Source organism: Nesoenas mayeri (genome assembly GCF_963082525.1).
Source record: "Nesoenas mayeri genome assembly, chromosome: 2".
NCBI classification, from domain to species: Eukaryota; Metazoa; Chordata; class Aves; order Columbiformes; family Columbidae; genus Nesoenas; species Nesoenas mayeri.
In genome coordinates this window covers 22024650-22501206 of record NC_137543.1, presented here as the reverse complement: position 1 = coordinate 22501206, position 476557 = coordinate 22024650, and the positions used below count along the sequence as shown (strand labels likewise).

At 36.5% G+C, this 476557-nt stretch overlaps 1 protein-coding gene across 29 annotated transcripts; it reads left to right on the top strand.

Moving 5' to 3' along the window:
- Positions 1-3747: 3747 nt before the first annotated feature.
- Positions 3748-473076, top strand: RIMS2 (regulating synaptic membrane exocytosis 2; the record flags this gene model as incomplete). Of its 29 annotated transcripts, XM_080338790.1 has the most annotated exons (40): positions 3748-3917; positions 65581-65613; positions 66009-66095; positions 94725-94935; positions 123833-124143; positions 201750-202675; positions 249076-249284; positions 250621-250744; positions 255083-255178; positions 255967-256090; positions 262810-262856; positions 264058-264170; positions 269809-269856; positions 277615-277745; positions 279290-279461; positions 280031-280184; positions 287343-287369; positions 294644-294712; positions 307729-307885; positions 311756-311872; positions 322192-322257; positions 322857-322964; positions 326557-326622; positions 329011-329073; positions 333686-333760; positions 336307-336375; positions 337882-338061; positions 339194-339303; positions 340149-340181; positions 366252-366284; positions 376813-376848; positions 381750-381850; positions 401382-401554; positions 402615-402854; positions 421102-421343; positions 469080-469221; positions 470506-470618; positions 471143-471244; positions 472197-472336; positions 472764-473076. In XM_080338790.1, 40 exons carry the CDS (start codon positions 3748-3750, stop codon positions 472980-472982), a joined length of 5637 nt encoding a protein of 1878 aa, XP_080194916.1. In that variant the 3' UTR covers positions 472983-473076. The 29 variants fall into 29 exon arrangements, with proteins under 29 accessions (XP_080194916.1, XP_080194938.1, XP_080194927.1 ...); XM_080338812.1 differs by lacking the exons at positions 333686-333760; positions 402615-402854 and adding an exon at positions 357309-357398 and having other exon boundaries at positions 94725-94956; XM_080338801.1 differs by lacking the exons at positions 333686-333760; positions 336307-336375; positions 340149-340181.
- Positions 473077-476557: the final 3481 nt, after the last annotated feature.

Sequence of the window (476557 nt, the reverse complement as noted above, 5' to 3'; positions counted from 1 at the left end):
CTTTGATGTATGACTGCAGTGAATTTTGAGTTGCAGCTTATACAGTGGCAGAACAATTCCAATGGAAGAATGTAAAACAAAAATGGGAATCTGTCTTCTCAGAGTATGGTATTGAGTTTGTAAAGAGAGCTGAGATGAACAGGAAAGGCAGGTACCTGGAGACACATGAATGTGAAGGCCAGAATTCATAGATGTTTCACTGCTGAGGGAATTACAAATGAATGCTCCTTAAAAATAAGTTTCTTAAATGAACATACTACCTGATAATTTGTCTTGTTGGTTGATTGTAGATTATTGTTGACACAATTACTCTGAAGTAGGTAGAGAAGTCTGTGCTCTGCTTATATTTTCATCAGTATGTCACCTGGGTAATGTAAATAACAGTAACAGCATGAGACAATTCTGTGCAGGCTGAGAGGAATGTGAACAAATAGGGTTTTGATTTAATTGCAGGAAAATGCATGGAATTATAGGTGAATTGATGAGGAGAAAGAAAGGCAGAAGCAGACAAAGGTCAAGTTGAACCATTTCGTCTGTGAGTCACAGAATATCTTCTACTTTGAATGTGCTCCCTCTTTTCAAAGCAAATAGCTAGGTAGCATATAGGGATTACAGTTCCTGTCCCTGGATTTGTTTGTTTATAATTACCTGCTTAATGGTACCGGATTTAGTGGGAACAGAGCAAATATCAAGGAGAAAAGAAAGCTCTTGAAATTCTACAGTCATGCTGAGAGTAGGTATTTGTAATTGGTAGATGAAAAATCACAAGCACATTGAAATGATTACAGAAGCAGGCACTGTAAATCCAGAAAGCTCAAAGGTGAACATCTATTGGAAAGAAACTCAGATGAATGAAGCAATGCACAAAGAATAGTAGCAATGTCTAGCAAACAAAACTATGGTCAGAATACTGTCAGTGTTTACGGTTGAGACATGGCATGAAATATTTTTTAAACAACTGTGTAACCTGACAGGGTGGAGGGATTGCCTTCAAGTGGGCTGATGGTTTTTAATTACTCTTAAAAGTGATTGAGTGATTTCTCTCTTTCCTCACTTCACCAGGATAAAATGTATTTTCCCAAAGGGATCAGTCCAGTTAATTCTTCCATTCAACATTCATAGATTGATAAGGACTGTACTATCTTTGGCAATCTGATGACACACAGTTCTACATTTCCTCCTCTTTTTGACTTAGATGCCAGATTTATCTAGTGCCTGGAAGAAACAAGGAACTGGGTGAGAGCCAGTTGGCTAGAATCCAGTCCGAAAGGTGAAGGTGATGTTGACTGGAAGAGCAGAATGCTTTGAGGACTCGATGAAAATCATACAGTTTATTTTACAAGGGTATCTGCTCAAATACATTATGCTCAGTTTCTATACAATAGTTTACATGTAATAGCAAAGGGTCTATCATAGATAATTTTGCATCAAGAAATGGAACAGGCTCCTTTCAGCTAAGGATACCAATGGCATTTATTAGACAAAATTATTAATAAAATTTGATGAATATATGTGCATGACAATATGCATGGATCACTATTAAGACTTGCTTTACCACACCCAAACTATCACGTTCCTCTGCTGATGTTCCTCCAGAACTTGTTTTTCCTAAAGGAATGTCTTCAGTCCAGCATCACATGCAAAGCTCTTCGGCTAATCAAGGTACATCCTAGAATTCATCCTCTGTGGAACTACAGCTAATTAGGATCAGGATACTTTCAGGATGATGACTTTTTTTCTCAGGTCTTTGTACCTCGTTTTAAGTTGGTGTCATAGTCCATTAGAAATAGCACCAGCTCCAGAAATGCATGATCCATGGTGGAGATTTCAAACTGTCCAAATCAAACCTTACAAAATGACTTTATTATTGCTACACACACTTATATGATATCCAAAAGCTGATGTGAAATAGAAGTTATGTCTCATAATGCAAGTGAAGAGCAGGTTGAATTTTACTGTCTGTAAATAGATTGAAAACCCACAGATATGGATTGAATAGTTTATTCGTCATCTTTGGGCATTTCCCAAGGATGTTATTTTTCCTTTATTTGGACTGGATGACATTTTGGGCATTGTCCAGAAATTATTCCTTGCCATCAAAATGACTGCTCGGGTGGGGGGTTTATAGGTAGCAAAAGCATTTTGAGAGGTTTATTTCACCATCACCTGGATTCTAGGGTGGGAGGAGGCCTTCCATCTCCGGTCTTCTCCCAGCAGTGTCACATTCCTGCTCTTCTGGGTTGGAGGAATCTATCAAGACAGAGGCTGGGGCAAATTTCCCGCCTCGCACTGGCAGAAGGACACTCCAGCAGGATGTTATGTAGCACTGGTGGAGCAGCCGCTGTGTTGGGCTGGACCCTCCCGGCCGAACAGCGGTCCTGCTCCAGGCCGGGGGGAGCCGGAGGCCTGCCTGGCGCTCCCTCCTTCGCGCCCCTCTGGCCGCTGCTCTTCGCTTCTCAGCCCGAACTGCAGACCGCGCCGTCGGGCCTTCGAGGGGACGATGCTGTGGCGACCCTGCAGCCCTCCCGGGCCGCTTTCCTCCTCGCCTTTCCCAGTGTATCTTTCTTCTTCTCCTCGAGTCCTGCGCTCCCCCCGACAGCTCTTTCGCCCTGAGGTTGCACTCCGGGCTGGGCGCCGCCGGACGGGCGCCCCTCTCCGCCCGCCCCCCTGGATAGCCCCGGCGGCGGGGGACGGCAGGAGCGATGGGAGCAGCGGTCACGCAGCGTCTCCCGCCCTCCCCCTCCGCCCCCCCGCGGTCGCCGGGCTCGGTCCTCCCAGCGCGTCGCCGGCGCCTTGGCTCCTCCTTGTCCTTCCTCGCGTGATTTTTATCGCGTCCATTTTTTGTGCGGGGACAAATAAATAAATAAGGACCGCTGTCGCCCGCCCCCCACCTCGCAGCCCGCGCGGCGCCGCTAGGGGCGGCAGCCGGGCCCCGCGCCGGTCCGCTGGGGGAGGCGGTGGGGCGATGCGGAGCCCCCTCCCGTGACTCCGGCTCTCCGCCATGCCATGGGTTAGGCGGACTCCATCCCGCAGCCGAGAGGGCACCAGCCAAGCGAGGCGGCGGCAGGAAGCGGGGCGGCCCAGCCGAGGAGCGGCGGCGAGAGGCAGCGGGAGGCGGGCGCGGCGCTCCGCGGCCCCCTCCATGGACAGCGGCGAGGAATTATGAGCCGCGGCCGGCGGCCGGGACTGGCGCTCGCCCGCTGGGCTTTCCCCCGCTGCGCGCCCCGGGGCGCCGAGGCTCCGCTCTCACACGCCCTCTGCCTCGCCCCCCCCGGCAGCCTCTGCCCCCGTCTCTTGCCCCCTCCCCCCCCTCCCGCCACTGGTTCCGTCCCCGCTCTCCCCGCTGGGTGCTCGGGGTTAGGATAATCTCGCTCGCACCCAAACCACAGCGCTCCCACGGCTAATCCTGCCCTTTCCCCTCTCCCTCCCCACCCCGCCTCCGGCCCTTCCTCTCCCGGCGCTGCCCTCTCCCCTCCCCTTTCCCCCTGCTCGCCCCCCGGGCCCCGCCGTCCCCGTCCTCCCTTCTGGCCCCCGGCGAGCCGGCGGCCGGGCGGGTGGGTGCGAGGTCGGGGCTGCCAGCCACCCCGCCCCTCCCCGGCGGGGCCGTCATTAGGCTGCCGGTTGATTACAGGGTATTGATTTGTATGTGCTTCTCCCGGCGCCGGCGGCGGCCGCTCCCGCTGGTGCCGCCGCGGCCGCTGGAGTTAGGGCAGCGCTTCCCGTAGCGGCGGCGAGCTCCCACCAAACATGTCGGCTCCCGCCGGGCCCCGGGGTGGCCCCGCCGCTCCTCAGCCTCCTCCGGCTCCTCAGCCCGAAATGCCCGACCTCAGCCACCTCACGGAGGAAGAGCGGAAGATCATTCTGGCCGTCATGGACCGCCAGAAGAAGGAAGAGGAGAAGGAGCAATCCGTGCTCAAGTAAGGGCGGGCGTATCCCTTTCTCGTCCTCCGGGCCCTCGGTTGCGGGCGCGGAAGTCTCTTCCCCGGCCTCGGGGGCGGCACAGCCGGAGCGGGAGAGAGGAACCGGGCGGCCGGGGGCGGGCAGGGGTGTCCCTCGCCGCCGGCTCTGTCCCGGCGGCTGCTGGGCGCCGGGCGAGTGTGGGGCGCGGGGAGGGGACCTGCCGCCGCGGCAGTGGGCAGAGAAGGGGCCGGGAGGCCGCCGCGACTCGAGCTCGCCGCCTGCCTCCGCCGAGCTCCGCGGGGCGGGCGGCGGCGCGGCGGCTCCGGCTCCGCACGCCCCGGCGCTGGCGGGGGCAAGGCGCCCAACATGGCCGCACAGGTGCCGTTCTCACCCGGCGTGTGCCATCAGGAGGAAGGGGGGTGGGTCGAGGCGGCGGTTGGCGCCGCCGGAGGGGGCGGATCGGCGGCATCGGGCCCCGTCCCAGGGGCGCGGCGGGCTCCGGGCTGGTGGCGGCGGCCCTGCCGGGCGCTGACTCGGCCGCCCGGGTCGGAGAGGGACCGCCGGGGCCTAGGCTCCGGCCGTCTCGCTGGGTGGGTTTGTCACAGCCGCCATCTTCCCCCGACAACGTGTCTGCCACCTGCCCCCGCCCCGCTGCTCTTTCCAAGCGTGAGCCCCGGCGCCGAGGGAAGCGGGGAGCCCTGCCGCCCGCCCCGCGCGGCCATGGGAGGCGGCGGCGGCCGGGCGCCAGCACCGGGAGCTGTCCGGGCGGCCGGGCTCCAGCACCGGGAGCTGTCCGGGCGGCCGGGCTCCAGCACCGGGAGCTGTCCGGGCGGCCGGGCTCCAGCACCGGGAGCTGTCCGGGCGGTGCCGCCCCTGCAGCCCCGCGCGGGGCTGGGTGGCCCCGGCCCGGCGGGTCCCGCCGCTGCCGCCCGGGCGCGGGGCCCGGGCAGGCGGGAGCTCTCCCCTTATGCTGTGCCCCAGCCGCCAAGGGAAAGCCGGCGTTGCTGGACGCGCGGGGCTCCGCTCTCCTGAGCGCCGTGGGCCGTGTCCTTCCCCAGCCCGACTGGGAGACAATGAGTAAACTCAAGGAAACTGTTCTCCCTCCGCCGCGGAGTAGTCACGCTTACAAATAAGCAAAGCTACTACTATCGTGGACATGACTGTTGCGAGTGTGGTGAAGCTGAAGCACTAAGTATCTTTTTATACCAAAATAAGCATTGTATCCTGGACATGTTAACTGCAGCTGGCCCTTCACACTCCGTACCCGGCAGCTCTCTTCTGGGCTTTAGTTGCTGACTTTGGAAGTCTGTTTCCAAGATTCATTGCATTATTGTTACTGTCATAATGAAATCTTCAGATATCATTTGTGGGACAGCTACTGAACTGTGAGATGATCTCCTAAAACCGCTTCAATATCTGTTTAAAAAGATATTTTATTGAGTGAACATTTTGAAGAATGACGGTGTGATGTGAGCACTGGAAATAAAGTGCCATACCTTGTTTCATCACTAAATACCTCACTGTCTCATGCTGTACAATTTGATTGCTATTGTGATACTTGTATTTTAAAGCAATTTAAACTCTCTCACATTGAGAAATCATGTGGCTTATCAAAATAAATGCAAGTTTTTTGTCTAAAATCTGTGCACTCTTAAAAATAATTAAGAAAGAAGGAAATGGAAGATCATTCAGGCTGCATTTTAAGTACACAATAGTAACATTACAGTTTTAAAGAAGGCTCCTGGCAACTTTTGTTGTGGGCAGTAATGTTCACAATCCAATATAAAGTATGATTTCAGTATGATGCGAGGATCAGCTTGAATCACCAAGCTCACAAAGAGTAAGCTGTTCTGAAGTAGTGACAAGGTAAAATCAACTTTAAAAATGCAACAGAACTGTTTTCATTTGTAATCTTCAGAATCTTGGAAGCAGACAATGGACAAAATAAAGGTCTTAATCAAATCTAAACTATAAACTTCATGTGGGGTTTAATTTCTCATTATGTTTCACTAAAGCTTCCTCTTGAGTTCTGTGTACGCTGTGGGGGAAATGGTACAGCATAATGGATACACAAAGGATAGCCTAAAACAGCTCTCTCAGGAAAATGCTGTTATCAATGGCATTTGGATAGATGGCCCAAAATATTTTACAGGATACTGAGAAGTGAAGTCAAATGAATAACTCAACAGTTTCATTTTTCTTAAGGTGAAGTGGCTCCTTGAAACATCAGGTACATGTTCATTTTGAAAATATCTACAGATTTATTAAGCACAACCCTCCTTCAAAGTCATACCAGAGCTTATTCTGCATTTTTAGCGAGATATTACTGAGTTTAATTCCCCTGAAAAATGTTTTCCTTCTGTCAAGAGTAGAGAAAGAAGAGGAAAGAAAAAAACCCCATATTTATATGAATGAACTACTGTTATTGCATAGAGATAAATATAGAGCTAAATCCTGCAGTCTTTGTTCAAGTGTAATTCTCCTCGAAGGCAAGCTCCTTTTGAAGTGGAAGGTATTTTTGTCTGACTAAGCAATAAATTTGTGTCATTTCATTCCATGGAGAAATATGAGAGGATAAAAAAAGATGCTGAAAACAAGAGTTGACGTTTAGAGATATTATCAAAAGAACTGTTCAAATATTTTAAAAAGGGGCAAGGATGGATTTCCTCATTTTTTTAAAAATATAATTTATGATGAGTGTCAGTATGAATGGCTAGTCCCTGAGCTCTATTTCCTTTCTCCATTCTATTTCTGTTTTGTGCTTTTCAAATTCTTATGCTGTGCCCATCACTGTGGTATTTGAGCATCTTCCAAAAGTGCATTAAGTAGTGTGACTCACATCTGTAATGTGGACTATTTATTCTTTTCCCTTCACTCTCTGGAGTAAATATGTGTGGATTTAAAATAGATACATAACTTCTTCTCCTTATGGTTGTTTTACTCTTTTTGGGGAAAGGAAATGCAGATGGTATTGAGTTGTAATCTGTAGCAACTAATAGTGGTCAGGTCAGCATGAATTCTTGCCAGGATTTGCTGGAACATGATGGCATGGAAAGCAGAAGCTTTCCAGATTTGCTCTCTCTGTTGGCCTGGTTTGCTCTGTCAAATACATCTAGCTACAGTTGTGCACTGTGTTCCTGTGGTGGAGCTTCCTCTTTAAAAAGGAGGATGGGTAGCAAAATCTGCTGCTTTGACTGTCTCTCTTCTGAAATTTTTGAGACCCATGGCATGCATTTTGAATATTGTGTACTAGGAAGGTGTCTTTTTGTCAAGGTTATTAAATGTATATTTTTTGTAATATTTAATATGCATAATGCATGGCACTCAGAGAGAGTGAATTTATGTCTGTAAACTGAGTGTAAGTCCTTCTCTGCTGTTATAGGAATATTTACATATTTTCAACTTTTATCTTTGTGGGTGTTTTACTTTCATGCATATAGTGTAAAACTTTCGGTGACAGCTTTTCCTTTACATTATGCACCTCCTTCCTCTTACAAATTCTATTTTTGTTTGTGTAAGCTTTCTGAAAGATTTTAGATAGCACTTTCCTCCATATGGATTAATTTATGGGATCAGTCTTGTGCTTTTTTAGCTTTAATTTGTACTTTTTCTATATCAAAGGACTGGCTTGAGAGGATGCACACAGAAAAAAAAAAGATTTGTACAAGATGTTAGGATACTGACATTATTTGTAGGCTTATGTTTCAGCCTGTGTGATGTGCATATACACTTTTCTACTTGCAGTATCATGAGTTTCTATCTCCTTTGCCTAACTATTCTAAAGATAAAACACTCTTCTTGTAAAGTCGACTCGCGGCTCTGAAAATACAGGCATTTCAGCTTTTCACGGGTATGGACAGTTTGGCCCAGTAGAAGATATGTTTTCCCAGGAGAAATTAATCATCCAGCTTTTCATATATTTTCAAAGCATCACAGGTTTACAATGAGGTCCTTATAAAAGATCTCGTTTGTATGTGTGTGTGGCTGAAATTGACTGGCATTGTCATCTATTGTATCCAGGGGGAGAAGACAGATGGAAACATGGTGGCCTGGATAGAGGGTGGTTGCTCTCTGTCAGCCACCACCGTCAAGTCCATAGTTAGCTTTAGGAAGGTATGACTGACCGCAGGCTTGTGTGTCCTCAGTTGCTCTGTGTCTGTGGTTGCCCAGCCACAGTAATAACTGGGTGGCTGCGGTGACTGAAACAAAAAAAGCAGACCTCAGAGAAGCTAAACTGTGTGGGCTCTGTATGGCACCGTGGGTAAGTGAGATGTGGGGCAGGATGCTGGGCCTGGGGGAAAGCAAGCAATAGACTGATGGCTGAGTCACAGCAGTGTAAATATCCGCCTCACAAAGCTATTGTAGTGCTTTAAAAATAATTATCTTGGTTTATAAATAACCAACTCTGATTTATGCTGCTTTAAAAGCATTGCATATTTAGGATTTGGCTTTTGGGGCTGGAGGGATGACAGAGATGTAGGTGGTGATTATTGTTTGTTTTTAAATAGAGAAATGTATGTGGGAATTTACAGAGTTTACTGCAAAAAAAAATTGCTTTTGGCTACATCATAAACTAGGACTCCAGGTAACTAGTTATTTATTTTAAGTTATGGTCCCATAGCTTTACGCTGTGTTTTGCCAGAATCTGAAGTGCTGATCAGAACAGTCCATTGCCACACCCCTATCATTTGGCTTTTGTTTCTATGTATTATAAAATGAAGTATGGTCAAGAGGACTTTAAAAGTAATAGCTTCATGCAGTGTAAATAAGTGATAGTGGAAGTTATATGAAAAGATATAATTGAGGAAGACGGTTGTCCCTCGTCCTGGCCTCCCCTCTTTCCGGCCCTTTTCCTTTCCTACTACCTCATTCTCTGCTTCCTCCTCATATTCTTTGTCGTCTCCCCTTTCTTTTGTTTTAACCATTTGTACTGCTTTTTTGGGCATCTCTCAAAACTGTCATTATCCCTTGCTCTTCTCTCACCACATGCTCAGACATTTCATACTGTAGATAGTAGTTGTCAGGATGTTACAGGTTATACCATTTGCTCTTCAAGAAGACCCAGTGTTTACAATTGTTCTGTAAAGCATCTAGCACACTTTTGGGCACTCTCCGCAAATAATAGCAGTAGTACTTCCTCTTAGTGACTAAGCAGAATGTATCTGGAGATTATACAGTCTGGCAGTTACACTGATTACTGGGTTTGCTAATATTATTGTTTAGTAAAATTTCAGAAGGCTGCAATAGTGCACTCAAAAAGTACAAGCAGGATGGGTTGGATTTAAAAAGGCCTGACACCATATGGGGCCAAAAAATAGAAAAGCCATTAGAAGATTTAGTCAACAAAGAACCCCAAAAGTAAGTATTTAACACTAGCCAGTATGTGCTTTCTGAAAAAAAAAATCTTGTCAAATAAATCTGCTTTTACACTGCTTTGAAACAAAAAGAAGAAAACATTTAATTTTACATCTTGAAGACAAGACTGTAGACCATACTTTAAGGCACTGAGACTGTATCCTAGAAAGCAGTGACTGGGTAAAATTCAGTGGTCTCTGGAAGCGAGGTCAGGGGGCTGAATGGTCCATTCTGGATTTTTTATGCATGCATTTCTGAGCTGAGTAATGTTTAAATAACTGAGAATGTCAAATAATTGATTTTTCCATTGAAACAACAGCTTAATTAATGTTTATATTGGAAGTGTAAAAATACACAGAAGGTTACTACAGAACTGATACAAACTGTGTTTTTACCTTGCCAATGAGGTTTTCAAATACTTGCAGCATATTCAGTGTTCCATAATAAGGAGCAAAAAGTAAGATAATGCTTTGAACATTGAAATTTAATCCAGTGAAATGTGAAATTAGTCATGTGTGTAAATGTTCAATTTTTATCTGTAAGGTAAGCTTGACAGCCTTGGTAATTTTCTTCAGTGAATGCCACCTCTAACCCTCTGCTCTACTGGCTTCTTTAAAGTTATACTGCTGTATTCAAAGTCGGTCAGAAGGCTATGAAAGTTTCTAAGTCCATTGGGCCTGCCTTTCCCAAGAAGGATTTTTGTGTGTGTGTTGCCATCTTTTGTTTTTTCCTCAGTATCTTCTCTGATGGTTTTTTTTTTTTGATAGCAACTGAGAAGATAAAACCCAAAAGAACACAAGAAATGATGAATTATGATATCTTCTATACTTGTTTGACTGCAACAGACATTACACCTTGACAGTGAGCTTTGAGGTGGGGGTGATTTTTCCAGTTAAGATTAGATCATGTGGGCTGTCTTAATTATGTCTCACTATATCCTGGTTAACAGCTACAAGTCATCATAGACAACATAATCTCTTTAAAAGTGGGCAACAGTGAGTCCTCTTAATTTAGACTCATAAGAAGAATCTCTTTAAATACTTATTGTTTAAAAATGTCATTCAAAACCAGATGTCTCAGGCAAATTAATTCTTGTTAGAAATCTTAAGTTCAAATCAAACCATGTTGTTTTCAATTCTTACTGAATATAGATTTTGTCTCTTGCAAATATTCTTGAAGTGTAACTGTCTGTTGAGGGTATATTATAGTTTATTTGTAAGAACAGTTTGCATCTAATCTGATAGTGCTTTTGTAAATTCAGTAAACCCCAGTAATTATGTCTCGTGATCTGTTAAACTTCTGATGGCACAATGAAATTGTGAAATCAGGGCTATGCTGAAAAGCTGCTTATGCATAGTATTATGTTGTGACTGTTTCCTGTTGTTGTTTCTCCAAGGTATTGTCTTGAAGCTGCAAAGGGATCAGTCAGAACTGAGACGATAAGAGTTACTGTAACAGTACAAGATCGTATAGGGGACTAGCAGTGCATTTAAGAAGTTAATACGTATCATTTCTGGAGAGTAGGAGTTTGAAGTAATTTATACTGTTCTCTGCTGTTTTCATTGAAGGTGGAAGACAGTTCTTTTATAGTGTCTAATTAAAATATCAGCTGTCATCACATTTCTCTGCCTAAACATGTTTACAGAGTGATCTTAGTTACTTTTTAATAAACTGAAATTAAATTCATGCATTTTGGGAAGGAGTTTATAATGGTGTACTTTAGGTATCTTTTGGAGTTTTGAAGTTTTTCAACTAAAGAATTGTCCCTTCCCAACAGATTGGATGAGGGATGAGTTAACGCTGAACGTGACACGTGCCCCGACCCAACAGATGAGACCAGGTGTGAGTTAACTCTGGGTATTTCTGTACGGTTATGCAAAGCGAGTGACAGACAATCATGCCAGAGGTCCAATTCAATTATGAATTTACTAAAAGCACATGGTAGAATACAAATTACAGCAATTAGTGACTTGGCAAAAGTATGTTATAATATCACAAAACTTATCAATACATTGACAGCAAAAGTCCTTCTAAAAACAGTGGATTGGCAACAACTAGTAACTATAATCCAAAACTTAACAAGACTTTAGTAGCAGAACTTAAAATGATATTACTTCTATATGTTCGAGAAAAGGAAGAAAAAAAAAAAGAGAGAGAAGAAAAACTAAGACACCAGAGAGAGAGAGAGAGAGAGAGTAAGATATCACCACTCTACAGGTTATTGGTCCAGCGATGATGTCCTATGGAGGGAGGGTGGTTGCACTGAAGACTTTGGTCATGCTGCGCAGCATATACATGCCACACCTGATGCCACACACAGGGTCATTTTATAACCCAGTTCATTTACATGTGGGTGGTTCATCTCCTCCCTCTGTTCACTCTTCATGCTAATTAGGAAGACTCTTCTGGAAATGGGTCTGGGGTCTTCAAACTAGGGGAAAGTTCATGATACTGACCAGAAGTGAGTTGTTTTGCCTGTCAGGTGTAGCTGTTAGTTCGTGGTTTCTTCTGATAACTGGTTGTCTGACAGATGGTTCACCTCTATCATTCCAATTAGGCCATGGGGTCTTCACTTGATTGCCTTTATCTTACAAGATATCTGCCACCACAGCTGTCTATCTCTTCCACCAAACACAAAATAAAACCTTGGGAAAGATAAGACGAGATGTTTGCCTCCACAGCCATCTATCTTATCCTCCTAAAGTAACAAAACCTAGCTGTTTAAGGCATAACACAGTCCTTTGTTCTGCTAAGGATGGGGGCAAGGTGGAGGAGCGCTTCAAGGTTGTCACGAGAACATCTTCGATTCAGACTTTCCACTCTTTTATTAAAACCATAGTGAAATATCCTGTTTGTTTTAACAGGAGTTAGTGAGAGCTGAACTTGTGTTTCAAAGAAGTCCTAATGCTTCTATTTAGAAAATTTAGAAAGAAAATCTTTAAACTTTAAATAAAACATAAAAAAAATTTTCCTTTTTACTGTCTCAGTGGGGCTTGTTTTTTCTTCTTCAATCTCGTATCAAGTTGTTTAGATACTTTCTGATGACTGATTCTTTATTTATTTAACATTAATATTTTTAAGGTGAATGGTTTCTTATACCAAATATTATATTTTATTTCTACACAGAACATCTCACAGGTCATAAAGCATTACTAGGTATTTGATATAATGTGGCATTTTGGTTCTGTGCATTTGTGACAGCATGCTTTCTTTAGAATGTGTATTATCTTAAGCATATGAGGGACATCAAATGTTCAGACCTTTAAATAAAATTGCAAGTTAGAAGCAACCTTTTTTTGAAAAGGTTTTGCTATTATCTTTCATATAACTTTTCAGAAACAAGTACTCCAGTGAGTTAGCAAGAAATCTTTTTCCGTATACTGCTACTCTGAGTCTTGGTGCATTTATAAATTTTTTCTCTTTAAAGAAAGGATAAGTGAGAAGCAATGCTTTTAAAGCGCAGCTAACATGTAGAATAATAGAAAATAGGGCTAGTTGGGACCTCAAGAGGTCTTTCATCCCTTGCCTTGTGGTATAACCAACTATAAGACAGCAATTTCTGACACTTATTTGTCCCAACTGTGAGGGCCCACCTGGCCCGTGGAATAAGTAGGATTCATGGCTGAGGCAAGGGCACGTAACAGATGATAGACACAACTCAAGCTAATCAGCTCTGCAGAGGCTATGCTGCCTACACAGTAGAAGGTGACAAGTGGACCAAACAGATCTTAGGGTAAAGTTCTTGGATCCAGTATGAAACTTGTACAGATTTTTCAATTACAGTTTACTACTGAAAGGTATGAGAATGGCTAACCTGACTAGTGACCTAACTAGGGATGGAGATTCCTTGATCTCCCTGGATAATTTGTCTCAGTTACTCAGTCATCACCCTTACCATTACATTTTTCCCCTACTGTTAAACCTAGATCTCTTTGCCATTTTCTCCTTACTTTGTACTCAATATAAATGCAGAACAGTCAGTTGCTTTTGTCTTTGCAGCAGCCTTTTATATATTTCACATATGTGATCATATCACGTACTGTAGATTCTCATTGTCTCCTTTCTGTAGACTCAGCAGATCATATTTTCTAGGCTTTTGGCCATTCTTGTTGCTGTTCTTTATATACTTTCTAACTGATCTTTTTTGAAATACAATATCGAAAACCAGACACATTATACCAAACAAAAGTGTGTGAGGGGAGCACAAAGATAACATCATGTGTCTTGCACAGAACACTTTCCTTGTACAGCCAGTGTCATGTGTGTTCAGGTTTTGTCTTGTGATACAGCATTATGAATTCATGGTCAGCTTGTGATCTACTATATTTCCAACATGCTTTTCTGCAGAACTGCTGTTGAATCAATCATTCCTCATTTGTGTTTTGAAGTTCATTACCTCAGCTATGCATAGTGTTTGCCTTCATCCCCAGTGAGTTGTATTCTGTCTGTATCAGATGCCTCTTATGCAGTTTGTATCAGAGTGCTTAAGTGGAATGCACAAACAGCCCTTGGAGCAAGAACAAGGATTTGCCTCTAGCGAGTATCCTGATCACAGAGCTATTTAGACTTTCTCTTGCTTGTCCATATATTCACATTCCTGACTGCACAGTTGCACAACTTCACTGGTAGGATGCAGAATAATCTTATTCTACTTTTGCCCACAGCTTGTTTGTTAGGGAAGAAAGCTGTGTTCAAATCTCAAGCTGAGAAGGATCTACAACACAGATCTGGCACCTCCTTGGAAGGACATAACTGCTACAGTCTTGTAAGGGAGACAGATGTGTCCTCTGGTAGATTTATTTAGTCTGTGGAAGCTGTTAGCTGACTTATAACAAATTTGACAAAGAAGTTAAGGTCCCAAAGATACTTAATTACTAAGGGCCTAATCAAAATAGATGGGTAGTGAAAAGGGATTGTCCACACTCCTGACTGTGAAAAGTCAGTTCACACCATATTACATCCCAAGGAGTCCTTATGGGGAAGAACAATAGAAGACTTCTTTAGGCTCAACTTTGTTAATGAAAATGATTGTCTCAGTTTTGGTATCTTTTTCATTCCCATGTTACAACATTTAGAGCTTGGGTTAAGGACTGAGCTCAGGTTCTCTGGGATTCCTCTGACCAGATATGAATATCTGCAGTGTAACACAGCTACATCTGAAATCTCTTCGACTCAGTTTAAAGCAAATGGAAATAAAAAGGCACCTTTAGGATGTGATCAATCTCATCTTAAATTAGACATTTCAGGCAGGCTAGATTAATTGCAGAGCCAGTTTTTGGATATGGACTTAAAAAGAAGATAGAGTGAATGTGTCAGATGTAGAGGTCTACTTTGTAGACATCTTGAGCTACGTAAATTGAATCTCACCCTCAGAGTTCTAGCTTGAGAGTAACTCTTCACAATTTGGTCTTATAAGAATGCCATAGCCATTTTCCTTACTAGCACTGACTTCTATGGTTCTCCAGACTTCTTTAGAAGCCTGTTTGTCAACCCGCATCTTTTGCATATATTTCAATCAATTATTAATTAGGGCATGCTTATTTATCCATATCTTTACTATTTAAAACTCACTTCTGGAAACCTGAGCATGTTTCCTTGGACCTTTCTGGTCCAAGGTTATTCTTAGGAGTTGGTTTATCTCTTATTCTAAGTTCAGAAAGCCTTCGAAGAATGAGATGTAGAAGACGACCTTGGAATACAAGATCATTCCAGCATGCAGGATTAAGCATACCTATCAACAAAAGTACATTGCAAAGAAAATCTTCACATGCCATTCACCAATAAGAATAATGAGTGGGTATTTTGAGACAGAAGACAGAATCTCATAGCTGAAGCTAGTCTGATTGCTAGATGAGAAGTTACAAACACAAGATTTGTCTGCTACTTGTAAACTTAGGACAGTGTAACATTAAGACTGAAAGAAAAATCTATAAACTCAGTTTAAGCTGATTATTTCTTTCCTTAACTAACACACCATCTCTCTTGCTATGTATTAAGAGAAGTTCTAGAGATTTCACATATGCTTTGAATATCTTCTATGCTTTAAATTATTTTCTGCCAGTTAGCCATTGGTTTAATAATATTTATGTAGCTACTGTGTATTTACAAGTTCGTAGGTCACTTTTGATAGTAGTCTGTTAAAAACATGCTATTGAATTGCTATACGTTCTGAGTTCAGCACTCCCTTGTTTTAAAAGCCTGGATAAACAGGTATCTGTGAAAGATGTTGTGTGGTATAGAAATCAAGTATGTTTTTGCTGAATCAGGCCCCAAGACAGTTTGGGAACATGGGTTTTGATTCAGCATGCTTTCATTAATTTGGTTAGTCATTGCGATTATGATTCATTTCATTCTGTGTAACCGACTGCTGCACAGTAAGTGACAGCTGAACCATGTATTACCTAACAGCTAGAAAAATAGCATCACTGTCACGTTTAGAAGGCTGAGGATTACACTTTTATTGAACATGTGTTTTGTACGAAAGTTAAAATGCTTTGGGAATATCTTGCTTTTTCTCAAAAGACTTGCAGCATTACAGATATGAAATATCACAGTAAACAATGTGAACTGTTTAAAAATAAGAGCTTAATTTTAATTTATGAATAGAATGAGGCTTCTTGTTCTGATTTTTAATAATTTATGGGCTTTTTGCATTAGTTGTAGAAGTATGCCTGTGGACACTTTGCTGATAGTCTGATTTACATATAAGTGGTAGGTTTGAGGAGCTAAATTTAACTGAATGGGAAATATTCCTCAGTGCTGATTTTACCTCCATACTAATACATATAACATCAAAAGACATTTCAAGTGAAGCAGTAATTTTAATTAATCTGCTGAACTTTACCAAAAATGCCAGGAAAATTCAAAAGTTAGCAGGTTGTAAAGATAGGCAAAAACCCAATATGACTGGAATAAAATTGTATTTTTACCTAGTATCCACATTTCTTTTTACAAATTGTATGTTTCATGTTTAAACATACCTATCAGAAAATCCAAATATATTTTTTCCTGCCTTGTTTATGGTTTATCTGAAAAAATGCTGTTGAGGGTACTATGAAGGCACTGAGCCAAGAAAAGGTATTTTCAGGGTAGAGTACAGAGAAAGTACTTGGCATTTGAAAGTGTTGAATTCTTCTGTCTGCTTGATATCTGAACATGCAGGTGCCCGAAGATAAATGAAATTTGATGGACTACAGCTGAGCACTGATGTACATTTATGTATTTTGAATTTATTTAGGCATGGTTGGAAGATAAGTGTTTTAAACTACTTTGTAGTGTTTCTGTTAACATGTCTTCCACAGAATTTGAGTGTTCTTGTCTAAAATTTGGTCTGAATCATATATTTGAAAAGTCTTTCTAACAGATATACTCCTGTATAAAAGCAGCTTTTATTTGGTGAAGGGTAGAATGAAGATTTGGTTAGATTTGTAACTATTAGTATGAATGGTCATATTTGTTCTGCACAAACAATAGAATTAGGCCATTACAACACTGACACTTGTGCCCAAACTTAACTTCTCAGAAGTAAATAACTATTTTTTAACTCAGTAGGACCAGTTATTTACAAGTGAGAGAACCATTAATTAAAAGACATATAGGTTAAAATAGCGCCTTTGTAATAAAAAATAAATAAAAAATAAAAAGCATTAACTGAAACTAGAGTTTCACAGTGGAAGCTGAGTTACAGCTCAATAGTTAATAATCAGTTTGGTGATTTTTTCTTTTTTTTTTTTCAAGTTTTTAACCATTGTGCTTTGCAAATTACAACATTTGCTCTTTTAATAAGAAAGGATTTCCTGCAATTTTACACGTGAATTAATTAGTTCACTGGGTCATTAAATGAGTAAAGACACTATTGTATATTTGTTGTTGTTATTATTGAAATAATTGAATTATATACACCTGATCTTATTATTAGGTTAAATAAGAAAGAGTAGTTTACAGTTGGTAGATTTTTTTGTCACCCTTCATAACAAGGTTTTTCTTTGACAATGACTTAGGAGTTTTTTATAATATTTATCTGTAAAAACTTTGCCTTTTGAAAGGACTGCAGTTCCTAACACAAGTAAGACTAAGCACTTCCTTAATAACAATGACCTATTTTAAACCAGCTCCTGCCTCCCATTGGCGCTGCTGGGTGTTCAGTAAAGCTGCCCACAAGAAAGATGGTGGCTTATGTTAAAAGAGGGAAATTACCATTTAGTATCTTCTATCTTGAACATAAATATCTTTTATTCAGTATTTGTAAACTTACTGAATATTATTATCATGATGTGGAAGGAAATTTATACAAGAGCTCTACTGTGCATTTCTATTGCTTAATATGTTCCCTTGTCATTAGTATATTTTTTAGGGATAGTTTGAACATTTGCATAATAGTTTTTGTATTTACATTAGTGAAATATATTCGACCCTTAGTTTCAGTTTAATAAAGTTTTTCTTCAAAAACTTTCTCTATGTGTGAAATAGAGGGAAGGATTGTTATTGAACTCTTGCCCATCAACCCAATTAATCTTTGCCTTTTAATTCATAATTAGGTTCCTATTGCCATAAAAAATGAAAACTTAGAGAAGATTTTATACATAAGCATGTAACTTACTAGATTCAAAACTAAAAATTATATCACTTCTTTTTCATATAGAGCAAGTATTTGCATTTGCTTTACATGTCCAGGTGTTGGGGGAAGCTGCAGGGGTGGCTTCTGTGAGGAGACACCAGGAGCTGCCCTCATATCAGACAGAGCTGGCTTCAGACAGCTCCAAAATGGACCCGCTGCTGGCCAAGGCTGAGCCCATCAGTGACGCTGGTGGCATCTCTGCAGTAACACATTGAAGAAAAGATAAAAAAGTGCTGCACATGAGCTGTGAGGGAGAGGAGTGAGGAAAATGTGGGTGAAACAGCCCTGTAGACACCAAGGTCAGAGAAGAAGGAGGGCAGGAGGTGCTCCAGGCACCAGAGCAGAGATTCCCCTGAAGCTCGTGGTACAGACCGTGGTTAAGTCACCTGTCCCCCTGCAGCCCATGGAGGTCATGGTGGAGCAGAGATCCACCTGCAGCCCGTGGAGGATCCCACACCAGAGCAGGTGGATGCTCAAAGGAGACTGTGATCCTATGGAAAGCCCACACTGGAGCAGGCTCCTGGCAGGACCTGTGGCCCCATGGAGAGAGGAGCCCAGGCTGGAGCAGGTTTGCTGGCAGGATTGTGACCCCTTGGGGGACCCACACTGGAACAGTCTGTTCCTGAAGAACTGCACCCCATGGAAGGGACCCATGCCAGAGCAGTTCATGAAGGACTGGATCCCATGGCAGGGACCCCTCACTGGAGCAGGGGAGGAGTGTGAGGAGGAAGGAGCGGCAGAGACCAAGTGCTATAGACTGACTACAACACCTGTTCCTCATTCGCCTCGGCTGCTCAGGGGGTGAAGGCAGAAGATTCTGGAGTGAAGCTGAGCCTGCAAAGAAAGAGTAGGGGAAGGTATTTTTAGCTTTGTTTTCATGTCCACTGCTCTACTCTGTTATTAATTTGCAATAGTTTAAATTAATCTTCCCCAAGTGGAGTCTGTTTTGCCTATGACAGTAACCAGTGAGGAATCTCCTTGCCCTTATCTCAACCCATGAGCTTTTCTATCATTTTTTCTGCGCTTTCCTGCTGAAGAAGAGGAATAAGAGAGCAGCTGGGTGAGTGTCTGGCAGCCAGCCAAGGTTAACCCACCACAGTGTTTTTAAATTTAGTGACACCACTCTTCCTGGGTTCTTTGCAGAATCAACACAGCAAGAGAGGCTTCTCCAGAAGGTACCTCTGAGGGGCTAAATTCAGCTCTGGAGCCCTGGGTAGTTCTCTGCTGTCAGTGCAGCACAGGCTGCTCCATCACCACCCCAGCTGCTCCTTCCTGCCTCCATGACACCATCATGGCCCTGGTGCAAGTGTCTCCTGAACTGTCCAGTGAAACTGCTTCAGGGAAGTTAAGCTGATCAAAAATATTTTCCCCTTCACCATTTTGACAGCATTTTTTTAATCTACAAAATGGAACTGATCCAGTTTGCTGTACAGTCCCACAAGCTGCTGAGCTAACACAACTGAGGAGCTGGGAGAGATTAGCTACAGTACTTTTGGAGTTCCTGGAAGCAAGGGACTTATTCCACCATTATTTCCACAGTCTGCAATGACTGGTCATATTGCAGTGAAAAGCAGCAGTCAACACTCATGAAATAATTTCTGGTTTTGAAGGTGCCATTTGAGGTCTGTGAGCGGATGCAGCCAAAATTATTGTTCAGAGCTTTTCTCATGAAGAAAACAAAGAAAATGCTCAAAAAATTTTGCTGTTAAATAACTTGAGGTGAAAGACCATTGCTGGTGTTATTTCAGATAGAACTATGATTTGTGTCTCTGTATCAAACAGTGTAGACATTTTTTTTCTCAGACACTTGAAAAATTCTGATTTTCTGATGTGATGGAATAAGTTTGTTCAGCTTATAGGACATGGAAAGAAAGGAGAGAGGAAGTAGCTTGGAGGAAGCTGGCTAAGTGAATGGGCTCTAGAAAGCTGTGTTGTTGCATTTTCCAATGTGATCTGGGACATACATAATCAAAGATGTGTAGCAAAGGTCCTGCTTGTAATTGTTGCACAAACAAGCTCTTATATTTTCACAGGTGACTGGACACTCTTTTTATTGTGTGAAATTATAGGACAGCTGCTTTGCCCCTAGTATTTCAGTTTTTGTATGGAGATTGTTCAAATTGTGTAATGAGTTTGGCTATATGTTTGCAATATACTGAAATATAGGCTACATAGATATTTTAAAAAAGAGGACATATAAATTATTTTGTTGCCATTTAATCTGTTATTAAAACATAATTTTAAACACTGAATCCTGTAGATGACAACAACTATGATTGAATTTCAATATGCCAGAGTCATGAACTCATGAATTGCCAAAGTTCATAAGATTGCACAGGCAAACACCAAGTGTGAACTCACCATTGCCACTGTCTATGTCAACACATAAGAAAAAGATAGACCTTGCATCAAAGCACTTAATTTTTTTCTAACTCTAATAAGAGTAATTGATCCTACTAAGTTATATATTTGAAGGCTTACTTGTGCATCAGATCTGTAGCCTCATTGACTTAATTGAATTTTTTGAAAAAATGACTGCTTAAGAAATATAGCAACCAAAAATATTACCATACTAGTAGCAATTTTCTGAATGCCTATCAAGCTGTCTTATTTTTAAGTGATGCTATATTTAGAGGGATATTTCATTCTTTCAGAAGAGAAATAAATCTATTAGGACTAGGACTATTATGCAGGACTATTAAATATTCACATATTTTGTTCTACTCAGTTGCTAATATTAGCCCAGTATTCATTAGGAGCTACATTCTACTGTTGGTTACTTTTTGGTTTTGGTCTCAGATTGCTACAACAGTCATCTTTGATTTACATTTTCTTGAAAAATAAAGCAGCTGTCCCCTTTCTTATGCCTCCTCTCTAGGATGCTGGTTAAAATTACTACAGAAGCAATATTTTAACATGTTAACATGTATTATACCCCCAAATGAGTGTGGTTGTTCTACTTTCAGAATCAAAACCCACTCTTCTGGAATGATTTACTGCCCCCAAATATGAATAAATTATATGTTTTTAAATGTCATATTTACTCAGAAGCCAGCAATTTTATTAAAACAAACTTCCTTTTGAACATTTTTTTCTATAAATATCAGACTTAAATTTCTGGAAGGTATAGTAGGCTTTTACTTTTTCACAGGTTAATATTCAGACTGTCTCAGTGGCTGGTTCAACAAATGTCCAGTGTCTGACTGGATTACAGTGACTCCATTACTAGTTTTTTACTGCTGGCTTGAATGCCTGTGTTACTGTCCAGTGAAATTCTAAAAGGTCTTTCCTCGTAATGCTGTATATAAAGAAGACACACTCATATTAGACATTTCTCTCTGTAGAAAATGAGGATGGAACTTTGATAGAGATATATGAGAGAAAATAATAGAATTATTCTGAAAAAAAGGAAGATATTATGGAGGGCATGTTCATCTTAAACAATCCCTTTTTTCTATCCAAGAAGTGAGATATATTTTCCAGTGCTCCAAATATATTTTAAATTATATAAGTGCTACTTTAATATTTTTGATTTCACTTATATTTAGGTTATGCAAGATAGGATTTCTCAGTTTTTGTAATTTTACATAGAAGTGTTCTGGGAGATGACCATTTAAGTCTGTTAGTCCTATAGATTTTAATACAGATTATTTCAAATTATACACATTTCATGACTGATTTTTTACAGATGGAGTTTATAAGAAAATATTTGGGTTAAACCATGTCATTGGCAAATAAAACACTTTATTGCTTTTTTGTGGTTCTTTCCTGAAAATATTCTTTCCATAATAAAATGATTGAGCCTGATTTTGGTCTGACTTGCATTCTTATTATCTGTTATAAGTCTACCGATGTCATTAGATCACTTCTGATTCAATCTTATTGTCAAAGAAAAAAATGAGGCCCTTTATTCCTCATCATTTATGTCAAAATCTATAATAGCCATGTGGGAGTGAGAGACTGCAGACAGCCTTGCTCCTCTCCTATAAAATTTAAGCTATAAACTTGTAGTTCCTGAGCTAGTGTTGCTGACTGCGGAAGAGCGGAGAGAACAGCAATCTGAAGTGAGGTGTAGTGCCCAGTGTGTCCAGCCTGGGGAAATCTTGAAACAAATAAAACCCCATTCTGTCATGTTGGAATTGTATTCTTTAGTTTGGTAAGAGTTCCGTTCTCACTTGATACAGGGGACCCTCATTGTATTGTCATAACCACTGTAGAAGCTTCCAAATTTTCTTATTTTTACTGCTAATACTGCTTGAGCTGGAGGTGCTTGTATTGAAAGCATGGATTGTAGATTGGCTGCTAATATTTTGCTGATGTCTCTATTATTCTTAGACAGTAAGGTGTTTTCTGGTAATTTCTTCAAAAATTAGTAATGTTTTCCCTTCTTAGAGGTGAATAAACATGAAATTTAGTGTTCCACCAGATGCAGATAAGTGGATAAAATCTGTAAAATAAATACAGAAAAGTGATTCAATTTGCCTGGAATGCCTAAGCAAGCAAGTAAAATGATGGTTACCCGTTATAAATATTGACATTAAGCAAGCGATTCACTCTACCTGTTAAAAATGAATTTATGAAGTAGTGGAGAAGTTAGCAAGCCTTGTACTTTCAGTACTTCTTGTGTTTACTGTTCATTCTAGGGTTTATTCCTTTCTATTTTTTTTAATGTTAAATACTTGGTTAATCTCATATATCTTTGGCTGCTCTGCTATCTCCAAATATTTTTGTGCAACATCAGTTTGTGGAGTGCACAGAGTATAAAGGTTAGCATTTTAATAAACAGTGAAACTAGTGTACCTTCCACAAACATGTTAAAGCTTTGAGGTTAAAGTTCAGAAATAATCACGTGTAGCAAGTATTGTCCTTACAACAGTGAAAAGCAAGGGAGCTGAAGGAAATTGCAATTTGATATCTACACTTATGACATCATCTTGTGTATAAATACAACTTCAGGGTTTTATTTGTTTGCACTAGATGAAGGGAGGACAATAGGGCTTTCAGTGGTTACCATTCTCTCTTTTTTATACCCAGTTAACTAGCCTTTAAGAGCATACTCATTATTTGACTTACTTGAATCAGTTTTGATACAAATTTTTCTGGAATTAAAAAATATTCAAAGAACAATTCTAATTTAAATCTGAAAGTTATTTAATTAATAAAGCACAATGAAGAAATTATACATGTAATTGTGTAATATTAAAAATTGAAAATGTCCTCTGTATGTTTTTATATATGATTTTTATGAAAAACGTAAATTATTTTTAGAAAATAAACAGTAACAAGTCAGTATCATTTGGGGTCCCATTAAGAAAATCTTTCTGATCAAAAGCTGTTTACTCTCTGTGTTACACTATAAAATACTAAAGTACTATTTTATCTGTCATAGATAATATGTTAAATAGTTGACTTATTGTCTTGAATTTTCTTTGTCCTGATATCTTTCTTTTAGCTCTTTTAGGTGGCAAATCCCTATGCAGAATCGTAGAATTATTTAGGTTGGAAAAGACATTTAAGATCATCAAGTCCAACCATTAACCTAACACTGCCAAGTTCTCCACCAAACCACATCCCTGAGCACCACATTCAGCCTCCTTTTCTCCAGGCTAAACAGCCCCTGTTCCCTCAGCTGCTCCTCAACAGACTTGTGCACCAGACTGCTCACCAGCTTCATCGCCCTCCTCTGAATTCTCTCCAGCACCTCAATGTCTTTCCTGTAGTGAGGGACCCAAAACTGAGCACAGCATTTGAAGGTGGCCTGACCAGTGCTGAGTACAGGGGAGTGTGATCACTTGTCCTTCTGGCCACACTATTCCTGATACAAGCCAGGAGGCTGTTGGCCTTTTTGGCCACCTGGGCACACCGCTGGCTCATATGCAGCTGGCTGTTGACCAACACCTCCAGATCCTTTTCCACCAGGCAGCTTTCCAGACACTCTTCCCTGAGCCTGTAGCGCTGCCTGGGGTTGTTGTGATCCAAGTGCAGGACCCGGCACTTGACCTTGTTAAACCTCATTCAGTTTGCCTCAGCCCGTTGATCCAGCTGGTCCAGATCCCTCTGTAGAGCCTTCCTACCCTCCAGCAGATCAACGCTCCCTCCCAGCTTGGTGTCATCTGCAAACTTACTGAGGGTGCAATCAATCCCCTTGTCCATATTATTGATAAAGAGATTAAATAGACCCGGCCCCAATACTGAGCCCTGGGGAACATCACTTGTGACCGGCCGCCAACTGGATTTTGCTCCATTCACCACAACTCTTTGGACCTGGCTGTCCAGCCAGCTCTTTACCCAGTGAAAAGTACACCCATCCAGGTCATGAGCAGCCATCTCTCTAGGAGAATGCTGTGGGATATGATGTCAAAGGCTTTACTAAAGTCTGGGTAGACAACATCCACAGCCTTTCCCTCATCTACAAAGGAGATCTTAGGGAGATCAGGTTAGTCAAGCAGGGACCTGTCTTTCTTAAACCCACACTGACTGATTGTCCTAAATATATCTGTTTCTAAAGGAATACATCTTCATGAGTGCTAACAAAATTAACTCTTGTCTGTAGTTAAATTTATCCAGCTTAGTCAAGTAAGAGTCAAAGTACAGAAATTTGGAAGGGGCGTATTTAATTAATGTTATTTCTAACAGTTGGTGTTTGATAGCTGAAGGGTTTTTTTGTTTTGATTTGTTTTTTGCTATCACCTGCACCATTTCAAACTGAAGTGCTGTTTTTAATTTGCTTATGATAGACAGCTCTGCCAGTCAAAATGCGAGAGCCTGGATGCTATCAGTTTCTGTTCATTTGCTTATTCACTTTCTTGCTTTGATATAACATACTTGTGCTCTCTCAATCTGCCAGACACACTTAAAGGAAGTTGTAGTCCACACTTCAACACTAGTTTGTTTTGCCATGTTTCCGTATTTTAATAAGCTGTTTTGTCCAGTTTTAGTTAGAGCATATTGATCTAAATTCTTCGGAAGATGGATGGGTTGAGTGAAGGTGCCTGTAAAAATGATACCAAAATGCTCAACATACAGTGAAATTGCCCAGCCCTGTTTCTGACTGTGTGCTGCAGAGGGTAACCAAGCTGTTTTCGGGGCCAGAAAAAGGCCTGCTACTGTGTCTGCAGCAGCTGTGTGGGTGTTTCCTGGGCAGAGGTGGAGAGGGAGTTGACCTTAACATTTGTTCTCAAGTTTTGGGATTGTCTGCACGCTCACAAAGAAGGAAGTGATTAGAAACAAGAACAAATCTGACTTAGATTATCCCTTTGCACTCCCAAAATACATTTTCACAGCCTTGAACAAATGTTGCCCCTGAAGCAGCACAAGTAGGTTTTGTTCCTTTCTCTGGGCTTTTAGTAAAAATAGAGCAAATGTGCATCATCCACGAGACTCATATCTTAGTGTGTTCATTTTTTTCTGTCTCTCTCTTTCTGCTTCTGTTATTTTCTGTCCTTGAGGAAGGATGTCATTATTGCAGAAAGTTTTCAATGGGAAGGCAGGCCATTCATTTTAAGGGGCATATGAATTTGAGCTCAGTCTAGTATTGAAAATAAATAGTTGGCAAAACTTATGTTTCAAATTGAGAACACAATTTTTAATACTGAGAATCTAAGAGTTTCTTGGAAAACATTTCCAGCTATCTGCAGCTTGGTAGACGTCCCAGTTCTCTGGATCCAGGTGTGCAACTTGACTTCAGGGTTTTACATCATAATAGGACAAAATTAAAATGTGTTCAAATTTTCTCCATTTTCTCTGTGCCCTGGTTTCCACAAAAAGGAAGCATCGCCATGTGCATCAGGTGAGAGCCATGGCATACTATGAAATATAGCTGTTTTGGATGGTTCAAAGCTAACGATATCTGGGTCCTGATGCATAATGAGAGATTTGTTTAGGTTCACCCTAGGTCCTGTCCTGAATTCCATTGCCTGCAGTGCGCATTGCGTTGTAGTATGTACTATCCATATATTAATAGTATAGCAGTATCTATAACACCAAAATCTACAGTTTGACCTGCAGTGATGTTTTTAACCAGAGAGTGTGTGATGAGCTGTTTTCTCCCAGGTTATTCTTGTTTGACAGAGAGGTTACTCAGTTTTATACAAGTTATGTTTTCTTATCCTCATTATAAAAAGTTGAAATCTGATCAGGAAATGATTAAATTGTGAATCAGAGTGGCACTGTCCTCATTTGAAAAGGAAAAGTGCAGCCTCCTGGATACTTCAAGTTCTAAAAACACTCTTTGCCATCAGTATGACTGTGCCTCCAGGAGAAATGAAGAATAAAGTATGACCCCATGACTGTGCACTTGATAATCATTTCACTCTTAATAATCTAATCCGTCCATTGTAATGAAGCAATTAGCTTGCTGTGCCCCTAGCTGTAGTCTAACAGTGAATAATGACATTTATTCTTATTTTAACACTTTTACCGTTGAATACTGTTAGGTTGGGTTTATTTGACCTGTCCTTTCAGGCCTCGTACACAGTAGAAAAAATCTTTTTATAAGTCAGGCTATCTGTTGGGACGACATTTATGATGGATGAATTTAGCTCACTGCCATAAATTTATTTGGGTCAGGAATAAAAGTAATATAATATTGGAAGAAAAAAAAAAAGGGGAAAGTATGAATTAAAATAAGGGAAAAATATAAAGAAAAAAAGGGCATGGAAAAGAGAAACAACAGCACTAAATCTGGCTGCTGTTAGTTCCTCTGGTTTCATTTGAAGTGATCAAAGAAGTGATCTGTGACAAAGTATTGCTCATTCCTGATCTTGTCTGTGAGCCTCAGAATCTTCCCTATATTTTTCAATTTCTTTCACGGTCTAACACTCAGTTTCAATATAGGTTATCTTCTTAGGGCCCTCATTTTAAAATGGGAACAAAAAATCCTTGTATATTTTTAAATGGGATAAGAGAAAGAATTTATTTGATATGTAATAGTTAATGTTAAAGTATGTTTATTTTGACTTTGCTGGAACTGGGTGACACTTGTTTTCTTTCTTCATCCACTGTCTCTCTTTCAGGCCTCCTTTCACTCATGCTTTTTTTTTCTTTTTCCCCTGCAGTGCTTATTCCTAATAAGATCTTTCTACAACACAGGCAGGTTCTGTCCAGTGCAACCATTACTCCACTCCTACAATGACTTTTTCTTTGTAGGTCTGCATGCAGTGTCAGACATGGCAGTCAGGAGCTGTGAGGAAAAGGAAGGCAGGAGGAGTGTCGAGGTTTTGTTCAGTTTAACTGCCGACAGGCAGGTCCAGCTGGAAAGTGACATTAAGAAGTTTTAGAGGGGAGAAAGCACCTTTTTTTGTGTCTGTAGAGCTTTCAAGGTTTTACTTAAGGTTTTCTTTATTTTCAAATTCTACCAAGACAATTTCCTACTGCAGTGTATTATGCAGAAGTAGTACAGGCATGTATGTTCTAGTGGGCTCCTGGGCTTGTTTTAACGTCCTCTGTAAGGTCTGGGTGTACTCAGAGCTTCATTAGACTTCTCAACTTTTGTTGGGATTTGCATATTCACTGAGGTAATGAACAAAAAAATCAATTTTAGTTAGTTTTTTTTTTTTTTTTTGTCAGAACTTTCCATGTGCTGCTAGAAGCCAGACAAGTTTTGATATCTGGATTCTGCTGGGAGAAACCAGAATTTCTGCCAGCTCCTCTCCCCAGCTCCTTGGCAGCCTTGCTGGCAGGCTGGTGGGAAGCCGTATTCTGCATCCTTTGAGTCGTTCAGTCCCTGGTTCTTCAGCAGCAGAGACAGCTGAGGCTTCCAGGACCCTTCGTTCTGGGCAGCATGTCAGGTGGCTTGTTGCAGAACCCAGACTACCGGTTAAACTAGGTCAAAGACAGTAATTCCATTTTGTGGAAAGGTGCTGAATTTCTGGTGTTCATTCTTCCATAAAACGGAATCACTGCTAGGTTTGAACTGTGTATCTTCCTTTCCTTATGTGGATGTTCTAGCTGGACTTTTTTGGTATTTCAAATTAATATAACTCCTTTCTTTCTTTTACCTTTCCTCAGTCTGTATCAAAAATTATTATGGAACAATACTTATGCCTTTAGAGTGCTCTCACTAATATGAAAGGGAATACTGAATTGTTAAGAATGTGTGATCTCACATGTTTTGGGGTAGGAAAAACAATTAAGCCCAACTAATCTGTACAATTAGAGATTATTATTAACTCTGACTACCTCTCTCTTTTCTGGGGACTAGAATTTCCCAACTAAGTGCTGAAAGTACATAAACCAACAAAATTTTGACCCAGAATGGAGATACAGTGTTAAATTATTTTTGTTCTATTTATCTGTTTGATTAAAATCTCTTGCTGAACCAATGCTTTGTCATGCTTTGATCTGGCACCATAGCATGCTTAGCCTCTGCTATAAAAACTCCAATATTACCTATATTCTATAGTGTTTAAATATTATTTTCTGTATTTTCAGCACAGCCAACAAATAAAATGTACTTCTAATCATGTTATCACTTTACAAATAGCCTTCTGTTATCTCATTTAGAACAAGAAACTTGTTTAACTCCTCAGAAAACTAAATTAGTCCCATGCATAGAGAATAATAGAAAACAAATTTAATTGCCTATTTTTCTCTTCTTTATCTAATTTATAATGTGAGCATTTGGGGGCAGCTCACAGGACTTTTTCTTATTTAGAAGTGCGTGTCTACTCTGGATTACGCTAAAATTTGTAGTTCTGCAAGTTTTGTTAAAATGTAGCTGTGATTAACATTCCCCAGAAGAACTGCTCTGAAATATGCCTTTTTGCTTTCATTAATTTTTCGACAACCTGGAACAGGGCTCATGCTGAGAACATTTGAAGAGGCAACAGTAAATATGTAGAAATGAAATCGGAGAATAGTAAGTAACACTTAGAACTAACAGTAATTTCAAACTTAAATTTGTTCGAAGGCTGCATCTTTGTTAATCAGTTTCATTAAATACAATTGGAGCTAGTTTCTAAGTCAGACACATGGTGGATTTTTTTTCTTTTTTCATTTATCACCACATTTATGTAATTTTTCCTGTACTGTCTTTGGACTTTGCTCCAAATGATGAAGAGTGACTGTCTGTTCTGGTTTGACTGAAAGTGAGTTAATTTTCTTCATGCAGTTAGAAAACTTTCTTTTTCATAGCCAGCACAGTCATTGTTTGGATTTAGTTTGAGAACAAGAAGATAACACCCCAGAATAGAGTTAGTGTTTTTTAATTGGTCTGAGAGCCAAGACCTCTGAGCTCTGCCAACAGGTGTGAGGCATTAAGGAATTGGGGCATGGATGGGGCAGAGCTTGACTGACATCCAGGCTGATCAATCAGAATATTCCATGCTGTTAGCATCATGCTTCATATTTCAGGAGAGTCAGGATCTTCTGCCTAGTCTTGGAGTGGCTGGGACTGGAGACTTGTTTGGCACTTTCTTTAGTTTGGCCTTTTGCCATTCTGCTGTTTGTTAAGCTGTGTTTATCTCAATCCACAAGTTTCTTCTTTTCCTTTTGATTCTTTCCTCTGTTAAGGGGTGAGAGGCGGAGGTGGGAGTGAGTGAGCGAGCAGCTATCGTGGTCATATTGCTAGCTTGGGTTAAACCATGACAGTGTCCTACCCAGAAAAGTATTTTGGAAGGTGCTGATTTATACTAACTGAGGATGTGCCCTTATGGCTTTATCATAAAATTAAATTACAGTCTATTCTCACTTCCTATGCTGGCATTGAGGAGATTATCATGAATACTAAGAAAAGCTGGAAGATTTTATTTTTATATTTTCTCTGGCGTTTGTTTAGCATTCCAAATGAAAAAAGCTTGAAGCTTTACTCATTGGTGAAGCAAATTGCTCATCTGCACTTGGGAGAATATAAGTACTTCCCATTCTTTTTCACCATTCTGGCTTCAAGCCTGAATGATTTTATGGCATGTTTTTCCAGAATTGTGTTTATTCCTTGTTTCAGGCTACATGTGCAAATCTGTGTGAAAGCCTGGTGTGCTATGGTGCTGTTGATAAAACAGCAAATAAAAGCAAAGTGATTTGCCAAGACTGTTTTTTACAGATGGAAGGTCATTTTCTTGAAAAGGTTGGTTGTTTTTTATGAAGATCCTTGAAACAGAGGAGGATTTTTTTGTGAAATAGTTTGTGGTGTGGTGATCAGTTTTGATGTTCTGGAAGTTTTGGCTTCAATCACTTTGCCTGATATCTATGATAGACTGAAAACATATAAAGAAATTTGTGTCAAACTGGGCTTTTTTACCTTTTAACTTGATACTTTATACCCATCTTGAACTCTTTGCTCATGCTAAGCAAGAGTTGGACTTTCTGGGAAGGGTTATGTGCCTAGATGGTGCCTGACCATCAAAAGCTCATTGTCCGCAGAGATGACAAGTCTGTGAAGAAGATTTCCAAGGCTTCTGTCTGGAGTAGAATCTAGTGATGAAACTGCAAACATGTTTTTTCTGTCCTTCAGAAATCTGGGTTATTCCCCCTCTCCCTTTCCCTCATCCCTTCCGTGGGTCTTTCCAAAATGCCATTTTGCCACTTCTGGGATCCCTAGGGACCTAATTTCACTTGTGTATTCTAGTGTTTACAGACTGGGTGCGCTGTTGTACCTCTTTCAGGCTAAGGAAGCAGAAAAGTTGTTCTGTCTTTACAGCAAATGCAAAATGTGGGAGTTGGGCTTGCTTTGGTAAGCTTGCAGTACCTGTGATAAACTAAGGTGTTAAGTTTTCCTCAAAGGCTAAAATAATTATGGATTAAAAATTGCAAATTCCTGAGGCTCAAGTGTCTCGGGAACAGTAGGAATTTCAGTTTGTGTTAAACAGAGGGTCATATTACATTAAATATTCTTATATTACAGAGATTTTTGTAAGTAATCATTTCCCAAGCTAAGGGTATAAGATGACACAGAAAGCAATCACATTTGCTAGCATGCATGCTTGAGACAACTGTCACAGCTAGGAATTTGGTTTATTGTTTCTAGTACAGTGATTTCTGAAGTGTTGAAGAAAATATATGAAAAAGGATATAGCAGAGTCAGAGACTGAAAAATCTAAGGGGTAAGCTGGAGGGCTTTTTTAGAGAACACGACACACAAAGAAATGTTATGACATCTCTCAGAGTTTGCAGGATTTGCTATGGTAAAGGCCATACAAGAAGCTGGTGTCGATGGGACACAGAATTGATTCATGAAGCAAAACAGTCATAGAAGGGTAAATGCATGCTAAGAAAATGTATGCTAATTCTAGGTTAGTATTTTCACTTCCTACAGGTAGTTTTACAAGAAGGCACTACAAGTATACAACTGTATACTTTACATTTTGTAATACCTATCAATCGATCAGTTTACTAGGCATGAGTCATGTAGCTTGCAATAAAGTTTGGTATCAGGTGTGTAACATTAGCCCCTGTTGTTCCACTGGTTGGTGAGGAATAGAATTAAAAATAATGTTAAACCTGTTGGATGAGGCTGGGGATGTAGATACTGATTTGTTTTATTATTTTGAAAACACGAGGTATCTGGAATATTATTTTCTATGGAATAATATTTTGTTCAAGAGAAATACATAACAGATGTATCAGACAAGCAGAGGTTTTGAAGAAGAAGCAAGTAAGACTTTGGTTTGATTTGGGGCCACAGGGGGCTTTCACCGATTCAGTAAATGATACAGTCGTGTACCAAGGAGATTAGCAGCCTTTAACATCAGGGATGTCATGTGAGTGTCTCCTTACACTTTTAATATTTTCACCACAAATAGTGGTGAAGAAATAGGAAGTATTTTTCAGCTTCCACAGGACTATGAGGTACTAAGTCTGCAATTCTCTTGAGAAAATTCTGGACAGGCAATGGTAAAACGAGGTTAAGACAGACATGGTTTTGTATGTTGATAAGTATTTGAAATTCTGTACTCTGTAATTATTGATTGTTCATTGATAAATATACTGGGGAAGAAACAGTGCACTGTGCATTTCTCAGAGGCTTCTGATGTGTAACTTGATGTACATATTACAAAATTCAGAGATATCAGGACTTGAAACAGTAAAGGAAACTATTGTTTCGCAGATTTGCAGCACCCTGACTTAGTAAGAACATAGTGTAATTCAGGAACTAATCATTAAATACTAGAGATGTGTCTTTTCACCCCTCTCCTCACAAAAGAGGTTAACAAGCAACTTTTTATGCTTTTCTCTAGATTTTCTGTAAGAGTTGGAACAAAGTTTCAGTTGTTCTGTCTCAAGAGTTAAGGAGCTGAGCTACAGTGGTTTTACAGTTCAGCATACAATGGGGAACTTTTTAACCTCTACTATAAGTTCTTTTTCCTGAAACATAATAGCTAATTTATTAGTAAGCTTTATATCTGTAGCTAGGGTTAGTTTTCCCCTGTGCATTACTTTGAATTACACAGAATATTATCTAACATGTAGTTACCTGTCTGGTCAGTCTTTTAAGATTTCTTATGATTCTTCTCAATGAACTTCAAATTCCAGTACGATTGGTGAATTTTGTTACCAAAGTTTATTTTTTCATATGTGTCTCATGTTTAGATGACAATATCCAAGCTTTGGGAACTGCCATTTTAAACTGAGAATGCACTAGATACAGGATTAAACCCATATATTTTAATCAAAACTTTTTAATACCCCATCCCATATGAATATTTTCTCAGATTTGTTTTGTACGCTACAGATGAGGAATTCCAGTAGTTTGACAGTTTTATTAAACTGATACTATCAGAAGTTGATTTGAATATAAATACTACTCATCTGCTTTCTAATGTTCCAGTTCCTGAACTTAAATATTTTTGCACCTCAGAACTACAAAAGAGAGTTTTCTTATTGCATGTTTGACTATAACAGTTATATATGCAAATGTATGAGGAATTATAAAAAATGTGTTCTAAACGTGATTATAACCTTTTATAATAAAAGTTGCCATATTTCTTTTGTTCAGAATTTTTGTAATTAATTTATAGTTTGCCTTAAAAGCAGTGAAGCACTGCTAACTGGGACAATTTACAGAATATAGATATATGTGTATATGGTCATAGTACAAGATTTATTTACTTAGCCGGAAATCTTATTAAAGTGGTATATGCGACTATTATTGAGATAACAGAACAGATGGAGTGCTGTTCTTGCCAGGTGTTAATGTTTTAAAATGTATTTATTGAAATCTTTAGTAGCCATGTCCATCTCTCTCTTTTTTTTTTTTTTTGTAACATTTAGAAAATTTGGCATTACAGTGTTTCCTGATAGGTTTGGAAGCTTATAATCCACTGTGCTGCATTTGCAGTCTTCTGGGAGTGCAGTGCTTGAAAAAGTACAAGGCTCCTGCAGGCCAGAGAATTCCACATAATGCTCAGAAATATGTGTTGAAGACTATTTTCTAAGCTTAAATATCCAAGGCACATTTATAACCAGCTACTGAAAATGAAGATATTTGTACATGTGGGGCATACGTACATATAAAGATACGGAAATGTTTGTGGCAAAATGAGAAATACCAAGTTTCTACTGGCGTCCTCATGTTTAGTACCAGATGTTCTAATTACAAGACATGGATTGTTTCGCTTTTAAAAAGAAAACTGGTAATTACTCTTCATTCCTATTTATTTTAGCATGTAGCTGAACAGAAGGTGAGTCCCTAGAAGGAATGAATGATTCTTAGGTCACCAAGTCCAAACTCTAGCTCTCAGGTGAGCATGTCTTAATAGTCCATTTCATAACTATTTTATAGGTAGAGCTTGCTTAGTTTAACTGTATTTTGCTCTCACTTTTCTTATTAGAAGGTGTCCTAGTATACTGCTTTCTTTAGAGTCAGAAACCATCCTATTTCCTGCTTAAACCAGTCCCACCTGATTTATACCTGTTCATTAACATTTTCCTTCTTTGTCTGATATTTGCCTCTGCATTTACTCCATTTTTTTCATTTCTAGTTTTACTACAATTCAAGTATCGCATCCTGTTTCTTAAATTAGATTCTCTAATCATCCTCCTAACTCTTCACATGTAAGTTCATCTTTCTTGAAGAGGGATAAATAGGACTGCGTGTGCTGTTCAAGAAGTTTGACATCAGCGTGTTGGCATTAACACTCCTTCCTTTAGCACTGGTGGCTGGACAGGTTTTCTTTCTCTGGTGACTCTCATCTTTTAGTCTGCAAATTACTGGCCGCTCCTAGTCATTGCCTGTCGCTGTGTGGGCTCAGCCTGCCTTTCTGGAACGTTTTCCACGGGCTGCCGAGAGCAGCTGCTTGAGGCTCTGGGTCCCAGGTGAGTTCCTGGGGAGTCACTGGAGAGTGACAACTGTGTCAGTTGTCCCAGCCCAGTGTGACACTGCCGCACTGGCTCTCATCCCACCCCTGTTGTGGTTTTACCTCAGGTCAGCTAGTTTATAGTGCACACAGTGTCCATGTGCCTTAGTCCTAGTGCTGCAGTGGTGTGCCTGACTTGGAGTGTCAGTAAAAGTATATGTTGTGCTCTTTTATATAGGAGATTAATGACAAAATCACTTATTCCCAAGACAGATTCCAGAGGAACTATATTATTTATGTTCTTCAGCTTAAAAATTCCTCTTTTAATAGGGGGAGAATGTAACAGTCTACACAACTTTAGAAGCAAATCAAGGAGAAGAAATAAAAGTACAAACTCTTAATAAAAATATTTGGGGAATGAGGATTTATTAATCTATTGGATAGTCTATTACAGGAATTGCCAGACCTATTGTTACTTGATTCTTTCAAAACACAGCTAAGCTTTGCATCTGTAGGTACACAGGAGAGAACAATACTGATGACTGATGGAAGAGTTATTTCCTTTTGGTTTATGATTCTGCAGTTCCTGATGTTGACTGAGTGATTTTTATAGTGGTCTCAAGAACTCTATTATCCTTAGTGATTTCTGTTCAGTGCACTCCTATTCAGCCCCATATACTTTCCTCAGAAATGTAAATGAATGAGGCACATCCTGGATGCCACATGTTTAAGTTGAAACAACCTCAATTTGTTTTGAATCTCTTCTGTTTTTGTTGCTTTGTTTGTTTCTGTATTTGCTTTATTTATTTACACTTTATTTACTCTTCATCTTTTCCTGGCTGTTCATGTTCAGTGGGGAAGTTCATTTTTTATAACTTTTTCTTGGACTTCAGTTAATTTTCTTCACAAAGCTGCTTCTTAAAATCCTCTGGCTTCAGGCTTTGCTTGGCATGCAATATAGCTTCCTTCTGTCTGACAGCCATTCTTACCTTCTTGGGTATCTGTCTGGGTGAAGACATGTTTGGAAGAACTGTAGTGATTGCCAGACGTTTGAGCTCAGAAATAGGAAGGAACAGAAAAAAAGTCTCAAAACTACTTGTCTGAGAGTTTCACTAGACACATTTCCAATCTGGCAGTTTAGGTCAATCTAATTAGAATGTCAGATGGGCTTCCCTCTGGACTTGTGCTTGAACAGGAAAGGAATTTTCAAAGTTAGTCTAGTACTTAGAGTGTGTAATCTACAGAACTGGTCTTTAGAATATTGTTTTGACCTTATCATGCTCTTTCCCATTGCACAGAGGCACTAGAGAAAGCTCTTCCTCTTCTGCTTCGGAAGGCATCCAGGATAAGTTTTCTTTAACTAATGATAGTTCTTCCTTTTTTTTAATGTGTATTGTTCCAGAACTGGAACATTGCTTTACATCCTGGATGTCACTTTCCATCCTGGGTGTCTAGAATAATTTGCTTTTTATTTATGTTAAACAAAATTCTGTTGTCTTTCTCTGAATCAGAGGCACACAAATACCTTCACAGTAAAGGCTATCAAAATTGTTTCTTGACTGGTGTGAAAGCACTAAGAAATAGCCAGCTACACTGGGGGCGTGGGTCAACTGCCTGAGGCAGTGATGACACTATCAACTGCGAAGAGAACCTTCATCCTTGACATCTGCAGGTCAGCTACTCTTACATTATGCCTTAGTGACTTCCAGGTGTGAGGCAGCACCTGGCAGAGAAGTTCTGCCATAAAACTGTGGGTGAGTAGCTGTGCTGGTTTGACTGAAAGTGGATTATTTTTTTCATGCAGTTAGAAGCCTTTCTTTTTCATAGGTAGCATGGTCATTCTTTGGATTTAGTTTGAGAACAAGAAGGTGACACCCCAGGACAGAGCTAATGTTTTAAATTGTTTTTCTCTGAGACCCAAGGCCTCTGAGCTCTGCCCACAGGTGTGGGGCATCGAGGAAGTGGGACATGGATGGGGCAGAGCTTGACTGACATCCAGACTGATCAATCAGAACATTCCACGCCATTAGCATCATGCTTCATATTTCAGGAGAGTCAGGGCTTTCTGGCTATGGAGATGGAGTCATGATGGAGTTGGGATCTGTTCTGGTTCTTCCCTGTTTTGATGGAGTTCTGTTTGGGAGTTTCTTTATTTTGGCTTTTTACCATCCTGCTGTTTTGCAGTGTCCTCTGGGCCTTTCTGCCCTTTTCTCTCTTCTCTCTCTGGGATCGGCTGTTGAGACCAGGTGCTGCTTCCTGGGACTGGCTGCTCAGTGCAGATGGAGTTCATGAGGAATTGCATTGAGTATCTGTTATTTTATATTATATTTCCATTTTATACATATTATTATTAGTGTTATTTTTTTGTTTTATTAAACTGTGTTTATCTCAATCCACAAGTTTCTCCCTTGTCTTTCAATTCTCTCCCCTGTTCAGGGGTGGGTAGAGGGGAGTGAGCGAACAGCTATTGTGGTTATATTGCTAGCTTGGGTTAAACCATGACAGTAGCACAGGAAATAATGGAATGCATATGAACTCTCAAGCTAAAAAGTTGGATCTCGAATGTTTAAATGTGATTCTCACACTTGGTGGGAACCTATCTGTGATTACATATCTTGAAGAATTTCCTATTAGTGATAAATAGCCTTCCTTTTTTAAAGGTTCAGATGATAGCAGCAAGAGTAAGTGGAAAGTCTGTTGCAAATACTGAATTAATGTGATGAGAGCAGGATTAGAATAGTGTACATTAAATTCAGCATGAGGAAAATGAGGAGATCTGAAATGAGAAGAACATAAAATACTGAATAACTGCTGCTGAGCTGAACAGTGCTAAGTGAGGCATAGGGTCTTTGGTAAAAATGATGTGTGATCATGTAATTATTGTAACACGTATATAGAATCTGAGTAGAACTCACAGAAACAACACTAAATTTCTAATATATTTTCTAACTCTTCAGTTCTTCATTTTATAAACAGAAGTGATTATATGCGAGCGTAGCACATCAGGTTGCCTTGCACTGATCCACATAAGGATGGAACCTTTAGAGTGACAACTCTTATCTCTGTTACAGGAGCTAATAAAAGTATTAGCAGTGACTATTCATTGGTTTCTGCCTGAATGCATAGAAAGAGCATGATGGAATATGGTGCCACTGACTGTCAGCAGCATTAGCAGAGGAATGCCTGATAGTTGTGGGTTCTGTTTTCAGCTGAGGTGGGAAATAAGCGTAATACATATTAGGATTTATTGAGGATTATAATGCATCTCCTGTAAGATGCTTGATCCCAGCAGGGATCTCAGGAGAAAGAGCCTTTCTGTTCTCATTTAAAGTGTCTGGATCAGAACCTGATATGACTCATAGAAGCTCAGAACTGTCATTTCAGATATGGTTTTGTTCAGTCCAGGTTAGGAGGTTTTCCTTGCAGATGAAATGTTTGGAGGATTTGGCTTCTAAACTCTGAGAATTCTCTTTACTTTGTGTGATCTGAAGTTATCCTCAGACTCTTTTTTTTTTTTGGTTGGTTTCCATATGATGACCAGCGGCACATCAATTGCAATACTGCATATGATGACCAATTGTCAAATGCTATGCCTTCCTCCGAAGTATGTTGCTCAATACGATATCATCAGATGTCTTAGTTATTTTTTGAAAATAAAGCAGTTTGTTCTCCTGCAGCTTTGTTTATGTAAGTAGAGAAACATTTATATGTCGTTAAAGAAATACAGAGTGAAGTAAAACCTGTAATGTGGAATATCAGGCCAAACAGTTGAAAAGTGACAAAGTTTTATGCAGTTGAAAGCAATATTTTATAATGGAAAGGGCATGGTCATTCTTGTCTATTAGTAAAGAAGAATATTAATTGACCTACACCTACCCGAATTCATTTGTGGGTATACATTTTTTAAAATCTTAAATTATTAACATTTGAGTTGATTCATTTTGGTTTCTTACCATAGGAAAACAGTTTATGGGAAAGTATGGCGCACACAGGGCTAAAAATAAAATCCAAAATCTACTCTAAAAACTCAGTGAGGTTAATTTTACGTTTGTTACGCTATAGGTGCTTGTGCTCTCTGTATGAAATATTATGTTTTTGCTATAGTCTATGGGTACGGTAAAGGCTAAAGGCAAACCATCTTGTGGTTATGCTTTGAAAAATGGTGAAGTGCAAATGTCAATATGGAATTCCATGTACAATCTATTGTATTTCAGAAAGCAGCATAAAGACAAAACCCTTGAAACAAAACCTCAGTACTTCATAGTTGTTACACTTCAAATTCTGGGAATTTTAAATTAAACTCATGCCTTCCCCCCCCCACCCTTATGTTCTTCATCATAAACAATCCAGATATCAGGAAAAGGAATTTCAGTAAATAATTGTGCTAAAAATGAATAGAGGTTAAAGGTAATATAAAATGGAGCACAGTAAAAAATCAGCCAGTAAATGGAAATAAAAGTGCTTTCATTGTCAGAGCAACAATATCATGGCAATACTGTTGGAGGTGAAAATTCATGAAAATTTAGTTCTTTGAGTAGGAATATGACTTACAAACCCAAAGAGAATGTATTAAGACATTAATTTTAAAATTTTAAAAGTTTTATACACTATAAGCGAACAATTGCTCTATTTTGTGGCCTCTGGCAGCGCTGCGAGAACTGTAGAACAACTCTCAAGTATAAAGGAATTTTTTTTTTCATTGTAAATATATTTGTGGGAGAATCAGAAGATTGTTCGCTGTGCTTGCAAGCTTCTACTGCAAAGATGTCATGCCTCACGTATTACAGGGAGTTAATACTTAAATTCATATAAAGGGAATTTCAGATTGTTTTTAACTATACACTGATGACATGTTTTTACATCCTGAAATTAGTTTTTATTGAGAATAGGTAGGATAGTTTGCTTAACTGTCTGAATTTGATACATGAATTATTTATGTTTTATGTAGCATTTTCTTTCATGTTATTAAGGAGTACAAAGCAGAGAGAAAGTGGCAAATACAGTAGTGAATTAATTTTTTTAAGTATTCTAAGTGAAGCAGATTTAATCTGATTTAAATTTAAGAGAGCATCTATCTTGATTGGTGTAAACACGGAACAAAATAATTGTCTTGCTGACTTATTATGTATGTGAAATGTGTTGGTGTTATTCTCCACAGCAGCTTGTGCCTGTAGAGGACCGAGCTCTGTGCATGATGGGCTGGGGACGAGCAATGGCCATTTCCCAGGGATGGCTCCTGGGTAGGGGGGGCAGTGCTGGATCGCAGCTGTGGTGCACACAGCCTGCCTAAAGCACAGAAAGAACCAGCATATGAATTTGCAGGTTTTCTTTCTAAAATTCTAAATAATCTCTTAAATTGTATTGAGTAGTTTTTGCAGTAAATCAAAGGATGGCCTCTTTTTTTTTTTTTTTTTTCTGAGATGGAAGCCAGGTTTTAACTTTAAAAAATATACTTAGTATTTATATGAAAATTAAATAATATTGTGGATTGGCTGTTTACTCTGTATTATATCAGTGTGCAAACTGATTATTTGAATACAATGTGAACATTGTAGCAGTCGGTAAAATGGAAGGCTCAATAGCTGTAGTTCATGGGCCTTTCTGTCTTTACAACAAACCAATAATTTTGCCAGATCACAATGTAGTTGATAGTTAGGAAAAATAAATTCTAGTGCACTTCTCTGTTCATTAAATTATGATGATTTTTCTCAAATAGAATTGTGAAACTAATAATTTTGCTGCTTGATCTTACAAAATCCTGGAATTAGCAAGATGTACTTCTGACCTAATGGTGGTTCCCTACCCTGTTTGTATATGGGGTTCCTAACTTGTATGTTGTATTATTTTTCCCTGTCTTTTTTTTCGTTTAATGATTCAAAATTCTGATTTGATGTAGGAGAGGCCATGCTGTCTTATACTTCATATGTCATTTAATACTCAGGAGGCTGCCAGAGTGCAGATTAATATAACAGATTAGTTGAGCTGCAATAGGGGAGTGATATTCTGTCAGTTTTGAGGGGATGAATGAGTTTAGCAAATAGTCTAACAGCATAGCTTTCCATTGCTGAACAGCTAAAATAAATTCAGAGTTTTGAGAAGAGAGACCTGGGCCTGCTTAATCCTATTACAAGGAGGACCACAAAAATATATTAAAAGCTGATAATTAAGTGACAGGGAAAGAAGAAAAACAGAACACTTAAGAGTATAAAATGCTAAATAACACTTTTTTGGTAACAATATATCTTAATGTTTTCATGCTAACTAGGGAGTTTTTTAAAAAAAACAACTCTCCTTCACAAGATCTGACAGTCCTTGAAATGTCCCATTAGGAAAAAGAAAACTAGGCAAGTTGGGCTTTAGCAACCATTGTTAGTTTGATTCTTCTTCCTTTTACTGACAAACACACATGAAGAGAAGGTAAGAGAAAGCAAGAGAAAAGATGTATCTTTGTGTTGACTTTTGTTTGCAGCTCAGTGCTGGAGGAGCACAGGCAGAACACGAAGTCTGGTCAGCCTGAAGCAGTGAAATCATTGCTGTCAGCTGCCTTGATCGTGGTGGGCTCATGGGGGGCTGCAGCCATGGGGCTGCCGCCGGGAAGGGAGGTTCTGGTCTGGTGGTGGCAATGGGTGGTAGGCGAAAGACAAAGCAGAAGGCAAAGAAGAGAAAGAACCATTAGATGGCGTTTGAGTCTTGCCTTCTAGGTTTTTTCTGTGATTTAGGAGTAATTGCTTTAGATGCCTTCTTAAAAATTTTGGTCCGTTTGAGATATTTCTTAGGATCAGGCCAATGAATGCTTGTTACTGTTGTTTTGGTTTATGGGCCACAGGAGATGAGGGCATGGCAAATTGTCATACTGACAAAATAAATAATCCAACACATCCCATTCTACAATTGTTTTTTTTTCCATAATCTAAGGCTCCTTTCTGACATTCATAATGAACACACTGTCCTTTGGTGATAGTAGTATTTTTTGAAATTAAATTATTTTTCAGTTGCTAATTCACTTTATCTGCCTCTGGTATCTTCTTCTGTCAGTATTACTTGTTTTAAGATGTTTGACATTTTAAGAGTCCTTATCGTAATTCAATATGCAAGATTGCTGATTTATTGCAAAAGTAGAATTCCTTCCTGTTCACTATATTCATATCCTGAGTTGGTTAGGAATGAAGCCCAATGACAGACCAACAGAGGCTTCAAGAAGCACATTTCCAATACAATAACCCAGCTGGTATCTTAAATTGAAGTTAGGTCTCCAGATCTTGACAACTCTTGTAAATTTTGTTAAACTTAGAAAGCTTTTTTATTTCCTTAAACCCACGGTTACTGTTGTGACAGTTAAGGTGTCAATTAACCTCCTATTCAAGGCAGGGAAAACCACATGATAGCATTTTCAACCTTGAAAATACCTTCTTTTTACTTTTGTATAGGTAAATGAAAAGGAAGATTAAAGTAATGTATGCATTAATCATATATAGTGTAATAATTGCTCACTGAAAGTGGCATTGTTCATTGTTTTTGCTAATTTCCATTTTATATTATAAACATTTTCAGAGCAAAAATAGATACATTTTAGTGGTACTAAAAACATTCTATAGAAATAAGTTAAATGAACCAAACATTTAGAGGGGAATAGTTGTGCTGGTTTATTTATTTATGATAAGTTCTAAATATTCTACTTACTGGCGTCATTATTTTTAAGTAGTCTTCTGTATTAGATTCCTACTGAAAGATCAGTATATTTGTATGTGATCACTAAATAATCATGAAAATGAAGAATGACCTGTTATTGTAGGAGAGAATAGAAACTTTTAAACCTTATTTTTAAAAAATAATGCTAATGAAACAATAGTCAGTATTTGATATAACAACCTTTTAATGTATGTGACATTTTAGGCTTTCTCTTTAGAGAGAAATTCAAAATTGCTGTTACTGGTCAGTTCTATTCACAATGTTTCAAGCTGTCTTAAACCTAATGCAGCATGCTTCCTAATAGTTCATAGTTAAAATGTTCAGTCATAGATTTTAAAGCTATGAGGAGCTCTTCCTAAAGAGGAGTCACTACAACCATATGGTCTAACTCCTGTATAACAGATTGTAGAATTTTTGTAGTGGTCTGTGTCAAAAACTTTGGCTGAGAGCTAGCTCGAAATACCTAGTCTGCTATATCTTCCACTTATTTTTAGATGTTAATCTTTGTGGTTTGAGAACTCAGAGGATTTGTCTGCTTTTGTTGTAAAATTAAAAAGAAATAGTGATAATAGCTAGCAATCATGCTATTATCAATACATATCACATGATTTCTTGTCTTCCAAATGTGTATTAATGTGTGGTTTTCAATTTTTGGTCTATAGGAAAAGCTGTGTAACATACTCTGCCATAGATTTTGTCCAGAGTCACATTTCCTGGGCATGTTTCATTTGCCTTCTTACTTTAATCCCCATAGTGAAATGACTTTTCATAGTGGGACAGCTGTTGGAACTGTAACTCTCTTGTTTTCTGTACATTGAAATATCTTAGGGAACGTCTGTAAGCTTCTGTGACCTGAAGAAGTAGAAGTGCCTGTTTGATATCCGTAGACATTGAAATGATGATTTTACCCCTTTTGTACAGTATGCTTTGAAAATATTAAAAACATTAAAAGAATCAAAGTAGCCAGTCCACTTGTTGCCACTTGTGGTAAATCCTCCAAAAAGCGAATGTCAGGGATGTTATGTTCACTTTGTCACTTAGTGACACCTTGTTCTGTATTAAACAAAGAAGAATCAATGGCATCTGTCAGATGCCACCTGTCATGTTGCTTGATGTGTTTTGCTTTAGGTAAGAACAATTACAGGAACTGTGTTCGCACATTTCAGTACAAATATTTATTACTCAATCTATTTTTTTTCTTACAGCTAGTACATTTTGTAATAAGTTGCAACAATCACAAAAATGGAACATGAATAGATTTTGCTGTTTCGGCTTTTCAGGTGGCAAAGCTAAATTGATAATTTGTCTCTTTTTTGGACAGTATTTATGTAAATGAAAACCATAATTTTTTTCACACTAGTACTAACCTAGCACTTAGCAAAATGGCAAAACTTATTTGTCCAGAAGGTTCTTTGAATCCTCATTCAAATGTTTGCTTTTGTAAACTGCATTAAGAATTGTAAGTGAATGGGCAGTGTAATTAATGATGACAATAAAATATAATATAAAAAGGGGAGCCAATACTAGTTTGTGGAATGACCCATTTCTGTTTGAAACAGAATCAAAATAACACTGATACTAGCAATGAACACTTAATGTGCTACTTTGCCTTGAACAGCCATGATTAACTTTACTAAAGTGAATAAACTGCTAAGGTTACTCACAGTCATAAGAACATATGTAAGATACAGATGTCTAATAAATTTATCTTCTGACATGCACCTAACCGTCACTATGCAACCAGGTATTTGTTCTAAAGATCCTTACATGGCTAACTTTGGGCACTAGCATGTGCACAGAAGTGTCTTAGCATGAAGAAACAGGAGATTCATTGTCTTAATAAAAAAACTAGTCAGAGAATTTCCTAAACTCCATCTGAGATAGTGAGTTCATCTTATGAATACCTATGGCTTTGAGTCTGTTGTAAAACACAGCAAATGTGGGTATATTTAACTGAAAATATCTGATATTTTTATAAGGGAATGAGAGAAGGTGGTCAGAATACAAGTCCAGGCAACAGACCATGTCATAGCATCACAAGATTGTGCGTGTTGAAAGGGACTGGTGGTCCTGCTCAAAGCAAGATCAAGTAGGTGAAGTGGTTTAGAAACTTGTTGAATCTCCAAGGATTGAGATTCCACAGTCTGTCTGGGCAACCTCTTCTGGTGTGTGACCACCCTCAAAATATGAGATGTTTTCTTACATATAGTTCCCATTTTCCAAGTTGTCTGCCACCTCTTGACCTATACCTGTGCACCTCCAAGAAGAGTCTGGCTTCATCTTTTCTGCACCGCCCACTTGTCCACACAGCCAGTTATATCATCACAGAAGGCAATAAGGTAATTCAGGTATGTTAGCATTTACCTTCTTGTCCTTCCTGTGCTTAGAAATGGCTTTTAATAGGATTTGCTTCATAACCTTCCACCCAGGATGTTTGAGACTCACACCTGCTACAAGGATGAAGTGAAAAGTCTGATAGGACACCAATTATCCCAGCTGCTGAACCTATGGTATCATTCAGACAATGCAGAAAGCCTTGGAGGCTGACAGGAAAGCAAGCTGGAGAGCTTGGCTCTGTAGCCCTACAGATACAGCCTTCATCTGGGAGTGTAAAATGATCTGGATTTCCATTCTGTTCCTTTCATTTCTGTCTGGACAAGCTGTTATCTAAAAGTTTGGTATCATGTTTATGAGAAGAATGAATCCACTCAGGTTTGAACTTCTCCAAGAATATTCTGTGAAAAGAAAATTTACGGTACTATTGCACATAATTTCAAATGTGTAGAGTGTTCTCAGTCAGGTATGCAAATTCATGGAAGAGACAGAAGTTCAGAAGAGCAGTGTCCTTTTCCTTCTGTTGACTACATCTATAAAGTTTCTTTGTCAGTTTTTCAAGTGTCTGGATTCTGTTTTGAGGATACTTAAGTTCATTAACTGTACTTCATGCATAATTTAGACATTTTAAATAGTTTTCTTGGGGTACTTTTAGGCCATGTAAGAATGCAGCACAGTAGTCACTAAATCTTGCCATTAGTCCTTGCCTGTGCAGAGACTTGTGTAAATGAAGTTAAGCATGTTCATAAACATTTGCACTCTTTAAACATATTTGAAAACAGAGCTCTCCAGCTTTCCCTTGCTATATGTATGGACACAAAAGCAGTGGGAAGGAGTTCTCTCAAGCCTGTGTGTGCTGTCATAATGCAGAGAAATAATAAAGTTTATTGGAAAGGTAACTGGGCAGTTACTCTGTTTCTTGAAGGCTGATTTAGACTTGCCTTGTTTAAGGTTGACTGCCTTATTTTTCCTAAGTTTTACTAGTAGTTAGGAAAGCAGTTAGCGTTTTCCAGAGGTTTTAAATTATATTTAAATACATTCAAACTTTAAGTGCTCCTTTTATGGGAGTTTTGGTTGAACTCTGAGGCTTTTAAGTAAGTGGCAATAAATACAATTATAATACTTTTTAAAGATGTCACTTCTAATAGTTTTTAATTATAGCTTTTTTTCCCCCCCATAGCTAGTGTCAGTGATGTGCAGAACAAATATGCTGTTTTGTTTAAAGAAAATCTAAGTCCTGCTGTGATAATACCTATAATTAATAATACAATGATTATAGGAACTTTGGCATTCATTTGTGGTTTCAGTAACTAGTTTGTATAGTGTTTATAATTAAGTCACTCCATTTACATCCTGAAATCATGAACAGGAACAATGCAAGACGTCACAAATAGAGTATTATTAGTATAGATCGGTGTGACCGCAGAGCTGTGTCATCTGTGGCTGATTTAATGTAAATTTTTGGTCATAGTCATCTGGGTTTTTGGCAGGCTTTACAGCAAATTAGAAGTTCTGAAGTATCTTTGTTGGAGCATTCCATAGTTTTCAATTTAATTAAATGTGAAGAAGAGAATTATCTTTGTTTTTATTTTACATTGCTCCCTCATTTTTAATGATACTGAAGTGCTAATCCCATTCTGTTCTGCAGAGGTTTGTATGTTGTCCTCATCATCATAGTATCTTCAGTCTTTCAGTCATGCATTAAGTGACATGACTAACATCTGTTACATTTGGTTTGTTCTCTCACATTCTCTCCCTGAGGGAGGAATTTCATGAGCAGTTCATGAGCAGTTAGTGGGGTTTATTTTAACATTTTTCTTTATATATTTTTTTTTTTTTAATATGTATGTTTCTTTGTGTTCATATTAGAAGAGGTGAGATCAGTACACCTTGCAGCTATAACAAAATACAGGGTTGTTTAGTAGTTGAGGATTATTGTAGAAAAGCTATGTCTTCTTTCATGTAAACTAAGCCCATTATTATGCCTGAGGAGTGAAACTGTTGACCGTGATCTTTATCCTGGATATGTTGGTCATAAGATGATGAGCTTTTTGAAGAAACGAAACTTTCCGCTTGATGTTCTCTTCTGTTAAAAATCAATGCAGAGTGTAGAAAACTAGGCTACAGCCCTTGTGGTGGAAAAATATAGATGGCAGTTTGATAATGGCTGACAGCTTCTTGCTGAGGAGTTTTGCATTACTGTGGTTGAGACAGTAATGATAATGGCAGCTGATAAATATGGGCACCCATAAAGATGAAACGGAATATCCTGACACACTAGGAAGAGCTGTAGGTGCTGTATGGTAGGCCATTATCAGGAGGAATTCCAGGAGAAATCTTCTGTCTTTGACTGAGTTGACAGTTTGAGGATATGTATGTTCAACAAAATAGGGATACAAAGATTTCCAAGTGGTTTCTTCTGCCCATTCACTTCATCTTGTTCGTCTTCCACCAGCTCTTCTTCATTCCTGAAGAGATCTTGTTCAAGTACTGAAAACCTGTTATCGTTATAAATTATAAAAATCAGCATATCCAGATGCCAAGCTGGGCTTTGAAACATCATGGAAAAATTAGGCAAGATTTCTAAAGCCATGATCACTGTAACTCTTGTGCTTATTTGCAAAGATATAAATAAATTTTATTTATAGAATGTCATTTTATTGAAATGAAAAGAGCTTGCTCTTTCTTTATAAGAACTGTGGAAGAAGGCAGAGTACTTCCCATCACTGCATTCTGTTCTAAAAGCATTTTGCAAATCAGTGTTATTCTGCAGCATTGTATTAGCAGTAAATAACCTTACGGGTAATTAATTAGGTAGTAATTTTATGTGCTTTTTATAGGTCAGTCTAGAGTGTTTTTATTTTGTACAGAAATGAGGTTGCTCTCACACATCCATTTTCTAAGTGTTTCTCTTCTGAGTATAAGCTTGTCTTTGAGCTGCATTACAAGCCACTGTATGCAGGTTCTCCAGAATCATTTTTCACATAAGTTGGAAGAATTTTGCTATTTTCTCCTTCTGAAGCTCAGTTATCTTGTATTTTTATAGTTTCATCTAGCCTTATTGAATGTAGCCTTTCTTTTTTTCCACAGTGCTACTTTTTTTAGTCACTGCAGTCAATGAGATAATAGTGCTATATTTTTAGCATTGCTTGTATTACAGCTGTTATCAGAGATGTTTAAACAAAATTTTAGACAAACTAAAAAACTGACTTCTACAGGTTTAGCAAAGCAAACTACAGAAATTTGTTTGACAATGCATAAACAGAATGGACACATAACCCCCCCATTTTTTTAGATAATATTATTCATTGCTATTTAAATAGGAACTGTATAGTATTCACTTGAAATAATGTTAAAAATGTGTGGTGTTATTGCATTAACTTAAAATATGCCCTGTGCATAGAATGCAACCTCTATTTTTTCAGTGCATGTTATTATGAATCCTTTTTAAAAAATGTCTAAGAAACTGTAAAATTGCTCACACAATTTTCATTTCAGATCATTTTCACACTTCAGTTAGATGGTTGTTAATAATATATGATTAAGACATAATAGGTGATGGCTTATCTTGGAAGGGGTGATCAGTTGAAAAAGGCTGCGTGTTTGGATTCACACACATAGGAAAAATTTTGAGTCAGAGGAGGGGCCACTATGATCTGACTTCATCCATTACATGTAATACCACCTCTTTGAGCAATTATTGCATCAAGTTCCAGAAAGTGAGATTGAAATATTTAGAAATGCACCCAATATTAAAATTCTGAAATTTCACTACTATTGTGAGTAAAATGTTTAAATATTTAGAAAACCTCACCTTTTAAAATTTGCCTTTTTGTTCTTTCCCCCCTTCTATTCTTTCAGAATAGATTTTTTTGTCTATATCAATACTGTCATTTTATATATGTTAGGAAACAAGCCCAGGCTTCCAAGCCAGATGGCACTTGAATTCCCTGTGCAGAGCAATCTTTATTATCTTATCATTCATAGCTGGCTTTTCTGCATCAAGATGACTGCTTGGTTCAGCCATAATGGGCCTGGCTGCAAACTAATATGTGTGCACTTGGGATGATGAAGGTGCTGGAGAACTAAAGTGGAAAAAAAATGAACCAACTTCACAGACAAAACACTCTTTAAGAGTGTCTGTGTCTCCTGTGTATACAGAAGTGGATAAGGCTGAAATTAAATTACTGATTTTATCAGTTTTCTAGTAAGGCTAAATCCTGAACTCACATCTCACTGACATTCTCCCCAGTCCTCATGACGTTCTTGCCTATATGTTCTAAACTCTAATACTGCAATTTTGCTGGTCACTCTTTTCACCCCTCGTTTAGTGTACACTGTTTGGAAAGAAAAAATCAAATAAATTTTTGAATTATATGCCCTCATCATAAATTTGGGGATTAAATATAGTTACTTAGGTCCTCCTCCTTATAGTTGGTGTCTCTTTTGAGTGGGGAAAAAAAAAGAGACTATAAGTAAGGGTCAGTTTCAAAATGTGTTGTTTCTGGAGCTGTGACAAGCACATCCATCTCTCTGTGCGTTTTCTGTTCTCCATCAGGGTCACTTCTTGAAGTACGAATTCAGCTGTGACTAAGAATCCTGAGATCTTGAGGGAATAGGCCAGAAAAGTTAAAAAAAACCTGGAATGTTTGATACAGGGAAGCAGTGGGACAGGCAGGTCTGGCAGGGCTATGACAGATGAACCTTCTGTGTTTTTGGTGAATTGGGATCACTTGTGTTAGTAAGAAACCATTGTGCTTTCCAAGACACTGTTGCCTAGAACTATTAAACAGTTTTAAATTTTTCTTCTCGGTTAGGACAAGTGTTTTAACTGTAGGAGAGAGCATTCAGTAACTGTACAGGACTACTGCATTTTTTTTCAGGAATGGGAATGAGAACAATTCTGAAAGCAGTCACAGATATTCTATGCCTTGTTCTAGAAGGTCAAGATCAGACTTTCTACTAATATTTGTGTTCAGACAAATGGTCTGAATAGCCTGGGCTTTAGAAAATAGTTTTCTGTTGGCTAAAGTACTATTTATTTAACAGAGATGCTAGGATTGTCTCTAAAATTGTGAATTTAAATGCATTTATGAGTCAGAAGGTAACAATAAAATTACTAATTCGTTGCGTCCCGTGGATTTGATTCTAAGCTATTTTAAGAGTTGGGGAAATCTGATGGAATCTCATTCCTAGATACACTCTTAGAGAAGACTAGAAAAGATCAAACAGAGAATCGCCCTTTAAAATGTGGGGGTGGCATGGGTGGAAGAAGAGCCAGAGTATTAGAAGTGAATCAGCCCACTTTAATTCTCAGAAAAACAGTGGGAGAAATAAGCAAGTTCTTATAAGTATCTAGATGATAAAAGAGAAATGAATAACAGACAATGTGGATTTATTGAGATCAAATCATACCAGAGAATCTAATTCTGCAACAGGTATCAGGTTCTGTAGGCAAAGCAGTAGCAACAGATAACATATCTTGACTTGAGGAAGGCTTTAATATCATTTTACAGAACATATTCCTAAGCAAACCAGGGCAGATGATATGGAGAAAACTGCTGTAGAATGGTAATAGGTACCAATGAGTAACAGTTAGAACAATTTACTTAGTATTTATAGATGGTTTTATGCCTGAACAGAAAGATGTACTGAATGAAACAGTTGAAGTTGTCAAGCACATTTGGTAATGTCCAAAATGATGAAATAGGGTGCACTTACAAGCATGTTGGAAAAGAGGTTTGAATGATTTTGATAAATTAGAGATAGGGTCTAAAATTATTGACTAATGTTAAACAAAGACATTATTCAGTAAGTACTACACTAAGATGTAATAATACATTTAAATTGAAGTTAGCAGCTGATTAGGTAGCAATTCCCGAGTGCCCTATCTATACTTTAAACTGCCTCTTACGCTGAACATGAACTTTAATTGTCTGTGGTGTTTTGGAAAGTGTATTTGCCACCATAGGTTGCATAAACATCACTATGTCCTACAAAGCTGTGAGGCAGTACTTCAGTTCCAGCACCAGTAAATGCCCAGCTGAAATGTGTCTAGTTTCGAAAACTGCAGCTCAAAATAGCAGTGGATTAGTTGACAACAGTCCAGGTGAGATTTCCAGAAAACATGCTGTGAGGAGACGCTGAACAAATTTCATATGCTTTAGGGCAGAATACCGAGGGGAACTTTAAGATTCCCAAAGAAATGAAAGGCTGCTGTTTGTGCCTGTTGTAGGTGATGGGACAAGCAGTATTGAGCTTAAATTGCAGTTTGGGAGATTTAAACAAGATAGAAGATAGTAGGTGTATATTTTTATCACACACTTAAGCTATTTAATGCACTGTTCTCTCATTTGCTCCTTACACATGACTGCAAGTATTGAACTTGTGCTTGAGATAGACAATGGCTAATCAGAATAACTGTGACTGAAATGTAGCAAATTCATCCTTGAATCAGTAATTTCTGCAGTTTTGAAAACTCTGCTCCTTGTGCTGATTTTGGGTGAGTTTTTAATGTATGAAGTACATATTTTTCTCTCTCACTGTCTCTTTAAGCAAAAATGCATGTACCTCCTTCCTCAGAAGAAAGGGGTTAGAGTTTTCCCTACAAAAGAGTAGCATACAAATTCACTAATCTATGAACTTGAAAATCACTTTCAAACTTGTTTTCTGTAGATTGCCTTTACTTCTCATTATACTACTAGTGTGGATTTAAGAAAATACTGAACTTACAAAATTTAGTTTCATACTCCCAATTAGTAATGGATACTAGTGGTGTAGCTGTGCAAAGTGTGTTAACGAGTGAATTTTTTGTGACTGTTTAGTATGTGCTACATTTGAAATCATAGGACTATTGTCTGAGCTGTGTTTGGTGTCACTTTGTATATACTGATTTTCATTTATTTATAGTGTCTTCATGAATGATAGTTCTAGTCATTTTAAATGCACCCTAATTGCAAACAGACATGAATGAATGCTTGTAATTAGCTGGAAATGAGAATGAGTGTCTGCATTACAATAAAGACTTAGGAGTTAAATGGTCATCCAGAGCTCCGCTTCAGAATTCCATGATTAAACATTTAGAACGCCTCTTCAAAGAAGAGTTTGAATAACATGTTTATGGAGAACATTACTCACAAAAGCAAGTATTTATAGAAGCAGCATTCCATTTATCCCTCTAGGACAGGTGTAGTTTTGCTGGAGCAAGAATGTGGAATCTGAGGGAACTGAAGTTTTTTTTTTTTACCCCTCCCTTTCCTCCTACAAGTGCCTGTAACTTATTACAGCCAATCTTGAGTTTCTGGAACTCAAAAATGATCGCTGTTACAAGGATGTAGTGAGTGCTCCAGATAACATGTATATCAGAGAGAGTGTTCTGGGTTCTTAATGGGTTCATAAATTTATTCCAAGGAAACAGAAAACAAAGAGGGCAAACTTCAGATTCTTCTTTGTAATGCCATGCAAGAGACATTACATCCTCTCATGAAATTTGGGTGTTTAGTCAACTTTGAAATGTTAATTGTTGAGAGAATAATGTAGTTTCCCTTACTTACAGTATGATCTTTAATTGCGCACTTAAAGATTTGCATTGGTATTTGGTGAAAAGCTTTAAAGCCTACAAACCTAGACACCTGATTCTGCCTCTGAATGTTGGAAGATTTTTTGCAGCCTGGCTAGGAAAGTTAATCTTAGGAAAAAAAAAAAAGAAGAAAGCAAAGTCAGAAAACTCTAAGACCATTACAGTTTCAATTATACTTTATTTATATTTTTAAAAATCTATGTTAAAAGTAATCACACGTTTAAAGTTTTTCACCACTTTGGGGAAATAATTTTGATTTTTATCAAAATGTCTTTACTATTGTCAGGAACCACTGTGATATATTTTGAACCAGAAGAAGAATGAAATTAAATGAACAGCTTCTATTGATTTAGACTTTAATTTATGTAAGGTCTCAGAGGTTACATCGTTTGCTCAGAGGAATAGTTATTTGTATGTGTGAGTAGTTGTCCTATGAAACCCTATTGAGGGACTGTAAATAAACATAGAATTTACTAAGTAGTAATACAGTTTTTGTTTGGTTATGATCTTTCATTTTTGGATTGCAGAGTTCTTTTCTGGAGCCTATTTAGAGAATAGATGATTTGCTTTCATTGAGCAATGGAAATAGATACACATACCAGATTCTCATTGCATTCTTCATTCTACAATGCAGAGAGATATTAAATTTAAGAATTTTTTCACTGGCTATTAAACCAATTTGCTGAATAACCTGTAAAAAGACACTGAATAAAATTAAGACGCAAAGAGAAAATAAATTTACATGGCAGTACATCCTTGAAATTTAGTACAGCCTCTACATCAACCTGCGTGGTACTCTGGAACATCAAGTCTAAAGGACACCAGCCATCACACTTCTCAAGTTTTGGTGTATCAAGATTTTAGTAGGCTGAATAAAACCACAGCTCACTCGACCAGGAAATGTCTCAGTTAGATTCAGCCTCTGGCCACTGCAGAGGTTCGTATGTGGCAGGAGTTAATGAAAATTAATCAAAATGAAATAGTTCTAGCTTTTAAAATTATTGATGTTCTCAGCAAAACCAAGATATTTTGGAGAGGCTAAGTAATTCTGATCAGAGGCTGTTATATTTAGTTTGAAAGAAATAATTTTCCTTAATTTTTATAGCAGATCATTTAAATGCTTTTAAGCTTCTGCTTAGTATGCAATTTGTGATATAGGAGCTATTTGAAAGAATTTTAGTTCCAGGCCAAAAAAATCAAAATCATTAAAGATTAATCTCAGTCATGTCTTCTACAGAAGGTGGTTTGTTGGTTTCTGTTTAGATTACTTTTACCAAACCAGTTCCTCTTTTAATGCAGATAGTATTGAACATCAGTATTGAAACCTTAAAAGTTGAAACTAACTGTGAGAGAGTAGAATGTAGGCAAATTGTGTTCATCTCAGCCTAATGCCTAGTCACTAGATAAAAATAATTGTAAATGATTACAAACTCCATTTTAATTGGTATCTGTGATAAAACATTAGAATCACTTTGCTTTCTAGGTGTAAATATATCTGTACAACATAAGAAACAAAGATTTCTACAAAACTTATCAATTTAAATGAACTCCTCAGACTAGGAGAGCCTTATTCATACAATGTGTACAAGACAAAGAATCAGAAAAAAGTCTAGAAAAATCTGGTGAGTTCCAAGTATTATCTAACTTAATTCACTTTAAAATGAAGATGCAAATGGCAGAGAAACCCCAACAGAGTGCTGATCAAAGGATACAGGTAGACAGAACTAGCAAACCGTTCTGTAAAAAAATAGACTGGTATCTTTTGTTTTTTAGTGGAACATTAATTCAGGCTTAGAAACCAATGGAAAAGAACATTTCCACTGTTGTAGACTATAACTAGTTATGCAGACAGTTTATAATAGTATTCTATTGATGATTCTAGTTCTTCCATGCCTCAAATGAATGACCAGATGACAACTGCTTTTAAAGAAAGCCATGTGTTCTTTCTTTCAGTAGCATATAAACTGGGCGTTGTATTTACCTCAAGTATCTCATGTAGCTTTATAGAGGTTATAACACAGATAGATGAGATTATATCACAGGAATTTCCAGTGATTTCCCTGATATAAACTAATAATTTCTGTAGAATACATGAATAGAGAATCCAGGTAGCTAAAAGTATTCCCATTTATCTTTTCATGCAATTAATTATTTTCTCAGAAAAAATAGTATTTTATGTTTTATTATCATAACAGGTCTTAAGAATATTGGAATTATTCCCTCAGAAAGTATTTTAAAATTTTCTTTAATAATAATGACATAATTTCTACCTTTCAAGATTTATGTGAACAGTACCAGCAAATCAGCAAAAATGAATGATTTCTTGATAAATTGGCTATTAAGCATGGCAATATCTATATTATATGTAATTACATTTTCTGTTCTCTAACAAGAAGATGGCACAGAAAAGTTTGTGTCAGTACAAACAACACTTTCCTAGATTAAAAAATCTGTTTGAAAGTATTGCCACAAAATTTGCATGGAACAATAGACTCTGCATTTATTCTCATTTATTTTTCTTCTCCTGGTTTTTCATTTCCCGTTTAAATCAAAATTTGATTCTAATCATGTTTTGATAGTAGAAGCTGTGCAGTGGTTCTTTTTTGGTAAGGAACTTGCATTTTTTGTGTCATTTAGTAAGCCGGACTTACTGATGAAATACTTACAATGCCAATACCATTGTTTGTTCTGTGATGGTCATTCAGAGCTTCATATACACGTGGAGGCAGGACATAAGTCCACCTCACAAAGGGGCTCCCCGCAAGGCTTATTTTGAAGAGGCTGAGAACAAGAAGAACAAATTAATGACATTTCTGTTCCTGTTATTTCCTCTGCAAGCCATCCTTCTCCAGGGTTGTCTGCACTCTGAGGAAATCTGAATCCATTTAATGCAATTAAATGTCGCAGTCTGAGAAACACTAGCTTACTATCTGTTGTGTAGTTGTTGAGCTCTTTAGTGTGTGTAATTTTCACCTGGTGAAGATACTATGGCTAATAATGTTATAAAATCCTTGTTTAACAGGCAAAATAACTTATCCAGGCTGAAATAATTACTAACGGATTTCAAATTAATTACAAAGTTAAAACGAATTTGATTTAATTCACCTGCTAGCAGCTGAGCCCAGGGTTGCATATTTCACTGTAACAGCTGGTGACAGTACAAGCATCTAGGAAAGCACTTTCTGCAGGAGATGCTTGGAATGCCATCTACTGTTGAAGAAGAAAAAAAAGCAACAACAACCAAAGAAACCAACCCCATCATAAACCCAAAACCCCTAGCAAAACCTGTCTTTTTGGAGTAGTTTATTCTAAAACAAAACTCTACTTACATTGTTGTGTCTGTACGTTTATTACTTCTGAGGCCATATTTTTTTTTTCAGAATATTTAAAATGTATTACGCAGATTTCAACTAATGCTCTAAAAAGGGACTAAAGCTGTTTGATTTCAGTATCCTATATTTTGTATCTATTTTAAAACTAGGCTTTCTGCTTTGTTTTATGAGTTCCCTGAGAATTTCAGTTACTTGCAAAACAGAGTGAAGCTTAAGTAAAAAGTAAAATCTCATTTTTCCAATATAGACTCAGTTACATTAAATTAGGCAAGTTGCAATCCAGGCAGTGTAGTAAACAATCCTTAAAATTCTTATGATTAAAATTTTCATTTAAATTGAATGAAATATTAAGAGAAAGAACTTTCTGTGGAAAAAAATAAAAAAGGTAGGGTTTTTTTGTTTATTGTTGTGTTCTTTTTAAGAAAAGCAAGTGTAGGACAACAACTAAAATGTTATCTGATTATCTGCTACTCAAGTTCACTCTGGTAAAACTGTGCATCGAGATTACAGACTCACTCAAGCTTGAATAGTCTTGTAACCTATATGTTACATTGGGATATATTTGTGCATGTGTTATTACTATCAATGATATTGGTAATGTTTGCATTTTGGTCATGAACAAGACAATATAATACATAGTTATCATGTTATGGTCTTCTTCATTTCCTGAAATATAGCTTACAGCTCTTGTGATGTGTTTCACACAGCCTGTAGGCAAGACTATGAAACTTTTTTCTTTCTGTTACACAAAATATTAAAAGATTATGGTGGTAGATGTAAGACCTAAGTGTTTTTGCAGAACTCCTGTGCTGAAACCTGATTTTTTTTTTTTAAAGTAACATGAGGTAGAAGAGTACAGTATTTGTCTCAAGGATTGTATTGGAGGAAAATTTTCTTTCTAATTGACTGTTACTGTCCATAAAAATGTAGGAGCCAAACAAGCAAAACCAAATCATGGCTAAATTAAAACTAACAACAGCAATAAAGTAGAGGATGATTAGAATTTCCTTAAATTTTATTTTAAAATAGATACATTTGATTGTATTCTAGCTGTCAAAAATTAATCTTTGTTAGGAGGTTGGGTTATAGTAGTATGTGTAACTCAAACATTTTTCAACTCAAATCTCACCTGAGGCTTGCTATGGGGTTTGCATAATTACACAGAATTACATTTATGAACAAATCTTACATGACCATTGGACAAATTTACCTGTGTACTTTCTTTGAAAATGAGAGGAAAGTCCAGTGTTTTTTTCTGATTTGACTCTTGCTATTTTAGGTTACATATTTTATTCTCTGTAAATCACCTGTCTGAAATATCCACATATCTGCAGGATTTGATGAGCATAAGAGTTATTAAATTGCAGAAAAGAGATTAAACCTAAATATTTTTTTTTCTTGATGAATTTAAATATACGTGCTTTTAAATCTTAACCAGCTAAAATTTTGTTAAAATAGTTTAGAATATGCTGAACATCCTGAGTGAAGGCAGTTCCTGCTACTGTAGAGGCTTTGAAGAAGTGTCAGGCTCCCATGTGAGGCTTTTCAACCTGTATAACATAAGAGCACTGAGATCATAGAGAAGTCAGGGATTTTCAGATTGTGTGAGAGAGACAATAGTGTGACCAAATATTCACAGGACAGATGACAAATGATTAAGAAGCTACATTGTGAGACAATAGTTTAGAGAAAAGAAAAAGGGTATTTGTAGCAGCAAGTATTTTTTTTTCTTGTCTAGAAAGGAGTCCACTGACAAAACAAACCAATGAATTTCAAGGAGGTATTTACCTATATCTCATGACCTCGTAATTGGATTTGGAAATTCATTCTCTTGAAGAATTATGTTGTACTAGCTGGTCTTTAAATGAGCCAATGGAAACTGAATAGGTGACCTTCTATTAGGGAAACATTTACAAAGGCTCAGGGACTCCTTGAAACTTGCTTGCTCTTTTTAATTTGACAGCCTTCATGTGCATTGACTGGATCTTTGTTTTGCTCTTACTATGTTTATAACACAGGCTGATTTTTGATTTTGCATGTTCCAAGCTAGCTGCTCTGATGTTGTGGCTGTCATATATGGTATCAGAGATGAACAACTAACAGGTAATGGATAATTCACCCAGAGAAGATCAGACTGGTGAAACCCCGAGTTCAAGAAATTTGGTAATGAAGCAACCTGAAAAAAGCTTCTAGAGCTTTAAGAGTGGAAGACATTTCTTCACTGAGTATATTTTCTTATGTTAATATTATTTGTATGAGTTGAATAATGCTACTGTCTTCTAGCTATTTTTGTTGCCCTTTTTTGACAACTTTGCTTGATCCAAGACTTTCTATTAATTAGTGCTTTATAATTTTTTTCCCTAGTTTTTGTACATGCCTTGTTCCCTCAGCAGACACAAGATGATACCCAAGTGGGAAGCAGCTGGCATGTTCCACATGGCAACCAATTATAATGCTGACGGTTACAAATTCCCACTTAATCTGTGATAACCAAAATACTCTCTTGTTTGCTAAATATAGGAAAAAGCCGCAGTAGCCCATTTGAAGCAATGTGGTAGTTTTGGACAAACATTAGATTTTTAACATTGACCTTTTAATATCACCTCCTTGGTTGAGGCCTCCTGCTTGCAATTTTGGATAACCTTCAAAAGAGAGCATTGATCCATGAATTAATTATTGGAACTGCACATATCATAGTGGCTACCATTCAGTGTAGTACTTACTTATTATTATGGTTGTACTACAGTCATTTTCTCATGTGCTGATTTTTTATTTTGCCACTCATTTTATGGTTTTACTATCAACACCATAATGGAAAGGAAAAAGTCTGACTAAGCTAGGAAATATGTGAGAATTATGGGAGATTTTATTTGTAGAACACAGTGTCTCTATCTTTTGTCCCAGAAACAAATACTAGGAAACATTTTTGCCCAGAAGAGTTCATATCCTAAGATAAGCAGAGTGTGATTTATTTGCTGGTTCTGAAATAATGGAAACGTACTGTCAGTCTCTGCAATTTTAGAGCTGAAAGTACAGGGCTGTTGAGCACTATGTTTTCAGTTGCAGTGAAGCAGATTTCAGTATAGATTTTCTAAAAAATATTAGTGTCAAAATTTCACCTTGAGACTTGTTGGTCTGCAACTTTGGATAAAACCATCCTGTTTCTAATTAGCATCTAAGTGTCAGAGTAGTCTTAATCTTATGGAATTTATGATGTTTATGGGTGGTGTTCACCTGGGGTTCATGCAGCGAGCTCATTCAGCTGGACCTGTTATACAGGAGCATATGTAGGTCTGTGCTTACCAGTGAAGTGTGTATGGTGCTTTCTTGTTTCTCTTGTATCTTTAACATAATTTCAGATTGGACTTCAGGATTGTTTAACCTCTTCAGCTTGGATTTACATAAGTTCAGTATTTATTATGTGTTACAGATACCATTTCTAGCCCAAGCACCCAAATTCTCCACCTGCTTGTTCACTAATATTGAATGTCTAATTACCTCTCAGCTGCTGATCTTCGAAGTGTTTTTGTGGAAACTGCTGATATTTTTGTTACAAACAGGTCAGAATTAGTCAGGAAAATCATCTACACACTTCTTCAGGAAAATCTTTCACTTGAAAAGACATTATTGTCCAAAATATGATTCTTCCTAATTCAACAACCTATACTCTCTAATAAAATTGGAGCAGTCGTGTAAAATAAAGACCAATTTTGATCAAAAAAAAATTAAGCTGAATGTTCTAAGGTGAATGTTCTTACAACATCAATAGGATAATTAATGCAGATAACCACTTCAGCTAATATGTAAATATTTTACAGTTATCCAACTGACATGGCATTTATATTTAACCTTCTTCCATCTGTTTCTTGGAGTTAAACATACTTGCGTGATTTAATTTAATTATTCAGTAGAGGTGCCCTCTTTCAAGGAAATAGGTGATTTTACACGTATTTGACTGTGTGACTGTGTTAACTCCACTGTTTTGTCAAGAATGGGTGCAGGCAAAGTCATTTATTGTGTATGTGTCAGATGTCTTCACTTCTGACATGTGAGCACACAGTCACTGCATACTAGGACTCTTTTTTTTTTACTGTTTGGCATTTGGTGCAGTGTATATAATTGGGATGCTATTACAAACATTCAGAAGCAGAAAATACATAGTCCACAGCAGGCAATATAGGAAAATGGATTAATGGACCTTGCACTCTAAGCCAGGGTGATGGAAACCTCTGAATGTGGCTGGAGCTGATGATCTTCCCCCTTCTTCAGCACCAAGGGAACTGGCATCCCCACAGTGGTTTTGATATAGTTACACACTGAATGCCATTTCTGGTGAGAAACGGGAACGGGGGAAAGCAGAGAGGAGAGGAGTAGAATTTTATCATTGTTTTTTAAATCCTGTTTTATTTTCAGTGCTGTTTCCAGGGTATATTGGGGAGGAAGTCTTTCTATATTAAGAAATATTGGTGATGGTAAATATATTTAGAAGTTTATGATCATGTAGTATGAGAACAGGAATATATAAATTCCTGAGAAAGACAGTTATATACCTTAATGAAAGTATTTTAAAAGTCTACAGCTCAGTTCATGTTGAGTAATGCTAGATTTTTTTAACATTGTTGCAAAGTATTAATTTAGGAATTACATTTTTAATCTGTGTAAACTTTTGCTGAGAAATTCAACAGTGATCTCCTTTTTACTCTTCTCCTTTAATGTGCAATCAGGATTTTGGATGGAAAGTAATGAGCCACAAAATACAGAAATTCCAGCTTTTTGAAGATATGTAATTAAACATTTCCAATGGCAAGGGTAATTTCTTCTTCTTTCTAAGTATGTCGAGAGTTTACCTGTAACCTGAAGTTTTTCCAGACTTTCACAGACATTTGGTAAGCAGCACGTGTCATCACAAAACATGAACAAATTTGTTCATCTAGTGTATTTTGGCCACCTAAACAATTTAGTGTAATACGGTAACTTAAGTTGGGATTTTTTTGATCTGGTTATGAATTTTTGTGTGTCTTTCATTTAAAACTTTGTGCCCTAAGGGATGTGGGGATCTCCGTGGTTCCGATGGGTTAGAACTTCCTTTGTTCAGGTAATGGAAGCATCAGCTTGGAAGGGATGGCTTTAAAAATACCTCATTGGTAGGCATTTGTTAGTAGTAGGTTTTTCGTAAGATTTTTCATTTTTATAGCAACTATCACAAGCATCACAAACACAGAAAACCCCTCTTTTTACTCCTTACAAGAAGTGGCTTCTGCATAAGCCTTTTTACTTTTCAGAACAGTCTATAGTGTGGTGTAGTCACAGTAGTCCTCTGCATTAGTAGTATCTCTGTTTGTTGACTTGTGTGCAAGAAAGAGCAGTATCTAACTTAAAATGCAAAACCTGAATTTACACTTTTGTCTTCACTCTTTGCTTTTAACTAGTTTTGCATTGAGAAACATTTGCTAATTATCAAATGATTTTGGAATAATTAGAAATCTGCTAATTATTGAAGAGAGAGAAACCTGTCTTCTCTTCAAAGAGTGTGTGTTTGATCTTGACTCTTGAGAGAGCTACTGCCTCTGTACTGGCATCTGGGCTGGTGGGGTCTGGAATGCAAAGAGCAAATGCAAATCCTGAGGATAGTATTCAGTTTAATTCACTTTATAATATGTGTTGGTGTCAAGTAGTTAGCATTCATGCTGTTGGTTTTATTTGGAACATATCAGCTCTGTGGGTGTTTATGTACATAACTAGAAATCTGTATTTGAGAAGAAATTATTTGCTGCAGTTTTTTCTCAATTATTCTCTACTTCTTTGTTGTGACCACAGCTGGAGGTCCATGTCAGTATTGTATCTGTAGGGGAAGAAAATGTGAAGATTCTTTTTCTAGATCTGAGACTATCTCTCCTTGTTCCTGTATGATTTGCTTTAGGAAAATCAGATAGTTCTGCATATTAATATTTCTTCTTAATTCTTAATCAAGTTTAATGTAACACACATTACTCATTGAGACTACTGTACGTATATTCTGCCTTGAGTTTTGGGCCAGTAGGCTCCATGTTCTCTAAACAAAATTTCATACAAGTGTCACACTCTCTGGACTTCATAGGCATAATATTTAATAAAAATAGCTACTTTAAAACTATCAACAACTTCGTGAAATTGATACAAACAGCATCAGTCACAACATTAATTGCAATAATGAATAAAAATTTAGAGGTTTTTATTAATGCATGAAGGAAATCAGAATCCCAAAGAAAAGATTGATCTGTATTTCCAATCCTCTTAGCTTCAACAAAAGGTCTAGGAAAAATTTAATCCCAACGTAGCCTCTTCTAACCACCTCGCTGAGGCAGTTCAGAGATATGGGGTGTCCTTTGATTGCCTCAGGCCAAGGAGAGCTGAGTCAAGGACTTTAACTACTGGCCTGTAACATTTTTAAATGGAAGTGACGTGGTATGTTGTGTGCTTTATACTGTTTCTAGGAGACATTAGGTGCACCCAGACTAGTCCTGCAGGTCAGATTTCCTGTGCTTGTAGGTCCTTAGATGGCAAAGCTGTGAATCTTGAGAGCACTGTTGGATTTGAGGTAGATATTAGAATGTTTATCACTGCCAAGGATGGCTGATCCTGAAATCTGCATTTCCCCAAACTTCACTGGAGAACTAGATACCTGTTTCATTTCAGATATCTAGGAGGTGTAGAGTGTGTTTTATGGGTCATTTTCATGGATTTAGATGCCTGAATTCTGCCCAAATGTTTTTGTGGATATGCACCCAAGTATTTAAAAGTACAGAAGGGGTCTGATAACAGAGTGCTTTTAGGTTTACCTGTGACCAATGGATATTTTTGGGAAGAATGGCTTATGGCTTCATTGTAGTAGATTTTAGAGAAGAGGTTTTACTGACAGCAGTATATTGAAATATAGAAAAGAATTAGGAGTTTGAAGCGCTAAGAAATTTTTTATGTTAATGTTTTTGCTACATTTTTCCTGCTTCTGTTTTTCTTGTCCTCTTCCCTCTTCTTTCTGTTCTGTCCTATTCATTCTCTGTGCCAGTGGGACTAGCCATAATCTTTCAGGAAATTTTTTATTACACAGAGAGGATCTAACATCAAAAAGTGCTCACTGAGACTTCAGATCTAACCTAACGATGTTAGCTCCTGGAAACGATCAAAGGGAACTGGCACTTGCACTGTGTAGGCTACAGAGGAACACAAGACAAATGGTACTATGAACGTTTCAAAGCACAAAGTGCATGAATGTTTCCTGATGACAAAGTGCAAGGTGCAAAAATTCTTTATTGTTGACAAGTAGAAAAATCCTGGCTCGTTTTCAAGTGAAGCAGCATATGGAGTTGTGATCTGTGCAAAAAAAGTTGTAACAAAGGCTTCCGACTCTTCTAACATTTTAGAGTTAATTTGGTCCTTCTACAAAGCATTGAGTGAATCCAGGTAATGCCAGAAATAATAAAAATTGAAAATAGGTGGTAAAGTGTTTAATATTCTAACTGTTAGAATGCATTATCCAAGTCACTGTCAATCAGAAACTTTATCTGCAGCCTGTTGGTGTTTTTAGTAAACAAATATTGATCAGAAAATGTTTCTAGTAAATAATGAGGACTGGCATTGTTCTTGGCAGAGTTTTTAGAGGATAAGATTGAAAAGATGTGGGAAGGTAGTCTGGATGAAGCAGCATGTGGTCATTCTATTTGGTGTTTTTCAGTTAGTTGAAGAAATCAAGTTTTGAGTGTTTTAGGATCTGTCAATCCAATCCTTTTAAGCAATTATTAGTTGCTGATTTTTGAAAGGAAGGGAGAAAGCAATGCATATATATAAGAGTACATGATCTATTAAAACAGAAAGCAGTTCTTGTAACCAAAGTAAATACAACTGTATGCATCTACGTAGAGAGGATTTAATAATCAGGAGTGTCTTCAGTCCTCTTTTGTCTAGAAAAAGCTATTTAAACCACAGTTTTATTAAAAATGCACTCTGTGTATTTCATTTAATATGTCATTATTTCTATCAGTTAATACAACTTCTACTCCTGATTTCATCTGATTGAAGAGTCTTGTGGAAAGCGAGTAGCAGGTATTAGGCTGCAGTTTGCTGGTTTAGATCCAGAATCTCTATTCTGTGACCTTGAAAAAGAAATATCTGTGCTCTGCACCTGAAAGGTCCAGGCCTGTTGATCTACAATGTCACTATTAGTTTAATTTCATATGGTAGAATCTATTTTTTTCTATAGATTTTTTCATAATTTCTTTTCAAGTTGTAGCTTACCCTCCACGGCTATTATAAAGTCAAGAAAGTTCATTGCCTGATCTGAGGACTGATGGATGTATGGAATGTGCTCAAGGAATGCGTCACATTTACATAATAATGGAAGTTGTTGTCCTCACATAACTGCAGTGTTGGAAATTGTATAGTTGATGAGACACAGAATCGTAGGAGAAGAAAAGATTATTTCATAGGAGATATATTTTGAATTGTGTGGTCATAGACTCCTGACTTGGAACACATTGTTCCAGTAAAATGCTAGGAAAATAATTTTAAATGCAGGCTTTCAAAGTGTCTACTAATGGGCAATTTATTTTTATTTAATTGTGCTGAACTAAAAATCTGACTAAGATTTTCAAAATTACCAAGGGTTTACAGCTGCAATTGAAGTCACAAAACATATACTATTACGTTAAACTGCTAGATCCTCCTGAAAAAAACATACCAAAGATTTCAAATGACACACTCAGCATTAGTGTACACTATTGCAATTTTGATCTTACTCTATTTTGATCTCAGTTCCACATGTGAAAAAAATTGACCATGGTCACTATCCAAAGGAAATATGTTGATCGTAATCTGATTAGGTGAAGTGCTCAGATTTCCTTTGTTTAGTTCAATAGAAAAATTCACAATGAAGTCATAACTTAATAGTGTCCACTAAATATGTTTGGGAGTCATGTATAGAGAGGAATATAAGGAGCCATGGATCAGCTGGATATTCAGTTTTCTTTGTCCAAGGCAGTGGTATTTACACTGTCGAGGTCTAGAAATGCGACCGAGGAGTTCTGAGCCGTTGTTTGGGGCTGTTTCCTTCCCACAGTTGACCATATAGAGCTTTTAGGCTCTTAATGGTGGGGGATCTGAATTAAATGTCCTAAGCTGCCTAGTGAAGAAAGTATGGATATACTTTGATTCCCTAACCCTCCCTTTGGATTTCTTGTGTCAAAAAACTAGTATGGAATCCCTTGGTTAAAGATAATATTATAATTAAGATATGTGGTAGAGTGGAATTGCAACTGTATGAGAAAATTTTATTTTCATATTTCTTAATTTTGAAGGGTTTTTTGGTTTGTTTTTTTTTGCTTTTTGGTACTGGAACATGTCTTTGTACTGTACTGAAGCCATATGAAGTACTGAAGAGGCAAAACCATGCTAGAAGACATTTTACTGTGTGTTGCACGTTCTGTTTTCCCTTTCTGTAGTCAGTTTTAGAAAGTTTTTAGTGTGGCTTAGTGTCTAGTTCTTTTGGACCCTATTTGTAGAGGTATTCACTGTGATATGATATGGAGGAAGAGACATATAGTTAATTTGCTGGGTTTTAATCTTCTATCCAGTGTTAAGCATCTGCTTAAATTGGAAGCCTGCACTCCCTGATTAGTCAGTTAAGGGAATATTCTCCATGGAGACATTCAGAACATCTATTTAGGAACTTTTTTTTTTTTTTAAACATATAGGTAAGCTAGATGCTAACTTGATATTTAAGACACATATCTGCAATTTGAGGATATAAATATTCTTATGGGTATATGTCTCCATTCTTGGGTTTGATGGAGAGGAATTGCATAGAACATTGGCTTGTTCACTCAAATTAAAGCTTGTAGTACAGAGAGTATTTCCCTAAAGACAATGAACAACTATTAATCAGTACTATACAAACCTACTGTATGTATTACGTAAGTATTTCTTGTAGCAAGTCCTAATACATTTTCCTCAGAGTAAAATTACTTAGCTTTCCTTCCTTAGTTTTTAGAGTTGTTGTATGCAGACCCTGACATCACTGTAGTTTAATAAATATAGTGCAGGTTTCCCTTCGATCCTTTAGTTCAGGATTTTGTATTTTAAATGGCTTGTTACATGTTATAAATTCACCTTGAATTATAATAGGCAATTTGACTGTAAAGAATAATAATAATAAAAAAAGATAATAGTTAACACAATCAAAGCACCTTCCTTTGCATTTATAGCTGAATGTATTGCTGGAAATGTTCTAACATGATATTCTGGCCGAAGAATTGGAACCCAGTTGTAAAACTTTACTGATTTCACTTTGTAACTAAAACTTTTAGATACTTGGCATTCCCCATTTTTAATCCTAAATGGAAATAAGCACAGAATACAACTAAATGAAAACTTAATATATGAAAAATATTAAATTACCTCCTTTTAACTCAAAGTCAGAACTTTCTCCTGCCCATGTGATACAAGTTATAGAAGTTCAGGGTAGTTTTTTTAAAACATGTTGCACTCAGTTGTGCAAACTTATTTTTTTAGGGTCAAAGAAGAGCAAAAACCACAGCTGACACAGTAAGTAAAATACCTTTAAAATGCAGTAGGCTTGACTTTTCTACCTTTGCCATGTTCTGCTTTCTGCACCTTTGATGGTATTGGCTTTCCCTAATACCTGAGAGGCTGCAGGTAGTTTGTCATCTGCTTCCTGACTGGCTTGTAAGAGCTGCCTGCAGCTTCTTACTTCATCCACACGTTAGCTGGATGTAGGTTCTTGCTGCCTGCTTGTGAACTGGTGAACTGTAAAACTTTATTTCCCTTACATCCTTAGTGGCTGACTTAGTATTGCAGCTAGCATTCCCATTGGCTCTAGCTTGTCCGCCTGTATATTTCTATTGACGTTGGCTAAGAAAACATTTAAACTAGTGTGGTTTTATTGGTTATTCAGTCACATTATTTGCTTATTTAAACAGGTGGTTTCCCTTTAGTGGGATCACTGAGCTGGTAAATAACGTTCTTCAACCACAGCAAAAACAGCAAAATGAAAAGGAGCCCCCGACGTAAGTAAGCTGCTCTCTGTAGACTAAGTAATGTCTGTATAGCCTTAAAACATACTGGTAGAGTATGTTTAAAGTAATCGCTCATTTAGAACATCCTAATGAGGGCGTTTTACAAGGTGACACTTTGCTTTCCAATCCCTCATTTGCAAAGGGAAAACTGAAAATCAGGTGTTACTTTCCTTATGAGTAACTTAAGTGATTACATTAGAATCCAATCTGAGGAGTTACTACTGCTCCATTTGCCTTTTCCTGCAAATGCTCCACATGTGAAACTCCCAGTGATGTGATGTGTTTTCTGTGCATGAGGAGCTGGAATGGTAAGACATGTAGTGTTATATATAGCATGTCTATACACATGCATGGTATTTGTGATATTGGTCATGTATAGAATGCTATACAAATCTGCATAATATGTATGAAGAGCTTTTTAAGGACCAGGAAAATGTAATTTCATTTTTTTTTTTTCCATGCTTCTTAAATATCTGTGAAGTTTCAAAACTTTAGCGGATATAAGGTGAAATCTTGGTTCTCTCAAGGCTGAGGGAATTTTGACTTTGAATGGGCCAGTATTTCATCCATGGACCTTTCGTGATGTGAAGCCAGTATGAGTGCCATCTGAAAAATTTTACTTTTCTTGCTCTCTGAAAATGTTAAGATTTAACAGAAACTGGCAAAGCTAGGACATTCAGTATGAGAGTAGATCTTCAAGCATGGAGCTGACAATATGATTTTCATAATGAGAAATCTAAAAATATTTATGATTTCAAATGTTCAAATTATTAAAATGTGACTTCTGCCATAATTTAAGTTTTAAACAGTTAAGTTCCTGTCTTTTCATTCTTCTAAAGGGGAATGCCTTGTAAGTTCACATGATAAAATAAATGTTTGCTTTTGAACCCATGCATAACTCATTTGAAACATGTATATTATTTGTTAATTATTTTCCAGGCATAATCAATTTTAGTTGATTTTAAAATTTGTATATATAAGTGGGGTTTCATACTTGCAGGCCATGAAAGCTGTGAATTATTTTCTGAGAATACACAGTGAGAAATTTTAACAAAATTAAACAGAGAAATAGGCCATAAACCTGATATTCTGTAAAGCGATGTATTATTTTGAGCTCTGTTTCTGATATTCTCATAAAATTGCATACAATATTAATAGTGAAGTTTTTCTTTATTGGTTATTTTTAGATACTGGCAATATTACATTTGCTTCACAACATCCCAGTACATTCTTTGTATTCCCAGTTTCCTTAGTGCAAAGTTTGTTCTGCTTACCGGTGTTGTACATGTGAAGCATATGGCTTTGAAGAAACTGAAAATACTGTAGACCTAGTGTACACAGTTGAGTTATGGTTGCCAAAATGTATTTATAAATGGTTGCTGTTATTATGGAAAGATTTTTTTCAAACAATGATCTCTTTGGGAACTGACTTTGTTCAGTGTTTGTATTAAATAACTGAGAAATTAAGTTGTATACTAATTGAACTTACATATGACACAAGTCCGGGGGAAGTGTAACATCTAATAGCAGGATTATATTTCAAAATTATCCCCCCCCCCCCCCCCCCCCCCCAACAAACTATAGTTACGATGCCATTCAAAAGGATAAACGCAAGGTGGTGTAGTTATAGATAGATAGTTTATGTGGTTGACGTAGGTTAGAGAAAAATGATGTAGGTAGAAATTCTTTGGCGGAGAATTTGGGAACCATAGTAGTATGTAAGCTGAGCAGGAGCCAGTATTGTGAAAGAGAGAAATATTGTACTGGAATGTATAGACAGTAACCTGGAACTGCTTTGGAGAAGTTTTCACTCTTCCAAGCTTTGGTGAAGTCTTGCCTGGAATCACATGCCTGTTTTTGGACACTATCCTTCAATAGTGCTATGGAGCAATTGGAATTCATTGGAGAGTAATGAGAATGAATAATCAGATGTCTAAGAAACATGGCATGTATAAGAAGAGATCAAAATACATGAAGTTAGTTAGCCTTCTGAAGAGAGAGTCGCAGGGGATGGAGCCAGACAAATCTTTAATTATGCAGAAAGATGCCAAAAAATTGAAAGAAATAATCTTTTCTCCATGCCTCTGGTCGTGAAGCAGAAAGGAGTTAATCAGCTTGGTGCAGAAAACTTTTTAACAGAAGGAAAACTTAAAATACTTGCATAGTTTGCCTAGGGCTTGTGTGGAAATTGTGTCACTGAAAATCTTTAAGCAGGTTTGGCAAATATCTGTTAGAAGATACATTAGTCTAGCTCATCTTCTGCTGGTACAAGAAAATGGACTAAGTAACTTTTTCAGGTGTCTTCCAGCACTGTTTATTTGTGATAATTTCCTTAATTTATTAATGAACAGGACTTTTTTGGTTATTATAGCTTTCAGGGAGAAAATAAAACAGAAATACTTATGATGAGGTTCTTTATTTAAATTCTTTTCTGACTTCAGTGGCTTGCAGAACATGGTTGTACCTGAGAATACTGTGGCACATTGCAGACAGGGTGGAGCTCCATATGCCTGAAGAAATTTTTACCACTATCCATTACATATTGGTATGTTTTCCATTTGAAATCACTTCAGTCTCTGAGTCTGTAATGGATTTCAAGATACATCTGGCTGTCCAAATTTGCTGATGAAAAAACTTATTTACAATTAACCTGGGGAGGACAAAACATGGTGGGAGAAGGCAAAAAAGGAATAATAGTGGTGGTTGAAAACATAAAATATCATGTTACAAATTTCAGTTTTGCTCTGGTGAAAGTATTTTTGAAGAAGAGTTGACCATGTGTCATTATAGGTAGAGGCAGGATTAATCTGACTCCCTTGGACACAAATTTTCTGCGACAGCATCACAGAATGGTTGAGTTTGGAAGAGACCTCTGGAGGTCATTTTATCCAAGCCTTGCTGCTCAAGCTGGGTCACCTAGAGCCAGTTGTCCAGGACCATGTCCAGATGGCTTTAGAATATCTCCAGGGATGGAGACTCTAGAACTTCTGGGCTAGAGATACACGTGACAGTGCTTGGTCACCCCTACAGCAAGAAGTGTTTCCTTATGTTCAGAGGGAACCTCCTGTGTTTCAGTGCGTACCCATTACCTCTGGTCCTATCACTGGGCACCAATCAAAAAAGCCTGGCTTCACCTTCTTTGCATCCTCCCTTCAGGTATTTGGACATATTGAAAAGATTCCTCCTTGAACTTTTTATTCTCTAGACTAAGCAGTCCCAGCTGTATCAGCCTGTCCTCATACGAGAGTTTCTCCAGTCCCTTAGTTATCTCTGTAGCATTTTGCTGGACTCTCTCCAGTAGGTCCATGTCTCTCTTGAACTGGGAAACTACAGGTATGACCTCACCAGCGCTGAACAAAGGGAAGGATCATCTCCCTCAGCCTGCTGGCAATACTTTGTCTAACACGGCCCATTAACTTTCTTTGCCACAGGGCTTGCTGGCTCACGTTCAACCTGGTGTCCACCAGGAATCCCAGGTCCTTTTCTGCCAAGCTGCTTTCCAGATGGAAAGCGCCCAGCATGTACTGGTGCATGGGGTCATCCCTCCCCAGGTACAGGACTGTGCACTTCCCTTGTTGAACTTCATGAGGGTCCTGTCAGCCCATTTCTCCCACCTGTTGAGGTCCCTCTGGATGGCAGCACAACCTTCTGGTATATCAGCCACTCCTCCCAGTTTGGTGTCACCTGCAAACCTGCTGAGGGTGCACACTGCCCCATCATCCAGATCATTAATGAAGATGTTGAATGGGGCTGGACCTGGTACTGACCCCTGGGGGAACCACTAGTCACTGGCCTCCAACTAGCCCTGGTGCCACTGACCACCACCCTCTGGGCCCTGCCATTCAGGCAGTTTTAGATCCACTTCCCTGTCTGCTCACCCAGCCTGGACTTCATCAGCTTCTATGGGAGTATCTTATGGAACACAGTGTGGAAAGCCTTACGGGAGACAAGGCAGACTATTCACCACTCTCTCCTCATCCAGTTATTGTGTTGTAGCAGCTTATCCAGTTGGTCAAGCATGACTTCCCCTTGGTGAATGCCTACTCACTACTCCTGGTCACATTTTTGCCCTTCATGTGTCTGGGAATTGTTCCCAGGATTACTAGTTTTACCATCACTTTCTCAAGGATCGAGGTGCGGCTGACCAGCCTGTGTTCTCTTGATCCTCCTTCTTACCTTTCTTGGAGGTGGGAGTGACATTTGTTTTCCGCCAGTCATCATGCACCTCTCCAAATACCATGATCATTCAAGGATTATTGAGTGATCTTGTATATCTGGCGTTCCTTGATGAAGAATACTTTTATCTCCAGCTCCTGTGTACTTCATCCTGATTTTTTTCTGCAGTGTTCAAGATATTTCCATGTTGTCATCCTTACAGATCAGAAATACTCAGCTACCCTCTGAAACAACTGCTTTTGATGCTCAGCAATTAGCCTGTCGATTTTTATTTCTTTAGATTCATATAGTATATCTTTTGTAAGAAGTATATTCAGATAGTTCCTCCTTAGGATTTGGTGATGTTCTTTGTGCCTAAGGGTTTGACTTGGAGTTTATGTTTTAGTTTTGTATGAATCTTGGAACAGTATGTGATGGTATTAAGCAATCAAAATAAAGGAACTCCCAATATTGTGTATTGGCAGTGCCTGGCAATGGATATCTAATAAGAATGTATATAAGGAGGAGGGCATGCATACAGTAATTCTGGTACAGCCACTTGACTCCAGATATTTTAGTGGCTTGATTTCTGGTTAAAATACATTGGCATTTCTCAAATACTTGGCATAAATCAATGGATTATTATTTTTGTATTCTAAATATACAGTGTAAACAATATGTCTACTAACCACTAAGTAGCTTTGAATTTCTTCACATTATCTACCCCATGTGTGATAGCAAGCCCACATAAACAACTATTGAATAAAATTTACACTATATATAGTCAGCAGCTTTATTTACAGTATGTGTAGTTCATGTTCAGTGTGGTTTTTAATAGAATCTGTTGAAAATAACACACTCCACTTGAAGGAATATTTTTCTTAAAGAGAAAAATATGTCTCTGCAGCCAATACACTTGTGAAATGGTAGTCATGAAGAGTCTAGCACTCCCCTGTGTTTATTTTCTTAGGCACTAAGATGGAAAGAAAATGAAGAGTAAAAGAACTAAAAATAAAATTAGAATTTGCAGTATGAAGAAAACAGGAAGATTATAGCTTTTTCCAAGTAAAATATAAATTCACAGAATACCTTCTTAACTATACATCTGATTTCATCTCCATCATAAAGTAAATATGAGGTACTTAAAGAACTTCTGTTGTGTGATTCTGATGGCTGACTGATCATGACTCTTACTATTATGATACTGTTAAATTTATCATTTACAGCATACGATTATGCTTGCCTGGCTTGTAAAGATGCCCTGGACTTTTTCAGATCTTTTGCTCCTAATATTTAATACAATAAAGACTAATTTATGTTGGCTAGATTGTTCACAACGTTAGTGACACCAAGATAGTAGACATGAATATGGTGGAACCAAGTTTTATCAGAAGGCAAAGAGAAACATGTTGGCAGCAGGTAGATATAGTGATCATAAGAAACATATTTCTATATTTAACTTGGAATCCAACAGATCTATTTTAATCCTAAAATACATACAGATTTGTAATTCTACAGATGAACCCACAGAATGCAATAGTTCAAAGATAATAGTTTTCACATTTTTGCTAAATTAAGAAATCTTATTACTGAGGAATTAAAGAATACTCATGGAAAATGCACGGAATCTATTGTTTAAAAAATTTCTATTTGTGAAAGAAAATAGTTTTCTTTAAACAAAAATTTAGGTAGTATGGTGTTCTGAGGAATTCCTCGATGATCTGGGGTTAAAAACCAGACTTGCATGTAGGGAGAAAAGAACACAACCAAAAATACTTAGCTGGCAGTTAGCATTATGGGCAAGAAAAAGACAAAAAAGCCTTCCGAACTGAGATAATCCAAGTGTATATACTTTACTCAAATAAGAAAATGGATATAATAGTAATAAAGGAAAATAACTCCACTTATGTATAAAATAGGGCTGAAATGGGGCTGTAGCTGAACTATTTAGTGTACTGAAGTCTCTAGGTCTTTTGTGTTATGCAACATAAGAAGTAAAAAAAAAAAAATCAGTATGACTGAAGAACAGAATGTTTCCATATGTATATATGTATAGGTGTAAATGAACCCATCGCTATCTAGACAATATAGACTGAAACATGTTGAAAAATAATTAAAGCAGCTCATAAAAGCTTTGTGTGAGAGTATTTTCCCTCTGTTACAGTTTTTGAAATTTCTCAGTCTGTGGATGTCATGGGCTGTGGTGCTGCTAATATGCTGACAACATCCTGCTTTGAGCTGCGTTCCAAAAGAAATGGACAGTACCCCTAGAGGGATGACAGGTTGTCTGAATGAGATAAGCAAATAGATTTAGAAAATGCTGGTTTAAGCTTAACTTAAGCAAGACAGAAGTGATACTCTTACTGTAACAAGAGGAAAGCACGTTAAGCACGCAGCTGAATCAGTGACCTCAGTCTCCAGTGAAACCTGCCTTTATCCACCTACTTTGTCATTGACCGTAACCATAATGGATTTTTTTTTTTTTCAAATAAGAATTGTGCCTTTCCTTCTGTGAAGAACTGATGATAAAGGTCTTACAGCAAGTTTAATTTGTATGATGTTTATCAAACTGTCTGAGGAATGTCAAAACTTCTAGGGAGGAGCATATCACAGCTGCTGCACTCTACTGGCTATGCGTTATTCTTAATAATTTAAAGCCTTTCTCCTTAAGGTTACCGGGCAAGCTACATTTTGTGAGTAAAAGTAATGTGAACCTTATTTTGCTTGCAATATTACTGGTTCCAAGACGTCTGTTTTTCTCAGAAATTATTAAAAAAAATGGAACAATGTTTTTGACTTGCCAAATGAAATTTGAACCTTGTCTTCCCTAGAATTCATAACCATCTTAAACTGCAAATTATTATTTACATGTGTAACAAAATGTAGCTATTCAGTATAGTTTCTTCGCTGTCTCTAAGTGAGTATCTTCCTTCACGCTCCTATGTCTGGAAGCTGCGAATATCCATTACTTAGATTTTTGTTTCCCTCCTCTAACATGCTTCTAATTTACCATGCAATTTTCAGCCCATTACAGATACCTGCTTCTTTATTTCCTTTTTTTATATCTGTCAGAGAGTAAGCAGGTAAAGGAGCGGCTGTTTTTGCTGAGGCAATCTGACTAAACCTTGCTGGAAATATTGAAAAAACCTTGAATTTTTACAAAGGGCAAACTCACTTTCAGGGTAGAGCATATACAGAAATTAATTGTTGAAAATACAGATTTCACTGTAGAGATGTCTGGATTTTTATTTAGAAGTGACTGTTCAGTGCACCCATAGCTGCTTCTATGTGTAGACTATTTTTTCATGCACTGTGTCTCAATTCTTAACCATTCATGGTGTGTTTCTTTTGTATCAATGCAAATTTTGACCAAAATCCAAGGTTGCAGAAGTAACTTCTAATAACTGTTTTGTTTTTATTTTTTTTCTATACAATGAAATATTGTAGTAAGCGATATATTCTTAGATGTCTTTTAGACCTACTATTTTGTTAAAATAATCTCTTATTCAAGTCCATGGAGATGACTTGACAGAGACTAAGCAAAAGAAAAAGAGAATACCTTCTCATTTTTGTGTTTTGTTTGCAGGTTGATACAAACTATTATCAGCTTTTAGCTGCTTTTAGCTTTCTCTTCAAGTGGGGAGCATTTGTCATCTGATACTTGGGTAGATAATAAAGAATACAGGAAATGATATCATACTGATGAATAGTGGCCAGGTTCATGATTCTCATAGTGAACATAATGAATACTGAAGTCTGAATTTCCGGGGGCGTTATATTATCTAAGTCACTTGCTTTAAATAATTCTTTGCCCTCTAGTAAATTTTTCTTGCTGATTCAATATTCCCATTGGGAATATAGTCTCAGTACAAAAACTTTATCATGTGGGAATACAGTGAAAGTGCTTGAAACTGAAGGGAAGCTTGGGAACTCAGCAGCTCTACAGCATTCCTGCACAATCAGAATCCTAGCCTGAAAGCCAAACCTAATAGTCCAGCCAGACTGTGCCTGGTGCATGATCTGAAGGTGTAATGATGGGATTTGGTGTCATGGTTTAACCCCAGCTGGTGACTAAGCACCACATGGTTGCTCGCTCACTCCCCACTGGTGGGATGGGGAGATAATTGGAAGGGTTACTGTGTTCTGTTAACAACTTTTGATCCTGCTAGAATTTAAAGACCAGCTAGTAATGGTGATAGTACTTTCAAAACCAACTTAAATCAGACCAACATGTGGTGATCAATCTGGTAAGAAATATCCCAATTCCCCATAAGGGATTCTTTTTTCCCCACACAGAACACAACAAACCTCTTTAAATTTTGAGTGTATCAAAAAAGGGTCTTATGTCCTTGTAAATAAAAAATATAGCTATATAAGAGGAAGGATCTGAAACCAGAAAAGGATCATGAATTTGTTTGTTCTATTTTTCACTTTGAAAGCTGAAACAATTGTCTACTGTTTCCTTACATGCTGACCTTTGACAGGAAGAGTCAGTGTGCACAGGCTTCTGTGCTGTAGAGTAAACATACAAATAGGACCCTTGCAGTGTGTGGAGAACTGAGATCATGTATGCAATTGCCATCACTAATTGACACATTTCTGAGCTCTGGTTAGAAAAAACAAATTCATAGAGCATCTTCTTCAAAATTAAGATTTCCCTTTTTCTAGTTCAAAGATTTCTTTTGGCTTTCTGAACTTTTCCACCCTATTACAGTTTTTTTTCTCCATGGAAATCAGTTATTGTTGTCAGTATTTTCTCTGATGGGTATATATGAACATAGCATCATGAGGTTGAATGAAGATGATTCATCATGAGGGCAACGAAGATGATTAAGGGAGTGGAGCACGTCCCTTATGAAGAAAGCCTGAGGGAGCTGGGTCTCTGGGTCTCTTTAGTTTGGAGAAGAGGAGACTAAGGGGGGACCTTATTAATGTTTATAAATATATAAAGGGTGAGTGCCATGTCTTCTCGGTGGCAAACAATGATAGGACAAGGGGTAATGGGATCAAGCTGGAACACAAGAGGTTCCACTTAAATTTGAGAAAAAAACTTCTTCTCAGTGAGGATGACAGACACTGGAACAGGCTGCCCAGGGGGTTGTGGAGTCTCCTTCTCTGGAGACATTCAAAACCCGCCTGGACGTGTTCCTGTGGGACCTCATCTAGGCATTCCTGCTCCAGCAGGGGGATTGGACTAGATGATCTTTTGAGGTCCCTTCCAATCCCAAACATACTGTGATACTGTGAATTGTGTAAAACACTAATTACACAGGATTCATGTCTTTCAGTTACTCTAGGGGCTCTCACTTTTATCATCAGGGACACTGATGTTCATGAACTTTTGAAAGCAATTAATCCCCAGTGTTGGATTGTGGTTTTTTGTTTTTTGGTTTTTTTTTTTTTTCATTTTTTAAAATTTCTTCAGCCCCCAATGTTTGCCTTAGTGAGATACTTAGCATTTTGTGATGTTCTAAACATTTTAAATGTCAGTTGATGCTAGTGGATTTGAAGAACAGATCAACATGTTATGATGTGGTCTGTATTATCTAGTTTTTAAATAGAATCATTCCAGTTGAAAGAGACCCTCAGGATCACAGAATCCAACCATAACCTAACCTAACTCTAGGACTAAAGCATGTCCCTAAGAACCTTGTCTAAACGCCTTTTAAACACCTCCAGGGATGGTGGCTATTTACTAGTTAGTGTTCTTTTTGGTCGAGGTTTCCAGGAGAAAATAAGAAGCTTAGTGGTCAGATGGATGTTAGAACTAGTTAGTGATTTCAGTGGAGCTCATATCGATACATATATATATATGCACGCACACACACACACACATATGTATATATATAGTGTCTTAAGTCTCTTCCCTAAAAAGATGCTTCTGTGAGTTATGTTGCTACCTTAGTAGCCCTGCAAATGTAAAGAGTATTTTCAGGAAGCCCTCACATAAGACAGGAGAGATAGGTGTTTATCTTCATCATTTGGAAACTATTTGTATGGCTCAGTTGACTTGGGCTCATTTTGGCATTACAGCTTCTGTTTTCACATGAAAACAGTTGACTTGAGCTCCCTATTGTGTTCAGCTCTTGTAAATAGGCTCACCTGGTATTGTAGGCTAAGAGCTACTTTCTTTTGGCATGGTTCTCTAGATCTTTTGCTTGAGGCTGTAAATTAAAACAGTCCTTCAGTACCTCTTCTGCATTTATTCTTCTTTCTCACCTTCTTTCAATTTCTTTCATTTGCTTAAATTTCACCTGGAAAAGCTCAGAATAGCTTTTAAAAATGTGGAATAAAAGCCCAGAATACTCAGTATCACACATGAATGACGGTAGGACTAATGTAGAGATGGTGACTTGTTTGGTTTTTGCAGAGCAGTAGCTTTCTCCCAGAGCAATCTCTGGGTTTTCTGGGTGAGAAAGCATGAACAAATGATACCCTTATTTCTTTTGTTGTACATATTACTGAGTGATTGGAAAGTTTCTGAAATTAACTAGGAGACATTTTTAATTATTAGATTGGATTGAACTGGGAAGCAAGCTGACCAAGAATTTGAAGTCAGAGATGTATAAAAGCTTATTTGGAAGTGGAAATAACATTTCCTGGAATAATCAGAGTGATTTTACTGAAGACATGTAACTATCTTTATCAAATACATCAGACTTTCAAAATCAGTAGTGATTGCTGTAATAAAAAGGTCTTTCAAAAGGGTAGTTTTAATGAATGGTAATTCAAGATATGAAAAATTCTATTTTTATTTTGCATGAAGGGTAGAGATTATTCTTAAGACAAACACTGGAAGCCCTTTCTATCATGTATGATTAACGTTAAGACATGAGAAGAGCATAATGAACAATGTTGAATAAGTACTGAGAGATTTTGTGATCATGGTTGAATCAATTATAATGTCATACCTGCATAATTGCCCTCAAAAAGTTGGATCAAATTCTTAAAGAAAAAAAAAAATCAGGTTCATGAATTGATAACCAATTTCAGAACCAAGAAGTAGTTTCTAAACCAGTAACCCTGGAGGTGCTGATGGACACCTTATAACTCCATCAAGTTCCTTTGGTACTGAAAGATGTTTGGCACTTCACAGAGGCTACCTGTGTGGCACATCTTAATGTTTGCTATTGAATGAAAGTACTGAGAGTAGTTTGTACCTCTTTGAATAACTCCTGCAAATGACCCAGTTGAAGGTAGTGCTGGATGCTACCATGAAGTATTGTGAACTTCCAGCTGCTAATGATCCTAGTGGAAATAGCGGTTGGTTTGCATGCTAAATTTCACATAGCAGTGAGTATTTCTGCTTACTTGCAGGTTGAAGCAGAACCAGACCTGTCAGTCATCAGTATCTGGGGAATTCCCATCCCCTGGAGTCAGGAAATATAATTAGGCTTGCTGGAAATACAATTAGGCTTCTCAGCTGCACCGTTTTTCAGAAGAAAGGTGAAATGTTGCTTATATGCTTTTAAACTCACAACTCCTTTCAATAACATTTCTCTTTAATTGATAACTATGGATCAGTGTTGTATTTGGAAGAGTTTACTCCCTCAATTATATGCTTTTATTTTTATGTATTTGCGGTGGTTGATTGTATTACAGGTTTCAGAGTGAATGAGGGTGTGTAAACTGTTCTTTTCACTGTTGTCTTGTTTTGTTCCTTCAATGAGGAATAGTGGGAGTATTTGGTCAATTCATTAGATAAAAATAAAATGAGGTATTCATGCCTTAAATGAAGAGGAGTGAAAGGGCAGCAAAGCTAGAGGAACTTCATGTCTGTTTATCCTCTATTATTTATTTATATCCAAAACATCTCAGGTATGTTCCAAAAGGAGCATTTTCCTCAAAACATTTGTATCATTAAACCCTCAGTCAGGTCTTTTATTTTACAGATGACTCGAGCTTTTAAATTTTTCAGTGTAATAATTCCCATTTGCTTTTACATGTGAGTGAACAGGTGGCTTTCTGTGATCATAGTAGAAGTGGTATTGTTTTTACAGAAGAAGGAAATTCACTTATCTCTTCCTAAAGATATTTTTCTGATTATGTTCTGTATAGAGAGAGAGCTGAAGTAAATTCATAGTGATGTGTCTCCTGGAGTATCTTGGACTCAGAACAAACATAGACAGATGGTGCTAGGGTGAGTTGATCAAGGGCCTGGGGTGAGGATGAGTACTACTGGGTACAAAGTCTCATCTATGAATAACATTAACAGACGGTGAAGATTGTCACAGAGGAAAAAAAAGCAGTCTCACAGAAACAAAAATCCAGTTTTTATTGTGGCCTATTGGGAATTTTGTTCTGTCACAAACATAATTCAATGTTTCCAAAATTTGAAAGCCTGTCAGTAGTTCCAGTTGTCTGTTCTGCATGTCACCGTTTTCTCATCCTTCAGGAAGCTTTTCCTGCACTCTTGTATTCCCTCCTTCCACCGCTGATTACTAAAGATAGTTTTATTGTAGGAAAAGGATATTCTTGGTTCAGTGCAAGGCTATTCAGTAGAACAGAACTTGAGGTCTTTCAGCAGGAACACAGTCAGACTTCTCATCTCAGGAGAACTTTGTCCATGGGTTCAGTCTGTGTCAGGAAACAGTTTTGGAACAGCTGTGGACTCCTGTTTTCCAGTTATGTACCTAAGAGCAAAACACGTGTTATTGTTTCCAGTGCAGTGTTTACCCACAGGATGAAAACCACCTACCTTTGTGTGACAAAAATCTGATTAACAGGTGACTTCTGAAACAGCAGAATGTTGTCTGTTTCAACATTAAATGTATATTTAAGTTAACAACCATATTCCAGCTGTGTTTCATCATATGTAGTGATGGCACTGCATTCTCCTCTTTGTGGTATCCCTATTGAATCTCATCACAAAATGTGATGCTATGTGTTCTGTTGAAAACTGTTCTGTAAAAGATTTACTATTGAATTTGTGACTCCATTGTTTATATCTCTTAGGTATTACTATATTAATTACCTATGTACACTAAGTAAATATTCTTTCTTTGATTAAACATGTAACATTGATGAGTAATGGTAATTCTAGGATTACAACTCTATCTCCTATGGTGATTTGTTCAAGTGTTGTTTGTTAATGTCCTAGCCAAAGCCTTTGCCTCTCTTTTGACCCTACCTTTACAGGCCAGGGAAGGATGAAAGAGAGATGTATATATAATCAGCTTCTTTTTTCGGTTGTTCATGTTCAAAGAAAGATCCTATTTCCAATGCTGGAAACTTACTGTTACAAAGATCCTACTGTAACAGATTAGTTACATTAGCAGGGGAAGAAAATTTATCAGTGTTGATAATTGTGCTTTCCTTGAAGTTGTAGTGTCTGTAATGTCTGGTCAATTCTGACTACAGAAGACTTATCTACAATAAGAGCGGCAATTGATTTTGGTCATCTGGATTTATTTTCTTTAGGTGGAAATGACCATGTTCTGCAGTAGAATTAATAATATGTATTTATTTTTCCAAATTGTGTTCTGCAATGCCTTTAATTTAGGATAGGAGATTTGTTGAAAGGCCATGGTAGTTGAAGATACCTCAGTGAACAGAGGCAAAGGAGTGCAACACTACAACGTAAACATTTCTCTTCTGCCAGAGTGTGCCGAATTTGATTTGCAGTGAACATCTGAGGTGGGCTCAACCCACTCAGAGGTTACGTCTGTAGATCTTACTTTTTAAATAAAAAGATTTCTCAGCAATTTAAATATCTCTGATCCCTGCTCAACAGTATGAAAAGAAAGAATGCATGAACATGATAACTATTATATATAAGGAAAAAAATCGGTTGATGAAGAGCAGAGCTAAGACTTGCAACTTAAGACTTTAAACAAACTTGAGCAGAATCTGTTTATATTCATTGTTTTACCAAACAGAAGTACTCCAGGACGTGGCTTTAAAAAACTGATTTTAAAATCTTGGCAGAGAGAAGTGTTCAAGTGTTATAGGAAAGCAGAATTTCAAAGAGTTGTTTCTAGGACAGTTCCTGGCTTAATGAGTGTCACAGCGTCCTTGCTCCCTCAGCTGGTTTATAGGGTCTGCTGCTACCACACACTTCCACTCTATGGGATTGTGAAGAGCAGAGCAGGATCAGCAGGCCAGCTGCTGGCCCACCATGGCTGTCTTACAACCCTCATTTATACCCAGTAGCTCTGAGCTTTTAATGGTTAATTAATAAGCTTTAATGAAGAGGTTATAGGATTTAAATGTAGGATTGAATTCTGATCTTTTCTCTGGTACTGATTTTTTGGGGTAGTTTTGCAAAGCTCCAATTATTTGGAAAACTCAAACATTATCTCTCAGAAGTAGTACTAAATTAACTACCATTTGTAGAGTTTTTGAGGCTCTTTTCAGTCATTATCCAATACTGTTTATCTAGATTGGAAAAATACTGTGGAACCTAAATTAACATTATATTTTACTTCTGAGAAGTAAAGTTTGAGTTTAGTGCACTTCTCGAATAAAAGGAAGATATGGATGCAAATATTTAGATATAATTAGCATGGGGAAACTTGTTACACACCTTGGTCATGCACTTAAGAAAAATTTCTCCTTTATGTGACAGCATCTCTTACTCTTTGTGAGCTCTTTCCTCATAAAAAATCATGATTGTGGTTTGTATTTGATTTTCCATTTCAAGGCCTATTCCTTTTGTTTGTTTCTAGCATGATGTTTGTTTTCATTAGCATGATGAAAATAATTTGTATTTTGGCCCTACTTCCTGTTAGTTTAAAAATATGAACAGTATGGAAAATAATAGTATTTTGAGAACTGGGAAACTGTTTCAAGAGGATCTCCCCTTATAGCGCTCTTAGCAGTATGGCTCCACTGAGGGTACTTTTGGTGTAAGAGCACTGATACAAACCAATGCAAGATACACCACAAGTAATTATTACTACCAGTTCTGGTTGTGATAATTCAGCATCAAGCATTTTGTTGTAGCTTGCTTAGGTATAGTTCAGGCAACCTTATGGTGAGCACAACTGAGACTTGGTTATGCCAGCTTTCCTAGCATTGCTCAAATTTGTTTCCTGTTTGTTAAAAAGGGAAATCATCAAGATAAGAACAATCCTGTCACAGAGGTAAAAAGATAGGGGCTACTTAATAATTGAAAATGCTCATGAATGTTGTAAACAATATGGAATGAACTCACTCTAATCATGATACTGTAATGTCAGGAGGTGTTACATTTCAGAGCCAAGACAGTCTGACCTATTATTTAACATGTATTTATTTTGACTGTGTGTGCAATTGTCTAATGAAAAAGTAATTTTGCCTTTCATAGTAAGGATAAAAAAGTTTAACACAGTAACTTAGTTATTTTGGGTGTTTCTAAAACTACAGGTGTGAAGTTAAAGCCTTCCTTTTGTAAGTCAACTGATCATGCAAATAAAGTAACCCGAGTGACTGTGAGAAATATTATCTCTGCTGGAGATGCTCTTTATAAATGTAATAATGCTGCAATGCGCTTAATTGCTAGCCAGTGAATTAGCCTCTTTTTAAGATATGTTAAAACTGATATTTATTTGAATTCCTACACAAACAGTATAAAAAAAAATAGAAATAGCCAACATGCAACTATATCTCTGATGTTTTTAGACTAATATAACATTTGTGTTACAAAACATTTCAATCAAGTGGGTGAATCAGGTAGAAACATGTAACAGTAGCTATAAAAATCAGCATGGTTTTTAAATATAAGAAGTAGAATGATAGGATACAGATACACTGTAAAAGGAAATCTTATGAGAGCCTCAGCCAAGTGTATTCATCAGTGATTAAGATTTTGGATGAGAACTTTTGCACAGGGGATCAACGTCTGTGTATGTCTGTGTCAAATATGCATAGAAAAAATCTAAATAGGAGTCTTAATTTTTGCATTAAGCCCATAACATAATAGGGGTGCTGCAATAACTGCAAAATAATCCTAATTCTTTTTCATAAAGTAGTTTTCTGTTGCAAAACAAATAATGAGAAATTATCTCCCTTCTCATTAGCATGGAACTCTGACTCATCTTTCTACCTTTTTACCTGGGGGTCTCTTGTGGCTCATTGCCCTGGAGGTCTAAGAAATTTGGGTTTCTCATTGGGGTTTTCTGATACCCAGACTACTGCAAGTGGAGACAGTTGAGAGGATCATGATTCTAAATGCATATGAATGTGCATTTGATGTGCTTATTTTACAGAAATATATGCTGCAGATTTTTCCTGTCTTTTTTGCCTTCTCTCATAGAAATTAAGGACAGATGCTGGTCATCAGCAATAGTAGACTGAATGCTGAAAAAAAGACTCATGCACAGTTTCTGAAAACTCCCTACCACTTGTCCAAACTACTTAGCAGCAGCAATATGTGATGATATTATGCTATCAATACAGCTGAAGATTCAAATAGTGTCACTATCGTAAGGTATCACTGATTGTATCCTTTCTAATATTCAGTAAAGTTTGAGCTCATGATACATATTTACCCTTAGATGTGACAGTTCCAAAAGTTATCTTCTGTCACTATGACCATTTTTCCAAACTTGAAATCAAATTGTCTTTCAGGCAATTGTTTTTTCTCACCAGAATTGGCAGAAATTGTTCAAGTGAATTTGAAGGTGTCTGGAAATGTAAGGCACACAGTAACTGCTTGCATCTTGTTTTGTAATAAGCTAGTAAAAACAAAGGTTGACCATAACAATCTGTAATATTTAATCTGCAATCTTGTAATTTCTTTTGCTTACTATAACTGTGGTGAAATAGAAATGAAATGACAGTATAGCCCATCTTTACAGACCCTATTCTTTTGCTCTGCCACATGCACTTCCTGGCAGCCTATTTTTACTGGAAGTTCAACTACTTGCTCCTGATCTTCATTGTCAGCTGAGGATTAGTACTTACAGTTTCAGCACTTTACCAAAGCAGCTCCTTTGGGACAGTGTGGATTGCAAACACAGGGACAAGGCCCATGGAACTGGAGATAAAATATCGTTAATTGAGAGAGCTGTGGAATGAACTTGGAGAGCTTCCTTGGAGACTGAGGCACTGGAAGATTCCCATTTTCAATTACAACTGGCATGGTTAATCTTACTTTGAATAAGACCTAAAATTACCTAGGAAGTGTCAGCCTTGTCACAAGGGTAAAGAGCAGAGGGAAAACTACCACTGTTTTGTATAACAATATGGATTTAATTTACCTGCTTCATGCTTTAACATTAAAAAAGAGTTCTACATTAAAAAAGGAGTTCTACTGATATTTCTAGTATTGGTGGAGAAAGTAGAGTAGTAGGTGTCAAAATTTATTTGAAGAATAATGGAGACTTTATGGATAAAGAATGAAAAGTTTAGCTAGGAATGCTTTTTAGAAACAAATGAGAAAAATATAATGGGAATCTAAATGGGAACCTATAGACTCATAATATCTTAAAGAAACTTCTTTTTTTTTTTTTTTTTTTTTTTTTTTTTTTTTTTTTTTTTTCCCCCTAGTACAAGAGCAGCTAATGAGAATGAGGGAAAAGCACCCTGGTATAGCACCAAAGTATTTGTATGAAAGTTGTGGAAACTTCCATTGTAACTTAAGATTTTAAATAGGATTCAGAAAAGAATGATTGGAACCTGCTCATGTACATTGAAATGAAACACAGAGGGTTATGAAGATATTCAAAGGTGGAAAGTAATTTCATCTGGAGTTAGGAAGGAACCTTCTTTACTTTATAGGCAGCTATTCTCACAACGGTCAGTTACAGAGAAATCAGGTAGCTTTGACTCCACCCTGGTGAGACCCCATCTGGAATATTGTGTCCAGTTCTGGGCTCCTCGGTTCAAGCAGGACAGGGAACTGCTGGAGAGAGTCCAGCGTAGGGCAACGAAGATGATTAAGGGAGTGGAGCATCTCCCTTATGAGGAAAGGTTGAGGGAGCTGGGTCTCTTTAGTTTGGAGGAGACTGAGGGGTGACCTTATTAGTGTTTATAAATATATAAAGGTTGAGTGCCATGAGGAAGGAGCCAGGCTCTTCTCATTGGCCAACAATGATAGGACAAGGGGTAATGGGATCAAGCTGGAACACAAGAGGTTCCACTTAAATTTGAGAAGAAACTTCTTCTCAGTGAGGATGACAGACACTGGAACAGGCTGCCCAGGGAGATTGTGGAGTCTCCTTCTCTGGAGGCATTCAAAACCCACCTGGACATGTTCCTGTGCGACCTCACCTAGGCGTTCCTGCTGCAGCAGGGGGATTGGACTTGATGATCTTTTGAGGTCCCTTCCAATCCCAAACATACTGTGATACTGTGAATTATTTGGCCATTGTTAAACTACTGGGGGAAGGTAGTATTCTCTTTGTTTCTAAATGCCCCTCCTATTCATTATAGCTAAAAAAGAGTATCGAAAAAAATCTAGATGAGTTGCATGCGTTACTATATTTTGCCTGTTAAACCTTAATTGGGATTTCATAGCTTTTTGTGTATTACAGGTCATAAAAATACAACAAAATATTCCGTTAAAGATTAATTTGAACAACCAAGAAGAAACAGTCACAAAGATACCACTTCTGAATTTAATCTTGAAATTAGTTTGAACTGCTGCAGAAAAGGTAGAAGCAAGTACATGTCTGTTCTGAGGAAACTTGGAAGTAACAAGTACAGCCAGGAGTTACCTACTTCTTTTTTCCTTTATATATATATATATATATACACTCTAGCTTTACCCTAATATCATCAAAACCACACAGAAACATGGTAACATTAATTAGCTCAATCTTTAAGTGGCCATACGCTCATCTTCTCCATGTTATCTTTTTTCTTGTAGCCTTGCACAGGACTGTTGTACTTAGCTATTGTTGGCTGCTATCTTGCCAGCAAAGAGCAGCTTCACTGCTGCTAATAAACCAAGTTAATAAACAAAGGCTGCAGTTTTATTCAATACTGAGCATTATAAACAGCAAAATTTAGACAGCTAAAGTAATCCTGCCAGTTCCAGTTAGACTCTAACTGACATGTAATTCGTTGATTCATTGAGTCATATTCTACTCATTTATTAAAACAGTATTTTTTTTCCATATCCTTTCTTGTCTTTTTTACTGAGTTTACGAATGTATTAAAATAAGATAGATTCAGTGGCATGACTTCATCTGTAGTTACAAACTTATTTAGTGTCATACCAGATCAATTAAGTAATTCATTATGACATCAGAAGAGTGTGATGAAAGGAATATTTGCTATTTTGTGAAGGAAGTAAAAAAACCTGAGAACGAAATGTGGTGAAGTATGAACTGGAAGCTTTTGCAGCAAGCCCTAGTAAATGGGGAAAGGAGACCCATCTTAGGCAAATGCTGTTAGGGCATAATAGGATGTCTTTACGATGATCTCTTCCATGACAAGGAGAGACCAAAACAGCATTTTGGATGCTGATTAGCTTTGCTGTAGTTGGCTTTTCCTACTTGAGTTACAAGTGAGCAGCAGCACTAGTATAAACTAAGGGCAAGATGATTAGCAAGTACACTCCTTTCTTTCTGTTTTCTTAGCTCTTTTTCTTCTGTTCAGCATTTCAGGCAGTCAGTGTAATTCACTTAAATTTAGAGGATACATATTGCAGAATCAAAGTATAGGTTTTTTACAATAGTTCTTTCCGCGAAATTATTGGAAAACATTATGTCCCATATGTGTGAACTGCAGTAACTTATTTTAACTGCATCTGTGTCTTTTTAACCTAGGATTCAGATTTTGGCCACTTTGTGTTTTTAATATGAATTCAGTAAGAGTATTGTATTGACTAAAAATACTTCCTTGATTTGAGAGACAGGCAGTATTTTTCTTAGTGTGAATGAAGTGATTTCTTTTGTAAGTCAGTCAGTCATTCACCATTTTTAGATCCTCCATGAAGTTCTTATTCTGTGACCAGTCTATTTTTCTAGGCTTTTTAAACATGTTATTGTACCTGAAGTTTCATCAGTCTTGATCTGTTCTTATTTCAAGTTAATGAATATCACAGATTAATTGAAGTACGTATTCCTTGATAAGTTAGAAAATGGGAAACATGAAAACCATGTTTTTGCCAGTTAGCCTCATCTGTAAAACAACTTAAACCATATGTAGGTGAAAAAGCTAAAAAAAATCAGAGATCTATTTCTTCTGACAATTTTGGGAGGATTTATTGTAGGTTTAAAAAAACCCCACTTACCGTGAAAACTTACATGATTTGACACTGCTGAGCATGGCTGTTATTGTCATTATATGGCTTATATTTAACCTCCTTGTTCTTAAAAATATACTTAAAAAGCTAGGAAAAATCTCTATAGCTATTGACTATGAAAAAACTAGTGTGAAGTTCATTTTCCCCTAGATTCTTCACTACAATGGATTAAAAAATTTCAGATTATTTATACAAAGTGCAACAACTCCTGTAGGAGGACTATGCATAATTTTGAGATAAGCTTGTGAGTTACTGTTCCTGCATAGAATGTGGGAGACTGAGATTCAAGGCAGGTAGAAATTAAAATCTAGGTCTCTTACATGTCAAGTAAACACCCAAACAAATTGGATTTTATGATCTCTTCTCTTTTTTGGACATTATGTTTGAGATCAAAAAGACAAGTCAGTGAAGGTTCGGCTATTAATAAAACTGGTACTTTCAGCAGGAAATCAAAGTAAATGTCTCAAATGAAAAGCCATTTAATTCGAAAATTCAGACTAGCTCTTCTCAATATCTTGGACTTCTGCCAGTTATTGTAAATTCCAGGGCATAGATTAAAAAGTAAGAGTTTAACCTACAGTTAAGACTTTAACCCTTTTCAATTTGTATTCTCTAAATATTTTTGGTGGGATTTTTTTAAACCAAAATTTAAGGTTAGGCATTTCACTTCTGTAGATGGCTCTGAAGTTAAACCTACTGAGAGTAGAAAATAGTTAATTATTGTTTATTCGAGGAAACCAGACAGTTAAAATAGTATGGCAGTTCTAATGAGGCAGTAGAGATTTCATTTTGCCAGCAAGAAAATTAAAGTGTTGTGGATTAAGTGAATATTTGTGGAGATCTCTGCTGACATCTAGTTTATGTCAATATTTCATCTTCAATGGTATGAAGCCTGAAAACTGAAATGTGAATAGCATCAAGACTGTAGTTGTGTTATTAGCCTGGGTATGGTAATCCATTAATTTTAAACAGGATTGGATGTAAGATTCTTTTTTCAAGGTGGAGTCTTTAATTGCTTTATTATATTTCTTTGCTAGATTTAAGGTAGAATTACGGTCTTCTGAAGAGGAATTTTATGTGGTGCCCTTTCTCATTTCAGTCAGCTACTAGAAAACTGTCATGTGGTGATTAAGAAAAGTTCTGTTTTGCATTGCTCACCATACTGCTTTTTCTTTTTTTTTTTTTTTAAAAATCTTTTTTGTAGCATCCACACATCAGTATGAAAGTATAAAATCAAGATTTTTCTGCCCTTTGCATTACATGAAGTTGAGAGTACATGTGAGGTCTTTGGTCAAACTTTGAGAAAGTTAACTATTTTCACAGTATTTTATGAAAAGAATGAAAAAGTTTGTTGTTTGTTTGTTTTCCCCTGTTGGTGAAAGTTAAGTCATTTCTTTGTGTTCAGCACTGCTGAGCCAAATAATTGTTGCTGAATACTTTCCCCTATGTTTCTGCTTGATTTTAGACTTCGTATATTCCATCTTCCACAAAGCCATTGTCAAGTAGATAATAACAGAAACAATGTTTGAAGGGGATCTGTGAACCAGCTTCCCACTCAAAGCATGCTTATTGCCAGCACTATATCAGGGCAGCCTGAGCTTTTGGAAACCTCCAGTGATGGTGACCTCACAGCCTCGCGGGAAAACCTGTTCCAGTGTTGCACTGCCCTCCTAGTGAAAAAACTTCTCCTAATATCCAACCTGAACCTCCCAATGTGCTATTACAGTGCCTTTTGCCCCTTCTTTTGGATATGTGACTACCAGGAAGAATTTGGCTATCCAATTTTTTTTCAGGTAATTTTTAGATTAGATAACTAGTTTCAGGCAAATGTTGGATCACTCCTTAGTCCATTAATCTTCAATGGATTGAACAAATATGGCTCCTTTATTCCCACCTTGCAGACTACATAGTCTAGACTCCTGACTAGTGGTTTTGGTCCAATTTGCTAACATCCCTCTTGACTTGCTGGACTCCAGTCTGGACACAATATTCCAGGTGCAGCCTTGCCAGCACCAACTGAGGGGGAAAAATAACTTCTCTCTATCTGCTGCTCATACCCTTGCTAATGTAGCACCATATGTAATTTGTCCAATTTGTAATGAGACCACACACACCAGTGGCTCAAAGCCTGTTTTTCACCCTATTTTCCACGGTAGCTTCTCAGTGGAGCTGATGTTCAGCCAATTGTTTCCTAACCTCTACTAACACATGGTCTTATATGTATAAGAATAGTATCCATTAAGAAGAGAAGTGGGTGTATTCAGTGATAGGTTAGCTAGCACTATTGTAAAAGTAGAAAGCATTAAGTCTTTAATAAGGTACAGGGAAGAACATTGTATGTTACCAGATAGTCATTGCCACCAGGCAGAACAGTCATTGAACTAACTGGAAGAGAACAAACCATTTTTCAAACCTGGATTCAAGGGAGACCCTATTGCTCTATATAGCTACCTGAAAGGAGGTTGTAGCAAGGTGGGCGCTCATCTCTTCTCCCAAGTAACAAGCAATAGGACAAGAGGAAATGGCCTCAGGCTGGACCAGCGGAGGTTTAGATTGGATATTAGGAAAAATTTCTTCATGAAAGGGGTTGTCAAACATTTGAACAGGCTGCCCAAGAAAGTGGTGGAGTCACCATCCCTGGAGGTATTTAAAAGATGTGTAGATGTGGCACTTAAGGATGTAGTTTAGTGTTGGACTTGGCAGTGTTAGGTTAACTGTTGGACTTGATGGTCTTAAAGGTCTTTTCCAACCTAAACAGTTCTATGATTCTGCGATCCCAGCCACATCCATGCTCTGTGCCTGGGAACAGGAAATGAGGGTCAGGCTACAATCAGTAGTGAAATTCCAAGAGAACTGTAGCCAGGAAATGAGAAGTGGCTGCTACACTTAGATCTGGCCTCAGCTTCCTGGATACTTGCTTAACTTTCCCACTTCTGATGGCAGACTTCAAGCAGCTTTGGAAATTTCAGAAACATTTAAGTGAACTTTTGGAAGGCAGGAATGGCTTTGGAACTTCTTCTCAGTACTAAGGACTATTTGTCGTTAAAGTGCCGCAAGTTTTGTGGGCATTGCTGGATGACAGGAGAAAATAAAAACTTTGTAATAATAAGAGACATCAGATTACTGAACTTGCTTTTCTTACTTGCCTTTGGCAGTAGGTCATGGGTCATGAAAGACCTTATGGATTGCTGCTTCTTTTTATTGATATTGAATTTCTTATTTCCAGAAAGGTGTGGGGAAACAAGAATAAGCAGAATTAATTTAACTGCATTCCAGAACAAAACAAGTATTCCAATAGAAACTATTTATTGACCTTGACAGAGCAACCCAAACTCTTAGAAACAGTTGCTTTTGACACGGAAAAGTCCTCTATGCAGCTCTCTTGGATATGAAGTTTTGCAGTTAAAAAAAATTGACTAGTCATACAAACCTCATGAACTTTGCCACTGTAACTTCCAGCAGATATGAGTGTGATTCAGGGAATTCATTCTCAAAAGAGATGAAAATAAGCAGAACTTAAATACCAGTTTTCCAGCCTGGCTTTTCATTATCATTTGCTATTTGGGTAAACTCATATCAACTTCTCCTTTTCCTCTAAAATTTATAGCAGTTATTAAAGTGGATACTTGTATTTTTGGAAACAATGAGGAAAAGGAGAGAGATTTTGCACCAGTACAGATAGATGGCATGTGCTATTGAGGTTATTGTCAAAATAGGGTTTATAGATATTGGTTGCTGAGTTTTCTACTTAAATGTTCTTTTATGCTATGGTCTGATGTAATTATCTGGGTTTACAACCAAAAAAACCCCCTATCATGCCTAAGGATGAGGTTTGTGTAATGGATAATAATTTTGGCCTAAAATGCAGCTCATCTGCAGAGCCTGTTTTTCAGTCTCACAGCGTGGATCTTGGCGACTTGCATCAACAGAGTAATTCACTGGAGTATATGACCTGGGTGCTGTAGTCTTGGGATACACGAGTTCAGCCCCAGGCTCTGAAGTTGGCCTTGGTACTGGTTCCTTTCAGTTCCCTGGTCGCTGAACTCCTGAGCTCTTTCAGATAGCAATGTTCTTATTAGAGACATGAGTACAGACAACCTGAACAAAATGCAGCTTTATTTGTGTTGCATTTTCTGAAGAATGTTATACATATATACTGAATGTGCTTCAAATTCTCCACTATTCTAAACACCTCATTATTGCTGCATGTTATTAGTTTAGTTTGTGGCTAAACCCCTTGCATCTAGAGAATTAAAAAAATAAAAAAAATAAAAAAAATAAAAAAAATAAAAAAATTGATCTATAAAATAGAAAAAATATATTTTCATTATGGAATTCCTAAAATGAATACTTTGCATTTTTTTTCAAGTACGTATACTCATCTCAAATGATTCTGCTCAGTAAGCAGAACACATACAGTGTGTAACTGATTATTTAATAGATTTCTGTCTTCTTTGTTCATCTGTCAATACATGTACTATTTTTCTTGGAACATAAAAAGATGTAATAACGAATTATTTTGGCAGATAAGTTGTTTGCTACTAGAACAAGGATTTTAGAAAACTGCTCTGTATAACTTTGAAAAGTTTATACTTTGAGGCAAAAGTTGTGACCTTTACATAGATTCTTGTGCCCAAGGGGAAACAAAATTGAAATTATTTCAGCACATGAGGCTTAAGAACTGGCAAAAGGCTTGTGCTTTTTATGCATCAGTGAGACTGCTATGCAAATAATCATACAAACAAAGGCCATAGATTATAAGGAAGCCACAAAACTGAATGTAACCTAAAATAAACTTGAAGTTCAGCATAGATAATATGCTTTAAATGAAGTATATGCAACGTGTGGCAAAATTAAAAGGCAAACAAGGTCTCAGAGATTACATATGTTATTGATGGAAATGGGCCAGACTACTAACTACCAATTATATATTGTTGTCAGTGTAAAATGCAGAAATGTGCCAGGTTTCCAGATTTCCAAACGTTGTTCTCAACTTCATTCAGCTCTTTCTTATTAGTAACTTGTGTCCTGCCCCACTCAACAAAGAACAGCCAGCAGTGAACTCTTTGAAGCAGTGAGTAGGCAGAGGAAGGCACTTACCCCTGACTCCACACATGTGGGGGAGAAGGGCTGAAAATGAGAGAAAAACAAGCAACTGCTATTTCCTGAGGACAGCACGTGGACTCAAACTTCAACTCAAGCGACAAGAGCAGGTAGATTAGAAAAATGACACATAAAATGAAGTAACCCTGTGTTCCCCATTTCTGGAAAAGGGTCAATGGCAGCTGAGAGCTCAAGGCAACATTTTGACGCACAGAAGAGGTGTGCCTCCTGACTCCTGTCTTGCCTGATGGAGGGAGGAAGCTGCCTGTTTGTTCCTCTAACTCCTCCGTGGAATAATGTAAAGTACATTCTTGGGGAGTAGATCTCACGAATTTTTGCCATATCTGTGAATATAGAATCATGGGATCGTTTTGGTTGGATGAGACCCCCAAGATCAAGTCCAACCATAACCTAAAACTGGCGTTAAACTGTGTCCTTAAAAACTTCATGTATACATCTTTTAAACACCTCCAGGGATGCTGACTCTACCACTTCCCTGGGCAGCTTGTTCCAGTGCTTGACAGCCCTTTCTGTGAAGACATTCCTTTCAGGTAGACAGCAATAAGGTCTCCCCTCAGCCTCCTTTTCTCCAGGCTAAACAGCCCCAGTTCCCTCACCTGCTCCTCATAGGACTTGTGCTCCAGACCCCTTACCAGCTCTGTTGCCCTTCTCTGAACTCTCTCCAACACCTCAATGTCTTTCTTGTAGTGAGGGGCCCAAAACTGAACGCAGGATTTGAGGTGTGGCCTGACCAGTGCTGAGTATGGGGAGATGATAACTTCCCTAGTCCAGCTGGCCACACTATTCCTCATACAAGCCAGGGTGCTGTTGGCATTTTTGTCCACTTGGGCACACTGCTGGCTCATGTTCAGCCACTGTCAATCAACACCCCCAGATCCTTTTCCACCAGGCAGCTTTCCAGCCACTCTTCCTCGAGCCTGTAGTGCTGCCTGGGGTTGCTGTGACCCAAGTGCAGGAACTGGCACTTGGCCTTGTTGAACCTCATACACTTGGACTCAGCCCATCGATCCAGCTGGTCCAGTTCCCTCTGTATGGCTATCCTACCCTCCAGCAGATCAGCACGCCCACCCAACTTGATGTCATTTGCAAAATTACTGAGGATGCACTCAATCCCCTCATCCAGATCATTGATAAAGAGATTAAACACAACTGGCCCCAATACTGAACCATGGGGAGCACCATTTGTGACTGGCCATGGTAAATAATTTTTAACTGATTCAGTGTAATATTTTTTATTGTAAGAGCCTCTGACGCTTCTGATGAAGTGGTTTTTTATCATTAATTTTTATCTGAACTATATAAAGAATATATTTCTGCATTAGAGCCGCAAAGATGATTAAGGGAGTGGAGCATCTCCCTTATGAGGAAAGGCTGAGGGAGTTGGGTCTCTTTAGCTTGGAGAAGAGGAGACTGAGCAGTGACCACATTAATGTTTATAAATATGTAAAAGATGAGTGTCACGAGGATGGAGCCAGGCTCTTCTTGGTGATAACCAATGATAGGACAAGAGGCAATGGGTTCAAACTGGAACACAGGAGGTTCCACTTAAATATGAGAAGAAACTTTTTCTCAGTGAGGGTGACAGACACTGGAACAGGCTGCCCAGGGAGGTTGTGGAGTCTCCTACTCTGGAGACATTCAAAACCCGCCTGGACACATTCCTGTGTAACCTCGTCCAGGTGTTCCTGCTTCGGCAAGGGGTTTGGACTAGATGATCTTTCGAGGTCTCTTCCAATCCCCAACATTCTGTGATTAAGGAAGTTGGTATCCTAGATTTAGTTTTTTCCAGGAGATATCCCTTGTTCTATCTTAGGCTTCACGTGTGTTTTTAACAATCTAATCTCAAGAATCTCCTGAAGAAAATTCTAAAGAAAAATAAATCTCTTTTGCACTTTTTGACTTAGTAAAGCATTAGTATAGTATTTTAATGTTTCATAGAAAATGCTTCATTTTGGGGTTTTGCTTGTGCCTGTTCAGGGAACTAAATAAACTACTTAAATTAGATTAATAACGTTTAGATTCCTAAAATTTACAGTCTCTATTAGCAATATTAGGTGACTTGAATTCCATGGTAAGAATTTAAAGATCAGTGTTCAGATGCCTTTAAATCACATGGATAAAAACAAAAGAGAAGGCAAAGTTCTTTTCTTTTCTCTTTGGCTTTGAATCTCTTACAATACTCCATGTCACATTTTCCAGCTTTTTTTCAGCTAAAAAATTATAACTTTCAAAAATGAAAATTAAATTTCCCATTACATCATTTACCTTCAGAAATAGGGGGATTGAGAAAAAACTGCCATTACGGAGCATCCAGTGAGTTGCAACTTTGGTCCTAGTGAGGCGGTTTTAACTATCATGTATGGAGATTTGGTTGTAGTCTCAGAAATACGAATGAAGTAGCATGCCTGAAGGAATCATTGCAGTTGTGTATGCACATGGAAGCTGACTATGAATGTGCTTCTGGTCTACTGTAAATGGAAGGTAAAATATATGTGTGTGTATCTTAAACTACTGTCCCTGGATTTTACACCTAAGGTAATCTTCTACCTTACATTTGGTGTGTGATGGCCGTGCCTATATAATGATACAAATGGCTTAAACGATTTATAACAACTTATTACACTGATGTAACTTTTTATGGGCTTGCACCTCGTACTTGAAAAGTGATTGAAAAAGCATTTTTGAATCATTATTCTGTGCAGTATTTTAGGATAAATGAAGATAAGCAGTATCAAGAGAATATGTTTCCATCTGTCTGGTGGAATTAGGTAAAAGTACACTTGGAAGAATAAATTAGATTTTTTTTTTTTTTCTGCTATTAACCAGTTTATTGTTTAGTGTCATAGGCACCTGTATAACTCAGACCATGTTTCTTACTGTTTTATTTGTAGCTAACAGCTGGTTACATCCTAAAGCAAAGTTACTTCTCTTTGCAAGGACTGGACTGTGCTGCATGTTATTAGTGTTGGGCCTCCTCCTAGAGTTTACCTATAGTGAAAAAGAAATCATTATTGAATGGTACACATCTGGAGCATCATAAATTAAATGAATTTATTTGCTACAGTATTTCTCTCTGACTTGTCTTTTGAATTGATTGCAATTCAGTGATTGCAAAGTATTTGTGAGGTTAAATAAAACAACACTTAATGATCTCTTCTCTTCTGCAGAAAATTACATCAGCAGTTTGAAATGTATAAGGAGCAAGTGAAGAAGATGGGTGAAGAATCACAGCAGCAGCAGGAACAGAAGGGTGATGCCCCAACCTGTGGCATCTGCCACAAAACAAAGTTTGCTGATGGCTGTGGCCATAACTGTTCGTATTGCCAAACTAAATTCTGTGCACGCTGTGGAGGAAGAGTGTCTTTACGGTCAAATAAGGTATGGAGTTACGAAAGTTTAGTAACAAACTTCTCCTAAACTCAGTATCTCTTATTAATTTCTTATGTACCCAAATCACATAGCTACTGAAAAGGATTTTCTTTAAGGACGTGATGATATTTGCTTTAGGGACTTTTAAGACATCTGTTCTCATTTCAAATAACTTCCATTTGCAGACAGATTTGTGACTACATGCCACATTTCCACTAACAGACTCCTGAAAGTACGATTTTTTGACTGGAAGACTGGTGCTCTGTATTGGAGATGGGTGGGTGTATCTACTGATGCTAATGTTGAAACACCAATTATTACAAGTCAGATGAAAGATTTTTTTTCTTTTCTGCTTGTCCAGGGTCTTCTGTACAATATTATTGTAAAATTAGTGTTAAAACAGTATACACAATATATTATGGAGCTTTTCAGTCTTCATTATCTATTACACAGATGCACATAGGTTATGTATATGTACATATAAATATGCATGCAAACATCAAAATATTTTTAGAAAAAAAAATAAATGAAGTAACAACATAATTACAGCTAGTATACTGCTGTTTGTAACAATAGGTAAAACAGCAATATGAATTTTTAAGAACTTGGACCATAGAGTAAAAAATTCAGCAGAACTGAAGTAGTCACAGAAGACAGTTCTGAGGTCAGTTTATTCAACATTTCAGATAAAGTGTTCACATCTGATACATGTCTCAGATTCTGACAGACACTTGTAGAATACTCATGACGAGACTCAACACATCTTATGCTAATCTTCTGTTGAAAAACATCTTTTGTAAATCAACACAATAATTTTTAAATATTTATTGATGTAATCATTTTTCAGTGTAATTTGTTTCCATAAATCTATTTTTTTCTGTAATATGTTCATTGTAAATACCATGCAATCTGAAAATATTACCTTAATCTTCTGGAAGGTAGAACACAATGGTATAAATGTTATAAATTTCTTTGTCCAAAATTGAAAGGTAGGCTTAAATAATGGAATCAAGTTTTGGATTGACACAGTATAAAATAATCTGGTATTTCCTGATTATTAAAGTAACCAAGATCATGTATAAATCTCTTAAATTGCCTTGGATTTTGTTAAGGTAATTTTAAAATTTTGTCTTCAGTAAGCTCACATATTTTTATTGTTTTTTAGTAACTATCTAACTAATGTCTCTGGTCACAAGAGATACAATACTGTCTGTATTAATTTAAACTGATTATGAAAGGCAATCAGGACAGATATTTGAGTGTATTAGGAGGAAGGCTTCATCTCCTAATGAAGTGTTCTGATATATTGTTTGGACTGTCCCCACGACGGCTCATGTAAACCAGGTATTTGTCTGACTTCTTTTGACAGATTTCCAATGAGATTCTTCCACACCCTCTTAGATAATTCATTCCACTGCTTCACTGTGCTCACCATAGAAAGCTTTTCTTACTATCTAACTTAGATCTGCCTTTCTCTAAGCCAACTTCTCCATTCAGTTTTATGAGTCCGTTCTGCAACTCTTCTCAGTTGGCTTTTTTCCTACTACTGTTGATAACTGAGTATGATAGATAAGCTTTTCTTTTTCTTTTTAATTTCTTTTCTAGATAATTTATGAATATGCTGGACAGGGAATCTCCAGACAGATCCCGCTTGAGACTTCACTAGTGATACCTCTCTCTTAAAAGACCCCCGACCATTTATTCCTGTACTTCTTGTAATGTAATCAATTAAGTTTTGCCACCTTTTATTCTTCTTGTCAATGAAAGACTTTGTAATACGTATTAGTTATGTAGTTACATATTTTAGACTTGAGATGTTTTACACTGAATATCTTCTGATTTTAAAAATTTGTTACTGCTTTTTTGTTGTTGTTGACTCACTTTATAACTTCTCTTTCTGCAATATCAGTTTCAAGTATATCCTCTGGTGCATTTTGCATAAAATAATATTCTAGAGTAAGTATCTCTCTAATCACCATGAACTTGAATACAATAGATTTAATTCAGACACAGACTGTGGTAGTCTTCTATTCATCATCTGTTTTATGCCTATACACATTATTCCATGAAAATCATTTTTGGTCTACCAGAATTCACCTGAATTCCTTATTTTCTGTTTTCCTTAATGGAGACAACTTCAGCTTCTTGAAGGATGACTTGTAATAACTTCCTGTTTTAACTGTGCTAGATTTTCTTTGGTCTTTGCAGACATTTTTTTTGGCAGGTTACATATGTCTGATTTGGACCTTATATAAGGTGTTTCTTAAACTGCTTGAAATGTTCTTTGATCGAGCTGTTTGATCAGTTCATGATTTTTATCATAATACTAAGTTTCAAGCCAAATTCGTGACATTTACACCAGATTCTGCCACTAAATAGTTTAGTATAGATCGATGTTAGCACCATACATCTCAGAAGATGTAGAATTGCAAAGAACACTTCTCTTTCAAAGGTCACAAGGAGGACTACTGCCTACAGGGTTCATTCATGGTCATGAGTAGGGGCAGAGCATAAAAATGTTTGTTGTCAGAGCATTAGATTAGGATTCTCAGAATGACTGGATGATTTATTTGTTGTTTGGTTACAGTGCCTGAAATTTAAGCATTAAAATTCAGTTCAGGCTGTACAAAAATTATCCTTCTAGATCAAACAAATAAAACTATAAAGGGTGGTGCTGCTGCTCTGTACTGCTTATCACCTTAGTGAATGGTGTATTCAGCCAGGATGGGGGCTTTAATTTCGTGGGAGTAAGGGAGCTTGAACTGTATTCTTTTATCTTTATGAACATTTTCGGATTGATTGAAATGGAAATAACAAATCAGATGATAACAAGCCATAATTGTTCTTAGTAATTTAAGTACCACTTATATACAAAATATAATATTGTTCTTTTTTAATTACATACTGATTTATATAGGTAAATGCACACTGAATGAGGCAGTAGACAGCAGAATGAAGTTAATGCAGCTGAGAAATTTACATGCTAAAATATTGCACAAATACAGCTCCCAGATAGATACAACTTTGTATGCAGTGAATATAAATTCCAACAGCTCAGAAGGCCAATTCAATAAGACCACATTTCGCTTGAAGAGGAAGAAGACAGTACTTGCCTGAAAACTTAATTAGACACATGCTGAATGCAACCTGCTATCACTTGCAGCCACGGAAACATCCTTCTCTTTTTATCTTTGAACACAAAAAGTAAGAGATTTTCATTTTTTTTATCAGACATAGCAACTGTGTGTGAAAAACATAATGTATAAGTGGGGAAGTACTCTCAGCTCCCTCTGGTTCTATGAAACCTTTGCATTCTGATTATTTCTCTGGAGCTATGTTTTATTTTCAGAAAACCATCAAGTGCTCTTTGTTGAGTGATTCTAACTGCAGGACTTGCAGTGTGACCTTTCATATGGAGCCACAAACCAAAATTGTAGCGTGCTTGTGATAATGTGTAATCCATTTCATTCTGTTAACAATTGACCAGCACCAAAGAATTAGTCTGTCACAATGAGGATTTTTAAGTCACTAGGATCTGATATAAACTTGATAATTTCCTATCAATCTTTTTTTTTTCCTTTTTTTTTTTTTTTCCCCAGTTTAGTCCTTGTAACACCTGTAAAATCTGATAACCTACAAATGTTTTAATCTTTCAGGGAAATCTCAGTACAAATATCTCTGAAATTCAGAAGACAATCTCGTAATTAGAAGTTTTGAATTCACAACTGGAGGCTGTAAAAGTTATCCTCCTAATTAGAGTGAACGTCACACCTCAGTCTTTGCATGAATAGAGTTTGTATTATCAAATATATTACAGATTTCCAATCTGAAATCTGATCCTGATTATGTGAAAACAATGTTAATGCCTTAGTGAACATCTGTGGTTGTTAAGACATCTATAAACAATGTTCAGCTCCATTTTATTTGAGGTGTTCACCCTCTTTAGTCGTTCCAAAGTTATACCCAAATTGATCAGGACTCAGCTACTTCAGCTGCTCTACATCATGGTCTTCAGTACTGTTCCTCCTTCCTTCCCTGGAACAGGGTTTGGCTGCCTGTGCTCCTGGGCAGCTCTGATGTGGCGCAGCTGTGACCTCAGCTCAGCCCTGGGGAAAGAGCTGTGGGAGACGGGGCTGCGATGAGCTCTGCCGGGGCCTCCACCCCCTCGCTTGGGAGCTGCTCCTCGGCTCAGGCCTCAGCCTTGGTCCCCGCCTGAGCCACGGTGCTGCTGTCCTGGTCCCTTGCTGGCACAGGTCGGTAGGCTCAGCATCCCAGCTGGCCTCATCACCGTGGAACTGCTGGGGACCTGTATTCTTTGCTGACCCTTGTTACAGTCCTGGCCCCTACCCTGCTCCCCTTGTATGTGTGCTGGGCGACACAGCCCTGCTGGTGGGAGCACAGCCCATCTCGTATCACCTCTTGTACCCTGATCCTGGCCCTGGCCAAGCTGCTGACCCTGCTTGTGCCCAGACAGTGTAGAAGTAGTGCGCTGTCCCAGCAAAACACTTCCTTAAATTGCTACATTTAATACTAACAGTAAAAGCCTTACCACAACAATCATTTTGAACCAGGGGATATTGCACCTTTCCAGCCTGTAAACTTTCCATGCAAATTAATGCCTATCAGAACTGATATTCAACGTCTGTATTTCTGTATTGACAGCTCTGTTTCTATTGATTCTTCAAGAGAACTCCATGCTTTTCATACAAGCTGTATAGATACAATCATTCCCTTCAAATGACAACTGCACCAACTATTTGTTTTTAATTTTATTTATTTGAAACTATTTTAATTTGGTAGCTGTTTTGAATCTCATTAAGCGGCAGATGATGGTTTCAATTTTAAGAGAGGATAGGACACTTGAACTCTGCTCTATTTCAAAGCTTTCAAAAATCTGAAAGGTTATTATGATCACACAATGAAGAACTTATAATTTTAGACAAACTGATAATTTTAGTCACTTAAAGTGAAAAAATACTGTTGTGAAGAGTGGCTTTGACTCATGAAGTCAGATGCCAGATTGACCTTCTAACAGATTTCTTTTTTTAAAAAGGTTAAGGTTTAGATATTGACTCCTTCTAGATTTGAGATTGGGACGGAATTCCAATCATTTTGCTAACATTTCTGTATGTCTGAATATTAATATTTCCCTGTAAAACTAACAGTAAAATATACTTGCATTTTCAAAGGGAACAGAACAAATACCACTGAAGTCTGACCAATTTGCTGTTTTTTTAGAGAACTTCTTCGAGAACTGAATTGAACAGTTTCTCAAATGTCTTTGGTGTTAAAGTGACTGACTAGACCGTCTCTCATATGGTCAGTCATGTCACTACTTGCATTGTACTTCTCTGAACTCAAGAATGTTTAATAGCAATGTGGAGGAGGCAGCTGAGAAGCTGGAAGTAGTCTGAGGTGTTCAGTGAAGTGTGGTGGCTTGTCTTGAATTTCCCATGTCTTCATATTTCATAGCCTGTTTCTGAAAACAGACTCTTCATCCTGGACATTATTCGACATAGGTAGATTATGTGAACCAAGTCTTGATTACTGTTATGACAACATTGTGAATGACAGGATTTGGAGTCTTAACTGTGCTTTCAAAGCCACCACTTTTTGGAATTACTACTTTGTGCTGGAAAGCTTACACTTATATGGTGAAGTGTTTGAGAATCTTCATCAGGCCATTAATTTCTGAGAAAAATCTTTCATCTTCTTTTAATATATAGTTTATACATACATATATATATACTTTTAATTGTTGCCTAAATGGTGCTTGTACTTTGGGATAATGTTTGAGCTCACAGAGAGTGAGACTTCTACTGGTAATATCTTTGATATATGAGAATTATTGATTAGCCATGATTTTTACTAATGTAGTCTGGGGTTCTAGAAAATGTGAGTCAGTACGTTCTCCTTGCTTACAGTCTTATGATGTATTTAGTATCTGTTTTATCTTTTCTGTGATTGAAGTTAAGTCTGAGTTTTGGAAACTCTTGATTTGAAGTCAAATTAAGATTTGGCAAAATGAGAGAGTGATGCAACAGAACAGTATTACCAGATCAATATTTATGAGCCATTAGTTTCTAACATTAGAACCTCCTGACACAAGACTGGGTGTTAGAAAAACTGGCTCAAAACTCTTAAACTGTCCTTTCTAAAACATACAGCAGTGTTGCAGTGAGAGTTTGTTTGTTTGTTTATTTATTTCTGAGTAATCCCTATTACGGATCTGAATGTATACTCCATTATGTTGTTATTTGAATTTGCTTTTCTGGTGTGAATTTACATTTCTTCTTGTGTATTATGGTTTTACTCCTCAGGAGTGTTTTAAAAATCCTCTTATCTGAAGTGAAAACAAAGTGAAATCAATTAGAACATAATTCATAGTGTGAAGAGATGCAGGTCATCTGTGTGCTTGCAGAAGACTATTAGAATAAGGAACAGGAAAAATTTTCTATACATAATTATCACTTATGATTTGGCTAGACTGGAATACTGCGATAGAACAGCATAAAAGTAGTCAGGACAGTGGGTAAATTATATAAGCCATTTTTGAAATAGAGGTAAAATTGGGAAAGAAATACATATGAATGACAAAACGTTTAGTTGTACTGTATGTAGGAGACAGTTATTTTAAAAGGATAATATAGCTAGATTTTCTTCATGATTGAGAAAGAATAGAATCATAGAATAATTAACCTCTTGCTCAAAGAGTGTTGTATTATGAGTTTTCAGAAGGCCTTGCCCTGTTGAGTTTTGAATCTTCAGGGATGGAGACTCTGAGCAACCAGTTCCAGTTCTTGACCACTCTCATGGCTAAAGAATAGAAGAAAAATTTCCTTTTATTTAGTCTGAATTTCCTGTGTTGTAAGTTGTATTTATTGCATTTTATCCCATGCTTCAGTGTGTATCCTTGAGGAGAATACTACACATAATACTAATTGTCACAAAATGACCAGACTGTAAATTTTACGTAGTGAAAATTATAAGGAATTAACACTTTCAAAATAGCATAACTTCTAAGCATTTTCTTCAAATGTTATGCACCTTATTTATTGTCTGCTCTAAAGTGTTAGGGATAGTGGTGCAGTGCAGAACATGAAAAGCAGAAGATAAAACTGAAGACATCAAAGTTATTACAACATTAAGGATGTTTTCTTAAGGATCTTGCCCCTTTTGAAAATTTGTATAAGTTTTAACCTCTTTTATTTAATATTTACATTTTTCATTCATTATTGATTGTTTTAGAGCTGCTCCCATTTACTAGTTTGAAATATCACTGTCTCTGCCTCTCACTTTTGTGAAAACTGCTACCTTTACTTTTTAATTCAGTTTAATTTATTTAAAATCTTTGTCATGTGTTATTTTGCCTACTGTGTCTTGTTGGAGTTTATTTAATATTTTCACGTTATTTTGTATTAAAATGTTGTATTTAATTGCTGTCTTAAAGTGGGGAGCTGGTGTATTCTGACTTAATTGCTCTTCTGTGCTGTTACTTGCCTCTTCCTGCAGCTGTGAGACATTCACTAAGAAAGCAACCTAATCAGGGATTTACAATTTTAAAAGTTTCTTAGCCTCTGTGCTAAAAATACCTGCTTATGGATTATACTCCTCTTTCATAGTAGGGTATATTTCATCAGAGGTGAGGATGAGAAATTGGGGCACTAGATGTTTCCATTCAAAACATCTATGAGCAACTAGTGCCACTCTTATTGCAATGAGACAAGATGTGCTGCTAGGAAAGCAGCAGAACATCTGAAGCTGTGCAGATAAATATGTCTTTGCACACAGAGTGATAATGCTTACAAGTCCTGTGATTTAGATAGCTTTCAATGATACATCCTATTTCTATAATTGAGAATGCGACCAAAACCCCCAACATATTTGAAAATACTTTGATCTTTTACCACTGTACATAAAATCATAGAGTAAGTTGGGTCAGATGGCACCTGTGGAGGTTATCTAGACCAATAGCTTGCTCTAAGAAGGCTCAACTTTGAAGTTAGACCAGGTTTTCAGGATCTTGTCCAACTGAGTTGTAAAAATCTCCAAGGATGGAGAATTGTCTTTGGACAATCACTTTTAGGGCTTAGCCACTCTTGTGATTTTGTTTTTACTTTTGTCCAGTCCAATCCCCTGATTGTTGTGTTTTGTCCTTTAGCTGTGCATCTTCAAGAAAATTCTGACTTTGTCTTCCCTATAGCTCACCTTTAAGTAGTTGAGGAATGCAAGTAGTTCCCCTGTTCCTGCACCCTTCCCTACCCCAGCCTTCTTCTGGCTAGACAAGCCTATTTCCCTCATCTTCTCCTTATATATTGTGTGCTCCACTGCCCTGACTGTCTTGGTTGGCCTCTGTTGTATTTTCTCCTATGTGTTTGTGTCTCTAGTATTAGAGAGAACCTAAAACTTCTATAAGAGCACAAAGTTATATGTCATATATGTGTCTGAACAACAAAGCTATAAAATGAGTTGTCACTCTTTCCTGGTGAGCAGTTGTATTTCCAACATGGCTAAGTGCTTAATTGCATGCCTAGATTTAGTCTCTGTGTTGGCATGTGAAATTAAGGTACCAGAAAAAAAATCATCATTCACAAATATGGGAAATAGTTTTGACTGAAAGCATTTTAAATATTTTCGTTTTCAAAAGTATTTTTCCATTTTACAATGTTAGGCAGCTAAAACATCAATTCCTTCAAGGAAAATAATAATAAATGGGAATGTTTGTGTTTAATATTTACGGATATGAAAAAGTGTAACTAACACAGATCTGACATGACATACAGTAAACACTTGTGACAAACTCTGTCGCCTAATGCTTTGAAACTCCAGTATTTTAAAGATGCACTGAGTTACTAACATGCAGTTATGCCATTATGCACACCCCGTGTCTGGCTGCAGTGAACAGACGTTCTTCATTTCGCTGGACTCTTTGCAAGTGCCAAGGGTTGATGCATGCTAATCATTTGCAATGCTGGGGTCCAAGGCATGTGGAGCTAAATTCTGCATCCTTTTTATAAGACACTCCATTTGTTTTATTAAGGTACTTAGAAGATGAATCCCAAATTATTTTTATGAAAATAATTTTCTTTGTGCAATTTTTTTTGTACAAATATTTTCTTTGATATATAAAATAATATCAGTTTCACCTATGAAAGGATTAAGAATATTATTAAAATTTTTCATGAGATCTTCACCACTTGGGGAAATAAGACAGATATATATTAATTCCTTTAATATTTGTTTGTTTGTTTTACTAACAAATACTACTGCTTGCTTTCAAAATGAAAGTGACTCTTCCCTTCTTTGTCTTTTTTCTGTCCTTTCTTTCTTGCTTTCGTGGATATGAACTCCAGGAGGACAAAGTGGTTAGAGCCTTTTTTCTGTCTAAAGTTCCTTTCTTTTATGGGTAAACTGATTTCCTGGCCCACATTTGCTTTCATTTACACAGGTGTAATTCCTGCTGAAGGCAAGGGGAGTTACTGTCATTGAAATGAAAGCAATGTTTGGCATGAAAGGCTTACCTGTTTTTCTCATAACTTACTAATAACCTGTGAGTTGTTGTGAACATTATGCATGATATCCTGTTCTGTTTGCAGCTTTTGTGAGCTTGCTCCTACTTTTCCTTTAGTTTTGCAATATGATATGTGCACAGTTTAGGAAAATGAAAGAGGTAATTGTCTCGTAGGTGTTTCTTTTACAAAAATACAAACAAATTTTATCGAAGTGGGATAAGGTTTTTAAACTTAAATTTTATTAAATTCTCTCACCCTGTGATAGGGATATTTGTATCACTGATATGTATGCACTCAACATTTTAGCTTGTAACTTTTTTTAGCGTGGTAGTTTGGGTTTGATTTTAATGGCAATACAATTAGATACCAGTAAGCATTAAGAAAACATTTATTTTAAACATTTAGGAATATGCCAGCACTGTCATGAAATTATCCATTAAGATATAAATTATTTTATAAATTAAATGGTATGTAGTCATTCCTAAAATATAGTGCACGTATTGTATTGAGCATAATGTTGAAATAATGTTAGATGTTATGCATGTCACTGACACTTCATTTGTCTTGCTAATGTTACACCTACAGTAAATATTTAAATCAGATTTTATTTTAGCTAGGTTTAGAAAGGGTAGTATAAAGCTGAATTTGAGAATAAGCCTAGATATATTTCAATGATTAATTTTACCAAATTAAATGTGATTTTTTTTTTTTAAATAACAGAGTTGAGAAAACTACCTGAGCTAGTGTAGATCTGCTCTTCTATGAAAGTCTCTCCTGTATTCTAAAGAACTGCAGTTACAAAAGTGGCTTGCCCTGTACTGGCTGTAAAATAAGCTCCTATTTTAAATGGAGAAAAGAAATTCTTTATTGTTCATAGGCATTTAGTGAATGTATACACAGCAAAGTATTTTAGTACAATAACTAGATTTTTTTTTCTAACTGATAGCACTGTCAAGGCTCGTGTTTAGCTCTGCGTTAATACAGAAGCTGTAAGTCACCTGCTGCTTTTGCCCTCTAGGAAAAACATCCTAAATGGTAAACCCACATACTGGTTCCCCAGCCTGTTAGAGAATTACATAGTTTTTTTGGCCTGCGTCATTAGTTTTTCACAATTAAAAGGCTGTGAACTCATAGAAGCTATGAAGTAACACCAATTCCTAGAATACAGAGGTAGCTGTAGGGTACAAAATGTAGATGAATAAAAGGAACAATTTTCTTCTTGAAGAATTTACATTTGCTGTATAATCTTGTAAGTAACTGAGGCATGCTGACAGTATTCCCCAGTCGATCAACAGCTGGTGTCTGTAAGGTAGTCAATTACATTGTAGCAGTATCAAATCCTAAATTTCCTTGGAAAATAGAAGGAGTGAAGGAGGTAACAGTAAGAAGGCTGTATGATTATTTAGTCTTACCATGTACATGTGTTAAGGAGGGAGGGGACAGGAATTTCTCTGGTTAACCAACTTAGTTAGGTTTTTCCATAAATAATGATGGTGCCTCGAGTTGTTTTATGTAATATCTGTTTCTCTTGATTTTGAAATAGATATTTTGGAAGTTAAGAAGGCAGAAAGAAAATAAGTATTTTAGGTCAACTTTTTCTCAACTCCATTGTGAAGGAGGGACAGCAGTGGTATCTATCTTGCTGTTTTAGTGCTAAGAGGAAGGTTAAAAACCCTGGTGTATTTAATGAAGATACCATCAAAATAGGTCCTTCAAAATAAACAGGATTTTTGAATTTTGTGTGATGCATCATTTACCAGTAGGTTAAGACAGTTAGAGAATCCTTAATGTTACTGGTTATCCTTCATTTTCCAGTATTAGTGTATCAGAGAAGATGTGAATTGTAGTATTTCTTAAGAGGTCTGTTCTGTATTTTGTAACCATAGAATGGCATGTTCAATCTACATGGCTCCTAGATAAAGCTATAGAAACATAATGACTGTTGGTGGTATGTTGACCCAATTAAACAATATGGATTTGGAAAATGAGGTGTATTCAAAGCATCACGTCTGTGCGGAGTTAGAGAGCAGAAAGACATTTTAGTATGTCCCCTGCAAAAGTCTTGTCACATCTTTTGATAAAGATTAGGATTGCAGGAAAAAGCTGGGACAGCACAGGGTGTTGAATGATTGGGACAATCATGCACCAAACTACTGGTGCTATTTATGGTGGTGGGGAATGGAGCTGGATGTGAATTCTGACTGTGTTGTGATGTTGCAAAGGTACCATTAAACATGCACAGAAAGGAACTTATTTTACATACAAAAACCACTTTGGAGTGTAAAGCTCACTGTGCCTTTTTCCACAAAGAACGTGGGAGTGACTAATGAATGTCCCAGTCCTTTGTTAGTCTGGTATCACAGTATATAAAGAAGTAGTTTTGCAAAATGGAGACCCAGATATGCCAGAAAGGAATAATTTATGTTAAGTTATAAAAGAGGAAGGTCGTGTCTGAGAAGGAAACAGTTGATTTCTTTTTTTTTTAATTGAAAATAGTGTGGTTAGTGATTTTTTCCTATCTTCTGGATTTTTTTTCTTCAAATAACACAGGTACATTTTCAAGACTTTCCTACAGTTGTGTCACTTATTCAATCAAAATATGACTGTGAGGTATAGGACTGTGCTTTGAGAAACCAGAGTCAATTAAGGATGATTGAAATGAAGCTTATTTCAAAAAATGAGTTCACAGGATCATCTTCCTTTTACATAGATTTTGAGGATTATATTCCTAACAAAATAACTTTATTAAAACGAGAAACACCATTAGCTAGAGTAGTGAAATTGTATGGCTATATCATTGAAAATCATGGAAGGTCTAATTAAACAGATGAGGAACTAAGAAGTGCAGTTCAGTTTGTGTGAAACATATTTTCATTGCAAATAGTGGAAAATGAAGAAGTAGTAGCATATTTTAATTCTGACTGAATGTTATCCTGAATTTAAATGAGATTATATACTACATACCTTTACTTGGAGGCAATGGCCTCCAAGTATTTCTGGGGAAAACAAGTAGGTAAGCAACCTGATAAAGAAAGTTTTTGTAAACTGCAGCAGAAGACATGGTTCCTTCTGACTGAGGTTCCTTTACTTGCTGGTCATGGTCAGGCTTTTAAAAACTTTGATAAAATCTATGTACAGTGTATAGTTATGAACGTTTGAGGTTTAAATACATCAGTTCATGTTTTGTTTTTCAAGTGTTCATTTTCTTATTGTTTGCTTAATAACTGTCTCAGGTACAGAGCTAAAAAGACCAATTTCATGATTCCAGTTAGATGCAACTTAATTAAACTACATGGAAACATTTGCAACAAGCACTGTTTAAGTCAGTTCTGATGTGTCTGTAGGAGAGGGAAAATCTCTTGCTGGATTAGGCAATGCCTGTTGCTGATTGACAGTGAAATACGGTGTGTTGTGGGTGTTTGTTTGTTTGGTTGGTTGGTTTTCCCTCCATCCCTGAAGTTGTTGATTGTTTCTCATAAAACTGGAGTCAACTGAAGAAAAAAAATGAATGTATATGTGTGTTTATGATACAGAGAAAACATGTTTTTTAAAAGCTGAAGGAGAAAGGGGACTTCAGAGAAACTGTGATTCCTTCATGTTCCTGCTAGTGAGAGGAAGTCATTCTCAGTTTTCTTGTACCCCCTTCATTCAGTGCTAGGAAGAATCATTTCCTGAGAAAACACTGATGGCACTGGAACCTGATCTGGAGTCTGTCAGAGAAAGTGGAAAGACTGAACTACTTGCTATCAATCTCACAGATTCTAACTCAGACCTGTTACTCAAACTGGAAGCAGAAATTTGCTTTTCATAGCTGTATTTCTGCATAGGCAATGAAACACTTTGCTCGCTGGTCATGATCTGGCTTCTAAAAACTGATAAAATCCATGTGCAGTTTTTAGTTATGGGCATTTGATGTTTAGATAGATCAGTTCATTTTTTTCAAGTGTTGATTTTCAAGGGACATGTTTTAAAGTGACATGAAATGGGCAATTCAGTGGAGGTTCTGATATTTTCTCTGTTCCTTCATCTCTCTTACTGGGTTGAGGAAGTTGTTTTGAGGGAAACTGTTTTAATCTGCTACACATAAATCAAAACCTTCAACAGAACTATTTATAATTCTGTAAAGGATAAATCTGAGGAGCAGTGCTAGGGAACTGCCTCCTTGTTCTGTCTTTATCTCCTGTGCAAGTGGATAAAACATTTGAGACTTACCTTGACGTAAGTCTGCTACCTTTGTAATGTATATGTTTTGAAATACTTATGACACAGACCAATAGCTTCTCTTTAAAAATCAAGTCTTCAACCTTCACCAGTCTTAAGAACTAGCAGAATTTTTTAAATGAAATCTCAAAGAGTTCTCTAAGCAAATTCAGAATCAAATGTATTTACTCAATAGTTTACTGTGTTAATTTCCCTAATATCTTGACTGACTTTGTATTTTTATTTGAACTTTAATCATTAAATGAAATTTTAATAACTTTTGATATTCCTAGACAGAGTTCAAAAAATGGCAGTTAATTTTAGCAGCCTTTTAGCAGAACTTTTAGCAAATTCTGTATAAAATTATATCAGAAAAGATCAAAAGCAATCATCATAGAACATTATTCTCCCTCACTTTGTCTTACTGCAGTCCCCAGTTCTCCTTCACCATGTTCCTCTAAAAGCATTTTGGAGACTTGGCAACTTAGACTTTCATGTCTGGGCCACTTGTCCGAGGCTGTTCTCTGATCCTATTTCTCATGTATCCATTTGCCTAATATTGTCTCCCTTATCTTACTGTGTTCAAAGCTCACTCTTCATCACTACAGAATGAACTTCCAGCAGCAGTAGGTGCTTTTAATGAACACAGCACTGAAAGCACACGTTTTTTCTGTCTTCTGTTTCTTGGGGCTGGAGTGCAAAACAAAAAAAAATGGACTCTCTGTAAATATGTTTAAATACCAAGTTGCTTTCTTTTCTCTCTGTGAAAATTACCATGATTGCACTGTCAAATCATGTTCTCTACTCAAAAATATATTACCTAGCTTTCAATTTTCACTATATTCAAGACTGTCATGATGCAATGTAATATAATGTAGTCAGTACACACACATATTGTTAAAGTTGCAGATTTAAACTTGCTCGATATCCTTATGAAGACCACACCTAGTCAATGCATCCTACTGATGGCTAAACTGACATACAAATGTTTTCCTTAAATTAGCTCCCATGTATTGTTAACTTTGCTAGCCTTACTGTCATACTAAGATACACTCTCTGTTGGCCATCACAGTCAAGGAACATGGAGATTATACTACACTGTAGTCCAACTGTCTATTAACTTCTCTGAGCTGCTGAAGAACTTGGGGGACAAGGGGAAGGAATGAGAGTTCCTTTTTTTTTCTCCCTTCACCGTAATGCCCTTTGCCCCATTTCCTCATGCACAGATAAATGACACACACTCCATGGTGTTCAAGGAGAGTGTGTGATCCTAGGAATTGCCAGTCTCTTGTAATTGAAAGTTATTTGGAAAATAAAAATAAAACAGCTTCATGACACAATACAGCTTAAAAATGGTTTAAATAGTTCAATCTAATGACTGCAGGGGGTTTTATATCTATGTAGTGAGACTTAGCTTTTGTTAGCAGGGTCCATGCTTGGAGAACACTGACAGATATGTTTTTGTGCTTAAGAATAAACAGAAAACTAACTAGCAGAGTAAGTCAGAAAATCTTTTTAGAGTCATATATGTACTTAGATGAGAAAGAGTTTATGTACCCCAAAAATTTTATAATTTTTTCACCTACAACAGTTAGTGTATAAGGTACTAGTTCCTCCTATAAACCTTGTCCGGTGCATGTATGCTATGGTATTGTAATTTTATAGTACAGAAATTAGAAGTTGTTGGTTTGCTTTTAGATGGTACTGAATTTCCGAAAAGCCTTATAGTTGATTTAGAGAGAGCCTGATGGAATTAGAGGGGCTGACTTTCATTCTGCTAACTATTTCTCCTATTCTGAAAACACTAGAAATTTATCTTCTGATCTCAAACTGTGCAAAACAAATCCATTTCAATTTAAATTCTTCTTTAAGCTATCGTATAATAATCTAGTGTAAGGAAACAGTGTAATAACAATATATACTTTATGATGTCAACAAATTTTCACTTTCATGTTTATTGAAATTAATAGAGCTATTTGCAGTTCTGGAACCATAAGATGAAACAGTTCTTGAGCAGTAAGTTATTTTTGCCACCTCTTGCAATATTCAGAAACCATATCATGTGCTATTAAGTTCCAGGTGTAGACCTTTATCAAAGGTAGCTCAGCAAATTCCTTGTCTCAGTCCCGGGTGTGTAACAGCACACCTAGGCCTCTTTGGACACAGTTAGACATTATGGCACAGCGGGGGATGGTATAAATGTTTAATTACCTAGATTCAGCTTCAGTGGCTGGAAACCAGTGCCTATATATATAAATAATGAAGACATTGTTAGTAATAGAATAAAGCAGCAAACCTCCCAAGGTGCATGTTTGCTTGGTTTTTGTTTTTTGTTTGTTTGGTTTGGTTTTTTTTTTCCTTAGCTGTTTACTTAGAGCTTTATTTAACTAGTGTCTTCAAGGAACAGTTTATTGAAAGGTCGAGAAATTAAATGAAAAAGGACTTGCTTTGGGTTTATATTTTCTGTTGTATAGATGAAAAAAGAAATTTGTATGGCAAGCATCTGTTGATATATCAAATATTGGATGCACAGGCAAGACAGTTATTCAGCATATTATGAGTGACTTTATGTAGACCATCAAACATTTGACTTTAGCACATTCATGGAGAAATTTAAATAAATATGAAAAATACTGTCTTTAAACAAGATGTCACCCGTGAAGTATAAATAGCAGGGTATTTGAAAATTAAAAATTTCTTGAAGTATCATAAAGATGCCTTCATTCAGCATCAAGGAGATCTATGAAAAAGCCGGGATTTCAGGTAGCTAATTCAATTTCAGTCAACTGATGTGTGCTAATGTTTGTTGTTTTTTTGAGATTTAGTTTCATGTAGTTCACAAGTCGGGATCATTTTAAATCTGTAAGAAAAAAAAAACCCTTAGCTTTCTAAACCAAATACATTAAAAAATTAACAGAAGCTCTGTTTGATGTTGTGGATAATATGCTTTCACAAAATAAATCCCTAGAGTTTTTTTATACTGATAGAATCTTAGATGTATCTTTATCAACTGAAATTAAAATAAATGACTAAGATTCTAACTGTACAGGTACACCCCTCATTTGTCTTTACATGTTTAAACTTGGGCAGTGTTAATCACTAGTGTTCATTTAACCTGTTCATCTTTCAGTTTCAGTGTAATTGCTACATAACTTCAGAGTCATGACCTGGTTAATTAAGGTGTTCTTGCTCTCAGATACTTGGTCATGTGATTATGAAAGATGATATTTATTGTTGTTAACGCTTTGGATTTCTTACAGTTCAAGGTAAGGAACGTGTGGTATCTTTCCAAGAGGTCAGAATAGTTTTACCTCTACCTTGAAAACAGGGTTCAAATGCTTTTTTCCTGCCAACGTGTCCAAGTGTCTAGTTGTCTGTTTGCATTCAGCATTAATACTTTTTTTAAACTCTGACACCATGATGATTACATATATTTTTTAACATAATGTTTTTACTCTGTACTTGGGAAGGAAATTCCTCTAACTCAGCTTTAATTCTTTTTTAGTTTTATCTAATCCTGGCTTTGCTTCTTTTTGTCATGACCAAAGAAGAGCCCAAAGAAAACTGTCACTGTAGTGGATGTCTGGCCTTAGTCATTTGGGGAGAGCATAATTGTTTGCATTGCTATTAAAATATTTGTAGCAAAAAAGTGAAAATCTGGTTACAATTTAGCCTACAGAACCAGACAGCAATCTGAAGTGCACATTAAAAATGTCTAAAAAAGTTAATTTTTATTCAAGAGAAAGTACTTTATTACTATGGACCATGTTGCAAAGAGATTTTTTTTTCCTTTTGGTAATACATGTCTCTGGGCTCTTTCTAGATGAATATGATTATTTTTTGGTTTATAGCTTCTTCATGGACCTATCTTAAGTAGCTACTTATAAGAGACTTTGAAATAAACAGCTATGATCCTGCAACAGTAGACTTCTGTAATTTTGTTGTGCTAAAGGCTTAGAAAAATACCATAGATACATATTGTATTGTGAATAGCATTCTGATACTTCTATTGTAGTTGTGTCACAAATTTAAAGTTCAATTTAAAGTAAGAACAAATCCAAGAGTATTAGGCTTTTCTTTCTCCTATAAGTTTTAGCTTTTATTAACATTATTTATTAATCCTTCATTTTAATGTTTAGTACAACACTACCAGCACAGATTATCTGGGTATTATTTAAGGAAAACGTTGTGTAAATTAAACACGTTAACCTTTTTAGTAAAGATAAAAAGACATGATCCTTGTTTTCAGTTATTTTTAAATAGATACACTTTTATTTACTGGTTACCATTCAGATAAGTATGGGATTCTGTTAGTCGAAGCCTCCTATAGAGCACAGGTGACATACTGAACAAAGAAGGCTTTGAACTAACTGGGTCCTTCAATGATAAAGATCTGGATCTCAACATAAATGTGTTTTATTGGCTCTATGGAGCACATCTGTGCAGTGTATGTCCCTCAGAAGTGATCTGCTGCAAGGTATTTTAAATCACTAGTGTCTTAAAAGTTCTGTGGTCAGTCTTTCAGATCTCTGTGGTATTTTGTCAAAATTATTCCTAAATAAATAAATAATAAAAAAAGATAGATAACTGGAGAAGTATGCATTTGATTTGAAAGCATGCAGTGTCTAAGCCAACTGATAATAATGGTGCTGTAAATCTGAATGTAGTCTGCAGTGATGAAATTAGCAAGCACAGGAAATACAGCATTCAAGGACGGTGACTGATCCAAACCCACGGCCCTAATGTGCCACCTTGTTCCTGTCACTGTGATAATGCTCTCAACAAGTGAAATGTTGTACTGATGTACTTTTCTCTAGCCTCTAATTAGCTTGGGAAAGTTTTCTTCACATCTGTTGGTGTGGAAACACAGAGCTAGATGACATGCACATATTGTAGATTTGTAATTTACATTGTAAGTATGTGTGCATATGCCTGCAGTACTTCTCACAGCTGATGCTGAATTTAAAGTGTCTCTAGGCCAGAAGGAAGAGAATTGTGTATAAATCTGTGAGTTTCCTCTTATTGATCTCTCCAAAGCTAGTATTTCTCACCTTGTTGCCAGCAGTCCTGCCACATGAGAAGGAATCCAACACTGAATTTTGGGCATTAATAGAACTCAAACACGTTTTATTTTTAGACAGCCCTGATGTAGTTTGGAGTGTTTTTTAAAACTACTAGACATGAAGCACCCTTTTTTGCTCAAAGTGAAAGTACAACTCTTTCCATGTACACCAAAATAATTTGGTCCATATCTGATCATATGCTTCTATTTTGTTACAATACACCTTAAAGCCATCCTTCAGAAAGTTCATGATATCATATGAAATGTAATGACTTGTCTAGTTAGTTCTACCACCCTCCCCCCCTTCCTATGAAAAATGTGCAGTGAGATCTTCGGTATGCCTGGTCGAGCCAGGGAGCTGTGGCTATTGTTCTTAAAGCCTGAGGAGATGCTAAAACTTACTGAGACTTGCCCCATATATCCCAGCCTTCACTAGATTCTCTATAGTTAATTAGAAAGCAATTCCAATCATGCTATTTAGACAAGGACCTTAGTTGTTACTATTTTAAGTTCATAAAAAGTAGTTTTACTGTGGAATAGAAACTTTGTCTTTCATCCTTGTAGTTGTGTGTGATCATGTTCAAACTCTAGTTATAGTTGTATGAGTGGTGATGCTAATTTTGATGTGAGCAGTTCTTCCTCTGTCTTATGTGCCACATACTTATGGGAAATTAACTTGTCAAATAGGACTGAAGACATAACTGATCTCAATAAATTCTGCAGATAAGTCTATAGTAGTTAAAAATATTTGCCTTTCCAATCATGTCAGCCCAGTTCCCAAGGAATCCTTTAAGTTACTGAGGTTTGATTTCATATTCATCACGTTTAACAATCAGTGAAATTGCATAAATGTGGGGGTTTTTTTGCCTGTATATAATTTGAAGAAATCATCCATCAGAACTCTGAAATTAATGCTATGTCCATGTGAGACCCTGATCCAAAGGGATAAAAATGATGAACATAATTAGTTTTCTTGGCTTGTTTTTTTTTTTTACTAGGATGACTTTGGTGAATTTATAAAAAGTCATAGAAAACTTAGAAAAGTGCATATCCTTACTCTTTAGGCTTTATAGAAGGCACACTCCTCTGGTCATCAATTTAAATATTTTACTGTTTTCTGACCCTTAAAGAAGTCTTTTTGTCTTTTCTGATAGGACATTTGAGGATGCTCAGGAATCTACCATGAATATATGAGAAGAAACTATGCAGTGTTTTGGTTTTTTATGTTGCTCTTGTAAAAGTTGCAAGTGTGCATACTTTTTGCTTTCAGAAATCAGAGCAGGTGTGCATTTACTACAGTGAGGTTAGCTATCTGTGAGTTACTCTCTCAGAAACAGTGTTATACAACAGGCATTTTTCAAGCAATATAATTCTGAACCAGATATAAGAAAAAAGGAATACTATCATATTGCTTCAAAACTGATGACAGAGTTTCCATTCTTCAACTACTATTAGCTGAATTGGAGTTACAGCAGGATACAGCGGGCTATAAATCATATATCAGCCGTGTCATGAGAACATGTTTTTCAGATTAGGCACATTAACATAGGCAGCCTTTTTGCTTTTAAATTTAACTAGTATTGATGTATTTTTATATATATATATATATTTTTTTTTTTTTTTTCCCCCTAGAAGAGTGCTTTCCTTCCCTCATTTCAAAACTTGAGTCACATAGAATCAGTCTTTGGGAGTTTTATCTCTTAGTGGCAGTTTACTTGAAACAACTTTGCCTTTGCAAATATAGACTGTAGTGGGGGGAGCCCTTGATCTTTCAGATTTTCTTTTTTCCAATTTACCATTTAAAAAAATCTTTCGAAATACTATTGGTGTATATAAGTGTATTTTGAAGGATGGGCTGGAATTTCAGTTCTAGAATCCATGATGGTGAGCTCGTCTTTATAGGCTCAGTTATGGTCATCCATTGCATTAAACCAGGAGGCAGTTTACTGGCCTAGTCATCATCTGCCAGTGACTTTTAAACATTTTACTATAACTAGTGTACTAATTGTAAAAAACAAAAAACAACCAAAAGACAACACAAAACTTTGTCAATGCTTTTATGACATCAAAATTAGGATTTCAAGCATTTGATTTCTTTGTACTAGCAGATGCAGGAAAAAAGAGAAAGAGCATTAAAATTAGGGAATAAAATTTAAATTAAGTATAATTTTAGTCAATTACAGAAAAAAAAAACCCCACTTTATTGGTTCTAATTTGGAACTTGAAAGTTCCTGCTACTGAATACTCTGATAACATGAGCTGTGCAACAGAAATATAAAGAAAGGTCTAAGTTTTTGCTCACTTTATTATACTTTATACTTTATATACTTATATACTTATATACTTTATATACTTATATACTTTATATATACTGAGTCTTTTATTTGGAACCAGCTATTTTAAGGAGAATCTGCATACTATTGAGATGAAAAAAATCTTAAAAAAAATTAGGGGGAAATTGTGCTAAGAATGAAAGTAGTTAAAACATCTTTATCTGTAGCTGATGTTCACTGTTAACACAAGGGATTTTGCAAATTCAGGAATATTCAAGGACTTGCAGTGTGAAAATTTGTACTTCACAGATTTGAGGAAATCCTAAAGTACCTAAACTTAGTTTTGTTTGTAGAAAAGCTGACTCTATGGTATGAACAATTTCATCAGAGAACACTGTAATGTGAGAGACTATTCAAATACTCAGGTATTAGGTCAGTACAGGGCCTTTATGCCTTTCAAGTGTCTAGATTTGAAATGTAAAAGAAAAGAAAAATAAAATGAATTTGTATCTGTCTGTCTGTAGGGATTGTATTGAGGCAGGACTTCAAAATTGGTGTTACACCTTTCAAAGCCTGCTGCCCTATAACATTGCAAACATGGAACTGACAACAGCCCACTAGAGGGAGCTGGAAATCTGTTATTATGATATTGCCAAGTGTGTCAGGTTATTTTCATTTCTGCTCTTCCTTGAACTCTAGGAAAGTGTAACATAATGCTGTGTCCTTTACGGCGCATTGTCATCTTCATGCCATATAGTTATCATAGGCAAGGGTTTGTTCACGCCCTAAGTCCACAAAACTGTGTAAGGCAGTTACCTGAGGGACAGCATGCCACCAGTTACAAACTTACACATGACAGCTAGGTAAGAAAGGGGTGGCTTCATCAGAGAGAGATAGCCTGCTGTCTTTGTCTTTCATGGAGTTAAACGTGGGTTAGACCTGGTCCAGAGTTGGGAATGAAAACACATAAATCTTCACATCCTGAGAAGCCAAAAATTCTTTCATAATGAAACCTTTGTGTCAGGATTTGGTCTCAATGAAAATACCTGCTTAACCACTTTTCTTCCTGAAGCCTCAAACATTTAAGCTACCCCCTTTATGTAGGCTGCATGCAGTGTCTCCACCTTGACTTGCCTCACTCGACATTGTAGCCTATGCTGAAAAAATGAAGGAAGAGGCAGAAGCTACAAGGAGATGACACTAAAGATATGTTGGTTTATCAAGGTAGATTCCTAAATTTACCTGTGAGCTGAAATGTAATAACTGTACAGCCTATTTAAAAAGATTTTCTAACAAACTACATACCCTTTGTTAGGCAAACTGTGTGTCATTTTTAAGGCTTAGACATGGTTTCCAGGACATATACCTAAAAAGCATTCTGTTCTGCTAAGAGCTTCAAATCATGATGCAAAGTTTGTCAGGACTAAATTATCTTTATAATAGGATAAAATACTTTGTACAGTCCACTAGTTGTTAGCTGCTGACTGAAATCATAGTGCGAACTCTTTTTTTGAAAAGTTATTGGTGTTCTTCAAGACACTTCATGCATGGCTTGTTTCCTGATGTTACTTCATCTGTAATCTCTTAGTATGAGTTTTGAAGGACACGAAGGACTTAAAGTATGAGACTTTGCATTGTTCTGCTTTATACTGGCAGTTCCCATACACATAATGTGTATATGAAGAGTTTTACCACCTTCTACCTCCTTTTCCCCACAGGGAGGGAAGGATGCAAAATAATAATTAAGCATGAAGTGGTTGTTAAAGTGTAGATACAATTATCTGAGTGAAATGTGAAGTAGTACTTATTTTAGGGGAGGCAGTAATTCTCACTAATAAGACTTTCAAATGCTACTAATTTCTAGTAGCAGCAAAGGGGAGGGACTCACCTAGCTACCTCAACAGGCTGCTGAAGTAGCAGAAGGACTTTGCACATATGGAATTTGCATATGTTTTAAAGGGTGAAATAATTATGAAAGTACAGAGAGCTGTCAATATAGATAAAGAAAATATATAGGCAATTAACCAGATGTGTTTCCTAGCAAAGGGGATTATTTGATGCTGGAATTAAAAAAGAAAAGCTTTATTTCATTGTACATAACTTCCTTTTTCCTTTCATAAAATACAATTGTTCTCAGGATATTGAGACTATATATACCTGTCTATGTGAGGTGTCACTGAGTCTGTTGCTTATTGTCCTTTTCTATTTTAAAATTCATTAGACTGACATACACATAAAATATTTTTTTAATCTTCCTTTTTCTGACTGTTCTGTCAGGTGTAACTGTGACTGACTCTCATACAGGCATCAGATGTGTAGCTGTTGCAGGATGCAGCTCAGGGTTTCCAGCTTGGGTAGCACAGCATTGCCGGCTGGGGGAGGGAGGTGACTGTCCCACCCTGCGCTGCGCTGGTGCAGCCCCACCTTGAGTGCCGTGTGCTGCTCTGGGCGCCTCAGTGTATGAAGAACATCAGACTATTAGTGTGTGCCTAGAGGAGCGAGACCAAGATGGTGAAAGGTCTTGAGGGCAAGACTTCAGAGGAGCAGCTGAGGTCACTGGGTTTGTTCAGCTTGGAGAAGAGAAGGCTGAGGGGAGACCTCACCACTGTGTACAGCTTCCTCAAGAAGCAAATATGTAGTATAGTCGCTCTCTCAGTATACAGAATTTTTGTTTGCTAATACACATATCCTTTAAAATTTATGGAAGTATGTTAATCTCATACTAATATTGTAAACTTTCCTTCTTTTATTAACTGATATTGGAATCCATATGGTATTTAATGCGATTTTGGGGGATGTGTGTTCACGTGTCATTAGCAGCTTTGGCAGTTTGTCAAACTGATGATAACTTTATTACTTGCGTGAAAATCAGTACTATAGCACAGACTAGTGGCATAGCAAAATATTGAAAAAATAAGTAATCTGTATCAATTCTTACAACAGTCACAAATTCAGATATTGTCTTTGCTCCTGTAATATACTTCATTGACTAAACACATTAATTTCACAGAAGAAAATGGTGTGACAAGAAGGTTGAAGGTATCCCTCAGGTATAGTTGAATGAATAAGGTAGAACTGAATGGATAAAAACTAAGATACAACCTCTGTTTGCTATAATGCAGTATCAAAAGAAGCTACCACACAATGTCAATAATGTTATTAATTTATTTTAGAGGACATGAAATCTTGCAGATTCATTTTGCTTTGAAAGAGAAGCAGTAAATTTGATAGATATCAAATAAAAAACGAAAACATCTTTAAGGAGTATTTCACAGTATTGCAAGTTTTTGTTCTCAGTTACAATCAAATAAATCCAAATTAGTTCTGTTGACCTTAAAACAGTTATTTGGGATTTATTTTTGTGTAGAAAAATAATTACCGAAATGCAGTTGTGACTCGTGTCACTGAGTGCTAATGCTGATTCAGCAGCATCTATTCTAGGTCAGCGCAGTGACTAATGGAGAGGTGAAATGCTCCTTCCTCGAAAACACTTCCTTGGTACAGGCTGTCTTCAAACATTGTACTGCTCCATGATGTGATGAAATTGCTTTCCATTTGGGACAGATTGAAAAAAGAGACAGACTAATTTTAGTGTGTTAGTAAACATAATTAGTTACCTTGATGCTGTACCCGAACAAAGAGTTTTCTTACTCTTCCATTTTTCTCCCCCTTGCTTTCAATGTTGTATGCTCTTTACCTTGTATATTGTTTAAGGAATTGTTTATTACATAAAATACAAGGCCAATAACAATAATGTATATACATTTAAACCAAGTGAAATTTTCTGAAGACCTCTAGCAGCAAGCCCATGTGTTAATATAATGCAAATGTATTATGCGCTTCTGCCAAGCAGAACTCTAAAAGATTTGGTAAAACTGTAATAATAAGCCTTACTGTCTTCTAGGAACCGTCCAGTATGATTTTGCACCACTGCATATCTGTAATTTGAAATAATGTTCTGAAGGCTTATGAGGATTTGGTGTAATTATTTATTGGCTTGTGGTGTCTAAACTATCAAACTCAGGCTGATATGTAATCAAATGTTCTGTGTCATTTAATCTAATATTAAATAAAGTAAGATTTCCATTTTGTTCTTAGAAGTTCTTTGAAAAGAACTTCAGTAATTCTTATCCTAAGCACTAGATGGTGTTTCAGCCTTTTGTACTGAAATGTGCATCTCGTTACAGTACTGCTAGCACTTTATATTCTAAACTTAGTACTTAAAGAATAATTAGAGATGTTGGAGAGCGAATTTTTGTCAGTTTTTTCCTTTTCATATTGGCAGTGTTCCCGTGCTGAGAAGAACTGACACCCACAAATTGCAACACTGATGTTCATGTACATCATGTGTTCAGGACAGCGGAACTCTGCAGGGTGGAGCAGCGTGCAGAGTTCACCTGGAAGGGATTTGCTGTTTTTTCATTCCTGTTATAGAAGGGAAACATCTGCGGTTCTTCTCTGCAGATATGCCAAAATGCATGTATTAAGCATGCAGTCCCCTCGGGGGGTTTCCCCTTCCCCTCCTCAGTCATATAAAAGGCTCTGTCCTGGCTGGGACATGGTGTGGACAGAGCTGCTTGATGTGTGTGAGCTGCTGAGCATGCTGTCGCAGGGCCCTGGGGGAAGGAGGAGAAATCCTCTCCAGGAAAGTGCCATCTTCTCACCTGTGCTCTTATGACACCATCTCACATGTGTGTCTGTCATTTAATTGAGAGGTCTGCACTCTAAATTACCCGTATTTTTTAATTTGCAAGAAGAATTCTATATGCTACGATAGAATTGAGAAGTCAGTTTATCCCTGTACTAATTGGGGGTTTGAACTTCTTGGTGCTCCCTGAAAGCACAAAGATTTCTATGTCTGTGTGACAGTTGCCGTTCTGGTTGTTGTGTGTGATTATTTGAAACTAAAATTGTAACTGCTTGGGTCAACACTATGGAAGTTTACATGTTGAAAGCACATTGTAAATTAGACTTTATCAGAAGTGTTAGCCATAAATACTATAAAACACTCTTAGAAAGGCAGAAAAAAAAATCTGCAAAATACAGCAAAGACCGTAAGTGGTTTTGTTGTTGTGGTGGTTTTTTTGTTTGGTTGGTTTTTGTTTGTTTGTTTTAAAATTTTGTTTCATGAGGAGCTTTCAGTTTAAGTGATCATATTATTTCATGTAGGTCTCACCCAGTTACTTTGGTAGTCTGTAAGAAACATTGTGCAATGGAAAAAGTTAGAACCATTTTGACTTCAGTGGGGCCTGGGAGATAGTATGTCTTTCTTGAAGTGTCACTGACAGTAAAAAACAGCTTCCAAGCTGTAGAGATGGAAGTACAATACCAGATGATGATACAGTAGAGAGCAACAACAAAGATAGGCATAGCATCTTTAATCAGGGACTGGCTTTGGTTGAACTTTAATCATAAAATGTTTGCTTGTTTCATAGGGGTCTGGACGGCGCTGACGATTGCATTGCTCTGTTCTGCTATACATCTCCCTAGTTTGGCAGGAGCTCAGATTTGTGGTGAAACAGATCACTAAATTTTGTGTGTCATGGGGAAGAGGTTAAGTCAGGAGTACTTTTCCTGATTCTGCTTTTAGAGGAGGAGATATTAAATCATATTAATTCAAAAGGACCTCTCTTTCTGTTGTGTACAAAATAATAATACTAGTCATCCTGGAGTGCGTTGTCCTGGGACAAAATGTGGCTGTCAGCCAAGAATGTAGTTGCTCAAGTGTTTACATTGTGGTATCTAGTTTTTGTGACTTTTTAATATCTACTAGTAGAAGGAAAAATAGCACTCAAAAACTTTGGGGGATATTATCTCATCCATTCAAGTTATTGTATATTTGTATACTTAAATAATTTGTTCAGATCTGGTCCTTGCAATGTGCTGACACATACATGGAAAGTTTAGAACTGCTTCCAGCTGTGTAGAAACCAACCAGAAATATTAAAGGCTTTTAATTGCTATTGATTAAAGAGGGCAAAAATACTTCTGTCTTTGGTGCTGAAATTTCAGTTTGGAGGTTTTGTATACTTTCTAACTTAATTAGCAGAGGTAAAACAGACCTGTTCTTACATTTGTATTTGAATGATGGCCAGGCCTGAAGTATAAACAGTATTGACCTTTGTTCTCAAGACATCTAACCTACTTCAGCAAGTAAGCTGCTACTCAGGGAGCCTCTCTTTTTTACTGGCGCTGATTTGATAGTTTGTTCCATCTTATTGAGACAAGCAGACATGAGTTCTCACAGATGGAGTATTAGCACTGTGAAAAGTAAAGAAGGAAGTTTACCAGGATGGGGCACATTGCCACCATTAAATGGGCAAGCAATGCCTCCTTTTCCTGCCCAAGCCTGGCAGTTTGTGAATGAGGCAATCAATGAGTTTAATTAGAATATGAACTTTGCATCCATGTAGCCTTCTATATGAAGCTTTCACAAAAATATTTTGGTGAGACTTGACTAGACAGCATGGTCCAAATTTTCTGTTAGATAACTGCCTGGAGAATAAAAGTAATATACAGATCACAGCTTCTGAAGCCTTTTTTTTGGTGGACTGAGCTAGATGCATTGTGGAGGTAGAAACTACATTTTCTGTGTGATCCAACCATCCAGCTACCTGCATTTAAAAAGAATACTGAAGATCATTAATGTAAGCCTTTGAATGTCCTGTACTGTAAACCCCTGAAAAAGAGGCACATTGCTCTAGGATTAGAATGGGAGGCATGATAACTAGATTGAAGGCGGAGTGTAGATGTTCAAGGGACATGCAGTAAAAATGACACCATTTTGTCTGTGAACCAAGACAATAATATGTAAAGAACAGAAGAGCAGAGTTAAGGCTAAAGAAAAGTGAAGATTAAAGGGTGAAGGACTAGGCTTGTGGTGAATTAATGCTATGTACAATCCAAATTTTAAGGTAACATAATAACCAGTTTGAATGTGCTATTGTATTAATAACTGGTCTGTTGTATTTGATTCATTACATTCTGATTTTTACTCATGTAACATAAGAACTGAATCAGAAATTAATGTACAGATAATTGTCATTGGCAATTTCCTGCACTGCCTTGTGACAAAGGTGATCAGATACAAAAGCTTTTCAAGCAAGTACACTACAGAATATGAAAAAAATCTCATTACTATGTGCAGAATCTCACAACTGGGAAGTTGTAATCATTTAATAATTTAGTAAGCATACACTGAAAGCTAAATTTTGGCTATGAGGCACTCACCACCTTATATATTGTGTTACTTTATTTATAAAATGGCTTTAATTTACAACAACTGTGAAAGTCAAGTCAGTTCTTTAACTCTCTTCATGTAAATCTAAGATACAGACCACCACTGAAATAAATCAGCAGAGCATTTTGGAGAATAATAAAATTACTTGTTTGCAACAGAAGAGGATGTATTCCAAAATTCCTTACTTTTAGTAAGAGGATGGATTAAATGTTTAGATTTATTTTATTATTTTTTTCTATCGTCTTGTCATCTTCAACTTATGATCTTCATTTTCAGATCTTACATTTACTCCCATTAGAATGTCAATATATAGATACTTTTCATTTATATCGCCTTTATCTGTGATTTTCCATTCTATAATAAATGGTGTAGCAAAGGTAGAATAAAAATTTTGATTTTTTTTTTTGTTTTTTTTAAATGCTAAACCAGTTTTCTCCAGGCTTGTATAGACATGTTTTATTGTGCTGTAGCTAAATCATTATAATTTTAATAGAAAGAATTAAAATAGTATTCTTTTTGTCTTTGGAAATGGCAACAATCAGTTGATGTATGCTTGATGAAAACTTCCCCTGGAGTATTTACACGCTAACAGTTTTTCCTTTTAAATATATCTGAACAGGTAATGTGGGTATGTAACTTGTGCCGAAAACAACAAGAAATCCTCACAAAATCAGGAGCCTGGTTCTATAACAGTGGAACAAATGCACCACAGCAGCCTGAGCAAGAAGGTGTTAGAGGTTTGCGGAACGAGGAAGCACCTCAAGAGAAAAAAGCAAAGCTGCAGGAGCATTCGCAGTACCAAGGACCATCAGGTGACATATCCACACAAGTTTCGGACAAAAACAGATCTCAAGGGCTCACAAGACAAGACTCAATTAAGAATGGCTCAGGAGTAAGGCATCAAGTAACAAGTGACACAACTTCAGACAGGTAAGAAGCTATTCAATGTTTATATTGATAAGATCTGCTGAATTTATGCTACAAATTTTATCTTTTTAAGTTTCATCTTACTTTTATTCTGTAGCCTATGAAATACATGCTAGGCTTTTTAATCTGACGAGTCTCTTATTGTATTCAGATGGTTATTTACAATGTGTGTTCTTCATTCTTTCTCCTTAAAAAACCAACCCGGGAAATGACAGTTGCAGTGTGACAGAGCTAGTTGCGTGTGCTTGCAATGGTGTTGAATCGTAGTCATTGTGCTGTACAGAATGTTACCATATTTCTTTCATGGTCACTACCTTTATGGCAGAACTTTAGCAATACAAAATAGGGCTCAAAAAAGCAGATTAATGGAAGATGGTGGCTGTTGAGACTACTGAATTAAAGCAGCTGGTAGTACTTGCTGTACACAGTATAAAAGATGGTGAAATCTTTGTGTAATGACCTGAGTCTTTTCATGGTTTCTCAGTTTCTTGCTGTTAGTTTTTGTTAGTATGAACATTTTTTCTTCACTGTTTTAGCTCATTGTTACTTGGCATTGGTTGAAACTGTGTCCCTCTTAGTGCTAATGTAGAAAGGCCCAGTTTAGCCAGAGGCTGGATCTGGAACTTCCCTCCCTTTCTCCTGATGTGATTATACCAAACGGCACCAGAAGGCTCTCAACCTCTGTGGCTATATTTTACTAGAACCCAAAAGTAAAAACTGTTTCATTGAAGAAATGTATTTTATATCAAGGCATGACTAGAACAGAACTTTAAACATGGTGGGAAGGCAAAGAGGAGAGTGAGCTTGCTCATGTGTTTCCATGGCAATGATACCCTCTCTCTCCAGAGTCCTCCCCCAGCCTTGGATTTTGGCAGCCAGAGCAGTATAGTCTGGCAGCCTTCCTCTGCTGCCCAGCTGTGACCTCCTTACAGTACTTATTCCACAAACTTGAAACAAGTTAGAAAGCTATAGTAACTTTTACAGCTAATACAATACAATTGTTTTCCTTTCCCCTCACCTCCTCTATTCCACCATATTTTATTTCCTATTTTTGGTCTTATTTGATAACAAATCTAACCCTTTTTGTTTAACTTATTCTACCTGTTGCCTCTGATTTCAGCTAGTGGGTTCAGTAATTAATGGTTCTGAGTGCTCCTCAGTTACAGGCATCGTGTCTGAGAAATACAACTGGCAGCTTAACTTGATGCTAAGGAGCAGGACAGAGACTGATTATCTTCTGGTTGTTTTTTTTTTTTTTCCTTATTTTTGCCAGGAAAATAGTATCCTACATAAATTGATGTTCTTTTTCTCAGCTATCACTTAACTCTGAAAGTATTTTTTTATTATATGCATGCAGAAATTGAGAGGGAGAGAGGAATGTACAAATAAATACATAATTCAGATATGTAATATGCATTTACCCTAAGCAGAGTTATATGACAAACATGGACAGTATGAAGTAATATTTACCCACAGGAAGAATGTAGACTTCGTGCCTGAAATCAGAACCATTCGGCTGATTGTGGTCATTTCTACTCAGCATATTGTTTAAATCCAGATTGTTTTTTTTAGTCATTATCCTCTTCCTGTTTTATTTGGATACTAATACTAGTGTATATTAACATATACAAGTATGCTTAGAATGCTTGGAATGTACTTATTTTATATATTACATGCTATTGAAGGTTAGAGGGTCTTCTGAATAATTTTCTTCCCTAATTTTCCTCATATTAACTGTCTTTCCTTTGCTGGGCATAATGAAAAAGTCTTCTGCTTGATGCTCAGTCAGTGTCTGATTGGTCAAATGGGCTTTTAGAGAAGAATATCAACATCTCTGAGAGAGATTATTCCAGAACTCAAGGATAGCGATAACGCTTAAGTTTGGACCTGTATATGCTGTGGTGCCATTGGTGTTCTCAGCAATAATACTGGGAAGGCTTAGAATTTTTTTACATTTGACCACTGTTAGGAACAGAAGATAATATATATTTATCTTTATAATGAAGTCATGCATAGAATAGGTATAAGAATTTGATATAATTTTAATAATAAAAATGTATAAATCCATATATATTCTGCTTATTATTATTGTTCAAGTTAACAAAATTCATGCAAAATTCATATTATCTATTTTAAACTTGCAGTTATTGTCAGGCAAGTGTACATAAGTTTTCCTAAAGGCTTCTGGTCTTCTGTCTTTTCTGAATGCTTCACATGATGGGTTTTTTTTGGTGTGTGGTGTGTTTGTTGTTGTTGTTGTAGTTTTTACATTAACATAAAGAACTATGCAGTAGCGAAACCTGTTATATGGGAGATCATCGTGGCAGGTTTTTTTCTGTTCTTAAATTAATTCCATGCAGAAATTGAGCCACTCTGTTATGGTAGGACTTTTTTTCTTGTATTGGATCCATTACAGAAAAACAGAGAATTCAAAAACTCTTCAGGGGGAATTTGTCCTTACCACCACCAGAACAGTTTTCCATTATTTTTTTTTCTAATTCATATCCAATCTTTATAATCTGCCTTATAGTGTTTTTATTGCTTTCTGTGTAGTAAACCCACAGAGCAGGCAGAGGCAGCAGGCACACCATAGGATCCAGTGTTTGATTACTTTCAGTAACTGACAGTCTTATTTTTGACATTGTTTGAGGTGAGACGAGCATAATTTTTATTGCATGGAGATTTTATGCTAAGGACAATTGATAATTAACTGTATGTAGTGGTTTTCCCAGACTCACCCTTGTGAGCCGAGTATGGATGCTGATATAGTGTAGCACTTGACTCCCTGAAAATTCCCAAATGATGTGAATCAAAGAAAAGCCACATGTTACTCTATGTAATCCACAGACTGAGAAGGTCCATTCTGAGGTCTGCTGTGCACAGATGTTAGATTTATGGCTGTATGCACAGCAGTTCTTTGATTTGTACTATCCAATTTCACATTAATTCTGGATTATACAAAAAGGTTCTTTTTATTTTGATCAAAACCATTCATGTACTTTATTGTTCCCAAGATCTATGCTACTCATTATTGAATACATTGTGTTTTCTTTATAGCAGCAAAATTATTTGAATAGACATAATCTTTTTTCAGTCATTTTGTAGCAGGCAATCAGCTTCTGAAATGGTTGATTTCTTCATTCCAAAGCTTAAGCCAAAGCAAATGTTTATAATGTCCTATTAAAATGTGTACAACATCCTAATAATAAAAGCTGGGGAACAGGGAACATTAATGCTGATACAAAGCGTTTTTTTATGTGTCATTCTGTTTGCCTGAATTGTTAGATCTTTAGGTGGTGCTGCTATGCTTGAGTTGTAAAATAATTATTTTTCTTGCTCTTGGTAGGATCCATTGCAAAGCCATTTCAGTCATTTTCCACTTATGAATTCAGTGGTTTAAATTGTATATCTTTGATGACATTCCAGAGGTGTTGCTTTGCAAACCTCTTTTCTGTGGATGTGGCATTTTACAATCCTTTTTAAGCAATAGTGCTCTTGAAGTAGGAACCAACCCTTGTTTGTTCCCAGTGCAAGGTTATGATGACAGAACAATTTCTAATATAATGCCTATTATGTTATGAAGTTTGGGTAGATGTGACTGATGAATTTTTGTGGTTTTGGTTTTGTTTTAATTTTTTTTTCTTTTCCCTAATCTATCCTGTATGAATTCAAAATTTGAAAATGTTAACTTTGAATTTACTATATATATTTGTGATGCATTCTATTAGTGTAAGAGAAGCTGTCCTTGAGGATATTTTTCATGAGATTCAGTGCAAAAAAACCCAAGTGAAAAATGTTATGAGGAAGTTTTTTTCCCCATGTTTCATGTAAAATTATTATTGCTGCATCTACCAGAGGGCAAGCCATGTCACAAAAAAGAGACTTGGTTCTTGTATCTGTAAAGATCATGATCTATAGGATCATGATTTAAAGCAAGATTAATGAATAAGAGTGCCTAAACTCTTTTCAGATTAACTGTAAGGATATGAGATTAAATCGTAAAAAACAGAATGAGAAAAACGAATTGAAAGAGTGAGCAGCTGCAGAGTTGCACAACAGCAGTATTTATTTTCCAGGCCAGCAGACACAGATAAAATATATCCTACTTCCCTCTTCCTTTCAAAGATACATACCTATTTTGGGGGTTCGTTTTCTATCATCCTTTTTATCTCAGGAAAAAAGATTTTTAAGGTGGTTCCCACACACTATAGTGAGTTTGGAGGATGCATTTTATAAGACTGTTGAGGCTATTTGGGTCTGAAGATGGAGATTTTGTGCATATATTCTTTATGGAATGTATGCATGTGTTTACCACATATAAAGGTTTTATTCTGTTGCGTTACCAATGGCAGTGGAATGAAAGTGGTCCCCCGTGTCCCTTGGCTTCCGTTCCTGGAAGGAGTGCCAGTATGAGCTGGCAGCGTAGGCTACGTCTTTTGGGACTGCAGTTGGGGATGTCAGGGTGTGAAGAGAGAGGAAAAAGAGACCAAAATAAGAGGAGGAAAGAGGAAAAGGCAGGCGTAAGCTAGCTGAGAAACATCAAAGAGCAGCATGAATTAAATAAATGAAAATGTGTGTCCATCTGCTTCATGTTACGTATTTTTCAAATGGCTCTTCTTTAATTGCACTATTATGAACAACTGATACTGAGAACATCACTGATGGCAGTTTATTGCAATTTACAATACGACAATGTGACATTAAAGAATCGGTCAATTATGTTTCTTTGTGTAAGGCCAGAAAGTTGTCATTTCCAAAGATAATCCCTAATTTTCGTCTGAAACACTTATGACACAGTACTATAGTGCCACATCTGATTTTGGTTGTTCCTATTTCTAAGTACCTGAGTTGATGTATCTTTAGCCCAGGTGTCTTAGAAAAGTGTACAATCTTTACTTCAACATGTGGGAACTAAGAATATTTGAAAGTATCAATAATCTCAAGGCATTTTAACTTTTTCACTTACGTTTTTCTATACCAGATGGCATATTTAAAGACAGTGAGGAATGTTAAAATGGTAGTATAGTGGTAGTGTTTAAAGTAAGGAAGTTGGTATCCAAGACTGACAATGGTATGTGCAGATTTGTTTGTGTTCAGAAGTATCTGTTAAGGACAACAGTGTTCCTAAATTTTTTAGAATTCTTTATGTAAGAATTAACCAACATTATTTTTTTTTTTTTAACATTGTTGCCCACTGTAGTAGAAAAACCCCACAACTGTTGAGAAAGCATAATGGTATTCTTTCACTTCATTAATAAATCTAATACTTTGTACAAGTATTTTGCAGGTTGAGTTTCAAATTCAATCACTATTCTTTTCCATGCATGACTGCAATGAGCTGTCATTGACTTTCCCTGTACCCCACAGTATTTTTAACGTATTAACTAAAGATTTAAGTTTTATGGGATTTGAACTGCATGTGAATAAGGTTTTATCTTCATCTTCCTGCTTCTCTTCCAGCATTTTTCACCACTTTGGTAGTCAGTCCTTGAAGCTGTAAAGTGAAAACAATGTCAGTCTGAAAACAGCAGTCTCAGTAATTTTGCTTTTGTTTCTTGTGGTGTCTTCCATTTCACTGTATGCTTCATATGATTCTGGAGGTAATAACTTTGAACAAACGAGTTAGTTTCTTCTCCACAGAACTCCTAATTATTTCATTCCTTTACATATAGATTTCGTGTTGTGGATCAACATTTCTTGGCTATTCCAGTTTTCAGGAAGAAACTAAAGCTATGCTTATGTGCTTTCTCAATCTGGAATGGCATAAAAAGGATATTAATAATATCTATGGCTAGAGTAAGTAACAGAAATTTATGGGAAATGAGCCAGAGAAAATGCAGTATTTAATTATTGAAAAGAAGTACCTTGGGTCCAAGAAAGTCTGAAAACCTTCAGCACAGAAGTTTTAATGAAATAATTAGACACTTCTGACAAGGATTAATCTACATCTACAAGGATGAGTAAGGAGTTTGGTATCATCTGTAATGCAGAGTCTCTGTAAGAAGTTCCTGAATGGTGCTGACATTATCTCTTAACAGCCCAGACTACCTATAAGAGGTATATTATGTTTCTGTCTATTACTAATAGGTTGCAATGGGTTATGGCATTTACATTCTGCTCTAACATCCTGGAAAAAGGGGGAATTTTTTCTCTCTGTTGCCTTTGCAGAACTGTCTGTCTTCTGAGAAACAAAACTGCGTGTGCAATTTTGTTTGTTTCCTAATGTCGATTTTGTGGATCTCCTGCTCACAGGAACAGTGACAATGCTAACACAACACTCAGGACACGCAGCCACACTGTCACTTCGGTGTGTTTTTTCTGAGATGTGCAATGCTTCCCTCTCTACACTGTTATTTTACCCAAAGCAGCAGAACAACCAATGAGCCAGCTGTTTTTAATTTTTTTTCTGATTATGTTTTATTAAAAAAAAAAATAATAATATATATAGATATATATATTTTTAAGGCCAACCTTTATTTAGTTGTAGAATCTGTACTGAGTAGCGTTGAGGCTCTGACCAAAGGTAAATACAATTTAGGATCTTTTTTTTTAGAGAAAGCTCATCTCTTTGGAGAAGAGAGAAAGAGGAAATTTCCCTAAGCATCGCAGAACTAACCTACCTTAACAACTGCTACAGCTGCTGTGATTATTTTCAAACATGAAAGAGTGTTTTAATTAAACACGTAACAAAGAGATTGAATTCCAGCTTTAAGTGACAATCTGAACTCAGCTGCAGTCATTCTCTGCATTGAGCAAATCTCATGTCAGTGTTAGGGAATTTCATTTTCACAATTTACCATAGAGTACCTTTTCAAAAATAATTCCATTGCAACATGATGTTTGTATTTGCTTACTGTTACTGATTACTTGATTTTTTTTTCTTAATTATGCATATATGTTGCATACTTCTTACTGAAAACTAGCACTTACTACTTGATTTTTCTCATTCTTATGCAGAATGAACTTAGGGAAGTCTTGTTATTCGGTGCTGATATTTGGTATCTTAGAAGGAGAGTTTGGCCTTCCGTTGCAGTGTTATGTTTCTGTATATCACAGCTATTTCTTTAACTGTGCTAGAAGACCATTAATGATCTATATCTGTAAACACAGATTGTGGCTGTATCAGAATATGGAACATTTTTTGTTAAGTACTGACTGCAGCTAACATTTATGGAATTAAATGTAGTTTTGCTTTTAGCTAAATTGACCCTGAAAGAAAGCAATACCAGAGAAAAAAATGAGGGTAGTAGCATTTTTAATTCAATTTTTTAAATTAATGAGGCCAGTACCTTTCTGGGTTGAGCAGGTCTTCTTAAGTGCTGTTTTATTGACCTTGCACAAACATGAATGTTAGAACTCACTGTGTGTTCATAATCCTTAGTTGTGCTGTGCTTTGTTCTTTGGAGGCTAATTTCTCTTCAGAAGTATCAATAACAGGTTTTGTTTGAGTTTCATACTTACAAAATTGGTGTGTAAAAGTGAATAAGTTACATCTGTGGAGCACAGCCAAGGGAAATGGTTAACATTTAATAAAGGACTCTGCTAGCTCAAGTTTGTATTTTCTGACAGCAAAGTGGTTCTGGAATTTTCAGGATGCAATTAAATGAATAGCCTTTTATTTTCATGCTTTAGCATAGCTATATAGATGGAATGAAAATTAATGACAATGAGTAATTATTACTGGTACAAATTCTTTCTTTTGCTCTTTCTTTGTGCCCATAGCAGTCACAAAAGATGAAGCAATGACTTCTGTAGTGCAATTTAGTTGTCATTTATTTTTTACATGACAAGTTTAATAATTTTAGTAAATGTCAATCTATTTTATTAAGTCAGATTTTAGGAAAAATATAACTGAAAATAAATTTAATAAGACCAGGATGAATGTGTTTTCATAACTAAAAATTAGATTATTAAGTGATGCCATTGCATTTTCTACCTTGTATTTAGCATGTTTGTTCTGTTTTCTGATTCTTCTTCAAGTCAATTCCTTGTTTATCCATTTGGCTACTCTGAAATGTCTTTATCTGGTTATTTATTTATTTTATTAGCTCATTTTCTTTTGTATATCATCATCTCTTTCTCATTGATGTCAGTTATTCCCAAACTTGGGCTAGACATTGGAAGTGTTTTTGAAGATTACCCATGGTATTCTTTCACTTGAAGACAGACATCCTTTTCTTCTCTAGCAGAGTTCTTTTGCTTTCCCCTAGCTCTAGCTCACCTCTGTTCCTCAATTTCCAGCAATTCTGAAACCATTCATAAGTGTCCTTTCAGATTTGTGCTAAAATATGTGGATGCTTCTCTCCCAAGCTATGAGAAGTGTCAATTTATACCTTTCAGTAAAAACAGGCCTTGCTGTGTTCTTTACTAACCAGAAGGAAGACAATCACAGGCATTTTAAGGGAATAGTTACCTGTTCCAGCAAAGTAGTGCGGTACAATGTCATTTGAAGTTCAATAGAAAATGTAGGTGACCTGAAGTTAATGCCTCTTAAGTTAAAGTGGAGTTTCAAAATTCAAGGTAATATCTATGTATGGTATGCAGTGGGTTGGGGATACGTGACTTGTTCTGACATCTCTGCCCTGTGCAGTGCTGTGTCTTGTAATCACGCCCTGGTGTTTCATAAAACGACATCAGAAAGTGCCCATTTCTGCAGCACTGGCCTTCCTGGAAATGCTATTAGGGACCTCAGTAAGTGTATCATTTTCAAAGAATAAAATGAAGTTAAGTCACTCCAAACACAGTTTTCCTAGTTTCTGGTCCAGTGTTTTGTCAGCTGATACTATGTCCTTGAATGTGTCCCTGGATGTAGTTTATCTGCCAAAGTAAGTTTTTATTATGCAGCTTGTAGCAGGACAAACCATGAACTTTGCTGCAGAAAACCTATTTTCTTCAGCAAAAAGAAAACAGCAAGGACAACAGTTCTTATGGTAATGAACTGATAGAAAGCAATGTATCTTAGGTGCAAAAGGTATTATTCTGTAATGACTTAGTGAAAATCCTAGACTTTAAATGATAGACTTCCTTGATGATCACCTAAAAAAAATAACCATTAGAGCAGATAAAATTAAAGCAGAAAGCATCTGATTTTCTTTGTAATTCCAAGTAAACTGGGAAGCTTCAGAGAGACATTGCATTCTAAAGTTCCAAATCAGTGCACAAAACCATTTTTCCCAGAGGTAGATTAGTTTTAATTAAATCTTGTTGACTTTGCCATGAGGTACTGGGCTGAAAAAAATGGACCTGCCTCAGTTGTATCTTTATGCTCCAGTTAGAACTGTGAAAAATATTTAAGCTAGAAGAGGAATCACAATTAGTCCTACAATCACACCTCTTGAAAAAATCAACAACTGGACAGTTAGGTTCAGCAATTTCACCTCCTCATGATGCTGAGATAATTGCATTTTATTCTTAAAATGGACATATAATGATTCGTCTTTCTGTACCATTCAAAAGGAATTATGGAAAGAAACTCAATTTGACTGGTGTTTCCTTTTCTTAAAAAAGCAATGTGTATTTTGCCTGCTTCTCATGCCCCCTAGCTCAAGTAAATACAATGAGTGGTGAATTTATTTTCATTTAGAAAAATATGTATCAATATTTGAAGAAATTGGATCTTTGAATGAAATACAGTTGAAAGCAAAAATAATATAGTTGCAATGCAGCAGATTTTATTTTTTTGATGCAGAGATTCTTCCATGATAATCAGAGTGAGAAGGAATAAAGGAAGATGTGTCACTTAAACAATGGAAAAGGAAGGAATATTTTAGAGATGAGACTCACTCAAAAGAAACTCTGGATACTACTACCAATAGTAGTAGTATCTCAGCTTCTCCTTCTCAACAAACTTGTTCTGGATGATGACAGAGTACATTGCAGTAGTGACTGATGGACTGGCTTAGATCAATACCATTTATTCTTACCTACTTTACTTCTTTGCTCCTTCTTCAAGTAATTAAACACATTTATAAGAATGCTCGAGTCTCATTTGCAGATTTGCACAAAAGCTGTCAGTTCTTTTCAGAGTGAAGCCCAGTGAAGTTAACTAAACCAGGAGATTTCCCTCAAGACAAGCATTTTAAATTTCATGCTCTATGTGGCATATGGGTACTTCACTCAGAAGTATTTTTTTCTCTCTAAAAATGGGATTTATTTGGAAATTTATACTATGGTATATCATCGAGTACCATGAAGCCTTACAGTTATTATAACAATCATTAATGAAATTAACACTAACCCCATTTCCAAAGCTTTTAACGTAATGGCCAGCACTGCCTTTACTCCACTAACATAAATCTCCGGTATTAAATGGAAATCTTTCCGAAGTAGGATAGTTACACTGCCTTAGTCCTGATAAAACCCAGGCTCCGTGACACTGTCAAAGAAAATGAATTCCAGAGGTGTGCGATCTTCAGGAAAATATTCTTCTGGTATTCCAATCAGCTGAAGATAGGAGCAACCCAGGAGACCATAAATCTTATAGTGACATGAGAGAAAGATAAATTAGTCTCTTTGAACTCGTTACCAAGATATGGAAGGCTCCAACTTTTATCCAGTGTACCGAACAGCAGAAATTAATAAACAATCCAGTAGATGTGTTCTCTTAGCTCCTGTTTTACAAAATGAAAAGGCTAATTTTAATCTTACTGTCATTTGGAGAATGATCTGTCTTCTAGTTTACACATATATTAGCCTTTGTTTCCATCACAGATCACTTGGACACATTGACACTCAACACAAATTTGGAGACCTTTAAAGGTCCAAATCAGTCATCTGAAAGTAGAGATACTGCAATAAATCTCTTAAGATATAATTTCTGTAATGTGTAACCACCATGAACTTCAGGATCAATGTAGCTGTTACTTTATATACTAAGGAGCTTTATGATGAGCCTGCTCCCCCAAAGAAGTGTTTGTGTAAAGGATCTCCTCCAAAGAGGATGATAACTGTGTATTTCACAAAGAGAACATCATCTTTTTACCTGAGTGTATCTATTGAAATCATTACTGTGTTGGCTGCACTCATGTTGTTGGTAATCATCAGTGGGCTGTTGTAGGACTTAATTTTTGCTGTCTGCTTTGTGCTATTAATCTTCTCTCTTAAATTGGTACAATCTGGAGAATAAGAGATAAAAGTACAAACTGCCTGTGAGCACTAAGGAAATCAACTTTCACTTTAATACATCATTCTGAGGTAGAGAGGAAAGAATAATGTCTGAAAACTGTTAGTCCATGTATTTTCAGCTTCTGTTTTCAGTATTTTGCGTTATTAATCATGCATAATACTTTGTTTGTAATATTTTAAATCACTTTTTTTTTTCTTTTTTTTTTTGAAAGATGGCAAATAATAAGTTCTGATGAAGGTGAAAACCAGAAATCTCTTTTGTAGCAGATGAAGTTTTCAATGCATTGTTTCAAAAATCAATCAAATCTCTGTTCTAGGCCAGCACTTCTTGACTAGTGAGACACATCTCATTGGTGAACCATCCAGAACTGCAAATGAGGCATAAAGCAGGATTCATGTACTGTAATAAGGTGCAAAGAAATATCAATTGATTGTGAGTCAGCTGAAGGTAAAATTGGTTGAAATATACTACTCCACGCATTCTGCAAGGTGCAGCATCTACTGCGTATTGAGCCTGCTCTATCAATGTGTATTACACATAGTCCTCTGCTTATTCAACCAGAGTATAACAGCTTTCTGTTCCTGTCAGGTAAAGCAGCTATTCCTTTATTCAGGGAAATGAAGTCTCAGTTAGATCTTTTCTAACTCCAGTTGCCCAATTCTCCCATCTTAATAGTATTTTTAAAATACTTTAAAAAATATTATTTATATATTTTATACCCCATGTATGAACAGGCACAAATGTGTATTATTTAATGGAGAAAACCAGATATATTTCTCCTGTAGGAAACCTACCAGTCCTGTAGAGATGAAACAAAATTGGAAGTATGTGTGAATTATGGTCTTGCAGGTTGAAGAAGCAGTTGCTACACTTATTAGACAAATAGGTTGTTTTTGTTTGCCAAATGTAAATTCTGTCCCAGCACTTTTTAGGTAAATTATGTCTTAGGTCAGGGTAGTGTGTTAAAAACCATGTATCCCTAGATTTTAGGTATTCTTTTTTAATATGGGAGATTAACCATCACTAGGAATTTTGCTAGAAAACATGCGGATCTGTAAAATGTGTGGATTGTTTGCTGGGACAATGCATGGGCAAGAAAAAGGAAGAGAATGTGCACACCTGGATTTTTAATTTTTTTTGCATACTGTCAGAACACAGCCAGGGCAGGAATTGGAAAGTGCTCTCAGATCCAGCAATAGAAATGCAACCACAGAGTTATATTCATACCTCCTAAATAAGGTACTTAGACAAGCATAAGAACACTTCATTAAACCTATTTTTGGGCACTCATGCAATTTTTGGTCACATGATTTTTTTTTTTTACTTGCTCCTTTCTATTGATTATACAGGAAGAAAAAGATAGCTAGGCTTCTAAACTATGCACCGTAGTCATTTGTATTTAAGTGGAATCTAGTGATCTGTGTTGATAACTTCAAGCAGTGATTCAGACAATCTACGTTCCAACTCTGAATTTGCCTAAAATCAATAACATCTTTCTTTTTGAGCACAGAAGTCCCTAAGCAAGGAATACTTAGAAATGCCCAGATCTGGTGGGGCAGGAACTGGGCACTAGGGCTTTGTTACAAACCAGAGGTAGGCAACAATGTACTTAAAATTAGTGTTCAGAGTTGTTTTTGTGAACATGTTATGTAGCATATGATATTATTATCAAAATAGTGAAATTCAAAGTGTCTTACTACTTGTGCTGGAAAAAAACCCTCAAACTCCATACTATATCACTTGATGTGTTCGACTCACAAGATGCAACTTGTGCTTTTTCTCTATTTTGTGGTCTGCCCTAGAAGTAGAAGCCTTTTTTTTCACCATGCAAATTGTATATATTGGGTAATATTCAGAAGCGTGAGATGGAGAGAGATAAGAGAAATAATTAAAATTAAACATTTCATGTAATTATTTTCAACTATTCTATGCCTTGTCACATTTAAATAAAATTTCCCATATTACCTCTCAACTAATGCATGAAGGAGAATTCCGTGGAGAGGTTTGAGAAGCCATAATCTATATTGAGCTAAGGAAATTAACCAATAAGTCAAAGTTGTTCATTTTAAAGACAGCTTAAAAATAATTATACTGGGAGGCATACCTGGTTCTGAGGCATACCTACTGAATCATTTCAAGAAGTAGTACTGTTGTGGTATAGTCTATCACCATTACTAACAAAAGGACAAATGGTAATTTTTGTATTTCCCTTGTCCAATTTATTTTTTTTCTTTCCTCTATCTTACTCATCCTGAAATGCGCAACTTGGATGGTCAGTGCCAGTTTTTGTGTGTGTCCATACTAGGCCTAACAGCAGGATTTTTCAAGTGAACATATGGCGCATTTCCTAGTATGCGCATCAGGAGCAAAATCAGACCTTTCATTGTTTTATCTGAGTTTTAAAAAATGTAGATTTTTTTTTTTAACACTGAAACTTTATAATACACAAGTCATCTAGCATTTAACTTTCACAATTCTTTTTTCCTTTCATACATTTAGAATTTACTTAAGCCATAGCTGGTCAAAATAGGGTAAAATCCCAGCTTCCAAATATTTATTTGTAAAATATATTATTTTCAAATGAATAAAATCTCATGTTTAACTTGTTTGTCACCTTTTAAAAAGTTTTAGAGCCATACTGATCAGTGGATCATGATAATTTCTCCCATTTACTTAGGTGATGATTAGACACAGGGAAATGTAAATGAATTGTTTGGTCTCATCACAGAACTTCAGCATACCTAGTTAGGGACAGTTGACACCTTCCTGTTTGGGAAGGCCAAAGCAGATCTGGAATCTCCCATCAGGACTTAGCCTTTTGGGCTGATGTAGTCTTTGCTCCTTGACTTTCTTGGAAATCTATACGTGTCAAGGTTAATTTTGTATTTCATGAAAAAAAGACATTTGCTTGCTTCTTCCCCCCCATGTTAATGACATTAGTTCTGAGAATTTTCAGAGATAGGAATATCCAGTTTCCCGTAAAAGTGTAAAATGTAAACTGACAGCTTATCTTTGTATTTTATCCTGAATGCAAGTAGATAAATGAGAGTGTCCTCTTAACCATTTGGAGTGTAGTGGTCCTTGCTGGGTGAGCTCATGGCTGAGGAGCAGCACACCGACTGCTTCCATGGGCACCGGAGCAGTTCCAAGATCTGGAAATGCGCTAGAGGCTGAGTGCTGGACTGTGCTTCTGGGCCTTGATCCAGAGGCTGTTGGCATGGAGCGTTATCCCTGATTTCACTGGAATTAGGCTACTCGGCAGCGGCTGCTACAGGGAATGGCAGCTCAACAGATTTTGGAACAGCAAAGTTCTAGCACCCTAAACACAGCAAGTAAGAGAATGGGTTTGGGTTCATACATCTTCTCTGGAGGACTGTCATTCTTATCTGTAACCTGAACTGGATCATTGAAGCTTCATTTCCTGAAGTATTTAATAGATCATGTACTTACAAAGTTTGTGATGATTAGATATTTTTGTAAAACTCATTCTAAGGATAAATTGTTATTATTTCATTATTTTGTATTACTGCTGGTGGAACATGAGATAAACTTTGGTTACTCCTTTGTGCATGGAATACCATTAGCAGCAAGTCCACTGGAAAAGTGAGGAATGAGGAAGTTAAAATACTGGACAGGTGGTTCTATGAGCACTGGAATCAATACAGCCTATAATGTTTCCTCTGTGATGTGGAGAATCACAATAAGAACCTTTTCCTATCACTTAAGATGGTATCGTCAAACTTAAGATGGCAATGATGTGGCTATTTATTAACCATATTCTTACTGTCTTTCTACTGCCCAAATCAGTTGGCTCAGTTCTGCCCGCCCTTCCTCTATGTGCACTGACTTTCTCCTGCTATGATGATGCTGATTTTCACACAGTTTGCTGGAATTTAACTGTTTTGATATTTATGCCTGTATGAAATTAACCACTTTCCTCAAGCATAATAACCATGGTGATAGACGGTAATATGGACAGAAAAAATGGATAAACAGACTGTCCAGATTTCTAAGTCTCACATCCTTAGTTTAAAATCTGTAGCTTAGGCTAAAAGGAGAATCTAGATTACTGTTAAATGGCTAAATAGGAGGAAGATGAAGAGGGACATTGAAAAGAAATATATGAATATGGATACAATGCCTCAAAAATTGAACTAAGGAAACAGGGAAATGCAAAAGATACTGAGATAAAAATACAAGCAAGAAAAAATAATATTTGGTGGTTAAACACAAGGATGAATTTACTTTATTTTACATTACTGTAGTTTGTTAGTGGATATTTTCTGTAACAAGGCTTGATCTCTTAGCTGGAATTTCAGTATCTTCCATTGTAGATCTGTGACCTGACTACCAGGGAATAAAATCAGTATCACTTTTCTGTTCTCAATGAATGTTTAACTCAGTGAATTAAATAGTTCTTTCAATATTTAATTATTTTAGGGGAGAGAGAACAGCCTCAACAGCAAAGACAAATTCCCTTTGGAATAGCTAAGAGGGTGTTGATGAGGACTTTGTGGACATATTTGAGGAAGTCAGGAGAGGAACCTGGGACTCAGTTTTCCATGTTCTTAGACACTGTTCTAATTGCCAGGCTTCCTGTAATAAAAAGAAGGGTGTGTTTTGAATGACTGCTCAGGCGCCTGCTCAAGAAGAGGATTCATTCTTACAGTTCTTGGGCAGAGACCGATGCTTTGTTGCAGCCTGGATTTAGGTACTTTTATCATTTTGGGGTTGGGGCTTTATCGGCATCCCTCTCTTTATAATTTCCTATCCTAGGTATTGAAGATACTGGCTTCTATGACTCCTTTTCTTATGTGATTAAATTGACGGTTGTAGATTTTGGCTTAGTTCTTGTTAAACTTCTCTTGTGAAGCTGAACGTTGATGTGAAGAAATACAAATGAATGTGTGCTTTACTGCCAAAGGAATTCTGGTTGCATCTCACTTGCAGTAGCAAAGTGAAATATCCAGCCTTGAATTTAATTTCAGTTAGTCCTTTAAAATCATGTCCCAGCTTGGGGCATCAGCTTGCTAATCTGACCCAAAATGAGTAGTTTTATGAACTGCAGTAATATAATATCATGCAATGTGCAAGGCCACCATTAATTTACCTGTCTGAAAAGCATTTGTTCAGATATGTTTTCTTTTAATAATGAGAATGCTTAAATGCTCAGTTTTTTTTAAATCCTAAATATTTAGCTAAATGGTTTGGTAAGGACATATTGAAGAGCAATGGTAGCTGTATTACAGGCATTTATGTGTGGTTAATTACCCAATTTTATTTACTATATAGATGAAAAAGTGGATGTTTTAATCCATGTGCATTTAGAAAAACTCACTCTTACCCTCATACTCCAAGTGGCTCATCTCTGCCATTTTCTTCTGTGATTCCATTGAACTATACTTACATAATATCCAATAAATTATAATGGAATTGAATCCAAAATTGTAGTTGATAGTATCTTTTATCACAGGACAATCTTTGCCTTACGAGCTGTAATATATAGCTTTAATGGGATTGCTTGACTTTACCTTGTTTAAGATATAACTTTCTGTGAAATGTCTTTTCTGTGTGGCTATAATAAAGAAGTGATATCTTTAAGTAATGTTTGAGATAACATATTTGTACATATTTTCAACTTTGTACAGTAGGTTTACCTTAAGAGCTTTCTGAATCCTAGAATTATTTTCAAAGAAGTTTAATCTTATATTTGAAACAGAAATGTTTTATATAAATTGAAAAAATATCCATACATACTTGGGAGCTTTCTAGAATAACTTTTCTTCCAAACTGCTCTTAGCTGGAGGGTTTTTATTAAGATTCCGCTTGGCTAGAGAAATAGATATCTGTATGGATCTCAGTGTAGCCTGGCTTAATGGATCCAATGATGCTTTCCCAGGCTTGTCTTTTCATTTTGAAATAGGCTGTCAGCCATGTCTGGTATTTGCTTTGACTATTTGTTAATCGTTTTTCCTATTCTGTGCAATATCTTTAAAGCACTTTGTGTTCATGACTATGAAATCCTTTGTAAAACTGGTGTAGAAATGAAATGTATCATTATCAAAGTATAATTAGCAACAGTGTTTAGATTTATATGTAAGTATAAATACACAAAATACAATAATAAAAATCCCTATAGAAATTATTTGAGCCCTCATATGTTAGGAAATGTCAGAATTGCAAGTGCTTGTGTAGTGCTTGGCCTACCTGGTGTGTGTTGAAGTACACAATTAGGGATGTTTTGTAAAAAGAAGCCTCTACAGATAGGACTTCTTTTTCTTCTAATATGGGTATTGGAAGGTGTAGAGTGAGTGACTTGAAGAATAGAATAGGAAATCTCAAGTGTAAGTAAGTTAAATATCAAATAAGAAAAAAAAAAACAAACAACAAAAAAATTTGTCTGTTCCAGAATTCTTATGTGAGTCTTCTAATCTGGGGATGCTGAGGATATAATTTCCTAAATCTTAAAGATGACACTAAATCACTGTGCCCTTCAACACAGTACATTTTTTAATATAAAAAGCACTGACACATTTGAAGATCACTAACAGGATTGACATAACGTAACTAGTGTCTGTACTGTTTTGTTCTCAGACAATATTAATGCACAGAAGGTAAATTTTGTGTGTGGTTCCACAGAGTTCTTTTGATTGTCAGTTCCATTCTGGTTCTGAAAGAATGGGCACTCAGCTCATGCTCCTTCACTCTATCCCCTCCTCCAGCCCCTTCTTGCCAGGCCTCTTTGCTTCCTTGATTATTCTCAGCCCAAATGATTACATTTTGGAAAATGTGGAAGTAACTAAGAAAAGGGTTTAGGAATAAGTCTAGATTATAGTCTTAATACCATAATAATAATCCATATAGTAAATATGGGAAGGAATTGTTTGTTGGCCAAAGAGTCTCTTGAATAACAATAGAAGGGTCAGGAAACAAAGGCAATTCTGTTTATTTTTCTGTAGCATTTATTTCTTGAAATAACCACCCCTATACTTCTATCAACAGTAAGTTCAATCTTGATGAAAATTCCAGGTGTCCAAAAACATGTGTATTTGCACAAATCCTCTGTCATTATAGATTAATTTTGCTGCTAGTAGCAGCTAAGGAGTATTTGCCTTTAAAAGTATCCTTTTACTTTTATGTCTTCCATATTAAAGGTTTTACTTGCCTGAATAGCTACAGAATACTCTCCATTCCTTACCTCAGAATTAAATGAAAAAAAATACAGAAGTTTTAAATACATTTCCCATTTCGTCACTAGTTTTAGAACAATTTTACAAAAAAAAAAATAAAGAATGTATGTTGTAACTTCCATTTTAAATATCTGAAAATTAAGACATAGAAAGGTGAGTGTCAGATGTTTAGACCTTGTTTGCAACTACAGGGACATTTTGGCTTTGGTGACCATTCAGAAGGCATAAAGAAAAAAGGTGATATAATTGAAATATACGATAAAATATTGGTTCTCCACGGTTAACATCATCTCTGAACTGTTAAGCGGCGCATATAAGTCTAATAATTGTTAGAATAAGTTGAATCATTTGTAATGAGATGATTCTGTTTCCTGCCATGGATACAAAAATTTTGTCTTTTTGATGGAACAAATGTATAGGCAACTTTTTTTTTAGTGTTACAAACATGAATATTCTGTAATGTTAGTAAAGTGGTTACCAAATATTAAGTTTTAATTTTGTTATAGAAAGGTAGTCATAAGTACTCATTAGCTCCGAATCCAAGATCTCAACAGTTCCCACCTTTGCCATACGTCTAGCCTGGTGCTTTTTACGACAAACTGTAATAGATTCCTCAAATGCAAGTGTTTCCATACTGCACAGTATGCTATAGGCATAAAAATAGATACTAAAAACTATTTTATGTGGTACTTTGTAGGTTTTCACATGAGTTTTGGGAATAGTTTTAGTAGCAGATTTTTGTATATATATATATTTTTTAAATTTTTATTTTTTTTTTAATATTTAACATGGGTGTTAGTAGAGAGTCTTCTATGGCTCTTTTAGAGGGGCTTGGAGATGGATTTGTTCTTTTCTTTTTTTTTTTTTTAATTATGGAAAATCTGAGTTGTTGCTGCCATCCTTCTGGCCAAAGAAACCTGGATGAGTACTCCCTTCTGAGCACATCAATACAACACTTTTAATTAGCTGGAAGGTTGCTTATTCCCAGATCTTCTGGGATTAAAATCACTTTCAGTGGAAGAGCTTTAATAATGGCCCTCATTTTATGTTGGTTTATTTGGAGATTTTGTAATTAGTGCTAAGATGTTAAAAGCTGTGGATAGAAAATGAGATATTCCAAGGAAAATCTTTTTAATTGTTATTTTTCAATTTGCCTATGATAGAATATATTCTGTACTGTGCCAGAGGATGACATTACATAACAAGCATTGAAAGAAAAGAGAAAAAATACGTTTTGTAGTCAGGGATGCTTATTTTCTGTACATTTAATGGTATTCACTGTGCATGTTATGCTGCAGAGTCTCGCTGTATTCTGTTAGATGACTGATTCTGCTTCTTGCTCTTTGACTTCCTGTGCCGTGTGTGTACTGGAGACGCAGGCTCGTAAGGCAGTGGGTTTTCCTGGAAGTAGACAGGTGTGGAGCACCCAGAGAAGTGATTGATTTTGCTTGGTTGCATCATGGCTGATTTCTGTGTAATAAACTTTTAAAAGATGCTGAAGACTTCTTAATTTTAAATGCAGTACATACATAATGCAGCTGTTCCTTTTAGTGGTTGTTCAAGTTAGCGTGATAAATCATTGTCTTGATGCTGTATGTGCAGTACCTGACAGAGTAGTAATGTATAGAATGTATACTGTTTGCTTCAGTCATGAATTGATATTACATTTAAATGTTTGCACTGAAAAACATCTTATCTCATGTAAGGTATGGTATAGCTTTTCAGATATGAGATGGAAGATCTACTGTTACAGTCTCAGTGCTACATGTTATTTATTATATGAAGAATTTTTTAGTGTGATCTTTCTGTTCTGAAGAGCTGCCTTTACACTGAAAGAAAAAAACCAAACCCTACATACACAGTCAGTGATGTTAGTCATTTTTAGAGGGGAGGGAAGGAGGAGGGGAAGATGCAGAAATCCTCCTCCTCTTAGACAGTAGTAACAGTGTGAGGATGCCTTGTCCTCCTTTTTTTTTACTTCTGAGATTTTATTGCTGGCAGCCAGATGTGTTGAAACTCCTGACGACAGCATCTATTAACTGTGTGTTTTTAATAGGCTTAGAGAAATATGAGTAGAGTACATGAAAGCAGCTCAGCTTCACACTTCAGCTGGGAATGCCCAAAAAGCTCACTGCTGTTTAGAATTCTTGCTACAGTCAGGAGAAAGCCGCACGGGTACTAAATCTTCTACGACTGAATTAGAAGAATAATGACTGTACAATTAACCATCAGCCCGTGCTCATTTAGGCACAGTTTTTACAGAGATCAGGAGAAATATGGAACTTGATTGGCATGTTTGCATTTGATGGTGTGTACAAAATAGATGAATTTTAAGACAGGTGGTGAAGAAAAATAGAAGGTAAAGAAACAGAGAAAATGCAATTTGAGACGCTGCGCCAGGTCTGCAATTCTGTTTTATCTCATTTTCATGGGGTTTTCTCATCCCCTCCAAATATTTTACAAAATGATATTTTTGGACAAACGTTGAACAACACTAGGTGAGTAGAAATGAAACATTTTTGCCTTACTATTTCTATGCTTCTGCTGATAGTAATCTATTTGCATGTTTTCCAGTGAAGTACTTTTATAATTGCACTGTCAGATACTAATATCTTTATGGTAGCAGTGAGTCTCTTCTGTTGCTGCTTTTATGTTTTATGTAAGGATTTAAATGAGAACCCAATCTGCAGAAATAAAGCCAGCAAAGATAGAATAAAATATTTAAGATGGTTATGTATCTTTCAAATACATTAGCTACCATTAGAAGCTAGCATTATTAGCTGTAATCCTTAAAGCATATTAAATATTCATAAACAAATTTGTCTGAGAAAATCATTCCTGTGTGGATGTGGCAGTGAAAGGATTAAATGCTCAAAGATGTGTCTGTTTAACCATACACAATTTGCTGGAAGATGTAAATTAGTAGCCCTACATACCATTTGCAAAATAGGCAGAAAGGAGTTTCTTATTTTTACAAGACTTGGATACTGTGGGCGATGCTTTTCAATAATGTTTTTAACTGGCCAAATTATAGGTGACCAGTGGCTGCTTTGCAGCAAGTCAGTCAGCTCTGTAGGCTGTCCTTTTATGAAAGCTATTATGTTGTGGGAATTAGAAATGATGGGGAGAATTTGTTTATTGGTGCAAGATGGTTATTAAATTCGTTTCTTAGGATTTTGGTTTTTTTTTTTTTTTTTGAGGGGTAAACTGAATTAATAATGACTCATTTTTGTGGCATTATTCAGTAAACATACTATAATACTGATTAGAACTTATTCATACAGCTGTTAAGTATTAACAGTAAGAACAATTAAGAATTTTATCTAAAAGAGTGTGAGTGCAGATGAGGGAGGAAAAGAACCCTGTAGTTTTTTATAGAGATAGTGCACTGATGGAAACATTCTGGAAAAAGAGTGGAAGTAATATTGCAGAGTCTACGTCCAGCATTTCTTCTTCTCTGTATCTGTGGGAGAAATCCCATTTAAATGGGATATTATTTCTAAAATGCAATGACATTTGCACTTAATACTCAGAAGACTGTTACCATTTTACTTCCCGGAATATTACTGTAAGGATTCTCTCCCTTACTGCTTGTGTTTCCTTTATAAATATTTTAATATTTATTTAATGTTACTGTGTTCAAGTTCTGACATCCTGGTTATGAATTTCTAATTGGGCATGCAAAATTATGGAGGTAGCTTTAGTAATCACAATAATTTAAATGAACTACGTTATATATATATATATATATATACATATATATCTGTCAAATCTGTAGTCAGTGAGTTTTTTCTTACATCCCTTTGGTGTACTGTGAAATCTTTGAAGCTCTACAAAATGGAGCAATAATTTATGTATCATCAACTGTGATTGTAAAACAGTGCATATTTCCAAGTGCATAGTTTCAGGCCTGCAGCAACCAACAAAGCCCTTAGCAACTGTTCTAATCAGCTACAAACCAAGTCCTGATTCTCTGGATCTGTTTTTGTAGATCAAAGTGCATGCTTTTTGTTGATTTTTTTTTTTTTTTTGTTTCCTTTTAGAGATACATGCGCATGGTGCTTTTAGGTGTGTATTTTCTTGTGTGTCTCTGGCAAAAGCTGCATATGGTATCAGTTTCAAATCAAAAGACATCAGAGAATTATTTAATTGCATTTGCTGTGCCTGAGATTTAGAATTATATTTATTCTAGAAGACTGGCAAACAAGAAAGGATTATTAGAAAGCCCAGCCTTCAACCTGGTGTGGGCTCTCTTGTTGAAGGAGCAGAGTCATGTTTTTCTCGGTAGCAATGCTGTGTGGGCTCAGTTTTTCAACAATATGCAGCAGTAATAATGAGTGACTAAGTAATACTTTCTGTATCTTCTCAAGTTAAAGTTAGTTAAAAGTTATTTGAGGTTATTGAGTAAAAAGACCTGTCTTCTGAATAAGTACCAGTATTTTAAAGTTGATCTTGATAAAAGGACTTTGAAGAAGTCATCTATTGAATAGCCACTAAAAATCTTCTAACACTTATTTCAGAGGCTCATCCTTCTTGTTCTACTCATTTTAAAAAAATCTATTTTATTTTTTTCAAGGCAGTTTATATTTTAGGTAGATTATTCACTTAAAGCATTGCACAATTAATGTAACACACTTGCTAAACACTGGTTGTTCATGCTTTAAGAGTTAATGTTTCAGAACTGTGGTAAGGAAAACAAAAATACCTCTAGCATGTAATAGATTCTGCTTTCATGAAGTATAATGTGGTCTGTTTCTTCAGACTTTGAAGTTATATATTTTATCAGACTAAAAAGGAATTATGCACTTTCTTTTTAAGGTTTTGCGTCTAAAAAGTAAAAGTCAAGAGTCCAGAAAGATAACAGCTGACATTAAGCAGAGAATGATCAACTGCTGCTTTTACGAAGTAATAATGTGAGGAAAACAGGATAATGCATACTAATAGCATAGTAGATAATGGAATATAAATCAGAAGGTCATAGGGAACTCAGTAGTATGCATATAACTGTAACTGAAAATACATTCCTATTAATTTTACATCATGTATTCTAGGAGTTCTTCAGTTCTTCTGGAAATTTAGATACACTGTGATTTTGTTGCAGGAGAGCCAGTTATTTCAGCCTTCGATTTCTGATATTATGCCAAACATTATCAGGAACATACATTAAACTAGTTTTTTATAATTTCCCATATAAGCCTTACATGAGTTGGGTTTTTATTTGCTTATTTTTTGTGTTATGGTAGCTGGTGTGAGAGGACTAAAATGATATTCAGCTCCTCTTGAGTTAGATTGATTTTACCATTTAAATGGGTTTAGTTATCTCTGCTAACAGCTTCAATTGGAGGAATATTGCAGTTTCGTTCTCTTTTGCCTGCTACACGTCAACACTTTGCTGTAAGATGCTGTTGCGAGTATAAAAGAGAGAGCTGGTTTACTGGGCCTTCTCCTGGTCCTGCACATCTGTCTGACATTACCAGCTCCAGCCAGTTGCAGCAGTAGGAGCTGTGACTTTACCTCAAAGTTGTGTTTCACCTGTGCTGGGGACTGTAGTGCTATTTCCTGAGTAATAAGTGACGTTCTATTGAAAAATGATTAGAAGTACCTCATGTCAGGAATTCACAAGAATTGTTTTTGCATTCTTGGCAACTGGCAAATAGCTAGTTTGGGGAATAAATTCTTCATGTGTCTGAGAACAGAAAGTATGGAAAAAGAAACCAGGAGACCTTTTCTGAAAACATACTTGGTGCTTACAATACATCTGAATTCTAAAGCAGCATCCGAAGGAGCTTCAGTGGTTTTGCAGTCTAACATTTTTCTGATGACTTTCAGGCTAAAAAGACTAAAGAGAATGAAATAAAGTTTTTAAATGTCTTTTAAAACCTTTAGTTATCAGATAAACTGCCATTCTTCATGTATAGTGTACAAATACTGTGCTGTCAGATGCTCTCTTTGTAGCAGCATGCTTTGCAAAGACACAGTTGCTTTGGGCAATATTCAGATTAACACATCACTGCATAATGGCGAGTCTCCTTTGTGACTAAAATTGATACAAACTGTACAGAAAAGTAGCAGTCCAATTTTAACATTGTGGTATATATTCACAGCTTTTCTCTGAGAATGGAAAGCAATGGATTTACCTAAACCTGGTTTCTCCCACGACACATTGTTTCTTCTTTGTTATAGCTGTGTGAAAGTGAATTTGTTGTCTAGGTTGGCCACACAGGGGCATAAGATAACTAATATGTTCAACCCAAAAATAGTACAAATGTTGTTCACAAATTCTATGGACAGCAGAGACTTAGGAATGGTGCATGTTTTGAAATTAGAAACACTTAGTTTAAAAAGCTAAACTGTATTTTCTTTCGTTGAATTAAACCCGGATATTTTCAAAGATTCTTAAGAGTTTCCACTTTTTCAATTCTTTGGTAAGCATCTGTTGCATAAATACATTGATTTTTTTCAAAAGGTTACTAAAATGCCTGATAAATTAGCCTGTTTGTGAAACAGGATATTTACAGAGAAAATATAATTTTAGCTAAAAAAAATTATTTTCATTATTTAATTTTCTGTTTTATTTCCTAAATATAACTATGAGCTATTTACTAATGCTCTGTTTTATAATGAAGCCATCACATGATGTCAAGAATTACTGGCACAGACAATTGTTATTTGTCATGGCGCAAGTAATGATTACTTTGACATTGAAGGAAGCAGATCATTTTCTGTTGCTTGTTGGGAAACAATTTTGTTTAGATATTTCTGTAGAATAGATTTGATTTTTTTTTCCTGACTCTGTATCAGTTCAACCAAGCACAAGGTTAGCTATAACCCCAAGAGTATGTTGCATTTTCAAATATTTTTAGTCTAAGAGCCAAGAATAAAAACACACCGTTGATGTTAGAACTGACAGTATATTGTCCATATTCTGAACATACAATACTGAATAATAACTGAAACTACCTCTTCTCACTTTCAAAAACTAGCTTGTCTATAACTACCTTTAGAAATGTAGTTTGTTGGGATTTTCACAGAGACCCTTTTTACCTCCATACTAGATTCATATAACCCTGTTTTAAATAATTTCCTGAAATTTGCAGCTGATATGCTTTCTCAACTGAAAAAAAAACATGCAATATTGGAAAAAAAAAATCCAGAACTTCTAGTTTTATTCCTACTATGTATTTTTTCCTTACTGAGTTAAAGGCATAGTAAAGCTATTTCCTCCCCAGATTCTTAACTTTGTCTTGCATCAGAATTCCAACACTAAGCTAATGCCAGCCTATATATCTGTGGTACTTCAGAGACGTTATCCCTGTCAAATGATCCTCTGTCTTTTTTTTGTTCCTAAAATTAGAGGCATAAGCCATATTCAGGTGAATCCCGATGTGCATATCTATATATATATAGATATATAAATGCCAGTAAACACAAGGGGAAGACTGGCTGGCACAGTAAGTTGTACGTAAAAGGCAGAGAGAGACTCTTACAGCTGTGCATTTGGTCTTCTTTGCACCTTTGCCATGTGTCTCTCTCATGGAGCATTCTGTGTTCTCTTTGAGCTGTGAATAAGTGTATGTAACACCATACAACCTTTGCCTCTTGATTTGCTGCTTTGGGAGAAAGTGGGACAAGTAGCATGAGTTTTTAAATATTCTTCTCATATTTCGCTTTGCCTTGGAGGAAGCAACTGAATGTACTAATTTGCCCCAGTACTATTTCTTTCTGACGAGTTCTGCATTCCATAGTGTCTTGGCAGCTGTTGTTTTTTAAATCCCCATTTCTAGGGAAAACGACCCCTGTAACATCCTGTTACAGATATTTTCAGAGAGAGAAAAGTAAGAGATTTCCTTACAGAACCATTTCTCTTCCCATTTCTTCCAGCTCTGGAGAGAGATACCTTCTGTTACTTCCACCTCAGTTGCTACAGATTTAATAAGTTGACATATGCTTCCTCCATGAATCTCACAGAGCTGTGGATATCTGCAGCCGTAACAGGCTTTTCTCTGTTCTCATTGTACATCAGCTGCTGTTATATGATGATGGTAATAAAATCCTGGCTGGCATATGATCTTAACCTCACGCCAGGAAGAAAAAGAGGATGGGTCAGAGGTCGATAATTTATCTCAATTCGGATAGTATGTTAAATTGGCAAATTTAAATAATCCTAAATTTGGAAATGATTAACCATGCCTTTCAACTTGATTTTTTTTTTCCTCACCTGGGCGAGAGCAACAGAAATATAATCTATATTTGAGTTACCCAGTACAACATTTTTGATCAGAACATATAAAAAAGATATTTTTCCATTCTCAAATGACTCCAATAATTTCTGTCATTCCTCAGAACATCCTCATAAGAAGTGGGTATTATCTTATTTTTCTGGAAGAAGAAGAGACAGAGACCATGATATTAAAAAATGACTAGTGATTTTGTGTACTCAACTTGAAACATTTTGAAGAGATTTGTTCAATGACAAGATCCCAGTAGTTTATGAAACTGCATGTTCCCACATGGGCACCCAGAGATCAAAGTTGCTAGCGGTGACCCTTGATTAAGTAATAGATACATTTGGGGATAAATTGAGCTCTGATGACTGAAACAATAACTAGCCCCAGCTATCTATTTTACCCTTCTTCAGGGTGCTGTCACTCTGGTAAAACTGGCATGAACACTATGAATCTGCTCCAAACTGCCCCAGTTTTGAGTTTACTGTATTGGTATAAGGCAAAGTCAATACACCAGACCATTTGCTGTAGCTGGTCAGACTCATAAATATTACAGTTTTCCCACCTGTGTGGTCAAAACTCATGGAGAGAGTGTTCACCAGTCCTGCTTTGGTCAGTACCAAGTGCGTAAAAAATGGTTAACGGCAGTCATGTGGTCCCTGACCTTGTTTTCACTTCTTTCTATATACGTGAGGCTTCAAAAAGCAAAATCTTCCTTATCAGAAGTAAGATACGTCTTTGTGTTTCTTGATAGAGAATTTTTGCCACCTGTTCATGCCACCATTACTGTCTCAGTGTCTTCTGTTGGTGTGGACCCTGATGTTCCATGATTTTTTTTTTCCTTTTTTTTTTTGTTCTTTTTGGTGTGGTGTGATTCTGTGTAGGAAGATAATTAGAAGGGAAAACAAATCGATTTAGATGTCTACTATCACAACTTACAAGTGGACAGAATAGCAGAAATAAAATCGGGAAGTTTGACTGTGTAGGTCTGGTGAAACTGGTGAGGATGGAAGAGAGTAGTGTTGCAGCTGCACTGCTGCTTTCCTTCCAGGTGAGACAGGGCTGTCCTTCCAACTATGGACCTAGTGTCCCTCTAGATTTCTCAGGAATATACTCTTGATGTCACACTGTAAAGGTTGAATGCAAGTTTACTCATAGAATCATAGAATGTCCTGAGTTGGAAGGGACCCAGAAGGATCATTGAGTCCAACTGCATGTGACAACCCCACAGTTCACACCATGTGTTTGAGGGTGTTGTCCAGTCTCCTCTTGAACACTGTCAGGCTTGGGACTGTGACACCTCTCTGGGGAGCCTGTTCCACTGCTGCACCACCCTCTAGGGGAAGAACCTTTTCCTGATGTCCAACCTAAACCTTCCCTGGCACATCTTCCTGAAATTCCCTCGGGCTCTGTCACTGGTCACCAGAGAGAAGAGATCCCTCCTCCTCCCCTTGTGAGGAAGCTGTAGCGATGTCTCCCCTCAGTCTCCTCCAGGCAGAACAAACCAAGTGACTTTAGCCATTCCTCATACAGCTTCCCCTCCAAACCCTTCACCAACTTGGTAGCCCTCTTCTAGACACTCTCCAGTAGCTTTATATCCTTTTTATCCTGTGTTGCCCAGACCTGCACACAGTGCTCCAGGTGAGGCCGCACCAGTGCAGAGCAGAGCGGGACAATCAGCTCCCTGTCCGGCTGGCCATGCTGTGCTGGATGCACTCAGGACATGGTTGCCCTCTCACTGCCAGGACACACTGTTGGCTCAAGTTCAACTTGCTGTCAACCAGAACCCCCAGATCCCTCTCTGCAGAGCTGCTTTCCAGCATAGAAAGCACTATGTTTCAAAACAATTGACGAAAGATTGTATCTGGACCTTAAGGTTCTGGGAAAAGGAATAAAAAAAATATATTATTGGCCCCTGAAAAACTGTGAAATCTGAGATGAGCATTGGAGGTAACAGTATCATTTTAGCTTTACTCTGAGATAAAAGGTTTGAAGCAGAAGTTGGAAGTTTTTCAAGTCCTTGGCTTCACTTCAGCTTGTGCCTTGCAATAGGAGGCAAAAGCAGCTTTCTGGTAGCAAGAAATTAGGAGAATAAGGAATGAAATAAAAATGTTGTGTATTGGAGAATTTTGTTGCAAATTTGTCTAAGTATGACAAGGATTACAGATTGAATTGCTGAAACATAACTTTTATTGATTTTAGAATAAGAATTGGGTTGGATTTATTTTACAGAAGTCAGGCTGAATTTGCATGATGTCTTTATACAGAAGAATGAAATTTATCTTGATTAATATACTTATCCCACTGCAATTTTTGACTTATCTTTCTGATTAAGATATACTTCCAAATTCATATCTTCTGGTATTCCGGATAATTTTTTATCATGAAACTTCATCAATATTTTCAATAAATTAGTTTTTATTCCAAGCCTTTTAGATAGTAATAGCCATATACATAATAATAGGAACAATAGCCTTTACTTGTTAAAAGGTGCACAAAATTCAGTTGACAAGCAAGGTAATGCAATTAAGATAATTGCTTTAAATTAGTTATAATTTTTAACCTATAAAATAATATATAAAGTCAGAGATAGATACTCTAAACCGAAGAAGTTTAGTATGTGGTTTAACTACTGTGGACCAAAGATGGGGCCTTTTGGCATATATTACACATGCATATTTGTAAGTAAATAACTCATTTTATTATTAAATAACACATTCAAAATGTTATTTTTAAAATGACTTAGAGAAGATGATGAATAAAACATCACTAAAAGATGGAACCTCAGCATTTAAAGATTTTGTAGTTTAATTAGTGTTTTATCATCTCTGGTCCTACAAAATTTATTTGCAAGTATAGTTGTACAAATATAATTTAAAAAAATCTAGGAGAACATTAAAAACTTTGGCTGAAACATCAAGCATAAAATCTCTCTTCCCCTCTTAGCCCGTCCTCTTCTATATACCAATCTTTCTCTTCACATTTCTTGATTTTCCTAGTGGTTTTTTTATGTTGTTGCTCCTATGTCTTCAGATTGCACTCAGAGCAAGTGCTTTTTGCATTGATGTTAAGACTCCAGGGATAGTCAATATTTTATTCACTTGAGAACTTCACTTTTTCACTGCTAATGGTGGCATTGTTCTGCTGTAAAATTACAAGAAAAATGTGTTTTTTAGAGCAGACTCAAACTTTGTATGTCTTGTGTGTCACAGTGACTCTAACACTATTTGATCATTATTCAAATAATCTACAGTAAAAGCTTTTAAGTGCCCTGTTTTCAAGAACTATTCCAGTAGAACCTGCTTTATCTGTCATACTTTTGGAAGTTTTGGAAAGGTGTCAGGGAGGACAGAAAAGATTTTAAAATGCAACAAGAATGAAAATAGTAAAAACACAGCAAATCAAATAATTAATGTGCCCAAAAGCTCTCTTGCACTCAGCATGGGTCTTTATAGTTAAAGTATACTCATTTGTAGGACACAGCAGAATCATTGTGTACAAGGAGTAGCTGTAATAGTAATTAAAATCTCTTGCTTTAGAATAAAGGATGAGAAGCAGGTTATAGTGTCTTTCAGTCAAAGAACTTGGGGAGCAGAGGTCTGAATTGTACACCTGCCACTGTCAACATGTCCCTTGTAGTGCCAGGAAAATCACGTATATGTCACTGCTGGAGTTTTCTGGGCTATATTTCATATTTAATACCTCATGGGAGTCCCTGAAGTTTATATAAATATTTGCAAAGGTCTTAATGATCCTGGGTTTGCAAGTATACGCAAGTGAAAGATCAAATTAAATTTGCATTCTGTTTTCTGGGAAGTCGGGGTCATCTTTAGATTTTAAGCCATGTGGCGCATGCACAAGGGTTTTGTGCCATACCCTTCACTTGTACCAAGGATGCCCCCTGTCATACCAGCTGCAAACTGTATCATATTACTAATTACATTATTTCTCTACACACTGTCAGCTACACAGCTGGTGTGGCCTCACTACAGTGATTTTTTTTGTCTTGGGATAGGTCTTTCAGAAGCTTTTTTTCATTAATTTAGGAACTGAACTTAATTTCTCAACTCTGTAAACATGTGCAAATAAAACAAATGTATCAATTCTAAATGAGTGTGAGGATATTGTGCTGTGAGGATGTTTGATAGTATTTGCCAAGTGTAATAGACACCCTAAAAAACTGGGTAACTCTATAAGCTACTCAGGGAGTCTGCTCACAAGATTGCTCCAGTGTACAGAAATAACCTTGTTCTCCTGTTTAGCACAGAAAAAACCTCATTAATTCTGCAGGGGGTGCAGTGTGGCCTCCTGATGGTAAACTGGGCAAAACCCTGCATATCTGCATTTTTGTGGATTTCATTGTTGCAGTACTTCCACGCAACTAATGCAAAGGTATCTTTACTGGATTCTAGTCTGTTGTAATCCACTATGAACAAATCTGTGTTTTAGAGTTCACAGCTAAATATAGAAATAAACAAAGTTGAGAAATTTAAACATTGCCCGCTTACTTTTAGTTGGGAAGCCTTTTGAATAATCACTGGTGTCTAAATGCTGTTCAAATAGTCACTTTTCTACTGCAGTTATGCAAAGTATATTGATCAGTATTTCATTTTGATCACATGTGGATTATATGTGACCTGTTATTGTCTCATATGGAAAGAAGTCTATTGTATATATTCACCTTTGATTGGAACAAATGGATATTGAAACAATAGTTTAGGTCAAATTGAGAACTAATCTCCAATCTACTGGTACTTCAGCTGAAGTAAGATGAGCTAAGTAAAAAGAGAAAAACATATATTTTTAATAGGTCTTTGGCAATGCATCAGCTTTGCTTGAATTCTAGGTGTTTCATAATAAGTATTTTGAATTTGGAGTGATGTGTTAGTGATGGGATATGTTTTTTTTTCTCCAGAAAATGATGTTAGTTCATTCTAATCGCCAAGAAAATGTGTGGGAAAAGTATACGGAAATCTAAGGAGTGCAATAGTGTGAAGATAAGATGGGAAATGGAATCTATCATATAGATCTATTCATTGAGTTGCAGTGTTTTATTTCTGTCTATTGCCTCTCTGTATTTTTTCCTTTTCCTCGTTCTGTTCTCTCCCCTGACAAGTAAATGCTGCAAAATAATAAAACATCCTCATTAGATCATGTGTCATGGATTCCTCATGTAATGCAGAATTTAAACTATAGCAACAGAGTGGAATATTTCATTATCTCCATGTACTTAAACAACACGTTTCAGAAACTTTCATTTCTTTCCTAGCTACCTAAGATGGGGATGAATCTCATTCTATTGCATAACAAAAGAACTTCATTCAAAGTTCATCATCTTTCCCTGCTCATAACACTAGCCAAAACCAAAAAAAATCCCCTTATATTTGGTTCAGTTTTTCAAATGATTTTACACTAATGGCCATTGGTGGCTATTTTTATTTTCCAGAAGAGAATGCACTGCTTTAAGTTTTATATAATCAAAACAAGAGAAGGTAACGTGTTCTCAGGCCAATATATTAATTTCAGATTTTAATCAGCACTGTACTGCATTAGCCTGTGTACTGAGCAGATCTAGAAAGTTTTATTTTCTATAATTGTGATAGGGTTTGTACTTAATCATTCTATGCAGTGCATTTTTAGAGTGTACTTCAGCAAAGACAGAGCTGGATGCACTCAAAAAGTATAAGAAAATGCTACATTGATTAATTTTAATGCACTTTATACTAATTGCAAACTGCCTGATGCCAGCATGAAACTGATACAGTCATAGTAGGGACCTTTGTTTATAGATCCTATACCCGGACTTTGCCTGTATCAAAACGTATCGGGCAGTCCAATGTAGAAGCATTACTGCACTGGTTTCTGACAGCAGCTGTGAGGAAGGAGGCTGTCGATGCCACAGCAGACATCTGTGTTAACTCTGCAGTGAAAGCACAGCCTCCATTTCGCCTGATTATGTTTTCTGTCTATGATACACTTCGTGCTGATTAGCTGCACTTTCTGCTGCAGGGCTGCTGCATTTCATTTGTGGTATATAATCATGTATAATAAATAAGGCAGCCTGAATACTTAACCAGGGATGATACTACATTTATACAGGTATCTGTATTATCGTGGATTAAGTATGGTTCTGTGGTTAATGTTAAATCTTGCCCTTATTTTTTTTTCTCCCTCTTTTTTTGAAGCAGAAAATTCAACTTCTTTGCTTGTATGAAGGAAAACAAAAATCTCAGGTATTCCTAACATTCTCTCAGGAGAACTAGGTTTGTCTGTGTATCTTGAAGCATATCTAATCCTGTAAAATAATTTAAATATATGCATACTGGGTCTTATTTTTTTCCAGCTCTATACAAACACTAGAAGGAATAAGGTACTAGTACAGCCTTTTTCAATTTCTTTGTAGCTATATGATCTCCTAACTGAAAAAGACTGAAACTGAGCAATTGAAGATCACTTTTCATGAATCTTTATTGATCTTGATTAGTTGATAGAGATGAGTTTTACTCTGGTGGTTTACTTATTTTAAGCTATATACGCAGAAGAAATTTATTTTTTGAAGAGGATTACAATGTCTACTGCTGTCTTCAGTGAATCTAATACAATAAAACAAGTATACATTTTGCAATGAAAAGCTCTTATACTATCCCTCCCAAGCATCCTTATAGTCCTTCTCTAAACCATCTTTCTATATGTTTGGCTTCTAGTGAATTAGTTGGAAAAAAGAGCTTTGTATTTGAACTTCTAGTGATGAACATATGTTTATGGAATGTTACTCAGGAATTAGGATTGAGATAATATAGACTTCTAGAAAATAGCAGTGAACTTCAGATAAACATCATCTGTAGAATGGAAATTTAATGTTTTCCACATAAAGCCCACAGGTGCCTGTTGGGGCTGACCAGGAGTGGCAGGTTATCACCCAATTAAAAAGTCTGGAACACCATGTTGTATTTTGAGTAGTATTTCTAAGTGTTAAGTAGAAGGTGGAACGTGCTGTCCTAAACAGCTTTGAAACACTGACACTGGGATCACTGTGCATAATTCTACACGAACATTTTTAGCAAATCTAGATTTCAGAAAAGCAATAAAAGGGGTAAAAAGAAATCCAGGAGAGAATAATGAAGAGAAATAGAAATATGTCCAGGTGAGTTTAGTTAGAGTTGAAAGGAGACAGGTTAGCAGCATAGATATGTATTAATTACTTAAACAACAAGAAAGAAAGTGATTTAAGAGATTAAAAAAAAAAAAATCCAGAAATGTGGTGTAATTAATAGAGGTTTGACTGAATTCCTGTGCAATTTCTTAATCTACCACATTATACAACGAATCACATAGGAAATGGTATAAGCCTTAAAAAATAAGACCTTCTGAAATTAGATGGAGAAAACTCTCGAAAATGTACTGTAGGGAAAGATCCTTCATTGTCATGGAAACAAACTAGGTGATCTAATAAGTGTTTTCCATCTCTAGCCCTATTCTATTTCTGCCATTTTTTTTTCAGGTGAAGTTATTATACAGAAGGGAGGCATTTTTGATTATTTTTACTGTCTGGCAATGCAGTGTAGTATACTAAGAGCTGAGATTTCAGTACTATCTCTGGAAGTTTATCTTTCATTAAGTAGGAATTATTGTTTACTGTAACTGAATGCCTAATTAAAACTCAAGCACTAAATAGCATTATTAGCAGAACAAATACTACTGCTACTACCTCTGTTTTCTCCATCATGCCAGCATCGCTTCTGTTATATTTTGCTAATTTTTCTGTCTTTCAGTTCAATGCAATGTAAGTCAAAGAACTGAAATTAAATTAATTATTTATCTTTTATCTAACATCCTTTTGACAAGGAAGACCTTGTTTTCAGAAAAATCTTTGGACCGAGTTTGTATGTTACCTTTTACACAAGTTTTTATGAAGTAAATTTTTGTTCGGAATATTCTCTAAAGAATAATATCGCATATAAAAATCATGCTTCTTCCCATAAGGTTGAAAATTAATTTGACCTAAACCCAATCTAATAGCCTTTTTTTTTTTTTACAAAGAGGTAACTGGCACCTGATCACTTAGAGAATTTTGTAGCTAAAACATTATCAGAAGTTGTGTTTGCTTAAATTCCAGTTTTATATTTTGTCTTTATTTACAAGACTGAATTCAGAAGTCATGTATCTATATAAAGAAATAACAAGAAACCCTGGGGACAGAATGTATAGATTTTGAAGGCATTTTTAATGCTTGGTGCACTTATCTGCAGTTTCTAAGTTTTCAGCAGAAAGGTTTTACCCTTTGCATTGCTAAAATGGAAAGCTATTATATAAAAACCAGTTATATAAACTTTTTGAGTCAGACAGTATCCTTACAAACACTTGACATTGAGCTTGTGTTAAAAGTTCAAAATGTAGAAGGAGTATTTCAAAAGCTGACACTGAGTTTAAGAGGCTGGTATCAGGCACCCAGAACATTTTAGACTGCAGAAAGAAATGCCCAGCTCTGCTTTGCCTCATGTGAAATCAGTGGCGAGACACATATTTTAGGGCAGAGACCAGTTGACATGTTGTAGGCAGCTGCATTAATTTAAGTGTATTGCTGACCAGAAAAGGTGAGGTAGTAGTAGCTTCAGCTTTTCAGGGAGCTAGGATTGGTAAGGAGATGTGAGTGCAAGGTTTACAATTACTACTATTCCTTGAAAATTTCCTTGCTGGCTACATCCCACTTTAATGCCTCTTGCTCACATTGCACACCTCAGGTTTTACATGCTGAAGATAATTAACCAGTTAGTGGTAATTATAATGAAATTCAGAGCATTCTGAAAAAGGGAGCGTGAGACAAATATGAATATGACTATTAGATGCACCCAGATTTCAAATCAGTTGTCTAAATGAGGTCAGTGTATCCTTGTTACAGCAGTTTGAATGGTATTTTGGCATTATAATGTGTGGAAATATTTAATGATGTTATAACTTCTGAAGACAACAGAAGTTGCTAAAGAATAAATATTTGTTTGTAGCAGTAATTTCTTTATCTTTCCTTTGGCAAAGGCAGTTCCTTCTACTTAGATTGTAAGAAGATTCATATATAGAGAAGGGATCAGTCATCGGTGTGATAAAGAAATGCTATCCTTTTCTTTCCCTTAGTAGTTTACATGTAGTGTCTGTATAAAAAAGTCTTATTCTTTCATCTAACTACTATGGTTGTTGATTGGAGGAACAGTGCTGCTTAGAGAATAAATACAAACCCTTTATGATGTAAAAATTACACAAAATAAATAATATAAGATTAACAAAATTTAAATTACCACAGCCTGAGTCTTAAAACTAAAACTTTGATTGAGGCTACTCAAATAAATTCATTGAAATACAAAAAAAATCTTTGAGTCCCTTTTTAAGCAGAGGTCCAAGCCTACAGCAATGTTTGCTTATCCTTGTACACTCTGACAGCAGTGGAATCTTTCAGAAGGTAAATTTGTTAGACAATTCTCTGCAAATGCAGTTTAATGTGATTTGCCAAAAGTAAGCTCTATACTGTATCATTTTCCGTAGAAGCTTATTTCCAGCTAGACTAATTATCAATATCCTGCTTTCAGACTTGGAGTTATTTTTTCAAACACCTTCCCTGTTTAATTTAACACTATTCAAGTTCCTGCACTTAAAAAAAAAAGTATGATTTCTACAGTGAAAATATCAAATATAGACTTACATTAAAAATTCTCTGAAAATATTGCAGACTCATTAAAAAAATCATCATACTCCCAAAAAAGGTACATTTGAAAATAATGTATTTCAGCGTATTCACATTTCACTTAAATCTGTCCTGCATTCCTGTTAGTCTAATGAGAACTACAGTGCTGCCTACCTTTTCTTCCTTTATGGCTGTCAACAGCAGCTGTTGCAGCCAAACCACTGAAATGAAAAAGAATCAGCACAAAATATAGCCACATTTTTCAGAATATAAATTTAGGCTATATGTGCCAAAAGAAAGAGAAGAATATTAATTCATTAAAAGTATTAAGCAAGGCTTGTCAGATATTTATTTGTCTAATAAGATGGTTACATTGATTCTGATTGTGTTTAAAGAATAGCTACTGGAGAAAAATTCAATATAAATGTTTAAAATTAAAATTAGATTTATCATTAGCTGTTTATTTCTGTTCTTTGTCTTTTGTGCTACTGTCTCCAGAATTTCTCATTTTATATATTTTCTTTAATAGAAGCCACATAAAATTTAATTGAATAGCTCTGAAATACTGTACAGAGACAACTACAATTAATTCATTCAAGTAAAAAACATACTTCTCCAAATGCTTCAGGGTACATATCCAACTGCACTGTCACTCTGACTGGTTTCAGATAAGCTTCCTGTTCAGTCATCCACAGATGCAATGTTAGACTATAAATTGTTGTAAAAGTACATCAAGGATATTTTTCATTACATATATATACATGTATATGTACATATATATATATGTATATACAAACACACGCATTTAAAAATACATTTAATAATTAATACAAATTTATGGTTGTCCTCAAGAAGAATTGCTCTTTTTGTTTGTTTGGCTTACATTTTGAAAAATAAATCCACATGCATCTTGTAAATTAAGCAGTTCATGGAAATCTGTGAAGAATTACTTAGGTAGCTGATAGATCATGGACACCCACATTTTCATGACTACATTTATATACTGCTTGCAGTTCTGAGCACGTCCTACTGGTTTTGTGGAGCTGAACATCTTGTCATGCAACAAAGGCATGGCACAGTGTGGGATTCCCAGGTGAGGCTCAGAGGCACACGGGACAAGCAGGGAGCCCCAAGGCCAGGACAAGACACACCGACAGCGGACACGCTTGCTCAGAAACACAACTTCATCCTGAGAATCCACAGCTGTGGCCTGGGGTTGTTCGTTCTCCTGTTAGTGAAAGCATAAGGACCTCCTAGAAGGTTACTAAAGTGAAAGATGCATCAGAAAAAAGAAACATATTGTGTGGGTCACAGCCTCGCAGTTGGATCACAGAGACACCAAACAGAGCACTCCATGTAGTAGCCACTGCTCCCTGGAGGCAACCAGGAGGTGAGGGATACCCCAATCAGAGTTGCAGTTGAGTGAGTGGAAGTAGAAGATGAGGAAGTGGGAGTAGATCCCCAAAATGCCAAAATCGCCCCGAAATTTTATTTGCTGGTCACATGGGTGACTTGCTTCACCAGGGCTGGGAATTTGGTGGAGTTGTGGAGGAGAGCATCTATTTATTTGCTTACATATCACATATACAGCTTAGAAACATAATGAGTCAAATTCTCAGATTCCTAAATCTTCTCATTTGCTATGTAAGAACAGTTAAGGATTAACCTAAGATTTTGTTTCCCACTTCATGAACTACATACTTACGAAACATTTGTCATTGTTCACCTACATAAGTTCATATAAGGGAGCAAGATTGTCTTGCCTTCTCAACTTTGACTCTATACCACTAGTATAGCCAGCTCCTGATTTCTGATTTTAAGATATTTTTAATCAGAAGGTAGAGCAGTTACACCTATTCTTCTCTTATATGTTTTATGGATAGTTATTTAGGCACATATGTAATAAAATCTAGCAGCAGCACTTTTAAAAATATATTAATTAGCTCATTAGAATCAAGTAAACATTTATGTTTCAGTTCATTTCCTGTAAATGTAAAGCTTACAAAATTTCAGACCACAAAGTAAGTATTAAAAGCAGTATGCTGTAGAAAGATCCTATAAAACTGGAGAAGATAAAGGGGTATTTACAGATTAATTGAAAGAGTATATAATTAATAATTTATCTGTTATTTGGTTTTAGTTTGATATATTGTTTTTTATGCCCTCCATCTTTTACGGGAAATGCTGAGGTTTTTGATAATTGTAGCTAAAAATCTTCTGTTATCAGCAGCTTTCTTCCTGGTTCTCGGCTCTAGAGGGTAGTGTGGTAAGTTAAGGCTCTAGCAAGAGATACTGGAACATGTGGAGTTGTTTTGCTTCTGTCTTTCTCTCTTTAGTGGGTTAGCAGCCAAGGCCAGGGATTGGAGGAAGAAGCACTGGTTGGAGTGCTTTGACATCTCATACCATGAGATTGGTCTTGAAAACCTGAAAAGGGGGGTTTATTGTCAGAGGCAGTATGAGAGGCAGGACTGATTCAAATACTTTAAAGGAAATTTTGTATCTGAAATTCATTTTCAGACTACAATCAAACATGTTGATTGTGCCACTGTACTCAGCACTGTGGAGGCCCCACCTTGGATACTGTATTCAGTTTTGGGCTCCTCACTACAAGAAAGACATTGAGGTGCTGGAGAGAGTGCAGAGAAGGGCAACAAAGCTAGTGAGGGGCCTGGAGCACAAGTCTGATGAGGAACGGCTGGGGGAACTGGGGCTGTTTAACCTGGAGAAAAGGAGGCTGAGCATGGAGGGGATTGGTCTCTTCTCCCAAGCAGCAAGTGATAGGACAAGAGGAAAATGGCCTCAAGTTGCACCAGGGGAGGTTTAGATTGGATATTAGGAAAAAATTCTTCATGGAAAGGGTTGTCAGGCATTGGAACAGGCTGCCCAGGGAAGTGGTGGAGTCACCATCCCTGGAGGTGTTTAAAAGGTGTTTAGATGAGGTTCTTAGAGACATGGTTTAGTGCTAGAGTTAGGTTATGGTTGGACTTGATGGTCCTGAGGGTCTCTTCCAATCAAAATGATTGTATGAGTTTATATTTTTGGGGTTTGATGTAGTGATCTTTGAGACTTTTTCTGTATGACAGAAGTAGCACAGGAGTCTATCCTGTTATTTTAAGTTACGTATTAGTTAGGCATTTGTCCATAGATTACAGATGGCAAGGTAACCATCAGCAAAAGCAAGGACATATTATGCAAACTTTTCCTTTTATTTAAAAATATGTATGCCCTCTATTTTCATCATTAGGAGCTTAATTTCTAAATTAGAAACAGACTATGTCCTGAAGATTTAATTGTAAACATAAGCAAAAAATTTCCATGCAGTTCTCTATTTTAAATGACTTATGGCCCAGTGTAAGAACTTATATTACTGTTACTTTGTAATCCATAAATATATTATTAATTATTACTTGGTGAATGCATAAGTACATTATTATGGTATAAGCCTGCAGAGTACTACTGGTCTTGTACAGTTCTGCAGCTTGAGGTGATCAAACCCTGACAGAAACAGTTACAGGTTGTATAGGAGAATAAAAAGTTACATCTTCTTCTAACACAGTATGCTGTGGGAAGAGGCTAAATGGTGTCCACCTGGCCTCAGAATAGCGCATCAGTATAATCAACCTGATGGATGGGAAAGGACGGGTTAATGAGAGGGGGTGGAAGAGTCAGGGAAGAATCAGGAGCCTCTTCCTTGTGGCTTTGGCTTGAGAAAGAACCCTGTCTGTGGATTTCACAAATGAAGGGCGAAAAACCTGTCACTTTCTCAGCAGTGTTTGACTTATTATCATAATTATGGTTAATATGTTATTTTATTATGGTTATTGTGATTAAGAGAAGGAGCTGAGAAGGCTCAAGCAGAACTGGAGATGAGGTATAGTTTAGAGGAAGAACATGAGTATCTGAAAAGTTGAATGGACTGCTTACGTTTCATGAACTGCTCATGTAAGTTGCGGTCTCAAAGTTGACTCATGACAGAGATAAAATTGTGGGTCAATTAGTCAGGTAGTAAAGTAATATAGGAACAGTAAGAGTTTCAAATGGGCGAGTTCCTAATGGCTTGGCAAATCAGAACCTTTTGTTGACTGTAGGCTGGTGTTTCATGACTTTGTCTTTCATTCAGACAAAATTTTGTCTTTCAGAGAGGTGTGAACATAAATAAAGTGTGATCAGATTTGCCTATGTGGGAGATAAGTGAAAAACATTAGTAAGATCATTAACTGTATCCAATTTTAGGTTCAGGTCTTTCAAAGGGATTTTCACTCCTCAGAAAAGCTTAAAAAAGTTCTACAGCAGGTCTTCAAAGTCTGGAAAACCTGCCTTAAAGTTAAAGAGGCTAAAGATGCAGTATATTTAAAGAAGGTAAAGTGTGTATTTGATAATGGTTGATAGGTGCCTGCTCTCTGAAAAGTTTTTTTAGATGCAGCAAAATCCATTAGCTGAAAGGAAAACAAGATCTTAGACTAGAAAAGGGTAAAAAATTTGTTCTAGAGTTGGGGGATTTTACATCAGAAGACTCTAAATAACAATTAAATGTTTCTAGGAGCTTATTTTTCAACTCAAATGCAATTTATGGTCTTGATGTAAGAAATATAATTTTTGTCATCTAGGTGACCATATGGGTTGACAAGAATAATTCCTTTAGAATTTAATTTATTAACCAGCTAAAGGCTAAGTGGGGGATAAAATCTATAACGTAAGGCACAAAGATCTGAGATAAAGGGAGATAAGGAAAGTTGTAGTAAAAGTAAGGGAGTGTCTGGGTGGAGATAAAACTACGTTACATAGGAAGAGAGTGGAACTGTGCACAGAAGTAATATGGTCTGCTTATGGACATCAGGGTAATGCAATATATTTTTTTTTTTTTTTCCCGCAGATATTCCAAGGTGAAATGGTCTTAATATTTAGTTCTCATGAGCATAATATTCTTTCAATGTTTTTGTTTTATCTTTATAGCAGATCTTGTATGTATTTATCCACAATAACATGTGAAAACAGCAGTACTAATTGGCCACAAGCAGGTGAACATTGTTGAAGTTTTGAAACAAGCTTTCTGAATTAATTTTAACCATTCATCCCGGTAATAAAATATTATGTGCAATGTTGTTATTTAATTTTTTCGTAGACATTTGTTTTATATTATGTTTTTCTTTCCCAATGAACCAATTTACTGAGTTTCAAAAATATTTGCTTTTCTTTTGACATCCATTAGCAATGCCTTTTGTGGCTGTAATCAATCAATAAGAGATATTTTAATTTAAGCAAACTTTCCATACTGGGCATTTCAAATAATATTGATTTTAGTATTAATTTTGTTTTAAAACAAGTCTTAAAGACTATTTTACCTCAGAGTGTAAGTTAGATATGTACTACTGTATATTTTTTATTGTATGTATTGCATGTCTTATGTTCAATTTTAGCAGTCCAAATGATTGGAGGGTTGATATGGTATCTGTGCAGTTTAAGCAGATTACCCAGGTGGTGGGTATTGCTGATTCACCACTACAGTCACAGGTAGCTGTTTCTATGGCTATCATTGAAATACTTATCATGACTCTCATCAATGTATCTGTATGCTTATCAATTTATCCCATAAATTCTGAGGTTAAATGGACTCATGGCTTAAATAATGTATTTTGTTAAGAAAATATACATCTTTCAATCAGCAGTTTTCATTTCAATCCATTGTAAAATCATTCAGATTCTAAGAGTGTTGTTAAAGGAGCCCACCTCATCATTTAGTTTCAAATATCATGTATTAGATCTTGTTACTGTTTTTCCTAAATCAAGAGGGTACCTGGGGTGAAATTTGTTTCCCATTTGATAAGCTAAATAGTCCATATTCATTGAGTCTTTGTTAAATGACATATTCCCAGTGGTTGAACCTTACCTGTTTGTACTTCCTGGAGTTTGCTCAGTAGACTTAGACATGATCTACAGAGTCAGTTGCAATGTAACTTTATAGCAATAATGGAGGTAATACAAATTTTGTAATGAATTCAATTTCCTCAGGTCTGTATTTAGACATTCACGGGTTATGTTAGCCTCTTTCTTCCGATTCTTCCTTGAAAATGGAAGCGACTACTTTTCAATGTGGAGTCTTCTATCCCAAATATATGACTTACCTGTTTTTTCCTGGCTGTTAAGATTCCCTGTAGCTATGCTGCAACATAATTTTTGAAGTTATCCCATTCCTTTAGTCATTCAGTCAGTGTCATCCTGACAAGTTCATGTTTACTTGGAAGATATGTAAATATAAATGTGTAAATAACTATTGGCACAACACTCCCAGTGCTTCGGGATCTTGAAAATCACTTTTAACATGTGACCTTGTTCTTTGTTTTGCCCTTTGAAGCTACTGGGTACAAAACTATAAACTCTGTATCATTTAAGAATGTAAACCAATCATTACTAAAATTAGAGATTTCATTAGCTCTTGATGGAATGGGAAATATTTATGTTCATGACCACCTAATATCAACATGTCATCTGGCTTCCTTTCAAACCACGGGAGAGCAATACCTGCTGACATTTCTGTCTATCAACTGAAAATTTTCAATTTCGTAACAGATTCATACAATTGTTGGAATTTCTGTGCTCTTAGTATACTTGGAGAAATACTTCATACATTTTTTGTTCTCATCTCATTTGACAGGGTATGTTCCTTATATATGTTTTATTCCATTACTAGATTTCTGTTAACTTCTAGCTTTATGTTAATTATTCTCAGCTTCCTCTCTTTCCCACTTGTTATATTTGTGTAACTACTTTCACTTACTGCTGAAGTGAAGGACAACTGCTAAAATCTTCTGAAGAGTACTCGAGCAGAATTTCCTTTTTTGAGTTCACATTTTTTCCCCTCATTTGCTTTGCATCCTTATTTGGAATTGTTTTCAGTTTTGGGGCACAGATTATTTTTAAAAACATTGTGGGTATATTGCAGGCTTGGACTTGACTGTGAGTCACATAACAAAGATGAAGTAATTGTGCTAATCTGAACCCAGGATGTTACTCAGTTTTGGTTCCGGTTCCTCATCGTCTCAGGATGATGTCTGTAAAGGTTGTCTTGTGTTGAATTTTTTTCTTTTTTTTTCACTATTGACATCTATCTTTCTAAAAAAATTGTAGGGACATTTTGCACTGATAGCCTGAGACTTCCAGTATGTGTGACATATATGCCTCTACTAATATCTTCACATAATGAAAAAACTTTTACTTTGTTACCCTATAGGTGAGCCTTAATGAATTTGTCATTTACTCAGCTAGTGTGACCAGATGCTTTGTAGCTAGTCTGATTCTTGGCAACTGCAATCTGGAGGTGGAATAGCTGATTGATCCTGTCACATGATGCAAAGTTTGTGCATACTAGGTGATGCTCAGGGGTGGCTGGAAGTTATAGCAAACTTGTAGTCTATCCTTTGTTTTTATATGTTAAATCATTTATTTAAAAACATTTGAGATAATTTCACTGAAAGCTTTTCAGTGTACTTCCAGGTAGGTAGGTTAATGAACAAAAGGGACATCATTTATAAAGTGAATTTTCTGACCCCCTTTTAGTGACATAATTGTATGAAGATACGAGTCTTTTTAGAAATGGTGCATTTATGTTCTAGAATTTCACACCTAGACAAATGTTCACTTTGAAGTTGCAATTAATACTACCTTCAAGAATAGTCATTAGTTCTTAGTCTTCTGAAATCATCTGTTATCTGCAAAGGTGTTGTATGGCAGTGTCATTAATTCTGATATGTGCCATTATGATTAGCAGAAGCCCATCAGACAATAATTATATCTTCTATCTTGAGTTTAGAAGGCAGTATGGCATCCAGTGGTGTACCTATTTCTTGCTGAGCTTTTTTTAAGTTTTCATTACATTCTATCAACAGAGATCATCAAGGACTATATCTGTCTCTTGTATGTTCTCTCTATGAACATGTTTATGTGTCTTGCTGTTTGGACTGGGTAGCCATTAAAAGTCCTTTAAGCAATTAAAAATCCTGTAGCTTACTCCATTCCAGTGAGCAAGATATGGTTACATTCTTTGGCAGCTTTCTTCATTGACATCTTGGATAACTTTGTCTGACAGTTTAGAGGCTCTCAAAAGACCTCGTCTATACTCTACTAGTAAAAAAACCAGCCCCTTCTTTGAAATTAAACTTGATGAGTTAAAATGTGACTGCAAGCAGAATTTGAGTCTCCGAAACATTGTTCCTTTGTATAATTGTTACTTAAAGGTGCCTTCCTATAGCCATAATAATATCTGGCAGGTATTTTGCAAGACTGAAGTTTAGTGGCTTACTATTCACTACAGAACATAGAGATGAAGTGTCCTTTAGGTCACTTTCTTACTTACTTCCCTAGTATTTGCACACTTTCAAGTCAAACAGCCTGTTTTTCTTTTCCTTTTCTTGTCCTTTTCCTTTAGGCTCCTGGCTCCTCAGGAAAACAAACCAAACCAAACGAAAAACGCAATAGAAAAAGCAACAACCCACCAACCTTTGCATGCCCGTAATGTGAAAAAGAATCCTTTCTTGAGAGAGAGAGAACAAAGACCTTTAAAAACTAAAACGTAATGTAGCCTATGGGGAAAAGTGCAAAGGTGATTCCTTTTAAAGGTTTTCCAAATGAATGAGATCATGTAATAAAACGTAGTAGAACACATAAATTCTTAAAGTATAAAGAGCTCAGCCAGGCAGGGCTATAGTCACATTTATTTGAGGCACATTCAATCTTAACAGTCTTTAGAACAGTTCTTTGTAGCTGAATTCACTCCTTTGCTAAATATACTTACTGTAACTGAATGTCTTATTTCTGATGTGAGTAAAGTTATGTTACAGTCTTTGGATGAGAATCCTTTGGCTCTTGTTGGCTGTTTGTGCTGCTGATTAGCATCTCACTTTCAGAAATTTATGAAGGTTCTCAAAGGAGATCCTATGTCCTCAGAGCATGGGGAAAAGGTGCTAGAATTGAGCCCAATCCCTTACATTGCAGTTAAAGATGCAAGAAAATACTTTTGAGAGGTTTACAAAATACCACATACTGCAAAGACTGACATTGTTTTGTGTGTTTGTTTGTTTTTTCTTTTCTTTTTACACTTAAAAATTAGACCAATAACGTAAGATTTCAAGAAAAGGGAAGAAATGACCAAGAGCTTTACCAGTATCTTATATTTTTACAAAAGGAGTAACACCCACAGATAAAATTGCCACATGACCTTAATAAGTAGACGATACTTTATACTCCGGTGAAGACAAAAATAAATAAGTCCCTGCCAATCTGACATAGCTAAAATTCGTTCTTGACCTCAACTGCATCAATTAGTCTATCCATGAAAGGATAACGAAGATGCAACAATGAGACAGCTGATATTTTTTTCATGCCATCTGGAACATGCTTGTCTTCCTCTCAGAAATCTGTTCCTGGATAGAGCCAAATTCTCACACATCAGTGAAAACTAAAGTCTAGCAAATCTAAAATGAAATCATACTTCTGGGAAAACAAGACTGTACATATGAGCACTGAAAGACACAAAGCACAGGACTTGTTAAACAAGATGGTGGAACAAGCAGGATCTAAGCCTTGTTTTTCTACATTTCCTTATGTGTGGTAGTTAAACCCAGTCCTATGCGCTCATATCTCAAGCTTATATTTCTATCTCATGGTCAGATGGCACCTTGTTAAGAATTCCTTTTTCTGTTGTAAAATAATGTAGGTTTTGAGCCTCTGCTACAGTTTGGAATGCAATCCCAGAAAAGGACTTCATAGATGGTTAGACACCTTTTCAGGTTTTAGTCTTAGTTTATTCATGACTGATTTGTATCTATTGCATCTTGTTACAGAATTATCCTGTAGCTTAGGGTGTTATTTTCTCTCTCTGTTTGTCCCTAATTAAATACATAGAGTCATAATATTCCCTCTTGACTTTCATTTTGCATAGCTAGATAAGGTAAACCATTTTAGTATTACTTTTTAGTGAAATTCTCCATTTTCCTAGTCATTGCAGTATGTCTTCCACCTGATTTACTTTGTTTTGAAGATAAATGGTTTAAAGTATCTAAGTTAGTCTTACAGTATCTCCTACAATGATACCAATACTTATTTCTGTTACTGAGAGTAAGTTTTTGTTTAGTCCTAGAATCACTGTTGCCTTTTTCACTGTAGATTTCCTTTGTATTGTACTACAGTCATGCTGTGATCAGTCACTGCATGTATCCTAGATTTGATTTAGAAACACCACCTGGGCCTCCTCGAACAGCTTCAATCAAAGACTGCATACTTTGCAGCAAAAATTTTTGCATTTAAGCAAGATTATTATTAAAGTTTCCCATTTCTGTTATTGTGTTTTATTTTGTATGTCTGGAAACTCTCAAATTCAGGTGATGAATGTGGATGCTTCTGGGCTGCACATTTCTGTGTTTACTTTCTGCTACACACTATAGAAGTTTGCAAAACAGCTTTGTGGCTTAACTTTAAGGAGTAAGACCAACCAAAACTGTATTTCAAAGATTCAGTTCAGGCTTGTTGTGAAATCACAGCTGTGGTGATGTGGTGGTGGTTGGTGCTTTTTAAAAATTTTATTCTATTTTTTTTACCTGTTCCCAAGAATGGATGTTGTAGATTTCCATTTCAGAATCTTTAGGAGTCAGGTTTTCTACTTTTTCTCTCCAGCTGAAAGGGCTAGAAACTTACTTTATAAAAAAAAATGTATTTGCTTTTTAAATTAGATGAGACTACTTTTTTCTGCTTAATGTATAGATCATCTAAGTAAAATTCAGCTTGCATGAATTTTCATATGAATCAATGAATTCATCAGTTAATGGAGGGCAAAGCGTTGTCCTACTCCAGAGAACTCACCATCTGTTAATTTAGTTGCAAAAAGATTTACTAGGTATCTCATTGGAAGGAAACATATTATTTAGAGAAAATAGAACAACTGTTTTGGTTATATAGTTGCCACTTAAAACTGCCCACCTAGTCCAATGGTATGGACTATGATGTATAAGGATAATGTAAAAGTTGTGCCTGCTGAAGCACCACCTTTGTATTTTCTTTTCCCATCCAACTGACTTTTTCATGATGTAAGCAAGGCCATATGGGTCAGATATTCATGTAGCTCAGTTTCCCGTCTCTGACTCTGTTTAGGGAGCAGGATGAAAAGCAGTGAAAGTGTAGAACACCTTAGCTGCCAAGATGAAGAAGTTCAGGGATTTCTTGAGGCATTATTTCAGCTGACTGTTTCTGATATATCTGTCCTCCCATTTTTTAATAATATTCTTAATCCAGTTAGTGTTCTGGCATACACATGCTATTATACTATTGTGACATGTGAATTATGTCCTTTGTGGAAAAAAAAAGTTTCATTTTTGTTTGTTTTGAAAAGCTGTAATCTGACAGTTTCATGGTGTACATGCAGATTTGTGAGATACAGTGAGTGAATGTTTCCTGTTGATCTTTCCATTTTCATACATGATTCTATGAACTGACATCTTAAATCAGCCTTCACTGTTTCTTTTCAACATTTCAAAGCATTATTTCTATGCTTTTGGCCACTATTGATAACTAAGATGACATTTCAGAAAGCTATCCGCAATGCCTCTGTTTTTTGTGTAGGTGATAGCTAATTTATGGTCTTCTACAAGTTAAGTCTGGTTAGGTTTATTTTTGCCCTTTTATGTTTTTTTTTTAACATTTAATATTATGTGCCAGTTTATTCTTTGATTGTTATTGTAAGATCTCTTGTAATTATTAACAGTCACTTTTCATTGTATTTTAAATAACTGTGAAAACTGTCATGTCAGTATTTAAGTCTATTTAGAAGTCATCTATAAATATACTGAATATTATCAGCATACATCTTTTGTGCCCATGAAGGAGAAAAAGGAAACTTGGAACTCGGGTTTGTATTTTTACAATTCTACAGCCATTATTACCCACCCAAACTTCCCAAGTTCCCATGGTGGATTAGTTTATCATAAGGTACCTAATACACATTTTGCTTGAAGATGAGCAATCTTTCCCTGCATCTGCTTTCTTGAATGCTTACCTTTTCTGTTGCCTTTAAAGACCCTTTTTTTTTTGAGTATGTATTCTGTCTGGTAACCTTCCAGCCACCCTGCAAGCACTGGCTCTAAGGACTGTATAAACCCCAGATCTTTAATGTGTCATGTGATGAAAGGAGAGAGAAAGGTAGCGAAGCAGTGCTTCCTTCTTCCTTCAAATGTGGTCACCAGACGCTCAGTCCCAGGTAGTACAAGTGCTTCTTTGAGGTCCGTTATGCTTAGTACTGCCCTTGTCTACTTTAGAAAGCCTCCTACTGACTTCACGAGGAGATGGATCAGATGCTGTTGTTAATTGTTTCCAAGATTATTACCTTTCTTCAACTTCAGCAATTTCAAACATCCAAATGGATTCCAGCTTAACTTGCATATTTGCTATATTTTTAATTTGCACAGCTTTAAAAGTTAATAAAAATATGTAGGAGGATGAGGTAGCATAGGTAGCATAAATCTTCAAAACCATGGTGTGTAACCCTGCCAGATTCCATGTCCTAAATCCTGCTTCAATTCCTAGTAAAATAATAAGAAAAAATGTAAAGGAAGAGATATATAAATCTGTATGGGCTCTAAAATCAATTGTTATTTTGAAGGCAGAAAGAAAGAATATTCTTGACTAACTATTTACTTTGACCAACGAGAGTTGTTGCTAACACCGGAGTTGAAAAGAAAGGGTAAAATAGGATAAGCCCTAGAAAAATACCATCTATAACACAACGCATATGATGAAAGATGGCTTTAAAAATGCAAGTGACTGTCTCTATGCAGGAAGATAATGAAGTGTGTGCCTAACATTGAATATGTGAATGATCAGTGAACCCACTCAGAATTCAGTTTAGATGACACGTTGTCTTCGAATGTTTTGGTCCGTTCTCATGTGTCCCATATAGTGGGTCACACATTCCCTGCACACAATTTACCATCCCTTTGGGCAGATGTGCTGCAAGTGCTCATTCATAGCTCCTTCAAGTCGGGCAGCACATCCTTGAGTAGCATGTTGGATAACTGAATAAATGAACAGTAGTTGAGTCAAACTCAAGGCAGAGATACTCAGGACCCTGTGCTTTCTGGGCTTGCATTAGGGTTTCTTCTGGGCCATAGCTTTGTGTTCTATTATTTAATAGCATTGATCATGGTAAAGAGAATATCTGTTAATAAACATCAGAGAAAACGTGCTTTGCACTACTGGACATCTCTTTATTATAGTGAAATTACATTATAAAAGAAAGAATTTGGTTTATATTGTTCTTCCTCAAAAATCTATGAGGTTTTTGTTTTCTTAGGGATATTTTTTTTAGTTATGCTTCTGTACATCACATATATGTTTTATTTTACCTTTAAAAAAGAAAAGTTTGGATTAGAGCTGCCACCCAATTACAAAAGGAATTTTTACTAATTGTTCAGACTTCTATTTTTACCCTCAATGCCCTTAAACATCTACACCAACTGTCTTTGAAGGCTATGTAATTAGCTCCCATAGGCAGCTTGAGCTTTTGTTTGAAGCTTCATTTAGGAGAAAATCCCTTGTGTACTACTGTAATTTTTTTACTTCATTTGCCAGGCTCAATTATAAACTGCTATACATATATAATGCTTACACCGCTAAAATAGGTGTCTCTTACCTTCTCCTGTTACTTGTCTTGTTTTTTTCTTTGACTAATGACAGACCCCTAATAGTTATACCTCTTAAGTAAATGTGGCAAAATGGTCACTGCTTGCTGAACTATTATTTCTGGGAAGTGAAATTTTAAATGAGATCACAGTGTAAATTAATTAGTTCATCATGTTTACTGCTTGGTAAGGTATTCATGTAGCCTCTGGCTTGAATGTGGATATTCCTACTCATCAAAACGTTGCTTAAAAACAAAAGCATAATTATAACTTTTGTCTCTTACATTTTTTCTGGTTGCAGAGTGAATTTTTTCACTTGACAAGTCCCAGTATAAAGGACAAAACACATTCTGCATAATTTGTGAAGACATTTTACTTTGCTCACATTATTTTTGAGTATCTGAATGGCTGAATAGGCTTTTTATCTGAGCTACGAGTATGCTAAACTACAATATTAATATAATATGGTATAGAATGTAGTAGAGCATAATATAGCACACAGTATAATATTCCATTGCCAAAAAGATAGGGCTTTTTCCTTACCAATAGAAAAAGATGAATTTTAATCAAGCTTTTATTGCTTTTTTTTCCCCTCTTTTTTTCTATAAATTGCTTTACAGTAAGTTAACACTTAGTAGCTTGAAAGAACAAAATGTATATGCTAAAATTTTAGCTGAGGCTGATGTTATTTTGAGATGAATAGCTGACTTAAATTGCAGTGAACTGTGAAAACAGTTGAGAATGTTGAGAATGATCAGAAAGGAAAATATTTCAGATTTCATTGTATTGTAACTACAAGTTTTTCCTAATTTGGAGTGACCAGATTATTTGAACAGCTAATATGTATATATTATAATTAAATTTGACTGTACTTTCTTTACTGAAACATCTTTTCCTCTCTGAATGAAACTGAATTGTATTTCTGGAATGTTTATATAAAGTATTTGAAATTCAACATTGAATCATGTACCCATTCCCAGTAAATAGTTTTTCACAACAAAGGTTTAAAATTACCATTCTCTAATCTGATTTCAGCATTAAAAATGGACTATTATGGAGTTTTAATTTTAATTTTTGTTTTACATTCCTATAAAAATGTGAGTTGCCTTTGAAGCACAATATATTTTTTTTACTGTGAAAGTCTATAGGCAAATAATATTGGGGTACATTTTGTCTGAGGATGGGGAAACGAAGGTTTAGCTAAGCTTTTTCCCAGGTTTCTGAATATTTTCCCTTCTCATCCTTATATTTGGTGAGTGTAAAAGTAGCTGCTTGCGTAACTTCCCATTTTCTCTTTCAAAAGCCAAGTAAGTATTTAAATTTGGATTCTGAGGCCTGTGTAAGAATGCAGATATAAATTTTCCAAAAAGTTCTTTTGGAATTAGAGTAATACCATAGTTTCTTAGCATGAGAATGTGTTGAAGTTAGGGAATAAGGTGTTGCAGTCTGACTGAAGGGTGAAAAGTAAGTGGAAGTTTAAAAATTTAAAACTTTTGGCTTGGTGTACATCAGATGAAAACAAAATTGGTCTTTCTTTGCAGAAGCTTTACACATAGGAAGTATGCAAATGATTTGCATTTGTTTGCCTTAGCAAGCTGGCAAGATATCTCCTCTTACTACATAATTTGAATGAAGAGAAAAAATGGTGACTGAAGATGCTTATTAGGGAGGAGATATAGCACATCAGGGGTAATAGCTAATCTTTGATACAGCTGTGTTATCAGATGTAATCTTAGTAAATAAAAATTATAGGTGGTAATACAAAACTGATTCCTTAATGACTGTATGTGACTACCAAGTGTCTACATAAACATTGCTTGTTTAGGGAACACGCTTTTCTTGACTCACCAGCTGAGAACCTCTTAGCAAGTGCAGAAGTTCAGATCTTGTAATGAAGTGACACAGATTCTATTGAAATTGAATTTACTCACACAAGAACCCCTTCTTCTCTCCTAAAGTGTTTAACCATGTGTTTTTAGCACAGTCCTACATTTTGACCTTGTGAACATGAGACAATCAGTCTGTGAGCTCACATTAATGCTTAAAATAAGTCAAATTTCTTAATGAAGACATTCAAGCTTTTTAATTTTTAATTTAATGAAGACATTCAAGGGAATGGGGTTTTCAAGACTGGCTGCAAAAGATACCTGCTCAAGGCAGTAGGTAATGAATGGTACCTGAGTGTCTCTTATGGAAATCATCAGTTTATATTTCTCTAGCAGTTACTTAGTTAAGAAAATTGCTATACTCTATAGTATTTAAATATAACTTTTGTAAATTGGCTGGAAGTGTTCACTCAGAGTGGCTATTTTATTTGGGATAATAATATAGTACTACAGCATACTGTTTAAAAGCACATGTTGGCAGGAAAATGTCATATTACCTAAACCCATTGACTTTTAAAGTTTAATCCTCTGTAATAAAACAGAAAGCAAAAGTGTCTTCTATATGCAACAAAAATCTGGAATTTCCCATAAAATGTAATGTAACGGGCTTCAACTAATTTTCTCTAATCTGGTATCAATAAACTGCCACAGCAATTTGGATTGTTTCATGAGGCACCAATACACCTTACAAATATGTATTTTTCTCAGTGTTCAAGGCAATGTGTGCTCACAGCTCAGAAAGCCAGTCATATCCTGGGCTGCACCAACAGAAGTGTGGTCGAGGGAGGTGATTCTGCCCCTCTACTCCATTCTGGTGAGACCCCACCTGGAGTGCTACGTCCAACTCTGGAGCCCTCAGTACAGGAAAGACATGGACCTGTTGGAGAGAGGCCAGAGGAGAGCAAAAAAGATGATCTGGAGCTGGAACACCTTCCACATGAGGACAGACTGTGAGAATTTGAGTTGTTAACCCTGGTGAAGGCTCTGGGGAGACCTTATTGCAGCCATCCAATACTTACAGAGTGCCTACAGGAAAGATGTGGAGGGACCCTAATAGAGAAAGTACTGAAAGAACAGGGGGAATGGTTTTAAACTGCAAGAGGGTAGATTTAGATTAGATATTAGGAAGAATTTTCTTACTCTGATAGCAATGAGACACTGGAACAGGCTGCTGAGAGAAGCTGTGGATGCCCCATCCCTGGAAACATTCAAGCACAGGTTAGATGGGACTTTGAGCAACCTTGTCTAGTATGAATGTGTCCCTGATCATGGCAAGGGGTTGAACTAGATGATCTTTAAGGTCCTTTCCAACCCAAACCATTCTAACATTCTATGATTCACTTCATATGTAATTTAAAGCTCTGTAACAAATCCAGAATGCTAATTTTGACTAAATTAAATTGAATTATTCTCATATTTGTGGACAGGGCCTTGAGACGTTTGTCGTTCAAGGTTAGAAACTGAAAAATTGGGCAAATAATGCAAAATCATTTTATTAAATATCAACTTAAAAATCAGAACCCTCCACAAGAACTTAACAATACTATGGTTATTTTCATTTTGCAAAATATCTTTAGGCTTAGAGCCATTTTGCAGTAAAATTTTATGAGTGTTTGATAGAAAGACGTAACTGAATATTTGCCTCCTCAGAAGTCATGAAGTCTTGTTAATATGGACTAAAAAGATACATTTTAAGTTTAAAAACCTTTACTCAAGATACATCTATCCTATAATAACTTTTTTATTAGTCCTTCAGTGTTTCCTGACATTTAAATTATTCTGTGAAGCCACTTATTAAAACAAAGTCGAAGTGCTGTGAGTTCTTTTGAAAAAATTCTTTGACACTGTTTTGGAAAATAAGCCTAAACCAGCTGAGGCATTATGAAGGAAAAAGACCTTACTTTCAGATCCTGCTGCAAACCTGGCAAGGTCTGAGTCAATCCTCTTTTTGTCTGAAAGTTCAGACTGGACATTTGGAGGGCAATGTCGTCATCCTGGCTGTCAGTTATTGAGAGAGAGAGAGAAAAGAACATTCATGCCAGATGGTCTCATCCTTTTTATCAGATATGTGACGGTGATAGACAGCATGTGAGTTAGGCAGCAAGAAGAGAAATGAGATGGAGGAAAGAAATATAGATGTCAAACAGATACTTTAAGTCTTCTTTCTGCAGAATAGATATCAATGCAGGAATCCTTTGTGTCTGAGGAAGCAAGGAATATGTTAATTCTAGGCTTTACAGTGTACAAAGATGCAGCATTAGGGTAATAGTGGTGCAAAAATACACTATATTTTCTCAAGTATAGCTCTTGTTCTACAAGAGATTTTATGTTTTTCTAAGACTTTAGTTAATCTTGAAAAAGTTAAGACAAATGTTAAAAATACATGTAAAGATGAACCACAGAGCATTGTAATGTTGTCAGTATGCTCAGACTAGTTAGCTTGAGGACTGTTGATGTTTTGAAATGCTAGTTTTCCTGAGTTATTACATATCCAATACTGGAAATGTAATTCAGAAGATCAAATACACTGATTTTGAAAGATTTTCTGATTAGCTTTTTTTGGTAAAATATCCTATATCCTGACTATTTACTCTGGTGTTGCACCAAGTCTTTGAGCCACCAGAACAGCTGTGCCAACCTTTTAGTGGAGCTGTGTTCAAATAGGAAAATCTGTGAGACAGATGCCAGATTTTCCATTTCAGGTAGGATGGGGATTGATTATTCAGTTCTTGCAGGGTGCTGTAAGGATTCAAATCATATCCTGGGCTGCATCAAAAGGAGCGTGGCCAGCAGATCAAGGGAGGTGGTTCTGCCCCTCTGTTCTGCTCTGGTGAGACCCCACTTGGAGTTCTGCATCCAGCTCTGGATCCCTCAGTGCAGGAAAGACATGGACCTGTTGGAGAGGGACCAGAGGAGGCCACAAAAATGATCAGAGGGCTGGAACAGCTCTGCTATGAGGACAGGCTGAGAGAGTTGGGGCTGTTCAGCCTGGAGAAGAGAAGGCTCTGGGGAGACTTTATTGCATTGTATAAAGGGGGTTGGACTAGATTGTCTTCAAAGGTCCCTTCTGACCTGAACTGCTCTAGGGTTCTATGAAATACTGTCTGTCCTGGTAGTAAATAAACAGACGGTGGAATTCACTTTACTTAGTGAAAACAATATCAAGACCACGATGCAGATGGGTCCTATTAAAGAGATTATTTTGATATTATTTCAATGTATTTGGACTTTTCATGTCATGGCAAGTTATATAAGCATTGACGGAGTACTAGCAATCTAAAGGTTCATAAACATAATACAGAACAGGTAAGACTACATGTAGTACTACATTTTGAGTTTCAGGTCAATATGCTGTTGATTTCATTTCATGATGAAGCAGCTGTATCACACATGCGCCACATATACCATAATGGTCCTAAAGACAGTGATACGTTTTTTCTCATTCTGTGATCCTAGTAAAACTTTTGGTTTTTTTTTCCCTGTTACTTATTTCACAGTTTAGAGGAGGGCTTTTCTATTCCTATATTTGCTATTTTTCTCCATGACTGGTTTGCCTTTGTGGTTCCTTTTTGTTGGGATAGTGCTTTTGGTATTCTTAATTTTGGATTAATCTCATTTGGCTTTAAAAGTCTACATTGTAGAATGCTGTATCTTAATTGTCTGGTCTTCCCTTACAGTAAATGGCGAAAAATAAGTACTCCTAGGGAACAATCTTTTCCCATGTTGGACATCTAAAATTTCTTAGACTTTACAGTGCCGTTTCTTTCTAGTGACTCTTAAGGGAATGACCGATGACTTAAGGAGCTTGCTCTGAAGTGCTTTAACTGCTGTTTTCTCAGATTAGATGAGATCACTTAGTCCCTTGGGTCTGAGGTTTGTTGTTTCATTTGTTTTAAAGAAAATATACTTTAAAAAAATAAAATTAAGTAAATGTTTTGTTTTAAATAAAAATGTAAAAAGGCAGATCTATTCAAAACCATGCTGATAATGTCTTTAGGCTGCTTTGTTTCTGGATTTACAATTGAGTGTTAATGACAACAATGTTCATTGCTAGTTTGAATATCTTAATGTGTAATATTCATTATCCAAAAGGCAAAGGTTCCGATTTAATTTAGTATTTTTGGAAACTGCCATATACAAATGGATGATTCTTCTGTTTTTCACAAACCATTGTCCAAAAGAGACATAGATGCCAGTTCTTAGCCAGGAGGACTGTGATAGTTCATTCACATTTTACACAATGTGATATTGTGCAACAGATTCCTAATAGCTGACTTGACCTTGAAGTTCCTCTCCCTTGGCTCCCTTCATAGTCGATGGATAGAGATGGGTTCTCTAGGGGATGATTCAGAGAACCTAAACTTTGTTTTCTGCTCCCAATTGCCCATTAGAGTCATCTGCCTCTTCTCCACTGACTGTAGAGGGAGCCTGAGGAGAGCAGATTCCCTGGGCTAACTTCAAAAGTGTTTGGATATGGACATGCAAGTAGACAGACAAAATCCAATGATCTGTAGGCACCTGTAAATCAACGTGCACCCATTAAGATATATGTGGAAATTAAGGTTCTTGTCCTGTATTATATAGAGATAGTTAACCTCAATCTATTTTATTTGCATCTTTAAAAGTAGTATCACAATGTAGCATATCAGATGGAGCAAAATCTGTTAAATTTAGAGTAAAATATGCTATCTTTGATTTTTATTTTAAGGTACAGAATAATGTGGTTTCTGGTATATGCGTTATTTAGTGTTCTACTTCTAATTTCTTCTAGATATACTGAGTTTCAGATTGGAGATTTCACACACAGACATACACACAGAGCAAAAATACATCTAGTCATGAATTTTATCTCTAGAAGAATTTTATCTTTATGTAGTCTTGATAATGTTAGGCATAATATTCATTCACTTTCAGGTAGTAAACATGGTTTACTGAAATGTGATTATATAAGTATCTCATCTAAGTATTAAAGTAAAACAAAAATATAATCCCTATGTATGCATTCTTCACATATTTTGAGTTAAAAATTTACATTTTCCAATATCATTTGGCAGCAAAATGTAAATTATTTTAAACACATAGGGATAACAGGATTAATGCAATATAAGGCACAATGAGCAAAATAATATAGAAAATCATTCTTTGCTTTGTTAGCAAGACTGAAATTTAATGTCCCTTTGACAGCATCAGTTTTGTGGTCAAGTCTAGTTTTGTAGTGAATTTGGGGAAGAAAATGTTTTATTTATGACTAAGCTTTTTATCAGGTTTATTAAATCCTGAGTTAAAAGATATTCTGTATTTCCCTGTAATTAATCCTAAACAAGCTTACAGAAGCAGAATTAACATTTGTTCCAACTTTTTCTTTATTTTTCCTTTCTGGGAATGCACTCTGCTCAGAATAAAATAGGTGATTTGATATTTTGAGGGCAGGGGGGTTGTTTTATAATATTTCCCTGAATTATTTTAGATGAAGACAAATATGCTGGAACTTGAGTCCTCACTTTCAGGACTGGATTGTAGTTTTCTTAAAAAGCTGCTTTGGGGGTTAATATGAACATTTATGGGATCCTGTTTCTCTCTAAAGGCTTATAGGTATGCTGCTCGTTGTGGCAGAATTGTGTGAGTAATTTTTAGATAGACCTGGAGCATCTAGATTCTGCATATCAGGTTACAGTTTGTGAGTCAGCAGAAATGAGGTGCTGATGACCAGTCATTTGAAAAAGAAAGTGGATGTCAATCCCTGTGGTTCCTGAGGCGTCCTGTGCATAAGGAGCCATGGAGCTTGCTCCGTCCTCACCACTGAGGAATCTCCCGCCCGGATTCTGTGGTGGCCAGGGAGTTGCGGGTCCTCACGTCGCCCTTTTCATGCCTTGTAGGGAGTAGAGTGGGTGCAGTTGGGTACAACCCCAACAAATATCTGTGGCCTTAAGATTACATGTTGAGTGCCTGAGGCGTCTGTGCATCAAAACAATACATCTCAAACAACTCTAGTTGCTGTAAGGTAAGTTGTTTGTTTGTTTGTTTGTTTGTTTTTTTATTATGGTTATTCCTACAAACAGGCGAACTGCGAAAGTCTGCATATATGAAAGAGTAAAAGAGATTATGTGCAAAAGTGATGACTGCAAAAGCTAGCTGTAAAAACAGATTTTGCATCTTATTGTTACCCTTTACTCTTAAAAATAAACTACCAAAAAGTCTGTATGCCTCTTCCTGTGAAATTTTTATCTCCATGATCTGCAGTGGCTAAACAATAAGTAGATAAATTAAATATTTGTTATTACAGACACGGGTGGAAGAACTACGTACATTTTAACATAAGAGAGCTATTGTGTAATATCTGGTGATTCACAGAAGTATAAAGATAATAGTTTTCAAATTATCTCAGTCTTGTTTTGAGGTTTTAAAATCTGTGGTCATTCTAAATGTTCTTGGAATATAATGCTCCTGGATAACTGATCCAGTACCTTAATTACTGTAGATATTTCTTCTCTTTTGGTGTCTGCACCTTGGGAAACAAATAAAGAACAGGTTGCTTATGTATTATTGTACCTTTTCTTCTGATGTTTTTCTTTTCACTGGGTATTTCTGAGAATTCTGCTGAAATTCTGTTTGTTTGTACAGGGCACTGAATTCTCTGAGAAATCCTACTCTGATTAGATTCTTCTGTTGTTTCTTGGCCAGTTAATTACATTTCTTAAGCACAGTTGCAAATATAGACTGAGAAATCTCACTTTTATGGTTTACTTGGTAGACTGCATTGCATATTTTGAATTGGTTAGCTGTGTCCTTTTGTTAAAAGAGTCTGTAAAGGAGCGTGTCTTTGTGAGACTAAGTGTGCAGTTACATTTTGTATATTCAGTGACCCAGTATTTTGTAGCATTTCGTATGAGCCATAAGAGAAAATGAACGAAGACTGAATGCATGAGTCATTATTTGTTGAAAGGATCTTGTATTGTTATTTTTATTGTGTCCCTCAGAGTGAACATGTATGTTTTTTATTTTGCACGGATTGAATGTGTGGGGTTTTTTTTTTCCTAGTGAATATCAGAGTAAATGTGCAGTTGTCTCCTTTTGCTGTTCTTTCAACTGGAAAGTACAATACTGCCCCAGCATCTACTCTCTAGTTCTGGTAATGGCATGAAAAGTATGGAGCTCTAGGGAATATAAATTAAATACTACAATTATGTTTAAAAACTGTCTGTTTCACTGAAAATAACAATAAAAACAACACCACTACCTTTCACTTAAAAAAAAAAAAAGTGCATTAGTAGGATATAAAACCTCTCTGACACTAAACCATCTATTATATATGATATTTCATGATATAATGAATTTTGTTGAAAGATAGGTAAAATTAGTTAAATAGTCTATGCCAGAATTCTAGAAATTTAATAAAATAATTATAACAATTTACTTATTGTAAAAATAGTTTTGTTTTAGAATACTAGAAAAATATTATCTATTTGCATTTTGTTGTTTTGGCTATTCTAAGCTTATAATAGAAGTTTGTCCAAGCTCATTGGCTTGGAAGTAAGGCAGGCTATGGATTTGAAAAGCCATGATGTGTAGAAACCTCAAATTAATGAACTCACTGAAGTATGGCTTTCAAGAGAGAAAACATAAGTAAAAATTTCCAAGGCTTTCTAAGCCTGAGGATCATACTTCAGGGGCATACTGAATTTTGGTAATTGAGAAATTTCCATATAAATGTCTGTGGAAATGTGACAAATGTAGGTGCAATATTCCAAAGGAGATAAGGAGTATATTTTCTTCTGTCCCTCTAGGGCTTTTGATCCAGCAGTCATGTTGTGCCCTGTACAACATCCCCATTAGATCCTGGCAAGAGAAGCAGTTGCACTTTTTAACTACAAAAGCATAACATGTTTAAGCTTACCTTCATTGATTTCAAAAGTATTTTACAAATACTCCTAAATTGTTTTCTATTTCAGAATTAATGTAATCTAAGATTTAGGAAAAGATATTTGAGTTCCAAAGACATTTACTTGCCATGTTTGCTTTTATGTTCATTATTGAGCACATCACAGAAATATCTGTTTTACTGAACAGAATGGTGTAAAATAGCAATATTTTTATTTATATAAAGGTATAGATCTTGATCTATATAGAATGGGCCAGAGAGTTCAGAAACATGTGCTTTATTGAAGGTTTTGGCGTTGGCTCTTTAAGCACTGAAAATTGGCTTAGAGTGAAACTGTCATAGGGCATTGTCAACACTACTGGTTAAAAGATTTGAAACTTTATTAAATATATGGCATGGTTACTTATTGTCTCAGCCAGTTTTCACCTCTCTGACAGGTCTCTGGATGTGTTCTAAAAATTGGCAGTATCTGTTGGTCATGCCTGGAATTACAATTGAAGTTATATTTGTCTGGACATCTTTGTCCTTTTAAAAATCAGGCCCTGCACCAATACTTAGTTTTAACCCCATTAAATAACGGCTCAAAGGCTCAAGTGATCCACATATAGGCTTTTTTCCTGGTATTTTGGTTTTCATCAGAAAATACATCTTAGTGTGAGATTTAGCAATGAGATATATTTTTTTTTTAATGGTGCTGCTTTTTTTTTCCTTCAGATTTAGGGCTCTGGATTGCTTTAGGTGTTGCCACATTATTGTTAACAGTGATCTTCATAGATCTTTAGCATAAAAAAGTTGGTTTTTTTTTTTTTTTTAAAATAAATATTTTGTTAAAACCCTAGTTGGAATATAAGAACAATTTTTGTTTCAACCATCCACTTATTTTTGTTAAATTTTCCATACTGAATATTCCAAAATAATGTTATGACTTATTAGTGTAATGCTATATTTTGATTTCATCTGAAGAAAAAATATAATATTATAGCCAGGGCTTATTATTTTAAGAAGCCTTCATTTTAAGTTTTTTTCCACAAAGATTTCTCAAGTTCAGACTGCTATTTGTCTGGGTGTTATGGAAAAGTTATAAATAGGTTTTAAATCCCCAACAGCAGCATTTCTATTGAGATACAAGTAATAGGAGGAAAACAGCTTTTCTGAAGATGATCTGTCATAAAGTAATGGTTTTGGGAAAAGCCATGAAATAGGGACTCGTATGTTAGGCACTTTTGAGAATCTCAGACTCCTAGCTGGAGTAAATTTGGTGATATGAGAACCACTAAATAGGTCTCTGAATGTAATGAAGGGAACCTCATTTACAGTAGGTGGAGGTTATGCTACATGTGCTTTCTTGCTTCTCTTTATGTCTTTTTCCTGAGCCTTGTCTTTGAAGATATATGCTTCCCTCTTTATTCTGTCTCACCATTCCTTGTTGTGCTGAAGGCATAGAGGAGTAATCTGAGGCTGATCACATTGTGGATGTGCAGTAGCCCACTCAGTGCATAAGTACTTTTCTGAAATATTCAGGAAATTTGAGTCATATAACCTCCTATTCCTTTGCTTTATCCATCTGAATTCCAGATAAAGGTTTTATCTTTGTTATGGACCTATTTCTTTTTAATACATTTATTACTGAAGTAATAAATTCAGAAGACTTATATATTATTTCTAATCAGAATAACTGTGCATTGGTGTTATATGCATTGTGCCTTCCATACAAGAGAACATGGACAATGAGTGTTAAAACTTCTTCATACATCTGCAACACTGGAGGCTTTGCAGACCAAACTGCTCCTTAGGTTTTCTCATATTTGTGATTTCACCCTGGACTTCAAAGCTAGGCACCTTCCATTCTGCAATATGCAACACAATATTGTGTAAGAATGGTGAAGCTAGCACGGTAAATCATTTCAACTCTAGAAGTAATTGTTAATAACTATAGAGTAATTGTACCGCTATTCCTTAGTGTACCACTTACTGTAAGAAAAATGTGTGGGTCACCTCAAACTGAGAAATCTGGGAATCTTCTAATTTAAATTGTCTTTTTTTAAATCTTGCTATTTGCATTTTATCCACTCCTGATAGCAGTGCATTCAATTTTATCTCCCATGCTGATCTTGAATCATTACTTGAGAATAGCCTCCATAACTGCATTTCATATGAAGAGATACAAAATCTGCTTTTTTGTTGCCTAGCCTCATAATGGAGTGTCATAAAAGATGACCTGAAAAGTTCTCTCAGAAAAAGACTCTGAAGATAAGTGCTTTAAAAATATGTTTTGTTGAAAGGCCTGATGCAAACAGATTCTCTAATGGAAGACATCTGATTTGCAGTTGGGCACGATCACGGCACTGTGCCTGATAGCTACATTCCTCTTGTTAAAAGGTGGTATAGGAATATATAGGTACTGGATCGCTGGTGTTGATAGGGTTGTGATTTTGACATGGTCACAAAGTACTTTTGATAACAAAGAACAGGAATATACATGGATTCAGGAAGAGTAACTAAAAAAATGTTACATATACATATATATACACATATGTATATGTAATGTGTGTTGCTTTTTATTTGCTCTTTACTATCTTGCATTATTGGCCTAAATGTGCCAGTCATCTATGGAACATGTGAAGAACTGTAAAGTTAAAAAAATGCATCAGCAGAAAACAGTTTTTGCAGTAAAACTGGTGTGCAGGTTGTGTTACTGCAACAAACCTGTGTTTGTTTTTTGGGGACCAGAACAAATGAACCCATGTACTGGAATAGTTGGAGTACTTATATTTTGGTGTACTGTATGAAACACTGGCATAATTATTAGACAGCAGTTTGCTTGACAACAGAGGAAATTGGGAAGGGAAATCATGTCTGTGTCAAAACTCCCATTAATGGTCAGATAATTAAGATAGAAGTCCAGAGGACTAATTTTCTCTTCATCTTTGCAAGTAATTTACATGAAAAAAAGTCTTTTTGTTATGCTGGTGCTTCAGCTTGGTCATTGAATCAGGTGGTAAAACTGCTTTTCACATGTCCTCATCAAAGTCACTTGGGATTCTTCACTTCCAAAGGCTGTTTTTATGAGCATTTTCATAGGGACACCTAGCACCAATGTTCTGGCTCTAACCTTAGTCATGCAGACATTCCTTTTTTTTTCTTTTTATGAGATAATAATCCCAGAGACATTTTCAGGCACCTTCAAACTTGCCATAAATAATGGAGCATGGAAACTTATACTCCTACTTGTTAAACTCTATTCAGGATATTTATTGAAAATTAAAGTTAGTGAGTATATATGATAAAGCCCTTGTGATCTTGAATTCTTGATCTTGGCCATTCACAGGTTTCTAGAGTATGAAAGTGAGTGGGTTTATTTATACTTTTTTAAGGTGAGGAAGAAATGATTGCTGTGTTACTAGTCTCAGGCTGATTAGGACATACATTTCACACATAACCCTTTCTTGTCCTTTGAGTTCATAAGCAAGGACATATCAAACACTGCAGGCAAGAATCGCTGTCCCATTCCAGACTAGAATATTCCTTGTGGCAATATCCATTTAGAAGGAAGAAGAAGGGGCAAATCATTCCTAACCATAGGAAGCCAGAAGACAAAGTTTATAAATAAACTGACAAAATATTTTGAAAAATTTGGAATGGGAATGATAAGAAACATCTTGAAAGCAGAAATATTTATGCTTCATGAGCTTCTTTGCCCATTCTATCAACTAGTGCAAAACACTGATTGCAAGTCATACAACTTCCAAATAAAACAATTAATGAAAGCCTTTTAGTCCACTTCATTGAAATGCATATCTCTGTTGCTTGCAGCTCCCCTGTATTTTTAAGACTATAACAGAGCAGTCCTGATCGAGTCCCCAGTCCAGCTTATTGCAGTATTTATAGGCTCCTATGTTAGTCTCGATGCTTATACATAATTTGCATAAAATGCCAATCACTTCAATGTTTCTGTTACCATCTTTAATAATTTTATTTTATGCGATGAATAGATCCATTATCCTTGATAATCTGGTACTGTAATGTCAAGTACAGGTTCCTATATAATTGAAAGACTCTTTTGTAAATCCAGAATTTTTGAACTAAAAAAGTACTGTTTGCAGACATTGAGACAACATGGTTCTACCAGTGTTAGAATGACCTGACCTGAAAATGGCTTTTGAATGAGTAAGTGTTCTCTTAAGGCAGCTTGCTGAGGAAGAGAGAAAACATTATTTTGTATTAAGCTGAATTAAGTTGAATTATATAATTGCCAGTCTTTGCCAGCCCTGCAAAGTCCTCAAGTATTTTGCTGGGCCAACCTTTGCCTGGAAACCTGTATATTTGATGATTCTTGACAAAGAGATTTCAGAATAGCTGGCAAAATGTTGGATCTCTTGGCTATGAACGTGTTTTTATGTTAAGTTTGCTGTCTTGCAGAAATGTGTTATTCCTAATGACTTTAGAAGTTTGACTTCTTTTTCTGGTATTTCTTCCAGTAGCGTAAAAAATTTCAGCTTGACATTCCCTTAAGCCAGTGCTTTAAGGAAGAGCTATGGCTAAAGTACGTATAGAATAGGGCAGCTACAGTGCCTGTCAAAGTGGAGGAGGCGAACTACTTGTCTCCAAATGTCTCTAGGGATGTGTGTGGTTAAACTGTCTGGTGGAACAGAGTTGTCACAAGGCACAAGAACAGTCCTAGTGCAGAATCAGCAAGGTAAAGCAGGTAAATACAGCATAAAGTGTAGATAAAATGTTTCGCTGTTAGTTTAAATGACTGAAAAAGAGAAAAAAAGTCATAAAGTTCCTCTGTTTTCCAAAAGAAATTTGTGTTTTACTTTTCCTGTTTTATAACAGGAAATATCCTTTTGAAATCATAGGTACAGTTTCTACTTTCAGTTTTACTGATAGAATACCTTTTCTTCTCAAGTTTTTGCTGAACTCAAATTTTTCTTCATATGCCAAATACTTTGTTAGGCAAATTTTGTTGGGCAAATGCTAGCTAGAAAATGCTTCTGTATCATTAATGTCAGTTTTTAGCCTTTACACTATTGATCAGCAACTGTGCTTGAATTTTGCATTCAGAGATAGTCTTTAATGCATTATCAATGTTATTTCTAAACTAGTCTAAAAAAGCAAAAAAGGGCTGAAGAAGTATCTATAACCTCTAGCACAGTAATATCTTTCTGTCCACTTGTCACAAAACTGATTTTTAGAAACTAATTTTTTTTCTATGAGGTATTGACGATGGTAATTCTCTCAAGATTTTATCTGTATTTTAAGTTTTTATATCTGCAGCAGTAATTTTCCAACATGGCTATTAGTATCCACTTTCCACATTTGCCTTGCCCTCCCTGCCCCAAATTTCTACGTATTTATAAATCAAACTCAAAATTCCAGTTGGGTACCATTGGTTTTTCTCACCTTGCTACAGGGAAATGGCCGGATAGTGGAAAGGTAAATGTTCTCCAGGCTTTGCTATTAATAGCATATCATCCATATAAACCTAAATAATCTAATCCATTGCTTTGAGAAATATCACCCTAATGATGAAGATAAATGAGCTTGGTGCCACAGTAAGGCCAAATTCAATTTGATATCTTCTTCCTTCTCAGCGAAGTTTTACTTATATCTGGCATTAATTTAATCCTTGGAAAAAAATTCTGTGGAGGAGGGACATCAAACTATGTGACCATGGTTATCCATCTCTCATTATTACCTATGAATCTATTAATCTTGTAACTGATTTGTGTTCAACTGGATATACATTTCAAAACTGCTATATTCCTTGAAATATTCTTTGGCAACTGTAAAAGTCAAATCTGTCCAACTGTTTTGTTTTTCTCCTCTAAAATTACAGAAACTTGATCTTTGCTTTCTGCTTCGTCAACTCAAGTATCCTGAATGTCTTTTATAGTCTCTTGCAGAGCATGGCTCCCCAGCCTGACATCCATTTGCTCTTATGCTTAAAAAGTGCTTCAGTGAGCATACATTTAAACTTTCTTGTTGCTTAGCTCAACAATGAAAAGTTAACTTAAAAAATACTACTGATCCCAACAATCTGACAATAACAGTACTGAGAGTGATGAAGTCATCACTAATCTCTAAAAGCTTTCATGAATGTCTTCACAAAATGTTTTAAATCATCACTTTCCTTGATTGCTTTTTTCCTGTTCCTTTACTGTGTTTTATTAGCTGACTGCTCACATTGTACTTGACTGAGTTATTTAAAGTACTCTGTAATTTTCACAATAGACTTGTGTCATCAAAGGTGCTGAGAACCTGTATGACTTTAAAAATTCCTTCTCAGTGTTTCTCCGCTATTTGCCAATTGAGTCCAGTTCCCCTTCTTTTTATTAGTACTAATAGTTTTTCTAGAAATGCTGTTGTTGATGGAAGAAGAGACCAAGGTTAGGTCCAAAGTCTTCTAACATGTAGCCTTGAACTTCAGTCAGAATTTCATAATTTCTATCTTGACTTTGGAGAATCCCACTGAAAACTAGTCTCTTGGGTAATACAGCTTATGCTGGTGACAGGAACTGTAAAGCATCAATTGGTCGGGGTTTTTGTATACACATGGAGTTACAAAAGGAACATTTTTTTTCCTGTGGAATATAAAAAAATGGCATTTTCTTTTTCAAGTAAGGCTAGAGTAATTAAGTCTATCTTCATTGCAGTAGAATTCAGAATACACCTGAAGGCTTGTTTGCAAGGCTGGTTTTATTTTAGTTGTTTCATTTTGAAGTGCCTTTGATTCCCATACAACGTTCTTGGAGGAGACATAGTTATGTATTTCAGTGGATTTTCTTCATGGCTGTTGTGTTTCTGGTAGCTCTGCAAGGACTAATCAACATTGCTTTGCTTCCTGCTAGAAAAGGTCAGTATTTTCATTGCACTCATTTTTTAAAAAGTTAGATAGGAGGAACTAGGGAACTACTGACCTGTCAGCCTCACCTCTGTGCCTGGGAAGATCGTGGAAGAGATCCTCCTAGAAGCTGTGCTAAGGCACATGGAGATCAGGGAGGTGATTTGAGACAGCCAGCTATTTAATATCTTCATCCATGATGTAGACAGTGGGATCATGTGCACTCTCAGCAAGTTTGCAGATGACACCAAGCTGAGCGGTGCAGCTGACACACCTGAGGGATGGGATCCCATCCAGAGGGACCTGGACAAGCTCAAGAAGTGGGCCCATGTGAAACTCATGAGGTTCAACAAGGTCAAGTGCAAGGTCCTGCACCTGGGTCAGGGCAACGCCCAGTATCAATACAGGCTGGGGGAGGAAGGGATTAAGAGAAGCCCTGCCAAGATGGACTTGGGGTACTGGTGGATGAGAGACTGGACGTGAGTCTCAATGTGTGCTTGCAGCCTAGAAGGCCAATTGTATCCTGGGCTGCATCAAAAGGAGCATGACCAACAGGTCAAGGGAGGTGATTCTGCCTCTCTGCTCTGGTGAGACCCCACCTGGAGTCCTGCATCCAGGTGTGGAGCCCTCAGTACAGGAAAGACATGGACCTGTTGGAGAGGGGCCAGAGGAGGCCACAGAAATGATCAGAGGGCTGGAACAGAGGGCTGTAAGGACAGGCTGAGAGAGTTGGGGCTGTTCAGCCTGGAGAAGAGAAGGCTTCAGGGAGACCTTATTGCAGCCTTTCAGTACTCAAAAGGGGCTTATAAGAAAGATGGGGACAGGCATTGTAGTAGGGTTTGTTGCAACAGGACAAGGGGTAATGGTTTTAAACTAAAGGAGGGGAAATTCAGGCTGGACGTGAGGAGGAAATTTTTTACCGTGAGGATGGTGAAACACTGGCCCAGGCTCCCCAGAAAGGTGGTAGATGCCCCATCCCTGGAGACATTCAAGGCCAGACTGGACAGGGCTCTGAGCAACCTGATCTGCTTGCAGATGTCCCTGATCATTGCAGGGGGTTGGACTAGATGAGCTTTGAAGGTCCCTTCCAACCCAAACTATTCTATGATTTTATGAAATAATTTTTTCTGTAAATTTGTGTTCTGCTTTTATGTTGAACAGAGTTAGATGTTCCTTTAAAAATATACACATTTATTCCTGTCTCAAGAACATGTTGAGAATGAGAGTTGAATTGGAAATTTAAAGTTTTATGTATCATGGTAATTTCCAAGAGCTGTTGAATGCACCTGTCTCATTTCATAGTGGTCCAGCTGATGTTCCTGGCATGAACACATTTAGCCTGCCAGCTTTTTGTTGGAGAAGCACAACCCACCATTCATTCGTGAGGTGTCACTGATTTAATGCCCTGAATTTAATAATGGGCCTTTACCTCACATTACTGAGCAAACTGGACATTTTCACAGCAGTTATTTTTTACTTGCTCTTTTGTGGAGGCATCAAAACAGCTCAGTGCGATCTATTTCATCTCTTCCAGACTGAAATATGAACCTTAGAGATACTTTAAACCTAAAGTTCATTTTATGATATCACATATATAGTATAATTGTGAATACAAGAAAGAGAGGAAAAAACGAAAAGATACACTGACTCACATTCGTTAGTAACGTCAAAGTTTTAGGAGTTCTATAATCCAAAGTACCCTGCAGAGATGTTATTAGGAGAAACAATTCTCATAGGACTGTCCATGTTGCTGATATTTTCTTACTGTATGATCATTATTAAAGTAGCTATTTTTTTATTTAATGGTTTTAATATCCTAGTAATGATGGAGTGTTTCATTGAAAGAAAATTTTCCTCCTCATTAGACTAAAAGGTTTCCTTTGTAAAACTTGTAATACTTTTAACTGCTGGGAAAAGAACCTGCTCAATGATCTCTGTGGTAAGAAACTGAAACACTTTAAAAAGATTAGACTCAGAATTAGATGCAATGATGTATAGATGATATAGATGAAGTGTGTTATATTCTCTGTGACGGCTGAGGGAAAAAACTTTGGTGTCAGAATGCCTTTTCCAGGAGTATGAACTCACTGAGGTGGAGAAGACCTGCTAAGTCTATATTTTTCCCATGTAATGCCACTTTATCATGGCTTAAATTTATTATAGTTGAATTTGCCTGGAGTATGGTGCTTTTATCTGCAAGCTACTATGTATAGATAGAATATACCTCACTTGTGAAATTGTGCAAAAATGTGTTTATAATTATTTTATAATTGTTTAATACAAGCCAGATTGTCTACACATTTGCTTTCTGTTATTTTCACATTCTCACCATATTTTGAAAGTGAGTTCTGATGTCTGCTGCTAGAAATAATTAGTTCATTATCACTGTTCTTTTTTAAATGATACGTAAAAAAACCTATTTTCAGTTCTACAGTATGTTTAACACATCAGACTGAAGTACATACTATAGCTACTTTAACCTAATGGTTGAAAACTATGTCAAAATTTGTCTTGTTACAAGCTAAAAATAATGGATAATATGTAATTTTATTGGAGACTAACACAAAGAAGAAGCTGTGCCTAGTAACACAAAATATGAAGTACTGGAACTACAGAATTTTAAAAATGGTTAAAATTAAATGCTGTGCACGTACATTTGTAGGCAATAGTACTGTAGCAAGGCACTAATCAGCTAAGTACTATAATCCTCCTTATAGGGCAAATTCTTACTTGACCTCCAGCTATATACAGCACATGGTAACAGCATTAAACCATAACACTCCTCTCATGCTCTCAATAGCTTCCCATTGGGTCAGCTCTCTGACTTGAATTGCTGTAGTTTCATATACTAGACTTTTTTTTTGATTTTGGTTTTGTTTCTGTTTTGTTTGTTTGTTTGTTTGTTTTTTTGTTCCTAGATGCCTTATATTTTGTAATTACATTTTGGGGGAAGGGAAAGGATTGTAAAATATATCTAAAAAATTGTGTCTCAAATTAAGAGACTATTCATATGATTTCACTGAACCTAGAGGATTAAATGAAAGACCTAGCCAGCACAGAAATTGATGTATTCTCATGAACCCGAGGCTTCCTACTTCCCAGATGTGCAGTGGCTGATCAAAAGGTAAAGCAGGGAAGAAAGATGCTGAATGTGTTGTGTGAAAACAATGTGTAATGCTCAGCATTTTTTGTTCTTTTTGAGAATGATTAGGAAGGTATATTTTAGCAAAAAAAAGCTCTATGGAAGTACTGAAAAACTTTTTACTGTGCTTCAGATATTTGTGAATACTATCTTTAATAAAGTTTGTGCTTTTCTTTAAATTAGTATTTTAGATTGTATTATATTTTCTGTGACAAAAATAAGTATTGGAAAGTTGGATTTATTTTCATAAAAATAGTATATGCAGAATTGTGGAATTTTCTTGTATTTTATATTATTCAAAGTCCCTTTTAGTTAGAGTTCAGTATTGTATTAACTCATTCTTATATTTTAATGTTTCTGTGACCTACTCTTCTTTTAAGACCCCATGTTTTAAACTAATTTCGATCCTCCTCAGTGGCAGCTGTTGATTCCACCCTTCTGCAAATTACTTCCCTGGTGTGAGTACTGAGACAGAAAACCAGAATGCACATTCTGACTCGTTATTCTTGAAAATTATTTAAACCATGTAGCATTCTTTTTATGACTAGCTTTTTTCACAAAAGATTATACTGAAAAAGTAGGTGATATATTTCTTGTTTATAAATCAAGTGGAAATAATTAGCAAAGTATTCATTTTGAAAATGTTCAGTAGTAGAAGTAAAGAAAAATGTCAAGTTGTTTAATCTAAAAGGTAAGCATTCATCAATGTAGCTGAATGAACTAAGATTAAAATATAGTTATTTTACTTCTCTCTTTGCAGTTCTCTCAAGTTATATGATATAAGGACTACTGAAAAATCAGTCAAAATATGAGAGGACAAAGCTATTTCTACTGGTAGTTCCATTTTTTATCTGTGATATTCTCGGTGTAATAAAAACTGCGAAGGAAAATTATTACCTAAATATATGAAGATTAGCAGGGGATACTTAAAATCACTAATTCCTTGTTTTTTCCATGTTATGACTCTTTTTCCCAACGAAAGTGAAATTAGCCCTTGAAAGCTGCGATGATGATTTTTGCTGAATTGCTTGTACAGAGAATGTGATTCTGAAGTAATTGTATTGTTTTAAATGCCATCCATCATGTCAAGTTCAAAGCAAAGTTGTTATCAGTGCTGAATTTAGTTATTTTAATGTTTTGTTACTGCAGATTTCTTTTCATTCTGTTGGTACCAGCCTGCAATTGGTGAAATTATATTTTCAGATAAAGTCTAATAGAGATCAGCATCAGCAGTATCACTCTCATGGTTCAGTATATTTTGTAATCAGCATTGTAAACGTAATTCATTATTGTTTGGAGATATTTAGCTGGAAGGTATTTTAAATAATCTGAAATATGGTTGCAATAAAACAAAATTTGTAAGACATGGCTGAAAAGAGAAATGAAGTAATGTCTCAGATGAACTATATTGGGTGAATTGCTTAGATATCTGAGTGTTAGATGTACTTCAGGACAGTGTTTAATACTGTAGTGGTCAAGAAATGCAATAAATACCTTTTCTTTTTATCAGAGTAGGCTATTTAAATGAATTAGCTTGCAAATTGTGCGTTGGTTGCTTATGTTCTTTCTTTTTTGGGGGAGAGGCGGTGACAAGCCAAGGAGAGGGGAACAGACAGATCAGAAGATTAATTTAGTATAAAACTAGACAGCATTGCAGAACTGCAAAAAGAGATCTTAGTAGAAACTGGGACTTCTTAGAAGGCATTATTATTTTTCAATAAGTTGGAACGGTAACTGCTTTGGAGAGTGTGTAAAACGATTTCTACTGCACAATGTGACTCAGCAAAAGCAAAAGTTATAAGAAGAGAATGCGAAAAGAAGTTACACTAATACCAGCTAGTCTCTTAAAAACATTGCCAAAAACAGGTAAACATTTTGCAGATTCTTCAGTGTGGTAAAGGAGGTCGTTGGAAATGCTTTCAGATGACTACCTAACAGTGAGAGAGTAGGACCCTCCCTGAGAAAGGCAGCCAGGGCTTAATTTTGCACGGCAGTTTTCTGGGCTCATGGCACTCAGGCAGTTCTGCTTGCAAGGTCCGGAGCGTGTTCAGCTCATCTTCCTGCAGCTGAGGGTTTTGATAATGTTTTATCTGCTCCCTGTCACTGTTCTTTTAAACCCAGTGGCTGGCTGTTAAATATAACGCACAGAAGTATAAAAGTTTAGAATGGCAGAACTATTCTTTTATGATCACTCAGGAACCAAAAAATGCTGTTTTTCCAACAGGAGCCATATAGTGAAGGAGAGACAAAGCTGTCCTCGGTGTATTTGGTGAGGTCTCTAACAAGAAGCCCCGTCTCTTGCATAACTTTCATGAGGGAGTTTCAGTGTGAAATATGAATTTTTACCTACTCTGAATTATTCTTTCAGGTACTGAAAGGATCACATTTTGAAAACAGTTGAGCAAAATTGAGAAATATTTTAAGTTTTAATTTTCCAGTCAATTTTATTCCTTGCTAGTCTATAGGGAACAGAGAAGAAAATATTAAAGTATTGTCTAGTAAATCATAGTTAGGTCTTACAAGTAGGTGACCAATATTCGGTTTTCAAGTAACTGATGATGGCTCAGGCACACTGACCCCTTACTGGTTTTTAGTTGACAAAAAAATTCTTAATTATAAAAATTTCCAAGTAAAGGTAGATGAATTCAGGTACCCATATGTTTGAAAGTATCTCTAGAATGATATTTTCTTGGAAGTTTTTTCCAGTTCGAATGTATCTCCTATTGGTCTGAGAAAAAGATTAGTAGCCAGGAAGACCTGAAATCTAGTTTTTCCTGTAATGTAAATACTTTACATACTCTACAGAGTGTTTTCATATCCATGGCTTCTGAAATTTGAAGGAAACTTACCTTTAAAATTTCCTTGGGTTAATTTTCAGAAAATGTAAATCAAAACAGAACAGTGTTCTCTTTTCAAGGAAGAATACAAAGGAATGTCAAAGACTTTCAACCTATTTAGTTCCATTACTGAAATCAGAGCCATCAAAGCAGGATAGATGTCATATTCTTCTATGCCATTTTTTTCAATACTTACTTCCTGTTGTAGTGTGGAGGAGTTGAATAACTTTATGAGCAGGAAGGTCAGGTTACAGTCCAGCTGTTTGCTTTTCATAGTACTGGTGTGTCCTGTTTTGACTAAGAACCAATTCTCCTATCAGTAATTTTCCTTTCAGTTAAGTTTCTTCTAAGTAATTGAACTTTCTGAAACTAAGTACATTTTTCAGTCCATATCTACTCCTAGAATTTGTAATGCTTGATGTTTACAGTTGTTACCAAGGTAAAGGTAGGAATGGCGTGCAGAAAAGCTCGTGTTTATACTTATCCCTATAGGAACCAAGGTCACTGCTAAATCTCCTATACTCCACAAGTGAGAAGATGTAGAAGGGTCAAAGCTGTGGGGAGGAGCAGACAGAACAGTGACCAAAACCTGACCAACAAAGTATTCCATCCCATACATATCATACTCAGTGTAAAGCTGAGGGATTACGGCTGGTGTTTGTGAGGGACTCTGCCTATTCCTCTGCCTCTGATCCCGATCCATGTGTTCCTGAATCCAGTTGCCATCTGCTGCTGAGTGCAGTCTGGGACTGCCCAGCACCTGTGGTGCTTATGGGGGAGCTCAATATTGGTTTTGTATGTATTTCATTATTTCTTTTATTTTAGTAGTAGTATTATTAGTATTAGTACTAATGTTACACTCTTTTTCATTGTTACTTTTTTGTTAAAGCTGTTTTAATTTTTCAAACCATAGGTCTCTGTCCCTTTTCCTCTCTCCTTTTTCCTTCTGGGCAAGGAAAGGTTTAATAGAGAGCATCTGTCCTTTGTTTAATTGCCAGTCCAGCCTTAAACATTAACATAGCGATATCTGTAGTGCACTGAAAATAAGGTTTCCATCAGTAGTAAGGTTAAAAGATGTGTATTAAAATATCATGTATTGATAAATTGCAATTAAAAACATGGTGAAAATTAGTAGAAAATAAGTTTCAGTTTCTATATGAAAAAAAAAAAAGTATAGAATGTGCCTAAGAGATTTGTGTAGTTTCTGGAGTTTTCTAACCATAATAGAGATTTTATTTTATTATTGTGTCAAAGAAGCGGTAAACACAGTGGCTTGGAGGATTTTTCAGTGCTGTGGTAGCCTTTGCAGAAAAGGTGGTAATCCTTCTGGCAAGAGATATATAGTGTTTAGTTGAGCTGGCAGCTGGAGGGTGCATATCACAGCTGTTGACATACATTTAAACTTCTCTTAACTTTTAATATTCCAGGAAAGTCCTGGAAAGGTGGGAGTAGCCATTTTCCATGTTGTATTTAGCTGGAAGTACACAAAGAAAGGCTTTTATTGGTGTATCTTTAAGGTAGTTAATGGTGAGAAATGGATTAGACAAAGGCTCATGAAGGTGAGTGAGAATTAGCTTGTGATCTAAAAATAACAGCAGATTTTTAATAGTAGTGACTGGCCATGTTTTCACAAGTACTGCTCCTCCTACCATGATTTAATAACACTGGTTTAAAATGTATAGCATACATGGTACAACTGTGTTTGTAGCAGGTATTTGTAAAATGAAAAAAAAAAAAATGATTAATGCTAAAGGGGGGCTAATTGTAGTGTGGTGACCAGTAAAGAGAATGACAGGCTGGACTAAATGCTATGGTGGCTGCTCGGCAGGATGAGCCCTCTCCTGCCAGTGAGGCTTCTGGCTGATCAGGTGTACAGGTACAGTTAATTTATTTCTGATGGATAGGCTTACAACTTCTGGCATTTGATCCCAGTAGTGAAGTTAGATCCCTTCAGCAGGGATGAAATTAATTAGAAAGAGAGTTTGGTAGTGCCAATCAGCATAGGCCAGGCATTAGATTATTTACTTTTATCTATCAGGCTGCTTTCTCTGAAAAAAAAGGTTGCATTTTCAGGAAGGTCCTTATTCTTGCATGTGGTCTGGTAGCTGCCACACGCTGGACACCTGTGTAAAGCTTTTTCCTTCGTGAAAGGTTAGAATAGATTGAGGACCCAGCTGATCTTTACATTTCTGTCAGACATAGGTGGTGTTCCGATATTCATGTCTTAGCAACAAAATGAAGGAAAGGCAATGACTGCTTGTGGTAAATATAACAGACAAGGTTAGAAAATGCTTGTCTAAGAGGTATAAAAATAAAATGCTAAATTGGCACATCCTCTTCTTATTAACATAGTTCATGCCAGAAAAAAAGGGTGGACTTTTTAGTAAATCTTGTGCCAGTTCCTCAGACGATGTGCTTTCCTGACAGAAGTACATATCCCTCAGTAAAAAGTCTACAGTAAGTGTTTGTACTCAAACAGAAATTCCACCTTATTTATCCCCTCAGCCTCTCCACCCATGACTTCATAGCAGCAATGTTTCCAGAAGAGATTTGTACACTATTCTTTGCATCCATATGAGGACACTGTGACATGGAGTCATATATATATATATATATATATATATACACATGTAGCTAAAACAATTCCTACTCTTCTTTTGTTTATATTGCTATAGATACATGTACACATATGTTTAGTCCTGAAGAATGTGTAGACTCAGTCTGCTCCAAGGCATGTGTGAGATTTGTCGAACTAGATTCTGTACAGTTTTGTGTGTTACATGGTTCATGATGGAGTTGGTCCTATAAACCATACTCACTAGAGTGTTTTGATGTCTTATAATAGTTACATTTATATAGTCCTAAAATTACATTCAGCCCTTTGAAGGCAACCGCGAGGCTGGTGTGGCCCCTGGTGAAAAGGAGTTTGACACCCTGTCTTAGAGGATCAATCTATGCAAAAATCTGTGGCTGTGAACACAACTTGATCCATATGTCATACAGACTGAGTGTACACAGTATGAGTATTAACAGCAGACTATGTGTACATTCCATGTACATACACATTTTTCTCAATCTGACAATGAGATCCACATGGATGAATGCCATAGCTGTTGAGTGCCATTTATTCTGATTGGATTTGCAAAGAGATAAAAGATTTTGGCAACATGGGGAGCAGAATTGGGGAGGGTAAAATAGGCACATTTTTATTATAGACATGGCAGAAGTTTTCAGTGATTTACGTAATTTGGTATTGGAACAACTTATTTTGGGAGAAGGTATATTTTTTTATCAGCTGAAATATTTAAAATGAAAATATCTTTCTTAAAGTAAGTTTCTACAACTAATCTCTGTTGTCTTAGTGAAAATTACTATGTCTTTGCAAACCGTCTAGGTTCTGATTGTCCTAATTGTCAGTTGACCACTCTGGTTTTAGACTTATGGAACTATGTTGACATTGCATTAGAACAATTCAACTTGAGTCCCAGTAGCAGAATCCATAGAGCTTTTGTTAAACTTGCAGAGGTTATAATTTGTGCTGGTACTAACATGACACTTTAATAAGACAGATAGGATGTCTTAGCTTCACCATAAGCAAAAAGGCATCCAAATGATGCTTATATTACTTGTCATGCTTCACAGGAGGAGTTGCATTTTTGCAACTTTAACATTTACAAGGCAAGACTGGGTCTGAACCTTTCAGGCACAGTTTAATGACCCTGTATGGTACTCAAGAGAGGATGCAAGTTTGCAAGTCACCTCCATGTGCACACTCTGGTCAGACAGTTGTGGTTTTCCTGTGCTGAGCAGAGACGACGTTTCCTTTCTGGCTGTGAGAAGAGAATTTTCTCTCCCACTAGCTAGGCAGAGCCCTTTCTATCTTCCTGAGCACCAAGGAGAACCTGTTTTTTAATTTTCTGCCTCACTAAGTTGAAGTCTTTCCTTTTCTTATCCTTTCTAGGACAACTGTGTCAACGACAGGGCTGTGTCTTTGCTCTCCTTTTTCCTGTCCCACACGAGGCAGGACCTCTTGGTTTCATCCTGCAAGGCTGCCCTGCAGAATCAGTGGCCATTTGTGAGGGTAGAAAATGTTTTCAAAGGGATCTTAATTGTAAAGATAGAACTAAATATAACAGGAAAGGGCTGATAATACAAAAATGGGTTCACATACATATTTTCATTACTTAAAACTTGAGCTGATATATCTTATTCCAGGGAAGTCCCACCTCTCAGTCTCTTTTATCCACATTTGGGATCTTTGCTCCACTTTCCTGCAGGTGAATCCTTCAGTCCATCTGGGGTGAAAAACTAAGTAGGTATCTGGGCATATCTGGAAGTAGCATTTTAAAGGCTTTTTACCCTGTTAGGATTGATAAAGGCAGGATCTGACAAAGAGTCAATGCTTAATGTGCTACAGGAACTCCATTTTGGTATCTGGCTGGTGTGTCTTACTCAAATGCATGGATTAATATCATTGCCATCCCTATAGGGATGGGAAGGATTTGTTTGTCAAGTCAGACAGGCAGGACTTTGAAGCTCTTTCCCTTCTTATGCAACACAAAAAAAATGTTTTGTTTTCTGACTTCATCTGATTTAGACAAGTGCTGCCATTGGATCTTTCTTTGTCCTGTTTTCTGCCCTTGGCAAACACTATAGATTTGTGGGAATGGACATGTATGTTTTTAAGCAATAATGGCTGCTAAAAGATCAAACTAACTGCATGATGCATCTTGCCTTAATTTCTATGGTGATTATAAAACCCTATGAAATAGAAGTACATGGTCAAGTTTTATAGCTGTAAAATGATTACAAAGGATTATAAAATTTTAGTACTTGTAAAGCAGTTATGGCTACAAAGTAGTGTAAGTATTTATATTCTGTGTTTTATAATGTTGCATTAGCATTTTTCCTTTAAAGCTGTTTTTTATTTAAACTGTGCACCATAAGCAGATTTGTAGCGTGACCTGCTTTCTTTAATTTAGTACAGAAAATGTGTGAGCACTTTCACAAAGAAATGCAATCAATGGATTTTTTTTTTTTTTTCCGTCATCTGATCATTCTGTGGTTTAATTAGCATTAGCTGTATACTTGTGCAATAAGAAATATTCACAGAGTTCTCTTTCTTCTTTCTTGTCATGATTATTTAGGAAAAGAAGCCCATCAATATCAAGAGAACAGAACAGAAGATACGACCAAAGGGACGAGAGAGACGAATATTCACAGTATGCTACATCAGACAGTGCGATGCCCAGGTCACCATCAGATTATTCGGACAGGCGGTCACAGCGTGGGCCTCAGTTATATGAAGAACCTGAACTGGGTGATTATAGAGATTCCAACAGAAGGAGTCGCAGGCGTTCCAAGGAGTATCCGGTAGAAGAGGAGGATGCACAGAACAGGGAAGAATATGAAAGACAGCAGAGGGAAGAGGAATATCAGGCACGATACCGAAGTGATCCTAATTTGGCTCGTTATCCAGTCAAGCCACAACCATATGAGGAACAAATGCGCATCCATGCTGAAGTGTCCCGAGCACGTCATGAACGGAGACATAGTGATGTCTCATTGGCAAATACCGAATTGGAAGATTCTCGGATGTCTATGCTGAGGATGGAACGACCGTCGAGACAAAGATCTGTATCTGAGCGCAGAGCTGCCATGGAAAATCAACGCTCATATTCTATGGAAAGAACTCGAGAGGCTCAGGGACCAAGTCCCAATCGCCAGAGGACCACAAATCATAGCCCTCCTACACCTAGGAGGAGTCCAATTCCTCTGGAAAGACCAGACATGAGGCGCTCTGATTCTTTAAGGAAACAACACCATTTGGATCCCAATTCTGCTGTACGGAAAACAAAACGTGAGAAGATGGAGACCATGTTACGGAATGATTCACTCAGCTCAGACCAGTCTGAATCTGTCAGACCTCCACCACCAAAGCCCCATAAAACAAAAAAGGGAGGTAAAATGCGCCAGGTTTCATTAAGTAGCTCAGAAGAAGAATTGGCATCCACTCCAGAGTATACGAGTTGTGATGATGTAGAGATTGAAAGTGAAAGTGTTAGTGAAAAAGGTAAGATTTGTAATTTTTTGACTCTGTGGTTCAGTTTCCATTCCATTGTATGTTTATTTTACCTATTAGAATTGATTGCAATCATATATCTGCAGTCCTCCACAGGTGAACTAAGTGTGTTGTGATGGGAGATGTTTTTTTCTGATTTTTTCTTTAATTTACTTAAATCTAAATTTAATGATTTACATAGAAAAGAACTTCACTGTTAGTATTTGGATATGTTAAAGGAAAAAACATGCCTATTGAAAAGCGTGTCAATTAAATCTGCAAAATATCTAAAGCTGGACTGTCATATAAGGCCATGGTTTCATGTCCATTAATACCAGATTTGGGTACTTCTGGATCACAGTGAGTGCAAATTGGATCTGAATCAAGTGTGGGCGCATGACCGTGTTTCTGTTGAATTAACTAGAGCACAAGATACAGAGCTTATGCCAGTTTGATGTCAGCTGCTGCAGGTTAAAAAGCATTTGATCTACAAAAAACTTTGTGTGTATAAAGTTAACTCATTTAAATTTTAAACAAATTTGAAATGACTGAGGTGGTTTATATCAATGGAGGTTTATTTTTGTTGTGGGGATATGGTGCTTTTTGGCTTTAGCGCTTTTTAGAATTCGTGATGTTGGAGTTACAGCATTGTCAGTAAGAAAAGCTAAGACTAAGTGAAATGATTCCCAATGTAACCGGAAGTAGTGTGTGACTTAAATATGAAAGCATTGGGAACCATCGCTTTGAACTGAATCAAATGAATAATATTATTTCTCTTATCCTTCACGTATGTTGTTGGTCAAAAGTACAATAGTTATAACTTGTTTTCAGTTATTATGCTTATGCTAATGCATCTTTACTAATTCTCATGCATGGTTTGTGCTCCTTCATAGCTCTAGGTATGAAGAGCGAGGAAAAAGAAGTACAATAGTTATAACTTATTTTCGGTTACTATTATTGTTATTCCAGTGCACCTTTGCTAATTCTCACGAATGGTCATCTGTTATTGTGGGCTCGGATCAGAAAATTTGCTAGTATTTTTTATTAATATTGCTTTCAAATTGGTTCTGAACCAAATAATTCATTAGAATTTGTTAAATTACTGTGAATTTTCATATGTTGGTAGCAGCAACTGTGGTCTGACAAATAAGGAGCAAGACAATGTAGAATGGAAGGAAATTTAACCCAGGTCAAAGTAGACAGTTAGATGCACTTACCTGAAACAACTGTGATGAAACCTTTACCCACTTAGTCTTCCTGATGAGCAGAAAAACTATCAACATCAGGGTGTTCAAGATTCTGTTCTTAGTAACAAACTTGAGGAAACTAAACCAAATGAATATATGGGAAGTAGTAACAAAGTGTTTATTTACTGAAATTCAGTATAGGAAACATAGTATACAGAATAATATACAAATGATATAGTATTTGTACACGTAACATGCAAAATATTTGTACGTAGAACATACTATACAAACAATGTTTGATTTTGTGTCATCATAGTAATCTGGCATAAACAGTAGCTTTCACTTAAATTATTTTGTATTTTAACTGTCAAAGAAAACATTATTATTAATAACAATGGTTAATAATAATGAGAATGATAACATCATATCTGTCCTGATTTCTGAGATAGAGAATTAAGCTAAATTGAGCATGTATTTGATAAATGAATGAAAAAAGCTTGCAACAGTGAATCACTGTAAGCAGTTTTCATGACATATAGAGTGTTTCAGTGTGGCCCAGTGGTGGCCTGTAGCTGGAACCAGCATGGAACAGCCTTGGTTTTTCATAGAGGAAAAGAGCAACTGCTTGGATGGGAAAGAGGTCTGGCTGCTTCTGACTGTGCCTGCTTCCAGCCTGAGCTGCAGGGTCCTGTTTCTGCCCTTGCTGATGGGCCAGGAGGCTGTGACCATGCATGGAACGGGCAGCCAGCCCAGCAGTAACACCTGAGCCCAGAGCCAAAGCCAGCTGGTCCCAGCCTCCACAGCCCAGCTAATGTTATCGGACAATATCCTCAGCCCCAGTTGTACTTCTCCCCCACTTTTTAACCCTAGAGCTCCAGAAAAGTATTTGTTTGAGTGGATTTGGGAAGACCTGGCTTCTGCTAGGTATGGGGGAGGTGAGAAGAAATCTTTGAGGTTGAAGAGGAAGAGGCGATCTCGCCACCTGGATCCAGTGTTCACCGCTGCTATGCGTACACCCACAAAGTCCTACCTCATTCTTTTTATTTTCATGAATCTCTCTTACCTAAAAGCAAGCAGTTTTTCATGAATACCACGAAAACGAGTCCAGCACATAATCCCCCCATCAGTCTTCCTTGTATTGCAACACATTATTTCCTTAATTGATAAAGTATAATTAAGTGTTTTAAACACCTCTTATAAAAATGGATTTCTCCTCTCCCCCAAATTACTCAGTTTCTGCACTTCAAAAACACTCCAGACCTGAGGATTTCTCAGCTGTACTTTTAAGCCACATACAAAGTCTGCTTGGCCAAAGATATAATGGTAAATATAAAACACTTGGCCTTGGAGTGATGAAGGGTGGCAATGTTAGAGTGAGATTTTGGATGCAGTAATAATGACTTCTCCAAAAGAGGAGAATAATTTGTTCTCCATCTCTTTCTCTATGGAGTACCCACATCTTTTCACAGATTCTGCAAATAAATATTAACAACTGCTCAGCTGTGAGGAACAGCCTGGGCCTGAGCTGCAGCAGCAGCTGTTCACTGAATTACATCTGAGATTTTACAAGGTCCTGACATTGGTTTTGAGAAAATGGTCTGAAAATTGTGAAGTGTCTGAAAACGTAGGAAAAAATACAGTCATGTGCTCTTGAAAGAGCTGAAAGATTGCCTTTTGAAGCTTGTCTCCAAAATGAAAAGCATTTTTATGTATATATGGTTAGAACATATATATGCGTACAAAATGAAGATTAGCCATTTCATTATCCAAGTCCAACAGAGACATGAACCAGCTGCTGGATTAAGAGCTCTGGGAAGAGCATCTATTATTACTGAATGTCTTTGACTTTAAGTATTTGGATTTGATCTCATTTCAGCAGCTGTGTGCTTTAAGGTATTTTTTTCCTTGATTTTTAAAACTGGAACGTGATATTTTCTGCCTGTTTCTGGTAACGGTCTGAGAAACCTTTGCCTTGGAATGCCCCTGTCTCCTCTCCATGGGAGACAAGGGAAACTGTGAGTGGAGAAAGCTGATGAACACCCAGACAGCACTCAGGCACCCAGCAGGCAAGCCATGTGTAACAGAGACATGGTGAAGAAGCATTGTAAATGGAGATTCAAGTGTGGAAGAGCTAGATTCTTAAGATACTGCACAGTTTTTGTAATACAACTATATTTGGACAGGAAATTTGGGTTATAAACTAGACCGAAGACTGGCATATTGGAATGGGAATCAGGAGGCTTCAGAAGGATGATCAGACAAGGGAAGTAAGTTTAGGAACTGCAAACCAAAATGTCATTGGGTGGCTGGAAACCAGGGGGTTGAGATGGAAACAGGCTGAAGAAGAGGGGAGAGAAAACTGGTAGATCAAGTAGGACAAACCTGTGAGCTACAGTTTGGGAAGAACAGATAAAGTGAAGGAAACAGATCTGATAAAGATAGCTGGGAAGGTGAGAACTGGAGCTTCCTGAGCAGTAGCTTAGAGGATTCTGATATGGGCTGAGAAGCAGAAGCAGCAGTTTGGGAGAGACGAGTGGCTGGGGAGAGAGTCGTGGTCAATGGGGCGGAGTAGAGTTGGAGGCCTGTATTTAGTGGAGTGCTTCAAGGGTCAGTACTGGGGCCTATATTATTCAATATATTCATCAGTGATTTTGATGTGGGAATAGAGTGTACTATCAGCAAGTTTGCTGATGACACCAAGCTGGGAGGGGTGGCTGACACACCAGAAGGCTGTGCTGCTATCCAGTGAGACCTGGACAGGCTGGAGAGTTGGGTGGGGAAAAATTTAACGAGATGTAACAAGGGAAAGTGTAGAGTCTTACATCTGGGTAGGAACAACCCCAGGTTCCAGTATAAGTTGGGGAATGACCTATTAGAGAGCAGTGTAGGGGAAAGGGACCTGGAGGTCCTGGTGGACAGCAGGATGACCATGAGCCAGCACTGTGCCCTTGTGGCCAGGAAGGCCAATGGCATCCTAGGGTGTATTAGAAGGGGGGTGGTTAGTAGGTCAAGAGTAGAGGTAGAGGTCTCCTCTACTCTGCCCTGGTGAGACCACATCTGGAATATAGTGTCCAGTTCTGGGCCTCTCAGTTCAAGATGGACAGGGAACTGCTGAAGAGAGTCCAGCATAGGGCAACCAAGATGATTAAGGGAGTGGAACATCTCCCTTATGAGGAAAGGCTGAAGGAGCTGGGTCTCTTTAGTTTGGAGAAGAGGAGACTGAGGGGTGACCTCATTAATATTTACAGATATATAAAGGGTGAGTGTCATGAGGATGGAGCCAGGCTCCATCCAGGACAAGGGGCAATGGGTACAAACTGGAACACAAAAGGTTCCACTTAAACTTGAGAAGAAACTTCTTCTCAGTGAGGGTGACAGACACTGGAACAGGCTGCCCAGGGAGGTTGTGGAGTCTCCTACTCTGGAGACATTCAAGACCTGCCTGGACGCCTTCCTGTGTAACCTCATCTAGGTGTTCCTGCTCTGGCAGGGGGATTGCACTAGATGATCTTTCGAGGTCCCTTCCAATCCCAAACATTCTGTGATTCTATGAAAAGGGCATTCAGAGAGAAGGACATGAGGTGGACTTGGGAACTTTGGCAAAGAGGAACAGGGACTCCCTGAGCAAGGCATGTGGACCTGGTAGCATTGACCTGTAAGCCTGAGAGGGGGTTTGGACAGGTGAGAAGTGCAGGAGGATGGTGAGGAGCCAGTGGTGTGGCAGACCATTCTTTAAAAGGCTGGGAAACAATGCATGACAACAGTGTTAGATATACGTAACTGAGATCATAATTGTGCTTACTTGAAACTTAGGTTGTGCCATAATTAGTCAGATTTTGCAGACTGAATATTGTGCAGGTCTTCATACACATTAAAATTGTCCTTAATGACATAACTGAATACTAATTTACCAGGTGACTGTATGGTACATTTCTGTTTTCCATAACACTGAAAGAACAAAAGTGCTTAAAATGTTAGAGAAAAACACTTCTTGAAATGCCAGTGCTTTATGAAATAATACATTTTAAATGGCAGTAAAATGGATCCTCAATCTGTAAACATAAAGATCATAATGATAATGACTTATTTTTTATGTTCTAGATTGTTCAGTTGAGCAACTCTTTCTCAAAACCATTTCAGTTTACTTGGATCAGCTTCAAGGCTCCGAGAAACTTGGTTTATAAAGTAAGAATGGTGGTGGTGTTAATTGCAGTAAAGTGAACACTGAACCATCACCTACAAAGCTCCAAATGAAGTTATGTTTTTTGTGGTGTGCAAGTTAGGCCCAGCTGTCTCCATTGCTTGTCCAATTTAAGTGTCTTCTATTGTGAGGGAATATTAAAGTATTTTTTATTTACATTTTCAGTTAGATGTTTATCAATGCAATTGTAATGAATAGACCTTAGGGCAGGTTTGAAAGGGCCCCATAATTTGTCAGCCAGCATGAAGCAGATGTGAAGCTACAGGCTTATTTTTGTGTCTTTAGGCTTTCCAGGTAAAGTCAGAAAATCAAACACTACCAGTGCCCATATATTCCTTGTGGCAATGCTGTCACACCTGCAGTCTGCCAAAGTGCCAGTCTGAAGAGACTTGCCACAGCCATGCTCAGGAAAGCCAGTGGTGCCTGGGGCTGTCCTACCCCCACTCAGAACATAGGCAATGGAGAGGTGACCTGCGCTGGCTGGGGTTTCATCTGCTTCTACAATTCTTCACAAATCTCTCAAACTCCAGAGTTCCAGCAAGGAACAATCTCTACATGGAAAAAGAGAATTCATTCAAGGAAATCTACGTGTTTGATAGCTCTAAATACTGCTCTAATTTGCTCTAAGTAGGACATAGTAGATTTTCCAATGGTGGTAAACAGTTCAGGCATATGCACATATCATGCTCCCAGCCACTTTCCAGAGCACCATGTGAGAGGTATCTGTTTGCACAGACGGTGGCTGACATCTGAGGTGGGCGGAAGCTGTGGTGGGAAAGGCAAATGTGTCCGTGCTTTGTCAGAGGTGCAGTTCTTAAGTTTAGTGTTTGCTTTCTCTGGTCTTTTATAAAACATGATAGCTAGATGGATGCCCATTTTTTATCAAGGAAACTCATAGGCCTAGAATGATAGAATCATTTGGGTTGGAAAAGACCCTTAAGATCATCAAGTCCAACCATTAACCTAACACTGCCAAGTCCACCATTAAACCATGTCCCTAAGTGCCACATCTACACATCTTTTGAAAACCTCCAGGAATGGTGACAGTACCACTTCCCTGGGCAGCCTGTTCCAATGCCTGACAACCCTTTCTGTGAAGAAATGTTTCCTAATACCCAATCTACAGCTCCTCTGGCACAACTTGAGGTCATTTTGTCTCATCCTATCACTTGCTACTTGGGAGAAGAAACCAACCTCCTCCATGCTACAACCTCGTTTCAGGTAGCTGTAGACAACTATAAGGTCTCCCCTCAGCCTCCTTTTCTCCAGGCTAAACAGCCCCAGTTCCCTCATCAGACTTGTGCTCCAGGCCCCTCACCAGCTTCATTGCCCTTCTCTGAACTCTCTCCAGCACTCTGATGTCTTTCTTGTAGCGAGGGGCCCAAAACTGAACACAGGATTTGAGGTGCAGCCTCAGCAGTGCTGAGTACAGGGAGACAATCACTTCTCTTGTCCTGCTGACAACATTATTCCTGATACAAGCCAGGATGCTTTTTGGCCACCTGGGCTCACTACTGGCTCATATTTAGCCAACTGTCAATCAACAACCCCAACAAAACACATGGCAAGAGAGGCTGCAGTGATCTTATATACTTCAACGTCCCTGTGTTGTTGATTGAAATCTGCAGAGCATAAGCTGTGTGAGCAGAAATGTGTGTATGCAGGACAAAGGGTTAATACATTGTTCTTTGTCACTAAGTGACATATAACATTGTCTTGGCTGTGTCATGGTCTTTTACAAACATTAAAAGAACTTCATTTCTTCATTATAGGGGTTAAAAGATCCTTATCTCTGGAGCAGCTTGCAGGAGCTATTTGTTTACTGCAATGTTGAAACCAATCTACTAGAAGTACAGTTTAGTTTTTGATAGAGAATGAAGTGTATTTGGAAACAATATACTCATCGCAAGTTGGAAATGTGTGGTAGCTCGTGGTGTGAGGAACAGAAAGCACACCGAGTGTTACTGCAAGAACAGTACATGTCTTACATGAGCAGAGATGCCAAGCAAGTGGGATACCATCACAGTGCTCTCAGTTTTAAATTCTGAGAGCTAAGGGACCTGATTTCAATCCTACTCATGCCAGTTTTGTATATCTTCCAAAACTTTGGCTTCGAAGTTGTTCTGAGCTAAATTAGATTAGAATGAGGTCATTGATTCTAAAATTTGCTTCATTCAGGTTAGAGAGTTCCTGAAAGTCTAACTTCTCTGGAAGAAATTGTACTAGAAGGCAAAATTTCAGGACTGAGCTGCAGCACTTGACTTGATCACAAGAGGCTTTGAAATCCCACACAATTTCAGCATGGATATATCTTAGAATTCAAAGTATGACATTTTGAATTGCCATAAGGAGAATAATCGACTATTTAAATACTGAAATGCGTGCCATATTTTATTAAAAGCCAGATTTGAGGGACTCACATTTTTTATTGTTATTAGTTCACTTAATCTTGCAGTCTAAGAGACTGTGTTTTGCACCTCTACATCTTATATAAGGTAAATGTGGTTCTAATGTATGAAGAGTTTGACTGGAAGTTCTCCTCCTCCCACCTTTCCTTTATGAACTATCTATATTTTAAGTGCAAAGATAACAAATATTAAGAGAGAAGTATTAGGCTGTTTTTCTTAAATGTTCAATCAATAAAAAAAATCGCTGCTTTTAAAGCACTTCTTACAACATTAAATGAGAAGTATCTTACTACTTTAAAATATTACTATTAGCCATGACAGAGTTTTCCTAAAAAAATACTTTTCATAGATGATAACAGAGCTAGAATGTTTAAAGTTGCAGAGATTTCTAATAGTAAAGAATATTTTTCTATATCTTTGCCAGACCTTCTTTTACTTAGACACTTCTGTGTTCCTTAGAAGATGAAGGGAAAGGATGTGATATTCTGCAGCATTTGGAGGAATCTACTGTTTAACATTTTAAATATGCAGTCACTTAAATTTGGTGTAAGCCAATAATATCCCTCAGAGAAAGAGCCCTGCCTTTCCCAAATTCTTGGCTGCATATTCACATCCTTATATCACTCCTTTCGCTCTGCTGGCAGAAGCATTCAGGCAGGTACACACTGCATCAAGCCAGGAAACTTTTGCGAGGTAGTGCTAATTAGGCATAAAGATGGTAAATATTAACATTTAAAGCTTCTTGATAAAATGATATTGAATGTCTTCTTAGGTGTTATAATGCATGCTGAAAAGAGGGTGTGTAACTGATTATGCCTTAGTGGAACCTGAGGATAGATAAAGATTTGCTGAAGTAAGGAAGAATAAATATTTTCATATAATAATCAGAGAACATAGAATATTTTCTCATCAGTAAATGAATGTGAATAATTTCATAGCACTTTGGTTCCAACAAAAAAGTCTAATACTCAGTTTTAGTCATAAAAACCTTGACTACATTACAACCTGAACCTCTATAAGCAAATGTACACAAACCATTAAAACTGTAATTCTTTAATCACATTTCCTGGGGCTTTGCTGGAACTACAGCTATAGCAGAAGTCTCGTGCAGGCACCAGATTAATTCTCTATGATGCAGTGGAAGAACTATGAGTTATTATTGAAGTATTTTAGTACATTAGTTGTGGTTATTTATGGTTCCAGATGAGAATAATGAGTAATTATTAACAGGACAACATTATTTTTAATATTTTTAATTCAAGGAAAATTCCTATCACTGGAAATTAGCTTCAGCTTAACTCCATATTTTTAACACTAACTGCAATGTGAATTATGCCCTGGAAATTGTAAACATTTTGTATTCTGAAGGTAAAAATGGTTTGGTTTTCATTTGAAATGGTAAGACGTTGAATTTTCTGAGTGACCCATCTTAAAAATATCATTAAAAGCATTGTTGTTTCTTTGAGTACTTTAAAAATATTTTTCAAATTTAAATAGAAAACAAACAAAAAAATTCTGTTATAGTTTCAAAATAATTTCCCATTAGCCTTTCACATCTTGGCAGCTGGAATATTTCCTGAATAAACTCAATAAATATTCACTAACGTTTTACTGTAAGTAGCAATGAAATAAATTGCTGTCCAAACATGCTTGGAAAGGGGTTCATCCTAAGAAATGCAAGGCTTCCTATGGAGATGGATGGTTAAAATGAAATTTTGATTAGAAATAGGTGGACCGGGTTGGATAAAATAAGAACTAAGTTTGAAACTTGAGACTTGTAATCCAAGACTTGCACCAGAAATAAGAGCTATTAATTAATACATATTTGGCAGAGATATGCCAATATGAGGACTTGCTGGATTCTGTATAGAATGTTTCTGTTCTTTACAATGCCGTGATAGGAGAAAAAGCCATCATGGAATTTTTCTCTGAAGTTTTCAGAATAGTTACCTAAATATTGTGATTTTTTTAGGTTTTTTTCACAGCTGAATCCCAGCAAACACAAATAATGACAGAAAAAAATAATGCTTCCAGAATACAGAGCATATGTTTTTCAAATTACAATTTTCTTCATACTTTGATAAAATCATTATTCTTCTAGTAAAATAAAACACTCAAACCTATCTGTCACATATCTAATGACTACATTTTAAATTATGTTAGTGCCTTCCTTATTTAAACTAGTTTTGCAGGTATTTTTTCTGCTTCCCCTGTTAACGACCAGAAATGAAATGGGCCATTGTCCATTTTATTTTATTAATTAAAAATAATTATTTAGTTGGAAGTATTATATCAATAATACATTATTCTTCATTGTTTATTTTTTTAACATTTTCTTTAAAAATGTAAGCATCTTTCTTGTTCTGCTGCTATTTTTATGTGTATTTCATTAAGGATAGGGTAATCAGAAGGGAAGAAGTAGAGAAACAGAAGTGGAGGGGAAATAAGCAGAATGGGCTGCATATATGTCATTCACCTGAAAACTGGATGCATCCTAGGATGCTCTGTCCTTTATCCCTGTTGCCCCAGGTTCCCCAAATGTGCCATCCAAGACCTTGGTTTGGTCTCAGAAGCTGCTTCAGATGAAACTGAATATTGTCAAAGGTGAGAGCTGGAAGCACATGTTTGCTAGAAGAAAGCATATCCTTCCCTTTTTTCCCCCAGTTGTCTCCCCATTCAAGCCTTATCCATTGCAATTATAATCTAGGCACCAGAAATATTTGCCATGAACAATCTACATAAAGTGGCACTAATTTCTGTGTCCTTTAAGTGGCTGGGCTCTAATTTCAACTGCAGCTGTTCAGGGGCTGCTCTATAACATGGGAGCTGGGTTTGTGATGAAGGAAACAGGATGAGTGTGAGGGGTGAGCTGGGCAGCTTAGGGCAGGAGCTGTCAGAGCTACAGTCCTACAGAAATCTGTCCCCACGTCTCACTCAGAGACCCGTAGAGCTGGTCAAGTGTTTCAAAAGAATGAAATACTGCGACTCCCCACTGCTCCACCAGTGAAAATCCACCTGGCGAATGATGAGAACTTTTGAAAAATCGGGCCACCTGCCTAGGAATCTGATTATTGATTTAAGAACTGAATTTCACCCTAATTGTGGAAATTCTAGCTAACTTTTCCCAACAGTAATATTTTCTTGAAAATATATCTAAAACCCTATAAATGTATTTTGAAGTTTTTGGTGTCTTTCATTAATTTCAAAAGATCATTAGTGCATTTCTGCTGTGATGGTCCACTGTTTTGATATTAAAATCCTCATTTTAGGGGCAAGATAGAAAAACTGTGATGCAATAATAATGACTTTTCTGATAATTGAGAAAATATTAAATAAAAGTATCTGAAGAAGTATTTGGTCATTACAGTCTATCAAATTGGTGCTCAGTGGTTCTGTTGTAAAATTGCATTGAGAAATTTATTTTGCCTGGAGATACAAACTACTTACATCTCTCCTAAGAGTAAAGTTTTGTGATAATACGTATGCTAACACTTTCATCTTTTCTATGGAACTAATCTTGTCTGTCATGGAGAGGTTAAAGACTATTGTGAAGAAAAAATAAGAATGTTTAGCCCAGCATTATTTTTTCTTGGCTATAAATCATCACTTTTTTAGTTATAAAGTTCTCTGCATGGTTTTGAAGTGTGAAAGCATTTGAAAAATCTAATTTTAACATGTTTCTGAAAATATTTCCTATAAAATGTATCATGTCCTACTGTTAAAATATTTGCATCTTAGAACATCCAGCTGTGTTGATGACAAAACAAGTCTGCAGGATTTTGGTCTTAACTACTAGATTATTGTGGTTGGGCATTGCTACATTTAAAAAAAAACACATTACAGGATAAAAGGGGAAAAATGGAGAGAGATCACATAAAAATCTGACTGAGTTTCTTGTGGCTAGATTCCCACTCCTTACACAGCAGCCAGCTCTTGCTTTGTATAACCCATCAAAATGTTACTCAGTGGTGCTTTTTGCCTTTTCTGAATTTTTAACTTTTCTCGTACATTGTTTTTTTTTTCTCCTTCTCTCTTTTTTGAAGCCACATTGTTCAGGCAATGATTTTATTGATTATGCTGTAGCACTTACAGGCTTTCAGAATTGAAGAGGCTTTTAAAACAGTTTATTGTAGTTAATATTTAACTTGCTAAATTGGCACATGTACTGTGTGAAGTCACACATATCTGATTTCTTCATTTCACCTCGCTGATTAAGTAACTTGTTCTAAAGGGAAGTTTGAGTAGCATTTATGAGTATGAAGATATAGAGGGTATGTGGTAATGTGGGTTCTGATTTATGTCTCATCTCTTTCAATAGAAAAGCAAACTTAATGGCCTGTATTCATGCAGCAGCATTCTCTACATTCTCTGAAGATATTCCTTAGAGACATGTAAAGACAGATGAATTGAATTAATACATATGTAAAGAATATCTGTGTCACACACTGAAGTTTAGACTAGATTGAAGATGGCAATTCTTAAGGAAAAGTACTCAGATCATGGTATTCTAGAGAAACATTCTTAAAGAAATAGTTCCAGTGTTTATACTTTCAGCCTTTCTAAACATTTAGATTATGAATATCTTTTAGGGCCATAGTTATATAATCTGTTTACTTGGAAAATTGAAATATATGAACATTAGTTACATAATATAAATAAGAATAAAATAAATAAAAGTTTTTATCACAAACCTCCATGACTATTTACCATTATGCATATTTATAGGCTAATTTTATATACATTTTTTAAGAACGAGGAAAGGCTTGGCTTGAGACACACTCTGCGGGATGTGTAGACGCTGCATGATACCTTATCTAAGAAGTGACTGCATGTATTACTTTTCATTGGATTTTATAATTTTTAAGACTTTTAACAAGTTTTCTGCATATTATAGTTTGCATTTAAACTTCAGTTCTGAAAATCTATTCATACTGAGTGTTTCTAAAAGCTGAGTTCCTTTGAAAAGCTTCCTGTTCTGTTTTCATCATTAAATTTCAATACACTTAAAAAAGATGATTACAACAAAAAGCATTTTTTTAAACTAATATATTGATGAGTTGAAATAATTGAATTTGTTCTTGAAAATTTTGACTGATGAAGGCCACCAGAATTAGGTTTAATTTTCAGACTAGTCATCTGAGAACATTTTAAAAGGTTTCTATTGTCTCTTCCATGTAGAGAATATATTTATGTGACTAAAAGTTCCTTGTTTTCAGCCATGCATAATTCACTGCCTCAGATCAATCACTATGATCCTTTACAAAAGCCAGGGCTCATCAGTAGTTGAAATCTTCATAAACGTAATTCAGCATACTAAGGCAAGCTGCAGCAGGTTTTCTCCTATTTTTTTTGTGTACACAGTATTGCAAGAAAAGATAAATCCATTCAAACGCAGGAATTTTATTTTAAAAGTATAAAATTATCATGGAAACTAAGGTCAATAGGGTGGCCGAACCAAAAGCTGAGAAGACAGCAAGTGCTAGTGTCTCACTTTAAGCACTGAGCAGACAGTGAGCAGAAGGTCTCATCCTGACGCGTGGTTGAGTAAAGCGAGCTGTGGTGAGCCAGCAGCTCATTGCTGTCTTGAATGAATGTCACGTTCCTCATCCTATCTCATGCTCGATGATCTGGACCAAATCCAAACATTACCTGACTTTCAGTGTCTAAAGATAGGGCTGCACTGCAGTCCTAAATATGATTGCAACTCATCTTGAGAGATGAGAAATGTTTTTGAGGGTGGTAGTTGAAGCACTGGTAGCGCTGGAGCTGCAGAGGACCCTAATGGCTGAAACCCTGGGTGAACGTTCATGTGATGAGTCTGTGCCGAGCTGCTGTGCCTGTGGCCTCATTATTGCAGAGGCTGACTACTGGTGTTTAGATACCCTGTGAGATAAGAGGCTTTTCAGCCCTGGCCTCTGGAAGAAGATGAATTCTCTAAGCAGTGAGCTTGAGCAAATAAGAATCTGTTATGACACCTTTGTAAGGTGAGAAGAAGCATCTATAAAAATGGCAATACTTTGTGTTACTGCTATAGGTTAAGTTGACAAAGATATTATGGTTATGGCAAAGTTTGTGCCAGAAAAATGTATTATATGCTCATTACCCTTTTCCCTAATATATGCTCAATGCCTTTTTCACTAATAGTTTTCTATGAGAAAAGAAAAAAACAGTAAAAGCAGTTATACAAGAAGGCATCTTGACACAATTCCCATTCAGCCTTCTCGGAGCCCGATTTTCTGTTGTTCCAGAACCTTTTTATCTGTACAAAGTGACTGAAAAGTGAGTATAAAACATTACTTTTCCAATTTGCTAGCATTAACATTAACACTTTCCTTGTATTCACTTTACAGTATATCAGATGACTAGACAAGATGCCTCTCAGTGCAAGATAAAAGCTTCATTTTTCAGAAGTGCTAAAGTCTCAGTGTGCCTGTGAAATTCAATGAAAGCACAGAGTGCTTAGTGAACAGCTTTGTTCTTTCTAAATATCTGGAAAGAGACTTGTATACAGTGCCCTACCTCTGAGCCATTTACATTTGTGTAGGGTGAGCATGAAATCCCATCACCCTGTGAAGGCAGTGACCTTCAGTGACTGCACAAATACACATCACTGAGCACTTCACAGAGCTGGGTGAAGCTGAAGTTGCCTTTTTATTGACAACGGTAAAATGTGCTGTAAGAAGTACTATGAAAGTACATTGTAATTCTATAAATGTAGTTGCTAAATATACATAACAGTTGCAGGTCACCTGGACTGTGAAAAACAGGTTGTAGCACTGCCTTACATTGAGACTTCCTCAGTCTTCCTACTTGGAGACTGTTTTATCTGTAATTTCCATCTCAGTGAGACGTGGCTGTTTGTGCTGCAGTTTTCCTTGCTGCATTTGTGCTGCAGGCTGAATAAGAAACCAAACCAAACAAAAAACAAACAAAAAAACCCCAAACCATAATAATTCACAAAATAAGTATTTCAACTATTTTGAATGGTAAGTCCAGATGAAAATGTTTTGTCCATGTTATACTACTTAAGACACTAATTTGAAGTGGTGCATCACCTTCATGCATTTGATGTCACCATGAAAACTGGCACAGTGTTGGCTGCATTGTAAGCCTCTGAACAAAAATCACAGGTCACAAAGGCTTAGGAGAGGGTTGTTAGTATTCATTTTACTTATATCTGCGGCTCTACTGAACTAGTTGAAGCTCCTGTGTATAACCACAATATGTAAGGACCTTTTCTAAGGAATTGTTAACTAGTTTTCTCCTGGGTACTTATAGGCACAAGAGGATTTTCCCTCTAATTGCTCCAGACCAAGGCAATACAGAGTACAAAAGAGAGACTATATATTTTGTAATCTTGACATATCTTTCACATCCTGCTGACCTCAGGAATGAAAAAAACAGATGACTTATAAAGTCGACTAAAGGTAATTTCAGGAGGAAATCCACTAAACTGAGACAGGAACGCGGTGGCGCAGACATGAGATGGAGAAGTAGAAGCTGTCCCTGGGAGTAGATGGGTGAGCCAGAAGCCAGTGGGCAGGAGAGGGGCTGCTGGCTCTGGCAAGGGCAGCCTGGGGCTGGGGAGCTGAGCAGGGAGGAAGGGCAGGTCTAGTGCTGTTCAGTGGCAACCTGGAGCTGGTAAGGAGCCTGGGGTTGATACCATTCACTGTGCCATTTCCCAGTTTTTTGAACACTTGATCTTACAACTGTATCTGTGATTCTTGTTCTTTTCCCTATGCGGGTCTTCATTATTATTATTATTTGAATACTAACACCAAAAAGATTGGACATCCTGAGAATATAGGTGATACATTTTTTGCTCGAAATTAGCTTGTTGTGATATGATGGTATTCTGCAGGTGCATAAATCCATTATTTATTTAGTTCTCCCTTTTATCTTATTTGCTCCATTTTTCTCGAAATACTTTGTTTTTTAAACTAGAACAAACCTTTAGCCTTGTGCCTTTCTGTTTCTCTTAGCTGTTCTGTTGTTAAGAAGAGCAACATAAATGCTTTGTTTACCTAGATATTTAACTCCATTAACGTCACTAGAGTTATGCAGATACGGACTGAACAGATGGTCCAGGGTTTCTACGAAAAAGTATGCTCTTGCAAGGCGCCATTTCCTCAGTGATCTTGAACACGTGTTTCTTTTACTTGATTCCAACCCCTGCTATATGTGGGGTTTTTTTTGTTTAGTTTTGTTTTTCATATTAGGAATTTATATAATATTAAAAATGCCTCTTGCTCAAGGGGAAGCCAAGGTTGAGGAAGGAAGCAACATGCAGGGAAAAATGAGATTCATTCACCCAGAATACTTCAAGAGTAGTTAAACACTTTTCCCCTCTCTGCACAGTTGATTGTAGATCCTTTCTGACACGTTGAAATATGCTCTGTGCAAGAAGTTTTATACAGTTATACCAAATAATTAAAGAGATTTAAGTGAGTGGTCTGTATTAAATTCCTGTTGTATTGAAGAAAAATAGTGTAATAGCCTTCCAAACAGCACCTTTTTCAGCCAAAGCTATGTGTTAATATTTTGTTCCTTATGGAACAGATCATCACAGACCCATACTTGAGTTGAGCTACTCCTGTATTTGTTGGGGAGAATTATAATCTGTTATATATTGTTCCAATAGTACTTTCTGCAATTTACTTAGGCTCATTATCATAATTTCTTTTGACTTAAAAATACTGTTTCTTGACTAAATTCCTACAGTTCAGGCCTCTGGTATAGATGAACTGAACAGCATTATTAAGTGATTTTTATGGCAATAAATAACCATAAAAACTGTTTCTCCTGTTCACTATGACATGGCCCTTATCAAATTATAGCAATAGGATCAGCAGGCTCACAAAGCAGAACTTCAGATACTGCAGTCTGAGAAACAAATTTAAATATCTTTTTAGTTAATGTATTTTGTCATTCTTCTTTTAGCTGTTGTATACAGTTTTCTGAGTATTTGTTGTTCTTTAGATCTTTCTAGCTAGATGTTTTTTCTCCAACTGCCTTTTGAAACCTCTGCTGCTGCAAGAGTGAAAGTTATTAAAGATTTATCCTTGTATGAGAACAACTAGCACAGTTGGCAAATCTTTTTTAATCATATTTGTCAAGGTGGGTTGTAAATAATTTTGAAATGGCTTGTCTAATAGTGAATGACGCAAGGGAATTCAACTCAATTGTAGAAGCGAAGTTGATAGATTTGCATTTTTCCCTCCATTTCAGGCTTCAGGTCGGTATTCATATGTAGATCTTTGCTCATTGTGTTTATTTAATATGTAACTGATATTCTGTATACAACAGCTCCCTAGAGCTGTACTGTTCTTGGGGGACAGAGTGGATGGGGCCTCAGTGTGACTCATGGGGGACACAGCTGCAGACTAACAGTGGCACAGCTGTGATTATAGTGTATCAAATCAGCTTGTGATGTCCTGGTGTTCACACTTTATTAGGTAAGGTGTTCTGTGGTGCAGAAATCTTTTGGTTACACAAGTATATGCCAAGTACCTGCCATTTTCGTTCCTATGCTACCCCAAAGCTTTCTCACACTGGCCAATTTTCTGCTGGCAGCTGAGCCCACTCTCATGGCTGAGGAGTGCACAGCAGATCTTTTTCAAGGCCAGGGATCTGGCCTTCCTATTAGAGGTTTAAATTTGGTATTATGTAGCATAATCCACCAAATGCTTTGGCTATCATAGTCCCTGTAAAAATAAAGCAGATTTTCCTGAAGTAGACAGCCCCATCAGATCATGTATTTGTGAACTATTTATGAAAAAGCATAAGCATAAAATAGTAGCTGCATTTCCATATTACAGGCTGAGGCGTACTCAAGAGGGCTCTAATCCTTGACTGCTGCTTATAGGTACTATTGCAATAGAACTGATATATTGCTGTCTAGAGGCTAACTTGGTCAAGTGACAGTGCTTTATTGGGCAGAAAAGCTCTGCTTTAGTACTTGTGTAGTATTTCAGGTGCTTTTTTCTAAACCATTTTTATAGCCTCACAGAATTTAAGATGAATAATTGCCATTACAACATCTAATACAGCCTGCTATATATCACAGTCCATTCATTGTCATGCTGTTAATTTGATACTGAGCTCAATAACTTGTATGGCTGAAGAACATCTTGTGTTTGATCACAGGGAACTTCTTGAAAGGCATCCAGCATTTGTGTGAAGGAGAGATGAGAAGCTATGACGTCTCTTAAGAGTTTGTTTCAATAGATGATTTCTGTTATCATTTATGGTGAGGGTTTAAATTCCAGACACTCATCTAGCCTTGCATGTGGTTTAAACTTTCATCTTGAAAGATATAGAGGCTTATTTTTTGCATTCTAAATCATCCTGGTAAAGTCAGTGGTATTAATCACAAATTATAAGTTTCTGCATTTGCCTAAGGCTGTGTGGGAACAGAAACGGAGAGCAACATTCATACATATATGTAATCTGGGTCCCTAAGGTTGCTGCAAATGGCAAAACTTCATCTTATTCAATTTGGATGCATCTTCATTAATAATTATGAGGACTGAACCTAACTAAAAAGATTAAATATTCTTAGTTCAGTCCCTAAACAGATCTCCGAACTGCCCTGCTCTGGAGAGGTTTTTCCACCTTTTAAGATGAGGAGTTTTGAATTTAAAATATATGAAGACATGAGCAGAGAAAATAATATTGTGTTTTAATTAGAGAATGACAGTTCTGTTTGAGAGTGTGCTTTGATGTGTCCTACATATTAACTGGCTGACTTGCTTTAGGTTTTCAATGTAGTCATTTAGATGTTGTGAGCCAGCAAACCTGTAAATGAATTATTATTTAAAGAAAAATATTATCATTAAATTAAAATAGGAAAGGATCTACAGAAAAGAGGATGATAACATTTATTGGAAGAAAATTTTAAAACCAATTGAATTTAGATTAAGTACTTTCCTGCCATTTAAAATGAGGATCCAAGATATCAGAGGTAATGGTTATGTCTGTCATTATCATTCCAGTAATAAGAGAATAAGTTACACGATGCTGTGATTTAACTATTCATTTTATTAGAAAAAATATGCTTAGTGAATTTAAAATCAATGAAAGAAGGCATTCCTAAAATGATATGAGAAGAAAATATGTATTCTAAAATTAGACTCAATATATTACTCATTAAAGATTTATTATATACTTGAAAATTAGACATTTACTTGGAATTATTTACTGGTTGAAGTTTAGTGTCATATTTTGCTACATACAAATCTAAATGCTGTAATAATTTGACATAACATGTTCACATAATATTTAAAAGGGAAAAAATGAAGTTTATGATAACTGGAAGTCAAGTATCAAAGAAAGAAAATAGAAGAGATAGATTTCATAATGCATTTCTCAATTAATGCATTTGTAAAAGAGTGAGAGCAAACATGAAGTACTTTTCCTCTGGAATGCAGAAGAATTTGTTTTCTTTCAGACTTCTTTTCCTCCTCCCAGACCTTTTGTTGCTGACCTCAATACTATGTGGTATGCAGGTATCCATTTGGTCAGTTGGGGTCAGCTGTGCCAGCCGTGTCCCCTCCCAGCTTCTTGTGCACCCCCAGCCCACTTGCTGGTGTGTGGTGTGAGAAACAGGAAAAAAAAGTCTCCTGCTCTTGTGGGGTGATGCTAAGCTTTGGGTGGCAGAGGGGATCCCATTGCCAGGGAGGGTTTGTGCTGAGCCCGTGTACCTTCCTGAATGTGTGAGCAGCTGTAGTCATTTCTGCGATGCAGCAAGTAAGACGAGCTTGAAGGAGCAGAGGTTGAAATGCTTTCTAAAGGTATTCTCTATCCTAAAGTACTTTCAATGAATCAAAGCAAAAATTAGAGTTTAGGTAAACTGTGGATACTCAGTAAACTTGGCATGACATACTCTGCAAGTCCTTTTCACGTGGAAGTAACATATTCAGACTATTAAAATAAATGTGGCATCAAGTATTTCAGGTTTGCCTCAAGGAGCAGAATTTTCTGTCTCTCTGAGATTGATGTATTCTGTGACCTGGATTGGCTTGAATTGTTAACAAGATGCAAATGAGTAAAATTAGCACTTGAACATATCCACAGAGCTAAGTGCTAGCCCCTTCTCTACCATGAACTGGAGGGGCATTTGCCAACCCCAGTTCAACAGCTATTTCCACGTGTTAGTGTGTGACTGATAATAAGCTCAATAGAGTGAGTGGTTTTACTAGCATTATCACAGTTTGTATAAATACAATTACGCCCTTTCCAGCTGAGGGCTTGTTTATGCATCTTTGGTAGAGGTGACAGAAGAAGTAAGCGTGTAGGACTTTGCAGCTGACTCTGGAGATAATGTCCTGGATGGGTTTCAGGACTAATCTAAGTAGGCAGCAGCCCAGGATAATCAGGATTGGTGACATTGCCCAGTTGATTATTTTGCATGCTGCGCTTGCTCTTGCTGCTGCAAGAGAGGGTGGTGTTTGGTGCAGTGTTTGCTGCTGGAGAGAGGGAGAGGGTGAGCTGAGCGATCTCCTCAAGCTGCAGTGACAGTCATGGCCTGGAGGAAGCAGGAACAACAAACCTGGCTCTGAATGTATTCACGTCTTCTGCCTCCCTGGGCCTTACTACAGGACATCATTAGCCCTCAGTGCAGAAAAATTCAGTTCTGTCTGCAAAGCTGAGAAACTTTGCTTTGGCTCTGTGCATATCTGCTAATACTGCTAGTCTCCCACAGGACAGAGTGGATTAAAGTGCAAGTAGATGTCTTTGTAATGAAGTTTATCAGATCATAATCTAAAGCAGCATATTAGCCTTGCTCCCTTTGACTCTATAGATGATACCTGTTATTCGAATGTGAATAATATGTGTAAAGGTACTGCTTTACTTTTACTATTGCAGCAGGAGAGCAGTTCATGATAGTTTGTGGGGCTTTGATAAAGTTTTCTTTCAGAAAATTAATTCTTTCAGTATTGCTATTGACATCTGTAACACCTACAAACAAACAGAAAATAATTAAATGATGGGAATATGAAAGTTGAGTAATGAAAAACTGACTTTTTTTTTCATATGATGTAACATCCTCAGATGGAAAAAACCACCAACTTTAAAGGGACTCTCACAGGTGCTAAGTGTTATTGCTGGGGAAAAGGAGAGGCAATGAAAAGAGATATTTTGGCTCATTAACGTTTGCTAATGTTATTCCTGACAAAAAAAGGAAGAGAGATGAAAAGGAAATAGGGAAAGCCTTTTCCCCTATGGTGATTGCTTTGTTCAGTGCAATAGGTGTAGGACTATGTAAACATACCATTTGAAAATGGGTAGGCTTTAATCTCCAAATGTTAGTTTGGGGCTCTACTAATTACCTTGCCTTTCCTCCTCCTTTCCTTTTGTTATCAGTTTGGACAACATTGCGTACTTTATCTGAGCTTCTCGTACTGGTTATGATGGTGGGGAGAGCACAAAGCCAGTTCAAAAGCTGGAGGGTTTTGGAACTGGTTATATAGAGGTTGAGAAAAGTGACAGACGAGAACACCGAGTGCAATGAGGAGAGAAAATGTACTGGGAGACTAGAGAGCATACGGGAGATTTTGGCCTGGAGGCTGTTTCAGATTCAGCCAGTCGACCAGCTCCCAGGTTTCTGATCTGGCCCATGTAGCTAATCAGCAAGAACAGCTGGGGCATGAGTCATGGTGAGTAAAGCAGCCTGAAAGGAAAGCTTTAGTTTCCAGGATGGCAAGATGAGAGTGGCTGATCCCCGATGGCTGGCAGCATCTGAGTTGCTCAGCAATGGTGAAATCTTGATTCTGCTGCTCTCAGCGAGAGTTTTCCTATAGTCTTAAGTGTAGTTGAGAGGGGCATTAGCACTGATTATAATGCCAGCAAAGCATCCAGTTCTAGTGTAAGAAAGTAGGTTTCCTCTGTTTTGTTTTTAAATAAATTTACACTTTAATTTGAAAGTTTGTGCAAAGATTTAGACATTGAGATTTATTTTCTGTTGAATTCATCTGCTTAGAATATTTTTGGATCCCCAGAGTTTAGTATGAAATCTCCCATATGCATTACTTGGAATGAGAATTTATGTTTTAATTACAAAAAAGAATCCAGTTAATCTAAGCACCTTCAAGTTAGGCTATTTTAACAAATGCAGATGCTCAGGCACTTTCTTGGAAAGATTAATGCACACAGCCTAGATTTTTTTGGTAGAAGCCATTAGAAGCTGACCTTGACAGTAATACAGTTTGTGAAAATGTTAACTGGTGATTTGACTCAGATTTTTAAAGAAATCTTCTTCTCAAGTAAAACAACATTAAATTAAAGCTGACAGAAAATTATAATATTGGGTGCAAGCATAAGTGGAAAAATATTGTTAGGTGATAGACAAATATTTAAATATCTGAATGTAAGTGCACATTTATGTGGGGGATCCCTATAATACCTGGAGTTTATTGTGTTTTATATTTTTAATCCTATAAAACTTTAAAAGAAAAATAAAGAAGAAAGTATTCTTCTTGCTTGTGCACTTTCAGTGATGGTGGGGTTTTTTCTTTTATTTTGAAAAAGTCTTGAAAATAAAAACTTTTTTTTTTTTTAGGGAGCCACAATTTTGAATAAAATGTTTGTTGTTTTTAAGAAAACTCTAATTATTTCCTTTAAGAGAAAAATAATGTGATTAATTAATAGTATGATAAACCTTTATTAAGCAAATGTAGCGAATTGGCATACCAGATTAAGTCTATTCTCAAATGCCTGTGCAGATGGGTCTAAGTAAAGCATTTGTACCTCTGCTAGGAAAATCATCTGCACATAATTATTACTTGCATCTGTGACAGACTGCAATGTTTTTGTAAAGCTATGTCTCATCTTTGACTGAAATTTTTAGTCTTCTTTTCAAGTACAACAATACTATTTCTAAGAGAAAGTGTTTGAATTACGTTTGGACAAATATTCCAATATGATGGCTCTGGGGAGTTATCGTAATGATTTTTTTGATAATTTCTTTTCATGAGAATAGTTAGAGAAAAGCATCATCACAAATGTAGTTTCAGCAGTGCAGAGAGAAGTATATTGGTGGAAAACTAATATTCAGGCCAGGGCAATTCAAAGTGATGGTGGATGGCAAATGCACTTTTGAAGTCCAGGGTTAAAATATGTCACTGGTAAGAAGGTTGTAAGGATTACATCTTTTTATAGCATCACACATATGACTAAGCAGTAAAAAGCATGTCATCTGCATTCTTTTTTCTAAAGTAAGTCATATCATTAAACTTAATTTATGGCATGATACAATGTAGGATTTTAATACAGTTGAAAAGTGCGCATATGACATGTTCTGCCTCCTTGGTGTGCATTCCTCATAAAATAAAATGCTTGCAGTTTGAGTGAATTGTAGAGGAAAAAAAGGTAAGTATTGTTTTGCTTTTAGCCAGACATTTTAATTAGAAAATAAGAAAACAGTGTTTTAGCATGACAAATTCTTAAATATTATAAAGCTAATATAATGTGATTGTAGACTTTGAATTTTTAATTGTACGTTCAAAGTGACAATGAAATATTGTGTTTAATCTAAATTAATCTCCCATTTTTCTGTTCCTGAATTTATTTTGCCGTTGTAGATGTTTTCATCTACAGGAACTTCTATTTTTCATGTCTAGTTTCTTGCTTAAACTTTATTAATAAACTATGTACACATTCTTATATTTTGTTTTACATTACTCACATTCACAGAAATTGTTAATTTGCAATGGGGTGCTCTCCTAAGGCAGTGAGGAGACCAGCACAACACATTCTTTGTTAAGAATGGAAAGGCCACGATAATACAATCATTATGATGTAGTGCGTGTGCACTGAAGTGAACTTGTTCGTTGTGACCTTCTTTCTAGCCTATAATTTTTCTGAGAGTTAATGATTTTCTTTATGAATGCAAATTCCGAAGATTAGCCACATGACAGTTGCAGTATAACAGTTGTAAACTATGGAAAAGAGTTGGGGAATGTAAGTGAAAACCAACAAAACAAAACTCCTTAGTACCTTTACCAAGTCTGTAGTCAAACCAGAGTTTGCTGAGCGGTTTTGAAGACTGTCTTTATTAAAAGACGTATCTAGGATGTACAACATCTGTAGCCAGTGAAAAATTATTCATTTTCTCCCACTGTTTGTTTTTTTTTGTTTTGTGTCATCAATAAACAAACATCTGCCCTACAGGAGCCCCATAATCCTCTACAATGCAAGTCTTTGGGATTATGCGTCTTTTGTCTGAACATATTTCTGTGTCTAATCTTTATTCTTTTCTACGTTCTGTTTTGTTGTTGTGGGGTTTGTTTGCGTTTCCCCCCCGCTAGTCTTGGTTTAAACATTGCCCTTAAGAAAAACACTCTTAAAGTAATAGCTGTGTTGTAAAATGTATGTAGCACTATGAAGGTTTTATTTTTTCTTCTACAAATATTTGTATTTCTTAGCAAACAGAGAAACTGGAGCTTTTAGGGAGGGGGACCAATAAAAAGGCTGAGTTTGACCTAACTAAATTTCAAAAAGTCACTCTGCCACAGGATAAGATTTGATCAAGCAAAATATTCATATTCACAAAAGAAATTAAATTAAATTGCATCCTGGTGTTGAAAAACTTGGAACCTTTACATCATGGGCAAAAATTTATGTTGGTTTGCTCACAATTTGTTCACAATGGATTCATTTCCGTGGTATCTTAGTGGCAAAACATTTGGCAAGTTATTTCCTAACAGTGAGGCTAGCATGGTCCAATACTGTGAAAAAAATTGGATAACGAAATAGTCAGAAAATGTCTGCCAACCCGAGGAGGCAGACTCATACAGCGGAATCAGTCTTTGCTTTTTCTGGCACCTTACTAAAGAAAAGGGGATAAAACAGTTGGAATGGAGAGCAAAGAGAGAAAAAAAGAATAGCAGTAGCAAGGAAATGGTAGGAAAATGGGAACTGTGTGGGGCTGACAAGAGGTGTTTGCAACAAAGAGAATTTAGACACAGGGCTGATCTAGGTCTGTGTAGTAGGATAGGAGAGCAATAAATCTGGGCTAACATCGTAGATTCGCACATGAGATTACAGAACTGCAATGCAGCAAATGGAGTGATTGCGACATTAACACCTGCGATTGACATGAGCAGGGCTGTTAAAAAGGCTAAAAAAGCTAAAAGGCCTTCATTGCAAACTTTGAAATTGCAATGCAAACAAGTTAAAAATGTAGAAGCATCAATGAATTCAAGAACAACCAGAAAAATCCAATGTTTTACAAATATGATAAAACTACCTTTCACATTTCCTAAGCAATCATTAGAAAATACGCAGAATAGGTACTATGCAATGATCTAAGCTTGCTATACAGTTTATTTATGTGTCTTTGCTTATACTGGGTATATCTGCAGTGTTACACAGAACTCAGACTAAAGGAATAGAAAGAAAAATAGGGACAAAACAGAGAACTTGACATGAACAAAGCATCCTCCATTGCCTAGTACTTTGTTTTGTAGTCTTCATGATTTATAACAAAAATTATTTACGTATGTAACTCATTAGGTTACTGTTAGTGGTAACTCCTATTATAATTTTATTTACATGGCATATAAGTAAATTAGAACATCGAAGGAAAGACAAACTCTGAAGTTACAATCCCAATGTAGAAATTCAGTAAAGCACAGTGTTCATGCAGCTTATAAGATTGTATTCTTAGCACAGTATATTCTTTTAATATTATCAGATGTTTTCTATCTTCTTTGGCTACAGCTGAAAGTACTGAAAGTACTTCTTTTCTTGGAAAATTGGCAGCTTAGTGAAAAGACCTGTTTTCTTTGTCAAGTATCTTATTTCTGTTAACCTGTTTTTTGCTGTGCTTTTTGTAAGCACCCCAGAGAGCTGTGAGAAGGAGATGGTTTGCTTCTCATTCCCAAACATGAGCAAAATTCTACTTGCACAGCAATTTGTGGCTGGAGATTTACAAGCCTGAAGAGGCTCTTGAATTGTAGGTTGATTTTCCTGGGAAAACAGTGACAAGAACTGCCATTTAAAACTGCAATATGTGCAAATTTCATTCCAAAATCACGGAGAGTTCAGTGTGGAGCTCCACATCTTTATATTCCCTTTTAGCTGAGAAATGACCAGAAATCTCAGTTCTAGTTGTGATGTTCATTGGCAACTTTTGCTTTTCATGTTGGACAGTGGACCTTTGCCTTTTTCTGGTGTTTTGATTGCTGAAGTTGTCATTTTGAAATAAGAGTTGTATAAGAGTTCCTAAGAAATTAGATGCTTGATTCTTTTTTACCCAGCATCCTACTGAGGCATTTAAAACACTGCAAAGAAAATGCCTGAAAAATACCAGCAACTGAGAGTGGAAACTCAGCGTGGGAAACGCATGTGTTATCTAAAGTTGGCTTATGGGGAACTCATTATTAAAATATGGAACTTGCTTTAGAGAAATGTTTTAACATATGTAGAAAAATACTTTTTGCCTGTAGCTGAAAAATATTTTCACTGGTAGGAAAGACTACAAAAAACTGAATTCACTTTGCAATTTGAAATGTTAATGTGTACTGGTGTTTGTTAACCTGAGTCACAAACAATGAACCATGTTCCAAACTGCTTTTGCTTTGGCTGGGGGGGTGTTGACTGCATCTGCCATACAAAGCAAAGGGCAGAATATGCAAGTCATGAATTCAGAAGTCAGCTGAGAATTTCTGCTTCATTTGGAGGCATTTGTATGGATCATGGTTATCTTTTTCAGTAAGTATGATGTGGATGTATAATCAAATCTAGGAATTTAATGAACTAGCTTATACCTATAACTTACTCCTTATTCTCCCAGTAGCTGACAATATGAAATAATATGGTAATTTGAAACATGTGAAATGTGTTTCCAGGAGTAAGTATTGAAACAGCGTGGTAACATTTTAAAATGCTGACTGTTGATAGTAATGATGAAGCAGACGGTTAATAGTATAATTTTTCTTTATCAGTTGCATTGTGTTCTCCATAGGCTGCACAATATAGTGTAGACTTTTCAGAAAGTTCTCATGAGAAGCAAGCTGCGGACTTACACAAATTTTGTGTGAAAGAGCTAAGTAATAGAAATATATTTGATGTTAAACTGAGTAACAAAGTTGTATTCAGTGTCTGAAAACTGGATATTGTTTTACTGTAATCAGTAATCATGAAGTTCTGGAACAATTAAATTAAATGCAGCATTGTGTGCTTACAGAAGGACCAAAAGGTTTGTGAATATTAACATATTAACAGTGCTACTTTACACATTTGATCTTAGTATGACCCCGTATGACATTAGTCACCCAAGGCAAATTTTTTCAAACTACAGAGCTAATTACTCTTCACAGATGAAAGTGAGGTATTCTCATTTTGATAGTATTTTATAAATTCTAAAATGAGAATTTTGTATATGGACAAACACATTTTTCTCCATATTCTACAAAAAAGTGTGTTCATGAATATGTTTAGTGTATTTAATGTAATTTAATTAATGAGGATAATTCTGTCTGTATGATCATTTCTTCTGTGATGGTAGCAGAAAACAAAACAAAACAAAAAAATGCCCACCAAAATTTATAATGTATGCATTTAAAATGACTGTATTTACATAAAACAAATTCAAGTATTTTCCTAAGCCATAAGAAAAATCTACTGCATAACTACAATTTGAGAAACGCTGACCAGATTCTCCCTTACATTTGTATTTGCAGTGCCAGCTGACAACATTCTGGCTGATGTCAATATAGACTGAGAACAGTATTTTGATATTGTTAAATAGAACATAGTACCTGCTAAGGTATAATGAAGATTTTTAAATATTGAAATAGATAATATCCAAATTGAGTAAAAGATTATGTATATATAATCCCAAACATCACAACTGCAAGTATTGGTGTAAAAAAATTACTTTTGTAAGCTAAATCCGCAGTGTGACCAAATAAGCTCCTGCACACCTGCCTGAGAAGTCTCAGCCCTGAGCGTTCACCTTTGAGAAGACATTTGCACCTTTGTGCATCAGAGCTCGTCTCTTATTGCTTCTTCCCTTGAACTGGAATTGACACACTGCATTGTGGTGTCTCAGAATCAAGTATGAATTAAAAAATTGCATGGTCAGCTGTACTTCACATCCTTCACATCCTTTGTACCAGGATCTTTGATTACCCCATGGTACTTTTTCAACAGGAATCTGCCTTTTCATTGTAGAGAATGGATGGTATCTGGAGAAATGAGACAGATATTTATTCTTTTAATTCTTATTGAAAGAGCCTGGATTAATGTAACTGTCCATTTTTTTTCATGGTCCTTTGCAGCATGCTCATCACAGTATATTTTAGTAGCTCACATTCATTCCTTTCTCTGTAGGTGGAAGAAAGCTTTATTATCTTGATTTTGTGGACAGGAAATCAATGGACCACTGTCAGAACAAAGCCTAACATTCAGGTCCCTTGTATTTTGAACTCATTGCTCATTATTATTATGGGAAGAACTGAAGAATCACTTTTCAGTTCATTATAATTGTTAGGTTTCAGTTGGGGGTTGAAGAGATGTTCTATTCAGGCATAAAGCATTTAAACAAAGCAAGAAATGTGTTTGTTTTTTGTTTTTTGTTTTTCTGCATTCAGTTCACTTCCTTCTAACCCCCATGCTTGTTTCTTTGACTTATTGTGTGTTAGTTTTCTTCCTTTGGTCTCTCTGGGTTTTGTAAGATTTTGCAAAAATCGAAATCTTCTAAATTCTCAAACTGTGATACCCCTTTGACTTTCTTCCATTTGCACTACTAGCATTTGTTCATTCCTGTACAATGGCTTCATAGCCCTTTTGCTAAGTTTAAAGCTCTCCTACATCTACTTTTTTAATGATTTTTCTCTTCTATCATATTAAGTAACCAAGACATTGTACAAGGCCAGAGCAGGGAGCAGGACCTGAAATCTCCAGTGGGGAATATATGCCTTTGTTATGGAGTGTTTCAGAAATAACAACCCATGACGGTATTGCTTGCCCTGGCTCTGCCTGTTGGTTCTCCTGATGGGCACCTTTAAGCCAGGGAAAGAACCGCAGAGTCCTGACATCCACTATCCCCAGTCTGCTGGTAACACAACAGTTCTGAAAGTGTTTATTACCAGCATAGACAGCTTCCACAGAAGTGAAAAAGTGCATCAGTCTTACAGAGTCAACTGTTTGATTATGCCTTATAGATGAGAGAGCTCCTGTTCCTCAGTGTATCCAAACTGTCAAGAAGAGGTCGGTGGTCACTTTGGTCTTCTGCTTGCACCGTGGATTGGTAACTCCTAAGCTATGGCTTACAGTGAGGTGTTGCCTGCAGTGCTTCCTGGTCTTGTCCAGAACCACATAAAATTGTGAAAGGACAATGGCATTGCCTGCAGTGTAACACTGGCTCAGGAATTTCTCTCATGGTTTGACAAAGGCTAGGACAACTCCTGTAGCTGTGTCAGTTTGTTCTCAAAGTTGTCTTTCACCAGCATTGCATTCACCTATTTATTTAGTTCTCATGTCTGATTTCATGATGTTGATTGCATGTGACAGAGAATTTGGAGAAAACAGATGATAAAACAAAGTGCAAAGGGTACAAACTGGAACACAGGAGGTTCCACTTAAATTTGAGAAGAAACTTCTTCTCAGTGAGGGTGACAGACACTGGAACAGGCTGCCCAGACGGGTTGTGGAGTTTCCTTCTCTGGACACATTCAAAACCCACCTGGACACATTCCTGTGCGACCTCACCTGGGTGTTCCTGCTCCGGCAGGGGGATTGGACTAGATGATCTTTTGAGGTCCCTTCCAATCCCTAACATTCTGTGATTCTATGATCTTGAAGATAAGAGAATATGATTTTATGGTTGTAAAAAGTGCATTGGATTTTTTTACCTTTCCATTATTGGGACACTCTTACATTTGGAAATATATAAAGGCCAGGGAGTAGGGGATATTCATATTGTCAAATTTTGTTGCTTCTGACTTTACTAAGAAATAACAAGTTGCTTATTATACTTTGCTTATAAACTAAAGGATGTTGTAAAGCCAAACAAAATTATAAGAGACTGATCTTAAGAACACAGTCATATATGAAACAAGGAAGCCATATTTTGCATAAGATCTCATTTGAAAATAACAAGGAAAGGAAAAGAAAATATGTTGAATTGTGGCAGTGAAGCAGTTAAATTCTATAACTGTTTTTGTTGAGACATGTAGTTTGCCAAAGTTATTATTCCCAAAGCATATCATACTTGCCAGTTCTTTATCGGATTTGACAGAGGATGATCTAAAAAAAAATAGGCAGGAAGTGCAATGTCACCCTAAAAAGTCCTTAACTGCTTTAGTTGTTTACAGTGTGTAGCTATGAGCATAGCCTATCCTACATTTGTGAAAACCTGTGTTATCTCTTAATTTCAACAAATCAATTCTAGAAATGGGAATTACGAATCGCGGCCCATTATGAAATGTATAGTGATAAGTGTTCATAGTGTCATTATTTGTGTTTGCAGTATTACTAATCAAGATCAATCAATACTAATTAAGCTAATTTTATTTTCTTTTGATAGATACAAATAGTCTAAATTTACTTGCCTAATAGTAAGTATTATGGGGATTGGACTAGATGATCTTTTGAGGTCCCTTCCAATCCCAAACATACTGTGATACTGTTATACTGTGATAAGCAGCAACAGAATACTGAGGTTAAAATTATTTACAATTACAGTAAAATAATAAAAATATAATCACAGACTTTTAAAAAGTGACAGATTCAGGTACTAAAATATTGTAAGCGTAATACATTTATTGTCTTGTAGCTTATTCAAGGCCTTGCTTTTTTATAAAACCTTGAGTTGGGCAAGGACTGCAGTCCTTACCACAGAGCAAACATGCTCTATGGTATTTTGTCTGTTCTGAGCAGACACAGGCAGAAAAGAAGGGTGTTTCAAAGAGTTCTAAGAAAAATTTGGTGATCACTCTTTCAAGGGACTAATAGGTGCATTTTCAAGTGTTCACTGCCAGATTTAAATCAGGAGAATGATCCTTCTGTTGTTTACAAGTCAGCTGGCCATATCTATTAAGGTCATTGTGATGACACCTGTGCCAGCTGGATACCACAACTATTTTCACAGCTGAGTCCTGTACAGAGATATTCAAGAATGCATGATGAGGAAAAGAGGCAGCCTCTGCCCTGCTTTCCTCTCCTTTACCATAAAAGCCAACAAAAATTTCTTCCTTAACAGTAATGTTTGAATAATGGGAATCCCCAAGAACTTAATTTCAACAGGTTTCTGACAATTTAAAATAATTTAAAAAAATTGTTTATGCAATTTTCATAATTTTTGTTAAGTTTCCCTTTCAAAGGCTTTACATTTCATAAGTAGTGAATAAGTACTTCAAGGATGAACTGCATAAGCCTCTGAAAAGGACAGGAGATGGAAAGAACATGATGTATTTGCTGCTAGTCTGCCTTAGGTAGTAGTGGGTTAGTTACAGTAGCAGTTTATCTGAAGATAAAACTGATGTGGATAGTCACTGGGTGAATGTGAAAACTCTTTTATTGGAAAATCTGTGTTAACCTGGATTAATTATATTGTCAAGTACAGCAACATCTAAGGAAATTATGGAACCATAGAATGGTTTGGGTTGAAAGGAGCCTTAAAGATCATCTAGTTCCAACTCCCCTGCCATGGGCAGGGACACCTTCCACTAGACCAGGTTGCTCAAAGCCCCATCCATCCTGGCCTTGAACACTGCCATGGATGGCGCCTCCACAGCTTCTCTGGGCAGCGTGTGCCAGTGCCTCACCGCCCTCACGATGAAGAAACAATGAAATGAGCAACTGAAGCAAGGGAGAAGAGGATGTTTTGAAAATGGCTGCACCACAAGTGTCTTATGCAAGCCTATCTGGTCACTTTGTGGCCTTTGTGGCATTTTTGTTTGTTATCCTTGATATATTTGTAACAAGAATGAGTTAGTAACATCAACTTGGAGCAGTATAGTTTCAGTATTTACACCAGAAATGTGCAACTTGTATTCTGTGAATATAATTCTTCTACCTGGAGAAGAGAATGGTGGTCCAGTCTCATCTGTACTTTTCGTTTGCTTCTGAAAAACTCTTTTGGTGTGAGCTAAAGAAGTTACACTGGCCGAAGGACTGCTTTGTGCAATGAGAATCTCCATAATGTAGGACCTGGCCCAATCTGAGGTGAAATTGCCTGCTGTTTTTGCAGGCATTAATTCTTATGACTTTTTTTCTCCTCTCACCTCAGCTTTTGAGAAAATTAATGATGAGCAAGTAGAGGATGTGAAAGAATTTTCCTTAAAAAGAAGTTAAAAATACTGACCTTTTGCTTAAGCACATTCTGGAAATATTTAGCCTCAGGAGATATATTTTTGGATAATTGTGATCATATAAAAACAGGAGACTGAGATTAAATCCCTTATGTAACTTTTATTACAGCTTCAGCTACCATGAAGGCTATAATTATGGGAGTACTTCTTGTTGACTGTGGAAAGGTCCCTGAACAACATGCCTATTTATGTATTCAGCTAAATGAAATAATTACAGAACATCAACCAACTATTCTTTCATGGAGCCTTCTTCTATTGTTCTGTATTCTTTTAAAATCATGAAGAGACTGAAAAATACAATTAAGAAATCTACTTTTATCATTAGGATTCAAAATTAATTTTGGAATGTTAATGTATCTACATCTCTTCATACATATGACTTTAACAATCTTACCCTTATATCTCTCCAACATTTTGCTAACTGTATTAGTTCTCTTTGAACAACATCCTTAGACAATTTCTGTGCAAAGGAGGTTTCCATCCAGTTTGTACATATAGACATAAGTTGTCCTGGATGTACAGGAAGAGGAATATTTTTCATTTTAATAATATAATAAAATAAAATGCTTCTTTGGTGAGTAGATTTTGATAAATTCTTGTCATTTACTAAGTGTGAGTATAACAGAGCTAGAAATAGGCAGAACTACAGCCCTAGAAATGACTGAAGAAAAATCAAGTCCTATATTTCTCAAGTTTGGCACAGAAAATTGCTTGAAACATTTCATGGTTTTCATTTCTATATCTGCATTTCAGCAGCTCATTTTAAAAGAGGGTAGTTGTAGCATCCACTTCATTTCATTATGCAGGCAAGCTGCAAAGAAAAATTCCTTGAATGTAACCCTGATGCCTGCAGAACTAACATACTCTGAGACCATCACAGAAATATTATCAGGAGACAAATAATTTTGTACTTAGATCTGCATTTAGATTATGTTCAGTAACTAATGGAAGGGGTCATTAACTGAAGAAGCAAAGCTATTGATTTGCTACTTATTTATTCTATACCCTTTTTTCTGTGCACAGAACATGATGATGGTCCTGGGGGATGGGGAAAGTTTGCCATCATATTATGAAATATTATATTAATACACATTAATATTCTGTTAATACACATTTGTATAGACTAAAGGCTCCATGGCAAACTAAGTTTCATAGAATTCTTGCCTTCTGAATATTTCATTTTGCAACCTAACCTTAATATAACACATATGTGAATTTTCCTGTATGCACATATGTACATATAAACATATATAGGCACAAAATTAGATGGTGGTGCTAAGGTGTCTTAAATAAGCCCTGCAATCTTTGGTATTTTATTTTTGCACATCTTTTCTTTAAACTGTAAACCAGGTATAACAGATCATTGTTCTAAACTAATTTAATTCTATAGTATCAAGCCGTCACGCCTTTGAAAAGAAGGTATGAAACTAAATTAGACAGCTCATTATGATCATTACTGATGGAATCCACTGGAGTTTCATTTTCAGGTTTTTTGTTCCTCTTTAAGGAGGTAATTAATTTCCTTCAAAGAAGGTGGTTTGAGAAAAATAACATGTAACCAAACTCAAAAAAATACGTGTTTTTACATATACCAAATTACTTTCTGCATTGTGATTACTAAACGGGACATCAATAATTAATGGTACAATTACTAGTTTACAGGGTCTTTTATTGCAGTGTCAAGGTGATGAAAAACCCTCTCACACTGGTTTTTTTTTTTTTTGCTGCCACTCCAGCTTACCAAATCACAGATGCACTGACTGCTTCTAGACCATTTACAGCACGTATGCTGCCAGAAATGGGTGATACTTTGTGATTTACTGCTGTGATTAAGCTCTTGTTACTTAAATCAAATCATTTTAACAGTGAAGTGAGCCTGCATTGTGTCTGCTGCAGTTTAGAAATCAGTTTGAAGAAGGCAGCAGGTTGCATTAGTTAAAAATTACACTTGTTTAGACAATCAGAAAAGCTGTTATTAGTATTCCACTTGTGAAATGTTAGATCAGCTTTAAAGAACAGAACTGGTATGATTTCTGTTGAAATGCTGTATTTCCATGTTACAAATAGTTTAATCTTAAACCGGTGGTGTATATCAGAGTAGCAGTATTTTCCTCGTGATTGTTAGGTAGAATTTTAAAATTTGCCTATGGCTTTTTGCATAATGCAAACTGAGAAATACAAACAAGAAAACAACTCATCTTAACTCCTGTATGGTTGTTTGCTATTCAAAATACCTAGTTGTTCAAGTATGTAATACAGAATATTTTGGTTTTAAGGTTATTCTTATTTCTGTTCTAAAATATGATTCCTCGTCAGGAATCAAGACATTTTGAGTGAATTTAGAGTCCTGTTCTGTGCCCACTGAGAGCTTGTAATAATCTTTTTGGAATACCATGGTCAAAAATATGGACCCAATCTTGTTTTGCCTCCAGCTCTCCTTATAGGACAATAGCTATGTCCAAGGGTCAAAGTGGAGGGTATCTTTTCCTTCCAGACAAAACCTAATAACAGAACAGAAAAAGGCAATGTTGAACTGAAATTGAGATACTTGGTAATTTTATAAGATTTTTTTAATGTCAAAATTTTAAATATTTATATTGTAAAATAATAATTATTGTATTATTCTACTAGATGCACAGATGCATTCTCTGTTCATTGGTTATCTCATATTGAAAATCACAAGATGAGTTATTTCTTAATATCACTTTTTTGTAGCAAGATATCAGTGATCCTGACTGGAAGCAGTGGAGAGAAAGGAAAAAGATGTGATCAATGAAACAACTGGCTGATCCTCAGTCGTAATGTAAGGGTGGCTGTTGGGCTGATGATGGAAATTGATTCTAGATAATGATGTGTCTGTGATAGGAGGTATCACTATGTTGTTTGTAGTGTCTCCTTTCATTAGGCTTATCTCTATGTGACTTTGAGGCTGAAAATATAGAAGGCTATTATGAATGAATATATTTATGTTCTTTAAAACTAAGCTAAGAAGATTTTCCTTTCCTTCCTCGCATGTTCACCATTTCAGTTTTACTTATGGTTGTTTGTTATCTTGATGAAGTTAATACAACTCTGTCATGAGTACAACTGTCAGGCTAAGTTTATGATCTTGGTTGTGAATTTGACATCAGGTCTCACAAAGAATCCATTCCCTTGCTGTCTTTCATGGTCTCCTGTTGTCTTCCCTTTGTAAATTTGAGGCTTGCTTAGTAATTAAGATATACTGATTCAAAGTAGCTTAGTTATTTGCTGTAATAATTAGTGTTGACATCAAAGCACTAAAGCTTAAAAGTAAATAAGTACACAATATAAGGGGTTAGTTTTTATGGTTTTGTTTTGTTTTCTGTTGTTATTATGTATTAGAAGGATCTATGCATATGTTTGCATGTTGTTTATGATTTGCATTGGCTTCAGTTGTTCTAATAGCCTTAAATGTATTATTTGAAGAAAACATTTGTATAGACTCCCTGTTAGCAGATGTCCGTTTCTAAAAGAAGTTAAAATGCACCTGGTTAAACGCTGCCTCTCAAAGGTACAGAGCTCATATGGCTGTCCCAAACGTCCAAATGGAAATAGGTTCACATTTAGGATTCAATGCATGTGCAGTAAATCCTATGCCCCTGAGACTTCCAGATGCCAGGCAGCCTTGTTGGAGCTACTTTGACAGTTATTGTGCCAAAATCACAACTTCAGGATGTAAAAAGTGTGTATCTGTGGAAAGCCGAATATAGGGTAAGCCAGCACATGTGAATTGCGTAAGTAAATATGTCTACTAATGCTAAATAGAGTCTTTCTGAAGCTGCTTATTTCTTCAGTTTAACCAAGCTTCCTTCACTGAATGTAAATAAAATGGTAATGAAAAGAAAAATCTAACGGAAAGAGGTATCACGAGCACACAGAACCCAAACCTGTTTCTTAAACATTGCAGCTGTTCCTCACAAATTTTCGTAGTGCTCCAATTATGAACTGTGTTCTCTTCCAAGGTGCTATAAGGCTCATTTCCAGCTGGCTTGGCAGGTTTTACAGTTGCCTTGCTGTTGGCAGCAGGACAGTTGAATTTGCCTGGACTTTTTTCAAAGTCTGAGGAAAGAAATTGTTGTGCATGTGCAGATCAGTTCCCAGTTGTGCAGCAGCTCCAACACATCGTAGAACCATTGGATCTTCTGTGCTTGTATAACAGAACTGTAGTTCCTTAACAGTCATTTTCCAAGGTGATTCATTTTTCTGAGCCAGTGATTTGAGAAAGTTTTTTTTGTGTGTGTGTGTTTTGCTTTGTTTTTGTTTTTCTCGCCTTCCAGACACCAGTGAATTCCTATGTGCATTGTATCCAAGAGCTTGTTTAACTTCCAGTAGACGAGTCTGTGAGGAGAGGTAGGCTCACTCAGGACACTTTGCTAGGCTTTTAGTTGATGGGAATATCATCACAATGTTAGAGAGGACTCAGCTGCTGAAACAAGGGACAGATGTGGGATCCTTTAGTGTTATTAATAGGTTTTATTCTCCCTTGCATTACTAATAGTGCTTGTTTCCTCTTTAAATGGATCTCTCATAGGCAAACTGGTGTTGCTGGTACTGTTTCCAAGCCTGAGGTGATGAACTTGCAATGACGTTGTCAGTTGGAACCCTGGGCTGGAGGGTTGCATGGTAATGACAGATAAGCAAGGAAGACATGTGAGGTCAGCCTGTGAACATATGTATGGTCTTTGTGGAATAGGGATGGAAAAGGAAAAAGGCGTATCCTGCAATAGACTGAAAATTTAGACTATTTAGAATAACAGTAAAGAAGTAATAAATTACTTTTGATTACTTACTACTGGGCATGATCCTGAAATACTGTCTTATCTAAGCTTTCCAAAGGTTGTTTTCCTTTGTATTCTGCTCAAGGAATTTCCTTCTCCAGGTATAGGCTCAAAACTTCCTGTGGAGAAGAGAGAGGAGGAGGGGAAGTGGAGGAGGAGAGGAGAAGGAGTTGAAAAATGAAAATGCCAGAAGTAGGGTCAAAAGTGTAATTTGGAATAAACATCTTCCTAAAACAAAATTTTAAAGACAATCGCACAAGAGAGAAATGCATAAGATAGAATGCTTAATTAGTTCCAGTTTTCCCTGATCTTATGTGAAATAGAGTAGCAGAGAACATAGAACAAAAGTGTGCAAATATGAGAAACCTGAATATTAATAAGGTCAACTGGCAGTGGTGGACTGGGTCCCCAGTATAAAATATCTGGCTGTTTTCCATTACTTCTTAAAACTACTGGTCCATTTTCTTGATGGCCCAGAGTGTGAGATGTGTACTTGATCACACGATAGAGGCCATGGTGTGACATACAGGGACACACTCCAGGTGTTACATGAGAGGCATGGCTGTAAGTGTGTGAGGTCATCTAGTACGTGCACTGTGCTGTGACTGGAGGCTCCTCTTCCAGTGGGTGTCTGGTGAGTGTGGACTTCTGTTAGGAATTTATGGCATTTTGGTATTTCTTTTTTTCTCTCTCTCTTTCAACTCCAGCCCACTGGTTTTAATATGCTGTAGCTTTCTACAGGAAGTAGGTAATTTATCATTTGGTATATTGATATGATTTCTTTCAATTTATTCCAAGCAAAAACATTTATCAAAATATATTTAACTAATAGAGTAAGCCTAATTTTGTTTCAGAAAATGTAATTTTGAAGCAAGTATTTCCTACAATTTAAATTCTTCCAGGAAAACATACTTAAGCAAATACTTCCAGTAAATATTCTTTTATCAGCAGTGGTGCTGTCTCCATTTCAGAAAGAGAGCCACAACAAATTAGTCATGCTGAAAACCTTTCGCCCTTTACATTAGATAATCCTTTCTGTTAAGAGTAGTTGAAAACAAGGTTATGTGTTGTTTGAGGTTAAGCCAGGGTCTTCAATTTTAATATCATCTTTCCCTAAATGGTGTCACTTTAAAAAAAAAACAACTTCCAACTCTGTAGCTTCTGTTTTTCTTTCTTGGCCATAAGAACTTCAGTTGTTTACAGATGTTCACCATTAACAAGGACGGTTATGCAGGGTCACACAAAATCACTCTTAGACCCTTTAACACATGTAGTGGTCCTATAAATCTCCATATCCATATATCAGAGCTGTGATTCTGTCTGACTTAATGCAGATATCCAGAAACAAGGCATCTACATCCTAGCTAACCATCTTGACTTCTTTTGCAGTCGTTGAAGAAATACACACACTTCTTGAGTACAACTCATGTCAGCCTTAAAGTGGATGTATAAAACAAGTCGGGTGAATGCAGTTACAAGTAACTTGTTCAGATATAGAAATCTAAAACTGCTTGAGATCAATTTTGGGTGTTTCTACTTTTCAGGCAAGGGGCACTTAGCTACTTCTTACAATATCTGCTAGTATTCTAAGCTCCAAATCAGAAGCTTCTCCTGAATTGTGCACAGTGATTTTCTTCTTAGTGCTAATAACTGTCAAGTTCCTGTGGAGAAGTATGGTTGCACTTGTTAATCTTTGACTTCTCTTGAGAACTTCAGCAGTGAATCTCCCAAGTGGGTCAAGGTCTGCTTTCTAGGGGATGTAGGGGATCTCCTACATCTTTTGTATTTATTTATATGGTTGCTCTGAGGTTTCTCAGCTGCTAGCAGTAAGGCTCTTGAGGCCTTTGACTACAGTGCTTAGTATAGGTGCCACTGGTTTGAATAGTCAGGGCTAAGTGCAAACATCAGAGTGTGGTCCACAGCTTCCTTATCTCTAATGAACACTGATGCATTTTTCCCCTCATTACTGCATTTCTCTGTATTTCACACATTAAAAGTCAAGGCTGTACTTCATCTCCTTTACATAAAGAACAGCATCTCCTTTGTGTTTTGGTAGGACCAGAACCTTCAGACATTTTTCCAGGCTGTTCCATATTGAAAGCTGACAAATCCAGAAGAATAATTATTTCCAAACAAGAAATGTTGAAATGTGTAGTAGGAAGTTTCAAAGCCTGCTAGAAGACCTGCAAGAAGAGGCTTCCTTTTGTCATCAGTGCTCAGAATGCATTAGTGACTCTGCTGAAAAATATTTCTGTGCTTTTCATGTGCCAGGCAACTTTGCATTTGTTCCTGCACCAAATGCTAGCATGGCACAGAAATGTCAGAGCTGACAAAGAAGTTGTTTAAACACTCATATAATCACCTCCAGGCAACTCTGTCTGTGTAGCTCCTCTTTGGAGTCACCCACTATATGGCAGTCTAGATGGACAGTATCGCAAACACAGAAAGTAACCTTCCTAAATGAAAGTTCTTACACAGCTGTAGTCCACTTTCCATTTCTCTCTAGAGTTGTTGTGGTGTAGGGCTTCACTGGGACTTTGCAGGTAAGAGGAGGATCAAGTGACATGGGAGGTACTCTTCTCACTGTAGCCTTGTGCTGAAAAGCAGCTTGGAGGGGAAACGCTGGATCAAGGGGCTGAGGCCAGTTGTATGAGGTTCAATAAGGCCAAGTGCTGGGTCACAACAACCCCAGGCAGTGCTACAGGCTCAGGGAAGAGTGGCTGGAAAGCTGCCTGCAGGGGGGTGTTGGTCCACACCTGGCTGAACATGAACCAGCAGTGTGCTTAGGTGGCCAAAAAGGCTAACAGCATCCTGGCTTGTATCAGAAACAGTGTGGCCAGCAGGACTAGAGAAGAGATTGTGCCACTGTACTTGTAACTGGTGAGGCCCCACCTTGAATCCTGTGCTTGGTTCTGGGCCCCTCACTACAAGCAAGACATTGAGGTGCTGGAGAGAGTTCAGAGAAGGGCAACAAAGCTGGTGAAGGGTCTGGAGCACAAGTCTGATGAGGAGCAGCTGAGGGAACTGGGGCTGTTTAGCCTGGAGAAAAGGAGGCTGAGGGGAGACCTTATCTCTCTCTACAACTACCTGAAAGGAGGTTGTAGCATGGAGAGTGTTGGTCTCTTTTCCCAAGAAACAAGTGATAGGACAAGAGGAAATGGCCTCAGGTTGTGCCAAGGAAGGATTAGATTGGATATTAAGAAAAATGTCATCATGGAAAGGGTTGTGAAGCAGTGGAACAGGCTGCCCAGGGAAGTGGTGGGGTCACCATCCCTGGAGGTGTTTAAAAGACATGTACATGTGTCACTTGAGGAAAAGGTTTAGTGGTGGACTTGACAGCGTTAGGTCACTGATTGGACTTAGTGACCTTAAAGACCCTTTCCAACCTACATGATGCTGTGATTCTATGACACATATGCACAATTATTGGCTTAGATGGTCAGTATGTAGTATGTATTCAGCATGCAGTGTGTAGTTAGGTAATCTCCACAGCTTGAAGAATTTAAAATTGTATGTCTTGTCCTTTTTGGCAGTGAGCTTTGAATTTGAGGAAACTTCTGTTTGTTTGTTTTTCTTGGTTTGAAACAAGATGCTTTTAATTTGCCAAGGGAAGAACTTCTCAGTTTAGGTAAGTGCTAATTTAGATAAGAAGTGTGTGGGACATGTATAAATCCTACGTGAAGGTTTTGGGCACCTTAGGGCATCCCAAATTACTTCATGTGTAGAATGGCAAATTAAATAGAGCATCTTATGTGTAAACTGTTTGGAAGATAAGTGGTTTTGCACTTGACTGTGAACATGGACAACACTCAAGAAAGTGTAGATACGTGCTGTGTAGGATAGGTCGAAATCATTTAACGCCTTTTAAAAGTTACTTAAGTGCTGTATTTCTCAGTGGAAAAGCTGTTTTAAGAAGTGAAAAATACATTCTCAAACATTAATATAGAAGGGGAATGGCAACTGACTGGAATTCTTTTAAATATACACTGTTATTCAATGTTCCCATCGCAACGGGAAGTTCCCATTGCTGCGGGTTCCTGAGTGGAGACGAAGAAAAGCTTTTCTTCTGCCTATTTGATTTTGGCTAAAGAAAATGAGCAAAAGATACTAAACATGAGTAAACTTACAAAGGCTTCAGTTTAACAACATTTATACAGAAAGACATGGTCACTGATGTGTTTTTTTTCTCAGTCTGATTTGTCCATGCAAGCTTTCCATATACACACAGAGTTCAGTGGCACCAATAGCAGCAGACCTATCATATGGCCTTTCTCATATCCAGCTGCATTCCTGAACTCGAGGCATCTGAATGCTGTTGACATTAGCTAAGATTGTACCTAGCTTATTAATATATTAGTTCCTTTTTCCATGAAAGATGGCATCGATATTATAGCTTACATAATTTATCAATGAGATGACAGTTTATTCCTGAATCTTTTTCTGCAGCACACCATAAATCCACATATTCTCAATAATAAAACATCTGTTATTGTGGAAGAGAAATATCTAAGAGACTGGTAGTCAGAATTAAAATTACAGTGTCCTTATTACAGAAGGATTATGGTTTAACAATTTTTCTTGTAAGAAAACAAAAACCTATGTCTTGCATGTATTATTTTTAATTTTACAAGATTTCACAAGTTATTTACTCGGCCAAGATTTTACTGTTTATAGAACTTGCACTGAAAAAATTATGTCCAGGGATTTTATAAAGTCATTTGTTGTACCTCAAAAAAGTGTGGGTGTACTAAGCAATATATGTCTCATAAAAATGTAATATGCTATAGGGCTCCCAGACAGTCATTCTGGGTATATTTTTATAAGTTTAAATATTTTATTAATAATAACTCAATTGCATTTAGTTATCTTCTATAGCATTTAGACCTGTCATTTAGATGATTTGATCCAATATTAAGAGCAAAACCTAGATGACCTACAAAGACTTTATAGTTTCTAATTTCTATGACATTTTTAAACATAAAGCAATATATTTGAATGGAAAAGAGAATACAAATATGGACAAAACAGTCTTTGGGTAGAGTTATTACTTATTTCCTTATAATTTTAATTTTAGAGTAATTGGTATTTACTGTGAGACACAACTAAATTAAAATGAAAGTCAGCTTTCTGCATCTTGACTGAAAAGAGGAGGGAAGAATAGTAGAGCAAGAAGTGGGAGTGCTTTAATCTGGCTACAGGCTCAATTTTGCATGTGTTCCTCCATGCAGGTTTGGGTTCAGGGCTTATCATTTGATATAGAGTAACTGTTGCTTCAAAGTAACTGGATTTTTAAAAATGTAAGTAGTTTCTCTGTGCAAATGCCTTGGGCATTCTGGGTTAAATGTGTCTAATCGTGGACACAAATAGTACGTGGATGCACCATATAGTAATATATGTTTGAGAGGACTCTTGGAAATCTTTTTAGCAAGCAGAATTCAGTTACCCCAGCAGATGAGCCTGCAACCTGTGTTTAAACACTTGAACACAGAAACTGGTGCAAAAATCCTTTCGGTCTCCATTACTACTGCTAGGCTGAAGCGCAAAAAATGGAGTATATGATATCCCTGTTCAAATGACATGTTAAAAAAAATATTTGGTGTTTCTAATTGTATAAAATCAGCCCAGTTGACTTGCCTTCCATGAGAGTTTGAAGGCTCCTGAGTCCTTTCTATGCTAATTTTTGTATTTTCTTGGATATGCAAAAATTTAGTTGATGCTGTGTCAAAAGAGTAACTTAGGGTAGTAGGATCCTCCTGATAGAAAGGTGGTGATGGTGTGAATGAGTCACTGAGATCTCCCTTATAAGCAGTGGAGGAGAAATAAGTCATTTTGGGTATGATGAAGGTATGGTTTATCTCACCTGGAAGTACACATTTAAAACAGATCAAATGAACCACACCTTAAAAAGTTCTGTTTCCTTTCACTGATTGTAGAAGGAGCATAGGCTATTTAATTCAGGTGTACAGGTCTGTATAATAAATATCCAAAGTTTGTGTAGAAGAACTTGAGGTCTCTAGATTCAGTTTTTTGAGCATTGTCTGTAAAATTTCTCTAACAGGACGTAAAAGAACTTACCTTAAGAGTTTTGGTTTTTTTTTCCGAGAAAGTAGACAGAAATTGGAAGTTCCATAGTAGGAAAATAACCAATGCATTTTATTTTTACTGTATAATGGAAGTTTAAAATTTTTTAAGTTATTCTAAATAATGTATCATTCTCAATAGCTTAAATAGTATGTGATATCAATGTCACATATTATTGTAAGTGTTGATGTGTGTAGAATAACATTTTGGATAGCTCTATTAAAAAAAAAATAAACAGAAATAAAAAATATAGAATTTCTCTATCTGAAAGTCAGTGTGTATGTTTCAAATGATGGTGTGCATATGCCAGACTGTTATACCCCCACAGTGCTCAACATTTACTCACAAAATACCTATAGGATGAACTCAGGTATGTACAGCACACCTGTACTGTAAAGTACAGTTACTGTCAAGCTAATTTAATGTCTGTCTTTGAGTGTGGGCCTATAAGCACATATTGTGGACATGCCAGTAGCAAGTGAACATTGGACCGTTTTTTGGTGACTAGGTATATGCACATTTGCAGTGGGAGTGTGTGTGTGCTTGGTACATCTCAGGCGACTCAGCTTTTCAATAACTTGTTTTCCTATTTTTAGGAAGTTGTTTTCTATGTAGACACAAAAGTGAAAGTTCATCTTGATAGGAAACCTTGCTCTTCACAATCTCATACAAAACTATAACATGGGAAAAGGCATGAACAAGAGAGTTGGCAAAGCCATAGTGGGTTTCACAGAGTACAGGTAAAGCGCTGTAGAATGGCAAGGACATAATAGCTGTGCTCCTGGATTCCTTTCTCGTGCCTGCTTTTGGCTTATAAGTGATAGTCAAGATTGCTGCAGAGAATTTTAATACCTAAAATAATGGCCAGTAATTTGCTGTGGTTGATTCTTAATGCCTGATGGTAGCTACCTGCATTTAAATTTAGTCATTTCAATGAAAATGCAGCATTTCTCAGCAGTAGTCAGGAATTAGAATCAGTAAAAATGAATGATTGGTTTGAACTGTTCTGCTTATAAAATCCATTTTATTTCAGTGCTTTGCTTATAGAATTAGGTACCAAATTATAGGGAAGCAAAAGACAACTTTTTTAGTCAGACTTTGCTTTTGAGTACAACAGTTGTATCAATGACACAGAAAGTAACCGCTGGGACAAAAACCAATATGGGCTCATGTGCCTTTAGTTCATGCAATTAAAGATGAGGAGTCATCATTACTGTAATGAGATGGGGTTTCCTCACCTAAGATTGCTTTTAAAATGTATTTTAAAACCAGGATTTGTAGAACTGGCAATATGTAGACTGGAACTCTTGAGATCTTCTGCATATCTCTAAATGTATATTTATGCAGTAAAGGCTAGGTCTTTATGAGCTCACTAATGGTTTCACTCAGTTCCTCTGAAGCAATGTCTTTGGAAGCAGAGGTAAGACAGCACTGAAAATTCCATGCCAGAAGCACCTTGTACAAAATGTTATTAGCTTTCAGGAGAATATTTCTTTTCCATTTAGCAGGATAGCCACACTTTTATCTGTAATATCGTCAAGATGTTAACTATCAGGAGAAAGCAGTTTTGTGCTTTCAAGAATCAAGAAACACAGTTAAAACATTTACAGCAGGCCCATTTATTACTTAGAAAATGTGAATGAATTAAAGCTTCAAAATAATTTAATGAGGTCCCTTACCATGTTTTTTATGAAATCAGAGGATATTTAATATGCTACAATGTTTCTCTAGAATGTAAGGGACTAAATTCAACAAGTGTTTTTGAAAATAAAACCTTTGTATTCAATACATTTCCCTCTTTAAAATGAAAATGAGTCTTTCCCACTCCCTCTCCCCCATCTAGCATATGCAAGTCTATATATTAGGAGAAAACGTGAGAAAAAAGATATTTCTCATTTTGCATAATATCCCTCTAAGGAGACTATATTTTACTTTTCTAAAGGATATATTAGCTTATCTTTATGGGGTTCTGTCTTCACATCCTCTCTGAAGTTTTCTAGACGAGTGTTAGGGCTGTGAACAGATCCATGTTACATTTCACCAGCATATTGATGTAGTTTCAGAAGAACAGGTTATACAATATCAGAGCATCTTCAGAGGATCTGAAGTAATGGAAATATTAGTAGAAGGATGTCATTTGTGGTCTGTATAAAAAGAGCACAAGTACTTTAGTTTAGTGTTCTTTTGGTCATAAAATTTGATAGAAAGTTAACATTTTTCCCTGCATACATTAATATCAGCATATTACATACCATGTAGTTACAAAATATTTTTCACGTAACGTGTAGTGACAGTGCTGAAAACAAAAGAGAAATGTGATGATGCAAAATGTATGGGCATAATTTGCACTTTAAAGTACCTACATAAAAGAGAATGTTTTATTAATATACATGAGTCATTCTCCAGTTCTGTGGACAGCAGCATTAATTCAGACCATTTCTGTAAAACTGTGTTTTTAAACTTTTCTTCCTCCCATGTCTCTGCTATACAGATTAAATTCTGATTCTATGAAAGATATATCCACTTTGTCAAAACTCTACATATTTGTTCCCAGTTATGAGGTACCTGTACTTACTAGAATTCTCCCTGATATTTAACCAGTAGACATTTCTCTGGGAATTTAAAGCAAAGTTAATATGCTTTTTTTATTCTAAAAATATTTTCTATTTTAAAAATCAATCTATCATATTTAACATATAATTTAACCTTCTTCGAAACATTATCTACTGTACAGCTGAACACAGAGTACCGTTGTTTTAAGTATTTTATTAAAGTGATTAGAATAAATACTAGTTTGTATTAGAAAAGCAGAGAAGTATGTTCCCTAAGACAGAACTGTGTATTTACATTATGATGAAAACTCATTCCATATTCAAATGCTTTCCTTTCTGAAAATTCTGGTAGGAATACAACAAAAATTGCCTTTTATTTACTGTAAGTAATTTTAGAGAAACAGTTATGAACTCTGAAGCCATGATTTTTTTCACTGTACAAAAATTTATGTACAAGTAGACACACTTACACACGTACCACCTTCCTCACTGTATTTCATGTCACATATACTCTGTTCTTGTAGCCCTAACTTTTTTGTGGAAACACTTTGCAAGTCCTGCTGGCAGAGGTTGTGAATCAGATAGGATAATCAGAAGTCTTTACAATTTTACTGTATCTTTGTCTGTTCTTTCTTTCACCTTTCCTTTACTGCACTATCTTGTCTGTCTGATTCTCACAGGAGACATGGATTACAACTGGTTGGACCATACGTCTTGGCATAGCAGTGAGGCATCCTCAATGTCTTTGGTGAGACATGTGGAGCCTTACCTTTTAGATTCCTTTATCATTTCACATTTCCTTTGTTTTATTTACACCTTTGCATGTTTTCTTTTTTGTATCCTTTTTTTATCCCACACCTTTAGGGTACAGTCAAAGGGGAAAAAGAAAAACTAATGAGCAGGCAGTTCTGTCGGATTCTAACACCTTATCCGAGAGGCAAAAGAAAATGGTGTGCTTTGGTGGCCACTCTTTGGAAGAGGACTTGGAATGGTCTGAGCCTCAGATAAAAGACTCTGGGGTAGATACGTGTAGTAGCACAACTCTAAACGAGGAACATAGCCATAGCGAGAAGGTACTGAGAAGCCTGCATTTTAACCTGCTCATTTGGTCTTTGTTTGCTCTCTGTCACTCATTAAAATAGTGTATAAAATAAAAGATAGGGTGTTTCTAGAGACAATGGAGTGTTTCTAAAGGTGCAGAAAAGAAAAACAAATGAAATGTCTCTGCATGCTTGCAGATTTTCCTGTTTGGCAGCCAAAGAAAAAAACTGAGAGGCATAAAGGATGTTGTTCCTATGGTTGCATAATAGCATATCGTGGTATTACCTTCAAGTATAAAGTAATTAACAATAAGGATTCTACTGATTGGCTTATTTGATTTACTCCTGGGGCTGAAATTAAATTAATAGTTTAAACCCCAGGTGAAAAAGGGAGAAAATTAAGTCTCTTTGCACAGGAAAGTTGTTTTTCTTTTTTTCCCTTTCACTGTCATGGTTGTTCTTTTGTTTTGTTGCCATGCCATTTTTGTGCAGTATTGTGCAGAATTAAAGGCTTTGCCATCTGCTTTGGTATTTTTTATTTTTGCTTTCTGTTTTGTGGAGATTATGATAAATCTTTTTAGAGTTATTGTTGTAATGGGAGCAGATTTGTCTGTGCCTGCTAATTTTGCATGAAATAGAGCATGAAGTTGTATTTATCTGTGAAAAAGTGCTATGATTACACTAAATAAAACGTTAAAATCTTATTAATTGTACCAATGTGCAAGTATAACTGTGCTCATATATAGTAACGGAGTAACAATGGTCAGCATGCTTCATATGTGAAATAATTATTCTAAAAAAGAAACAGTATGTTTAAATAGAGTAATGATTATACCTTTTACTATATTCTACAAGTTTTAATATACCGCTACTGAGAGAATGTAAAGCACCAAAAACGTTTGTCAGTCTTAGAGAAAACTGACATTTTTGGAACAGCGGAAAAAGAAAAAATGTCTTACATCCAACTTCTGTTTTGAGTTAAACTTATTTTTCAGTATTACTTTTATACTCCACCTCTACTATTGTTTTTTGTCAGTACTCAGGTATGATTGTCATTGTGTATAGATAACTACGTATAGTTGTCTGTATCTGTCTAATCGTCAAGAGGCAAAGATTGTTCTAGATATTAACAAAATTTGATTTAGTAAAATAGATAATGTTATTAACTATTAAAAATACATTGTGATGGACTATACATCCAGATAAGTGTTTGCCAGCGAAGTTTTTTGTCATTTTATTACATTAAATATTAGTGTAATCATAATACTTTCATGGCATTTTAAAAATATATCAGACAATGAAAAGTATTACTGAAATATTTGTCTTTGCTATCCTGTTCACTGTATTTTCCATTAACATCATATGATAGCATCCAGTAACCTGGCAACCATCCAAAGACGGAGACCGTCTCATTGGTCGGATTTTGTTAAATAAACGACTGAAAGATGGAAGTGTGCCTAGAGACTCAGGAGCAATGCTTGGATTGAAGGTTGGTAATGAATAATTTTGGAACTAACTCCTCGCAGTTAAGCTAGCTACCTTTATAATGTAAGTATTCTCGTATCATAGTGTTTGTATACCCTTATCTGTAATGTCTTATCATTCTCAAAATTACAATATAGAGACGTTTTATATTCAATTACCAAAAGTAATTTTACAATTCCCTGATAGGCTCAAAAAATGTATATTTTCAGAAAGACGAGACATGTTTTCACAATTTTGTTGAGACTGGCTGCTCTGCAAGATACTAATTGTATCCTTGCTGGGCAAGCCAAGCCTTGTGTGCTTTCTTCAGTACTGAGCATTGCACCATGGTGTAACTTCTGTTCCTCAAAAGAGGGGAGAGAGCTTAATGAGGATTGAGTGTCTATGAATGAGAATCAAGGGGAATGACAACAAGCGGACATCCTGGTGGGGGTCTGTTACAGACCACCCAACCAGGATGAAGAAGCAGATGAAATATTTTGCAGGCAGCTGGGACAAGTCTCCCGATCGCTAGCCCTTGTCCTTATGGGGGACTTCAACCTACCAGATGTCTGCTGGAAATATAAAAAAGCAGAGAGGAAGCAGTCTAGAAGGCTCCTGGAGTGCATGGAAGACAGCTTCCTGACACCGCTGGTTAATGAGCCTACCAGGGAAGGCACCCCACTGGATCTGTTGTTTGTAAATAGGGAAGGACTTGTGGGCAATGTGTTGGTTGAAGGTCGCCTTGGGCATAGCGACCATGAAATTCTTGGAGAAGTCAGAAGGGTCATCAGCAGAACCGCTACTTTGAACTTCTGAGAGGCAGACTTTGGTCTGTTTAGGAGTCTGGTTGGCAGAGTCTGAAGGACAAAGGAGTCCAGGAAGGCTGGTCTCTCTTCAAGAAGGTCGACTTATAGATGCAGGAACAGCCTGTGTCCATGTGCCAGAAGACAAGCCGGGAGGGAAGAAGGCTGGCCTGGCTGAATAGAGAGCTGTGGCTGGAGCTTAGAAATGAAAAGATAATTTATAAACTTTGGAAGGAGGCGAAGGCTACTCAAGGTGAATACAAAAATGTTGTGAAGTTAAGCAGGGAAAAAAATTAGAAGGGCCAAAGCCCAACTAGAGCTGAGCCTAGCTACCGCTGTAAAAGGCAACAAGAAATGTTTTTATACATATATCAGCAACAAAAGGAAGGCTAAGGAGAATTTCCATCCCCTGATGGCTGCGGGAGGAAATAGAGTGATAGAAGGTGAGGCTGAGGTACTAAATGCCTTCTTTGCCTCAGTCTTTAATAGTCAGAACAGTTGTATTCCAGGTACCCAGCCCCCTGAGCCAGAAGACAGGGATGGGGAGCAAAATGAAGCCCCAATAATCCAAGGCAAAATGGTTAGTGACCTGCTACACCACTTGGACACCCACAAGTCTATGGGGCCAGATGGAATACATCCAGGGGTGCTAAGAGAGCTGGCAGAGGCAATCACTAAGCCACTTTCCATTATCTATCAGCAATCTTGGCTAACTGGGAGGTCCCAGTTGACTGGAAGTTGACAAATGTGATGTCCATCTACAAGAAGGGTCAGAAGGAGATCTGGGGAACTACAGGCCTGTCAGTCTAACCTCGGTGCCTGGGAAGGTCATGGAGCAGATCATCCTTAGGGACATCTCGCGGCACATACAAGAAAAACAAGTGATCAGGCCCAGTCAACATGGGTTTGTGAGAGGCAGGTCCTGTTTGACCAACCTGATCTCCTTCTACGACAAGGTGACCTGTCTAGTAGATGAGGGAAAGGCTGTGGATGTTGTGTACTTAGACTTCAGTAAAGCCTTTGGTGCCATATCCCACAGCATTCTCCTGGAGAAGCTGGCAGCTCATGGTCTGGATGGGTGTACTCTGTGATGGATAAGGAACTGGCTGGAGGACCAGGCCCAAAGAGTTGTGATGAATGGAGCCAAATCCAGTTAGTGGCCGGTCACAAGTGGTGTTCCCCAGGGCTCAGTATTGGGGCCAGTTCTGTTTAATCTCTTTATCAATGATCTGGATGAGGGATTGAGTGCACCCTTAGTAAGTTTGTAGACAACACCAAATTGGATGGGACTGTTCATCTGCTGGAGGGCAGGAAGGCCATATATGAGGATCTGGACTGGCTGGATCATTTTGCTGACGCCAGTTGTATGAGGTTCAACAAGGCCAAGTGCTGGGTCCTGCACTTGAGTCACAACAACCCCAGGCAGTGCTATGGGCTCAGGGAAGAGTGGCTGGAAGGCTGCCTGGCAGAGAGGGATCCGGGGGTGTTGCTTGACAGTGTGCCCAGGTGGCCAAAAAGGCCAACAGCATCCTGACTTGTATCAGGAATAATGTGGCCAGCAGGACTAGAGAAGAGATCATGCCACTGTCCTTGGTGGTGGTGAAGCTAGTGATACTGTGTTCAGTTTTGGGCCCCTCAACGTAAGAAAGACATTGAGGTGCTGGAGCAGGTTGAGAGAAGGGTGATGCATCTGGTGAAGGATCTGGAGCACAAGTCTTAAGAGGAACGGCTGAGTGAACTGGGGCTGTTCAGCCTGGAGAAAAGGAGGCTGAAGGGAGACTTTATCGCTGTCTACAACTACCTGAAAGGAGGTTGTAGCATGGAGGGCATTGGTCTCTTCTCCCAAGTAACAAGTAATAGGACAAGAGGAAATGGCCTCAAGTTGTGCCAGGGGAGGTTTAGATTGAATATTAGGAAAAAATGTCTTCATGGAAAGGGTTGTCAAACATTGGAACAGGCTGCCCAGGGAAGAGCTTGAGTCACCATCCCTGGTGGTTTTTAAATGATGTGTAGGTGTGGCACTTAGGGACATGGTTTAGTGCTAGAGTTTAGTTATGGTTGGACTTGATCCTGAGGGTCTCTTCCAACTGAAATTATTCTATTCTATGTGAAAAATAGATTATCTTTTTAGAAGATCTGGGGACATCTGGAAGTTAATAACATTTAAATCCCATACAGACTCTGTCAGTGAAAGAATTTTTTTCCCCCTCTGATTGTCTGATTTGTTACATTTTAAATACATACGACAGAAAATTATTATCACTAAGTCATGTGTTTGCATATTTTTTTGTGATGCAGTGCTTTTTGAAAACATTAGGAAGCTATTGCTATCTCATATCTCCATCTCTTTTCTTTGCTATTATTTTCAGTTTCAGCAATACTAGTACAAGAATGAGAATGAATTATACATAGTAAAAGAAAAAAGCATATATTTATTTTGGATCAATATCCTTGTGAGAAATCCTTAAGAAGTTTGGTTAATTCTTCATTCTCTATTTAGCATGACAGTGATTTAACTTCGACTACATAGATTAGGCTACAGTCATACACTGTAAACAGGGATTAAATCAGTGTAGTTACTTATAAGATTACTAACATGCTTTGGAGATTTTTAAATTTTTTATTTAATTGACAAATGATCATATTGTAAGTCAGTGGAGAAGGCAGCTGAGCATCACTTTAGGTATGTGTATTATTGCCTTAATGCCAGAAATTGCAAGAGGAGAGGCTAACAGTGCCATGTTGAAATATTTTTTATTTAAACTTCTATGTTTAACATCTAAAATTATCTATTATGAAAGTGAACTCTTTGCTGAGATTGAATCATTTAGATTCAATAGTAACTACTTTTTAATCTCAACAGATATCTGAAAAGAGTGATTTTCAGCAGTTATTCCTGACCTGAATTTTCAAAGATTTACGTTATTGAAAGTAACCTAAACTGGATTTAGTATTACAAATTTTTAATCCCAATATGAAGACCTGAAGAAACATTACGAATTTGAAGATAATGCAGATATAACCAACTCTGATATGTGGATCTCCTGATCCTAGGATAAATTATAAGGTCAAACTTGTTGAAGTTTACTGTAGAGAAATCTTCAGTATGACAAGTATTTTAATCTGACTTGTCCAGCCAAAGTGGGTTTGATCAATTGATAGAGACGTTTGATGCTGAGTGTGAACATCGTGAGTTCTGTTACATTAATATATATTTTCATTTTAAAAGTATTGAAGTAAGCAATCTAATGACCAATACCTTTCTTTTTTGGGGGGTGGGAATTTATGATGTAGTGAAATACTATACATATATTTGCTAAAATTTCAAAACTTTAGCATTCTGTATTTGCATTGTGTTCAAATTACACAAATAGCCAGAATAGACATAAACGTAACCTGTCATAGCCAAAATTCCGTGGTGTTTTTTTCAAGTGTATCTGTCTTACCTGGGCTATCTGAAAACCAAGGAAATAAATGAATTATTCTTTCAATTTCCAGGACACTTAAGGCATTTAAAATAATTTTCATTCTATGAAAATACTTCCTCTTTGAAACAGGTAGTAGGAGGGAAGATGACTGAATCAGGTCGACTCTGCGCATTTATCACCAAAGTTAAAAAAGGAAGCTTAGCTGATACAGTGGGGCATCTTAGACCAGGTATGTATGTATCTGCTCTAGATCTATACTGCTTAGTTACTTTTCTAAACATGATAATAAACCAGTGAGTTTAATTAGATGTGAAAATATGTAAAATAGGCATGATGAACTACTGCAGAAATCAACCTGATATTTAGTTACGAGATTATTGACATTACTGCTTTTGTGAAACATATAAATTCTCATATTGTTCAAGATCATATTTTAAGATTTTAATTTGCATTTTTATACTCAAAATAATATTCCAGTGATGTCCTGCCCAGTTGCTTTGTGGTGCATGTTTTATTTAGAGCAAAGCAAGCTAATATAAATGTGCCAAAAGAAGGAGCTCAGCTAAGAAACTGCTTCTATACCCACATGCAAACCACGGATTGCTAGATTGGAGAAGTTGCAAGAAATATAACTGTTAACATAAGAGCCATCCGAACCTTACATATTAAACTTGTAGAGGTAAATGGATCTCCAAAATAGTAAATTGATGAGATATGCTGTTTTAAAGAACATGTTGTGGTTTCTTTAAAGTCGAAACTGCCAAAGCAAGTAAGAGCTATATATAATTCAATAGTTGTCCTACTGATGATATTACTGTTTCATTGAACTTTACATATTTGAAGCTGAGCTACGGAAAAGTTTTAGTACTGAGGATTTTCCTCTATGAAGGACTCTAAACTTGTTCTGTATCACAGGTTTAAAAATTTAGTAAACTGACAGTAGAATGGGTTAAATTATTATTTTAAGTTCAGTTCACAGCAGATATCCTAAGCAGAGTTGTATTACTGAAATTATAGGTGATGAAGTATTAGAATGGAATGGAAGGCTACTACAAGGAGCCACCTTTGAGGAGGTGTACAATATCATCTTAGAATCCAAGCCTGAGCCACAAGTGGAACTTGTAGTTTCAAGACCAATAGGGTAAGTAATTTCAGAAATATTAATATTAAATATGATGAAAATGTTGCTAAATTTCACTTCTAAGGCAGAGCATATGAAAGAGATGAATAAACATTGTAAAGACTAAAACTGTGTGCAAAATTCTGTAAAAGAAAAGCATAGCTAGAATGAAAGATCATGCCAATAAGTAGAAAGAGCTAGTGTGAAATCCTGTATTGTCTGAGAGCGTCTCAGGCATTATCTGCTAATATGGTCAAAAATAGCTTCCCTTCTGTGGTAGTTTCATTAGTGATTCAGCCTATATTGGCCCTGAAACTGTGGTTAAACTCTATATTGTTGCAATTCTTGATTAATAACTTCACTCTTTATTTTTATTTCTCCATTTCCATTTTTATAAAATATGCTGAGAGATGAGCTGGCAGGGGCAAAAAAACAGCCTGGTTGAACAGAGAGATTTGGCTGAAACTCAGGAAAGAAAAGAGAGTTTATGACTTCTGGAAAAAAGGGCAGGAAACTGAGGAGGACTACAAGGATGCTGTGAGGTTATGCAGGGAGAAAATTAGATAGGCCAAAGCCCAACTAGAGCTGTATCTGGCTACTGACATAAAGGATAATAAAGATGTTTCTATAAATAAATTAGCAACAAAAGGAGGACTAAGGAGAATCTCCATCTTTTATTGGATGTGGGAGGAAACACAGTGACAATGAATGAGGAAAAGGCTGAGGTACTAAATGACTTATTTGCTTCAGTCTTTAATGGTAAGACCAGTTGTGGTCCAGGTACCCAGACCCCTGAGGTGAAAGACAGGGAGTAGAATGAAGACCCCATACTCCAAGGCAAAATGGTTAGCGACCTGCTACACCACTTAGACACACTCACAAGCCTATGGGTCTGGATGGGGTCCCCTCAGGGGTTCTGAGTGAGCTGCCAGAAGTGCTCACCAAGTGGCTTTCCATCATTATTCAGCAGACCTGGCTGCTAATTGTATCAATTTCAACAAGGCCACTTCTGTGTCCTGCACTTGAGTCACAACACCACCATACAATGCTACAGGCTTGGGGAAGAGTGGCTGGAAAGCTGCCCAGCCAAAAAGGACCTGGGGTTGATGGTCAACAGGTGGCTGAGTATGAGCTGGCAGCATGCCCAGCTGGTCAAGAAAGCCAACAGCATCCTGGCTTGTATCACAAATAGTGTGACTAGCAGGATGACAGAAGTGATCATCCCACTGTACATGACACTACTGAGGTTGGACCTCAAATCCTGCGTTCAGTTTTGGGCCTCTCACTACGAGAAAGACATTGAGGTGCTGAAGCAATTTCAGAGAAGGGTGACAAAGCTGGTGAAGGGTCTGGAGCACAAGTCTGATGAGGAGCAGCTGAGGGAAGTGGTGCTGTTTAGCCTGGAGAAAAGGAGGCTGAGGAGAGACCTTATTGCTGTCTACAACTACCTGAAAGGAGGTTGTAGCAGGTAGGGTGTTGGTCTTTTCTCCCAAGTAACAAGCAAATAGATTAAGAGTAAACAGCCTCGAGTTCTACTAGGGGAGGTTTAGATTGAATATTAGGAAAAAATGTCTTCATGGAAAAGGTTGTCAGGCATTGGAACAGGGTGCCCAGGGAAGTGGTGGGGTCACCCTTCCTGGAATTGTTTAAAGGGTGTGTAGGTGTGGCTCTTAAGGACACGGTTTAGTGGTGGACTTGGCAGAGCTATGTTAACAGTTGGACTCAGTGATGTTAAAGGTCTTTCCCAACCTAAATGATTCTAAGATTCTATGATTCTGTATTCATATTTCTTCTATGAACTGAAGATGAACTCTATTTACTGAGAATGAATAATGTAGAATTTTCCCCAGAATACAGTAAGTTAATGACATAATAAATATACTTTGGAAAGTCTCTAATCCACATTCTCATAATCTTAATCTATGAAATTTATTAAATTGGTTTTTGTTTTCTAATACAGACCATAGACCATATTTGAATGATTAGGTAGCACTAGTGCTTGTTTTTCTTAGGTGCTTTATATTGCCCACAGCATCATAGAATGGGTTGGGTTGGAAGAAACCTTAAAAGTCATCAAGTTCTAACCCCCATGCCATGGGCAGGGGCACCTTCACTAGACCAGGTTGCTCAAAGCCCCATCCAGCCTGGCCTTGAACTCTTCCAGGGATGGAGCATCCACAGCTTCTCTGGACAGCCTGTGCCAGTGCCTCACCACCCTCATGGTGAAGAATTTCTTCCTTATATCTTATCTAAATCTACTTTCAGTTTAAAAAACAGTTTTCTTATCTTTCAGACTTACCCCTCAATATCTGAATTTAAATTTTTCTTGCATAGCAGTAGGATTTTTCGAATTCCTTTTTTATATTAGACTTTTTATAGTAGAATATTTCATGTCTTCTTTTTCTTCCAAATTCCTACAGCCTACAGTCACATCCATCATTTTTTTGCTTTTCCATTGGAAGTTCCATAGTTGATCAGAACAGGGCTATGAAGAGGAGGATTCTTAGGATTCTTACCACTAAATTTGAAGGACCATAGAGTTGTTAAGATTTTTTTCTTTTCCCATACTGAATTTATTATGATGTATATGACACAATTGCATAGGGTACTAGGTAACCTCATCTTACCACGTGGGGTTGCATAATATGGTCTTTCAAGATCCTTTCCAACCTGGGTTGTTCTATGGTTATATAATTAGAAATAATTATAAATAATATTTATCCCTTTATTTTGTATGAGGCACACAATTCATATAAGATGCCTTCATACGTAAAAGCATGGGTAACACAACAACTAGAAAATAAGGAGTACTAAAAGAAATTCCAGAACCATGTAATGTGAAGATGGAATTTCAGCAAGGATAATTTCTTATGGGTTCAGCTCTACTAGGAAATTAATGTGTTTGACACATCAGGAACTTAATGTGTAGGAACTTAATTTGGTTTGACAATTTCAAATGGACTTTACAGCAACAAAACCTGCTTTATCTTTCAGTGAGATGAGTGGTTATCTCCTACATACATATTGAATCCCTTTAGGTTAAAGGCTGTATCATCTCCCTCATCTTTAAAAACCTTTGCATAACTTGGGAGTTGTAGATATAATAGTAATGCTAAGGGACAAACTACATTGCTAGACGAATATTGTCTTGGAAAAGGAGGTTTCAAATTCATTTAATACAGGCACAGTTTTTCTCAAACAGCACAAGTTTCAAGGAACTTCTCACGTCTTGAAAATATTTGATTTTTTTGTCTCTTTCTGCATTCCGTTCTTTGTGTTAAACCTCCTGTATTTTTCCTAGGCTTTTATATTTACTGTTTGTTGTTTACCTTCCTTATCACCATGTCTTCTGTTGTATTACCACGTGCTCCAATTGCTGTCACTAGAGCAGCTCATCTGTAATTCCTGAAAGAAAGTGATGTGGGCTCTCAAGATGCCTTCTTGAGTATTAACTGCTTGCCACATAATCTGAAGAACTGAGCCAGATCAGGGCTAAAAAAGTTGTTCTGTGTACTTGATTCCCAATGTAGATGTGAAAGAGGGTTTTCACCTCCAAAACTGCAGTTACTAATCTAAATGAGTTTATAACTGAAGTCTCAGTGTTGAATACTTTCTGCAAGTTGGTAAGATTTTGCATTCTGGTTAGATGTAACTGGATTTTGACATTAACAATACAACTTCAGAAATGTTTTTGAGCTGATGAACTGAAATGCATTTTATCTTCTCAGTTTAGGAGATTTCTGGTCATAATCAAATGGACGATAGAAATTAATATCTTATGTTTACCCAAGGAAGCATAACACCATATATCTGTGTTCTGCCTCAGGGAACAAAGTTTCAATGTATTTTAAATCATTACATGTTCAGGTTTACAAAATAACTGAAGTGATAATTATTTTGATTGAATAATTGATGCTCGCATGAAGGATTTGTCTCTTGCATTGAGGTGTACTTTAGTATTTTGAAACAGAGTCTCTTGATGGTCTTCGCACCCATGCACTAACTCATGCCAGAACTCTTCAGACAGTTACTAGCAATTAACTTAGTTGAGAAAGAGAACCTGTTGTCATATCCTGCTATAAAAACTGGAGATGACAAGTTAACCTGATAAAAGAAGATAAAATGGAAATCTCCTTAAAAAAAAAACAAAACAAAACCACAACTATTTTGGCTTGCAATTTATCCCTTTTTCTATCTTAAAATAAAAATGAATGACCAAGTTGCTATTCTATGTAAGCTGTCTGTCTCATACAAAAGAACTCATTTATTTTCTGCTTTCTAATTTTCACAAAGAGTTGTTTTAAAATGCATATTATTTTCATAGTTACTACTGGTTTGAATTTGGAAGGAACGACACATTATTCTACACAATCTGCCTGTAATGGAACATGAGGGAAAATTTTTTTACAAATGAAACACTGGCCCAGGTTGCCCAGAGAGGTGGTAGATGCCCCATCCCTGGAGACATTCAAGGCCAGGCTGGACGGGGCTCTGAGCAACTTGATCTAGTTGCAGATGTCCCTGCTCATTGCAGGGGGTTGGACCAGATGAGCTTTGAATGTCCCTTCCAACCCAAACTATTCTGTGTTTCTATATCTTAAAATGTAAAGAGATAGCTAAAAGTACTTCTGCTTCTCCATCTGTTTATCTCAGTGGGAGGTCCTTGTAAAAAATACAGTACTGTGAAATACTGTGATCTGTATGCTTTAGGAATATAAATGGTAGTGTTCAGAGCTTTCAAGTTTATTGTTTTAGCGATCTATAGAAAACATACTTGATCTGTTAACAATGATACATATTTTTAAGACTTTCTTCTCATGCTCATATGACAGAAATTTTTAAAATGACAGGTTCAGGAGTGTATTTCTGTGTAAAGTAATAGGCCAGTATTGGCTTCTTCTATAAATTCTACAGGTATCAAAAATGCTAACTTAAATATTTATGTCTTCAATAGCTCTTGTAAGTTTCTGGCAAGTTTTGCTTGCTAACAACAGAGACAGTGATTTTGGGTTTTTTTGTCTATAGTGGGCAGTTACACCAGTTGCCTGCCGTCTAATTAATTTGAATTATTGGTACTGTCCATCAATTCGCTTGGAAAGATTCTTCCATCTGCTTAGTAAAGCTGTCTTTCTAGTGAGTCTTGAAAAATGTTTGGAAACTATGTACCAAAAGGAATTAGATAAGATTTTTTTAATATATAGTACAAACTTTTTTTTTTGTTTGTTTTTTTCTTTTGTTTTTTTTTTTTTTTTTTGTTTTTAAATTGTATGAAACAGTAGATATCCCTGAAAAGATTTTTAACTTCCATTCCTTAGGACATACCTGTGTGGTGGGTTGACATTGGCTGGCTGCCAGGTGCCCACCGAGCTGTTCTCTCCCTCCCCCTCTTCAGCAGGACAGGGGGAGAATATAAGACAGAAAAGCTCGTGGTCAAGATAGGGATGGGGAAATCACTCAGCAATTACCATCATCAGCAAAACAATCTTCACTTGGGGAAGATTAATAATAACAGAATGGGATAGAGAGAAATGTACAAAACAAAACTAAACCCACCTTCCCCTCATCTCCCTTCTTCCCAGGCTCAAGTGCTGTCCTTTGGTCCTGCCTCTTCTGCCTCCCACCCACCGAGCGGTGCAGGGGGATGGGGGTTGCAGTCAGTCCTTCTCCCCTTCCTTCTTCTCTGGTCTTGGTGTCTTCTGGGGCATTTCTCCCATGTTTTGTTTGTTTGTTTTTGTTTGTCCCCCCCTTCTCTATTACAGCTGCAGCACAGATTTTTTTTTATCCTTTCTCAAATATCTTATCAGAGAGGCACCACCACCTGGGCTGATGGTCCCAGCTGTGCCTTGGGGATGGGTCGGTTTGAGGTGGCTGGGACTGTCTGGAACCAGCTGTGCCCGGCGTGGTGCCCCATGGCCAGCACCTGGGTACCGACACCCAGTGCATCCTGAAGAAAACAACCGCACTCAAACACACAGAGTGATTTTAAATGTTGTTCTTGCCATGACTCGGAGCTGAAGCTCCATCTTGCTTGGTTTTGCTCAAATACTTCCGACATGATTTATTTAGCATATTTATAGTTTTTATTAGCGTACAGTAATGTTTGCCCCTCGCAGGAAGAATCTGTTTCTTTGCGGGGCAGGTGGGCATCATGAGGTGCTTAGTCATTGCAACTAAGTTCTTTAAAATTACAGAGCTGTACATACAATTTAACACAGGTGATGAAACATCTCGTGTATGCAACTATGCAATGTTGCCAAATGAAGCTGCTCATCTTATTTAGTCATGGAAGAGGTAAGATTGTCCAAATTTGAGGTTGAAGGATGGTAAAGGACATACTGGGATAAGCATTCTTGACAGTCAAGTATGTTTGAGTGAGGGTCCAAAAAATTTAATGAATGTGTAATGTCATAATAAAGTACTTCTCACAGTTTTATTCTTCCATTAACTCTGAGATTGTTTTGTTTGTTTGTTTGTTTTTAAATTTATGGAATGCTTTTATTTGTAACTGTGCATCCTCTCTCCTGCATTCACCAATCCACTTGTTCTGTAGGTTTTGATTTACCACTGAAATTACTTATACCGGATAAAAGATAAATCTTCCCCATGGCTGAAGATAGCCAGCAGATCATCTGCCTTTTCTGAGGCAGTAAGTGGTGGCTTGAGAAGTGTTATAGTGTAACTGAATTTTGAATATGCTTGTTAGACAAAGGATCAGCCTGTCTTAATTTTCCTGATTTCAGGGACATTCCCAGAATACCTGACAGCACGCATGCACAGCTGGAGTCCAGTAAGTTTCAATTGTGGGGTAGGAAAATCTTCTCTCTCTTTTATGTAAGCACAAATAAATCGAAAAATGTCATCTATAGTCAGTATAGCTCTCATCTCTTTGTCTGTATTTGTCTCAATATGTCACCTTACTGAATTATCTGTCTACCTTCAGTTAATAGTAAACTATCAAAGTCAGGATATTTTGATTTAGGCTTGACATTTGACTATAAGCTTAGACTATTTTTGATTGAAAAGTATCATTCTAACTAATATACAATAACATTAACAGTAATTTTTAATTTCCTATTTTATTGTCTTGCATTTCAATTGTACCTTATAAACTCAAAATAGGGATCAAATGTTCTTTATTTGCAACCTGAGAGGCAGGTACTTTGAAATCAGAACACTTCTACTTTATTAGAATCACTCAGCATTCTTTAAATTGGCTAAACCGGTATTTCATGTGGGGAAAAATAACTTGTTCTTTGGCTTAGATCTGATAAGATGGATTTCAGCCTGGAGTTATTTTTTATCATTGCTTTAGAACTCCTTTATAACAGAAGCCATGAATAAATGCAGTGGCATAAACTTGATTATAATAATATGAAAAAATCCTCCAATAACTTTTCACTGATCAGCCAAGTCTTAAAATAAAATCCATTTAATGTTTTGTGAGATGTGTAATGTCTTTTGTATTTATAAAAATACTTTACTTTTGCTTTATGTTTTATATGTCAAAACTTGTCCTCTGAGAGTTTGCAGACCTTCAAAATTTGAAACAAAATGCACAAAAAATATTATGTGCATTTGATGTTTTTGTAAAAATCTAATTAAAAATTGGTCTGATTGTACAAAATAATAAGTGCCCTTCAGAAGACTGAATTCCTCTGACCACAGTAAAGTATTCACTCGACTATTTCAAAATATTGAGCCACCAACTTACTGACATAATTACAGTTGGAAATATCCGAATAAACTATTTTCATTCTGTATGCTTCAGATGACATTTTGCAGCTCTGATAAACTTGGAAAGCTTTTAATTGCATCTGAGCACTGAAAGATTGAGTATTATTATTTGGTAATTACAAACAGATAAAAAAGTTATATTTATCACAACTTTATTGTATGTTTGGTTATACTTGTACAATTTTTCTTTGAAGAACATTGTGAAATATCCATAAGTGCTACTATTTATAAAATATTTTCACTTATAATTACAGGTTCTAGTTCATTTGAATCTCAAAAAATGGACCGACCTTCTATTTCAGTGACTTCTCCTATGAGTCCTGGCATGTTAAGGGATGTTCCACAGTTCTTGTCTGGACAACTTTCAGTATGTAAATATTTCCTTAATATTAGTGTTGTACTTTTTGCAGCATATATAACTCTCACTGTAGGGCACGAGCTACCTCTAACATAAATTTGTTGTTAAACTAGTTACATTGTTTTGTTAATGCTATATATCTCAGTGTAGGTAGGGCCATAGTTTCATAAGGACTGTCAATTTCATGTGCTTTTGGAAATTTTATATATATTTATCTGGTAAGCTGGACTGGTAGAATCAAATTTTCAGAAAGCCCTAATCCTGGGCTCCAGTTATGTCTGTGCTGTTGAGCGTATACACTTTTTCAACTGTAACATGTACAGTTGGTAGATTTTATTACCTGTGTGCTTGGACATTAAAATTGCTTATTTCTTTTGCACTACCTTTCATATATACCTTTCCCCAGATATACGTTTGATTGTTTACTAATGTTGTGTTCTTTGTACCACTGTTTATTCAGTTTTGCTCTTCACTCTCATTGACAACAAAGTTCATTACCTGAATGTTTTCTTTAAAAGAGTTGGTTTTTTTTTTTTTGTACTAAAACAAAGAACTTGAGTTTTATACACCTTTCTGTGTCATTTACAACTCCAAAGTGTGATTTTTCAAAAGTGCTCAGTTGTGGCCTGCTACACGTTGAAAAGGAGAGGAAAATGGAATGGAAAGAGTGAAAAACTGGTGTTAAACAAGCTTGAAAAGGTCACATTCATATTTCTTCCAAGTTGTTTATGTTACGTTATGAGTGTGCCATAAAAATATGCGTAAAATCTAAGCAGACTATAGGTCTCACAGAAATGGTTTATGGTGTTGATAGAGGAGGGGAAGAAATATTTTCCTGTCTGTTCAGCAGCCATGTTGGCTCCATTTTGCAATGCATGAGGCATTATTTGTTTTGCTCATCAGACCAGCCATCTACAAGATACAATTTTTAATTATCTGTAATTGTTGCAGTTAACTACTTTGAAAGACTCAGTCCTTTGGATAAATGGAAAACTAGAAATCTTGACTGTAGAGTGTGGAATGCTTTGCACAAAATACAATACACAGGAACATGAACTGTCAAAATACACAGACTGAGGATTCTAAAAACCAGTTTAGTTTTAGAAGACAGCAAAAACTGTTGATAATGGAAACAGAGTGGAAATAAATATCTTTTGGCTGGATCTCATAAAAATCAGGCTGTTAAAAAGTTTTGGTTCCTAGCTCCCAGCGTGAAATTCAAGATCTAGAGTAAGCAGCTCACATATCCCATGCACAGACACTGTGGAATGATGATCCAAATAGGAGCCACACAGAAATTACTTCCTCTCTTTCTCAGTTTCAGAAACAAAATCTTCAGGAGTTTAAGATTAGAATTTATTAGTAAAGTCAGTAAGTCTATTGATTTTGTGCTTATTGGAGTCTGAAGTGAATAAGGATAGTATCAGGGATTGCAAGTATTTTCTGAGAATAACAGAATTCACAAGGTTATGCGTCTTAGAATGGCATAGAAATTTAGTGTTTAACTGCAGTGTTCCTATTTTTAATTATTTTTATATGTTTCAGGAGATAAATGCCTTTATTTATAAGTTCATAGTATTTTTTCCATCTAAGGAAACCAAATAATGTCAGGAGACATTTAAAGATCTTTCCTACATTTTTCCTCTTTGTACTCCCTTATATACACTGTATGCAATTATATACAATACTCCCTACTACACAATATCGTTTCCCTCAGAAAGCAGCTGATATCTGAGAATGCACAGCTCTGGTTGACTGACAGTTAAGTCAGAAATTATCAGTAAGTCTCTAACTTAAAGTACCACTGTCTTAATGTGGACACCTAAAATTAGTGGACAATTTGAAAAGGTGGAGACCTATCTAACATCAGCAGCTAAAGAAAAATTGGAAATAGCTGTATTTCATGTTAACCAATTAATGGTTCAATCCAGCTCCTGCTGCCATTGGCTCAAGGCTTTGGGAGGTTCGTGCTAAACCTTTTGCTTTGCGAGGAAGGGTGGCTGTCACAATGTCTGAAGATGGTGTGGATACATAGCAACATGGCACCTAGCAAGGCACATTGAGATGACTAGACTAAAATACGTTTTTAGAAAAAGATTATTGTAAAACTAGCAAACTGTTCTACAGGAACAGTTTTTTACAAAACAGCAAATATCTGTAGTTTCTTTTTAATCTGATATTTTAAGTTAGTTTTGAATGATCACAAGGGGTTTTTTTACTTTTCAAATTTGGGGTTTATATGTCTTAAAGGTAGTGCAATGAATAGATTTTCCTTCACATTTGAAAATGTTGGTTTCTCATTTTATAACTTTGGAAAGCTTTGAAACTTTGGAAGAATTAGTGAAAAAAAACCAAAACCTCTTTGTAGAGTTGGAGATGTTTTGAAAAATTAGAGTGAATATGAGATTTTCTGATTTTGGACCTTTAGCAAAGGTGAAAGATTAGGGAAAAATTGAATTTAAAAAAATCTCCGCAAGTTCCAAAAAAATTTTTAGTTAGAGCATGACAATACAGACAAGATTCAGTATTTGGGTTTTCCATGTTTTTAATCAGTTCTTTTCTGACAGAACAGTTGATGGAACACTCATTCATTCCAAATAGCTGAGTAAGATGGAAATGGAAGGAAATACTAAGTTGTGCATATAATTGGGAATGTGCTCTTTATGGTGAGGACCCAGGCAGGAGAACAACTGCAGAGCCCTGGCAGTAGCTGGAGACAGGTTGCTCTTCTTTGCAGAAGTGTAGGGTCAGTTGACATTGTGGGCAATGGCAGCTGAATTCAGACAGGTGTGATGAATGAGAGGGAACAGATAACAGGCAAGATTTCGAAAGTATTTTCTGTAGTTTCAGACAATGCCTTGTTGGGCTGTTGTTAGGGCAGCTGTAGTTAGTAGGCTGCGAAATACAAAAGTTGTGGGCAGAACTGGAGATACCTACAGCTCAGGTGGAGGTCTGAAGTATCTGGATAAATACTTGGGTATATACGTCCTTATTCAGATAGTGCTACATATCCTTTTTATATTAATAGTGTTTTGGAATGTATTTCTTTATGTTTGGTACGGTTTTAGCCAGTTTAGCTGCAGTGATGCCTTTCTATCATTCAGGAGTGTCTTTCTCTGTCCATTCAGTCTTCTGTGTTTTCCTCTGTATTGGCATTGGTCTGTGTACCTGTTTTCTGCTGTTGAGGTTGTTGAGGTTACAATGACACTCCAGAGCTGGCTAATAGGATTTCCTATGAAGCAAACCATCTCACATAGCAAGGGAATCTTCTTTTCTTTAACAATTATTCTACCCAAATACATATTTAATTGAATAAATTACGTGCAGTTAGAGGGAATTATTGTGTGTTGTAATTTACTAAGGTATATAAAAAATTCATCTGTATTCTGTGCCATTTATTTTATGGCATTTTTGATCCATGTTGTTCTTTCAGGGGAGTATCTGTTATTGCAATTATTGTTTTATTATTATTTGCTTTGTCTATTTCCTGGTTTTATGTTATTTTTCACTGATTTCTTTTTCCTTTAATATCATTTTGAAAAAGTTAATATTTGTGTATTGGTGCTCTTAATTGCTGCATTCTGGCTACTTTTTTGATACTGTATGACAAGTATTACTTGGAATGATTTTGCAATAGTTAGATTAAGAGACTGATAATGTGACTAGAAGACTGCGTAAATGGATACAGGTATAAAATTATAACATCTTTTTTTTTATATACTGGTGGAAATTCTAGCAGAAAAGGAATGTCTTTTATAAAATTATTTCGTTGTGCAGCTGAGCCACAGAATCACTTCAACAGATTTTACATACATATTGATTTTATAAAGCAATAAAAATACAGTATATTAATTATAGTTGTAATATCTCTGATATAAAAGTAAGTTGATATTGTACATTGTCAAGGACATAGTATGTCAGCATATTGGGGTGATAAGGTCAAGTATGAGACATGCTCCACTTTCCTCTTCCACCCTTTCCTTTTCCCCTTTCTTTTCTCCCCTTTCTACCTCTATACAAATAAATTACTGTTGCTCTAGTGTCAAAACCTGGGAAGTTTGAGGTAGTGCACACAATGTGCTTATCGCCCTCCATTTTCCAAGGCACAATATGGCAGCTGAGGATCCTCAGTGAATGGTGGGAGATATTCTTCCCCTATTATGATTGCAATATTCTGGTTTATCTGTATTTCTTTTGTAATATGGAGCAGAAGCAAACTGAAGAGCTACTTTTATTGTATGTGAGTAGGTCACATTCTGGCACCTACACATGGTGCTATGCAGTACTGCCTGGGCAGAGTGGGGGCAGCTGCTGCACCTCACAGAGCACAGGAACACATCAGACAAAACCTGTGATCCAGACTGTCAAATTTTCTTATATAACCTCTTGCTTTGGTGTGAGAACAGATTACTTCACACATTTTATGGAACAGATTTCTCCGGCACATGTGCATGCCAAATAAGCAAGGAGGGTGGCAGCAGCATCATCACACCCCCTGTCTCCATACTTTGGGTACATTTCCTATGGAAGTGAATATATAGTAGTAGCCTCTTTCTATCACTTCGAAACAGACCAATAATCTCAGGAAAACTGGGCAGGGAGATAAAGATGATTCAAATCTTGTCAGATTGCTGTAGTTGTTGTGACCTACTCCCATGCTCCTCTTCCCCCATTCACTGGTCCTCTGAGCTCTCAATAAGTGCTCCTGTCCATTCCCAGTACTCGTACCCTCTCTGTGCCACTCCAGTAGCTGTTGCCCTAAGCTGAAGATGGAGAGTTGTTAGTCGGAGTTTGTAGTTAGTCCAGCAACTTAGGAATGTTGCCTATACTGGTGTAGTCTTGATGTAGCCACTGGAAGCCACAAGGCTGTATATGGTCTGAAGTGTTGCCTCACAAAAATATGAGTTATAAATGCATCTCTGTGTGCGATGCAACTACTGAGTTTGCTAAATGCTCTAGTTCTGATTTCATGCAAGGGTTTTCCGTGTGTACCATTTGTCATTTCTGTCATGATTGACAGAGAATTTAAATACATTGATCATACCTTCCCCCATGTAATGCTATTACTGGATAGCACTAAGTTCCTTTTTTAAGTGTTTAGGCTTTTTTTGCAGAAATGCCGCTTAGAGTTGCAGAAAAGAGAAAACCTTTTACTTCACTTGTTTTACTCTAGAAAGCAACCAAGCTGTCAGTGCGTGAATTGTACTTGTGTCTGTTTTTGAATATGCATCTACAATCTTCCTGAAAGAGATGATCAAACTGAACTTATGTTTCCTACCCTACTTTTAAATCACACTTTGCTGACCTGCTCCTTTTGTTAATGTTATTTCTAAATCTATTGTGAATGTTATCTGTATACCTGTAAAGTGAAATCCTTGCTCCTGGGGAATCAGTGCCAGAATTCATACTGACTTCTCGGAGGCCAGAATTTCCATCACAGGGTTTTGATATGATTTGGTAACAGATTTGCAGATTTAATTTATGCATTGCATTAAAATACTTTGTGTTAGACAGATACGTTGTTGGTGTAAAGCTGTGTTTAAAGTAATAGTTGTGTGTCTTTGTTTTTACTTTCGGTCTTTTAGTTTCCAGCGTGTTGTCCTTTTTGGTTTTGTTTTATTGCTTTTTCTTTAATTTTGCTTACCAGAGCCAAAGCCTTAGTAGAAGAACAACGCCTTTTGTTCCTAGGGTTCAGGTAAAGACTTCGTCTGCCTGACAGAAACTAAAGTTGTGTTTTTTTCTTTCGTTTGTTATGGAAAATGCATAGTAGGAAAACGTTACATTATAGTCCGTTTTCCCATGTTTTAGTGTGTTGCTTTAAACCATATTAACAAGTTTCATGTCATCTCATGAGAAGCTTGTAAAATTCTGCATGGGGGTTAAAATATTAAATTAAAATTTAAAGAGACAACTAGTTTTTTGTTTGCTGTTTACCCAATATTAAACTCATACAGTTTTCAATAGTGATGGTGGCTATACATCTCACAAACAAAATGTGCTTACTGTTTAAGCAATAAATAATTTTGTGCTTGAGGTCATTATATAAAGATGATGTCTCTTTAAATCATTCATTATCATTACTTAACACATCCTTTTTTGCATTTTCCAAGTAATAGTAGCTCCTTGAGTGGAAGACAGGCAAAAAATTTGTACCTTGTTTAAAGAAACAAATTTCTTGTGTATGAAACTTGATTCTTGCATTCTAAAAGTACCGTGAAATAACCAAAACTCTATTTAAATAAAAAGGAATTCTCCCATTGTGTTACTGAATTTATTTAGCTTTGATATTCTGTTTAGGTACAAGTTGTTTGCCTTTTTTCATTAGGAAACTCCTAAGGTACTGTAAATTTACGCAAAAGTAGGTTTTACTAATATGTTACAATGCTTATCTTACTTTGCTGCATGTTTTTCTATTTAAAAATAGAATACTATCTGCTTTTCTTACAAAATATTTTTATAGAGATGTTAATCTTTTGTGTGGGAGCTGTATAAATGTTTCTCTTGTTTGATCAGTTGCTCAAAGAAGGATATAGAGGGTGATCTAAATGATCAGAATGAGATGACGAAATTTCATATTGAAATGTAAAAAAGATCATATATATATATACTTATAAAGGAATTATAAATAAGACTGTGGGAAGTGGTTTGTCTATGACTCATATTTGATACAGTACAATTTTTTTCACTATATATTATTTCCCAAAAGTAGTCCTTGCAACTGCTTAAATGTAAATACAAAAGAAAAAAAATCTAAGAAAAAAATTTAGATTAAAATGTAATGTCTTCTTGATAGTATTGTTTTAGGTTAACATATTATTATGTGCTACTGACATAAACTGGCTTTGTATTAAAAATTTAAAACATCCTTTAGCATGATTAAGAAAGTTGGCGTATGCTCATAGTAATGAAATCAAAGAGGGGTACAAATTTAGTCACAAGTTGTTAAGTACTTCATAAAGGTAAATGTTGTATATGACATAAGTAGTTTTTTAATATTTATTTTCTTTTTAGATATCTGCAAAATAAATTAAGAAATTATGTGACGATTGATAAATTTGAAAAGGAAACATCTGCCTTAAACCTGCATGTTTCATGAACTACTGTAATGTAGAAGTAATGTGTAGTAGTTCCTTATTTAAATATTACATAAAATAATGAAATAGGCATAGATTTGTGAGTTCTACTTAGAGTAATGTCATCTAATGAAAAAAAAAATTAATTTGATCAAATGACTATGGAGCCATTGAAGAGAATAAAATAAATGTAATGCTTGATAGAGAATATCCAGCAAGAGGTGAAAGTCCATGATGCTTACTCTGTCACCTCTGAGTGGATTACTTTTGATATTGTAGATAAGAATTGTCTTTAGCACCATTTTTGTTTCTACACAATGTCTGTGGAGTCATTGTGGACCTCTCTAACAGTTATTTGCCGAGCTCAGTAACAATCAAAGCTAAATAAATTTGTGACAAGAGTCAAACTTAGGACCTTGGCAACAACTTTACAAGTGGACTGAAAGAAAAAGTACCTCATCTGGCCACTTTTAGTAGGGATGGTATATAGTTTAAAACTGTTGAATTTAAGTTTACAATGCAGACTGCAGAGAATGGAAATTCTCCAGTAATCTTTAAACAAGGGTATTAGAAGCAGTTCTGCAGCAGTGCACAACTCTGGTTACTTTTTGGCATGAGAAACTAGTCAACTCAGTGCTCTGAGCTGTTGTTTTTAATTGTCGGGAAGTATAAATTACATTGTGGGCTGTCGTACAGCTGTGTCTATAGAATTCTCTACAAGAATGAGGATCTCCTGACATTTCTGTTTATACCTATTTGTTTAATTGCTCTCAGCAGCAAATACACATCTTTATTCTTGCTTGCATCTTCTTTACTTGTTAGTCTGAAACTGATCCTGGTGATAAATGTCCCACACTCTGGCACAAGTTCCTCTTCCACACTTCACTCCATGTTGTTCAATTCATTTTCTAGCTCTTGTATCACTGAATGATTTTAAAACTGCAATTATTATTTTATATTTTTTTTTTCCCTACCATACATGTTCTCCTGAACTTTCACTAATTCAGTTAGCATACCAGCAATTTTGTAACTTGCAGAGTGCAGCTTTGCAATATCTTTGTAGGGATTTGACAGCCTTTTCCTGTATTTTTTCCAGCATATCAGAGAGCAGCCGAATCAGACAGCAATAACAGTTTGGTTTAGCAACCCTCAGTAGTCAGGAAGCTCGCCTCAGCTGTGCTGAAGACTTGACCACCTCAGGGCAGTTTCTGCATCTTCATAAACTTAAAGTCCAAATAAAACAATTGCTGTAAGCATTTTTTTAAATAAGCAGATCTTTTTTTCTTCTGCAATGACAGATCCTGCTGGTGCATCTCTTCTTTCAGAATAATGCAAAAAAGTAAGAAAAGTGGTATCTCAGTTTCAAAGTATTACACAAATAAACAGCAATGTAGGTTACATGAAGAATTATAAAGAACAGAAGAACAAAATTGCCTGGCCAGCACCTTCTCAAACCCAGTGGTGCTTGAGTGGCCTGTGGTGGTAGAAATCAAGCTGCAGGGCAAGTGATCTCTCCCATTGGCAAAAGATTTCTCTCTTTTCCATGAAATTAATGAAATAACCCTTATAAAACAAATAAAGAAACAAAATGTAGCATAGAAAGAAAAAATATTCTCTGTTTTTAAAAGTCACTTAAGTTGTCACTTAGGATATGGTGTGCCTGTATGTGCTGCACACAAAATGGCATTAGGATTGCATTGTGAAGCAAACAGTCAAGTATTCATGAGACAGGAATATAAGAAGTGACACTAATAATATTATCTATATTTTCTTAACTGATTTCCCTTATGCGTATGTATTAGAATATGGATCCTAATTACATAATTACTTATTTTCTAGAACTCTGACCCCAGTCAGAGCTCTGAATAAAATTTCTAGTTAAGATGAGATCTGAAAGAAAAAGGATGAAATCTAGTAAAAAGAATTTATGTGCTTAATTTATATAACTCAACTTATACTAACTTCCAGGAAGTCTGAGGTGCCTTAGGGAGGCTCTTACACTTGTACAGTTGAAGGAAAGAACTAAATACTTCAATATGTGACCTCAGTTCACAGTGTGAATTGTAAGGTTGTCATATGCAGGGACAGGAGTTGGACTCGATGATCCTTGTGTGTCCCTTCCAACTCAGGACATTCTATGATTCTATGATCTGCAATGCGTGATCCAGACCAAATAAAGGACACATATCCCCATTAACTCTGTTTGGAACTTGGGCTACTCCAGAGGGTGAGTCAATTCTCCAGAGGGTGAGTCAGTTCTCTAGAGGCAGGTGGCATCTTCTGAGGCTACAGAGGACCAAACAGGAACACATGATACCTGCATCCTCACTTCTCAGAATGCAACACCAGCTTTCAAGTATTGTTGTATGGGTAGATGGCTTATTCCAGAAACAGGACATTTGTGGTTTAAGCCCTGTTTAGACTGAAGAGACTGAACCTGTCTCTCAGAAGAAGGCTTTTATCCTGGACCTATTGCACATTCCTTTCTTCTCTGGAATATGAAGTCTCATCTGAAGCTGAGGTACTGTGTGGCTGTGTGATAGCAAAGAAAGCTTAATTTTAGTGTAGCAGATTCCAGACCTGATACCCAGAACATGTCTTGATATTGTGTTAGACTACTATTGGTAAGAAACCCACAAAGAATCCTATGGAACTGTGACCAGACCCTCATCTCTGTTGCCCTTGATGACTAACTTCATCATCTGACTGCAGAAGAGTTCTTGTTTCTTGTGCTCTGCATGGCAGGTATTCTAACCTGGCAGGCTTTCTCAAGGAGTCCTGCAGATGAACCACTCTGTGGATGACAGACCATCTCAGGCTTTCAGGATGTATTCAATTAAATACCTGTTTGCCTGAATGTAGGTTATACTGGAAGTTTAGTAAAGAATTGAGTGCACATCTGCCTAGGGAAAGAAAGTATTACAAACGTGTGTGGCAAATAAGTTTCCAGGACCTCAACAGTAAGTGGAAAGATATTTGGAAAGCATTCAAGATGGATCACATTCTAAGTGAATTTTGGGTGCCTACATCCTAAATTTTCTAGGTAAACAAAGTCCTATTCAATACGTTTTTTTTTAAGGTGTAAGCCTCCACATTAGCAAGAGCTAAGGTTTTCCTGTCGTGTAATTTATATAAGTTTAGATTTCCCTTTCCTTCACTGAGATCAGAATTGCATCATTGAAGTATTTAGAGTGTCTTTAAGAGTGTCATTCCTGCATGTGTAAATAACTGCTGAATAGAGGGTTTGTAGATTCTGCTCTGTTAGCCAGCTACTTAAATCTTTCAGTGCTGAGCATAAGACCTGTACATTTTTGTGGGGTTTTCACCCTGTGGACTGAATAATTCAATGTTCTTCACTTTTTGGTGTTAGGAATCTTTTCTTCATACAACTCAACAAAGTTATAAATGAAAAATAAAAAAACCTCATCAACTTTTTTTGTTACAGCTGTGCTATCCTGTGTTTATTTCACAACGTAAAATATACAGAATATTCTATAGGTGTGGTAGGATTGTCCTGCATTTATTGGTTAGGAATGGAGAAGCTATGATAAGAGTCTGAGACAATCGGTTTCTATCCAGGCATAATACAGACCTCAGACTTCAGTTCCAGTGCTTTACTTAGCACTCCAAATCAAGCTCCAAGGTCACATGCCAGTCTCTCAGACAATGAAGAACACGCAATTAGTAAATACCTTTTGAAATATTTTAAGGGATCCACCCGTTAATACACAAGAGCTCTGGTAAAGAAGAAGGAATGGAATCCCATCCTCCTGGACTGCCTCTGGCTGTCTTAAATGGCTATCCTTTCTATCCTTGTGAATAGGAAGTACAAGGTTCTTCTTGGAAAATACCGTACCATCTGAATATTGTCATAATAATTATGCACAGGAGAGTCAGAATTAGATCAGTCCTATTCTAATTCTTATTTTCCGTGTTCCGTGTGTTAGTCTAACTCCTTGTTTCTCATTTTCCTTTCTAATTTCCTGCCTTGACTTCTTGCCAGATTTTCTTTCCATTCTCTCTGTGCAACATGTTCAGAATGGCTTTTTTTTTTGTTTTTGTTTTTGTCACTGCATTCCATTTCTGTCATTCAGTCTGTTTTTGTCCCTCTTCCATGGTCCCTGACATTAGTGACTCCATGTGTTTCACCAAGAAGCATCCTGTATCCTTAACTTTCCCAGTAATTCTAAAGCAGTTTCTGATTTGTCCCTTCTTCCTTCTGCTATAACCCCATGAGAATCCAATCCTATCCTTCCCTCTGTGGGGTTCTTTGTCCATTCTCTCACTCACAGTTTCTTCACTTCTCTTTGCATCCAAGTCAAATGACATCTGAGGTTATAAGGGTCTGTGGTGTATATCGGAGTGCTAGGAGTATGAACACAGGAAAGAGAGCCTTTTGGTGGTAATTCTACCTCCTGACCTTTCCTGTAACAAGCCGAATTACAGGGAAAATATGCCCGTTATGTACAAGGTTTTTGAAATATTTTCAGAGCATTAAGAGAAAAGTAGAAGTTTTGAGTCAAAGCAAATTTCAAGTTCTTCCAAAACATAGACATTAGAGCATCTCAAAGAAGTGGTGTCAGATGATTTAAATTTCTGCTTAGAGTCATTTTTCAAATATTAAGCTGAAGTTTTTCTGCAAAAATCCGGTCTGCAATGAATGTGGCTAAGAGTTATTTAGCCTGAATACGAAAAAATAATTCAGCTTATATTTTAGACACCCATGTCTGGATCATCTCACCTTCACTCAGACTCAGTTTGTGATAGTGTCTTGATCACAAAAATATTGCATTCTGCTTAATCAAGGATTTCCCCCCCCCCCCCCCCCCCCCCAACCCCCCCAAAAAAGCAGATGAAGAAGGTTGCCTTCAGTGGTGCTCCCCCTGGGGTATGGGACTAACCAAGTCTGACCTTTGCTTAAGGACTCCCAGGGAAGCATGTGCGTGGATACATTTAGTGTCAGAGAACATTTAAGTTGACTTGCACTTGAGAGGTCATTAAAGCTTTGCTTTCGATTCATACAATTGGTGCAAAGCTTTCTACTTGTGATCTGTAGCTGGATGGAGATACCTATACTCCAGATACCTCTCAGCTGAGAAAAGATACTGACAAAGCCTCTTGCTTTCCAGGGATGTAGAAACAGGGTATCCTCCCCTTTTTAGTATCAATTCAAATGCTGCTTGTTGGTGGCTACAGGAGTTGCAAGATCCACAGTAATGCGGAAGGAAGAAGTACACTGCCACTATTGATTGATTTGGTGTGTTTTAGTGTAATCTTGCTTAATGAAGTATAAGGAAGGACAGAAAGCTAAATCAACCTCTTGTTGGTGGCTCAAAAGTCTTGAAAGTTTTACAAAGACCTTTCTTTAAGTGGCTGAAAATCTCAAGATGAGAAGCTAGGACAGCAGACGGAGACCCTGTCTCTGAAATTATGTGAGGTTGGCTCCACAGAAAGCACATTTCCTTGGCTGTGTTTACCTTAGCCAGAGTATATTCCTGGCTAAAGGTGCACTGCTTGGTTAGCTGTGGGATTGGGCATTATCTTGTCTGATTCCCCTAAGTTCAGGCAGGGTCAGTCTTTCCTTCAAATGCCCTTGTTTGCTCTCTGTCTCAAGCAAACTCCCCAGGAAGAGAGTCTCCTCCATCAGCTGTAATGGTGCTGCAGTTGTACCACTATGTAATGAATCCTTTATTTTGTCCTGACTGCACCATTTCTCCCTTCCACATTGAGTGCTGTAAAGCAGGTATATCCTCTCATTGAATAAGTCATTTTCAGCTATAGTATTCAAACTGAAATAGCTAAATAGCAACTTTTAATGACTGCAGTAAAAAGGGATAGTAGATCAAGTCTAAGACTGATTAATAATAATTTCTACAGATTAGTAATAGTTTTTGTCTTGTTGTTGCTGAATTAGACTGTGAAGAACATTTAGAGATTGAAAAACATATATAGATTTGAAGTATTGATGATCTTATCTCATAGTCTTTCCAGCAAAACAGGACATGAAAAATGTATTCATTAATTGTGCATAAACTCCTTAGAAATGTATGTATATGAACACCATACATCAGTACTTCAAGTAAGACAATATCACTGCCAAGAGATAATAATCCTAACCAGACCACTGTGTGAAAAACAATTAGTATAAAATAATGTACTTATTGTACAAGGTTTTAAAAAAATAGTAACTCCTGGTACATATTGAAGCTATTATAGTAATAATTTCTTTTTATGCTTTGTTATAAGTACAAAGTAGAACATGGTCTTTTCTGTTTAAGTAACCAATACAAATAGAAGCTTATGATCAAAATTAATTTTAAGGATTAATATGCTACTTTGTTGTAGATATGAGTTCACTAATTAGTATTTTCTCATTACAGATAAAACTGTGGTATGACAAGGTTGGTCACCAGTTAATAGTGACAATACTGGGAGCAAAGGATCTTCCTTCAAGGGAAGATGGGAGGCCAAGGAATCCTTATGTGAAAATTTACTTTCTTCCAGACAGAAGGTATTTTATTCACTACTTACAAGTATACAGATACAAAAAGTTACGTAACATTAAATTTTATTCTGCTGCAATGGTGTATTTATGTGAAGCATTCAGAACTTTTTCTTTAATTACTGTGTGTGTTTTCTATCACTTATATAAGAATCAGCAATTTGTCTTACTGAGTACTTTTTTTTTTTTTCTGACACGGAAATTCATTTTCCTTTCCTTAGAGGTAAAAGCTAAATAAGCAACAATATATTTCTTGTGTAGTAGAAGAAAACATGCTAGAGGTAGAATACACTTAAATAAATCAAGCATTTAATTAGATGAAGATACTGAACTCTCTTTGATTAAACAAATTTCAATGGAAAAGCTTGTCTAATGTAACTTGTTTCAGTTCTCAAGGGTAAACAAATCTTTAGTGTAATAGAAATAATTACATTATTTGTTTTAACAGTGTGTCTAAAAATATTATTTCATAGTTAATATTTTCTTCCAGCTTCTAAGTAACAGTTCAGAAATACAATAAATACATTACAATTGACAAGTATTAGCAAAAAGACAGTATCTGCATTGTCACATTAAAAAAATCCACATAAATTAGTATCACAGCCGCATTATGCAGTAATCAGCAGGTTTAAAATTAAACATTGTTATGAGAACTCTTGTCAGTATTCTCAGTTGAAGGAGTGTGGGTGTTTCCCAGTGAAACTTGTTTCCAGCAGAAAATATTAATTCTTTCAAGCAGAATTATTCTGCAAAACACCTTGCTTTCAACAACAGCCTGGAGCCAGAGCCAGGAGTTCCATGGTAGCCTTGCTTGGAGACCTCATTGTGCTCCAATACCTCAGGCCAACCTTGTAGTGGAGATCCACCTTCAACCTGGGTAGATCCTTGGGGTGACCCAAAGGATTTTAGGAACTGTTTTGAGAATTCTGTGCCTTCCATTGTTGCTGGAAAAAGACGTGTAACTCATTCTTGGGGCTCCTGGTTTCCCCACGTTGGAGCCCTTAGTCAGGCAAACCCTAGAGAGAGGGCCCCATGCTGCCCACAGCTCCCTGGCCGTTCCTTCACTTTGGCCAGCTGCTCCCTCCTGCTCTGCAGTTTAAGATTCAGCTGCTCTAGGACTGGAAGTTTGAGTGAACCAGCTGGCTCTGTTGTCTGAAATGCAGATTTTTGCTGTGCCCAGTGTTGTCTGCATACATGTTCAACTGTTGGACTGTGCCTCATGTGATTCCCATTTAGAGAAGTATGTTTTGCTTTATAAAATGCCATTTCCAAAATAAACATATTAAAATATTCCTATTTTTTCAGGGAACTTCTTAAAATTGGAATTGACACGTGAACTGGAAATCACCTACCTTTAGTTTTTAATATGAAGTTATGAATTATCCTCCGTATATGTGCTGAACTTTATTTTATCATAAAGGGCTGATCCTGACATATAATGCCCATAACACTATAATATGTATTACTGATTAAAGATTTCCACCTTTCCATGATATGCTAATTACAGTATGATGGTCTTTTGAACATTTTTAATATTTAACTGTTTTTTTCAGTGATAAAAATAAAAGAAGAACAAAAACAGTAAAGAAAACATTGGAACCTAAGTGGAATCAGACATTCATTTATTCTCCAGTTCATCGGAGAGAATTTAGAGAACGAATGTTAGAAATTACTCTGTGGGACCAAGCACGAGTTCGAGAGGAAGAAAGTGAATTTTTAGGAGAGGTATACAATTATTGGTAGTTATTAGAGAAATATGGTAGCTCGCATATTCTTGTCTATATTCAGTATTTTTTAGAAAATAATCAAGTATAGCAAAGCAAAACTGTTTTAAATTGTTGCATTTGTCCTTATTTCACTTAGTAGTAAACAAATAGTGATCTCACACTTATATACATAATACTGATATGAGATTCTTTTTGTATTTATTCTGGTTTAGTAACAGCATGCACATGATTTCTGGATTTCTTTTAGAATTGTTCATTAAAATCTCTATTATCTGTTGTTGTATTTTACCAAAATGTTGTAATGTTGCTGACAAACTTGCTACATGATACTTGAATGCTGTGAAGGTTGTTAGAAGGTAAAAAAAAAAGTTTGATGAAATATTTTTGATATCTTTAGTATTTTAAAAGGCACAGAAACTTGTTTCATATTAAATGCAAGGTTTTTATATAACTTCAGACGAAGTTCTTAACAATAAGAGAATAATAGAATAAAATTTATGAACATACTTATTTTAAATGTTCTGTTATGTAATGCTTTCCTACTTTTAACCATTTTTTCTTTTTTAGATTCTTATTGAGTTAGAGACAGCATTACTAGATGATGAACCTCACTGGTACAAGCTTCAAACGCACGATGTCTCATCATTGCCACTTCCCCATCCCTCACCATATTTGCCACGCAGACAGCTCCATGGCGAGAGTCCCACACGGAGGTTACAAAGTAGGTTGTTAGTTTTACACACTGTGTATACTTCATTTAAATTGCCATGTAAAGTATATTAAAATCCTGCAGATGGGAAGAATTTGTATGTTCATTTGTAGACATTATGAATGAGGTCATGTATGATTATTGATGAGAGTCTGACATGCTACAAACGGTAATACTGAACACTGTGAAATACACCTGTTTTTTCTCGTGAGAGTACCTGGTTCAGATCCTGAGCTTGAGCAAATTATCTTGATCTTTTGGAATGTGCTGTTTTTATCTTGAAGCCCTATCTCCTATATTGTGTTTATAACTGAATTGTTTAACCAAAAGTGAAAGTGCAGTACCTTTCTCTTTAGCTCACACTTCTTAAAAATAAAGTGACCTGCATATAACATCATATGTAGCCAAATTAATACCATGGCCTGTTACCCTGTTTTGTTACTACTTTACCTGGTTACATTCACAACTAGAATTTATCTTAAAATTATGTTTTGTAGAGTTTGGTATACTTGATGCACAGCAGTTTGATGTTACCAGTAGATATTTGGAAAATGGAGTATATACAGTATGCTAACAAAAATCGATACATAGGAATAAGTAAAGAGTGAAAATCTTTTCTCAATACTTCATTGTTTCTCTAGTTTAACTGCTCATTACTGCCAGTGATTTAAGCTATCCTTCACTGAATTAACTTTGTAAAATATCAGTTGACACTGGTATAAAAACAAAACAAAGCAAAACAAAACAACAAAAACCTCAACAAACCAGAAGCTATTTATACGAATTCTTTGGGTTTTTTGAATGATTGTATGTGAGTGTGTGTGTGCATACGTTACATGCAAACTCACAGAAACACATGCATTTGTAGCCATGCAAACAAACATTGTTATTTCGTATGTTCTATGTGGATTCCCTATTAAATAATCACTTGTATATAAGTATCTCAAGTAGTTGACAGATTTTGTGTCTGTGCACTGGATGGTGAGAAGGATTAAAATGCTCCATATCATAATATTCTGAGTTAGAGTAACAGAGTTACAGTGCATAACCTTCAAACTGTAAGATTATACTTTTCTACAAAAGGAGGAAGAAATGATAGTTAACAGGTAAGGAGTTCTGTTTCAATTCAGTCCTTTTCAGTCTTCTTAAGTAAAGTTTTAAAATTATTAATTATTTTAAAATTATTTTAAAATTATTTTTCTTCTAAATTATCAACCATCTTGTAAAACATTTTAGGAAATTTAATTTTCCGTGTAAAATTACTTTTACAGACCAGTTGGACATTTCAGTATCTGTTAGTATGTGAATTTTGTGAAATTTTGGTTTTAAGGAAATATTCAGTGCAAAACCCCCCTATTTTTTTAGTATTTCCTGTCTGCGAAATAAATAACTGCCATGGAGAATGAATAAGACAGTAACTGATTTATTTTGGAAAAGATTGTAGTAATACTTGACTAAAGATCTGTTCAATGATGCTGATTATCAATGAGGTTTTTTTAATGCTAGTGCTAATGCTGTTACTAATACTGATACTTATAATATGCTCAACTGAAGAATCTTATACACCTGTCTGTAAATGTAGAGGGAAGGACTTATCATCACTTCTGCTTTGATGAAACAGTAAGATTTGGTGTAGAAGTCTCGTGTTTCAATGAAGATGAAAGGAGTACTTTCACAACATGAGGTTCTAAAAACTTCACCCAAATAAAGTGTTAGATATTTGCTGTGATTTCTGAAGAATTTCCATACTCCTACAATAAATTATACTATTTGCATTTCTACTGAGACTGGGATCCCTTAAAGAAGGGTTTTCCTTAGTCTCCTGGGAATATATGCACTTCTTGAGTCCTTGTGTGTTATAAATAACTTCCAGTTTAAACAGATAGTTTTCCATGTACAGCTAATAGAGAAAAAGGTCTCTTGGAATAAAAATGTCTCCTTTTTGGGGACAGGAAAGGCATCCAAATGGAAGTGTAACGTCTGGTCCAAGATCTTCAATGGTAGCAGAATCCTTTTAGCAATTAAATATAAATTTCTAATTGGTGTCACACCTCTGAAATGGAAATTAAAATATTTCTTGTTATCCAGAGAGGTGATGGAATATCCTGTTGGAGATATCCAGAACTCAGCTGGACAAGGCCGTAACAATGCAATATAAGTTGTCCAAGCCTGAAAAAGGCGTTGCACCAGGTGACTACCAGAAAGCCCTTCCCAACCTAAATGTCATCACCAGGGAACTGGTGAAGGGCAGACAGCTCATCTTATGACAGTTTGACTTCACTAATAATATATTAATAACATATAGAAGTCTAGTTCTTTTACTTTTTTTTTTGACATTTCAGAATGCTATTAAATTAAACTTAATATCTTAGTTTCTTGTGTCTGAAGTTCTTGATTAAACAGAAGATGTTATCCAATGGCATGTTACAACAAGGTGAAAAAAATCTCCAGAATGAAGACCAGGCATGTCTACAAAGTTTGTCTTTTCCAAAGCACATTTTAGAACATTTCCTGTGGTGTTACACAGGAAGCTGATTTCAATTTCTGGGGCTGCAAAATCTGAGCAGTTCAGTCCTCCCACCTTTTGTTTGTTTCTGTGATGCCTCTGTGTATAGAATTAGTGAGTACAGTATGAAGTACTTTATTGCATGCCCCCAAAAATTGTTAGTGTGAGAAATAAAAAGAGATTTTGAATTACAAGATGATTTGTTGTTTGTATAAATACACATCTACACATCAAAGCTTGCTTATCTTCATGATTGCCAAGTTGCTATAAATACATATATTTGAAGACAATACTTAAATGTTATTCTCTGAAAGTATTTTAAAAGAACCACCTACACTTACCACTTACTTCTATTCTCTTTTTAATATCACTGAATTGTAGTGTTCTTGATGAATAGCAGACTGCCAGCCCTGAAGACTGTTCTCCTGTATTTTCAGACAGCAAAGTGCAGGCTTCCTCCATATGCCATTTTCTTAGGAACCAGCTTTCAGAGACAATAGCTTAGTTTCTACATATATTTGTCTCTCAATATCATTGAATGGGCATTACATTGTGGTACAGACTGATCTAAGCCACCTGGCCACCTTCTCTTACCCAGTCCTCTCATCCATACAATCCCTTAACTTCCTAGTGATGAAGGATCATTACCATGCTTTTTCCTTTGTATTTTTTGAAAGATATCTACTTAGGAACTGGAACTAATATAGAACATAGGATTATTATTTACTAGGTCTTTCAGATAATTAGATTTCAGATTTTCATAAACTGACTAATTTTTATCCAGTGAGTGTGTTCTAAACTTATGTGAAATGTGAGGTAATGAGTAGGTCTATTTTACTTATCATGCCGAACTTTTGAAGAAAATTTTTAAAATGGCTTCATTTCCTTTAACATTTGATGTAAGATCAGCCATACATTAAGAATTTCAGACAGCATTAACTAGAATTACAGACATTTTCAGCTCTGTAGTTACAGCATAGGTATGTACAACAGTGTAAGGAGAGCTTTTAATGGCCATGAGAATGCAGAAAAGTGAAGTTTTATATTTTAAGCATCCTCGATAACAGAAAAGTAGTAAATATTTGTGAGATAATCTCTGCTGAAAACTAGGTGTAAAAGATTTTAGAAATGATGATGTTTGTAATCAACAAACAGAAGTCCAAAATAGTGGGTCAAATTGTATTTTTACAAGACCTGAATGCCAGAAGCATCAATCAGGATCAAAATATTTGTAAATAAATAGACTGTGAAGTAACTTTCTCTTAAAGGGAATTTGACTTTCATTACATTTAGAATTAAAGTTGTCAATGATTCCATTCACTGGGTTTCATGATTCTTCAGGCATATAAAAAACCTGGAGGGAGAGAAATTATAGTAATGAGTATTTAAACTGTGGGGACAAATTTTGAGTATAGTTATGTTCTACAAAAAACACCCCTGCATATAGTATGCAAAAAACTATATCTAATTTTCCTTTTCCAAATTTTATTTCTTCATTCAGGTGGGAATACAAATTCTATTATGTGTGAGCAAAGTATTTTTAATCACATGAAAATTTTCATCTTTTTTTTGTCAGCTTTGCACACTTTCCTGAGTCAGACCATATTTCCTGGGGAAATGCTGACACTTTAACATGCTAAAAATTATTACATACAACTAGAAAAAGCAAAATGATAAACTGAACTAAAGGACCCCATTGCTTATTAATTTTTCAATAACATTTTCAGATGGATTTGTCATTGCTGGGTGCTTAGGGTTTTTCCTGAAATTCTGTGTCTGTACTGTCAAATTACAGATGAGTTGAATGTTATAGCTGTTAATTCAAGTCTTCTCTTCCATTATTTAAATCTTAAAATTTTCAAGTCTATGTTGTAGGACATTAAGAGATACACTTGGTAGTACCAAAATCATTAACATTTAATAATAATAAGTAATTACAATGTATCTGAAACTTTAGCCTGTGAAATCTGAGCCCCTGCATTTCAACCCTCAGTCATCCAATGAAAACTGTTGATTTCCCTGGAGCTCTGTAGAGTCTCATTTTACTGCAGAATCAGGATCTTGCTGTCTCAGCAATTTCCTTTTAGTTTATTGTGAATATGGTAAGTCAGTACAATAATTTTAAATCAATGTCACTGAAACTTACTTGAGGGAATTATAATAATGCTGTTCACTAGTAGGTAAGTGAGTTATACTTAATGGAAACATGCATCAGTGACTTTTTTCAGATTATAATATGGAGCATTTTATGGTCAGTGGCACAGACTATGAATGATTAACATATTGTGAGACTTTTACCCTAGAGAGCAAGAACAGCACTTATTTTTCTCTTTCATTCTTAATTTTTCTCTTTCTTATGTGGAGCACAGGCTTTGGGCATGTTATCTTTGTTTGCATACATTGATGTTTTGTTCATAGAATATGGATATATATACACCAGTATTTATGATACATCTATGATTTATTTATTGTATTTATTGTACATCTATGATTTATTAAATACTTTAATTAAAAGGTATTTAACATGATACAGGGGTGTCTCAAAAAGGCCTTAAACTATCAAAATATTTTTATTGTTCCTAATAAAAGAAAATTATTTGAGATATTAATTCTGTGCTGTTTGAAAATTTTAAAATAAACTTTATTAAATTGTAGTTAAACTACAGAAATACTTAAAATTCTGTTGTGAAGCAGTTGAAGGGAATTTGATTATTTATAATGCTGTTGCTATGGTGACTTCATAGAATCATGTTATTAAACTACTCTTTGTCATGTAATGATGACAGAAAAGCAAGGTTCTTAGAAATAACTCATTGGATAGGGTAAAGTAACTTTTCTGGCAGTCAATAAATAGCAAGTCAGGTGACCTTTAAGAAGATTCTAAAAGATATAGGTCCATACAATAGCTTACTCTCTGGCTAAAGGTAGTGTGTATTTATTTATTTAAATTGTTGGATCATAATAAACTGTCATGTAAGAGTGTGATGGTTCTGATAAAGTTTTCAGATGGGTTTAATACTATTCTTACATTTTCTTTCTGTTTTGCAACCATACAGAAACAAACATGGCCTCCTTAGTTGTCACTCCCATTATAATCTCAGTATTTTTATATTCTTGTGCTCTAACAAGAACCCCTACCATTTTACAGATCTTTCCAGAAATTAAATTCAGAAAGTCCTTAATTTTTAATAATATAATTAATTTCTAGACTGTTTTAATTTATTTTTTTATGGTACTCTTAAGCCTTTGATGGCTTTCTGATGCTGGAGTAAACTAGAAAAATTCCCTATAGTCCATTTTTTGTAATTTTTGTAGCCAAAGAGGGATCAGTTTTTAATGAAATTCATAACTGGAAGACATTAGTACCAGAGAATACAAATATTAGAGAAGTTATGCACTAAAGCTCACATCTAAAAGGTTGCAAATGATGCTGAACCTCCCCTCCCCACCCCCCGCCTTTATTCGCTTTGTAATAATATAGCTTAACAGAATTCTAGAACTGGACCCTAAAAATGAATTATGTTTATCGAGAAACCCAATTTGAAAATATAGAGAGGTAGAAATTGTAAGTAGTAGATGGTTTAGTGATATGGTCTATATATTAAAATACTTAGTAACTGGATGTCAGAAAAAGTGTGACCTGCCAGAAGGGAACTATTCATCCAATGAATTCTTAACAGCACTAGTTGGCAAGTAATCAAAATTTTTGTTTTTCCTTTGACACTGTCATATCTTGTTATCTGAGGTGCATCATTTACTCATGGACTGTCACTCTTTAATATTCAAGTTGATGTCTGTGAGCTGTTCAGCTATAAGGAATAAAAACATCCATAATGTCTTATTAATGGTAGGATAGTATTCATGTTATCCTGACTTCCTGGCTTCTTTGTATTACTTTATGGAAGTCACATTTACAAAATCTGCAAATGCAAAGTAACATTTCACATTTTCATAGTTGTCCAAAAGTTTGCCTACTGTTATATTGTCAAGTTAAAAAAAACTGGTATGGTTTTATGGAAAGCTAAAACACATAAACCAGGCAGACTTAAGGAATGCAAACAATAAAACAGATATTGCAAGTATTTAATTATTGTGCGCACATCAGAACTCTGAAATTCTCTGGTAACAATGATATGTAGATAAGGTATTCATGTATGTACATATTTACCTAATCAGTCAGGACCTAACTGGAGACAGAAAATCGACTGTAACATCACTTCTGAATCTGTTAAATTTAAAGCGGGATTCATCTCTGCATTTCAGGAACGTTCTGCTAAAAACTTCCTGCCAGCAGCAGTGCGCAATAACTTTAAGAATAGCTGCTCCTATTGCGTGCTTAGTTGAATATACAATTTGCAAGCTAAACACTTGCTTACAGTAAATGTGCAGTTGTATTTCAGAATTGGAAATGGCTGTAATAGCTCTACTAGTCCTCTGTGACTACTAAATACAAAAGTTGATCCAGAAGTGACTGGAATTTTTGTGGTTTAGTTTCTCCTAGCTGCTTCAGTTTTATTGTTTAGAATGAATGTGGCCAACAATTACAAATTCTTCAGTCTCCAGAAGCAATTTCAATGAAGTTTAAGGTTCTAACCACCCCTGTTACATGTATTGATTCATCTATTTTTCCCTGACACTACTTCATTTCAATATTTGTTTTCCAGACAGAGGCTTATATTCATATGATTCAGGTAAATTTTCAGCATGCCAGGAATGCTTAGTGCTTCCATATACATGCGGAATTTAATTTAATATTTTATTGGTGTGCTTTTGCTATGTATTGTGCAGTGCTAAATTGCTTAAATGTTCCTTGGCTTTTCTTGTCTGCTTTTCAGTCATAGGTCTTTTGTTGGCTTTGATTCTCTGTTCTCAACATTTCATTATTGATATTGGAGCAGTATTATAACACTATACTTGCTTTGCCTGCCTTTTTTTTAGGTAGAGCTTTGGTAGGTAAACTGTAGTGAGCTTTATTAACTATACTAGGAAAATGCAATTTGCTTAAGCTATGTTACAAGGAGCATCGTTGTATTACAGCTTTTTGAGAAGCAGTGTAAGTATTTTTTAAATACAGAAATGGGGTAAGTGAAGTACTGGCAAAATCAGTAGTTATACTGTTACATATTTTTACAGTTTCGTATTGATTTAAATCCCCAGTTACAAATCCAGTTGCTATTTCTAAGCAGTTTGTGCTAATTAAATATAGATAAATTCATAATGCACAATTTTTACAAGCTTAAATTTTGTAGTGCATTTCATGAGGACTTTTTGCAGTTCTTCCAGTTTTAATTATGGGGCTTCCTTCTTCCAGTTTTAATTATTGGTTCATCTAATTATCTTTCAGTTATGTTTAAAAAATGAAATGCATATTGTTAAGAAAATGGATTCAATACCATGGTGGAAAGAAACAAAACCACCACAGGATGTTTCTTGAGAGTACTACTAATAAAGCCTAGTTTTCATTTCATCTACCTTTAGTCTATCATATTTCTTCTATTCCATTCTCTCCTGAAATAAACTCACATTAATCTCATGTTTTATGATATCTTCACATAGGAAACGACCATGTTTGCTGTGGTGACTATGGATTTGTGCACGTAGGGATTAGCCACAAATTTTGGCTTGATAATGTTTCTTTTTCATTAAGGAGTTCTGATTTATATCTCTCTCTTCTATCCAGCAATAATTTTCAAAGATCTGTAGGAATTTAATTATATTTTGTATTTATAACCCTCTGTCAGTGTAGATGAAATTGCTCAAAAACTTAAAAAAACCACTATTATGTGCAGGAGGATAAAGTGACAGATTGACATAGCGACAGTGGGACTACATGATAAATTAGCTCACACTAAGAGCCCTTGGGCATAGACTGGATGAATTTGAGAGAGCAAATTCTTAAGACAGTTGTTGTGAGACTGATTTTAGGGTTGCTTATGTGTCAGCTTTGAAGACAGAACAATTACTGGCAACGCTGAGTTACTTTAAGTGGTTGTGAAGGCCTTCTGTGAGCTTCAGGGAAGAAGCTCATAAGCATGCTTCACTGCCCTTTGTTCCCCCAAGGAGCCCACAAAACCCTGTAAAAGATTCTTGCATTTAAGAGGCAGGATGCTCAGGAGCTTGGTCTACTTTCTTTTTTCTTTTTAGTTTTTTGGGGTTTTTTTACGCCCACAAGGAAAACAGAGAATTCCTAAGCCATAAATCTGGCACTTCCTTCTGTATTTAAGCTGATTCATCCTAGTCAGTCCTGATAACTATATTGCTTGGTTGGTCATATAGGCTTTAGTAGAGTTTTGAATGTCACATGTTGGTCTTTTCTTGAGGCCTATATCAGAAATATCAATGGGCAATACATGAAGCACAGAAGGTGGAGCACAACGCTGTGCCAACTTCAGTTATGTAGAAGTCAGAAGATCTTTCAGAACTCTTCACAGATTTAGGTTGCCTTGTAAGGAAATAATTATGATTGTATATTTTCTCATTCAATTGGAAAAGTTTCAGTTATTTAGAATGATGTTATGGAGAGAAATATGATTCTGTAAAAGTAGAGTAGAGTAGAGTAGAATAGAATAGAATAGAATAGAATAGAATAGAATAGAATAGAATAGAATAGAATAGAATAGAATAGAATAGAATAGAATAGAATATTTCAGTTGGAAAGGACTTACAATGATCATCTAGACCAACTGCCACTTCAGAGCTCACCAAAAGTTAAAGCATGTTATTAAGTGCATTGTCCAAATGCCTCCTAAATAGACAGGCAGGGGACATCCAAAGAAGATTCTCCAAAGATTTCTTCAGTGATTTCCATATTATTTTTATTCAGAAGTTGTTAGAGCCTTCCGTGGCCACCAACACTGCAGCCCGTAAAAAGTTAACAAAAAAAAAAGTATTTGATTCATAAAATTGAATAAAACACCTCATTTTTTTCCATTATTGCTAGCCATGAAGATGAGAAATTGAAAGGTTTTTACACTAAGAAACTACCATATTTAAAATTCTTTTTGTACCTAATAGAAAGCAAAAATGCAAATAAGAAAATCAATAAAACAGTAAAAATTTAAATAGAAAGTACTTTTTAAATGGAAAGTGAAAATAATGGGTCTAATAGCTTTTAGGTTTTTCCCCAACCCTGCAATGAAATCTACAGTGCAAGTGCCATAAAGTTCCAGTGCTGCTGTGTACATGCTCTTGCAGAGCTGTCGTGCTGGGTGGGATGGTACCTTGTGCAGCCGTGGTAGGGAAGGAGTAGGAAGTGGCAGGAGGGAAGGAGGATGCTGAAGGTTATCAAGTCCTGATAGGGAGGTTCTCCACTGTCCCCAGTGTAAACTGTCCTTGAAAAACAGTTTTAATTGATCATTGAAGGCTATTAAACCAAAACCTGCTGAAATGAATGAGAATATATCTTTTCATTTCACCGGGGTTGGGGTTATGCTGAATTAAAGCTTTTTTTAAATGTGGTTTACACCAGCTAATTGTACAGCATGAGATCTATTTTGCCTTCAGTCTGTAACTGTAATAACCATTAATCCAAATGGAAAGCATTCAAAAGTCAGTATTTACCATTTGTAACCACCCAGTTAGCAGACAAAATGGTAATAATATCCTTAAGAATGTTTCATTAATAAGCTATATTCCAATGCAATGGCAGTGAGACTTAATTAATCCCATTCCTCATGTCTAAAATCCATCAAATAAAAGTTAAATATATGCAAACCATCGGCACCAATGCATTTATTTAACACACCCAGTATCCCAGGTGTTACATGCTTGAACTTTTTACTGAATTTTGCATGTTAGAATGGATTGTTGCTCTCTAAATTAGTACCATATTTTATAATGTATTTGTCAAACACTTTAAGATACCCATCACAATACTAAATAACAGTTTCACTAGCAATAGTCCTTTGCAGTAATTTGTGAGAGGCTTCATTGTCACCTTTCCCAGATAAACTATGAGTTGTTCATTCTATTTGATGATAAGTAGTTCAAATTACTTAGATAATGAAGTGGTATTCTGAAAAGACACGGCTAAGCTGGGACTGAAACTTAAATCTTCAAATTTTCATTGTCAATAGGTCAGAAAGAAAATTACCATCTGAAATTAATATACAGCAGATGAAATTACTCTTGCAAAAATTATAAGAAATATTAAACTAAGCTGCCAGCAATTATACTGGTATTTCCAATACTCTGTTCAATACATGATTTTGACCTGTGCAATTTCTAGTATGTTCCATTTCTGAAGTTAATGGAAGACATTTTAAATAAATAAATAAATATAATCTGATTCCAGAAAGTATTTCTTGACATTATATATTTAGTTGACATGCTTTACATCCTCCATCCTTTCTGAAAACATTGTTTTCCAAAAATAAAACCATTTAATTAATTCTGTTTTAAATTACTTTTGATTTCTTAAGCAGTATTTGAATTTACATTTATAAGCGAATGTGAAATATTACTAAAAGATTATTATTTTTTCAGTTGGTTTACATCTGTTAGTTGTTAGATTTGGCTCAAGATAGCCTCTGCCAGAGGAGATAGAATAGATGATCTGATCTGAACAAGCTTCATATCTCATCATAGAGAAAAAAGGTTTTGTATTTAAGGGATGACAGCTATTACTAGAGACTTTCCTCTTTGCAGTAGCAAAGGCAGTTGGAGAAAGCCCTGAAATCTGTTTCTTCCCTTGACTCTACTCCTTCTCTACTCCCATCCTTTGGGCAGGTCTTTGTCCTGGCTCATTCACTTTCCTTATGCCCAGGCTCTGCCCTACAGCTTGGGTGGGAGTGAAGGCAGGGGCCTGTATATAAAAAAAGGGTCTCTAGATCCTGGAAGGTGTATCAGAGTTGAGATATTAGGAGATTCTGGAAAAGGTGGATGCAGTTTGAAGGGCTAGAGGCTCCTGTCTTTTATACCTGTAGTTAGAGACTCCTGTCTTTTATACCTGTAGTCCGCTGAAGCTTCTTAGTCTCTCTTTTCTGCCAGATGTATCCCATGACTACTACAACATATAATTCTTACTATGCAAATGGGAAGTTTAGAGCCCACTGTGACAACAGCTGGCTATTTTCATCCTCAACGATGAAAATCTTTTCTCCACAATACAATATTCTAAAAATATGTTAAAGCAGATGTACTTAGCTGTAAATATAAACATAAATAAAGAGCAACGGCAGTTGTAATTAGATTCATTCATGAGGATGAATTGGATGATAAGTAAATGACATTCATGCAAATCATAGTTGATGCAGCCCTCTTACATCTTTCGTGATACATCCTTTACAAGCATCCGTGTGATGAGCATCAGCAAACTGTTCAGTGGCCCCTCTCTCCCCATCCCACAGTCTTCTCTGACAGCACCTGAGTGATGTTATCGGCATCTCTGCACAGCAGCCACAGTCCCACTGCCAAAGCAGCACCAGGCTTATCAGAGGCCGTACTTGCACTGCTCTGCACACCCATCAGGGCTTCTGCCTTTTAGGTCTCAGACAAATCCCAGCCAAACTAGTAGGTCTCTCTTGCTTAGACAAATATTGTCCTTTTTACTTAATGGCCTGCTTTTGAATTAGTGGCTAAGGAGCATGGAGACCAATCCTCCTTGCTTGCTGGCATATGTATCACCAGGCCAGTAAAAGGTCTGCTGAAAATGGCAGCAGGAACAGTATCACAGGCAGAATGGATATTCTTTGGGAGGAAGAGAGATTTTCATGGGGGCTTTGTGGTACTATAATTAAAATAATCAGGTTGAATATTGTCCTTGTCAGACTTAATTGCTTTTAGAAGTCCTGATTCTCAGAAAGTCCATTAAGAGACTGAAAAGTTTCCTTAGCTCCTGCCCTCATCTTCTAGGCTTTCCCAAGTGCTATTTGTGATTGCTTGCTTGCTGTTTCTTATTGCAGAGAAAGACTTTATTTGTTATTTCTTGAACTCTAAGACACCTTTTACCCTCCCCATTGTAGCATGGCTATTTCGAAACTTTTATAATAAATTGAACCTACCTGAATTCTACTATGCAAAAATTACAGGGCATAGGAGACTAAAGCATGTCTTTCCTCGTACTAATTTTAAGTTCCTATTTGTGAGCAAAAAATTCTCAAGCTTTACTGCAATTAAATAACAATACTTAACATTGCTCTACTGAAATTGCATAATGTAATGGCAGGCTAGATTGTGTTTTCTAAGAAGTAACACATATCACACTTATACCATTTTCTAGTTGAATAATTTTTAGCAGAGTAATTTTTATCCCAAAAGAAATAGTCTGCAGTCTAGTTTATAAATTCATACAGCCACATCTTGATTCCTGCAATCACTTCTGACTTCTCATAAAAACCACAGAACTAGAAAACATACAAACAAATGCAGCAGGAACAATCAGAAATATGGAATGGTTTGCATGTGCAAAGGAACTAAATGATATTTCAGCTCAAAAAAAGAGGTGACTATGGGAGAGTACGGAATGCTCATTCAGGTTTCTCAGAATACAAAGCTTTGTATTGTCTGAAATAGTGTAACAGAAATAAAACGGAGGGAAGACTATTTCACACAATGCAAAATTAAACTGCAGAACTTACTGGCAGTATATTATAGAGGCCAAGGGAATACTCTGACTCAAAAAGAAATTATATGAATTTGTTGAGAGTGAGGTGATTAGTGACTTATGGTAAACAGGATGGGTTGGGAGAAGCCTCAGTTGCCAGGACCCCTGCCTGCTGAAAGCTAGAAGGGTGCAACACAGAAAACTTTTTCCATATGGATCCTGTAAGGACACTCTTTCTGCTAAAGAAGGACCTTCCATTATCCCTTGGTGGCTATAGAGATGTTAGGCAGTTTGACAAATGACAGCAGTTCTTATGATTCAAATATTTTATAAAATTTCTGTCACAAAACCTCTTAGCACTTGTTCTCCCAGTTTTCTTTTGGGAAAGGAGAGTAAGCATCCTCCTGTGCCAGTCATCTGGATAGAATATTAATCCTACTTTGTCCTGGCCTTCTTTAGCTTTACTCCTAGTTTTTACTGGTATTTTTGTGTGTGCATTTTTCAGAATAAATCATCCTGTGGTGAGAGTAAAAAATCTTGCAAATGATTGAAGATTTGGTGACAATTAGGTTAAATCTTCTACTGACCAGTTACCTATTTTTATGTGGCCAGAGGATTAGAACAGACACACTATCATGCTGACAAACAGGAACTTTCACATCTAAAACGAGGAGATGAACAATTGTGATTCATATGCCAGTGGTTAATCCTAATGTCAGGAATCAAATGCCATTTAAAAGATGCCACAGAAGACAGAAGTAAAATTAGGCTAAACAAAACCTGACATATATATATTTATATATATATGTCCTACGTCACCTATATTTTGACTCTAATTATGGATGTGGAATCTCTTTTTCCCAACTAACCTCTAGCTGTTTTGACAAGTGTAGTCTCTTGGAGCATTTAATAGCTTGTTTCCTCTAAGGTATCACAGAGAGATTTGTCTTTTCAGGACACACTATATGTGTGAAGCTTCCTGTTCTCCTGCTAATGGCTACTAATAACCTAAAGAATATAATACATCCATTTAATATTATTGCTACAAGTTATTTTTCTGGTGTTCCAAGACTTTGTGGGAGGTTAGTGCCTTGGAAGATGAACAGTGTGATGTCAATAATTCACTCTGTATGGGGTGAATACATATAGATATGAAGTATATGAAAATATTTCATAAAAGCAATGTTGTGGAGCTGTATTTCAGCTTTTCATTGCATAGTACATTAAACATTTAGATGAAAATTGATGGTACACCAAAACATTTGCAATAATATAAAATCAATAATTTCTGTTATACACTTACATTAATGCTTCATTGTCTAGTATGAAGTCCTTATGTTTATCTATATATTGTTGACTGAGAATAGTTTTAACTTACAGGAAGATAAATTATACATGTCTGATTTTTTTTTTTCTTGCCAGGATCCAAAAGAATCAGCGACAGTGAAGTCTCTGATTACGACTGTGATGATGGAATTGGTGTTGTTTCAGGTATTACTGTCTAAATTTACTCTTCTGTGTTCAGTAGAAATCTTTCTTATTTATAATTTATTATTATGAATTTTCCAATTCTTTTCTGGTGAAAAACAAATGGAACCTGAGTGTGTATTTTTCCAACAGACACAAAGTAAGTATTATGGGTAATGTATATTTAACCACAAAAGTGAAAAAATCAATATGTGTGTTTCCTTGTTTGTTTTGTTTTGTTTTTTTTTTTATAAAATGATAAAACTAGCCCCAAAGTGTTGTTTTGTTTTGTTTATCTGAAGATGTTTTTTGACAGACTTTTGGGTTTGATATATTTTTTAAAGCTTCATAGTGGAATAATAGCAGCGCTAAAGGTCTGAAACCTGAACATTTAAGGCAGGAGGCACCTTAACAGATAATCTATTTTACTAAGAAGCATTGGAATTGATAGTTTAATGAATATTTGAGATAAAAGTGATCATAGGAAACAGTATTCCTCTTCCTCTTGTAAGAGAAAAGATAATACTGTAATCATAGCTTAAAACAATAAAATCAGAGAATCATATACTTCTCCTGACTACAACAGACAATACATTTAGGCTGCAGCCATGCCACCTTTAAACCAGTTCCGATGGCTACTGGTACCAGCACACAGTTGGCTGCACAGCTCAGTGTGTACTCTGTTATCCCACTGCTCTACTAAGCTTTTTAACCTGCTCAGAGTAGTCTGTGTTAGGCAGTTCCTGGTTCCCTTTGGTCAGGCTTAGCTAAAGTGTACATATATAATAATTTGTGTACCTTACTCAGCAGAGGTGGAGCAGTGTATGTTGCCGGGTCTATGCAGCAGCTGTTTAGACTGATCATCTGTTTGGTGAAAACATGTTCATGCCACGCAGCCACCCATCAGTATATGTGCAGCTTTTACATCAGGTATAATATGTCCCTGCTGCTGGCAGGATAAGGAAGGGTATAGAGGAAATAGGAGACAAAGGAAATTTATTGCAGCTGGGCCTGGCGGTAGAGAGAAAAAAAGGAGATAAAATAGGCAATCCTGGATATTGCTAGATGGGGTGCACCCAAGTATTGATAAATCCAGTCATTTGGTGAGCTACCTAATAGCTTATGTTTTCACAGTCCTGTCTTCAAAACTATTACCAGTGTGAGCTCAGGTGCATTTCTGTGTTGTCTGTGTAGTCATCCTTGTATTCCCAGATATTTCACAGTTCTCTCTTAGGCTCTGCTTGCTTTTGCCCCTGTTATACTTCTATTGCCTTTCCATGGGTCTTGTGTTTGCTGGGAAAATGGAATAACAGATTTTTTTATTAACCAGCATGTAAATTTTATCAAGCATCCCTTTTTTTTAAACTAATATAATGTTATACGCAGTTTGTGGTACAAACAAGGCAAGTTATATTAATAGAATGCTAGGGATTGGAAGGGACCTCGAAAGATCATCTAGTCCAATTTGTTAGCATGTTTATTGACCGTGGTTCACTGTAGGTCTTTTACTAAAATACCTAGAAAACATATATTTTTAAGTGCAAGTTGTCCTGGAACAAGAGAACTTTGCAGATATTCCACAGTAAAACTTATTCCCTCCCAAAGGAAAATTTAGGGCATTTTTATATTCCCATTCCCCTGTTTGCTTTACTACAGTCAGAAGACAGGAAGGATATGCAACCAGTGTGGAGTACAGGAACCAGAGGGACAGTGGTGCTCAGGAGTCCCTTGTTCCTACTTACTGTACTTTCAATCTTAGGCTGGCGTGAAGGCATGGTGGATCCCACTGGCTGAGCACACGACATGTGCTGCCTCTGTGATTCAGGCACAGATAACTGTTTTATCTTGGTCACATGCTAAGAAAGAGGAGACATAATGAAGATGATAACCCTTCTACTTCTGAATCTCTTCTTTTCAGGCAGCTATAACATCTGATTCTCTAATGCAGTATATGAAATAACCAGTGCTATTGAAGTACTTTTTTTTCTAGCAATATTATAAATTCTCTTGAAAATTCTCTTAAAAGAACTGATTTTCTTTACCTGTTTTCCATTATCGCATTTTGTATTGTTCACGTGAAGACTGTAAAAATGGTCATTAAAATCTGCCCTATGTTAGCCAGCCTTTTCACAGGAAACAGATTGTTTAATCACTCTTTTTACAACTTGTAAAATCGTTGTCTTTGCAGTTCACTGAATGAGTCTACTTCCCTTACCTGAGTTTTTGAAGTACCTTTAGTTCCTTTAGGATCTTTTAGCTTTTGATTTTCTGATGACAATTCTACAGCTTAGTTGCATTTTAATTCAGACTGGCTGTGTGGGTGGAAAAGTTTGATGTTCTCTTGGTTTGTTTTTTTGGTTTTTTTTTTTTTTTTGCTGCTGCTGTCACTATTTTTGCAAGTCTCTTCATTTATCCTTGTCTTATCATCCACATCGTTCTCTCCCTTAAGGTTCTTCTATTCATTTGCAGACTCATCACAATCATGGTTTAAATATATGCTTTCTTTGCGTGAAGTGTAATGTTTTAGCTGTTTGTCTCTCTTTGTTTTCTTTCTTTCTTACCTCAGTTCTTTCATTTTTTATTTTCAGGTACTCACAGTGTTCCTTTCTATGGAATTAATGCTTGTTCAAAGTATTTGGTCTGGCAACTAAACTCCAAAAACCTTTAAGAAGAGCAAGAATTTTCTTTTTGTTCTTCTTTAAATAGTGAGCTAGATGACCTTTAAAGGCCCCTTCCAACCCAAGTCATTCTATGAAATCCGTGGACCTTCCTTGATCTCATTATCTATTTATTTGTAGTTCATTGAAAGATATATACTGTCTGGCTTCATCATGTCCCTGATCGTAGTTGAGATTTTCTCCACAATATCTTTTTACATAGCTTCTCTGGTATAGGTCCCATAAGGTCAGTTGAATTTGTCTTTGGATAAGCTGGTGATACATAGAAATTCAGCAGTGGAAGATCTTTCTTAATGTACATCTGTAAGCAAGATTGTGTTAGACCATATTTACTGAAATAGAGGGAACTCCATAAGCTACAGTTTCTTGCATCATAATCGACTTTTACTAAATCTGCAGTTGCTGTTTTTCGCTGCTCTGTTATTTTTGATACACTGATTTAATTTCCTGATTATAAAAGTCTTAAAGTGTGTCTATTTCCAATACTATTCTTTCATGAATTTTTACAAAAAAGTTCAAACATCTTTTGGAAAAATTATCCATAAAAGCTATCCCTTCTGGTGTCTTGCATCTTATCAGACTTAGACAAACTTAAAAACATCAGTCTTATTAATGAAAATGTTGTTTCTGTCAACTGGAAAAGCTTTGTAAGAAAATAATGATAAACCAATTGAAAAGCTTTGATGTTTTTTTTCTTGGGTGTACGTGTATTCTACATCAGCTGCTGTCAGAAAGGGTTATAATGTATTTAAACAAGTAGGCAGAAGTGATTTTTGACAAGATTTTAAAAGAGCTCTCTTCATATACAATGTATAATACATGCATTTCATCTTGGGATCAAAAACACTAGAACAGAATCTCTACTATATCTCATGTGTGCTACATTCAGTCTTAGCACAGTATAGCAGAAGGAGAGGCACTAGTTCTTTTTTTGTCTTTAGGTGGCTTGTACCTAGCCTTCAAACTATTTAAAGCATTTGTTTTGCTGTCCTGAATGATAAACTTTGGCCCCCATAAAGTTGTCTGTGATTAGCAATTCTGTGTGGGTGCACATCAGCAACCTCACATGCCCCTTAGAATGCTCTTCCATGGCTATTGATAAAAGCAATACAGTATTTTTATATCGATTTTAGAAAAATTTAGGAGCACTTTTCAAAACACCATTTAAATTGTCTTGATACTAAATATAATTCAATGAAAAGTGGGTTGGGTTTATTTTTTCTTTCTATTTACAAAAGCTGAATGGGCATTACAGTTAATGAAGTTCAATGAATATGGACCATAATTTCTAAGTAGTTATCTGACCAGGTACTTCTTCATAGAGAATGTTGAATCTGCTGTAACCTACTAAGTACAAGTATCCTACCAACACTGATATTATGAACAGGAAGATACATGTATTGTCAAGACCATTTAATCATAAAAAGTCTAACCTATTGTAAGACTTCAATATTAAGTGAGATATTAATGCTTAAAATTAAGTTCTACACCAATATCTCACCTGCACTGCATCGTTTCATGAGACACTTGTAGTCTGAGATGTGTTCCAACAGATGAAGCCTGGAAGAATTTAAGGCAGTGAATTCTGCATAAACTACATTGCAAGTCTCTATAGAAAAGAGCTTTAGAGAAGAGCTTTTCCAAGTAAAAGAATACAGTCTCTAGCCTTGAGAAGAAAACCACTTGTAGTGAGTTTTTCTCATTATACAAAAGATAGCAAGATGTTTCATGAGCAAAATAAGACTACAAATAAAATATTTATTCAGAGGATGGCTAGTGCCAGGAAGATTAGGAAAAACAGTAACAACCAGTAAAGAAATTCTTACTGAACTTACAAAAATGATTGTGTTTTTAAGGAAGAATGAAAAGCAATTATTCATTTTTGCCTCACTTCTCAAAACACCCGAGGAGTCCTTTGTTAAAAAGAATTCTTTCACTGTCATGTTGCAGCTTTCCCTGCAGAGGAAACAAAAGGCTCACTCTCTACTTGCTGTTAATGTGATCTGAATTTTTATACCTGGGTCCTGTTGATGATTGCTGCTCAAAGCAGATATAGAACTCACAAATACTTTCGTTACAGCATGAAATCAACTGCCTGTTAAAAGACATCTTGCAGCATTTGTAGACGGAGTGGATGTCTTCTACCCCAACTAAATTAAAGGATTGCATTGTAGATCACCAGCCAGCCCTAATTGGGACTCTGTAGTGCCCCAAAAGCCCAGTAACAACACACACAAATGCTTTATTCTATGCCAATGTCCATTCCTCTGCACGAGGAATTTTTATTATCATTCTTCAATCTTTTCCTTGTATTTTTAGTTTCATTTTTAATGTATCAAAGGTAAAGTGTGGTAATACTTTTACTATTAAAAATACATATATCCTTTCTTCAGCTGATGAAACATCTTCAAACATCAAAATCTCTCAATTAATACATTTAAAAAAACCCCCTAGTTTTATATTTTTAAATATAAACTGTATCACTCCACTTTGAAAGTACAGTTGTAATTAAATTCAAGTTTTCTTTGCAAATTATCAGTAGTATTCTCTTCTCTGAGTATGTTTCAGCATGTCAGCTCATGTTCTACCACAGTCCTAATATCTACAGTGTGACAAAGACACCTAATAGATTATGGAATGCTGCAAGGAAGTTGCATTCCTGTCAGACGCTCTCATGACAGACACATCACATAAGGGAAAGCCTGGTTGGGGTGAGTTACAAATGTGGTGATGAGCACTTCTAAGAAGGCAATGCTCGATAAAAGGACTGATAAATTCCAATCAAAAGTGTCAAGAGGAGGTTAATTTGGGATACTTGCTTGACAGCAGAAAATATACCTGGATGAGTACTTCAGTAAGAAGAAACATTATCTGTGTAGCACCTGTGGTATTTTCAAGCTTTGTATGTCATACTGGGTGTAGAGACAATGCTGAAAACTCAGCAAGCTTTGTTTTATTACTGTGTGGGAACTCTCTTCATGCACATTAATAATAAAAAAAAATGTCTCAAGTGTAATAGGCCCATACAGACAATTAGTGCAGTAGAACTAGAAACACCTCTTGAGGAACTGAGTTAAATGCGCAGAAAGTAACTAGTTGTTCCTTCTATTTTTTTTCACTATATATTAATTCTTCCCATAGTTGTAGAATAATACTTTGATGCAAAAAAATCCCCAAATCCATCTAGAGTGTATGTTCAATTTATAGAGTATTCAGATACTAGTAATTCAGTAGTATCGTTTACTGTCAGTACTTTTTCAGAGGACATCCAAAATCTGCATTTAGATGTTCAAGTCAGCACAGAAGCTGAACACATTTGTATAAAAAACCTGAACTGTCTCCAAAGTGCCCATGTGTGAAATCTTGATATGTTAAGCATTTCTGGCAACTTGATTATATAATTGTTTTTAATTAGTGCTTGTTCTAAGACCAGCCACAGAGAGTGTTAAAAATTAATTTTTTGATAAAGAGAAAGCTTGACGCCTCAATCAAGTACAGATGTTAAAGTGGAGAAAATGCCACTTAGCATCAATGTCTGAAGCAAGACAATTATTTTACCTGTGATGAAAAGCAATTCTAATATCATTTTTCTAGAACACTTTTAACACGAAGAATTTCTCTCAAGTCAATAATGCAGCAAGACATATAGGTTAAAAGCTTCATTAGTATTTTTCAGTGTTTATTTTTTTTCAGGGTTATTTTAGTGCTATTGATGTGAAACTAATACTTGGAGGTTTGTGATTCTCTGAAATTTTGTTCCTAAATGCTGCAGAACTTGATAACAGTTCATTAATGTTAGTTTTTACTGTGCATATACCCTGCACAGCATATTAGCACAGTGCAGCTGTAATGTGTGCATGAATACTTGAAGTATTCATGTATTCATATTCTCTTAAAACAGATAAAATTAAAACTTTAGCTCAGCAGAAGTTATGTTTAGTGAGCCTTGTAAAATACCTCATTTGATGTGTATCATAGTTTTTAATGAAACTCTTTCATGAAAAGAAGAAGGTGGTGGCATTGCAGATACCTTTGTCATGTGCCATCTTTTAAGAGTCTGCAGGTCACAGTTGTTTATTGCTGATTATCTCTATACTGATTATCAGGTTCTGTGTGCTCTGTATGTTGATTTAAGAGGCTTTCTATAGTTACAGAGCCTTTGATTCTGTGGTAATGACTTTATATTTATAGCTGCAAGCAGATTGACTGTTTATCCTGTTTTTACTACTGCTATAAATAACTATCTGCTTTTCTCAACAGCAGCTCCTTGGTCAAGTTGCACTTATGACCTGTTTTTACTGTCTATAATTTCTTTCCACAATAAGATATTTTTACTTTCTCTAACCTTATCTCCAGGACATGGAATGTTTTTTTAAATTGGAAGATAAATCATACCTCTTTCAATTGAGAATATCAATCTCTTGAGAGGCATGAATGTTTCAAGCCCTGGGCAAGCAAAGCTTCTCACGTTCTATTAGAAGTTCTCAAATTAGAGGTACCAGAGTTACCACTTCATATCCCATGGTCAATCAATTATCAAGAGCAGCTTTAAAGTCTGTTTGGGGGTTAGAAGAGCTACAGCATTGATTGCTAAACATGTTTGTTGGAGTCTTGGCCACTTCTGGGCTGTAGGGATTGGTGCTAGGCGTACCATGTCAGCTTGGTGTTACTGTAATCTTCCTGAAGCTTTGTAGCTGGGGAGCTGGCCCATTGCTCTCTCTGCATCTCTCATGGCTGCAGAGTAATCACAGACTGCTTGTCTTTCCTCTGAAGTTCATGTGTCAATGAAAGGCACACATTTCCTATATACGGAAGTATTTTATTTGATAAATAGTAATTGCAACAAAAGCCATTAATATTCAATGAAAAAGTAAACATGTAAAAGATTATTGAGTCAATTATTTTGGTATCGGTATAGGCTCAATATACTTTTATTTTGTGAAGTTCATTCTTCAACACCTTAGGTACTTTTTATATTGTTACTGTATCCCATTGTATCCCAGGTGGTTTCTTATACTTGCCAGATTTTGGGTTGAAAACCCGCACCAGGTGAAATCTTAAAGTGGAGTCTGGTATGTGCCATCTTTTTCATCTGGTTTCAACTGGAGAAAAAAATCAGTGCATAGGTGGCATAATGACATGGTGGATCCCACTGACTGGGCACACAACATGTGCTGTGATTCAAGCACAACCATTTCATTCTGGAACAGCAGTGGTCACATGCTAAAGAAGAAGAGGTATAATTAACTCTTCTTTTAACTATACGATTCTGATCTCTTTGTTCAGAAAGTAAAATAAATATTAAACTGGTCCTGAAGCTTGGACATCATTTATTTGTAAAAATAAAACAGTAAATAAAACAATAAACCAATGACATTTTTCATAAAAAACTAATACTTAAAAAAAATCTCCATTATTACAAATAAAGGAAGCTTGTTTTAAAACAAATATAAAACCTTGAAGACCGATGAATAAACAGTGATATACTGGGACCAAGTGCCTTTGGGAGTGATACTGTAACTCCAAACTCTTTGATCTGCCAAAGCTGTCTTTAGGCACACTTGCTTAAGTCCAAAGTTGATCAAGAAACTTGCTAAACTCTTAGCTTTTGGATCAAAAAACTTTGTACATGATTATGCTTTTTTCTCTGAACTGGCATAGTGTGAGTGACTAGTCAGCTGGCTCCTACATGAGCCTTGCAGTTTTCTTAGATTCCCAGGAAATGAAAAAAAAAACCCTTTTTCACCCTATCCCTATTTTTTTTTTTTTTTAATTCACTAGGATACAATCTTTCAGGAGAAAATGCAGGGCTTTGGATCCTGAGTGGATAGAAGCATCCTCGATGCTGGTAACTAAGTTCAAAACATGGCATCTTCTGCAAGTTGTATTTACGTGGCTGTGTTAACAGCATGTCATTTTTTGGTTCATTTTTCTGAAATACCTGATTTTCCTCATGCATTTATACAGTAGAGAATATGAATCTAATTCTTCAAACTCAGCTTAACATGTTGAGTTTTGTTGATGCAAAACTATTAGGAGCACTGATAGTTCCTACTTTTTGAACTTTTTATAAGGAAGCACTACCAGTTACCAGAAAGCATTGCATATGTGCTTCCAATTTAATGTAAAACATTCTTTGATCAGGATTATAGTTGACAATTTAATTAGATAGTCATATATTTTAATTTACTGCAACAACATTGTGCAAGTAGTCAACTACAATAACAAGTTAGAGCTGGAGGAGGCTTTTTGTTTCTAAGTAATTAATATGTATATGTACACAGATTTAATATATTCAATTATTCTGATTTACTAGTTCTCATTTCTAGGAATTTTTTAAACACGGTAGGGGTTTTTTTTTGTTTGTTTTATTATTTGAATTCCTTGCCTTTCAGTATGTTTATTCAAGTAGAACACCTTATGCTATCACTCATTCCCCTTGTACTTTGGCACCCACTGTACATACCAAATATTATATACAACTGTTGATTTAAGTATTAGATTTTTTTTTAATATAATTTTTCTATTAATTCATGTTACTGCTCTTCATTATGATTTTCTTCTCCAAATGCTACAAATTCTCCCCACATATGCAGAATACTAAGACTCACCTCTGTGGTTTTCATATATATAAATATGGATTTTTAGGGTAATAGTAGACAATATTCTGTCATGTGTACCTGTACCATAAATAATATTTTCTGTTTCATTATATATAAGCTCATAATAACTTGCTATTCACCTATGTGTTTTCAGATTATGACTTAGTGGAGATAAATACCAATTTTCCCCATGTGTATCAACTTGTCGTTTAAAGATTAAAACCTTTCTGCCACTTGAAGATTATTTTTAGGAAATTGTTTGTTTCTTTTTACTATTTACTACACTTTTCAATTAATATAACTAAAAAAACCCAACTGACAAGTCATTTTCCAGATTTTTCAATTTTTTAATGAAAATATTGACAGAATATTTGTTCACTGTGAAATTAGAAAATATATGTTTTGCATTGTAAGGATGTTCTTTGCAATTAATCACCTATTGACATAGTAAAAACCCAAGCCTTTCTAAATTATTCCAATTTCAGTTGGGCTTCTGTGTAGAAAATATGGATTTGGGGTACTATTTTATTTCCCTATGTAGTATGATATCGTAGCATAATAACTGCTGGTTGTTTCAGTGCATTTCTTACTCTGTACACAATGCTTTTTAGTGAGTTCTGTGAAACACAGAGCTTGTTGTCTTAATGTTATATAACATAAATAAAAATTAGTAAAATATAAAAAAATAACACTTAAGAATAGAGAAAATAACTTCCAGTCTATCCAAAAACAGTCTGCAGAGCTCTCACTTGTGGTCTTAACTCTCAGAATTGCTTATAGCTCTTCTGCTTCCTGGGGTAGCAGATGGGTCTGCAAAGCTTTTCATGGGGCTCTTGTATTCCCTTGGTTGCCTGTTTCTTACCTGTAGTTCTTCTTTTGGTGACATCTTGACCAGAGTCTTCAAAGAACCTGCAAAATGATCCTCCTAGCTTTCCTGCCTCTCTGTTCTCTGCAGTACATTTCATGTTCTTCCAGCTTGCAGGCAAATTAAAATATCTCCTATGTCCTTTCCCTGCTTTCTCTAGGAGTGCTGGTTTTATCAATGAGAAGGAGTTCTCTGCATTATTTTTTGTATTGAGGATAATATTTGCTTAGTGTATAAAACTGGCAAATATCTCATGGATTTTCTTAGTTAAGAAACTTGTCATTGCTTTTTTTTTGCTTTTTTAATTCTAACATTATTGATCTTTCAGCTGTTAGTTTAGCTCTTTCTCTTTTAGTTAAAGAATTGTACAATTGCAGAATTGCAGAGTCTACTGATTTCCAGACTGGCTTGCAAAAACTTCATTCAAGTATCTTCTACACTTTACTAACTGTCCATATATCAAGGGTGAAATTTCTTGACCCTTTAGTGAACGTTCTGTTCAAGCTGTGCCTCACACAATAAATTTGATTGTGTTTGCATTAAGATTATTTCATACTATATTCATTTTGCTGTGACGCACTCTACGGAGAAAAAGAGCTGAAGGCTACCTTGAAAACTTGCCACGTTCTAGAAAGTTCACCAATTGCTGAGAAACACTGCTGACCCTGTGGTGCCAGCTTTCCATCTCCAGTGGATGTCTTCAGGAGTGTGGTTAACTGCCCCCTTAGTAGATTGGGGTAGCCTTGGCCGATGAATACCTTGTTGATAACTGGTTGCACTAAAGGAAAGAAGTATCAAGATTCAGCTCAGATTAAAAGATTCAGTTACAACACCTGATGTAGATAAACAAGTCTAAAATATTTATAGGATACACTGGGCAATAAATGAAAGACAAAACAAACTATTTACATGGTGAGCTGGTAAAAAAGACAAAAAAAGAGCTGGCTCTTTATGTATTGGCCTTGATCACAGTTCACTTTGTTCCTTCCAGCTAATTTCCCCTTTAACTTGTCATGGGAGAGGAGTCCTCTAAACTAGCCTAAGCTTGTATTCCTTTTTATCCACCAGACTTTATGGCTTTTCCTCTTAATTAAAGCAAACATTGTTTCTCTTCTTCAGATGTCAGAACGCCTTTGTTATACCAGTATCTTTGCAATTGACTGGTCAGTGAATAACAAACATCTTGTTTTAATGATAAAATTCCCTCTGCCTCTCCTTTGGTGGTTTCACCCAGAATTGTGTTGTATCAGTGTGTATGCTGATAGGTGTATTTTGTACATGGGATAAAAGTCTGTAGTTTAGTACTGGCTCTCAACTGAGACTACATGTAATGACTTGATTGCCTCAAAGTTATGAGGGAGTATTTGATCCTCAGCATCGTTATGTTAATGTTGTGTTATGATGATGTGCTATTTTTAGAGGTTATTTATGAATTAGTGTGGTCCATATATATCCTGGGTCCTAAAGCCATACAGTGAGTAGGGATACTTGGTGGAAAGTATCAAATATTCTTGGAACCATAAAATGGACTGAATTAATGAGGTTTTGCTTAGATGGTTACCAAATATTTTCCAGGAAGGAAACTATGAACAATCTGGTGTAGAAGACCAAATACTCTTAGACTCTCAGAAGCTTCTCATGGGAAAAGAATTGCAGTTTTATGAGCCAGAATTTTTCCAGTGCCAGGTGGATCTCTAAATATTTGTGACATGGTTACTGTCTTCAGAACAGAAGTCAAGTGTATCAGTTGACGTATCCAACAGGAGCTATTTGGAGACCTATTTCCAATAAACATTGTCATCAGGTTAAGATTTGCAATTCTTCCATTTCTTATCATTGTGTATTCAAAAAAATAAGTGAAAACTTCTTTGAAACTGCTGTAGATCTGCCATCTTTTTTTTTTTTTTTCCCCAGATGGCATTGTACCCTAGGACACTGAATTCGTCTTTTTCAATTTGATGCAGACAATCACTTTAATACATCCAGCTTTTTAAAAAGATTTTTCTTAAAACCTTATGTAAAATGGCCATGTGGTGGCCTTTTAAGCTATTCTAATTGGGAAGGATTTTTCTTAGACCATTTATGTCAGGGCTGTCAAACTCATTTTCATTGAGGGAGTAGTTACATTTATACAGTCCTAAAATTACTTTTGGCCCTTTGAAGGCAACCACGAGGCTGATGTGGCCCTGGTGAAGATGAGTTTGACACCCCTGATTTATGTGTTCTGTTGCCCTGATTCAAGATTAGCTCCAGGAATTCAGCAGGTGTCTGTGTGGCATATATTTGTGAAAGAATCATATTGTTTAAGTTCAGACCCGTGGGTGAAATCTGATGTCATTGAGTCATTATTTCTTTAATTGCTTCTGAAACACAAATATTTTTTGAACGCAAATTCTATATTTAACCACGTAGTAGTTTCCTATCCCAAATTTTTGAACTGAATTTTGGATTAGTTTTTAAGTGTGGGCGTTTCTGTTTGAAGTACATGATACACAAGCATTACAATACAATTTTAATTAGAAAATGCAATAATCAGTTTTGTATATTATTCTAAGGAAAAAAAGTCAGTTTTGTTAGTTTTCTTATTAATGCATCATATTGACCATAAATGAATGATATATTTGGATATTTTGATTATTATAAATCCTCAGTTTGGTGCATGGTAATTTATTTCTATACTTTTAAAGTATGACTATAGGAACTACAGTTGTACTTAAATTAAGCATAACCAGAGGAATCAACTTTGCATGTGTATTTTTTATTACAGAAAACAAGAAGACATGATAACATTATTGATCAAATTCAGTTTTTTATGATGCTTCTAACTGCCACAGGTATGGTAGGAAATTAAAAAATACCATTTCAGATTCATTCAATATTTGCATTTCTTTTTAGATTATCGACATAATGGGAGAGATCTTCAAAGTTCAACGCTATCAGTGCCAGAACAAGTTATGTCATCTAATCATTGCTCTCGATCAGGGTCCCCTCACCGAGGAGATAGTATAGGACGGACTAGATCGTGGTCTCCCAGTGTCCCTCCTCCACAAAGGTAAATTGTTATTTAACTGTGCAGGTATATGAATCGCAGTGGTATTAATCCTGTAACAACACTGGAAAGAATCTCCAGACTTTCAAAATGTCAATGAATTAATTAGATCTTATGAAATTATGTAAAGCAAATAGTGCTTTTTCGTACATTACACTGATGTGCAAAGACCCATCTAATTTTGTCTTTTCATCAAAAATCAGTAATTCCAATCTAAGGAAAGAAAAATATTTCCCCTCATTTTCATTTTCCAGAGCTATTTAGAAGGTGCCATGTTTTGCATCATGATGGTTTGACATTTTCTTAGAGTTCATTTGTCAATGGTTGTTTTCAACCCTTTTGTCTACATAGAATTAAGGAAGCTTTTTTGTTGTCCATAATATTCACTATTCCCATTTAATACTGAATATCTCATATCCAATATTACCAGTCACATACATGTGTGTATGCCTTTCTTCTACAGCCATTCTGATTCTCTCATGTTCTGCTTTCGTTTCTGTTATCATTGTTCTTTTTGTTAGCTTAAAATTCTCTTGACTTCATATTCTCTCAATTATGTGTTTACTTACCATTTCCTTGAACAGATATAGACTAAATTATATCCTTTTGCATTAGTGAGGTATTAGGATCCCAAATTATCCCATATAATCGCAGACATGTAACAGGTAGAATCTTTAAATTTCTACTTGAAACATAAAATCATATGTAAATACAGCTTGACTTTAAATGAGACATAAACAGTAGAAACAGTGGCCTATTCTAATTTCTGATTTCTGTCTACATAATTGGCTATTTGGTTTGGATGTAGACATAAATTTGAGCAAAAGCTCTTTTATGTGTGTGTGTGTGTGTGTGTGTGTTTGTGCTTGAATGCTGTGTTCATTTTGGGGAGAACTTTTATCCAAGCTAGTAATTAACACTGGTTAACATTGAAAAGACTTCTTTTCATTTTCATGTAATTTTGCATTTATTTATGTGTATGAAATGTTTCTTGCTTCCTGACTTTCCTAAAGCTACATTTTTAAATACAATTTTAGACTTACAGAGAAAAATGGGTCTCAGCTGTTTCCAACATTGTCACATTCAAATACATTATTTATATATTTCCCTGCACACACACACCAGATCATCTCTTTGAGGACTTGTTGAGCCCAGCAAACTGGGTTGCCAGAACTTGAGAGCTTGTAGAAAAGAGGCATAATCCTTGGGTTACAGAAATGCGTTTTTTCTATTATTATTATTATTTCTAATGAAAAATCTGAGTGTATTTGGCAAGGCTATGAGCATTGTTAATCACATTTGCACCCTGTTGAGTTGAGTTTGTTATACATGTGCTGCTATAGCCATGTTCTGACTGCAGTAAATGTGCCCACGCCCAGAGGTCTTCCAGTTACTTACTGATGCCTCTGCAGGCAGGAGCTCTTGGGCCACAGAAGTGCAGGTTCCATCATTCATAGAAACCATTTCACAGTGCTCAGTCCTTCTACTGGACTTTGTTAATAAATGTTGCATAGTAGCTGACAATAAATTATTACTCCACTTGTAATGTTTTCAGCGAATATATTTAATGGGCTGTTATTCTCTCTGTATATCAGAATAGAGTTGATCCTGTGGCATACACAGGATTAATGTTGTTCACAACATTAAGTTTAGCTTTTTCTAAGGGCGCATTTGAAAAAGCAAGAAGGTGGTGATTATAGAGACTGGCTAGGCTGAAAAGTTGTAAATTTAGTAGGATGCTCATTATTCTCTACCATTAGCACCTGAAATTCCACATTTTCACCTGCTTACCTGTTATTCAGTTGCTCCGTACACGTTCTGTCAACTGCAAGAGCGTCCCAAAGGAGTGAAGACACATGTTGTGAAAGCAACATTTCTTACAGAACAATTTTCATTAGAGAAAGTATGTCATTTTCTGTTAAACAGTTAATCTGGCTGACAAAGGCACCCTTAGCAGGCTGAAATAGAACTGAAATAGTACTAACACTTTGAAGCAGTAGAAATGCGGTTGTGTAGGATGTTAAAAAGCAGCATGTAGTCAGAATCTGATATAATAGAGAAATTTAAAGAAGAAATTATTCATTTAGAACAACACGTCAATAACACAATCTTACTGAAAGTTATTTTAGCAGACAGGATGCTACTGAGTTTTCGGGAGTAAGGCTTATAATCAGAGTTTAGGCAGGAGTTTTGGTTATGTGGGCAGATAGTGAAGGTCAGGGTGTTTTGTAAACAAATGAGAGCTTAAGAAAGCTTAAATATTTAAGTCAAAAGAAAAGATGAGTAAAATAAGGTGATAATACTACAAACAGAAAAAAAAGGTGTGGGGATTTTTTTGATGGGTGTTTTTGCTTGTTTGTTTGTTTGTTTTTAATCTGAACAAAAGGAAACCCTGAGGAAAAGCGTCAAACAGGAACTAGAATTCAGAGAGGAGGAATGAGAATTGGTTGTTTGGAACAGTAAAAAAGTTAACAAAGAAATGCAGAGGAGCCCTGTCAATTGCATTTTAGTGTACAAATGTGCATGAAAGAGTCCAATGGCTGGGTAAAGGCTATAGTCTCATTTTGTTATAAATAAGGTAGTTAAAACATATACAGAGAAGACATTGCAGGAAAGAGTTGTAGAGTGGAAGAATTATACCTGCTTTTAATACGGCAAACATAAAGTTTGCTAGCCAGAGTAAACTCTATATTTGGTGTAATTAAAACCAGAGTGGAAAAATGCTTTATGAGAAATGAGGTAGAGCTGAAGGAAAATTTTATGTGTAGTGCAACATCTTCATATCACTTATATGCAGAAAAATACAAGAGCATGACAGCGGCAGTGAAGGGTACACATACAGCTTAATGCTCATCAGGGACTGGCAATTGACAAAAGGTAAGGATGACAGGTACCAAAAGCACAGACAAAGTGATGAGGAAAGACACAGGAACTGAATGGTACAAAAGTGAAAAAAAACGTGAGGCCCACATTAGGGAAGACTGCACAAAAGGACAGGAGGCAGAACAATTTATTTGTCTAAAATTGGAATTGGCGTGTAGGGAAGCCTGCAAACTGTCATTTTCAAATCTATACAAAAATATTATTAACAGCTAACTGTTGTCTTTCTGTCTTCCTCTTCTTGTGGATTTGTTTTACAGAGCAGAAAAGTGAAGCTAGTGTGTATCAGTAGCGATTAATGGTTAAACTGAGTAAAACAATCAACAGGCAAAGCTTTGGTCTCAGTATACAACTGTAAAGGTGATTGGTTGTCTTTAATGAGGCCTGCACTGTGTGTACCACTGATACCTAATTAAGCAGTTCTGTCTTTTTCAGATTCCATGCTAGTGAGATTACAGAATAAGATTTCCAGTGCAAAACAAGCATCTGCTCTTTAATTTAGATGACAATGTTTTCAGCAATCTGCACTCTACCGTAGCAGCCAGAAGTCCTCATTGGGTATTACTAGAGTTTACATCTTTATGGTATAGCCAAGCTCAAGAGCTCGTGGAAAATTCTTTACAGTGTACATTTCAGATAGAAAGGAAATTTTCCTTGAAGGTACTCATCTGGAAAAACTAATGAAATTTTGTCTAAAATTAACCCTTTTAAAGAAAATTTTAAAATTATATCCTCTCATCTCCAGATCATGCAGACATTGGAAGAAAAAAAGAAAAAAACCCCTATACCTAGCATGGACTTAGCACATTTTCCTGTAGGATAATTTTTTTTACTATAAGATTTAAAAATATGTAAGAGTAAAAGCATACAAAAGACAGGTCAGCTAACACATCTTGTTACCACCACGTTTGCTAATAATTGTCTGTACAACCCAATGAAGGGACATGGTACAGCTGCAATCAGAACTCAGAATCTGATGTCTTTTATCCATAGTCGGAATGTGGATCAGGGACCACGAGGGACTCGATCTACTGCTGCGCATTACAATACCCTGAACCGAATGGATAGACACCGTGTAATAGATGACCACTACTCCCCGGACAGAGAGAGGTAAATATCTGACTGGAATTAGAAACACCTGTACCCTGCACTCATCAGTGTGAATTACTTCAGCACAGTAGCTCCCTTAATAAATAGGAAAATTGCTTAATCCCACAGATGAGCATTTCCTTACGTGTTTATCCACTGGTTACATGGTATACATTAAAAAATCTACAGTGCACGCAAGGCTCACAAAACTGTCAAGTTATTTTATCTTTGCCAAGAGGGAATCTGAAAAACCTGTGAGAAATTGTGCAATATAAGAGACAAATATCTTAGTTGTCCTTTTTTATAAAAATATTTTAATGTATGATATTACTACATTATTTAAGTTCTTAATATCTTGAAAAAAATCTACTGGTAGATTTGGTCATTTTTGCTGCTGAATAAAGAGGCATAAAAATGGGTAATTTCAGCTCATTGTTAATGCAATTCTCCTGTTGGATACAGTGCAATTCACAGCCATAACGAAAGTACCTTCTAGCACTGTGTTTGCCTTTTCTCAGCTTCATGAAGAATTTCTGTGAGAAAAAAGAAGAACAAAAGTTGCAACAATGTGCGTTACAATGTAATCGGGGTCTTTGTGTATAGAGGCACATCTTACCATGACTGTTTTGTCTAATGTGGTTTTCCAAAGAGTGAGCAGAGCTGTAGCAATCTCTATGAATTTTAATCATATACAAAAGAATTGCAGGCAATAGGTGGCTAATGTAGTTAATTTTCCTGGATTAATTTTGGTAGAGCCTTTGTGACATTAAAAAAAAAAAATATTGATAAGTTCTTTCTCACATCATTGTCTTCAGGTGAGAAAATTGAAAGATTTTTACCATTAATTTTGAATTTTTTCCCATTTTTTATATACCAAGATGAAAACCAGCACATTATAATTAGAGAGTTATGATTGTTAGATATTGTCCCATTTCATAATTACATATGGCAAGGAGTAATACAGATTTATTTAATAATCTTATTGAGTGCTGTGTGACTAGTATTTGAAGTTAATACCTTCACAGATTGTTATTGCAGGCTATTCTTCAAGTGACATCAAAGCACAAAATTGGTGTTGCTAACTGTATTACAAAGAATTTAGGAAATCAGTGACTTTTTGCTAGCAATGTTGAACAGAAAAGGTGAATATGTCTTAAAAGAACATTAATGTGATGGACAATGGTTGTAAGGAATGTAAGATTAAAAAAAAAAAAAAGATAATTAATTGTTCCTAATTAGGTAAGTTAGAAAAAAGAGTACCAAAAGAAAACAAACAAACAACATCAACAACAAAAAACACACAAAAAAACCTATTCAAGTGATTTACAATTTATTTGGCCAAAGAAGGTCAAAGGGGAAAAAAAACCTAAGATATTGAAAAGGAATCAAGTATTCATCATTGAGAATGTTAATGGTATACAAGTCTAATAGATCATAGACATGCCTCATTATTACATTAAACTATTTGATATTTCCATTTATGTTATAGAAAAGAAGAATGCTATTTTTAGCTCATGAGGCTATTATTTTCATACAGAAGACAATAACTTAAGGTTTCTGAGCTGTTTCCCTAAAAGAAAAGTGCAGAATGCTTTTGAGATAATATTATGTTGGACTGGTCATCCTTGAAATAAGATATAAACTTGTCCTTAGAGCCTATATATGCCTTATGGCAGGGGTGTCAAACTCATTTTCACATTTATACAGTCCTAAAATTACATTCGGCACTTTGAAGGCAACCGTGAGGCTGATGTGGCCCCTGCTGAAAATGAGTTTGACACCCCTGCCTTATGGGGTGCTCCTGGGTTTGTTCACTGTGTGAGTTTGCTTGCTGTCTCCCAGATAAATGCATAGCAGTGAAAGGCAGCCTGAACTGCAGCACCACAATCTTTCCCCATCACTTCAGTCAAATAACCTCTACTGGAATGGCTTGGCTTAGAGAGAGAATTAATTTTTTAGAACATGTCAGAAAAACAGTGTCAGAAAGTTTTTGGTGATGAGGTTATTGCGTTTACACATGACCATTTTAGATGAAGAGATATGTGCTTGGTAGGTGTACTCTGAATCTCTGAACACAGGTTTAAATGTTGTCTGTGTTTTCCAAAACACATACAGAGGTTCTTGTGTTGGTACATGGTGAGTGGTTCCCTGTGTAATCAGGTTAGTGACTAGGTGACTAGGTACGCCTCTATTGCAACATGCAGTCTCTGAAGCCTGTTTGTCTTAGGCAACACTGAAGAGAAAAATACTATTTCCAACCACTGCCAGGTTTTATATTCATTTTTAGTTTGACAGTGGTTTTATGAATTGACAGATTATTAGACTTCAAATTTTGTTACTTCATATTTGTGATGCTGTGTTACATAACAAAAAAACAGTGGTGCATACACAAATGCTAAAGGAACTCTTTAATGGTATTGATACTGAAAACTGCTGGAACTGGAGGCCGTTTGGATAAGAGGAAAAAATGAACCTTTGTATATAATTATAATCTCTCTATTTGTCATCCTTGTTTTGTTCCACATTTACCTCTGAAAAAACCCACACTTTGCTTTCGCATGGCTCTGATGGTTTGCTGTTTCTGCGGTCCATTTATCCCTTGGAGCTGTTTGCAAAAAAAGACACTTTGAAAAAGTACTTTCTTCAGACATGCTCAGTTAAAATATGACTGAGAATATGAGTAAGAACATTCTTTCCTTCCTTCTCTACATAATTTGACATAAAGTTCTCTACAGTATATGGCACTAAAGAGTTAGCTGAAACCACATACAGAAATGTCTAATGACTTCAATTCTAATAGCAATGTCAACATACCTTCAAAACTGCATAGTTAGAAGTGAAAATCAAATTATTAAAAAAAAAAAAAGCTGAAAGACTTTTTAAAAATTTCATTTGAGATAATTGTAATTTCAAACAACAGGCCTTTAAATATGTCAAATGTTGCTGGCAAATCACATACTGATATTTGTTGGTAGGGTAAAGCCGCAGTTAAAATTTGTATCAATTGGTCTATTATAAAAAATGTCAAAAATGTACTGTGTATACTGGTAACACAAAGTGGGAAATCAAGTTAATTTCTTACCTATATATTTAAAATAGATGTACTAATTAATTTTGTCAAAATGTGAGTTTTTTTGCAAGTACCCACATTCTTTATGAAATAGCCTATATTTGTAATGGTAAGAAATATGAATGCTTATGACCTAATATAATTCCAAATTCCATAAGATCTTTTATCTATAATGGGAAACTGAAATGATCAAATTGTGGAGAAAAAATTGGAAACAGCCAGATTTGACCTCAGAGTTTCATATTTAAGCTATCAACATAATTAGGTGAATTAGAACCTTAGCATAATTCCAAAACCAAGATATCTGCCAAAATTAAATCTATGTATTAATTTCTGAACTATGTATCAGCAGTTAACAACAAACACTAAGACAATGTAAGGAAATTCTACTCAGGCCCACAGCTCTAACCAGCTTGGATACTATTCAGCAACTATTAATCTAACTATGTTCTTTAGCCTAGATGTGCTCTTCCTGAGGCATGAACTTGCTAATGGTGAATTCATCATAGATACAATAGGCCAGAGCATTCAGAAGATGCCTAACTCTTGCAGTGGAAATGCATGAGAAAACTCCTAATGCAGAAATGGTTTTCTACTAGGCACTTACAAGGAAACAAGAAAGAAAAAGCAAATTAAACTTTGGGTCCACTATCCATTCATCATGACTATGGCACAGTTTCTGTTGTAAAGAACTAAAGTTGCTATCTACTGTGTTAAAGTAATGAGGCAGTCACAGCCATGATTATTTAAAGAAATATTCTCCATTATGTTTAAATATCTTCAGAGATGATATCTTGGTGTGCTAGGACTAGCATGACTATCACACCACTATTGTTGAGACGATTTCATCAGCACATGTCAATACAGATTTTCTGCTGAACACTTTGTTTGTTTCATGATTTTGAAAGAAGTGGTTTTTTAAAACGTATCTTAAAATCAATGCCCGAATGCATGTCAGATATTCTGGTTACTATAATCAAACCAGCAAAGGCCCAAATAATTCACTACCATGAGTCTGCTGCATGTTAAATAAGGTACCATTTCACTTTCAGCTTCCATTATTTAACGGAAAATTAAATGTGGCTGAAACCAATACACATTCTACATTTCAAAAAATCATGTCACACTAGCAGTTGCTTTATCTGAAGTAGCAGACTTCTAAACCAACGTTGTTAATAGCTAGGTGCTAGATGAGGTCAAACTACAAAAAGATTTTTTTGAGACATTGCACCATAGTGAAAACCAGAAAATTTAACTTGTTTTTCATATTCTTTATTAAATACACAGCTGAATAGTATGTAATTAAGTAATAATCTATTAATTCATATTTTACAGTTCATATTTTACAGTGCAATCATTAAAGTGCACATTACAGATACAAAGATATTGTAGAGTATAAATGTTAGCTGATGCTTTATGTGGAAATTCTGAGATATTTTCAGTTTTTAGTTTTGCATGTCATATGGATAACATATCCATATATGGGTATGCAATGCCATTATTTCTTTGCTTTTTCAAATACTCAGTAAAGTAAAATAAATGTATTGCTGAAAATTTTCTTATAGCTATGTTTTAAAATTATATGCATCAAGTTAAATCTCAAGTAATGCAGTTCTTTTTGTCCTTTCAAAATTATACTGTGTGCATTAATAGCATATTGCACTTCAAAATTATTTTGTATATATACGCCTACAATTGCAAGAAAAATATACTAAAGATTGTACCATTAGAGATTGCTGTAGGCAAGACTATCCTGCACTTTCCATTAACAGCTTTTCATTTACTTAGAATGTTGCCAAATACAAATTCCTCTCCTGGGGCTCGCAGTCATGAGCCCCCATGGATTTCACCACTGAAGGGATGACAGTCCTAGTGCACAGCTGTGTTCTGGCCTTGCAGGAAGGGTGGTAGGAAGGAGAATGTTTCTCTTTAGCTGCTGTTGTTTACAGTGTGCACATTACTTCACATTGAAATCACTGTTAAATTGCACTACTATTTGCACCACCCACCTTGTGTCTCCATATGTCTGCTGGAGGATGGACACCTGCAACACAGGGATGGAGTAGGACGATGGCAAAAGAAGTGCAGTCTTGCAAACGTAACTTTGTCTTTAAAGGACTCATGATTCAGAACCTTCAAGCCAAATTAAAAAAAAAAATACAACCAACCAACCAAACAAACAAAAAAACCCCAAACCAACCAACCAAACAGAACAAAAAAACAAACAACAACAAAAGTCGTAGATAAATTCCTCAGAATAAAATATACATGCAAAATGCCAGTGTTAACATAAATAAATAATGTAGTTCTGATAAAAGACTTTAGTGTTATGCCCTTTAGAGTGAGGACTTAAGATACGTTAAGGGGAACACTATGATAACATGATACTGATTATCTTGTTGAAATTCATCTTGACTGAATATGTGTCAGTTCACAAATTCTCTCCTAACAGTTGCTATAGTTTCACAGCTAATGTCTTCAAACCGTCAGTTACAATAATTTGGAATATTTCTAGGATATCATATATTCCAGGAGATAAAGCAGGAATTTCTATACAAGTGATGTGGCAAAAAACATCCATACTCTTATCAGTGGAAAAACTGTTGATGTTTATATATAAAGAAAATTCATTCTCTCCTTTAAAAAACCTAAACTGTTAAGTAAAAGTATTGTTAATCTTTTCTACTTTTATATAACTATATTTATATAATTATTATATAAATGCAGCATTTATAACTAATGTTTTATTCTTGAACGGCGTTTACCATTTTCTAAAAGTTGAGAGCTTGACTTCACATTTTTTTACATAGAAAACGTTCTACCACAGAACACATTAACTCCTGCGTTGTTCAGATGGGAATCTAAACTTTTAGAACTCTATCACTGGCCTCACTTGTTTGGAAAAAGTAACTGGTTTTAGCAGTTGCTCTGTTGGAATGAGTAAGCTGCCAATAGGAAGTATAGCACATCTTTAGCACATCTTTTCTCTGATGCCACACCATTTTATGAGTTCCAGCCTCCTCTTCCCTTGAACAATTCTGCACTCAATCTTGCAATCCTACTTTGATCCCACACCCGGTTTTTACCTCATTTCTTCCTACAGTACTTATGCTAATTTTCACACGCCAGCCCTCTCTCTTCTACCACTTTCAATATCTCTTTTTCCCCTGTATTTCCAGCTAATTGACCCAAAGAACCACTTGCTTCTTACTCTGTGGTCTGAATAAACAAATTCCCATTTTGTTCATATTGCTAGATTTTCAGAAAATTATCACTTTAAGAGTTTGGGAGGATTTGGTTAAGGGTAAATTCATACCAGTAAAGATTTTTTTTTTTTTTCCACTCTTTAATAATTTCATACTTGTCATACATTTTATTTGCTATTTCATTTTTAAAAAGTGTAAAAGAGTGTTACTAAAAATGGATGATAGTAGTGTTGCCAATTATACAATGTATTACTTAAATTACAATCAGATAATATACTGGAGAAAGCTGACTATCAGAATAGATAAACAGTAATACGATGGTAGAAGTTTCTTGTGTCGATGGAGTTTGATTCATGCAGGCTCTAACAGTGGAACAGAATGTCTTGTTTTGCATTCTGAATTATTTATGGGTATTCCAATAAGCACAAGATTGTCCGAATGTAATAGTACTCCAGTACTTCATCCTTTCCCCAGAAATACTTGGGAGTCAGCTTCCCACTTTGATAGGGAAGCTGCAGTGTTAATCAAATTGTGGGACCTGGTCACAGAGAATGAAAATTGAATATATTATCTTCTAATGCCTCATCTTTTCTATTGAATAAAATATCCCAGGAAGTAAAGACCAGGTTAAACTCCAGGTTCCACAACAAGAAGAATAGAAAGGTCTGCCATGGACAGGTCAAGTGAGGCACTCTGTGTGTATGTTCTCAAGTGTGCTTCTGAGATCATTGTACACCAGGCCTGGTCCTGGATCCTAAGTACATACAATTAGGCAATCATTGATCACTGAATTACTGATGTCTGTTTTGTTACCCTTGTGGTTCATTGAATTTTTAGGAAGGTGAAAGAAAATGGACAAATAGATGAGCGACCAGGAAATTTTAAGTCATCATTTTCTGTTCTCTTAAAAAAAAAGAAGTTATCATGCTTGCCTATGTGTCTGGAATCTTCTTGTGAGGATAGTGGCAATCTGTTTTCCCTGATGTGGGGGTGGGTGGGATGTATGTGTGTCTGTGTGTGTACATTAATCATCATATTGTAAAACCGATAGTTTGGTATTTCAGTATAAGTTTCTATCTATGCTATCCGTAAGAAATTACGTAATGTTTCAGAAATCTGTGAGGATACAGACTAATATTTTCATTTTGCCATACCCTCATTTGATATACTTTTGCCATCGACTACTATAATGTAGCAAATAAAGAAGGTGTGATAAAACGCTAGAAATCTAAATGAAGGTTACAAAAAAAAAAAAAAAAAGTATCTTGGAGATATTTTGGTTTTTTTAAAATCTGCTATATTTAAACCTTGTCCATCTCTCCATGGTCTTTCAAGCACTCCCATCTACATCTGCATATGAGATTATGGTTTTCATGACTGTCTCACAAGACTTGTTTATTTTAGGTACAGATCTGGAACTTTTCTGGAGTTCTTTTGCATTTAGGTGATGCAAATCTTAATAGATTTATTACATTGTGATTGATTTTCATTATGATTTTATCTTGTTTAGACTGGCTATTAGCCAAATGAAAATTGTGCATGTTTCAGTTTTGGACAGTGAGCATTAGGTATGTCATAGGCATTTTTGGTGTCAGCATATTTATAAAAATATAAATAAGTGATTTTAAGCTAAATAAGTAGAGTATTAATAATAGAGAAACAAATAGTGGAGTACTGACTGTTTGCTCAGAAGACAGATGGCATTTAAGCCTTTTGTTCTGTATGTCGAGGTACATAAAGCACATAAAAATATGCTGCTTCCTAATGTACATACATGTGATTTCAGGCATTCTCTCTTCCATGTGTATATGGCATGCACCTTTCCTTTCTGTTTTTACCAACCATGCATTTTTAATGAAAAATCTTACTGTTCTTCAACAGAAACCCTTTCCAGGCAGACAGACACTTGCTTAAATGAATTATATCTCTGTAACAATTAATATTGTAGTTAGAGATATTATGAAAATGTACAAACATTATTCAGTTATATATTCGTGTTTTATGATTAATGTGTTGTACTCTAGTAAGTTACTGTGTTAATTCATATTTGGAACTGATTTTTCTTCTGAATTAGTTCAGACATAATCTTCTCACTTTTTACATTGCACTCATAAGAACATTTTATAGTGGGTTACTATCTATTATGAGTTAGATCGTATGGATGACCTGGGCTCTAAAGAATATGGGAAAGTATAAATATCTAAATAACTAGTTGATTATATTATATTTATTTGCTGTCTTACATTTTTGAAAGACCATCAAGAAAACTTGTCAGTAATTCACTGGGAGATAAAAGGGGAAGTGAAAGTGAATTCTTAAAATGTCATCTACCAACTGGAAGCATTTAATTACTTATTAATACTAATGTAATATTTGCAAGAGCTTTGTGGTGTTAATTCCAGGGTTGCATGTAAATAATTTGAGGGCACATTCATGTGGGCATAGCCTGAGAATGTCACCATGTTGTGTGGTGTAAGCTGGTATGCAGTTGCTTGCTATCATCACACATCATAGCTGCTGTGGAGTATCCTCCTACATTTTCATTTAATTGTTATTCCTGTAGGTGTGCATATATTCTACAGCATATTTGAAGAACATAATGAAATAGTTTTTTAATGCTTCTGGGCAGCATGCTGACTGCCAGACTGTTATGGGTAGACTGCTTTTGGTATTTGGGTCTGTGCATTAGTTTTAGAAACCTAACTCTTTTTGCAGCCTGAAGTGTAGCTCTGTGATTATTTTCTTATTTGTTAGTCCTTCCTAGGACCTCATCTTCAAATTTTCACCATGTCAAACTGGACCCTGCCAAATGGCTCCTCATTCTTGTAACAAATGGCAAAGTTTAAATTGCATAATCCAGGACTTAAGTTAGAAGCTTTTTATAGTGGTGACTATGCTTTTGCCTTTATTTGACAAGAAGTAAGCACAAAGATCTCTTGTACTTTATATAATTAACAAAATATGCTTATAAATAATATATATATGTATTGTGTGATATATGTAATATTTATAAATATCCACATGCAAATGGGGAAAAGATCATAAGTGTAGGTAGTATAGCTACCTGTAACAATGTGTTTGATTACTAGAAAGAAATTAATTATAAGCAAATTAAGACAGGATGGATAAAAGTGAAGGGTAAGCCTGTGGTTTGATGGTGAAATCGGTTTACACATCCAATGCAGACTTTTGTGATTAGGCATTGCTTTAAAATATGCCAACTTCAGAGGAGCTGTAGATAGGGGATTCCTTTGCATTGTAATAATTCCTTGTAAATTGTAACAAAAAGCTGTTTTCAAAACAAATTTTCCTCTACCATGTGCATATATTTATACTAAAAGAGAAATAGCATTCTTGTACTTTTTTATAATTGGAAAAGATCTAGTGTTGTAACCAATATAAGTATATCAAAATATATACATTTTGACATATTTTCAAAACACAAATAAAATATAAATATCTTGGTTTTATTATTTTGAAATGCATGCATTTGTTTTTCGGCATATTCTGTTACAGATGTGATAACTATTCAATTATTACTTAAATAATAACAGGGCTTTCATCTGAATTAATCTTTTATTGCAATAGGATAAGTATTAGGAAAACAAACTCAGTAATGGGAAAGCTCTGCAGCTTTGTGAGGGCAATTTTCCCGATGGTGGTAGCCTTTCAGACAGATTAGGTAAACCTCTGCCATAGATATTATTCATACTGAAGTTATCACTGCCTTCAAGGAAGGGAAGAGGCAATCTGGCTTCTTGACATTGTTTTTGAACAGAGACTTATACATTTTTTCATCCTAACTGAACTAATGTAGAAAATCCCAAATTTTAGCTATCCATTCAATCTGTAGTCTCCTGCAGGCTTATCAGAACAAATATGTGAATCATCTAGATAATTTTACCTTTAGAACTGTTTCCAATTTTGATAATTTCAGTACTCTGTGCAATACTTTTGTAGCTCTTATATTATCAGGTTTTTATGTCTTTTATTTTGTTATGTGTATCATTCCTTTCCCATCTTATTGTCTCATATTTCTATTTTTCTTTCTGCCATCTACTCAGTCATTATGTTACTTTACCTCGTTCCCGGTACACCCAGTCCACAGATCACCATTACAGAGATGCCAGGTATATGTTTTCCCTCTGTGTGACTCTGTGTGGATAATGCATGTACTTCTATGTACCTGCATGTCCACTTCTGGTTTTATTAGTCTGTGTATAGTGGTAAAAAACTTAGAAGTGTTGAGTTAATGTCAGCATTAGCTTTCTTAGTATAGCATGCAGACAATCACTAGATAATTTTTTGTATGTTTAACTTTTTAAACTTTTTATCACTGCAAGTAGTCTACAATTGGTGGTGCAGGAAGATGATGCTATCTTTACATTATCCTAATGTCTTTTTAAAAGTCAATAGAGAAAATTATTGAAATCCAAACCCACAAATACCTGCTATCAGTGTGATTTAAATGTAAAGAATGTCATACATACATGACTGTGTTAAAGGTTCCAATAGATGAAACCAGAGTGTGATACCTTTTTCATAGTCTCAGCTGCAGGCCAATATATCTTAATTTTTAAAAGTAGCTCTGCAAAATTCCCCAAAGTTCCAGCTGAGTTTTGTCTTAGTGTTTTGTTCTGTTGCTGACATTGCTTGCTTTTCATGTTGTTTTGTCCTCATTTCATCTTTGTGTTGCTTTTCATTGTACTCACCCTTTATGTTTTGGCAGCCAGGATCACCCAATGTATCCTCTATTTTGTGAAGATGCAATCAGATTACTTCGCTCGCGTAAGATGTGCCGTACCTATTCTGAGGGTGCTTACTATGATCATGAGAGGTATAATTGATGTGGAGCATATTGTTAGCTCTGCCACTTATACTTTGGCAGTACTGTGTTTGGTTTCCAAACTGCAAATGGGATCTGTGTTTAAAGTGAACACATACAGGGAACATTTTTTATTATACTCTGTGAGTATGTATGTGTCTAAAATTGACTACTCAGGACTATGGTAAATCCCAAGAGAGGCTGAATAGCTTTACAGAAGACAGTTCATAAATTAGGTTACATGGATATTATATATAAGTGTCTTTGTATAACACTTATTTTACTTGAATTTTCCAAGGGCTTATAATATCTATTATTCTCTTTGAAATAATGAGGAAAGGCTTATCTACTTCAAAGTATACAGAAATAGAGTCTTTCTGAAAGCTCATATGTTTCTTAACTGAAAAACAGAGTGAAAACTAAAGGTATAAACCTATTTTGTAGTTATTTGTATAGTGCTTATTCTATAATTTATGAGTACTTGTATATATTCACAATACCTGTGCATGATTGCAGAATATCGGATTTCCTATTCATGTATGAAATATATGGCAGAGAGAAGTTAAGTCCATAATAATTTCTATGAAATAATTGTGCTTGAAACACAGTGGCTTTTAAGAAGCATAGTAAGACATATTGTGTACTATTGTGATTATGACATTTTCAGAAAATATTGCAAAACAGGAAAAAGTCTATATGGTTGTGTGTGAATAGAAATAAGGATATAAATCTGATAAACTGTGAGCAAATACAAAGGACATGATGATGGCTTCAGATTGCAAATGTTGGAATGGCTATAGCTCTGCAAGACAGACGAAGTAAAATTTTCCACAGTAGGAACTAAAGAATTCTTGATATATTAAGTTCATGGCTGCCTTCTGGATATGAGTTCCTCTGAGAAGTTCTTTAAGGTTTGCTCTGGATTCAGATAATATATAACCATAGTTTTACTAAGTGTAAAACTACTTTTGTGTGCAGAAACAAAATAGAATCTGAAACTTCTATAGTATCATAGGAGTATTCCTTCCAAAGAAATATTGCTTTTTAGAAATTTTCCAAAGCTATAGTATAATAGACATTATAATCTTTAAAACTCAGTTAAACCTTTGTTTGGAAAAGTTCCTGTTCTACATGAGAAATAATATAAAGTGTGTAAATAAGTTCAGTCTGCAGGTAGAGCTTTAGTAAGGAGAGGAATGTTTCATTTTTTTTTTTTTTCTGAAAATATGTGATGAAATGTGCTCATAGTTCAATAGTTAATTTTTGTATACTGTTTTTTTCCTTATTTATATACTCACATGTGCATTAGTTTATCTGAACCCATTTCAGATTGCTGGCTGTATCTGTGACTGTTCAGATATTGCAGAAAGTTGGAGCTATTTATCAAATTGCCTTAGTTTGAGGATCTTGACTTGCAAATCTAATCTTTGCTTCTACAGAGATTAATTTCTCAAAAATAAAGTAAATTAAAACACATGGCAAAAGTGACAGTACTGCATAGAGATGAAAAAGCTGGGATTTAAGCAGTGAGATGAAGTAAATATTTTCCAAACCAATTCCTCCAGGGGTCAGAAAGGAAAATCTGACATGAAGTGGAATATCTCTAGCTCAGTTTTAGAGCAGTATCTTGAGATTCCTTGGATCTAGAAACTGATCCTGGATTTTCCAGTCCTCTTGAATCCAGGCTGCCTGCAGGTAACACTAGCGTTCAAGTTACTTGAGTCACCTTACCAGATAGGAACTACTCTGAGTGCCTCAAAGCCACTATAGTTTTTCCTAGTTTTTCACTCTTTTTACCTTTCTGTATTCTGTGAGCAGTTCTCTAGGTATTTAAAGACCATTTAAAGCATAATCTTTATCCAGTTCCTCCTTATCCATTGAAAACAAGAAGTAATTTCCTCTTCCTTATTTTATTTTGTTGGAAATATATGAAAAAGTACTATTAAAACAATATTTCCTCATTATCTTTACCCATTTTCCCAGTTTAATTCTTACCTTAAATTACATTATTTCTGTAGGTCAAAGTGTCAGTCCCATCTTCTGAGTTCCATCTACTTAATGTCTTGTTGATATCAAGCAGCCACCTCTCTACCTGTCTTTCACTTTATTAAGCATGTGAAATAAGTTTCCAGTTTCCATTATTCATTGAAATAGCAAACATTGTTCTGCATAGTCCAGCATTCAGGGAAGAGTCATCTGGGACTTGGTATCTTATGTCACTGTGAATCCACCAGTGTGGGTGTCCTGTGGGCAACTGTCATACAGGTACCTCAGTAAAAATTACTTGCCTTTGTTATTATTCATGGCTCCTTTCATTGCTTGTCTTGTAGACATTCACAGCCAGCTCATTAACTCTTGTGGTCTCTTCTAGCAGTTTTTTCTCTTTTTTTTCCCCACAGAGTGACTTCTTCATTCTCTCTCATCTTTTCTTTGCTGAAATTTGTTTCAGCTACTGCTTATCAGATTTGATAGTCTTTAGTTCATTGGTTCTAGGACACATGAATATTATCAAAACCCTTAATTTCTGAGTTCATTCTTAGGCTATGGCACTCATCATTTTACCTTTGTGATAGTTTTTTTAGAAGAAGTCCAACTGTTTCCCTCCCAACAGAAGGGGAGGCTGCTTTGACAAGATACTCTGGCTTATGCCTGAGACAGACAACAGGCACATGTGCAGCTTCAGTGACTTCAGTGCCCTTTGGACCCTGCTCTTTCTCAAGACCATCCTGCTGCTCAGTACCCCCTGCCAGTTTTCCTTGACTCTTATATGTGATAATCACATACTCAAATTGAAAATATATAAGACATTATGGCTGGACATATAGAGCTTTACTTATGCTTTTATTTATATGCCCCAGTTCACAATTCTACCGAGTTATACAGGTTAGTTCATAATTTCACCTTCATCCATTTTAAATTGGCTGACATACTCATGATCTCAATGAGGTAGCAATGTTCTCAAGATTTTTATCCCACTTGGTTTTAAAATTAAAATATTAGTAGTCTCTCACAAATAAAAATCTGCTGAAAACATCACTGAAGAGAATTCTTTCTCAACTTACCTTTCTCAGAGCTCAGCTTTGTCACTGAGAACAACACTGTATGTGCTATTTTCATTTAGCCTGTGAAGTTAATGTTTAGAAGGCAATAAAAGCTGATTTGTGCACATTTTGTGCAGGATGAAAGGTTTATTTCAGGCAGAATTTCTGTTGCTTTGCTTGAGAAAACAAACTTTTGGTTCCATTTTGTTTTCTGGCTTCTGTTTTACCACTCAGATGTTTTCTAACAATCATATGCTCTTTTTGGTGAAATTTCGCAGTTGCTCAAATACTGTTTTCCTATTGATGTAATTTTTAACTCTTATGAAATATGTTTGTATTGGTCAAGTGTTCTTAATATATTGTTAATTATTTCTGAATAGAATTTAAAAGTAGAAGTGTAAAATGACATATATATGAAAATATATGTTCAGGAGATACTGCTGAACTGTAAATAAATGTACTCTATGTTCATCACTATGCTGTTAGTACAGTGAGGTAAAACATTATGAAAGAAGCACCCTTTAAAATGTCTGAAATATCTGTGCTGTTTATTTCATATTCAGGAGGACTAGGCAGGAGAGAAGAGTGCCTAATTCATATTATGACGACACAACCTATACTCCTGAAAGGTATTTTAATTTATATAGTAAAAATAGATAAAGTTGAGTAATACATTTTTTCCGAAGCGTAGTCTAGAATTTTTAATTGGCCTAGACTAATTATATTTAAATTTACAGTGCACTTTATGCAGTATTTCTCTAAATACGGAACAACTAATCTCCATAGTTTTAAGTACCTTATTTTCTTTTAGCTCTTCATTAACTTGACATTGGATATTTTTAAGCATAATTTTTGAAAATTTTTTATTCATTAGACGTGGGAGGAAAACCGAATAGAACAGAGCAGAGCTAGGTACAATTGAAAGTCTTTTCCCCACTTAACTGCAGCATATTACTAATGACTAACCTTTTCAGTCACTAGGAGTGATTACAGGACAATTTAGAATCCTTAATTTCATTCTTTAATACCCTGAATCATTTAAGAAGCTCCTCAGCTTTTGACATGTTACTGCCCATATTGACTTAAAAATGACTAAAAAAATGCCTTCAAATTGATTTTGGGTGCTTGCTGTGCTGGTACCAAAAGTACTACTGTTCCTCCTAAATTTTGGTATGCAAATGGTACATGACAGTGGACATCGTATAACTAAAATCGGACACATAATCTAAAAACTTTTGGAGTGTCTCTGGAAATAGTTATTTAATAAGAGCATTTCATGTTTAAAGAGCTAGGCAAGGTCCAGAAAGAAGAAAGTGTGCAGAAAGAAGCAATTTGATGTTCTTTTCCTTTTGCACAATTAGACCTTTTATATTTCTCTGTTCATTTTTAAGTCAGTATCTGATTTTTGTCTGCAGTACAGGAGCAGGAAAGCGGAGATTATTTTCTAACTAATGGCAAGAAATTTTGTTTTAATTTCCTTACTATGAATAAATACAGTCCTTAAAAAAAATAAAGTGCACTGAAATTTTAAAGCTGTATTTATATATTTATGAAGTCTGTAATACAATACTTTTACAGAAGAATCTTATCTAAAATACTGGCCAACTGAAGAGACTGGCTTTACTTTTAAGGATGCGAATGATCAGGACAAGTGTAAAGATATATCTGTCATTCTCAAACTGTATTCTAATTTAGATTAAACAAAATTTAAATTTAATTTAAAATTAGATTAAACTTAAGTAACTTTCCTCCAGTCATTTATCTGTCTACATGCAAAAAAAATGCCATTCCCCATACCATCCAATTTGATACAGACGAAATAAGAGCAGATGAGTGACATTAACATATACTGCACTCCATATGGTCTTCCCTCAGCCTAATGATGATGAGATGTGCGGTCATTTAGTTTGTAAACATATTGAAAAATTTCATATTTGGAAATCTGAGAATTTTGAAAAATACGGAGTTATGCAAAAAATGCTTTATGCATCCTACCATAATTCCTGGGAAGGGATTGATGAAAACCCTTGGATAAATATATTCAAGCCAGTAAGAAGTTAATTCTGCAGACCTTGGCTAGAATTTTCAGTACAGCCAAAGGAAGATTTATAGTCAAGTTGATAATAAGGTGGTCCCTTGATCTTTTCTGAAAATCCCTGCCTTGCTTCTCACTCATTGTCATGTGGAAATAGTTGAGCAGTGAAACTATTGCAGTTCCAAGGCTTTACCCATGCAGGATCCTGAAAATCTGGGACTGCAGAGTTCCCGTTGAAATCCCTTAACCAAATTTTGGATGATTTGCATGGATTCTTAACATATTGGAGTAACAGCACAGAAAGAGTTTATCCCCTGGTTTCTGGAATGAAAGCAGATTTTTTTGTCTATTTATTTTCTCCATGGTTCTACTTAAGATAAAATATTTCTATGTCTGCTTTATGTTGTCTTCAACTGATTTACTGAAATGATGCTGCAAATGTTTAGGTAGCCCATCTTCAGTATGTGGAAGAATAATATAGGTATAAAATGTAACTAGTTTTCATTGTTTGATCTGAGATGAGTTTTCTTCTGCATCTTAAATAACTGTAAAAACTAACCACTCTATCAAACAGAAAAACAAGAAGTTAGATAATTGAAGTTAAAAGCAGTATTTTTGTTAATACTAAATCTATCTCCACAATTATTTTTAAATCATTCCACAAACTCAATAACAATTGAAAATATGAAGACTTTGTATAAATAAAGGTAAGGGAACAGTTAGTCTGTATGGAACTGAAATTTATGGCTAAACTGCTGAGAAGAATAAAGGAGAAATGTATTAAGAATTATATAAGGAAAAAATAAACAGAAATTGCTTGGGTTTTAATTTAAAAAGATACAATTTTTTCATACCTAAGAGAAAGAACAAAATTCACAAAAATATTTGGACACATTTGAAAAGCGATTGTGTCATATGAATTAGAGTGTTATTAATCATACGTTTCTTTATAACACTTCTTTATTTTAACTGCATTGTAAAGGTGGTACAATGGTGCAAGTTCATGGGCAGATCATGTAGTCAATGGTTCAGCTGAAAACTATGGGTAAGTAAAGAGTGTAGTGTTACAGATACAGCTAAAATGTATTTCTAATCTTAATCATAAGAGTTCATTTTTAACTGTGCCAAAGTTATTCCTAATAAGTGTATTTTTCTTTATGCCTATCTTTCTTGACTCAGAACTGAGGCTCATTTATGTGCTTCTCTTTTTTCCACAATTAAGATGTTTTATTTAGTCACAAATAGAAAAAGAACATTAGTTTGAACTATTTTTAAAACGTGTTCTCACTGTTCAGGGCCACTTTATTGGACAAAGGCTTTTGACTGATAATATCTGCCTGCATTCACAGACACAGAATGTGTCTTTGAGATCTAATACTTTTTCGTTTTAGAAGAAGTCCCAGTTCTAACTGTCTAATCTATCTTCCTGTGTGATAGATGCATAACCCGTGCAAGGTGCTGTGTCCCTTACAATCCTCAGTTCTTCCCAGATGCACTTGTCTCCTGATCAAGGGGAGCACATGGATTTTCTTTGCTGTTAGTTCTTTAACTTTACTGCTTCTCCCTCATTTTCTTCTTGAGCTTGCAGCATTTTTCTTCTTTATTTTTGCTTATTTCTTTTATTAATGTGCACAAAGCTTGCTTCTTTCTGCCCTTCCCTATCTTTTAAGTAGGAGCTGGACTATGCCAGCAGAATATTTTAGCTAACTAAAACAAATATATGGTATGGGTCCAAAATGCTGGTAAATCCTGAAGTTCTTGAGTGAAATTCCTGCAGAGTTACCAGGAACTTTTCTTTGATGAAGACCAAGAGTCTCTCAAAAACATTTGTTGTGAAATTATACAAAATAATATTATAGTTTGGCTTCTCAAATGCTATAATTTTCTCTGTACAAATATTTACTAACATGTAAATTGTGTATTAATATTGAATTAATTACTTATTAGTAAATTAATTACTGAAGATACTTTGAATTTTGTGTTTCTCTTTATTCTTTTGCGGTGACACAAGTCAATAGATCTCTCTGGAGAAATAGTTCTGTATCTAAAACAAATCACTGGAAGGCTATTAGACTATACTCAGCTGAATATAACAAATCATATGAAATATTACTATATATTGAAAATAGAAGATAGATATGTATATATAAGGGATTAGTCACAGTTCACCTGCAGTCCTAGGGCCATTTAAATAAAATTGTGATTCATATTTGTCGTGTATATGTTGACTAATACAGGAATTCTGTTTAAGTAAATCCAAGATTGAAGGAGAACATAAGTGACTTTGTCAACTTGAAACTAAAAAAATCTGGTAAAAAAAAATAATCCTTCAATATTTTAATGCAAATTTCTGTCTTCTCTAGAGAGAAGAGGTTTGTAAGGGTCTTTTTTCTCACCATGAGTACAGCCACAGAAACTTACTTGAGACCATATTTCTTCCCTAGCTTTTTGAGCCAGTGGGCCACTGCTTGCTGGCTCTTCAATTTTAAGTGTTTGAAGTATACACTTAATTTGTGCTTATGGCAAAGGCCGTGCATATCGGTTCTTCTAGGAAGGTGCACAAGCATGCTGAAAGTGGACAGCATTTGAAGAAGGCTGCAAAGTGCTTAGAGTAAACAAAGCTTTTGTATTTGCTTTTGATGGTCCATTAAATAGTTCCTCTTTACTTGACTTGTCTTATATTTAGTACTGTATAGATGCTAATGTATGCAAATATATGAGGGGGAAAAAATACTGTAATTTGAAAAAGAATCTTATTTGTTAGTACTCTCTGTCCCCATTTAAATTTGGCTCCATAAAACTGTGAAATAAGAAATAAAATATAAGAACTTTTGTTGTGAACCAATATGACTCTTAGGTAGATCATAAGGCATACAACATACTTTAAAAGAATGAAAGCTACTTAAATGGGTCAAAGTCTGTTCAGATCAATGGATTTATGCTTTTAACAGAAACCTTATGCTATTTTTCTCATTTGTAATTTAAGAGCTGAAAGGATAATAAAGTCTCACGTAACTGCTTATCTTGAAATGTTCTGATTGCAATCCTGGCTTCCTCAAGTGGCAGAACTCTTCTTGACTTCAGTGAAGTCAGAATTACAGTTCTGTTGCCAAAAGTTAAGAAGACAGAAAAACATGTAGTTGCAGTATTAAACCATTTGTGATATTTTATTAATTAAATGGCTGCCATATTAGTGGTCTTTTAAAATGTTATTGCAAAAAAAGAGGCCAACTAAATACAGTGTGCCATGTACAAATAAAGTTTTATTTAAGATCTGAGGAAAAAAACAATAAACCAACCAAACAACAAATAATGAAAACCAACACAAAACCACCAAGAGCCAAATACTTTTCAAATTTTGAATTCAGTCATGCACTATACAAGGGCATCTTTAGGTACATGCTTAATTTTGAGCCTACAACTAATCTACTTGATTAACCTGTAATTTAAGTGCTCATTTGAAATGCATTTGAACATTGATGCCCTACTAGGAAAATGCTTCTCTCTCATTGCTTCTCTCTCGAGATTCTCTATGCATTGTCTTATTTACCACTTACTCTTCAGTCGTGAAATAATGCATGCTGATTAAAACATTTGGATAATCCTGTCCATTGCTCATCCATTATGATACAACATTCAAGTTGAGTGGGTGAAATGTTGTATTCTGAAATGGGAAAAATGTTTAATAAAACTATAATACAAAGCTGAAACACTTCTACTTTGGAATATTTCTAATATTTTTATTGGAATTTATATTATTATTATGGAGTGAGTTGCAGCATTATATTCAGCTATAAAATTGAGCTGGGGGAGAGGAATTCAACTCTCTTTGAGAATTTCGAGTTCCCAGCTTTAGAGCGCTAATCAGTGAGTCATCACATGAAGATGAAGATATTTGTTCCTGCAGTGTGATCCTTTAATATATGTCAGTTGAGAGTCTGTGTTAAAGAAGATGAAAGTTGGAAGTAGTTGGCAAAATACAGAATACTATAAAAGGCAACCGGCTATATAGGTGAAAATGTGTCATAATTACCAGAAACAATAATGTAGAAACAAACACCTAACATATAACACTATAGCAAAAAATCTACTGAAATCTCTCAGACTTTTAAATTAGTAGTGATGGAATGCCTCCAAACATTTCATATTGTAGGTACAAATTAAAAATGTTAATAAATGTTAATATGATAAAGTTAGTGCAAGCTAAATAAATCGGTAAGACATAAGGCAGCATATATGTTGTTTGCATTCCTTGGTTCACCTCTCTGTAAGGAAATGGTAGCCTGGAAGGTTCATTTTTTGAGAAATTACCTTTGAGTAAAATACTGAAAACTGATTCTTAAACTAGTTAAAGTTAACTAGTTAATAGAAATTATTATTACTAGCTGTGTTTGCTTTCATTTGAATGCAGTTACAAATAGATCTGTGACAAATGGCAGTGTTAACTGGAAGTTAAGAAGCCTCTTTCTTAAAAGTATTCACCACTTCTTTTTGTTTAATGTTAAAATTTTCTATGAAGAAGAAATTGCTTACCTACTTCTACTATTTTCCCTTCAAATGTACAAGTTGCTTTTCTATTCCTATAAAATGCACAAAATTAATTGGGTCTGATTTTATAGATAAAAAAGATATTAAGTATTTCAGCACATTATTTCAGTCTTAATTCTTCCAGTATCAAGACTACTTACTGGTTTTATTGATATTTGATTGTAATAGCCAGCATAAACCTCTCACTGCATCCATTGAATCATAAACTAATTTGGATTGCAGGGAACCTTGAAAAAACAATCCAGTCTACTTAAAGTAGGGCTTTGCTACTCCTCTGTAATTAAACAATACAATCTATTGATGATGAAACGTATTTTGGAGACTAAATCTCTCTAGACATAGCTATATATGCATTCTTTAAGTACTTTTATAATTGTATCATGCTATCGTGTTAGCATGATTAGAAATGCCTGGAACAGAATCATCACAGTGACTGCAATGCCCTTGTACAGGTACCTGAGCGGGCTGTAAGCACCAGAGTCGCTGTAGCTGTAGCAGCTGCTCGTGGCTGTGTAGAGCACAGTATGGCTGTGCAGAGCACAGTGTGGCTGTGCAGAGCACCGTGTGCCCGGGAGCACGGCCGAGCTCACTGCTTCCTCTGCTCAGCTGAGCCAGCTGGTAGAAAAGTAGTTCAGATCCTGGCGTGTTACAGCTTAGTCATGCCTGTGGCTGTCACGTAGATATACCTGCAGTTATCACATACACCACGGCGTAATGTGCATGTACATAGATCGTATGAGTGTGTGCATGCGTGTGTGTAAAGATATATATATATCTATAAAGCAAAATAGAATAATAGTGCAACAAATATATCTTGCTTTGCTTCCTGTTTTTGTTTATTTTGCAAGAGTACCTAAGAGCATTGCGTTTCTGACTTTTGTTGTAGGAACACATAATATTATATGTGTCTTTATAGGTATAGATGAGTAGTTTGGTGAGATAGCCAGTCACCAGTTTTTCTAGATATTTGGCAGTATACTGCTGCTTTCCATTTTCCATTACAACACTTATGACTCAAATATAAGTTTGCTTGGTACTAGAAATCTCAGTTGTTTGTAGACATGTTTATCTATGTTATGCTAACAGATCTTGTGTCTGTGACTAAACAGCAAAGTTCCTATAGCTAGTAGAAGAATAACATGTCCAAGGATTGAAATCCAACAGCCATCCACAGACACTGACAGGTATTACCATTGTGTATTAGCTGGAGTTTGAAATTACGATCTTTAGAAAACGTGTCACTGCATTTTTCTTGTTCTGTGCTCACTGTTTTTAGATGACCAAAAAAAAAAAAGCACTAGGAGCTGAATTGTAATGTACTGTAATTCTACAGCAATTCCATTTTTGTTTCTTCAGTTTCTTGTTACAAGAACAACTTAGTAGTAAAATTGTGATTGGCCTGATCTCATAACTTGTTTTTTTCAGTGTTGCACACAGTAAAAGAATTTAATACATGGGCTTTCAAATAACCTGTTTTCAGTTATTTTTTCAGAAAAAATAACTTTTACTTGTATTGTAAGCTATTATGATTGCTTACTGTTGAAAAATGTTCATCTTTTATAAAGCTTTCTTAACATAAGGAAAAATAAATATAAGTATAGATCAAAAAAGTATTTATTTATTGAAAATCCTCCTATTTATTTGTAAAGAAAAGTAACAAATCTGAAAACTTAAAAAATGGAAATGGTTGTTTTCTGCATTGGGAAGAGTCAGCTTTTGACATTACTAGAATATGAATATAGAACAATGCAGATAAATCAGTAGTTAAAACAAAATGTTGTAGCATCTTTGGTTAGATATTGTAGTTACTAGAGTTCGCAGTGGTACCGAAATAGTATGGGATTCTAATTCTAATTTTTGATGGGTTTGGAATACAAAATTAAGTTGTGACTACTCACAGAGCTTTCTGTGTGGTGGCTTACAGAAATCTCATACAGTTTCAGAGTGATAGATGTGTTTGGTTAACAAGGAAGCACTTAACTGCTCTGTTTTTTCCTCAGTGTAGGGAAAGTTATGCTCACATGTCTCACAGACATGTGAGGAATGGGCCACCTACCATGCATGTTTTCCTTCGCAAAAATAGAAGGATGAAATTAAAGTCAATAGTAAATGGAGGTCACTATCTGACATTTCATTAACTGTATTTTTTATAACAAAAAGTCTGTTAGCAAACAGCTCTAGCATACATTAAAACACTATGTGGGTGCTGATTACTTAGACTATTATATTTCCCTCTTTTAAAAATCAGTAATTCATATGATATGAACTATAATGAGAATAGAGGAAACTTTTGCTGAGATAACTTGGGAGCATAAGCCCTCAAGAATTTTATCTGAAAAGTTATGAACTTCTGCTTTTAGTTCCTCAAGGTGTTTTAAAAACTCTCTCTCCATGCTTATGTCTGGATTGTGACATTAATGCACAGTTGTATACTGTGGGAGAGCTGAGGAGCTTCACTGTCTAAATATGTTATTCAAGTGATACTTTTTTATTAGAAGGTTCCTTTCTGAAGACCTGAGTCATATAGCACGTGTTTACTGTTAAAAGAATAAAAATACATCAACAGGAGGACAATCAACAGGACTGTTTCACACCAGACAGTAAAACTGTCTGTTGACTTGTTCTTTATATGCATGTGATCTAAACCCACACAGTGAAGCTTTCAAGTGGACAACTGTCTGTATTCATATATAGCCCTCCATTTGCTACTGGTGGTACTGAGGGGTTTGCAGTATGTAGCTTGTAACTTGAGGGTAACAACTCAGTCTGTCAACTTAGTCTTCAAATCCTTCAGTCTATAAAAGCAACAGTGGTGCCAAAGCCAAAACCAAAGGTTCACTTCCACATCCATGTTCTCCTTCACTTCGGGGAACTCCTCGTTGTTTTTCTAGCTGAAGTAAATGCTAGATGCAGATTGAGGCAAACTGAATATTTATAGTAACTACTGAATACGGAATTTCTGAGGCCTTTATCTGTTAGCATAGTGGTTAGCTATAGTAGCTCCACGATGCTCTGCGGAATACAAAACCTGCTCACTAAGCAGGTCCTGAGAGTAAAAATGCCTCTTTGCCTTCTAATACAGGCAATGGGTCATGTCCCTAACAACCAAAAAAACCACTTTTTATACAATGGGTCAGGTCCCTAACAACCAAAAAAAACCTTTTTATACAACAACTAAAGTGAATGAGGCCTTAGGAATAACAAGTGAAAGAGGCTTAACTTCTCATGAAGTGTTTATGTCATTTGGTTGCTACTCGCCTGTTCTTCCATGTGTCCTACATGCTGCTGGAAGGAGAGAGAAATAGACAATGAAATTGTACTTCTTGCCATATGGCCCAGTCCCTGCTGCTGCGTGCTCCAGCAGTCCCACTCACTGGCAGGAGAAGGCTTATTCTAGCTCTCTCTGTGTGAAAGACCCAAAGAAGGAAGTCTCTGGAGGTCACTAATTTTCTTAAACATGTGTGTACACAGGGTAGGGATGGGTTGTCTGGACATTGGTTGTGTTCTCTTTTGCAATGTTACTGAATTTAGGAATATTTTTTCCTTAGAATTTATAGATTTCTTTTTCTAAGGATTTATTCCCGTGGTCATTTTTTTAATCACCATGCAGACGGCTGATGCCTTTCTCACCTACAATAGCACAGAAACCTCTCTTAAACAGTTACATAAATTAAGCAACTTTCTTACCAAAGCTAAGGTTGTGTTTCTTTGTCTATCCACAATGTAAAAGAAGTGAGACAGTGGATGTTTTTGCTGATGAAGCTTCCTATTCAGAAACAGAACTGATAGAAGAAGTGAGGTAATTTTGTTGTGGTTTTGTGCCAGGCTCATTGTACTTTTTCCTCCAATCTTTAGTGCCTCCGCTTTTAATTATCATTATGAGTCTCGCTGTGGTGTGTTTGCTTGTTAGGAGCCTATAGATGTAGGTTCATGTGAATGGTGTTATTCTGAACCTGTCTGTGGCAATTCCTTTGTATGCTCTAGGAGTCCAATAATTACCTCATGGAAGGCCTGAAGAGACATTCATTTTAATGAATCTTTTATCAACCCATTCAGCAAAGTTAGCCACCCTAGAGACAGCTCTACTCTGTCTCAGTTATGTATCATATGGTTTTTAGAAATAAAATGCTCTTAATAACATCAGTGTCTTCATAATGAGACTGTAGTATGTCTCTCTCTTTTTTTGGTACTAATTAAAATTCAGCTTCTTGTTACACTTAATCACCATCAAGTCACTCTTTGTATTATCTGACTTCATTGTAAAAGGCATGACTTAGCTCAAGGAAAAGTTCTGAAGGGTACATGTTCCCCATTTATATTTTATGGCTGTTCAGTTACTCAAGGACAGCTGGGAGGACTGTGAATTTAATAAGTAGCTCCATCAGGGTATGGATTTTACTTTTAAAATTATTTTAGGATATTGCTAGCAAATATTACTCCTTGCAAACAGACCAATTCCATTGTGAAAAAAAGGTGGGACTTGATTAATTTCTCAAAGTAATGACATGATTAATTGCCTGAGATAGTAGAAAACCAGACTGCTTGATCAAGAGATTCACTTTCACTTAGTCTACTTTCTCCCCATTTTTCCATTGCTACTTTGGCACAATTCTTCTGGCTGTGGGTTAGAAGTTGTTGCTTCATTTTTTTTTTTTTTTTTTTTAATTACAAACCAGACTTTGTCTAGTTGGTGAAACCACTGCAACTAATAATGACGTTGAAGAGTTTCATCTGACTGCGTTATAAGCATCGTGTATGAATCCATCACTATAGCCTAGCTTATATTTTGACAGACATCCTAAGTCTGATAATACTTAACAGCACTTGGGAATTATAAGATAACTTTCCTACAAACAAGATTACTGTCTCTAAAGATAATGCAGTTTATAAAAATCTAATCATGTGAGTAAAAATGCTCAATTAAACTACACAAATGAGTCCTCAGCTTTAGGGAGACTTAATATTATGTCAACTAGTCTTTTCCTCCAAGGTTTATGTATCAATTAACAAAATAACAATATTTTTACCCAGAAATTGTCAGGAAACAGACTATTGCATGGATAGTCATTACTGAGACATTGGAAACATTTCAGCCCATTTATCAAAAGTATGAAGCAAGCCAAATCATAAATGTATAAAAAACTCTATGCTATCAAGAAGTGAACTAAGAAAATTCCACCCCCCCCCTCCAAAAAAAAAAAGTACATAACAAAATTATTTGCTCCAAACCATTATCATGCATCATATTTTATAATTAACAGAAAAGTCAAAGGTCAACTAAGCTGCTTTTTAACTAACATTACAGGAATTGTGAAGCAGCAGATAGACAGCCATATCAAAGATCCAGATCAACAGAGCAACGTCCTATGCTAGAGCGGACCAACTCCCGCTCCCGATCCACAGAGCGTCCTGACTCAAACCTCATCAGGTCGATGCCTTCATTAATGACGGGAAGATCTGCCCCTCCTTCACCTGCCTTACCGAGGTGAAACAGACAAATCAGTCAGACTAATCCCCTGCTGCCCCACCAGCTCACCGTTTTATTTTCCCAGTAGCTAATTGGTATCGCCTCATCCTTATCTGATCACTAGTAGCAATAGATACTAACCCTTTCAGTGTCAACACACTATTTATATTCTGCTCTGGATATAATGGTGTGGCTGCCATTGCGAATTGTTTGCTAACAGTATTTAACTGCATTTGTTTGTGATTTCTCATTTATCAGGAATCCTGGATGGTTTCCAACATAAACCACCTCATAACTATCATATTCTTCTCTTACAGAATAAGATTATTTTTCGTGTTCATCAGACATCACTTATGGAACAACCATCATAACAGCACCAAATGAAACTATTTTTTTTTAAAAAAAAGTTTCTTTATATGGACTGTGCTAACTTTGTCTGTTGATTACCATTTAACCACCATTTTCTCTGACTACATTTTACTGTGCCATAGTCTGTACTGTTCCTGTTCGAGTGCTGTCCTTTACTGATTGACATTTTGAAAATTTCTATACATTACTCTTAGCTTAATATTCTCAATACAATAAAAAGTTGAGTACATTTTGGTCTAGTTGATGTTCAGTAAAGCCTCCCCTTATTTGAGAACTGCAAAATACATTATTTTGTTTTCTGAACATTATTTTGTTTTCTGACAGTTAGTAACATCAAATCCCCAGTGAGAGTTAGTAAAAAACTTGTGTATTTTCTCAGTTTATTACTTTGTTTAGATAAATCCCTGTAATTTCATTGCCACTCAGTGGTAATTTAACCAACTACAAGCTGAGTAAAGATCATTGAATTTGACTTTATGTGTATGTGGCTATTATATCCATATGCACGTGAATATACACGCAATATCTTTTCTGGCTTGACTGTGTAAACAAACCTCTTACGGATGTTCAGCCTCAGTTTGGCTTTCTTTTCTTCTTTTTCAAAGAGTGATTTCTCTTTTTAATGAGGACTTTTTCTGAAAAGACATAATAGTTTCACTGTGGGACTGCAAGGATCCCAATTGATCTAAAGCCTACTTAGTCATGTTTTCAGTTCTTGATGGTGTTTAAGTACGAATTTGTCATTTAATTGCTATGGTTTGTTTTGATATATGTTTCATAGGTCACATCCTCGAACTGGGTCTGTTCAGACAAGTCCATCAAGCACTCCAGTAGTAGGGCGAAGGGGCAGGCAGTTACCGCAGCTCCCACCAAAGGGGACATTGGAGAGAAGTAAGTGTATGTTTTTCTCCTTAATGACATTGCAAAATTACTCATGAGGGTCAATATTTATTATTTTTCCTATGGAATTACAGTTCAAATCTCTTTAGTTTTTGAGTACAGAATTAGAATTTGATAGTAGTATTGCCTTTTATACTGTGTTTTCTTCTATTACGTTTTAATATTGACAATAGTCTTGACTAAAATGTATCAGCGTCAGTACAGTAATCAGCATCAGTGCAATACACACAAACTGAGATGGGCTATTAGCATGATCCTGTTCCTTTTGAACTTAATAGGTGTTTTGTCATTGACTTCAACAGGCATAGGAAACAATCTTCTGTATGTTTTTTAGTGCTAAAACTCTGTCTCTCTGGGGAGTTAGAAGCACAGCTGAACACTTGTGGGTTCACATGGAGTGTGTTACATATTACTAATGTAAAACCTCTGCATCCTGAAACAGGAAGAGAAAGAAGAGAGGTAGCAATCTTTAAAATAGGAAAGGTCAGCAACATATTTAATGTTTGGTGTTTCACTGGTACTGTAATTGTGCTTACCTTTAATGTCTTATAACAGCACTAGTCAATGGAGAAATTTTCCAAAATGTTTAGAAACAGAGGAATATAAACAGATTTTTGATAACAAATCTATTTGCCCAATTCCACGTCTGATAATTAGATGTGCTGTGCAAAATCAGTCTAAATGGCCATATACTCTCCTTTTTTTTTTATTATTGTAATCCTTCTTAACATGTATATTGTATCTTTTATAAAACTTACATTGTTTTTAACCCCTGTGCTTTGGTTCCGTTTTTTTTTTTCGTTTGTTTGTTTTGTTTTTTTTGTTACTTTCCCTAGACAATGGAGACAAGGAGATAGAATCTTATGAAGGTCTGTACATAAAGGAGGGTTTGTTTTTCACCTGAAGGCCTTTTTGAGAGGCTATATAGGGAAAAATAAACACAACTGCAATTGATGTTCCTTGATTGCACAGAGATAGTTAGAATTATTGTCAGAATCATTTAGTCTTTTTTATATTCAGACCTGTGGCTCATAAGTTGTACAGAGTTCTACATGAAAAAAAGAATGTATAAATAATACTATCTAAATATGATGATCATTAGAGAAGTACCTAGACTTGTACCCATTTTTAAATACCAAGGGTTTACACAGCAGCAAATAAGAGTATTTCGGTTAACCTATGTATGTATGTACTTTTTCAGCATTAGTACTTCAAACACATGTTTAAATTTAAGCATTTGAGGCTATTTGACATGTTTAATGTTAGCCATGCATTTAATAGGGAAAACATTTTTATTGCAAATATATTTTAACATTATACAGTTGCTGAATTACTGATTAGGTAATTTTTCAAACAATATAGGAACAAAAAATAATTGGTTCTTTCAAAAATTTATAATATTTTTGCTTAAAATTAGATCCCCTTATATTTTTCACCATTAAAACTACTTAACTTGCGTAGTAGCAAGCCACAAGATATCAATTGCAGTCCTTGGTTAAACCACTGAGGGTCTATATGTAGTATTCTTGTATCTGTCTCATCAGACTTTTTAATTTGTTATTTACAATGTTCACAGTGTTTATTTCCATTTTGGAAGCAAAATTCCATGGAAAGAAAACTCTGTATTCTCAGTTTATCACCCTGGTATATTAATTTCTTCGTCATCTTATGTGTGAACTGCTTATATGAAATACAGTGTAGATATGCCAGGAAATAATCACATCTAATCATGATGTGTGCTGTCATTGCTGTATATGCTTTTGTGTTTTACCACTCCTCCTTGCTCTTTGCCTGTATATCTATTTAGACTGTGAGCTTTTTAGGGCGGCAATTGTGCAAGTACTGCATATTTTTACTGTGTTTGATTAGAGAGGGCAGCAGTCTTATTTACATCATAGATTCTTTCGAGAGAAAGATAATAAATACAATGAAATAATTATTTTTTATAGGAGTGCTAGAATTTTTTGCTCTGGTAAGTACTGCTGGGACTTGAGGGACTCTGTTTTTACTTGGTTATGGAAAACCATCAAATCCACAGATATCAGAGTTTTAATACATAATCAAAGCACCATCAGTACCTAGACATATTTCGTGTTGAATTTTGCACCTATAAAGTTGGTAAACACTGTAGTTAAAAACATAATCCGTAGATATAGCTTTCACACAGTGTTCTGTATAATTTTCTGTCATGAATTAAGAGCTTGTATTCTTATAACAATGTAGTTCTACTTTGAGGCTTTTTCTATAATTCTTTAGGATTTTCTAATCCTTTTCTTTAAGGCTTATAATCATTTGCTTGAGAAGGAGTAATGCTCTACAAGAACAGCAGATTACCTAACTTCAGTTAGTGACAGAACATAATTATGATTAATAGAAGTTGTTTTTTTTTTTTTTACTATGGACAATTGAATTTAACAAAAAATTATTTTAAGTAAATGAAGTATCAGTGACAAAAAGTGAAATTCAGAAGGACAGAGAACACTAACTGTAATAGAAGGGGTTTATGTTATTATTTAACAAATAAAGCAGCAAGTAAACCTGAAAACTTTATAGACATTTGAGTAGATTTATATGTGTTATTGTATGCCCTGGTGATAATCAAAACAGTTGTCTGTTGTTGGGAAGGCTATATGACTGTACTGAAAAATGTCATTGTCGCAGCGTAGTCCTTTCCGTTCTTACAGAAGCATATACTTGACTTAAATGGGAGAGGCAATTTTATATTGTATGGAAATATGCTGTAAAGGTTAACCTTTCTGTATTTTGAAATCAAGGATTTTATTGTTGACCAGATTAAGTTACAATCATTTTGAAGAAAAGAGTTATTAAAAGATACATTACAGACAAATAAGTCATTAGTTTTTGTAAAAGACAGAAAACATTCTGTGTTTCTGACTCCTACAGTAGTCTCATTTAGTCTGTATACAACATTTGAATAATCTGTATTTGTTATAGGGCTGAAAGTGCATACCATTTCTTAAAATGTAGCAGAAATGAAGGGATGTAAGTAATTTGCAGTTGGGGAGATTTTTTTGTTATAGTGCAGCACTCAGTGTAATGTGGTGTGTGGTGTACTTATGTCTATGTGACTAGAACTGGAAAGTAAGCAATCTACAGGGAAAAAACAAACAAACAAACACACAGCACCACAAACCTCAGGGTAACTGCTTTCCAGATTAAGATTAGGATCAGAATTAAAAGACTTTGGTTTGAAGTACATTTAGTTTAGTGAACTGAGTTACGTGGTTGCAGGTTTTTGCTCCAAGACATCTAGATTTCCACAGAATAATTTATTTCAAAATTCTGAAATAGCCAGATAAGTTTGTTTTTAAGAAATCAAACCTGTGAGTAGCTATTAAGGACCATTCCTAACAGTAGTGTATTGACCTGTATATGTTTTTCTCAGTGTCCCACATGCTCAGTAGAAGAAAATATATATCATTAGCTACGTTGCATTTACAGTCTTTTATGGCCATGACAATTTGGCTCATTCTTTAGCTTCCTACAGATGTGTTGCTGCCAGTATCAGATTTACCTGTTCAAAAGACTGTGTATCTCTGGAATGTATGTCATTATCCTGTCTTAGCCAGAATATACCATAAGCACTTAGGCAGTTTGAGTTTTCCTTTTTCATGTTAGATGGCTGGAAAATAGTTCTGAAAAGAAGTCTGGGACCACTTAAGGTTTTACCGGATTTTCGCTACTGAAATGCCGGAAGACTTTTGGGGCTTTATAGCTGAAATTTAGCTTGTATCATTTTAAATTATGCTAGAGATAGAGAGACCTTGTTACTCATGAAAATTTGTAGAGAAACAGTAGTATTAAATTGAACTTGGTTTTAGCAGTGAAATGGTTATGTACTCTTAAATGTTCTATATCAGTAGTGCTAGAGACAGTAAGTGCATAGTGGAATATTTGTAGTTCTTAAGGTTTAAGAAGAACTTTTTCATTTATATGTGGATATATTTCTTGGTTCTTACTTGCCTTGGTGGAAGGATGAACTCAACAACTGCTTGCTGCTAATTAAAATGTAACACCTTGAAGTGCTCTTTAAAGTATTCAATATTAGCCTTTGCAATTTGTTGTTAATCACTAATCAGAGAGAGAGTATTTTTTCCTAATATAGAATTTTCCTTTTCCCTTGAAAAAAAAACCATAACCCTTTCCTTCTTCATCCCTACAAAAAACCCAAAAAGATGCAACCAACCAACCAAAAAAACTCAAAACCAAAGACAGGAAAATAATAATAATTACCAAAAAAACCAAAAAATAATAAAAAAAAAAAAATCCACCCAACCAAAAATACTAGAAAATTATGTCAGGCCAAACAAATATAATAAAACCTATAAGTAAATAAAGTGCCCAGAAATCCAACAAATACTAGAGCTCAGTGAGGATTTGCTCTTCTATTTATGCTCTATGGTACAGACTTCAATTTCATGATCTCATAATAATCTTGTGTCTTGGAAAAGTTATTTCAGATGCTGTTAAAGATGACATTAAAGCTGATTAACTGTCCTCTCTTAAAATTATCTATGAAGAGAATTAACCGGAGTAGTTGATTAGGTTTAATCAGGGATAGCTATCAGCTATAACTCCAGTTTTTATATCTCTCAGATACAGTTTCAAATCTTTAAAAAAAGAATATATATACTGTCAGTTGTATCGTGTTGCAACTCATGCAGTATGGAGCACCAGTTACTGCGGCACTCTGGTTAGGAAAATACAGACATTATTGACTCACAGAAAGACATGCTGTTTATTTTAAGGGATTTTGACTCATTCAAAATATAATTTCTCTGTTAAATGAGACAAAATTTTCACAATGGGAAGGAATTTCATTGTGTTTTCCAGTGTCCTATCATAATTTGATGTGAGGCAGACTATTGTAATGTAATTGCAGAAAACCTGGATTCACACTCTGTCAGCTGTGATTTCACAGATTTTTAAAAATATATGGCATACTAGTAGTTTGTTTTGTAAAAGGTGATTGATCACATGTATGTAATGTAGGACAGGAACTTGGACTACCTACACCTTGGCTAGAAATTTGACAGTCAAACATAGCAGTCTAAAAAATGAAGATACGTATCTTTGCACTCATCCCCTTTTCCTGTGACTCTTTCTTGGGTGCTGACTGTATGATGTTAGACACCTTCACACTTGCATGGAGTAACATGCATGATGTGCACTTGACAGGAAAGTAAAGGGAATAGCTTAGTTAACATGAGTAACAAGGCTGCCTATGCGTGAATCTAGCTTGGGTTTTTGATTTTAACTAGGAATTTGCAAAAATATACCTTTGGGTTTTACTTGTGGATGCTTAGTTCACTCTCCTTAGAGGTGGCAGAGTTCTCAGGTGCTGAAGAACATTAAAATATTTTATTTGCATTAGTACAATTCCCATAGAAAATCTTGAAAAAATGTTACCTACAATACAGGGCTTAGGGTGCTTACTTCAAAGGTTCTGACCTTTAAAGCAAAGTAATGTTTCATAATTTTATCTTGGATTGGCAAAAGGAGGAATTAAACACCTCTTTCTTTATGCTGGTTTAAGGTCTTATCATCTAGGTCAGAGACTACGAAGAAAAATTACTAAAGATTCATAAGACTGTGCTCATAACAGCCATGGTTTATTTATGTTTCAGGGTGCCAACATGCGAAAACATTTTAGTTTAATTCTACTAGAATCCATTAACATTTTTAAAGTCTTTCCCACACCTTCTATATATTCTTTTCCATGAGAGAAGATTGACTGTATAGATGGTGTCTCTTCTGAATATTTTAATTGGAATTTTCAATGTCATGACTTTATCACAGAATTATAGATCAGAAATCTATGTAGAGGTTCATTTCCATTACTTTGGCTTTGGAAGAACCTAAATCTCTCTCTGTATTACCAATAACCTGTTAATATTAGTAGTTTTTAAATTATTATTACATGCTAACTAAATCTGAAATCAAATAATTCAATGAACTGTTTAGTTGCACATAAACCTATATAAGTAATGAGAGAACTGGAAAAAAAATACAGGAATAGAGAGAAAAAAAAATCAGTAAGTAATCAAAAGCTGAACCTTGAAAAACTACAGTATGTTGCATCACATCCAAACTATTTTATGAATAACTGACATTTAAATTAAAGCAGGCATATGGTACACCTGTTATGTGACACAACACTCTTCTGGATCATTACTGTTGTTAGTCTGGTGTTAGATGAGATTTGTCACAAAAGAAAGTTATGATTCTTTATTAATGACATAACACCAATATACTTGTGTCGCTTATCATTAACTGTATTGTCATAATTGTTTCTAACTATTACAGTGTTCTCTAATATATAGATACGGTTTAGGCAACTGTAGTTACTAATGGGAAAGTTTCTTTCTTTCTGAATTCTAACTACTCTGAAATCAGGGTAAAAACTATATTATCTGGCAAATTGAGGATTTTTTTTGAAGCTGAAAAAACATTTGCATTGGTTCTTCTGCACTTATTAAGGTACTGAGTATACCCACTTTCTTATGATTTATACGTTATTTGAAAAGGCTCTTCGAGAGCAGAGGCTTGGACTTGTATTTCTGGATAAACTAAAGCAAAACCAAGCAGAAGATGTTTTTAAACCAATTATATACCAATATATGTCTGCTTTCTGTGCTTTGGAACTTATTATCTACTTTCCAGTGCTTCAATAATTTAATAAGAAATTTGCAATGAGGGATATTAAGGGCTGCATGTGGCCATCATTTCTTGCAGAAGGATCTCATTGGCATAAACCAGATATATTAATGAAAAATAACACAAGGATTTATGTAACCTTTGATTCACTCAAAAAATAATTTATGCCAGACTGAAGGTTTGTATGTTATTGTGAATGTCTTTTCTTTGACGTTTTTAATTTGAATAGCTTGTAACATAGCATGCATGTTTTTGTCTTGCTTTTTCCCCCTGTCATACCTTGCTCATACAAATGCAGCAGAAGATGAAGAAAACAAGCATATTGGAGTTGAGGAATCAGAGGTCAAGGCAGGTCTGTCTGACCACAAGTGCCTGTCTCCTTTAGAAACATTTTCCCCTGAGCATGTAGGGAAGCTTTACCAGCTAGCTTGTAAATATATTAAAAGTCAAAATCCAGACAATGATACCATTTTATGTAAGAACATCACAATCCAACATAGCATAGTCTATTTACCAGTTTGTGAATGCTTAAAATACTTCAACCTGCAAAAATCACTTCTCTCTTTTTCACTTTTTTTTTTTTTTTTTAATCTCTCTTTATGAAACTTCTCTTTCACTATGATCAAGTTACAGCCTTAGCAGATCTGGGTGGACATCCCTTAGGTGTGGTACCCTCCACAACGCATTTATACTTTTTACAATCAGGGGAGTGAACATTATCATATCATTACACTTTTTCTTCCCTAGTTTGTGTAAGTGGACTGATGATGCTGACCAAAAATAGTAGGAAACTGCATTACATTGAAATACTTTGAATATTTTGTATAATGTCCCTCAACCTGCTTCGAAGACAGTTCAGTTGGTAAAAAAAATAAGTTAGTGGGATGAGAACTGATAGATGATGATCAATTCAAGCAAGTTGAAGTGTTTTTCCAACTCAAATACCATGTGATTAGATATATATAACTTTACGTTCTAATTTCAGAAAACACCCACCAATACAGGCTCAAAGACATGCTGAGATCTAATGATTATTTCAACCATCATTTTTCTGCTCTTAAGCTTCCTTCTCAAAGGAAGAATTGTAAAAGCATAAATGTGCATTTACATGCACTGTTAATAGGTTTCATTCTCGTAGCTCTTCACGTTAAATATTTTCTTGAAAATAATTTGTTATTCCTATTAATAGTTGTCTGTGACAACACATCAACTGTGGTGCATGTGGAAGAGCAGCACAGATAAGCTTTTCTGGTTACGAATTCCTGTGGCTAGACCAATGCTAAACTGAGCTGCTTAGAAGCAGGCAGTGAGATATGTCCCTCGAGGCCCATGGAACGAAGCCCAGAGAAGGAGAATGAACTGAGGGTATTGCTGCAGTTGTGTGGGGAGAATTAAGCACTCCAGAGGGATGGCCCAAAAAAATGACAGGTTGAGCAAGAAAGACACCTAGTGCTAGCTGGTAGGAGGAATTGCTAGCTAAAATGCCTAAAAATGCCTAAAATGCCGTTCCTGCTTAAAAGTGTAAGTGCCTGTGTCACAGTTTATTTGGAATCCCATGCCCTGGACCCTACTGCCATTGTTATTTAAGAGAAGCAAATCTGGATCACTATTTTATTCTTAAAACAAAGTAAGGAATAATTATTGTGACAGGGCTCCTTACATGTTCAGAAATCTGGATGATATGGTAATTTCAAGATTTGGCAGCTGGAAAGCAGTATTATTATATTTTTAATTGTAGTTTTCACTTAAGTATCCAAAGTGTCCTTTGACATCTTTGCCTTCCTATTTTTCATTATAGTACAGTTTACATTTTTCTTGCTTTTGTTGCTCCTCTGTCTCTGCATGTGTACTGCTCACTGGTGTGTGTGCTGTGTACTGTTCACTCTGTGTGTTTTGTGATAACTCAAGCATAGTGCATGGAATTGTGCTAATCTAGCTTGCAAAATAATCGTGTGTGCTATAGTTATATTGTTTGTCATAGTAGCTGTTCCAATTGTTAATTGTCATTATCTGTTTTTAATGTTGTAAAGATTATGAGGAAAAACATCAAACCCCACCTGTTAATGGGCGAAAAGGCAAGTTGACGCTGATATTGCTGGTGAATTGTGGGTGTTTGAGAAATTTTACTTTTTTGCTGCATGTATGTGTGTCTTGTTTAGTTCTACTAGTTCAAAATTAGTAAGTTCATGTATGTTCAGTTCTAATGTGTTGTCTTATTTCTTGCACTTAAAGTCGTATTTTTCAACTATGGTTTTCAAATCTTTCGTTGAATCAAAAGCTCTAGATTTTTTTTTTTTTAAAATTGTATCACTGAAGATACAGTTTACATCATCTAGATATGTGATTGTGTTGCCTATTTACAACTAGTGGGATAGTTTTTGTGGTTTTGCTCATGTAGTAATTCCTAGTCTGCCTTATCCTGAGAGATCAAGTATAGTTTACAAACATCTAAAAAATTGCCTGCATTTTCTCCCAGTTTTTACTAGGTCTGTATACTTTTTTTTTGTCACTTTTGGCACAATTTTGCTAGTCATAGGAGAACTGGACCATTTAATTTGGAATATACTGGTAGAGAAAGGCTTATGTTACTAGCAATCGTCTCTATTGTCATTCTTATTATGCTCGATAGTCTCTTGTATTTCAAATGCTGTAGAAATAAGATTAATTCAAAGCACTGAAATGTTACCATGGGGATTTATATTTATTATCTAAAAATAGAACAGGAAAGTTGCAATGAACAACCACAGCTTACTTTGAACTTTTATCCAAGTTCATGGTTCTAAACTGTTTTGATAATTTGAATAAATTTGTTATTATTTTTCCATGTACTTCTAAAGCCATATTATATTTAGACTTTGTCTCATTAATAGCTTTTGCCAATGAATGAAATATCATCTATATAGTGCCTTGGCTTATTACAATTTGAATATTCCTTCTTGCACTCCCATCTCTACCAAGAGCCCACATGGGGATAGCCCCAGTCACAGTACTACAGGCTATTCCTACCTTCCTCTCCCCTAGAATGACTTAGCAGAGGGAATACAGGTTACAGGAGAGCAGGGACTCAGGTTTGCCTCTGCTAGTTCATTGTGCTACAGGGAAAACCAGTCTGCTTTTAATATGCCACTTATTATCCAGAGTCGAGAGACTGGAGGAAGTGCCTCTGCAGAGAGGGTGCTGTGTCAGCAGCCTGGTAGAGCAATGCACAGGGTCCCCTCCCTCACTCTAGTGGCTGTGCCAGCATAGTCCTGAGCGAGTTCAAATGCTGTAAGTCTGCTGCTGTAACTGTAATGCATGCTAATTACCAGATAATTCAGTGTCTTATACTTTTAAGATCCAAATTCCAATACTTTTGCCACTGACTTGACAAGGTTGACAAACCAATCGTAAGTGATTAAGTCAGGCTAAAGCTATTTTCATTCTGAATTTATCTTCCACTCCTTCAACAAAACCAATATTTTATGTATTTAGTTATAGAGCCTGAAAGATATACTTTGCACAATAAACTAAGTACTACTAACCTGTATTTAACAGTTTGTTTTCAAATATTTCTTAATTTCTCTAAGGTGTCAATTTTGTGGCTTAGAAGTTTCTTCTTCACAGCTCTTTTACTCCAAAAGAATGGTCTGTGCCTAATATTAATTTTCAAATATTTATTATAAAACCACTGCACTTTTCAATTTTTCTTCAGGTCTTTTGCATTTCTTTTCATGTATTTTTTATAACACCTTTTGATCATTTGCATTTGTGAGAAGAGGCTCCTGGTAATTCTGTCTTTTACTGTCTTAATTGAGGGTGCATAGAATATGATACAGTTACTGAAGCAGAATTTTAAGTCTTGCAGGTTATCAGTTCCCTCACTTGTTCAAATATTTTACATAATTACACAACAGCTTTGTCTATGTTATGAGAATCAAGAATGCTTTCCAGTTCTCATCTCCCAGCTTGAGAAGTGTCTGGAGCCTTTTTGTGTCTTGAGTCTATACCAAGACAAGACCCACGTCACTGAGTGCTCCCCTTTCTGTGCCCTCTAGTTTCTGCCTCCATAGGAGCCCCACCACTCCCTGAGCAGTCTAGATGCCTGGAGGACTAGAATTGAAAGTATGCTGTATTCCAGACTTGCTGCACAGTTTAGACACAATATAAAGAGTGCAATATTAGACACAATATAAAGAAGTGCAAACTAGGCATAATAAAGGGACCCCAGTCAAAGAAGCAATGACAGATGGACCTGTTTAAATGACTGACAGAAACAGTGAATACATAGGCTCTTTTGAAAAACAAGCATGTGGATGTCATGCCAGAGGGAACTCTTACCCTGCTGACTGACCTGAGCATCTTCTTCCACCTAATAGCGTTTGGGATTCCTGGAGATGGGGTCTAAACTTTGCCTGAACTACTAAACGTGACTGCCATGAGTCTGTTGTTTGCTCTCTATTCCCCTGGCCCACTGACTTTGCTAAGAGACCATGACAGCTTCTGAATTTTGCATGAAAAATTATACTGAATATGTGTTCTATGTGTGTTGTGAGAATACTTAACATAATCATATTTGTTATGAGTGCCTAGAGTAACAGTATATTTTAATTAAGTTCTAGTTCAAGCAAAGTAAAGTATAGACCTGTTGAGGTTGTGCTAGTTGTAGGCAGGCACATAACTGCAAACTGCAGGCTGGGAAAATGGTGAAATGAAAAAAAACCCACAACACAACAAAACAAAATATGAATACCCATAAGATGCAAATTCTCCGGACTGAAGTACCTACATTCTGCTGAAATTCCTTATGGTATACATGACTATTTTATGTACTTAGCTCTAAAACTACCAGGGAAATATGACAGATAAGAAAGAATCTAACTACTAACTTGTCCATAAATAGCTTCAAATTTAAGTTATACAGAATGTGAGGTGGTGTCTTTCAAAACGACCTCATAATATAAAATAACATTTATAAAACTGGTACATGACAATGTGGTGTAATTTTGCCTGCTAGCCAAACATAGTTTTTCTGGTTACTAACCTAACATTTTATAAGTAATGCTGAAAAATAACACAGGCATTTTGCATAAATGGTATTTGCATGTCAAGGTGCATGTAAAATTTGCATGTAAATTTGAGCAATAAGAAAACTTATAGGATTTTAATTGGTAACACTTGATATTCTGAAGAACCTAGAACTTTCTGAAGAAACAAATCTATATTTTTCATCTTTCTGTAAGCCATTTATTGTATTTTCTTTATTGCTTAGTATTAGTACTTAAAACTAGTGGCTTATTTTCAGAAACATTTTGTTGACTGAATAATTTTTTTAACATTTTAGAATTGTGCCATAAGCTTCAACCTTAACTGCACTTAAAAAAGGGTAAAATGCCTGTGATTGCTTGCAGAGCTTTTTTTATGTGTGTTTGTGTGAGATGTATGGTCATACAATAATAAATTACCTTTCTGAATAAAAGATAAAGATTTGCTACAAATTACACAATTTTCAGTAAACAATTAAAATAACCTGGAAAAAAAAAAACAACAGCCAAACCAAACAACCAAACAAAGCCCACAAAATGACAACACAAACAAAAGAAAAAACTCCACCAAGACCAAAACATTCCAAGCTAAACCTTTAATTCTGCATTCTGCGGGGTAGATTTGTAGGCTGTTCACATTTCCTTGTGTGCACAGATCACTTGCTGACACCAAAGGAATGGGAATGCAAACTTAGCAGAGACTGTGGGAGAGAGGTACGGAGCAGAAGCTTGCATTTTGCTCCACATTTATGTTGAGCATTACTTGTAATATGCCTCATTTAAATTTGTTAATCATTAGACTCTGGAGATACTTTGACTTTCGTTGTGTTTACCTTTCATAGCTGGGTCTGAACAAAAATCCATCCAGCCCAGTGTCTGGTCCCCAGCACACCAGGCAGGGATGCAAGGGGAGAGGAACAAGTGTGTCATTGTGCTTGTCTGGGATACTGGATCCCCAGTCTCCTACAGCCTGTGCCTCAGAAACCTGCAGAGCCATCAGTGGGATCTTTATATAGTATCTTGCAGTGCTTATCCAAACAGGTGACTCAGTAGAGCTGTTTCTCTGAGATATTCAAAATCTGCCTATTCCAGATAGGCCAGCGGGCCAGCTGTATTGCATTCATTTCTGATGTGTTTCAGGCATATACCCAGAAGAGGGAGCAAAACTGCCATATTTTAGAAACATGTAAAGAGATCCGAAATAAACAAATAGATCCTCCCCCTGCCCCACACAGTTCTGGAAAAAAAAAAAGCCTTGAAAGTGACTTAAAAATAATATATTTAGTTTATGATATTTGAATATACTTTATCAAATATGAGTATAGAGATATTTAATGTACCATTAACTGACTGTATTTTTTCTTCTGGATTTTCTGATATTTCTTTATGTTCTACATCTCTATCATATTTATAAAAGTGGCAACTTTGATGTTTAGCTAAAGGCGGGCTGTGACTTTACTAAGTGATATTGCAACAAGTACTTTCTGTGACCTTGCTTGTGTACCTCTACAATTTTCTTTAAAATAAGCAACAGAAGACTCAAATTGATTTATTTCCCATATAGAGGGATCCAAGAGTAAAACATTTAAAATTAATTTTAGAGTAGAATTGATGGGATTTGCAGGTAGAGAATGAGAAGAGATTGCTACAGGACTAGGTTTGTTAAGTGCTTCAAAGCTGCAAATAATTAATGTAGCATTGAAGTCAATTTCAAGAAAACATTTCTGGAGTAAAGGAATAACCTACAGTGCACCAGTAATGATAATATAGATATGTAGCAATATTTTTTATTGCCTACATAATGACTTCCATTAAAGTTCTTTGAATGTATTCCTGGTGAAGCCCCAGGAAATGAATATTCTTCCAGTGTATGGAGGAAGAAATGTAGATGAACTGTTACTGTGTCAAAAGGGGAAGATAAAAAATGGTGTCCTCAGATTTGCTGTAGAATGTTACCTGGAGAAACAGGAAGTCTTGCTCTAAATTTGTCAGGAAAACACTATGTGTGATGTTACTTATCTTCAGAAATTGGACAAGTCTAGTTCCTGTTACAGCAGGGTAGTGGAACACCAGCCCCATTTTGCTGAGGCATCTGAAGGTTTGTTTCTCTGATGTGGGAGCAGCAGCAGTCTGGCATAAGGCCTTCATTGCTGACTTTGGGTCACTCCAGGCTGTCCTTGATGCCATTAGGAACATGCTGGTGGTGCAAGGTGGGGCTAGATTCATTCCAGATATCATGTAGTACGTTTGGGACGATTCATGTATCATGACTTGAAGCCGTTTGCTTTCCCCAGTAGAGGTTTGACAGAGCTGAGAATTTTTCTGTGTGAACTCTTGAGACCAGTGTCTTTTTCTGTATTCTTGCTTTGTAATTTAAAACTTGTATAACATGAATGTAGCCTTTTCTGTGTCTTTAATTAATTATTCTTCTTGTCTTCTTCATGCATGAGTCTAAAGATCTTGTGTGTCTGGTTCCAAACATAGTTTCTCAGTTTTTGACAGTTTATCCCACAGTTCTAATGGCTTGTTACTGTGCTGTTTTGTGTTTAAGACATACTAGCCAAATCCACTGACTCATTTTTACAGTAGTTGTCACCATACGTTATTAAGAACATAATTCCTTTCTGAGTGTTCATCTTCTAAAACAAAAATAGAAGGCAGTTCTGAGGAATTTTCAGTTGCAGGAAAAGCTGACTAAATTAAGTATGTCCCACTGAAAAAAGTGAAGACTTTAGGATAACATAATTTAAAGTCTAAAACTAGAAATGGACTGATAAATATTTGTTCACAGAAATTTTAGGAGCTGAAAAGAATATAAAAGCTGAGTGGATTTAATAAAAGAAGACAAATTCCAGTAAAAGAGAAAGTATATAAAGATGTTTGAAGGACAGAGGTCATTATGAAAAGGGCTATTAGTGTCTGCAGTGTGGAGAAAAGAAAGGAAGTTTTCTTTGCATTAGAAAACTCCTCATCATTGGCATCTGGTATTTTGCTGCATCATCTTGTACTTCTGCAGTTTGCTGCATCGTTTCAGTTCAACTGCAACATTCTCAGTGCTAAGTTGCCACGTTTAGAAATTCAGAAAAACTGGAGATATGCAACTACTCTTATAATGTATTGTTTCCTTATTTTTAATATTTTTCATATTGAATATTCTAAGCAAGGATATAAGAAATGCTGAGATTGTACTTAACACTAGATGTACAGGAGCACACCACTCCCCTCTCTCAGGCAGTGGGTCGTGTTCTCCAGAGGGAAGGACACACAGCCAGGGGCCATCCAGACACAGCAGGGGTAGCCTGGCTGCCTAATTCACTGTGGTGGGGATATGAGCAACAATTGCATCTAATGAAACAGCTACAGCTAAAGACTGTATCTTTCATACCGATGGGAAAAATCTGGATCAGTGCATCTGTCAAATCCTTCTAGCCCCAGTTCTTCTGACTCAAGAATCTCATATTCTTATATTTTATAAAATTTATATGAGGTCTTTTTGTATAAATATACAATAATTTTCCACCTTTCTTTACACATAAGTCAAAACTGATTATCAGAACAGATTGAAGTTCATTTGTATGGGAAGTGTGTGTGGTAAAAAGTATACAAATATTTACAATTTGATCAAAGTTGACTTTGGCTAAAACAACAAATGGATAGATGGTGGCCTTTTGCCTTTTGGGTGGAAGAAGAGATTTTTAGAGACTATAATGCGTATTTATCTAACCAGAGAGGATATATGGAGCACTGACATTTTGCTTTTTGCCTGTTCATCAGCATATCTTACTGGTTCCCAAACAGAAAGCTCTCATTTAACAACTTATTTTCTTAGCTTTGTAGAGCATGAAGTTGGAAATGGAATTAGAAAATGTTGGAGGTTAAATGTTGAAGTAAATCTAATGGATATATCTATTTTTATTTCTCAGTTAAAATAATAACCACTACTAGTCAAACTCTTGCAATGTTCTAGAAGTCAGTCAAACTTTTCACCTGATCTGGAGTACCTCCAGCCTGCATATACTCAATCTAAGAGTTGTACTTGACTGCTGATAAAATTAAGCAACCATTTAAATTTAATGCTGATGTGCTGTAAGAAAAACTAAAGCTGTAGAAGGATGGCCATTGGAACCTTTTCTGGAAGTGTTTATATACTCATACCATTACTTTCAGTATAAACATAAAAAAGTAGCCTGCCTTGCTTTGTATTATAGGTTTTGGTTGTAGGTTTTTGTTTGGTTTTTTGTTTGTTTGTTTGTTTTCTTTTTTAAGCTTAACAGATGGCAAAAATATTTATTCAAAGAGTTACATTTTTATTTGATATTTATTTTTTCGTGTTTGTCAAATCAAGTGTTATTACAGAAGCACTTATGGAGTGCTACCAAGTGGGTTGACTGTTTTCTAGGTACTTAGCTCTCAAAAGATTAGCAAGACTTAGGAAAGTTTTTCTTTTGGTAGGGAACTTTTTTATGATAAGTGATATTATTGACTAAGGAAACTACAGTTTTTACATTCATAACCAAATCAGGAGTTCTAAAAAAGAACTCTGACTGACAAGGTCCTGTCTTCTAAAACTGCCATAAAGCTAGTGCGGAAATCACTCTGGGCTTCCTGGTATTCTCCAGTATTTAGGCTATTTGTTAAATATCCTGACAAAATCCTGTGTTTGTGATTACTCTCTGCCTACTTTTTATCTTATTCTAACTATCTCCACTATTTGACCTAAATGATTGACTAATGTTTTTTCCTAGAGGTGCCTGTTCCTTAAATTCAAAGGCAGTTTTACTAAGGTCATTGAAATTTTTTGTGTGTGTTAGTTAAGACTCTTTTGGACTCATCCAAGAAAAAGGAAGCAGAGATGGCATCAGTGAATTGCTGAATGTGTATTTTCACAGAGAAAAAGAAGGAATCACATTTTCATTAGGAAAAAAACCAAAAAGATTTTATTTCCATAGTTTGAAAACAGAATGTTTCTTTTGAAATTTCTTATTTAGTACTTATTACACATGGCACTTCAAAGACGACAGTTCCTATTTCAGCATGCATATCTGTGGTGTCATGAAATCATTACAGTGACAATTTTATTGATGTATTACTTGAAGACTACAGCTCCATCATTTTTAAAAATCAAAGCCACATTTTATAGGACAGCAGCCTGTCATAGAACAACAGCCACAGATAAGAAAGCTGCAGGATGACTACAGATAACACGTCTACATGTTAATATTTTGAATGAGAGATAGAAGAAAAAAAAAGTAACAGTCATAGGCTAATATCACTTTATGTCAATTTATTTTGAATTTATAAGATTGAAAATATATTTCATATCTATCATATTCTTCTCCATCACTGGCTATTACTGTGACCATAGAAGTGGTTATATCTGTGGGCAGTGGCTGTTAAGAACTTTGCACTTTGCAGGTTCAGCAAAATAAGCAGCTTCTTAACAATCCAAAGCAAAAATGGAGTTTAGAGTGTTGCATCTATCTAGTTAATTGGTCTAGATTGGGTCTTCACAGGAGATACCAAAAGATTTAAAACCTATAGTTAATTAAAGTGTAGACCAAAAAAATCTGACAACCTCAGAAAGACTGATGTCTGGTGAGTCTGCCAAATGGAGTCTCTGTCTAGAGGAGAGTGTATGTGCTCCTATTCATAGCTCTTTTTCTGAGTGGTTAGGTCAGAAATGCTGGTTTCAGGGTACAGGATCCATAATTAGCAAGAAAGATTTTATTGAGTAATTTAATCCTAAAATAAAAACTGAATTTAAATCAGATCTGAGATACAGAAATTAAATGTAACCTAGTTGTGGCTTAACAATTCATTGTTAAAAATGCTTTGTCAATTTAAAGTAAACCTACATGATTACTGATTCAGTTTTGTTTTGTTTGTTTCTTTGAATTATACCTTTGCAAAGATTTTTTACCAAAATATTTTTAACTTCCTTTTCCATTCACAGAAACATAAAGATATTGTAAGAAACTATATAGAGTACCAAGTTTTAAAAGCAGAAGAAATGATTGTGTAAATAACCTTGTTTTTTTAATTCCAATTGTTAAAAATCAAAGAGATCAGAATATTTGACAAATTACATAGATGCTAACTTTCATATAGTATGTTTTGTTCAATGTTTAAGATGTTTACTAATTCTCTCCACCACAGGCCTCTAACTTGAATAACTAACACAGATTTTTTGCCATGTTAATGACAGTACATTTGTTTAGATCAAGTTGCCCCAAGTGGTATTAGGTGAGTTATAATGTAAGTTACATAATATTTCTGATTTTTTTTGGTTTATGCTAGAAGTTACATGGGAGGACCAGCAGAAAAAGGTGAATGGTACAATAACTGATGACAAACCATTGCCGAAAAAGAAACACCATTCTGAGCCAGGTTTGTCAGGGTTTGGAAAACCACATGAAAGCATGAGACTATAAAAAACACATTTCATGCTTTTGTAATGCGTGTGTGCTTGTTGTACCTTATTTTTTTTCAATTTGGTGTGAAATTTGTAGTACGTAGAGACCATTTAGATTACATAGTTCTGTCTTAGCCAAAATAGATCTGCTTTTGTAAAAAGTTGTGTTAGAATGCACATGCATTAGAAAAAAGTGTTCTGGCACAATACTAGACTTAGATTGCTTTTAAGTTTTGAATTTTGTTATGATTTACCTATATGTGCAAGCCTCAGGAATCCAAGTATGAGTTATACTGATTCTTATTTAGTTGACCAAACCAAGGTATCTACTGCATGTATGGTGGGAAAGTCATCTCCTAAAGACTTGAATCCGAAACCTTGCACCATCACACATGGCAGAAATAATGTTCCAATGTAATTTTCATACAAGCTGCATTTTATATCTCCATACGGCTGCAGTTCTCAAATCTAAGAGCACTCTTACTTCCTCAGTCCTGTATATTAATTAATTTCTTCTGAAACTAAAAATTATCACAAACTTTCTTCCCTCCCACACATAAAATGCAATTCTTTGACTCTGTCTTTATTCCTACAAACACATGGCAATAAAAAGTAAACCTAATAATGATCATTATAATGATGCTAATGATAATAATAGTATTGTTCTCTCCTCTGAATCAGAAAATAAAAGGACCTAATCACATTAATTTATGCATTTGCAAAAGGCATGTGATAGTATGTTGATAAGCACACTGCAAGGAGTAGTGAAAAGGAAAGGAAAAGAAAAGAAAGGAAAGGACCTTTAGGTTTCATGATGTGTTTGAAGATTGGTCCACATCCACTCAAGTGAATGTGAATTTTTCAGTTCGAAGAATACATAGGCTCAGTTTTGAGCTGTTGGGTGTATTCGTTATCTCACTTTATCTAATAATAACACTTTTCCCAGTCACACAAGTTTGACCAACTGTGCCACCTCCTAAATTAGTGCTGCAATCTCAGTTTTAGGCTCACCTAGTTTTTTGCTGAAGCTCAACTGCTGTACAGCTGAAAGTGCAAGAGTCAGAACTGAAGAAGAGCCACAAAATCTGGACTGACTCTGCATCCTAGGAATTGGGGAACCTGGCTGCAAAAGGCCAGATCAGCATCTCCTGTTTCCTGCCTTTTGACGCGTCAGAGGAAGTTACAGGATAAAACCAGTACTGCTCGTAAGAGTCATGATCAGAATGTAATGTATCTTCTTTTTCAACTGAGCATTTTAACTGTCAGACAACAGATTCAAAATATAATGTCTGCAGACAGTCCGCCCAGACTTTTACCTTACCGAGTAGCTAGGTAAGAACATGAACTCCATTTCCCAGCTGGAGTGGGCTTAGAACTGCGGTCTAGGCAGATAGCACATTCATAGTTATTAGCAACACTTGTTTAGAGCCACCTTCCCCATTTTTTTAGAAATGGGAGCTGTATTTTGTTAGTTGCCTATTCTTAGGGCATTCTGGATTTTGGAAAATGTGTGAAATCTTGTAAGACAAAACCAAAACAAAACAAGTAGAAGAATAGAAATCAGAAGTAAATATCGGCATTAAAAAGTTGTCACATCAGAAGTGTTTTGTATATTAAAGCAAGATTTATCTGATATTTATCTATTTTGCAATAGCACTACTGACCTCCAATGCTTCAGGAAATACACAAAATTGCCTTAGAAAGCCACAGTCTCAAATGCCAAAATCTAGAATAGACATGAAGTTGAATAAAAATTGTGTTCTGCACTCTACAGTCCTAGGTCTTTCTGTGAGGGCTGATGCCTGATAAGAGCACAACTCCTGCTCTGATTTACATTATCAGTAATGTCTTTCATAGTATGTTCATGTGGGACGATTACACATGAGGCAGGAATATCTGAGGTGGTTCTGAACACACTCTCCAATGGGCACCAACTAGTGCATATCTGTATTCCTAGGATGCTTTTCCAAACCAATTCTCTCTGTTTGTCAAAAAGCTCCATGTACTAAAGTGGTAGAAGTTGAGCGGTACTCGGTGTAACAAAATCAGTGCAACTTCCAGGATTTGTGTTACCTGCTACATGTGGCATATGTCTGTTCCCTATAGACATCCCTGTATCATTACACTTAGTTCATTTGCAAGACGTAGGAGTCAGGACACCTGGAAGGAGGTACCATGACAGTGTACTCACCCCTGGGTGTTAAGATACATTGCATCTCTGACCATAGTCTACCAGTGATGTAGCCTGATGGAACCTGCCTAAATAAGCTTCAAATTCCTTGAAGATTTCCAATATGGCATTTACTCTCTGCACAGGACTGTGCTTTTGTTCATCTAAGAATGCTTTAAATGTTCTGTTTGCACAGAAAATAGCAATGTGATACTGATACACCTTAGTCCCTGGTTGCAGCTGACAGTCTGCAGGGAGAAGCGAGGAAGAATACAGGAACCTCATATTGCTGTTGCTTTTGATTGCCTTTTCATACAAAGATTTTTCTGCTATAGGTTGTCTTGCCCTGTTTCTAAGTTTGGTTTGTTTGTTGATAATTTAACCAAACCAGTCACATGGAAAAAGCCATGACAGTATTATAACTAAGAAAACTAAGAAAAAATAGATGTTGAATACACAAAATAGATACTAACTACACACATACACAAATACACAAGAACTGAGACTGTGAGAAAATTATAGATAAAAGCATAAATAGATAAAAAATAATTCTAAATAACAGGAAAAAATAACAATAATGCTGTATCATATGGAGCATTAGTATTAAAGAAATATGCATGACTAGAAATGATATTAACAAATTTGTTGAAGGACAATTTAAGGTCATTAAATAAAATAGTAAAATGGTTCTTATTTTCAGGCTTTTCAATAGAAGATGCTGATAAAATTCCTGTTCTTGAATATCAGAAATCAACAAGTTTTCTTAACTGTACTGTAATCTCTAAGTTTTGAGACAATTTGCAAAATGATTGTTCAGTATTTTACAGAGTCAGTTGTATTAATGCAGAGATTTGGAAGGATTGGAAAGGCAAAATTGCAGAACTCTAGGTAAGCACAGCATCAAAATTCAATCTGTGTCTCACATGAGTGTGCCCTTCCTTTAGCCAATGTGAGCACTTTGTCAGAGAACACCATGTTCTCAGGATACCACCAAATCAAAGAGCATGTGGAATAGTGATTTGTTCCTATCTAATATTATTAAGCATTTCTACTTTCAGCACCCCTGTCTCTGAGTTGTAATAGATGGCACGCGAAAGAAAGTGAATAAAGCTCTAGTCTTCTAATCACATTTCCTTGGTCAGTAAAGAAAAAAAAACAAAAGCACAGCATGCTAATATTTTCACAAAGTTCTGTATTTTGATATCTGATGCCTTAAAAGAGGTTGGAGAAAAAGTAGGCTATGGGTAGGAATGTCCTGTACTGATACTCCATCAGGAAGAAAGCACATAGTTTAGAGTACCAAGGCAGCAATACTCATTTCTTCTTCGTCAATTGTTTCTGAAGTGTTCAATCAGTCTCATTATGCAAAGTTTTGGAAGCTGAATGCAATCTAGCAAACTGTGTCTCCATCCAGAGATGATACAGCTAATGCAGAAACTACCTTCATGAGATAGCAAAGGAAATGCTATTGCTTTTCTCCTTCTTTCTACTTGGAGACAGTAGATTTGACATTTTTTCCCTGGATACCCTCCTGTCATGGTTTCATTATCATTGCCTGTTGAGAAAATTGCAGTGTCATCAGACATATAGTCTTTGCCAAAGACAATTTTGATTTCAAAGCAACAGTTGAAGAACAGAAACATGGGCAAGTGCTGGCATATTTGAATATGGTTGACCAAAAGGAAACAGAATAGTTGAAATAGATTTATGCATCTTGGCATGGAATGAAGTGAAAATGGAGTGTTCCTGTACTTATTTCTGGGAAAACCGTATTTCTTTAATATAGTACTAATTTTTTAGAGGAATCATAACCACGGTAGATTAAGCACATCAGAAAATGCATGCCTACAGATGGTAAGTCATTATATGTACTGACTGGCTTTCAATTTGAAGGGTATCCTATGAAAATGCTGAGTTTTGAAAAGCAGCCAGGTGGGTAGGATTTACAAAAAGAGCTACATGTTGCATGTATGCAGATTGTTTACCTGTGACAAGTGAGGAGTAATGGCGATTGAATACATGGCATGACTGTTTTATTGAAAAAAAAGAGTATTTGCACACTTACCAGAGACTATTCTTGCACTTAATAAATGGTGTATTTAAAGCAGATAGTCCTCTAATATATTTGCTTCTACTTTTATCTTTTCCTATACCACTTTGACAGACAATATCTCTAGTCTGTACTGAAGAAAAAGAATTGGATTCCTAAGAAAAATAGGGACTCTGTGCTGGGGAATTACAATCCCAGTGTGAGTAGGACACATATGTAATCAAATATTGCACTTCAGTGTCCTAGCCAAATTGCATTAAGTCAGAGTATAATTGTAATTTAAGATGGATCAGAAACAGTGCAGTGTCCTGAAAAAGTCTAACAAACTGCATACCTTTTTCTATATAACCTTTTATTGTTTTTTGTGTGTGTGTGTGTGTTTTGGAGACCATTCCTTCAGTCTTAACTATGTGATCACCTGAACAACCAGATTCTGTGGGTGGTGAAACTTCTTGACATCACTAGAATGAGAATAGATTTAGAATAGGGAGATATCTGATTTAGGATAGCTTATCTATCCTTTCTTGACAATAGAGGGTGTATTTGTATCTGTGCTGTTAAGTATCTTTTCTGAAGTAGTACTGATGTTTGAATACCTAAATCACCTAACTTATTAGTGACATCTATTGTCTTTTCAGAATTTATTCTATTTCAAATCAAGTGTGTAACTATAGTGCATTAATATCTTTATTTCATTATAAAATTATGTGAACTTTACTCAGAGAAACAAAATCATAAAAGCTCTCTCTGAATTTCTCAATTTCTCTCCTGAGACTTGTGGAAAAGTAATGCATTCCACATTATTTCATTTGATTTATAGAGTTCATGATACTTAGGATATTTAATATTTCTTGTTTGTTGTTTTCTACTTTCTTCTCTATCATCCTTGTCTTTTGGTAGTAATAACCCACATTTTCCATATTCTTACTGTCTTTAGTTAGCATATATTATATAATTGCAAAATTAAATGTATTGCTTCTGTCTTTCCTGTATTTTATTTGTCCTAGTTAGTCTTCTGCTTATATTTTTGAGGAAAAATGTCAGCATCTGTTCAGTATACAGCTGTGATTTTGTGTGTATGGATTTACACTTCAAGAAAAAGAACTCACCTTTAACTAGTAGAGAATTACCTCATTCAAAAAAAGAGAAGTGTGGAATGGGCTCTGTATCAGCCGGAAGGGTAACCGGATGATGTGGCTTAATGCTGTTAAAGAAGGTTAAGGAAAACTGATTTTATTCACACCCCAGCATAGTCAGCCTTTCACTCTAAATCTTCTTCTAACAAATATTTCTGCTCTTAACTGTTTTGCTATATACTCTTCCTCTTTTATCTGTATCCTTAGCTCTGCAGAGTTCGAATGTTGCCAGGGAATCTCTCTCCTGAGGGTTAGAGGTATTATGTCATTCTTCAGGTTTAGTCACATCCAGACTAATGACACAGAGTTATGAAACATACTGACTCCATGAAACATTTCTATCTTAAAGTTTCCTCTGTGTTTTAAGATTATGCTTATTTGATTGCGCTATTGTACATCTTATTTTGTGAACAGTATACAGAAATAAGGTTTTTGAAATCTAGAAGTCACAGAAATTTCTGAGAGCAGGTATGAAAAAACCTCAAGGGAAAAAAAAAAAAAGAGTAATTAACTCACATCTCTTTGTCGTATGCTACTTTTAGAATTTCAGACGAGCATGTTCGATGTGTAAAGTTTTAAGCATGTTTTTTGAACACTAAGTTCCTAAATAGTTCTCTTTAATGAGTGACATTGCTTATAAGGAAAATTCTGCTTCAAAGCATGATAAAATAGATGGTACTTGTTATGTTTTATTCAGACTTGCAGTACACTACCTGGTTTTCATTTACTTTGTAAGTTTATTCATTGAGAGTATAATTTGTTTCTAAATCTGTATATAGTACCCTCATACATACCACCTTCCTGCGTCAAAATGAACAATTGATCCAAATAAATTCTAGTTCCACAACAAAGCAATGACTATGCAAATGAAGAATGCCTGTTGACGTGATGTAAATTTAATAGAATTTTATTCCATAATTTTGTTCTGGGATTTTAATATATTTCTGTCAACAAAGATCTATTTTAGTGGATTACAAGCTACAAAGCCAGAGAATTCTCAAACTATTGTTTGGGATTTATGGCATAATCAGGAGGAGATTGGTTCACATAAGTCCTATTGTGTCTAAATTAATCGATCTATTAGTACTTCCTTCTTATCATCATTAATTGAAAGAAGTTAGTGCATTGCCATTGCACAAATACTACAAATTCATTAATATTTACAACAATTAATTCAAAAATATTACAAGCCATGTATCTCAAGAGATGAGGTATCAGCTGAACAGATAACCAGAGTGAGAAGATACCTATTATCTTTTATTTTCCTCTGTGGCTTCTATTGGAATTATTCTTCATAATTAAAAACCTTTTTGTTTGACACTTTGATGTGTAAATATATTTTTACATAACATGTACTTTGCATGAGGACTTTTAGAAACATAATTTTTTAAAAATATTGGTATATGTGACTGATATGCAGCCAAATAGTGACCAGTTGGTTCTAAAATCTTCAAAGGGAGCTTCCCTGGTAATCAGTTGTGTCTGTGCTGAGCCTCACTGATAGTACTAGAATGCCTTTCATTACCATAGCAGGCAATTCAGAATTTGGAAATAATATTATTCCACCCATCCTTTGAAAATTTCTTCAGAAGGATTTATCTTAATGCAGTATATGTCTTAAAGTTATGCATTCTTATGGACAGTAAAAATAATTTTTGACCTATATAAGGATAAAGGCCTTTGCATGACTGTTTTTGACATGGTAGGAGTGCTTGCTTCAGGGCTATAGATATATAATACAAAACATTTTCAGAAATTTTCAAGTACTTCAGCTAGGGTTTTGGTGGTGATAATAATGATTGATTTATTTAACAGTTATAACAATTATATCTACACTATATTAATACAAGCTATAATACACCAAGGTGAAGTAGATCTTTGTATTCACTTATTCCAATCTGTGGATTCATTGTACTTGCCCAAATAAAAATATATTTGTATGCCATTACTTCTTTATTTTTTTTAACATATGAGTACATCCTTCTTCAAAACCATTAGCTGTTTTTCTTTTGAATTGCATCTCATATTCAGCCCTCACATATGTTCATTCTGTAAGCAAACTTAATTGCTTAAAATATGCATTCTAAGTATACATGTTACAAGCTGCTTGTGTTTACAACAAAGTTTTGGCACAGTCTTGGCATTTGATAGTAGATGAAAATTATAATCTACCAGTTATAGAAAAAAATTGCTTAATTATAGAACACGGTGTTTATCAGATGAAATTTACTGTTGTCTTGAATTGCATTTTATTTATTTATATTGCTTATTCTAATTTCACATTTTTCAATGGCATCTTGATATTGACAGTAAAATGTGGATAAAATTGTGGTGTGTGAACCTTTTTGGAATTCTTAATTGAATGTATGCAGTGTTAATGAATCAAGGGCAATGTTTTCTGACTCATTAACAAACTGCAAGGTGAAATTAGAGCTTATAGATATATTTTTTAATTAATATTTCTGATTATTTTTGGAAGAATGCGTTCATTTTGCTAATGATGGTCGCTTCACGGTTCTTTGTAATTATTATTACTTTTCAAGATTAATTCCTCCCATTCTTTTGCTACAAATGGATTTTCAGTACAGAGAATGACACTGTCCCTCAGATGTTCTCCATGTCTGAAATGGCAGTGTGTTTTTGAATGTGAAGTAATAAAGTAAGTAATGAGACAGTTGCTTTGGCATTTGACTTGCATGCATTTCCAGTAATTTAGACTTTTGTGAGATGAGAGTAACATTTTGTTCTGAAAAAGTATCTGCTGAATTGACCATGAGAGTTAATAGCTGTAAATTCTCTTTTCTCACATTCTGTATTTTGATCTTGGTAATACCTTTGGCACAGTGTGACAATAATGCAGTCCTTTCCAGAGTGTGTTATGTGGATTCCGAAATTCTTGAGCTTGTATATCCTTTTGAAAAAAAAAAAACATCTGTTTCCTTTTTGCCTTCTGCTTTGGATATGTGAAGTTTGGTTCAGCATATATTATAACAATTTAATAATTGAAAAAAATAATAATACACTTCCCATTGGTGATGTTAAACTGAATGTTCAGTACTTTGAAGTAAAATGATACTTATGTTGAAGTAGATAAAGTTCCACAAGGTTGGACAATCATGAATGAATGTGTTTATGCTAGTTAACATACCTTTTACTATCCAGCTTTTTCTTCAGCTTCATTACAAGAATTGACTTTGCTGTCAATTATAATTTTGGTTATTTCCTCAGCTCCTATACTAACCCTGTCTTTACTGTTCCTTTTTAACAACAGTCGTTTAACCACTTCTTCCTCAGCTTTTTTTCCTTCTGGCGTCTGTGTTATTTTTTTCCACATTTACTAACTCTGCTCTGCAGACTTCTCTCTAAAACAATTTTTGGCCCTTTCCCTCAGTGTCAGTTTTAACCTTCTGAATACATCCTCTCACGCCCATCTCCTTTGTCTATGTCTGTCCATTACACGATGTGATCACAGAAGAAGCGGAATCATCAAGGAGAAGAAACTCAGGTCTGTCTCTTCTACTGCTTTTCTCTGTGTTATTTTGGTTCATTTTACCTTTCCTATAGATTTTGTCACTGCTCACCTCACATACTTTTCACTCTTTTCTGCCTCAATATATTTAAATATTGACGAACTACAAGTATTTAAGTTTGAGATACTCATGTAATTTTTATTAACTATAAACTATGCACTCTACAAAAAGCATTAACTGATGACATGTGTGCTATACCTTAAGACTTTAAACTGATTCGATTTCTATCATATCAGGGTTTATTTCCCATCTCCATAATCTGTAAGTTAGCCATTAAGTTTCCAACTAGCACATGAAAACAATCTGTAATTTGTTTTATCTTTGCATTTGAAAACTGCTACAAAAATTATGGAAACTCTGATATAACTATTTATTTTTCACCCTGGGGAGGATATAATTTGAGAACTGAGTAGTTTTACTAAGTTACATTTTATGGACTGCAATTTCAAACTTATCTTCATTGAATTAAAACTATTTTGATTAGAAGTAAAGTTGTTAGTTATCAAAAGCTATTGTCTCATGCCAAAAAGTGGAAAACATAAGGTTATGGTAACAACAGAGAGCAAGAAGTCAAAACATTGAAGGAACTCTAACTTAGAAATATTGATCATGGCTTTTCTTTTGTATTGTGCATTACTTGTAGTTTTATCTTTCATACCAAAGTTTAATCTGCCATTTTACTGAATACTTTATATTACTGGCAGAGAACTTATATCTAGTAAGGCATCCTAGCTCTGAAAATACAGTAGCTGTTCACACTTCCTTACTTGTTCCATTGTGGTATGTCAGAACAAGAACAACAAAATTCCCCATATTTAAGTTAATTAAATTCACCTATAAATTTTAGTTTTACAATTACTGTGTTCAAGCTCTCATTAATTTTCTGTGCCTCTGCTATTATCCCAACAAATTAGATAAGCCACTTGGATGTCATTTATCTTCTCAAATATGAAGCATTTTTTTGGTACATTGACCAGTCTGTTAAACTTGGGTGGTATTTCGTCATTTTTCCTGTTTTCGCTGGTATGACTGGCTCCTTCAGAGCTCAGTTTTACGTTTGGTACTACGCCCCTAGAGCCAGACGTTATCTTTATGGAATTTTGCAGATGTTACTTGCTGTGGTTTTCATATTAAACAGATCTCAAGTCAGAAATCACTTAAATTACAGGGGAAAAGAAGTTGAGTATGGATAAAGAAGACAATTGGTGGTGTGATCTAAATTCCATCTTCTGTAAATCATCACAATTAGAAATTAATCAATTATGCTGTATAAAGACTGAGTTAAGTAAACTTGTGCTTAAGATCCATTCCCAGTTCCTGTGCCATGATTCTGAATCTCTTTTATCACAAAAATGGAATTAGAGGTTTGGGTGATCCGTTTCCTATTTGTTCGTAATAACAGAAAGGGAATCTTGTGGACCTTTTTATTCAAGAACCTTTGTAAGTTATTGATTGAATCAATATGTTGAATCAAAATATCAAATCAACACATCAGACTCCCTGGACTGGATGAAATCAAACCTTAAAATTATATCTAGCATCTCAGAAAAACACATCTTTTCATGACCTATGTTTCTTTGATATGTATGAGAAAGCAGTATCTGTTTATTATTAACTTTTCTAGGCTTTCCAATTCAGATGCACTTTTGCAAAACCCTGGCTTACCAACAATAACAAATGTATTAGGCACTGATAAATGTAACTGTATAGCACAGAAATGCAAAAACATGATCAGCAGTTCAGTTGCAAAAGTTATTGTTATTGCCCTTAAGCTCAGGAGCAATTAGGTTTTTTTGTGCATAGTTGTAACTGTTTACTGCAGAGTGACAATAAACTGTGGCAAATGCTCTCTGTTAACCCTCCGCCCTCCCCACCACGGAAAGACAATAGGAGGAAAAGGGAGAGAGACTCGCAAGTTGGAAAAGTTAGAAATGCTTTACTAATGCTACTAATAAATAGAGAAAACAATACAGAATATACAAAACCAGTCTTGAATTTCCCGGTGTAGCGCAGTGTTGCCTGCAGTGGAGCTGTGAGCTGGCGTGGCTCCTGTGGCAGGGCAGGCACCTGGAGGTCCTGGGCTGGACTCCCAGCAAACCGGAACTGGATTCAGGGATGCCAGATCTGGAACCAGGCCTCAGATCGCAGGCACTACAGGCAGGGTCCTCTTCAGATCCCAGCCATGGTCAAAGAGAGCAAGACCTTCGTGATCTCCCACTTTTATAGGGTGTATGATGTGAACGGGATGGAATCCTTAGTTGGTCAGTTTTTAGTCACCTGTTCTGTCCTCCCCTCCTTCTAAATACACCTCTCTCACTTACAGGATGTGTGAAATTTATCAGCAACCTTGGCTGCCATAGCTATAAGTCTAAACTTGGGCCTCTTCTGCATACCATTGTTACCTTTATCAGCTCCGGAGTGAACAGTGTCTGAGAAAACATGCAGAAATTCAGAACAGTGCAGTTACTTAAAAGAACTTAGCTGAAAGGAAAATTTACTAAAAGAGAAGCTGGTCTTTTTTTTTTTTAAAACAAAACCAGGACAATAGTAACATATTTTCAGATGTGCATTTAAAACTGGTAGTTTTCCATGTTCTACCTCAATGACAAAATAGCTTACCCATTTCAGTACAAGGCACTTGGTGCAGCTCTGAGCCCAGCTAAAAGCAAGGGTGACATTTCAAAATCACACCTTTAGAAGGAGATGTTTTCCTATTCTTCTAGAATTTGCTTTTAAAAGTGTGGAACTAGGATTATCCATTTACAGGCTTTGTTAGGAAATGCTTTTCACAGTATTTAGCATGCTACCAAACATTCTTGTGAATTAAAGGATTAGCTATTGATTTTAGGTGTTATTAGACCAAGAGGTGTTGTGAGAGCTAAATATCTAAATATGTGATTATTGAAATAAAAATATTGCCATTTCCTCTCTTTGGACAGTATAATATTTAATTGCAAAAATGAGAACATTTTATTCCCTGAAAAGATCTAGATTTTAAAAAATTGAACAGTCCTATGGGAGTGCATACAAAGCTTACATTGTATATTTCCAGTGCACAAAAACAAGTTCAGAAAGCTGATAATAATATTTTTATATAAATTTTTTAATCTGATAGCAGTGCAGCTTGATAGAGTCCTTAATGACTAAACCCTGTTTTCCTTGGGTGAAGGAGAAGCTTTGCAATTTAAAGTTTTCAGATTTTGTTTCTAAAATCATATTTTGGAAATAATTTAATATGTTTCCTAGGATTTAAGTATTGCGAAAAGTGTCATGGAGACATACGCTTGTTCACCTCCCTGTGTATTCAGTATGAGCAATAGAAGTAAACCCCTGCCTGCCAAAGAACTTGACTGATGAAGCAGATGTCTTTCTTTTCATCAATGAGATGGTTCAGCCCAACCAGTTACTGTTGTGCCAAAAAGTATTTGCAGTCGCAAGTAATACTTACTGTGGTCTTCAAACATAAGAGATACAGAAAACATTCTTCAGCCTAGACCACGATGTGAGCTGACTCAAGTAACTGTGCCCAAAAACTGATTGCCAAACTTTTGGAAAGGCTGATAGTAACCTTTTAAAGATAGTCAGTGTACACGTAGCACAAATACTGCTGGCTAATTAATTCTTGTTTTATCCCAGGATGAGAAGGGATGGAGTAGCAATGCCCACTCATTGCTGCTTTCTAAAGAGGCAGATGGAAGTTAGAAAATGGAGTAGTGGGGACAGCTCCATTTCTAAAGGGCCATGAAAGACAGAGAAATAGACATTACAGCTCTTTTCTGCAACATCTGGAGCAAAGCTCTCTTGTTAAGAGCACATGAAGGATTGATTAGAGTTTTTGCTAACTTTGAGAATGAAATTCAAATAGACAAGGACTTTGAAACATTTTTTTATCATTCTTACGGAAAATGGTGTTTCTTTATAATAATGTGATTGCTGGGGATGAAGCCTACGAAAACTAAAAAATCCTATTAAAGATAGGTGACCAAACTGGAAGAGCTCATAGACCTGGACAATGGAGGGGCAAACAGCAGAAAGGTCTGGCAAATAAACTGTTGGAGAAAGCAAAGGCAAAAAATTTGTGAGACTGAGAGAGTTTGAGATCAACAGCAGTAGAAGACAAAGAGAACAGTTATTTAGATTTTTTTTCTTATTTTACAGCATCATGAGAGGTTTTTCAAGCCTTCCAAGAGTGAATCTACTGTGATATTCTTACCCTTTGTAAACAGAACATGACACCCCTCTATTTTTAATTCATTGTTATAGTCAGTACGCACCTATTGTCGGTGACACACAGTGTGTCACCTATGGTCAGCTACATACTTGTCTTTAAAGACCAGAATGGTGGTTTGTTTTGTTTTAGTCTTCCTTATGTTGAAAATAAATTTCTGGATGGAATTTGTAACATTTTAACACAAATATTATTAAATGTCTTGTGGATCTCTGTAGGCTTCTGTGATATTTAGTTTGACAGGCCTGTTTAAAGTCTGATACCTTGGACTGACTGAGACTAAATTTAATGTCTAACTCTGTATTTAGTTAACAAAAGCCTAAGGGATAGGTAAATTCAAAATTCAGTTTAAATGTATTTAGCATGAAAATAGATGTATCATATTGGATGGCTGGGAGGCTGTTTGTCCTTATTTTTACTTTTTATTAGAATTAAAACCAGAAACCAAAGGCCTCAAAATCCAACCCCTGAAATAGCCATCTGTACTGAACCACATAAATGAAGGTTGATGTTCAGTCTGCTGAAGAAAAAATAGTAAAAATGTCAGATTATATAATTACAAATGAGAGCATAATTGTGTAAAAGACAGATTAGTGTTACATTTTTTTTTTTAATCAGTAAAGGTTTCCTAGTTGAATTTTTAATTCTCCTGAGTTGTACATGCAGGTGCACACACCAATCACCACCATTGTTTTTCTTTTTGTTTTAATCTTTGACCATATTTCTCATTCTTAAGATACTGATGAAAATGTCTTGCATTCTTAGGATGGCTGAAGAATCTCTAGTAACAGCTGTTTGCTTTTCCGGATGCAGAGGCATAGTTATCGTCAAGTGTTTGTGCCCATGTTTTCTAGTGGCTGTGTCAGAATGTGAATTATTCTGTGGTTGTACTGTGGAGTACACCAGTGGTGGGACTCTGAGGAGCTTGCACACTTGGCAAAGAGGATGTTGGAGAGCCTTACAATAAGACTGTGCTCTGGCTTTCGTGAAGACAATGCAGAATTTATAGCATGGCCAGTCTGAACAGATTTTTATGAGGACAGAATGTAAGCACCCACTGACTCCTGAGATATTTTTTCTTTTGTGTTTGCAAAATCCTATTGCATAGCATTTGTATGGGAAAGATGTCCTAGAACTCTTTGGAGAAGTGAAATGGGGTGGTTTAGGTAATATTCCTCTTACTGCTTCTTTCTTTTTCCGTCTTGGCACTCAGTATTTTTCAAAAGCCCCAAAAATATATGTAAATATTTGTATGAGGCAGCAAGGACAAACACCACAGAGCACCCTGCAAAAATCACTTTGGAAAAGTATCCACACCCCAATAAAAGAGAAAAAAAAGCTGGTCATCACCCTAATCATTACTTTAATAAACATGCAAAATGGAACTTCCCAGCATGTTTCAAAAGACCTTTGTCCTTTACCTGCTGCCCTGATCTAACCCTAGTGATGAAGACCTGAGCTGACCCGTGATTCCAGAGATTCTTTAACTTTCTGGCCTAGATCACCACACCATCTTATTCAATTCTTTTGCTAAGTAGTGCCACGTATTCTGCAAATAATCCGAAGTAACATTGTTAACATGGTTTAAGCATTGTGATAAAATTTTGTTTAATTGCTGAGAAATGTCCCCCGGGTTTCAGGCATTGTTTAGTGTGTTAAATTTGAAGCCAAGAAGAAAAAAAACAACAAACCCATGAAGCAATTTTCAAATAGAAAACAGGAATGCAAAGCATGCTCCCCCACTAGGAAGCTGGCTAACTGAAATTGTCTTCATTCTAGCAATCCCTTTTATGGACAGTCATTGACAATTCAATCTCATTTAAACAGTAATAAAAAGAATTTAAACAACCTTTTATTTTTTCTCTTGTTCCACATTTCTGTCGGTGTCAGCCATACTATTTTCATTCAGATTGTGACTTGGTTCACAGACTTCTTGGAAAGGCCTTTCTTACTGCAACAATAATTTTTTTATATTTGCCACATATTGGACATAAAGTCCTGGAGCAGAGTTCAGCAACCATTTATATCACACATCACCTGATATTTTGCTTGACCTGTAGCAGTTAGACAGTTAAATTTTTCACATTGTAGACAGCCAGAATGACAAAACTTAGACGTAATTTCTTAGAGGTAGAATTGGAATTGAAGGGCTCTGGAAACAGGAGGAAGTGGCATCATTTAAGTGCAAGACCTTTAACTGACAACTTCTGATGTTCAAAGCAAATAACTTAGATTTTGCTTTTACAAGACAATCTTGTTTCCTTTGCCTGTTTTCATAAGAATATTGTTTTAAGGATTTTTTTTTTTCAGTATAAAATCGGCTTTCCTGTATTCTCATAAATAGCACTTCCAGAGAAATCTTTAGTAAGAAATTTGGCTACCAAATGTTAGGGTCCTATATATACATTTGATTTTTAAAATAAAATGTTAGTTAATAATTTGCACAGCTTTGAAAAATCAGATTCAGTTTTCAATAAAGCAGGTTTATTTTAGGCCTCTACTTGAGCTCATGCAAATCTCTTTTTTCTGGTGAAAATCTCTCTTTTCAGGTGAAAGTACTATCCTGAGCCAACCTGTTGAACTGCTCCCTGCACAGCTAAAATTCATTGCAGGAGAGACAGTGCAAGAGAGAATCATAGAATAGAATCATAGAATCATTTCAGTTGGAAGAGACTCTCAGAATCACTGAGTCCAACTGTAACCTAACCTAAGTCTAGCACTAAACTATGTCCCTAGAAGCAGGCTCTAAGCTCAGCTTTGGGGCAGTCAGCTGTGAGAGAAGGGAGAAACCCTGGGAGGAAGACTATTAAGCCCAGCAACTCGCAGTTATAAATTTAGGGATGCAGAGTCAAGATTCCCATTATTTTCCCAAGGAAGCCAGCAATTTTTGAGCAATTGTTCAACACTGCCTTCAGTATCCATGGCTAGGAGAAAGTCTCCTATCCTGCTTCTTCTGTGGAACTGTTACTCTATTTGGACATGTACAGAGATGGTCGTGTTCTGCTGCAAGGTACATGGGGTCCCTGCTCTATAGGACTTTTGGGGCGAGGTGGGTGAAGCCTGCTGGGGTGCTTTGGCCATGGCACCTCCAGGTTCCCATCAGAACAGCAGAGCTCATTGAGTTAAGGCATTTCCAATAAAATATCAAAGCCATTTAAAATCAGTTTTAGTTCTTGCTAAGTCCGCTCTTGTATGAGTCTCTCGATCAGAATTTTTTTTTTGTTCATTTTATCTTCCAGATACATGTTAGATTTTTAGATACCTATTATATATATTAGTACCTGTTGGGAAGAATAGACCCTTACAGGACCAGGGGAACATAGCTGTGTCTACTATTTTATGAAATGTCAGTGGTCATTATAATAGCAATTTCAACTGTGATGGTGGATGAAGGTTTCATCATTTCAGTCTCTCAAACCATATAGTTCATCTCTGTATTTCATCAATATCTATATTCTGATTAAGCTGAAAACATTTAGTTATTTTCTATAATATACAGAAATGTCTCCTTCATGAAAGCACCTGTTTGTTTTCTCCACCTTGTTTACTTCCGAAAAACTTTAGTTCTTAAATTGATGTAATTACACACAGGATACAGTATATGCTTTTCACTTTGTAAACCAAGGTTATTTCAAGTAGTGCCAAAAAAATATTGACTAATATGATGTTATTGAAGAAATCATGTAAACAGAAATACATGAAGATTTTTAGGAATGACTGGTGACTGTCATTTTTTATTATTCAGTTTGAGACATTTTAGAATGATCTCATGGTAATTTATTGGTTTTCAGCATTTTCAATACATTAAGACTCTATATACCTTTTTTTGATTTGAGCACCTCATAACTGGGGAAACCAAAAGCATTAATTGCTTTAGTATCAGTATTCTGAAACTGCTCTGAATTCTTTTAAGAGGCAATGACTAAGCCCATAGCTGCTGTGAAGATCTTTGCTGTTGAGAAGTTATAATAGCAATGTTTTATTTGGTCAATGGACAATACCAATATTGTTCAGTTCTGCTGCTTCCTACCCAAGTAAGATCCTTCTCACTTCAATCTTCTGTTCATTCTTGTACTTCTTCAGACAGCTCTTCACAATACAACAGAAACCTCAGCTTGGAGAATAGGATCCACTGTGTGGACCTTTCTTTTAAAAATCTAAAGGAATTGTTCACTGTAGAGATTTGTAGTAAATGTCACAGCATTTCAATTACACTTTTAAAATTCAAAAATGTAATTGAATTTTATGCTTGTTAATACTATGATATTCTTTTTTTTATAATTCAATTTTGCATTCTTTTTCAATATACTTTTTAAATATGGAGCAAGAACAAGTGAAAGTCAAACAGGTTTCAAGTTTTGCTCATTTTGACAATCTCATTATTTAAAGACTCATAGTTGAAAGACTTCCATACATATGGATGGATGGACTTCTAGGCATCTAACAAAAGGAATTACCCTATATAGTCTTAGATTTCTGTATTAAGATGATATTGCAGACAAAGTAAAGATTTCTTTTTATCATGTGTATGAAATAATTTAAGAATGTCATCATTCTATTTGAGCTCAAACTCAAGGTTATTTTAATAACTTACTTCACTTTCATGTATTTTGCATTATGTTGGAGCAGTGGTATTGCTATCAAATTGCTTTCTGCCTTAGAAAGTAGTGAGGCAATAGAAGACAGTGGTGTATTTGTAGCTTTTATATTGGTGACTACAATTCAAAAAACAACAACAAAAAAAAAGCTTGAAAAGCAAACATGACTATCTCTCTCTTTTTACTATTTTCCTAGCAATATCCACAACCCACACAAATAAAATAGCCCGAGATACCTAAAGCCAAAAGCAGAAGAATGCAAAAGGCCTTAATTATAAAATGTACAGGATGGGTCAGGAAAGATCAGGGAATAAGAGAGGTTTCAAGAACCCATTTGGTATCCACTCCTTTTCAAAAGCATAGGCTTATGACTTGCCATATCTGTTTCCCATTAATTTGCCTAACAGTTCCGCTAGGAGTTGCCAGCAGAAGAACAACTTTGATCCCATAAAGGATGGGATGCCAGATCCTATCAAAGTGTGTTACATTATTTATGCTCTCTGCGGGAGCATATTTTTCTTTCTTACACTTCTACCTTGCCCCAATATGATTTCTCTTTGAGTATCACTTCATCCTCTTTTTTGATACCCATCTACAAAACGGTATTTCCTTAAAATATAACAGCTCTGTTTCCCTCTTCAGTCTGTGTTCTGTAAAGTAGATCATAATTTTGTGAGCAACTCTCAATAACCAAAAATTCTGGAAAAAATATTTGATTCTTATAATACATGCTATTTTGAGTTTGTAGCTTGTGGGTTGTTGCTTCATATTCATAGGATTGTTTTAATTGAATTTAATATCATTTTGGCTTAGAGTAAGAAAAGAAACAGAGAGTCTGTTTAAAAGTTAATGTATTTCTAATTAAAGTAAATTTCATTTGACTTAAAATTCTTTCACATTAATTACCAAACTTGGATTTCGGAGTGCAGTATTTATGGGCTGCCAAACTATTTGATAGGGATCCAATGTATTTTCATTTCTTTATGACAGAGAAATGCCCCAAGCCATTTACAACCTTTGATATGCATTCAGAATATTTGTTGGCATCAGTTAGCTGGATTTATGTGCATGAACTGGATTCTGAGTATTGCTCTTAGTGTCTTTTCTTCTTCATCATTTTTTAACTCTAAGACAAGCTACCGTAATATCATCATTAGACCTTTTACCCTCTAGAAGCTATGAGAATATATTAAACCAGTGAAGATTTAAAGTAATTATTGGAAAGCATTCTGACACATTCAATTTCTATGCTTGAACCATTAGACTGCATATTGTGTGTGCACTGCATAAAACATACAGCACAAGTAAATTTTTTACTTTTATTTTCATGTCATCCTATTCAAGGGAACTGTAAAGTAACTATGTCTGACACCTGCTTTGCTCTGTTTTGTGTTGAGTGTGTTAATGATTCTGGAAGTGCACGAAGTACCCAATGGGTTCCCTCTAATAAGTCTTTCATAAGAGCGCACAAATGTATACACCAGCATGCAGTGACTATGCCTCTGGATGTAGAGCACCATACTTGGTTGGTTGACTAAACTCATAAATTTAAATTAATTTTTTGGATTTTATTCTTTTTTCCTTCTTAATGCATGATTTATATTACTTTTATTATTATTTCTGCATTTTCTCTCTCCCCCTCTTTTTGTTTTACATATTGCTTTCATTTGTTTATAGAAGAAAAGAAAGCAGATCCAGAGAATGGGGATGCAGGTAGGGTGACTTATTAAAAATATTTTCATATTTTTGCCCTTAAGTTCTTTGATTTTTAAGCAAATGTGTGCCATAGAGTTGGATAACCGTTTTAATATATTTCGGCAATTTCAAAATAGACACTAGGAAATGGAAGAAAGAAACCAGAATCAGGCTCTCGTAAACCCTCTGCCCTCCCCGCTCCAGGCACAGAGTGTTCCCACCAGTACACTGTCTTTTTCATCTCTATTACAGGTTTCTGACTTCTAAAATATTAGTGATTCTGTAGTCCCCTCATCATTAGTTTTCCTCCATGGCTGTGCTGCTGTGCCTCCAAAATGTTGTATCTCTCTTGTCCATGCCTATCCAAAACTAAACGATCCAAATATTTGAAGAGAAACTCCATGCTACTTCCATACCCCAGATTTCCCTTTTACTCTCTCTGTGCCCCAGAAGCCCCACTGTACAGCCAATTCCTTCTCCAAACACATCGCCATCACCAGCACGTATAGTACCCAGGATAATTTAATAATTCCCACTGGAAAAGGCAATGAAAGAATGAAGAAAACCACAGCTCCCAGGTGGTTTCAGTTTTATTTTTTAAATAGGTGGGTTTGCTTAGGCTGAGCCGGATAAGGCCATTTTGTTGTACCTCTTTCCTCTGGTGTGAACCACACGCTATCAGCCTTAGAGTCTTAGCTGAGAGAGTAACCAATATTTGACCTGAGGAGCAAATAGCAGTCTTTAGCTCCAGACTGAACTGAATGACTGCTTACCTCCACTGATTACAGCCCCTTAAAATAGCATGAAACAGATGTTTAGTTTTCAGTTATGAGGAAGGCTTTAAAGGTAAAGTAGCTAAATCTTATCTCATTTCAAATTAAAACAGGAAAATGAATAACAGTTTGCACTCGAAGCTGGAACCTGTCCTGAGTCCTGCTGTAGGAATTATACAGCCCCCACCTAGACCACAGTAGGAATTATGCAGATGCCACCTCAACAGGCCTCGTGCCTAGGTTCTGCTTTAATAAAAGAATCAGAGTTCCTTTTTCTACTATGTATAATATGTAATAGTAGTTACAGCTCAAGCTGGATGTCTCTGTAGAAAGGCTCACCTGTCAATTGTTACTGGTTTTTGGTCTCTATAGGTTGCTTGATTTCCTGGTGGCACTTCTGCTTATTCATTCCTGTTCATGGCATCTGGGCTCTTTTGATCTTCTGATTTGCTCCTGCAGCCTCAAGGCACCCTTTTTGTCTGTGTCTTGAGACATTTTCTCTTCTTTCATTACTGAATATCCTATAGTTGATGTTTTACTTGCACTTCCTTTTCTACTAGTTACATTTCCATAGGTAAAAAAGGTTAAAGTACAACTCATGCGACCTAAGGCTTAATTTGCTTTAGTCATTAGTGCTAGGCTCTGACACAGGGTTGCTGCGCACAGGACTTGGGTGCTTTACTCTGGCATTTCAGGACTGTGTTTGCACTGTAGTTGTGCTGCTTTCCCCCAGCATATTCTCTCCTACAAATAATGGAGAATGGCTGGTATTGAATCAGCAGCTGGCTTGTTGTCAGTCAGGAATTTCCCTGTGCAGATGAAAACCCCACTGAGCTAACCTTTGGGCCATGGGTTTTAAAACATTAGAGAGTTGTTCAAAATAAGCAAAGCTCCAAAATGTTGCCTGCAGCATAATGATCACAGTTGAATTTGGTGAGTAAAACCAGACTTTGTTATTCCATCAGTCATTCATAATTTTTGTGTTCCTATGGCTGAAATTTGACTGTGTCATTGGATATTTCTGTTGGAGGCACAGCTAATATCTAGAAGTAAAATTCTGGAAGGAAGTTAAGGCAGAAATATACAAACGAACTCACTTTTGCCTGGCCAAAATTTGGTTGTGTACTCTTTGGTACATCATGGCAGTACGTGAAAGTATAGCAGAAGTAGCTTTAATTTTTCTAGTGTCAGTCTCTACAGTCCTGAAAATGTTTTGTTCTGGACTGTAGCTAAGGACCTGAGTAACACAGAGGCTCAGTCAGCCTTGTTCTACTGTTGCAAAAGCTTATGCTCCTATATTTTCAGCACTATTTATAACTAATAGTTAGATTGAGGTTAGTTCTGATTTGTCTACACACACTCTATATACAACTCCTGATTACAATGGAGTCCTTATTATAGGACTGATGTTCAGCCTTGCTTACCAAAATGTTGTTAGGAGCTGAAGCTTCCTAACTCAGTCACTGAACTCTCTGGAAGTACCTTCTGCTTCTGCTAACCATCCTCACATAAGTTTCAGCTAAGTGTAGATTTGCCAGCAGAAGTGATGATGATAGCCATGCATTTCCGCCACTTAGTGTGACATGCAAGCAGGCTGACCCCATGAACGGCAAGTGCTGTGACACTCTCACCACCTTTCCTACTCCCATCCAGATTACAGCTGCGTCTCGCTTTAGTTACATCGAGATCAGCCTGCAGCAGCCGGTCACCCTGCACACTTGTTCTGCATGTCAGCTCCATGCATAGTACAAACAAAGCTGATCTTCTGCACTATGAATTTCCCATTGCCCTCAGGATTCCCTCTTTTTGCATGTAACTGAATTAACTTGCCTGTTGAAGGCAGCTGCAAAAATACATAGCAAGTTACGTTCACTTACATTTACTTACAGTTACATAAGCTGTTATGGGAACTGAATTTTTTTCCTAAATTTTGTGAACTTGTTTTTCTCCGAGACCAAAATATGCCACCAGTTTTGCTTATTTTGCTGCAGAGGACTCACACTGAGGGATTTTGAGTTATACTTCCCTTTCAACTGCATATTTCAGTCGTAGGCTTTGTAGACCATGAGCAATTGTCAACCTAAATTTGACTTTGCCAGATGATCATAGATAAGAATGAATATTTTCACAAGTAATTGTGAAATTTCTAATTTATGCTCAAGAGGTGTTGTTTCATCACTTATTGTAAAAAAAATTTGGCAGAATGTGTGTGATGTTTTCTTAAAAAACACTTCATAAGAAAAATAGACAGAATTCCCTCTAGGTGAAAAACATCTCCTTTGTTACATTATGGAAGAATGACAAGTGGATTTGCAGAATGTTATGATTTCAACAAAAAGATGATTTCTTTCTTTAAGCAAAAGTTAGAGTATTTTACTTCAAAACTAATTATGTATTACTTCTGTCATTGAAGAAAGAAATATATTTTCCAGTTTAAAGTTTTTGTTTGCAAGCGAGAAAATGTATCTTTAGAGCTTTTAACTAGATCCTTAAAAAAATTACTTCATCTTAAAGATACATTAGCAAGTGTTACTTTGGGACCTGTAATGGTTGAGGGCAATTGTGACAGGAAAAACTGTATATTATTTTAGGAATTTTCATCTGCTTTTTCTTTCTTCATTTTATTTCTCCCTATAAAACATTGCTTTTTCTTTTTCATTCATTTGTGTTTATTTTCATTTTTGTTAGAAGATTTTATGAAAGTTTTTTATTCATGTTGTTTGTAGGGAGAAAAAATTGAAAGTTCAAAAACAAAAATCAGAAGCCAGAGGGTTTATAGATAACAATACAGTTTAGCCTTATTGCCTTCCCTTTTCCTTTCACCCTCTTCCTTCTAGATTTCCCCCAAAGTGCTGCAAGATTTAGCAGGCGGGTCTCCTTGTATGCACTGCCACCATTACTGTTGTCAAGAAAGAAAACACAAAGCTCAGGGGACCTGCAGAGGCCCCGTGCAAAGCATCGCTTTACTCTTAGATTATGACTTAGAGCTGAGGTTTATAGTTTAAATCAGATTTATACACTATACTGAAATCTATTATCTCATTCTCAGTTCCATAAATAAAAGTCCAGATTGTTCATATGTATAATAGACAGAAACTTTCATTTATGACCAGTGGGATTCTAAAATTTTTATCCTATACAACTTTTGTGTTAAAATTATGGAACGTTTAAGACAAATATCACTCAAAATGAGTGCTTTTTAGCATTCGGTGGATAATGAGCTATTCTTGGCTTATGCCATGTAAAAATGGAAGAGAGTCAAGCCTGTGTGTGTATAATAGTTAATCATATTTTGTTTTAAGATTTTATTTTTTTTTTGCAATTCTGGGCTGTTGTCTTCCTCTCATTTTTCTATTTTTCACTCTTCCACCTCAGCTTAGGCACTTAATTCCTCATTATTTTACATAGTATATTGTGGTGTTACATTACCGGTTAACTGAAACCAGCCTGCAGTCATATAGTAAGAACTCATCCCTAACTGAGACTAATCATGCATTTGGTCCAAGGAGAGTGAAACCTGAAATCATTCTTGAAGCTGTGTGTCATTAGAATGTAATACAGTGATGCCACTGGGTGGCTCTTTAGCATTCGTTTGTACTTCTTTAAATTGTTTTGAGCATACTAAGAATATGCTCAAATGGTGATTGAAAAGTCTGCCAGACTGTGGTTGTTACTTGATCAGTAATTTGGTATAAAAATGCTGGTATCACACTGTAACAAATCCAGAACCAGGATCTCCACCAAAAATGAGCAGGTTGTCTTTCCATTCCTTTTAATTTTTATTAAAAAGAAACAAACAAACAAAAAAACCCCCTCAGTTTCTCTGGAATGTTTTTGAAATAGTAACTATCTATTCTGTTCCATTTACATTCATTTCTTCCACATAGCTGGTTTCATTTGAATTGTGTAGAAAATACAACACTTATTAAGATTCTGCTGAAATACTTATCTACTGTGTTCCTCCTCTTACAATTTTTTTGTTTTCTGCAAAATTGTAATTCAGAAAGTAAAATTATTTACACCGTAATTTAAGTCAGATTTCATCTTTTTCTGTTTAAACTTCCATGAGCATAACTTGAAACCTGGAATTGAGGACTGCTTGTGTATTTATTTTCTTTTTTTTTCTTTTTCTTTTTAACTTAACAGGTGCAATTGATGTAGAAGAGAGGAATCGCCAAATGAAAATCAGCAAGTACAAACAGGTAGCAGGATCAGATTCCAGGCTGGAACAAGATTATCATTCTAAGGCAAGGGAGTTTTGTTTTGAAAAGCAACAAAATATGCTAAACTGAAATATCCAATACCCTTTTAGAAAGTAATAGATGACTGGCAGGTTGTTTCTTCAGTGAAAGTTTCTTGTGTGTCTATAAAAAAATTATTGGAAATGTGCAGGAAAACCCTTAACACAGAGTGTTCTTGATTATTAAAATTTAAGAAGGGGAGGTTAAATTAAATAAAAGTGGCAGTGTAATTATCCAATAGAATGAAAAATAGAGCCATGATTTAAAAGCTCAAAGAGAAGGAAAAAAAAGAGGTTTATTGAGTGACAGATGGAATGAGAGCTATTGAAACATGTTCATGGCTTTCATTTTGTTGAACACAGCATTATTTTGATCTATTGAATGCTGGAAGATGTAGTGTTACTTAGTTTTACAGTGGCAGTTTAGCTTTTTAAAAATTATTTTATGCATCAACACAAGCTTCCACCCCAGCTGTGGCAGTTTGCCAAAAATCTGAATCATTCATAGTAATATAGCCCCAAATATACTACCCAAAATTTCCTGCTATCTGGAACAGGGTCATGTCATATACAGTGTGTTAATTAAAATAATCAAGATATTTTCAATTTAAACTTCTATTATACAAAAATAATTTAGTGTCCTCTAAAGGACTTCATTAATTGAGGTCAGCTTGTAAGTGGGAAACGTGAGACTTCTGACCTATAAAAGCTGACTGAGGAAGAGAATTCTGATTTAGACTTTTATTTCCAGGATGTAGTTCCTGGCACCAAGGATGGGCAAAGTTACTGTAAACTGAGACATTTAATATCTGAAGACAAGAAAAAGATCAAATTTATTAAGTTTTATTTATTATTAGTTTTGCAGATAATGTAAGCTAATATACTTTATATAATTACTTTCTAGAATGTACATTTCTGTGTGGGAAAATAAAGAGCTTTAACGAAACCCATGACAAAATGGAAAACACTGTTAATGAAAATAGAACTGACAAAAGAAAAAGAAAACCATGAAAATGGCTTAGAATACTTAAAAACTCTGTGGATGTGCTGCATGATTATTTGGGTATTTTACAAATGTAGTTTTTACTACAGAAGGCATAGGAATTTTTATGAACATATAGGAGAGACTTGGTATACTGTTATGTTTAGATGCTTGTTTTATGTTGACATTTATGGCAAAAATATTTTCAGGTGTGTCTATATTGTTGGCTTTGAAAGGTGTTACATTTTAGAGATGAGCATAATACTGTGAACAGACCCCTCGTAAGTGTTATGATTGTATGTACCACAAAAAGATGACTTTATGTATTGTATGTATAACCAGAGTTATTCTGCCAATTTTCGTGCTCCCTCAATGCTGGACTGAAATTTGAATCAGAAGTAGGACTGGTATGGAGTATAGAGAATAAATGGGCTTTCATGTGAAGGAGCTGGATAGAGTATAACTACCTAAGGAAACATTTCCTATCTCTGTTTTTCCATTTCAACTACATTATATTATTGGGCCTCACTCTACATCTTTTCTCTTTTTAATTAAATTTTACCTTCAGTATTATTGGAATGTATTAAAAAGGAAAATTATAAATGTAATTATTTTATGAATATGGTGATTTATTTATTGCACACATCAAACAAATTGTCTCCAGAAATAAACAGTTAATTTACTCTTCAGCCAAAGTGTAGTTTCAGTATTTGAAAATGAGTCATTTATTCTATCAATGAGCTTGTGGAACTAGACACTGAATATTCATATATATGTATTAATTCAAAATGCATTCTTAAAATTGTGTAATTTTAAAGCCATATGAGAACTATAGCTCTCATAAACCATGTGAGAGTTCCGTCTTCACTTTTTTACCACCACTGCTTCAGTTCCCCTTAATTAAGTACTTATATTATCTAGAGACAGAAAATTAGTAAGTTCAGTTTATCTACCTGGTTTCTACAAAAATTATTCTGGAATCATGAACTAAAACACATATGTCAAATGCTGACTGAAATCTCATGTTCTGCATACTATACAATGACTTGAATTTTTTAAATCTGTCAACAGGCACAAGCAGGCATTCAAGCCTGACATGCCTGAGAAAAACGTCATTAAGTAGGCATTAAGTGATATTCAGGAGAGCTACCACATGGAATTCTCTTTTACCTTTCTGTTCTATTTCTTTCTTTAAATGAAAGTCAACACCAACTGTATGTTGATTCATTATTACTTTGAGTTAAGAAAAAAGATCCTTCCTTGCTGAGAAAGCAAAAACTATACCAGTAGAAGCTATATTAAATATTACAATAGGCATCCTCTATTATACCCCTAGTTTTGTTCTACCTCTGGAAGTCAGTATTAGAGGCTTTAGAGGAAGGTACATACACTTCTATGGTACATAGTCATACACTGAGAAGCCTGTGGGAAAAGTTTACTTCCAGGCATCTCTATTGTTAGAAGCTGCTGATAAATAAAAGTGAACTTCCCCATGAAATTGAATTTTTCCTCATGACTGATAAAATTGTAAACTTTTTTTAAATTAATCATATACATGCCTCATTATTTTTAGAAAACTAAGTATTCTGGTTCCATAATACTTTGTATACATTGAGTTTCACAGGTTATCTATTGTGTAAAAGAGAGATTTCCTTAAATGCAGAAGTTGCTTAGTATGTTTTCAGCACAGACATAAGGAAAGCAAGCAGTATATTTTATTTTCATGTAAACATACTTAAAACTAAGAAGACATGAGTGGAAAAACAGTGTGGGCATTAAGGATTAGGTAAAAGTATTTCTGGTATCGGAACACCTGAATATTGAGTACTAGTAGACTTGCACTAAATAGGATATATACTGAAGTCTGAATGGCAGTGCTGGTAGAAGCTGACATGCAGGAAAACCTGAGTTCTGGTAATACAGAAAAAAAAAGCATAGTAACACAAGAGTGTTCCACCAGAGGAAAAAAATAGCCATTTATCATACTGTAGCCCTGCAACAGCAGCCTGATCTATGTAATTTTCCTCAAGAATCTTTCTAAGACTAGTTTATTGTTAAACATAAAACTAAGCTTCCCAGTTTTTAAGTGTTTAAGCAGGAGGCACTGTGAAGAGGGAAGGGCTAAGATAGGAACCCAGAGAAGCCAAGCAAGCAGCATGGTAGATTCACTTTGTTCACATTTGATTGAACTGGCTTTTGAAATCAATTCCTAAACTACGTCTTAAAACCTCTTTGAATCTCTCTGCCTTGCTTCTTGCTTGGTGCTGCTGCCATTAGCTCTTCTACCAAACAAATCGATAGTGGTGTGTTTGGTGAGTTACTCCTTCCCCTGGCCATTCCCACCACTGCTCAGGTTCAGGGATCCCTGCTGACCAAGGAAGGATGAAAGGTGGGAGGAATTGTGCTATTCCTCCTTCTTTGCCTCCATGACTGGAAATGTGCCCAGTGGGTTTACTGGGGAGACTTGAAAAGCTTTATTACTTCTTTATTCTCAGTAGTCCATGGAGTCCTAGAAGTGTTTGCAATCAATGTGAAATCAATGTATAATCAAGAGAGAATTCCATCAACTCAGGCCATAATAGCCACTACAAAAGGGTCTGAGTAACTAAAAGCATTGAATGCTAAACTAAAGGGAGCTGGATTTATGCAGGAGTTAGAACAGTGAAAAATGTTTGTTTTCTTTAGGAACAAAGGTAAGACAGAGACTGGCAAATAGCTGACACACATTTAAACCTCAAAGTATCATGAAGCTCATTTTATTTGTTTTATTAGGAGAAAATAATGACCTACAAAAAGGCAGAGAAATCCAGTTATGTAATATAGCAATTAGTAATAGTCAGTAACATAGTAATTAGGAATATAGTATATTAGAGCAACAGGGAGTGAAGTTGGGGTAAAAGACCAGATAAAAACTGAAGTTTTTGCAGAAATACTGATAAGATTATTTGGCCAAATGTAGAAAAGAGTACACCAAATAAAGAATAATACAGAAGACCAAAGAGGGCTTTCCTACTCTAATGATTCATATTGATGATAAAATTGAAACTTTATACATCATCTGATGTATGTTATGTTACAGTTACTGTTAATCAATAACCACAATTCAAGTTTTAGATACGAGCATAATTGTCTGTGTTTGGTGTTGGAGACTAGTATATTAGGCATGCTAGGGTGTTACTTTGTGATCTTCTAACCTGTTAGCAAAACCAAGACAAGTTAAGCTGTGGAAGAGTTAAGCATGCACTTAGTTTGTAGATGCAGCTGAAATGCCCTTGGAGCATGCGGACACTGAAAAGCTGCAGTTCTTCAGGCTGAGAAACTTTGATTCAACAATGAATTAACTACCACCTTATGGGTTATCTTTGTGACAGAATGTGGAAAAGGTAAGAGCTGTAACACTGGAGGTGACAGATCTTGAGTTTGAATACATCAGAAGCAGATCTCCTTAACTCTTAGTCTTGTCATAATGTCCAAAAGTGTCTAAGAACTGCCTTTTTCCTCTGAAACCTGCAGTAAGTAGTTGTGTCATAGCTACAGCTGCTGTGGTATCCTTTGAGCTGTGTTGTTGATTGAAAAATCTTCATCCCCTGATGGATGCAGGGAGAAACATAGTGACAAAAGATGAGGGAAAGGCTGAGGTACTAAATGCCTTCTTTGCCTCAGTTTTTAATAGTCAGAACAATTGTACTCCAGGTACCCAGCCCCCTGAGCCAGGAGACAGGGATTGGGAGTGGAATGAAGCCCAAATAATTCAAGGGGAAATGGTTAGTGACCTGCTACACCACTTGGACACCCACAGGTCTATGGGGCCAGATGAAATACATCCAGGGGTGCCGAGTGAGCTGGCAGAGGTGATCACTAAGCCACTTTCCATTATCTATCAGTAATCTTGGCTAACTGGGAGGTCCCAGTTGACTGGAAGTTGACAAATGTGATGTCCATCTACAAAAAGGGTCAGAAGGAGTATCTGGGGAACTACAGGCCTGTCAGTCTAACCTCAGTGCCCAGGAAGGTCATGGAGCAGATCATCGTGATTGACTTCACATGGCACATACAAGCAAATCAACTGATCAGGCCCAGTCAACATGGGTTTGTGAGAGGCAGGTCCTGTTTGACCAACCTGATCTCCTTCTACGACAAGGTGACCTGTCTAGTAGATGAGGGAAAGGCTGTGGATGTTGTGTACTTAGACTTCAGTAAAGCCTTTGGTGCCATATCCCACAGCATTCTCCTGGAGAAGCTGGCAGCTCATGGTCTGGATGGGTGTACTCTGTGATGGATAAGGAACTGGCTGGAGGGCCAGGCCCAAAGAGTTGTGGTGAATGGAGCCAAATCCAGTTAGTGGCCGGTCACAAGTGGTGTTCCCCAGGGCTCAGTATTGGGGACAGTTCTGTTTAATCTCTTTATCAATGATCTGGATGAAGGGATCAAGTGCACCCTTAGTAAGTTTGCAGATTACACCAAATTGGGTGGGAGTGTTGATCTACTGAAGGGTAGGAAGGCTGTACAAAGGGATCTGGACCAGCTGGATCAATGGGCTGATGCCAATTGTATGAGGTTTAATAAGACCAAGTGCCAGATTCTGCACTTGTGTCACAGCAACCCCAGGCAGCGCTGCAGGCTCGGGGAAGAGTGACTGGAAAGATGCCTGGTGGAAAAGGATCTGGGGGTGTTGATTGACAGCTGCCTGAACATGAGCCAGCAGTGTGTCCAGGTGGCCAAAAAGGTGGCTTGTATCAGGAATCTATGATTTTTAATGGTGTTTTGAGAATGCCCTTGTCTCCTCCTTAAAAATCCAAACAGAACAACAAAGATTGCTAGAAGAAACTTCTAACTTTCCTTCTCAAAATCCTTGTGGAGAGGGAGTTGAACAAACATCCAAGCTAACAGGACAATGAGAACTTTGGTATTCTTACTGTATACAAGCTGCAGTTGATTTATGTTGGTTTTGAAAATAATTTGATAATTTATAGTGATTATTAATATACCTCTTTGATCCTGTAGTTGTTCCTTACAACTTCTGTTGTTATGAATGTAAATAGAAATATTCAAAATATTGAATAAAAAATGGAGTGTAGTTTAGATAGCCATAGTCCCTCAAAACAGTGCAGCAATTGGAAATCTGGTTTATATACATTTCCACATACCAGTATAAATGTTAAAATTTTAGATCTGGACAAACCTTGGAAAGAAGAAATAATTAGAAGGGAACTATGCTGAAGAATAATTGAGAGGGCAAATATTAACACTGACAATATTATACACAAATATTCCATGCAGGTAATTTCTACGAAACACCTGTAAAACTAAGGGCCTAACCAGAAGAATTTGATAGGCTTAGGAATGGGAATAGCTGTGCATAGTTTTATGGGGTCCCTTCATCTTCCCCTTTCCCGCCTCCACACCAATAAGTTCTATGCTTCAGGAAATAAACCAAACACCAATTAGGCTGACAAAGAATTCTTCATATGAGGAAACTATTTAGTTATTACTTGTTCCATAGCTTTTGTGCTTTCCTATGGACTAGTCAATAGTTGTGTTTTTGGACAAGAAGCTTGCTTGATAGCTAAACCAGCTGTCTCGTCTGGATGGACGGGTCCTGTCACTCTCAAGTCTGTGAGCACTCAGGTTACCTGATCAATCATGCCCATTTGTGGTAGGTAAGGAATTTAACTGCTCAGTGGCAGAGAGAATCTCTCTGGCCCATAATGCTGATAGCATTTATACTTTCAATCATTTCAATTATTATATTTTTAATGTAAAAAATTTTGTGGAATAAATTGTTTATGCTGTGGTTCTGATTCCTATAAATACAGGATTTAAGTTTCAGTTATAAGGCTTGAAAATGTAGCTAGATCAAATAAATTCAGAATTCTAGATTTGAGCTCTATAAACATGGTAATGTATAAAACATCTTTTATTTCTATTCTTATCAAACTATTTTGTTGATGGGTTAAAAGTAATTTAGTGACTTGAATACAGGTATGGATTGGTGTGATTTCCAGTATTTTCCTATTTAGTCAATGATATGCAGACTCTCAGAAAAGATATCTGTTGCTGTCATTTTTTTATTTTTCATTTAATTCAAGCTCTCTTTTAATTTGTTTTTGTTTTGATGCCTTTCTAATTTATTTTTTTTAATCTTGACTGTCCATGTCTCTATTAGAGATTTAGGGTATATTTAAATGTAATACTGTGGTTAAGACAAATACTGCATTCTCATATCATAATTACAGCTAAAATATAAACATCTCAAAACAGACTGATACTGGCTGTCTTTATCTGTCAGCAGGTACTTCCTGTTATCAGCCATTTTCTTAGTTTTTGTGTAAGCTTCTATTGCTAATCATATGTCTAGAAAGCAGAGGTTTAATACATTATTAAGTGTTGTTAAAGAACCTTATAATTTTACAATTGAGGTTTAGTCTTACAGTAATAAGTTAAATATTCTTTTGCATAAAGCAAATAGTTTCCAGGGGAAAAAAAACAAAACAAAACAAAACAAAACACTTTATCGAACACTTATAGATAAAATATATGTCAAAACATATCAAAAGATTTCTATCGAAGTCAGATTCAAATAAGTAATTGTAACCATTTCATTAATAATCACATTTTTAAATCACCTGGGTACAGTTTTGACCAACTTCCATCCAGAGTAATCACTGCAATTTATTTTAAATCCTTTTATCAGTTTTGTAATAGAAGATATTTTCCTTTCAGAACTGCTTTGTATGGACATGTGAATTGCTAAACTGTTAGTCTATTTTGGTTTACAGTGGCTATCTTTTCATAGTAAACTCAATAATTTCTGTTTACAGTTTTTATCTGAATTTAAGATGTAAAGTTCCAAGATGCTGATGAATGGAGTAACAATTAATGTATAAAATAGTGACTATGCTTGAATTAGTTATCTAAGATATACTGAAACTGATGCTATTCTGATAATAAATTATAAAATTACAGAAAACAAAAAAGAAAAATAACTGGAAAGTATGTACTAAATATCTGGGTGCCAAAGTTTGACATTCAGAAATAGAGAATATATGAAGTTAATTGAATTGCTGCAACAGTCATGGAGCGCCAAGAAATATAAATAATAATCTCTAATATGATAACATATCATACCACGCTGCAGTTCGTGCTACTTAATTCTGTGCCAGGCAGAATAGGTGCCAAAAGTACATTATTCAAATTTGAAAGATAACAAGGGCAGAGCAATGGTTCCAGCTAGATGGAAACATGTTTTCTAGATCAATTTGCTAGGCTATTGACCTTGAAAAATCCAGGAAAGCATGGCACGCCAAGTAGAAAGGATAGACCTGAAGTCCCAGTGGAGCGCTTGCATGGAGCCTGCTTAAACGTGTAGGGTTCAAAATGAGGACGCAGGATTTTTGGCTGCCTCACAAGGATGGTTCAGAGGCCACCGAGCACTGCAGGCCCAGGGCAGGATTGCTGCCGGCCCCTCGCCTGGCGCATCCCCTGCCGGCCGGGCTCTCCTGTGGGCTGAGGGGGTTCTACTGGGAGGGCCTGTGGGGAGCTGCCCCTGCGGTTCAGCCGGAGGATTCACCCAGAGCTCACTGCTACCATTTTTAATTGTGACTAGAGTGATGAGCCCTGGGAAGTGGTGTTAGCAGTGGGCATGTTTTCTTCAGTTCAGTCTCTGTGAGTGCTTCTCTTTATTAAATGGGTTAATTTTTTTTTGATAGAAGCCCCAAATTTATCAGCAGAATTTTTCCCAGTTTATCAACGTTTTTCCAAACAGCAGATTTGTGGTCTTGAGGAACTTTTGCCATCTGTCCTGCAAGAAAAAAGATAGGTATCTCTATCAGATTTCCCTAAGACATTGCATTTGTTTGATTCTTTTTTTTTTTGAAGTATCTTAACTACATAATCTCTTGCAGTTAATTTTATGAATATACCTGTCACTTCAAGTATCCATATTGCAAGTAGTACATATGAAGGATTTGGATGGGTATGTAACAACCACAATTATTCTGTAAAAGCTGTCTCTGCACAATGGAGTTAATCAAAGTAGCATTAGGACCTTGGGGTCTCAGCATAGGGAGGTCTTTTGTTAAGCCTCTAAGCCTTCAGCAACGCTTCAGTAACAGAGATGTTACTCAAACATTAATGTATCTCTGTTCTCTCTTGAGTGACACATGCCATCAGGTAATAAACAATTATAGTCAGTTTAACCTTAAGCAACTATATAATTAATAAAATCTGCATTTTGCTTATTCTAAAAACAATATTCAAAACACTGTATCTGAGAGACAATAATGTAAATTCACTTCTGGTAAACAGGCTGACTTTTGATTTCAAGAGTTGTAAAGAAGTAACTTGGGTGTTTTTTAGGAGGCAGTTAGAAATCTTTCCTTTCCCACTTCTAAGCTATTTTCTAGTCACATAAATTTAGGAAATGCTATGCTCGGGCTATGGTAAGCAGTAACCTGTAAAATGAAAATAACTTCAAGAGTTCTAATGCATTAATTCATAGAAATTAATGGTCTTAAAAATGTTCACAGAATTTTTTTACCCCAGAACAGTTCCAATATAGATAACTGTTTTGTGAAATGATCTAAATTTCTCATATAGGTTCAATTAAATTATTTTTTTTCTTTATTTTTGAGAAATGTTACATATTATTATCCTACTGTTAAAGTGGTTTATGTGGTGAAGTTGAAGCTGTAAGTAATGTTAATAGGTGTCGCATATTTTCTGTAAAAGTGAATTCAAATTAACCTTACAAGGAAGCAAAGAGGTAAATTATTATAGTATTTACAATGCATTATGACAGACATAAGTAATACTTGTTTTTTAATTACTCCCTCTTTGAGAACCAAAGCACAATGACTAAAAAGAAAAAGAGTTCAGTTCTTCTGTTCTCTATAAATGATTTACATGCTCAGGATCTCCCTGCAGTCTTTTTTCCCCTAGTTGCAATATGATGAGGGTAAAGCTGCTGAAGAAATACAGCTTAGGGAAAAGTAAGATTTTCTAAGCAGTTTAACTATGGAAGGATAAGGAGATGGTGGCATCTACATCTTGCAGATTCGTTTCCTCTTTAGCTAGACATGAATAGGCAGAAAATTTATAGACTAATTATCAGCTGAGCTCATATATTTCTTATTCTACAAGGATTTTCCAAGATATATGCCAATAATCAGTGAAAACGAGATATTAAGAAAAAAGGTTATGGACCTTCCCTCAAATTATGCTTGATTTTGGAGGCTACTCTTTAATATCGATGGATTTGAGGACTTACAAAGTGGAATCATACAAAGATGTATTTATAGCCTGTTCTTGAGCAATTGTGTTATTTATAGTCCTTAGGCAGTGCTGCTTACAGGAATAAGCACTGACCAGATGGCCCATGTGTCAATCCAGATGTTCTCTTCGGCATGAATTCCTCTGAAGGTGCTGTGTTGCAGGATAAATTTGGTGAAAGTCATATATGGATGTTACATAGAGAAAGCTCATATCTCTGGTCTCAAACCATCAAGTATACTGAAATACTTAACAGGCTTTTTGGGTGAAACAAAGTGTAATGAAAAACGAAGTTATGTGATAGGAAAAGATGATGGCCTTTCCATCTTTTTTTAGTCGTTTTTTGTTTTTACAAGAGACTAAACACAAATGAGGGAAATGTAGTTTAAATTCCAAGTTAAATAAGAGCTCTTTAAAATGCATACTGTTTGACTTCCTTGCTTGTGTTTGCAAAGTAACATCTCAGAGAAGTCCAAATCAGGTAGAACAATCAGAGACAAAAGAGGATTTCTTAAAATAGAAATCCTGCCTTGATACCCTCTTTAAGAAAATAAGCACTTGCCTGAATGGCGAGACTGTATGAAATGCAAGAGATTCTGAGTGCACTGGTGACTGAAATGGCACATGAAGCACTTGAGAAACAGAAACAAGTACAGGAAGCACACTTTGATTGTGTTTATCCAACATAAGTAGGATTCACTACAGTTAGAAAACAAAAAGGACCAGAAACAGAATTAAGAGTCATCACTGAAACCGTACCCATTGAACAAGTGAGTTAATTGTAGGCAGGCTCACCAGTTTGTCCTAGAAAACGTACTGGAGTTCACCAGTAGATAAAGCACTGGAGATGCTATTAAATACAATTGCACAGTAAGGTTGTGAAGCCCTGAACACCTGCATTTTTGTAATCACCCTGACTTGAACAACTCAATATTTTTACAGTGAACAGTGTCCATGATGATGCATCTTTGGAAGACTTGGCACGGTGCTCTGGAATGCTAACAGATTGCTGATCTCTATATTAAATAGATTTTTTCCTTTTGTGTAAGACAGTCAGAAAGTTAATGGGTGGTAGTTAAAAAGATGCTGACAAGTTTGAGAAAGTCTACAGGAAGAATTAATAACACACCATCACAAAGCCAGACTGTGGACCTGTTTCTCAAAAGTAAAATTTGTTGACTGACTATACCCTATTTTAAATAGCAGTTAAAATCAGGAGAAGGTCAGCAGTATGAAAGGGAATTTGAATAGCAAATGTTTCAAATAAATCTTAAAAAGATTTTGGTTTTATATACTGTTTTGCCTGCTTTCCTGAATTACTTTCACATCAGAGAAGGAGGACTGATTGTTGGACATCCTTATGCCCTTAATTATCATTCAAGAGTTCTTCTTTCAAAGCTTTTATTTATTTACCTTCATATTATATGTGTTGGGAATTGTTGGGAATATGCTGGCTACATGAGAACATTGTGTGGTTCACCTAAAACTCGTTAAGGCATTTTGGAATCATCAGATCATGTTACAGGGTGAAGTCCATCCACAGAACATATGAGATTTTCTATTCACTCCAATTTAAATAGTAAACTATAGCTGTTTCACCCTAGCTGTATGCTATACATGGATCTCTTTCCTATTGCATTTAATCTGTCAGAATCAACTAGAACCATGGAAAAGATAATCTTTAATATTCAGACTATGAAAATTCTTCTTAAAAATCTCAGTTACTTTCCTTGAGAGATAATGGAAAGTAGTTAACTTCATTTTTAAGTAAATGTCTAGTTATATGGTACATGAGGCATACTACCGAAGGACAGTGGTGGTAGCCTCTTTTTATTATGAAATGTCATGTCCCAGAGTCCTGTTCCAATTAACTGTTGGACTAGAAGCTCTCTCTGTGAATTATGACTTTAAGGTAGCTTTTCATGTGATATTATGAGATATCTGCTTGGCCATTATAAACCTTGTATTTTCACACCAGTGTATGACACATCCTGGATTGCCTTTTAAGAACTTTTTGAGGTGATGCCTGGAATTTTTCCTGTGTTGTTTTACTTGTCTTTTACTTTACCTTAAACAACAGTTTTTTAACCACTGTGGTTTTCATAGGAGAGATGGGATTTTAAACAGTGTCTTTGTGATTTTGAAGTGTCTTTGGAAAAGTTTGATAACTTTATATCCCCCAGCAGAAGGTTTGCAGTGCTCTCTCCTTTCAAAATTTGTAAAATTTGATGCTGACTTTGATTTTTTACTTTGAGATTAAAAAGGAATGCTTAGTTGCCTAGACTGGGTGAAGCTATCATGGTGAATTAATTCTCTATCAATAAGAACTTGATTTCAGAATAGATATCAGTGCAGCTGAAATTAGAAACTGACTGCAGGAACAGATTTTTTTTGTAGGAAGACAAACTTGTTGACAAGATAATTCTCAAGCTCACTAAAAGACCCAATTACTTCTTAAGAGCTGCCTTAATGTTTTCTTCTTTACAAAATATTTGCAGGTTCTGTAAGTTCTCCTTGCTGTAATCCCAGAATATTTTCTAGTGCTCACCTATATTTATTTTATATTGTGCACTTAGGGAGTTCTTAAAAAAATTGCTCCATATGCCAATATATGTGAAGCAGATGATTTTTGTCTTTTGATTTGACTTGCCTCTAGACTACCTCCCTCTAGATTTCCCATTGTCCTTAGACAGTGATCCATTGGTGGCTTCTGCATTACTGCTGCCTTTGCATTTGGGTTGGAGGGGACCTCAGGAGCTGTCTAGTCCAACCCCTAGCTTAAAGCAAGAGTCAGCTTGGAGATCAGTACAGGTTGCTCTAGTCAGGATTTGAAAACATTCAAGGATGAATACTGCACAACTTCCCTAGGCAACCTGATCCACTGCTTCACTGTGCCTATGGTAAAAGATGTGCCTTCTTACACCAGTCAGAGCTGCTGTGAATTGCTTGGCTCTGTCTTTTTGACACCCTCCCTGTATGACCTGGCAGGCTGCTGTTAGGTACTCCCAAAGCCACCACTTCTCAAGGCAGAACAAGCCCAGATCCCCCAGCCTCTCCCCACAGGGCAAATACTGTAGCCCCAGTCATCCTGGTGACACTCCCAGATACTCATTCTAGTTTATCGATGCAATTGCTGCACTTTGGCTCTAAAACTGGATACAATATTCTAGTTGTGGTCTAATGAATGCTGAGTAAAAGGGAATAATCACTCCCCTTGATATACTGCTCATGTTACAGTCAGTACAACCCAGGCTGCCTTTCTCTGCTGCCAGGGCCCATTGCTGACTTGCTTGATCTTTTTGATTGTTCATTTTTAACTTACTAATTTAGCAATAGGATGCTGTTTGCAACATGGCATAGGCCCATAGTAAAATCAGGTTTTAGCATCTCCTTTGTAAGAATGTATATGTGAGCAGTGGTTACAGAAATTGATAAACAGATGGCACCAAACCAGTAAGGGTAAGATGTGGGAACTTTGGAAGTAGGGGTTTTTCACATATTCACTAGAAATATGGATGTTCCTTTTGACCAATATGTTTAAATTTGGTGCTAACTGTATTGGAGATTAGGACTAGTTAGAAGGTGGACTTTGCAAATCAGGTTACAATCAGTTCTTTTTATTCAAAGTAGAAGTAGACTGGGATGGTTTTAATAATGGGAAAATATGATGTTGAATAAGGAATGAGAGTAAGGAATGGATGTACAGAGAACCACTGTACATCCAGCTACATTTACTGTTTCAGGCACCATGCGGCTTGGAATTAGCAACACCACGTGTTGCTGCTGCGAGACAAGGGACATATAGCCGGGCCAAGGTCAGAAGATCAAGGGGTGCCTGATGCAAAGCAAGAACTAGGTGAAGGGAGAACAGGATTGGAACAGTGCTAATGGGACTCATCAGAAGCAAAATATAGGGCTAAGAAAGCAGGATTCAATAATTAGGAATAAAAAGGAGGAAGATAGGATAGGATCTAGGATGGCAAAGCAGAAGTAAGGATTGGCAGCCAAGAATGAGTCTGAGCTAGAACTGGTTGTATCTCCATATTCAGAAGCCCAAGGCAACAGTGGAGCTTATTATATACCTAATACCAAAGCAGTGCAAGAATTAATCTCCCTGGTCAGTCCTTAAATCTCCCAAGGGAATGAGGGATGCCATGTGCAGCTGACAGCTAAAGCACAGCTGGCAGAGGCTGACCTGGCCAGCTGTACCTCCGTTGCTTTGATGGAGCCTGACAGGAGTGGTGAATGTAAGCACAGGTTATTGAGTTGGCTAAGTATGAATTACATGCAAAGGTAGATTCATTGTAGCCTTCAGCTTGGGTTTGTGCATATGCAAGCTACAGCTAAACATATCTCTACATATTCATTTCTACATGCTATTTTGTAAAAGTGACTTATAATCTTTTGCTTTATAGAAATGTAACACTGTTGTTGTAAATATTATTTGGTTTTACTTGTAATGGCAGACTTCATGAATCAGCCATGAACAAAGGTTTTAGAAAGAATCAAACAATCCATTAACATTTATTCAAATTATGAGTAGTAACTAAAATTTGTAATGTCTGTAGAGGCTGTCAACGTACACTGAAAGCTACAGTTGAAATTACAGAACATTTCATAAAATTTTGTGCTCTGGCTGCTTGAGAGCTTTTGTCAGCACAGCAAAGAACTATTGAAGCAGTCCAGAAGGTTCTTTAATCTTCTTGTGGTAGCACAATGAACAATTGTCTGAAGCATCTTCTCAGCATTTTGATCAGTAAAAACATTGGCCAGATTTGCATGTCCCTATGTAAATGCTAGCAAAAACACCCTGATGAGTAGACTATTAGAAAGAAAAAAACAAAACCCAAACTAAAACAAACAAACAAACAAAAACAAACAAAAACCACCACAACAAAACAAAAACAAAAAACCCCACACAGTTGGAAATCGCTGACGATTTCACTTGCCTGGACAACTGTGTCTGTATAGTCCAAGATGGAAGACTGGTAACAATATATTAAATAATACGAATCACTTTAAAACTTACTTTGAATCAGAAGTTCCAAAACAGTTTCTTCCCAGAAATAAGTATTAGAGCTGTTGTAGCTTGATGTGGCCTTTCAATCATATAGTGGTAGTTCACAAAAAGGTCAAAACATTTGCAGAGGTTGTTGTATTTTTCAGCTTTATAATCTTGAATTCATCACAGAAAGTAATGTATTGCAGTTACAAAGTATTGGCACAATTGCTTAACTTTCACTTTGTTAGGGTCTCCAGCTGAATATTTTACAAATGCAGAGGAAAGGGCTTTTAGAAACTTTAAACTTGTTTGATAAAACCTGTATTAACAAGATTTATCCCATTCTTCAACACAGCAGAATAGGACAAAATCATCTTACTATTAAAAATACAAAAGCAACTTTTAATCAACCCCTCTGCTTGCAGCAGACTTCCTACTGTTGAAACAGCTTTAAGTGGCTGGGCAGTCTTAGTGCTGTCTGGGTTGTAAAGTCCAGAAAGCTGCCTATATTATATGAGTCTTGATTGGGTTGGAAATTAAAATTTAACCTTTTTCTGGTAAAGGAGACATATATTTCCAGCATGGGGAAAGTCAGGAGATAATTTTCCTAATTTTCTGTGGCTGTTACTAGATAGATAGATAGATAGATAGATAGATAGATAGATAGATAGAAGAAACATTATTTCATTAAACTTCATACAGGCAGGTATGCTTTACCACAGCCTGGACATTCTGATTGTGCAAACCAGGGGAGCTACTAGCACACATGAGGCTTCCTTACTGTCCATGTGCCTTTGCTTTCTTCTGAGGGAAACTGGAGTACACCAGGTAGCTCATAATCTGATAATCCAGGCCTATGGCCTCACTACAGCCCAGCCCCAGCCCCGCGGCTGCAGTTACCCGACTGGGTGCATCCCAATGGTGCAAACTCCTATGGCATGGTACAGTATGCAGGTACAGCAGTGGAGATGGCTGGGAAATGGGAGTCGTGTTCCAGATATAATGGGGGGATGGCACTTGGTTAGTAAAGACATTTTCAGTGTAGTAGTAGATTTTATCATACAGTTAGTGACATTCAGGAATCAAAAAAAAAAAAAAAAGAAAGTGAAATTTGGAAGAAGAAAACAAGGAAGTATATGAAATATGTGAAGATATAATGCCTTGGGGCAACTGTATCCACACAAAAACTGAAGAAAGAATAGTGCAAAATTGTGTGAAAATATTTGCGTTTTACAGTCAGGGTATTATCCCATGGAAGAGCTGAATACTTTAAAAAACCCAATATTCACACAATGAAATTGTGATTTTACTTTTGAGGCAGAGAACAAAAGACCACTTCAGAAGCTGCCTTATGTAGAATTGCAATATAAGAAACAAATACTGAAACTGAAAATGCCAGCATGGATTCTGTCAGACAAGCAGTACATTTCATTTGTCTTCTGTACTGCACTTACTGAAACACTAACATGCAGTACACTTACTATTATAATCCATTTCCTAAACCAAATTAAGTTAGATATAAGGTCAAAAGTAAACCTTAGCTGCAGAATAAAGAGCGATTTGGAGCAGAGCTAATGAATGAATGTGAGGTATTTGAAGTTTGTCCAGCACGATAGAAAATTTAGTTTCAGTTTCTAGATGTTACTTTGGTAGGCATTTACGGATGCTGAGACTGCAACTCAGACAATATGTAAATAAAACTTTTAAAAACAAATATCGCATACTAAGACCTTCAGATTTAATGAAAGGATCAATTAAGCTTCCCAATTTCAAACATAAACCATCCTGAAATAGCAAGGGTCAAGTAATATTTCTGGTCCATCTGGCCCAACTGAAAACATTTGATGGGAAGTGCTTTTGCATACAACTGAGAAAAAAGAGACAAGGTAATGATCTGATGGTCTTTTTTTCACATGATATTTCCAAAATTATTTACCTTTAAGCTGCTTTTTTTACCACAACGATTCTCAATCTTGACCATATATCACTGGATTATTACTATTGCATTAGATTTGAAAAAAAATACAATAAGGTTGTTTCATTTATCAAAATGTCTGATTTGTTATATATAGCACATTGCTATGAAAAATGTATTTTAAGAACTGAAGTTGTCCAGGTGTGGAAATGAAACAGACAAAATCAAAACTATAGGTTTTTGAAACTTTCAGTGTGCTGCAGAATGGCCCTGTAGAATAACTTTGTGAAATGCAGGTACCATTTGCTGCTTCACATTGCTTGCATGGATTTACTTCAGAAGGGTTCATTTCTTGCTTGGCAAGCTCAGTGTGGGATCTGCAGGTCGAGGTCTGTTCTCCTATGAATCACCACAAGTAGTATCTGTCCCCCAACTGGACTGTAATTAACAGTTCCATCAATGATTTACATCTGACACTATGGTCTGTCTTACTTCCCAAATGGGCAGTGTCATTGGGTCAGTGATGCCGGTGGTGTGTCTGCCCCGAGGTTGGGCACGGCAAGTGCATCTGTTCAGGGGCCTTGGCAAACACTGACAGTCTGAGGGCACCTCTTCGGTGCCTTTTTCTATAGTGCCTGCTGCTAGCCCTGTACACCAGGCTGTGCTTCCCAGTCTCGGCAGTTTTAGGTTAAATCAACACAAACTAAACTTTGTCTTCAGTGCAGAATTATTCCGGGGAGGATTAGGTGGGTGGAACTGAATAGATAGGACTCAATATATATGCATTTCACTAGGTATAGTTCTTTTTTTCTTCTCCAAAGGGCTAAGTATTTGCTCTCTTAAAAGTTGTTGCTGCAAAAGAACAATCCTTTTATTCTGGTATAATGATCCATTATTTCTGATGATCAGGACAGCTGTTTAATCATAGTTTTTATGTTCCCCAAATGAGTACATCTATAACAACATGTACTGTCTTCTTTATCAAGCAAAAATATTAATGGCATCAATAAAAACAGTCATCAAATATTACAGCATTTAAACATTGTAATCACAGAGAATCTCTGCAAGTTTATGGCTGGCTAAATTCACTCTCAGACATATGGTCTGGGGAAGGCTTGAGTGATTTGTCAATTAACAGAAATACTGTAAATTAGCACAGACCAGGGAGACAGCTGCAGCATGGGCAACCCTTTCACATAAGCCTGCAGTTCAGGCTGTGCTTGGTCGCTGTCTGCAACAGGTGTACAGTGCAACCTGCACAAGCATTTTTTCTTGTCTTTATTTCATTTCCCTGTTTTAAAATGGGCAAAATAACTTACTATTTCTAAGTGTAAACAGGCACTTAAATGCTATTCTGAAACGTTGTTTAGACACTGCACAGTCTCAGAATATTCTCCAGTGTAACATTTCTTGCAAGAGAACAGAAGCAAATGATCTGTGTACTCCATGAAAGACAGTTATTCTAAAAAATTGATAGCCAAGTTTGGACACCTTTTCTGCAGGACTACACAGGTCTGCCACTTTATGAATTATTTTCTCCAGGTGGCTGAGTCCAATATTCCTACCCCCAAGAGTTCGCTGACAATTTACCTTGCACTGCTTTTCTGAAAAGATTATCAGTAGTAGCCCATCAGATTTCTGTATACACTGAAATGTCTGTATATGAAGAAGACAGGGAAAAAGTCTTTCTGCTGTTTATTATATCTGCACATAGTACAATACAGAGTGGCACAGACTTAGCATTAATTTAAAGCTAACTTGTGTAACAAGAACATATAGCCATAATATTTTGTTGAGATCTAACTTGAATACCTCTGCACAACACTGCTTTATGTTGTATGGGCTTACTGCTGACCACTAGTCACCTGCCAGTTCTGTGTTTGGAATATACTGTTAAAAACTCAAATACTATTGGGTTTTTTTTTCAGTTTCTGAGCCACGTATTTTATAGATAGCATGAAGCACATTGTGTTTCCTGTTCAGTCTTTCATGAAATTAGTAAGTATGGGCAAGGCACTTAGTTTCTCTGCTTTGCTTTCTGCTCTGGTGAAACAGTTGTGGTAAGAATATTGTGTAATGGTTTAGATGTCTTTGCTAAGGTTTTTGAAACATTTGGAAGAGCTGGAAGTTCTGTAGAAGCCACTCTATGGATTAAGCTGAGGAGCTAATATTTTAAATGGGATAGCAGAGTAAAATTAATAGAAACCAAGACATAACTTGTATTCTGTGTCAGTTAAAAACTTCATTATAAAAATTCAGACAGTCTGGTGACAAAGGCAGTTCAGATAGCATCAGGGACCAGCTCCATAGTTCATTTGTGGTGGTATGTCACTGACAGCATCTGTATCTTTATCCCTTTCCTCTAACAGTATCGGTCAGGACGGGATCCTCAGCGAGGCTCAGACAACGTTTCCAATAAGTCTTCAGACAGCGATGTCAGTGATGTCTCCGCTGTGTCACGGACGAGCAGTGCTTCACGTTTCAGCAGCACGAGCTACATGTCTGTCCAGTCAGAGCGCCCACGAGGAAACAAGAAAATCAGGTGAGCACAAGGAGCTGTAGTGCCAGCCATAGCCGTGTGATTTAAGTAAATGAATGTTTGTCAGTTTTTGTATTTGAAATTAGTATTTTGCATAGGTTAAAATTTGCAGGGAATTTGCAAAATACTGGTTTAAATGTCCTCTTCATCTAATGCTTTTTGAAGACTTCATGGTATTTATTTTTAGCCAAGTTTTGTCATTTTGAGCTATACTAAAATACATACAAACATATGCTGTCAGCAAGCATTAGACACACTTAGATTTGGACTTTCTGAAAACCATTTTGTAAAATAATATGGCTGTAAAGACAACTTAACTTGAAAATTTGTGCCAGCAATATTAGAGGCATCTTCATTTCCTTTTAAATTAGATCTACTGAACTTCTATAGAAGTCTTATTTCATACTTACAGAGACTAATTCAATTTATTTAATCCTTACACTAGTCCGATATAACTGTAGGCATACAGCTGTTGAGCTGCTCTTCAACAAGGTGGACATAGTGTATCTGTGAGCAAAATGGTGACATCACAAAAAAAAAGCACCTCCTTTGCCTGTGCCCTGTGCACACTCAGAGTAGCTATGACTGTGACTGTAGAAGGAATGAAAGACCATTTTTCTTGGAAAGTGTAACCCACCTGCATTCTCAGCAAAATTTAATGTCAGCCTACATTAATCCTCAGAAAATTGTCCTCTTGAGAGAAATGATGCGTTTGAAAAGATTGTCTAAACATCTGCTTGTATGATCGTTGTTAGGACCGCATTGTTTCTGCCTTACAGTTATGTATACATTTCCAAATGTGATGTATTGCCATGCAACTTTTATTCAAAGAGAGCCTTAGAGATTGTCCTAAGAAAACATCCCAGGCTTCTCCAGTGTAGTCTGGAGTCTTAACCAGCATGATTTAACTTATGACTGCTTCCATCTTTTAGTTTTTATTTCATTTATTTTGTATTTCCTTTCTTGTGAGTTCATGCATGCTTTTCTCCATGATCTTAACTTTAATTTATTCTTTTCTTTCTTCTTTTTGCATGCCTATTTCAATTTTTGTTGACTTCAGAAGGACAAGGGATATAGAGGGGAAAAAAGAGGGAGGGCTGGAAGGGGATGAACAAGATGGAATATTTCCTGAGGAGGAAGAAAAAGAGGAGGAGGAGGAGGAAAGAGCAAAGGAGCAAGAAATTGATGAAAAAGGGGAAGGGCAAGAGGTGACAGAGAACTGTGATAAGGAGGAAGTCAAAGGATCAGGGAATGATGAAAAAGCTCAAGAAGACCAAACTGAGGAAGGGAAAGAGGATGACAGGTAAAATATATTTCTGTTTCTGTAGACCTACTCTTCCTCCTGTGCCAGGACCCTACTTGTCTTCCCTTTTATTTTTTTTTCTTTCCATTTGCTTAGCTTATTGTCTATGTTCTCTGCAGCTTTATTTGCTTTCACTCATGATGCTTTCATATTTAAGCAAGTTTCACTCTCGGCTTCAGTGAACTTGTTCTGCATACCAAATTATGCAGCACACTAACTTGACTCATTACTATGCAGGCAACTACAGCATATTAACTTTAAAATGGTTTAAAGTAGAGTTTGGGTGTGACTATAATAAACAATAGAAATTGTAAGTTTCCTCTTTATATTCCCTGCTTGAATTATCATTTCAGTGAAAAATCTTTTGTTGAGTGATATCTCATCAATATCAAAACCATCTTTACTTTCATTTGTGGCAGTATTAAAAAGAGAATTTGGATTTTTTTTTTTTATCCTCTTTGTGTAGGCTGATAAATGTGCATATTGATCGACAATCAATGTGGATAAGCAGAGTCTTACCATTTTTTTTGTCACATGTGAATAACTGTCGTGGGTTGCTGTATTGTGAAGGGGTCATGCACCTCTGCTGCTGTATTGTGTCCAGAAACATTTCAGCACAATTGGATCTGGGTTTATCAGATAATATTTTAGATTGATGTGATTTAGCACAAATCCTTTGAAACATGACTTTTAACATGAGTGACATTTCATATTGCAAAATCTATGTAATTTGCATTAAGAGAAATACAATATTCCTTCTTTCTTCATTAGCAAAACATGTGTTTGAGATTTGCTGAATATTCTTGAACCCCTTCTCACCTATGCAAAAATGCCAGAAGATCTCAGAAAAAAAAAATGCTCTCTTTTAACTTGCTAATTCTGCACTACCTATAGATAACTTATTTCTGTAATACTATGTTCATATATATTAGAGCAAGCACAGAGCACTCTTTGGCAATCCACTCTCTTCCTTTGCTACAAGCCTACATGTGTATATGCCTGTACATACACACACATGTGAACACGCACAAACCAAAGGTGATAGAAAAAGAGAATCAAAATGTGTAGTGTTCAGTCTGGGGTGGTATGGGCCCATATAGCCATACTACTGCTTTTACACATTAAGTACCATCAATCCTTCACTCTTGAGTGCATTTCAGAATTCAACAAAAGTAGCTGTTTAGAAACAGCTGTCTTTAAGACTGCCTTTGGATTTGTTTTCCAGGGACTGACAAATGGTAGTGTGGGAAAGGAGGTTTTAAAGACCTTTTTCTCTCCCAGCTTACACTAAGTAAGGGACTTCTGTTTGTGTTAGATTTTGGGTCCTAATAAGGAAATCAGCCTCTAGTATTATTTGTGCACTTATTATGACCACTCTTAATATGTAAGTTGTGAATAAAAAGGAACGTCTCTCTATAGCCACCTTCCTTCCCCATGGTAAAATAAGTGCTTATCTTTTTAATATTGTCTGAACATTCTTCTAGGGTAAGAAGCAAACTGAAAAGCAAGGATTGATTCCCATATGGCTACAAGTATAGGTATATACACACATAGTTGTGTATCATTAACATACTGAAATATTGAAATATTGTGACTTGTGTGTTCAGCGGACAAACCTGAAGGCAGAATTAATCCTAAGCATTGTTGTAAATTCAGTGCCTTCTGCTTGCTTGTTTGACAATTTACAAGATACCTTACACCTGGCAATTTATAAGATGACAACCTCAGCTTTCCAAAAAATGTTTTCAGACCCACCGCCGACATTAAACAATCACCCAGTCATCACTGAATAATTAAACATATTGGTAGGTATTTGAGACACCCAACAGAACCAAAACAGCCAGTTCCTCTGTTACAGAATAGTAGTAAATTATCACCTAGTTCTTGAGATCTTGGGTGTCAAAAAAAGCTATATTGCAGATGGCAATTTTCAACATATATTTTTACTTCAGAGGTGAGTCTTTAGTTGAACACCATTCACCTTTCCTCTGGGCAATCTGGAATGCAGGGGCTGCACTCAGTCACTCCACCATCAAAAATTAGCGTGTTAAGGATACGTCATACCTCTTGATGTCACTGTGCTTATATACTTTATGAGTAATGATAGTAGTTGCACTAAGGGCTTCAGCCTGCTGAGATCATAGGTGGGTTCAATGTAACTTAAATGACCATGAAGACAGATATCCATCATGGATTCTTCTTATGCCTACTTTAAAGAGTCCCTCGGTGCAATAAACTGCATTAGCTTTTGAAGCACTGGAGCACAATAAATCAATACTTGTGTGTGGGTTTTTTTGTTTGTGTTTTTTGTTTGTTTGTTTGTTTGTTTTGTTTTGTTTTTTGTTTTTTGTTTGTTTTCCCAGAAATAGCTGCAGCATCAGATTGTACCTTCATTAAACCTTGTAAAACTAAACTTTGGCATATGGCTGATCTATAGGGAAAACATAATTGTGTTTTTTTCTTGGCAACACCTGTGAGTAAACAGAAAGCATAGAACAAGGATTCCTTATATACAGCTCCCTGATATTATTTCTTATTCCAGCTCTCTGTTGATATTAGGGACAAAAAAAAAGCCCTCTTAGAGCTAATGTGTTAGCATTTTTTATTTTTATTGCAAGAAATCTCTCTAAGACTGCTCTAAATCTTAACCTTACTTAACATTTTTCTAAATATCAATCCTATACATTAATTCTGAAAGTCATGGTAATTTTATCATATTAATACACACCAACTGTAATCATAGAGCAGGATTTCACTGTGCCACATACTGTTGAAATACAGAAGAAAAAATACAACTTCTGTTCCAAGCACACATAGTCTAAATGGTGACATGACATATGAGTCCAGAGAGGGAAACACAGGAGAATTAAGAAACCTTCCACTTGACAGGAGATAGTGACAATACTGGGTTGGGGACACCTTGACAACAGAGAGTACTAAGGGCAGATTTGAAGAAAGAAAATAAGATAGCTTTGTGCATGTTTCTGGAGAGGTCTTTTGAAGCATTAGAGGCAACGAGGAAAAAACATTAGGTGCTTACAAAAAAATACATCAAGTGGATGAAGGGGCAAGTCTAATGAGCAGCAGGAGCTGATCTGTCAGTCATGAATGTGAGAAGATAAATGTGATAAGGAACAACTGCTAAAATACTAGAAAATAAAGAGGAATTATGTACAACTGGATAGAAGAAAGTATAGCTTTCTACTGATGTATGGAGAAAGATGAAACAACCAAATTGAAAAGCTATGAAATTCATTTTTCCTACTGTATCCTGGAAGGGTTTAGGGCAGTTAAATTCCCAGGGCCAGAGAGAAGCACTGCAGTAGGCAACGTCTGAAATGATGAGAGAGTGGACAAATCAATGAGCTGTGTGGGTGCACAGAGAGGTCAGAGATGTGAAATAGAAACCATGTACAAGCCACCAAAAAATGGACCTAATATGAAGCCTAAATTACAAGACCTGCCCAGACAACAGATCTGAGTGACACACATGATCCACATATCTGGGAGAAGATGCAGAAGGGAGTTTTTGGGGAGAAATACTGAGTTTAATGATACTGAATTGAGACCAGTGATTCACAGGGAGGTGCCATAGGAAGACGTTTCAGTGCAGGCAGGAGGCGACAGGGCAGATGAGAGGGAGTTTTTATTGCAGAGAGCATAATGCTTTGATGTACTGTTGATGAAGAGGTGTTTGAGGGATAGCAGTAGAGGAGACAGTGTTACAGCCCTGTGGGACCATCACAGTTTAACTGAATGGGCAGAAAATGGGAATCTACTTGAGCACATTTTGAGTGAAAGGTTACAGAGAGAAAGAAATTGAGAAGGGATGAACTGTGGGAACTAAGGGAAGTAATACATTAAAGCCCGGTTAATTGCAGCAAAGCAAAGAAGAAAAGAGTGTACTTTTGCAATCTTAAGAAATCATTGAAGACTTTGGCAGGAGTACTTTCAACCAAATGGAAAAAAGGGATAGTTATTTGGAAAGCATTTGAAATGTAATTAGAAAACAAGAACTTAAGAGGTTTACTTAAAAAAATATGGTCCCTTAATTCAGGGTTGAAAAAAAAGGAGATGTGACTGTGGTTGCAGAACTGATGGAAGCAAGACGTTCTGCATCAGTTTCTAAAGTGAAGCATGTTTCTATGATTTGAGGAAAGAGCCAGTGACAGAGTGACAGAATCACAGAATCGTTTTGCTTGGAAAAGGCCTTTAAGATCATCAAGTCCAGCTGTTAACCTCGCACTGCCATGACCAGGTGGCTGGAGGTAAGAATGAGGAAAGCGGTATGGGAGGAAAGGAAATTGGAAGACAGCATACGATCAGTTAGGCAAATCAAACAGTTGAGGAGGAGATCCAGTGAGAAATTTCTGCATCCATGACAAGGGCAAGGGGAGAGAAGTGTATAAAGAGAGTAATGCAGAGACAGCACAGAAGAATTAGTGTGTCGCTGTGTATCGGAAGAAATCAATGACATCCCATGTGCAGAAAAGAAGTGAATGCTAAAGGACAGTAAAAGAAATAGAGCTGATTAAGTAGGAAGATGACACAACTGAGGAAGGAGAATTTGTAGTAGAAAAAGGCAGCTAGGGTGTAATTTTGCAGAGGCACTTGAAGATACAAGAAACAGGGTGCAGGATGTAGTATTAAGTAATGGTTCCATGAGTTTATGATCCTATGGCTTGTTCAGATACAAAACTTTTGCTTTTCCTAATGGTTCTACATGCTCTCTGTGCCATTTCCCTTGTTGGATATAAATATTCATTTCAAATTCACTGTCTGATTGTTGTCTGTATCATTCAGTCAAGAAAATCTTTAAAGAATTTAGTTTGCAGGTTTTAAAACTGATTCCTGATGGGTATTTGTTCCTTAGTTTTTCATTATATTGCGACCTTAGTATTTCAGTTTTTATGAGCCCTCCACTGTGATTGCAGCTATTATCAGTTAAATGCAGTGTTTTGCAAAGCTGGATGAATAAGCATGTCAATTCGGTCTGTGCAAGCTCCTTCACAGGCATGAAAGCCAGTAACATTTTTTTGAAAAATCTATGTTCTGGTAACAATATAAAAAACTGTGCAGAAGATAACAAGCATCGATAAACCATTTTCAGTGGGCACATGCTGTTTGTTTTCTTAAAGCTATTTCAGAATGATTATTATGATTGCTCCGACGGCAGCACAGGATGAAAGAAAGTTAATTTGCCTAACTTTTCTGGCCAACAGGCCATATGTTTGTAAGGAGAAGCTGTAGCCTGAGACTCTTTCCCCACCGCATGATCAGTCCTTTAGCAAAATTGTAGTACAGGCAGTCTGTGCTCCCAGTAGCTCTAGCTATATACACATATATAGTGTTCACTCAGCGTAATTCCTGCCATGGGGAGAGAGAGAACTTACGTACAGTTATGTCAATGTTCCAGGTAATTTTTCAGGGAAAACATGTCAGTGTGCTGTTTCCTGCAGCTCTCAACCCAATATTTTGGTGTAACAAATTTGTTAATATCCCAACAATGTGACCTCGCCATTACTGGGATGAGATAGATACAGCAGTTGCAGTACAGCATTCACCAGCTCTTTTCAGCTGTAAAATGTTTCATTATTCAGGCAGCTGGGGCAGGTATGATGGAAAGAGTCCTTGAACAAAAAGCAGCAACTTTATGTTCCTCTAACATACTTATTTTGCATACTCCTGACTATATCAACAGAGACCTGCTTATACTTTGCCAGTCTGTGACTGAAATCACAGGACCTAAAATAAACTTTTTTCCAGTAAGATGTCATTAATATCATTGGGCTGTGTAGTCTATTCATGTTCCTGACAAACTCTTGCCCCGTTTGAAGCATAGATTCAAACCCACTGGTTTTTAACTTCAGTATCACATGGTGAGGCAAATCTTCAAAAACTACAAATTCATATAGCTACCGGGTCTGTAACAAAACACAATCAATAATTTAACCATTTGGCTTTTTACACTTTCATAGATTACATGCAGAAGAAAATTATCTGACTTCTGGTAAAATATTACAGAAAGGATACAAAATATCAACGGTTCAGAAAGGAATTATATGAATTCATATTTTTCTTTTGAAATCTGTACTGGGAATACAGTACAATCATTTACAAAATTTAGCAAAGTCACCTGTTTCTAAGTTATTTATCACCATCTATCAAACCCTTAGAGACTAATTTTTCCTGTTACTTTGAAGCAAGTACAAAAGATGTATGGACTCTTTTACAGCTAGTAAACTTATTTTGATCCACTAGGAAATAACAAGGTAATGAATTTGGAAGTACATATTATTAACAGGTGAACAGTGAAAATACCTCATTTGAAAAAGTCTGCAGCTTTGATATATGGTGCCCAGCAGGGAACTCAGACATTATTTCTTAGACAGCGGCACAATATCTTTGAGACCGCTTCGCTTTCCACAAAATTCAGCCTGCACCTCAACCTCTGTTGAGTCAGCTCTGACCTGTGATCCAGAAAGCACTGATGTACTCCTGTTCCTAAAGATTATTTAATCAGCAGCTAAAACTAACCAAACAAACCAGCCATAACAAAACTAAACCAACAAAAACAAACAAATAAACAAAAAAACAAACCAAAATCAATCAAAAAAACAAGACCACCACCAACAACAAGAGGTGCAGATGGAAAGCCCTGTGGACATGCAGAGAACTAGGAATGAAGGGAAAAAAATAACATAATGCTTTGAAGCAGATACAAATGTTGACATTAATTTTTGTACTTTTAAGTGTGCCAAAAAAGACCAAACATATTTACAACTAGGTTGAATCATAAGTTCTTCAATAGACAGACTTTTAATCTTTATTTTTATAGTACTAAGCACAATAGGTCTGTGGACAAGAATAGCAATAGCAACAACTAGATATAGGGTAGGAACTTATAAAAACAAGGAATTGAATGCTGAAGCCCATTAGGCTTTTCTTTCTTTGATATTGTGATTCTGTGGTTCTGTCTCAGTACTGTGTATTTTCATTATTTTTGCCTGAGTATTGTATTAACAGAAAAGTCAAAAGATTCTGTAAAAATAATATGGTTCCTCTTTTGATTCCTTTAAATGTACTTCATTAAAAATAATTAATAAGCTTATCCTTTAGCCTTCTGAGAAACAAACAGAAACTCCTTTTTGTTACTTCATAAAAGTATTTCTAAAATAGTTACTGGTTTTGTGCTAGTTTTACTATTGCTTACTTAATACCTATGGTAAGGTGATGCTCCAGCAGTTTGACATTGCCCATCTGTCTGATTTTACTGCTATTTGACCAAGCACCTGAACATTTCGGTTCAGTACTATCACTGTACCTGCATGGTGTTGGTCTACAAAGTCCATGAGGTGCTACCTGAACAAGCTGGAAGATTTGTCATCAGGTGAGCGCTAGTAGGAAATAAGCCTATATATCTCCCTACAAATACTAATGGGAGCCTGGTGTTTTCCAAATTGTAGCAATAACATGAGTACAATTCCTGTGGAGCTCCAAGGTAAAGAAGAGGAGCCTTTGCTCCAAACGTGCATAGTGTGCAACATGCACATTGCCTCAGCAGGGACTTCTGGTCATAGATCTGTCCTCCCCAGGGCAGAAAAAGTAAGTTCGCAGACTTGTGTTCAGAAAGATGTAAGACGAGTTTCCTCACAACATTTTCTTTTTTATGATGGTCTCAAGTTTTTGGTATGCTTTTTCTAATTTCCCCCAGAGGCTCAAAGTGACTCAAAGTCATTTTGTCAAACTGACAGAAGTCAGGCAGGCAAGATCATGATGTCCCAGATAATGTCTCCTTGGTTGAGGTAATTATGGCTTCAGATCTCTTGCTTGTGTCCATTTAGCTCTCAGTCCCAGAAGATCAATTCAGAAAGATGCTATGGGTTTGTAAGATGTTAGCAGTGTCTATTCTGACCCTGATTTTTGGAGTCCTGAAGCAACCTGAATTTATAAGGAATGAAAGAAACATCAGAGTTGCTTTATTCTTTAGATGCCCACTGTCACACACATTCACATAGGCAGTACAAGGACAATTGAGCACAATACAGTACTAATCAAAACACTCCAGTCTTTCATGAGTGTAGATGCAGCTATAGTGAAAGCCATAATGACTACTGCAACTTATTTAAATAAAGTCCATTCAGGACATCTGGCTCTTCCATGTGTATTGTGTGATTTTTTTTCCCCTTAATGTAATCTCAGTAGTGCATCCTATCCAGTTCCTGCATGTCTATCTGTCAAAGTTTTCTAGCTGTCAATGTGTTTTCTAAATCAGAAAATCTGCCTTATAGCTAATTTCAACTTGGCAAGTAAAAATGATAAACCATGGTTCATCTTACCCTAAGGCAATACATGATGTCTCTATCTGTATAATTTTGAGAATTTCTGCCTTCCAGTCTGAAATTTTTCTCACTTTTCAGACTTCATTTTGTATTATTTCTCTGGTGGTTTCAGGTCTGGGACACGTAGTGGATTTAAAGTATGGCTTATCAATTCAGTGCTTGCTTTTCATTTCACAGAGATCTTTTCAGCCCTTCAAGGAACAAATTTGGGCAGCACTAAGCAAGCTTGCGGTGTAGCTTGTGTCTTAGTCAGCAGTGTTAATACAAGAAATAGAATAATACAAGAAATAGAATGACTCCTCTCTTCCATCTCTGTTGGATGACTGTAGTTCAACAGTATGTTTGAATAAGTGCATAACATTTAACTTCTAGATTAAGTACATGCAAGGTGTGATTCTGTAAGACAGTCTCAATTAAATCAGGTTGCCTACTGTTTTAATTTGGCAAGCTGGTTGTTAACCTGCTTTTACAAATGCAACTGCTCCTTTGCCAGGGTGGGTTAAAGAACATGCCTTCTAAACTCAAAGACTGGATGTTATTCTAAACTGATTCTGTCTTTGTTTGAATTGTACTTACTTTATTGCCAAGCCTTCAGAGCTCATATGGACTGCTTGTATTTACAAATAAACATCACAGTAATATGACAGCTGGATAATGCAAGACTTCTGGACCTCAGCTAGTTTTCTTGCTAGCCTTCTTTTGAATTCACACATCGTAAATGGCTGGTTTAGTTCACTGTATCAGAAAAAGGGATTTCTGCAAAGATTTACTACTGTTAGCAGGGTAATAAAGCCTCTATGTAACTATGCGAAGGTAAATGTGAAAGTTTATCAACAGTAGGTGAATATGGGTATAACATTTTTGTTATAAATTTATTTTAAATTAAAAAGTTGTTACAAATTTTAAAAATTGTTATAAATTGTATTTTTATATAAAAATGGCCAATTATTCTCACAGGAATTGTGAGAACTTTTATCAAAAATCTCAGAAGCTCTGTGAAGAATTCAGTTGCTAGTGTTTGGAAAAAGTAAGCTGTTACAGTGTTTTTTCCACATCCCTCATTCGTTGTGTCCATGTTTGGTAAGTAACCCAATGGCTTGACTCCAAACAATTTTGAAATTTGTTTCTATTTTTAAAAAAATATGCTACCTGCATACCTATATTGATGTGTAATAAAAAAGCAGTGTGCAGAGCTTGTTATCTAGCAGAGTGGGGAAGATCCAGGTCTAGTCAAAATATGTACTGTGACATGTGAGGTATTTCTGATTTGCAATGAAAGATACCTTTGAAACAGATACTTCACATAAAATTATTCTTACTTTTACTTTGAGCTGTGCAGATAAGCTTTCTTTGAATAGTAATATAAATAATAGAATACATCATAACTGCTTTATTGTTTCCCAACAATTTACTTGTTATAATTTCAATAAAATAAACCTACTAAATCAGTCCATTAGCTATTAGAGGTTTATATCACAAATGAGTTAATAGGATAATTTTTGACCAAGTGAATTGCAGGAGACTAAGTCATTATAATTTTGAACCTGGAGTGTCTCTCTTTGATGTGAATTGGCAGATGAGTATGTTCATTGGCCAGAAGCATTGTTGCCATGGAAATGTTATTTCCTACATCACAGCTGTCCCCATAATGCTGCTTTTGTTGAATTTCTTCTACAAATTAATGAAATGAGAACCTCTCCAAGTGACTTAAGAGGTCTGTTAAGAATGGCATTAAAATTCCTCTCCTGCTTATAAAAAAGCTGTAAACAAAATCTTTAGTGAGGCTTCCAGTCTGACAAGAGATATGCGTTAAAAAATATGTCTTACAACAATTGAAAAAATAGTTAAAATCCCTTTACTAGGACATCACAGCACACAGCTGTACTCTACAATTGGCTGAGTAGATTTTTATTATTGCAGGTGTTTTATTTTTGTTAGGGATTATTACCAGAGAACTAAGCTAAACAACATGGAAGTAGTAATACTGACTTTGCATTGGGAAAAAAAGAAACCTGCAAGATCTGCCAAATGACTTAAGTGTAAATCTGATTCTCCAATATATACACTTTTGAAAGAGCAACAAGATTACATGTTTTCATTTCTAATTCTGCTGTAAAGAAGACTGCAAAAATACAAAAAATATCCTCAAAAATCCCATTAACAATATAGAGTACAACAGATAGTATTGATATCTTTCCCTTGACATTTATAAATACTAATAATATGGTAGATTGCAAAAATGCCTGTGCTTCATAATACTGGTTTTAGTAAAGTGTGTTTGTTGGAAAGTGAAAAACAAACAAAATGAAGATTGTCATGATAATTTTACTGTATCAGCCTTAGAAACAGATAGAATAGCATTTTTATTTATTCTTTGTAGAATAAGTGATGTTCTTTGTTATTTGCTGGTGATCATGGACTCACTGGGTGTAAGGATTCTATACCGCTCCCTGTGCTGCTTTCTGCCACAGACTGTTACAGCCCAGGGCCAGGGCCTGATTTAAAAGTCAGTTTTATATAACATTATCAGTACTTTACTCCTGCAGAATTCCTGCTAATGTATTGCCAACTTACCAGGTTAGTGAAGAGGGAAGAGGAAACTTTTCTACATCTACCAACACAAAAGATCTGTCTTCTTGTTAGTAAGGAAAAAGGCAGAAGGAAGAGCAGGGAGAGGAAGAAACAGGAGAAAATGCTGGGCAACGTTTATGGGTTATGGGGAATCACTGTTCAGTTCAGCAAGTCACTAGCTGAGCTACAGAGCTGGGGTTCCTGGCGCTGGGACTTATTTTGAGCTGGCAAGTGGATTATGATATTTAACAAACGAGGTGCAGGGAGAGAGCTGTTCACCTTACAAGAGTCTGATTATTGTTTTGATAAATCAAGGAGAGAGAAAAGAGATGGTGGCAGAGGATGTCTGAAAGGATATGATCTTTGCTTTTTGAATGACTGTGGTATCCTAAGGTTTGGGTTTGAGCCTGTTTGTTGTTTGTATTTCTTGTCTGTGGGGAATGACTGAGTCAGTGTATTTTTCCTAGTTTAGCCTTTCTTGTTGCTGCCTATTGGATTGTTTAGTGTACAGAAAGAATGGGAAGTACTACCCTGTGCAACAAAAAAGGATGCCTGCAAAAATCCTGATCAGGTTCTTTAACCCATGGGATGTCATAATTGCTTTTTATAGCAGTAACACCTTTCAGGTGACTCATTATCTTCAGTTCCTCCATCCCCATTCTGGTTGGTTTGCCACGTATTTTACATCATGAGGAAGCATAAGGACTCCCAGGTGTCAGTGTGATTTTCTGGTTTGTGTTTTGGTTTTGTTAGTTTCTTTGGTTTTCTGGCCTAACCAAAGACTCCTGAGGAAATTTGGCACTTACTATGCTAACCAGCCAGTTTCTATAACAAGTTTGTTTCTGTAGGCAAGAATCTGAAAAAATAGTGAGATGCCATCCAACTCTAAAACTGGTTCAAAAGCTGCAGCCAAAGATTGCAGGTTTTTAACTGTGGAGACAGGATGAGACTTTCTGTTTGGTACATACAAAACAATGAGGATTCAGTGTGTCTGCAGCTGCTTCATGGAAAATATCACAGCAGCCAACCATATCATTATAATAAATTAATTCTAAAATCAGTGTTTTCTTTTAAGATTATTAAACACCTTTAAAGCATGAATATATCAGTCACAAATTGGGAGAGGCTGGATGAAGTTTCTGGCTTGTTTTTTACTACTTCAAGCAAATGGTCTGTCTAAAGCAGGAGATACAAAGACTGAAGCAAAGATCTTACAATACTTCTCTGCCTCCCTTCTGGGAGGATTTCATTAGGCACTTTATGGTATTCCCCCCTGGCTATGCATCAACTGCAGAAAGCATTGTTTTCCAAGTACCCAGTTTTGGGCATTGTATTTTGGAAGTGTTTATCTGTCAATGCTTTGTAATATTTCTGTGATTCAGCACAGATATTGATAAATTGTAGTTTCTGATTATCTGCTATAGTTGGAGTCTGGAAAACCTTGACAGCAAATTTAATTCCAGAGAATAATTGCACTCCGTGTTTTGAAAACAAGTGAGTCTCTGCAAAGAGATCTTGAAGATTATTGCCTTTAAGAAATCCAGAAACTCAACACTGTGTTTTCCAGAAGGCTATATATGAATATCAATTTTCTACTTCCTTACGATCTTTCTTTAAAAGCATAAAGAAAAAGCTTACAGGCTAGAATTGGCCTGTAGAATATCAATTTGAGAACAATGTCAGATTTGTAGCATCATGGAATCATAGAATCATTTAGGTCAGAAAATACCTTTAAGATCATCAACTCCAAAACTTAACTTAACACTGCCAATTCCACCAATAAACCATTTCCCTAAGTGCCACATCTACATGTCTTTTAAACACCTCCAGGGATGGTGACTCAACCACTGCCCTGGGCAGCCTGTTCCAATGCCTGACAACCCTTTCTGTGAAAGAATTTTTTCCTAATATCCAATCTAAACCTCCCCCAGCACAACTTGAGGCCATTTCTTCTTGTCCTGTCACTTGCTACTTGGGAGAAGAAACCAACGCCCTCCATGCTACAACCTCCTTTCAGGTAGTTGTAGACAGCAATAAGGTCTCCCCGCAGCCTCCTTTTCTCCAGGCTTAACAGCCCAAGCTTCCTCAACCACTCCTCACAGGACTTGTGCTCCAGACCTCTCACCAGCTTTGTCCCCCTCCTCTGCACTCTCTCCAGCACCTCAATGTCCTTCTTATGATGAAGGACCCAAAACTGAACACGGCATTTGACGTGGGGCCTCACCAGTGCTGAGTACAGGGGAACAATTACTTCCCTAGCCTGCTAACCACACTATTCCTGATACAAGCCACCTTTTTGGCCACCTGGGCACACTGCTGGCTCATGTTCAGCCAGCTGTCAATCAACACCCCCAGATCCTTTTCCACCAGGCAGCTTTCCAGCCACTCTTCCCTGAGCCTGTAGCGCTGCCTGGGGTGGTTGTGACGTGAGTGCAGGACCCAGCACTTGGCCCTATTGAATCTCAAGTTCTGCTTTAGCTTTGAGAAACCCCTGTTTGGGGAAGGATATAAACTAGCTGTGTGTGTGTAAGCTGTCAAGGTGAGAGAACAGGCCTGAGCCATTTTATTAACTACGAGACATGTGGCACAGGGGTCTTCAATGACAATAAGGACCGTATTAAATTTCCTGTCAAAGGTATCTGTTGGTCTGACTCTGCCTGAGTTGGTTAGCATGGTATATTGTTAAGAATAACAACTAGTGCTCAGCATTGTTGTAGTCCACCATTGGCTTTAAATTACACAGGTTTATAGATGTCTTACTCTCATTTTTTTTCTAATGTCTTATTTTTCTCTTGTTTGTTTTGAAGAACTTTCTGCTTTAGCTTTGAGAATGTCTAAATTTTTTCTGTAGTGTAGGTGGTCTCAAACAGTTAAGAAAACCTACTGTAAAATACGTAGGAAGCTGGCATGCCCAACTTGATCCTGATTATCTGGAATAATTGTCACTTGGGAAATGTAAATATGCTTAAAACCTGGTTTGAGATTGCTTTAAGTGGACTGTTTTAATTGATTATCAGATTTCAGGGTTTGATTCACACCTAGCAGTTATTATTCATTTAACTTGAATTTGAGTATTGCCTCTGCTTGTTTGTGGAGAGATTACATAGGAATACTATATTTTAGGAAGGGCGTTCAAAGTTAGTTCTCTCAATTGAGAAAAACTAGAAAAGAAAGTGATTGAAGTGGAAGACTGAGCAGAGAAATCTTTCCTATTTCTCTGTTCACTGGAAAACTGAAGCATCTGACTTGAGTATCTAGCATACTTATGCAACAGAGACCTGTCTGTGGTTCTCAGTGTCCTCAGGTGGTTTCCTGGATTTAGCAGTAGCTCAGAAAGCAATATTCCCACCTGAACTTTGCCCATCACCCTGCTCTTGTTCGTCCCCATAAGCCATAGTCAGTGGCCTGGCTGTCACTCTCACCCTGCTGTTGCTGTTGGCTGCCACTCAGCTGGGGTTGTGTGTTGATATTGTTCTTGTTCTGATTCTAATACGGGTGATTATTATGCCATTGTATACATGTGATTGGGACTAGCGTAGTTAATTCTTTTATTTAATGTGTTGTTTGTTTGGTTTTTTGTTTGTTTTCCCCACCTAGATGATATTCTCTTTGAGGGGGATATTTTTAAGATGAGTATCTGATGAGACACCTTGAAAAACCTGGCTTTAGTGCCTTCTCTATTCCTTCACTCATCTCATAAATTACTTTTATTTAATGTCAGTTTTAAAATATTGCTGTACATATTTAACTGGGTGCATGTGTGGTTATGTTTGTGTATATGTATAATACACACAAAGAAAGCTTCAAGTTATTTTTGTTTCCTGTTAAGAGAAAAGGCTGTAGTATTTACTCTTTCCTACTCTGAAGTCCATCTTATATTTCTGTTACTCAAGAAAGGAACCAAACCTGACATACAACTCCCTATTTTTCTGGGAATAATAAATTTCTGTCACTGTGAAAAGGTAGTCTGGGTAGAAGGATAGCTTTGCTGGTAAGGATACCAAGCACCTACCAAGAATAATTAGTGAGTGAGGGTTGGATGGCCAGGATGAGTTCAGCATGCTGATGAAGAAGGTGCTCATAACCACTGCAGATTTACTATGACACACTGTAAGCCACTCAGAACTCTCCTAGTACTTATTTCTCAAAGATTTTTTGTTGAGAGAGGAGTTGGGACTTTCTCCGGGAACATTTTGCTGGTTGGGAGCATAACAATAATGTCTTCTCTGCTGCTTTTAGGAGGGAGCAGGGGGTGGGCAGAACTCAAAGCTTTAATTAAAGTAAATATATTTAGAACTCTATGGGAAAAAACAGAGTTTTGCAAATGAACTTTCAATATTAGTGATTTGTACTAGTATTTGGTATATCAACACAAATCTAAATCACTTTTTTTTACTTGAAAACTCTTTCATGCTTTCCTTAATTGGCCAAAAGAAAGTGGCTCAATGAAGTCTACCTCATTGTTGACAAGTGTACACAGCAAAGCTTCATTTTGTGATACAAAAGCCTTTAGACAGCAGGCAAAGGGCAAGTTTTTGTAATACATAGTACTTTCATAGTTAAATGAATAGTGAAATTATAGCAACTTTGTTTGCATGCCAACGTTTTTAAGCACACTGATTTCTTTAATAAGGGTAATTTTTGTAATCTGTAGCACTTAAATAGAATTATACATCTTGGGAAATTACACATGAAGCACCTCAAAGGCGCATTAAACTCAGGAAATGGGAACCTTCTTCTCAGTGTAAGTTTTATGGGAAAATGGAATCTTTCTGTTTTCACTGCTATGACAGAAGACCTTTCCTAAATGTTAATAGCACTTATAAAGCAATGCCATAATTATTACTTATTACTAGATATGACAGGAACCCACTGATTTTCTGGATATCATTCTTGAAAAATGGATCATTGGAATAGGTTGTACTGCAAGCAGGAAAATTGTTAGTATACTTCCACTATCAGTTTGTGCTGTGTGAATGAGCTCCCACGTGAAATAACAGAAATTCAGTTATGACTTACACAACACTCTTTCCCCAAAGGGGCATTCATAAGATCTCTCTCCAGGGGTATGTTTTCAAAACAGTTTCAGGAACTAAATAGCTCTGTGTTTCTACTCCTGTGTCAAATTTGAACTGATTTTTTAAAATATTAAAAAGAGAGAGACCTGTCAGAAAACACAGTCACATTAGTAATATTTCCTTAGAGAATTAGGTTACAAATAGCATTACTGGATAAGGGCCTCTAATTTTCTGATTGTTAGAAGAATTTTGCGTAAGATAAAGTTAAAGATACTAGCTCTTCCCAACACTGTTCTTCCTGGATGTCTCTTGCATTTCTTATATGCAAGGTAGTCATAGTGTTGAAACTGAGAACTAGTTTCTGTGGCATCTTGTTTCTGTGAATCAGTCCCTGTAGTTGTTAGTTTGAAAGCAAATAAAGCATGTGATGTTATAATTCTACAAGTTTGTTCCTATAGTCCTAAAAAGCCCCAGAAATAGAAATCCACTTTTTTTTTTCTTCCTTGCCTTCCTCTTTACTCACTTCCTACCCTTCTCCTTCCTTAGTGTTAAATGTACCAATATGAGTCAGTGTGAACCAACATAGAAAAACAAAGAGAGTTAAAAAAGGATGAGAAAAAAACTGTGAGGTTACCACTGTGATGCAGTCTTCTGTTATTGTCTGTTCACAAAAGGCCACTAAGTCTCTCTCTCAGCTTTGTTTTGTGCCTCTCCATTTCGTGATCCAAACTCTCATTCATATTTGCTCTTATATCTTCCTTCAGAAGCACATCCAATATTTTTTTACTTGATGGCAGAGGTTCACTTCTATGAACTGTTTTCCTCTGTGTTGTGGCTTAACTCCAAGCATTTTGTGCCTTCATGCACATGCAGTTGTCAACTAAAGAGCAAAGCACTTGATGGGTACCTCCCAAATATCTCAAATAGTTGCATTGTTGTTCCAAATCTGACACCTCATCCCATTTCCCCTTGAGTCAGTGGGAAGAGACCCAGTGATCTATTTGGTTTTGAGGACACTGCATTAAATCCATAGATAAGTTTTGTGTGACAATATGTGTATCATAAGAGCTTCATAAAGAAGCAATAAAACCTTACTTTTTTGAAATAGATTCAGGCCACTATAGAAAAGTGGAAATGAGTATGGCTATACACACTAAAATTTACTCTAGAGCCATTTACTGAACAGTAAAGCTCTAGGAATAGCCTTTGCATGTTTTTGAAAATCTGTTTAAAAAATAGAAATATTCTTTGTTAGCCTCTACATACTGGTTATTTAACACTAAAAAAAGAATAATTTCCCCTGGTTTCCAGAAATATTCCACTGTTTTGTGGATTGTCTAAGACTGTATCTAAGGAGGAATTTCCAGTGAGACACACCGTACAGAACAGAATAATAAAGGTTTAAGTCCTGTGCGAGAACTTCACTGAAATAGAAACATTCTCTATGTATTCTCAAGCCCACATGAACTCCAGAGTTTCCAGGTCTGGATGTTTGTCCAGACACCTACCAGTTAGATGTCAGGGCAAAATTTGGATAGGTACTGCTGCCATCACTGTATATTGTCATTTCTGTGCAAATGAAAGGTCCCTTAGTCTTTATGTTGTGAAATGCTGCAGCAGGTAGTTTAGATGCAGCCACATAAAATGTGTAAAAACAGTCTATAATGAGTACAAAAGGTGTATTAGAATTAAATGCCATTTATTGGTAATGATGATCTATGTCACATAGCAATAAAGTGTTGTATGAAATACATATAAAATACATGTAGTCATGGCTGAAGAGAGAGAACAAAAAAACCTACCGTTGTTCTTGACTAAGCTAAAACAGATTACTGAAAACATCCTTTGAATGTCTGAGTGTTTAGAAATGAAAGCTAGAGTTCAGAGCGATATCCTTATCCACTCGGTATTGAATCAAGTATCTGTTTCCAAGAGGAATATAGATTATGTGAGAAAAAGAGTGGCAGAGCATTGAATACAGAATTTAAATTTCCCAAGTAAAAAATGTATATAAGATATACTGATGTATTAATTCTTAGATATGCTTTTGCTAGTAATGTCTTTTTAGACAATCAGTAAATAAGATCTTGTTATTTAAAACAAAATTTTGAGGAGTCAAATATGTTTACAGAAGACCAATCAGGAACCTAAAATTAGTTTCTGCTTTTTACCTCTCAAGAACCGAACCCTACCTGTGTGAATTAGCTGCTTCTACCCTCCAGTCTCCCAAAACCTTCCATCTGAAACCTGTCCTTTTCTGTCTTCCCCTTTTTACTCTTCTTTGTCTGCATCGTTTACCCATCCACTGGCTGACAGTGTCTTTACATCCAAAATGCAAAGCAGACAGATGGGCGCCTCAGGAAAGAACATGACTAAGAGCACCAGCATCGGTGGGGACATGTACACACTGGAGAAGAATGATGGCAGCCAGTCGGACACTGCAGTGGGCACTGTTGGTGGTGGTGGCAAAAAGAGACGCTCCAGCATCGGTGCAAAGATGGTCGCCATCGTGGGTCTCTCACGAAAAAGCCGTAGCACGTCACAACTCAGCCAAACTGGTAGGAACTGGATTTTTTTCACAAATTATCGCTTGAATGTTTATAATGTTTATGTATTATGGTTTAATCATTTCGATATCTTGTTGCCTAATCAACACTGTCCTACGGAATGAAGAATATAGTCAAACATCTTTTTTCTCTGGACATTTACTAAACTATTCTTTTCTTAGCAAAGATCCTTTTCAGGTTGGACTGAGGCTTTTATTTTCTACTTGCTGAAACCTGCTTAATGCACTAATTCCTTGCTTCTCAGGAGACAACATGAGCTGCTCTACTTCCATTTGGGGGGAATCTTTCCTGTGAGTTTGTGAAGGGTTGCTGAAATGTTGCAAAAGTGCTTTGCTTTTGTCACAAATAGTGTTTGCGTAGTTCAGTATGTTTTTTTTCTTTTTATCATTTGAAAATGTGACCTTATTTTGAAATGAAACAATTTTAATTAACAAAATTATATATATTATTACTCTGGTACAACTGTTGTATTTCTTTTTAATTAATTTCTTTGCAGCCTACAAGCATATTCACCATCAGTATAAATTTTCCTTATTTCTGTTTATCTTGGTTAAAATTTGATGTTAAAATATTCTACCTAGGAAAAAAGGAGAGTTTTTCTGCTTCAATGCCTAAAGCATTTAAAATCTTATGCATTTTTTTCTATTCTTCCTATTTCAGGGAAAATCCATATAATGCACTCTGAAAAGCTCTCATTGTCAATTAAGAAAGCTGTATAGGATGAGTGTAATTAAGTGGAAAAAGATCACTTGTATTTAAATGACATATACATTAAAAAGTGTTTAAGCAAATTCTATAGTTAGACACATATATGTATTTATATATTTCAAAGTATATACATAAGATATATAGTATGTTCAATGTTTAAGAAAAACTGTTGTAACACTGTCATATGGTTCAACATATATATATGTATATATATATGGTTCCACATATACATGTGTGTACATATATATATACATTCAGCTGTGTGTGGTCCCATCTGAAGTTCTCCATTGTGCTAACCACCGTTCAAACATTGATAAGAGATTTTTCAGTTCTCTGGAAAGTTTATATCGTGAAACCTAAGTGCTAAGAGTTTTAATATATGAGTAAATGGAACAAAACAATTATTTGCAATGTCAGAAATTGTGGTAAATTTTTAATGTAAACTTTTGCAGGAGGCGGATTTAAAGTACCTGGAAAGAGTGGAAGTAAAAAAGAGGGTAAAGAAAGGGTAAGGAAGAGGGTTGACAGTGCAGATGAAGGAGGAGTACAGAAAGAGAGAGGAGGGAGCTTGAGTGTGCACCTCACTGAATGTGATACGAGACAGGAAGGAATGAAGAAGAGAGGAACGAACGTATACAGTGAAAGCTCTGAATATCAGTCAGACAGTGATGACTCCATCAGGAGGCAAGTCTTTGCAGGAGTCTCATGTTTTACCAGCTCACTCACAGACTATGGAAATGCTAGTTTCATATGCATTTCTATTTTTACTGAGTTCAAATGCATGCGAGGCAAAAGATGAAGTCATCTTTATACAGATCTGGGAAGTGTCTGGTTGCTCACCTAGAAATCTAAATTTTACTCATGTGACTGTACATAGACATGTAACTGTATTGCTGTGTTTGAATATCAAGTCAAATACAACACACTAGATTATTAGTTCTGATCTAATATTGTGTCTCTTACTGTAAAAGATATCAAATGGAGGATGTCAGCTCTTTGCATGCTGTTCAAATACGTCTCAGCACTAGAATCTGTGCTGTGTGGCTCACCTAGATTTGATTGAATATGTGCTCTCTTAGTTATTTGGGACTTTCACTCTGTTTTTCTCTCTGTTATATCCAATGAGTTGTCCAACAACTCATTAAGTGCTCAAGTCAGGGACAAATGTGAAATGCAACTCTTTCAAAAGTACTCGAGGTCTCTTGACCCCTTGAGTGTGAATGGAGCTGTATTTCAGTGCTGTTAGTGGAGCAGCAGAAACCAGGGGAGCTGGCTCGACTCTGGCCAGCAGCCTTCTCCCTCGGCTGCTCCCTGGAGAGGTCTGTGCTCAGGGGTGGCCGGTGCCTGGCCCCAACGAGAGCAGCCATTGCACCTCCAGCTGCCACCTTCCTAAAAGGCCTCTTGTGTATCAGTTGGATATGGGTTGTTTTGTTGAGCTGTTACAACACTCCAGCTCCTGCTGCCCATTTTGACCATGCTTCTGAAGGGCCACATTGTCTGGTGACCACATGTGGCTGCACCTGGCAGGACAGGCACGTGCACCATTCGGATAGTTGGGTCATGCAAGCACGCTGATGATAAGGTGAGCAAGCCTGTGGCCACAAGTCAGCACCGTGAGGAACTATGTGTACGATGCTGTGTCTCCAGTGGTGCAAGGTGATGGCCTGTTGGTTGGTGAGGGTGAGCTCACATCATGAAGTGTTTTGGGTGTCTTAAGCATCCATCAGCACATGTTAAAGTAAATATTGGACACTAGTGTTATACATGAATGCTGGAGGTTTAAAACTTGCAGTTGATGTATTTAATGAATTTATAAATTTACCCTGTCTGTCTCGTCATGTTCCTGTTTTCACACGGTAAATCCCTGCAACAGGAATCATGTTTTGATACAAGCATTGATACAAGGGCAGGGATCAAAATGCTAATGTGCTGTAGATACCCTGTAAGTACAGTTTTCTGGAACTGAGAGTCAGGGGATACTCAGATGGCAAGGCACGAGGACCACATAGAAACTGGTCAAAATACAAAGGGTTCTTAGGTATTTTTTTAAGAAATTATCTCATTCAGGTGAGAGGCAAGTATCATCTCTTTACACATCAGGCTTGAAAAAGCATACAGATATTATGAGATAACAATACTACTTCTATAGAAAGTTGTGATTATATTTATAGCAACTAGGCTTTTATAAACTGTGTGTCATATGGAAGTCAGTGAAAAAATGCCTATCAGTATCTCTGAAGCTTTTTCCAAGTGTTTTGTAAAGCATAGTCGTATTGCAGTGGTTTTCTTCATTCATATTTTATAACTAGATCTATGCCAGAAGTTTTTTTGAAAGTAGGCGATCATGACTGCTTTCAGAACCATGAATCAGATTTACCATAAATGCCTTAAAAGGTATGTTTTTACTGTCTTTTTTAATTAATTTTATGTTTTTCTTGTTCCTTGGCATGGTATTATAAATTGACACTCAAAATACATACAACAAAGTAGTTTTTATTCTGACCTGGAATTCTTTCAGTATATTCAGGTAGGAATGGTGGTTTGGGTTTTTGCAGGCAAAGGGTATGTTGATTGTTGTTACAGGTGAGAGTACAAGGAGTAATAATAATAGTAATAATAATAATAGTAAAAAAAATTAACACCTAACAATGGTATTTGGATTTCATTCAACTATGGCTAGTGCTTATTCTGTTTTGGGAGGCCTCCAGAGAGAGAACTGAATACATCTGATATATGACAAAAACCTTAATAAGCAATGCTCTTTTCTCCTCAGACATATACAGTCTTAATTTCCTAGAAAATTGCTAATCCAGTAACTCTGCTGACCAAGCCCATCAAAGGTAATTTATGAGAGTAAAATGATAACTCAAGAAGCTGAAGAGATCTGACCTCATTAACATAGGCCCTAGGAACTGGTCTTTTCAGATTATCATAGCAAGAGAATCCAAGTGTGTTCTCATACCATTACATGAAAAGATCTTAAGTGGTGCTCTGTGAATTACTATTGTTATGAGAAAAGAATGAGCAGAAAAAATGCCAGAGTTAACACCATGGGAATACTGAAAACATGAATAAAAATAGATGAGACTCATTCTCTGGTTTCCATTTGGGCTTAAAGGAGAGTTGTAATTTATTTTTTAAAAGTTCATTCTACTCTTAACAATGTGTATCACTGCTGTGCTATTTCTTTCCTATTATTTATTTAAATGTAAAATTGAAGTGTGAGAATGTACAGGGTCAGTATTTTGTGAACTGTTTTGATATATTTCAAAGCAATTAAGGAAAAAAAAAAAAAGACTCAAAACTCCTGCAATTTCTTTAACCTTGAAATCAAGCTAATGGTTGGATGACACAAAAGTCATTTTACTTGAAGTAACTGTCAGATAAGACTTTAGCAAAGGACAATATACAATAGAGCAGCAAGGTAAATAAAAAAAATATTATAGTTCTGGTTGCTGTACCTTTTCATTGCTCCAAAAAATAGCTAAAGCACCACTCCCTACACTTGAGTGAAGCAATCATTACTATAAGCTAAATTTGGCAAGTTAGAGAGAGCTTGTGTTGTAACCTTCAGGTCCTGATTCCACAGACAAAATTGACTTTCTTTACAGAGGAAAGCAAAATACAAGATGCAAATCCAAACCAGTGTCTTAACTGTGTTTGCTTGGCTATTCCTATCTGGAATGCAATCCTTATCCTGCAACAGCCCTGAGGGAACGGATGATCAGGCTTGCATACAGGTGCAGACCTGTAACTCTCAGTTGTATTTCGTTAATGAGTGAAGTCTTTGTCCTCTTCCAATTGCAAGATCTTAGATCTCCCTTTCAACTTACATGCACTGTCTCTGGCAGGTGGATACCTGAGTGTCTTGACTTCCCTTATTTAGCTGACATTTCTCCTTAAGCTGGGAAAATATTTTGTCTTGTCTTTAGTTAGCGAAGACTTATTGCATTTGCAGGCTGATTATATCCAAAAGCCTAAGCAGTTTAACTTACATTTTCAAGACTTTTTCATAGTCTGGACCATGTCATGGACCATACATACTAAAACATTTCCTCTGTGTGTGTACATACAGTCACATGGACAGGGCTCAGCGCACTCTGAGAGACTTAGTCCCATGACGTCTTTGGGTATACAATCACAATAGGTGTCATCAATTAAAATAGATGACAAAAAGCGTGTAACAGCATGAATGGAGAGTGACCAGTGCCTGCAGAGAGGTGTAACCATGTGGTTGAGCATTACTCCAACAGCCCTTCACATGAAAACAGAGCAGGGTCAACTGACACTGCCTGAGCTCCAGCTTCTCTGTGGTGACATGTTGCTCCATGTAAGCTAATTATTTGTTCTAATAGGTGAATTCTTCCAAGATAAAAATCACATGAAGGCCACTGATAAACTATGCAAGGTCAACCAAGACACAGACAAGTATTAAAACCTATTAAAATCTCATGAGAACCAAAAGACCCTTTTTTTTTTAATGACCAAGATAAAGGCTGTCCCTCCTTTAGCATGAAGATAAACTTTGGCAAGATGCCATGTGTGGCGTGGCATTATAGGGTTATAAAAGTGGAGTTTTGGGACAGTGTGTAATAGTGTTCTGAGCTCTCTTAATATCCTTTATAATTTTGTTGGGGTTAAACTATGACATTATATTCTTGAAGTTACATTTCTCTGCAGAAAAAAAAAAAAGGGCAAAAAACAGTTGACTCAGTGCAAATAAAATGATGTTTGCTCTTGAGAGAACTGAATAACGTTCATCATAAAGAGGCACTTCCATTTTAACAAATTCTGGAGAGGTCCAAAAGGTGATCCCAGTGAAAAAGGTTAAAGTATTTTGAACTGTTGATATTTTATGGCTACATCTTTTCTTAGAAGAAATGAAAGAGAAGTAGGAGTCTCAGAGAAAAAAGCTTGAGTGGGATTTTATTTTCTCTCTCTGTGCATGTGTGTGTGCGTGAAAAGCCAAATTTTTGATTCTGTATGGTTTGTTTGTAAGGTGTTGAAACTATGGTCTAAAGTACTGTATTCATAAGTAGAACAGTCTCACTTATGTCTGTCATGAACCAACCATGTAGCCTGTAGAGCAATTTCCTCAGTTGTTGAAATCTGTAGGGAACATTGGTCTTGTATGGAGTTTCATATTTCTCAATTCAAAGTTCAGATTTATATAAAAACAGTCTTCTACCACACATACAGTACATGTGTTTCCTACTAAAAAGAAGATGATTAATCACTTCCACCAGTGGTAGCTAAAAGAAAAACTATGTTGATTGCCTTTTATTGTTAAAAAGGAGATCCAATATGGCAAGTAAACAACTTGTGGAACTAAAAGCATATTTGTTTTCATAATATACATTGTTATTTTCTATCCCTAGAACAAATTTATGTGGCCAAAATGGCAAATGAAGTTATCATTCACTACTTTAAATCTGGCCATGTATTTTAATTTTTTTTTAAAATCACATATATAATTCAGGTGATTCGAAGCTAACCATTGGTTTGGGGTTTTATTTCCTCTCCTATTCCAGAGAAAGATTGCTTTAATGTGTTGCATTATGTTTGTACCATTATTCTTGATGTGTAATCTCTTTTAGTTTCAACATAAACCCATATTACATTGATAGAAAGATAGGATTAGCAGTTGACAAGAGATTAAGGCTAATTTGTCCTCCTGATTAATTGAGGATTGTGACTTGAATCCTTTACCGAAGAGAAAGTACCATTATAATAAACATATTACCAAGAGCATTAATCAGCTTTTACTAAATAAATTCTGGAGAGTAGCTAATAAATAAATAGACTGTAATTGCAATCTAAAAAGGCTGATTACACAGGCTTTTAACTATATTTTATTAAGGTGACAGATTTTTGCTTTTAAATTGTTTTCTTCCACATGTAGGAAAAGACTAGGAGAGAAGATAAAGCAGTACAAAATTTATGCAACTCTCCTCAAGGGATTTTCTGTAGATGAGGTAGGTATATGTTTGAGTCCTCATATTTTCATAAAACTTCAGTGAGAGATGGATGCAGAGAAAAGAAATACATAGCTGAGGTGTCATAACTGAACTCAAGGCAGTGCTAGTTATGATCTTATAGAAGTCCTCTGGAAGACACTTCTCATACAGAAAGTATGGGAGAGACCTCATGCCATATATAAGTGGAAATTCCAGGTAGATGAGGAGGAAGTCCTGTAATGAGAAGAAGGAAGTCTTGTAATAAGACTTGGAAGTAAGAAGAAATTGTTTTATATTTGGATAAAATGTGCAGGTCATTACACTAACTGAGCAAGGCTGCCCCATTCACAAATTACTCATTGAGCTCTCTAATACATAGCTACCAGCTCAGTGAGATTTGCACCTGTGAGATTTCCAGATGACTGTGGCAGAAGTAAAATTAAAACCCCTAGTTGTAGGCATTTGAATGATTAAAAAACTGTACTTATATTTCCAAAAATGATTTTCTGTGTTCCTAAACCTTTCAATAAAAAGCAACTTACTCAGTTTACCACCTGATTTCATTAATAAGGGAAAAAAAAAAAGGAGAAAGCTGTGAGATCAGAACATTTAGCTTGACGTTCCACGAGTTTTCTTCCTTTTCATAATTAGAGGTAAAAAGAGAGAGAAATGTAGGGTGATCTTTCATGGTAAGAATGCTGCTATGCTAGCTTCTTATTCAGAGCAGAAGAATTCTCATAAGATCCTTGCTAAAAAAATATATACATATAATTGACAAACTTTAAAGATATTTTACTTCTGCTTTCACAGTAAACAAGTTGTTTTTCTTTTTGTTTTTACATAAGGAAAACCCATCACAGTCCTTTCTGAATTAATTCAATCTGGAGAGCATTTCTTTTTTAGGCTATGTGAGAGCTATTCAAAAGAATAATTTAGACTTTCCTTCAAAAAGTTTCAGTTTGAAAACTCCTTTTGGGATTTTATAACTCCTTAGTTAATATGTGATATATGCAAATTTCTTGTTGAATATTCTGCAAAAAAGGGCTCTGACTTCATAATAGTGAAACTGGAGAGTGAAAAGAACTCTGTAGGGCAGGGGTGTCAAACTCATTTTTACAGGGGACTGCATCAGCCTCACAGTTGCCTTCAAAGGGCCAAATGTAATTTTAGGACTGCATAAATGTAACTACTCCTATGCCCATGCTATAGAGTAATTTCATGCTTTTACTACAGCAATTATTCAGTTTTCAGTTTGCCTGAAATATCTAGAATATTTACCTGTTCTGTATATCTATGTAGTTCATATATTAGGCAGGAAAATTCAATTTTAGTTGTTTCCAGTTGAATTAATTTTTCCACTATTGTCAGGTTTTTACATAGCCACCTCAATGACTACTGTTTGTTTTGTTACAGAAAGATGATACCAGTATTATTTAGTGTCTTTGTGGGGAACACAGACAGTGGCATTGAGTGCACACTTAACAAGTTTGTGGATGACACCAAGCTGAGTGGTGTGGTTAATACTCTAGAGGGAAGGGATGCCATCCAGAGAGACCTTGACAGGCTTGGGTGGTGGGCCTGTGTCAACATCACGAAGTTCAACAAGGCCAAGTGTAAAGTCCTGCACCTGGGCTGGGGCAATCTGAAACATGGATATAAACTGGGTGATGACTGGATTGAGAGCAGCATTATGGCAAAGGACTTGAGGGTACTGGTGGATGAAAGGTTGGACATGAGCCGGCAATGTGCACTTGCAGCCCAGAAGGCAAATTGTATCCTGGGCTACATGAAAAGAAGCGTGGCCAGCAGGTCCAGGGAGGTGATTCTGCCCCTCTGCTCTGCTCTGGTGAGACCACACCTGGAGTCCTGTGTCCAGCTGTGGGACCCCCTACATAAGGAAGACATGGACCTGTTCAAGCAGCTCCAGAGGAGGCCACAAAGACGATCAGAGGGATGGAACACCTCTCCTATGAGGACAGGCTGAGAGAGTTGGGGTTGTTCAGCCTGGAGAAGAGAAGGCTCTGGCGAGACCTTATTGCAGCCTTTCAGTTCTTAAACGGGGCCTACAAGAAAGATGGGGACTCTTTATCAGGTGTGTAGTGATAGGACAAGGGGTAACAGTTTAAAACTGAAAAAGGATGGATTTAGATTAGATATTAGAAAGAAATTCTTCACCATGAGGATGATGAGACACTGGAACAGACTGCTGAGAAAAGTTGTGGGTGCCACGTGCCTGGAAACATTCAAGGCCAGGCTGGATGGGGCTTTGAACAACCTGATCTAGTGGAAGGTGTCCCTGCGCATGACAGGAGGGTTGGAACTAGATGATATTTAAGGTCCCTTCCAACACAAACCATCCTACAATTCTATGTTTCTACACATTGCTCTATGAAGCACCTTCACTAAATAACAATGTGCTGTGAAAGGAGGTTTACTTCAGATCTCCAAAGGCCAGCAGGAAGAGGGCTGTTGTGCTTTACTCTTGGACAGTTACCAGAATAATGGATTTAACACCAAAAATAAATAAATATGACATGTATATTTACAGATTAATTAGGGCTGCACCTCTTTTTTTAAATTTAATATTTCATAATAATAAGGATTTCCTTCATTATACTTAAATTGCATGAAATATTAAGGGTCCCTTGGCAAATCATATCTCAATATTGAGATATTGTCTTTAACACTACTCATGCAATCAACAATACTATTAATACCCTTTTGATAAATGAATGTTAAAAATCATTAAAATAGCCCTAAAACTAAAAGTGATGCTAGCGGCATGCTTTTCAGACTAATTCAGAACGATTCTCTAGCTTTAACTGATATGTCACTTACATAGAATTTGAAGTATTAAAAAAAAAAGTTTTACTGCACTCTCATATTGCCATTTTCAGCTGGCTTTCGTAGGCCTGTATTACAAATAAGGCTAATCTGTGCCCTCCATTGGATAAAACGGGGAGGTAAGCATTCTAGTACTTTTGCTTTTGAATGCTGCACAAGATATATTGCTCATGGGAAGTCATGCAGATACTGAGAATACAGTTGTGGAGGTTTTTTGTGCTTCTGGACTCTTTATGCAGGTGTCCTTCATAATGAACTGGGATATTGCCCATTTAGATTGGCTTTTTCTTCCATGGATAAAGTGTGATCTTATCAATGTTTATAAATATCTCAAGGGTGGATGGCAGGAGGATAGGACCAGACTTCTTTCAGTGGTGCCCAATCATAGGATGAGGGGCAATGGGCACAGACTGAATGAAGCACAGGAGGTTCCATCTGAATATGAGGACAAACTTTACTTTGAGGGTGACAGTACACTGGAACAGGCTGCCCAGAGAGGTTGTGGGGTCTCCTTCTCTGGAGACATTCAAAACCCACCTGGACATATTCATGTGTGATCTGCTCTGGGTGAACCTGCTTTAGCAGGTGGGTTGGACTAGATGATCTCCAGATGTCCTGTCCAACCCCAACCATTCTGTGATTCTGTGATGATGCTATCACTCAAAATTCATATGTGCCACTATCAGAAAAATCTTATAGGAGAAATTATATAAACAACAGCGTAATTTAAAATTAGCTAAACATACCAGTGGTGATTCACAGAAAACCTACAGGTAACCATTGGATCAGGGAGCTGAACCCTCTACTTACAAACAAATTAGCCTGTTAGCCTATAGTCACAGCTCCCTTTATCAATGCTTTATTTGGCTTAGGATTTCCATTTTTGGAGGTGCTAGCAAAAACTTCAGTTTGCAAAATAGTACATGTCAGGTATGTTTCAGATGGTGTGTGCCAGGTACTCTCCATGAAAGCAGGAAATCTTTTAGTCTTCTACATCAGGGAAGGGCTGTGAATCCAGATGGATACATCCTCTTGGTTGCAATGTAAAACTGAGATTTATGTTCTGCTTCTCTAGAGATCCAGTAAAGAAAGCAGTGACCTAAACTACATTTCTTAAGCAGGCTTCTGTAACTGCAGTTTCTAAAGCTTAACAGATTTGTCGCTGAGACAGAACGTATGGGACCTGTGTTTTCTGAATGCTGATGCTGGCAAGAGTCAGTAGCTTCTTAACATGCACAGAATCAAAAACAGAGAGAAAATTAGGATTTAAAAAGCTGATTTGAGAAACTTAGGCATCACTTGGGCTAGTAGCAGGATTTTTCAGGTTTACTTCTTTGGAATGAGATGTTCTTCTTAACTACGCTATTGGATAACTTCAAGGGTTTTTTAATTTGTTTGTTTTGTTTTCAATTTGTTGAAGTAAAACTTCCTTATACTTAGCAATTACCAAATGCTTTAGCCATGGATAATGAGTGCTTTGAAGACATCACAACTGCATCCAAATTCAGTGGAAACCTGAGAATCTAGTTCTAAGAGTACACTGGTGAACTGTGTATTTTTTTCTACAGTTTTTGTACGTTTCAGCAGCTTACAACTGAGGAATTTCTCCAAGATTTTTTCTTAAATGTCAGTACACATTTTATTAAGGCATTTTGATTACTGCTTGAACAAACTGATAGGATTTTTTCTAATACTGTTAGGCATATGTGAATTTAATTAAACACACTCTTCCTGCTCAAAGAACATATTAAGAAGCAAAAAACTATCATCGTGAACATATCATAGAAGGAAGAAAACATGCGGGTTGTTCTCCAACCATTTCTCCCGGAGCATGGTTAGGAAAATGTGAAAGATTCTTTAACAAAGGCAAAAATATATTTTTTTCCTCATCAGCTAATTAATTTGTCTGTTTCTCTGTGTATCTCCACAAGATGAAGAGAACCTTTGGGAGATATTTTCTTAGCAGTCCTACTTTTGGTTCTAAAGTAATCAAAACTCAGTCTCCTTAACATTGCGAGGGGGTTGTCTTTATATACCTATTGTTAGGAATTTTTCCTATGCTTGAAAGTGCTTGTGTGAAAGACATAGAATTTTTTTACTGTCATGATCTTTTCATTACCATATGAAATGTTAATTTATATGTGTTATCTGACATGAATTAAAACTCTGCTCCAAAAGTTACATTCAGATTCTATCCTCTTTTGTAAGCATACTACTCTAATATTTAGGTTCTGCCATTCTCTAGGTAGAATTTGGTGTCGGCAAAAATTATTTTTAGCTCAGTCTATGAAATCACATTGAGACTTAATTGAAAATATTCACAGTAATTTTTGCTATTTGCTGCAGTAATAACTGTCAAGAACAAATTTGTACTGTGAAGGAAAAAATTCTTCCCGTGATTAACTAAATTAATTAATAGTTAACAACATCACTGAGTTTTTATCAAGTAGATATCTTAAGTATTTTTCAAAATGCAAAATTAATGCAATATTTTGTGTGAAACCTGCGATGATTAAGGCAGTGCCATATTTAATTAATGTTAATTGGAAAAGATGACATAGTAATACCTTACAAAATAAAACTGATTTTTATAGAAACTGTATAGTAAATGTTCCAAAATCTGTAAATTATAATACACATTCTAGCAAGGCAATATTCTACTTTTGTTTTAATACAGTATAATAGAATATGCAAGATTGGGTAGTATTAATATTTTTATTAATATTTTTGAGACCTTAAAATCACAGATTGGGATAATTATCTTGTGAAAATTCATGCCTCCTGAAAGGGTCTTCAAAACTAAAATAGGACCACTATTGGCTTTGAAAGTCTAGTTACAAACATTGCCTGTGTTTCACCAAAATGTGCTTTTTCTTGAAGAGGGTGAAGGACCTCTTCCCCCTGATACCAGCTTTATTTCCTTGTTGTTTCACTCTTTCTCAGATAGATACATCCTCTTAGTTTCCCGGGTCGTACTGAGCTCCCCGCTCTTCTCAGGCATTTCTGCAGAGCAGGCATTTCAGTTGGTTCCTTGGTGGTTTGTAGGTGACTGAAAAGTTGTTTCAGTCATGTTCAGTCATGTTTCAGTCACGATCTCTGGATACCATGAGTTGCATTACTTGACTCAAAATTGAGCTCCCATCCAGAGGATGCAAATAAAATTGTTTTATATGAATATGTGTAACTTGGAGAAAGAAAAAGGTTTGGGCAGACTTTTTTATTATTTGCCTGTTGTAAAGACATTCTGATTTTATTTTTGCAGTAGAATATTGTTTATGAAAGTTGGAAATTATGTGAGTACATGTGTTTGCTATTAAGCATATGAGTAGTTCCACTGAACTTAGTGGTACATTTGAGGGATACCAACCCTCACAAAGGGAGGGAAGACATGTGAATCCACTTTTCACACAAAACCAATCCCTTTTTCTGCTTCAGCTCTCTGGCTTTTCTAGGACTGCTACAGGATGACAACTAGAGAAGCCTTTCAGCTGTCTCACTGCTGCTGTTACTACACCTTGTTGTTTAACTTCACCAACAGCCAAATTCATGTCTTAGTAAAGGGACAGAAATGCCAGGAAGTATAGAAAATCACTTGCAGTTAAACAGGTAAATACATAAAAGTCTGGAGAATTGGACTTTGTGAGGCAACAAGAACTGTTCACTGTTCCACGCCATGCACAACCCAATGGCTGAAGACCCCAATGCCATAGGGGTGACCTCTAAAAGCACCACTTCTCAGCTAGCGCACAAGCTGAGACTCATATTCTGTTAACGTACTGACAGAAGCCAGGTGCCAGCAACAGCCGCTCTTAGAGGTCAGGCTGTGTGAAAAGGAAGAGATCGGTCAGTTCAGCAGCTTCCTTACGGAGAGGTCTGTAAATGCTCAGTGCACAGTAGAAGTCAACTGGCATGCCTTTTGCCTTCTGCTATTCCATTTAAACAAGTGCTTTCATGCAGCGTGTTGGCAGATTATAGGAACTGTTGAATAGAAGCCCACTGGGCAAAGGATTCTTTGCAATTTTGAAATGAATTTTCTCAGATGTTTCAAGCTGAATCTTGGCTTTTGCCACCATGCTTGTCTCTCCTCGGTGGGAAGATGAATCAAAACATATGCCACTTTTGTCCATGTTATGTATTCTCAGCTTTCCTGGATTGAGGAAAAAACTTTCTGTCATCTGTTTTTACCTTGGTGCCATCCTGTTCTCATCTGGCGTTTGAAGCTAGTCAGTATATATGGAAATGAATTTGAAGGTCTCCTTCTAGAGAGACCTCCAGAGCTCTCAGTTTTATGATCATTTAAGGTTACATCTGCACAGATAAATAAAAAAGACCAGGGTATGTCTCTTGTTCTGAGAGCAAGATCTGGCTGATGTCCATACGGGTAACCTGTTTTAAGCTTTCCTCATAACAGGATTGCCTCATCTCTAAGATCTGTTGGAATCCTCCCATGCCCATGCTGTCTCCTGAACTGCTTTTTGGGAAAGCTCTGCTGGCTTGGGTCAAAATAGTGGCAAGGAATGGGGTAAGAAGTCATGAAGGTGGTTATAAGTTGTATCCTGCCCCTCTAGATGTTGGTACTATAAATATAGGCTGAGAAAATTAGTTTCATGCAGTCACCCCTCCATGCTGGAGGATTTATTTGCCTGTGTGCACCCTCCATTGCACCTTGTAGTTTTATAATTCCTTGGCTAATTTCATCTACGCTTCAATGAGTAGACCACAAAGATAATTAAATTCAGGAGGATAAGGTGGATGGCAGAGTAGTGTGCTCATAATACTTACCTGCATGCAAATCCTACTGCAGTCTTTATCTCCACATTCTGAGTTTTATTATTTATTCTGAGCTTTGTGTTTTATATTTTTTACATACATATATAATATGGATGGGATAGAACTGACTGAAATCACAGTCAATGATCACACAGATAAAACTCATTAAAATCCTTGAGCTTATATTCTGTTTAATTTTTTGGCATATCACCAGGAATTCTGTTCTCATCTGAAAATACTTTCTAGGGAGCTAATTAGCCATTTTTAGCTAATTTGCATTCCTTCCCTTTAGCGGAGTTAACTGCATTTTTCCAGTCCCACTTTCAGTCCATCAATTCCTACTTTTTCTCTACCTCTCATCCTGAGTTATTGCATGTCTGTCCATTGTCTAAATACCAGAGAACGTGCCTTTTTGCTTTTTTTTGGTTTTAGTGCAGAGTTTGGATCTCACTGAAAGTAAGCAGCCTTGATTTGAAAGCAGACATGAAAACAGTGACCTCCTAGGAGTTTTCTAGATATTAGAAAAAAGACTTGAGAATTAAAAATATTAACAAGAAATTGTTCCATCAACCCTTATGAAAGCAGAGGCCCAGAAGACATTAGTCTGAAATCAGTATGAAAAGAAGGTACTAATATAATAGGATAATAGTGATGTTGAAGGAAGGTAGCAAGGTATGTCTGACTAGTAAAAATGTACAGATCCAGGATGAAGGGCTCAGTGTCTGTGGCTGGTAGCAGACAGCCTGTTGAGAAGATTTTCATCAAAGACGAAGCACATCTTAAAGATCTTTTCCAAGAAGAATGATTATATGATTCTGTGAAAGAAGGGATTGGTGAGGATGAGCAGCAGGAGGCAGTAAGGCAGACTTTAATGTCAGAGAAAGAGTCAAGAGGTGAGGGAAGATGAGTATGGAGAAATTTAACAACCATATCAGTGAAAGGAGAAGTAGGCACACATAGGAGAGGAATAAATGACAGCATGATGCTGTCTGAGGGAATCAGCAACAAGGGAGTTAGAGGAAGAATAGCAGCTAGGGAAGAATATAGCAAGGGAGAAAGCTTTTGTGAAGGAGAACTGTGTAGCACTGCTTGAAATGACTAAGAAAATCCTTCTGAGAAAGCAGAGGATAATACATGAGCAGCTCACATAGAAATTTTTTTGTTTGTTTTCAGGTGTCATGCTTTCTTCTCTCCCTGCCCCTCCTTGTGATCCTTAATTTTACACTACGGTTTGGGCTCAGTAGTCAGTTATTGTTAGTGCATCACCCGTGGGTTTTTAGTGTCAAACATTTATAAAAGTGTTGTAGTTTCTAATAAGCAAGAATAGTAACTGAAAATCATTGCTTTGTTGGGAACACAAAATCAGATTATAATTTCACAGGCCCATTCTCAATGCAATAAACAAAAGTAAGTCAGCTGTGTTAAAAATTCTGTTTATTTTGATTAAAAGTTTATCTGGATTTTTATCTGTTACATTAAGATGCCTTTTAAGATGCCTTTTCAAAATATCCCTTTAAACTTGGTAATGAAAAGTAGAGAGAAAATGTCCAATTCTCTGAAAAAAAATGTAAGTTCAACACTCTCAAAGAAAACAAGCCTGATTTAAATATCTGTTTTATTTAAAGCCAAATAGTTCAACACTCTCAAAGAAAACAAGCCTGATTTAAATATCTGTTTTATTTAAAGCCAAATGTATGTAAGTGATGCTAGTAGATGAATTTCTTCCTAAAATGTAATAGTATATTGTAGACATGCTGACTTATTATTTTAAAATGTAACTTGTGTAACACACAGCAACTAGTAGCATCATGCCAGTAGGATTTTTGGTCTTTTTCTGAATGGGCTGCCTGAGAGTGAACGCCCTGGCTCTGGCATTGGTAATGGCTAGCTGGATTAATAGAGTTCTCAGTTTCTAATTTCTGTAATTCTCCCAATGAAAACTGATATTCTCTATATATGTGATAGAGTTTATTCAGATTTAACTGTTTCCTTCCCATCTTCCAAAATGAAACATGATGATAAAGTCACCATGTGCCTATGCTGATGCTTTCTTTGGCAGCCAAGCAACTGCTTGACTTGTGTGTCTTTTCCATGCAAGTTCTTCTGCACTATGATAGTCCTTGAGTTAATTCTGTAATAAATTTGTAGTAACAAGGGTATAGAACATTTTTCTTTTGATCTGTCAAGAGACAGCTTCAGAGACAATCTACAGGTCCTTCTCCACGTGCAGAACATGTTTAAAATGTATTACATTACATTTAAAATGTATTACATTTTAAACATGAGTGAAGAAGACCAGATAACTCCTCCAAGAGAGAACAGAGAGATTCACATGCAGGTATGGGAAGGATTTCTTAGTGATGGCTATTACTCCCACCAGTCCTTACTGGATTGGAAGCGCACTAAAACTTTGTCATGAAAAAGCCTAACCCCTAAGCAGGAAGAAGATCAACTGAAAGAATGGATGAAATGAAATGAAATTATGAAATGAAATGGAAGACTTTACCGTTGATTATTCCCTTTTTTCATGGAGCTCTTAGAATCAGAGGATCATAGAATGTCCTGAGTTGGAAGGGACCCACAAGGATCGTCGAGTCCAACTCCTGTCCCTGCATGTGACAACCCCACAGTTCACACCATGTGTCTGAGGGTGCTGTCCAGTCTCCTCTTGAACACTGTCAGGCTTGGGGCCGTGACACCTCCCTGGGGAGCCTGTTCCAGTGCTGCACCACCTTCTGGGTGAAGAACCTTTTCCTAATGTCCAACCTAAACCTCTCCTGGCACATCTTCCTGCTTTTCCCTTGGGTTCTATCATTGGTCACCAGACCAACCAGTTCTGTTAGTTTCTTCACCAGTTTATGACTGATCCTTGCTTAGCTTAGTAAGTGTGGAACACTTATTTTTACTAGACAAGAGTATGACTTAGGAATAATGAGACTTGATACTGCTGTTCTCTGGGCAAAAAGAGAAGATTCTTGGCCTGCCCGTAAAAGAAATTGCAAACGATGTGGTTTTTTAAGGCAAAAACTTTTATAGTAACTCCCTTGCCCTAAAGTAGATGAGTCCTATTCCTACACTATACAGTTCTATGCCATATGCATTCTTCTCTCCTGCAGCCCAGGACATCTTGATTTCTCCTGTATGTCAACATGCCCCCACATACTCAGTAGTTAAAATAATCTTTCTTACCCACTGCTCTGACCAACTTTCTCTCTCTCTTTTAATCCCGGCAAATTTTACCCCAGAATCATGAACTTCAACTTCCTTCAAAATTCTTTCTCCTGCTCAATTTTGTTTCTCATCAAGTTACTTCTGTTCCTTTCACTCTGACAGCAAAGTTAGATGCACAGAGGACATTTGGACTGAATAAAAATTAGCAAATTATGTTTGTTCACAACTCTGGGAGGATGATGGCAAGGAGTGTATTATCAATATTGATTTAGACAGGATTTATGAGTAAATTCCTTTGCTTCATTACAAAACACAGTCTTGAACACTTAGAAACTAGATATCTCTTTTACAATTTTAGGCCCTCAGGCTTGGGTTAAATGATTTTTCAGTGGCTAAGAAACAAAACTGGGCATGTCAAGTGTTTCTTCCCCAGGAAAGAAAGGAGGGGAAATGTAGAATGTTTATTATGGGACAAGAAAAAGATTGTGCTCTCACTCACTCTGTTTGTATATAAATGTACAGCACTATACTGTATGGAAAGAAAAAAAAAAAAAGTATTCAGATTACTATGATTCAGTAAGGGAGGTAAGATAAACATTCAGAAAAATTTTTTTATGGAATGCTGTTCAGTGATGGAGAATTGAACAAAAGCTATCAGGCAAAGTAGAGCTCGTTGGAGGTAAACTTTTATCAGAAGATTAGTAGTGTTCTGTACTTCTGTGCATGGTTGATGTGTAAAGTGCATTGTGTAAAATGATGGTTGATGGTTGATGGGTAAAATGCCCAACTGGCACTTCTATTATGTCATCAGCTCCCTGACTGCTTAGACAGAAATGTGGTTTTCTGCACACTTGGCACTTTCCCTCTTCCTGAATGTATGCTGAACCGTCATTCATATCATCTGATGGGCACCAACAGTATGCCAGTAAACTCCTTTCTCATACATCTGTACACAGTATTTTGTCTTTTAACATACATACACACACACACACACACACACACACACACACACACACAAATTAATATGTTGGTTTTCTCCTAGTCATTAATGGGTGATGTTTCAATACCTTTCTGAATATTATTGTAATTTACTTCATCTGGTAATAATAAATGCTCAGAATTAACAAGTAATGTTACAATTAATTACATAATACGGTCTTAATAATTTAGAGAGCAACTACTGTGTTTCCTTCTATTTTGTGAAAGCTAACAGTACTGTATTTAGAAACACAATATAGACATACTGCTGGAAAATTGTATCAGCAAAGGAGCAGGCATAAGCAGAGTGGAACCATTTCACAATACAAGTGTTTATGCCAGTGAATGCCATGTGTGCCTTTTAAAACATTTTAAACACAATAACAAAACTGTTAGCATAGAAGGATAATTACAATGTTACTTCTATTTTTTCTGAAAATAAATTGCCAATACAGAGAGACATTTGAGAACCATAAAAGGAACAGGAATGCGACTTCATTCCACTCTCAAATTAATCATTTAGAGGTTCTGCGCATGTACATTATCTTTTGATTTTGCAGAAATATTTAATACAATGTTAAATAATAAATATGTGATCTTCAAAGTACAGCTTTTTAAAGAAAAGGTCACTAAAAGTATCTTAGTCACGAGGAAGAACAGATGTGTTCCTTGCTATTGAACTCCAGGGCTCTTTTAGAAATATGTTAACCTGATTTTCATGACTGTTTACCCAGATTCATCATATTCAGTACTTACGATGCTAATATATTATTTTGCATCAGCATCATTATTCCTTAACCCAATTGATCTGCATTCAACTGTTTCCTCCCACCACCTTGCTGACTGAAGAGATCATTTTGCAGTCAGATCAAAATAGTCTCCTTAGTTAGTCTTCTGAAACAGTATTGTTGTAAAGAATCAGATCCTGAGACTTGCTGCAGCTTTGTCACTCTTGTAGAAGTACAACGAAGCAGGGCAGTTGACACAAAGCATCTAATCCCTCTTGATGAGTGACTGAAAAAGGAAGATGTTAGTATGGCCAACTGCAAATGCTAAGTTTCTTCAACCTTGATGGATTCATAAGTCCTACAGAGGGGGACCTGCAGCCTCAGTGACCCAAGAAGCCCCTTCCAGCCATGTGTTCTGGGCTGCCCACCCCCCACTCCCTTCAAATTACTAAGTCAGGTTTTTTATTCAAACTGAACCTGAAATAAACTGAGGCTTAGGAAATGAAAGATATTTTTCATAGAGTGCTGTTTTTCAAAATTAAAAGTTGTTTTATTTTGTAAATTTCAATCATCTGATAGTTGAGTTAACAATAGTCTTTTACAAAGCCTAAATCAAATTACTGTTTTTGATCTGAGCTCACTGGGATGAAAATGTACAATTTATCCCTCCTAGCTTCCCTTCTCCAAAATCCTAAGGAGAAAGAAAAGGTTCACAGATTCCCCTAAAAGTCAGCGATTTGTGAGCTCTAAGTGGAACTACATTTGAAACTGAAGAATCCTCTCCTAAAAATACCCTGCTCTTACATCTTTTCTGTTTGATGGATTAGGTAAAGCTGATACCCGTCAGTGGAGTAATTACAAAAGGAAGAGGCAGTTCTTGAGGTATCCATGACATAAAATGCATAAGTCTTCATAATTCAAACTGTCTGTTTAGGTAGCTATTTGGTGCTAATTCATGTGTTTGATTTAAAACTGCGAATCAAACATATGATGTCCTCTTATAAGATATAAAACAGCCTTCATGTGTATATTAAACAGGCTTCTAGCAGTAACCTTGGATGTGATGCCAAGATGTAGGACCAGGGTGAGAAAGCACAAGCAAACAAAATAAAATATTAATCTGACTAACAGAAAATCATACAATTATAGAATGGTTTGGTTGACCTGAAAGATCATCTAGTTCCACACCCCTGCCATGGGCAGGAATACCTGCAAAAGCACTTTTGATGACTGTCAGTATCAGACCTGATAAATCTTAGGTGCTGAGTAAAGAACTCCTCTTCTGTGCCCTTTTACTCCTGCACAGCAATTGACTTCTCCTGTTCCAAATAATTTCTTCTCTATAAGAAAGCCCATCGTTGGTCATACTGAATTCAGAAGAACTGCTGCGCCCATTATTTGTCTTTCCTCTAGTCAGTTTTCTTAGTTGCCTGTAGCAAATAACCTTTTCTTAGGGTGCTGATCTCACAAGTGACCGTCCAAGAGCCTTTACACCCCTGCAGACTTTCATTGGTATCACCAGGACTCTGCAGGCATTTGGGTCTACAGGACTCTGCAGGGTTTGTGTTTACAGGTTCCTTCATGCAACCTGAGCCAAAGATTTTACTGACTACAGCCATCCTTCTAATTCAGTCTTACTGGGCTGGCCTGAAGTACCACGAAAGGGGTTTCTTTCCCTTCCAGTTAAAATCTGGCAGTGATGATCAGTGTTTTTTCCAAGTCCCATATAAAAATTAATTGCACAATTTTCATCAAATTCCAGAGCAAGGTGTTTTCTAGTAAAACATGTGTATCTTTTACTCTGTCATTTGATGGTGTGTGCCTAAGAAGCAGCTGCTCTTATTTTGTCATTCATTTATCTATCATCTTCTCCTAATATTTCAGTTCTCTCTCCAGGCCTGTTTGCTCGTTTCCTCTGATGGACCGCATTACCTATTTGCCAAATTCTTAGCCACTCACCATCTTAGTCCCATTAAAAATTTTTACCCATCTTCAAAGACTTTCCTATTTAGGAAGTCTAAAAAAAAAAACTTTCCTATTTTTTTCTCTATAGTTTCATTTTGTCATATGGCAGTAAAATGGTCTAGGTTTATAACTGTCTATGTCAATCATACATTAACTTGAAATTAAATTATCTGATACAACTCAGTCCTGCTGGATGCAATACAAAGCAAGCATAGAATCTGAGTCAAAATTTGAATACTGAAGGAAGCACGGCTTCCTGACTTCAAGCACCTGGAGTTGGTCAGTGCTTTCTCAGACCACTGCCTGAACATGGATTTTTATGTGTTGGGGTTCTCCATAATAGAAGGAAAATACTTTTATCACTCTTTACAGCTTAGAAGTTGTTAAAAAATAAGAAAGTTCATTTCTGGTTAAGTCAGCTCAAATTGAAAGTGTGATTTAATGTTTTATTGCCTCTTTTTTCGACTCCACGGTTGAACTCCTATGAGGTTTTTTTTTCTCTCCCAAATATGAAGTTACAATTATTAGGAAAATATACAACAAAGAGGATCAGAAAATATCAGTATTCTGTTGTATGCATTTCTGCTAGCCCCACAGCCTCAGAAAGGGCACGGAGCAAGAGCAAGTAGGGAGAGACATGACGAGAGTGATGAAAAACATGGCACAGGGTTTTTCAGTTCAGAAAAAAAATGACTAAAGGAGATAACTGAGGGATGTAAAGTCGGGAAAGCTGTGAGAAAGGTCACTACAGAATGACTTAATCACTGCTTTCACAGTGCAAGAACCGGGGCACTACAGGCAATTACCAGGCAAACAAGCAAGAGGAATTGCTACTGCACAATACAGATTTAACCCGTTGGACCCGTTCTATAGGATACTGGATGGGCCTGATGTGTATACTGGCTCAAAAAGAGATTAGAGAAAATGAGGTGGCTCAGACCTCACAACGGCAATTAAAAAGCAACTAACTCAGAGAGCCTCTAAACCAGGGGTCAGCGAGACAGGCATTCCTTCCTATACTTTATTTTTTCTTACGTGCATTTCCTAGGCATTGGTATTAGCCGCACTGACAGAAAGGTTATTGTGTAATTGGACCTTTTAGACTATATAGATGTTGGAAACCAGAAGTTTGTGTGATTTAGCCAGCATGGTAGATTCAGTTCTATAAAGAAACATCTCTTTTTTCCTCACTCTGAAGACTTCATCCATTATAAGTTTTATCTGGCTTTTTGCAAAAGTCTGAGTTGCTCATATCAAAGCTGTTTTTCATTATCACAGTTAAACAGCTTAACATTGGTGCTAAGCTATTTGTCTTTAATCCTGTTTAAGAATACTTATCTTTCTCCTAATAACAATATTCTAACCATGTTCTTAGCTTAATTATGAAAGTTTTAAAGCAAATAAGTGCATAACTCAGCTGCTTTCTTTCCTTATCTGACATACTTCTATGAAACCTTAATTTTAATGTTAATCTAGAGAGGTTCATGAAGTAATTCCGTACTTGCACAGGTGTAAATATAGCCAGAAGGTGGCTTTGTTTAACTGTGCATTCTATACCTTCCTGTTATATATCGCATTGCACAGAGTAAAATAAGATTTAAATTAAAATTTAAAACATTCTCTAAATGTTCACAGGAAAAAAGTTCTCTTATGGTCATTTGTCACACTTGTGCTTTGAGAACTTTTTTCCTCTTTTTCATGTGTACAGGACTGAACTCATCGATATATTAAAAGTCCCTGAATTTAAAGATATTTCCCAAATTAAAGTTGATTGTATTATGATTATTAAACATGGTTGGACTGAATGAGGGTAGCATATAGAGAAAATTAGATGAAGTTTATTAACTAAAACATGTTAAAATGTTAGCTAAAGGTCCACATTGTAAAATTCAGAAAATAGTCAGCTATCTTTGATGTACTACATAATAGGCAGATGTAGAAAAAACATATTCAAATAACTCATTTGCATTGGTGGGTTGCTTCTATTTAATTGAATTTTGTAGAGCTCTCTACACAAGAATGCTGGTGCAGAATCCTGATGAAAGTCTGACATTTGTTAAATCCACAAAAGATTATTTTAGAAAGTAACAATAGCCAGTATTCATACAGAAAAAAAAAAAAAAAAGGAATTTTAATTAACAAAATGTGTATCTATTTTATTTTGTTTCTGAAACAAAAGGAGCAGGGTAGGGGGGAAAGAAATAAGCAAAGAATTATTGGCTTGACTTTTAGGGTTCTGAGAACCCAGGGTTCCTGACAGATCCCTCCAAAAGAAGTGGGAGGGAGAGTTTCTCAGTTCTTCTGCAAAACAGCTTATGTACTACTCAGCTGAAATTTATGGAGAAAGGCTTAACAATCACATTTTTAATAAAAACTTAGTTATATTGATTATTTGGGGTTTATTTTTAACACATCATTGACATATAAGAACACTTCAATTTAAAAATACATAGTCTGGGAGATATGGTAAACAGATGAGCTGTCGTCCCGATTGCTTTTTTCAGCCCATCATCAACTCCTACACTTTCTGCAGTAAAAAACCCATTAAAACGTGATATAGATGCAAGCGTGTGTGAATAAACACAAAATAGCATTTCTGTGTGCGTATTTTTATATATGGATATAAATATACATGTGCATATAGACAGACGCACAAGTGTATGCCACAAAGGAGCAGTCAGAGCGTAGCTTCGCATCTCCATCTGGACTGGGAGGTGGGAGGCAGCGGCCGATTGATCCGTCTGTCACTGGGCCCATGGGCTTCTGGGTGAGTGAGTCAGAAGAAGTAGTGTGTTGTACTACCTTGCACTCTGCTGAGCTCAAAACTTGGTGTGTCTTAACTATACTAGTCCAGAAAAGTTTGAGAAACTCTTTTATATAGCTGACAGTCACCAGCAGCTTGGATCATCTGGGATTCTGTTATCTTCTAGATTTGGTTCTATTATTTACAACAGCACAAGGAGTAATGGTTTTGAAGAGAGGGAGATTCAGGTTAGACAGGCATTGCAAACTGCTACAATCAGATTGTTTCAAACTTTTGTCCATTGACAACAGAGGGAGCTTAGGCAGCTGGCTTGAACTAGATTCCTACTTTTAATATGCAGAAGTGAAATCAGATGAATCTTGGTGCCTGTCAGTGTCACAAATACCTAAACTGACTCCAGGCAAACAAGTGACATATTCTGCAAAACTATTTAGCCTGTCCAAACCCAGCACTGATGCAGTTTCCAGCACCCAAGCTGGGGCTAAAGTACCAGCTCCATTGTACTACATTAAGTAAACACATTATGTCATCAAGCATGAAGCATTCAGATCCCTTTTGTTTGGGGTTTTTTGGAGACTCTCTTTTAGTCTCTAACCCAGAGAAACACCTTTGCATTTAGATGAGTGATTTACCACTAGCACCGGGGACTGCTGTGACCCTTGAAAATGAATACAGTCACTGGAGGTTATCCAGACAACATGAAGGTTTTACTGACTTACTGAGGGTGGTGTAACTTTGGTGCCATTTCTTTCTGTTCTGCAGTCTGTGGTTTTTATCTGCTGTACCTTTCAGATTGTAAGCTCTTTTGAGCAAAAACATAAATAATGAGTTCATACAGTGTCTTCTATATTCAGGTCCAATCTCGTCTCGATCTTCCAGCATTATCATTATGCAAACATTGACTAAACACAACAACAAAAAAGTAGCCAGCTGAAGCTAAAAGACCAACATTTTGAAATACAGACAAATAGCAAATATAGCATAATCCTAGGAAAACTGATCAAAATTTTGAATATTATTCACAGACCCATGCTATCTATATTGTGCTACAGATTTAAATTTAGAATTGGGGTGTCTGAAAAACACACATAATTTAAAGACCATGTCTATACAAAAAGATCAGGCACCCACTAGAAAGGCCATGAAAAGGTTTGGTTTCTTGGAGGAGTGCCAGGAAAATGATCAGAGGGTTGGGACACCTCTTCTCTGAAGAAAGGTTGAGTTGAGGCTGTTGGAGAAGAGCAGGCTCTGGGAAGAGCATATAGCAGCCTTTCAATACTTACTTGAGGGTTATAAGAAAGGCAGAGAAAAATTTTTACTAGAGCATGTAGTGATAGGACAAGGGATAACAGTTTTAAACTAAAAGAGGGTAGATCAGATATAAAGAAGACATTTTTTATTATGAGGATGGGGTGAGACACTGGACCAGGTTGCCCAGGGAAGTTGTAGATGCCCTGTCCCTGGAAAAGTTCAAGGCCAGGCTGGATGGGACTTTGAGCAACCTGATCTAGTGAAAGAAGTCCCTGCCCTCAGCAAGGGGCATGGAACTAGATGATATTTAAATATTCCTTCTGACCTGAACCATTCTGTGATTCTATTATTCTATGAGTCTATGATTATGTTGTATAAATGTTTTAAATCATTTCATTGTAGGTTATTGCAAATTGTAGCCTATTACACCTTTATGACATCATTCTACACTATTTTTAGGCATTCTCTGTGTTTGATTATATTTTTAGATCATCTTGGATGGAAAACTGTACTAGCTGGAGAGGTAAATTTTATTTCTTAAAGGCCAATGTAGGTAAAGAAGCTAACTGGCTTTCAAACAGCTAACTTGTTTCCTAAGTTATTTGTAGCACAGTGATTCTGAAGCCAAATAAGCTGTTTGGCAAACTAGCTTCATATTTTATACCTGCAATCCAGTTCCTGCCTGACAGTTTTAAATCTGTAGGAGTGTCATATCTGAGAGAAATAGGTTTCCTCTACATTACAGCATTAAAACACATATCAAGTTCAGTTGGCACAGAATTACTCGAATCCATGCTGTGATACTCTCCTACCCTCCAAAAGAAGCCTTTTGGAAGTAATTTCTGGCCCATGTTAACTCCCAAACCAGGATGTTATTGGAGGAGCACTAGAACTTCAGGCTGATACTGTGCTAGAGACTGTTCTAAAAATGTAGCAGTAAAATAATCTAGTTCCTGTGCAGCAGAATTTGTCTTGGTCTTGTATTTGTTCATGTAGACATAGCTATAGATTACCAGAATAAAAACAAATGAAAGAGAAAAATAAAGTTGTTTTTCATCAGCAATGGCATTTTAGGATTCATGTGATTGTGATCATGGCTGAAGAGACACTGCTATGACTCAAACACCCTGGAAATGAGAGCAGTGTAATGACAACAGCGCATGTTCCTCTGACAGAAATATAAACATTGTGAAACTTATAAAATAAAACTAAAATTTGTGATTTTGTCAGTTAAACATGACATCAGTAGATAAAAATATGTCTTTCCTCTCAGTTGTTTATACTTTGCTTGGAGAGCATTTTTATTGTTCTTCCTGGATGGATCCCAGTGCACAGCAACTGACTCAGACTCTAGTCAGTGGGTTTAGAGCTGACCACTAAAATTAAGGTATTTCATTAGTGACTTGGATTCTCTAAACATGGTGCCTTGTAAAATCTTCATTAAGACTTGAAGTATTCACGCCACATATATTTGCACCTGTAAGAAGTGAAATTCATGATCTCGATAAAATGGTGTGGTTTCCACTGAGGTTCTGGCACTTTCAGGCACCCACAGGCTCCCACCTACCAGGCAGCACTATCCATAAGGATGCAAGTGGAAGCCAGGCCAGCTGTCTGGGGTGAAGCTGGTTGCCCATGGACTACACAGTGCAGGTGATTTGAAAGCGCACACTTTGCAAGATAGATGTGGCAAGTCTCTGAAGGGCTTTGCATAGCAGAAGCAGCCTCAGAAAAACACTGGTTGTTCTGCACTGAAATAATGCAGAGGACTGTGGCATGTAGTGTTTCCAATAAATGTAGTCTGTGATCTGAAGAAAAACAGATAACCTAATAGGCACAGACCTTTGCAAAATCATCCCTGCTTAATAGACATTAACCTTCTATAGGTTATGTCAAGATTAGGTTATGGACTTGAGGACAAATACCTCTTTGCAATGCTGACATTTGGACTCACCAAAGCTTTCACCAGTCGATGATAATGTAATACTCTTATACAACAAACATATCTAACCAGACCTGCATTTTAGTGGAAATGTCCTCAGCAAACTTTGTGCTCTCTGGTCTTTGCAGTCCCTGAGTGCAGAGAACAGGGGGTGACAGGTACATACCCTGCTTTCCATCCTGGTGTTTTCATTTGTCATCTTCACGTGTGGTTTGCAAAACACATTTCATCTCAGGACTTTTTTTTTCTTTTCATCTTTTATTTCTGGAAAAATAAAAGCATAAAGATCATAGGGTGCTATTCCATAGTGTATCTTCTTAAATAACACCAGCAGAGTGCTTGGATGGACACGGGTGCATTGACTGGGCGCATCTGCTGTGCAGTACAGTCTGCTCTGCGGGCTGCCCAAGTGCCAGAAGTTCTGTACTGGTTTTGTTCCTGCTGTGCCAAAGGACTGAGTTATACAGGGGAACAAATCATGTTTCACTGAAGTTACAGTTTCAGAAACTAATTACACTGCTCTCGTCTATGACATTTTGAAAACCTTCAGTGGAGTACACAGGCAACTGAAATAAGATTTGAGAGGGTACATGAATAACCGCAGCTTGTTTCTAAGCTGATGGGTCTGATGAATTATAAAGAAGGTTACTCTCAGAGACAAAAGGGTGGATTAGGATCTAAATAGAGACAGCAGACAGCCTCCACATATGCATTAAAAACAAACAAACAAGCAAATAGCAAAGCAAGACAAACAAACAAAACCACAACACACATACACACAAACCCTCTTGGTTTTGTTTTGGTTGTGGTTTGGATTTGTTGGGTTTTTTTGTTTGTTTCGGTTATATTTTTCTTGTTTGGTTGGTTGTTTTTTGTGTGTTTTGTTGTTCGTTTGTTTGGTTGGTTTTTTTTAATTTGATATTGTTTCCTGTGAGTTTGTTTCTCAAAAACACTTTTTCCTTAGAAAAGCAGTGCATTTTTATTTTTGTGCTCCTTGTTTCTCACCCTGATGAAGCATTACAAAGTAATGTATTTTGCCAAGCTCTAAGATACCTTGTGGTTTGCAGATGGCCTTGTGATCACGAAGGTGTGAAATTATTTTAATTAAATTAGAAATACTAAGCTGTGAGAAGCTTTTCTGCTCCAACTCTGACCTCTTAGTTACTTGTGAGCTAGCTATACTGCATTGCTGCATGCTAGTCCATTAAAAACTCCCCTTGTTATTTAGAAAAAATAAGACTTTAGATTGGTTTTGTGGTCTTTATATAAACATTGAAGGGGAAAGTTAAATATATTTTATTTAAATAAGGACAGCTTTCACATGTGACAAATATTAGCGTTAACACAAAAGAGAGACTTGTTTTTACAGATTTCTTTCATGTTCGTTAAAGAAGGCATAATACAGAAGAGAATGTCTGCAGGACAACCAATCCTGCTATGTTGTTTAAGAAACTAAAACTGGTATCGCCATGGCTCTGAAAGCATATTACATTTCCAGGAAGACAGATCTTAACTGCTTTTCTGTTTCTACCTTTTAAAACATTTCTTATGTTAAAAATTCCCTATTTCATTTTCAGGAATTGAAATCTGTGATTTTGGAAGAGACATAATATAGCACTTTTGTTTCAGCTCTTCAAATCTCTATGCTCTGAAAATGTACAAGGCTTTGTAATGATCCATATAAGGGCTAAATTGCTTACAGGTAGAGTTTCACTGGCACGGACTGTTCAGGTGATAGGAACAGTGGGAGCACATCTCCAGTGTAGGAATCCTGGAATGGGTACCAGCAGACGAGTCCTAATGTGGGCATGCAAAACAAGCAGTGCTAGGAGAGTCCTGTTTTGCTGATATAACTGCACTTGCACTAACAACTAGGGAATTTTCTCAGAACAGCTGTGTCAGTCAGCAAAGCTATTTTGGTAGAAATCTGTACGGTGTACCTAGCTTGATATTTGAGGTGGAGTTGACCTTACAGTAGAAAATGCTGAAAGAATTGGCAGAATGGAAAAATGCACTGTTGCCACGTAAGCAGAAGGAAAAGTGTGGCTCTGTGACCACTTAATAGGGAATGCTCAGAGAATCCAAATTTTGCTGATTTTTTAAAAAATAAAGTTTAGAAAACTTGTATCTGATTCCTGGGTATAGAAATTATGTAGGAGTGGTCATTATGCCGTGAAACTTCAGTCAGGGTAGGAGACCACTGAAGGTTAGTGTTGCATGGACTGCGAGCCATTGCGCTGGGACAGAGATCCTGATCCTGTTAGTCATGAATTGTGACATGATGGGAAACAGTAAAAACAGTCAATACTTTGTGAAGGGCGTTGTAGCTTTCTGTAACCTGCCTCTTCTGAGTGCTTGGCTGGAGCTGCCACATGTCCCTCTCCGTAGCATGTGGACAGCCAGCACAGTCCCAACATCTAGCAAATTACAGTCATTAATGGCTTGTTACTACATGTTACAAGTTTCACACATAAACCCTGTTTTACACAGTCTGGGCAATACTTTCAATGACCTTTTCAGGGTATTGTTTTAGCTTTGCAAAAAGAAAAAAAAAAAAAAGTAATAAAGTTTAATTCAGTAATAATTGCAGTCTCATATCTAAGTGACCTGGACAAATTACTGGAAATTCCTTGAATAATAACTTGTTTGGAGAATAGAATTTCCTCCAACTAATACTGGTATTTATTTTCTCTTTTTTATCTTTCTAGAATTAGATAAATGCTGGGGTTTCACACTAGGTTGTTTTTTGGAGGGATGGATGATTCAGTTAACCCTTTTTTCTGAGGCTCTTGATGTTTATCAAGAGTTTGTTCTCTATTAATGTGTGTTGGTTGTCTCTGCTTGGTGAAGACTGAGGGTATGAGAGGAGGGCAACACTCAGCTAAATATTAAAAATAAAACAAAATACGGTCTGGATTGCACCTCAGCGGGAGGTGTGGGGGAATTGTCCCTCACCTTGTAAGAGGAAGACAGTCACCCTTCTTGTAGTGACACATTACACAGAGACTTTTCATATGCCTTTGGGTGGAAAGTCATTAAAGAGTTTGAATTATACTTGTAATACCTTATGCCTAGTAGTCGATAGGTGTAGTGCAAGTTAAAGATAATTAACATGTGTAAAAAGCTAGGCAGCTGTACTATCTTTTCTGAAGACAACCATGATCAAAATAAATCCCTTCTGTAGCAAACAAACAAACAAACAAAAAGAAATCTGTGGGCAATGATTGACAGAAGAGCAGAAAAGGTGATGAAGAAAGGAGCACTAACAGCTTTCCAGTTGCATTCCCAGAACACCTTTCTTAATCACAGATTTAAAATGAGGTGTTCAGAAATTTCAGATCACCTTTCCATAGTGACTGCACTGAAAAATCCTCTCCGAGCTCTGCACAAGGCCTTAAGAAACCCCTTTATGGCAAAGTGTGCTTTTATCTTGTGTGTGGGAGCCAGAGCAGGCTTTAGGAATTAATCCATAACACAGGCAATAATTTTAAAAAGTCATCTGCACAAACAATTTTACACTTTTCAAATGCAGGGTATTATGACCTCCAGGTTCACTATACAGCAATAGCAATACGAAGTAAAGAAACCTCTTAAATCATTATTTTTCCTAAGCATTCTAATTTAAAGTGTAATAATTTGTGTTTACTTGGAGCATACTTGCTGAAATACACCCAGTCATAGTCTAAAGATGGAAAATACTTTAATTTCCATATTGTTTTTCAATTTCCACACATAGTATATCTACGTAAAAAGAGAAAGATACATTTCTTAAACCCAGAATCCTATTGACTGTCTGTATTTAGAGAAGGTTGGCACTGAAGATCCAGTGCTGCAAATTCATGTTACATGGTATTATTTAGTAATTTCGGGGAATACAACTAGTAAGCAGTTACCTTCCTATCTTGATAGACAAGCCACCAAAATATTTGATAATATATCCAGCTCTACAAATAGAATTGCCTCAGGACAGTACATACATTTATAGCAGATGTTTGACCTTGTTCTGTTTGACCTGGATTCTTACAACGTCCTATTCTTTCAGCAAACCATCAGAAAACGTTGAAGAAATATGATGCCTGGGAGTCCCATGCTTTGTCTTGATATTTAGCACTGAGATATGAGTTTGGACGCAGTTCCTTTAACAGGGATTTGATTCACTTGCAACTGGTGACACAAATCAATGGGCAGCAGTAAAAATTAAAGAAAATCAGAAAAACAACCAGGGGATGTTGTGTCAGGGTAGTGATCTTGTTTTCTGCAGCCAAGGCATGTGTCCAGATTGTTGTCAATTAGATTATTTGTATAATGCAATCATTAGCAACTGTTCAAAGAGAGATGACTCAGATTCCAGAATACTGACAATTTATGACTTTCTTATCTCAGTTCTTTGTCACTGTTTCTTCCCTTTAAACCTTTATTTTAAAGAAAGAAAATCAGGACAGAGAAGCATGTTGAGGAAGCTTGGACAGGATCGTGATCTGGTGCTTTGTCAGAGATCTGCTGAATAGGTGTTTTGTATTGCAACCTCTGTTTGGGGTAATTTGGAATTGACTATGGTTTGTGGAATATTTGAAGTGATGTTCTTGGTAGGGGCTGATTTTATCAATGACAGCAACAGGTTTTTTAATATACTGTGCAATATTAGCAAAAACATCAACTTATTATAATCACTGGGGCTGCTATGTCTCGTTCAGTGTTTAGGGGCTGAGAGACGTGGGGGCACAGCCGTCAAGGCGCAGCCAAATTCCCACCGAGGGCACACATCACTAGCGAGGTGCCCCATCAGCAGCAGGTTTGGCACAGGGTGCTGAGCACCCCTCCGATGGCCGTCTCACGGCAGGACATGGGGCCTCTGCATCAGAGGGGCTCCCAGCTTCTGCTGAGGACAGAGCGGTGTGGGGTGGCGGAGGTGCTCGCCCTCCCTCTTATCCGAGAAGTAAAACAGGAGCTGCTTGAAAGTTTGCTGGCTCCTAAGCAGGTGTTATTTCTTCTACAAAGGATACTTCTAAAGGGAGCACTTATAAAAGGAGTATTAAGAAACAGGAGTGAAAGTAGATTAAACAGATGTTACAAATCAGTTTCTCTTCTTTGAATATTTATTATACAGTTTTCCTGTATTTTTGTAAATATCGTCAAGTTGTCTAACTGTTGTTTTTCCTTTCTCTGCACCCTGGTTATCACATTCAGCTTTATTCAGCTGTTTTTATCAAAGTCTTCAGTAATTCAGGTGAAATGTAATGAGCATTACCTTTTTTTCCAACTTTTCAAAAGCTATTGTGAACTATTATTAAAACAAGCCACAGACATTTCGTTTTCTGCCATATCTTACACAGCTAAAAATATTGAAGGGAGCTATTTTGATTGCGTTAGTGTTTATAGAGAATTCTGTAGTCATCAGGTCTTTCACAGATACCTTTAGCAATTACTTCAGCATGTTTTATTTTTTGCCAATTACATGATAATTGTATATTAGAGATTTATTATTATGACTATCCCTGTAATTATAATTGATTTTAGAGTTGTTTGCTTTATAGTCTTTAAGTAACATCTTTTTAGAGTAATCTGTAATCTGCAACTCAAATATACTTAAATATACTTTAATGTGAGGTAGCACTGGTACAAATGCAAAGGGTGATTTTAGAGGGAGTGCTGGAGGTGTTGTAGACTAACCAGGTGTCCACCTCAAAACAGAGTGGCAGGTTTCTGTGATCATGGCCTCTCCACAGACCTGCCTGCAGCACACAAGGGGGATGTCTGTTTGTCTGTCTGTCTGGGCAGCTCACGTTCTTGATAACCAGCAAAGAGTCACAGATATGTTGGGAGGTGAGAGCCTTTGGCATGTGGCCCCAGAAACATGAATTTATGTAGAATGACCAACTAAATACACGTATTGGAAGATGGCCTGAATGAGACATCTGAAAGATGTTAAAGCCTAGATGCCCTAGATGCCATTTAGTGCTACTGCAGGGGAAATGAGTATCTTGTTCTAAAATAAGTGCCTACGGTGTCACATGAAACATGTTTTATTACGAATACTAGATTATAATAATCTAGAAATGAAAATATTGTGCATATTGTAAAAATAGCTGTCAAAACTCGGTGTTTTCCTGTAGATTGAGTGACGAAGGGTACCATCTCTGAGTGCTGAAGTTCTGATTAGTTTTCATTCCTTAGCAAGGCATGAGAGTAATGTGTTGGCTGTTTATAATCTCTCATTATTATCCAGGCACAAGTATTCCTTTCCAAACATCAACTCAATGAAATACACTCCAGATGCGTGACTCTTTACACATACTTCATGAAGAGTTTCATTTGGCTTCAAACTGCCATTCTATCTGCAAAGTTTGTTAGATCAAACTCTAAATATTGTTTTGCATGTTTTTAGAGGAGTTAAAGAACTTTGAAAGAAAAATGGAAAAAAAAAAACCAAAACCAACAACACATTTACTATCATTACTGCTTAAAGGGGCAGTAAGAAAGCAATGGCCACGTGCAAGGTTTGATACCGCTTTTGCACTATCATGAACTACAGTGGAATGAGTTCTCTGTATTGCAAAAGACTGCTACAGTAGCTTGTAACTCTTTTTTAACTATGTCCAGTGCTTTATTTTCCTGTCATTTGGGGGAAAGGTTGCCATATGCTATATACTCTATTAATATAGTGCATGAACAGAAAAGAAAGGTAATATCAAATAGTGGTGAGGAAAATACAGACATAAAATTGAATCAGAAATAAAAATGTGTTGTGGTTGTGAGCAAATTCTGCTAATTCAGAAAGTATATACCCACATTTGCTAAAGAGGCAGGTGTGCTTCAGAGACAAGCAGCTTGCTTAAACTAGAGGAGAGGTGAAGGATTTGCCTGTGGCTTGTGGGGCAGATTCCTTGCTAGATGCTGGGCCATTGACACGACCAGAGGCAATAGGCACAAGCCAAGACACCAGAGGCTCCCTCTGAACATCAGGAAACTCTTTTTCACTGTGAGGGTGACTGAGCACTGGCACAAGCTGCCAGAGAGGCTGTGGAGTCTCCATCCTTGGAGATATTCAAAGTCAGCTGGACCCAGTCCTCGGCAACTGGCTTGAGCAGGGGCATTGGACCAATTGATCTCCACAGATCCCTCCCCACTTCAACCCTTCTGTGATTCAGTGATCCATTCCTTCTCCAAACAAACACTTGCCCGTTGGCTGCAGGTTTGTCCTGCTGGCCAGAAGTGCTGGCAGTGGTCACTAACCTGAGCTACCCCCGGTGCCATCAGGGCGCTCCGGCCCGCCCCAACGCTCCCATCCCGCCTCCTGCTGCGCTGGGGCCACCCGCGGGCCCAGCGGGGATCGGGCGGGGAGGAACAAAGTTTGCGGGCGGTGCCTGCGGGACGGCCCGCCGCTATCGCCCGGCGCCGTCTCCCGGTCCTCCCTCCGGCGCTGTCGGTATTTACAGGCCCGCCGCCGAGGCTCGCACGACGGCTGCCGGCCCCCGGCACGCACCCGCCCGCCCGCCGCGGTGACTTACGCCGCCGGCTGACGGCTCACCCCGCTGATAGGCGGCCCCGTGCTGGCTGCGGCGGCCCGCCCCGCCGAGAGCAGCGGCGCCGGAGCCAGCGGGACAGAGCCGGGCAGAGCGGGACAGAGCGGAACTCTGCGACTCGCAATCCGCCCAGCGCTCCCCGCCGCCCTCAGCCCCCCGGCGGCACTGAGCGCGGGCGGAGGGCTCCGCGCCGCTCCGCTGCTGCTCCCGCTCCGCTCCACGCTGCTCTGCGCCGCCCGCCGCAAAGACGCCGCGCTTCTTGTACCGCGCCAAAGGCGGGTGCCGCTCGGCCAAGATGGGCCGGCAGACCGCGGCCGGCGGGCGCAGCATGCAGCGGTCGCAGAGCCGGAGCAGCCTCTCCGCCTCCTTCGAGGCGCTGGCGGTGTACTTCCCCTGCATGAACTCCCTGGAGGAGGAGGACGGAGGTGAGATGCTGCGGCCGGACGGGGCCGGGGCCGGGAGGCGGGGGCATTTGTGCGAGGGGCAGTGCCCCCGGCCGGGGTCCGCGGGTCTCTCCCCGGGATGGGGCGCGCCCGGCCGTGGCAGCCCGGGAAGGGCAGCGGGACCCTGTCCTCTCCCGGAGGGCGGCGGTGCGGGGATGCGACTCCCGGACAGTTACTTCTGCTAAGGGGGGGTGGTGCCACAGTGCTTGTAACTGGAGAATTATGTTTATCATCACATTGGAAATGAAGTTATTTACTAAGCTTTAGTTATGTTAAAAAAAAAGGGAGGGGTGGAGGAGTCGAGGGTCTTAACATTTTCTGCTCCTTCATAAGGAAAACAAACCACACTTCCTCACGGGTGGTTTTCCAACTCTATATGGACTTGCTCTGGTACCTCTTGTCCATTATTACAAAATAACTTATAAAGAACGCCAGATCTGAACAATTAAATACTGGCCCTGTTTAACCTTTTCTTAGGAACGGCAGTGTAGGTACAGAGCTATGTGTACAAGTACACCTTGCAGGTCTTACTGTCAATACGTACTCATAAAAGTCCAACCAGTGAAGTGTTTGCGTAACTTCCATATATTTGTTATAGGACCAGACCTTTATGTATCAAAGAAAAGATGTGCAATAGATTTTCTGTATAACTGTGGCCAAAACACCCCAAAACTTAGTGATCAGAAAGCACTGGATAACAAGCGTGTACATGTAGTTAAGCATGGCACCATGCCCTACCCAGGACAGAACTTAAGTTTAAGGAGCTTGTTTTGAAAATATAGATTTTAGAAAGAAAATAATCTGCTGTTGTTAAATATGTTTCCATATAGAATGAACGTATGGTCTTCCTAGTGTTTATCATGACTAATTCAAGATTTCTAATTTCATTAACTGAGCGTATTGCACATTTTGTAGGTTTCAACATTAAGATAGCAGTACTTGTACAATGCTGCTAGATGAACACGTATCAACTATGTATGTACGCTGTTCATAATCTGTATTTAAAATATCTATGTACGCATGTATCACCTTCTACATGTCAGGCCGAGAGTTCAGTGGCAAATGTTTGTCCCCAGTCTTCACACATCTTGATTTATCTTTTGATGTGCAACGGTCCCTGAAGTCTCTTCTCCAAAGCACCTTTGTATTTCTGATGCAGATGCTGAGGTGTGATCCCTCGCCTTTCCCCTGGACCCTGCTCTGGGGCTGGACAGGTTGCCCCGGTCAGTAGAAAAGAGGGAGCTGCTCCCTGGGGCGAAATGTGCTGTCTGTCAGTACCCTCATCTGTTCCCTGCCCTGAACAATGAAGTGAACTGCAAAATATTGCCAGTAGACTGCAGGGTAGGCTTCAGAGGGCGTTTTTAATCTTTTGACATGCTAATAAACACTATGGCTGAAAACACACATTTTTAAAACAGAAAATATCGTAGGTTATGCTAAACATGCATAGGTATTCTTCAAAAGATTTCTTTCTCTATCATTCCAGAAGAGTTGTCTTTTCAGTCCTGGTTATTAGTTACAACAGTTGCATTAATCCTATGTGAAATCAGAGTGTTGGTTTGTTCTCTGGTTTGTTTTCTCTACTTCTCTAGGAAACACTTAACTTATTCCTTGTTTGAGATCTGTGTATTTTAAAAACTGTTCACTGGTTCGAAGAAATATGAAATCTGTGGATGTCAGTAGTACCTGTGAATTTAAGGATGATGGTAATTACTTATTTAGTTTGTGCTGTCAAGTTATTTAAAGAGAAATGTTAAAAGAATCTATGCTGAGGTTTTTTACACATTGTGTTGATTTACTTTATCAGATCCTATTTAGATGTAGGCTACTCTTGAAAATCCACTCCATTTAATTCCAATGAAAAAACAGAGATATAATTGCTATGCAGTTTTTATGGAGCTGAGTTTCTGGTACCTGAGTTTTCAGACATCTCAGGTTACAGAGGGAGTGACAGGTGTGACAGCTAAACTCCTTTCCCAAGTGCTTGGAGATCAGAAAGAAAAAAATGCATTTTTTTAATAACAAGTCACCTCTGCACTCAAATTGGAATTTGTGGTCTTCTGTACAATTGCTTCTATGCAATTATGTTTATGTACCACCAGTGTCTTTAAGTGGGTGTGGTACATGCACTCCCATGTTCATGTAATTAATGCTCTTTTACAGTTTAATCTGAAAAAGATAGATGTTAAACCCACTTCATAAGTAATCGATCCCCAAGATGTAGTTATGTCTGTGTGTGATCGGTAGGTTAAAAAAAGATAACCTGCTACAGGGGTGCTTTTACATTTCTCACGCAATCATATTTTTAATACAAAAAGAAAATCTGACCTGTTGAGGTGTTTATTTGTTATATTCCCTTGAAGACTTCTGTTCATTAACTGCTGAAATGAATACACTGACCCAAAGCTACATCTTTGGGTATCAAAGAATATGAGTAATGTCAAATTCAGAAGTAAATGAATAGTAAGTAACTCAATACAGCGTATTAATAAGAATAATTTTAGAAACCATTTTTGAACATGAGGATAGAGAAGACGCATTTGAGTGTCAATTGATCGAAGTAAGAGGCTTCTTAAGCCCTGGCATCCAAGCTGTGATGTACTGAAGAAATGTGGAAAGGCTGCAGTTTTCCAGTTGGCAGCCATGAGCTTGCCATGGGTAGGCCTGAACTTGCCACCATCATCCAGGTTTGCAGCCCAGGGAACTGATACTCTTCCATTTCCTACTTGGTGAGCAGTTGGATGAGTCCTTCGAGTTAATTCACATTTGTTATTTTTAAAGGAGTTTATTAATCTTAGCTATGTCTAGCAAAAGGTATTGAAAATAATTTTTTTCATCATCAATTTACTTCTGGAATATGCACATGTGCACACACAGAACTAACATGTGGTGTGGTACCAAAGTGAATTATGTATGTTGTCAAAGTATAAAGGTTATCAAAGGGTGTATTTTGCATTTTTTGTTAAATTCATTGATGAGAAAGTGTACAGCCTGCATGGTGAAATGAGAATTGGCATTAAATAATGCTTGGATCAGATTTAAATTACATGGAAATTGTTTAAGAGAGGTGTGGGGTGCAGAGGGCAAATCAGTATCGATCTGACTTCAAGCTGTGCATGAAACATCCCAAGCTGTCTGAAATCCTGGCTTTGTTGCAATTAAAGGAAATTTTGTCATTGAATTCAAAAGACCAATGTAAATATGTGTGACATCCTTTTAGATGACTTTGTAGTCATAGTGCAAAATTTCTTGCACATACTGTGTTTAAAAATAGTGGATTTGACCTTACCAAACTTCCCTGTGGACAACTGAAAAATGTGCTAGAGCAAGTGAATTCTTATGTACTAGAAGAATTACATTTATCCAACATGCAATTAGAGGGAGGCTCAGATCACATATGATCACTAGAAAGCCTGTGTCTGTTGTTATGAGTGGGACTGTTACCTTGGTGCTTCCTCAGATTACACTGTGTGTATTGTAGCCTGTAATAAATCTGTGCTACAGTTTCCTTTTTATACGCTATTTACATTCCCTTCTGATTTGCATTTACAGTGAGGTGTTTATATAAACAATTAACTAGCAAGTTGCCAGGAGCGCAGCTATGGAAATGCTGGTCATGGCAAGATCTGTGTGCAGAACTATGCTCCTCAAAAGGGGGCATATTTCAATTTAATGTCTTCTTTTGCCAAAGTTTTTGGGTGGTAGTGAAGCTGTGAGATTCAAGGGGAAAGTCAAATGCTTTGCAGGTGCTAAAGACAATTCAAGAGATAATTTATGATAATTTAAGACAAATTAATTCAGAAAGAACTGGAGAGCATCTTGGTCTCCCAATATGTCAGGAAAACAAAAGCCAATTGAGAAAAAAAGCGTCACAGAATGTTCTTCAGCCGAAGACAATCATGCCCAAAATAGCAAGAATTAGTTGTGTTAGCTGAGGAAAAGATACATTACAGTTTTGCATATTGAGGTCTACTGAAAGAAGTGTCTGAGTGTTACTGCAGAAGTTCGGCAGGAATGGAGGCACATGATACACTCCTGACACCTGGCTGATAACTGTCTGGGAAACTTGCTTGAGGGGTTGTTTGATCCCACATAGATATCGGCAGAAGTGTTGCCGTTGATGCTGGTGAGGGAAAGATCAGGACTTATTTAAATGCATCCTGAATTGCTCATTTGAACACTATTACTGGCTTCAGTGGTGTTTCTCACCAATTAATCATTCCCCATTGGTTGAGCTGGGATAAAGCTCGGCAGTTCCTGGATTCTGTTCCTGTGGTTAGGGCAACCAGATCACACTGTTCCTCTGGAGCTCCCAGTAGACAACAATAAGCAGACAATAAATTAACCAGAAATAGAAAATAGGGGAAGTGGTAACAATAAATTCATTAACACAGTAATTATTAAAGTGAAGAGAATCCTGTGCATGAAGTAGTTATGCTCTTAAATTATCCTCTTAAAAATAATAAAGTAATAGTAGGAGTAGCAGGCAATGAAGAAAATGAGAATAACCACATCTTCTTGGGGGAATTGGCCTACTTTTTGGCCTTGGTGGTAAAGATGACCTTGTTTACGTGGAATGTTCATAAGCAGAGCCAAGGTGGAATATGAATGAAGGATATACTGCCCTGTGGCAGAGTATCACTGTAAAAGGTGAAGCTTTAAAGACCTTGGCTTGATTGATGTTAACATGCCAGGGATTGTCTCAGGTGCATTTCAAGCAATGATGAGGTGGCTTATCTTAGAGGATAAAAATCACTCCGAACATGGAATAGGAGTCATTCCATACAGAATCTGCACAACATTTAAGGGTATGGTCGATATTTTTTTACATTTGTTGCTAGAGCATTACTCCAGGGCTGAGCTGAGCCAGCCTGTCCATCAGCGCGGTGGGGCTGGGTCTCTCCCACTTGCGCAGCTCCTGGTGCTGACTCCGAGGTGGAGGCAGTACAGAAGGCATTTCCAGTAATTCCATCTCTCTGTGAAGTAGATGTAGATGCCAAGTTGGATATAACCTTTTAAAAAAAAAAAGCACAGAAAAAACTGTACAGTTACCGGTGAAGGAAAGAGTGTAGCAAACAAAACACATGTATTCTGGGAAACATCTGGAAAATCATCAGAAAAGTAGAAGAGACTGCAGAAGGACTGACATTCAAAGTACAGCATGCTTCAACCTGACTATATGATGGAAATGCCCAACAGAATTTTAAGGCTGTATTTCTCTTACATTTGTTGCATTTCTCTTCTGGGCTGCTAGTTACACTGCGGCATTTACCTGAACAAGTTAACGGATAACTCAGGTGTCGCTATAACAGCAGCAATGAAGCTACAGTGTATGGCGGCTTTCATCTCTGGTGGTACCTACAGAAACCTGAAAAAAACTGTCTCGCTTATCTCTACATACTGTGATTGTCATTTTCAATAGCAAGGTCAACAGTGTACTCAAAGCAGCAGCACACTGTGTAGCTGTTTTTTCAATGGGAGAGGTAAATGCTGAACAGCAGTAGTTTGAAAATGGGTCATTACGGTATGAAATTTGCTCAGAGTTGTGGGAGCGGTGGTTATTTAAATAATGATATTTGCTTAGTATCATTACTCATCTTAAACAAAGCTAGGAAGAAGAATTGTTTCTAATTTGTGTAATTTCAGTAGCCATCCAACTACTTGGCACTATCTATCTCATTAAGCCCTAATAGAGGATGGTAAATTATTTCAACACATTTGCTACATCATTCAGAAATGCTGTACAGATCCATCTGATAGTGTGTATAATGACCCTAACTATACTAAAAATAATCAAGGTTGGGTTAAAGAATGGTGTTACTGTTATTATTACATATTTTGAAAGTAGCTCTCAATTCACATAATACAAAAATTAAAAAGCAATTCTAAGCTCCTTGATATATACACCCTTCACTACTTAAGAAATTTTAGTGTCCTTTTAGCACTTCATGGAGTAATTGTTATTAATAAATGCATAAGAATGTTCTATATAGAGGAAATTAAATGTACATATAAACCTCAAACCGTTATCACTCAAAACCGCAGTGATGGTTTCTTTTTACTTCAGATGGTCAGCCTTTGTCATAGGCAAAATCAAAGACTGGGTTTAAAGATTTCCTGTGGTGAAGATGTGCACCTATTTAGTAATTCCTTATGTAAACGGTATATAAAATTAGAATGTAATTCCACAAAATACCTTGCTCTATTTTTTCAGGATTTTAATAGCTTGGGGATGAGACTGATTTCCCACTGCTATGCATTTCTTGTAGTCATGTAGATTGTTGTACAGAATGTACAAAGTGGATAGAAACTGCTACCATTCTGTTTTGACACATGCAAAAAATAAGTACAAAGCCGGACCTGTTATATTTGAATTATAAGAACATCTACCTGTTTGGAGATTGTAACTGGTCTAAATGAGGGTTCCTGAAAAATTCGGGTCACTTGGCACGTGGGAAATACAGCTGTGGGCTGCAAAGCCATGTGCTTCTTCATTGTCATATCCCTGTGTTCAGTTTTACAGCAATCGTTCGAGACTTTTGGCAGCTGTGTCCTCTGACTACACTTAGAAAACCAGTGGTCTTATCAGTAACAGAAACAGAGATTTCTGCAGAAGTGCTGGGACGGCCTGAGTGGCTCTGTGCTATTGTGCTCCCAATTCACATCTCACTGTCAGGAGTTGCACATTTATAAATAGAAGTAATAAGGATAATATATCAATTCTGCAATTGCTGTTTGCTATTTTTTATTGCATCAGAACTTGGCTTTTTTTTTTTTTTTTTTTAATCCCATGTTTGAGACATTTAATGTGTATTTTTCCATGTTAGATTTAAACCTTTATGGATCTCTGGTTAGACTGGCTAGTCAAGGGGTAGTTTACTAGCTCAGTAAATCTCAGTTTAGCAGCTGACTTGGAAATACATCTCACACAACTATGAAGAAAAGCATTCCTGATGGCTGCATCTTGGGTCCTGGGGGGGGGATTTGTCTAGAATGGGGCCTGAAAGCTTCAAACCAGCCTTTGACCAGAAGCCCAAGGAACAGTTTTGAAGCTGATGTTTTAATTCAGTTCTCTCTTTCTTTCACTTTTTCTTATGTGCTGTCTTAATTAAACTTAATCTTAAGTAACCATGCTTTCAGTATGGCCAGAGGAAAGAGAGAGGAGGAAACATAAAGACACAGGACAAAAAGTGAAATGAAAATGAAAAACTAGTGAGGCCTCCCAAGAAATTTAAAAATTCATAGTACAAACTGAGGCTGTCAGCCCCAGCTCTCTTTTCCAAACCTGGCTGCTGCCATATTGAACAGCTTCCCTACTGAAGACACCTCTGCTTTTGGGCTATCAGGGCACGCCATTCCCGTCCTGGTCAAAATTTCTCAAGTTCTACATTCATGGGAGCAGGAACTGCAATGCAGGTCTTCCCTTCTTCCTTACAAGTGCAAAGTAAGGGAGAGCCCCTGGTTACAGGTTCTCCCTGGCCCTGCCAGTGCTCTTTGGGCTCCATAAACACTGACAGCATGCGCTGTGAGAAAACTTCATCAGAAGGACTGTGACACGAGGCCTCCTAAGCTGTTGGTTAGCACTAGCTTCTGAGACTCAGAGAGATGGGCTCAAAGCTTCTCAAACTGAGGTGACTGTGGAATCTGGGTTTCCAAAATCCTGCTTAAATTAATAGATCCTAATCCGTGTCTGCTGTTTGGGCTCTGTGGGAGATGCAGGGAAAGAAACAACTCAGGTGTGGCTCCCAGCAGTGCTTCAAGAGTGCGGCCAAGAGCTGTGCAGTTGCAAGGGAATCTGGGACCTACCCTGACCTCCTTTTCCTAAGTAGGATCAAATGTTCCTAGACTGGCTCTGATGATTTTTTTGACCTCTTCTTAACATGCCCAGAGCAGATCTCTAGATGCTCATAGAGCTTTACTCCTGAAAAGTGGTCACTTACAGGCAACTTATTCTCTTTGTGGATCTAACAGTGAAAATACTGAAGCAGTTTTTATGCAGCCTTTTAGGTGAGGTGAGCGGAGTAGAAAAGCAGCACTGCAAGCACTTCAGCACGTTTCCGAAGCCACAGCTGCTCTCTACTCAGTAGAAATCCTACCAAGAGGTCAGGTACCAGCTGGGGACTGGTGTGGCCAAGCTGCCCCTGCCCGTTCCAGCCGTGTCCAGGCTCAGGGTCCATGCCCAGGGCTGGGCAGGTGTCGGAAGCTCTTGCTGAGAGCTTTTGCTCTCCCCGCCAGAGGCAGATTTCATCTGTCTAGATCCCAGATTACGGAGGGTAATCTGTTGCATTCACTGCACTTTTTGACTTGTCCTCATCTGATATTGAAGATCATATCAATAGTTTTGCGCTCCTAATTTGCAAGTGATTTGCACTCCAAATTGCGGGAACAAATAATTCCATATATGATTGATTTAGAAGATGTGGCCTGTGGAGTCTATTTGCAGTAACCATATTAGTTAAATTACCAGTGTGATTAACTGTAAGAATGAATGTGCTTTCATAAATGCCAAAGCAATTATTTCTGGTAATTTATTCCACTCCTTACAATATGGCCACAAGAATCTGAATTAGTGTTTTCAGATAATGTATTCCATATTTTGTGATGAGGACTTGAGAGAAATGTCTTCTTTCTAAGGCAATTAGATTATACTAATTTTGAGAACGTTTTCAATGTTCTTTATTAGAGTTTAGTAAATTGCAAGTAAAATTATTTTCAATGTAGGTGGTCAGCAACTTACTTAGCAACAAAGTACACTACTCTACTTCCTTGTTTCCGCATCCTTTCATTTGGTAGGAATAGAACAACATGCATGAGGTGAGTGTATAAGTATAGGTATTTTATGATTACAAACCCAATCTCCACTTTTAGAGTTACATGTTTACTTCTGTGTTAGCGGCATTCCCAAATTATTCAGCTGGTTAGAGATTAACATCACCTCAGTTGGGCTCATTTAACTGTCTGTTTGTTTTCACAAATGTTTTTGGGAAATGATCTGTCTTAAAAGAAAAAGAACAGCTTTAAAACATATTGTTGGTTTGTTCCTTTTGGGCTGGGTCCAGTACAGAATGCAGCCACACAAGTAGTTGAATTAGCACAACAGAAGAGGTTTTAATTTCCAGGCAGCAATGAGGGAAAACAGTCTGAATTTACTGGAGTGGTACGACATTCTACCAGATCTTGCACCAGCTACAGCGTGGAAGTATGGCACCAAAGTCTATTTCTTTGAGTTGAGAAACTGCTTCGCATTTTTATTGCTACTTGCCACCTTTTAAGTATTTTAATGTTGAATTTAAGAAACACAAATTATGGATTATATAAATACCGTCTTTGCCTTTAAATTGTTTGATGGATTGTGGTTTGATTTGTTACATTTTTCCAGGGACCAATGTGTTGCTGGGGTTGTGGGCAATCGAGTGTAGGTATTTCTCATGCCTGTTACTACACGTTAGTTTAGCCAAGCTTGATTTGAAAGAATATTCATCTCTAAAGCAGTGGTTCAGGAGTCATGACTGTGAACTGAGGCTTCTTCTGTACTTCTATTCCAAATTGCCATTTCGCTGTTAAGTCTTCAATTCTTATTTCAAAGAACATAAACATCATGATTAGGAACCTCCTTGCTGAAAGGTCAGATCTTTCTCTTTCAGGACAATCAGAGAGCTCTGCCTGTTCCTGTTGAAAACTGGAAAATTGTTATTTACATAGTCTCTTAAATTCAATGTTAAGGTCAAAATAATTTCTGTTTACCACCCACACTTACACAGAAGTTGGATGTACTGTGGATGCCTCACTTACATGCTGTATCAAAGTTGTATTTTTTTCAGCTGTTAGCCTGCCTTCATGTGAACCAGAGCACTTATTTCAGATACATGCGGGAAAGTAAAACTGCTTAAAAATAAGATTCAGTGGGATGCTCAGAAGAGCTGGTTAAACACATGTGCCTCTATGAAGGCTTGAATGGCAGTTGCACCAGTTCCGCTTTAATTTCTCAGTAAATTGATGTGCAACAGATGTGTTGATTTTTTTTCTGTTAATGTTCTGCTACAGTAAAGACATACACAATTCTAATTCAGAAAAAAAAATCTACCTTGATAATTATTAAAAGTTACTATATACTCCTTCACATATCATGTATTCAAACTCATACCTATGCCAAGCCCCAAAATCTTTGAAATATATGGCATGAAAAGACTGAAGACTCATGTAGAATGGAGATTTTCTGTTAAATTTGCATGAGAAAATTCATGTTTGCAACAATGAACCAAGAATGACCACCATTCAACAAAAGACTGAACAAAAATGAATGCTTACTAATCAAAAGAGCTCTTAAAATTGAAGAGTAATAACCTGTAACAATACTTTAATGAAAAGAACATGGGACTTTGGAAGTTGTTTGCCTTTCACATGTTCCTATGACACAGTGTACCTTTTCTACAAAACTATAGAGTGGGTTTTTTTCAGACAATTTTTGGGGAATATTTGTTTGATATGAATAACTGGATTTTAGAACAACTCTGGACCAGTGTTGGAAGTCAGCTGCCAGTTTTCATTAGTTTGATATAAATAATAAAACCAGCAGATACTTGGAACGGTGCAACCCAATAGAAATGAAGCTGTAGACTTCTGCCCTTCATTTTTCATGTCACGTTAGCCTTGTATCTTTTTTGTTTGTATTTATTGCACCAGATATTGATGGGGATTTTTCAGAAGCAGTTTTGCAATAATAAAAAAATTACTTCACTTGTTTACTAAGTTCATGTGGGTAGCTGAAGTTTTAGAGCAAAATTATTATTTTTGTAATTTTTTTATACTGATTAAAAGTTATGGTCTTAAGGAAAAGTAAGCTCTTAATAATGACAGGACCTGAGGGAATGGCAGGAAGATGTGCTGGGGGGAGTTAGGTTGAACATTAAGAAAAGGATCTTCACCCAGAGGGTGGTGCAGCACTGGAACAGGCTCCCAGGGAGGTGTCACAGCCCCAGGCCTGACAGTGTTCAAGAAGCAACTGGACGAAGCCCTCATACACATGGTGTGAACTGTGGGGTTGTCACATGGAGGGACAGGAGTTGAACTCGATTGTCCCTGTGGGTCCCTTCCAACTCAGAACATTCTATGATTCTATGAACAATGTGATTTGAACAATTCATGATACTGCTGTAGAAATGTCTCACTACTGCTAAATATGTAAATGTTGTTAAATCTTCCGTGACAAGGAGCCAGTGGGTTTTCAATGTGGTTTGGATATCTATTTCCCACTTCACTAAAATTCCCATGTTCTTTATCTGACCTAATATTCCCCCTGACTTGAGGGCCTGGGGTTTGCACCCAGAAAACTTCAGCTCACATGGCAGCCTGTAGGACAGAGGGACACTGAGTGGGGACAGAGAGATCAGTGCCCCTCTCCAGTTCCCCGTCCGAGGGTGCAGGTCCTCTTGCTCTAAGCCCCTGTGCTCCTGAGGGTGTGAGAGTCCTTATCCCAGGACAGTCTCCTCCCTTTCTCAAATCCCTAGAGCTTCACCAACCCCACACGTCCAACAGTTCTTCTGCTATGTGGTATGTGATAAGCCAGAGGTGGTGCAGGGGCCGCAGAGGCTACAAACAACTGCAGAACAGGGCGAGTCCACGGATATCCTGGGATCTTGGATGTTACTCTACACTCATCAATGTTTATGATTTCTGGTATCATTTGGTGGTGTATATGTTTAGAGTTTTCCTTTTTTATGGTATTATCAGTATATCATGCATCGCTGTGCTGAAGCCAGGGGGTTTTATCCATTGAACAGATAAAAGAAATTGGAAGACAGAATTCCCTGCACCATTGCAGGGAACAGCATTTAAAATCAGAAGTGACATGAAGTGACAGTTATATTCATGAAAGAAAAACTGAGGCTTCATTCGCACTCAGATTTGGGTGTTTTTTTTGGTGGCACCTTCAATATACCTTCCAGCTGAAGTCTTCATCAAAATTCCTACACTAAAATGCTTCTGTATTAAGTTTGGAATACTTCTTCCCTTGTCTGGTACCCAGCTATCTGTCACTGCTCTTTTTACAACTGAAATTAAAACATGCAAGAAGGTACAAAAATTGTTACTCTTGGAGGTGGAAATAAAGTTTCATATTGTGCATAAACCAATACTGTATTTTTTAGTTACTAAGTTAAAGCAGCTAGTGAAATGAGAAGAGCGTGAACAGAGAAGAAAGAATGGGAAGGGTTCTTGATTTGTTGTTTACAGTCCTCATTAATGGATATCTGGAACTTGATTTAGCAGATAATGACCAGATGGTTTTAAATCAAACAATTCATCTGAATTAGAACATTCCTCAGACCCTGCAGGTTTTGACATAATGGTGACATTGTGGCTGAATTCCTAGGGAGGATGTATTCATCCAGGGAGAACATATTTAAACACGCTAGAGTATGGGTAATGTAAATCTGGTTACTTCTGTGGGCAGACTTGTGTTTTGCGTATGCTGGCTGCCCTTGCAGAGCAGGTGGTGACAGAAGTATGGTCCTGTAAAAGAGATTTACAATGCTGCCTGCCTATTAGTAAAAAATGGTAATTTTAAAGTGGAAGTTTTGGTACAGGTCACTAATTTCAGGCTGCGAGGTGTGGCGTGGTGGTGCGGTGCCTGCAGTCACGCCCCACAGCGCGGTGTGATGGGGACTTGGCTTTTGTCTCCGCAGAAGCAGGGGGTAAGAAGCTGCGCAGCACGGTCCAGAGGAGCACGGAGACAGGGCTGGCCGTGGAGATGAGGAACTGGATGACCCGTCAGGCCAGCCGGGAGTCGACGGATGGGAGCATGAACAGCTACAGCTCTGAGGGAAAGTAAGCAGCAGTTATGACTGTGGTTACCTGGCATTTTTCTCCATGAAACTGGTAGTTGGTCCTGATAGTCAGATTTCTCTTCACAAGTTAATGCCATCGATGGACCAAGCCTGTCTTCCCCTGTGACCAACAGAGTCTCTAGTTGGTGCAGGAAGGACGAGGATGGTTTCTGTGGTGCCATGAGAAGGCACCTGGAGGTCAGAGCCACCAGCCTGCGGTGTGGCAGGAGGGGCAGCAGCTGCAGGCCAGGGGGTAAAACACAGAAAAGGACAGTTTCTCTTCAGAAAATTTGTCACTCATATCTGTACTTTGCCGAACAAAGCATTTCCAGAGCAGTTCCAGGTGCTGTTCACTGGGCTCAAGAGTTTTTCAAAGATTCTGCTAATTAGCCCTGAAGAAATTATCTGGGCAGAAGTATGAAACTGTCATGCATCACGCTTGTCATAAAAGCCCAAGTTTAAAAACTTCTGAGTGGTTTGTCCAAGACACTGCTCAGAAGAACCTTATTTGGGATAGATATATTAGTGGTACTCACAGCACTGAACAATATATCTTACACGTCCAAGTTGATGCACTATATGCACTTGAGATGGACATTTATTTATGGTTGATCATTACAATTCTCATTCTTGTTGCCTTCTAATGGGTCACAGATAATTTATGGCAAGAATTTGAATTTTAAGTTACTTTGGTCATTTGCCACAGTGGATTTAAGTTCCGTTATTGAATATATGTCATTCTCAAAGACACTCCTAACAAAATGTTTATAATGGATGCTGAGTTTAAAGGCGATTTTAAAAATAGCAACCAGTATTCAGTCTAATGGACTAATTTCACTTGGTACAGTTGGTATTCAGCCACCGAGTTCACATTGACTGAGAAACATGAGCAATTTTACCTTCATGTAACTAAATTACTGGTAAGGGCATGTATTAGTATCTTATTAAACTGGTCTCATATGAATACTACAACAATTAACAGTGTTCTTTAATATATTGGGAAAGAGAGCATGGTGGAAAAATATTACTGTGGAAATTAGACACAGTAAGGATTAGCGCTTCCTTCACCTGTTTGGTTATATGCTGGAGGCTGAATTACTGCTGTTGTTGAACACTGTAAAGATTTCAAAATTACAGTTATTGTTTTGTAATATTGTCAGTGTAAACAAGTTCCTTGTGACCAGTAGTACCAAAACCACAAATGCTAAATGCAAAAGGTATAGAAAACAAAAAAGGGCAAATTCAAGTGTGTTTATTGTTGGTGTTTTTCGACTTCATTTTTTAGTTTGATTTTCCCTGGTGTGAGGTTGGCTGCAGACAGCCAGTTCAGTGATTTTCTGGATGGACTTGGTCCTGCCCAGCTTGTAGGACGGCAGACTTTGGCAACACCATCGATGGGTAAGCATTTATATCCTGTAGATATAATATAATCTACTGGGTCTGGTAATTAGAACATAGGAATTATCTAGATTCTAGTTCTTTAAATATGAATTTCCCATGTGGTTTTGAACAACTCAGTTAAGACCAAAACTATATTCACAAGTTATATTGTCATACTTGGTCTTAAACTAGATGCCTAATGAGGAGATTTCACACAGCTTTACAGAGTTGCTTCATACTAATTTCCTTGGTGCTTTTTTTTTGTCTGAAATTCTTAAGACAAAAAAAAAAAATTTATTTGGAGTGATAGGGGCATGGAAAATAGGAGATAAAAAGTTATTGCAGGGTTTTAAAATTGTTTACTAATGTAAAAAGTAGTGAAGAGGACAAGTATTAAATTATCTAGTAGTGTTTAAATCTGGATCATACCTATTGGTGGAATGCAGAAGATACAAGTCACCACATATTCATCTGAGATCTTCCAATAGCTTTCCATATATTTATGTATTTCTGAATTACAATGCCAGGATTTCTTTTTCTAGGAGATATCCAGGTGGGAATGATGGACAAGAAAGGACAACTGGAAGTAGAAATAATCCGAGCTCGTGGCCTTGTTGTAAAACCAGGTTCAAAGACACTGCCAGGTAAGGAAGAAAAATCTTAGTGACATGAACAGTGTTTTACCAAAAAACCCCCACAACATTCCCCCCAGATTCTGAGGCTTTACTGTTCAACTTACGTAAACTCTTTTAGCAAATTCACTTCTCAGTAGGTTTCAGTACTGTACACTGAAATGCAGAATGTGCTGAAATGGCATACAAGCATACAGTATGTATCAAAAATCAACCATGCTTTGGGAGAAAAAAACCAAAACAACTGATCTCTGTGCTACCACAACACACAAAAGAATTTCAGTAACAAAAAATGAATCCTTGGTTATGGGGTTGAAAGAAAGGTATACACTGAAGATGTGATACAGGAATGTTAGGGGTGAAGATGAAATCAACAAGAGGTGTGCAATAGGTACCTACTTGAAAAGTAGACCAGTATTTGATACTTGCCCCTTATTTTATAGACTGATGTCCTATAATACTGTACAAAAAGGACAAAATAGTGATATTTTTAGCAAGCTCTTCTGCCAAAATAGAAATCGTGTCAGAGTCTTATCTTCACCGAATTTCACCTTGTAGATAATTTTAAATTATTAACAATTTGGAGCATTGATCCAAATCTCACCAAAGTCAATGCAAGTCATTAATTTATTTAACAGGCCTATTTTGCATACTATACAGTATAGGGATACTATATATATATAGAAATATCTAATTTTTCCAGGTCAAAATCTGAATTGTTTTATGGCAAAAGAAATATATAAACAAAAGTAAAGAAAAAAATATGCCAGGGAAAAAAGTAAAGAAAATGCATGGATGCTTTGCTTTTGGATAAATGTTAATATTGCTTGTGGAGATTTGTTCATGTAAGTTATATGTCCAGTAAAAGGCAGATTTTATCATACGGTGATAGAACATTGCATCTGCTAAGCAAAAAATCTGGACAACTTCTTTACTTATTGTTCTTTATTTTCTTTCTTCTAAGCACCATATGTAAAGGTGTATCTATTAGAAAATGGAGTCTGCATAGCCAAAAAGAAAACAAAGGTAGCAAGAAAAACACTGGAACCTCTTTATCAGCAACTTCTATCATTTGAAGAAAGTCCCCAAGGCAAAGTTTTACAGGTAACTTGCATCAATATCCTTCTGAATCTGAAAGTATCAGCTGTACAGTTTCCACTGAATGAGTTTCAGACTCTTTTCATGCTTAATTTGGCAAGTTCTGCCATTTAAAATCCTTGTTGAGCACACAAATACTACAGTAACAACTGCTGATGCAAGTAGACATTGCTGATCAAAAGTTAATTCTAGATTATTTTGCCTCTAACATGTGTATGGGCTCATTAGTGTTACGGATAACTGCTCTGTTACTGCCCAGGTTGTTTCTGTCACTGCATCGTGGTTTGTATGAACAGAACTAAACTGTTCCAGCAGTCAAGTATCTCATTCCTTACTATAATTAAATAAGTAGAGGCATTTGAAGAATCACATTGAAGCTCTCATCATTTTTTGCTGATTTTTTTCTATTTTCTTGTGTTTCTTTTGCTAACAGATAATTGTTTGGGGAGACTATGGACGTATGGATCACAAATCCTTTATGGGAGTGGCACAGATACTTTTAGATGAACTGGACCTGTCCAACATGGTGATTGGGTGGTTCAAACTCTTCCCTCCTTCTTCCCTAGTAGACCCAACTTTAGCTCCTCTCACTAGAAGAGCTTCCCAATCATCTCTTGAAAGTTCAACAGGACCTTCGTATGCTCGCTCATAGCAGCTGTGAAACTGTTGTCATAGCAACCAGCGTTACAAAAAAAAAAAATTACAGGTCGCAAACCCTGGTAACACTGCATGCTTAATGTTGTGTCTTCTGAGCCTGTTTCTAGGGCTGCAACGCGATCCTGTGTTCTCAAGGAAGTTGCACACATTGTGCCCTATGGAAGGCCCTCAGGTGAAGGACTTAAGTCATGAAGAACTGATAGGTTTGGAGTTCAGGGACACTCAATTTCGGTCCAATCTGAAGCCATGGACTAAACTAAAAGAATCAATCTGTTTCATGCAACAGAAGTCCTTTTAAATGGCATATCTGTTTTGTTGCTCCTGTTTCTTTATTTAACTGCCCTCCCATCCTAAAGCTTGATTATGCCACAGAAATGGAGTTACCCTCCCATGAAGCCATGTTACAAGTCAGTGGATTAACAGACATTGGAGGAAAAAAAGAATGTAAGGATGCTGGAAAAGTCAACTGGCATTCGAAGCAGTTGCTTGAGATCCGAAAACTCTTCATACTGAGAAGGTTCAAGACTTAAAGTGGTGGGCTTCATACCTCCAGCTATAGATACAGTGAAACCCCAGATGTGATGGACTCTCTGAAAAATAAAATTCTGTGGATATACTGTACTGTATGAAATTAAAGAAACTTTTTTGCATGGACACAGATTTAGCTGAACACTTAAATTATTTTCTTGGGGCTGCAACTTGCAAAAAAAAAAAAAATAAAAAGAATAAATCAGCCATTTTCGATAATTTATATTATTTTTAAAAATAAATTTCACTAGTGCATGGTTTTAAATGGAAGAGAATGCAACAGGGTGATACAAAGACACACCGCGTTTATCATTCTTTAAACCAGTCATGGTCTGTATTTTTGCAGACGTATATTAAAAATAAAAAATAATTTCTAGCAAATATTTAAAATTCTGTTTATGTGACAAGAAATAAGTGTAATATATTAAATTTATTTAAATGTAAAAGGTACAAGCCTTGTAAAGTTCAACATAATGTGCAAATTGTACACTTCTTTTACCTCCTCCTTTCTCTATCTCTCCTCCTATTCTCCCTTCTTCCTTTCGCTCTTTTTCCCCCTCTGTCTCCCAGGATGATCATCATATTCTAAAATGGCTACCTTTTGACTTACTACTCTCTTATGCCCCATATTTGGTTCAGGGTTGCAGATTGTTCTGCATTTCTGAATTATTTGAGAAAAATATTGTTTAAGAACTTACTTTTTTTCAAGCATGTTGAAAAGGATTTTGCAACATGGCTTGGGAGTACATTAATGTAATTCAGCATGTATTTGATAAAAAAGATATTTGAACTTTTTGCAATTTATTGTACAGTGCATGGTAACTTATTTTCATTTTTTCTCACCTTCAAATTGAATTCTACAGCAAAATACTGGAATCTTGTGGCCATTGTAAGATGTCTTCAATAAATTTGTTTTCAGCACCAGCATCTTTCATTCAAATGTTGAACTATCATTTCTTAAAGGTTTTTGAAAGGAGGAAAAATTAATACATGGTTGATTTGGGGGAAATAAATGTAAACACTTATTTGCACTAAACCAAATTAATTGCTACATTTTTGAGATTACAAAAGCAACAAAGGTTATTAATTCATACGGTTCTTCTGCTGTAAAGTTCAATTTTCATAAACTACACATTTGTGTTGCAAAAGACATAATTAGGTAATATCAGTCTGAAAAATGTCAATCTTTGGTTGGCAAAATAGCCTTAAAGAAAGCTTATCAATACCACTCTGACAGCTATTTCACACCATTACCAGAACCCTCAACTGCAGTCAGTCAATGGATCCTCAAAAACCTGTTTTTTGTAGCAGACAGTAACTACCGTTGGGTGGTGCTGCAAGTTCAAGCTTCTCATTAAATTATGTTATTTAGAGGGAATGTAACTGGCTAACATTTAATAACAAAATGTCCTTTTTTTTTTTTTTCTGGGTGTTTGTATGCCTTTAATACCTGTTTAAGGTTTAATATTGAAACCTTGCAATAATTTTTGAAATACACTTAACATCTACCTTTAAGGCCACACAGAATCATTCTTATTTTATTTGAAAGTCTATTAAAAGTTTCCCATTAAGAAATTATACATGCCTCATGAGATGGCAAAAGTAATAAAATTATCACTTAAAATGCCTTTTACTTTGTGCAATATCATATGAATCAAGATTGTGTCTTGTCTTCAGAGTTTATATAATGGATTATTGTTAAGTTAATGGACAGACTGGTAAAGTTATATTTATTGAAATAATTTAGACACCTGTCTACCAGCAGCAAATAAATACTACTAACGTGATCTATAATATCCCCCAGGATATTAAACAAAAATATGTAACCACTTTCTTGATACTGTGAGATGTGCTCACACATTCTTGAATACATAGTCCTATATAAATTATTTCAAATTTTAAAATCAAGGACATGACGCATGGAAGGTTTGTACATACTTTTCATTATGCAGTATTTATTTTAAAAAATTAATGTATTTTTTTTAATTTTCACATGTCTGCAACTCTACTTATGGTTTAGTCATGTAAATAGCACTATTCCAGTGATCACTGCTGTCTTGTACATAGTACGTTTTAAAAAGTTAAAAGGAATTACAGTTGGGGAAAAAAAAACAAGGGGGCAGATTAGGCCTGTAATGAACACCAACTAATGTAAATCAAACTCATTCTGGTGATGATATTTAACACTTTAAATAAAACATTTTCTTTACAGAACTTGTGTGGAGCACTTTGTTGCCTTTCTCTGAGATGACACTGAGGTGGTGGGCAGCGTCCTTCAGTGGACTTTGTGGAAACAGCCCCATGCAGCTGCAGAACAAACACGCTGTTGTGCTCAGAACGGTGCTGCAAGTGAAGTGCCGTTTGTCAAATAACACGTTCGCTGCCAGAGGTATTTGCACCGTGTGTGCACACAGGCAGGGGAGCCGGGGAAGGCTGGGGCTGCCTCTCCCCTAGCCCAGCACCATCTCTGTGATCCAGACTCTCTCCTGCTCCCACCTGCCGAAACAGGGGCACAGCTCCAGGGATGGAGCTGGCTCTGAGATGCCAGCCCAGCTTAAGGGACAAGCTCAGACTTTAGTGTAACTGGCACACTAAATGTGCTGGGACTGGGAAGTGCTACTGCATAGTGTGGAGCAGCCGTGACACCCAGTTGGACTTCCAGCGTCTGAAATGGGTGGCCTCGCTCAGAGTGGCTCTTAGGGATGGTTGTGGATTGAGCTCCCATCCTGTTCCTTGGTCCATCGGGAGGGCACTGCCCAGCCACCCTGGAGCAAAGCCAGTGGTGTTCCCTGCCCAGGTATGGTTCCTGCCACTAGGAAAGCTGCAGCCTTAGATTTTCGGCCATCAAACTATAATATTAAACAAATTGGACTGTACAAAGAGTAAGTTTGTAAGCTTCTGCCCTGTCCCTAGATACCACCTCATATTAGTGGCTCTCTTTTGATGAGCAGAGCTCAAATGGGAGCAGAGTACCCAGCTGGCAGCAGTGGCTGCTGGGGCTCATGCAGCCTCTGCAGCAGGGAGCGAGCAGCCGTCCACACC